Source organism: Podarcis pityusensis, assembly GCF_964106645.2.
Source record: "Podarcis pityusensis genome assembly, chromosome: 1".
Taxonomy (NCBI): domain Eukaryota; kingdom Metazoa; phylum Chordata; class Lepidosauria; order Squamata; family Lacertidae; genus Podarcis; species Podarcis pityusensis.
The window spans coordinates 127,701,737-128,180,191 of NC_138028.1; the positions used below are offsets into that span (position 1 = coordinate 127,701,737).

Sequence of the window (478,455 nt, forward strand, 5' to 3'; positions counted from 1 at the left end):
GTAAGGGGAAATGTGTGTGCGTCTTATGGAGTGAATGCAGGCTGCGGAGCTATCACAGAAGCCAGAACAGCAAGAGGGATTGCTGCTTTCACTGCGCAGTGATCCCCCTTGCTGTTCTGGCTTCTGAGATTCAGAATAAATTTTTTTTCTTGTTTTCCTCCTCCAAAAACTAGGTGCGTCTTGTGGTCTGGTGCGTCTTATAGAGCGAAAAAAGTACTTAAGTACTTTTTTTCTTAAGTACGGTAAGTACTTAACCCAAGGTACCACTGTACAAGAATACAAAATCACATGGCAACAATTAGATAAAGCATTAAACTTTAGAAACAAAGAAATCTAGGACAACAGCAATAATTTTTAAAAAAGCCATTGGTCCAACGTTCCAAATAAAGGCCAGTTTTTACCTGTTGGTTAAAGGAAGCCTGAAATGTCTCTTGGGAAGGCATTCAACGATAAAGGTAGCACCTTCATTGTCAAATGCCTCAGCAAGAGACACCTCTGACTTCCTTCCTCAGGGTCTTAGTGTGCTTTGGAAATCTTCAAGGCGAAGGGAGTTCTGAGTGGCACATTTCATATGACTGGGTGCTGTATTGTTCTCTAGCCATGGGGCCCTATGCATGTGCTCTGCAAAGATCTGAACTTTTCCACTGTCTACATACAGTACTTCACAAATTCTCCCAAACACGGTAAAACTGGAGCTGGAGCTGGAGCTGGAGCTTTTCCTATGAAAACTGAGCATTCAAATGTTTCCTAAAGCCCTAAACAGCCTCGGTCCAGTATACCTGAAGGAGCGTCTCCACCTCCATCGTTCTGCCCAGACACTGAGGTCCAGCACCGAGGGCCTTCTGGTGGTTCCCTCGCTGCGAGAAGTGAGGTTACAGGGAACGAGGCAGAGGGCCTTCTTGGTAGTGGCACCTGCCCTGTGGAACGCCCTCCCACCAGATGTCAAAGAGAAAAATAACTACCAAACTTTTAGAAGACATCTGAAAGCAGCCCTGTTTAGGGAAGCTTTTAATGTTTAATAGGTTATTGTATTTTAGTGTTTTGTTGGAAGCTGCCCAGAGTGGCTGGGGAAACCCAGCCAGATGGGCGGGGTATAAATAATAAATTATTATTATTATTATTATTATTATTATTATTATTATTATTATTTTCCCCTAGATGGAATACAGTTTGAATTCGAACCAAAGCTCTTCCTACATACTAAAAACTTTAAAAGGTTTCACTCCTATGCGAATTCTCTCAGTAGACCTGCTTATGGGCTGAAGTTTCCCTCCAATCAGAGCATTTCTGTGCTTTCTCTCTTATGTGGGTTTCCTTGGATGTAGCAGGGACATGAAGCCCCTATTTTCCCACAATTCTTTCTCTATGCCTACTACTACTAACTGATGCTGCTTTAGATTCCCCACAATGCCCTGGGGGGCATCTGATGTAACATCACTCTGGGGCATTGTGGGAAATGTTACATGGTGACTTATAGCCACTTGCTATTGCCCCCAAGGAGACCCACAAACAGAGGAGGGAACCCACAGCTCGCACTTCGCCATAGGGCACTCAAACCATGAGCCAGGCCTGTCGTATTTTATGGCACCCTAAATCCACCATTTCCCAACAGTTTCATATGTTTGATGTTCTGTTCCCAAGATTCCATTTCCTGTGGGAATTGCAAAATATCTTACAGGCCTGAACTTAAAAATGGAAAGCGTAGTGCTGGTTGTCAACAAAAGAGCTTTAAAGAATGTCTCAAGGCAAATTTTAAAAAATGTAGTATAAACACCAACAACTGGGAAACACTTGCCTGCGAGCGCTCCAGCTGGAGAACAGCCTTTATGGAAGACAATCTTACTCGGCTACGAGTGAACACCAAAGGAGGAAGAGGAAGAGGAAGAGGAGGAGAAGGAGAAGGAGAAGGAGAAGGTGGAGAAGGAGGAGATTTTATAGCACCCTAAATCCACCATTTCCCTACAGTTTCATATGTTTGATGTTCTGTTCCCAAGATGCAATTCCTGTGGGAATTGCAAAATATCTTACAGGCCTGAAAATACCTGACAGCAGGCCAGTTCAGTAGTCCACTGCAGAACAGTGTTCTCTCTGTACCATAAAAGCTTACCTGGTGTTTTGTTGCAACCTCGCTTATTATTACCATCATACTTACGATCAAATGAACCCTGCAATGGTTCTTCAGAGGGCGGTCTCCATTTAAAGTTCACTCCTCTTCCTCTATACCAAGTGTCACAACATTAATTATTCCCCGGTGATGCCTTCTTAGGATCTGAACCTGTGAACCCTGCCTTTGTAATAGCTGCATTGCCAAATGACAAATGTACAGCTATAGATTTTCACTCCCCTAGAAAAATAATTTCCCTCCACCATGTTTGACTATCTTTCTTGAAGGCACTTAAATACCTGCTTCTGAAAATGTGGTTTCTCTGACTTTATGACTTGTAGAAAACCGATATTTGAGCCTCTCTTGAAACAAGCGAGTAGCATCCTTTGTCTCACTCCTGCAAAGAAGAAAGAGCAAGCATGGCTATTTGCATCCCCACCTTTGTTAGCTAGAACTAGGATTTTTCCTATCCAGCATGCATTTCCTATAATAAACTTAGAGGGGTGTGGGTGATATATACATATATATATATATATATATATATACACATACACACACACACACACACATATACACATATACAGTTGTACCTCGGGTTACATACGCTTCAGGTTACAGACTCCACTAACCCAGAAATAGTGCTTCAGCTTAAGAACTTTGCTTCAGGATGAGAACAGAAATCGTGCTCCGGCGGCACAGCAGCAGCAGGAGGCCCCATTAGCTAAACTGGTGCTTCAGGTTAAGAACAGTTTCAGGTTAAGAACAGACCTCCAGAATGAATTAAGTACTTAACCCAAGATACCACTGTAATAATTTTATTTATATCCCGCCCTCCCCAGCCGAAGCCGGGCTGAGAGCGGCTAACAACAGTAAAAGTAATACAGCATTCTAAAATCAATTCGTTCTAAAATCAATTCAAAATCAAATTAATGGCAGAGCCAGTGTGGTGTAGTGGTTAGGAGCGGTAGTCTCGTAATCTGGGGAACCGGGTTCGCGTCTCCGCTCCTCCACATGCAGCTGCTGGGTGACCTTGGGCCAGTCACACTTCTTTGAAGTCTCTCAGCCCCACTCACCTCGCAGAGTGTTTGTTGTGGGGGAGGAAGGGAAAGGAGAATGTTAGCCGCTTTGAGACTCCTTAAAGGGAGTGAAAGGCGGGATATCAAATCCAAACTCTTCTTCTTCTTCTTCTTCTTCTTCTGGCTAGAGTTCTATGAGGATTAACAAAGGAGGGGATCAGGCTGTGCCTTGGCCAAAGGCCTGGTGGAACAGCTCTGTCTTGCAGGCCCTGCGGAAAGATGTCAAGTTTCGCAGGGCCCTAGTCTCTTGTGACAGAGCATTCCACCAGATTGGAGCCACAGCCAAAAAAGCCCTGGTTCTGGTTGAGGCCAGCCTAACCTCCCTGTGGCCCGGGACCTCCAAGATGTTTTTGTTTGAAGACCGTAAGGTCCTCCATGAGACATACCAAGAGAGGCAGTCCTGTAGGTACAAGGGTCCTAGGCTGTATATAGTTACTCATCTCCTTGACATCTGATGGGAGGGCGTTCCACAGTGTGGGTGCCACTACCAAGAAGCCCCTCTGCCTGGTTCCTTGTACCCTCACTTCTCGCAGGGAGGGAACCACCAGAAGGCCCTCGGAGCTGGACCTCAGGGCTGAATGATGGGGGTGGAGACGGTCCTTCAGGTATATACCGGGCAGATGCCCTTTAGGACTTTAAAGGCCAGCACTAACACTTCTACTGATGCATTTAAACTCCAACTGCCACCAGGGGCAGGGGGGAGGCAGAAAGTTGGCGATGCATGAGCACACAGATGGAATCAATCTGTTGCCTCTCCACCAAATATGACCACATAGCTGCGCCATCGCAGCCACCCTCCTCTGCCCGCCGCACCTCACTGGTCACTCTTGAAACACAACAATGCCTTTGCTTAAATAAAGCTTAAATAGAGTTCCCTATTGTGTACTATAGTTATCAGTAAATGGAGCTATGCAATCTGAACATTCGTTTGGCTAAGGAGTTTCTCAAACTTTTAAAAGTCCCCCCTGAAAACAATTTGTGAGGGAAATTCTGTTCCCGAAAACTCTGGAAGTGGAAAAAGAAGGGGGGGAATATGTGCTGCTGACTAATCATTCAGCCATCTCCAATGTTCTATCAATTGATGGACATTGACTCCCCGGTTGGCAAGGAAACCAGATGACTTGTTGAGACCAGCCACTCACCACAAATAACAAACACTTGGAGCGGTAGTCACAGTGAGTTATTCATGAGCAACTCGCAGCATGAAATCCAGTCCTATAAACAATTTGTCAAAGAATTTTTGAGTCACAGACTAATTAGTAACAACTGATGTCTGCTTATGGATGGATAAGCCATGAAGAGCAATCAGTTAAAAATTTACTTAATGAAGTGCTTGCTGGGACAGATCAAATTGATTGGGGGAGAATTGTTTGCAGAATCATTTGGTCATCTCCTTCAATATATGTTACATTTGCTGAGCCCTGTGCAGATGTTTGAGCCATGTATGGATGTATGGGATCCAGAATTCGAGACCAGTTGTGAATTGGCATCAGCTGACAAAAAGGATACAGGATTGCATTTCTATCTCACCTTCCTTCCTTGGATATCAAGTCAGTGTATACAGTGGTCGTCTACCTTGACCAAATCCAGAGCTGCCAAATTACAGAATGGTTGTGTTATTATGTGCTTTACAGCACATAATATAGGGATCTATAGTTCAAGAAGTTGGGAAGTCATCTGCACTAAGCAATGAATGTGTGCAAAGGCCTACATCAATTCCTGGCTCATCCGTGGACCTCTGCTCACCTGAGTGTAGGGGGAAGGAAAAGGCTACAGGGGTGACAATGACTGTCTTCAGAGTAAATTCAGCCTGGTCTAATCTTGCTTATGTTCACCAGAAAATCACACAGAGCAATCTCTGGACTGTGGGGAACTAACATTGTGTCTTCTAAATGTTGCTTGTTCCCTGTGGGTCTTCCTCCATGAAATCAGTTGCTGAGACTAAAGGTCCCTGCATCCCCACAGCCGGCTAACCTCCCTCCTCTCTGGGCCTTTTTCCAAGCAATTGGAGGCGGCGCCTGTGTGCAGCTGATCTCTCCTCTGCCCTTTTCATGCCTCTTCTGGTTCTGGGAGGGGAGCTTGTCGCAGCAGGAAGGGGAGCCACCCATGGCTCTTCAGCAGCCTGACTCATCTGTGCCTCTTGACCTCCCTCTTCCAACTTGCCAGCTTCAGCTTCTGCCTCTGATTCTACACTTCTCTCTGCCATGGATTCTCCCAGCTCACTAAACCCTGTTTCCTCTTCAGCTTCTGACTGTGCTGGTCCTGTGGGTTACCCGAGAGGCGGGGTCCAAGTCCGGTCCATGGTCAAAGGTGCAACATGGAGGCAGTCTGTAGTAGCTGAAGCTGGGTGCAGGGCAGGGAGTCAGTTGAAGTCAGGAACAGGCTTGCAAGCAGGGAACCTGGGTGGGTCAGGAGCTCAGGTCAGGAAAGCAGGACAGGGTTCAGGCAGGAACTAGCAACCAACAATGTTGCTCCTGCAACTTGGGACTGGGGCTGGCCAGCTTTTATCTGCCCCGTGGCATAGGGCGGCCCCAATCCTCTGGTGACTCGCCTCTCCTGGCCTGGAGACGAGCCCTCCTCCTGCGGGAACTTAGTTCCCTCCGCCTCTCTGCCCTGAGCCTCTGCAGCTCAGGAGAGGCTGGAGGGTTACCGGAACCAGAGGCAACCTCAGCTTCCTCTGACGGGGCTGAGAGTGGAGCACCTGCAGGCAATGGGTCCTCCATCACCTCAGGAGCCAGAGCAGACTCAGCTGGTGCCTGCACCTGAGGATCCAGCACAGGTGAGGACCCTTCAGGCTCATGCCCCAGCCCCGGCTCAGCTGGTTCTGGAGGTGGGGAATCCTGTGCAGGCTGGGATCCCTCAGGTTCAGCATCAAAGTCTGAATCCCAGGCCATCACACTGACATCTCCTCCTGACAATTAAAGCAATTTTGCACTCAGTCCCAAAGTTCTAAGGCACTCTGTTTCCCAAACTTGAGTCTCCAGCTATTTTTGGACTACAACTCCCATCATCTCCAGCTAGCAGGGCCAGTGGTCAGGGATGATTGGAACTGTAGTCCAAAAACAACTGGAAACCTAAGTTTGGGAAACCCTGCTCTAAGCCAAGCGTTGGTTCTACTAATGTTTAATATTTCATTTGCTGGAGTTCCAAGCCGAAAGTCTTTTACAGCGGTATAACCGAAACCCATATTTATATGTAGCTGAGCTTCACTTTTCATCTAATGGCCTCAGTGATATACAGAAATTAACTATTTGATCAGCAGATCTGACTCCAGGGGCTTCATGGCTTGCAAACCACAGCCAACTAATAAGTACCCTGAAGCTTGTTTGTTAAAACAGATATGTTCTGGCAGACGCTCAAATGCTTTCGCCTTTGAAAACTTAGAGCTCTTTAACTTGCCCAGCCTATTGTGTGGCGAGGAAGACAATAAAAAAATGCTCAAACCCTTCTGAAGATTCCAAACAATTAGACATAAGTTAGTTATACAGCTGTGGTGAAAGAGATTGCTTGTCTTAACCTGATAGATAATTTAATTTCTTTCTTTGGGTCATGTTTGCTAGAAACCGAAAGAAATCAGAGCGCACTCGTATGCATACTAATGGAAGCATTTCCCTCAGAAACAAAATGGCGGCTGCCTAGGAGGAGACATTCATCACCTAGGCTATGGCTTCCATGGTCACAAACAAAACACAGACAAAAAGTTATTCAGGCCTTCCTTGTTGATTGTGTGACAACAGTTTGAAAACATCTGGTCACTGCATGTGGCTATTACTGGAATAGCAACCAAATTCTAACGGCAAACCGTTTCGCTATAAAATGGACAACACTACAAAAATGGACAAATGATGTGATTTGTTCCTCTCCAGCAGAACAATACGCGTTGTTAATGATGTATGCAGTTCTGGCCTATAAAAGAACAAGAAGAGCTTTCTACCTATGCTGATATGATATGGCTCGCACCAGTGGCAGGGCAAGTAAGGCAGAAGTTAGAGACCCCAGCAGTTGGTGGAGCCAGAGCCGCTGTGTCAGGAACTGGCTGGATGAGGAAGAGTGGTGGAGGCCCAAGCCCCCCATGGAGGGCACAGAAAATGATGATTTAGATCCTGGGTCCTGGTGGTGGGACACTGAAGCGCAGTCTGCTGAAGGGATGAGCGGGGAGGTGCTAGAAGCAGGGGGTTTGAGAGCGATCGAGCGGGTAAGGAGAAAGAGGGCCTTCTGGGACAGGGTCAGAGGCTGAGAGCCACAGTGTGAGCTCAGACTCAGATAGAGAGGAGTCAGAAGTTGGCTGTGATGGCCTGGGATTCAGACTCAGAGGCTGAACCTGAGGAATCCCAACCTGCACAGGAGTCCCCGCCTCCAGAACCAGCTGAGCCGGGCTGGGACTTGAGCCTGAAGGGTTCTCACCTGTGCTGGATCCTCAGGTGCAGGCACCAGCTGAGTCTGCTCTGGCTCCTGAGGTGATGGAGGACCCATTGCCTGCAGGTGCTCCACTCTCAGCCCCGTCAGAGGAAGCTGAGGTTGCCTCTGGTTCCGGTAACCCTCCAGCCTCTCCTGAGCTGCAGAGGCTCAGCTGCAGAGAGACGGAGGGAACTAAGTTCCCACAGGAGGAGTGCTTGCCTCCAGGCCAGGGGAGGCGTCACCTGTGGACCGGGGCCGCCCTATGCCTCAGGGCAGATAAAAGCCAGCCAGCCCCAGTCCCAGGTTGCGGGAGCAACATTGTTGGTAGCCTGTTCCTGCCTGCACCCTGTCCTGCTCTTCTGCCAGAGTTCCTGACCCCACCCAACTCCCCGCCTTGGACCCAGCTACAGCTTTGACGGATGGCCTCCATACCGCACCATCGGCCTCGGACAGGACTCGGACCTCGCCGCACGGTTAACCCTTGGGACCAGCACATTGGCCTTGCTATACAACAGCAGGACAGTTCCAGTCCTCCTGGCTCTGCTCCCCCTCTGTCAGACTGCTGCCAGTGACTCCCAGCTTGTTGCCCAGGAATGTACAAAGACAAGAGAGTGTTTCTTACTGTCTGCTTTTTATTCAGTATTTACAGAGAGAAGCTATAGAACCCAGCCTCTTGGATAATGGCATTGTCCCGAGTGAATCTCCACCCCTTGTCTCTCCCACTTCCGCATTCGTCATTCTCATCCTCTCTCCTACGGGTGCTGCCCTCTGTCTTTGAGCTCTTTGCTCTCCTACTTTCAAGGCTCACCAGGTTCTGGGAGACTGGGGTGTGTGTCCTGGAATGCTTTCTAAAGACACTGTGTCCGTCAGCTGTCCCCCCCCCTGTTGCTTCCTCCTCCTCCTCTCCCATTGCTTCCCAACTTTTCCCCTCATCTGCCTCTGAGCTGTGACCTCCCTCAAACCCCTGTTGTAAATCTAAACTGCCTTCCTCTTCCTCCTCCCTGGAAGGGTCAAGTTGGGGAGGTGGTCTCCACCATTCCTCCTCTGCTCAGACCCTGACACCTTCTGACACCACGATCGAGGTAGATAAAGGAGAGTCCTGCACGTTGCTGAGCAATGGGCCAGACAGGCCCAGAGAATGAGCTTGCCCTCTCGACGCAGCCTTCGTCTGCTTGGGTGGGATCCAGAATGAAAGGCTAGAGGGGGAAGGGCGGAGCCAGTGGTCAGTTTCAGCAACGTCTTATCTGGATTAAGTAGAACCAGAGGACTCTGCTGTGTTGTCATTTTCTGTTAATAAGGAGCTGGTTGCATTCTGTGCCTGTCCTGTGGTTGACCTGGCTCCTTGACAGCTCCTTGACACAGTGACAGGCAGAGCTGGAACGAATGCCAAGCAGAGCCAACTAATTTGACCCAATCCTCCTCCCTGAGTGTTACTAGGACAACACTGAGATGAAAGAGCAGTAGGAAGGTGGCCACAGTGCCACTGCCTGGACTGGTTGCAAGGAAGGAGGCAGGCAGGAGGGGGCGGGCCAATGGCACTTTCTGGCCATAGGTGCCTACTCTTAGCGGCACCTAACAGTTTTAACAGTGAGTCCATAAGTGACTGTGGAGGCCAATTCTGGACCCACACGTCCTTCCACAGTCGGGACATTGGTTCCCGGGCGGGAGTTGATCACGGTGTGGATTTGCCAAGCGTGCCTTCCTCCTAGCATGTTTCTCCTTTGCGTCCTGAGTTCGAGTGTCTTCAAGCCCATGACACCTTTGGTAAAGGCTGTTCTCCAACTGGAGTGCTTGCAGGCCAGTGTTTCCCAGTTGTCAGTGTTTATACTACAGTGGTACCCCGCAAGACGAATGCCTCGCAAGACGGAAAACCCGCAAGACGAAAGGGTTTTCTGTTTTGGAGGCGCTTCGCAAGACGAATTTCCCTATGGGCTTGCTTCGCAAGACGAAAGCCCATAGGGAAATCTCCGGGGACCTCTTTTAAATGCTGGTGGTGGGGAGCAAAGCCTTTCCCCCCCCTCCGGCCTTCAGAAGAGGTCCAGGAAGGCCGGCGGGGGCCGAAAGGCTTTGCTCCCCACCGCCAGCATTTTAAAAGCAGTCCGGGATAGCAGGGAAGAGCTTCCCGCTATCGCGGATGGCTTTTGAAGGCAGGCGGGGGGGGGAGCAAAGACTTTCGCCCCCCGCCCGCCTTCAGAAGAGGTCCAGGACCTCTTCTGAAGGCGGGCGGGGGGCGAAAGTCTTTGCTCCCCCCTGCCTGCCTTCCCGGGAGAGCGGAGAAAGGCAGCGCCTTTCTCCGCTGTCCCGGACGGCTTTTGAAGACAGGCGGGGGTGGGCAAAGACTTTCGCCCCCCGCCCGCCTTCAGAAGAGGTCCAGGACCTCTTCTGAAGGCGAGCGGGGGGCGAAAGTCTTTGCTCCCCCCTGCCTGCCTTCCCGGGAGAGCTTTTGAAGGCAGACGGGGGGCAAAGACTTTCGCCCCCCGCCCGCCTTCAGAAGAGGTCCAGGACCTCTTCTGAAGGCGGGCGGGGGGCGAAAGTCTTTGCTCCCCCCTGCCTACCTTCCCGGACGGCTTTTGAAGGCAGGCGGGGGGGCCAAAGACTTTCGCCCCCCGCCCGCCTTCAGAAGAGGTCCAGGACCTCTTCTGAAGGCGGGCGGGGGGCAAAAGTCTTTGTCCCCCCCTGCCTGCCTTCCCAGGGGCTTTTACATCGCCCCGGACAGCGGAGAAGTCCTCCGCTGTCCCGGGGTTTTTTAAAATGCTGGGGGTGGGAAGAAAAGCCCTTGTCCCCCCCCCCAGCCTTCAGAAGAGGTCGGGGGACAGACTGTCCCCGGACCTGGTCTGAAGGCGGTTTCCTTAGGAACGCATTAATTGATTTTCAGTGCATTCCTATGGGAAACCGTGCATCGCAAGACGAAAAACTCGCAAGAAGAAAAAACTTGCGGAACGAATTAATTTCGTCTTGCGAGGCACCACTGTACATTTTTAAAGATTTGCCTTCAGACAGTCTTTAAACCTCTTTTGTTGACCACCAGCATTGCACTTTCCATTTTTAAGTTCAGAATAGAGTAGTTGCTTTGGAAGACGATCATCAGGCATCCGCACAACATGACCAGTCCAACGAAGTTGATGTTGAAGAATGGTGATCTTTGTTTCTTCCAGTACACTGATATTAGTTCGCCTGTCTTCCCAAGTGATGTGTAAAATAACATATTTGAGCCACCCACCAAAGTTGAGCCACCAAAGCAGTGCGAGTTCCCACTGCGCTCCGGAGGCTTCAGACGGCAAGGCTCTCCTGGCTTCAGCAAAAGAAATCTGAAGCCTGCGGAGCGCAGCGGGAACTCGTGCTGCGCTCCCTGAAGCCTGGAGAGCAAGAGGGGTCGGTGCGCACAGACCCCTCTTGCTCTCCAGGCTTCAGCGAAAGCAACGCAAAGCCTCCGGAGCATGGAGGGAGCGCTCCCTCTGTGCTTTGGAGGCTTCGCGTTGCTATCGCTGAAGCCAAGGGGCCTGCATTCGCTCCATAGGATGCACACACATTTCCCCTTAATTTTTGGAGGGGGAAAAGTGTGTCCTATAGAGCGAAAAATACGATGGTTTGTGGAATTAGAACTGGAATTAGAACTGAAAGGAGATTCACTGTGAAATCAGCATCACAGCGCCTTTCCAATCTTGCTTCCCAATTGTCAGGCAGTGCTGAAGTGTGTGAGAGAAAGTGTAAGTCATAGAATTTGTAGCCTGGAGAGCTCCTTGGGGAAATGTTTTAAATGCTCAGCTCTAGAAAACAGTGTTGTCAGGAGAAACTAGACTAAATGCTAAAGGAGCAGTCCCATTTCCATTAAATCAGTGATGGCCAAACTTGGCCCTCCAGCCATTTTGGGACTACAATTCCCATCATCCCTGACCACTGGTCCTGTTAGCTAGGGATGATGGGAGTTGTAGTCCCAAAACAGCTGGAGGGCCAAGTTTGGCCATCACTGCATTAAATAAATGAAAAGGCACCTGCAGTAGTCCTGGTATGGATTGGGACCATAGCATGCCGGAAGGTGTTTTCCTCTCTAAAGAGTAGCTTTGTAGAGCGGAGTTTTCCAGTCCTTCTCATGGAAATGTAATTGTGCATATCATATGTCATTTAGTTTGACCCTTTGTCTAGATTCTGAGGCAGGGGTTGCAAAGGATTTTGGCTCCATGGACCAGATCCTTATCAGGATCGTTCTTGTGGGCCAGGTTTCACAGACATGTGGAGCATAAAACGATTAAAAATTAAGCGGGGGGGAAGACAGGGTAATAAGGCATCATGAACGTAAACAGTAGGACGTCACGTGTCCATCTATGTTATCAAAACCATTCCTTAACCCTTCCTTAATGTGAAAAACCATGAGTGTAGATCTGCCCTAAGACATTTTGCCAGAAGTAAGACAGCCATTAAGGGACGCGGGTGGCCCTGTGGGTTAAACCACAGAGCCTAGGACTTGCCAGTCCAGAAGGTCGGCGGTTCGAATCCCCGTGACGGGGTGAGCTCCCATTGCTTGGTCCCTGCTCCTGCCAACCTAGCAGTTTGAAAACACGTCAAAGTGCAAGTAGATAAATAAGTACCGCTCTGGCGAGAAGGTAAACGGCGTTTCTGTGTGCTGCTCTGGTTTGCCAGAAGCGGCTTAGTCATGCTGGCCACATGACCCAGAAGATGTACGCCGGCTCCCTTGGCCAGTAAAGCGAGATGAGCGCCGCAACCCCAGAGTCGGCCACGACTGGACCTAATGGTCAGGGGTCCTTTAAGACAGCCATTTGTTGTTTCGGGGGGGGGGTGATATTCCCGCTCCTCTTCTTTGTGTGGCCATACATCCTTCTTTGACATGACCAAAGGGGTCAAGGGGAGCCTTGTGCCCTTGGAAGCAGGTGATCAGAGGGATAAGGCTGGACCAGACAGCCTGCCTTCTTCAGATGTCATGATGATATGAAACATGATGGTATGAAGACACCCAGTGGAACCTGTACATCTTGCACATAATTTCCCTTTTCACATCCAAGCATTCGATGGATATTTCCAATTTTCTGACTTTTTGACAGCACCGAGGCAATGAGAGGGAGAAGAGTCATCCATTACTTTATTGGAAGCCAGAAGCACATAATGTTTATTAATAAAGAGCATGGTTTACATACATTTTACTATTATTGACCATAAACTGGTGTATATTACAAGCAAGGGTGAAATTACCGGCTAATTAGCCTGTGAAGAGCATGTTTAATGGAATGTATAAATCTAGCTTCTCTGCAGCCATAAGGGTCTTATTCATTAAATGCTCACATAGGAAGCCTTTATGCTGAAACAGGGGATTTTGATACATAATTCAAGGTTAAATTATCCACCTTGAGATCTACAAAATCAAAACAGCATAATGCTCCAGTTCCTTTGACTCTGGAAATTGGGGCAGCTTTAAGAAGCAGGGTTCTTTTCATCAAATTTATTTAGGGAAGGTTGGATGGAAGACTGAGACAAAACCCCTTACATGTTTCAGAAAAGTCTGAGGGAGAAGGGAGCAGTCGTCAACACGGGTCAACACAAATGAAGGTTTTCGCCTGGGCAAAGGCAAGCACACCTTTAAATTGTACTGAGTGATTTCAGAAGGCATTAAACATATGTGTAAGAACCTCCCATGGAATTTTAAAAGTGCTTAAGCAATGGCTGAGCAGCTGAATGGCATCTTATTTCCTGGTACTTCTGGATGTGCCCCCAAATCTTTGTATACTATGAATGTGCATCCATTCTGGGGAGGAGGCAGCGCAATGTGACAAATTGGGGTGATTGTTTGGAACAGGAACTCCTGCGTACTTCTGCAAGAAGGAATTTGTTTTCTTTTTTAAAAAAAACCTAAATCAATAATAATAATAATAATAATAATAATAATTGCACCCCACCCATCTGATTGGGTTGCCCCAGCCACTCTGAGCAGCTTCCAGCATATATACATCCTTTTGGCACAGAAGTTGTTGTAAAGCGTTTAAAAACCATATTATCAAATAATGGAGGCGTACAATTTGGATTAAAAAATTGGCTTCCAGGTGGAAAAATCAAAATTGGAAACAGAACTGTTAGATCCAAAATTTAAGAATTTGTCAAGAATGTATAACTTGCTGTTGAAATGGAACACTCAGGATGAAATGGTGAAATCAGCTATGATTAAATGGGCACAAGATGTAGGACATAATATTATGATGGCTGACTGGGAACAGTTATGGACCACAGGTATGAAGTTTACGGCATGTAATGCCTTAAGAGAGAATATAATGAAATGATCTATAGGTGGTACATGACACCAGTCAAGCTTGCAAAAATATATCATTTGCCTGATAATAAATGTTGGAAATGTAAAGAGACGGAAGGTACATTTTTTCACCTTTGGTGGACATTCTGGGAGATGATTTATAATGAAATGAAAAAGGTATTTAAATATACCTTTCTGAAGAAACCAGAGGCCTTTTTTCTGGGCATGGTCGGCCAATTGGTGTCAAAAAAGGACAGAACTTTCTTTATGTATGCTACAACAGCAGCAAGAATACTCATCGCGAAGTATTGGAAGACACAAGATCTACCCACCCGGGAAGAATGGCAGATGAAGGAGATGGACTATATGGAACTGGCGGAAATGACTGGCAGAATCCGAGACCAGGGAGAAGAGTCGGTGGAAGAAGATTGGAAGAAATTTAAAGTTTATTTACAGAAACATTGTAAAATTAAAGAATGTTAGAAGGATGTTGGAATGAAGTAATGTGATTTTAGCAGAAATGCTATAAAGGTTTAAGAAAAAATAGATTGTTAAATGGTGAAAGGAGGGAAAGTAAAGCTATAATATATTAAGATAAAATAGAGGATAAAAACTGGAAAAGATGGAAAGGACTTGCTGAAATAGCTAATTGAACTAGAATACAAAAAGGGGAGGAGGAATACAAAAAGGGCATGAGGAGGTCAAAGAAATAAGCAAATGAAAGATAAATTATGGCAAGATTTGTTGTATATATTTTTGGTTTTTTTGGTTTTTGGTTTTTTCTTTTTTTCTTTTTTTTCTCTTTCTTCGTTATTGTGACATGATGTTCTGTCTTTCTGTTTAACATGTCTATTTTTATTTATCTATTTTTTCTTTTTGTAATCTTTTAAATCTCAATAAATATTATTTTTAAAAAAAGAAGTTGTAACATTTTAATTTATCTACCTCTCTGCTACCTACCGTATTTTTCCGTGTATAAGACTAGGGGTTTGGGTTTTTGACCAAAAAAAGAGGTTTAAAATTGGGGCTCGTCTCATACACAGGTAGTGCTGAGGGGTGTTTTCTTAATTTGGAGTCCCCCAAAATAGGGGGTGTCTTATACATGGGGGCATCTTATACACGGAAAAATACAGTGCTCCTTTTTGGGGGACTTTGCAGTGGGTTGTTGCTGCTTCCTTGTATAATGGCAGCCCAGGCAGCAATAAGAACAACAGCACCACTTTCTTTTTTAAGGTAGGCATTCCTTTTTATCTAAATCTATCTAGATACAGAGCTAGAGCTATAGTTTTCTTGTTCAGAACCCATCACCAAAATTCTCCTGTTTTGTCAGAAGGCATCATAGTACCACCAAAGGCATAGTGCAAGGGATGGGGAAGAAGAAGAAGAGTTTGGATTTGATATCCCGCTTTATCACTACCCGAAGGAGTCTCAAAGCGGCTAACAATCTCCTTTCCCTTCCTCCCCCACAACAAACACTCTGTGAGGTGAGTGGGGCTGAGAGACTTCAGAGAAGCGTGACTAGCCCAAGGTCACCCAGCAGCTGCATGTGAAGGAGCGGAGACGCGAACCCGGTTCCCCAGATTGCAAGACTACCGCTCTTAACCACTACACCACACTGGCTCTCACACCACACTGTGTGACCCTCCAGATGTTGCTGGACTACAACTCCCATCATCCCTGGTCATTGACCACACTGGCAGGGGGCAATGGGCAATGGAGGCCAACATCATCTGCTGAGCCTCGCCTTCCCTAGCCCTGGCATAATGGAACCACAAAGTAATAATAATAGGGAGTGGGGAATATCTGTGCCCCCTGAGCTATGCTTCTGCCTTTGAGACAATATCACGCTGCCCCCCAAAGCACTGAAACTCCACTGGCACCCAGATCTCCCTCTGCCCACCCTCCTTCTGGCTTCTGAATGAAAATGCATTTCCACCATTGTGCCCATTGCATTTTGATCCGTTTGTCCCAGAGCTGGACCTTTAACAAGAGAGAGATCAGAGCGCATGCGTGCATTGATAGAAGTTGCAACAGCAGGATTTTCCCCTATCCCGTGGCTGTCAGATATCCTGCAACGGAGGAATATTGAGGGGAAAATGAGGGTGAGGTTTTCTTACAAAAGTTGGGTGCCATCCCCACTTTCTGCAAGATTCCAGGGGGGTTCCGGCCACTCACCCAGGGTCTGTGCTCCTTTAGAGAACTGAGACACAGCAGAGACTGTTGTAGCTTTAAGAAATATGGTTTATTCACCTATTTACACCTTCATTCTACATGGAGAGAGTCCAGATCTTACAGCATGGTCATTTCAAGAGGGGCTTGTCCCCCACAGCAGGGCAGCCCTGAACTCCCAGGCTTCTCTCCCGGCCTGCCTTCGGCCAACCTGCCCAAGATGGATCCCAATCTTTCGTCTCTCTCGCCGTTTACCTTCCTGCTGGAGCGGTACCTATTTATTTACTTGCACTTTGATGTGCTTTCGAACTGCTAGGTTGGCAGGAGCAGGGACCGAGCAACGGGAGCTCACCCCGTCGCGGGGATTCGAACCGCCGACCTTCTGATTGGCAAGTCCTAGGCTCTGTGGTTTAACCCACAGCGCCACCCGCGTCCCTTGTGTCATATATACTCCTTATAAATTGCTGTCTCGATGAGGATAATGCTTCTCAACATGAGGCCCATCAGAAACACTGAAAGAAAATCAGGAAGTCTTAACTTAGGAACTTAACTGGGAAGCCCACTGGGGGTCTGATAAAGTGAGCAGTGCTGGCTTATTCTAAGAGTTCCTGTAAACACTGGGTTCATAAGGACTAGAAACACATTGTTTTAAAAGCAGACATGATAAGGACTGATGAATTCTGCCCCCCAGCATTTTCAACCCCACGCCGACCGAGTTCAGTTCTTGCAGAACTGAAAACAAGCTGTCTCCCCAGCCCCAATTATATATATAACTTAGCATCCCAGTGGAGAGGGGAGGAGGGGGGAAACATTGCACAGCCTTTTGACTAAATCCTGCCTTTTGGCTCAGTCTGCTTTTTACTAATCAGACCAATATGAGCCACGTCTGGGCCAATTCTGAGATATGTGAAGGACCTTGATAAACACCAAGCACAGGCGAGCTTCAGTCAAGTGTGGGTGGTCAGAGAAACCCAGGATGCCACTGGAAACCATAGCCCCTAACTCATCAGAAACCTCTCCTGCTCTTATCGAAGGGCCACTTATTTCACGCCTCGCAAAAACTGGCCCGGGCGATGCCCAGCTGAAGTGCTGCCAGTATTACGGGAAGCCTTTCCGCCAGTTCCAGTCTCTCGCCACGAACTGTTTGGTGACAAGCTTGCGCTGCGGCCGACTAGTAACAAAGATTTCCTCTCATGTCAGCTGCCCAACCAGGTCTTTAGAGAAGGAAATTGGAAAGTTGGCTAAGAAAAGTCCGATTCGGACCAAATTAATTCCGACCAGCTTTATTTCCAATCTGATTTCCATTTGCCTTCTCAACAAGGCCCATGATCCCTGAACCAAACCCATGGCTGTATATGTTAGGGGGAAGTATTTAAAGAGCTAGCGGCACCACTTCAGCCTACCCGATTCCTGGACCAATCCATTCAGCCTCCCTGCGTGAAGATAATGCGACATGACACCATGAAAACGTCTGTAATTCCAGATTACGGATTTACTCTGTCAGAATTGAGGAGAGATTCTGGTTTTAACAAACCAAACCGTAGGATTTGTGTTCAGGAAATGTTATTTAGCAAAGCTTTTGGAATCTTTCCCACCAAGGCTGAAGCTTTTTCCCTTCCCCTTTCGACATTTGCCAGGTTTGTAGGAAGACTCTTCCACGTAATTAGAAGTTTAATGCTACCCTCTTCTGAACATAGTGGGTATTGCAGTCCCTCACCAGATGTGTCTGTCAAAGGAGCTGCAAAAACGAAGTCAGGGTGAGAGATCTGAATAGGAGCTCTTTGGAAAAACTTATTTAAGTTTCTGTTGCAAATTCACCTGAAGTTCGAAATGCAATAAATATTCCAAAGATCAAGGATGGCATTCTGCTACGTTTTACTTACAGTAAAGGGACCCCTGACCATTAGGTCCAGTTGTGACCGACTCTGGGGTTGCGGCGCTCATCTCGCTTTATTGGCCGAGGGAGCCGGTGTACAGCTTCTGGGTCATGTGGCCAGCATGACTAAGCCGCTTCTGGCGAACCAGAGCAGCGCACGGAAACGCCGTTTACCTTCCCGCCGGAGCGGTACCTATCTATCTACTTGCACTTTGATGTGCTTTCGAACTGCTAGGTTGGCAGGAGCAGGGACCAAGCAATGGGAGCTCACCCCGTTGCGGGGATTCAAACCGCCGACCTTCTGATTGGTAAGTCCTAGGCTCTGTGGTTTAACCCACAGCGCCACCCGTGTCCCTTTTACTTACAGTGGAGCCTTTCAAATAAGCAAACTCCACCAAGTTCCTTAATACCAGTGGTTTTACTCTGAGTTCAACTTTTCAGTGGTTTGGGATTTGATAATTTAGGTGGCATGCATTTCATAGAATTGCAGAGTTTGAAGGGACCTCGTGGTCCATCTAGTTCAACCCCCTGCAATGTAGGAATATTCAGCTCTCCTATATGGGAATTGAACACGCAACCTTGGCATTTGCAGGTTTGCTCTGGGTTGGAGAGATCTGGATTTATTGTTTGTGATATCTTTCAAGGATCTGCAGAAAATCAGAAAGGACCCCTGACTCCCGATAGTTCTACAACAGCAGCAACAAAACGATTCCCACCCAGCCATGCTAAACTGTGCTGCTGGAATGAAGAGAGTTTGGGGTAAGCAAGAGTGGATTTTGGATGCAGAAGGGCAGAAGGGCTGTGAGCTCCATTCAGTTCTGGTCCTCCAAACAAACTCCTGGGCTCTGGATTCTTTGACCCCACGTTTATGCCTTTTGCACCTGGCTCCCATTGGTAGATCTCTAAGTTCTAATAAAATAGCAACCCAAAGTAAATCCTGTCATCCTGGGGTCTCTCTGAGGAACAGGAAGGGCTAAAAAAAAATCCACAGGATCACAGAATTATAGAATTGTAGAGTTGGGACGTGGGTGGTGCTGTGGTCTAAACCACAGAGCCAAGGGCTTGCCGATCAGAAGGTTGGCAGTTCGAATCCCCGTGACGGGGTGAGCTCACGTTGCTCGGTCCCCGCTCCTGCCAACCTAGCAGTTCAAAAGCACGTCAAAGTGCAAGTAGATAAATAGGTACCGCTCCGGCGGGAAGGTAAACGGTGTTTCCGTGCGCTGCTCTGGTTCGCCAGAAGTGGCTTAGTCATGCTGGCCACATGACCCGGAAGCTGTACGCCGGCTCCCTCGGCCAATAAAGCGAGATGAGCGCGCAACCCCAGAGTCATCCGCGACTGGACCTAATGGTCAGGGGTCCCTTGGAAGAGTTGGAAGAGACCCCAAGGGACATCTAATCCAACCCCTTGCAATGCAGGAATCTCAGCTAAAGCATCCATGACAGATGGCCATCCAACCTCTGCTTAAAAACCCCCAAGGAAGGAGAGTCCACAATCTCCCGAGAGAGACCATTTCGCTGTCAAACAGCTCTTACTGTTAGAAAGCTCTTCCTGGTATTTCGTCAGAATTTCCTTTCTTGTAACTTGAAGCCAAATACAGAGTTGGCATTGCTTGCTATTCTTGCTTGCTATTCCTGGGACTCAGCTATACAGCTGCAAATAAAATGTTTTAAGTGTGTTTTAAGTGCAATATACAATGTGACACTGGATGGCGATGGTGAGCCTTATGGAAAATTCAATGTATTTTTTAAAAGGCTTTTTTTAAAAAAAGCATTTTCAGAACGGTTTTTATATGTGCGTAGATTCCCCCCTGGTTTCAACACTCAGACTGGGCAGTGCCCAGGTTGGTGTGGCATATGGCCTGTCGCTTTCCTCTCAGTCCAATCTACCGTATTTTTCCGTGTATAAGACGCCCCCTACTTTGGAGGACCCCAAATTAAGAAAATGGGGAGAGATCACCCAGAGTTGTTGAGCTTTTTTTGGGGGGGGGAGATTGCCCAGATTCGTGGAGCTTTTGGGGGAGGGGAATGCCCCGAAAATCACTCACCCGACACCGCCAATCCCACGCACAATTGTCAATTGCCACAGCGGCAGCCAATCCACAGCAGCCCTTGACGCAACCACCAATCAGCCACAAGCTCCTGCCTTCAGCTGCAACCAATCACCTGTCCCGCATCTGCACTATCCGTGTATAAGACTCGCCCCAATTTCGAACCTTATTTTAGAGTAAAGAACCCTCCGTGAGCTCCTTGAGTGGCAGGCGGAATGAAAATGTAATGAAGAAAGGGAAGGTTGGAGGAAGGCTTTCGGGAGAACAGGCACTTGAGAGACCTGAACAAGGAATCCTAATGCATGGAGGGTCTGTGCTGGCCCACCCACAATGATCATAGCTGTCAACTTACAGATTTAAAAATAAGGGACCAGCAGCCTCAAAAATAAGGGATCAGCAGCCAAAAATAAGGGATTTTGATTAGCTTAGTTGGAAGGTATGCTAAGCAGCACGTCGGGGCTGCCGTCATCCTGGCGCGAGGAGTTCCATTAGCCCTTCCCTGCCCGAGAGGGAGGGAGGGAGAGAGACTCTTGCCCACGCCACCCATGAGCCCGGTTGTGGCACCGCGGTGGCGACTGAAGTGCCACCCTTCTGCGTCCCTCCCCTCCCCATCCCCTCCTCTTCCTCCTCCCTAAGGCCGCCTCCTCAGCCGCCACTGCCGCTGCCGCCTCCGGCTTCCCCTGGCAGCACTGTGGAAGTCTCGCAAGAGAGGGGCTGCCTGCCTGCCCGCCCGCCGCCACCCGTCTCCTCACGACACGCCCCTGGGGGGGAAAGGGAGAGACGGAGACGTGGCAGCTCGTGCGCGTGCTCTCTTGCACAGCGGAGGACCCTGAGCCGCTGCTTCCCTCCCGAGCCGGGCGAGCATGAAACCTGGGAAATTTAAGGGACATCATCAATCCGGGACAGCAGCGGGAAACGGCGCTGGGATAAGGGAGTTTCCCGCCAAATAAGGGACGGTTGACAGCTATGACAATGATCCTGTTGCCAGGCCGCTCTATCTGAATGCGCAGGAAAGAGTGGAGAGTGCTTAGACTGATTCCTGCAATCAGGTATTCTGCCTACTCAGGTGTCCTAATGTCTTATTCCTGCATTCGTGCTTTAAAATAGGGATGGGGGAGATATTTGATTTGGTTCACCCTCGAAAGGGGAACCTAACTAATTTGTGCTTTCTGAAACAATACAAAAACTGGAGCACAGCCATCCCTTGACATTTTGCAGTGCCAGTCGAGAACTGATTACAAAAATGCATATATCGGGGTCCCTAAAAATGCATATATTGGTGGCAACAAAATACAGAAATGCATTATGGGGGGGGGGATGGGTTGCTTTGCAACACTGTGTGTGTTGGGCAAAAATGCATACAAGGACAGACCCTCCAACTGTCCCTGTTTTCCAGGGATGTCCCTGATTTAGTGAAGCCATCCCAGTTTAGTCAAAATGAGAGTACCCCTAAACATTTTTAAAGGGAAAAAAAGCACAGCCTATAGCTACCTTGGAACGAAATACTTATTTCAGACCCTCCAAGTGTCCTTATTTTCCAGGGACAGTTCCAGATTTACAGAAGCCATCCTGGTTTCGGATTTGATCCCAGAATGTCCCGCTTTTCCTTAAGACGTCCCTATTTTCATTGGAGAAATGTTGGAGGGTATGGAGTTATCCAGTCCCCAAGCCGTCTGAAGGCAATCCTGTATAGGGAAGGTTTTTTTTTTTTTAATATTTAATGTTTTATTATGTTTTTATGTATGTTGGAAGCTGCCTCAAGTGGCTGGGGCAACCCAGTCAGATGTGTGGGGTATAAATAGTGAAATGATCATTATGGAAGGGGACGTCCCTATTTTCATCGGAGAAATGTTGGAAGGTATGCATGGATGTGTATGTTCTGAGAAATTCATGCTAAAATGCTATGAATTTTCGCTATGATTAAAAAAAAAAATCAGAAGCTGTCAAGATGTGGAAAACTGATCTTAAGATTGGGAAAGAAAGAAAGAAAGAAAGAAAGAAAGAAAGAAAGAAAGAAAGAAAGAAAGAAAGAAAGAAACTGAGAGGAAGTGAAACTCACATATTTGTGCATCTGCTAGCTGTGATTACAACTGGTTGCATACTACCCTGGCATCTTAGAGAGGGTGAGGGGTGGCTCAGAAATGTTTTCAAAAAATTTGTTTGTACAAGCTCCATTAAAATGGCATTTGGGCACTGATTGAACAAACTGAGGTGTGTGTGTAAATTTCTCTTCCCCAGTTTCCAGCTTGACCCAACCGCAAATGATGGCATGGTCGGATTGCTGCAAGGATAACTAATCCACACAATGAGATCTTAGGCATTCCTAGTAGCCAGTGAATTAAGATTGATTTCATATTGATGGACTTGCCTGGGGCCTCTGGGACACACACAGACACAATACACACACACACACCCCTTTCAGGGTCACAGTAGATCGCCTTCTGTTCGCCACGCATTGAAACGTTCCACTTGCCTTCCAAGGGAGAAGTCAAAAGATCCAGCAGTTTTCCCGCTCTGTATTCTAAAAATAAGCCATGGCTGTTCATTCCGTTATTTATTTTTCTCTAATTAAAAGTCACTTTAACACAAGGCATTATCTGCTTCCTCCAGGATGTGAATTAATCATGGTGTCTATAGTACTAATTGATGCAGTTCTGCAAGCCCACCATGGTGCTAATGGGCACTTAATCAGAGAGTGCACAGTTGCGTGGGAAGGATTATGATGCCGGTGGTGAAACATTTTTTTAATTTTTTATTTAACGAGAACGAGAGAGAGAGAGAGAGAGAGAGAGAGAGAGAGAGAGAGAGAGAGGAAACAAGGCTTTAATAGGTGCCCGCTATGTGAAAACAGTTAACCTTTCAGTCCTGAAGCGCTGGTTGAGATACCACTTTCTGAAATATTATGAAATAAGGGGAAGGGGGTTTGCTTACCAAAGAAAACGGAATATATCCTTTTAAAGATAAGGAACTTGCCCGGCTCCCTGGTTCTTAGAGTTCCGTTAAGGGCGAGGTGGTGGTGTTCGCTGCCGACATACTCCCCGGGCCCAATGTGCAGGACCACACAAGGAGAAATAATAAAAGCCACTTGATATTATTCGCACCCCTGTTATTAACGTATTAAGGCTGCTCAGCAAAGGCAGGGGCGGCGCTGGAATATCAGGCCGGCGGCTATATTAAGGTTTTGGCTCTTTTGCAGCGGTGGGACTTGGAGGTCTATTTCAGCATGGATAGCAGAGAGGAGTGCCAATCCTGAAAGCTGGTTAATCCTGACCTTCAAGCAAGGAAGCCAATAAAATGAGCTCTGGGATTTACGGCAAGCAGGGGAATACTTGGTGACATCAAAATTCTCTTTCTGCCTTATGAAAACAACAACAAGGTCAGCTTCTGCATGCTGGGCCCACTATCGACATCGCTTTCTCTTACGAATTTTTCTCCGTGCACTCCAGGGTTTGAGAGATAAGGCAGTCCCTGCCGGCCTGCTCGCAATCTAGCAGACGTGACACGAAAGGGGGAAAGGGAACAGGGACTGAAGAGAGAAGCAAGCGAAACCAAGCACCAGTTGTTGAGGTTACAGCGGTACCTTGGTTCTCAAACTTAATCCGTCCCGGAAGTCCATTCCAAAACCAACGCGTTCCAAAACCAAGGCGCGCTTTCCCATAGAAAGTAATTCAAAATGGATTAATCCGTTCCAGACTTTTAAAAACAACCCCTAAAAACAGCAAATGAACATGAATTTTACTACCTAACGAGACCATTGATCCATAAAATGAAAGCAATAAACAATGTACTGCAGTCACACAATCAATCAATCAATCAATCAATCAGTAGCTGAACTGGGTTCCACACAGTCACCCCTAAAAAATAAATATAAAATATAAAAGGCAAAAGAAATAGCAAAAACAGAAAGACCTCAGCGTAACACTCAAAACGGAAGCATTAACACTCAAAACAGAGCATGTTCGGCTTCTGAAAAAGTTTGCGAACTGGAACACTTACTTCCAAGTTTGCAGTGTTTGGGTTCCAAGTTGTTTGAGTATCAAGGCATTTGAGAACCAAAGTACCACTGTACATCATTTCAGCAGGTGGGCCTCCCTGCCTTTTAAGTAGACGTAAGCCTTATCCCAGGGACGCGGGTGGTGCTGTGGGTTAAACCACAGAGCCTAGGACTTGCTGATCAGATGATCGGCAGTTCGAATCCCCGCAATGGGGTGAGCTCCCGTTGTTTGGTCCCTGCTCCTGCCAACCTAGCAATTCGAAAGCATGCCAGTGCAAGTAGATAAATAGGTACCGCTCCGGCGGGAAGGTAAACGGCGTTTCCGTGCGCTGCTCTGGTTTTCCAGAAGCGGCTTAGTCATGCTGGCCACATGACCCGGAAGCTGTACGCCGGCTCCCTCGGCCAACAAAGCGAGATGAGCGCCACAACCTCAGAGTCGGTCACAACTGGACCTAATGGTCAGGGGTCCCTTTACCTTTTAACCCTTATCCCAATGTTGACTTCCACCAGGTAGGCTGCTTGTCTATGAAAATCAGGCAGTGCTGGCCCAAGGCATTCCAGTGAGTGAAAAGGAACCCCAGTGGACCAGCAGTTTACAGAGTCTGGTTGTGCCATTCAGACTCCAGTTCCTCATTTCATGTCTGCTCCCCTCTGCTTCCTGATGGTGCAGGAAGCAGGTTCCCTACAGCCTCCCGCATGGCTGGCTGGCCCCTAAAATGGTGTTTAATGTGCACCCAGTTCCCACAGTCAGGTTCCTCTACACACAAGCAGCCACAATGACCTGCGGATAGGAGAGGAGGATAAATTCAGTTTGCACTTTTATGGTGAATCTGCCTCATTTTCCCTTTGGTGTTTTTTTAAAAAAATCATTTTTATTTGGTTTCACAGTACAATACAAAATTATTTTAAAAATTCAAATACATATCCATATGCAGAGATTCCTCTGAATCTGAGGACTATCCTCACCCCCTGCCTGGAGTCCCAATTTAAACATTTAAAACCGCATTTTCTTCTAAGCTCTAAGTATTGTATCGATCCATATTTTCCATGGTAATTGTTAAAATACAAGTGAAATCAAAATCCTGCCAATGTCTCCATCTCCTTACAGTGGTCTCTTAAGTAACTTATAAATTGTTCCCATTCTTTTGTAAAGTTTTTGTCCTCTTGGTTCCTGAGTTTTCCAGTCAGCTTCTTGAAGCTACCAACATGAGTTTGATTTGGCACAAAGTTGTTTCACATTATTTCCAAAATAATGCAGGAATCCCTTCCACCCAATTCGACTCTTGCCTTGTTATCCTTAGACTAAAATTTAAACAATAACCTTAAATGCAGAGATTGAGTCATTATCAGCAGCCTGATTAACAATAGCCCAATACAGTGGTACCTTGGTTCTCAAACTTAATCCGTTCCGGGAGTCCGTTCAACTCCTGAAACCATTTAGAAACCAAGATGCAGCTTCTGATTGGCTGCAGGAGCTTCCTGCACTCAATCGGAAGCTGCGAAAGCCACGTCATTCGGCTTCCAAAAAACACTCGCAAACCAGAACACTTACTTCCAGGTTTGCGGCATTTGGGAGTCAATTTATTCCACAACTAAGCCATTCGAGAACCAAAGTACAGTGGTACCTCGGGTTAAGAACTTAATTCATTCCGGAGGTCCGTTCTTAACCTGAAACTGTTCTTAACCTGAGGTACCACTTTAGCTAATGGGGCCTCCCGCTGCCGCCGCGCGATTTCTGTTCTCATCCTGAAACAAAGTTCTTAACCTGAGGTACTATTTCTGGGTTAGCAGAGTCTGTAACCTGAAACATCTGTAACCCGAGGTACCACTGCACTGGAAACAACCTATAGAAATCCCCATTGAAATCTGGTTCAATAATATTTGGAATGCGGCTCTATCGGAATGCCTTACTTGCCAAAGAAGGATAAACAGAGGCATTTCAAGGCTAGACATTTTTGGTGACAATTGTCTTCCTTTCTTTTCCTTTATCAATGAGGCAGAACATACTTTCATTCTACCCACCGCACAAGAATCACTGTGGAGAGGATACTTGAGTTGATAATGCATAAATAAACACATTGCTTGTGTCCTGCGTAGGAAGCTTAAAAGACAAGTTGCTGCACTTCTATGTTGCTGTTCTTGTATTTACAAGAAAACCAATAAAAATATTTAGGGGGAGGGGAGGTTGATCTGGCACACAAAGAAATCAGGAGGAATGATGATCAATAAAACGTGTTCTGCCTAGCAGAGAGCACGTGTTGCGGTGGGGGATACAAGCCACCTCATTGTTGCTGAGCAGATTTGCAGAGTGGCCCAGGCAGTGAATGGGTTAATTGGGTCGCTGGGGAGATCTGCTTTAAATATTGGACGCTCAACTTTGGCCATCCTCATGGCTGCTTGCACCGGATCACCCGCCCACCCTCTCTGTATTGGGGGGGTTGTTCGCTTTACCTTGATATGCCTGTCATGGGGTCGTCTGCTTTGAGGCAGGGGCCTGGTAGGAATTTTGTCCATTTGGCTTATTGGCTGGTGCCATTTGGTTTTTGCCTACTGCGTAGCAAATCGTCACAACTTGTAAGGTTGGCGGTTAGGCATTGGTTCAAATTGGTTGGTGGAGGGGTAAGTGCCTACCCCTCCAATGGTGGTGCGGAAAGGGAATTCCGTTAAAGGAATCCAGGGGCTTGCCATTCTTTTCGTCCTTGTCCCTGGCATTGGACTTGGGCCACCAGGAGCATGAGGGTGAGAAGTGAGGGACTGAGGCCCAGCTTCATTTTCTCCCCAAAATTGTTTCCCTGACTGGCTTCCACTAGAATCCGGAAGTCAGTTCTGTCCCTGGGCAAGGACAGATAGTCAGAACCAATGCCTAAGCAACCACTCACTGGTGTGTATTTAAATAAAGTTGTGGCCAAAATCGTGCCAAAAACCCAAACCAAAATTGATGTGTGAAGTGTGAATTATTGGAGGGTGGCTTGGGGACCTCGACACGCAAGCAGAGGCTCTGGAAGCAACTGAAGTTCGGTACTCCCTGGTTCTTGGCCTCACTGATGTAGTGGCAGGGTTTCTACATCCTCCTTGAAAACAGCCGGTCACAGAGCATGGGAAGCATCTCCTGAAGTGCTAATCGGGGCCTTGGCTGAGAGCAGAACTCTCCTGGCAAACGTCCCGGCGTGGCCTCAGGCGAAGATGCTCTTGTTTTCCGTCTCAAGGAGGTCAGGGGTTTGGGCCAGCCATTCATAGCCCGCCGCCGCCTCTCTGGTTCCACTTTTAAAGATGAAAGCCCTCAAAATAAAACAAGTGTACAAAAGAAAAAATTATTCCCATGACAAAGATCCTTGGGGAACGGCTACTGCATGGGACCCAACGGATATATTTCCCTTTGCAATTCCCCCACTACGTCCCTGGCTGCAAGAGCCTCCCTTCCAGCCAATAATATTTATTTATTTATACATACATACATACATACATACCCCACCCATCTGGCTGGGTTTCCCCATTCACTCTGGGCAGCTCCCAACAGAATATTAAAAACACGATAAAACATCGAACATTAAAAGCTTCCCTAAGCAGGGCTGCCTTCAGGTGTCTTCTAAAAGTCAGATAGTTGTTTATTTCCTTGACATCTGATGGGAGTGTGTGCCACAGGGCGGGCACCACTACCATCTTGCTATTGATGATCTTCGCCATGGGGATTACGTTAGCTGCACTGCTAGGGGGGCAGTCCACTTCTGTCGTATTTCACGGGATCTGATGCATTGCATGTACTGTGTTAAAAACACACACACACACCCTGAGCTTAGATTTCTGTAATGGGGAGGGGGGTGGATCTCATCAGTGATCCCAGCTTTCATTCCCGGAAAAAATGTGAAAATTTGAAGGATGCACTCGGTACCTTTCTGGTTCTCGCGTCTGTCCTTTCTGGTTTGAAATTGATCTCCAGCCACTGTCATTCCACTCCCGACAAGTTAATTGTAATAGATTGTAAGAGCAACACACACAGACGTACCATATTCCTAAACACAGGGCTTGCAAGGGGGAACTGCGACAAAATGTCGCAGTGTGGAGAGATCTGCTTCTATGACTAGGCAGATGGCTCTGCCAGTAGAGCATGAGACTCTTGATCTCAGGGTTGTGGGTTTGAGTCCTTCAATGGGCAAAATTTTCCTGCATTGCAGGGGGCTGGACTAGATGACCCCTTGGTCCCTTCCAGATTTACAATTCTGTGATCCTTTCGCTCCACTCATGTTAATTAATCAACTACAATCATGGACGATGGCATTCTGTTGCCCTCATAGTGCCAGGTTCTTGCAGAGCAGGAAATGCGGAACCTGTGGCTGCCTTCAGCTGTCTCCTTTCTGAAATCTTTTTTATTATTATTATTTTATTTTTCAGTGCAAAATTACAACATAAATTATATATATAAAACCAAAAAGAACAAACAAAAACCCATAACATTCACAATACATAACAAAACATACAGAGACTTTGACTTCCTTCCACTGTTTTGGGACTTCAAATTTTCAATCTTCTTAATTGTTACGTTATATTTATATTGCTTTTAGTTTTACACCTATTACAACCATTTCTTCATTTCTTTGACCCTGCAGAACTTCACTTATTACATACCGATATTTTTACTCCAGAACATTGTTTTTTCGTGTACTCTTTAACGCAGCCCCATTCTTTTATAAATTTTTGTTGATTGTCCCCTTCCTGAAATCATTTTTATTCAATTTTACAAATATGAATTTATAATATTCCAAATGCATATCCATATACAGAGATGACTCTGAATCTCGAGACTTTCCCTCATCCCCTCCATGGGTCCTATTGCCAACATTTACAGCTGCATATTATCCCATATTCTATATTTTCTATCAATCCATATTGTCCATAGTATTTGTTACATTACAATCCTACTAATGTTTCCATCAGCTTGCAGTGGTCTCCTATGTAAGTTATAAAAAAAAATCCCATTCTTTTGTAAAGTTTTTGTCCTCTTGGTTCCTGAGTTTTCCAGTCAGCTTTGCCATTTCAGCATAGTCTATCAGCTTGGTTTGCCATTCTTTTCTGGTAGGGACTTTATCTTCTTTCCATCCCTGGGCTAGGGTTGGAATGGGACAACAGCATCCAGGCGGCTGTTGTCCCATACATAAAAAGTATTTTCTGGTCCTTTGGAATATCGGTACCTGTAATTCCTAATAAAAATGCTTCTGGTTTTTTAACAAAAGTTTTTTTATTATTATTATTTCATTGTATATCATCTACCACCTTACAGGTCCACCACATGTGTTAAAAGGTACCTTCTTTTTCTTTACATTTCCAGATGGAAAGACAGTGGTGCCTCGCAAGACGAAATTAATCCGTTCCACGAGTCTCTTCGTCTTGCGGTTTTTTCGTCTTGCGAAGCACGGCTATTAGCGGCTTAGCGGCTTAGCAGCTTAGCGGCTATTAATGGCTTAGCGGCTTAGTGGCTATTAACGGCTTAGCGGCTATTAACGGCTTAGCGGCTTTAAGAAAAAGGAAACAAACTCGCAAGAACTCGCAAGATGTTTCGTCTTGCGAAGCAAGCCCATAGGGAAATTCGTCTTGCGGAACGACTCAAAAAACGGAAAACTCTTTCGTCCTGCGCGTTTTCCGTCTTGCGAGGCATTCGTCTTGCGAGGCACCACTGTACCTAAATACCTAATTTTCCCTTTCTGAAGCAGCAAAGCTTCCTCACACGGCTGCAGCATGCATGCTCACGGAGTAACTGGTTGCTCCCATGTTTTGAAAACTAATGAATCATCCATTCCTCTAGGGGTAGGAAGCCTGTGTCCCTTCAGAGACTTATAACCCATAATAAGAAAGTTCTGGTTTTTTTAACAAAGGTTATTTTAAACATTTTTTTCATTTCATTATATATCATCTCCCAGAAAGCTTTTATTACCTTACACATCCATCACGTATGATAAAAGGTACCTTCATCTCCTTGACATCCGATGGGAGGGCATTCCACAGGGCATAGCTGTCAACCGTCCCTTATTTGGCAGGAAACTCCCTTATCCCAGCGCCGTGCCCCGCTGCTGTCCCTTATTGATGGTGTCCCTTAAGTTTCCCAGGTTTCATGCTTGCCCGGCTCGGGAGGGAAGCAGCGGCTCGGGGTCCTCCGCCGCACGAGAGAGGGGGGGGCATGAGGAGTTCCATCGGCCCTTCCCCGCCCGAGAGAGGGGGGGAGGGAGAGAGACTCTCGCCCACGCTGCCTGCAAGCCCGGAGGTGGCAGAGGTGGTGGCAGCTGAGGAGGCGGCCTGAGGGAGGAGGAAGAGGAGGGGATGGACGCAGAAGGGCGGCTCACTTCCTGCATTGCACATCTGGGGCGTGGTTGGAGCCACGCTTGCCATCATCCTTTGGGGGAAGGGTGTGGGCTACACAGACTCCGTCATCGTACAGGAGGTTAAAACGATAGATAGATAGATATAGATGATAGATAGATAGATAGATAGATAGATAGATAATAGATAGATAGATGGATATTGTCGTGTGAAATGCAAGTTGGCTTTAATGGAAACAATTTGAATCGCTCTCGCCACCAACTATAGTAAACAAGGCTATTCCCCCCACCGCCACGTTGATTACCCCTGAGGACACAGAGGCAATTTCAGAGCTTATAAATGCAGACATTTTACGCTCCCCATCTGTAGGGAAGGGTGTCACAATAATGTTCATTTATGCGGTAGGGAGGGGGTGGAATCCTCTTCACGACGGGGATTATGAAGAAGAAACACTTTCACGGCAGCAGAGATCAGAGCGCAGGGTCACCGTCCTGGCTGTGTTTAAAATACAACAGCCTCTAGTTTTGGTCCCGAGCCACAGCTCCGAATTATCCAAGCCAACTGAGGGGAAACTTTGACCCTCCAGATGCTGCTGAACTATAACTCCCATCATCCCTAGCCTTTGGCCCTGCTTGCTGAGGCTCATGGGAGACGTAGTTCCCCACTCCTGCTCAAAGTCTTCCGTGTAGGTAACCACTTTCTCCCTGTAGAGCTCTCCCTTATTTTATCCTGACAACACCCTGTGAGGTAGGGTTAAGAGGAAAGAGAGTGACAGGGCCCAAGGTCGCCCAGTAATAATAATAATATAATAATTTATTATTTATACCTGGGGTATGTGCTGCCCTTGATTGCCTCCTGCCTCCTATTGGAGGGGCAAGGCGTATGTGACCTTGTGCTTAAGGGATCATGGGGGCAGGGGGAGCCCTGGATTCCCCTCCTCCAGAGGAGTCATTAGCTGTTGGAACCAAGGAAATTGGTCAAACCGTTGAATTTTGGCAATTATTTGAGGTTTCTACAGTTTTCCATACCTCGGGTTGCGAACATGATCCGTGTGGGAGGCACGTTCACAACCCGCAGCGTTCGCAGCCTGAAGCATTGCATCTGCACACACGTGTGAAGCGATTTGGTGCTTTTGCGCATGCCCTTAACGTCATTTTGTGCTTCTGCGCATGCACACGAGCGCCAAAACTCGGAAGTAGCCCATTCCGGTACTTCTGGGTTCGGCGCAGTCCACAACCCAAAAACACGCAACCCGCAGCGTTCGTAACCCGAGGTATGACTATATTGGATTATCAGAGGAAACAGTACAAGATGGCGTCTGCTTATTGCTACAATTTTATAGACTGCTTTTCTGAGCCCCTTTGCTGTTGTGTAGGTATTGTGCCTGTGTCAACGGTCACTGTCCTGGCCTTAGTTAGAGACTGTGATGTGGATTTGGGATTTTTGGTGAGTCGTTTAACTGCCCTCCCCCCATTCCTGGTTTAACAGAAGGAAAGCTGCATTCACCGGCACTGTGCAACTGATATTTCAAAAAGAGGCACAATCCAAAATAACTCCATCAGATGTACAAACACCCCAAACCAATTTCCTGCCGCCCCCATTCTGACCCAATGTCAGCTCCTGTCTCACCAAGGACAGTATATATAAACGGGATCTTTCCAGAGAGGCTCAAAGGCTCTGCCCCACAAATACCCATTCATTACTGTTGCAAACAATGAAGCCATCCCATACTTACTGATTCCTTCCTTCCTTCCTTCCATCCCAGTTCTCCCCACCACTGTGTTTATTGAAAAGGCTCCAAATGCAAGTGGTTGGGAGGAGAGAGGGAGGTTGTGCTAAGAGCCCCACTTGAGAACAGGAGGCCTTGCCAATTTCTTTTCACACAACAGCTCTCCTAATGCTGACTGCGTACTAACCGAAAGAGAGAGCATGTTGGCAGATTGCGCCTTCTTGGCAGCGGCTGAGCGGGCGGCAGCTGGATGGCTTCGAGCTTGTGTACTTTGCAGCTGGTAGTTGTGGCATTTGGCAAAAGCCAACTGTCCAGATGGACACTAAATTTCCTTTAATGTTCATAACATGTCAAAAGTGAATAATCCTATGTCAAAATGGCTTAGGAGCACATTTATCTATCTGTTTACAGATACTTGTCCCTGACAGCTCGGAAGCAGGGAGAGACTCAGCGCGAATGAGTAGCCAAGCCCCCATTTCAGTCGCCTGCCCTAAATTTCGGTGACCGAAGCAGTGGCTCATGACTTGGGTCACAGGGCAGCGGTCAGCAGTCACTCAGGTGGAGTCACCAGTGGCAGGTCGTCGCCTAGAGGCCATAGAATCGAAGAATTGTAGAGTTGGAAGGGACCTCCAGGATCATCTAGTCCAGGCATAGGCAAACTCGGCCCTCCAGATGTTTGGGGACTACAACTCCCATCATCCCTAGCTAACAGGACCAGTGGTTAGGGATGATGGGAGTTGTAGTCCCCAAACATCTGGAGGGCCGAGTTTGCCTATGCCCGATCTAGTTCAATCCCCTGCAATGCAGGAATACGCAGCTGTCCCATACGGGGATCAAACCTGCAACCTTGGCGTTATCAGCACCACACTCTAGGTGATGCTTGCAAGGTGGTGCTTGAGATGTTGATGTGTTGACATTCCTGTTTTGCAAAAGGGAAGGATCTCCTTGAAATCCCATTGATGTTGTTTAGTCGTTTAGTTATGTCCGACTCTTCGTGACCCCATGGACCAGAGCACGCCAGGCACCCCTGTCTTCCACTGCCTCCCGCAGTTTGGTCAAACTCATGCTGGTAGCTTCGAGAATACTGTCCAACCATCTCGTCCTCTGTCGTCCCCTTCTCCTTGTGCCCTCCATCTTTCCCAACATCAGGGTCTTTTCCAGGGAGTCTTCTCTTCTCATGAGGTGGCCAAAGTATTGGAGTCTCAGCTTCACAATCTGTCCTTCCAGAGAGCACTCAGGGCTGATTTCCTTAAGAATGGATCGGTTTGATCTTCTTGCAGTCCATGGGACTCTCAAGAGTCTCCTCCAGCACCATAATTCAAAAGCATCAATTCTTCGGCGACCGGCCTTCTTTATGGTCCAGCTCCCACTTCCATACATCACTACTGGGAAAACCATAGCTTTAACTATACGGACCTTTGTTGGCAAGGTGATGTCTCTGCTTTTTAAGATGCTGTCTAGGTTTGTCATTGCTTTTCTCCCAAGAAGCAGGCGTCTTTTAATTTCGTGGCTGCTTTCTCCATCTGCAGTGATCATGGAGCCCAAGAAAGTAAAATCTCTCACTGCCTCCATTTCTTCCCCTTCTATTTGCCAGGAGGTGATGGGACCAGTGGCCATGATCTTCGTTTTTTTGATGTTGAGCTTCAAACCGTATTTTGCGCTCTCCTCTTTCACCCTCATTACAAGGTTCTTTACTTCCTCCTCACTTTCTGCCATCAAGGTTGTGTCATCTGCATTAAAAGTCTCTTTCATGTGCATATAAAAGAGAAAAGAGGCTGGCAAGTCTTGGTGGGCCTGGGTCTGGAAAGAGGTGGGGGCTTGACTCACTCCCTGTGCAGCATTCAAGGCTATAGCTTCCCCCACTCCTAACCTAATGTGGAAGGAAGATCAGTTAACCCTGTGAACCCTCCCCATCTTATACTCAGCCTTGTAGATATGTGTAGATGGCAGGTTATGTGTACATCACAGAAAAACACCATTAGTCTTTGGTGACCTTCATTCTAACCAAAGGTATGCGATGCGACCCCTGAAATCTCTCACTGATTGGAGGCTGGGATGTGTGTACCAGGATTCCAAGCAAGTACAGTGGTACCTCGGGTTACATACACTTCAGGTTACAGACGCCGCTAACCCAGAAATAGTACCTTGGGTTAAGAACTTTGCTTCAGGAGGAGAACAGAAATTGTGCTCCGGCGGCACGGCGGCAGTGGGAGGCCCCATTAGCTAAAGTGGTGCTTCAGGTTAAGAACAGTTTCAAGTTAAGAACGGACCTCCAGAATGAATTAAGTTCTTAACCCGAGGTACCACTGTAATAAAGTTTTAAAGCATAACTTTTATTAGACTGTTTAAACTGTTTTAGAAGGGTTAAAAAAAAAGTGGGTATGTTTGCTGCCTTTGGGAAGAAGAGTGGGATATAAATTCAATAAATATGATGATGATGGTGATGATAATAACAAAGCAAATAAACAATGCGATTTGGCCACTGTCTGAGGGCAGAATCGAGCCTTCTTCCCCACCATATCCTTTCTGTTCCCTACTGTCATGTTGTCTGTGTTAAATATGGGAGAGAAAGCCCTCCTGTTTTGAAAAAAAATACAGAGAGAGAGAGAGCGACTGAATTCAGGGGAAAGCTCAGCTATACATCTGCTTTGTTTGTGGGCAGCCATCTTGGAAACTTCCCGCTATAAACATCAATGAGGGCTGTTAGCTAAACTGTACCATTCCTCACCTTCACGTCGCATTACATGGTGCTGCTGGTGTCAATTAGCAGAGCTCCACTGCAAACCCACTCAGCAAAGCAACATCTGCCCACACCCGCTGAGCATCTGGGCGCACCACATATAAATGACATTCAAAGGTTTTTAACAGCCATAGGAGAACTAGGAAGCCTGCCGTTTTACGGATCTGGACAAGGGACCCTAGAGCAAAAGGCCGACCGCACCGAGCTGTGAGCTCAAGTTACTGCCACATCGCCCTGCTAGCCAGAACCAGAAGCAGTGAATCCTATGCACTTGATGTGGATGGCGTCAGGGAAGGGATCCTGCATGTGTTTTGAATTACCACGGCTGAAAGGGAGCACATTGCCCTCAATTTGCTACCACATAATGGATGAAGAGGCTCCTAACTTGAGGCGCGGGCGGCCAACCTCTGGGGCCTGTGCCACAGGGGTTTGTGGCATGGCTGCGCAAGAGGACATGGGCCTGGCTATGCTGTGCTGCTGTCTGCCTCTCCAGCAGAGGGCGCTACCTGCTCCCTGGCTCAGAAGGCAAGAGGGGAAGTTTTTATAGGTGTTGCTAGCTGCCCAGAGTGGCTGGGGCAACCCAGCCAGATGGGCAGGGTATAAATAATAAAATTATTACTCGTATTCTTAGGGACGCAGGTGGCGCTGTGAGTTAAACCACAGAGCCTAGGGCTTGCCGATCAGAAGGTCGGTGGTTCGAATCCCCGTGAAGGGGTGAGCTCCCGTTGCTCGGTCCCTGCTCCTGTCCACCCAGCAGTTCGAAAACACGTCAAAGTGCAAGTAGATAAATAGGTACCGCTCCGGCGGGAAGATAAACGGCGTTTCCGTGCGCTGCTCTGGTTTGCCAGAAGCGGCTTAGTCATGCTGGCCACATGACCCGGAAGCTGTACGCCGGCTCCCTCGGCCAATAAAGCGAGATGAGTGCCGCAACCCCAGAGTCGGCCACGACTGGACCTAATGGTCAGGAGTCCCTTTACCTTTACCTTTACCTTACTCTTATTCTTATTCTTATTATGCCAAAGGACAAGGCATTGCATATCACCTTGCAAGAGCACATTGGACTGGAATAAACACATGCTTCTGCACCAAGGTGTAGCATGCCTGGTTTGGCCAGCACTACAGTGGTACCTCGGGTTAAGAACTTAATTCGTTCTGGAGGTCCGTTCTTAACCTGAAACTGTTCTTAACCTGAAGCACCACTTTAGCTAATGGGGCCTTCTGCTGCTGCCGCCACACGTTTTCTGTTCTCATTCTTAAGCAAAGTTCTTAACCCAAGGTACTATTTCTGGGTTAGCGGAGTCTGTAACCTGAAGCGTCTGTAACCTGAAGCATCTTTAACACGAGGTACCAGTGTACTTCAGAAAAGAGCCTTCAAATGTTATGCAACTTCTACATGGAATCATAAGAGTTGTAAGGGACCGCCAGGGTCATTTAGTAAAACCCCATGGCATGCAGGAATTTTTTGCCCAACTTGGGGCTAAAACCCACAACTCTGAGATTAAGAGACTCATGGTGTACCGACGGAGCTATTTATCCATGTGGAGGACTGCACTCACAAGCATTTTTCTGCACTGGGGGGGGTGACACGCATATTAGCACTTTCCTGTTTTAGGGATGCACACCTTCCCTTACACCTGAGTTTAGTCAGCTGCAGGATAAGCTGTGGGATAGCTCAGTCCGGAGAGCACAAGACTCTTAATCTCAGGGTTGTGGGTTTGAGTCCCGCACTGGGCAAAATTTTCCTGCATTGCAGGGGGTTAGACTAGAGGACCCTCGTGGTCCCTTCCAACTTTACGATTCTATGAAGCTTTAGCGCTGCGAATGAGAGGCACTCGGGAGCAGTCATCTGGCTCTGCAACTTTAATCCATGCCTCCCACTCTGGAAAATAACTTTCTTGGGAACATGTTGTTTAGTTGTTTAGTCGTGTCCGACTCTTTGTGAACCCATGGACCAGAGCACGCCAGGCACTCCTGTCTTCCACTGCCTCCCGCAGTTTGGTCAAACTCATGCTGGTAGCTTCGAGAACACTGTCCAACCATCTCGTCCTCTGTCGTCCCCTTCTCCTTGTGCCCTCCATCTTTCCCAACATCAGGGTGGCCAAAGTATTGGAGCCTCAGCTTCACTATCTGTCCTTCCAGTGAGCACTCAGGGCTGATTTCCTTCAGAATGGAGAGGTCTGATCTTCTTGCAGTCCATGGGACTCTCAAGAGTCTCCTCCAGCATCATAATTCAAAAGCATCCATTCTTCGGCGATCAGCCTTCTTTATGGTCCAGCTCTCACTTCCATACATCACTACTGGGAACATAATAAACAGCTTTCTACCGACACAGACCCTGAGGTCCATCTAAGCTCAGCATTGTCTACAACGACCACCAGTGGTTCTACAGGGTTTCAGGCAGGGGACATATCTAACCCTCCTATTTGGAGATCCCAAGAGTTGAAACTGGAACCAGATGTCAAGCTCTACCCTTTTCATAATTCATAGTTATTTAAAAACATATTGCGTGGACAGGCGGAGTCCCCCCAACCCCAGGCGACCCCCGAGTGGAATAATGACTCAAGACAACGTGCTATGGGATTAAAACTGGCCACAACTTTATTAATTTTCAGATGTAGGGAGACCTTGGCTCAGGCTTTGGGTGTTTATCCTTCCCAGTCCCCAACCGGGGATCTGGGAGACATCAGGGTTATCCAGAATATTTGGGGATTGGACTGGCTCTGGGGAACATATGTTCAAGCAGAGAGCCTGCCCCCCATTTCGCCGCCATTGGAGGGGAGAGCAATGACAACCTCTAGGCGTACGGCCAAAGCCTCCCCTCAAACAACCCCTTTAACAGGGAACCCTGGGATCACCGCCACAGGGGCGTGGGTCACCGCTTCAAGCCCCCCCCCCCCATTTAGGAAGATAGACTAAAGGATTCTGCCCAAGGCCTGAAACTGCCAAAGTTGTGACGTTTTGCTACGGGAAAGGCAAAACCTGCCAATTCAGGAACATTCGTTTCCGGCCCTTCAACAGCGACCATGACGTAGCAGCGCCCGCATACCTGTGGAGAAGAGGTTAACCTGCAAAAGACTTAACTGAGGGACGGGAGGGTGGGAGAAGTTATGGAGCCGACTGCCACTTCGCAGGTAAGATTCACCTTCTGTTGTGTGGGCAGGACGGTCCCTCCCCTTACCTGGCCAATCCCCTGGCAACGCCTCCCCAGGCGTGACTGGCCGATTGGCTGAGGTAGGCGGAGACCTCCAGGTATCCAGCCTGGGGAAGATGAAGCCAGCCCGAATTACCAGGAGTCGCACTGGGATCCGGGGGGCTGCACACGACCATGCAAAAGGCACCCCCCATTTGATGTGGGGAGCGGTCATTAGGAGTTGCTTAGCCACCATAGAAAGGAAAAGTGACTGACCTAGGTTAAGGTCTTGTGAGAACAAGCCACAAAGCTTGTCAAGTACATTTTCAACACGTTAACATGGGCTGGAGGGAGTTGAATCTAATAAGTTTCAGAAGGTCACAGGTTCCCCCCACCATGCTAATGTACACTCTTACCTGGAAGCAAGTGCCAAAGGAGTCTTACTCCTGAGTAGGACTGCTGTGTATAGTCACTAAACTTCAATGCATGCACTCTCTTCCTCCAGATTGTGTTTTTCACAACTTGGAATAATCCTGAGCGTTCATAAAAGAGAAGCTCAATATTTATTCCAATACACATTTATATTACTACACTGCACTTGTGTTGCTTGCACAAAATGTACTTTCCGCTGCTCAATAATGCGTTCCCACTTAATTGCTCTGATATTAAATAAAAAATCCCTGAAGAACCTTCTGCTCCCAGCAATAATTTCTGTCTTTCCTTCGGAGGCCAGGCTGACAATAATTTACTGAAATGTGTGGCGAGCAACATACGAAGGAGCATTAAGTGTTTAATATCGGTGGTTATTGTGTGTGGAGGAAGAAGAAAGCAATATTGTGGGCTGGTGCTTTTTACAGATGGGAGGATTATGCTATAAATAGGAGATGAATATCAAAAAGTTCAGCCTCAGATATGGGAAGGCAAGGGGATCTTTTAAGAGGGCCATGAGCTAATTCATTTACACACAAAGACGATTTAACAACTTCCACCCTCAGCCTTTGCATGACTTTCTGCATAACTCATCTTTAGTCTTTGCAAAAAATCTGGTCCACCAAACTGCCTGCATGCACAAACCTGTTTCTTCTTCTTTGGGGATCACTCATAGCGGAGTAAGATTGCCCTCGATAAACATAGTTTTAACAATGAGTCCGTAAGTGACTGTGGAGGCCAATTCTGGATCCACACGTCCTTCCGCAGTGGGGACATAGGTTTCCAGGCGGGAGTTGATCATGGTGTGGATTTTCCAAGCGTGCCTTCCTCTTAGCACGTTTCTCCCTTGCGTTCTGAGTTCAAGTGTCTTCAAAGCCCATGACACCTTTGGTAAAGGCTGTTCTCCAATTGGAGCACTTGCAGGCCAGTGTTTCCCAGTTGTCAGTGCTTATACTACATTTTTTAAGATTTGCCTTGAGAGTCTTTAAACCTCTTTTGTTGACCCAGCAGCATTACACTTTCCATTTTTAAGTTCAGAATAGAGCAGTTGCTTTGGAAGACAATAATCAGGCATTCGCACATGACCAGTCCAACGAAGTTGAAGAATCATTGCTTCGATATTGGTAATCTTTGCTTGTTCCAGTGAACTGGGCATCACCGTATTTATCGCTCTATAAGACGCACCAGACCACAAGACGCACCTAGTTTTTGGAGGAGGAAAGCAAGAAAAAAAATATTCTGAATCTCAGAAGCCAGAACAGCAAGAGGGATCGCTGCGCAGCGAAAGCAGCAATCCCTCTTGCTGTTCTGGCTTCTGGGATAGCTGCGCAGCCTGCATTCGCTCTATAAGACGCACACACATTTCCCCTTACTTTTTAGGAGGGGAAAAGTGAGTCTTATAGAGCAAAAAATATGGTAGTTCACCTGTCTTCCCAAGTGATGTGTAACATTTTCCAGAGACACCGTTGATGGAATCTTTTGAAGAGTTGGAGATGGTGTTTATAAGTGGTCCATGTTTCACAAGCATACAGTAAGGTTGGTAGTACAATAGCTTTGTAAACAAGCATTCTGGTTTCCCTGCAAATGTTCTGGTCCTCAAACACTCTGCACTTCAATTGGGAGAAAGCTGCACTCGCAGAACTCAGGCGATGCTGGATTTCGGCATCCATGTCGGCCCTTTTGGAAGATAACTGCCCAGGTAGGAGAAGTGATCTACACTTTCCAATGTTACACCATTGAGTTGGATTTGTGGCGCTGCACAGCACCCTTGGGCAGGGGTAGGGGGTGGAGAAAACCCAGGTATCTGCCTTTACTTAATGCTGATTACTCACGAGGAACAGCTGCAGAGCCACAGTTTTTTCATCCCTGCAGCGGGGTTCAACGGAATAGGAAGAATGATGATGATGATGATGTTTGTGGAGATAAGGAACCTTCTGGCTTCGGTGAGGGGGCCTGCTGCTCAGGGGCCTGTGCACTGACCCCCATATCCTTGCCAACCTCTGTCACCCTGCAAGTACTTTCTTCCCCATCCCCTGCAAACTTTCGCTGGGATCCTCTTTCTGCTTCCCTTCGTCCTGCCAGTTCATGACACACTGTATAAAAATGGAAGGTAAAAGGTAAAAGATCCCTGGATGGTTAAGTCCAGTCAAATTTAACTATGGGGTGTGGGGCTCATCTCCACTTTCAGGCCGAGGGAGCCGGCATTTGTCCACAGACAGACTTCCAGGTGAGGTGGCCAGCATGACTAAACCGCTTCTGGCACAATGGGACACCGTAACGGAAACCAGAGCGCACAGAAACACCGTTTACCTTCCCGCTGCAGTGGTATCTATTTATCTACTTGCACTGGCATGCTTTTGAACTGTTAGGTTGGCAGGAACTGGGACAGAGCCATGGGAGCTCACTCCATGTCAGGGATTCGAACTGCCGACCTTCCAATCTGCAAGACCAAGAGGCTCAGTGGTTTAGACCATAGAGCCAGCCACCCCACTGAACATCAGGGGTGGAGAATATCTTTCAATTTGAGGGTCACAGACTCACACATACATTTCTCGATTCTGCATCCAGGCAACACATTACAGTAGTTGAAGGTCACGTGCCAGCCAGGTAGGCTGTATACACGCACCAGACTGAAAGCATGTGACCTCCCACCACCACGCAAAGAATCATGGGAGCTGTAGTTTGCCAAGCTTGCTGGGAATTGTGGCTCTGTGATGGGTAATCTACAGTTCCCAGGATTATTTTGGGGACGTCATGGGCCTTGAATGCAGGTGTACACACAGCCTTAAAATCACTAGAGAAGGATGCAGAGCAGGGGTGAGTATTTGGGGTTGCAGTGGACTGGGATGTCTCATGGGCCAGATAGAGAGAGCTGGGGACCACATTCAGTTTACGGACCTGAGGTTTCTCATCTCTGCTTTAAAAGGTGTAAAGGGCACAAGTCTCCTCCTGGGTTGCTGTTAGGCAGGATGGAACTATCCCATGCCCTCCAACATTTATCCAATGAAAATAGGGGCATCCTAGTCCATAATAAGAATTTTGCTATTGATACCCCACACATCTTACTGGGTTGCCCCAGGCACTCTGGGCAGCTTCCAACATATATAAAAACATAATGAAACATTAAACATTTTTTAAAAACCTTACCTATACAGAATTGCCTTCAGGAGGCTCAGGGGTCGGATAATTCCATACCCTACAGCATTTCTCCCATGAAAATAGGAACATCCTACCATACTCTCTCGGAGGGACACGGGTGGCACTGTGGGTTAAACCACAGAGCCTAAGGCTTGCCGATCAGAAGGTCGGCAGTTCGAATCCCCGCGACAGGGTGAGCTCCCATTGCTCGGTCCCTGCTCCTGCCAACCTAGCAGTTCGAAAGCACCTCAAAGTGCAAGTAGATAAACAGGTACCGCTCTGGCGGAAAGGTAAACAGCATTTCCGTGCACTGCTCTGGTTCGCCAGAAGCGGCTTAGTCATGCTGGCCACATGACCCGGAAGCTGTACACCGCCTCCCTCGGCCAGTAAAGCGAGATGAGGGCCGCAACCCCAGAGTCGTCCGTGACTGGACCTAATGGTCAGGGGTCCCTTTATCTCTCCATACTCTCTAACATGTCTCCAATGAAAAGGGGGACATCCGAAGGAAAAGCGGGACATTCTGGGATCAAATCAGAAACCGGGACAGCTTCTCTAAATCAGGGACGTCTCTGGAAAATAGGGATACTTGGAGGGTCTGCTATCCTCTGTGTAACCTACCGAAAAGTTCTTCACTTTGAGGCAGGAAGGAGAGTCTGTAGTGGCAGGTGAAGAATTCCTAAGGGAGAGTTGGCTTTAAGGCTTTGCTCAGTTACAGGTGTCTTTGCAAAGCTATTTGAACACCCCTCTAAATTGCTTTGCAAAGACACCCAGTTATTAGCCTATTGGGAACAATAATTGCTCTAAGCTTGAGACATGTTTGGCCCGAACATCACCAAATCATGATTTCGAACCCCACGCTCTCCCATTTCTGCTGCATTGCTTTTAACCAAAGACACTGGCCAATTAGTCAGAGTTCTGTTGCCTTCTCATTAGTCAGATAATTGGCCCCAGATTTCTACCATCGCTACGTACAATTAAATATATTTTAAGCAGCATTAATCACTAATCTCCTTGCAGATGTTTCAGATTTTGCAAAACGATCAAATGAAAACACTCGCAACTGATTCTGTTCCAGGAAAGGATTCCTCCCCGCTATCAGCTCCAGAATCCCACCATTTGTTGACCCCCTCCCAGGAAAAAAAGCCTGGGAAAACAGATTGGACTTACAAACATACACATGTTGCATATAAGTAAGTTCATCACGTAAGTCGCTGAAACAGCTTAAAATGCTGTTTTAAAGTCCTTTTTTTAAAAGTCATTGCCATGGTACTGCTAATTGGCTTTCAGATCGTATTTCATACACATACGTCATCATGGAGTTACTTTTATTTATTTGTTACCCAAGCAGAGCGTTATCCCGGGATGCATATTCTTTTAAGAATAAGGGCTTGGAGTTCAATTGAACTGTTGGACTCCTCGCCTCTCCCCCCCACCCCATCCCCGTTTTGAATGGCTAACAAACCCCCCATCCCTCCCCCAAGGCCAAATCACAAAATGCCTTTTGAAACCGAAGGGAGTTTTATAAGCAAATCTGCCATGCGGTCATCCGTTTGCCATGTGCTGTTCAAGGAAAACAAGTCTAAAGCTCCCTTGGGCTTGTGTGGTACCAGTTGCACTGCTCTCTGGATCAAGGCCCAGGGCGATAAATCAGCATTTGTGGATAGCTGAGGTTCACTCTTCTATGGGCTGAAAATTAGGAACATAGGGAGCTGCTTCAGTCGGTCCACCTAGCTGCTTACCTCTCTCACCCTGACCTAGCCACTGTGATCCACGCGACGGTTACCTCCAGACTGGATTATTGTAACTCACTCTACGTGGGGCTGCCCTTGAGACTGACCCAGAAACTCCAGCGGGTGCAGAATGCCGCGGTGAGACTCCTTATGGGGTCCTCGCTGCGAGATCACATTCACCCGGTGCTATACCAGCTGCACTGGCTCCCGGTGGAGTACAGGATCAGGTTTAAGGTGCTGGTTTTAACCTTTAAAGCCCTTCACGGCCTAGGACCCTCGTACCTACGGGACTGCCTCTCCTGGTATGTCCCACAGAGGAACTTACGATCTTCAAACAAAAACATCTTGGAGGTCCCAGGCCACAGAGAAGTTAGGCTGGCCTCAACTTAGAGCCAGGGCTTTTTCAGCTGTGGCTCCGATCTGGTGGAACGCTCTGTCACAAGAGACTAGGGCCCTGCGGGACTTGACATCTTTCCGCAGGGCCTGCAAGACAGAGCTGTTCCACCAGGCCTTTGGCCAGGGCACAGCCTGACTCCCTCCCTCGGCAATCTTCACAGAACTCTAGCCCAATGGTTGCCATCAATTTGATTTGAATTTTATAATGAAATGATTTTAGAATGTTGTATTATTTTATTGTTGTTAGCTGCCCTGAGCCCAGCTTCGGCTGGGGAGGGCGGGATATAAATAAAAATTTATTATTTATTATTATTATTATAGTTTACACTGACTGACAGCATCCTGTTCTCATAGCATCCAATGACGCCATTGAGAAGTCCACGTGCAAGACCTGAATGCATGGGCCCTTTCCTCTCTTGCAACACCTGGAATAGCTCAGTCAGTAAAGCATTTTAACATTTTAAAAAATTTCCCTATACAGTGGTACCTCGGGTTACGAACACTTCAACTTACGTTTTTTCGGGTTATGAATGATTGTAACCCGTAAGTAAGTTGTCCAAGCTCTAGGAGGTCTCCCCGCTGCCTGGACGCAAACTGGGACATCAGCGGGGCCTACAGAGCTCTCGGAGGCCTCCGCAAATGCCGGGAACCAAGCCCCAACATCCACGGTGCCTGCAGGGCTCCGCGAATACCGGGAACCAAGCCCCAACATCCATGGGGCCTGCAGTGGCTCTGCGACTGGGCTCCAGCCGCAGGAGCTCTCTGAAGCCTCCACGAATGCCGGGAGCCAAGCCAATTGTGATTGTGGAAGAGGACCCTGAGCCCCCTCCAAACAGTCAGTGCACGTAAGAAAAGAAATAAATGTCAATTTTTTCCATCTAAAATACTGCCTTATTTATTTTATAGTACAGTACATTGATTATTGGGGTTAAACCACAGAGCCTAGGGCTTGCCGATCAAAAGGTCGGCAGTTCGAATCCCCGCAACAGGGTGAGCGCCCATTGCTTGGTCCCTGCTCCTGCCAACCTAGCAGTTCGAAAGCACGTCAAAGTGCAAGTAGATAAATAGGTACCGCTCCGGCGGGAAGGTAAACGGCGTTTCCGTGCGCTGCTCTGGTTCGCCAGAAGCGACTTAGTCATGCTGGCCACATGATCCGGAAGCTGTATGCCGGCTCCCTCGGCCAATAAAGCGAGATGAGCACCGCAACCCCAGAGTCGTTCACGACTGGACCTAATGGTCAGTGGTCCCTTTACCTTTACATTGATTATTGCCATCATTTTATGGATCAATGGTCTCGTGAAACAGTAAGATTTGTGTTAAATTGCTGTTTTAGGGGGTGTTTTTCATCGTCTGGAACGGATCAATCCACTTTCCATTACTTTCAATGGGAAAGCCCGCTTCAGGTTAAGAACAGACTTCCGGAACCAATTAAGTACTTAACCTGAGGTACCACTGTACAGGATCGCCTTCAGATGACTTGGGAGTCAGTGAGCTGCTGGCTAGTTGCACACCCAGGATTTTTGGTGATGCCCAAACCTAGCAAAAATCTGGGACATATACTTCAGCAGATGGAACAAATGCAGTAGTTCCTATCGACTACTGTAATGTGTAATTGAAAGGATTATGAATCTTTCTTCCATCTCCCTTCTCCACTTCCCTTCCTTTTGAGAAAGTTTGACTTGTAAGCTCCTCAGGGCAGGGAACTGTCCCCTTACACAATTTAAACTGGTATGCACGCTGACAGCACAACAATATTAACACCAGCTTAAATGTAACAATTTACTTCTATTATTATTATTTTTTAATTAAAAAATATTAAATTTTACATACCAAATTTCCATTTAAACATATCAATTGCCTTTACATTTAGGATTCTCAAAATCCTTTGATTTCCCTGCCCCCTTCTCTGGTTTCCATTGTACATCCCTTTTTATTCAACTTATCCTTTTCCCCCCAATTTGTTATATCTATTATTAACTTTTCCATTATATTTTGTCTTTCACAAATATTCTTCTAATCCTGCCAAAGTTTTTAACTGTTTACAATGTTCTCTTAAGGAACCTATACATTTTCCCCATTCTCTCCTAAACTTCTTGTTGTCCTGGTCTCTGATTCTCCCAGTCAATTTACTTCTATTTGTCCATTTACTAAATCTTTGTGGATGTATACAAAAGACAGAAGCATAATCTCCTTGCATGGACCGACCTTATCTCCAACTTTCCCCTTTTATATTCAGTTGACGTTTCGCAGGATAAGTCTTTGAAAAAGAATGACCTCTGATTCTGGCTTTGAATCATGTACTGACACACATGCCTTCCTTTGCCAGCAGTGACCCAGTAATAATGCTCAACGGGCAATTTTCGGTCACACTTTTAGCCTAATTAATTGGCCCTGGGCCATGCGTTCGTGCCAAGATGACATCAATGGTGAATCCAGCAACCCACACGAGTCCCAGCCTTATTTGCGTTCCCTGCTTATGTGCAATCCTTTTATATCCAATGCTAGCCACCTTTCCGCCGGAAATAATCGATCTAGAGGTAGTTATTGCACTTTGGAGCTTTAGGTGTCTTTATCTTTTATAAAGGAGCCTTGAACCCGTTAAGAGAGCTCATGTCTTAATGATGCCCCAACCAGGACAAATCCTCTGTTGCCCCTGAACCATTTCCAAGACAAAACAAAAGACCCTGTGAAATATACTCAGAGTCGAGAGTGGATTTCATGCTCTTTATTAAGCTCATAGTGTTGAGGAGGAATGGAAGTTCCCCCAGAATGTCTGCTTCATACACATTATTTACACAATGGGCTCCACATGATTGGCTAATTCCGGGATTCTCCTGTAGGCCAATCAGGTCGTGAATTCACTTTCTTCTGGAGTTGGATTGGGTGGCTCCTGTGGACCAATCAGACTGCTGCATTCTGGAGCTATTGTTCTAGGACCAATCAGACTGCTGCATTTTGGATCCTATTCAACTCAGTACATCACACCCTGCTTTGAAACGTCCACAAAAAAAGTTAACCACCAGAACTACAGCAACAGCCAAAGAAGCAGCAGTCTATATGGCAAGATAAAACATTGGTAATGATGTTCATAAATGTGCTTTTCGAAGTTGCATCTGAAAGTCCCCTTTATTTAATTGCTGGATTTAGCAGAACGCCTGCCCTCCCATACCTCTTCAGTAAAGCTGGTATTGACACCACAGAACAGAACGAAAGTTATTTTAGTGTGGCAGCTCCTACACTTTGCGAACTCCCTGCCTACGTTCAAAGTAGTACTCTTCTTGACACCTGCGTAAAACATTTTTGTTTAGGCCTGCCTTTCCAGACATATATATGAAGATGTTGACGCATTTATAATCTCTTTTGCTGTTAATTTTAATCAATTTTAAATGTCTTCCATTGTTTTCAACTGATAATTTAACTCGGAGGCTTTTCTGCAGTGAAGCAATATATATACGTTTTGATCAATAAATAAAACAATATTGCAGATCGAGTTCAACAACAGCCTCTCTTTTACTGTCTCCAGTTTTATAAAAAACAACAACAAACAAACAATATTTGGGTGAAATAAGCTCTCGCCCATTTCCAGTTGAACAATTTGTGTAGCTGAATCAGTTCATCAGCTGCAGAGTGAACAAGGTGGCAGAAAACAGCCTCCTTCCCTTGAAACCTTCCTTTGCTCAGTGCAAGTTCAGTCTAAAAGTAAAGAGCCATTAAGAAGGGAGAGCAGGGAGTTGCCCATCAGAAGTTAGCAGAACCTAGACAGGAGACAGTGTCATTCCCACCACGGTGAGATAGGTTGTATTTGTACTTCCACGTTAGCAGTTATTGCTAAAGATGCACCTATATGCATATAAATTGGCACCTACAATATTAGGTAATATTTGGGGGTGGTGATGCATTCCTCTTTGGGGGGACAACGTGTAAGCGCCCATCCTATCTGTGAGTGGACATGGTTTTGCTTTTCTGAGAAATAACCAGTTGTACGAAATATATCCCAAGCACAGAGATGCCCATGCAAATGTGAGATTCACAGCAACTTCCACATTCCTTTGCTCCCAGCAGAAAAGCCTCTCCTGAGGGTCGAGGGACTTTAGTGGGAGAGAAGCAACATTACTAAGGGACGCGGGTGGCGCTGTGGTGTAAACCACTGAGCCTCTTGGGCTTGCCAATCGGAAGGCCGGCGGTTTGAATCCCCGTGATGGGGTGAGCTCCCATTGCTCTGTCCCAACTCCTGCCAGCCTAGCAGTTCGAAAGCACACCAGTGCAAGTAGATAAACAGGTACCACTGCAGTGGGAAGGTAAATGGCGTTTCCATGCGCTCTGGTTTCTGTCACGGTGTTCCATTGTGCCAGAAGCAGTTGAGTCATGCTGGCCACATGAACCGGAAAGCTGTCTGTGGACAAATGCTGGCTCCCTTGGCCTGAAAGCGAGATAAGTGCCACACCCATAGTCATCTTTGACTGGACTTAACCGTCCAGGGGTCCTTTACCTTTTCTTTTTAACTTTAAAAACTTCAAAAAAGTAAAAGTAAAAACATATAATCATGATCATAAATAATTTGATTAATTTATTTGATTGTCCAAACTATCTCAGGATGGGCATACGTGTTACACTTTGTTTTGACTGAAGTGAAATAGAAAATAAAAGGGTGGATCCAGGCCCAGATATACTTAGAGTAGATCCATTGAACTTAATGGGACTTAAACTAACTTCAGCAAAGTCCTTAACCCTAGAGCTTTTATGAGCCAACAGCAAAGCTTCTGTCGCCTTTGACTGGACTTTACCGTCCAGGAGTCTTTTAATTGAAATAATTGAAATACTTTTATTGTCACTTGTACAACTTGTATACAGTGAGATTACAAGAGCACCCCCCACTCAGCTCTCTTAGTCTTAATTCCCCTCGTTTACTGACGCACACCCACCAAACCCAAAAGTCAGTTGCCCTGTTGTTATCTTTTCATTCAGCAGCCTAACAGCCCACGGATAGAAGCTGTTCTTTACCCTGTTGGTGCGACTAATCATGCTTCTATATCTTCTGCCTGAGGGCAGGAGATCAAGAAAGTGCCAGCCAGGGTGTGAATCATCCCTGAGAATTTCCCTCACTCTCCTGAGGCAACGTTCTTCCGCTATTTCATCCAGCGGATTCACGGGACAGCCCATAATATCTTGTGCTGTATTCACCACCCTCTGTAGGCACTTTCTATCAGCTGATGTCAAACCAGCGTACCACACCGTAATGCAGTATGAAAGGACACTTTCTATTGTGGACCAGTAGAAGGAGATCATCAGATGTTGATTGACATTGTTCTTCCGCAAGACTCTGAGGAGATGGAGTACCTTTACCTTTTACCTATATGCAACATTAATAGAAGTAGAGACTTTCCTTCAATGAAACATTTTCAGGATGAAAACATTACACTGCAGAAACAGCAATATTTAAATAAATTTAAATAAATTCATTAAATAAATGAATTGTTGCATAAGGACTGGGGGCTGAATGTGAGCAGGTTGTGTTAGGAAAAGCCAGCAAGGGAGTTCAAAGGCCAGACATGCCGGAGTTCGGAGTTGTGGGGGCCCCTAATTTTGGAGGGGCCTTGAAACATGCCTTTAAATATCACATGGATTTCAGTGTTGACTATGGAAAAGGGGCTGACTTGTCGAGAAGGGACAAAAATATTGTCAAGTTGGAGTCTCCCTGAGTGAAAGGAGCAGAAGACAAAGTAAAGTACAGGTATAAATAGGAAGATCTGCGGAAGGGACATGGAAAAGACTTAAGAGCCTCAGATACAAGGTCACCAGGTTGATGGACTAGATGGATGGGATAGAAAGGACTGACAAAACCCGAGACCAGGAAGAAGAGACGATGGATGAAGATTGGAAGAAAGTTTTAAAAATTTATTTAGAAAAGTATCGTAAAATTAATGAGTATTAGAAAAATGTTGGAATGAAATTATTTGGCTTTAGCAGAAATGTTAAAAAGAATTATGTAAGAATATGTTATGGTTAAAAGAATTTGGTATAAATAAGATTTAAGTTTTAAGTTTTTGGGTTTTTTATGGTAAGATAAGGTTAAAATAGATTAAGGTAATTTAATGACAGAATATTGTGAAAGATGGAAAGGATTTGCTGAGATAATTAACAACTAGAATACAAAAAAGGGAGGTGTGAGGAGGTTGATGAAATAAGTTAATGAAAGTTAAGGATTTGGGAATATTGGATTTGTTTTTAAATTTTTTGTTTATTTTTGCTTTTTGATTTTGATGTATTGTGTGTTTTGTTTTTTCTTTTTGACTTTGGTTTTTATTGATTTGTATTGTTTAATTGTTACTTTTATCTACCTTTTTCTTTCTTTCTCTCTTTCTCTTGTTTTTTCCTTCTTTTTTCTTTGTAACTTTAAAATTCTCAATAAATATCATTTTTTAAAAAACAAAAACAAAGGCCAGACATGCCTGGGATAGCTCAGCTGGTAGAGTGATGAGACTTTTAATGTCAGGGTCATGGGTTCGAGCCACATTTAAACAAAAAAATTCCTACATTGCAGGGGGTTGGACTAGATGACCCTCGGGGTCCCTTCAAACTCAACGATTCTATGATAAGTGAGATTTGAACCAGGATTTTTCCTGGGTGTTCATTCGTGCCACCACACAACAAGGCATGATAACATTTGAGCAGCCCAAATGTAGCCCATAACACATACACAGAAACTCACTTCTTCCTTTTTAATGAACGGCAGCCACTACCAGACACCACGACTGGAAACTGCACAATAACATTTGCGTGTCAATAGCTCATCCTTGAGCACGTGCACTATAAAACTTTCCTTGCTGAACAGTCCTCCCCTTAGCCGCTGGATGGCAAAACAAGAGGAAAGCGAAATAGCAAAAACTGTCATTTTAAAGGGAGGAATTGCAATTGCTGCCCTCTGGTGGAGATGATGCAAAACCGAAAGTGTGGAGAACAGGCAATTGCTTCCACATTTAGCCTTGTTATCCTCTCGGAATAGTCAAACGCCTCCGAGTCACCACCACATCTTGCAGTAATAGTCAACTTTGCACACATCAAATAGGTAATTTGTGGGATTTGCCGGTTCACATTACGGCCACTGCCTTAAATAGCTTTTGAATGCAAAGGCAAATCTTCTATTTTTGGATGATAGGTAGCTCTAAAAAAAAATGAAAAAAAACGAAAATCATGGCCACTGGTCCCATCACCTCCTGGCAAACAGAAGGGGAAGAAATGGAGGCAGTGAGAGATTTTACTTTCTTGGGCTCCATGATCACTGCAGATGGTGACAGTAGTCACGAAATTAAAAGACGCCTGCTTCTTGGGAGAAATGCTATGACAAACCTAGACTGCATCTTAAAAAGCAGAGGCAACACCTTGCCAACAAAGGTCCGTATAGTTAAAGCTATGGTTTTCCCAGTAGTGATGTATGGAAGTGAGAGCTGGACCATAAAGAAGGCTGATCGCCGAAGAATTGATGCTTTTGAATTATGGTGCTGGAGGAGACTCTTGAGAGTCCCATGGGACTGCAAGAAGATCAAACCTATCCATTCTGAAGGAAATCAGCCCTAAATCAGCTCACTGGAAGGGCAGATCGTGAAGCTGAGGCTCCAATACTTTGGCCACCTCATGAGAAGAGAAGACTCCCTGGAAAAGACCCTGATGTTGGGAAAGATGGAGGGCACAAGGAGAAGGGGACGACAGAGGACGAGATGGTTGGGCAGTGTTCTCGAAGCTACCAGCATGGGTTTGACCAAACTGCGGGAGGCAGTGGAAGACAGGAGTGCCTGGCATGCTCTGGTGCATGGGGGTCACAAAGAATCGGACATGACTAAACGACTAAACAACATTACTCTAAAGGGACACACCCTAGAGAGGCATCATGGAAGCGCAAGCCATTTCCCCCAATAATTATACCAGGGATTCTTGCTTGCTCTTGGGTTTTATCGCTGTCAGCGCAACAGCCTCCCAAGGGGGACGTGATAAACCAAGATTAACCGCCAGGGAGATACTTTGGTGCTCCAGTTGTCGTCGGGAGTCCAGATTGCATCAGCTCCAGCTCATGCGGTCAGGGATGATGGGAGCTGTGGTAAAATGAAATGTGGAGGGCATCAAGTTGGCTACCATATTTGCTGCTGCCATGCAGCCTCTTTGGAACGGATGAGGCACAAGAAGAAAGGGAGGAGCGAGGCTCTAGGACAGGGGTGAGGGAACTGCCGCCCTATGGCCAGTTCCAGTCTGTGAAGCCTCCCCATCTGGCCCACTGAGCTTCCAGCCAAGACTCTCTGGAGTCCATCCCTTTGCCACCCATTGCTCCTGGAGAATCAAGAACTTGTGATTGTGCTGGAACCACTAGCTAGGTTTTGGGGCAACTTTCCAAAGCACATACTTAATTGTTTTTCTGCTTCTCCTAGCGTCTCTGAAATATACTCGGAGTCGAGTGTTGATTTCATGCTCTTTATTTCGGCTCATGGCAAACAGTGAATGAGTGCTTTCCCCAAAAACCTCTGGCTATACATACATTATTTACACAATGGGTCCCATGTGATTGGCTGATTCAACTCCCCTCCTGAAGCCTGATTGGACTGTTCCTGCAGGCCAATCAGGTTGCTGATTCACTTCCTCCTGGAGCCTGATTGGGCTGCTCCTGCAGACCAATCAGGTTGTTGCCTTCTAGGATCCAACCTGCCTATTGTTCTAGGATCCAAGCTCAGTAGGTAACACTCTCAGAGGTCGTACGCCTTGGAACACAAGTCGCTGAAAATCACAAATGAGGACTGTTGCATTCAAGTCCTGCTTACAGACTTCCCATAGGCATCTGGTTGGCCACTGTGAAAAAAGGATGAAATTCTGGCCTAATCCAAGATGTCTGAGCAAAGTGTTAGTTGGATACACTCTACATAAATCCACATATAAAGTGTCCTTTCATACTGCATCACGGTGTGGTGCGCTGGTTAGACATCAACTGATAGGAAGTGCCTACAGAGGGTGGTGAATACAGCACAAGATATTATGGGCTGTCCCGTGAATCCGCTGGATGAAATAGCGGAAGAACATTGGCTCAGGAGAGTGAGGAAAATTCTCAGGGATGATTCACACCCTGGCCGGCACTTTCTTGATCTTCCACCTTCGGGCAGAAGATATAGAAGCATGATTAGTCACACCAACAGGGTAAAGAACAGCTTCTATCCATGGGCTGTTAGGCTGGTGAATGAAAAGATAACAACAGGGCAACTGACTTTTGGGTTTGGTGGGTGTGCATCAGTAAACGAGGGGAATTAAGACTAAGAGAGCTGAGTGGGGGGTGCTCATGTAAACTCACTGTATACAAGTTGTACAAGTGACAATCAAGTATTTCAATTTATTTCTACCTTGCCAGGATACGTTAGTCTCCTGGCCCCCAAAGGTTGCCTTGGAATTAGCAAGGAGTAGAATTTTAAACAGTGATCAGGAACGGTTTGTCATCCTGACAGCAGGTTTCTGGGAATTTCATACCAGTGGTGGCCAAAGGTAAAACTGGGCACAGCAATTAGTGTAATTTTTTACCTTTGTACAGTAGGCTAATTCACACACAATCTGACACAACCCATTCCTTCCTCCCTACAGGCGAGCCAGAGGCAGAGGCAGAGGTCAATGATGCGTTCCAGTCAGGCAAAAATATTTGAGGATCACGGAGTGGGACAAGAGTGTCTGGGGAGAGGGTGTGACACCAAGATCTGAGGTTCTTCCCGATTTAAAGCCAGCAAAGAGCAAGGCTATCACATGAAAACGCCACCCCGCGTCCTCCAGAATTCATGGACACCACTTGTCAATGCGTAGGCAGCGCATCGTGCGCATTCCTCTGGCGTGAACCCAACCAGCGCGGTCCCAACAGTTCTTACTCTGTGGTCTCTGGCTGACTTCTTAATGGAAGCTTCTATCAGCCAAGGCGACACATAATGATACATTCTCCCGAGAATGCTGTAGGAAACATATCCCGATTTGTCGCCCGCGGCCCACCTGGCGTCATGGTCGTCAAAGCTTTCCACGTTGCACGCTATTTCGATTTGCCCGTTGTGTGGGAAAGCCATCGACTGCACGCCCTTCAGGCCTCCGGCACTACTGCCCCGGACGGAGCCTGCGATCTCCTTGGCCGTAGCCAAGTCTTGCGTGTCGACAGTCACGTTGCAATTCATCACGTAAGGGCTGGCCCCGACCCCTGAAATGATTAAAAAATGAGCCACCGGTGTGAGTCGAAATTAATGGTTGTTAGGTTGGTTTGGCTTCTGCATCTACTCTTCAGATACGGTCGAGTAGTTTCTAAGCCTCGGAAAAGGACTTTGGCTAATCCTTCACTTAGGCAATATTCAGTATTCTTTATCAAGAGATTGAGTAGTACAGTTGTACCTTGGTTCTCGAACAGAATGCGTTCCGCAAGTCCATTCAACTCCCGGAACTGCTCAAAAACCAAGTCACGGCTTCTGATTAGCTGCAGGAGCATCCTGTAGCCAATTGGAAGCCGCAGAAGCCACGCCGGATGTCTGGCTTCTGAAAATCATTTGAAAACCGGAACAGTCCTTCTGGTTTCCGGGAGCCGAAACGTACAAGTTCCAAGGCGTTTGGCAACCAAGGTACGACTGTAGTTGGATCCAGCAAACCCAAGAAGAGTCCATAGCAGGCCTGGTGAGTTTTATGGCCTAGAGAAACTTCCCAGGACTGCAAATAAAGGTCTGGAGGAGTGAATATGCTGCCCCACACAGGCCCATAGTTCCCAAGCTTTTACATAAATGCTCTGGAAGGGCATTCCAGGAGAAGGGAAGTTGCAGAGCAAAGTCTGTTTCTCACACTGAGTACTGAGCTACCTCGGTGCAAACAGAAGTCAGCCAGTGGTGAATCTAGTAAATAAATCAAAGGTACTGCACTCAAGACCTATTCCCCAGTGAAAAGCAGTTTTATATCTGCCTCTTCGTAAGCAACGTGAAAGAAGGAAGGGGAGAAACTCCACCTGGGATAAATCATCATTGCAAATTGTTCATGATGAAAAAAAGAGTGTGAAAGTTTAATATTTCTCCGAGGTCTTTTCTTTTCCTTTCCTCCTTGGAGTTCTGACTCATTGTCTTTGTAGTTTATGAGCCAGAGCCTGGATAGAAACAAAGATCTTTACAGCAAACAAAAACAAAAAAAGAACACAAACCCTCAAGGCCAAATTGTTGAGGTAGAGGGAAAATAAAAACAAATGCACTAATTAACATCTGGTGTGTGTTCCTTTCTCACAAACGCAAAGGCAGTATGAGTGTGACAGCACTGGCAATAATAACTGGTTTAAGGATTCTTGCGGCAGAATGACGTCTGAAGAAACAGGATTTTTTTAAAAAAAAAAATTGGATTATTCAATCAAAGTACATAAGGAGCTTTGTTTTATGCAGAGCGTTTTTTAAGTAGGTTAATTCTAAGTGGGTCAATAGGAGAATAATTACTGTTATTCTCTTGATATCTACCTCCCCTCCCCATTCTATATTAAATATTTAACCAATTCTCTTCAATGGATTGTAGCAATGCCTCATCCATCCTCCTTTCAAAACATTTGAAATAGTTTACTGGGCACAATCCAGGGTAAGAAACAAGCCCCATTGATATTGTAGGGCTTGAAAAGAAAAGAAAAGAAAAGAAAAGAAAAGAAAAGAAAAGAAATCAATGGTACACAAATGCTTGATAGTACATGCTCAAGAATGGCTGCAACGGACTGCTGTTGACCATATGATGACCAATTGTAAACTCACATGGAAACTCAGAAGTCAGGTGATTTAACCCCCTATTATTGCTGACAATTAATGTTGTGCAAATTATTTAAATGGACAATTTGCCTACTGGCAACGCAGCGGAGCCCAAAAGTGAGTTCTTTAGCCACTCCAGGAATTCTGGGACTTTGTAGTTGTTGCTCTTCCAGGCCTCACATCTTTACACAGGGACTTAAGATACACAACACTCAAAACGCATCTTATAAGACAGGGATGGGGAAACCGTGCCCCTCCAAATGCTGTTGGATTCCAGTTCCCATCAGTTCCCAGTGAAGACAGCCCATGGTTATTGATGATGGGAGTTGGATTCCAACAACATCTCTAGGGGTCACAGTTCCTCCACCCCTGTTTTAAGAGACAATCATTTATTGGTTTATTTTTCAAAAAATAGCCTGTGTGGGAAAGTCAAAACCTTTGTAAACTTCAAGAAGGTTCTGGAGTTACCTGAAGGGATTCAACACAAAATATTGCTTACACTGGAATAGATTAATTGATTTGCGACCATTAATGGTTGCCATTAATTTGATCTAAACTGATTTTATAATGAATTGATTTTAGAATGCTGTATTATTTTACTGTTGTTAGCAGCTCTGAGCCCGGCTTCGGCTGGGGAGGGCGGGATATAAATTTTAAAAAATTAATTATTATTTATTATTACAGCCTACATCAAATTAAGAGCAAAAAGCTGCCAGGTGCCTCAAGGTCTTCTGCTCTTAAATACCTCTATGCATTTCCTGTTGCTTCTTGGTGCTCTCTCTTCCTCAATACCCCCACAAGTCGTCCTCTCCCCAGTCCTTTTGAATGGTACTTTATTCCCCATCCCCATCTCAAAAGCCTAAGCCTTCAGTCCTACAAGTGCAATTGGCTTGGGAATAAGTTCTAATGAACTCTGTGAAGCCCCAAGTAAGCAAAGACTGGGCAGCAAGTCTATGCAACTTTAATCCCTTATTAGTCTTCCTATCTTCCCTCTCTCAATTTTTGGTACACTCACCATAGCTGTCAACTTACAGATTTGAAAATAAGGGACCAGCAGCCTCGAAAATAAGGGATCAGCAGCCAAAATAAGGGATTTTCCTAGCACAGGTATGTTCAACTTCTGAGCCCCTCCGAGACAAAGGCAGAAAGCCCAGCCAGCAGCCAAACGAAGCCTCAAGCGGTGGTTCCCACAGCGCAGCAACCCAGCAAAGGGGATGCAGCAAGGAAAACCACTGTCACCTCTCCGCTGGGAAGCACTGAGCAAAGGCGAGTCCCCAGGCAACACAGCCGATTTGATCGGGAAAAGGCATGCAAGCTCCACCCCCCCACCCCCCAGTCTTAGACTTAGACTCCTTATTGGGTGAGCAATGCAGCCAAGCAACCCAGTTGGAGCCTCCCTCCTCCCCGGCCAGCAGGGAGGGAGGGAGGGAGAGGAGCTGCTTCCTTTGAAACCAGGGAAATTTAAGGGACAGCATCAATAAGGGACAGCAGCAGGACACGGCGCTGGGATAAGGGACTTTCCCGCCAAATAAGGGTCAGTTGACAGCTATGACACTCACCTGTCTCTTATCTGCATTCTCTCCCATTCTCAATATTTATATGTAAGCTCCTTGGGGCACAGACCACTGGGGAGTGGGCTATATTCCTCTGTGAAGTCCTAGAGACATTGATTGGCTTGTACACATGACAAAAACAGCAACACTGAACATTGCCATCATTTCATACCTGTTAAACCGTGACTTAAGGTAGGCGACAGCCCTACATCAGGAATAACAGTGGCTGCGTTGAAAGCTCTACTGTTAAACCATCCCAGCTGTTTTCTTCTTTGAACCAGACTTTGCTTCTCTGGGAGATGAGCTTGGCCAAAAAGAAATATGCTGCATCCAGGAACACGGCAGACTAAGGTCTCTGCTATATCTGAGGGAAGAGAGGAACAGAAGGGAAGTACAACAGCTAGAATAGGGGTGGCAGCCTTTGGGGGCCAGTGAGTACTCTGGAATTTTGAAGGAGTGATGTGGGTGCAATCACAAAATGGCCGTCATGGGAACATGACGGAACACAAAATGGCGGTCAAGGGGATGTGGTGTAGCACAAAATGGAAGCTACATCTAAAAAAACCAGAAAAAAGAGACAGGACAAACAGGTCTGGGCATGCCCCACACTAGCGGACAGGGGCAGGGAAGCACCTCTCCTCTGTTCAGAATGGAAGAGGCAGTGATGATTGTCCAATCCTGGCCTCCAACGAAACGTGGGCAGGTTTGAGGAGGCGTGTTCAATGTAGTAGAAGCCCTTGCCAGTGCCAACAAAAACTGAGCAGGAAAAGCAAAGGGTCTATTGCGCATTGTGGGTTTTGGAGGGAATCATTACTGGCATTTTTCTCAGGCACCAGGGGAGGCAGTGTCAGGCATATGGGCACCATCCTGGTGACCCTGAGCCAGAAGAAACACAACAAGAAAGACTAAGAGAGCAGCTAGGCTGTAGACTGGGGCTGCCTACTCTATACATATAATGCCACTTTTGAAAGAACTGCAGGGGCAACAAATTTGCCACCAAGCCAAGTTCAAGGTTCTCGTGTCAACCTAAGAAACCCTAAACAACCTGAGACCTGGGTACCTGAAAGAAGATGGTGGCCTGCTGAGATCTATCTTGCAAAAGAAGAGGCTCGCCGGGTGCCTTTGTTATGTATCCTTAGACGCCAGGCAAAAACATTCCTCTTCTTCCAGGACTTTAGCTAATGAAACGATCAATGGCCTTTTAAACTGTGTGTATGGGGTTACTGTTTTTGTTTGTTCTCATGGTATGCAATTTTGTGTTGCTCTTTTGTAAACCTGTGATCCTTAGATGAAGGGCGGTATAGAAAACAAACAAACACCCAGAGGAAAAGCCTTTTCCATTATGGCACCCAGTATGTGAGGGACGCGGGTGGCGCTGTGGGTTAAACCACAGAGCCTAGGACTTGCCGATCAGAAGGTCCCGCGACGGGGTGAGCTCTCGTTGCTCTGTCCCTGCTCCTGCCAACCTAGCAGTTCGAAAGCACGTCAAAGTGCAAGTAGATAAATAGGTACCGCTCTGGCGGGAAGGTAAACAGTGTTTCCATGCTCTGCTCTGGTTCGCCAGAAGTGGCTTAGTCATGCTCGCCACATGACCCGGAAGCTGTATGCCGGCTCCCTCGGACAGTAAAGCGAGATGAGCGCCGCAACCCCAGAGTCGGTCACGACAGGACCTTATGGTCAGGGGTCCCTTTACCTTTTTACCCAGTATGTGGGCACCCTCACCTCCCTTCAAAAATAAGGCAAGTGCTGCCTTTGTTACATGATTTGATGCACGCTAAGAACATTTCTAATGTACCCAGGCATATGTTAGTTATTAATGCAGAGCTTTTAGTAGAATTGGCTGCTTTTACTGTGATGGCTGTATTTTAGCACATTGTTTTTAACACATATATATACATATATTTGTACTGCTGTGAACCTCCCTGGTGTTTCTTGTGAAGGGTGGGATTTTAATGTGTTAAACAAACACACAAGCAGGCAACAGATCTGAGAAAGTGTGAATATGTGAGCAAGGTGGCAATTGGTTATCTAAAATGCTGTGCTGTCATTCCAGTTGTAAATTGTACAACCAGGCTTTGGAGTATACATTAAACAGCTGCACTAAATGGTTTAGAATGGGGTTAGCCAACGCCGTCCCCTCCACTTGTTATTAGACTTCAATTCCCATCACCACTGACGAAGGGTCATGCTGGCTGGAGTTGGCGGGAGTTTGAATCCCAAGAACATTTGCAGAGTGCCACCTCGCCCTACCCCTAATAATAATAATAATAATAATAATAATAATTTATACCCCGCCCATCTGGCTGAGTTTCCCCAGCCACTCTGGGCAGCTTCCAATCAAGTGTTAAAAACAATACAGCACTAAATATTAAAAACTTCCCTAAACAGAGCTGCCTTCAGATGTCTTTTAAAGAGAAGACAGTAGCTTATTATCTTGACATCTGAAGTGGCGGGCGCCACTACCAAGAAGGCCCTCTGTCTGGTTCCCTGTAACCTCACTTCTCGCAATGAGGGAACCGCCAGAAGGCCCTCAGAGCTGGACCTCAGTGGGGGCTGAACGATGGGGGTGGAGACGCTCCTTCAGGTATACTGGACCGAGGCCGTTTAGGGCTTTAAAGGTCAGCACCAACACTTTGACTTGTGCTCGGAAACGTACTGGGAGCCAATGCAGATCTCTCAGGACTGGTGTTATGTGGTCTTGGCGGCCACTCCCAGTCACCAGTGTAGCTGCCGCATTCTGGATTAATTGCAGTTTCTGGGTCACCTTCAAAGGTAGCCCCACATAGAGCGCATTGCAGTAGTCTAAGCGGGAGATATAGCATGCACCACTCTGGTGAGGCAGTCTGCAGGCAGGTAGGTCTCAGCCTGCGTACCAGATGGAGCTGGTAGACAGCTGCCCTGGACACAGAATTAACCTGCGCCTCCATGGATAGCTGTGAATCCAAAATGACTCCCAGGCTGTGCACCTGGTCCTTCAGGGGCACAGTTACCCCAGGTAATTTAGAGAGATGCCTCTGCTTTGACAGAGGAAAAATCCAACATCCCAGTGACTACATTAAGGATCCTTGGGTCAGATCTTGTACGGCCAAGATGGGGCCCTCCAGTTGTTGCTAGACTACAACTCTCATCATCCCTGACCAAAGGCCATGCTGGCTGGGGATGATGGGAATTGGAGTCCAACCAACCATATACTGAGGTCGCGACATTGACTACCCCCGCCTGTGCAGGATGTTCAGGTTCTGCTTACTTCGAGCCACTGTTCCGCACTCTTCCACATCGACACCCGACAAAGGGTAAATGGGCACCAGGTCTACTGCGCCAAGGCAAGGGTGGATTCCAGAATGTTCCGCCATATCTATTGAAGCAAAAGCCTCCACACAGGCAGCAACGACAGACCTGCCTAACAAAACACAAATAGGGCGAAAGAAACATTATCAAACCCATTTTTAACTAAATCTGAAAAGGAAAACTAAATCTTAGCCACTCTTGCCCCAAATGTGTTTTAATTAAAAACATTCACACACAAAGAAAGAGCATAGACAAACTCCCCGCAGCCCCTTGCGACTGTTTCTAGTGACAGTGATAAGGTAACCCCTCTTTCTCATTTACACAAAGCACTCTTTTGGGAGAAATGTGAAGCTCTTATGACTATTACAAATCTACCCACCTTGAAGAAGGGTTCTTATTATATGCAACAAACACACTTTAAAAATATACTAACAAAATAGCCCACTTGGTATCTTGGAGGGTTTGCTATTGAATCACAATCTACAAGGGTGTATTTTTTTAGTGAAGTGCTGAACACAACCATGTTAATTATGGCCACCTGACATCCTCCTGCTAACTTTGTCTGACAAGACTGCTTTTGATTCACTTTGTAAACATCCCTACAGAACATCCTTAGCAGAAAAGATAAGAAAGAATATTTTATTCTGCTCCGCCTCCATCACAGAAGCCTGAATTCAAAAGTAAGCTTTGCTGCAGTCCAAACACAAATTACCTGGGAATAAGTTCCCATTGAATTCAATAGAATTTAATTCTGAGTAGACATGGTTAGGAATGTGATGTTAATTGGGGAACTGGCTCTTGTAAACCAGTGTTGAAGGAAAAAGCTACACAACACATCCCTCTCAAATCTAGCTGAATGTTATTTATTTTCAAAAACTGTTAAGAGGGCTTCCAGACAAGAGCTTCTTGTCACAAACGATCAGTCACAGCATAATTTTCTGTGTATGTGATTTTCGTGCAACCATCCACCAAGGGGATTAAAATGTCACCCTTTTTTGGAAATATGTGCCTTTGTGTTGGTACTTCTTGTTTATATAATTTTTCAGCCGAGGATTTTTTTAAAGTCCTCATTTATCAAGGAAGCTAAACACCAGAGCATGTTTTTTGAGAGAAGCAATGCGTTTTAAAATGTACTGTTTTACTCTCAGGTAAACATGTATACAACTGCAAACTTTGCATTCAAAAACACAACATTCAAAAGCCAATAATAATAATAATAATAATAATGTGAGCTGGGATATTTTAATACATATTTTTAAAACTTACCCAGTCTGTCAACTGGAGCTGCAATAGTTATGACGGACCTGTTATAGTCATAGTCAGAAAATATATTAAGCACAGTTGCTGGGAGATGCTCCTGGCCTATGGGGAGGAAAAAAATGGAACATTTCTTGTGGTTCAGTCAACAAATAAAGGCTTCCAATTTAGCTTAAGCACATGCTATGTTTTGAAGAGGTACATTCTGATCCTAAATCCACTGATTGCAAAATAAGTTCTATCAAGCTAAATGGAGCATATATCGGTGCAAGCATGATAGATTAGAAAAATATTGAACAGTTTTGCTCAACGCAATCTGTGGCCTTAAAGATATTGCTCCCATCAGCTACAGTCAGTATGGCCAGTGGCCAGAGATGATGGGAATTGTAGTCTAGTGTTATGTACGGAGTTGAACAGGATCCAAAATGCAGCAGTCTGATTGGTCCTAGAACAATAGGCTCCAAAATGCAGCAGTCTGATTGGTCCTAGAACAATAGGATCCAAAATGCAGCAGTCTGATTGGTCCTAGAACAATAGGATTCAGAATGCAGCAGTCTGATTGGTCCTAGAACAATGCAGCAGTATGATTGGTCTGCAGGAGCCACCCAATCCAGCTCCAAATGGAAATGAATCCACAACCTGATTGGCCTACAGGAGAATTCTGGAATTAGCCAATCACGTGCAGCCCATTGTGTAAATAATGTATATAAAGCGGATACTTTGGGGAAACATTCATTCCTCCTCACCACTATGAGCTGAATAATGAGCATGAAATCCACTCTTGAGTATATTTCATCTAGCAACATGGGGGGGGGGGGGCAACAGGTTCCCCACCCCTGTCTGAGAGAGTACAGATAGACAACACAATCCAGGGCTTGTCATTATGAAAACCATACTGGCTGAAATTCCCAATTCTTGGCAACTTCATTAACGGGTGAGGGTTGGTCCTCCTCTGCATCTGTTTGCCCTAAGTTTGTTCACACAATGAACTTCAGACTTAGCCTGAAAGAGATGCCAGGAGAAAAAACTCTTACAAGTACACAAACAAAAACGCCACCCCGAAGTTTTAGAATGTGTTAGTCAGTGATTAACAGATCAATGGGTTTCTTTTGCGCAACCACAGCTCATGCAAACTATATCCAAAAACTTCACAAAGGCTGCCATTTGGTAGGACTTCAGAAATGATTGGCTGACCAAAGCATAGCTATCATAAAAACCAGAGGGCTGGAAGGGACTCAAGAGTGTCGTTTAGTCTCAGCTCCTGCCCCGAGGCAGGACTTTCTATACATACTTCACACACACACACACACACACCCCCAACATGCGGCTTCAGAACTTCACGAACATCAACGTCAATGTTTGGTTGGGTGGGTGAGAACGGAAAGCTCAAGCTTGAAAGCTCAACTAATCTTTTCTCATCAAAGCTTCATTTGTGCCAGGGGACTTAGATACACCATCCGTTTCCAGGACCACGGCTAACATCGGAATACGTACAGTCAAGTGCCTCTGAGAATGTGCAGAGTGCCATTTTCTTACCGAATCAACAACCCTGAAGTAGCAGGTAATGGGAAAGACTGAGACCCTAGGGAGCCACTGATAGCCAAAACAGATAATGCTGGACGAAATGGGCAGATAAGTCGGACATGGTATAAGGAAGGTTTTAAAAATTATTTTGATTGATCTCCCCCAGTTAAACAACCCTTCAGTGGAAAATAATAAATAAATAAATAAACAATAAACACACTTGCATTGATCATAATCATAGAATTGTAGAGTTGAAAGGGACCCTGAGGCTCATCTAGCCCACCCCCCTGCAATGCAGAAATGTGTAGTTGTCCCATACAGGGATCGAACCTGCAACCTTGGCATTATCAGTACCATGCTCCAAGCAGCTAAGCTGTGCTTCTGGTACAATGGAGAAAGAGGCTTTGACATGACCAACTTATTGGGGGGGGCAACTCCCCCCCCCAATTAGTGGCGCAATTAGTGCCAGCACCGTCTGTTAAGAGTTTGGGTGTAATCTTCGACACCTCCCTTTCCATGGAGGCGCAGATTGCAGCTATAACAAAGGCAGCATTTTTTCATCTCCGCCAAGCTAAGCAGTTGGCTCCTTACCTCTCTCGCCCTGACCTAGCCACTGTGATCCACGTGACGGTCACCCAGAAACTCCAACGGGTGCAGAATGCCGCAGCGAGACTCCTTACGGGGTCTTTGCTGCGAGATCACATTCACCCAGTGCTATACCAGCTGCACTGGCTCCCGGTGGAGTACAGGATCAGGTTTAAGATGCTGGTTTTAACCTTTAAAGCCCTATACAGCCTAGGACCCTTGTACCTACGGGACCGCCTCTCCTGGTATGTCCCATGGAGGACCTTATGGTCTTCAAACAAAAACATCTTGGAGGTCCCGGGCCACAGGGAGGTTAGGCTGCCCTCAACCAGAGCCAGGGCTTTTTCGGCTGTGGCCCCGATCTGGTGCAACGCTCTGTCACAAGAGACTAGGGCCCTGTGGGACTTGACATCTTTCCGCAGGGCCTGCAAGACCAGGCCTTTGGCCAAGGCACAGCCTGACCCCCTCCTTTAGTAATCCTCACAGAACTCTAACCCAATGGTTGCCATTAATTTGATTTGAACTGATTTTAGAATGCTGTATTATTTTACTGTTGTTAACTGCTCTGAGCCCGGCTTCGGCTGGGGAGGGCAGGATATAAATTATTATTATTATTATTATTATTATTATTATTATTATTATTCACTCCAGCTAACTGACGTCTGCCCTTTTCTGTCAATACACAGTTTTGGATCTATCCTAAGTACTTTTGGCATTCAGGTATGACTACATGGAGGGGCTCCCATGAAAGAACAGGTCACATCCAGTCAGCATCAGACTAAAGGGGATCCTGCTCACATAAGGCTCCCTCCACCATCAGGGTTTGCATCCCTGGGCAGGCTGTCCTATTGTCAGGGACTGGGCAGAGGAGGAATGGTGGAGACTGCCTCCCCAGCCTGACCCTTCCAGAGAAGAAGGAGACAGTTCAGAATTATAACAGGGGTTTGAGGGAGGTCACAGCTCAGAAGCAGGTGAGGGGAAAAGCTGGGAAATAATGGGAGAGGAAGGGTGAAGAGTTGGTGGAAGAAGATTGGAAGAAATTTAAAGATTACCTACAGAAATATTGCAAAATTAAAGAATGTTAGAGTGATGATGGATTGAAATTAAGTGGTTTCTAGCTGTACAGGCTTTAAAGTTATATATAGATCAAGATTAAGGATTAGGATTAAAAAGGTTAAAAGAATGGAAAATTGGCTATTAATAGGTAAAAATTTAATGTTATATTATATTAAGATCAAGGATTGGGATTAAAAAGGAGGGAAAGAAATTGCTGGACAAACAAACTGAATTGGAATACAAAAGAGGGAGGTATGAGGAGGTCCAGAAAATAAGTTAATCCAAAAGTAGTGATGAAAAGATGGAATTGTTTTTAACTGTTTTTTCTGTTTTTTTTCTGTATTTTGTATACTGTATTTTTCTTCTTAATTTTAAATTTTTTTTCTTATTGATGTGTCTTTTTCTATGTGAAACTTTAATAAATATCATTTAAAAAAAATTAAAAAAACAATAATAATGGGAGAGGAAGAGGAGGAAGAAGAAGAGAAAGCATCAGAGGGGCAACAACTGACGGACACAGTGTCTTTAGAAAGCATTCCAGACACCACCCCTATCCCAGAATCCGGCAAGCCTTGAAAGTAGGAGAGCAAAGCGCTCAGAGGGCCCTCAGCACCACCTGTAGAGGAGGTGACAATGACGAATGAGGAAGTGGGAGAAAAGAAGTGTGGAGAGTCACTCGGGACAATGCCATTATCCCAAGAGGCTGTGTTCCAAGCCTCTCTCTGTAAATAAAGCCAGTGTGGTGTAGTGGTTAAGAGCGGTAGACTCGTAATCTGGTGAACCGGGTTCGCTTCCCCGCTCCTCCACATGCAGCTGCTGGGTGACCTTGGGCTAGTCACACTTCTCTGAAGTCTCTCAGCCTCACTCACCTCACAGAGTGTTTGTTGTGGGGGAGGAAGGGAATGGAGATTGTTAGCCGCTTTGAGACTCCTTCGGGTAGCGATAAAGCGGGCTATCAAATCCAAATCCAAACTCTAAATACTGAATAAAAAGCAGATGGTAAGAACTTTTCCTTGTCTTGTACGTTCCTGGCAACCAGCCATGGGAGCTGCCTACTGCCGCCTGACATCTATGTGCACTCTTTGCACTGGCATTGGTCCCCTTCAAACAAACACTGGTTGCGCATCAGACGGAGGCCTCTGTGCATGAAGATGGATAGGGCTCCTTCCACAGGCAATACCGAGGGTGGGCTAGCCAAGTGCATTCCACAGGGCTCCTCCACACCACTATAGGAAAGGCCTTATCCCTTGTCTCAACCAACTGGACAAACTTATTCCACACATGCTTAAGTTCCAAAGAGGAGTTCAGTGGAATTCTAAGCAAACGTGCCTAGAACTGGGTTGCAGATGTTTTAATTTTGGCTAGACCAGGTATATTTGGAGTAAGGTAAAGATAAAGGGAAGGGACGCGGGTGGCGCTGTGGGTTAAACCACAGAGCCTAGGACTTGCCAATCAGAAGGTCAGCAGTTCAAATCCCCACGACGGGGTGAGCTCCCATTGCTCAGTCCCTGCTCCTGCCCACCTAGCAGTTCGAAAGCACGTCAGAGTGCAAGTAGATAAATAGGTACCATTCCGGCGGCAAGGTAAACGGTGTTTCCGTGCTGTTATGTACTGAGTTGAATAGGATCCAAACTGCAGCAGTCTGATTGGTCCTAGAACAATAGGATTCAGAATGCAGCAGTCTGATTGGTCCTAGAACAATGCAGCAGTATGATTGGTTGGCAGGAACCACCCAATCCTGCTCCAGATAGAAGTGAATCCACAACCTGATTGGCTTACAGTAGAATTCCAGAATTAGCCAATCATGTGCAGCCCATTGTGTAAATAATGTAAATAAAGCAGATACTGTGAGGGGACATTCATTCATTCCTCCTCACCACTATGAGCTGAATAAAGAGCATGAAATCACTTTGCGACTCTGAGTATATTTCACGTGCGGTGCTCTGGTTCGCCAGAAGTGGCTTAGTCATGCTGGCCACATGACCCAGAAGCTGTACGTCGGCTCCCTTGGCCAGTAAAGTGAGATGAGCGCCGCAACCCCAGAGTCGGCCACGACTGGACCTAATGGTCAGGGGTCCCTTTACCTTTACCCTTTAAGTGCAGGATGATGACATTAATATGCAACCTGAGGGTTTAAAAGCATTTTCATGTTTGAGATATCCTAAAGAGAAAAAATAAAAAATATGCTTGAGATATTCTAAAACGAGAAATTATAAAGAAAGTGCATATTAGATCCTCGCTTTATTGGCCAAGGGAGCCGGCGTTTGTCCGCAGACAGCTTCCAGATCATGCGGCCAGCATGACTAAGCCGCTTCTGCCAACCAGAGCTGCGCACATAAACACCGTTTACCTTCCCGCTGGAGCGGTACCTATTTATCTACTTGCACTTTGACGTGCTTTTGAACTGCTAGGTTGGCAGGAGCAGGGACCGAGCAACGGGAGCTCACCCCGTTGCGGGGATTCGAACCGCCGACCTTCTGATCGGCAAGTCCTAGGCTCTGTGGTTTAACCCACAGCGCCACCCGTGTCCCATATTTGGAGTAGATCCACATTATTCTTACCATTATCCTCACAAACCGCAGCTTTTGCTACTTTCTCAACAATGTCCTTTCTTCTTCCTTCTGAAATGTTTAGCAAACAAGCAGCCAGACGCAAGCCAGTTCTGCCAGAAGTCATTTTCGCCCCTGTAATAAAAAGATACTCCTTAATTCCAACAGAACAGGCAAGGTACCAGTAGCATTCTCCAATGGTGATGTCAAAGTGTTCCTTCTCTCTCAACAGGAGGAAACCGCTTCCAGTCACTTCACGATATCCCTTAGCCCAGGACAAAATCCCTACATGAAAGCATTTGTTTCCATGCTGACATTCACACAAATCTTGTTGATGCAAATCATAGCATATGACACCGCCACATAGGTCTCTGGCTGTTTTGGGACTATAACACCCATCATCCCTACCTAGCAATCCCAGTGGTCAGGGATGATGGGAAATGTAGCCCAGGAACAGCCAAGAGACCAAAGGTTGGGAAAACACTGCTATGTGGCTTTAAATCCCTGTCTCTCTGTGCACTGGGAAGCTAAAATTGGATGCCCCTTCTGGAGAGTACATATACAGACATGCACATGTGTAAGTAACACTGTCATAAATTACGATCTGCACCATGCAATTCTGCCTAGCAAGCCCATATTGACCAAGTGCAGTTGTGTTGTGAAATTCTCCACATTGTTATAGATTAAATGCCAAATTTAGGTTGCAATCTAGATGCTTCCAGACGATTGTTTAAAAATGGAGTCGGTGCTCCTTGTGGATGCTTTTTGCAGCACCCACAACACCACTGACATCAAAATGACAGCCTGTATCCCCCCCCCCCACACACACACACACATTTAACACAGATTCGCTCTTTCTCCTGGAAATCAAATGATTGTTTTCTCTTTTTTGATACCAATTACCCTTATCTCAGTGCCCTGTACTAAATCCCTATATAAGGGAATAGGCTTCACTGAACAATGTGTGCCTTGCTTTTTGAGTAGACTCGTACAGGATTGCACTGACTGCGTTGTTTTCACTTTTAAAACATATTTTGCTAGAAATGATTTCAGTATAAGGAAGAAAACAATGAGACTTTTGTTTCACTACTTCTATCTTATTTGATCGCGGCATGTATGATTGGGTAAAATTATACAGCAAACCCAAGCTGGGGGGGAAAGGGCTGCCGCACGAATCGCCAAAATTAAGACAGAGCCGTATCTAGACTAACTGGTGGTCTACTTACAATATTGGAAACAAGTCTGGTCGGCTAGCAGAGCAGGTTCAGGGTATTTTGCTATTAACCAATACTAGTATTGCAGCATCCGACCAGACAGCAACTGCGCCAAAATCTGTAAAGCAAACCTAAGAGACAAAACAAACCTAAGACTTCCAACAACAGGAACTTTTTCTTTCTTTCTGTGACTGTCCCTCGCAGACTGCAAACGCCACGTGAGTTTTGGAAGGTTAGTGCTTTGCTGGGAGCCTCTTCCGGGAAACTGGTGTGTGACTATTTTCACACTGCTGTTGGTGCGGGATTTGTTGCGTGCGCTCCACCTCCCGTCGCTCCTCCCGGGAAATGCATCGCTCCGTGGATTCATTTCGCGCGGAGATTTGAATCGCTCTGCAGATTCCTCTGCAAGAAAAGGCTGGTTACCGGAAAGAGCTCGGAGATGCCAGCTTTGTTCCTCTTCCTTTGCAAAGTCTGCTTTCGCGCAATCTTGTGTTCGTTTCTTTTTATATTGGATGGGCACTGACCAGGTAACATCGCCTACCTTACCGAGGGTGTAGCGGCGGCGGGAGGGGGGGGGAGCAGCTGCCGCCCCCCAAAATAAAGTAAACAAATAAAAAATAAAAGTAGAAAGTTTTGACAGATTGTTCCGAGCCCTTGGGGTCAAAAGGAAATAATTTAAAACATTTCATCCCGAATCTGCTAGACAGAGCCAGACAGAGGATGGTGGGTGTCTTGCACACACGCACCCAACATAAATCCTGGCTATGCCCATGCATAAAAAGCAGAGACATCACCTTGCCAACAAAGGCCCGTATAGTTAAAGCTATGGTTTTCCCAGTAGTGATGTATGGAAGTTAGAGCTGGACCATCAAGAAGGATGATGGCTGAAGAATTGATGCTTTTGAATTATGGTGCTGGAGGAGACTCTTGAGAGTCCCATGGACTGCAAGAAGATCAAACCTATCCATTCTTAAGAAAATCAGCCCTGAGTGCTCACTGGAAGGACAGATCTTGAAGCTGAGGCTCCAATACTTTGGCCACCTCATGAGAAGAGAAGACTCCCTGGAAAAAAAAACCCTGATGTTGGGAAAGATGGAGGGCACAAGGAGAAGGGGACGACAGAGGATGAGATGGTTGGACAGTGTTCTCGAAGCTACCAGCATGAGTTTGACCAAATTGCGGGAGGCAGTGGAAGACAGGAGTGCCTGGCGTGCTCTGGTCCATGGGGTCACGAAGAGTCGGACACAACTAAACAACAACAAGAATGCCCATTCAAGGGAACGTCATCAATCGCAAAGCAATGGCAACATTTGCTTGCTAAGGTGAGGTCCAGATTACTTCACTTTCGAGCAAGCAACAGCAGCAGCAAGTTCTCTCTTACAACACTCCATATTTTATGACATTTACATCTTGACTTTGCTACAAGGAGCTCACCGTGGCATAAATGCAGTGCCGGATTTACATATAAGCTAAACAAGCTATAGCTTAGGGCCCCACTCTCTTGGGGCCTCCAAAAAATTTAAAGGAAAAAAAAACCTGGATGTACGTTTCCAAAACACATGATAAAAAACAAAATAAAATCTACATACAGTTAGAGCTTAATAATTATTTCACTATTAATATACTTCTTAATTGTATTTCACTGTTAATATACGTCTTCTTAACTGTATTTCAATTCAACAATTACTTTGATAAAATGCATATTTTGTTACGTGCAAATGGCTTTAGATACCTACTGTATTAGGTCCATGAATTACCATATAGCATATATTCAACACAAAAAACAGCGACAATTTGTTGTTGACAAAGGACGGCTGGACATATAAAGGGCTCCATTGCGTTCAGTAGCTGTAGCTGTCAAGCGTCCCTTATTTGGAGGGACAGTCCCTTATCCCAGCGCCGTGTCCCGCTGCTGTCCCTTATTGATGATGTCCCTTAAATTTTCCGGGTTTCAAAGGAAGCAGCTCCTCTCCCTCCCTCCAGGGAGGAGGGAGGCTCCAACTGTGTTGCTTGGCTGCCCAGCCCGCCCCCCTCCGGCCTCCTCTCACCAGCCTCAGCCCCCGGGAACCCCTTCCCACCGGGACTGGTGGGAGCCTCGGGCCTTCCGCCACCATCTTCCTCGCGGCCACCGAACTGAGCGTCTCTGCCTGGGGCCTCCCCTCTGCCCGTCACTGCCGCTCCCGCTCCTGCTAGGCCGTACTGCGGCTGTGCCGCCGAAGGACCCAAATGAGATGGGCAGCCTGGCGTGGTCTATGAATTGATGAGGAGCCTTGAGAGGAGAGCGAGGGCAACCATAGAGAAAGCAGTTCAGAGAGAGAAGGGAGAGGAGGAGGAGGAGGCGTGGGCAGGTGTTCCAAGGGCTACAAGGGAAGGACCGCAAGCGCTTCTCCCATAGATTTGTAGTGGTAGACTAGCATAGATGGTCTGATCTGCGGGTTTACTTCGGGAGCTATTTCCCCCCCCCCTCTTCCTCCTGCCCCACCTTGATGGAATTGAGAGCTGCAGACGGAGCACAAGAGAAAAGATACAGAACTGCAGCAGCATCTTCGTAGCTTGGACTTCGTTTTGCACAAAAAGTGGTTGCTGCTTGTAGTTATTTAATTGCTGTGTTTCATCGGCTGGTGTCTTGAGCAGCAACCTCTGGAAATGAAAACCAGCTAAAAACCAGCACTGCTCTCCAAAATTATCTGGTCCCTTTTAACTGGTTGACTAAAATCCCTTATTTTGGCTGCTGGTCCCTTATTTTCAAATCTGTAAGTTGACAGCTAGGAGTAGCTTAGGGCCTCATCAAACCTAAATCCGGCCCTGCATAAATGACATGGTTCTGCTCCCCCTTTTGCTCTCACAACAACCCTGTGAGTGCTTAACCCAAGGTCACCCAGTAGATGCTTTGATCTCAGCTCCATCTACATCTCTTGCAGCAAATTCTTCCTATATTTTTAGATTGTTAGCCTGTGGGCAAGGAATTTATTGTTTGTACCGATCTATAAGGTGGTCTGGGGGCCTCTCAGGGCTGAAAAGTAGAGCGACAATAACAATAATTAATTGAAACAAAATTTTGTGAGATAATTTAAGGACAACTAGAAAATGTGAGAGTCACACAGAGGCAGCTGTTGGGGAGGACCCTCCAAGTAAAAAACTCAAATGTTAAAACTTTACAGAGAGTGAAAAAATCAAATTACCACTGCTCTGAACCTGGGAACGGGCTGCCAGATGACGTTTGGAGAGAGTGCTTTTGACAGAACGGATTTGACAGCTAGCTAAATAAGAGTAAGATACTGTTTCCATTGTCCTTTTCTGCGTTTAAAAAAGAGGAAAAGTAACTGAAAATTTATCTTTAATGCTTGAATTGCGCTTGAAAGAACTGATACAAGTGGAGACTGTTTCCCTCTAGAGGGAGCTTTTGAAACTGTTACAGGAGTATAACTGGGGGATTTCCAGTTGCTGATAAGGATTCTGAGAACCAGAGAGCGACCTTGGACTATTTAAAAATGTTGACAGGAGAGGCCATTGTGACTGTTTTATGCAAGATAAGCTGTTTGCTGGGACAGCTTCACAAGAAGATGGATGACATGACTTTCAAAGTTGATAATTTGGAACAGAAAGTGACCAACTTGAGTCAAAAAGCGAACACCAACACAGAAATAATTCAGGACTTGGTACAGGAACCCATTTTGGCAGGACAAATGGTGGAGGGGAAGGAGGAGAAGGAGAATGCTGCTGTTGTTGAACATAAAATAACACAAGTGAGATCTGTGGTTTTACAGAAGCAAATTGAGGACTATAAGTTGAGGCCTTCTATGATTGAATCTAGGAAAAGTCAGACTCCGAGGAATGGATCCCGGCTTGGATTAAAGAAGGAAAGTTGGAAAGAGCCCTCTATGCTGGGATTAACTGACTTTTGGGACATGGACTCGGGCCTGGAGGAGATTGAAGTTTTGGGGGCCTTTGGAATTGGAGGAATTTTGAAATATACTCGGAAATACTTTATGGACTGTAGCTTTAACTATGGAAATTTAGCTGATCTGTTCAGAAGGAAGAAAAGGATTGACAGGCTGGAGTTTCCCCGAGATTTGCTCTTTAGCATTAAAGAAAATGAAGAAGACCTGCAGAAGGGACTTGGAAAAGAGTTAAGAGCCTCGGACATAAGATCACCAGGTTGATGGACTTTATGGAATTGACGGAAAGGACTGGCAGAATCCGAAACCTGGGAGAGGAGATGGTGGAAGAAGATTGGAAAATTTAAAGTTTATATATAGGCTTATGGTAAAACTAATGAGTGATAGAAAAATGGTGGAATGATTTTTTTTTTTTATGGGCTTAACAGAAATGTTATAAGGAGTTAAGCACATATAAGTATTTTTGTCTTAATGGAAAATAAGGTTAAAAAATATGTTATTTACAATATCACAGAAAATGGAGAAAGATGGAAAGGATTTGCTGAAACAATTAATAGAAGTGGAACACAAAAAGGGAGGTGTGAGGAGGTCGAGGAAACAAGGGAATGAAAGATAGAGTATGGAAAAGAGACGATGTATGTTTTTAAATTGTTTTTGTTTTGTTCTATTCAGGGTTAAGGTTAGGGAGTGGGGTTTGTTTAGTTTAGTCTAATGTGTTTAGTTCTGAGTTTAGGTTGTGTTTTGTATTGTTTATATATTGTATTGTATTGTATTGTTTTTCTCTTTTTGTTTTTCTCCTTTGTTTTTTCTTCCGTTTTTTTCTTGTTTGCTTTTTTCTCTCTCTTTGTAATCTATAAAAGTAATAAATATTATTTAAAAAAAATAATTTACAGTTGTGCTGCCTAATCAGTTTCTTAACAAATGTCAAAAGAAAGAGTTTGCTGGTATATATACTATCACTGAAAACGTTACGGTTAAATTTAATAATCAGATGGTAAAATATAGGATATAGTAAATTTATTATTCAAGCTAGAATGTGCAGCACCATCTTGTGGTGATCAGAGTTCATTTTATATTTAGAAGTCAATAGAATATTTGCTAGATAACAAAAGTATATTTCACATTAAAAAGTAACAGTGTGATCCTACCCACCTCATGCCACCTAGATGAGGAAAGGATCGCTATTAAATCACCTTTCACCAGCAATACAAAACATTATCCTTACACTGACAGAACACAGCCATCCCAAAGGACACAAATGCGTGGAGGTGCAACAGAAAAGCAGCAGAACAAATAAGATGTGCAACAATATGTTTTATTTTCCAATGAATACTTCGTGTTCTGAGCATGCTTACTGGGCTGTTTTTCTCCAGTTAGTGTTTGTTTTTGTAAAGTTTTTTGTACTCCTGAAAACTTTGAGGTTGAAACAGTATCTTCCACAAAAAAGGATAATGGGTTTAAGTGCCACATATTTCTAACTGCAAGTGTGCTTGCACCACATTTTAGAAATGTAATGAGAAGTAAAATCTCTTTTGTTGGGGACTCTCTTCACTGGTTGCATTAGCATATATAAAGAACATTTCAAAATAAAATATTACTGAAGGATGTCAGATGTAAAATGCACATTTAAAACAGCACAATTAACAAGAGAATCAAACATTATCATAAGCTAATAATAATAATAATTTATTGATATCCCGCCCATCTGGCTGGATTTCCCCAGGCACTCTGGGCAGCTCCCAACAGAATATTAAAAATGATCAAGGCATCTCCCCTGCCAGGTAAGTACTGTTGAAATGGCGACGAGATCACACTGGCCTATTTATTGTGAATGTTTGAATGTGATGCCAATAAAGGTTTGATGATGATGATATTAAAAATGCGATCATATCAGCTGTTGTTGCTGCCAATCCTGCCAATGGTGGTTCATGGCAAACAAGCGGCTGTGGAAGCTCAGGCTCAATGACCTGGGTTGGCGCTAAGAGACAGCCAAGATGGTCTGTGGCCTCTTCAGCAGCCTCAGCTTTTGCAGTTGAAGTCAGTCATGGCACTGCCATCCCAGGCCAGGTGGAAAAGGCCTGCAAGGCAGAGAGCAGGTGTTCCAGGCCTAACAGCCAAGGTGGTCCGAGTTCAAGGACACATTTCGGCTGGGCAAGTATTCTAGGAGGGTACAAAGCAGGACTGATGAGAGATGTGGCCTTGGAGAAATGTCCCAAGGGCCAGACAGAGGTATGAGAAATGATGGTGCCAAGTTATTTTTCACCCTAAAGGTAAAGGTAAAGGGCCATTAAGTCCAGTCGTGGCCGACTCTGGGGTTGCAGCGCTCATTTCACTTTATTGGCCGAGGGAGCCGGTGTTCAGCTTCCGGGTCACGTGACCAGCATGACTAAGCCGCTTCTGGCGAACCAGAGCAGCGCACGGAAACGTCATTTACCTTCCCGCCGGAGCGGTACCTATGTTATCTACTTGCACTTGGACGTGCTTTCGAACTGCTAGGTTGGCAGGAGCAGGGACCAGGCAACGGGAGCTCACCCCGTTGCGGGGATTCGAACCGCCGACCTTCTGATCGGCAAGTCCTAGGCTCTGTGCTTTAACCCACAGCGCCACCCGCGTCCCTCCATTTTGCACCCTAGGCAAAGCTAATGACTTGCACCTCTACTTCCACCAACTTGCTAACTTCGGTTTTCAAAAACAGATGTGGGGGGGAATGAAAAGCGCAAAACGTGAAACTGCTCAATATATTTTAAATTGAAAGAATAAGTTATACATTTTGCGTCCATCCAATTGACATGTGACCGACATGCGTACTACTTTTGGCTCTGGAAGGTGATGGAACAGACTTAAGTGTGACCGCAATGACCATTGCACAATGACACCCGCACAAACAGGGCGTTGTTGCCTGGGCAACAACCTTTGGTTCTCTTTCTCAACTGCAAAAGAAAATGTTTTAGCACACGCATCATTTTGAATAATATTGTGAATTTGTATAAAACTGTGCCCCACTGAGGTCTGTGCCCTGGGACATGGCCCCATCTCAAGGTGACCCCAGCCTTAGACAGTGAAGGAGCAGCTTAAAAAGGAGCCCGTTTTTAAAAAATCAAAAAATCTTGGCCAAAAATTGGAAATTACAAGAAATACCAACAGTGGAGGAATGGCAGATGAAGATGATAGACTTTTGGGAGCTAGCCGACCTGACCGGAAGAGTCCGCAACCAGAAGAAGGAGGAGTACCAAGAGGAATGGAAGAAATTTAAAGACTATTTAGCTAAATATGTTAAGATACCTTAACTAGAATTACTTGCTTGCCCAAAAAAGATGTTAAATTATTTTTGTATGCCACAACTGCTGCTCTTATTTTGTTAGCTAAAAAGTGGAAAACCCAAGAATTACCAACGATAGAAGAATGGCAGATGAAGATGATGGACTTTTCGGAGCTAGCCGACCTAACCGGAAGAGTCCATGATCAGAAGGAGGAGGAGTATCAGGAAGAGTGGATTAAATTTAATGATTATTTAGTTAAATATGTTAAATTAAACTAACTGAAAAAAGCTTGCAGATACTTAATTGGCTTAGGATTTTATTTATGTTAAGTGATGAATTAATATGTTTAATTTCATAAAGTGAAGATTTAAGGATGTTAATGTTTAAGTTAAATTTTATAAGAATTGTGACTTGGGAAACCGTTAAAAGGATATGCAATGAAATTCAACCAAGGGGAAGCGGGGAAGTCACTTAACAAAGTTAATAAGTGTAATTTTCAATAAGGCTATAATTTATGTTTGTTTGTCATATGTGTTTGTTTGTTTGTTTATAATATTGTTAAAACCAATTAAAAAAAATTGGAAAAAAATAAATAGAATTACTTGCGAGTATCAGATTGGCCTAGGACTTAAAAAAAAAAGAAAAGAAAAGAAAGATGTTAATTGACCAAGTAAATTTTATGTGAAAATAGTTTTGGAAAACTGCTACAATGATTTATATGGGAACTCAGCCAGGGGGACTGGAGGAAGTCACCCAACAATGTTAACAAAAGTGGAATTATTACAGTTAGGATAAATGTTTGTTTGTTGATGTTTTCTTTTTATTTGTTTGTTATAAATTTGGAAAACTAATAAAAAAAAATTGGGGGGAAATAAATAAATAAATCGTCGTACTTATTTGCATAAAGTCCTCTCTCTGTTTTTTGGGGGGGGGGGAACCGTTGCAGAACTAACTGCGCGCGCAGCCGCTCCCCTCTTTGAGCTTCCCTCCCTGCCACCCACACCCAATCAGCGGAGAGGAACAGAAGCTTCCCATCACAAGATAGGGCGACTCTTTCCCCGCCCCTCCCCTCCCAGGAAAGCTCCTTTCGCTCCCTCTCGGGCGCCTGCGCGGTCGGCGTGGCTCCGCCCCGGAGGCGTGGGCGGTTGGTTGGCTGGCCTGTTTGTTTTCGTCTGCGGGAGCCGTTGGGAGGTCTGTCAGTGCGCGAGCGCGCGTTGCGGGAGGAGGGCGGAGCTCGCGCCGCGGAGCCTCCATGAGCAGGCGCTGCCCACCTGCCTCCTCCGTCCTGAGGGGACTCGTCGGCTCCGCATTCCTCTGCCTCGCGCGGACTATGAGCCTGCGAGGAGCTCCGGCCAGCTGCTTGTCGGGGCCCTCAGGCGGCGGGAGCGCCGGAGGAAGCGGCGGCGGCGGCCGTAGTAGTAGTATCGGCGGCGGCGGAGCCTCCTCCTCCTCGTCGCCTCGGCTGAACCTGCCGTGGCTGCGGCTCCCTGAGGTGCCGGGCGCCGAGCCCTTCCGAGCCAACGACGTGCTTCTGCTGCTGCCGCCGCCGCCCTCCGCCGCCGGCCCTTTGCCGGAGCCGCCTCAGCATCATGTCGTCTATTTTCCCGGGGACGTGCAGGTAAGGCTGAGGGGAGGAAGGTACCCGGCGGCGGTGTAGGAAGAAGGGAGCCCAGCTGCCTTTCAGAGAGCCTGGGAGAAACGGAGCTTGCCTCTTGAGTAGACGTGGCTACTTAGGGTTTGGAAGGGGTCGCGAGGGTCATCTAGTCCAACCCCCCCCCCACCGCAATGCAGGGATCCTTTTGCCCAAGGTAGGACTCGAACCCGCGACCCTCGAGTTAAGCGCTTCATGCTGTACCGAAAGAGCGAGTGGCGTGTTATTTCCTGAGGGATTCCGAAGCTGCGGACTGATGGAGACGAACCTCTCCTGCCACCTCTTCCTGTTGGATACCCAAGCAGAGGTGATTTTCTGGAAGAAGCCATAGCCTCTGTTTAGGCCCTAAATTTTTTCAGAATTTAATATTTCTTGCTCATGATGCTGGTTTTTCCAGCTTCTGATGGAGCGCCTGTGAAGGTTAAATCCTTTCGACCACGGACTCTCTGGCATTTTTGCTCCCCATGTTAAGATGTGCAGCTCTCCTGCATAGTTCCGTTTGCGAGTGCAGACTGCTTGTAGACGTATTATGCAAGAGATCGCACACAGAATATTAATAGAAATGCACAGGTGTAAGCACCAAGGAGATGGTTGGTGGTGCCCAGTGTAGAGGGAAAACTGGCACTTGGAACTTTCTTCCCTTGGTGCCCTTCACCATGGGCATAGCTGGGGGGGGGGCAACAGCCCCCCCCCTGAATCAAGTAAATAAATAAAAATACTTAACTAAAAGTAGGAAGATTTTGACATGTTTTAAAAGCACTGTATACCAGTAGTGACAATGTAGAAGTTTGCAAGGATTCTTCATCATCATTGGATGAAAATTGAGAGTGACTGTTGCCTTGGGTGCTGGGGCAGGGGGTGGGTGACAGGTTGGGAGGCGCTAGAGAAAATGCCATGATTACTTGAGAAACTGTACATGTTTGCTTGCAGGGAAGGTGTTCCAATGTTCAGTCACTTTAATGTGTCTTTTGAGATGAGGCAGTCAGAGCTACAAAGTATTCTAAAGGTGTTCACAACTTTAAATTATACAATGGCATAATGATACTTGATTTGTTTTCAGTCTCTTTCCTAATTATTCCAAACATTTTAATTCTCTTTCAGTTGAGATTCACATACTCCACTTTATGCTGTTTTCTAATTTCATTTTCAAGTGCATGCCATATTAAAATTTTGTTAGTTGCCAAGAATAACCTTTCCCAGCAACCTACTTGTACAGTTATAATTTAAGTGATTAATTGTGCATGTTGTGTTCCAAATAGTAAGGCTCTTTATATGTTGTTTTATTTCAGAACTATCATGAAATTATGGTTTGCCATCCAGAAAATTTCCAGTGGGAACAATGGTGCTTAGAAAACGTTGCTTCTATTCTGGGTCGCCGTTTCCCTCAGAGTTACATTTGGGTTGTAAAATGTTCCCGTATGCATTTGCACAAATTCAGCTGCTATGACAATTTTGTGGCAAGCAATATGTTTGGTGCACCTGAACACAGCACTGATTTTGGAGCCTTCAAACATCTTCATGCATTACTAGTTAATGCGTTTAAACTTGCTCAAAATGTTCTTCTGTCTCAGAAAAGCCTGTATAATTTCAGCAAGGATGCAAAGGCCATTGCTTGTCAATCACCTACTGTTGCTACTACTAATGGATGCCCCGCAACGGAAAGGGGAAGAGATTGTGAATATTTCAACAGCTCTGCCATGAACCTCATTGAGCCTTCTGTGATCGGTGAAGCGTCATTCACTTTAATAGGGTTCAGTAAAGGTTGTGTTGTCTTGAATCAATTACTTCATGAACTAAAGGAAGCTAAAAAGGAAAAGGACACAAATGCCTTCATAAAAAACATAAGAGCAATTTACTGGCTCGATGGTGGCCATTCTGGAGGAAGCAATACTTGGGTGACCTACCCTGATGTGCTGAAAGATTTTTCAGAGACTGGGATTTCAGTTAATGCACATGTTACACCATACCAGGTATTTGATACAATGAGGGCATGGATTGGAAAAGAGCATAAGAGATTTGTGCAAATTCTGGAGGAGCTTGGTGTAAATGTAAATAGCCAGCTTCATTTTGCTGATGAAGCACCTTCCTTAGATAACCACTTCAGAGTTCATGAAGTATTCTGACACAGTGAATATATCAAAATACTCTTGTTAACTGCAAAAATACATTTTAAACTTTGACTTGACAGTTTGAGAATGTGGTTTCTCCTAAGTCCTGGAAAGGCTTAATGCTGTGTGCCCTAATACTTACTTTTTAAGACCTTCAGTGAAGCCAATCTTGTCTTGCTTTTGCAATTGAGGAGCAACAACAAATTCCTGGCTTAAAGAAATTATTTTATTCTGGTTGAAACGATAAGATTCCTGAGGAAAAGCCACACCAGTTCATCTGACTAATTTTCTGAACATCAGTTGGAACTAATGTTTGCTTTACAAGTGTGGATTTTTGTGAGCAGAATATTCAGATCCGGGCTCAATAATTTGCATCCTAAAATGTTTTGGATGGCATACATTTATGAGTGTTGAGTATTTTTGAATGATTAGTCGCTTTTATTATTAAAACTAAAGAATAAAAGCAACTAATCATTCAGAAATACTCAACACTCAATTCTAGAACTAAAGAACTATGAGATAACATGGATTATGTTGCCAACATTGGTATCTAGCCCCTTGGCATAGCCATAGCACAAGCAATGCAGTAAGCTGGTAATGTTGACACGAACTGTGTCTATGGCTATGCCAAGAGGCTAAATATTCATAACAACTAAGTATAAATGACACTTTGCATGGGAAATAAGGTGCATAATGACTATACTGTTGCCTTAGAGGTGCTGTGCAACTTCTAACCATTGCTGAACGTCTACTAGTGAATAACCTTTTTAAGACTTAAGAGTATTAAACATCTATTTTTGTTAAGTGACCAAGAATGTATTATCTTGCTGCTGTTTCAACATTCCCTATTAATACGAAAGCTTGATTTAACTTAATGCATTTTTGAACTTTTATACTGTGAGACTGTTAGGCAATTGTGGCAAATGCGTTTTGCTAAAAATCAAACCACAGATTCTTACAGATTGATAATCTTACAGGTTATGGTACATCTTAGAATAATATTAGTTGCACCAGTCTTTGGAAAATTTCAGATTATACTAGGAATTTTTCCAAAACCTTGTGCAACTAATATTATTCTAAGATTTGCCATAACCTGTAACATTATCAACCTGTAAGAACCTGTATGATTGCCATTTGATAACCATCCACATGGTTAAGAATTTACAGAGAGCTATCGTTAAAGTGACTGCAGCATCCATAGACTATCTCTTACGAGTTCCTGTTACCAAATGGCAATCATACAGATGAGGGTTTTTTCTGTAGCCAGGATACCAATTTGCGTTACTGAATGTTAGGTGCAGTTTTGCAGTCAGCACATTCCAACCATATGTTTCTGCAGCACTTTTGATTTACTTATGAGAAGTAAGCAAAGTTTTTGCACTTCCATTTGTGGAGCTCACTTTACAAAATAATTGAAAGCCATTCCTGTTGGGGTGGCTTAACCATCTGTATAGTGACCAAAATATGTAGATTTTAGCAGTGACAGTTCTAGTATCAATTTGAAAGCTGATGTTGACCAGAATAGTGGAATAAGACTAACTTCCATAGTATGAACATGTTAAGTTGGTTTTCTGTGCCAATAAATATTTTTTTTTCAATGTGGCATACAGGAAACTACTGTTGGCCTTTGAAAGCTGCTTTTATGAATAAGCAATGCATTTTCCCTACATTAAGTGTTGATATATTTTGAAATGGTTCTCTTACCAGTTTAGCAACTGGCAACCACTTTTTCACTCTTCAAATTATTTTCAGTTTTAATTAAGAATGTTCATATCGAGTCACCATTCTTAATTAAAACTGAAAATAATTTGAAGAGTGAAAAAGTGGTTGCTAGTTGTTCCAGTCAGTACTTAAGCTGTTCTGATTGTTGGACATCTATTTTACAGTGTTTTTAAAAAGGCTGCCATGTCGGAATGAGACCGACAGCTTTCTATAACCAAGATGAAAGATTTCTAGTGTTTAAGGAAGAATATATTAAATCATGTTCTGACCTTGAAACATCATCCCCTTGGGCAAAAAGCAAATGAGTAGAATCCTGTGCTGCTGCTCCACTTAATGGGATGTCTTTTAATCCAGTGGAGGTGTCGACTAATATGAAAGGAGGTGGTATTCTCCTTTTTTCCCCCTTACATCCCACTGCGTCCCTCAGTCAGTTCCAGAGAGTTGGGGGATCCTCCAGAACATCATAGAACACAATGTGGGGGATTACAGAGGAAAGAGGGATAAAATTGCCTCTCCATGTCTTACGCTAGCAGATGCCTCTCCTGTGTCAGAAGCTGTTACATAATCATAGTGGAAGCATTGGATTTCATTCAGTGACTATAATGCTTGCCTGTTTTACAGTCATTAAGAGTATTGTTACCCATTCATGTGATAGAATGCTGTTTTCTCTAAATTGCTGCTGTTGACAAAAGGAGCTCACTGAATAATTTCTCCAGTGTTCCAAGAGGTTCCCCCCACCTCCTCCACAGAGCGTTGTTTCTCTAATAGTAGTGCTTTCATTAGTGTTCCATGCTTCATCAGATAAATCCACAGCTCTTGACTAGTTGCGCTCTTTTAAGTACTCCCATTTGACGGCAGTAGGTTGAGCAAATAGCAGCAAAAAAAGATTGCACTAGTTTAAAGCTGCTTGCTGTAAACTAGCCAGTCCTCTTCAAACACTCTGTAGGTTTTGGTCTAGAAATGTGAATGTTACCTTCTCATATACCAAGTATGTCTATACAGGAGACTTAGTCATCTACCAAGGCAAGGTGGACTAATTAAGTTTGGCTTTAAGAAACAACCAGGCAAATTTAAAGTACCGTATTTTTCGCTCTATAGGACGCATAGAAGGGGGAGAACAGGGGGATTATTTTTTTCTTGTTCTGCCCCTCTAAAACAACGTGCATTCAAGAGCAAGTCGAGGAACAGTGCAAAGGCTGCGCGCAGCCTTGCTGCTGCCCCCCGAGCTTGTGGGGCTGGCGGTGGGGGGAAGCGCTGCTTCCCTGAAGCCTTTGGGTCCCTGAAGCCTTTGGAGCACAGGTGCACTCCAAAGGCTTGAGGCTTCAGGGACAGCCTTTCAAGCCTCCTCTGCGGAGGCTTTGCGCAGCCATCCCCAAGCTAGAACAGCGAGACAGAGGGCTGCACAGCGCCCCGTCTTGCTGTTTTGGCTTTGGGGACAGCCTTTCAAGCCTCCGCTGCCCTGCGGAGGCTTTGCGCAGCCATCCCAAAGCTAGAACAGCTTCGGGCTGCAGGCTGCTATCCGCAAGCCTTGGGAGCCTGGCGGGAACTCCCACCGCACTCTGAAGGCTTGCGGATAGCTTCCTGAAGCCTGGAGAGCGAGAGGGGTCGGTGCGCACCGACCCCTCTCACCAGGCTTCAGCGAAAGCCTGCATTCACTCCATAGGACGCACACACATTTCCCCTTAATTTTTGGAGGGGAAAAAGTGCGTCATATAGAGCGAAAAATACGGTACTTTGCCATTGAAATGTGGAATATACTGTATTTTTCGTTCTATAGGGCGCACTTTTTCCCCTCCAAAAATTAATGGGAGATGTGTGTGCATCCTATAGAGCGAATGCAGGCTGCGCAGCTAAGCCCAAAGCCAGAACAGGGAGACGGAGCGCTGCGGAGCGCTCTGTCTCGCTCTTCTAGCTTGGGGTCAGCTGGGCAAAGCCTCTGCAGTGCAGCAGGGTGAAGGCACCCTCCTGCCCTGCGGAGGCTAGAAAGGCTGTCCCTGAAGCCAGAACAGCGAGACGGTGTGCTCGGTCTCCCTCTTCTAGCTTGGGGATGGCTGTGCAAAGCCTCTGCAGGGCAGCGGGGTGCCTTCACCCCGCTGCCCTGCGGAGGCTACAAAGGCTGTCCCCGAAGCCCCAAGCCTTTGGAGTACAGCGGGAACTCCACAAGCTTGGGGGGCAGCGGCAAGGCTGTGTGCAGCCTTTGCGCTGTTCCCCGACCTGCTCTTTGGGGCTGGCGGTGGGGGAAAGCAGCGCTTCCCCCCGCCAGCCCCAAAGAGCAGGCCGAAAGGAACCTGAAACCTCCGGAGCCCAGCGGGAACTCCTGCCACGCTCCAGAGGCTTTGGGTTGCCTTCACTGAAGCCTGGAGAGCGAGAGGGGTCAGTGTGCACCGACCCCTCTCGCTCTCCAGGCTTCCAAGGTAGCCACCTGAAGCCTTCCGAGCGCAGCAGTAACTCCCGCTGTGCTCCGGAGGCTTTGGGTGAATGCACCTTGAACGCACCTTGTTTTAGAGGGGGAGAACAAGAAAAAAAATTTTTTTTCCTGTTCTCCCCCTCCTATGGTCCGGTGCGTCATATAGAGCGAAAAATACGGTACTTTCAGCTTCATAAATTTAGACTGAATGCTTACACCTGCATCTATTTTTAAAACGCAAGTGTTACATCATATTGAATGAGTTTTAATTTAAGATTTTGTAGTAGACAGCCCAAAACTGCTTCTGGTAGACCACTTTTCAAACAGAAGCTGAAGAGTAGAGCTAAACCCAAAGGTGTTCGGGTTATAGAATCACTTGCACAAATATGAGCATGGCTGTAGAAGCTCCCTATTACGGCACCATATGAATGTTTGCACCTGCATTTTAAGGTCAGTTCCAGCATCTTTTGTCTTCCTTGCACATTTCACTGGATCAAACCTTGTGATTTGCAAGATAAAATTTCATATTTTGAAATAAAAATGCAAAGACATTTCTAGAAAGTGAGAATGGAAGTTAATGAGCAGAAATGTGTTTTGTCATGAGGAGGATAATGATGTTAGGATAGTCTGCTCAAACGGGAAAAAGATCTTGGAAGAAATAAAACAGGTTTAATAAAGCACTGAGGGGGTGCTTAGTGGATTATCAGGGTGGTATCTACTGGAGCCAGATGTTTGATAAGGCATGACCTGCTAATTTGTAGCCGCCAGCATCAATCCCATAATAACTGCAGTTGTTATTTTGCAATACTTTATATGCTTGACTCAGTTTCATCTTCATGTAGAAAAGCAGCCATTAAACTCTGTTCAATACCCACTCATGGATTCTGCCAAGTGAATTGTGTAGGCTTTGCTTGTATAAACTTTGTATTTCAGTTCGGGGAGGGGGGATACTTTACCGTTTTTTATTCTTCTTTATATATTTAAAATCACCTGGTCCAGAGAGCCCTGTGTGCAAATAGTTGCTTGAAGCTACCACAAACTTACAGAGCAGTTTTTAGAAGAAATGTTAGAGGAAAGAAGCACCACCCACATCTCTTTGTATTGTATAATCTAAACTATTTAAAACTTGTTTTAAATAAATTCTTTTGGTGACAAATTATGTGTCTGTTCATTAATGGACCAGTACTCCAGCTTTACTTTTATATAAACTTGGGGCAAAGTTCCAACAAACACAGACATTAAGTGGGGAGTGGTGCAATGTCTGTAGGCCAGCTCATGAGATATCTGTAAAAAAAACTACTCATAGTTAGTACTGTAGGTTTTTTCTTGAATCCGTAAAACCATTCTCCGGCCGTAAAAGTCTCTGTATTCCTCTGGTAGCTCTTCTAGGGTTTTCAATGCCCTGTCTAAAATCTGTACTGCTCTTGAGGCTGCCGCAAGATCTTTGTTTCCATAGGTGTCTGTTTTATCATAGCAATTAGAAGGAAGGTGTTTCCAGAAAACATTGACTCCCACGCCAAACTCTTCAGAAGTCACATTATGGAACCACAAAGCTATAAGCAGAGAGAGAAAAACTTTGAATGAAAATGCCTTGAATACAGTAACTAGAATCTGTAAGATACTGCTGTGAACAGTTAAAGAGAATGCTGTTCCAAATGCTCTGATGTGTTTTTCTTATATAAAAAATACCAATTTTTATGGCTAGCAAACAGTAATTGTACTTTAATGTTTCAGATTAGCAGAGACTGCTATAATTTCAGTATTCAGCATTCAGTATTTTTCTGTAAATATTAATTTCTGTAAGTTAGGTGGAGCTTATGATTTTCTACAGCTGAGAACACAGTACAGTATGACTATATTCTCAGTCCTAAGATCCTGGGTGACTAATGCAATACCTAGGAGCAGGACTATGTAATGCCCTCACCAAGTTGCACACCTACCATGCAATCTGGACCTGCCAAGTGCTTGACACCTACCCCTGTTTCCACAGCACAAGCCTGGCAGCAAAAATAGGAGGTATATTTATTTGCTAGTGATCTGCTTTGCCATGGGCAGGCAGCTAGGTTTGATTTAGTGGCTCATAATTTGCAGGGGCCTGATTTAAGCATAAATTGAAATAAAGACTCCCAACGACACATTTTGAAGAAGACAGTATTTTAACCTCAAACCAGCAAAGATCAGTTCATAGAAATGAGTCCTTACCTTAATAGTATTCAGACATAGCCTTTTATAAGTCTTCAGGGACTTACTTTTTACTGTTTAAAGGAAGAAAGCTTGAAAAACCTGTATAGCAGAGGACTCAGGTTGCTAAAATGCAGCACCATGGTTAACTGAAAAAAATGGCAGTACAGTGGTGCCTCGCAAGACGAAATTAATTCGTTCTGCGAGTTTTTTCGTCTTGCGAAGCACGGTGTCGGGAAAGTTTTGGAAAAGCTTCAAAAATCACCAAAGTCTTTAAAAACCTCAAAAAAGGCTACCACACCGCGTTCTGTGAGTTGCTCCTCGAAGTCAAGTCGCAACTGTATTAACAGTGTTAAGAAAAAGGAAACAAACTTGCAAGACGTTTCCGTCTTGCAAAGCAAGCCCATAGGGAAAATTGTCTTGCGAAGCAGCTCAAAAAACAAAAAACCCTTTCGTCTAGCGAGTTTTTCGTCTTGCGAGGCATTCGTCTTGCGGGGTGCCACTGTAAGTGTTAAGGGGGGAAATGTGATTTTCTGCTTTATACACCAATCCTCATTTCCAGAAATGTTATATAATTCAGTCAACATTGCATTCACGTTTTCTAAGAAAACTGAAGTGCTAAGTTTGTAACAGTCCACTCTGCCATTTTCCCAGGTAGGCTAGATTAATCACACTTATTACAAAACAAAGACTTGTGAATGCAACTATTTCCTCACCTGAGCATTAATGCTGTCTTAAACTGCATGTCATGTATTCTGATGCAAGTACATTGATTAGATTTTAGTCCGCTTGTGTGCTATTTAAATACTTAAACCCTCTTGAGGAGAGCAGATAGCTACAACTGCCTACTGTCCTCAGCGTCTGCAATGCTGTCAGTACTCTGAAATGCTATTATTATGCTAACATAATTATGCCAGGTCAGTTTTGAAACAAGCTATATTGAAAATGTATCCACATGCAAAGCATACCCAATACATAATTTTTGTAGGTGTGATGCAGCATTCATTTGGGTGCAGTTTTTAAAAGATGCATCCTCTTGGAAAAATCCACAGCGACACACACACAGCTGCACCATGAGATTTAAGCTGATTAATCGTACCACCGTAAGTTTTTTGGATTGTTACATACACTGTACACCTTTAGCCCCTTAAACAGCAATCCAAGAAGTAATGGAGGAAAACAAAACGAGATTTCTGTGCCCACTTACCTGGAATAAACAAGACATCTCCTGCATTTAGCTGGCATTCATAACGTCTGGCCTTGACAAAGAGAGGGTATTTTTTCAAATCTGGCTCGTCCACATCTAGCACCTCTGACTTGGTACCTAATGAAGATGTGAACAAACAATGGACATGACTGTTTTGCTATTCGATTACTCTCAGGGATGCAAACATACTATGCAGGTATCCCAATGTGGGAAAAGGCAGAGAGGAAAAACTGCATGTGTGTGTATACACTCCTGTGTGCTGAAGGCTGTCAATAGTACCCCATTTCTATTACTCTAGCGGACATTTGCAGCTATCAAATATAAGTGAATCCAATTCAGCCACGGTGTACTTTTAAAGGAAACATTCATCAGAACGGCTGACATACTTACCCTCAATCCTAAAAATACTAGAACCTGTTTTCACTGAAAGTGAAGGGACAGGATACCCAAATCCTGTCTGTGAAATCACCCCAGGCCTCAAAACTGTCCAAAATTCCTTTTGTCTTCTAAAAATCCACAGCTAAAGCTTTCCTCTGCTTATTCTCACAAGATGATGTGCATAGGCAAACCGTTACTTTTTATCAGTACAAGAAGGCTTCAAAAAGCTAATGAATAGGCTCTGTTCAAAGCAAGGCCTGAGAACTGAATCTTATCTCATTCCAGCTGCAACACATCTGAACATGCTGAACGCAAGGCTTCTCTCATTCCCCCTTTCCTGGGAAGGGTGCCAAGAGTCCCAAGACAGGGGAGCTTTCTGTTCATGCTCAGAGGAACTCATGGGCAGGACTCCTGAGGGAGGAGAAAAAGGGAGGGAACTGGAAGGGGATATATACTCTGTGCACATGACTGTGAACTCGTGCATGCCTTTTGTGAGTTATCACACTTGCTCCTTCTACCAGTTCATGGATGGTAGAAATAAAGCTTTTTCTCTGAAACTATTCCTTGAGGGTCTGTTGACTCCCATTTTCCCTTTCCCGGGCGCAATATTTTTCCCACCCGAGGGCAAAGCCTCATAAGACTACAAAAGTAAACATAGCACAACAGGATATTGCTACAAGCCTGTTATGTTCCTCCACTCAAGTGATTTCCGTAAAGATTGCTTGAATGTATGGATCATTGTGGACAGAATCTTCTACTCAGTCTCATCTAGAATGCAAACTGCCAATTGGAGTAACTGTCAAATGATCTCTACCAATTTGCACCTGGTTCATAAGTTGCCTACTCTGTCTAGCTATCTCAGTAGGGGAAAGGACTGGATTTGTCTGGTTGGGGTTTGGGGGTGTCCCCCCCCCCTTTTTTTATAGCTTGGAAGTGACTAAGTGCTGACCCAGGAGATGTGGAGTTGTTTAGAAAGCAATGTGCTCACAATCCTAGGCAATGCGATTTTTTAAAAAAAGGCATCCTGAAAATTACAGGGCAGTTCGCTTAACATCTGGTCTGTAAAAAAAGTGGAATAAAGCATTACTTAGTATGGAATAACCCTGAGATTAAGAGTCTCATGCTCTACCAGCTGGGCTATCCCAGGGCCCAATGACCATCAATGGTTATGGCTAAATGGAAACTCCAGGTTCAGAGGCAGTTTGATAGCAAATAGCAGCTGCTAGAGAGCAACAGCAAGGAAATGTTGCTGTTGTCATGCCCTGCTTCACGTGGGCTCGCCAGAGGCATCTGGTGGGTCGCCGTGGGACAGGATAGGCCTTTGGTTTGATCCAGCAGGTCAAGTGAGTACTAAGCTGCCCACCACTGAAGAAAATGGGTTGTATCCAGCTAAGTCAGAGCAGACCCACTGAAATCAATGGACATGACTAATTTAAGCTCATTGACTTCAGTGGATCTGTTCTGGCCTAGCTAGATAAAACCCCAAGGGCAGAATCCATTGTTAGGAAAGCAGGCTACCACTTATGCAACTGGAGTTCTCTTTTCGCTTGTGTGCCCCCAAAATCTGCTCTGGAGGGTCTCCATTGGAGTAGTTTCTGGGGGGAGGTGTTGCAGGTGGGACTTGGGGGTGGGGGAGGAGATAGGGAGAGGAAATACCACTGCACAAATGAAAGTGCCTGTGGCATGTAACACACCTGATAAATACAAATATGGTGCATCACGAGGACTGTACAATACAACCTTCTTCTTTCCGGTCACCTGAATTAAGAAGTTATCCATTACCTAAAAATGTGAAAATGACAAGTATTACTTGGCATGCGACCAGAAAAGAATTTCAGTTATCACAATACAGTGGTACCTTGGGTTACATACGCTTCAGGTTACATACGCTTCAGGTTACAGACTCCGCTAACCCAGAAATAGTACCTCGGGTTAAGAACTTTGCTTCAGGATGAGAACAGAAATTGCGCAGCAACGGCACAGCAGCAGCAGCTGGAGGCCCCATTAGCTAAAGTGGTGCTTCAGGTTAAGAACAGTTTCAGGTTAAGAACGGACCTCCGGAACGAATTAAGCTCTTAACAGCGAGGTACCACTGTAACTACACTAAACATAGCATTGTTGAAGGGGCTCTGGAAATTCAGGATGCTCATACTGGGGAGGAAGAGCACTGTTCTCTCTCATGCCACACCAGGGGTCAGCAAACTTTTTCAGCAGGGGGCCAGTCCACTGTCCCTCAGACCTTGTGGGGGGCCGGACTATATTTTGAAGGGGGGAAAATGAACAAATTCCTATGCCCCAATAATCCAGAGGTGCATTTTAAATAAAAGTACACGTTCTACTCATGTAAAAACACCAAGCAGGCCCCACAAATAATCCAAAGATGCATTATAAATAAAAGGACACATTCTCCTCATGTAAAAACACGCTGATTCCCGGACCATCCGCGGGGCGGATTTAGAAGGCAATTGGGCCAGATCCGGCCCCCGGGCCTTAGTTTGCCTACCCGTGCGCTACATCATACACGAGGTTAGTGGTCGTTCCTTGCCCTGCAAGAAGCAGGAATGGAGACGCAGAATGCTCACCATTCTGCTTCTCGCCATTTGTACACAATTCCTCTTAATCTCTCTCCTGGGCTCACCTACACGTATGCAGTTACTCAGATACACACAGCTCCAATCCCTTCAATATGTACCAGCAATGATTGATGTACTGACCTCCAAGTGTGTCCTCTACGTCCCGTTTTCCTGCCCCATGGACAACACTGAGCCTAGAAGCCAATTGCCAACTTTGGGAGAGGGGGGCTTTTGGTTGCTCTGCTTCCCAGTGCACCAGGAGCAGAGACTAAAAATCCTGCCACTGGGTTGGCAAATAATGAGACTGAGCACCGTTACAACAGGCCATCTGGGTTTTAGTCACAACCTACAAAGGTAAAGGTAAAGGGACCCCTGACCATTAGGTCCAGTCGTGACCAACTCTGGGGTTGCGGCGCTCATCTCGCTTTACTGGCCGAGGGAGCCAGCGTACAGCTTCTGGGTCATGTGGCCAGCATGACTAAGCCGCTTCTGGCGAACCAGAGCAGCACACGGAAACGTCGTTTACCTTCCCACCCGAGTGGTACCTATTTATCTACTTGCACTTTGACGTGCTTTCGAACTGCTGGGTTGGCAGGAGCAGGGACCGAGCAATGGAAGCTCACCCCGTCATGGGGATTCGAACCGCCGACCTTCTGATCGGCAAGTGCTAGGCTCTGTTGTTTAACCCACAGCGCCACCCGCGTCCCTTATCACAACCTATACTCCAGGTCAAATGCCAGAGGGAAGGCCTAACTGCCATACCAAGTAGCTTGTTTTGTTGCCGGTGTGGCATACAGAGTGTCGGACTAGGACTTGGGAGACCAGGGTTCGAATCCCCACTCAGCCATGAAGCTCACAGGTTGACCTTGGGCCAGTCACAAACTCTGAGCCTAGCCTACCTCACATGGTTATTGTGAGGAGGAGAACCATGTACACCACTTCCCTTGAGTTTATTGGAAGATAAATGGGGGATATCGTATAATTATTATTAATAATAATATTAATAGTCCACTGGGACGCGGGTGGCGCTGTGGGTAAAACCTCAGTGCCTAGGACTTGCTGATCGTAAGGTCGGCGGTTCGAATCCCCGCGGCGAGGTGAGCTCCCGTCGTTCGGTCCCAGCTCCTGCCCACTTAGCAGTTCGAAAGCACCCCTAAGTGCAAGTAGATAAATAGGTACCGCTTTATAGCGGGAAGGTAAACGGCGTTTCCGTGTGCTGCGCTGGTGCTGGCTTGCCAGAGCAGCTTCGTCACGCTGGCCACGTGACCCGGAAGTGTCTCCGGACAGCGCTGGCCCCCGGCCTCTTAAGTGAGATGGGCGCACAACCCTAGAGTCGGTCACGACTGAACCGTATGGGCAGGGGTACCTTTACCTTTATTAATAGTCCAGGAAGTTGGGTGGCAGATCAGTGCCAATCAGGGTGGATAAAAATAAATGATTTTAAAAAAAAAAATTTAAAAAGGATTTTTTAGATATAAATTGGAATTTTTATACAGTGGTACCTTGGGTTACATACGCTTCAGGTTACATACTCTTCAGGTTACAGACTCCGCTAACCCAGAAATAGTGCTTCAGGTTAAGAACTTTGCTTCAGGATGATAACAGAAATCGTGCTCCAGCAGCGCGGCAGCAGCAGGAGGCCCCATTAGCTAAAGTGGTCTTCAGGTTAAGAACAGTTTCAGGTTAAGTACGGACCTCTGGAACAAATTAAGTACTTAACCTGAGGTACCACTGTATTTAAATCGGATTTTTAAAATAAAATGCTTTGGGAGGAAAAATCTTTCTAAATAGTTTTCTGTTTAAGTTACATTATAGTCCAAAGGCTATTCACTAGGAAATAAGGATTTGTTTAAACTTTTCATGTGTGCTAAAACTCAGTCCAAGTTTAAATAAAAAATGTTTAACCGCATCAGTTAACAAACATGGATACATATGCTATAATGTTATAGTTTTAGTTAAATAAATTATTTAAATTGTTATTAAGGAAATGATCGTTTTTCTCCTTCCAATAAAGTACAGCAGGAAAGTTGTCCAAATATAAACAGTTAAGTTATTAAACTTCACCATAATTTCATAATTATCGGTCTATGTACAGTAGTATCTCAGGTTACATACGCTTCAGGTTACAGACTCCACTAACCCAGAAATAGTGCTTCAGGTTAAGAACCTTGCTTCAGGATGAGAACAGAAATCGTGCTCCAGCGGCACAGCAGCAGCAGGAGGCCCCATTAGCTAAAGTGGTGCTTCAGGTTAAGAACAGTTTCAGGTTAAGAACGGACCTCCGGAACGAATTAAGTACTTAACCCGAGGTACCACTGTATTTCTAACCAAATCAGTAATTTTTGATATATCTGTAAAAGCTACTCTGAAAATTTATTATTCCAAAAATAAACCTTCATCTGGTTGTAAATATTAAGATTATACCAGCAAGAATGAGTCTTTCTGTAAAAATAAATAAATAAATAAATCGAGTCTTACTGACTAGTGATTTAAATTGATTTGATTTAAATCAAACCCACCCTGCTGCCAATAAAGCGTAAGATGAGCTTGTCATCGTTCTTTGTTAAAAGATGCTTAGAGGCATATTACCTACATCATAATGTGTCCAAAGTTGCATTCCTGCTGAGCTTATGCGAAAGACAGTAGAGAAAAACTGCTCTTTTTCAAAGTACTCTGGGATCTGAATATCATCTGCCAGCAGAGGAAACTGCTTTCTGAGATCTGCAATCTCCTGAAACAAACAAAAAAAGGGGGTAGGGGTCATATTTAAGGTTTTCTATACAGTGTCCGATCCAAAGGGAAAGGGTGGAAATCATTGGGACACTACATACAGGCCTGATCTCATTCCTCAGCAGGTGCTGAGAATAATTAAGGAGCAGATCCATCTGTATTTCTTCCCACATAAACATGAGGGGCCATTGGAAACTCGACTGAATATTTGACTTAGTAGATGAACTAGTAAAAAGGTTAAAGGGACCCCTGACCATTAGGTCCAGTCGTGACCGACTCTGGGGTTGCAGTGCTCATCTCGCTTTATTGGCCGAGGGAGCCGGCGTACAGCTTCCGGGTCATGTGGCCAGCATGACTAAGCCACTTCTGGCGAACCAGAGCAGCGCATGGAAACGCCATTTACCTTCCCGCCGGAGTGGTACCTATTTATCTACTTGCACTTTGACATGCTTTCAAACTGCTAGGTTGGCAGGAGCAGGGACCGAGCAACGGGGATTCAAATTGCTGACCTTCTGATCGGCAAGTCCTAGGCCCTGTGGTTTAACCCACAGCGCCACCCACGTCCCTAGATGAACTAGTACGAGCTGCAAAAAAAAAAAAAGGCCTTTTCGTTTGACAAGGATAAATTGGGTCCTTGAGCCACAATAACCAGGGCTGTTCATGGTCTGCGTTTGGATAAATGAGGCACAATATTATGTGTACAAATGCAGTAATTGTGTGTACATTTTGCATCTTTTTTTTAAAAAAAAGGCCCGAACACCGCATTCAATTCCAAACCCTGCAGAAATGGGGGTTTGTTTTTTGCAAGGGGGCAGAAGAGGTACGAGTAGATTAGGAACATCTGGCTAGAATAACATGGTTGAAGTTTGCGTAGGAAACATTCCACATTCTTCAGAACCAGTAGCATCTTTTGCAAACACTACTTGTACACTTTCAGATCAATCCCCAAAACCATATGAATCAGCAGGGCCAGATTTAGATTTGATGAGGCCCTAAGCTACTGAAGGTAATGGGGCCCTTTATATGTCCAGCTGTCCTTTGTCAACAACAAATTGTCGCTGTTTTCTGTGCTATATAATATATGCTATATGGTAATTTATGAACCTAATCGGTATCTAAAGCCATTTGCACATAACCAATAGGAGCCTACACAACACAAAACACTGTTGCTGTATGTAGGTTTTATTTTATTTCTTTTTAAACTTATATTTTGGAAATGTACATCCAGGTTTTTTTTCCTTTAAATTTTTTGGGGGGCCCCAAGAGAGTGGGGCCCTAAGCTATAGCATGTTAAGCCTATAAATAAATCCAGGACTGTGAATCAGGGAGGACTGTGACACGGAGTGGTCCTCATTAATCTCATCCAGCATTTGGTGCCTATATGCCCTCTAAATGAGTGCAGAGGGTTCAGTCAATTCTCCCACCCACCCCCATCAGATCCAAACTGCCCTCTTTTCCCCTCTTTTCTTTTTTTGAGACAAGGCATATTCCAATGAAGTGTTTTATAGGAAAGCAAAGGAACACCTTTTAAGATGAGACACCATTACTCACCTTCCTTGGGTCTTCTCCCAGGGATCGCAAATAATATTTTTCATCCTTAAGAAAGACAGAAGTCATTTCAATGAACACACATCAACATTTTGCTGTGGGTCACGAAATTAAAAGACACCTGCTTCTTGGGAGAAAAGCAATGGCAAACCTAGACAGCATCTTAAAAAGCAGAGACATCACCTTGCCAACAAAGGTCCGTATAGTTAAAGCTATGGTTTTCCCAGTAGTAATGTATGGAAGTGCGAGCTGGACCATAAAGAAGGCCGATCGCCGAAGAATTGATGCTTTTGAATTATGGTGCTGGAGGAGACTCTTGAGAGTCCCATGGACTGCAAGAAGACCAAACCTATTCATTCTGAAGGAAATCAGCCCTGAGTGCTCACTGGAAGGACAGATTGTGAAGCTGAGGCTCCAATAATTTGGCCACCTCATGAGAAGAGAAGACTCCCTGGAAAAGACCCTGATGTTGGGAAAGATGGAGGGCACAAGGAGACGGGGACGACAGAGGACGAGATGGTTGGACAGTGTTCTCGAAGCTACCAGCATGAGTCACATGCCAAACACTAAAACATTTTGAAATAAAAGGAGAAATGTTTAAAGTAGCTACTCAGCTAACGGGGTCGAAGTGCTTCAGAAACTGTATGTGAAACAGCTTCGAATCCAGCATAGAACAAGTGCTATTAAAAAGAGAGAGAATTAAAAAGAACTCTTCTGCATATTGTCATATAATCAGTCATAATGCAGTCAATTACACTGCAAATATAAAGTGTAAGTCACCGGGGTGAATATCATAGAAATGTAGAGTTGGAAAGGACCCCCAGCTGATGGTGGATCCCACCAGAGTCTATGTGCACTGGCTATAAATGCATCCAAGATTGGGCCGAAGTGAGGCACTGCAGTCCTGCACACACAAACACATACCTGGGAGTACTTACTTTTGAGTAGACAGTCCTTGTACTGATATAATGCAACCCTGCCCGCAGTTACTTGAGAGTAAGAACCACCCACACCCAGAAGAATTTACAGCGAAGTACAGTTCTCATCTCACATTTTAAGGCATTTCGCAGGATTAATATTTTGAATTTCAACCTACACCTCTCCCCAAAAAGCCATATCTCAGTGTAATTACAATATCACAATCTTACCTCTGAAATAAAGTAATCTGTATGTTTGGCTTCAGCAGCTCTCCTTATGAATACATCGAAAGGTAACGTTCTGAAATAAAAATATATTTAAATTAAAACTCTCCAGGCGTTTCACATGGAATAGGGCTTTTACCAGATATGGGGCACCATTGCAATAACAACTCCAAATAGATTGCTTTGCTTTTTAAAACCCACAAGGCTTACCGGGGGGGGGGGGGAGGGGTGTGTGGAACCCACTGCAAATTGCTTAACTGGCTTATATTTATACTGTTCTTTGATTTATGTTTTTAGCTTTGCACAGCATCGGTGATTTTAATGTTTCATTTATGTTGTGTCATGTTAATACTGGCAAGGAAACATGTCAATGGACTTAACTCTAAGTGCATTCCTTTAGGATTGTGCTATTAGCCCCACTGTTTACAATGGAAATAATTACAAGTAGCCCTGACCCAACAAATTTGTGGTTTTCATTTATGCTGGGACATTATATTCTAAAACCAAGGCTCTCATTTTCTTTTACACAGAGCACCATGAAGTTTAAGTAAGAGCACACAATGTCCCCCTTTGGTGTTTGAATGGGTCACGAGGATAGGAGCTGTCTAAGACAGCTTAGGAATTTCACAGGCAAATGATAATGGACAATTGGATAAATTAGATCTTGGTAGTGACATTACCCTGCTTGGTTCACTGAGGAAGAAGGGGCGATTATTCAGAGCCACAGCGGAACAAAAATGGTCTGTGCATCAAGGGTCGTGAGGTGGGAATACAGCAATTAGGCTTTGAAAAGCAGTTCCAACAATTCAAGAAAGAACACTCCGGGTAGTAGAACGCTCCCAAACCCAATGCCAAAAAAGTTGTTTTTTCATTTTTCATTTTAACAAAACTGCATTTTTTCAGTTAATTGTGCTAGATCAAATCAATTTTAAACTTCCAGTCATGGAAACTTATCAGAAACCTGTTAAAATACATACTGTAATTGTCATATAATCAGACATGCTACTGTCAATTACACTGCTTATATAAAGGGTATGAGCTGTTCTGGGGGTTCTCCTGAACCCATTCTCCTGAATTCTCCTGAATCCCATTGCGCTAATCACTGTCCCAACTTTTTTCAAAGAGGGCCAGATCTGATGAAGTGAAGGGCCGTGAGGGCTGACCAAAGGGCCAACCAAGCTTTTTTTTTAGGGTTGAAGTTGTTGAGCTTTTTTTAGGATTGAAGTTTTGGGATTTGAAGGGGCAGGATTAAACCAACCGGTGAGCCAGATTAGGACGTTGGACATGCCTCCACTAGTGGGATTCCTTGTGCTGCCTTCTGCTAATGGAATTGGGTAGTTGAATCCCACCTGTTTCCTAAACATATTAGGTCTTTTGTATGTCACCTGCTTCCCTACAACTGGGGTAGTGAGCATGGTGCCTTCTAGATGTTGCTGAACTACAGTTGACCATTGGCCATGCTGGCTGAGGTTGATGAGAATCATAGTCCAAAATCATCTGGAGGGCAAGACACTGGCTACCCCTGGACCTTAGCCTATAAACCCCATTGCTTATTTTCCCCAAGCTCTCTAGGACCCACTGTACTGCTTCTTCACCACATACCCAGCTCACACTTTCTCTCTCCCTCCCTCTCTGTCACACACAGGAACATGGATTCTCAGCACAATCTGGAACCCCTTCCTTTCAACAATGCTAGTAGGATCACCCATTTTAGAACTCCAAGTCTTGATTCTTTATTGGCCTACTACCAACAAGACATAACACAGGTATATACAGTGGTACCTCGGGTTACATACGCTTCAGGTTACAGACTCCGCTAACCCAGAAATAGTGCTTCAGGTTAAGAACCTTGCTTCAGGATGAGATCAGAAATCGTGCTCCGGCGGCGCGGCGGCAGCAGGAGGCCCCATTAGCTAAAGTAGTGCTTCAGGTTAAGAACAGTTTCAGGTTAAGTACGGACCTCTGGAACGAATTAAGTACTTAACCTGAGGTACCACTGTATAGCATTCAAAGTGTTGGTCCGGACCTTTAAAGCCCTAAACAGCCTCGGCCCAGTATACCTGAAGGAACATCTCCACCCCTGTCATTCAGCCCGGACACTAAGGTCCAGCTCCAAAGGCCTTCTGACAGTTCCCTCACTGCGAGATGTGAAGTTATGGGGAAACAGGCAAGAGAGCCTTCTAACTCTGACAGGTGGGTGGGACCACTAGTCAATTACCTGATGTCATAAAGATGGCAGGTGATTGACACCTGTCAAAGTTCAAAGGTCATTGGCACAGCAGTTAATCAGCTGATTGGCACTTAAACAGAATCTCCTGAAAACAGAGCATTTCTGTCTGCTAAGAACATGGTTGGGATTCAGAAATGTTTTCCTCCAGCACCTTAAATCCAAACTGCATCCTCTGGAAAGAAAGAAAAATGCTCTGTTTTTAAATGGAGCATATTTTCTCTGTCCAGTGGAAGCAGCTTGGCTTTAAAGTGCTGGAGGAAGCTCTCTGAATCAAAGCCACTTCCTGCAGCCCCTTTGGCTGCATAAGGCAGCTCCCCTCATACAGCCCATCACAGCTGATTGTCGGTGCCTGCAGAGTCTTCCCTGCACTTGAAGCCTCTACAAACAGCAGACAGTTCCTTCAAAGTTCCTTGCAAAGGGCTTTGCAGGTGCCCCTTTCTGGCTCAGCCACTACTTTACCTCCTCCACAGCTCATGTCATAGATCAAGCAAGGCCTAATTAGGCCTACAGTCCAGAAGTTCCACTCCCCTGGTATGTATAATTCCCAGTTCTGGTTTGAAAAAGCCACAAAACCCAATTGTGATGTCATGACAATAGGAAAACAACAGGGTGAGTGTACAGAAGAACGCACAAGTCATCAGCAAAGTGGTCTGATCTGCACAATATTTGAATGTATCGCAAAGCCACATAGGCAGGGAACTGCTTTTGCCTTGGTGTCCCATAAGATGTGATGGCCTGAAAATTAAACCGAGGAGCAGAAGAGGTCACAGATAGTGCGGGGCGATATATCAATATATCGTCCATATCTTGATATTGGTTTCATAGTTTTTGACCTGGCAATATATCGCGAATCATGGTGTGTGTTAGGGCTGGACAATATATCACCCAAAACCGGTTTCAAGTCCATATGATATTGGTTTTATAATTTTTGACCCGGCAATATATTGCGAATCATGGTGTGTGTGTGTGTGTGTGTGTGAGATGCCAAAAACAAATGTGGGGGGGAACATGAAGGCAGCCAATGCCTCTACATAGCTCCAACCTTATTTCAAACATTGTGATACAGTGGTACCTCGGGTTAAGTACTTAATTCATTCCGGAGGTCTGTTCTTAACCTGAAACTGTTCTTAACCTGAAGCACCACTTTAGCTAATGGGGCCTCCCGCTGCTGCCGTGCCGCTGGAGCACGATTTCTGTTCTCATCCTGAAGCAAAGTTCTTAACCTGAAGCACTATTTCTGGGTTAGCGGAGTCTGTAACCTGAAGCATATGTAACCTGAAGCGTATGTAACCTGAAGTACCACTGTATATCAGTATGTCACAATGTTTAGCTGGTGATATATCACGTTGAAAACCAGATCTCACCCCCCACAGAACATCAGGTCAACTGTTCTTGGAAGGGAGAAAATCTCCTACAGCTTCAAAAGCAGAACAAGATAACAACTCATAATTCAGAATGCCATTTGCAAAGTGAAAGCACAGATCCTGTATAAAAAGTTTCAAGCAGAAGTACTGAGTCTCTAAAAGTCTGGAGCATTCCTCTAACAGCAGGGAAAGTATTGAAACGGAATACCTATACAGAAAGTTCTTACTGAGGAAGTCCATCTGTGGCACCGCAGAAACATGAACCTTCACTTCTTTATTTCCTGATGCTTGACTGAGGTAATCCACGGTCCACTTGGTCATGCAAGGACCCAAATCAATACCTTTCAGCACTACTGGCTTTCTCTAAGATTAAAAAATATATATTATTGCAGAATATTTTTGCAATTCTACTACCTTCTACCAACAACCATTCTCAACAGTACGGACAGTTATGACATCTAAGAATATACTGGCATAATGTTACTAATCAATGCAAATACATACATGCTTTCAAACATTACATCTTTGCTAAGTTGAGTTTCAACTTTAAAATGCTGAAAGTCAATATGAGCATCATGTTGACGTTGTGATGTTCTGGTAAAATACAGGGCAGGGTGGGGCGGTTGGTGGATGGTTTTTCCCCCCCATCTGGTGCTGAAGTGACTTGAAAGCAATCTATTACAACCTATTGCAGCCTAACAGGAGGACCCTTCTGGAAATTGTCACCTACACACACATGAATTTGTAAATCTGTTTGGGCTTGGCTACCCAGGGCTTACGCAGGTGGTGCTGTGGGTGAAACCACAGAGCCTAGGACTTGCTGATCAGAAGGTTGGCGGTTCGAATCCCCACGACAGGGTGAGCTCCCGTTGCTCGGTCCCTGCTCCTGCCAACCTAGCAGTTCGAAAGCATGTCAAAGTGCAAGTAGATAAATAGGTACCGCTCTAGCAGGAAGGTAAACAGTGTTTCCGTGCGCTGCTCTGGTTTGCCAGAAGTGGCTTAGTCATGCTGGCCACATGACCCGGAAGCTGTACGCCGGCTCCCTCAGCCAATAAAGCGAGATGAGCGCCGCAACCCCAGAGTCGGTCATGACTGGACCTAACGGTCAGGGGTCCCTTTACCTTACCTACCCAGGGCTTAAATGCATGACCTTTCAAACACATGCATTTGGAGAGGACATCATGTGGTGTTGCTGTTTTACAGAAGGCGAAGAAGTATCATGGCAATAAGTCTGACGGTTTTGTTTTTGTTTTTTTAAGAGTTCTACAAAAATATAAAGCTGATTATCGTTACAAGGCTGGTAACAAAAGAACCACGGAAAGTGCGATCCCCCCCCCCTACCAGAGGGTAGATGTCCTGCAGAAAACGCTCCCGGGTGACCCCGGGGTACTGAGCCAGGGGGATGACTCGCTGCCCCTCCATGCCCGGACCAGATCCTCTCTCCCTGTCGTTTCCACGATCGGGTTGCTTCCTCCAGGGAAACCAGGCTTTCCAGGCCGAGAAGACCGCGCGGTTGTTTTCTCCTTTCGCCAAGGGGAAGGTGGGATAAAGCAGACTCCTGCCTGGAAACCCCTTGCGAGGCGCTTCCAGCCCAGCGCCTATTAGACGATCCTGGGCTGGGTCAGCTCAGTCCGTAGGGCAGGGTTCCCCACACGTGGGTCTCCAGCGGATTTTGGACTACAACTCCCATCATCCCAAGCTAGGAGGACCCAGTGGCCAGGGATGATGGGAATTGTAGTCCGGAAAAAACAGCTGGAGACCCAAGTTTGGGAAACCCTGCGGCAGAGCATGATCGAGCGCTATGTTAGGCTAAAACAGTATTTCCCAAGCTTCGGTCTCCGGCGGCTTTTTTTGGGGGGGGGGGGGACTACAACTCCCATCATCCCTAGCGAGCAGCTGATTTTGGACTACAACTCCCATCATCCCTAGCGAGCAAGACCGGTGCTCGGGGATTGTAGTCCGAAAACAGCAGGAGACCCAAGTTTTGGCCAAAAGAAACCTGCTTTGCGAGGGTTTTGGGGTGAGATGGTCCCTTCCGATGCTTCTATGGCTCGGCCCTAAGGTGCTGGAGGGGAGGCGGCCGGAACCTTCCTCCCGGCGGAACCTTCCGCCCGGCACTCTCTCGCTCCGCCCGGACGCCTTTCGCGGCCGGACTCCCGCGGGATGACGGGAGGGCTGAGGCGGGGAGCGATGGCGCTGCCCGTGGGCGCCTCCCGCAGCCGCTGCCCGTGGGCCCTGCGGGTCCCCGCGGCCCACCCGCGCCGGTACTTCCTGCTCCCGGCGGCGGACCAGGCCAAGCCCGGCCGGGCCGGGTTCCCGCGGCCTCCCTCTCCCCGCCGGGCCGCCCTTGCGGCGCCGCCGCCGCCCCGCTTGCCCGTGGTCCCCGCGCGCCCCTGCAGCGGCGGCCCCGAGCCCGGCGGGCGGCGGAAGGCCGGCGTGGTGGTGGTCGGTGTGCCCAACCCGCTCATGTGGCTCCGCACCCGCCTCTACTTCTTCCTCGTCCGCGCCTACTTCGACCAGGAGTTCAGCGTCCACGAGTTCACGGAAGGGGCCAAGCAGGTGAGGAGGGGCTTTGGGCAGGAGGCGAGGGAAGGAGGGCCGCCTCAGGGGGTCAGGATCCATGGGGCAGCAGAGCCCCATATCACGTCTTTCTCCCCATCGGCCCTTGCCAGGGCCGGATTTTACTACAATGGTACCTCAGGTTACATACGCTTCAGGTTACATACGCTTCAGGTTACAGACTCCACTAACCCAGAAATAGTACCTCGGGTTAAGAACTTTGCTTCAGGATAAGAACAGAAATAGTGCTGCGGTGGCAGCAGGAGGCCCCATTAGCTAAAGTGGTGCTTCAGGTTAAGAACAGTTTCAGGTTAAGTACGGACCTCCGGAACGAATTAAGTACTTAACCTGAGGTACCACTGTATAAGCTAAACAAGCTATAGCTTAGGCCCGCACTCTCTTAAGTAAAGGTAAAGGGACCCCTGACCATTAGGTCCAGTCGTGACCGACTCTGGGGTTGCAGCGCTCATCTTGCTTTATTGGCCGAGGGAGCCAGTGTACAGCTTTCAGGTCATGTGCCCAGCATGACTAAGCCGCTTCTGGCGAACCAAAGCAGCGCACGGAAACGCCGTTTACCTTCCCACCGGACGTGCTTTCGAACTGCTAGGTTGGCAGGAACTGGGACAGAGCAACGGGAGCTCACCCCATCACAGGGATTCTGACCGCCAACCTTCTGTCGGCAGATCCTAGGCTCTGTGGTTTAACCCACAGCGCCACCCACGTCCCACGAACCACCCACGTCCCACGAACCACCCGCATCCCACTCTCTTGGGGTCCCCCAAAAAATTAAAGGACAAAAAACTGTCTGTACATTTTCCAAAATATAAGATGAAAAACAAAACAAAAAATAAAACCTACATACAGTAACAGTGTTGTGCGTTGTGTAGGCTCCTATTTATTATGTTCAAATTATTTTAGATACCTGTTAAGTCCATAAATTACCATATAGCATATATTCAACACAAAAAACAGTCAATTTGTTGTTGACAAAGGACAGCTGGCTATATAAAGGGCCCCATTACCTTCAGTAGCTTGGGGCCTCATCAAACCTAAATATGGCCCAGCTTGTTGCTGATGCAGATCTTCCCTCGCCCCTTCTTTTCTGGCAGGAAGGGGGTGTCATTTTGGGATCCGCCTCAGGTGCCAAAATGTATTGGGTCAACCCTGGGTTATGGCGACCTTGTCTTTCTTCTTCTTTGGCAATCACTTGTAGCCGAGTAAGGTTGTCTTCCATGAACACGGTGTGAGTCCGTGACTGCGGAGGCCAATTCTGGATCTGCACGTCCTTCCACAGTGGGGACATAGATTTCCAGACAAGAGTTGATCACGGTGAGGGATTGCCAAACCTGCCTTCCTCTTAGCACATTTCTCCCTTTCGTCCTGAGGTCGAGCGTCTTCAAAGTCCATGACACCTTTGGTAGAGGCTATTCTACAGTTGGAGCACTCGCAGGCCAGTGTTTCCCAGTTGTCAGTGTTTATGCTACATTTATACCATTCATGGTTCACTAGGGACCCTGGTGGTTCTGTGGTCTAAACCACTGAGTCTCTTGGGCTTGCCGATTGGAAGGTCAGCAGTTCGATTCCGCATGACAGGATGAGTTCCTGTTGCTTTGTCCCAGCTTCTGCCAACCTAGCAGTTCGAAAGCACGCCAGTGCAAGTAGATAAATAGGTACCACTGCGGCAGGAAGGTAAGCGGTATTTCCGTGCGCTCTGGTTTCCGTCACGGTGTCCCGTTGTGCCAGAAGCGGTTTAGTCATGCTGGCCACGTGATCTGGAAAGAAGTCTGCGGGCAAACATTGGCTCCTTTGACCTGAAAAGCAACATGAGCACTGCAGCCCCATAGTCGACTTTGACTGGACTTAACCATCCATGGGTCCTTTATCTTTACCTTTTTTTGCACATGGTACAGTGTCCTCGTATCATGCCATTGGGCCTCCTTGACACAGCAAAGCATAAAAGTATAAAACTGTAGGGTTGGAAGCGACCACGAGGGTCATCTAGTCCAACCGCCTGAAATGCAGGAATCTTTTGCCCGCTGTGGGGCTTGAACCCACAACCCTGTGATTAAGTGTCTCATGCTCTTATTGATTGAGCTAAGGCAGAAATTCGACGGGTGAAGCTGCCCAAGCTCTGACTTCTTGAAGAAAAAATCAACCTTGCAAATGAGCCCACAGGGGTTACTGGCCTGTCCTGTTTCAAAACCAGCAACTACTGAAGTAGCTTGTTTTTCTATGCTGTCTGCAGAGGAAAGGTAGCCTATCCCCCTCCCCTGCCTAGCATGAAAATCCAAGTGGCAAGCATTTTAGCAAGCTAGTGTTGTTATTTATTTTTATTTTTATATTTATAGTTATTATTTTTTATTTATATTTATTATTTATTTATTTCATATCCTGCTCAGTTGTACAAAAACAAGAACGAAGTGCTTTGCCAAAATGATAAAACAATAAAATCAAGAAACAGTTACAACCATACATTAAAACATTACAAAAGTTAAAACATTAAAAAGAGATTACGATTACCTAGTAAGGTAAAGAAGTGAAATTATCTTATATCAAATAAAGTGGTGGAGGAAGGATGCAACAGTCCTGCCACTTTCGCCAGCCTGCTTGGTTTCAATGCTGGTTGTGGTTCCACTTTCTCTTCAGTTACTGTGGAAGCCAAGGGAATAATGAGAAAACTATGCTACTTCCACCTAGCAGTCCACTCATTCCTGGTTACATGTGGCAAGTTGTCAAGTGTAAGTCTCTTACAAGTGAAATCCATGGAGGGTACCAGTGATAACTAAATGGCCCCTCTGGGCACATGGACTGTATTGCTTTGAGTATTAGATGCCAAGGAAAAACAGTGATGGATGTTGAATTAGATGAATCCTTGGTCTGATCCAACAGGATCCTACCTCTCTTTCCCTGCCTCCCTACCACAACTACTCCAAAAGTCTAGTGATGAAGACTGCAGTGACTATGCCATTCCTTAGTTTTCAGGATACTGTTAAAGGTACATCAATCCAGCTAAGAAAGAAAGGTGGCATCCCTAACTCTGATTTCCCAGTTGCTTGAAATTCTTCTCTATTGATCCTTTTTCTACTGCACTACCTCTTGGTTGGGTAGGAGAGCCCTTCCTCCTTTTCTCTGGCACTATCCATCATTTGAGTCTGTTTTCAAGTTGCACAAACAGGACACCATTAAGCAGTCTAGGCAACTGAGCATAAAATAACTACCACTCCCTGTTTGCCATTGCTTTGTTTGGGAATATAGCTGAACAACAAGAGCACATCGATTTGTGAGACATAATATGTACTTAATACACAGAGAGAATACTGTGAATTTACTTCGGAGTAAAAAATTGATATTTGTTTGTGTGTCCTGTCTTCTAGGCTTTTGCTCTTGTTTCAAGGCTAATTTCTCAGTGTAAATATGATCTACTGGAGGAGCTTGTATCAAAAGAGGTAAATGTTTATTTCCATTGTTATGGTGAAACTGATATATCCATTGTTCCTTAAGCTGATGTAGTAGACCAAGACTAGAATACATTATTTGGGTCATATTTACCCCCATCTATTGCTTAAGCAGGAATAGCAACTGACACCTCAAAAAACTGGGTTTAGCACCTGAGCTTCTGGTAACAGAAAGCAGGATGTATCCTCCTGTGTCCTGCAGTTTAAAACCCACTCACTGCCATACTCTCTTCATTCTTTCTTCAGTCCCCCCCCCCCCATTTAACTCCCTCAGTTCTACTGCCGTCTCTTAAAGAAGCACAGGTCCATAGCTCTTTCAGTGGGAAGGCTCATTCCTGGAAGATGTAGTACTACTAGGAAGGCCATCTATGAACACATGCAGAGTACTTCTCCCCTCATCAGTGAGCTATCTCCACCACCAGCCACTCATGGGGGGAAAGGCTCCCAAGTTAGAGACTGTAACCTTTATGGAGGGACTAAGTTGTGAGACCTGAATCTCTCAGTTAAGCACCTTGTGAAGAGGAGTGTGCCTGGTGCCCAAACTCAGCTCCCTGTAGAGCACATCCTTGGAGATCCTGCCGTCTTCCATTCTGTAGATGTGTTAACAATGATCCCTTCTCAATCAGATGCTGCAGGTGCTGAAGGAGAAGCTTTCTTCACTTTCTGAAAGCCACAGAAGTGCCCTAGCTGCTGACGTGGATGAAATAATGTACACAACAGCAGGAGATGTTGGCATTTACTATGACGACAGTGGTATGCAACCGGTTCAGAATGCTTTACTTTAAATCCTTTGGCCACTTTTGGGAAACACTTATCATCCGTTGTCTGTGATACTGTTCAAAGTACTTTTCTTCAATCTGATCCTAACATTAATAATATTAAGGGCTTCTACGCCACTAGGGGGACGCGGGTGGTGCTGTGGATTAAACCACAGAGCCTAGGACTTGCTGATCAGAAGGTCAGCTGTTCGAATCCCCGCGATGGGGTGAGCTCCCGTTGCTCGGTCCCTGCTCCTGCCAACCTAGCAGTTCAAAAGCATGTCAAAGTGCAAGTAGATAAATAGGTACCGCTCCAGCGGGAAGGTTAACGGCGTTTCTGTGCGCTGCTCTGGTTCACCAGAAGCGGCTTAGTCATGCTGGCCACATGACCCGGAAGCTGTACGCCGGCTCCCTCGGCCAATAAAGCGAGATGAGTGCCGCATCCCCAGAGTCGGTCACGACTGGACCTAATGGTCAGGGGTCCCCTTTACCTTTACCTTTAATAATAACTTCCACTGTATTAAGCATGGGGCTCATTCTCTCTTTGGCATGGCAGTTTTTGAGTGGACAAAGACCTAAAGCAGGCTTCTTCAACCTTGGCCCTCCAGATGTTTTTGGCCTACAACTCCCATGATCCCTAGCTAGCAGGACCAGTGGTCAGGGATGCTGGGAATTGTAGTCTCAAAACATCTGGTGGGCCGAGGTTGAGGAAGCCTGACCTAAAATCTTTAAGCTGATTAAGAACCTTTGAATAGCTGAGGGGAAATAACATCCTTTCTCCATCAACAATCTGTTGTCCCACCACCTTCCTCACCTCCTTGAAAGCTGTAGTAGGTGTATAATAGCCTTCCAAATTAGGCTGTATGTGTGTGTTTGTTCTTAAATGGAGCATCTTTCTGCTCCATCCTTTTTGTACCAATCCACTTGTCAAGCTGTAGAATCGTATTTCCTCTTCTAATACTCTGTTTATCTTGAAAACAGGAAGAAAGTTTGTTAGCATCCTGATGCGTTTCTGGTATCTGACGAGTGCAGACCTCCCTGATGAGACTCCAGATGGAACCAAAATATTCCAGGTCGTGTTTGGAGATGAGACTTCACAGGAAACGAAGCGTCTTTTAACAGCAAATTATGAGTAAGCACATCCTTGGTTTTCTACGTGGCCACAGCATTGTGCTCTGTGTATAAAGAAACTCCCATCAAATCAGTGCATTTTAGTTAAGGGTGTACTTTCCTGAAGAAAAAAACCCATGCCATTGTGAGAAAGCCACTTAGTTGACTATTTTCTCTCCTGAAATGTGAGCAACAGTAAGGTGGGTGTGGGGGATGAAGAAGATGATCGAATTTATGCACTTATAATTGTGAATAATACATAAATGTGAAAAAATGGCAAATAAAAGTCGAGGCCATTAAACATTAAACTCCTGCAAAAGAGAGAATGTTTTAACAGGTCTCCTAAAGTATCGATACAGAAACATTAAGATTTGATTGGTTTATTGTCCCAACATTTATTGTTCCATTGGGAAGTATCCAGCTAAATAAAAAATTTGTGAGAGTGGAAGAACCATTGGACTTTCTCTGCACCCCACACAATCCCAAAATCTGCTCCAGACAGTTGGGGGGAACCCAAAACAGATTATCAGGAGTACAGGGGGAGAAGAGTAGGGAAATGTTTCCTTTTGCAAGGAGATAACCTTGTGCTGGTGGAATATTTGCCTTATTTCTACATTGAATACAACCCACTGGGATTAAGCAGCCAAGTTTGAGCCTATTATTACATTACCAAACGATACTTTATCCATCAGTTCAGTACTGGATTTGCTACAACACTAAAAGCGTTATAAAGGATTTGCGAAAGTTTTACTGCTTGGCTTGTATTATAGTCTCTTATTTCTGTTCTTTCTCCCCCCCCCCCCCCCCCAGATTTCGAAGAGAATTTACACAAGGTGTGAAACCAGACTGGACAATTACACGGATTGAACATCCAAAGCTATTAGAATGAATTGACTGGACACTTTCATAGACAGTTATTAATATTCTGGCATATCAGAAGACATCTCAAGATTTGTGTGCCACAATCTTTTGTGGACTGCTTTTGTACTTCTTGATTACCGGAACACAGTCTTGCTCCAAAGCATAAAAATAAAATCTTTTTCAGCAGACTTGGAAACTTCACAGATGTGTTCTTTGCCCGCCGTTGAAAGCGTCATTCAAAGTCACTTTCAATACAAAGCATGCTAAGTGGTTATGCTGAGAAATATTGGTGTAAATTGGAAAGAAAGTGATGCATCGCCTGGCAGTTCATGACTGAATGTCCTGTTCCCCTCACCCCCAATAATCTGTTCAAATGGTTTTTTCTTCGGGGGGGGGGTGCACAATAAGGAAAGAAGAGGAGTGTGTTCCAAACTTCCTGTTTTATGTGTAACCGAAAGTAGAAGTTACATAATGGATACATTATGGAAAAATCTTTGTTTTTCAGGAATATTAGAACTAATTTACAGCCTATCTCAGTGGTGTCCAAACTTTGTTCAAAGAGGGCCAGATTTGATGAAGTGAAGGGCCGTGAGGGCCAACCAAAGTTGTTGACCTTTTTTTAGGATTGAAGTGTTGAGCTGCCACAGGGGCCAGATTAAACTGACCATCCCCCAAAACGGACTTTGGACATGAGTGGGCTATCTCATCTGTAGCATTCCAGTGTGAAAGAAAAGATGCTTAATAACTTGTGGTTATACAGCAAGTTACCATATTTATCAAACCATTTATCATATTTATCAAACCATTTATCATACCAAAAAATCAAGGGGAAATGTGTGTGCGTCTTATGGAGCGAATCCAGGCTCCTTGGCTTTAGCGATAGCAACGCAAAGCCTCCGAAGCGCAGTGGGAGCGCTCCCGCCGCACTCCGGAGGCTTCGCGTTGCTTTCGCTCAAGCCTGGAGAGCGAGAGGGGTTGGTGCACACCAACCCCTCTCACTCTCCAGGCTTCAAAGATAGCCGCCTGAAGCCTCTGGAGCGCGGCGGGAGCTCCCGCCATGCTCCAGAGGCTTCGGGTTCCTTTCGCTGAAGGGTAGGTGCCCCTTCAGCTAAGGCGCAGCGCCCCTTCAGCTAAGCAGGAGGAGAAATGGAAGGGCCTCCGTTTCTCCTGCCGCTTCACTGAAGGGGTGCTGCGCAGAGAGGGGGAGAATTTTTTTTTCTTGTTCTCCCCCTCTAAAATAAGGTGAGTCCTATAGAGCGAAAAATACGGTAAGCTTTGTGATGAGCTCTCTTCCTTCACTGCCCTTCCCCCCCCCCATCGCTTAAGGTGAGGTACGTTAAAGGGTAAGAAGAAAGGGCTACTATAGGCTTGGTTCGATGAGCTCAATATGATTGTGGAGAGATCTGTAGAGCACGAAGCTGGATCCTTATACATGCAAAGTGTGTTCTCTACCAGAGAGCTTATAAGTGAATATTATCTCTCCCTATTGAGAAGGCATCTGTTTTTTAGCTCCTGACTCAGCAATGAAGTGCACAGTCATATTGCAATTTTGGTATCGCCTGTATGAATGTGGAAGGATTTAAACACTGAACCTATATGGAGGGTTAGGCATATATTATCTCCACATCAGACTAGACTGTCTCATTGGCAAAACATGTTCTGTGACTTCTCATTCCTCCTCTTACAATGACCTGCTCCTTTCTATTGCTGGCGGCTTAGGCACTCGTGGAAGAATCACTTCAGGTGTTACGTCAACATCAGCCATGATAAATGGATGCCCTGACTCTTCCCATATGCCACAAATATATATCGCCATCGATAGTGCCTACCAGCATCAGACAACTCATTCGTATGAATGGCATTCTAGTAAACCGTTGGAGGAGGCAAAACTGTTAACAAATGACCTAGAGGCTGCTTTCCCAAAATGCCTACCAATTCGGGGTGGAAGGTGGGGTGCTTTTTCTGCTGCTATCTTGCTTTTATCATTCTCATTATCTGAAAGCTAGCGCACCTACTGGAGAGGGAATATAATGCAGCGGAAAAGAACTGATTTGCATGCAGAATCCCTGCATGCAAGTGTGGGAGACCTTTGGCTCTCCAGATGTTGTTGAACAACTCCCATCAGCCCCTGCAAGCGTGGCCAGTGGCCAGGAATGATGGTTCAGCAATATCTGGAGGGCCAAAGGACCCCCACACCTTATTTAAAAAACATTAGGTAGCAGGTGATAAGAAACCCTCTTCTGCCTGAGACTCCAGAGGGCTGCTTGGTGGACATATAATCTGACATGATATAAGAAAGCTTTCCCAAATTGCATAACCCAAAACACATCTGATGTATGCTTGCAGGGTGTGGACCAGGCCAGTGATTATGCTGTCAATTCATTAAGTAGGGCTGCTCACCAATTAACATATTTTTTGCTCTATAAGACTCACTTTTTCCCTCCTAAAAAGTAAGGGGAAATGTGTGCGTCTTATGGAGCGAATTCAGGCTGCACAGCTATCCCAGAAGCCAGAACAGGAAGAGGGATTGCTGCTTTCACTGTACAGCGATCCCTCTTGCTGTTCTGGCTTCTGAGATTCAGAATATTTTTTTTCTTGTTTTCCTCCTCCAAAAACTAGGTGCGTCTTGTGGTCTGGTGCGTCTTATAGAATGAAAAATACGGAAAGTATCTGAACTACTGTCTCTCTCCAAAACTGATCAATTTCATTAACCAAACCTTCATAACATCTTCCAACCAATGTGCTTTTCAGGATCTAAAGCAGGGTTTCCCAACGTTGGGTCTCCAGCTGTTTTTTGACTACAATCCCCATCATCCCTGAACACTGGTCCTACTAGGTAACGATGATGGGAGTTGTAGTGCAAAAACAGCAGGAGACTCAAGTTTGGGAAAGCTTGACCTAAAGGAAGCATAAAAGACGTTACAGTTTTTAAAAAACAAACAAAACCAGGAACTAATTGTTAAGGAGAAAAGAATCTATATTATTTTTAAGTTTGTCCCATTAGAGTAACACACTGATGCTGAAATGATTGTATAAAAATATAGTGTCATTAACTCTCAGTCTCTCCTATGATTCCCTCCCCCCCCCCCCCCGATCAATTAGAATTTGCTCTATGTAATATTTGAATTAGTTTTACAGGTAGCTTAAACAAAGTATGAGGCGCTGTTTGTGATGCTTTCAGAACCTTGTATGTGATTCTGTGATGTCACTAAGAAATGTAAGAAGTGCTTTGATGGGTCAGGCCAAAGACTCATAAAGCCCTGCATTCTGTTTCCTGTATACCTGAAGGAACATCTCCACCCCCATCGTTCAGCCCGGACACTGAGATCCAGCGCAGAGGGCCTTCTGGCGGTTCCCTCATTGCAAGAGGTGAGGTTACAGGGAACCAGGCAGAGGGCCTTCTCGGTAGTGGCACCCGCCCTGTGGAAAGCCCTCCCTTCAGATGTGAAGGAAATAAGCAGCTATCTTATCTTAAAAGACATCTGAAGGCAGCCCTGTTTAGGGAAGTTTTTAATACAGTGGTACCTCTGGTTACGTACTTAATTCGTTCCAGAGGTCCGTTCTTAACCTGAAACTGTTTTTAACCTGAAGCACCATTTTAGCTAATGGGGCCTCCCGCTGCTGCCGTGCCGCTGCTGTGCGATTTCTGTTCTCATCCTGAAGCAAAGTTCTTAACGTGAGGTACTATTTCTGGGTTAGCGGAGTCTGTAACCTGAAGCGTATGTAACCTGAAGCGTATGTAACCCGAGGTACCACTGTATTTAATGCTGTATTGTTTTTAACACTCAATTGGAAGCCGCCCAGAGTGGCTGGGGAAACTCAGCCAGATGGGCGGGGTATAAATAATAAATTATTATTATTATTATTATTATTATTATTATTATTATTATTCCAGCAGAGGCCAACCCTATGCCTTTGGGATGCCCCTAAGCAGGATATGAAGGCAATTGCCGTCGCCTGTTACTCCCAGGGACGGATATCAGGAAAGCTACCCTTCCTCTCATCCTGGAAGTGAGTCGCTGTAACGCCCATATGTACTTAGACATGTATGGCTTAATCTTTGAGACAAGCATATGCTGCTGGCAAGATCAACCAGGTAGCCACGACCAGCGGGTGGGTCGTCGTCATTGGAACTGTGCTCTGGGGCCATCCCCTTGGCCGGGGCCCCACTGGCGGACGGCACACAAGCGAGCGGGGGAGCAAGAGAAGGATCCACCCGTGGAGGCAGGCGGGCGCCGAGAGGACGCAGGCACCGAGGTACCTTTACCTACCTATATTGCCATCGCAACTAGAGAGTCAATGCCTAAAACGGAGAGATCAGAAAAGTCAGGGGAAGGAATATTGCTGGGTTAGAGATACCTAGAGATGGATGAATTGCGGGCAGTGGCGCAGGGAGCAAAACGGATTAGCAAACATGAAAGCCCTCGCCACAAGCTCGTGCACAAACTGAGAAAACTCAGCGTTATCTAAAAGCGTGTTGTTAGTTTTTTAAGTTGCAATATTTCCCATTGTGATCCATGCTTTACGTTGATGAATGTTCTACAACAGGCAAACATTTTCTGAACTGAAAGCGGAAGGGAAGCACTACCTTGCCCAGGCAGGGTGAGAAAATAATCCTTGGTAAAGGCGACTGAAATATACTCTGAGTAGAGAGTGGATTTGATGCTCTTTATTCAGCTCATAGTGGTGAGGAGGAGTGGAAGTTCCCTCACAATATCTGCTTTATATACATTATTTACACAATGGGCTGCACGTGATTGGCTAATTCCGGGATTCTCCTGTAGGCCAATCAGGTTGTGGATTCACTTCCACCTGGAGCTGGATTGGGTGGCTCCTGCGGACCAATCATACTGCTGCATTCTGAATCCTATTGTTCTAGGACCAATCAGACTGCTGCATTTTGGATCCTATTGTTCTAGGACCAATCAGACTGCTGCATTTTGGATCTTATTCAACTCAGTACATAACAGCGACAATGATTAAATGAGCTATAGATATTGGTTATAATATAGAAATGTCAGGGTGGGAAAAACTATGGGGGGAAACTGAACTTCTTTGCCTGCCACCTTGTTAAGGAAAATTTACAAAAGGTGATGTACCAGTGATACTTGACACCCAGCAAACTGGGGAAAACGTATAGAAAGGGGTCAAATCTATGTTGGAAGTGCCATGAGGTAGAAGGAACCCTGATCCACATGTGGTGGTTGTGTAAATATGCTAGAGAATTCTGGGAGATGATTCATTAGAATTTAAAAGATCCTTAAAATCACATTTCCCCAAACACCTGAGGCCTTTCTGTTAGGGATAACAAGCGCTGAAATCCTGAAAAAGGTGCACAGTCTCTTTTTATATGTGACTGTGGCAGCTAGAATGGTATTTGCGATAAAAATGGAATGAAAAAGAGATACCCACAAAATAAATAATATGGCAGAATAAATGGATAGAATACACATAATTAATAACTATGACCGCAAAACTAAGAAATAAGGATTAGTCATGGATAAGAAATGAGTAGAAGTGTTTTGAAGAGTATCTCAGAGGGTATGACAGTCAGTTTAACCTACAAGTAGGAATGAACATATGAGCAGCAGATAGCATTAAATAAAGGAAGATCTGAGACGAAAATAGGTGGAATATTAGAATATGCAGCCGACAAAAGACTACCTAGAATGTCATAGAGAGATGGACTGGGAAGTCTAAGGATAAGAGACAGTGATGAATATTGTACGGTGTATTTATAAGTTGCGTGTCGAGGTCCCCAGGGCCACTCCAATAACTCACACATCACACAGAATTTTTTGTTTAAGATTTTTGGCATAATTTTGGCCACAACTTTATTGAAATACAAATTTGTGAGTGGTTGCTTAGGCATTGGTTGCGACTATCTGCCCCCACCATGGGGGACAGACTGACATTCCGCACGATGCGAAAGTCAGAATAGGGGAATACACTTGGGGGTTACGCGGAGCAGGGAACCTGCCCTCACCCCAAATGCAACCAGGAGCTCATTGCTATGGCCCGAGGCCCCTTGACAGAGTGGACAAGCAATAGTTAGCCCCCAATTCCTTTAACGGAATCCCTTGCAGCAGCAGCATTAGAGGGGCAGGCACTCAACCTACCAAGGGCAGGCACTCAACCACTTCCCCTCAACCAACCAAACCATAAACCAATGCCTAACCGCAACCTTACAAGTTGTGACGATTTGCTACGCAGTAGGCAAAAACCAAATGGCCCCAGCCAATCAGCCAGATGGACAAAATTCCTACCAGGCCCCTGCCCCAAGAGCAGACGACCCCATGACAGGCATAGCAAGGTCAAAGCGAACAACCCTAATTCTAGGGAGGGGGGGACGGGCAATCCGATGCACGGTTGAAAAGAGGAAGCCCTAGCCTCGTGCAAGGAGTTTTAGCATTTCTGGCTATGAATCAACAAATGGCAACATTAACTTCTTCCCAACAACAAGGGAAGCCCCAATCGCATCAGTGGCCAATGGTCAATTAGCCCGCCCCCCAACTTTGGAGTGTCCTGGCGGCCCCCACCGCAACACGTGCTCTCCATGAAGGAGAACATGCTTTGTAAAAATGCATAAACGAAAAGGGGGAAAAATAACCCTTATATAAAACATATGTAAGAGGCCTTATTCTTTGCACTTCCCTTCTGCAAACATTAGGTGGGAGTGTTTTTCTGCAGCTAGAACATTTTGTTGTCACTCCCAACTATTTTATTCCAGCAACTTGAAACACCAATGGCTGATTTATTCAAACAGCTAGTTTTTCGTAAATGGAAGGATACTCCTCTGGTTGAACTCAGCCTAACGCTTTTTATCTGCAGCAGATGGTTTGATGACTCAGTGGGGAAGTGAAAACATGAATCCCAAATCTCTGCCAATTAAAAGTGATAATCTCTGATCTCTCTAATTTTGCAAATTAAACGATTTGTTCCTTGTTTACTTCTTTGGTATTATTATAGCTGAAAGTAGAATGAGCAGAATCCCACCCTCTAAGCACTAGTGGAACTTCTTGGGCTATTCACCTCCTTCTTCCCTCCCCCCACCCCCCGGCACTTTGAAGCCTATTTTGCATCCATAACGACTTCCATTTAAAAATAAAATGGAGACTGCTGAGACTACTGACAATTTTGGGTTGTTGTTTTTTTAAACACACATTTATTAGCCTATTTCTCAGTACAGTGGTACCTCGGGTTACATATGCTTCAGGTTACATACGCTTCAGGTTACACACTCCGCTAACCCAGAAATAGTGCTTCAGGTTAAGAACTTTGCTTCAGGATGAGAACAGAAATCGTGCTCCGGCGGCGTGGCAGCAGCAGGAGGCCCCATTAGCTAAAGTGGCGCTTCAGGTTAAGAACAGTTTCAGGTTAAGAACGGACTTCCAGAAGGAATTAAGTACTTAACCTGAGGTACCACTAAACTATATAGGGCTTTCTATAGTCTCCCATCCAAGAATTGACTTGGGCCATAGATTCAGCCAAAGAACTGCATTATTCTAATTATTTGCTGCATCCAGCCCTGTACCACATTCAGTTTTTGCCAAAGTTGCAGTAGTGGAATAATTAAAACAAGATACACAGTCCTGGTGCTTTTCCCCCCCTGGGGTTACTCAAGGGTACTCAGTACTGGCACCCCCCCCCCCCCGCAAATGTTAAACATGTGGCACTCACTGTAATAACTTCATGGTAAGTACCAGAACCTTTATTATTATTTTTAAAAAGCATGGCACAACCCTAATTATAAACCACCATTATGGAGAAAAAATATGATTTTGCAACTGGTAAAAATAGGCATATGTAACAGAAAAGCAGCAGAGGCAAGATGGATTGCAGTAGAAAGTCTTATAACAAGGAGGTTTTCTGTTTTGTTGCTTTGAATGGTGTACAGTGGTACCTCGGGTTAAGAACTTAATTCGTTCTGGAGGTCCGTTCTTAACCTGAAACTGTTCTTAACCTGAAGCACCACTTTAGCTAATGGGGCCTCCCACTGCCGCCGCCACACAATTTCTGTTCTCATCCTGAAGAAAAGTTCTTAACCCGTGGTACTAACAAAGGTCTGTATAGTTAAAGCTATGGTTTTCCCAGTAGTGATGTATGGAAGTGAGAGCTGGACCATAAAGAAGGCTGATCGCCTAAGAACTGATGCTTTTGAATTATGGTGCTGGAGGAGACTCTTGAGAGTCGCACCCATAAGGACAGGGCACGTGGCACCCAGATGGGATGGGGCGTGGTACCCATAGGGAGAAGACACAGCGCATGGCACCCATATGGGACGGGATGCGGCGCCCATAGGGACAGGGCGCGCAGTGGGGCCTCAGCCACCCTACAGCTGGGGGGAGGCAGCGGACGGACAGCACAGAGCCTGTGGGCACCTATGCGCATGGCTTGTGCATGCTGCAGGCCCCATGGTGACGAGTGCAGGCCGCCATTTTTTTCACCCCCTGTCAGGGTGGCAACCGGGGCAGACTGCACCCCCCGCACGCCCCTTCATACGTCCCTGAATAGAGGCACTGGAAAAAGCTTTCAACTGCAGTACGTTAGTATATGCATTGTTCACAGGACCTCTGAGGGCGCTGCTGTCTGACTTCTCGAATTTCCGAAAGATGATTGATAAAGCTTTAGACATGAACATGGTGGAAAGCCACGAATACCTCTTGAAACCCTCCCAAGCCTTGCCGAACTGAGAAAGAATATGGATAAGCTAGATCAGGGTTTTCCAAAGTGGGCGACGCTGAATGATGTCCTGGCTGGATGCTATTGTCAGTTTTGATCACGCGTCAAATGAAGCGCCGATACCATGTGTACACCCATTTTTAATATGTAATGTTTTATTATGTTTTTATATATGTTGGAAGCTCCCCAGAGTGGCTGGGGCAACCCAGTCAGGTGGGCTGGGTGCAAATGTTGTGGTTGTTGTTGTCCTAACAACCTAATGTCAGTGGGAGAATCGCCTAATGCAGTTTCTCCAGCAATGTGGTTCAAAAATACCATGAGACCCTTTTGGGCCAAGCCTATTTACAGTTACCAGATAAGGCTGTTCTGGGTTAAAATTGCTGTTGCAATGAATTTGTCCTTCTAGATAATTGTCTCTCTCAAGAAGCTTACTGCCATTCAGTACTGTTGCTCTAGGGTCACCCAGCTAAGATAAGCTGACATTTAAACAGGGGCGTAACATTTGCCTGGAGGAGCTGAGAAAGGCAGGCAGTCGGTGCGGGGAGAGGGTGTTGGGTTTTTAATGGAATTTTTCCGCTGCGTTACATTGCGCCCCGCAAGCACCCTTTAAACTAGCAAATGGTGCTTTGAAGGTTTTGACTGATAAAGGGGAAAGCCTGTGTGGCTAAATGCAACCTATAAATGCACTGTATTCAGATTAGGCTTTTATGGATTCAGATTTGGGCTTTTTATGTGCTATGGCCCATTGGATCCCTTTTTGCACTATTTCTCTATTAGACTATCCATTGCCAAACCACTATAGCAAAAGTGGTTTAACCAATGTGGAAAAAAGAGTAATCTGGGACGCTAGCAAAGCTGTTATGAGAGGGTTCTTGATACAACAGAATGCATTAAAGAAGAGAACTCAAAATGAGAAGAAGGATAAAATTTTGGAGAAAATAAAAGAAAGTGAAAAGAAATTGAGAGCAAAACCTAAGTCGCAAGAGATTTTGAGAGAAATAAAATTACACCAAGTACAATATATGAAAATGATGAATCAGGAGATAGAATGGAAAATCAAACAAATGAGGCAAAAAACATTTGAGTCGGCTAATAAATGTGGGAAATTGTTGGCTTGGCAAATGAAAAAAAGACAAAAATTAAATACAGTTACAAATTTAGAAGTGGAAGGAAGGAATATACAGAACCCAGTTGAGATTAGAAATTGTTTCCAGAGGTATTTTAAACAATTATATACACAAGGACCACAGAAAGAAATTGATTTAGATCGATTTTTGAAAACAAATGGATTACAAAAAATCTCTCAGGAAAGTAAATCAATGTTGAATTATAAAATAACAGAACAGGAGATAGAAGGTGCCATTCAGAATATGCAACTAGGTAAATCTCCAGGACCGGATGGACTGACCTCTAAATATTACAGATCCTTAAAAGAATGGTTGGTACAACCTTTGAAGGAAGTCTGTAACGAAATAATGGGTGGGGAAAGGGCACCAGAGTCGTGGAAAGAAGCGTATATTACACTTGTACCGAAAACAGAAACTGAAAAGACGCAACTTAAGAACTACCGCCCCATCTCATTGCTTAATGTGGATTATAAAATCTTTGCAGACATTTTGGCTAAAAGACTAAAAAAAGTGTTAATGGAAGAGATTCATAAAGACCAAGCAGGCTTTCTCCCGGGTAGACACTTGTCAGATAATGTGAGAAACATAATCAACATCTTAGAAAAATTAGAAGTGAACATAAATACTAAGGCAGTTTTGATATTTGTGGACACGGAGAAAGCTTTTGACAATATTTCCTGGAGCTTTATGAAGAAGAACCTACAGGGGATGGGGGTAGGCCAAGGCTTTGAAAACGGTATAAGTGCAATTTATTCAGAACAAAAGGCTAAATTAATTGTAAATAATGTGGTGACGGAAGAATTTAAGATAGAAAAAGGGACACGACAAGGTTGCCCAATCTCCCCATTGCTTTTTATATCGGTCCTGGAGGTTTTGCTGAATATGATTAGAAGGGACCAGTTGGTTAAAGGTATACAAGTCGGAGCCAAACAGTACAAATTGAGAGCATTTGCAGATGACTTGGTATTGACGTTACAGGAGCCAGAATCTAGTACTAAAAGGGTTTTAGAAATGATTCAAGAATTTGGTCAGGTTGCAGGATTTAAACTGAATAAGTTAAAAACTAAGGTTTTAGAGAAAAATTTAACACCAATTGAGAGAGAGAGGTTTCAGAATGAGACAGGTTTAACAGTGGTTAAGAAAGTGAAATACCTGGGGATTAACATGACAGCAAAAAATGGGCATTTATTTAAAGACAATTATGAAAAATGCTGGGCTGAAGTGAAAAAAGATTTAGAAGTTTGGTCAAATTTGAAGCTTTCACTGCTGGGCCGTATTGCTGCGATAAAAATGAATGTATTGCCTAGAATGCTGTTTCTGTTTCAAACATTGCAAATTTTGGACAAAATGGACTGTTTCAAGAAGTGGCAGAGAGATATCTCTAGATTTGTCTGGCAGGGCAAGAAGCCTAGAATAAAATTTAAAATACTAACAGATGCAACGGAAAGAGGTGGATTTGCCCTGCCAGACCTTAAACTTTATTATGAATCAGCAGCTTTTTGCTGGTTGAAAGAATGGCTGCTTCTTGAAAACGCAGACATTTTGGATCTAGAAGGTTTTAATAATGTATTTGGATGGCATGCATACTTGTGGTATGACAAGGTCAAAGCACATAAAGCATTTAAAAACCATATTGTCAGGAAAGCATTGTTCAATGTTTGGATAAGATATAAGGACTTGTTGGAAAACAAAACCCCAAGGTGGCTGTCACCGATGGAAGCAAAAGCTCTGAAAAAGCTCAATATGGAGGTCAAATGGCCGAAATATTGGGAAATTTTGGAACAAGATGGAGATAGACTGAAACTGCAGAGTTTTGTGAAATTAAAAAACAAAGTGCGAGACTGGCTTCATTATTATCAGATAATGGAGGCATATAATTTGGACAAGAAAATTGGCTTCCAGGTGGAAAAATCAAAATTAGAAACAGAACTGCTAGAACCCAAAACTAAGAATCTGTCAAAGATGTATAACTTGCTGTTGAAATGGAATACACAGGATGAAACGGTGAAATCAGCTATGATTAAATGGGCACAAGATGTTGGACATAACATAATGATGGCTGACTGGGAACAGTTATGGATCACAGGTATGAAGTTTACGGCATGTAATGCCTTAAGAGAGAATATTATGGAAATGATATACAGGTGGTACATGACACCAGTCAAGCTTGCAAAAATCTATCATTTGCCCGATAATAAATGTTGGAAATGTAAGGAAACTGAAGGTACATTCTTTCACCTTTGGTGGACGTGCCCAAGGATTAAGGCTTTCTGGGAGATGATTTATAATGAAATGAAAAGGGTATTTAAATATACCTTTCTGAAGAAACCAGAGGCCTTTCTCCTGGGCATGGTCGGCCAAATGGTGCTAAAGAAGGATAGAACTTTCTTTATGTATGCCACAACAGCAGCAAGAATACTTATTGCAAAGTATTGGAAGACACAAGACCTACCCACTCTGGAAGAATGGCAGATGAAGGTGATGGACTACATGGAATTGGCCGAAATGACTGGCAGAATCCGAGACCAGGGAGAAGAGTCGGTGGAAGAAGACTGGAAGAAATTTAAAGACTATCTACAGAAATATTGTAAAATTAATGAATGTTAGAATGATGTTAGAATGAAGTTAAGTGGTTTAAGCAGCAATGCTATAAAGGCGTATGTAAAAATGGACAGTTAACAGGTGAAAATCCAAAGTTATAGTATATTAAGTTAAAGGACTAAGAGAAAATAAAGAGGGAAAGAAATTGCTGAATTAACTAACTGAATTGGAATACAAAAAAGGGAGGTATGAGGAGGTCAGGGAAGTAAGGAAATGAATGTAAGGCATGGAAGACTGATGTATTTTTAAGTGTTTTTTATTCTTTTTTTTCTGTATTTAGTATTTTTCTTGTATTTTTACTTTTGTCTTTTGTTTTTGTTTTTTTCTCCCTCCTTTTCTTTACTTATGTAATTCTTCTTTTTGAAATCTTAATAAATATCATTTAAAAAAAAAAATAAGCCTTTAATTACTTACCTGCGATTTTCAGATTTGAATCCCAGGGGGTCTCTGCAGAGGGATGTCTCTAGCTTACCTTGACTGGTATCCTGTCAGTTTGCTTTCACATTCTTCAGCCTAAATGTATGACAGGATACCAGCCACACCTTGTGCTCTCCTCTAGCAATATGTTGGTATTAATTGACATAGTGTCACCTATGTACATAGATAAATAATATCATAGAATAAATAAATAACAAACAATCCACAACCCTTGGACAAAGTGTGTGATGACAAGTCCTTGCTCCAAATTGCTTATACAATGGTTCTTTGGTTCTCGAACGCCTTGGTACTCAAACAACTTGGAACCCAAACACTGCAAACCCAGAAGTAAGTGTTCCGATCTGCAAATTTTTTAAGTGTTGCGCTTCTGTTTTGAGTGCCATGCTGAGTGCAATCTGTCTGTTTTTGCGGCTCTTTTTTGTTTTGTTTTTGTGACTGTTTGGAACCCAGTTCAGCTACTGATTGATTGTGTGAGTGCACTACATTGTTTATTGCTTTCATTTTATGGATCAATGGTCTCGTTAGATAGTAAAATTAATGTTAAATTGCTGTTTTAGGGGTTTTTATTAAAAGTCTGGAACGGTTTAATCCATTTTGCATTACTTTCTATGGGAAAGCGCGCCTTGGTTTTGGAACGCTTTGGTTTTGGAACGGACTTCCGGAACAGATTAAGTTTGAGAACCAAGGTACCACTGTAATCTAAAAATAAATACGAGGGGGACATCAGAGACAGATTGCTCTCAACAGAGGTCTGAATGTACCATCACTTGCAGAGGGCCTCGTAAAATGCAGCTGAGGGCCACCCTTGGTGGCTCACCCCTGTCTAATACCTAGAAACTCACTGCACTTTAAGAATCCAGGTTTATGCAAACTGTGGGTTATAGTTAAATAACTATTCTGCTTCCATAATTCAAAAAGCCTAAAATGCATTTATGTTCGAAGGCAAAAACTACCTTGGTAAAGGTAAAGGGACCCCTGACCATTAGGTCCAGTCGTGGCCAACTCTGGGGTTGCGGCGCTCATCTTGCTTTATTGGCCGAGGGAGCCAGCATACAGCTTCTGGGTCATGTGGCCAGCATGACTAAGCCACTTCTGGCGAACCAGAGCAGCTCACGGAAACGCCGTTTACCTTCCTGCCGGAGTGGTACCTATTTATCTACTTGCACTTTGACGTGCTTTTGAACTGCTAGGTTGGCAGGAGCAGGGAGCGAGCAACGGGAGCTCACCCCATTGCGGGGATTCAAACTGCCGACCTTCTAATCAGCAAGTCCTAGGCTCTGTGGTTTTAACCCACAGCACCACCCGCGTCCCTTAAAAAAACTACCTTACTTCTGCAAAATTTGATATTATATCAGATATCATTCTTCCCTCCTATCCTACTGCAGCCACACACTAGTACAGATTTCCGAACAGATCACACACCCCAAGAGTCACTGCTTTGGATAATGAATTTAGACGTTGTGTTTTTCTGTCTTCCAGCCTCTTCCTTCACTGCTAAAACAATCACTTCACTTGCAGGACTCTGGGATCTGTTCTAAGCAGTCCCCCCCCCCCCCCCCGTTCTCTCCATTCATTCCTGCTAGAGAAACTTAAATAGGATCTGCAGCGGTTACGGCTTCCTCCCACACTGTTGCATTGTCTCTTGTGGTTTGAGAAAGTATTTGTGGAGGAATTTATGATCACTTACTATGATTTTTTTTAAAAGGCTTTCATTCACAACACCCTGTCTATTTCAGCAGTCCACTTTCCTGCTTTCTTTGCGTGCGGCACCCACTGTAATTGTTTTTCCATGCTCAAGTCTGTTCTTGAACACTTTGCTGTCACAAAGGTAAAAGGGCTATGCTTATGCTACACTTGTGTGTTTTGAGCGCATGCATGCACAGACACACACGCCAGAGTGGTGCATGCTCTAGTTATCTCCCGCTTGGACTACTGCAATGTGCTCTACGTGGGGCTACCTTTGAAGGTGACCCGGAAACTGCAATTAATCCAGAATGCGGCAGCTAGACTGGTGACTGGAACTGGCCACCGGGACCACATAACACCGGTCCTGAGAGATCTGCATTGGCTCCCAGTACGTTTCCGAGAACAATTCAAAGTGTTGGTGCTGACCTTTAAAGCCCTAAATGGCCTCGGTCCTGTATACCTGAAGGAGCGTTTCCACCCCCATCGTTCAGCCCGGACACTGAGATCCAGCGCCGAGGGCCTTCTGGCGGTTCCCTCATTGCGAGAAGTGAGGTTACAGGGAACCAGACAGAGGGCCTTCTCAGTAGTGGTGCCCACCCTGTGGAACACCCTCCCTTCAGATGTGAAGGAAATAAGCAGCTATCCTATCTTTAAAAGACATCTGAAGGCAGCCCTGTTCAGGGAAGTTTTTAATATTTAATGCTGTATTGTTTTTAACATTTGATTGGGAGCCGCCCAGAGTGGCTGGGGAAGCTCAGCCAGATGGGCAGGGTATAATTATTATTATTATTATTATTATTATTATTGAACCGTCTTAATTTGAAACATCCTGAGCTCAGGCATCCTCCAGTCTTTACATCTGTATTGATCTTGCATCAGTTCCAGTCACAGTGTACAGTATTTAGATGGTGGTTGATTCAAATTCATATACAATGCGTCATCACCCTAATGGACCATGCTAAGGTTTGTTAAGTTGGCTATTTTTATAGCGCTTGCTACTTGTTGTCTTGGCTACTGGTTAAGATTATGTAGAGACCTGTGATTCCAAATGCTTACTAACACCTTGTCTCGTAAAGTACTCATAGATTAAGTATTTGATGTTCAGGTTTGCTATGTCAGCAGAAGCCCCTTCCTGTTTGACAGGATTGGTAGGGGTTTAGCTCCTCTAATGTCCATCAGCACGCTGAAAGGTCTGGGGCGCTTCCTGCTATGTGTGCAGAACAAGGAGGCAAGTCATCATTTACTCCTGTCCTTTTAAAAGGGGCTGCTTTGCAGAATCACATTATCCAATGTTCGTCATCGTCGGAGCAAGCAGAACCTAAGTAGCTCACATCCATCTCCATTAGCTCCTATCCATGCTCAGGGAGGGAAGGATTAGACCAGAAGGATGCCAACCTCACTGGTTCTCAGATTTGGGGCTGTAAAACAAAGCTCTGTTTAGGAAAGATAACCACTGAATGTGTTGAAGAATTCCCCAAACACCTAAAAACAGTGCTTTTTTTAATGTTTAGGGGTACTCTCATTTTCCTACTCATATTGAAATACTGCCCCTCAATGAGGCCAAACTTAGATCATAGCTGTCAAGCGTCCCTTATTTGGAGGGACAGTCCCTTATCCCAGCGCCGTGTCCCGCTGCTGTCCCTTATTGATGATGTCCCTTAAATTTCCCGGGTTTCAAAGGAAGCAGCTCCTCTCCCTCCCTCCAGGGAGGAGGGAGGCTCCAACTGTGTTGCTTGGCTGCCCAGCCCGCCCCCCTCCGGCCTCCTCTCACCAGCCTTAGCCCCCGGGAACCCCTCCCCACCGGGACTGCTGGGAGCCTCGGGCCTTCCGCCACCATCTTCCTCGCAGCCACCGAACTGAGCGTCTCTGCCTGGGGCCTCCCCTCTGCCCGTCACCGCTGCTCCCGCTCCTGCTAGGCCGTACTGCGGCTGTGCTGCCGAAGGACCCGAATGAGATGGGCAGCCTGGCGTGGTCTATGAATTGATGAGGAGCCTTGAGAGGAGAGCGAGGGCAACCATAGAGAAAGCAGTTCAGAGAGAGGAGGAAGAGAAGGAGGAGGAGGCGTGGGCGTGGGCAGGTGTTCCAAGGGCTACAAGGGAAGGACCGCAAGCGCTTCTCCCATAGATTTGTAGTGGTAGACTAGCATAGATGGTCTGATCTGTGGGTTTACTTTGGGCGCTATTCCCCCCCCCCCCCGCCCCACCTTGATGGAATTGAGAGCTGCAGATGGAGCACGAGAGAAAAGATACAGAACTGTAGCAGCATCTTCGTAGCTTGGACTTTGTTTTGCGCGAAAAGTGGTTGCTGGTTGTAGTTATTTAATTGCTGTGTTTCATCGGCTGGTGTCTTGAGCAGCAACCTCTGGAAACGAAGGGCTAAAAACCGGCGCTGCTCTCCAAAGTTATCTGGTCCCTTTTAACTGGTTGACTAAAATCCCTTATTTTGGCTGCTGGTCCCTTATTTTCAAGGCTGCTGGTCCCTTATTTTCAAATCTGTAAGTTGACAGCTATGACTTAGATGCACAAAATGTTCAGGGGTATGCATACCCCTGCGTACCCCCAGAAAAAAGCACTGCCTAAAAATAAAGAAGGGACGCGGGTGGCGCTGTGGGTAAAACCTCAGTGCCTAGGACTTGCCGATCGTATGGTTGGCGGTTCGAATCCCCGCGGCGGGGTGAGCTCCCGTCGTTTGGTCCCAGCTCCTGCACACCTAGCAGTTCGAAAGCACTCTTAAGTGCAAGTAGATAAATAGGTACTGCTTTATAGCGGGAAGGTAAACGGCGTTTCCGTGTGCTGTGCTGGTGCTGGCTCGCCAGAGCAGCTTCGTCACGCTGGCCACGTGACCCGGAAGTGTCTCCGGACAGCGCTGGCCCCCGGCCTCTTAAGTGAGATGGGCGCACAACCCTAGAGTCGGACACAACTGGCCCGTACGGGCAGGGGTACCTTTACCTTTACCTTAAAAATAAAGAAACATCTAACCTTTCTTAGCCCTCTACCCCAACATCTGTTAGTTCTTGAACCATGGCAACTTAGACCACATGTTTCTTCAGACAGGATCCTGTCCCCTCTTCCCATGTCACACTGCCAAAGGCTATATACGATGATGCACCATGTGAACAGTAACAATTTACATCCTCCTCCTCATAGGCTGTCGTGTTTGTAAGGCAGGGTGAAAGCGCCACCATGGCATTGATGTCCCCAATGTGTTTGTTTACGCCATTCTGCAACCAACACCCAGTGCTGATTCTAGTGTCTCTTGAACGCAGGAGAAGAGAAAGGAGGTCACACTCACTTTTCACATAGAGCAGGAGATCTATTGAGCACTTGAGTGATTTGGCCACATGGGCTGAGAGGGGAGCTTCTATAATATAAAGGTGCTACACAGCAACATGTTTACTTCTCCCGCTTGTGTGCTGTTGATGTAAGAGAGCATCTCCCTCTCCTTTTGGTCCTTCCTATACTTCTGGGACTCGGGTGGCGCTGTGGGTTAAAACCACAGAGCCTAAGACTTGCTGATCAGAAGGTCAGCAGTTTGAATCCTGGCAACGGAGTGAGCTCCCGTTGCTTAGTCCCTGCTCCTCCCAACCTAGCAGTTCGAAAGCACGTCCAAGTGCAAGTAGATAAATAGGTACTGCTCCAGCGGGAAGGTAAACGGCGTTTCCGTGCGCTGCTCTGGTTCGCCAGGAGCGGCTTAGTCATGCTGGCCACATGACCCGGAAACTGTACGCCGGCTCCCTCGGCCAATAAAGCAAGATGAGCACCACAACCCCAGAGTCGGTCACGACTGGACCTAATGGTCAGGGGTCCCTTTACCTTTATACTTCTGAAGGCAACATAAAGGCTGACAGCATCAGCCCCTGCCATGTGGAAATCCCTTGCAGATGACTGCAGCGCCTGGAGACAGACTGTCAGGTCATGTATCCACAGCAGTAACCAGAGGAGGAATGACCACTGGGAGGAGCATGGAGAGAAGAAATGCCATGGTGCATCTGCAGCAGAACAACCATACGGCTTCATCTGCCCCAGCTGCAACAAAACATGTCTCTCTTGTATCGGTCTCTACAGCCACAGCAGGAGCTGTAACTCCCCAATGGTTTGACTTCACCCTGAAAGGTCCACTTCTCCATTGTCTCCCAAGACAGAGGGATGTCAGCAGTCCACACCAGCAGTCTTCAGCCGTCCCCTTCTAACTGTCTTTCCTAACTCCTTATTTCTCCCCTCTGACCATCAGCTCCAAACTGACAACCAATCAGAGCCTGTTGTTCCCCAAGATCAATCGATATGAATTTACTTGATCCAGGCAAGAGGTTCGGGTTCTCTCTCTCTCTTTTCAAATCTGGTTACCAAGCAGCTACATACCACTTAACAGGCAGCAACAAAGGAATGGCAGGAGACCTCCAACGTCAGCAAAGGTCACAGAAACATAAGCAGAGCCACATCTAGACAGCGTTTATCCATAACAACCTATGCTGAGTTCCTATTAATTTGGCAAAAGCTGTTAGTTCCTGGGCCAGCACACTACCAGACAGACAACAGCCCGTCCTTTGGCAAGAATAGAGCACTCAGTTCTCCCAGCCATCTCTGGTTTCTGGAGGGCTTATTCTTGGACCTTTATTTTGTTCACTAAGCAAAACAAAAAACAAAAAAACTGGTGTGGGCTCGTCCTGATTGCTCAGGAAGTTGTGAGGTGTGGAAAGCTGTAGTTAGAGGACATCCCTTCTTTGACATGCCCCAGGGATCCTTCTCTCAGTGGCTGCGAATGGGAGTGGAGCTGCAGAACCAGGATGATCATCTACCATGGTACAGATCAATGTCAGGAATAATGGACTGCAAAGAGAAGAGGTTCACTGAGCACCAAACACAATTCCTCCAGCCACTATTGTCCCCAAAGGGCTTATTCCTGGAACATGGAAACAGCTTTTAGATAAAAATAGAGACAACAGCATCCAGTATCCCCTATAGCATCAACTATAGGGGCAGAATGGGCTTTGCCCCCCTCAATATTATTATTATTATTATTATTATTATTATTATTCCATGTTCTCCACCCCTGGCCTACACAATCAGCCTAGACCATGGGTCAGCAAATTAAGGTCCGCAGGCCAGATCAGGCCCAATTGCCTTCTGGATCTGGCCTGTGGACAGTCCAGGAATTGCAGTGTGGATCGCCAGGTACGCATTCTTTCCCTCTCCCTCTCTCTCATTCACATGGCGGCGGCGCCTCCTCCCTCCCTCCTCTTGGCTTCTCCCCGCCCTGCCTAGAGGAGGAAAGGGAATGGGCTTTCTTGGTGCCAGCAGCAGCAGCAGCAGCGCTCAAGGGCCGCCATTTTAAGCAGCCCCTCTCCAGAGTCCTTTCGTGCGCCGCTCATCGTCCCTCCACCGCTGCCGCCAGCCCCTGCCGCTCACAAGACACGGGTAAGCAGTCACCGGGGCTCGTGGTGCTCTTGCATCATTCCCCCCCCCAAAAAAATATAGTCCACCCTGCCCCCCCAAGGTCTGAGGGACAGTGGACCGGCCCCCTGCTGAAAAAGATTGCTGACCCCTGGCCTAGAGTCCATCTGGAGGAGAAAGGGAGTCCCTCTGCCTGTGAAGACAGTAACTCAAGGACACCCATGGCTGATGTCTCTGCAGAATCAGGAAATAAGAAAAAATGTCATTGCCATGCTACTTAAAGATTTTGAACATAATAATACAAGGTCATTCTCTGAATGTGGTGTTTTATTTCCCTCCCTAACCACGCAATTATGGTTTTTCCAGTATGTAGCCACTGAAACAAATGTCAGGGTCTTTGTGTCGAAATGAGTTCTGTGACCCTGCATTGAAAGCGGTGTTTACATGCAAGGTTTGTAGAATTGACTTGTGCAGGCCTTCTTGACATGGAGCTGACCCCTAAAGCTGACAGCGGACCATTTGATGCGCTTGCAATTTGTTTGGAATGGTCATTGATTTTTACTCTAGCATTTAACATCTGTCAAGTTGTTATCTCTAAGCAAACTTGCTAAAGGCAATCCAAAGCACAGAGGACAGGAAGGAGATAAGGGTAAGTCATCTTACTTTCTATGGAACAACTTTGCTGATTTGGTATAAATGGTGTTCTCCGGGCTTTTTAACAAAATTGAGAAAATCAGCACTTTTCATATTGGTAATCTCAACCTTCCTCCAAGGAGCTGGGGGGGGGGGTACCTTTTATCTTCACAATTCTGGGCTCATTCACACAAAGCTCTAAGGCATGGTTTGTTAAACAAACCATGAGTTTTCCTCTCGACCATTAAAAAGAAACCCGCAGCTTAATTTCTCAAATTGTTGTTTGTTTTCTAACTGCCCTTTGTAATGTCATGGGGTGGGATGATCAAACAAACTATGGTTAAGGAAGAGTACTGGCTTTACATGTAACACCAAGTCATAGTTAAGACAAAGCAAGGTTCATAAGACAGAAGCAAACTATGACTTGAACAAACAATAGTTAAGCTCTTTGACAGGATTCACACATAATACTAAGATGTGGTTTAATAGGCCCTAGTTTAATAAACCATGGCTTAGCATTATGTGTAAACTAGGCTACTGGGAGGTTGATTTTACATATACATTTCTGAAGGCCAACTGGAGAACTTCATACTTCAAACCAAGCACTTCTCTGATCCAAGTTGAACTCTGCCCACAACACATGTTCCGTTCATGGTAACAGATGACAGTGACAGATGATCTTGGATTTATGATTGTATTGAAAACCAAAATAACTCTCTACTAAGATACTACTAAGACACTTGTAGAAACAGGCATTCTTACTTTTCAGTAACAGGAAAACCATGTGGCTTGTTGCTGTACAAAATAACAGCTGTACAAAGAACATTGAATTATAAGTAGGGCTGAATTGGCAGTATGCTGAGGCTTAATGTTTGAAGAACATCCTTTTATTGGGCTCTGCAGGTTTGACTTTTAGTATCTTTTGTTTGCCTCATACTTCTAATGTACAAATGTTATTATTTAGAGAGGAGTTCTTATTGGTGTGATTTTGCATAGGAGCCGCAAAACTATGAGACAACAGGATACTCAGTGAATCTATAGCTAAGCAGGGATTGGAATACAGTGGTCTAAGGCTCAAACACACTACCGTATTTTTCGCTCTATAGGACGCACTTTTTTCCCTTCAAAAATGAAGGGAAAATGTGTGTGCGTCCTATGGAGCGAAGACGCCATAGCCCCGCGACCCTCTCCCGGCTGGAGAGGTGACGTGCGGCTATGGCAGGAGCCTCTACAGCCCCGCGTCACCTCTCCAGCCGGGAGAGCGCGCGCGGGGCTAAAGAAGCACCCCGCGACCCTCTCCCGGCTGGAGAGGTGACGCACGGCTATTGAGGCTCTTGCCATAGCCGCCCGTCACCTCTCCAGCCGGGAGAGCGCGCGCGGGGCTAAAGCAAGAGCCTCAATAGCCGCCCGTCACCTCTCCAGCCGGAAGAGGGTCGCGGGGGGCTGCTTTAGCCCCGCGCGCGCTCTCCCGGCTGGAGAGGTGACGGGCGGCTATAGAAGCTCCTGCCATAGCCGCCCGTCACCTCTCCAGCCGGGAGAGGGTCACGGGAGGCTGCTTTAGCCCCGCGCGCGCTCTCCCGGCTGGAGAGGTGACGCGCGGCTATAGAAGCTCCTGCCATAGCCGCCCGTCACTTCTCCAGCCGGGAGAGGGTCGCGGGGGGCTGCTTTAGCCCCGCGCGCGCTCTCCCGGCTGGAGAGGTGACGGGCGGCTATTGAGGCTCCTGCCATAGCCGTGCGTCACCTCTCCAGCCGGGAGAGCGCGCGCGGGGCTAAAGAAGCCATAGCCCAGCGACCCTCTCCCGGCTGGAGAGGTGACGCACGGCTATGGCAGGAGCCTCTCCGCTGCGCCTTTCCGCTGCTCCCTGAACTGCTCTTTGGGGCTGGTGGTGGGCTTCCCCCCGCCAGCCCCAAAGAGCAGGTCGAAAGGAACCTGAAGCCTGGAGAGCGAGAGGGGTCGGTGCACACCGACCCCTCTCGCTCTCCAGGCTTCCAAGGTAGCCGCCTGAACGCACCTTAAACGGCACCTTGTTTTAGAGCGGGAAAACAAGAGGGGGAAAGTTCTCCCCCTCTCTGCACAGTGCCTCCTGCCATTTCGCTGAAGGGGCGCTGGGCAGAGAGGGGGAGAATTTTTTTTTCTTGTTCTCCCCCCTCTAAAACAAAGTGCGTCCTATTGTCCGGTGCGTCCTATGGTGCGAAAAATACGGTACTTCATGCATTAGTAGATGGATTGCTTGTGTAGCAGGATGGCTTTCCTTGTCAATTCCTCTGTACTTAGACTCTCTGCAGCTTGGCATACTTACAGAATCCGTGTATGAGTGTTAAACAAAAATCTTGCTCATCTAGCTCAGCAGTCAGTCTCCAGCACTGATCCAGTAGATTAGTTTTCAATTACAATAATCCAATAGTAGCCTCATTATAACAATGCCAAATTATAATACTAATGCCAATCATTCAGATACCAAATTATATAATTTAGGTGGCCCCCCAAGTGCTAGAATTGATGGTTTGATTATTTACTTTCTTTCTGTGTTCCAAGATCTTATTAATTTCATTTGCACTCCAGTCAAAAGAACAATTCCTTATACAACAACCGCAGTACAGTGGTACCTCAGGTTAAGTACTTAATTCATTCCGGAGGTCTGTTCTTAACCTGAAACTGTTCTTAACCTGAAGCACCACTTTAGCTAATGGGGCCTCCTGCTGCCGCCACGCCAATGGAGCACGATTTCTGTTCTCATCCTGAAGCAAAGTTCTTAACCTGAAGCACTATTTCTGGGTTAGCGGAGTCTGTAACCTGAAGCATATGTAACCTGAAGTGTATGTAACCCGAGGTACCACTGTATTAACAACTTCCATTCGTATTGACACATCAATCTACAGGTGAAGCGTTCAAACTATATCCTTGTTCTTCCTGTGTGTGGCAATTATTCTGTCCGTGTTGTTTCTCTCTGTCCTTGTAGAATATTATGTCTATCTTTTCCCAGTTGTAGCTGTTCTCCATCATGCCTTGGGCAGAGCTAATATCCCATTGGAGTTTCAGAAATTCTCCATTGCTCCGTCCCGTGCTCCATTGTTTTGCAACTTTAACAGCAGTTGCAAAAATCACACTGTCCCAATAAATAACCTGTTTTCACCATTTCCCCCTCTCAGCCTTGGAAGATACCACTAGATACCACTGCCAAGCTCATAAGCAAAGCATGATAGAGGCAGACATTCTGTACCTGGTTATTAGAGGCATGTGTCCTCTGAAAAAGAAGGTGATGTTGTTAACTACAGTGTGTAACTAGATCTATCCTCCAGTCAGGGGCACCAACTCCTGGGGGCCCAGTTCTTTTGGGCCCCACTAATAATTTGGGGGGGACGCGGGTAGCGCTGTGGGTTAAACCACAGAGCCTAGGACTTGCCGATCAGAAGGTCGGTGGTTCGAATCCCCACAACGGGGTGAGCTCCTGTTGCTCAGTCCCTGCTCCTGCCAACCTAGCAGTTCAAAAGCACGTCCAAGTGCAAGTAGATAAATAGGTACCGCTCCGGCGGGAAGGTAAAGGCGTTTCCGTGTGCTGCTCTGGTTCGCCAGAAGCGGCTTAGTCATGCTGGCCACATAACCCAGAAGCTGTACACCACCTCCCTTGGCCAATAAAGTGAGATGAGTGCCGCAACCCCAGAGTCGGTCACGACTGGACCTAATGGTCAGGGGTCCCTTTACCTTTACCTTGCTGCTGAAGGGGTGGGGGATAACAAGGAAACTAGTGCAGTTGGGTGAAATATAATAAAGTCTGGAACATTAAATGGCTAACATATTTATTATGATGTATAATTTGTCTTCAAGGTGCCACAGGGCCCTTTGTGGGTTTCGCCACAACAAGATAAACATGGCTGCCCTGTTCCTGAATTTAAAATAGCTGATTCTATATTTATGTCATGTGCTGAAAATTTGCACAAAACATTCCAGAGCGTTCTAATAGTTCACAGATTTAGAGTGATTCCTGTGGAGGAATATACATGGAATACTGTCATGCTGGCGTTGAAAATTCTCTTGAAAATGATATCTTATGCTATTTAGATACCATTTAGATACAGGGTTGGAATCTTTTCTGTAAAAATCCACATGGGTTTTCAGTTGCAGTGCAATGCTTACCATATGTTTTCTTCCAGTAGACTCATTCCAAAAACCTCCCTGAAATTAAATGTTATGATGGCAGGGCTAAACAGCCTTGAGACCAAGAGTTAAATTCCCAGTGCAGTGAGCATATAAGACAACGTGTGGAAATAAATTTTCAGGCTGTAAAATATTCCATAAAACGAAATCTATGTTTGTTTGTTTTTAAAAAATACTTCTTGGGCCAATATTGATTTCTTCCCCAACACCAAATTTTAACATCCTTCCGAGCTAGCTTTACTTAAAACGCTAAGCAAATGCCATTAATATCCATTCACCACGAGCAATGGAAGAATGCTAGGAATGTTTCATATAAGTCTAATATTTATCATCACCTCCAAACACTGCTTAACATACAGGACATTCACTGCCTTGAACTGCTTGTTCCCAATAAACATAAAAAAAAAAAAGTTCTGCTAACTAGTGAGTTCTGTCTCGTTTGAGGAAGACCATTTCAGACATGCCGAAAGGAGCTTCTCACAACAGGTCCAAATAAAAGGCTAGAATGTCTGGATATATTCTTAGCCAAGGTCAACAGGAAAAATAAGGAGCAAAAGCCAGGGAAAACATATCCCATGCATTGCAATACTTTAAGAATTTGTTTGACATAAAACTAAGGGATGGAATCAAGTGGAACAGGTAAAAGAAAGAGCAGAGGAACATGCTTTGATGCTGTAAGAATTCTGATCTGAATTACTAGTTGCCTTTTATGAGGGGAAAGTATCTTAATTCCAGTCCAGAAATGTAATGCGTCCAGGTTTAAACAAATACGAAAACCTTCTGATTAACAGATCCATTAGTAAATCCATTAGTAGAGGAGAACTGTTGTTGTTATTACGATGATTGTTTTACTATTAGGCTGTTTGTCAGCATGCTAGTTTCTGCCGTGTTTTTATTATGTTTCTATCATTGTTGTTTTGTAATGTGTCTATTGTTGTACATCGCCCTGAGATCTTTCGATAAAGGGCAGTGTGTAAATTGAAATAATAATAATAATAATAATAATAATACTTGTTTTCCTTGCTCAAGGACTAGGAGCCTGTGGTCCTTCAGTTGTGATTGGACTTCCGTAATCCTCGCCCACTGGTCATGTTGGCTGGGGAAGATGGGAGTTGGAAATCAACAACATCTGGAAGACCACATCCCTGTCCTAGCCCAACCCCCTAAAGCAGACATGTCCAAAGTCTGATTTGGGGGCCTAATCCGGCCCCCCGGCCCTTTTTATCCGGCCCCTGTGGCAGTTTATTTATTGTGGTCAAATCCCAAAAGAAGCTCAACAAGTTAAATCCTTTAAAAAGGTCAACAACTTTGGAGTAAAATCGTAAAAAAAATATCTCAGCAACTTTGGCCGGCCCCCACACATGTTCACTTCATTAAATCTGGCCCTCTTTGAAAAAAGTTTGGGCACCCTGCCCTAAAGCATCCCCAGGGTAGAAACTATATAGTGGATATGTGGTTGGTAACCAGGTGAGAAATGCAGAGTTAGAATGGGCCAGCACATGGAAACTAGTCCTTTCCCCCACCTTTTGGCCTAGAAAGTCTTTCTCAGCTGAACATATGAACCTGGCTTAAACCATACATCTGGAGGACAACACATTGACTATCCTGATCTACACAACACTGGCAACAGTGGCTGGCCAAGGTTTCAACAAGAAAAGAAGAAGAGTCTTCCCCAGCCCTGTCTGGAGATGCCAATAAGTCTTCAACATTTACTGAATACAGTGGTACCTCGGGTTAAGTACTTCATTCGTTCCGGAGGTCTGTTCTTAACCTGAAACTGTTCTTAACCTGAAGCACCACTTTAGCCAATGGGGCCTCCTGCTGCTGCTGTGCCACTGGAGCACGATTTCTGTTCTCATCCTGAAGCAAAGTTCTTAACCTGAAGCACTATTTCTGGGTTAGCGGAGTTTGTAACCTGAAGCGTATGTAACCTGAGGTACCACTGTAGATGGAAGAGAAGCTTTGGGGATTGCCACCACCTGTCTGCCATCACAGGAAACCATTGTCCAGGAATGGGTCAGCAAAATGTCCGGTAAAAGCCAGACGTATGGCAAGTAGGGTGAGGTGTTTTTTTTTTTAATGCTTTTAAAATCCAGTATGGCAACACCACTATAACGGCTTCTGCAGAACCATCTTGCCCTGAGAGGAATGAGAAGAAGCAGTAACAACTGCTTCTAAATAAATAACCTGTCTTTTCCATTTTATTGTAACTTGTTTTTTAAATTAATGCTTATTGTTTTAATAATATGTAATATGTAAACCGCTTTCTGAGGTTGGGGTATTATTATGGGTGGAGTATTATTATTATCATTCATAAAATGGAGTCTCTCCTTCACTAGCTGTGTCCCATGTGACCAAAATTAGCCAATCACATGAGAACTACTAGAGAACTCTCTAGAATTTAGTTACCAACCAATCGAATTTAAGTACATGGTAATGCCCACAAGCATTTACCATTTCAGTGAATTAAATCACTATACTCAACAGACACAAGGTTCCCTAACTTGTTCTTAACTGAACTGATCCTTGTGGATCACATGGCTCACAGTCACATGCATACTTGGACAGTTTTAAAATTCTGTCAGTTGTTAGGAATGCTTTCAATGCTGCTTTGCCACATCTCTGACGGACTTCAATTAAGAGATAATTTAATTTGAATGCTTAAGTTGTTCACTTGGTTTCTTGATGCCAACCGATATATTGTTTATCTGCATATTCCATATTATACTTTGCGTCTTTCAGCCTTTATATTTTAGACTCATCAGTACGTTGCAAGGCAATCAATTTCCATGTATTGCAAGTGACACGACACAAGAAATGACCGCTTTACAGTGGTACCTTGGGATGTGAACGGGATCCGTTCCGGAGCCCTGTTTGCATCCTGAATGGAATGTAAGATGCGACTGCGTGTGCACGGGTTGCGTTTCGCCGCTTCCACACATGCACGTGACGTCATTTTGAGCGTTTGCGCATGGGCGGGTGACGAAACCCGGAAGTAACGCTTCCTTTACTTCTGGGTTGCCGCGGAGCGCAACCTGAAAGCGCTCAACCAGAAGCACATTCAACTCGAAGTATGACTGTATTCAGCTTCTAAGCAGGCAGGTAAAAAGGTTAGATCAGGCATAGGCAAACTCGGCCCTCCAGATGTTTTGGGACTACAACTCCCATCATCCCTAGCTAACAGGACCAGTGGTCAGGGATGATGGGATTGTAGTCCCAAAACATCTGGAGGGCCGAGTTTGTCTATGCCTGGGTTAGATGCTAAATGCTAAGAATAGAAAGCCCCCCTGAAGTCATGAGTTCAGGAGCGTCCAGTGAGGAGGGGCAGTGACCCTTACCTGTCCTCTCAGCACCAATGTCACTGTTGCTTACCAGGAGTGAGAGGGGCAAGGCATTGGGAGGTCAGCACAGGGCCAATCTGGTGGTCCTGGCAATGCCTCCTCCCCATGCCAACCTGCCCACCATCCTGTCCCCCTCCTCCTGACAGCATACTGCATAGCTGTCAACTTACAGATTTGAAAATAAGGGACCAGAAGCCTCGAAAATAAGGGATCAGCAGCCAAAATAAGGGGTTTTCCCAGCACAGGTATGTTCAACTTCTGAGCCCCTCCAAGCCAAAGGCAGAAAGCCCAGCCAGCAGCCAAACGAAGCCTCAAGTGGTGGTTCCCACAGCGCAGCAACCCGGCAAAGGGGATGCAGCAAGGAAAACCACCGTCACCTCTCCGCTGGGAAGCGCTGAGCAAAGGAGAGTCCCCAGGCAACGCGGCCGATTTGATCGGCACAAGGCATGCAAGCTCCACCCCCCAATCATTCTTAGGCTGCTTATTGGGTGAGCAACGCAGCCAAGCAACACAGTTGGAGCCTCCCTCCTCCCTGGCCAGCAGAGAGGGAGGGAGAGGAGCTGCTTCCTTTGAAACGCGGGAAATTTAAGGGACATCATCAATAAGGGACAGCAGCGGGACACGGCGCTGGGATAAGGGACTTTCCCGCCAAATAAGGGATGGTTGACAGCTATGCAGCATAGGCATATATCAACTGGGGAAGCTTTTCATGACATAGCGTTAAACATAACCGCCTACCGCTTGCTACAGATCCAGCAATTGCTATTGGAGCCAGCAATTATGATCAGGTCGAAAAGTCGGTAATGCTAGACGTGGTGCCACTCTAATTATTCTGCACACAGTTTGAAAAGGTTGGTCTTCTCACTTGAGCTTCACTACTAGCCTAACCCTCTTCAACTCTAATCAGTAATTCCTACTTTACAAGCTAATCAACTTGCCTGCTGTCACAAGTGGCATAATTACACTTCAGGTTCTAAGCAGGCAGGTATAAAATAGATCCATTTGTAAAGGCTGGAAGGGACGTGGGTGGTGCTGTGGGTTGAACCACAGAACTTAGGACTTGCCGATCAGAAGGTCGGCGGTTCGAATCTCTGCGACGGGGTGAGCTCCCGTTGCTCAGTCCCTGCTCCTGCCAACCTAGCAGTTCGAAAGCACGTCCAAGTGCAACTAGATAAATAGGTACCACTCCGGCGGGAAGGTAAACAGCGTTTCTGCTCTGGTTCGCCTGAAGCAGCTTAGTCATGCTGGCCACATGACCCAGAAGCTGTACACCGGCTTCCTCAGCCAATAAAGTAAGATGAGCACCGCAACCCCAGAGTTGGTCACGACTGAACCTAATGGTCAGGGGTCCTTTTACCATTATAGGCTGGAAAGGAGAACCCAAAAACTAACAGTGAATTAAGAGTCGTCAGCAGGCTCATCTCAGCTATCTCCCATTCCCACCACCCTTCTGAGTAATACCCCTCCCCACCTTCTCACTATATAGAAGGATCTGGCAACTTCTGTTTCAGTGTATCTGAAGAAGTGTGCTTGCACACGAAAGCTCATACCAAGAACTAACTTAGTTGGTCTTAAAGGTGCTACTGGAAGGATTTTTTTATTTTGACTATGGCAGACCAACACGGCTACCTATCTGTAAGTGAATTGGGGGTAAGTTCCGGCAGGGATTTGACTTTAGAAAAGGCATCTCTAATCATGATGGGCTTTAAAAAGTTATCCTAAAAGCGTCTGGGTCACTTGGCAGCACAGAACTTCAATGCTAACAAATGTATTATGGCATAAGTTTCCATGGATGAAATATTTGACAAGATTCACAGTTTTAATTGGACTGTTCCACTGTTATATAAAAGCAACAGTGAAGGCAAGAAAAAGTTTATGTATACATTTTAAGCCACAGATATTAGAATCATAGCTCTAACTCAATATGTACTCTCTGGCATCTTTTGTAGCCAAAACTCATTCCTCCCCCTTTTGTATTCCAAAGCGGACAGCTGGAGACCGTCATAGGATGCCAAATGTGTGTGACCTACATTAGTAGCTGGGATGAAATCTTAGATATCAAGCCTTTTGACTTAGATTCCTTTGAGAGTGCTATGTCCAGGATAATAGTGAAACAGATGCTTTTCTGCTTCGTGGCATTTAAAAGCTTTGTTAATCTGTTGCTCACAACTTTTTGAACACACTCCCAAATGGGGCTCATTTCTATGCCAACACATTAATTGTTTGCAAGTATTATTATTTAAAAAAAACAATATTTCTAATTTTCCCAGCAGCATTAAATAAGGCATCTCCAATCAGCCACATCACTTTCAGGCTATAAATATATTACTGGAACTGGTTCATTTACATTTTGATGACATCAGCTCGCGCTCAGGGAATCAGTTTATCAGGCTTTTGTACTCAGTGGGTTCTGTTCATTTCTCTCTCTCTCTTTTTAACATGGATTATTAATCAAATCCTTTTCAAGAGCATATGTTACACTAAATATATCAAGGCAATGGACGTACATTTTTTTGTTGGGCAAGAGATTAGCTTCCTTTCATAGGTAGAGATTAAAGGTGACACCAGTCATTTTGCTGAAGGTATTTAATGATGGAGCAGCATTTTTATTTTATTTTTAAAAGATGATTTAACTCAGCCAGCTGCATGAACTGATGGTTCTACCATTAGGCAGAGCAAAGCAGCTGCCTCAGGCAGTTGATTTTGGGTGTTGTAAAATAGATGCAAATTGTTATATAATTTAATATTACTAAAATTTTTTCTGCCAGAAAAGAGAGAGGTGCTTGTGGGATTTCATGCCTCAGCTGCCAAAATAATTTAGCCACCCTTGGATATACGATGCACTTTGACCTGCTGGGGGAGGCACAATTTGCTGCTGTGCTTCAGGCAACCAAATGTCTTCATCCAATCCCATACAAACCTTTATTTTCTCATTTATTTAACAGGATTTATATATCACTTAATAATCAAAACCTCTAAACCGTTCATATAAAATATACACTAATGATACTGAGGAAATCAGGTGTTCAAAAGCAAGCTGACCTTAAAATACAAATGAACTCAATGGTTTTAAAAGGGCATTATAAAGCAAAATTACATATTGATATGTCACATTTGCATGTCTGGGTAGTTTCACCCAAACAAATAAGTTTTTAGAAGGTGACGAAAACAATACTGTACGGTGAAGATGGCTGCCTAATATCCATGAGAAAAGCATTATGAGGCATTTGTAGCAGCTGCAACAGCCCGGATGGAGACATTACAGCGCTCTTCCTCCAGCTGGATAATTTGAAGTAACCCGCCTGCAAGATTGGCCAATGGCAGGTGGGCTCAGAGGCAGGCTCACTTTGAGGAATGGACCTGTCTGGGTCCAACAAGGACTCCACTCAGGTCCTATCCCTGGGGATCCTGGAGGTGGTGCTTCTGTCCGGACGTCCAGTTGGAGCAGGGGGGACTAGGGCCATAGCACTTCTTGAGTTGGCAATCCTTGGGAGGTGATACCTGTTTGATGTATATCATAGGGCCTCCTCAACATGGGTTTGATCCCTGGAGCTGGTTGACATCAGTTGTAACCCAATGCCTTTGCCAAATTTCTTGCAGCTGTAACCAATAAAGTTGTGGCTGAATCTGAACCATGCAATGTAATCATGAGTGGTCTTTTGGTCAGCGGTAACCTACAAGGAGGTGGGCACGCAGCAAACCTTGTCACACATATACAGTGGTATCTTGGGTTACATAAGCTTCAGGTAACATACGCTTCAGGTTACAGACTCCACTAACCCAGAAATATTACCTCAGGTTAAGAACTTTGCTTCAGGATGAGAACAGGAATCGTGCTCCGGCGGCGCGGCAGCAGTGGGAGGCCCCATTAGCTAAAGTGGTGCTTCAGGTTAAGAACAGTTTCAGGTTAAGAACGGACCTCCGGAACGAATTAAGTACTTAACCCGAGGTACCACTGTACAGTCATACCTCGGGTTGAAGTAGCTTCGGGATAAGTATTTTCGGGTTACGCGCTGCGGCGACCCAGAAGTAATGGAGCGTGTTACTTCTGGGTTTCACCACTCGCGCATGTGCAGATGGTCAAAATGATGTCACGCGCATGCGCGGAAGCAGCGGATTGCGACCCACGCAGACGCGGGTTGCGTTCGCTTCTAGATGCGAATGGGGCTCCGGAATGGATCTCGTTCGCATCCAGAGGTACCACTGTAAATATTAAGACCTTCAAAATGTTATAGTAGGCTGTGTACTACAATGGTACAACAGAACCACACAGTACCTGAAGGGTCATTGTATATTTCATTGCTCAGGGCTATCTCACCTAAAATAAGTTGACAGAGTACATGCACTGGGATTTACTAGGGCCTATTTAGAAGAGTTTGGATTTGATATCCCGCTTTATCACTACCCAAAGGAGTCTCAAAGCGGCTAACATTCTCCTTTCCCTTCCTCCCCCACAACAAACACTCTGTGAGGTGAGTGGGGCTGAGAGACTTCAGAGAAGTGTGACTAGCCCAAGGTCACCCAGCAGCTGCATGTGGAGGAGCAGGGAATCGAACCTGGTTCACCAGATTACGAGTCCACTGCTCTTAACCACTACACCACACTGGCTCTCAGATTTAGAATTTAGAATGGAAACAGGCAGGGTTACATTGTTCCTCAGTGGTGCAGCTGGAGCTGGACTTTGGGGGCCAAGGTTCAGGGCCCTATAGTCCAGAGGGCCCCCAAACAACCACCCAAAGGGTAGCAGATGTTGGAGATAGTGGCAAACAGCCCCATTGTCGGTGGAGTCTGGTCCATTAGGGCTTATGGTAACTGCCCTGCCAAACTCCACCTGCCATCAGCTAAGCTTCCTGCTTTCTTTGAGGGCACGTATCTAGTACATTGACAGTGCACTACTCTTGAGTTGTTAATATAGGTATTTTCAATCATGAAAAATAGTATTAGATCATGAAAAAGATGGCACTGCTCACATAAGCAAGAATTAAGGTTTAGCTCGTGCTTGTGGCTGCATTTAGTATAGTTTAGTAGGTTTGAGCAGAGCACTGATTTTACCCTGAATAATTGCAGATGGTAAAGAAAACTGCTGAATCACAACCTTTTTCAAGCAGTGTCTGAAAAATTCCATTATTTGTGCAGAGTGCTATTTTTTTATATTAAAAAAACTCACCGCGTTCTGAGTACACGTTGCATTCCTAATCCTGATCAAGCAATGCATTATAAAGACTGCTTTCAATAGGGAAAGAAATATGTAAACATGTCTATTGTAGCAGCTGCAGAGGATTAAAACGTTCTGATTTATGATATATTATGCAAGTTTCTCATGGGAAACCTTTCAAAAGGGGGGTTCTACTCACAAGCTGCTATTCAGCAACATGTCAACCCTTCATTAAGATGAAATGCACGATTGCCGTAGGTGAGAGCAGAGAAATATTGCAAGACTAATTGTAAAGATAAGCTGATGAAGCTGATTAGGATGTAGACTAGGTCTTACTTGATGCAAGATCAATTAGTGGCAGCTACAGTTACCATATTTAGAAAGATGAAGCTACAGCCTTCACAGGCCACAGAGCTTTATAAATAGCAGGAACCATGTAGAGTACTGGTGAAGGGACAAAGTACAAGAAGATATAGGAAGGTAACTAGACCCTTGGCTAGAGCAGAATTGGAAATGTCAGACACTTGCTAAAATTCCAGGGTTACCCAAACTGGTCAGAAAAATAATGGTCTAACCTCTTTTTGTAAACTTCAGGGTCATTTGCCACTCTTCACCTTCAGCCTTTCTTTTAAAGTTGTACATCTTCAGTGAATAGGCAAAAAACCCCACTGGGCTAGATTCCTGGATCTGCTGGAAATGCTGTGCTTCATATCCAGATCTGTCAACAACATGCTCCATTCTTTGGGATATTAGTCTCATATAACCATCATAAAGGTAAAGGGACCCCTGACCATTAGGTCCAGTCGTGGCCGACTCTGGGGTTGCGGCGCTCATCTCGCTTTATTGGCCGAGGGAGCCGGTGTACAGCTTCCGGGTCATGTGGCCAGCATGACTAAGCCGCTTCTGGCGAACCAGAGCAGCACACGGAAACGCCATTTACTTTCCCACCGGAGCAGTACCTATTTATCTACTTGCACTTTTTGGGGTGCTAGGTTGGCAGGAGCAGGGACCGAGCAATGGGAGCTCACCCCGTCGCGGGGATTCGAACCACCGACCTTCTGAACAGCAAGTCCTAGGCTCTGTGGTTTAACCTACAGCGCCACCCGTGTCCCATAACCATCATGCTTAAGTCTAATTAATGCACAAAAGGGTTAAGACCATGGGTAGGCAAACTAAGGCCCGGGGGCCAGATCCGGCCCAATCGCCTTCTAAATCTGGCCGTGGATGGTCCAGGAATCAGCATGTTTTTACATGAGTGGAATGTGTCCTTTTATTTAAAATGCATCTCTGGGTTATTTGTGGGGCATAGAAATTTGTTCACCCCCCAAAAAAATATAGTCCAGCCCCCCCACAAGGTCTGAGGGACAGGGGACTGGCCCTTTGCTGAAAAAGTTTGTTGACCCCATAGAGTAAGCTGTGCTGCCAGACTTAGCTCACCTTGGGAGGGATTAGGTAATCAAGCCTTTGTTTCCCCAGTCTACCAGAGAAGCTCAGTGTGTGAGGAGGTCTGAGCTGGTTGAGTTCCTATACCAATCTAGGAACTTTCACCACTGTAGCTAAGCCAAGTTCTACTGCCTATACAACATTTTCTGACTGCTGTATGGAAAAGCACATGAATCTGACCTTTGGAACGCTTGTAAGTAAACTATTTTTTAACTTACGAAACATGCGGTCTGTTTCTGTGCTAGTGGGGAGAGGGGAACCTTGAAAGGAACTTAGAAGGGCATATTTTAAAGGTCTAACGGCGTATATTTTCACCCGTGCCAGCACACTTAATGGGTCTTTTCCCCCACCCCCAAGAAAAACTTAAAAGCTCTCTGCCTTACTTACTGGACTGTAGGAGGTTCTCCCAAGACCTTTTGAGATCTTGCAAGAACTTCCCAAGCCTGGTAAGGAAGGCAGAGAGCTGAAATTCTTCATCATTCTACTGACAACCAATGCAAGTTCACAAAATTGTCCCATATGGGTTCCCACTTTCCAGGTTTTGACTAGGACAAATAAACGAATGACATATTAAGCCAATTTAAGTTACTCAGCTGTTCTGCAGGATTATATGTGATGTAGACTAGGGAAGCAGTCAAAGACTCTCTCACACACACCCCAGACTCTAGTTACTAATCCTGTTCCTAAAATACAGTATATTAAGGATGCTGGCATTACTTACATATTCCGTATGGCTATTTTAAACCCAAAAAAACTAATTTACATTTCAAGCAGAGTAATGAAATAATGCATACTGCAAGTTAGATGACATATTTCATAGACATTAATCTTCATAATTAAAACAAGACGGGAATAACAACTTACCAATACGATCCATTTGACATGTGAAGCACAAGCGTTTATCATGGAATTAGGCACACTGCAAGTTAAGAACTGTTCTGCAAACCCAAGTGACAAATTCACTAATTATATATATGACACACAAGAAGTTGCACATAGTTTTTACACAGGGATCAGATACTCGTCAAGCTAGTAAACAAATACTGTTGAAGTCATTCAGCCAATGCTGGATCCTGTGGTTAGCTAAAATCAGCAAACGGGCTGCCCTAGATAGCCATCCCTACTGTAAAAAAAAAAAAAAAAAGTAGAGACATCACCTTGCCAACAAAGGTCCGTATAGTTAAAGCTATGGTTTTCCCAGTAGTGATGTATGGAAGTGAAAGCTGGACCATAAAGAAGGCTGATCGCCGAAGAATGGATGCTTTTGAATTATGGTGCTGGAGGAGACTCTTGAGAGGCCCATGGACTGCAAGAAGGTCAACCCTATCCATTCTGAAGGAAATCAGCCCTGAGTGCTCACTGGAAGGACAGATCGTGAAACTGAGGCTCCATTACTTTGGCCACCTCATGAGAAGAGAAGACTCCCTGGAAAAGACCCTGATGTTGGGAAAGATGGAGGGCACAAGGAGAAGGGGACGACAGAGGACAAGATGGTTGGACAGTGTTCTCGAAGCTACAAACATGAGTCTGACCAAACTGTGGGAGGCAGTGGAAGACAGGAGTGCCTGGCGTGCTCTGGTCCATGGGGTCACGAAGAGTCGGACACAACTAAACGAATAAACAACAACAGATAGCCATCCAGAACAAGGCGATGCTTTGCAGTGCATAAAACACCCCCTAAAGCAACACTTTTAAGGTTCATTTTTCTTGAAGCATTTGGATTCTGAGCTGCAATATGATAGTAACACAGTGGTACCTCGGGTTAAGAACTTAATTCGTTCCGGAGGTCCGTTCTTAACTGAAACTGTTCTTAACCTGAGGTACCGCTTTAGCTAATGGGGCCTCTTGCTGCCGTGCGATTTCTGTTCTCATCCTGAAGCAAAGTTCTTAACTTGAGGTACTAGTTCTGGGTTAGCGGAGTCTGTAACCTGAAGCGTCTGTAACCTGAAGCGTCTGTAAGCCAAGGTACCACTGTAATATAACAGTAACAGCATGGGGAATGAGCTCAGGTTGCCTTCTTGGAAAACGAAGTCATTAAGGAGATATGTTTGAGGCACTTCTCTTGTTTCAGGAGTTTAGTTGTTTGAGATGACAGAGTGAGAACAAGCTAACTGGCTTCAGTGTGGACATTTCCTTGAGGCCATATCCGGCCTCTAACTCTGTATCAAGAACATAGCATATCAACTATATATTGACACCTTAAAACAAGCTGGCAGATTCCTGATAACTCCCATGTGTGTTGGAAGGAACACACCACGTTATCTTCTGAAATGTTTGTGCTGTGGTCTGCATCAGTTTCATGTTGAGTTGAACATTTGTCCTTAAGCCAAATGCAAGGGTGCTCACTTGGTTTTCTTATCCTCCCACTGTTATCTCCGCGAGTCAAAACAGGGTGAAATATTGTCACATGTGGTCACCTTATCCCTTCCTATTAGCTATCGGTTTCGAAAATCATCCGAATTAAAGAGCTATCAAGGGCAGTCAAAAAGAGTACCAGTCATAAGCATTAGCAGATTGTGGAGGTGGAGGTGGAAGGGATTTGCCTGACCTAGCTGTGGAGTTTCTGCTACTTACTGGGAAGAAGTTTGGGATGGGTGAGGAAGCAGGGAGGTCATTATTGTGCAAGCACATCAGCAGAGCCCATATGGCGTTCCTGCCAGTGTGTTTTACATAGTGCCAAACTCCATGCTGCCTCACCCCTTCCACTCTTCCCAGCTGGTAAGCAGACCAACTCTGCAGCAGGGAGGTCAGGTAAGTACCGTATTGCTTCTCTGTCCCACCATCCACTGGTTAGAAAGAGACTTGAGTGGGATGGTTTTTTTCATTATTATTAAAACAGCTACTTGGAGACTGTTTCATACATGCAATTCTAGGGTGGCCCAGATTAATTTCAAATCTCTTCTACTGCTGTTACCAATAGCAGCAGGGTAGCCATGTTTGATCTGTTTCAGCAAATGCAATAAATGTGCCTTGTCTTGTGGCACCATAGAGACCAACTGATTGTCTTGAAAAAGACGAATGTCACTTGTAGTCACTTTTTTTGCAGGTGAGATTCAATGGAATAACAGCAGATATAAATTGGATTTGGCACTCTTGTGCAACAAACCTGCATCCAGAATTAGCTCCTGGACTTTTTGCAGTAAGTGACAGGAAGGTGCACTGGAAAGTGTGGGATAACAATGGCTTGTCTATAAGTGGTCTAAGTCACAAGACTTTTGGTGGTTGCTTTTCTGGCGTTGTAAGTTTTGGGTAGTATTCAACTACATTTTTGTGCTAGTGAAAAAGAAGCCTCCCCACCCTCTCTCCCGTTTGTCATTTTCACATACATGCAATGCCAATAATCTCACTATGCAAAACTTTGGAATTAAAATCCCCAAATTTGGAGTATGGGAGGGTGCTCCTGAAATCAGTCCTGAGTTTATTTTTGTATGTGTGTGTGGTGATCTTGTAGATGCTTGTTGAGATGGTGATCACCAAGTATTAATGTGGCAAAGGAAAGTTTTGCGAAAACTGTACTTGTGTAGTGAGGTTCAAAGAGGTTTGGGGAGAGGTTTGGAAAAGAGATCTTACTCTCCAGTAACAGAGTTAAGCCCAATGACAATTACTTGAAGCATATTCAGACTTGGTTAGATTTACATCTACCCTCATCCACCTTTAAACAAATGTTCCCCACAAAAATACTTAGGCTAGAATAAATTACAGGCACTTAGCTTTGCAAATGAGTGAAGGTTTTACTCACAGTGTTTCCAGAAGTTAAAGCAAATAAGTCTCCATCCATAGGAAGTAAAATAAATAAGAAAAAAGTTTACAAGAAACTTAAAAATGAAAAGGAATTGGTTACAAAAAAAGGATCATGCAATGTTTAGGTTAGCAAAGATGCAGGCTATAAAATCTCATTTTAGAGAGATTCTTCATTCACAAGCCGCATTTGCTGAGTTGGGAGCCAAGCCACATTTCTCCTTCTTCACTGGTTCCAAGAAGCATGAAGAGAACAAAACTGAGAGGGAGGAAACAAAGGTTAACCCTTTCATGCATGCAAGTGTGAGTCAGTAACTGTATATTAAAAACACACACTGTACATTTATATGTTAGTGAATGCAGAACAGTAGGTTCTAATGCCTTTATAATGCATATTTTATCAAGAGCTATAGCCTGCAGTTCTGCTGTGAAAGAGCACATAAATGTCATCTGTATAGGCTATTTTTAGGGTAGGAAAATGTGTGGATGGAGAGATTTGGCCAGATTGTCAGCAGCTGCATTCAGTTATGAAAGGATACAGATCTCTTCTAAGGAATGATTTTATCATTTAATTATTTATGTGTGGGCAGTTAAGAAGTGACCCTGATTTATGCTGAACTCCTATGAAAAGATGTTAAAATGAGTATTATTTTTAGAGGTTTTAGATTGAACTCATCATTTTCGTAGATTGCCTGTGTTCCCTAGCAGCATCTGAAGCTCCCCCTCCTGCCATCCCTCTTCTATAGATTCCTCCCTTCCCAAATTTGTTTTGCTCTTTAACAAAAAAAGGGCATTGGGATGCTGTTATATGCATTGCCACATAACTATGTAGTTCTCCATAAAGGAGAAGTGGGTTTTTATTAAATTACCTTTATGGCGTTCTGGCATCTCTGGATATTTGGACTTTTCCTGGCAGACAAAAGAAGCACTGGCTCAAATGAAAAATGTTTCCTATCACGTGAACCATTAAATGACTACAGACTGCAAAACCAACTTTGGAGCTATGGCTGAAGTTGGAAAATTATTAACACAAAAACTAAATATTTTAGATAAGTACAAATGATACGTAAATTATTGGACAACATCCTGATATGCTTTAGCATTTACTTTCCTAATACAGAAATGCATGTGCTATACACCCACACCAGTCTATGAATCAAATGGAAAAATAAACTACCTGACCTTTGGCTGAACATGTACATTTGATGTATGAACTAAACAGCAGGACACTTTTTTGCACACTTTCCAGATTTTTCTCTTCACTTTCCCACATCCAGATATAATTTGTAAATCTTTTACAGCCTTTTATCTTATAGCTACATTCCGCTCCAAGACCTTTGTCCGGGTCTTTTGTTGAATCCTGTTTTCCCAGCTGGTTTGCAATAACAGCTTTATTCTATAAGAATCCTCAGTGATTCCCAAAATCCCCACCGCGCTGCATAATATAAGACGCATGTTTGAACTTTGTAACTAAAAAAGAACTTGGATCCCAGAAATTCAAAATGTATGTTTAGAAAATTCAGAAGTTGCATGCAACATTTATTTTGATCCTTTATCCCAGGCATAGGCAAACTCGGCCCTCCAGATGTGTTGGGACTACAACTCCCATGATCCCTAGCTAGCAGGACCAGTTGTCAGGGATGATGGGAATTGTAGTCCCAAAACATCTGGAGGGCTGAGTTTGCCTATGCCTGCTTTATCCCTACTAGGTTGTATGCTAGTCATATGAAAGAGGATACAAATGACAGCCCACATAACATAGTGGATCAGAGCTCGTCTCCATTGTGACTATGATGCACACAGTGGAAAGCCACCAGAAAGCACTGTCTCATTTTAACCTTTTCCCCATAGATTGCTTTAAGAACAAAATGTACACTCTCCTGAGCACAGGCTCTTAGTTTGCATGTGAATTTCACACTAAAAAAAAGCTAGGGTGTGGTATTGTTGCATGACACCCCAATCTCCCAGCAGTGCAAAACTCCAGGGTTTGTGTTTCCTTTTCAAAATGAGGCACAGTCAAGAGTGTGGTGTCTTCAGGATTTATGGTTTACCGTATTTTTCACTCTATTAGACGCACCGGACCATAAGATGCACCTAGTTTTTAGGGGAGGAAAACAAGAAATAAGAAAGCACTGCAAAGCATCCTGAGCTAAGAGGGAGCGCTCCTCCATCTTTGCTCAGGAGGCTTTGCGGGGCTATCCATGAAGCCAGGAGAGCAAGAGGGATCGGTGCACACCGATCCCTCTTGCCCTTCTGGCTTCAGCAAAAGCAAGCCTCCTGGCTTTCCCCCCACCTCCCGCAAGAGCTGCACGCTCTTTAAAGGGAGCGCAGCCCCTGGGGGCTTTTCTGGGAGGTGGGAGAAGGGACAGAGCGCGTTGCTCTCCTGCAAAAGCCAGGGATAGCCACGCGAAGCCTCCACAGGGGAGCGGGATGAAGGCTCCCCCGCTGCCCTGTGGAGGCTTCGCGCAGCTAAGGCAGAAGCTAGAACAGCTAGAGGGAGTGCTGCGCAGCGCTCCGTCTAGCTGTTCTGGCTTCTGCCTTAGCCATGCGCAGCCTCCCTAGCCTGGGAGATGCTGCACGTGGCCAAGCAAGAAACCAGGACAGCCAGCGGGATTGCTGCACTGCGATCCCGATGGCTGTGCTGGCTTCTTGTTTAGCCGCGTGTAGCCTCCCCTGCCCGGGAGAGGCTGCGCACGACTAAGGCTCCCCCAAGAGCTGCGCTCCCTTTAAAGAGCCACGTGGAGTGTGTGTGCGGCTCTTGGGGGCTTTTCCTCGAGGAGGGAGAAGGGAAAAGCCCCAGAGAGCCGCACACACGCTCCACGCGGCTCTTTAAAGGGAGCGCTGAGCAGAGCCTCCCGCCTGCATTTGCTCCATAAGATGCACACACATTTCCCCTTACTTTTTAGGAGGGGAAAAGTGCGTCTTATCGAGCGAAAAATATGGTAGTTACCGGTACGCATATATACAACCTGAGCATATGATGGAGGGGTTCACAGAATCAACTCTGCCCTTCAACTCCTGCTTTGTCCAACTCGTGATCTAAGAGAGAGAAGAGGAGGAGCCCCACCCATTTTGCCATCTGGCACAAAGCTCCCTTTCCTTGGTTCTCTTAATGGCCCGTTCGCCAGTCAATCACCTCTGCCTGATTTATATTTTGACACTTGCTAAGATTATAGGGATTAGAAGCCTGGCACCCACAAATCCATAACAGTATTACCCTGTCTACCCTGTGGAGACTAAAGAAAAGGAGCAACAGTTTAGTAACAGCACATATACTTAACTCCATCCCAAGTTTTCTTGGGACACCAGCACTTTTCTAGGGAAATCCCTCTGAAGCATCCTGACATAACCACAGAGGGGAAACTATTTAATTTTGCCAAAGTGATTACTATTTGGGATTTAGGGCACTCCAAATCAGTTGCTTGAGGTAGTTCCCTAACTCTACCTAATAGAGAGGCAATCTCCTCTGTTTCTTCCTTGCCAAGTGTTTTTCTTTAATACACACACACTTGCAAATATGCTTGTTGGAATTCATGTTTTTGTATGTATGTGTAATGTAAGTTGCAAGTTGCATGAAGCATCCTTTGTATGTGTAAAGTATGTGTAAAGCATGTGTATTGTATGTGTAAAGTAAGGTGCAAGTTTCATGAAGCATCCTTTTGTTTGATCATTTCTTAATAATATTGTTAGAAATACCACATGTAACTGAACTACAGTTGCAAACACACAGAGAGAGATTGGGATAGATTAAGTACACGTGGAACAGGATCCTGCTCCTTTTCAAGCTACTAGCAAAACTCCCATTGCTTTTTATGGGTCATAGTTTCAGCCCTGGATGACCAGAAGCGAAGGACAAGAAACAAGGTAGTTTTAAACTGCCATGGAGCTGACATTGCATTGCTCCAAAATACCACACAATAATAATAATAATAATAATAATAATAATAATAATAATAAAAGCTATGCACATTTTACCTGGGAGCAAAACTCCACTGAACACAATATAACTTCCTTTTGAGTAAACTGGCATAGGATTGCTCTGCTGAAGCCAGTTTTTTAAAAATCCCATACTGTATTTTGTCCATCAGTTAGCAGCTACAACGGTACTTGAAAATGGAAATTACTGGTGTTAAGCAAGCAACCAAAGAAAAACCTGTCACAATCTTTCAGCACCACCGTTTGCTTCGTGGACAATTTGCTGAGAGATTCTTAGCTCCTTGAATGGATGAATGTGGTAAATAATTCAATCTGAGTACATAAAGTGTGGTTTGTTTACATGTCCTGATGGAGGGAGTTTATTTATGGGGCTTATTTATGGGGGGGGGAATAGTTTGAGGAGGAGATTATTGGATCCTTCTGAAGCAGTTCAGTGAGTCACCTAGTGAACTATTGCCCTCTGTGTATGGCTAGTCTCTTCGGCCACCCATCTAACCCGCTACTTATTTTTTCCTCTTTTGCCTCTTCGGTGTCTGCCCCAATGTGCTAGAATCGCAGGAGAAATCGCATCTCGCAACCGGGGCAAGTTGTGAGGAACGAAGTCTTAAAAGTCTGACACAAAATCTGACCAAATAAGTGGGGCCATTTCCCTCAGGATCCTGTTCGGAGGGCGGAGAGACGTGCTTTAGGCTGTGTGCCTCGTCTGTGAGAAACTCCTCGCTATATTATTTCCCCCTCTGGAACGCCTCATCGAGAAAATATGCTGGCTATGTCCCCTTGGCTTGTCATGATCTTCCTTTTTCTCTCTCATTTTCTCCACCTCTCTCTCTCACACACACACACCTCCTCCTCAATTCCAGGCAGAAGCTAGCAATGCACGGGAACGCAGAAGGGAGCCAAGGTTCTGCATTTCGGCGGGGAAACGCCGGCGGCGGCTGCTGCGGGGAGCCGTAAAGTCATTTGGTAGTTGTGGAGTGGAAGGAGAGCCCTTCGCCTTCCTGTGCGTTGCTTTTTTAAAAAAAAGAAGGGAGCGTAGAAAGAAAGAAAGAGAGAAGGAGGAGAGAGAGATTGTGTGAGAGAAGGGGAGTGTCTCTGTGGGGGGAGTATCTGGGCGCGCGCGAGGAAAGTTGGCTGGACGTGGAGACGCAGCTTGGAGCGGGGAAAAGACGCCGCTTCCCTGCCAAGCGAGTTCTGTGAGGGGAGCCAGAGGCGAGGAAGGGAGAGGAAGAAGAAGGCGCCCGCTCGACCTCGGCAGCTGCAGCCTTTCCCTTTTAGAAGAAGCCTGCCCGGGCCGGACCTCGACGCCTCAGGCGACAACCGACCATTGGCTGCGTCTGTGAGGTAAGGCACCCGGCGCGTCTCTCGCGCGCCTCTCCGGGGCGCAATGGCGCCCCGACTTGGGGAATGCCTTCGGCTCCCCACACACACGGGGGAGCAGCAGGGTGGGGACTTGCCGTCTTCTCGTGAATGCTTGGAAGGATCCAGAACCCCCCACAAAATAAAGTGCCCCCTCCCCAGCATTTCCAGGGCGCGCATATTTAGGAAGGCGATTTTGTGACACTGTGTGGGGGAACCAAATGTGGTTCTGGTGCTGTGGGGTCAGTTAGGGAACTCGGTTTCTCTTTTTCTCTCCTCCACCCCCCCCCCCCAAATCAAATGCAGTGTTGCTCTTCAGCCCGGAGAAACGAAAATAGAATTGCAGCTTTAGGGAAGTGTACGTTGAAAGGAGCCCGCCCGTGCCATTGTCCAATCTATAAACAGCCTCGGGGATCTGATCCTGGCACTCCTTCCACAAGCGCTCCCCTTGGATTCCAGCACAGGGGGGCCTCAGAAGCCCAGGATCGGGTCCTTGGTTATGAGCTAGCTAGACGGGAGCTGCCGACCCATGTTTTGTTTTTGAGGCTCGTCTTACAGTACATAGTACAGTACTGATGCAATCCAAGGCTCTCTGCAAGGGGAAATGTTATGGATGAGTCACATATAAACCACATTCCCCAGGCGCCCTCCCTCATTCCTTGTCTCCCATACCCCTGCTAAAAGTCTCTAAAGGATATTGGTATTAAAGTTGGATGGCTTTGTGGAAATATTAATTCTGAATGACTGGAGCGGCGCCGTGAAACTCAGAAGCGACAGTAGTACTGGCTGCCCCTGGAAAAAAATGAAACAAAATGTGCTGAGACAGCAGCACAGCTTGTTCCTTCGAGAAAGGATGCATGGCATTTTCTGGAGGAACTGCCCCCAAATGTGGCTGTAGAAATGTGCTGAGATTTAACGGGCAGATGCAAAGGTGAGTGATCTGTAGCGGCTGTTTGCACGGCGGTTCTGTCATTTTATTTTATTTTTTAGCTGCTGTTTCAGTCAGCGCTTCGCTGTTCACATTCAGCATCTTCCCTTGCAGAGCACAAAAAATCGCCGTTGCTATTTTCAGATCGTTTTGTGTCTACTGACAGCTGGCAGCAACAGGATTAGTTTTGTTCCATATCATCGCAATGGTTTTCTTTTCCTGCACAATTGTAAATGCTGGTTCTTTCCTTGGTGAGGTAGAGAAGGAAAGAGATTTTGGTTGCCAGTGTGCAGCTACCCACATTTAGAGATAGCAAATAGGCAACAACCCATTCCTTGCATTCCTGCTCATGCAAAAACCTTTGTAACACTTGCAATCCGAAGTTCTATCCAGCCATTAGAATATGTGAATGAATATATGTGAGCGATTATATATGAGTGCTGATAAAATGCAGGGTATTATTATCTGTTCTTAAAAGAAGAAAAAAGCCTGAAATTCTGCATCAAGAAAAGCTGAATTCTGCAACTTGCATAAAATTAAGGAAATTAAGGAAAACTGAATGGTTGTCTAGAGAGATGTTGCTGTAAGTCTTTCGGAATACACCTTTGTGGGAGGAGACAGACCCACAAAGAGAAAATACAAGCCTTTACAGCTTGATGCCTGCCCTTGTGGTCCATGACAAAAGAGAAAAAAAGAATTCAGTGAGCCTGTGAGGCTCATCCACAACTAACCACCCCAGCAGAGTAGTTAGAAAGTCTGCTGGGAAAGATGCAAAAAGGTAGGGGAGCTGTAGGAGAAACTGACTATCTCCACTGGCTTCTCCCTTGAGAAACCAGATCCCTCAACAAACTAGTGCATCTTGCCTGACCTTTCAAAGGAGCTGGCCTTTCCTTCTTGACTGGCCTCTGTTGGAGCCGTGGCCCTGCCCAAGCAAACTCAGCACAACCTCTTTCCAAGTCAGCCATCCTCAGGTGTTGAGGAAATCATTCAGTGACGGTGCCTGAATACTGGGGTTGGAAAATGTAAGGCAGACAAAGGGCAAAACCCTCCCTGTGAGAGAAAAGAGGGAGAAGAAATTCTTGCCTGCATCCCTACCCATGACGCTTTCCTACCTTGGCCTAAGGAAACACGAAGTCACTTTGTCTCAGCCCTCTCAGATGGTCACCGAAGCCTTTCCCCCATGACCACTGGGAATCTCAACTCAGAATTTCTAACTTTTGCAATTTCATCAAGATTTGCCCACCTACTTTCAAGACCAGTGCTATTTTTCTAGAAAAAGAGGTTCTGGAAGTCATCATGAATGCCTCCCTCATTCTCTTAGAACATGGGTAGGCAAACTAAGGCCCAGGGGCCGGATCCTGCTCAATCGCTTTCTAAACCCGGCCGTGGATGGTCCAGGAATCAGCATGTTTTTACATGAGTAGAATGTGTCCTTTTATTTAAAATGCATCTCTGGGTTATTTGTGGGGTTTAGGAATTCGTTCACCCCCCCCAAAAAAATAGTCTGACCCCCTACAAGGTCTGAGGTACAGTGGACCGGCCCCTTGCTGAAAAAGTCTGCTGACCCCTGTGGCTTAGAAGGCAATGGCGCCCACCTGAGAGGTCCCAGAACACAGTTTTGCTGAGTCCCGGCTGAAAACAAAGCTCTCTTCAAGACTATGTGTGAAACTTTAAAAATAATTAAACCTGATCCGCCCCCGCCCCCCGCCCAGCATACTTCAATGGTCTTTCATGTTCTCCCTTTCTCTTAATACCAGAACTCTGAGTGATCCAGAGAAACCAATTGGCAGAAGATTCAAGGCAGACAAAAGAAAGTACTTCTTCACAGAGAACCTATTGAATTAGCTAGCACAAGTTGAGGTTGTGGCCAGTAGCTTAGATGGCTTGAACTGGAAAGTGGGCAAATTTATTATTCTATAAATAGTTACTAGATAGGATGACTTAAATGCAGTTGACAGATTTCAGAGGTGGTTTGATTCTGAGTACCAGTTGCTAGGAGCAACATCAAGAGAACATGAGAAGAGTCTTCTTGCCGCTGTAGAAAACATGATGCTGGAGTAGAAGGACCCTTGGTGTGATCTGATGAAGCTCTTCTCATGTTCCTACACATTTGTTGAGAATAGTAGAATAAACAGCCTTGAGAATAGGTACAAAATGCAGATAATAAGAGGAGGTGTCAGGATGACCTCCCAAAGAAATGATATTAAAATTCCTTTTTAAGGCATGGGGCCCATCTAGCAAACATGTTTCACTCCGGTGTAAAAGAATGGGATGCAACCTGTGTTAAGGTATACAGGTTGGCAACACTTGGTGAAATCTCAAAAGCCAGAGAAGTTCTGAGCTGGACTTCCAGAGATCAGGCAACAAGGCTTTAGTGGGCACCTGAGGCGGTTGGGAATTCTCTAGCCCAGGGCTTGTTTAAAGCTACTTTTGTCTGGGGTGCCAAATGATCAGTATTATTATTACTACTGCTGCAAGTCACTCGGTTAAGTAGCTTAGTTACAGAAAGCTTTCATAAGCACAATGTCTGCATCAATTGCGGGTTTAAAATGTAGCTTGCTAACTGGGGTGTAATTGCAGCTGTTCCTGTAAGAGAGAGTTTGGTACTGATGGAAACGGAACGGTAAGGAGTCTGTGTGTATTCAGGCAGGCTGTTTAGCAGCACAAACATATGCCTGTTTACTCAGAATGGAATCGGGTACATTGTGTTCAGTGGAGGTTACACTCAGATATGTGTGCAACATTGTTATTCAAAAGTGCAAGTTAGCAATAAATGTAATTTTTCTATAAGATGGTTACCTCTATTTATTTTTTTAAATTCACACAGTTGGAAACCCACAAAAAAGTATAGGGGTGAAAGGAGATTTGCTCCTTTGCTGTGTCACCCTGCTCAGCTTGGAGCCTGGGCTTAGCTCAATTTTTTAACCAAGACCCACTTCCCAGCCCAGCAAGGAGTCTGGATTCCTTGTTCCTTCACCTTCCTGGTCCTCTGCTTCCTTGCTGCTCAGCTTGGAGCTGGGGCTTGGCTCCAGGGCTGTGCTCTCCCATCCAGCAATGGAGATGAGCTATTGTGCCCCTTCTCCTGTGCCCAGACCCAACATGACTTTTTAAAGGCCTTGTGTAATCCAGCGGAAAGCATGATATGTGAGCCCCCCAACTCAGCTAGCATAGATTCCCCTTCTGTGTGTATGTTGCCTTCAGGTGCTGGGATCTCAACAGACTGGAAGTAAGTAAGCATGACCGCACATTTATCATAATACAGGTAAAACCAGCAGTTTCCAAACCATCATTCTGCAATACTATTTTGTCATAAGCAACCATAGTCAAATTTGGTCCAGGTTATAAGTTTACAGCATCTGTCATCATCAACAAAACCTCCTCAAAGTGAGTGGAAATAGACAACCATGTACTGTGTACCATCTTAAGCTCCTTTCTTTCCCTGACTTGGGATACTGTAGTTTGTACTAGACTTTTTACCCTTCACCCCCTGCAAGCGGCTGGTGCTGCATCTTGGATTAATGACTTTTCAAACATGTAAGATGATTTTTTGTTCAATTTTGTAAGAGAGTAAAGCTGTTCAGGTTTGGCATGGGCTAGCTACTCTCCAAAAAAGTGGTCTTGAGTATATTGTATACTTGGACCATCTTCCAGCTCTAATTAGGCCAATATGTATTTGTTGAGTATGTGTTGGTCTTGAGCAGATTTCTGTTGTCTACCCTCCATTGACTTCTCTGCATTGGGAAGGAACCCTGTATATTGTGGACTCTCCTTCCTTGGAGGTTTTTAAGCAGAGATTGGATGGCCATCTGTCATGGTTGCTTTAGTTGAAATTCCTGCATTGCAGGGCATTGGACTGGGTGACCCTCTACAATTTTAGACCTCATAAGAAGTACAACAGATTTTAAAGTGTTTCAAGTTGAAGAGCAAACTTTCAGCTGTCAACAGTTATTATTAGCTAGGACGTTCAGGCCATTCATCTTAATATTTAGCATGCTCCCGGATGCTCTAAATTGTCAAATGCTTGATGGGAACCCTCCATTAGCTTTCTCTGTTGTCGTATGACTTTTCATAGCATTATATAGGATGCGTGTGGCACTGTGGTCTAAACCACTGAGCCATTTGGGCTTGCCGATCAGAAGATCAGCAGTTCGAATCAGCATAACGGAGTGAGCTCCCATTGCTCTGTCCCAGCTCCAGCCAACCTAGCAGTTCAAAAGCACACCAGTGCAAGTAGATAAATAGGTACCACTGCGGCGGGAAGGTAAAAACGTTTCTGTGCGCTCTGGTTTCCGTCATGGTATTCTCTTGCACCAGAAGCGGTTAAGTCATGCTGGCCACATGACCCAGAAAACTGTCTGTGGACAAACGCCCGCTCCCTCGGCCTGAAAGCGAGACAAGCGCTGCAACCCCATAGTCACCTTTGACTGGACTTAACTATCCAGGGGTCCTTTACCTTTATAGCATTAAGATTTACCCACTGCTAGAAGTGAGATGTTGACATGAATCAACCACTGAGCTGATGTAGCGCAGTCATTTCCCTCTCTTTCACTGCAAGATCTCAATTCAGTCAGTCATGCAATCCTAAAGACGCTTACACGGGAGTAAGTCCTGCTCAACACAGTGGGACTTTCTTCCAATTGCACTATTAGTTCCACTGAAAATAATGAGATTTGGACAACAGAGAGTATTGCATTATCTTGAAGACTTACACAGATTTATTGGGACATGAGCTTTTATGGCTAGAGCCCATTCTGTCAGATGCATGAATTGTTATCCTCTGTTGGCAGGCGCTTACATGGATATGGAGAAAAACAGATGTAATCAGTGGGGCCAAAAATGGGATGTAAGTTAATAACTAACTTTCCTTGGGTTTCAAGGGAGACTTAGCTGTGAGCTTCTTCATGCCTGGCACTTTTTCTATGCGAAAATAATCTACATGTTGGAAAAGGGCATTGGTGAAGACCCACAAAGTACCCAGGAATTTCCAAGTTTTCGGAAATTTTAGGTTCAGCTGCAGGTCCCATTTACTCTTCCATGGGGTTTTTCATATTCTACAGGAACACACTCCTCATAACCAGCAGATGCAGGCCTCAGAAGAGCACATAGATTGGCATTAAGTCTAGGATCCATTCCACTACCTCAGTAAGATCACCCAGCAAGTACAATGAGGCTTCGTAGTAATATATCAGGTCTTGTCCATTGCCTGAAATTTTAGGAGTACATGACACATTGTACAGTGGTGGTTTTCATTTCACAAGTCATATAAAAATATATCTATGCAGTGTACAAAATATTGGTTGAAACCAAAACAGCATAATATAAAATCAAAGCAAAATACCTTATTGAATCAGGATTACAACATTGGTAATTGGACAAGAAGATAATAAAAATACATACTTTTCATAAGACGTCTTGCTAAAGTAACCAGCTCCATTGTTGGTGCCTAAAACTCTCTGTGGATGGGTAGCGCATATCATAAACCTGGCATCGCCACACAAAACACACCATTTCTTGTTAAGGAGAGTCTGACATTACAAGGGAACATTTACGTATTTATTTCAGAAGACTCCTTACCTACCCTTCACCATAAGGTCCCAGGGTAGATTTGACGAAAATAATATGCAGTTATAAAACATAAGAAACCATTACACAATGACTGAAACAAGTAAAAGAGTTCTAAATGGAACAGAACAGTATAGATTCAGCAGAAGAGATGTCCCACAAAACAAATAACTCAAATGCCGGGATAAGCATATGCTGAAAGACATGCAAAACAGGCATATAAAAGCCTATTGCAATCTTTTTTTATACAGTCAACAACTAAATATTCTTGCTTACCCTTCTTGTAGACGTGTCAATGCAGTCTGTCTGTGTGTGTGTGTGTGTGTGTGTGTGTGTGTAAAAGAGGGAGTGCACAGCATTGTAACTAAGGAGGAATCTTCACTCAGACTACATTTTGGAACCTCTATACAGTATCCACACAAAAGACAGGAAGAACAGCTAACTTCAAATAGGCAAAATGAGGCTGATGGGTTTTTTGAGTGTATGTGTTATTTCTAGCAAAGCTTCCCTTTTCAACAAAATCCCCTCTTCCCCTCATGAAACTGAAATTCCCCTCAATTTATGGATGCTGGCTCTGTTGCAAAGGAGGCAGACAGATAATAGCCCAAATGCTAACCGTTGAAAGTGCAAGGTAGCCCATGAATGGTGATACGGGACCTATCCTATTATATGGGATATAATATATGCACATTACAGACAGGCAAATTGCTGAGACGCTATCCTGAAACACAAGTGCCAACTAGAAGGGAGTGTCCTCTCAAAGGAATGTGTTGGCCTCTTAACCACTCACTTGCTGTTCTGCATGAAATGACATCCTGAGTTAAATTACAGTACTTAACAACTTGGCGGTATTGTACGTTTTCCTGCACTGTTAGGAAGAATTCTACTTCTGCATTGCATGTTACCAGCTGTCAGAATTACCGCAATTATGATTTGCCCAAAAGATGCTTTACTTATTTAAAATGATTCAATATCAGATATAAAACTTTGGGTAAGACGTAACAGTTCATCAGTTGAGTCTTCCAAGGGGTGTGTTATATAGGCATATATGGCATTTCATTACGATTTTAGCTGTACAGAGCACTGTACAATTGTGCATCGTTCTAAGGAAGGCAGTCTCTTCACATTTTGCAGATGGGAATCTAAGGCCAAACATAGTGCTGTGAATGGAATTCACATGGGTCTGTAGTTGATTTGGGGTTTGAGCCGACATCTGCTAGGTTATATTACATCGTTTTCGTTGCAAATTGCTACTTTCTTGGAAGAGCATGTTTGTTGTTTGCATCGTTACCACAGAACAAACCATTTGTGTTGGGACTCAGCAACTCCTTCGACCCATTGTGCCATTTTTGCAGTGGCTTCCTCTAAACTGGGTCTTAGTATCCAAAACACTACTCTGTGTAATGCATTCACTTTCATTTGCTGAGACACAAATGAAATGTGTAAAATAGGAAACGCCCGCTGTCCCTTGAAATGCACTGCAATGTGCTCTGGGGCTACGCCCAAGCCTGGACTGGAGGCCCCAAGCAAAATGCTGCAGTTAGACCATTGCAAGGGCAAGACTTCTAATGCCACCGTGGGACACGGGTGGTGTTGTGGATTAAACCATAGAGCCTAGGACTTGCCGATCAGAAGGTCGGCAGTTTGAATCCCCGCGACGGGATGAGCTCCTGTTGCTCGGTCCCTGCTCCTGCCCACCTAGCAGTTCGAAAGCATGTCCAAGTGCAAGTAGATAAATAGGTACCACTCCGGCGGGAAGGTAAACGGCGTTTCCGTGTGCTGCTCTGATTCGCCAGAAGTGGCTTAGTCATGCTGGCCACATGGCCCGGAAGCTGTACGCTGGCTCCCTCGGCCAGTAAAGCGAGATGAGCACCGCAACCCCAGAGTCGGTCACAACTGGACCTAATGGTCAGGGGTCCCTTTACCTTCACCTTAACTGATGCCTAAAAGGTTGCACTCGCTGTCCATATGTAGGGTTGCCGTACAGTGCCTAGGCAGCAGTCGCTGAAATGTCCAGGAACCCATGTCATTAGTGTCATTTCTGACAATTTCCCTTTAGAGTAGCTCAAAAACACTTCAATTTTGGGGTAAAAGTCAAAAAAGCTCAACAACCTTTCTGTCCAGATTTTCACTTTTTGAAATATGGCAACCCTACCACATGTTACCAGAAACTTCTTAGGTTAAACAGTGTATAAATGGCTACAACCATTTCTTGGTTTTCTCTGTTTTTGTGCAGTGCCACCGATAATCTGGCTAGTCCCCAGTCTTCCATTTGGACTAATAAGGATAATCAAAGGGCAACATTGGTCTTTGTGTGGCTGGAGGATATTGGGGGTGATCTGAAGAAGCCTTTATCTAGAAATAAAGCTGTTTGTACATTCCATCCTGTTCTTTCTGTTTAGAATTTCGTTTGATTAGCAATTCGTTTTTCAGTTTAAAAGAGTAGTGTAAAATTCATAGTCTGACATCAAAGGTTGCTTTCAGTATTCACTTCAAGGTACAGTTTAATTCTCTTTGAAAAAAAAAAAAGCCTTTGGGGACATTTCTCAAGAAAGTGATGGCAGAACAGCAGAAATAGTCAGTTTGTAGCTTTGACAGCCTTTTTCAAACAACGAAGAATAGGCAGCAGCGCAGACTTACCTTAATTTGAAAACATAATAGAATGGAGTCTAAATTGAGGAATGCCAAAGGAATGTTGAGAGAGAGAGAGCTGCAGTTGCAATCACATTTGTAAAGGAAATGTGAGGTATTCCAGCTGTCATCAACAGCGCTGGCCCAAGACATTTTGCCACCTGAGGCACACCACAAAACGACTCCTCCCCTCACCAGGGATCGAGGGTTGAGGGAAGATCTGCATTGGGAACAAGGGCGGGTGTGTGGAATAAAATCCTACACTAGGAACAAGGGGGTGAGTAAAGATCTACAACTGCAACGAGGGAGGGGGAAATCAAATCAACCTTACCTGATGGTTGAAGAAGGAATCAAAGGTGGTCATGGGCAGGGGTGTCTTACCCATGTTACCGGAAAAATCCGAGGGCTCCCTTGGACAAAAACAAAGACACCAACCAGGATAACTTGGAGCAAAACAGCAGCCTGTAGGCTTGGCCTTTATTGAACTGTTGCAACAGGGTGTTCCCCTCACTTGCAGGAGAGAGGAAAGACAAAGAAAAATGGTGTGCAAGGCCTTATAAAAACTTTTGAAATTCCCATCCTGTAGGTCAAGCCCACCCCCAGAAACATCATGCATACATCACAGAAAGGAGGGGTTGAGGGAGGGGTGGTGGTGGTAACCTGAGTGTTCTGTCACCTGGCTGGTTCCCTTCTCCCCCTCCCCATGAGTCATTTTCAGAAGACAAAAGGTAGTCGCAGTTTCCTGCCCCCTGAGGGGGAATCCAATCACTGTTCTTTTGTTATAGTCCGTGTTGAATCCACTCGTGTATGCAGTCCGTTGTGTTGTTGCTGGTCTTCTGTCTGAGACCATCAGGGTTGGCATAGCAACTGGGCAGGGCTCCTGTGGATGTGCTGGTATGCTCAAGGGATTATGGTGGCCTGTATCAAACCTTCCCCATTTTGTAGTACTTCCTTCATGGAGTAAAATAAAAGTGGAACAGTGCAAATCCGATGTATGGTTGATTTTCTATGAATTTATAACAGAAGCGTAGTGTATGTAGTGTGTGAGTGTGAGTGTGTGTGAAGTTTGTAGAAACTGAATGATTGGGGGGGGTTTCCTGCTACACCCATAGAGGCTAGTGGTGTGGGGTGCCAGGGCACCAAGTTCTGGAGGGCACCAGGGAAGAGGCGGAAGCTGGACGCGGCGCCTCCCAGCATCCGCTCACCGCCCTCGCCTGCTGTAGCGCGCCGAAGCAGCACCACACCCGGAGCCTCCATCTGCCATGGCCACCGCGGCACGAAGTGGCCAGCTGAGCCGGAAGGCGTTGTGTCCAGCCTCTGCCTCTTCCCCGCCGGAGGAACTGCCCTCCGGCCACTGCCCGCCTCCTCCAACCCCACCAGCAGCGCTGTCCTCCCTAAAAAACTCTGGAAAACAGGGGGGCCACCCGAGGGAGCTTTGCACCATGGCGCCGGATATGCTTAAGATGGCCCTGGTCATGGGGGAGAAAGGCACTCACTCTGAATCGGCTGGGTGGGTGCAGAGCCCAGGAGACCCCAGAGGGCAGCCCCTGCCATTCCTCCCTAGGGGTGTGAGCAGACCATCAGCTCCTCCTATTCTCCAAGAGGCTGCTGTAGAGGCAGAATGTGGTGCTATTGCCAAAGAGGTGGCAGATCCAGTCTCCAAGGAGCATTCTGCAGCCATTTTTGCTTTTGCTGCAACAGCGGCAGACAGTGCATTCGTTGGAGGCCAGATCTACTGCCCTTGTGGATCCTGCCACCCGAGGCAGTCAGCACACCTTGCTTCATGGTGGGGCCGGCCCTGGTCATTAATCACACTCAGTATAAAATGGCTGATTGTTCTGACTTGCTAGAGACTGATGAGATATAAATTTTGAAGCTTGCGGTTCAATGCCCATAATGACTATAACATGGTTGTTGGGGTTTTTTTTTTGCAATTTCCTCCCAAGTTGTTTATTGTTTGGCAAAGTTGCCAAAATGTTTTATTTACTCTCCAGACAAATACAGTGCTGTGTGTATTCTATCATCAACAACAACAACAATGTTTTCTAAGTCGTGAGATGACTTTCCGTCCTTCGGATCATTCTTTCTAACGTTCACTTATAGTAATAGCATTTTGACAGATACAGGTGGTAGCTGCTAAGAGTAAACAGATCACAACTGGCCATTGCAGTTTTTAAAATACATGAGCCATACTTGTACTAAGTTGCTTTTGCCAAGGACTGAAACTGGCTTGATCCTAAAAAATTATGACTCTCCTATGGATACCCATAAGGAGTGGGGCACACAGTACGTTTAATTAATCTTGTTACCCGTTACGGTAATTCTTTCAGGTCTTTCAAGCTTTCCTGCGTTCCTTGTTCAAACGATCATTTGCACATTTTTCAAACAAACAGAAATGCAAACCTAATAAACTATTTCTGTTTATGTCCAGAAATATTATGCAATACAAACAAAATTAAATATAAAGAAAATTAAACCTCTTTTAGAATCTTTTTCTTCTTCTTAATGCGGTATTGCAACATTTCAAGCATAACTCCTAGCTAACATTTTATTTCATTTTGTGCCATAACAGATCATTTTCTGGACTCTGTAGGAACACATAAGTCCTTTTTGAATGATCATTCAAAATACGCTTCAACCGCAGTTTAAGGTATTGCCACATCTGCCCTACAATCAACATCCTCAATTGCTCTTGCAGCAGTTGTGTGTAAGGAGCCTCTCTGCTGTTTGCTGCCTTAAAAAAATAATTAAATAAAAATCGCACTACCTCATCCCTAAACATTAGGAAGAACTTCCTGACAGTAAGAGCTGTTCGACAGTGGAATTTGCTGCCAAGGAGTGTGGTGGAGTCTCCTTCTTTGGAGGTCTTTAAGCAGAGGCTTGACAACCATATGTCAGGAGTGCTCTGATGGTGTTTCCTGCTTGGCAGGGGGTTGGACTCGATGGCCCTTGTGGTCTCTTCCAACTCTATGATTCTATGATTCTATGATCCCATTCCCACACAGAAATTGTGGCAGAACAGCCACAAAGTGTATTGGAAATGTCAAATCCATGTATCTTTTTTTAAGCAGGAAAAATGGCACCACATGTTTGAACAACTAATGAAAGCCAGTAGGAATCTTATGTCCTTGTTCACAAGATAGGTTACAAAATTTGGCAGTTTTGTGATTTTTATTGATTCAGTATTTTGTTTTTAATTCTGATATTTTTGTAAGCTGCCCTGGGATGATTTGGGGGAAGGGCTACTAGTATTAGCAGTAATATTTCCATGTACCAACCACAGCACCATGTGTCACACTATGGTTATAAAGGCAATGAGTATCTTGTGGGAGGTATTGCATTTTCCCAGGTATACAGTGAACTATGCCTTGAAGGGAGGCATGCAGACTGTGTGCAAATAGACACTTGGTGTACAAAAAATAAATATCCTGATTGTGTAGGAAAGTCTGGAAAGGTTTGCTGTGGCTGGAGTGCAAGGGATCTAGGATTTGTTGCACCTGGGAGAAAGACCTTGAATCTCACTAGACATATCCTAAACTTCTTTTCTTTTTTTCTTTTCTTTTCTTTTCTTTTCTTTTCTTTTCTTTTCTTTTCTTTTCTTTTCTTTTCTTTTCTTTTCAATAAACATATTTAATTCCAGGCAGACAGACATTGTCAACTTGCAAGCAATTATATATGTGCCATCTGAGCACAGAGCATGTAACCCAGCTGAAATATATTACCTACCAGCTCGTGAAAAGATTTGAACTGTGAAGCTGTTACTGAGCCTGGTCTTTTATTGTTAAGCTTGGGAAAGTACCTAGGGCTAAAGAAAGAGAATAGTTTTTTCCCAGTATTGAGGGTGGTATGAAAGAGGCATTGTTGTTTGGACTGTATGCACTTGTTCTACTATCTACTAGCTAACAGAGTTTTGTGGTGCTTCAAAAATTTACAAAACCTGTTTAACCAGAGAGGATAATGACACCAAAGAAATATGGGTACTCTGCGAAAGTGACAATAACTTACATTGTGCCATATCCAATTTTCTGTGTTTGCACATAACAATAAGCCAAGAAATTTGGGATTGTTCCTACTTAGCTTCTTTATCTGTGTGAGCAAGTAAACAAACAAACCAGGAGGAGGGATAGCTGAACCTAGGATCATGGTTTGTTTCTCTCTGACAAAGACTCTCTGGCAACCAGAGTTTGGTCTTGACATACGAATCCTGGCTTGTTAGTGGGGAGCAAACCACAACCCTGGGTTCAGTAATGCTAGCCTGTGTCTTTGCAGGTTTGCTTTTACCCACCTGTGTGAATGACCGCTCCCCGCATAAAACGGGGGGCGCCCTTTGCGTGGACATGCGCAGCCCCTGGATCTGGAGCGGCTCCATCAACACAGGCTTGGCTTCGCCTTCCCCCAGGTGGGATACCTGGAGGTCTCTGCCTACCTCAGTCACTTGTCCAATCCCGCTTGGGGGAAGCTTTGCCAAGGAGACCAGGCCAGGTAGGGGAGGGACTACCTGCCCACACAATAGAGGGAGGATCTTACCTGGGAATCCTCACTTGGCTCCAGAGCTTCTCCCACCCTACCCACCCTCAGTTAAGTCTTATTTTGCAGGTTAACTTTTCTTCACAGGTATGCAGGCGCTGCTACGTCAAGGTCGCTGTTAAAGGGCCGGAAAGAAATTCCCCTGCATTGGCAGGTTTTGCGGCGGCGTAACGGGGGCGGCTATCTCTGCTTGAACATATGTTCTCCAGAGCCGGCCCACCCCACCCCCCACTGGATAACCCTGATGTTCCCTAGGCCCCCGGCTGGGGACTGGGGAAGGATAACGCCCAATGCCTGAGCCAAAGTCTACCCACATCTGAAATATAATAAAGTTGAGTCGTTATTCCACATGACGGGGGGGCTGCCCGGGATCTGGGGGACTCCGCCTGTCCATGCAAAGGAGGATTGAAGGCTTCTTTCATGTACAGTACAGTTTATCAAGCTAAGGTTCCAGCTTATTGTTACACATGAGTGCAACGGATACCTTGCCTCCAACCTAGCAGAGCATGGAGTTCTGTTATCAGTTATTTGTACATCCTGTTGGCATCACTGTAACTCCGGAATGGGCCAGAGAATTGCTTTTATAATGTTTACTATTTACCAAAAATTATTTGAAGTGTAGAGTACCTTTACTCCTTTCTTCTTCCCTCCCTTAAGTCATTATTTCTTACAGTGTTTTCTTTGACGATCTGCCATGGAACATTTAGCTAGTGAACAAAACAGTCAAGGGAGTAATTTTATTACAGAGGAAAGTTCCATATGAAACCATTTATTATTATTTTCAAGGAATTATATTTCATTTGATCGAACATGACATATACGCTATGGTTCTGGAAGAGGCTTTTTATATCAGATAAATCTTATTTGTACCAGCCTTATTTCTCTTTCACTGCTTTAAAAATGCTTGCTATTTTTTAAAAAATTGCTAGACAGGAGAAAATAAACCAATTTGTGACATCAAATTATCTGTGTTGTGATTTATAGCTTTACATCCTTATGTCATGGATTGATGGTGTTTACTGTGAAGGGGTGTGGGATGAGGGGAAAAAACCTAATGCACAAGGAGCAGTGACTTCATTGATGAAGATGCAGCGGTGGAGCAAGCCGATTGGGTGCTTGGGGTGGTGTGTGTGCCCCGTGCCCAGGGGTGGGGCCAGCTGCCCGCAGGGTGGGGCGAGCTGGGGCAGGACGCTCTGTGGGGTCTGCTGTAGGGCAGCTGAGTTGGAGGCAGCGGGCAGACTGTTTGGGACAGTGCGAAGCCTGTGGGTGCCCAAGCCACCATGTCACTCCCAGGAGAGACGTGTGGTTCGGGCACGCTGCAGGCCCCGCGGTGAGTGCCGCCCGGCATTTTGTCACCCCAATCAGTGGTGACATCCGGGGTGGACCTTCCCCACCGCACCCCCTTCCTCCGCCCCTGTGAAGATGGCTAGCTGATTTGAGTTTTCCCCCCTCACCTGGATAAATAGCAGTTAACTGCACCAAAACACATAAAATAAATATTTATAATACTGCGCCTGAAAAGGGCATGTCCCAGGAAGTCCATGGATTCGAAGAAATGTCTCTCAAGATCTATTTTGGCTTGCAGCACGTTATCTTCTCTGCAGCCTTCAGTGACAAACCTGGTGGCTCTGCAGGGACATCCAAAACACAGTGAAGTTAAGGAGAATTATAAATTCTTACCAGAATGCTGGAAAAAATTAAGAGTGACTTATCAGAAGAGTGGTCATAAAAGATGATAATAAAAGGGTTGCTTTTTTTCAACTTTGGAATTTAGGTATGCATAAGTTACCCATCTATCACTTCTATTCCTTAAATGCAATGACAGATTAAACTCCTCTTAGTTGATGTGGAAGATAGAAGTCATATGTAAAAGGTTTATCTGAGCTACCTGACCAATTGGAACTCCTGGAATGAGACATTGACAAAATTCACAGAATTCTCCCTACCCAAGACCCACACTGACAGGGAAAACCAAGAGATATTATTGTGTGATTTCCTCAATACCTTATTCATACAAATATATTTAACCTTGCCATGGAAAAGGATAACATAGAATATGAAAGTCAAGAAGTATTTGGCTTCCCTGACTTGAGCACTTTGCATCACACATGTATTTTTACAGTATATACCATCCTCCTTCAAGATTAAGGAGTTTGCTACAGTTGGGGAGATATTCCTTCGAGAAGATAATTGTGTCCAATAAGGGTATCTTCCCACGCTGCTACAACTCACAAAGTGGCAAAGGCTGTATGGATTCCCTCTGCATTAATATGGGTGACAACATAGCTGCTGTTGATTCAGATGACAGCGAAATCGACTAGGAATCGAGAGGCACTTATCAGTGACAATACAGAAAAAAGAACAAGACCAGATGTCCGCAAAAGCCTGGAGGAGTGAACACAACTGGATCTCAGAACTCTGAGAAAGCTCCCAAGAATCAACGGAAAGGCTCCTGGCTCTTCCATTTGCTGGCCTTTGGGAAATTACTAACTCTCACGTGCTTTATGAAAATGGCAGATGGACAAGTTTAGCTCTGTGGGGGGGGGTGAGAGAACCCCCCAGAACAGCAAGGGGAGGGGGGATTGTTCCACCTGGCAAGCCAAAATACGATCAGATGACATTGAATTCCTCCCTATATTTTTTCCGATAACCCTAAAAAAAGAAAATCTTGTGTTGTTTTTAATTGCTAAATTTACTTCTTAAATTCATCCATTGTGGGGGGGGGGGGGAGTGAGACTCTGTTACAAAGTGCTTTATGTTGTTGTTTAGTTGTTTAGTCATGTCTGACTCTTCGTGACCCCATGGACCAGAGGACGCCAGGCACTTCCACTGCCTCCTGCAGTTTGGTCAAACTCATGCTGGTAGCTTTGAGAACACTATCCAACCATCTCGTCCTCTGTCGTCCCCTTCTCCTTGTGCCCTCCATCTTTCCCAACATCAGGGTCTTTTCCAGGGAGTCTTCTCTTCTCTTGAGGTGGCCAAAGTATTGGAGCCTCAGCTTCAAGATCTGTCCTTCCAGTGAGCACTCAGGGCTGATTTCCTTAAGAATGGAGAGGTTTGATCTTCTTGCAGTCCATGGGACTAAAGAGTCTCCTCCAGCACCAGAATTCAAAAGCATCAATTCTTCGGCGATCAGCCTTCTTTATGGTCCAGCTCTCACTTCCATACATCACTAAAGTGCTTTATAGAAAACATATATATGGGGGAACCTGGAAAGTCACACTAAACATTATGCCATGCTGCCGCTGCTAGCTGTTTCAGCAATAATTCAACTTAAACTAAACACACCATTGGTGCAGATGAAACAGGCTTCTAATATCAGACAGGGGGAAGCGGACTTCACAAGACTGCTCTTTATTAAAAAAAAAAAAAAATTAGACAGGAGAACCATTTATGAAAAGTACAATGACTGTGTGGAGAAGATGGATAAATTAACACCCGTGCCCATATTCTTGCTCATTCCCTTTCGCTTGCACCCTGTTTTATTGTAGTGAAAAAATTACTCACAGGTTAATTTCCAATCTCTTTCCAATGTAAAGCTTGGAAAGAGAGAGGGTTTTACGTATTCAACTTCTTTAAGACTGTACTCCCATTATCAGGTCCACAATTTGTAGAAAAGCTAGAGACATTACAACATAATTAGGAACAAATCCTTTTTTAGAAAAACAATTGGTGGGTGGAGGGAAGGGGGTGGGGGATTTTTGTTTCTTTATTAAAAATGCAAATAAAAACATAATTGGGTACAAATCCATCCAGATTTATACTTCAGATTAATTTGCAAAGGGAAGCACTAGACAATTCCAAAGTTCTGCTGAGTTCCCCCTAAAAAAAAAAGCCCTGACAAAATGTATACTATTTAAAAGCAGACATTTGGGCGGGGGATATGCACAAAAAGAGACAGAATGGACCTATAATTGAGCACCAGCAAACTGAAATAGGGTGGAATCATCCCAATACAGTGGTACCTCGGGTTAAGTACTTAATTCATTCTGGAGGTCCGTTCTTAACCTGAAGCACCACTTTAGCTAATGGGGCCTCCTGCTGCTGCTGTGCTGCCGGAGCACGATTTCTGTTCTCATCCTGAAGCAAAGTTCTTAACCCGAGGTACTATTTCTGGGTTAGTGGAGTCTGTAACCTGATGCGTATGTAACCTGATGCGTATGTAACCCGAGGTACCACTGTATACACTTTTTTTCTTCTTCCTGTATCTCTCAAAGACAATGGATTTAGAGACATAAACAGGACAAGTCTAGGAAAAAACAAACCTCAAGTCACATTTATCCTGGTGGTGGTGTTTTTTTTTCTTTTTTCAGAATGAAGTTGGCTGAGAGGTTGTGAAATATTTTCTAACTTAGCTACTGCACTACTGGGAACTGAAGGTTTATGACTCAACCATAGGAAGTTAAAAGGAAGTTAAAATGCAGTGTTTTCCTTCCTTCCTTCCTTCCTTCCTTCCTTCCTTCCTTCCTTCCTTCCTCTCTCTCTCTCTCTCTCTCTCTCTCTCCCCCCTTCCCTACCCCACCAATTTCGTTCAAGTATTAAATATAACAGGCAATTTCTTAACAAATTGTTTGGATCTTCTACTCTCTTCATTCCACACCAGCTGATTATTTTTATTCCCTAATAGCGTCTATTGAGGAAAACATAGCTTGATGAAGGCTTACTTTAACTTGTGCATGTATACATTATTCGTATAAAAATTCCAATCCAAATGAATAGTTCACATTTTTTTAAAAAGGGGGGCACTTGAGACAATATTTCTTTTTCCTATCCTTTTGCACAGCATTATTAATAAGTTTTTGCTTCATCTTTTATTTAACTGCTGAGGTGGAATTAGGTCACATTCTGCCGTATTTCCTCATCTATTTATCCACAAGAATGTCTTAATGGTTTTCAGTCAACCAAATGACAATAATGAGCTTTTCTCAGACACTTTCTTTAGGGAGTCTGTTTGATTAATATGTTGTGTTTAGCTATTTCGTTTAAGAGGGCTTGAGTAATCTAATTTAGAAGGTCCATCCCTGCAAGTTATGCTGCGAGTTACAGCTAACAGAGATAGTTATAGGTAGGTAGCCATGTTGGTCTGCCGTAGTCGAAACAAAATAAAAAAAATTCCTTCCAGTAGCACCTTAGAGACCAACTAAGTTTGTTATTGGTATGAGCTTTCGTGTGCATGCACGCTTCTTCAGCTAACAGAGATAACTATGTTCTAAACAAACAAACAAAAAAGAAAGAAAGAAAATAAATTAATAATTTTTAATCAGGTGTAAACTGACTCATTCTCTCATAGTTCCACACCCCAGCCAGTGTTAGAAACTGAGATATGAAGCTAAATGGCGCCTTAAACCTAGGTTATGTGTGCAACAACAGAATGTCTAGGCACACATTTTTAATAACAAGAATACAAAGCTGAAAATGAATGAACTGCAGTTGAAATATTATGTTCATTTTTCACATGGTCTAGTCCTTTCCCTGCCCACCCCCTAATATTCTTTAAGTCTTCAGAGAATAGCTGGAAGTGGGGAGGCAGAAAAAGGTCCTCCCTTCCTTCCACTCTGCAATTTTAAACTGAAATCTTAGGTGCAGTACTGCGCCCGGAGCTCAGAAACTGCCCATGCCAATGAAATCCACTGTCCCAAGATGTGCCTAGAACAATGGTAGCTTCGAACACTGACCACAGCGTTTACCAGACAGATCTTGAGAGTAAAATAGCCTTTCTGCCCTTCTTTAGAAAAGCAAGCTAAACCCTCTTGGAATGTGTTCTATCATAGATTGTCTGTGGAATCTTGCCTCGCAGTATTCATTTGGAGGCAGTCTTGCTCCATCATCGTGTGAACGCTCTAACAACATTAACTAATGAAATGAGAAATGATGATACTTGAAAAGATCTGTCTAGGCCAAAGTACTTTTAGTGTTCAGGAGGCTAGGTGCTCTAAGAAAGTTTACTGGGATAACGTTTTATTTTATTTTTAAAAATGCACTTTAGTTTAAAAAAGGTAAAGGGACCCCTGACCATTAGGTCCAGTCATGACCGACTCTGGGGTTGCGGCGCTCATCTCGCTTTACTGGCCGAGGGAGCTTCCGGGTCATGTGGCCAGCATGACTAAGCCGCTTCTGGCGAACCAGAGCAGCGCACAGAAACGCCGTTTACCTTCCCGCCGGAGCGGTACCTATTTATCTACTTGCACTTTGACGTGCTTCTGAACTGCTAGGTTGGCAGGAGCAGGGACCGAGCAACGGGAGCTCACCCCGTCGCGGGGATTCAAACCGCTGACCTTCTGATCGGCAAGTCCTAGGCTCTGTGGTTTAACCCACAGCGCCGCCCGTGTCCCTCTGCACATTAGTTTACGCACACACACACACACAAACATTTTCCAAAAGTGAAATCAAGTATTTCGTTCTTCCAGTGGTACTTAACGCCCCAAGTATTTTGGTTGCTTTAAAAACATGGTGCCAACGTGCCAACTCTGACAGCTTGCTTACACAAAAGGACATCCTCTGCTCCCCCCTGCAGTCCCCTGTGTGCCCCCAAAATCTGCTCTGGAGGATCAGCGGAGCCTTCAGAGCAGATGAGGAGGCGTCACAGTGGGTGTAGAGGAAGGATGAGTTCCTTTCCATCTGCTAGGACAATGCTGGATCTTGCTGGGGTTTTTTAAGTCCATTTTAAATTCTCTTGACTAAGCAGGTTGAAAGGAATGCCCTTTCTTTCCGTGTTAAGGGTGGGTCACCAAAGATCAAAACTGGAGCTCTAATGCAAAGTACAAAACCACCAAAATCAGGACCATACCGTAATAATTTAAAATGCAGTTGCTGTAATCTTGCAGCTCTGCCCTCTGTGCAACATAAGCACTCTTAAAATAACCCTTTTGATACATGTGATTTTGTAAAACGACATATTTTTTAAGTGCATATGCTGCATTTGAATTGCTAATAATGTTTTCCGCTGCTGCAATTATATCCAGATTGTGATGGAGTTCTATTCATGTTCCTGCACACAAATCACCTTAGCCATTTAATTAGAACAGCTAAATGCTCCCTTCCTGCTAAAAGGTGCTGAACCTCCTCTTCAGTCCTGCCCTATTGTCTCCTTGCTGTCTGCTGAACTCAAAATTACAAGAATATAATACAGTTGGCCATGTGGTGTTGATCAGTGAACTCATTTGTCTTTCAGCCATGCAAATCTATGAATGTCACTCATCAATAAACTGTATTTAATCAGGAGAGTACAAATCTCATGGGCAGGGTTTTCCGGAAGAGAGAAGTTTGTGTCCGTGAAAGGGCATCTGATAGAAAACATTTCACTGGATAACTGCAAGTGATTGGCCATCTGGCAAGGAGTAAGTCTCCCACCCCAATCAGTGTGGTGTTGAGGTTTTAGTGTCAGATTTGGAGTCAGAGAGCCACTTCAAGTTTAAGACGATCACTGTGAACCCAATTGCTAATGAGAGAGAGAGAGAGAGAGTGTGTGTTCATATCTATGGATGAGCTGTTTTGCTACACCCACTGTTAAGTTGTGGGTGAACATATCAGACGACACAGCGATTCTTCAAACAGCTCTTGTTTATTCACAGGCCAGGACAGAACTGAGCTGAAGGGCTCAGTCAGCCTGCTTATATAGAGCTCCAGTACCACGTTACTGTAACAACTTTCTAAAACTATCCAATCACTGAACGTCACTTTCGATCCTTCATTTGCATAACTATCTACAGTATCCCCCTGCTGGCCCAGGGTGAGAACTTCAGTACATAACACCCGCCATCAGCAAAAAGCATGATTTTCAGCATGTTTAGTCCAGAACCTTGGAACTACAACCCAGAATGTGAAATTAATTTCTATCACGTACGTCTTTATCTTGCGACACCCTATTTGCAATTAAGGCTGCAATCCCATATAGATTTACTTGAGAGTAAGCCCTGTTGAACATTCTATACGTTTTTAGAATTGAACTACATATTTTATAATTTTCTTTCTAACATTAGCACGTTAAGATCCATGGAACATATGCCCAAGCTCACGGTCCTAATTGTCTTAAGTTGCAGTCAGCTTTGGCTTGTCTGGCATGTTTGCCAACATATTCGTTTCCTTCAACGGTTAAATAAGCCTGACAAATGTTGATTATGCCATAAAAGGAGATCACCCATGGTGCTTTGCAGTGATGTTTTTCCTTGCAAATGCTGTTTGACAGGCTTAAGCAAAGCTATTGCGTGGCAAATTTCCAAATCCATTTACACGTACATGATTAAAAGCAGGTTGCATTGTGGGCAAAGCCTCTCATTTAGCAATTTGAAAACTGAAAATCCAGAAATCGTAAATGACAATTACCTGTGATCTGAGCTGAAAAGTCTTTTAGACATGGCTATGTAAAGTAGTACAAAGCTTAGTTCTTTGTTTCTAGGATTTGGCTGGGTATTTAGTGATTTTCTGTTTCAACAAGCAGAATGAAATATCTTGTCACAAATGAAAAGACTATTTTATTTTTCAAGGTGGTTCTCAAATTAAACACATTCATGCAAAAATAAACACAATGGTTTGTATTGTGGAAAAACAACTGGAAGTTTTTGCGCAGTTGTCCTTTGCATGACAAAGGATATTGCATAAGGCGGGAGTGGTGATCTGGGGGGCCAAACAGCTATGAAATGGCCACAGTCAATTATAACATTTCTTTACAGAGCTCAAATGTATATACAACAGGAAAAAACCAAAACAACAACAACAACAACAACCAAGAGACTTGTAGTAACTAAAAGCATAAGGAATTCTAAAGTATGTGGCAGGTGTAAAAAGGGTAAATTCCATGTGTTATGTACTGAAGTTCTCACCCTGGGCCAGCAGGGGGATACTGTAGATAGTTATGCAAATAAGGGATCGAAAGTGATGTTCAGTGATTGGATAGTTTTAGAAAATTGTTACAGTTACGTTGTACTGAAGCTCTATATAAGCAGGCTGACTGAACCCTTCAGTTCAGTTCTGTTCTGGCCTGTGAATAAACAAGAGCTGTTTGAAGAATCGCTGTGTCGTCTGATATGTTCACCCACAACTTAACACCATGCTAGGGATCGTTAAGTAAGGAATTGAAAATAAGACTGCCGGTAGCATGATCCATTGCACGAATCTGTAGTACAACCACATTTGGAATGGTGCGTGCAGTTCTAGTTGCCTCACCTTGAAAAGGATCTTGGGGGAGGGGGAAGGTAAAGTGACTCCCGACAGTTAAATCCAGTCGCGGACAACTCTGGAGTTGCGGCGCTCATCTCGCTTTACAGGCGAAGGGACCCGGCGTTTGTCCGCAGACAGTTTTTCCAGGTCATGTGGCCAGCATGACTAAGCCGCTTCTGGCGAAACCAGAGCAGCGCACGGAAACGCCGTTTACCTTCCCGCCGGAGTTGTACCTATTTATCTACTTGCACTTTTGGCGTGATTCCGAACTGCTAAGTTGGCAGGAGCAGGGACCGAGCAACGGGAGCTCACTCTGTCGCGGGGATTTGAACCGCCGACCTTCCAATCGCAAGCCCAAGAGGCTCAGTGGTTGCAACATTTGGATCTCTTTAGATGTGATGTGGGTGTATAATTATGCATGGTGTGGTGAAAGTTGTTAGATAGAACCTCAAACCCCCCCCCCCATACATTCAATGAAATTGAATGTTGGAAGATTCAGGAGAGACAAAACAAAGTACTTCTTTTACACTGCATATATTATATAATTTGCTCCCACAAAAGACAGTAGCAACCACCCAACTTGGATGGCTTCAGAAGAGGATTAGACAAATTATTTCAGGATAAGGATGCCAATCGCTTCTAGACACAGAGGCTATGTTTTTACCTCCACTGCTCTACATCCACTGTCAAAGGCGGTAAAGGTAAAGTTAAAGGGACCCCTGACTATTAGGTCCAGTCATGGCCGACTTTGGGGTTGCGGCGCTCATCTCGCTTTATTGGCCGAGGGAGCCGGCGTACAGCTTCCGGGTCATGTGGCCAGCATGACTAAGCTGCTTCTGGCGAACCAGAGCAGCGCATGGAAACGCCGTTTACCTTCCCGCCGGAGTGGTACCTATTTATCTACTTGCACTTTGACGTGCTTTCAAACTGCTAGGTGGGCAGGAGCAGGGACCGAGCAACGGGAGCTCACCCTGTCGCAGGGATTTGAACCGCTGACCTTCTGATCAGCAAGTCCTAGGCTCTGCGGTTTAACCCACAGCGCCACCCGTGTCCCATTCAAAGGCGGTATATGCCTATATGCCTCTAAATACTATTTGCTGGGGCCGTAGGTGGGAGAGTGATGTCATGCTTGGGTTCTGCTTACAGGCTCCCCATAAGGCAGCATAGGTTGGTCGCTGTAAGAGCAAAGTGCTGTGCTAGATGGGCCTTTGACCTGATCCAGCGTCCAAGCTCTGCTTATGTTTCTGTGGTCACCTCTTAGTACAGTGATGGCCAAACTTGGCCCTCCAGCTATTTTGGGACTACAACTCCCATCATCCCTGGCTAACAGGACCAGTGGTCAAGGATGATGGGAATTGTAGTCCCAAAAGAGGTGGAGGCCAAGTTTGGCCACCACTGTCTTATTAGCACCCCACTGCATCAGAAGCAACAGTTGTTTTGGTTTTGCTGCAGCATGCTAACACTGCTCACACGGAAGTAAGAAAAGAGTGTCCTCGTGCTATCTTGGGGGGGAAATGCTCAGATCATATTTGTGTCCGGTCAAAAATTTTGTATAATCGGTTGAAATGTCCAGGAAAACCTGGCAGCCCATATTGGAAGTGTTGATTTTGGGGGGCAAATTTCCTTTTAAAAAAAAATAGCTCAAAAACTTTATTTGCTTTTTGAAATACAAGCAACCCTAGCTTAGAGGTTAATGCAAGATTTCTCCAAGTTCCATATCTCATCAAAATTTGCAATGAGTTCTACAAGCCATGCAAAAGTAGAATTGTGAACACTTCCATCTTTAAATAGAAAAGACAGCCGTGAATACATCTTCCTTAAAAATAAAATTTAAAAATGCCTTTTTTGAGCCTCTAAATTCCAATACAGTGTGTCAGGGTTGTTGCTTTCCGTTATAGAATTTGGCACCTCTTAGTTCATTGAATGTCTCTTTGTTCTCCTTTCATGAGAAAGTCACAGCTACTTTCCATATGGGAGAAAAGCTCCAGCAAAATGGAAAGGCTTTCTGTTGCTTTCCCCCCAGTGTACGCCTGTTATGTTTAACTTGCTCAGTTTTGCAAGGAAAGGGTGTGTAGTTTGAATGAGAACAGAGGCTGCCCTCCTGTCCCTTGCTATGTAAGGAATAAATAGAAAAGCATTTTACTGTCTCAAGAAACATGCGCTTGGAAACCAGTTTCAGAAGGTGAGACCTTCTTTAAATAAGAGATCCTTTATTTCTTTTATTTAATCTCTCTCCCCTCCAGTTCTCTTCTCTCTCTCTCTCTTTTCTTTTTACAAGACTGATCATGCAATGACATTTCAGTATCAGAAATGTGAATGAGATGCTGCTAAAGAAAGAGGCATAATATTAAAGCTGACATTCAGACTTGAAAAGCTTTCCCTAGCAGGCTTTCTATACATACCCTGTGTTCAGTCCATTTAGTATTCAGGGCTTGAATTCACTGGAATGGTAGAGACCTTCCTCTCTCTTCCTCATTCTCAGAAGAAGAATCTTTAGCTTAAAAGGTCCTTCTATCTCCACTATTGCTGTCAGTTTGGTGGGTCTCATTTTTAAGGTCCCGATTCTGCTGTGCCTTCAGTATCCCAATTCAGGATTTGCTGGACTTTGTGTATACTTTTGTGAAAGGAAGTCATATTGTATGACTATTTAATGGGAAACAACCGCAGTCATTGTCCTTTCACTCATCTCTAAGAAATCCACCAAACTACCTTGGCTACTTATACAGTGGTACCAATGGTTAAGAACTTAATTCGTTCTGGAGGTCCATTCTTAACCTGAAACTGTTCCTAACCTGAAGCACCACTTTAGCTAATGGGGCCTCCTGCTTCGCCACAGCGCGATTTCTGTTCTCATCCTGAAGCAAAGTTCTTAACCTGAGGTACTATTTCTGGGTTAGCGGAGTCTGTAACCTGAAGCGTCTGTAACCTGAAGCACCTGTAACCCGAGGTACCACTGTAATTAATAGCAAACATGTTTACAGAGATGCTAAACTAGTTTCCTGTTTTGTTAAAATGCTTAGACCTGCATTGGCTCCCAGTACGTTTCCGAGCACAATTCAAAGTGTTGGTGCTGAACTTTAAGGCCCTAAACGGCCTCGGTCCTCTATACCTGAAGGAGCGTCTCCACCCCCATCGTTCAGCCCAGACACTGAGGTCTAGCTCTGAGGGCCTTCTAGCGGTTCCCTCACTGCAAGAAGTGAGGTTACAGGGAACCAGGCAGAAGGCCTTCTCGGTGTTGGCACCTGCCCTGTGGAATGCCCTCCCACCAGATGTCAAGGAAATAAACAACTATCTGACTTTTAGAAGACATCTGAAGGCAGCCCTGTTTAGGGAAGTTTTTAATGCTTGATGCTGTATTGTGTTTTAAACATTCGGTTAGGAGTCGTGCAGAGTGGCTGGGGAAACCCAGCCAGATGGGTGGGGTATAAATAATAAATTACAATTATAAATTATTATGATACTTCAGGTAGGACTGCCAGAGGAATTATCCCCCACCCAACAGAAGCGCCTTAGTTACATGGGCGTAACCAGGATTTGGGGGGGCAGGCCTTGGGGGGGCAGAACCTCAGTTAGCTATGTATTTTTATTGATTTAGGGGGGCAGCTATCCCTCCCTGCCCCCCCGGCTACACCCATGTTTGGTTGTGAAGTACTGATCCCTTCCCTCAGGATTTGCAAACCACTTTTTCCTGCTAGGAATGTCTCCCCCCCCCCCCCGCCGCCACCAATGATTTAGCCTCTTTTCTCGTCCTTAACAACTGCTCATATCCACAGAAATTAGCAGGTGAACTTTATTCAGAGTATTCTCACCATGCTACAGCGAAAAGAGATCAGTAGCCCTCCAGATATTGTGGGCTCCAGTTCCGATCAGCTCCTTCTAACATGGCCAATTGCCAGGATTGATGGGAATTTTACTGTGACATCATCTGGAGGGCTGGAGATTTCCCACCTCTGCCCTAACGTCTGACAATCAAGTTCGGTTAAAACCAAGGGCTGACAAAAAGTTGGCAATTTTGTGATCGTTCCTAGGATTTAAACTTCATAGCAGAATCTATCCCATTATGTTCAGATTAAATTTACTGCCAGGTAAGTGCAGGATGATGACATTTATATGCAGCCTGAGGGTTTGAAAGCATTTTCATGTTTGAGATATCCTAAAGAGAAAAAATATATATGCTTGAGATATTCTAAAATGAGAAATTATAAAGAAAGTGCATATAAAATGTCTTTATTTTTCTTGTCAATGTAGTTCGTTTTTTTAAAAATGAACATAGCAGCAAAGCATTTCCATAGCAAGGGAAGCATTTGAATTACTAAAATAATACTGTTCATTTAACTTATTGTGACCTGTAGGTCTTATCCATATCAAATTGGAGATGGCAGAAATTGGCTCGCAAGCAAACATCAAGGAAAAGGTAAGATCTCTAATTATCATACTGCTCCACATACACAGCATAAAGGTCCAGAACATTCAGATGTTTAAAAAATATACTGGCCACAGGTGCCTTCCCATTGGAGATGAAATATTTAATCAACTCCTCTGGTTCTTGGCAGGCGCCACTGGGCTATTTGGAAAGTCACGACCCCACTCTGCATTCCTGCCTCAGTAAAGCTTATTTGGACCTGTTTCTTATGGTTACTGATCTCTGTATCCATTTCCCCATTTTTATTTTTTTTTGGCCCAAATCTCTTAATAAGGAGTTTTAAGGGAATAAGAAGGTGCCAAATTCAAAAGAAAATAGTTCATCAAGCTATTAATAATAATTATTATTTTATTATTACCCTGCCCATAAAAATGAGAATTCTGTGCGCAAGAAAATATCTGAAAAGCATTTAATCTCTCTGCAGTTCTAGACATTTCCTGGCCTAGCTTGATAAATGCTGACTTTCCCCCATCAAATTATGAAAATGATAAAATCGTATCATTTATCTGAGGGCCTTGATGCATTCCATTAAATACCACAATGATAATGATATAGGGCTTTTTGCCTTAGCCATGGGTAAAGGGGGGGGGGGAATATGCTGAGACTATGGTTATTGACTGATGGCATTTAGTTGCCTTAAAACAGCTATCTAATATTGTTTGTAAACAGAATCATGACTGATTCTGTGTTATAGAATAATAATATAAAAAGATGGTCGATAAGCACATGACCTCCCATATTTTTGGGGGGGGACTACAACACCCATCAGGGACATGGGTGGCGCTATGGGTTAAACTACAGAGCCTAGGACTTGCCGATCAGAAGGTCAGCGGTTCAAATCCCGGCGACAGGGTGAGCTCCTGTTGCTCGGTCCCTGCTCCTGCCAACCTAGCAGTTCGAAAGCACGTCAAAGTGCAAGTAGATAAATAGGTACCACTCCGGCGGGAAGGTAAACGGCGTTTCCGGAGAGGTACGTATTTATCTACTTGCACTTTGACGTGCTTTCGAACTGCTAGGTTGGCAGGAGCAGGGACCAAGAAGGGGAGCTCACCCCGTCACCCAGATTCGAACCACCGATCTTCTTATCGGCAAGCCCTAGGCTCTGTGGTTTGACCCACAGCGCCACCTGTGTCCTGCTCTATTCTGCCTGTGTGTCCAGTTCTGGGCACCACAATTCAAGAAGGATATTGACAAGCTGGGGACAAAAGGTCTCCTTCCTTGAAGGTTTGTTTTTTTTAAGCAGAGGTTGGAACGCCATCTGCCGTGTATGATTTAGTTGAGATTCCTGCATTGCAGGGGGTTGGACTAAATGACTGGGGGGTCCCTTCCGACTCTGCAGTTCTATGATTCTACGCAGCATGCTAGGAGAAGCGTAAAAGTCAGCACAGTGGGGGAGCTGAATTTAGCCAGGGAAATGGGGCTTGTAGTGCATCTCATTTTGTTGAAATTGTACAGTGTTAAAGTGCTGCTCCAACCATCTTAAATGTCAAGAGCATATCCAGGCTGGCAAAGTGTGTGTGTGTGTAAATACATATAAATACATCTGTGCTTCTGTACCAATGGCTGAAAATCAGTTAAGACTTATCAAGCAGTCTACAGGATGCAAATAAATGGAAAATATCAGGACCAATTTCATGTGCCATTGGGGTAAGTTGTTGCTAAAGAAATAATATACTGCAACCTAGATCAGCATTCAGGGAATCGTCAGAAGTGCGTGGGAAGGAATGGTAATGGTTTTCATTTGTTATTTCACGTGTTTTGGATGTAATTGTACTGACATGGCGTAGTTAAGGTGCTCTGACTACATAGCACAAACAGTCCTTTGCAGAATTGTGGGGCATTTGTGTGAAAAATACCTACTTGCCTTGCAGTGTGGTGTGCCTTTTCTGTGTTTTAAGATGCCTGTGTTCATCTCTCTTGCTTGCAGATCAATGCGGTGCGATCAATTGTACCCAACAAAAGCAACAATGAAATAGTGCTGGTGCTACAGCAGTTTGATAACAACGTCGACAAAGCTGTACAAGCTTTTGTGGATGGTCTGTACCCTTTTTCTATTTCACGGACACTGAAAAGTAACACTGTCCAAAATGAAGTCCACAGGTGTATATGCTGCTAAAAAGTGAACATTCAGAATTTCCTAAGATATTATGATGTCTTTCTTAGCAACCTGAGAGACCGTTTTAAAAAGTCAAGAGTTAGCCAACCAGTGTGGGCATGTATGCCCTGTATAAAAATCCCTGTGTAGATAACATCACATATCACCCCAATCTCCAAGCGTTGTGAGATTCCAGGAGTTCCAGGCATGCTTTATGCAGGGTCCATGTTTCCTTTTGGAAAATGAGGATTTGAAAGCAGGTTCTTAAGATGGTAGGAAACCCTGGGCACAGGGAAACCTTAAGGTAAAGGTAAAGGGACCCCTGACCATTAGGTCCAGTCATGACTGACTCTGGGGTTGCGGCACTCATCTCACTTTATTGGCCGAGGGAGCCAGCGTACAGCTTCCGGGTCATGTGGCCAGCATGACTAAGCTGCTTCTGGCGAACCAGAGCAGCGCACGGAAACGCCATTTACCTTCCCGCCGGAGTGGTGCCTATTTATCTACTTGCACTTTGATGTGCTTTTGAACTGCTAGGTTGGCAGGAGCAGGGACCAAGCAACGGGAGCTCACCCCATCGCAGGGATTCGAACCGCCAACCTTCTGATCGGCAAGTCCTAGGCTCTGTGGTTTAACCCACAGCGCCACCCACGTCCCACCCCAGGGAAACCTTACTAGGCATTAACTGCAGCTAAGGTTGGTACCAACCCCCAGAGGAGGAAAGGAACCTGCGTCTTAACTTCACATGGTTAAGAAGCTGAGATCATTGGCTGCATTAGCTGCTAAAGGTCTATGCACAGTCCTCATTAAGGACATACATTGCCGAAAGGATTGTTTTGGGGGCCGAATATGGCCCCCTGTGGCAGTCTATATTCTGGGGTAAACACCTAAAAAAAGCTCAAGAACTTCGGGGTAGAATTGTAAAAAAAGCTCAAGAACTTCGGGGTAAAATCATAAAAAAGTTCAACAACTTCAATCCTAAAAATAGACCACCCTCCACTTCCTACATCTGCTCATGTTTATACCTTTTCATAACACATTTGGTGTCTATGAATTAACCAAACAAACTTAAATCTGGGTTTAATTGGCCCGTGTAGAATGCAGAAAGGTTGCTTTTAAAAATTGTGCAAACCTTCCTCTTCCAGAGTGCAGTTTGTCTTGTTCATATTTGGAGAGGGTGTGTGTGAATGCGGATTGCAATGCCAAGTATTATTTGCTGACTGGCTCCCTTTCAATAGATGTCAGAAAACGTTACCTAGCGGGAGATAAGCAATGGATAACAAACAAGGAAAAACGTACTGAGCTTCATTTTCAACTTTTCATATAAACCTTATATTTCTTAAAGGACCAAATCAAAATGGTTAAAAACATACTCAAGCCAGTTTAGCTTCTTGGGCAAATGACGAAGTCTGGCAGAAAAGCTGAATTTAGGAAACATTTCATTACTGCAAGTTTCACATGGGTAGTTATTCCTTATTTAAAATCCCTGCCCCTTTGATTTGTCAAAAACAAACCCTTTACCCTGTGTTTTCTCACGGAAGGAGGAAATCCTGTTAAACCACAGGAGGCCCAGAACAAGCATTAAATTTGCTTTTAATTCAAATCCTTAGGCTATTCTAAAGCGAGCAAAATGACTTTGGTGGTCCATATGTGTGGTATGGTTCTCAGTAACGCTATTATTTTAACCATCAGTATGCAATACATGCACTGTATAATTTACGCCTTTAGTTTAAAAAGGATTGTGTTTGCCCTTGCCATGAGCCAACGCAAAGAGCTATGTAGAGCACTGACTCCACATTCCCTGGCAGCTGGATTCCTTTCTAACTCCTGAGATTTCACCATGTTGCATTTTATCTATTACTCATTATTCATGCATTGTGAGCTTGAGGACTAGCCAGTTAAGCTTACCAGATATTTTTCAATGAATCCGGGGACACTTTTCAGCTTCAATGGATTTTGTATGGGGACTGATTTGTAAATCCAGGAACAGTCCCCGGGAAACGGGGATGTCTGGTAACCTAAGTGTAGGTTGAAAAACAATTGGACACGGGGCTGGATTCAGCTATTGGGTACTGTTAGTAGAAACGGGTGCAATGACTCCTGCTAGTGTGCTGTGTCTTTTCTCCCTTGTCTCCCCTCTGCTGTCTGCCCCCTAGGCCTCCCCCACATCTGCTGTGGAGGGTCAGGAGAACACCCTAAACCGTGTGCCGTGGGGAGGAGAGGGCAGATAGTTCTGCTGGGTGAACAGAAATGTTTGTGGTGACTAAACCCACCCACTATGTGCACCTTTAAGGAAAGTTCTTGTTGTTTTTGGTTGTTGATCTCACCAGAAGGCAGAGATACCTAGAGCAAGGTACACGACAGCCTCTCCACTTGGGTGCTTAAGTCTAAAGGTAAAGGTAAAGGGACCCCTGACCATTAGGTCCAGTCGTGAAAGACTCTGGGGTTGTGGCGCTCATCTTGCTTTATTTATTGAGCTGGCGTACAGCTTCTGGGTCATGTGGCCAGCATGACTAAGCCGCTTCTGGCGAACCAGAGCAGCACACGGAAACGCCTTTACCTTCCCGCCAGAGCAGTACCTATTTATCTACTTGCACTTTGACGGGCTTTGGAACTGCTAGGTTGGCAGGAGCAGGTACCGAGCAACGGGAGCTCACTCCGTCATGGGGATTCAAACCACTGACCTCCTGATCGGCAAGTCCTAGGCTCAGCTGAGTTGCTAAGCTGCCGTTATTCAAAGCAGCCTGCAAGGGACAGGGACAGGTAACAGGTAACATTCTCTTGTTTCAAGACAAGGGAACTAAAGGAAATGAAATACCATTTTTACTGACTCTTGGGACACATTGACCAAAACAAATTAAAATAAATTGAGCAAATGGTCACCAGACTGGAAGGGGGTTATTGTTGACTTGCTGAAGTCTCTCTCTCTCTCTCTCTCTCTCTCTCTCTCTCTCTCTCTCCTCTAGGCAGTGCACTTCAAGTTCTAAAAGAATGGAATATGTCAGGGAAAAAGAAGGTAAGGAGTTTCCTGTGAAAGTTAAGTCATTAAGTCCATTTTATCATCGTAGTTCGCTGGAGCACAACAGCATATTTGTTGCCAAGGCTTTTGCGCGCACACAAACACACAAATACACTTTTCTTTCTTTTTAACAACTGTGAACTGTTTGTTGCAAGCCTGCTTTCAAAAGACTTCAAAATAAATAGGTGCTTTTTACATTTTTAATCCCGCTTTGCTGTTGCTGTTTTTATACCAGCAGGTTGAGCTTGCTATTCTGACAGAATTGTCAGAATAATTAAGGTATTCATATGGAGATCGCAAAACTGTTCTTCAAGATGCTATGAGCAGTTCTAATCAGCACCAAGCTGTTTCTCTGGCAACTGACCCTTGAATGATAAAAGGGCGTTCTCCTTTACATCAAGGGTAATACATATGTGGGACTCAGCTGTAAAGATGTGCAAGTGATGACAACCAGTTTAGGACCAAAAAAGAGAAGAGACCTTGAAAATCCAGAATTGTATCTTCCATCTCTCTCTCTCTTTCTGTCTTTAAGCAGCTTTCCCTAATTCAGATCTGGACTGCAGCCCCGAGGGAAGGGTTCTCCCTCCCCCCCCCCACTTTCCTGATTCAAAGCATATAAACACACACACACCACCTTGCCCTGTTAAGGAAAATATACTTTTGGGTAACACCCTTTCCTGCACTCTGGTCCTCGTTTGAATTGTTTAGCTGCTTCTCTTCCCCTTTTACCACCCCCTTCTCTGGGGCAGCCACTGATAGCTAGCCTATAAAATTGCAGTTTGCTTTAGCGTCTTAAAAATGGGGACGCGGGTGGCGCTGTGGGTAAAACCTCAGCGCCTAGGACTTGCCGATCGCATGGTCGGCGGTTCGAATCCCCGCGGCGGGGTGCGCTCCCGTTGCTCAGCCCCAGCGCCTGCCAACCTAGCAGTTCGAAAGCACCCCCGGGTGCAAGTAGATAAATAGGGACCGCTTACTAGCAGGAAGGTAAACGGCGTTTCCGTGTGCTGCTCTGGTGCCGGTTCGCCGGAGCAGCTTTGTCACGCTGGCCACGTGACCCGGAAGTGTCTGCGGACAGCGCTGGCTCCCGGCCTCTTAAGTGAGATGGGCGCACAACCCTAGAGTCTGTCAAGACTGGCCCGTACGGGCAAGGGTACCTTTACCTTTACCTTTAGCGTCTTAATAAAATCCCATATCTGTGTTGCTCCTTACATGGACACTGTTCTTGAGTAGCGTCAGGCAGCGGTGGAGGAAGCCCAGGGCAGGTGAGTCTCCCATAAGGGCGGGGTGCACTGCGGGGTCTCCGGAGTCTGCCTGCCTCCTCTCACTCAGCCGCCCTACAGCTGAGGGGGAGGCAGCGGGCAGACCGTTTGGGCAGCATGGAGCCTGCGTGCACCCAAGTCGCCGCGTCTCTCCCAGGAGAGAAGCATGGCTCGGGTGCACTGCAGGCCCCGCGGTGAGTGCCGCCCGGCATTTTGTCACCCCCCTCAGTGGTGACACCTGGGGCGGCCTGTACCCACTGCACCACCCCTGGCATCAGGGCCACAATAGGGAAAAGGTTCTGCAAATGTTTGAGCTACACGCAGAAGGGTTTGTTTTCCGTACAGTGGTACCTCGGGTTACATACGCTTCAGGTTACAGATGCTTCAGGTTACAGACTCCGCTAACCCAGAAATAGTGCTTCAGGTTAAGAACTTTGCTTCAGGGTGAGAAAAGAAATTGTGTGGCAGCAGCAGGAGGCCCCATTAGTTAAAGTGGTGCTTCAGGTTAAGAACAGTTTCAGGTTAAGAACGGACCTCCGGAACGAATTAAGTACTTAACCTGAGGTACCACTGTATAAGAGAAGGACTTTACATATATATGTACATACACCTGCCCAAAGCAAGCGTGCTAAGATGCCACAAGGGTGCTGTGCTAAATTTGGTCTTCACCCCCCCTTCCCCACAACTCTAGACAGTAGTTGACAGCAGTCCAGTAAAACTGCATTTTTCTATACAGTCATACCTCGAGTTGAATGTGCTTCGGGTTGAGTGCTTTCAGGTTGCGCTCCGCGGCAACCCGGAAGTAACAGAGCGCATTACTTCTGTGTTTCACCGCTCACGCATGCACAAACACTCAAAATGGATCCCGTTCGCATCCCGAGGTACCACTGTAGTGCTCACTGACTCCTGGAAGGAATCAAAGGTGTGACATCGTGTGCCTATAATTTATCCCTCTATGGCTACAATACTTACTGATGCTCTCAGAACTATTTGCACAGGGTGCTTCAAGCTGGATGTCAACTTGAGTGTCCCTTTCTAAGATTTCTGATATGGGAAACAAATTGGTATTGAACTCTCAAGTGAAGTCTGTTTAGCTCTGTTAAGCAATGGATTCAGCAGGTTCCAGGAAGTGCTCCTCTTTTTTATTGATACGGACGTAACTCTGACAGTATGTAGGCACTGAATGTGGTGCACAGAGACAATAGCACTTATTTATCTAATGGACCCCAATCATAAAAAAAAAGAAATAAATTCTGTTCTTCAGAAACAACATTATGCCAGACTCCTGCTAGTGTCAGCTCACAGATATCTTCTGTGAAACAGAAGGAAGAATTAGAGAGAATCTACAAGCAATTACTGCCAGGGCAAACATAATGTATAATTTCCAGCTATGGAAAGCACTTTAAATTGCTGTCCTACGAATTATCCTGACTGTGCCAAATGGCAGGTGTTTGGCAGAAAGAAATAAAACCCATCTGAATATAGCATCCAACTGAGTCCAAAATTCAGTTGCTATGGATGTTGATTGCTGCTCCAAAAAGAACAGAGTGTATACTTTTGAAAAAATATAGGAAACATGGGTTCTACTTCCATCCCACGTGATCTTCAGATGGCACCAAAAGAAATATGTGTTCTGGAATTCTTTGGGTGCCAGTATATTTTTTTTCTTGCTGTGAATGAGTGTTGTCCTCAAATTCCCGTTTTTATGTATACTTGATACAGTACTTATGAGCTACTGTGGTTTAAATGAGCAGACATTTGTGTTCAGAATAGCAACTCAGAAAGAAGCCAGATATTATGATGCATTTGAGAGAGAGAGAGAGAAAGAGAGAGAGAGAGAGAGAGAGAGAGAGAGTATATATATATATATATATATATATATATATTCAGAAAAATCTTTATTTGCATCAACCACTAGTCATAGCAATAAAATAAAATAAAATGTACTGAAGACAGAGGTAAAGGCTTAACTATACAAAATACATTTTGGAGGTTTACATCAATAATCAAATAATAAATCTTATTCGAATTGCCCCCACTAAAAACTTTGTAGTTTTTGCTGTCACCTGATCATCTTGATCTGCTAAAAGGAAGGCCACAGTAGCAATGGTTGAGCGACACAACATGGAGAATAACAGAGGGGTAATAATAACCTCACTCTTCAAACCTTTATAAAGAGTGCAAGACAGAAGCTCATGAGCTACTGACTCAATACTGCCATCTCCACATGGACATAACTGTTTTTCCAGCGATATTTTTTGAAATTGACCCTCAAATACAGTCGAAACCAGTATATTCAGTCTTGTGGAAGTGAAAGCGCATCTATTTTGGAATTATCAAATTTTGCAAATAAGGTGCCAAAGTGTCAAAATGACTAGGTGGAAAATAATTATACCATGGAAAAAATTTCCTTATCGTGGCCAAATTATTCTGTCGCTCGATATCATATAGGCCAGGCATCCCCAACCTGCGGCCCTCCAGATGTTTTGGTCTACAACTCCCATCATCCCTAGCTAACAGGACTAGGGGTCAGGGATGATGGGAATTGTAGTCCAAAACATTTGGAGGGCCGAAGGTTGGGGGTGCCTGATATAGGAGCTGTCAGATTAAATTATTTGCTTTCTGAAGCTTGGTGTTAATAACTGTTGTGGTGATAAACCAGAAAAGTAAATCTTTTGGTTGACAATTTTAGTCCAAGCGCTCTCATGACAATCTTGTGATTCTAAGGGTGGTAGACCGGGGGGGGGGGTTAATTTAGCCAAAGCCAATAATTAAATGTCCTGCACCAAATCTGTAATTCAACAGAGGGGAGATTAGCCTCCAAGCCCAATGAGGCATTTGGAACACAGGATGGAACAGACAAAAAATGGCCCTAGGAACTTAGATTGAACAGCTTCTGTAGATCCAAGATCTGATATACGCGTATATATATTTGTCTCACGATTTTTGGAGCAAAGACAAGAGAAGCCTTTTAAAAAAAACACAACACAATACAAATGGGAGAAATCATTGGATTTAACCTAATAAAATTAATTTAATCTCTCTTACAGGGTTCCTTGATCTACTTTTACGGCGCAAAGACAAAGCTTATGATGTAGTTCATCAGTTACTCAAATTCTAGTACAATTAGTAAAATTTATGCCATGCTTTGGAAAACGAAAACATTGAGGGTTGTTTTACCTGCTGCAATGTGATCTATATTTCATGGCATTGCTGTCCTTGAATTATTTCCTCCTCCCCCCCCTGCAGAACAGCAAAAGGAAAAGAAGCAACTCTAAGCAGCACTTCCATAGCAGAGATATGAAAGGTAAAGAGGATGGGAGAGAAAAGCTGTCGTCTCTGGAATCCCAAGGATTATATGGCTGCCGCCTGAATGGCTGTAATAAGGAGATTTCCCCCAGCGAACCTGCCAGTGAAAAACCGAAAGCAATTCCTCAAGAACCAAAGAGCTTTGAAGGCAAGGACAGGGGAGAGGCAAAACCAGAAACCGCAGGTCAGTGCACTGTACGCCAGGTGGCTTTTGCAAGATGTGTAAACAGCTTCCTTTTCAGCCCCCCAGGATGGAAGTCCTCACACCAACAGGAAGATTTTGTTGAATCCAGATTTATTCTGGATGTGAATACAGTGGTACCTGGCAAGACGAATGCCTCGCAAGACGAAAAACTCGCAAGACGAAAGAGTTTTTCGTTTTTTGAGTTGCTTCGCAAGACGAATTTCCCTATGGGCTTGCTTCGCAAGACGAAAAACGAAAAAAACGAAAACGTCTTGCAAGTTTGTTTCCTTTTTCTTAAAACCGTTAATACCCAGGGTGACTTGGAGGAGCAACTCATAGCACGCGGTGTGGTAGCCTTTTTTGAGGTTTTTGAAGACTTTGGTGATTTTGAAGACTTTGGGAAACCGTGCTTCGCAAGATGAAAAATTCGCAAGACGAAAAAACTCGCAGAAAGAATTAATTTCGTCTTGCGAGGCACCGCTGTATAGGTGCATCTCCTCCAGCCACCTCCTTTGAAGCTGATCTGTGCTGGAGGCAAGACATTGCACTGCGCATCCAGACCCCACCTCTGTTCTTTGATCTGTCTTGGATTCCAGCCTGTCTGGAATGCAGGCAGGAGCTATCATGGTTGCCAGGGGTGATGTGCTGTTTGCAGTGTGTACAAGTGGTATCTTGGTTCTCAAACGCCTTGGTACTCAAACAACTTGGAACCCAAACACTACAAACCCGAAAGTAAGTGTTCCGGTTTGTGAACTTTTTTTCTGGAGCCGAACATGCTCCGTGTTGAATCTTACGCTTCCGATTTGAGTGCCACAGTTCCATTTCGAGTGTTACACTGAGGTCTGTCTGGTTTTGCTATTTATTTTGCGTTTTTGTTTTTGCGGCTCTTTTTCGTTTTGTTTTTGCGACTGTGTGGAACCCAGTTCAGCTACTGATTGATTGATTGTGTGACCGCAGTACAGTGTTTATTGCTTTCATTTTATGGATCAACGATCTCGTTAAATAGTAAAATTCATGTTAAATTGCTGTTTTAGGGGTTGTTTTTAAAAGTCTGGAACGGATTAATCCATTTTGCATTACTTTCTATGGGAAAGCACGCCTTGGTTTTGGAACGCTTTGGTTTTGGAACGGACTTCCAGAATGGATTAAGTTTGGGAACCAAGGTACCACTGTAGATGTGGAGCTTTTCTCCTCCCACATCAGTCTTAACATCAAGAGAGGACATTTCTTCCCTTTGGCAGTACATACCTCTCCTGGGGCTTTTGTAGTATTTTACTCATCCTTGATTCTTAAGGAAGACTTCAAAGCTGCTGCCAATTTGGGGCTGACTTATGTCTTTCTACACAGACATAAAAGCTGCGTATAGCTGGTGGTGTTATCTGGAATCCTATGTACCGTTCTGGTCGCCTCAACTCGAAAATGATACCATAGAGTTGCAAAAGGTTCAGAGAAGGGCAACCAAAATGATTTAAGGGGATAGAGTGACTTCCTTATGAAGAATGATTGCAGCTTTTGGGGATAGCACCTGTCCAGTCGAACACTGCCTTAGCAATCAGCCTTGGTCCTTTCCCTGTGCTTTAAGCAAGTGCCCCAACATATTTTACTAACGCTCCTCACGTAGAGTACATTTTAAAACACATTTCAAAGCACCACTTGTGAAACATTCATTTATGCATTCACCCTTCCTTTTATCCAGACAGAAACATTTTCAAAACAATTGCAAGGCTAACTGGGAGATGGGGAGGTTGCTTGTGGTATCGCAAGCACAATTGCCTGACATGTTTATTGGTTTTAATTTAATCGTATATTTTATTGGTGTGGTTCCCCCCCCCTTTTAATTACATTTTAATCCACTCTTTTGCTAAGCGGAGGTACATAAATTTAATAAATAACAGTAATTTATTGCCTTAAATTAAAAAAAAAGAAAAAGAAATCAGACTGCTGCCTTGTGGACTTGCAGAACATTTTTGTGTGTGTGTTACAGCTAAACCCTACGTAATAAAATCCTGGTTGAATGCAGCAAGGAAGCTTTCAAAGGGGTTTCATAATATACCGCATTTTTCTATAAGACGCACCTTTCCTCTCCTAAAAAGTAAGGAGAAATGTGTGTGTGTCTTATGGAGCGAATGCAGGTGGGAGGCTCTGCTCAGTGCTCCTTTAAAGAGCCGTGTGGAGCATGTGTGTGGCTCTTCAGGGCTTTTCCCTGAGGAGGGAGAAGGGCTGCCCTTCTCCCTCCTCGGGGAAAAGCCCCCAAGAGTCGCACACACACTTCGCTCTCTCTTTAAAGGAGCGCGGCTCTTGGGGGAGCCTTATGAAGGCTCCCCTTGCCCGGGAGAGGCTGCGTGCGGCTATCCCATAAGCCAGGACAGCCAGCAGGATTGCTGTGCTGCGATCCCGCTTGCTGTCCTGGCTTCTGGGATTCAGAATATTTTTTTTCTTGTTTTCCTCTTCCAAAAAACTAGGTGCGTCTTATGGTCTGGTGCGTCTTATAGAGCGAAAAATGCGGTATCTGTCTTGAGAGCTAATAAAGGAATTCTGTTCAGTTAGAATAGCTTAGATTTTGACTACCTTTGACATCTTGCTGGTGGGCGCATCTTTATATAGAAAAGCCACATAGAGATATGTGATGGGCATTGCCTAGTAGTGCCTGAAGTTTTTCCGAATTCACCTTTTGTTATAGAATGGTGGTTGTGGTGTTTCTCGCGAAAGGCAATTGAGAATTTCCCCAACTCCTAGCTGACCTTTCAAGGTATCTTTTTAATAAGAAAGGGATTCTCGCTTCAGGGTGAGCTCCCCCACCCCCTCTTTAGGGGGTTTGAAAATATCGAGATGAACAGCCACTCCTTGGCATGTGGCAGCTTGGGATTCAGAGTAGACTCTTTGAGCTCATCCCATTATCAGCCAGCCTGATAAAACACTCAGCCGTTAATACAGTGACTGGAGAGCTACATCTCAGATAGTGTTTCAGCTCTGTGCGAAAGAGATTCTAAAGGGTACTGTTCTGGTGCTTGAGACACCAGCAATTGATTTCTTATTAAGATGTTTGTAACACTGGCAGTACCTCTGGTGCCCTCGAGTTTTAAGTTTTGTTAGTGTCAGGGAACTGCCATCGGAGCCAGGGGGAGAGGGAGGGCTCCAGAGGGATTCCGGAGAGCGTCCCGGGAGGGAGAGAAGCAGCACATCTTCTGGGGAAGGAAATCAGCGTAGTACCAGTGGAGAAGGGGGGCAAATGGGGGAATCAGCGAGGTGGCTCCATGACTCCTCGCCGGGGACCAGCAGGGAGAGCACGGGTCCTCCGCTGCCCACACCCTCCCTGCACAGAAGGCTTCCGTGCAGGGAGAGTAGGCGGAGACTAGGCGTCAAAGAACTTCTTTGCTGGAAGAAGTTCAAGAAACACCCACTGACGGATTCTGCCAGCGATTGAGACAGCCACGGGTGAGTGGCTGTCCGGACAGAAAGGGTTCACTCAGGCAACCCAGCCAGGTGGGGCGCCAATTTACGCACGAGCAACCCCTAGAACCATTACAGTTAGCAAGCACAGTTTTCCATGTGTCACAAAGCTTGCTGAGAAGCCTTTACAACAAAAAAACACAATAAAAGCAAAATATATCAAAATAATAAAGCATTAACTTAGGCTCTTGAAGTTGTGAGGATCGTGGGAGAAATCGTTGGATTTAACCTAATAAAGTTAATTTGATTTACGTTACAGGGTTCCTTGATCTATTTTCAAGGTGGTTAGTTTATTTCATGTATTTATTAAAACATACCCCACTCCTCCTCATTCCTAAAGCACGACTCAGAACAGCTTACTAAAAATTAAAATCACAATTTCATTTTTTAAATATATGTATATTTAAAACAAACATTACAACAAGGTAAAGTACGTGGAGCACTTTGAACATTTGAAAGCACATTCTAAATGCCAAGAATTAAACAAATGGAAACTACACAATGTGTCCAGGAGGGATGTAGGTTGCATTCACACGACCGTTTATTCTGTTTCCCCAGTGTTTTTCTTACAGTTAACTTCTGCATTATGTTTGAATGCTCTTCCAATATAGTAGACTATTGCTCAAGTTTAGCACCCCTTTTCTTTGCAAACTGAAAAGTTCTGTTTGCAAATAACATGGAAATGAGCACTAAATATGCACTATATTTCCAGAAGTGCCTTGTATATCATATGAAAGCTCAATGTGAACAGTAAAAGGGAAACTAACAGGGAAATGTAGTGAAAACAGGGAAAACTGCCTTGGAAACCTTAGACATCCCTGCTGTCGAAAAGTGGCCTCTCCCTGTATCTGGTTCTAATGAATCTTGGTGCATTCTATCACCTAAACATTCCACCTAAACATTAGGAAGAACTTCCTGACAGTAAGAGCTGTTCGACAGTGGAATTTGCTGCCAAGGAGTGTGGTGGAGTCTCCTTCTTTGGAGGTCTTTAAGCAGAGGCTTGACAACCATATGTCAGGAGTGCTCTGATGGTGTTTCCTGCTTGGCAGGGGGTTGGACTCGATGGCCCTTGTGGTCTCTTCCAACTCTATGATTCTATGATTCTATGATTCTATCATGCCAACAGGCCACCTCCATTCAGCATCATTGACTGACGTAGGGAGATGTTTGAAAGCTCATGGTGATATTCTGTCATGATGAGATACATCTCACTGGAACAGGGACTGCCAGACTTCTTGGGATTTTGAGAGTGCTGGAGATGCCAGGCACAAAATACCGCTCTATAAGATGCACCAGGCCACAAGACGCACCTAGTTTTTGGAGGAGGAGAACAAGAAAAGAAATATTCTGAATCTCAGAAGCCAGAACTACAAGAGGGATCGCTGCGCAGTGAAAGCAGCAATCCCTCTTGCTGTTCTGGCTTCTGGGATAGCTGTGCAGCCTGCATTCGCTCCATAAGACGCACACACATTTCCCCTTCCTTTTTAGGAGGGAAAAAGTGAGTCTTATAGAGCAAAAAATACGGTAAGTGCTGGGGGTGGGGTGGCACCACATAATATGGGTGCAATGGGGAATGGCATAACGCAAAATTGGATAAGCTGCAGTTCCTGGCAACCTTATGCTCACCATGGGAAGTCAGCCTTGTCCTGCTGGTCCTGACTGTGGAGATCACACAATATTGATTGTACAGTGGTACCTCGGTTTAAGGGACACGGGTAGCGCTGTGGGTTAAACCACAGAACCTAGGGCTTGCCGATCAGAAGGTCGGCGGTTCGAATCCCCGCGACAGGGTGAGCTCCCGTTGCTTGGTCCCTGCTCCTGCCAACCTAGCAGTTTGAAAGCACATCAAAGTGCAAGTAGATAAATAGGTACCACTCCAGCGGGAAGGTAAACAGCGTTTCCGTGCGCTGCTCTGGTTCGCCAGAAGCGGCTTAGTCATGCTGGCCACATGACCCGGAAGCTGTACGCCGGCTCCCTCGGCCAATAAAGTGAGATGAGCACCGCAACCCCAGAGTCAGTCACGACTGGACCTAATGGTCAGGGATCCCTTTACCTTTACTATACCTCGGTTTAAGAACGATTCAGTTTACAAACTCCGCAAAACCGGAAATAGTGTCCCGGTTTGAGAACTTTACCTCAGTCTAAGAACGGAATCCGAATGGTGGAAGGGCAGCGGCGGTGGGAGGCCTCATTAGGGAAAGCGAGCCTCAGTTTAAGAACGGTTTGGGTTTAACAACGTACTTCCGGAATAGATTAAGTTTGTAAACCAAGATACCACTGTACACACACACCGTTGCTGTCTAATAGCAGAGAGGGAAAACATACAAGGTGATCACACCACACTGCCTCTAATTTCACAGAAATAACTTAGAACCTGCACCATTTCCCCCATAACTTGCTTCTAGGAGGACTAGAGACTTACTTACTTCGAACAAAAGCTCAAACTCTGAGGCACCTGCCCAGTAAAAGTCTTTATGGGCATCATGCGGCCCCGGGGGCGCTGGGTTGGTGACCCCAGCACCAGAACTTGTAAGAGAGTATGGGAAAAGTAAGCAGGAGGATGACATTTCTAACCATGGACCTTTTATAATTCCTCTCCTCTGTACCTTTAGAATTCTTTTCCCCACGAGAAAGAGCCTCTGATTTCTCACATGAACTGATACAAGGAACTCCGCCATTGATCTTCCAACTTGTTGTTTTTGGGTTTTTGCAGACCAAAAGGCAGACCAAAAAACCACACCTATGGAAGCTGGCCGAAAATATGTAAATAGCGCACAGCTGCCTGATGCTTTCCAGTCCTCCCACCCATCTCAGTGCAGTGTTGGTCGGCCGAAGGCAAAGACATCCGTGGTTAAGCCGTCTGTCCCCACAGCCCATCTTGAAATAAAACCAGAGGGTTCAGTCAAGAAAAGAGGTACAAGAGATTTGTTTGCTCTGAAGTGCAACCCAGTGTATTTTTTCCCCTTACTTCCAAAGCTTTTATTAACCTTACCAAAAATTCTGTGTAGCCATTCAGTTTTAGTAATCTTTAAAAGAAGCATCGTATGTCAATGCTGTTTTTGTCTTCTCTGTAAAGTAGGAGCGGGGAACCTGTGGCGCTCCAGATGTGGTTAGACTACATCTCAAAACATCCTGATCACACTGACATGCACTCCAGCATGCCCCAGGGTAAAACCGGGACGCATGTCGTTTGGGGCCGTGTTCCTGCGCAGGGGTGTAGCATTGGGAGGCTGCCAGCCAGGACGATCACCCTGGGCACATTTTTGGGGGGGGGGGAGGAACTGCTAACGCTGCCCTCCCCAAGTCAGCCCTGCGCCACTTTGCAAGGCTGGAATCTGATCAGACCCCAGCTTTGCAAAGCAGCACAGGACCCTGTGTCCCTTTGCAAAGCTGGGACCACTCCAGCCTTGCAAAGTGGCTCAGGGATGCTGTTGCTCAAGTGGCGACAAGGGCTGGGTTGGTGTGCAGCGGGCTTCATTCACCCTCCTGGCATGCACACATGTGCTCCCTGGGCGCCTTGACAACATGCTCCGCTGCTGCTCCTGCGTGAGCACATGCATCTTTCAGGGCTGTGAGCTCATGGGAGCCAGGTGACTCGCACAAGAACACAACCCCCCAAACGCGATGTTCCACTTAAATCGGGACAATTGAGGCGTCTGACTGAGTGCTGACTGGGTGTAGTGAGATTTGGGGTCCAGCGATAACTAGAGAGCCACAACTTTCCCAGACCTGCCTTAAGGCAGCCCAAGTGTCCTTGGTGGTCATTCTGCCTCTTTATCCATGAAGACCACCATTTTTACGGCTCAGACAAAAATGTATGTAACGAACTGTGTTTTGCATTATCGCTCTAGTATTTCATAGAATGTATCAAGTGCAAATAAACTGTGAGATGCAAGCAAGGTTTGTTCTTTGCTTACTGCTCACGGTTGTTTGGAGTGGTAGGGGAACCCATGAGTCCATGTTCTGATGTAATATCAGGCCAAACCATGGTTTCGCTTGCAGCAGCTCAGCGGGAGATGAGAAGGGGCAAAGCACCTGTGATTTCAGCAGCATGGTGGTGCACACATACAAAACTATAGTTTTGTTTGGCTGTGGTTTAAAGTGATGTGATAATCAGGCCAGTATGGCATAATATAAGGGTGAGAGAGAGTTCACTATCTCTGTCTTCTTCTATCCTCCTCCACAAGTTGCAGCAGGGAAGCCCTGTCTATCTCATAATGGAATTGCCATTTTGCAAATGACGGTTTCTTTACAAATGGGTGTCGTTCTGCTTGCACAAAGCGCTCGTTGGCGCTACGTCGAATTGCAGCCCAACACATCTGGTGCTTCTTAGTGCAATTTGTCTCACTTCCAGATTAAAATTGACAGCAGAAGGATAGCTGACGGTTGTTTCCTGTTACAGGTCCGAACATTGAAAAATCTGTAAAAGATCTTCAGCGATGCACTGTTTCGCTGACAAGATACCGCATGATGATTAAAGAGGAGGTGGATAATTCTGTGAAGAAGATTAAAGCCGCCTTTGCAGAACTACATAGCTGGTAAGTAGGTGAGGGACAAGGAAGTCAGGTGAGATCTTTCAGAAGTCCATTCCGTTAGAGGACCATTCCAGTCTCACTGGACTTACTCCACAAAGAAAATAAGAGCACTTGAGACCTTGGCACATTATATGTTCTTTGGTTGCTGGTCTCAGAGGTAAGAATTTCAAGGACCTATTAACCAAGATTTTACCCAAGCAGGTAAATGCAGCTTAGTTATTTTTCATGCCACGTTGGGGGAAAGACAGCTCTGTCAATATAAGTTTTGTTCTTGTTATTTCTGAAATGTTTTCCTGTAGCACAGCAACAACAAAACAAATTTGGGATCCCATCCAAACCTGTACCAAAGTTTTGCAACAAAGCAGATGTACAATGCAAAATTTTGGTGCAGATTTGGAGTTGGCCCCAGATTATGGGGTTCATAGTTAATGAAGCCGTGAAAAGCATTTGGGGAGATAAACCACATATGGGGGTGGGGAGATGATTCTGCCCTCTTTTCCCCTTTTGCTGCCAAAATCAGATCGCACCCATTCTTTCTATGTAACTAGGACAGTTCTGTTTTATAAACATGTAACTTCGACTGTCCTGTCTAACCTGATGTACAAATAATTTTTCTTCTGAACCTTACCCCTTGCCATTGTGCAGAGGCGAAACTAGTCTTGATTTCACCCGGGTCAAAGACCCAGTTTGGCACACACACCCCACATTTGCATAGAAACACACACAGACTGGGAGCCTCATTGGCACCCCAATGGAGGTTTCCCCCAGGGAAAAAACCTGGCTAGCCCCCCACCCCACGTAGCTACAGTACTGCATTGTGGATGGTGGGCCAATTTCATCACTAGAATAAAAGAGATTATAATTAATAATTTCTTGCTTGCATTTCACCAACAGGTCACAGGGTGGGTAATAATATCCCAAGTTTCACAAGTATTTTGAGGCTGAAACTACACCTGACACACATGCTTGCGTAATTTGTATCATAGGTAAAGGTAAAGGGACCCCTGACCATTAGGTCCAATCGTGACCGACTCTGGGGTTGCGGCGCTCATCTCGCTCTACTGGCCGAGGGAGCCGGCGTACAGCTTCTGGGTCATGTGGCCAGCATGACTAAGCCACTTCTGGAGAACCAGAGCAGCACACGGAAATGCCGTTTACCTTCCCGCCGGAGGGATACCTATTTATCTACTTGCACTTTGATGTGCTTTCAAACTGCTAGGTTGGCAGGAGCAGGGACCGAGCAACGGGAGCTCACCCCGTCGCAGGGATTCGAACCGCCAACCTTCTGATTGGCAAGTCCTAGGCTCTGTGGTTTAACCCACAGCGCCACCCGCGTCCCTATTTGTATCATACCTGACTTTTAATTTAGTTTATATGTATTTCAACTTGTTCAATTGCTTTCAGTTTTATTTATTTTTGTATAAAACAACTAGCAAATGTGAATAATGATGATGATGATGCTTCTCTTGAGAGAGATCAAGAGCAGTTGGAGGGGGGGCTGCAGGGTTTTTTTAGCAAAGCAGTATGTACAGAGAATGGGAGCTGCTCAACCCTTTCTCACTCCAGCCATTTTTACAAGGTTGCAGACTCCTGCAGCTGCTTTTGATTATAGAAATGTTCCAGGCGAAGAAACACACACACAGAACGGCCTGCTATCTAGTTTCATCTTTAGCAGCCGAGGGCACAAGGCCAATGATAGCAGCTCCAACAGGAAGTCTTCTATCTATGTCTGACTTTCTAATTCTCACCATGCTTCTGATAGGAAGACACTGATTCTGAATGAGCAGATTCCCACTGCTGCCTCCCTCCTCTTCCCAGCTCCAAATAGTCACCTAATCAACAAACGATGCTCTTCCTGTCCTTTTAGCATACAGTACATGTGTAGAACAGTTGGGTGGCATGTACTGCAGTAATAAAACAAAAGATAGGTAAAGGTAAAGGGACCCCTGACCATTAGGTCCAGTCGTGACTGACTCTGGGGTTGCGGCGCTCATCTCGCTTTATTGGCCGAGGGAGCCGGCGTACAGCTTCTGGGTCATGTGGCCAGCATGACTAAGCCGCTTCTGGCGAACCAGAGCAGCACACAGAAACATCATTTACCTTCCCACCGGAGTGGTACCTATTTATCTACTTGCACTTTGACGTGCTTTTGAACTGCTAGGTTGGCAGGAGCAGGGACTGAGCAACGGGAGCTCACCCCGTCACGGGGATTCGAACCACCGACCTTCTGATCGGCAAGCCCTAGGCTCTGTGTTTTAGACCACAGCGCCACCCGCGTCCCTTAAAAATAGGGAGGACTTATTTCCTAGCTTTAAAGGAGCCAGATATAATTTTTTAAAAGAGAGAGAGAGAAAATGTTGTCTAAATATAAAAGCATGCCAGGATGGGATACGCACATGTGTGTATACACACACACACACACATATTTGCATGCAGTAGAGTTTTCGCCGCACCTGCAAAACGGAAGCTGTCCCTCTGCTGTCACTGGATGATTGCATACAGATGTGATGCAGCTGTTTGCTCTGCTGACTAGTAGGCCCCTCAGCGACTCGGTCAGAAGGACCAAGTGCATTGTGTTTAGCAGTGAAAAGCCTCTTTGTAGCATGGTCTGTGTAGCACAGCAGGGCTGCAGTAGGAAGAAGACATCACCCCTGTGGGGAGAGCAGGGGATCCAAGAGATCCATTGCATGATCTGGAGTGGTCCCATTGGACACAGCCGGGCTTAGTTTCTGAGTTAAGTGTGCACTTGCATGAGTGCATCAGCACAGCCCTGATCTCACCTGCCCAGTACCTTTCAGGTAAGCCACAGCAACACAGGAATCAGGAAGACAGTTCTGCCCCAAATTACTGCTTTGCTACCGATGAAAAGTAAACATCTGTTCCTAGGACCATTTGGTCTGTCGTTTGCCACCGTTGCAAAGCAAACTGTGGGAAAGAAATTACCGTATTTTTCGCTCTATAAGACGCACCAGACCACAAGACGCACCTAGTTTTTGGAGGAGGAAAACAAGAAAAAAAATATTCTGAATCTCAGAAGCCAGAACTACAAGAGGGATCGCTGCGCAGTGAAAGCAGCAATCCCTCTTGCTGTTCTGGCTTCTGAGATAGCTGTACAGCCTGCATTCGCTCCATAAGACGCACACACATTTCCCCTTACTTCTTAGGAGGGAAAAAGTGAGTGTTATAGAGCAAAAAATACGGTACCTAGATGTCATTGTGTTATGTGCGGAGCTGACCAGAGAAACAGCTCGCCTCCTTTTGCCTCTCAAACGTTTCCGTGCACCAAATGGCTTAGGCCAAGCATTAAGTTCAGTGTATTTAAATATTTGGAAATGTGCAGATAGTACTTTCAGAGCTTCACCAGATGCTTTCAAGAAATTGGTTCCAGAGTAACACTGCGGGTGCGGGAGGGAGGCAGAGAGAGGAGTAATTCCAGACGCTATTATCAATCCTAAGAAAACTTACATAGAATGAATCCACGAGCAATAAAAAGCAGGAAGTGTGTGGAAAGCCAAAGTCAGCACTGATAGAATTCTTTTACTTACATACAAGAGGCGAGGGGTGTGGTATTAGCTGTATAAACACCAGAACAGTTTAGTTCTGCTGGGTAAGGAAAATAGGGTGGCTAATATTTGCTCTCAGTCCAACATTGTGTTCAGGCTCTGTCTATATTTATACAACATAGTGTCAGAGCGAAGACTAACTGGGCCATCCACAAACTTTGCAACAAATAAACATACAAGGGAAATTCTTCAATCCTGATTGGGCCTCTTGAGACACTTCCTGCTGTTTCTGACAGGGCAGAGGTCTGCAGTTGAGAAGTCAGGTCTGTAAGAAACTAATTTTGAGTTCAAGTCACTTCTAGAGCACACAGCTGCAATCTTTGCTACCTCACACCCCACCCTCTGCTTCTAGGTAAAGGCAAAGGGACCCCTGACCATTAGGTCCAGTCGTGGCCGACTCTGGGGTTGCGGCGCTCATGTCACTTTATTGGCCAAGGGAGCCGGCGTACAGCTTCCGGGTCATGTGGCCAGCATGACTAAGCTGCTTCTGGCGAACCAGAGCAGTTCACGGAAGCGCCATTTACCTTCCCACCGGAGTGAGATGCCACTTGACAATTAACTAATCTTGTTCCCTAAAAAATATTTCCAGTTCTAAGCATTCATCTAAACATAAACAATTATTTTTATTAGTGCTTTACCCGAATTCCTTTTCTACACTCCATGCAAATGCAGCAGTTGTTGCAGCAGCAGTGAAAAGATCCTTTGGCCTTAACCTGCAAATTTACATGTGGGGTGTGGGCCTTTTGTTGATGTTTTTATCAGCATTTCTGGAAGTCCCCCCCCCCCCAAGTACTACATAATCACTATGGCGTGGTGATGCTGATGTTCCAAAGATTATCTGTGCAAGTGGATAGGCTCCTTCCTTTCCACCCTCATTTCAGTTTGTTTTCATTTGTGTGGGTGCAGAAGCCAGCAGAACTCTAGAATGCAGAATTCCCACTAATAAAATTTCTCACTTGATGGGGTATTTGAAGCAGCAATGAAACCATTTATGTTGTTTACTCTAAAGCCCTTCAAGGCAGCCAACTTCCAATAACACTGTGAGCCAAGTTCTCCGTATGGGGAGGAAGGGAGAGACATTTTTTTGGCCTTTTGGAAACAGCAGGAAGCCAGCCCGAGTTAGCAATCGCCACACAAAACCTGGATCTTCTCTGAGATGATTTCATGCTATCTTTAGAGACCCAAACATGCATTAGCTGCTTAATTTGCCATGGGCAAGCACTCAACATACACTTCAGATTTCACAGTGCTGTCTCTTACTTCAAAGGACCATGTAACTTTGCCTGTGAGAAGTAGTAAATCAGGGCAAAGGCAGAGACACATATCTAAAGAGAATTCACAGCAGATTTTTCCTGACATTGCAATGCGTGTGACAGACAGACATATCATGGATTCCGTCATCAGTCCTGCCCCTTCTCACTATTTCCCTTTTCCTTCTGCCCTAATTTTTGCCCCCAGTTGTGCCACATGGACCTCTATCTGCTGATATGTTCATCCTTTATTTTTTTAATAAATAAATAAACAAACAGCAGCATTTAAACACTGTTGCAGAACTGCTCTAGAGACTGAGCATTTAGGCAATTTCATGGGTGCCAACAGGTCAGCGCTACTCACAGCAAGCCCACGCTGCAAACTTGCAAAATCATCCGCCTCGCCAGCAAACATTCCCACCCCACACCCCAAATCCAACAACCAGTTTGATGCTGGGGAGAAAGTTCGGATTGACTTTGTTAAGTTGTGGGTGAACATAGCAGATGACACAGCGATTCTTCAAACAGCTTTTGTTTATTCACAGGCCAGAACAGAACCGAACTGAAGGGTTCAGCCAGCCTGCTTATATAGAGCTCCACTAGAACGCAACAGTAACCACTTTCTGTAACTATCCAATCACTGAACGTCACTTTCAATCCCTTATTTGCATATGTGGACCTGAGTGAAAACTATCTACAGTATCCCCCTGCTGGCCCAGGGTGAGAACTTCAGTACATAACAGATTTGGTGAAAGTGCTTCCAAACTTTACCCACTACTGAACACCGGTATTATTTTACCCCACAAAAATGTGAGAATAGTTATTGGTCACTGTAAAAGCCTTGTGGTTGTTGGTTGTTGTTCTTGGCATCCGTCTGTCTCAAGAGACAGTGGAGTGTGCCTCCAGGGGTGAAGTCAAACCGCTGCATTAACAGCATCGAAGTGACCACCTCCAGGGGCACGAGCCTGAACAGTGTGTTTGGAGGTCCTGGGCTAACCAGACAACAAGACCTCCCTCTTGGCCTCACTGATGTGGCCCAAGGGAAAGCAGAGCAGTATGTTTGGCACCAGCTTGGCTTCAGGAGTTGCCAGAAGGAGGCTACAAGGTGCCATCTATCCATCTTAGAGACTGCACTCCGGGTTTGTGTAGAATTTACTCCTTAGCCTCCTCTTCTCCCGAAGATATCCTGCACAGCAGTGGAGGGAGGAGACTGACTGATTAAGAAATGTGCTTTCTCTTGAGTAGGGAGGGACCACTGATTCAGCCCATCTTGTTAAGTTGTGGGTGAACATAGCAGACGACACAGCGATTCTTCAAACAGCTCTTGTTTATTCACAGGCCAGAACAGAACTGAGCTGAAGGGTTCAGCCAGCCTGCTTATATAGAGCTCCACTAGAACGCAACAGTAACCATTTTCTGTAACTATCCAATCACTGAACGCCACTTTCAATCCCTTATTTGCATATGTGGACCTGAGTGAAAACTATCTACAGTATCCCCCTGCTGGCCCAGGGTGAGAACTTCAGTACATAACACATCTGATCCCCGGTTCCCTGTAAACGCATACCAAACCCCAAGAGCTGCTATCTGAGCCCAGGCTGGTCTCCCCTGGCTCCGCATGAGCAAACATACCCCACCACGACACATGGTGTTAACACTGTATTGCACTGTACCACATTGTTCCTGTTATAAGAAAAAACTGCTCCTTCTTATAATAGTTCCCTAAAATCCCCTACACTCTCTCTCAAGCTGAAGAGCTAGGAGAAATTGCCACTGAGTTCCAAGTCAAACCCTTTAAAAAGATATTAAATAGGAATTGGGGAGTGGAGGGAGGGAGGGAGAGAGAGACAATAGCTGCCCAGTATTGTAATGGTTTTGCAGTAATATCTCATACCACGCAGAAGGAAGATGGGGGTGTTTGTAACTGGGTCACTGGGATCCGTCATGGGCAAGTAACATGGGGGGGTGCTTGGCGCTGCCCCAGCTGCCAGACCTCTTCATTTTTACAGATGTTCCTTCCTGATACTGGACCAACATTCTGACCAGCAGCACTTAGAGAACTTATGCATAGGGTGCCATCTGCTGGAGATTGCATCTCAGCTGCGCCCAAAGCCGAATCGCTAAATCAAATCCAGACCACAAAAAACGATTTCCCCAATAGGTGCAGGAAATAATATGCACTAATGCTAATTTGAGTCATGCTTGCAGAACCGGGGGGGGGGGGGGGTAGGCAGCAAAATAGCAGCACCCACACAGAAGGGAGAGGTATTGGCAGGCTCTGTGTAACCCCAAGTTTTGCAGATTCTCAAAAAAGCAAAGGGGTGTGGGAATAGAACGGCATTGCTGAAATAGGACAGAAGCAAACGCGTATGCAGAGTAGAATGAACTGCCTTACTGTCTGGATAGGCCGCTCTATATTGCACATTCCACATTGGGGTTGTAGAGCCCCGTGAGTAGAAACGTTCTTCAACTACCAAGACATGAAAGCACTGCAGGAGCTCAAATCTGTTGCTCCTTTACAAGAGAAGAATTCTAAGATTCTGCCCAGGAGGAACATCTTTTGTCAAAATGCCTTGGGGGCTGCGCTATGTTTAATGAGACTGTTTCCTACACCTATTCGGAACACCTCCTTTTGTGATGTGCCCTTTTGTGACATTTGTTGTTGTTGTTGTTTAGTCGTTTAGTCGTGTCCGACTCTTCGTGACCCCATGGACCAGAGCACGCCAGGCACTCCTGTCTTCCACTGCCTCCCGCAGTTTAGTCAAACTCATGCTGGTAGCTTCGAGAACACTGTCCAGCCATCTCGTCCTCTGTCGTCCCCTTCTCCTTGTGCCCTCCATCTTTCCCAACATCAGGGTCTTTTCCAGGGAGTCTTCTCTTCTCATGAGGTGGCCAAAGTATTGGAGCCTCAGCTTCAGGATCTGTCCTTCCAGTGAACACTCAGGGCTGATTTTCTTAAGAATGAATAGGTTTGATCTTCTTGCAGTCCATGGGACTCTCAAGAGTCTCCTCCAGCACCATAATTCAAAAGCATCAATTCTTTGGCAATCAGCCTTCTTTATGGTCCAGCTCTCACTTCCATACATCACTACTGGGAAAACCATAGCTTTCACTATACGGACCTTTGTTGGCAAGGCGATGTCTCTACTTTTTAAGATGCTGTCTAGGTTTGTCATTTTAGGCATTCTTAAAATATTTATTAGGTGAAGAAGCTGGTTAAAATGGACAGGTAAAGATAAAGGACCCCTGGGTGGTTAAGTCCAGTCAAAGGTGACTATGTTTATGATGATTTATATCCCTCCTTTAGATGGAATGATTCTCAAGGTTTAATGCAGAAACACACACACACCAGGCCGTATCAGTATCCCCTCCCTCTGAGCTAACCACACATTGGTTACAGCAGCCATAGCAGCAAAATATAACCAGTCCTGGCATGATGTGACAGTAGCTTGTTTTGTAAGGCTGCAGTCCTGGGCACACTTTCCTGTGTGTTCAGTGATGCTTGCTTCTGAGTTGATATATGTAGGACTTGCATGGGAAACCTGGGGCAAAATACCATCACCACTAGCGAAATTGTGGCATTTGTAATCACTGCGTTCTGTTGGTAACAGCCAAGTAATTCTCTTAAGATAAATTGCACAGGCTTGAATTTAATAAAGTAGCGACATATGATGAATTACTATCACAGCACTCAGAAATTTACCCATGCTTTATATCTTCCCAGAAATTGCTTATAATATATGCCCAAACTGCCAAGGTACTGTCCGTATGTCCTTCGAAAGAATATAATTATTTTAAATCTCATGTTTTTAATTTTCAGCATCATAGACAAAGAAGTCTCTTTAATGGCAGAAGTTGACAAAGTTAAAGAGGAAGCCAGTAAGTAAAGATGAAAGTAAATGGGAATATTGTATGCTTTGAAACAATTGGGAAGGGGTGTTTATAGCTGCTTTTGCAGAAATAAAAACAATCATTCATCTGTTCAGAAGCGGCATTGTGTGTTTCACCACATAAAGTTTTTGGATTGCAGGTAGAATTGCACCTAGGTTTTGTGCCAGATGTTCTGGCCTGAAATTGCACTTTTAAGAGTAATGAGGGTTGCTGTGCCTTCAACAATAAGGTTACACATGGTTATTGGATTGAGAGTAAGGTTTGAAATGTTAACCACCCCCCTCTCCAAAAAAGCAAGTTTCTAACTATGAAAGTAGGCTTTAATGGAATTGGGTGAATTCTTACAAGCCAAAGGCATGGGCAGGGAGGGCAGGGGTCACAGTGGGATTTGTAGTGTTCAGTGCCAGGGTTGTCTTGCACACCTCTTTGCGTAAGATTGCACCCAGTCTCACACAAGTGGATTTGGGCAACCTTGCTCACACCACATCTCAGGTTTTTCCTGAGAGTGTTGTTGCCTCCAGGAGAGCTTTTTCCAGAACTGTCAGGTGCTGCAGGTGCCACAAGGAAAGCAAGTGGCCAAGAAGTGGGCACTCCCATCAACCTGTCAAAGTTGGCCTGTGAAGGGTGCAGAGATTGTGGATCTGGCCTGCAGGCAAAGTACAATTCCTGTTCTGACATTAAACACACATTAAACTTTTGTTGGCATCACCTTCTTGTTTGGCAGTGGAAATCTTAACCGCTCGTCAGAAAAAAGCTGAAGAATTGAAGAGGTTAACAGATTTGGCTAGCCAAATGGCAGAGTCTCAGTTGGCTGAACTGAGGGCTGAAATTAAGGTTAGTCTGTGTGGCCATTTCTTTTGAGGTTGTCCGTGCCTCCTTTCCTGTAGCGTACGAACCAGACACACAATAATTCATTCCTCAAATACAGGGTTGGGGTTTTTTTCAAAACAAAGTGCAGATCTGACTTCCTAGGTAGGCCATAGAATCATAGACTTCCCAAGAGTCAAGTCCAACCCCCTGCAATGCAGGGAACTCATCTAAAGCATCCATGAATTTCACTTAATGTCATGAAATTAAAAGGTTGGTCTCTATTGAACCCAGAGACAGTAAAAGCAAGATTTAAACTCTTCCTTCTGGTCTTTTGCCCTTAGAGAAATATTCCCTGAACCATGCATGTACTGTAGTAACTCTGCTGCAGTTCTTAACATTTTGTTTCATTCCCTACCTCGATTATGCCTCTGTCCCCAATTATGTATCTGTCCCCAATTATGCATCTATGCTGCTGTTTAGGTAAAGGTAAAGGGACCCCTGACCATTAGGTCCAGTCGTGACCAACTCTGGGGTTGCAGTGCTCATCTCGCTTTACTGGCCGAGGGAGCTGGCGTACAGCTTCTGGGTCATGTGGCCAGCATAACTAAGCCGCTTCTGGCGAATCAGAGCAGCGCACGGAAACGCCGTTTACCTTCCCGCCGGAGCGGTACCTATTTATCTACTTGCACTTTGACGTGCTTTCGAACTGCTAGGTTGGCAGGAGCAGGGACCGAGCAATGGGAGCTCACCCCGTCGTGGGGTTTCGAACCGCCGACCTTCTGATCGGCAAGTCCTAGGCTCTGTGGTTTAACCCACAGCGCCACCCGCATCCCTATGCTACTGTTTACAGATTACCTATTGGAGTTAGCATTGTTATTACTCTGGCTATTGAAATGTATGTGGATGTGGATATGGATATAGATATAGAGAGATGCACACATTTTGATGTGTGTATGAGCATGGAGTGCTAATCAAAACAAGGCATGTAGGGTGGGATTGCATGACCATCACAGACGTTGGACATTGCTTGTGAATACATTAGCGTTGAGCAGCAACAAAAAACGCCATTCATAGTTTCCCTCCCAGTGTTGCGAAAGTTTTGGATATTCTTTTGAGGTTTGTGCTCAACCTCCTCTGCGCTAGAGCACAGGATCATCCTTCAATCAGTCCCGGATTTACGTATAAGCTAAACAAGCTATAGCTTAGGGCCCCACTCTCTTGGGGGCCCCAAAAATATTTAAAGGGAATAAAATCTGAATGTACATTTCCAAAATATAAGATAAAAAACAAATAAAATAAAACCTACATACAGCAACAGTGTTTTGTGTTGTGCAGGCTCCTATGATGTAAGTAATGGGCCGCGCCTGCTCACCTGCTCCCTAAAATATCACATATAAAGGGCCCCATTACCTTCAGTAGCTTAGGGCCTCATCAAACCTAAATCCGGCCCTGCCTTCAATCCACTTTTTTTTCTTTTAACAACTGAAAAGCATTTCCCAGGTCATGAGATGGAAGGGTGTTCTTCTTTTCGTGACGCATCCATAGGTGTGGGGACATTTCACAAAACCTAAAATGTACCCCGACGCTTTAAGACTAGAGTGTGCTGCTCTCCAAAAGGCTTGAGATTCAGCAAATGAGGCTTTAAAATTATTTTGTATTGGGCAGGCTTCTTTCACATCTCCTTTATTACCTGGTGCAGTTTATAACTTAAGTCATCCCCCCCCCCACTACCTTGCAGCACTTTGTAAGCGAACGTAAATATGATGAAGAATTGGGAAGATCTGCCCGCTTTTCCTGTGACATAGAACAACTGAAGACTGAGATTCTGCAGTGCGGAGAGCGTAAGTCATGGTGCTTCTGACAAAGCCTTGTGTAGATTGTTGATTCCCTTGTACAGCTTGTACCTTTCTGACTGCATTTCTTCTTGGGAAGCTAGGTGGGCAAAGTATTGTGTGCACTATAATATTTTCCTCATTCAACTATCCCACCTTTGAGCAAAATAGGCATTCACAAGCTTCTGCCTTGATGGCTGGTCACTTGGCAAGGTAGAAAAGGACCAGATGAACTGCTTCTAAAACGGATTGGATAATTTGAAAATAGGATTGAAGGAATCCAGCTGTTCTTTTATTCTGTGCAGTGTACCTATTACAGAGGCTGGTAAACACCATGCCTAAATAACCCAAAAGAATATGAACTTTTATTTAAGTCCAAATGAAACTGAACAGAGGAATATATGGTAAAAATTAAGTCCGAGGGCCAGCAGATGTCACTCACTAGTGTTTTCCTGAAATAAATTCCCTAAATTGATTGAGATCTGACTTACTTGGCTTATATTTAAGAAACAAAACATTTAAAAGTGGGCCATGATAATATCTGCGCTGAAGTATCCAATTGGAATTGATAAAGCACAGTTAATATGGTTTTAAGTGTTGTATTTAAACATATCCAAAACTTTACTCGGAATATTATTTTTATTATCTTTGATGACTGTTGGTTGCCAAATCACAGCACACAGCAACAAAAAACGGACTCATTTCTGCCCTCAGTTAATCTGTTGCCATTTTGGAACCAAAAGCTCTCTTTTGTGATTGTGAGTGTTGGGCATTTTTCTTTCTTGTAGTTTCTCACCCAAAGAACAATTATTCCTCAAGAACACCATCCGGCCCACTGCTGCAGTCGACATCTTTGCGCACAGCAACCACCATACCAAGCACATACATCCAAAAATCTTCAAATCGAATTCGTGCCAAGACTCCTGATGGCAAAGCAGCAACACCTAAAGTCTCCAGCCAAGTTAGCACAAACACCACAGATTCCTCTCCTCAGACCATTTCAACAAACAAACAGGTAAGGTACAGAAAATAATAGCGGCTTTCAGTCCCTACCAATATCTTGTATCTTGATTTTGTTTTAAGAAAAGACCAAAGCGTTTCTCAAAGTTTGTAATTTATTATCCACTGCCCTTAGCTTCCCTGGAATCAGAAACTCAGTAATATCAAGCTATCTCCTACTTTCACATTATCAGTACTGCACTGGGCAGAAACAGGTATTGGTAAAACCTATTTGGTTTTTCGCAACTTTCTGACTAGTTGCAGGACCTTAGCCAGACCTAGCAGAGTACACGCAGAATCCACGGAAGCAATTGGCAACTTGGCTGCAGACAGGATAGACGAAGCAGGAACCAGGAACTTGTAGTTAGGTGTTTATTATATACAGTGGACTATTCACAGGAACAGAACATGGATCTTATGCTAGCTCTCTCTGACACGACTCACAACTCCTATACTGACACAGAACTCTGAACTCACGAACTCCAAACTCTGAACTACCAGTTAGTAGGCCATTACTTATCACTCCTTTGAGAGAGCTTGACCAATCAGGGAGCAGTCTCCATGTCTCTATTATCACCAGGCAGACTAACTCCTTCAGATTGCCTTCTGGCTGTCTGCCAGACCTTAATTGACTCTGTGTGAGTAGCTGCACGTACACAGTTTCTCAACAACAGGGATGTGGGTGGCGCTGTGGTCTAAACCACTGAGTCTCTTGGGCTTGCTGATCAGAAGGTCAGTGGTTCGAATCCCTGCATTTCCGTGCCCTCTGGTTTCCATCATGGTGTTCCATTGTGCCAGAAGCAGTTTAGTCATGCTGGCCACATGACCTGGAAGCTGTCCGTGGACAAATGCTGGCTCCCTTGCCCTGAAAGTGAGATGAGCACTGCAACCCCATTGTCGCCTTTGACTGGACTTAACCATCCAGGGGTCCTTTACCTTTTTTATTTTTACCTTACCTAGAAACACCCTCCTTCTGTTCCTGCAGCACAACACTGACTAGAATTAATTTGATTTGGTTTTGCAAATTGTTGTTGTTTAGTCGTGTCCGACTCTTCGTGACCCCATGGACCAGAGCACGCCAGGCACTTCTGTCTTCCACTGCCTCCCGCAGTTTGGTCAAACTCATGCTGGTAGCTTCGAGAACACTGTCCATCCATCTCATCCTCTGTCATCCCCTTCTCCTTGTGCCCTCCGTCTTTCCCAACATCAGGGTCTTTTCCAGGGAGTCTTCTCTTCTCATGAGGTGGCCAAAGTATTGGAGCCTCAGCTTCAGGATCTGTCCTTCCAGTGAGCACTCAGGGCTGATTTCCTGAAGAATGGATCGGTTCGATCTTCTTGCAGTACATGCGACTCTCAAGAGTCTCCTCCAGCACCATAATTCAAAAGCATCAATTCTTCGGCGATCAGCCTTCTTTATGGTCCAGCTCTCACTTCCATACATCACTACTGGGAAAACCATAGCTTTTACTATACGGACCTTTGTTGGCAAGGTGATGTCTCTGCTTTTTAAGATTGCAAATTGTACTCTTGATTATTTCAGAGAAAGGACCTTGTAATGTTGTTGTTGTCATTGCTGTTGTTGTTCCACGGTCAAAAGTACCTGGGAAGATATGGTTCATGGTGAATAGGAAAGCACTAACCAAACACTTTGGAGAAGGCATGGCAGCTCTTTATCCCTTTCAACATGGTCTAGTAGTCAGCTCAACAAATAGGTCCTCCAGAAAATTATAAGCACACTATAAGCACACAATGAAGAGGCTTTCACACTATTTCTCAGGCCTCCTTAGGAACTCCTTATTCCCTTCTTGCCACAACTCACCAACTGAATCTCAGGTATCCCTCCTTCTTGGTTCTGCCAATAACATTCCTGTCCTCTCTGAGTGTCTCCTGCAGTGTCTCCTTTGTTGTTCTCCAATCTCCTCTTTGTTTGGATGTGGGGGCAGCAAGAAAGCGTCAGACACCCAAACACCACAGTGCTCTTCTTCCAGCCTGCCCATGTTTAATTGCACACAGGCCACAGTGGCCAGCAATGGTCTTGATCCCAAACTTTATGTTTAATAAGTATGCGTGGAGGTGTAATAATATTATTAATAATAATAATTTATTATTTATACCCTGCCCATCTGGCTGAATATTAAAAAATATTAAAAACACGATAAAAGATCAGACATAAAAAACTTCCCTAAACCGGGCTGCCTTCAGGTGTCTTCTAAAAGTCAGATAGTTGTTTATTTCCTTGACATCTGATGGGAGGGCGTTCCACAGGGCTGGCGCCACTACCGAGAAGGCCCTCTGCCTGCTTCCCTGTAACCTCAGTTCTCACAGGGAGGGAACCGCCAGAAGGCCCTTGGAGCTGGCTCTCTGTGTCCGGGCTGAACGATGGGGGTAGAGATGCTCCTACAGGTATACAGGTATAATGAGAATGCTTCTATTCAGCTTTCACCAAAAATGGCCACAGGAAAGATGCAATCACATCCACTGGCAGAGACGTTTTTAAAAAGCGCAACTGGTGTGTCCGTGCTGCAGGGGGCGCCACAACATTGCTGTAGAATGGAGCACAAGGAGGAGGGGGAACCGCACGCCATATTTTAGCATTGCACAGGGCATCGCTGGAGCTTGAGAGCCCAAAATCCACCATTGCCATAACCCTTCCTTTTGTTCCTTGACAGAATGCAGCTTCTAGCCACAGGCGGAGATTTCACACGCAGTATCATGGAATTCGGCTCAATGGACCGCTTAAGTCTCCAAGTGCCATTAACGAGTCAGATCAGAACAGCACGAAAGGCAGCTCCCGACAGGAATACAGAAGACAGCACCATAATAGTTTCCGGTCAAAAAACAAAGGCACTTTTAAAACCCAAGATCATTCTGCAGCAGCAAAAAGCATGGAAACTCTAACATATCCAGAGAAAACAAGACGAAAGCATCCTGTGCCAGGCCCCACAGAGCCCAAGCCTTTATGTAGCAATATTACAAGGGTTTCTCAGTGCAATTTACGTCCTGCAAGAATAGAAACCTCCACAGAGGCCCCTGTCCTTTCAGTGCCAGCTGTGACACTGGTGGCATGAGGACTGGAAAGACAGACGACTAGCAAATGTAATGCATTTTCATATTTAAGTTTCTCACTAAAGGTGCTTTCTTTTTATTCCAAATACTGTACACACACAAAAAAAAGCTTGTGTAGAATACTACAATTGTGGTAAACCAAACTTACTGGGGGTTTTCTAAACCACAGTAATCTGCCATATCTCATTTCATACTATAAAGGCTTTGCTCAATATACTCGATATTGTTTTTTCTCATAACAATGCAGCTTTTAGCTAGCCAGTGCCTAGTAAAACAATGAAATTGTTGTTAAAAATAAATGGCAGGAGGATGTCAATATAGATAATGTGTTTGTTACTGTCCAAAAGGTTGGTATTGGGGTAATCCTGGCATTCCTATTGTTGGTCTGCAAACAAGATACTTGTGTTCATATAAAATTGGTCTTAACTATTTCCATTTTATATGGACCCCAAATTGTTTGTGCAGAACGAACCTCATGGTTCAGTTTGATGTAACTGAGTTTTTATAGCCTGAATGATTGTCAAGATGAGTCCCAAATACTAGCTAACAAACGGCATATTAATATTTTTCTGTGCTGTGCCACTTGTACAAGATTGGGTAAGATATAAATTTTGAACTGAAAAAGTAAGAGTAAGTTTTCCAGCTTCTTAAATCCTTTTCAATTATCTTTGCAGGCTAAAAATCAGACATGTTTCAGTCTGAGATTCTTTTTATTTTCTTGTTCATCGCTGTAGACATCCCTTCCTTATTTAAGCACTATTGGCCACAAACCTGTACGGAGTTGAATGCACTTGATTTCTTTGGGTTTCATCCTATACAATTGATTGTTGAATTATGGCCTGTGTGTCTTGCAAATCTGACAGGATACCATGTATATCATAGCTGAGCACATGCAAAATCCCAGGCTTATATTTTAAAACAAGCTTACAGCTTTAAATAGCCCAAGACTGTACTTCAGAAAAATTATTCCCCTTTTTATTAAAAAACAAAACAAAACAATTTTACAAAATGCAGTGTTTTATTTTGCAACAACAAACCATCTGGATTCTGTTGTTACCTTATTACCTTTTCCCCAAATCAGTCATTCCTAATGATGAAAAGGAAGATGTCAGGCTCACTGTTCGATGACAGGGGTCCACAAATGTTGGCCTGCATTAGTAACCAGTTAGTTTTTGTAGCTTTCCATGCTTCCTTCCCAAGTCGTCCTGCTTTTTACCTCTTAAAATCCTAATGCAAAGTGAGATTCCTCTTCTTCCCTAAATCCTCTTCATTCAGCTGAGAATATTTTTTTGGGGGGGTGGAGCAGGGAGAGGAGGTACAGTCACTAGAAAAGGTATTGCACTATTCTGCACCCACCTTTGGAACATGAGCCTCTGAAATGAAGGCAATTTCCGTTTTCCTTTTTTTAAGCTTCTACATCTGCCTCCATTTGTTGGAGTAACATACTCACCCAAGCTTTATCACAATCACTGAAAAAATAAGCCAGCAACAACTTGCCATAAAGACAGCAAGTGGTAATGGAAGGAGACAGGGGTGGAACACTGTAGTCATGAAGTTAATAATGAGCAGTCACCAATTAGAGGAAATTCAACATGCTGCAGTGTTCTTCGTCGGCTATGGCTGTAGTGGATCCAAGCTTGCTGAGAAATGCTCTGCCATCATTGGTCCATGTGTCAAGAGACTGGAAGTACCAGTGGCGTAGCGTGGGGGGTGCAGGGGGGGCTGGCCGCACCGGGCGCAACATCTGAGGGGGGGCACGCTAATCTAGTGGAAGAGACTCGAGTGCTAAAATCCACGGGTTAGGGAGCGCAAATTACTTGCCTTGCCCCAGGTGCTGACAACCCACGCTACGGCACTGGGAAGTACCATGGAAGTACTGAGCGCATGCCATTTGACAAACTCCTGAAAAGTCTTGTCATCAATCAACCACTTTTATTAGATCTGGAAATAAAATCTGAGTGTTATTCTTTTTCTGCCTTGCATGACAGGGAATGTCTTCCTTGGTTGGGAAGCAAATGGCCTTGCTTAGGAAGAGGAGATCTACTGACCCTTCCAAGTTCCAAATGATAGTCAGGGGGTAAGTCCAAAATGGCAAGCAGGAAAGATTCAATAAAGACACCCCCACATTCCCTCCCTTTGGAGAATCCGACAAATTCTTAACATTATGTTTTCACTTAATTTATGACAGCTTTTCATCTCCCCAGATTCACTGTTAAAAAAGTCATGCTATGGATTCTAAAACAATCATGTGCTTGTCATATGAAATTATCATTCGTTATCACATTCCACCCTACAGCTATTTTAATGAAAGCCATATGAACGGCATCTCCTAAGGACAGTTAACAGGCTGACTAACCCATGCTCTGTCACATGCAAATGATTTTGTCATACTGAATTTTACATCTGGACTCCTTGTATTGCCATCCTCTCAAGTGGGGGGGCAGGATTACTCTACAGTGTTTCTCATATAAGAGACTAGAAAGAGAAGTCAACTTTGACTGGGTATCCTGTGGTTTTTTTCCTTACCTATCCAGCTCTACTGCCACCTCTAGGTATAAACGGTATTTTTTAAAATGTCATTTTAGGCTCAGAATGCACTTTTGTAATAAATAATCATTAACTAAAGTCATATTATAGATTATATGAAATGTAGCAGTACTTATAAAAGTATTATAGTGGAAAGAACACAGCCCACCCAATATATTAGCAGGCCTAAAAGTTCTTTGGGGAGGAAAGGCAATAAATTTAATAAATAAAACAAAGGACAAAGCTTTGTTCTACAACTCTTGATTTCTTTTAGTTAATGATCTCTTTTAGTTAACATAAGTTTATCACTTTTGTAAAGTTTTTTTTTTTACCAAGCTTTGCAGAAACATGTTTCTTGTGTCGTCATTGACAAAAGTATTATCATTAATAAGATCCATTTAAAACGGATTTTAATGTTCCAAATGAGGTCAGAGCACTCAATTCAAATCAAACACTAAGCACTAGAAGACTGATGAGCTACTCTCAGTCAAGTTAATGGCTCAATAAAAATTGAATCACATTCATCACATTGCCAGGGTTCAGCATTTTCCAATTTGTGAAAGTTGATTTCTCCTGCTACTGTAGACAAGAGTTTTCTTAACACAGATTTTTTTAAAATAAAATAAAATAATCCAGCAGGCATGCTCTCATCTGATGGAATGCACTGATTTCAAACCAGAATGCATGGCACAAAACTTCAAGTTGATTTTAATAATGTAGCAGCTTCTGATTTGTCAATAATCTTTACACGTTGAACTTGCAAGGAATGGCTACATTATTATCCCCGTATCGCAGGTGGAGTACTAAGGATGAGAGAAGAGTGGGAATTCAAACCAGACACCATGGACTTCCGGGGGCGGCGCGAACGGCAATGGCGGTCCTCTTCTGAACGGGAGAGGAGGCTCCGCAGGCAACGGGTCGTCCGCTACGGCGAAGCGGAGACCCACATCGGAAAACCCCAGGCGGCAAGAGCCTGGGGTCTTGAGGCTCGGTGGGCGCCTAGAGCGACCCTCCAAGTGCAGAAGGAACCCCGTAAGGGGCTCCGGAGCACGGAGGGGGGTTGCGGCGCTGTGAGCTGTTTCGCAGCCTGAGGAGCGAAGCCGCGCTGCTGCTGTCGGTGAGCGCTGATCCCTTTTCCTGCCAAATTATGGATCCGGATGAAAAAGCAACTAATTTGTGAGTAAAAGACTGAATCACTCGAAATTTGAGACTTTAAAAGGGAAACTTAAATTGGCTTGAACTTGGCTGTGAGCGGAGAGACGTGGAAGCAGGAAGTCCGTCTTCCGCAGCCATTGAACTTGAAAAAAAGCAATCAGCTGGAGGAGTGGAGGCTGAAAGAAAGAGACTCTAAGTCTTACAGATCTAAGCATCTATTTGAACTTGCATTTTAAAGTAAAGACTTCAAGTTAAAGATTTGGGATTTCTATTTGTACTTGACTTTCCTCCTCTTATTGGATTACAAATTTAAAAGTGAAACCCAGAGTCAGGAGCTGCCTGAGTACTAAGGGAGCTGTCAGTACTGCAGATTTGGATACTGTATATTGGAACTGGAAACAATCTGAGGATATTGATACCTTTTAAATTTGAAACATTCTTTTTGGAGATAAATAAGCACTGTCTGCAACAAGGCAATCATTTATAAACTCTGCTAAGTATTTGTATCTGAAGGTTCTTGGACATCAATTTAGACTCTGAAAGATAGATTAAGCTCCCTCTAGAGGATTGGATTATAACAGTGATTTTACATACACTTTTTACTTTCGATTCCCTTGCTGTTTGCTTGCTCTGGACCTTTCCATTCCCATGGGAACAACTCAGTGTGACCTTGACTGACAGATAACGTTGGAATGAGTGGCACAAGAAAAAGAGGGAGAGCTAAACAAACAACTCTAACAACTCTAACCTCAGCCTTACAGACACGCAGATCATCTGTGCCTGCTTTGCCCTCAGAAGTGGAGGGTGAGGGCGAAGCAGAGCAGTTACAATTGGAAGATATGGCCTCAGGAGCATCTGCTTCTATATTAGATAAAATCTTTGAAAAATTGGAAGCTTTGGACAAGAAAGCAGATGCCCAATCAGCAAAGATTGATAAAAATATAGAATGTTTAAATAAATTAACCACACAAGTGACACAGAATGCACAAGCAATTGGACAGCTAACGGAGGCCTCAGCAGAAAATCGGAAATTGACTGAGGACACCAGACAAAGATTTGAAAATTTAGAGCAAGAGGTAAGACCACTCACTAAACAAGTTGGGGAACACCAGATTTATCTCTCGATGATAGAACTGCGAAACCGTGAGAATAACTTAAGGATTAGATCACTACAAGAGGCAGAAGAAGGAAATCTAACTGAGTTTTTGACTAAAGAATTCTCCAAGTTCTGGAACTTGGAAGAAAAGGACTTTAAAATTGTGTCAGCTTTCAGACTTGGAAGATTCATAAAGAAGGAGAGGCCCAGAGACTGTTTGATAACATTGAGATCAAAGGAGGAAAGGGATAAGATTCTGGGACTACACTTTGTAAAATCACTGGAGGTGTTGGATAGAAGAATTGAAATTTATAAAGATATCCCAAGACTACTGCTTGACCTTAGAACCGCCTATTCTGAACTTGTTAAACTACTAAGGAGCAACGCAATTCCATTTAGGTGGGAATTTCCTCAAGGATTATCTTTTACCTTTAGAGGGAGAAAGGTTAAAGTTAGAACACTGGAAGAGAGAGACAAATTCCTGTCTACACACGGAGAGGACCTTCAAAAAAGAATTGAACTACCTTCTGGGCCTGAGGCAACGCCAATACCAACATCAGCATCTGTGGAACCTGAAGTCCCTGAGAAGATACCACCCCTTGAAAAATAACCAGACAATTCAGGATGTCTCTGCAACTGTTGAGCTGGAATATTAATGGCTGTAACATTCCGGAAAAAAGGAAGAAAATATTTCATATATTAAAAAAAGAACAATTGGACATTATTTGTTTACAAGAAACACATGTGACGAGGCTCCACAGAAAAGTGTTAATAAATAAAAGATTGGGCCAGGAATTTGTATCTTCGGACAAAGTTAAGAAGAGAGGCGTAGTGATATATGCAAAAGAGAGCCTGTCACCTAAATTCCTATTTAAAGATGAACATGGAAGAATCTTGGCCATTGAGATACAATATCAAGGAGAGAAACTGCTGATATTAGGAATTTATGCACCTAATGAAGGGAAATCGGAATTTTACAAGAAGTTGCAGGAGACAATGCTGGATTATCTAGACTACAACAACATCATAATGATGGGAGATATGAACGGGGTCGTATCAACTAACATGGACAAGTCACAAAGTCAAAATGTTACAAAAGACGGCAGACTACCTAAAACCTTTTTTGAAATGACTGACAATATGGACTTGATTGACATTTGGAGGACAAAGAACCCACTAGGAAGAGAGGGAACATTCTTTTCTGAAGCCCAACTGACCTGGACAAGAATCGACCAAATATGGATTTCTAGAGGCCTGGCACCTAAGGTTAGAAAAGTGGAAATCTGCCCAAAGACCTGCTCTGACCACAATGCAGTAAAGATGGATATGACACTATTACCAACTGGATCCTTTAGATGGAAGATGAATGACAATTTGTTTAGAGATCAGGAAATTACCAAGAAGGCCCAAAAAGTTTTGAAGGACTATTTTGAGATAAACATGAATAATATGGTGGAAAAAAGAATAATCTGGGACGCAAGCAAAGCTGTAATGAGGGGATTCTTGATACAACAGAATGCAGTGAAGAAAAGAACACATAATGAGAAAAAAGATAAGATCTTGGATAAAATAAAAGAATTAGAGAAGAAATTAAGAGTGAATCCGAAGTCACAGCCAACTCTGAGAGAAATTAAACTTTATCAAACACAATATTCTAAGCTGATAAATCAGGAAATTGAATGGAAGGTTAAATTAATGAAACAAAAAACGTTTGAGTCGGCGAATAAATGTGGAAAACTGCTAGCTTGGCAGTTGAAGAGAAGACAAAGATTAAACACTGTTACAAACTTAGAGGTTGATGGAAAAAACATCCAGAATCCGGTGGACATTAGAAAGTGTTTCCAGAGATACTTCAAAAAATTATACACCCAAGGGCCGCAAGATGATGTTGAGATTAAACAATTTTTGGCAAAAAACGGATTATCTAAATTGTCACAAGAAAATAGGACAATCCTGAATTCTAAAATAACACGACAGGAGATCGAACAAGCTATCCAGAACATGCAACTTGGCAAATCTCCAGGACCAGATGGGCTGACCTCCAAGTACTATAAGACATTGAAAGACTATTTGATACAACCTTTGATGGAGGTCAGCAATGAAATTATGGAGGGGAGGAGGGCACCGGAGTCGTGGAAGGAAGCATTTATCACATTAATACCAAAGTCGGAAGCTGAAAAGACACAACTTAAGAACTACCGTCCCATCTCTCTCTTAAATGTGGATTACAAAATATTTGCAGACATTTTGGCAAATAGACTTAAAAAAGTTTTAAATGAAGTAATTCATAAGGACCAGGCTGGCTTTCTCCCAGGAAGACATCTGTTTGCTAATACAAGGAACATTATTGACATTTTGGAACTTCTGCAAACAGATATAAATACAAAAGCAGTTTTAATTTTTATAGATGCGGAGAAGGCCTTTGACAATATCTCCTGGAAATTTATGATGGGAAATTTAAAAGAGATGGGAGTGGGACGGGGCTTTGAAAATGGGATTGAGGCGATATATTCAGAACAGAAAGCTAAACTGATAGTTAATAATGTGGTTACGGAAGAGTTTAAAATTGAAAAAGGGACACGACAAGGTTGCCCTATTTCCCCTTTGTTATTTATTTCGGTTCTGGAAGTGCTATTGAACATGATTAGAAGGGATCAGTTGGTGGAAGGAATTCAGGTCGGTCAGAAACAATATAAATTAAAAGCTTTTGCAGATGACCTGGTTTTGACCTTGCAGAAGCCAGAGCCCAGTACGAAAAGAGTATTACAACTGATTAATGACTTTGGTCGGGTGGCTGGATTTAAATTAAATAAACAGAAAACTAAGGTTTTGGGGAAAAACTTGACTAATACAGAGTCAGAACGGTTTCAGAATGAGATGGAACTTAATGTGGTGAAAAAAGTGAAATACCTAGGGGTAAACATAACAGCAAAAAATCTAGGTCTATTTAAGGACAACTATGAAAAATGTTGGACAGAAATTAAGAGAGACCTAGATAGTTGGACAAAATTGAAACTTTCTTTGTTAGGCCGAATTGCTGCTATTAAGATGAATGTATTGCCAAGGATGCTGTTTTTATTTCAAACACTTCAGGTTTTGGACAAAATGGAGTGCTTTCAGAAGTGGCAGAGAGACATTTCCAAGTTTGTCTGGCAGGGCAAAAAGCCCAGAATTAAGTTTAAGATATTAACCGATGCAAAACAAAGAGGGGGCTTTGCCCTGCCAGACTTAAAGTTGTATTACGAAGCCGCAGCGTTCTGCTGGCTAAAAGACTGGCTACTTCTTGAAGACACTGATGTGCTGGATTTGGAGGGGTTTAACAATACCTTTGGATGGCATGCATATTTATGGTATGACAAGGTTAAAGCAAATAAGGCCTTTAAGAACCATATTGTCAGAAAATCATTGTTTAATGTCTGGTCAAAATATAAAGACTTGCTGGAAAATAAAACACCAAGGTGGCTTTCACCTTTGGAAGCCAAGGCCCGAAAAAGACCCAATATGGAGGCTAAATGGCCAAAATATTGGGAAATATTAGAAAAGGATGGAGACAAATGGAAATTGCAGAGTCTAGAGAAAATGAAAGACAAAGTGCGAGACTGGTTACATTACGCTCAGATCAAAGAAGTTTTTAAAAATGATAAGAAATTAGGGTTCCAGGTGGAGAAATCGAAACTAGAAACAGAATTGTTAGAACCAAAGATTAAGGTACTTTCAAGGATGTATAACTTGCACAGGTGGGCACAGGACATTGGGCATAATATCATGTTTGAGGACTGGGAGAGGTTGTGGAACAATGGATTGAAATTTACTGCATGTAACGCTCTGAAAGAAAATGTAATGAAAATGATTTATAGATGGTATATGACCCCAGTCAAACTTGCCAAAATTTACCACCTGTCTGATAATAAGTGTTGGAAATGCAAAGAGTGTGAGGGAACGTTCTTCCACCTCTGGTGGACTTGCCCTAAAGTGAAGGCGTTCTGGGAAATGATCTATAATGAACTGAAAAAGGTATTTAAATATACCTTCACTAAGAAACCAGAGGCTTTCCTTTTGGGTATTGTCGGCCAAGGGGTGGCAAAGAAGGACCAGACATTCTGTATGTATGCAACAACAGCAGCAAGGATACTTCTCGCAAAACACTGGAAAACCCAAGATCTACCCACACTGGAAGAATGGCAGATACAACTGATAGACTACATGGAACTGGCTGAAATGACCGGCAGAATCCGTGACCTGGGAGAAGAGAGGATTGAGGAGGACTGGAAGAAATTTAAGAACTATTTACAAAAGTATTGTAATTTGAGTGAATGCTAAATAAGATGCTAGACTAAAACAACTGAGCACCACTAAATTTAGAAGCTTTTTTAAGAAAATAAGTAAGAATGTGAAAAATTAGCTCCTTTTGAGAATTATATGATTATGAAATATAGAAGGGATATAAGAATTTAAACAAGATGATAAATTGCTGACAAAATGTTTTAACGATGAAAATGGGAGCGGGAGGTGTGAGGAAGTCCAAAGAAAATGTGAAAATATGTTAAGATCGATGTTACATGGTTTATCATGTCTATTTTTATTGTAAAATTTAATAAATTGCTTTAAAAAAAAAAAAAAACAAACCAGACACCATGGTTCATAGCTCTGAGCTCCTAATCTACACCAAAACATTGGTCATAACTTAGTATTACAAATACAAGCTACACCAAGCCCTGGGCCGACGCATTCCTTCTTCCTCTTCTGACACATGCCTAAATACAGTAGTACCTCTGGTTGCGAACGGGATCCGTTCTGGAGTCCCGTTCGCAACAAGAGCAGAACACAACCCGCGTCTGCGCATGCGCGAGCGGCGAAACCCGGAAGTAACCCTTTCCGGTACTTCCGTGTCGCCGCAGGACGCAACCTGAAAAAACATATCATGGAGCAAACGCAACTCGAGGTATGACTATACTCTGAAAATCTCACTTCTGTTTTATATTAACTACAACTAGTCATGCTCTTCAAGCACAGGCACACTAGTTCATTGTAACTATGGACCCAATTTCAAATCCAAGTTTATGGAATTGGCATGTTTCAACCAAGCCTAGCTAACATTAGCTACAGTTCAAAAGACACTCACATACAAGCAGAGAGTTTCCAGTCTCCTCTTAGTTGTGCCAAAGAAGGGGGACAGTTTGCAAGCTCAAGGCTCGTTCTCAAAATGTAGCCTAATTTTCAAGGTCTACTGAAAGATCCCGTTGGTGCAGATTATAAGGTATGCCATATAGCCCAAACAGCTACAAAGATGCGCTTGAAAACATGTGGACAATGCCTGCTGAGAAACTAGAAGAATTGCGGAGTACAAAATTCCGGGGGGGGACACAGAGTTTTTACTGACCTCTGTAGGCCCTTGATGCTGTTCAGGAGGAGCAGAAGTAGAATAAGTTACACAAAATGGAAAGAGATGCAGAATAAGTCACACAAAAATTATATGGAATGGGAAAATTGGGGGTTTAGAAAAAAAGGGATGAAGTGTACACAAAGCCTGGCACAATCTCTATTCTAGAATGACTGAGCAGCTCAAATTTTATTTATATAATGTAATGAGTGAACGGCAAAAAGCACATAATATTTCTGAACAAACATCCATATGCCTCTTTCGCCACACAAAGAGATTATAAATCTGATTATAAATGTGAATGTTCCCCCCTCCCAAATGTGTCACATTTATTAGGACTCCCAAAAGATCAGAATTTTGTCTCTAGCAGATCATGACGGATAACACCATATATATAAAATTCATGCCACATCGTTCAGTTGGTCTTCCTGTAAATGATTCTTAGCGGTAACGTTTTCCTCGGAGTGTCCAAATTCCTCCTGGCCTAAGTTTTGGGAAGCAGGAGTGGAGCCAACTGCAACAGATGGAACTTGGTGCTCAGCTACCGTACTCAGTACCTGGGAAGTGTGTTGAGTTAACCGGTCGTTACAGAGCGGAGTCCGCTTGAGTTTTACCGCACGGCTGGTTGTAGGCTTCTTCGAGAACGGGGCCTTTAGCGTCCTGTGACAGTCTGCCCCATTTTCAGTGCTCCTAACGGATTCTTGAGAATTTTTAGTCAATGGTGTGGGTTTTGGTACGTCTTTGCACAGCAACGAACTATCTCTGCTAGGTCGCTTGAGAGTCTTCTGTGAACGGCAAGATGTAGGGCGTGCTGCTACATTTACAAAAGCAGAATTCTTAATTGTGATGCGAGTACTTGTTGACGGACCAGAAAACTGAATTGGCTTTCGGCCTGTTCTACTGCTCAAGTGACCTTCTTCTTCAGAAAGATCTGTTAATTGTCTGTAAACACGGAGAATAAAATTACTGACTCTATTGCTTTGGGAAATTATGCACAGATCATAACTCAGATGCAAATAAGGGTGCTTCCTACATTCACCTCTGGATACAATATTTCATATTCCAGGATCTGTTTAAAACTGCAGTAGGTGTATGCATTCAAATTTATTTTTTATATTGGACTTACCCAGAGCAAGGAAAAATATACAAGTATAAAACAAGTATACAAATACATGTATATTCAGTCAAAAATAACCAGGCCAACATACTGGAATGAACCAGTTGGATTCAACACAAATAACAGGGAAATCATATTCTTTTATTATCTAATATGGATTGCAGGATATTTCTAAGTACTGAGTCTTATGCTCCTGATTAAATTTTTATGAAATGGGCTAATGGCTGGCTTTGTAATATATAGCGAGAGGCCCACCACACAGATATCTGTGGAATGCGTAACTTACAATTATATATTTTCCTGTTTTAGGGTATGCGTTTGCAGAGGCAGTCCTTAAAATGTGTACAATTATAGTTTTGTTACATTTAGTTATGTAATTAGCATTATACCAGCTTGTGTAATACACTTACAATTAACAAACTTTACATGAAACCTTCCTACATCATCTTTTGATTTTACACCCTTATAACAAGGGGATGCACAAAGATTAACATGGAGATAACGCTATTTTTGAAATAGTCCCTGTTCCATATGAAGCATTCTTCGAGAAAACGAAGCATGATTAGTAAGACGTACCGTCTATGAATTGGAGGCATGCTTTGGAGACTTCCTTTCAAAGGGCGTTCCTCAAGAGTCCAACATTCTATCAGTTCCTGCGGGACTCGCCAATAACTGACACCTGTAATTTCAAATGCAATTTTAATACAATATTCAAGATGTTTCTGTCAAATGTATAAGCCCAATGATACGCAATCAGGCAACTCTTTCAGACACCATATATCTCCCGAGTGCTCAACTATAATGCTTTCTTTGGGGAACTTGGCGCAATGTACTCCCACCCTGAATCATTTTTTTCCTAATTAAAGAGCTAAATGTTTTATTTACAGTCTTTTTTCCTTCTCTCAAAAAACTGTCTGATATAGTGGTGTCATGTTGGTTCCGGAAAAGAGAGGGGAGGGAGAATGTGATACTCGGTGGACTAAATCCTGTTTTTAAGAATGTGCAAGCGTTCAGAACTCACAGGTCTCTTCTTCAGACAGAGCGAACACTCAAATTTAAACTAACATACATCATGTACAGAAGGCTGAAAGCTCTCCCAAAATATCTGATACTTCCATGTATTTCACATTTGCCTTCGGCATAATAATCAAAGTAGTGGGCAAGTATTTGAAGCCAAGTGACATTAATGTCCAAGAAACATGAATTTATCTAGGCTAAGAGTCAGGTGTCTACAAATTTTCTCCTAGGTTAATAAAAAACAAACAACCACCAGAAGAGATCTTCCACTGATATTCCACAAGCATGTCTGTAAACTTAAATCTTAAAACTTAAAGCAGTGCACAACTGCAATGCAAAATAAATTGGCTGTTTTGAGAGCTCAATAGGACCAGTGTATGAAAGCACAGACTTTTAAATAGATAAATACATCCATAACTTGGATTCTGCCAATCGCAAGGTTTCCCCACCAAACACCGCCAATTCAATTATTCCCTTTCCTTATTAAAGGATAGTTGGAAATATAGCCTGCCTGCCCTTCACAAATCGACACTATTTCAGGACAGTTGCAGGATAAAACATTTATTCTTTACGGAAAATACTATCAGAAACATGAGATACCTCTCCCTTCCCAAGCCTCAAATGCATCCATCATCTTTTCCAATTCAGACCCTGAATAATAGCTCCAGATATATTGGACATTGTTTCCGGCTTTCCTGGAGAAAAAAATGTAGGAAAAGAGGGGAAATTATGCTGCTTTACAAGCTGAATAATAATAATAATAAATTGCTTAAAGTCTAAAAGCAAAGTATGTTTAAAACTGATGGCATAAAAACACAGTTTTCCCAATTTTGTAATATACCTTCATTGTCAAAAACCACAATTCATTTGAGTTTCAATCTCACAACTGTAAATGGTTTCCATTTCCGTGGTGACTGCCCATTTGTGGAATGCTCTTCCCAGAGAGGCTTGCCTGGCAACTTCATTACACATCTTGAGGTGCCAAGTGAAGCCTTTGGCTGATAAACATTCAATGGCCTTTTAAATGTGCTTTTGAGAGAGGGAGTTATTGGTTCACTTTGTTTTATTATGTGTTCCCATGTTGCATTTTTATGTTATTAACTGCCCTGGGATCTTCTGATGAATGGTGGTATGCAAATTTATTAAATGCTAATAACAACTTTTCCCCACAACAAATGGGAACGTTCACAGCAATTATTGAATCACTCAACCAATGGCACTAAGGTTAGTCTTAATGGGTCCATCAAGCTTCAGTGTTGCCATTTGGACAATGTCTCGCAGCAACTGGCTTTAAACAAGACTCCTGATCAAATGGTTTGCAGATTGTAAGCTTCTCCTTTTATTGCTTTCTCTGCACCAAAGTTAAAGCAACACTCTCACCTAACTGTCTAGGGAAAAAATACACAAAATGTAAACAACAGGTACCGCTGACTTCTTCTGATACTCAAAAACAACTCTTTTGAGTATTGTCTTATGAATATTCTAGCAAGTCTAGTGTTTCCCACATTCAGGTTGACTATTATTTGTTTATATCTGGAGAAGCATTTAGATGTTCCAGCCTTTGCTTTTGTTTATGATAAATTGGGGCCCAAAGTATTTAACAGTAATCCACCAATATTAATATAATGAAGGAAATTTGTGTAACTAAGCATCGCTTTAAACTCCCTAGGCATGGAAGAGATGTGCATGCCTTTACACATCTGATAGTGCCATCTCTAAAGTAGATACAGTCAACCCTCGGTTTCCAAACGCCTCCATTTTAAAACGTTTCAGCTCCTGAAGTGTTCCGGTTTTTGAACGTTTTTCGGAAGCCGAACGCTTGACGTGGCTTCCGCTTGAGTGTAGGAAGCTCCTGCAGCCAATTAGATGCCGCGCCTCAGTTCTTGAACATTTCGGAAGCCAAACAGGCTTCCGGAACAGATTACGTTTTGACAACAGAGATTTGACTGTACAAGATTCTCAGCAGAATTTTACAAGCACACTTTGATGTAATCACATGACTATAAAGCTTCTTACCTCTTGTAAATATTTTTGCTGTGTATTCTTCCTCCCAGCTCCTTTTCAATTGCTGCTTCTCCATCGGCTCTTGTGGCATACACACCCATTATTCTACTCTCACAACTTGCACCAGAAGTGTTGAGGTAGTGCAAGACCCACACTGTAGGCTTAGTGCATATTAAGCTGTAAGACTCACAAAAATCTAGAAGTGCCTGGGGAGGAAATATACAAATACATACAAGCAATTTTATTATTTTCTGTGTGTTTGAGGGACTTTAAAAGAGCACAAAATTGTGCTCAGACTAAACCTGTACATGTTTACTTATAAATCCCACTAAATTCAATTGTACTAACTTGCAAGTGTGCAGAGGACTGCAGCCTTACTGCTTTTACTCTGAATAATAGACAATGGAGAGATTTTCTTTTAGGACAGTGGGCTGTTGCCCCATTAGAGCCCATTGGCCTCACAAATGTCTCCTGCCCCCTATCTCCCACCCATATAAGCCACTTGCTTTGCATCTGCCTGGTCCATTCATCCACCCATCCATTCATAAATGAATGAATGAATGCAAGGCTTGTAGTTATCAATATGCCTCAGGGCACCCTTATGTCACTTTGGTTTCACTGTGTTTGGGGTGTTTTTATTTTTTAATTTCTGAGTCAACTTTACCTTGCCTAGGGCAATCCTGGGTATCCCAGGATCAGATCAATGCCACCCCTGTGCTTCAACATCTAATGACGGTTTTAATTTAATTTTAATTTAAAGGCACAGGAAAATTCCCATACCTTTTTGAGTTCTGTGTTTGATCTTAAAGAATAGGTCTCCATTTCATTGGCCAAATGGTCAGCAAGATTGTAAGGGTAAGGAATGCCGAAGTAATCAGCTTCTTCGTGCAATGCAATTCGCGTCTGCTCATCTTCTGGTAGCTGAACCTCTCCGTGAAGATAATCCAAGAGGTATTTAAAGAGGCTGCCATCTCGATCAATAAGGCAAGCTCCTGCAAAGGCAAATAAAAACAAGTACAACATTTATAATGTGCCTATCTTCTTCACCCTCCTTTATTCTTCCAAGCAACCCTGAAAAGTTGGTTTGGCTGAGAAAGAGTAAATGGCCCAAGATCACCCAGTGAGCTTCATGGCTGAATGGGGATTTGAATCCATATTTTGAGAAGGGCATGGTTATCATAACTGCATCCAAGCTGTCAATTCATCAAACAAATACAGTCGTACCTTGGATCCCGAATGCCTTGCGAGTTGAACGTTTTGGCTCTCGAACGCCACAAACCCGGAAGTGAGTGTTCTGGTTTGCAAATGTTCTTTGGAACCCGAACTTCCGACGCAGCTTCCGATTGGCTGCAGGAGCTTCCTGCAGCCAATCGGAAGCCATGCCTTAGTTTCCGAACGTTTTAGAAGTCGAATGGACTTCCGTAACGGATTCCGTTCGACTTCCGAGGTACCACTGTATATCTCAGTACGCTCTTCTTGGCGATGTTATATTTTAAGGAGACGTATCTTTTTTCAATCTCTCTTTCAGATTTGCTCAAATAAAATACTAGACACAAAGAACCTGTGTATGTATTAACCGACAGATAATATCAAAAGGCAAACATAATTCTTTCCTCAACCAGCTACATTAGTTTGTTGCTTGTGGCAAGCGATTGACAGCCCCGACTAAGTGCTAAACCTGAACACAGGCCCCAACTGCATAAGGAAAGTCCTCTCTCCTGCTGAGGAATCATAATCTGAGGCAGCATAAACAAGTCGCTGAGAAGGCTGGGAGAGAAGAGAGATGCCCCGAAAATGTTGTATTTGGACAACCCCTTGATAGAGTCTCTCCTTATCCAGAGGATTTGCAATAGTTGGCGTCAGACTGATCAGAGAAGATAGGGGACTTCCGGGGGAGGCGCCTCCGGTAATGGCAGAATTCCTCTGACCGGGAGGAATCTGTTCTGTGGAAATCTGGGTCTGGCCGCCACGGCGAAGGCGGAGACCCGTTAAAATCACAGGCGGGAGAAGCCTGTGAACGTGGGATTCGGCGGGCACCTTTTGCGCCTCCCCCACTCGCGGGGAACCCCGGTTTTTGGGGCTCCGGAGTGACGTGGGGTGAGCGGCGCGGTGCATCAAATCGTCTGCTTCTTCCACGGAGCGAAGCCGCATAGCTGTTGCCGGAGAGCGCTGACCTTTTCCTGTGGACAATTTGACTTTAAAGTAATTACCCGTGAGTAGAGCTGAAATGGAAGAATTGGATTTCTCAAAGTTTAATTTGGTATCGTAACGGGGAGGTTCAAAACAGGAAGTCCGCCTTCCCTTTTTGTAAATAGACTGAGGCAATGAAGTTGCAAGCTGGAGTCTTGAAAGGTCTTTTGTAAAAGATCAAATTTCCAATGGTAAAGAACATTAAACCCCCTCCTGGAGGCAGGAAAAGAGAGGGGGAAGTTGCGGGTTGAGTATGCCTGCGGGAGAGAGCGAAGAGGCTTAAAACACCGCCGCTCTGACCCTGGAAACGGGCTGCTAGTAAGACTGACGTTTTTTGGAATGTTCATTGACAGCGCTTAGAACGTTCATTGACAGCTAGCTAAATAAGAGAAATACATTGTTTCTACTGTTTCCGGCTGCTTTAAAAAGGAGCAAAAGTAACTGAAAATTGAAACTAACTTCGGATTGTTTAAAAGAGGATACTATTGACTTTTACAAATAGAAACTGTTTCCCCCTAGTGGAAGCCTTTGAAACTGGTTGATTTACAAGAGTTGGACTAGGGGAATTTCCAGCTGCAAGTTAAAAACCGTGAGACTCTGGGACTGACCTTGAATCTTTTAAATGTTATGGTAAATGGAAGAGGAAAAACAGACCAGTCAACTGTTGATAAAACATTAAGGTCTGGGAGGACCTGGTAACAATCCAGGAGAGGTTTATTATTAAACCCTCCTGTTCTTTTTGTTGTTGTCTCTGTACTAGTATATTTGAAACTAAGAGGAATGTCGACAGAAGAGGCTTTGGTGGCGGCATTATATAAGATAAATGACTCATTGGATCAGCTTCACAGGAAAATGGACATGATAAATGCGAAGGTGGATGTTTCAATTGTTGAGGTTGACTTGAATGCAGGGAGTATGGACAATACCAATACAGAAACCACCCATAAATTGATACAAGAACCTATTTTGATATGGCAAGCTGTGGAGGAAGTCAAGAAAAAAGTTGTTGCTGTTGAAGGTATAGAAACACAACTGGAGAGAAAGAGAAAGAGAGCCCCAGCCCTACAGAGGCAATTTGATGAACATAAGTTGACGCTCGCTATGACTGAATTTAAGGAAAAACAGACGAATTTGAGGATTAGAGTTCACCTTTGGTGGACATGCCCAAGGATTAAGACACTCTGGGAGATGATTCATAACGAAATGAAAAAGGTGTTTAAATATACCCTTTTGAAAAAACCAGAGGCCTTTCTCCTGGGCATGGTCGGTCAATTGGTGTTAAAGAAGGATAGAATTTGTCTCATGTATGCAACAATAGCAGCAAGAATACTCATTGTGAAGTACTGGAAGACACAAGATTTATCTATCCGGGAAGAATGGCAGATGAAGTTGATGACTATATGGAATTGGCGGAAACGACTGGCAGAAATCCGAGACCAGGGAGAAGAGTCGGTGGAAGAAAACTGGAAAAAGTTTAAGACTATGTATAGAAATATTGTAAAAATAATGAATGTTAGAAAAAGGTTGGAATGAAGTTATATGGCTTTAGTAGAAATGTTATAAGGAATTAAGTATAAATAGAAATAGAGTATTAAAGAGAAAAATAAGATTAGAATATGTTAAGATAATTATAGGATAGAAAACAGAGGAAGATGGAAAGGAATTGCTGAAATAATTAATAGAAATGGAATACAGAAAGGGAGGCATGAGGAGGTCGTGGAAATAAGGGAATGAAAGTTAAGATATTGAAATTGTTTTGTGTTTTAAATGGTTTGCGTCTTGTTTTGTTAATCTTATGTTTTTTCTCGTTTTTTCTTTGCTTTTTCTTTTCCTTTTTTGTTTTTTTCTGTTTTACTGTGTTCAAATGGTTGGAAAATCAATAAATATTATTTTTTTTTTAAAAAGATCAGAGAAGATAGAAAGATTTTTATTTTGTTCTGTTTCCCCCTGCTGAATGGGTCTTGGCTCACATCCTTGAACAAACTAGTACTACTTCCTGCGCAGGCTCCAAGGAAATTATCTGTGAATGGAAGGAAGGCTACACCCCAAGAGTAAACTGATGCAGATGGCAAAAACCCAGAGATACTAGCTTGCAAGAAGTGTTCTCTTTGTGAACAGCAGTCCAGAGAAAAAGAGAAACACCAGAAGTTGCCTTATATTGAGTCAGACCATTGATCGATCAAACTCAGTAACATCAACACTGACTGGAAGACACTTTCCAGGGTTTCAGGTAGGATTTTTCAAACCTTTTCTCTATTATATTATTCTCCTCTATTGTTCAAAATTGTCCATCTTTCTACTTAATTTGGGACCAGTCAGACAAAATGGCTGACGTCACACTGTAATTTTTGCCTGAGGGAAATCTGTCAAAAGCTAAATATACTGAGAGCAAAACAAAATATTATTCAAACTACACCTGTTTATCTCGTGCTACCTAGATGAACCAAACGATTGATGATGTTGCCAATCCTATACTCAAGCACAGAGATTTGGTGACATCTTTAGCTCTTTCCAGCCCTACAGTGTATTCTATGATACTTGATGTTTTTCTTCTACCACACTTTATTGGAAATCGCTAACCTTTAAAGTATTAAATAAGTTGCTCATTATACTGGAAATAATAAAAATTACAATGCATTTGTATTGACCCATGTTTATTATCCCTTGGCCGAAGCTGAAAGAATATTAGAAAATTGAATTCATAATTACTTTACAATCAAGTTTTAGCTATTTACTACTTTTTTTTTACCTGTGTCATCCATTTTCAGAGGAAATCGTCCACTGAACATAGATGCTAGCATCGAGTCCTTAAAACGGCATAAAGATTTACGCCTAGCGGTGTACATACATCCGCCAACATTCAGCCGAATAATATCTGCGACCTTTTCGCTCTTGCTGTCTTCCATCGCATTTGTAGCTAACGTTGCAGGCTGGGTGGTGTGCTTTCAAAGCTGTAAAAAGAGTAAAAATTGTACTCAGAACAGTGAATAACTTGGCTTCTCCATTAAGATCAATAATTTATGCTCCTGAAAAGGCAGATAAAAAGCATTTATAACATTTATAAGTTGCCTTTCCTCCAAGAAGTTAAAGGCAGCATATATTTGAACCCCAGCATAAGGATAGAGGTGGGTTTACTTTTTTTTTATTTCTTAGTCGCTTTATCTTGCCCAGAACAATCCTGGGTCTTCCAGGATCAGTTTACACTACCACTCAAAAGGACTGGATGTAAATGACCTGGTTATCTGCAATGGAACATGAAAGGGCACTGCTAGGCTAATGCCTCTTCTCTACAAGAACATCTGCAGTTTTGGCAAGTAAGCAGGACAGAACTGGATGGCATCACCTCGACTACTGAGAAATGTCATGTGTACCACCTGCCACCTGTCTACCCAGTCCAATAGTCAAACCACTAGACCAGCCTTCACCAACTTAGTGCCCCTCCCTCATATACTTTGGACTACCACTCCCATGAGAACTGACCATGCTGGCAAGGGCTGATGGGAGTTGTAGTCCAAAATACCAAGAGAAGATCAGGTTGGTGAATGCTGCACTGGATCATGTTGCCTGCCAGCTTTGTAATACAGGCACACAACTCAAACAGTATTTTTGGATGTGTTACCAAATCGCCTATTGTCTGTCCACCACAGTGGGGCAGAGAAAGTGTGTGGATGTCTTGACACAGCTTATGTTTTCAAATTGGACCGAAGTTAGTTGGTGAGGAGTGCAGCGGCACCTATTTATCTACTTGCACTGGCGTTCTTTCGAACTGCTAGGTTGGCAGAAACAGGGACAGAGCAATGGGCGGTCACCACCAACAAGTGGATTCGAACCGCCGACCTTCTGATCGGCAGAAGAGGCTCAGTGGTTTAGACCAACCGCATCCACACTGGTGTGGCAGGAAGATTCAAGGACAAAGAAACATGTAAACATTTCAGGGTAGTCTAGTCTAGTATCAAAATAATCTTTTTTATTTGCAGAATATGGATATATTTCCAAAATGAGAGCAAGGGCATCAAGTGATACTGAAGACAATCCTAGTTGTGTTCACCAAGGTATTTCTTATCAATAAAAAATTTTCGGTGTGGCACAAAGAAATTGCTATTCTGAAAGTGTGGCCCGGAGGGAAAAAAAAGGCTGAAAACCACTGGTCTAGGTGGAACTGAAGCACTGGATCAATATGCAGCCCAATCGTAGAAGCAAAACCCCACCACCACTATGGGGTTAAAAAGCCATGAGCATCCGAAACAAGCACACAACTAACCAACTAACCACTGCAGCAGAGGTGGCTAACCTTGCAAGCCTCCAGATGTTGCTGGGTGTAGCCAGTATTTGGGGGGGGGGCAGGCTTTTGTTAGGTGGCGGAGAACCTCAGATAAGTATTTTAATTGATTTTTATTGACTTGGGAGGCAGCTATCTCCCCATGCTTACGCCCAGAGACCCCCAACTCCCACCAGCCCCAGGGATGATGGGGGTTGGGAACCTGGCAACACCTGGAGGGTTGCAGGCTCCTCAGCCCCGGAACAGAATTGCAAGGGAGCCCAGGGGTCATCTAACCCAGGCATGGGCAAACTCGGCCCTCCAGATGTTTTGGGACTACAACTCCCATCATCCCTGACCACTGGTCCTGTTAGCTAGGGATGATGGGGGTTGTAGTCCCAAAACATCTGGAGGGCCGAGTTTGCCTATGCCTGACCTAGCCCAAACCCGTGCAATGAAGGCATCTCAAGACTCTCTTGAAATATCAACAACCTCAGATATGCAGATGACACAACCTTGATGGCAGAAAGTGAGAAGGAAATAAAGAACCTTTTAATGAGGGTGAAAGAGGAGAGCGCAAAATATGGTCTGAAGCTCAACATCAAAAAAACGAAGATCATGGCCACTGGGCCCATCACCTCCTGGCAAATAGAAGGGGAAGAAATGGAGGCAGTGAGAGATTTTACTTTCTTGGGCTCCACGATAACTGCAGATGGTGACAGCAGTCACGAAATTAAAAGACGCCTGCTTCTTGGGAGAAAAGCAATGACAAACCTAGACAGCACCTTAAAAGGCAGAGACATCACCTTCCCGACAAAGGTCCATATAGTTAAAGCTATGGTTTTCCCAGTAGTGATGTATGGAAGTGAGAGCTGGACCATAAAGAAGGCTGATCACCAAAGAATTGATGCTTTTCAATTACAGTGGTACCTCGGGTTAAGTACTTAATTCGTTCCGGAGGTCCGTTCTTAACCTGAAACTGTTCTTAACCTGAAGCACCACTTTAGCTAATGGGGCCTCCCGCTGCTGCGCTACCGCACAATTTCTGTTCTCATCCTGAAGCAAAGTTCTTAACCCGAGGTACTATTTCTGAGTTAGTGGAGTCTGTAACCTGAAGCATCTGCAACCCGAAGTACCACTGTGGTGGCAGTCAGGCTGATAATGCGTAGAACCAGTGACAAAAGTGTTCTGGATTAACTTGATTTTCACCAGATTAGCTATGTAACCCGAGGTACCACTGTATGGTGCTGGAAGAGACTGTTGAGAGTTCAATGGACTGCAAGAAGATCAAACCGATCCATTCTTAAGGAAATCGGTCCTGAGTGCTCACTGGAAGGACAGATAGTGAAGCTGAGGCTCCAATACTTTGGCCACCTCTTGAGAAGAGAAGACTCCCTGGAAAAGACCCTGATGTTGGGAAAGATGGAGGGCACAAGGAGAAGGGGACGACAGAGGACGAGATGGTTGGATAGTGTTCTCGAAGCTACCAGCATGAGTTTGACCAAACTGCGGGAGGCAGTGGAAGACAGGAGGGCCTGGCGTGCTCTGGTCCATGGGGTCACGAAGAGTCGGACACGACTAAACAACAAGACTCTCTTAAGTCTGAGGAACGCGCCTCCTCCGCTCCCTTTCCAAACGGCCAAACACCGCCATGGTTCTTGAGCCGCCTGAGGCAAAGGGGTCGAAGCAAAGCAGCCAGGCCGAAGCAAAGGGGGGGAGGGGCCCAAGCCTCGGGTTGCCCAACCACCCCGCCGTGGAAGGGCCGGGTGTGAGGGGATAGACTGAGGCGCGAGTGGGGAGCCGAGAGGGAAGGAGGGACAACCGCGCTGACTCGTTACCTTTCCCGGTTCGAAGCTCCGCCCACCTCTTCGTCACCGCTGTCGTCACGGCCCACCAGCCGCGCGCCGAGCCTGTCCCGCCACGTTCTGGGGCGTCGAGGGGGAGGGGGGAGGAGGGAGGCGCTGCTGCGCGTGCGCAGAGGCTCCTGCGTTAATGGGTTATTAGGGAAGGTTGTTGGACTACAACTCCCATCATCCTCTGGGAGGAGCGGGGATGGGAAACAGCGCGGCGGAGTGAACGGGATAAAGAAGGAATCAGTATCTGTCTATGATGATGCTGACGTTGAGATTCCTGCGCTGCAGGGAGGCTGGACGAGATGTAGCGCGATCGGAGAAGCAAGACCCCACCAGCACCACCACCACGGGGTTCAAAGGCCAGCAGCATCCGAAGCAAGCACACAAATAACTTGCCAAGATATTCGCAGAGGCGGCGAACCTCGCAGCCCTCCAAATGTTGCCTTATTTTCTAAACTTTGGGTCCCCCCCCCCATTGTTGGGCTATGGGACTACAACTCCCATCATTCCCTAGCTAGCAAAACCAGTGGTCTGGGATGATGGGAGTTGTAGTCCAAGAGTTGGAGACCCAAGGTGGAGAAAGGCTCCCCGCCAGGCATTAGGGATGAAGGGTTGCAGGCTGCCAAGCCCTCGAATAGGATTGCATTTGAAGTTAATTCCTTTCGAGGAATAAATTGATTGATTGATTGATTGATTGATTGATTGATTCATTGTAGAGTCGGCAGGGACCCCGAGGGTAGATCTCCAGAACCAGATGGGTTCTTCTGCGTGGATTTTTGTAAACGTAATTCATTTGCTCTGATTCCAGGACAAATGGGCAAAGGCATTGGGCTGTGGTCCAGGAGGGAGGGAATCCCTGCCCAGCCAGAAGGACCCCCACCTGGGGGAAATTACAAAGGGGCTGCACCACCCTGGGGCTTTTGCAGAGAGGGCTGTGCCCGGCCAGCGAGGCCACCTCGGACCACGCAGGCAGATCGGTCCAGCCCAGATGCAGGAGGTGTTAAAAAATAATGTTCTTGTGTTGAGGATTGATGGCTGTAGTTTTGACATCCGTGTAAACAAGCGAGGAGAAAAATGCTGCAATCCTGCCTGCAAGCACTAGAAGGAGCCCACAACCCACCTGGGAGCATCTGTTCACTCTCAGAAAGAAACCTTTTACAGGTAAGCTCAACGGTTCTTTTTATTTCTTGCTGGAAGTATTTATTGTTCTATAGACTCTGAGAGAATCCCTTCTCAATGAGGAATTTACATGAGATTTTGGTTTTTTGGTCGTTTTTCTTTTAAATTTTATGCTTATCAGATTTCTACATTTCACTAATTTTACAATCATTTTAATATTTCAAAACTTGACTTCCTTCCCCCTTTCTGTAGTTTCTTAGATTTATTTTCAATATCTTCTGCATATCCAAATTAATTTCATTTGCTCATTTATTCATCTACTTTAAATATATACTCCTATAACACTGCAGGTTATTACAGTAATTCTGCCAATGTTCTTATCTGTTTACAGTTTATCTGTAAATATTCAATAAACCATTCTTCTATAAAAAGTCTGTTATCTTGATTTCTTATTCTTCCGGTAGGTTTCGCGATTTCTGCATATACCACAAGTTTTTGTATCCATTCTTCCTTTGCTGAGACTTCTGCTTCTTTCCATTTGTGGGCGAGTAACATTCTTGCCGGGACACAGGTAGCGCTGTGGGTTAAACCACAGAGCCTAATCCCTGCGACGGGGTGAGCTCCCGTTGTTCGGTCCCAGCTCCTGCCAACCTAGCAGTTCAAAAGCACGTCAAAGTGCAAGTAGATAAATAGGTACCGCTCCGGCGGGAAGGTAAACGGCGTTTCCGCGCACTGCTCTGGTTTCGCCAGAAGCAGCTTAGTCATGCTGGCCACATGACTCGGAAGCTGTACGGTGGCTCCCTCAGCCAGTGAAGTGAGATGAGCTGCCTTATGGGATATCTTCAGTAGAAAAAAGGCTAAGGAGTAAACCCTACGCAAATCTGAAGTAGAGCCCCTAAATTGGACGGATTGTGTCTTGTACAGTACACCTCTTTGTGGCAACTCCTGCAGTCAAGCTGGTGCCAAACGTGTTGCTCTGCTTTCCTTTGGACCACATCAACAAGGCCAAGGGCAGCCCAGAACCTCCATACACGCTGCCCAGGCTTGCGCCCCGAGGAGGTCACTTCTGTGCTGCTAACGCAGTGGTTTCACTTCACCCTTCGCAGTGCATTCCATTGTCTCTTGAGACAAATGGAGGCCTACAATATATAATTACAGGCGTACCTCGGAAGTCGAACTGCCTAGTTCTCGAATGATTTGGCTCCCAAACAATCAAAACCCGGAAGTGACTGTTCCGGTTTTCAAATGTTCTTTTGAAAGCCGGACATCCGATGGAGCTTCCACAGCTTCTGATTGGCTGCAGGAGCTTCCTGCAGCCAATCAGAAGCCATGATTTGGTTTTCGAACGTTTTGAAAGTCGAACGGACTTCCAGAACGGATTCCGTTCGACTTCCAAGGTACGACTGTACACATATGCTTACACACGATAGCTCTGTTGGGAGAGAATGAGACTCTTAATCTCAGAGTTGTGCATTTGAGCCCCACATTGGGAAAAATATTCCTGTATTGCAAGGGGGTTGGACTAGAATCAGGCATGTCTAACAGGTAGATCATGATCTATTGGTAGATCGCAGGGTGTTCCTGGTAGACCCTGGTTGATCTCTGGTCCCTCAGTGATCTCCTTGCAAAAAAGCTCCACAACTTTGCCTTTCCTAAAAAAGCTCCACAACTTTGGCTTCCTAAAGAAAGCTCAATAACTTTGAGTAGATCACTGCCAGTCTTTTTACGACAATGGGTAGATCATGGCCAGTTTTTTTATACTGTGAGTAGATCGCAGTCTATTGTGAGTTGGACGTCCCTGGACTAGATGACCCTCGTGATCCCTTCCAACACTATGATTTGATGATTTTCTATGACACACACACACACACAGAGAGAGAGAGAGAATATCACAGGGTGCTTTCAGACAATATGTTTATTGTGCATTCATCTTGATTTGTGGGGAGCTTTTCAGTGCATTTTCTCATCACTTGCCTTACTTCAAACAGTCTGATATTTTGGGGAAGTGGCTTTGTTGTGCAAGAGCTACAAATCAATTGCAACTGTGCAAGCTGACCTCAATACATTATTGAATCCCACACAAAACAGATGATCTAAAAGCACCCACAGTCCAGAAAGTGTGATCTGCATACAGAAGCAGGCTTCTGAATAAGGAGGCTGCAGAAGCAGTTTCCCTTGCTGGATAAATGCATCCTGCAGCTGCAGCTATTTGCATACACAGTGCATATGGTTTGGCAAAGCAGACCCCATGTTCGGAAGGTGGAGGAAAGTTAACAGTAGTAAACATCTGTCTGGTTGAATATGCCTGTACAGGGATCCTTCCAACTTGTAGCATGTGTGTTTTGTGATGCTCAGCCTATACATTTGTAGATAAGAAGCCTCTTCTACAAGAAGTCAATTTACATTGTATTAATTCACAGCAACAATGAAACCTCACACCACTCAAAATTAATTTTTGTTGTTGTTTAGTCATTTCCGACTCTTCGTGACCCCATGGACCAGAGCACGCCAGGCACACCTGTCTTCCACTGCCTCCCGCAGTTTGGTTAAAATTAATTAGTGCTTTGTAAATCAAAGCTAACAATGGGCATGATCCATATAAATTTAACCACTTGACTATGGGTGTTAAGCATAAATGTGTACAGTGGTACCTCTGGTTGCGAATGGGATCTGTTGTAAATAAAAATATGCCCTTTTCCTTTATGGGGTATCCAAGAGCCCATATAGAGTCCTTACATAGGTTCCCTATTGGTAGGAGAAAATAACAGAGGCCAACCAGAGAATATTGAGAAGCAAAGCAGCTAGTAAGCTTGATCTTTATTAATCTGTTGCAACAGGGTGCTCCCCTCACACGCAGGAGAGGAAGAGGACCCACAAAAATGCTGTGCAAGGGCTTATAAAGAATTTTGAAATTCCCATCCTCTAGATCAAGACCACCCCCAGAAACATTATGCATTCATCACAGAAGGGGTGTAACCTAAGACCACCCCTCAGATAAGGCGGTCTAAAACAGAACAATTTGCATGTTGTTTTCTCCTGTCGCTTTGTTTATTTCCTGTCTGGCAGGTTACTTGATTGGATTTCTTGGGGAGCCTTGGCAGTCTTTTGTAATGATAAGGTTCACACCCTTATTCAAACACAGATTAAGACAGAATTTGTGAAGGAAGAGACAATGGGGAGGCTTTTCCATTTTTACCATGTAGAGAAACATTTGCTCAGTTTAGGAATCAAAATGGTTCCAGGTTGGCTTTCCTGTGCTGATCTATGTACGTGTGGTTATGAACGTTGCCATATATCTAAAACCATAAAATTCCTATCACAGATCCATCCCGGAGGTCCATTCGCAACATGAAAAGAGCGCAACCCGCAGCGGCGCGTCTGCACACGCGCGGGTTGCGATTCGTCGCTTCTGCGTATGATGTCATTTTGCTTCTGCGCATGCGCAAGCAGAGATTTAGGATCAGAGTTTTCCTACTCTTAGATGGACTATGTTCCCAGGTCGACCAACCCCATAATGCAACAGGAAATCTTATAATACCTTCCAGTGAGTGCCTGCCATGTTTGATCCCACACACTGCTCATGCTGACTAGGGTTCAAATCACCATTCAGATGATTCATCATGATCCTCACGTTGTTGGTCCCAACAATTGGTGTGGTTCCAGCCACTAGACAAGCCTTCTATCATACCAATAACATGAGACCATGACTGTGGCCCTATAATCGTTTTTTCCAATAGAATACTAAGATGGCATAAACTTTAACATAAATTAGAAAGGCTCAGCAAAAGAGATTGCTGATGCAGCAAATATATAAATAAATAAAGTAGCTTTGAGTGTTTCAATTACATTTTTTTCCACAGTGATTGTAAAAACCATCAGTTACTCATTAGCTACACACAGTAACTCACTCTAACATGGGTTTTATGCATGGTCAATTATCTGTGGTAACAACTGTTTGGAAAAAGATTTACGAAGAGGTAAAGATTAACTAAGAACCCCATGGTGAAACCTGGAATATAATTACATTTGCTGTTGGGAACAGAGGAGCATAGATAAAACTATATGCCCATCTAGCCCAGTCTTGTCTGCTGTGACTGGAAGTTCTCCAGGGTGTCAGGTAAAAGTATTTCCCATCCGTCAGGAGACGCCAGAAATTGAACAAGGAACCTTCTGCTGGAAGATATTATATCACAGAAGCAAATGACCCTCCTTTTAGAATCCCATTTGCCATAATGCCTCCATTTATGTTCCAAATCTATGTCTAAAGCTATGGTCCTATGCATGCATAAGAATAAGCATGAACTTCCAATCAAACATGCATGGAATTGGGCTGTAAATTGTTTTTACAATAGCTGGGACACGCATTACAAGCATAGATAATTTGTGCTGGATAGTTAGGAAGCTGGAGCAGTAGGCTCAAAGCGAGAGGTTCAGGACTACTCTCAAGTACAGTGGTACCTCAGGTTACATACGCTTCAGGTTACAGACTCTGCTAACCCAGAAATAGTGCTTCAGGTTAAGAACTTTGCTTCAGGATGAGAACATAAATCGTGCTCTGGCGGCGCAGCGGCAGCAGGAGGCCCCATTAGCTAAAGTGGTGCTTCAGGTTAAGAACAGTTTCAGGTTAAGTTCGGACCTCCGGAACGAATTAAGTACTTAACCTGCAGTACCACTGTACCAGCTTCAGTTTTGGAAATGGCAGTACTGAACATTGAAGGACGTCAACTGAACCCTAAATAAGAAACAATGCGGCAACGTGAGGAAACGATGGTGGTCATATGTTCAGAGAAGGAGGGGGAACCTGATTTTAAGAAATTATTAGATTAATTTGGGTTGATTTGTAGTAATTTGGAAAATTAATAATAATTTGGAAAAAAGGAAAAGAAACGGCAGCGCAATCCTACAAAAACAATTGGTCAGCAAGATGATTTGCCGGGTGGCGCTGTGGGTTAAATCACACAGCCTACGGCTTGTTGATCAGAAGGTCGGCGGTTCGAATCCCCGTGACGGGGTGAGCTCCCATTGTTCAGTCTCTGCTTCTGCCCACCTAGCAGTTCAAAAGCACGTCAAAGTGCAAGTAGATAAATAGGTACCGCTCCGGCGGGAAGGTAAACTGCGTTTCCGTGCGCAGCTCTGGTTTGCCAGAAGCAGCTTAGTCATGCTGGCCACGTGACCCGGAAGCATAGCTGTCAACGTTTCCCTTTTTTTAAGGGAAATTCCCTTATTCCGAATAGGATTCCTCGCAAGAAAAAGGAAAAGTTGACAGCTATGCCTGGAAGCTGTATGCCAGCTCTCTCAGCCAGTAAAGCGAGATGAGCGCAGCAACCCCAGAGTCGTCCGTGACTGGACCTAATGGTCAGGGGTCCCTTTACCTTTTAAGCATGTACAGTGGTACCTCAGGTTAAGTACTTAATTCATTCCGGAGGTCCGTTCTTAACCTGAAACTGTTCTTAACCTGAAGCACCACTTTAGCTAATGGGGCCTCCTGCTGCCGCTGCGCCGCCGGAGCACAATTTCTGTTCTCATCCTGAAGCAAAGTTCTTAACCTGAAGCACTATTTCTGGGTTAGCAGAGTCTGTAACCTGAAGCTATGTAACCTGAAGCGTATGTAACCTGAGGTACCACTGTATAGGACTCCAGCCTCAACTAGTAAAACTCTTCTGTTTGGAGAGAAAGTAGCTCTCCCAAAACGTTTCCAAATTCTGGTTTGGTTTTGTTGACACAGGGGCAAAGCAAGAACAGCGACCTCCTTCTGTTTTCCCAGGGGTCAATTTGAACTTGGGTATGCACTGCTGAGCGTGAGAGAGCAAACAGAGTTTACCCACTGAACCCCGTGGGACTTAAGCTTTTGAGCAAACACGTGGGTAGGAATGGATCGGGGTACAAAGCTTTGCAACGCGCCCCGCGCGCGCTCACGCGGCTCGCGAGAGGCAAAGCGATCCGGGTCGCCCTCGGCTGGGTTGCAGCAGCTGATGGCGGGAACGCCGCAGCTGCGTGCGCGCACCCTCCTTGGGCTTCAACGGTTTCAACGGCTCCGGCGCGAGGGACGGGCCATCCAATCAGCGCCCCGCCAGCCGCCGCTTTGGCGGGAACCAGAGCGGTGAGGGAGCTGTGTGGAGAAACGACCCTGTGTTGCCTCCTTTTACCTCAAACTTTGCTTTAAAAAAGGGTCACTTTTTAAAACCGACCCTGGGGAGCCTGTGAGCTCGAGTCCCTTTCCTCAAGTAAATAATAAATGGGAAAGATCATTTACAGTGTCGGATTTACTCATAAGGTTAACAAGCTATAGCTTAGGGCCCCACTCTCTTGGGCCTCTTAAAACATTTAAAGGAGAAAAAAAAAAACTGGATGTACATTTCAAAAATATAAGATAAAATAAAACCTACATACAGCAACAGTGTTTTGTGTCCTGTAGGCTCCTATTTGTTGTGTGCAAATGGCTTTAGATACCTACTGTATTAGGTCCTTAAATTACCATATAGCATATATTCAACACAAAAAACAGCGACAATTTGTTGTTGACAAAGGACAACGACATATAAAGGGTCCCATTACCTTCGGTAGCTTAGGGCCTCATCAAAACTAAATCCAGCCCTGATCATTTACCTCAGTCATATAAAAAACAGGGCTTCCACTGTGTCTTTCTACCGTGGTTTACACATTTTTCCTAATGGAGAGGGCTCAAAAATAATTTCCCCATACTGTACTTTGTAATTCCTGTTCGTGGCCTAGAAAGGCTGCCCTGAGCTTTCTGCAGTGGAAGAACAGGATACAAATGGGATGTATTATTAATAATAGCTCACACGCAGCTTTGAATTTGATGGTGAATTGAACAATTAAGGAAGTGCTGTTAGGAAAATCTGAAGTAGATTATTTAACTAGTGTGTTCAAAAAAGACTTAAGGACGGACCAACAACAGTCATTTCCTTTCTGACTGATTTCTTTTATTCAATATGTTAATAGTTCCAAACGGAGTCTTACACATGGCCAGCTCTGGAGAGACTGTTAGATAGTAATTTCACTATATTGCTCCTACTTTTTCTCTCATGTCCCTTACATACTTTGGAAATGTGTGGAATAACTTGAGATTCTGGAGAGTGAGTGAGTTGGTTAAATATATTAAAACAAAGATATTAAAACAAACAATTAAAAATTGTTTGTTTAAGAATGAATACAAGACCCAAATGATGAATAATAGAGTATGATAAATCTTAACTGAAACTATGGAACTAAAAATATCCACTAAAACATTAATGTATCTTTCTTTGTATTATCCATTGTTAGATTTCTACTGGGTAATGAACAGAATCCATTAAAATGGAAAGCAACCTATTTCCAGAAGCATCTTCCTCGTTGATCTTTGGAGATATTAAAAGACGTGTTGGGGGGAAGAAGAACGGATCTCTAAAAGCTGGGAAGCTGAATGCTTCTCTTGCATGTAAAATCAAAACTAAGATGAGAAGTGAGTGTCAACTAAAATTTTGATAATATATGTAACTCTCAGAAAAATAAAATACTTGTAGACCTCCTTAGTAATAGCATTTTTTAAAATATCCAGTGTAATATGCCTACAAAATACGTTTATCCAAAATGAAAAAAGAGCCAATGTTTCATGAAACCTTTATTCAAATTATATTCAGCAATTTTGGGCCAGTCACACCCTCTTAGCATAATTATACCTTTTGTTTTTACTGGTTTTTATGTTGCTGCTTTTTAAAAAGATATTGTTTATTGTTTTTATGTTGTACAGTACTTGGTGGTTTTAAAATATTAAGTGGTTTATAAATGCTTCTAAATAAATAAACCAGTAGCTTGTACAAATAAAACAGGATAAGCTTAATAATGTTATGCATGTGGGCACAATGACCTTGAGGATCCGCCCCTCCCACTGCTACTCCTTACTGCCCTTTTCTTGATGGGCTGGCAGGGGTGGCTCCTCCCAAAAGTGCATGGAACTGAAGGGGAGGAAGCTGGAAAAGTAGCATACAGTGGTACCTTGGTTCTCAAACTTAATCCGTCCTGGAAATCTGTTTCGAAACCAAAGCATTCCAAAACCAAGGCGTGCTTTCCCATAGAAAGTAATGCAAAATGGACTTTTAAAAACAACCTCTAAAACAGCAGTTAAACATGAATTTTACTATCTAACGAGACCACTGAGCCATAAAATGAAAGCAATAAACAATGTACTGCAGTCACGCAATCCATCAATCAGTAGCTGACCTGGGTTCCACACAGTCACAAAAACAAAAAAAGCCACAAAAACAAAAAATAAATAGCAAAAAAACAGAGATACCTCAGTGTAATGCTCAAAATGGAAGCGTGGCACTCAAATCAGAAACGTAACACTCAAAACAGAGCACGTTCGGCTTCTGAAAAAAGTTTGCAAACTGGAACACTTACTTCCGGGTTGGCAGTGTTTGGGTTCCAAGTTGTTTGAGTCCCAAGGCATTTGAGAACCAAGGTACCACTGCACTTCCCATTTCTTCCGTCTTTCAGCTCTATGTGGTTTTCAAGATTTGGATTGGCAGCTAACAGAAAATGAAGCAAGCAAGAGAGGAGAAGGAAACAGGGAGGAGGTTAGGAGATTGGCCACCAGAGTGGCTGGTGTTCCTCAAAGGTTCAGTTTCACTCAGGGACCCCAAGTGGTTGGCATCCCCTGTGATATTACTGTCTCTCAGACTGTATTCACACAACTGTTTATTGTGTACTCACAGTTTCCAGTGCTAGGTTTCTAATCTGTGTGCACATATCCTAAACACATTGCTTCTCAAACCAGCTTCACACTGAGTGGATTTCTTAAGCCATTTCTAAGTTGTCTCTAGCCAAGTTGTAAACATCTTTGCACAGGGTAAAGATAACCTGTTATGTACTGAGGTTCTCACCCTGGGCCAGCAGGGGGATACTGTAGATAATTTTCACTCAGGTCCACATATGCAAATAAGGGATTGAAAGTGACGTTCAGTGATTGGATAGTTACAGAAAATGGTTACTGTTGCGTTCTAGTCGAGCTCTATATAAGCAGGCTGGCTGAACCCTTCAGTTCAGTTCTGTTCTGGCCTGTGAATAAACAAGAGCTGTTTGAAGAATCGCTGTGTCGTCTGATATGTTTACCCAAAACTTAACACAACTCTTCCCCATCAACGTCCCCTGATATGTACACAAACATAAACAAATCTAACCTTGCTGGTGTGAACAGCTAGTGAGGAAAGCACTGTGAAATGCAGGGGGGGGGCAGGCAACCGCCGTGCTTTAAGGCAAGGCCATTTTCAGTAGGATATATTGTAGAATTTAATTCATTATCAAATCCTGATAATAAATATTCCCCTATCCGCATTACTCCTTAAATGATCACTCAGTAATATAGTATATGAGGGGTGGTGCTTGCATTCTGACTAGAATAGAAAGCAATTTTCTAGAAATTAGAAAATATGGTGAGGCAAGATTACAAGAACTGTACACAAGAAAAGAGCACAATCTTTGTCATTCAAGCATTTTAACTAGAAAATTGTAATTGTTTAACTGTGCAGTCTTCAATATGTTTACTCAGATGTAAGTTCCTTTGAATGCAATAGAATTCACTCCCATGTAAGTGTAAGCCCAACAAGTAGTTCTGTCCAAAAACATTTGGGGGGCACCATATTAGCAACCCCAAGTACGGTATATAGGCCTGAAGGATTTTATTTGTTTTTTTACTATATTTGAATATGTGATATTTAAAGGTTTTAAATAAATAAATACAGTTCCTCTCAATTAATTTTTAATAGTAAAGAAACAGAAGTTTTGGCACCTCCAAATTTTTTGTGTAGAGTGCAAGAGTATTAGCAATGTCAGTATTTATTTATTTATTTGTATGTCTTCTGTATAACTATTCCATGGTTGTGGATATGAGTCTGGATGCAGGTTTAAAATAAATACAAAACAATTTTTTTAAAACATAAAGAAATAGAATAGACACATTTTTTAAACACACTGATACATAGGTGTGTTTTAACCCAAATAATAACCCAAATTATTATTTCATATTTTTATTTTATGCAGGCAACTCTTCACTTTTTAAGATTTCTTTGAAACACAATAATAAGGCTCTGGCCATGGCCCTCAGCGCAGAGAAAGAAAATTCTAGGAAGCTAAAAAATGAAAAGCTCTTATTACAGAAAGAAGTGGATGAGCTGCATTTGCAGAATGTTTTACTGCGCCAAAAGCTGAATCGCCTGGTATGTTCTGAAAAATACTATTTGAGCTATTACATTATTCATATATTGTGAAAATAAAACTTATGGGGAGGGATTCAGCTATGAGTCCCAGGGCATCCCCACAATCACCATACTCCCCAAATTGGCTGGGGGGTGGGTCAGGTTGGAATAACCCCCAGAAGAGTGCATGTGGGAGGAGAGGGAATGCTTGCCCTGGTGGAATGCTCACCTTAGTGCAGTGTAAGCAGCTAGTAGCATCCATCTGTTTCAAAGATCCTGTTCAGTGGGATTTTGATAAGCATTATGATGCAAATGACATATCATAATGGAAATTACACCAGTGGTATGCACATGGGCATAGCCAGGATTTTGCAGGAGGCGGGCTAAACTGAGCTATTGTAGCCTTTTTAGCCTCGGGTGAGAAGAGCTTTGCGCCCAGGACGGGGAAATGGGAGTCAACAGACACTCAAGGAATAGTTTCAGAGAAAAAGCTTTATTTCTACCATCCGGGCTGGTAGAAGGAGCAAGTGTGATGATTCACAAAACAAGCACGAGTTCACAGCCATTTGCACAAAGCATATATTCCCCTTCAGTTCCCTCCCCTTTCTCCTCCTCTTCAAGAGTCCTGCCCCATGTTGTTTCCTGAGCATGAACAGAAAGCTCCTGTCTTGTACCTTTTGGCAAGGTCAGCTAGCCTGAGAAGCAACCTTTGTTACAGCAGAGCGAAATGTTTCTGATGCTTAGCTAATGCCTTTTAGCTGCTGAGAAAATGATTTTGAGAAGCTTTGAGCCTGCTTGGGGGGGGGGGTGACTTCGGGCCTAGGTGTGGACACCTGTCCTCACCTCCTTCACTATCTGCAATGTGATTGATCAGTTAGTTAACTATTTTTATTTATTTACTTGATTTACGGTGGGGGGATAGCTGCCCCCCTGCCTCCTCCCCTCCCCCCCCCCCGACTACAGTATGTCCATGAGTATACACATTTTTCCCCTGTTATATCAGGGCAAAATGTTTATTAGCTCTTGGTCACACTCAGACCCTGTGTGTGCATGCACACCCAGCAACTGGAGCTATGCGCCCAAAGTTCCTTTTAAACAATGAACAATCACACAATCAGCCATTTGGGTAACACATTTTCTTCATCAGGTAAACACTAGTATACTGCTGAACCTTAATCTGTTCTGTATAAGGTACATTACTTTATGTGTAAAAGAGCAGAGGGGAAAATGTTCCTGGTTGGAGCGGGGGAAGGTTTTACAATTTTTTTATATAAAAAAACCTTTGATGTTTTCTTGTTTTTAGATAAATTTAATCTCTTTAATCCCAAATAAAATATATTAATTTCTCATAACTGCCTCTTTCTTTCCTCCAGAAATATAAACCTTTTTTATCGTTGTTTTTCTCTAACTTTCTAACTGCGTTAAATAAAAGTTTTTATACTTAATTTTTTGTATGCAGAATAAAATTCTCATAGAACTGGAAGCATTCGTGAATAATAACATTTCAACTGCAATTGAAATGAGCACTCTTTCAGAGGTATGCTTCAGCTTTGTGACTCTTATTATCATAGGGTGAAGAGGGAATTGCTACTGTATGCCTTCATGTTTTGAAAATCAGTATGAAAACTGATTTGGTGATCAATATTCCTTTGGTTTTTCAGAAGTTATCTGTGGATTTACTTTTGAGTTTTGATTAAAGTACAGGTACAGCAGAACAAACATGTTGATCAAAACAATGGAAATCCAATTGTATTGTTGACATATTTATATAGATTTAAACATACAACTAGATGACTTCAACTAACATAATACACAATATTGCTGTACTGTACTTTCTAGCAGTAAAATGATACCCATGCACAAAATCAATGGTGTATTAATAAACGTTTTCTGTTATAAATGCTCAATATATGCACAAGAAGAGTGGCATTTCAATGAAATAACTACATTATGTGAGCAAATATTTTCTTGACCTGCATATTTGTGCTTTATACATATATTCCTAGTTTACAGCTGCATTGAAATAGTTTAACACTCGAAATCTTAATATATCGGTATTGGTGCAATTCTATACCCAGAAAACTGGGAGCAAACCCCCTTCAACTGGGAATTATTTCTCTTTAGACATACTGTACATAAAATTTCTCTTTAAGTATTCTGAGCGTTTTCCTCTTTTTAAACAGCATATTCAAAAACCCTTAGCAATGGAAAAAGACCACTGCAACAGTTCTGGTCAACAACCTGAGATTTCTGATCAACCAATTAGGTAATATTTGAATTGATTTATTAATCTAGATGGAAATCAAAACGTGAAACTTAAAATAAAACCTGCCAAAAGATTGTATTGATCAGGGCTATAATCCCACAGGTTCCTAAGGGCTGCTTTAAAGGCTTATTTATAGTTTAGTTTTTGTACTTATAAATAAAAAGAACTAGATATAATTAAACACAATTCATTAACAGTGTCATGCATAAACTGTGTTTTAGGCTGCAATCATATGTACAGTTTGACTGCTTGAGGGTGCAACTCTATACTTACACCCAGAAGTAAAGTCCATTAATGTCAGCAGGATTTACTTTTGAGTAGACATCTACTGTATAGGATTGCATAGCTAATCCTGCTGAGGTTAACAGGATTTAACTAGTATACATGCAGGATTATAGTCTTTGCTGGAAAAATACATGACAAAGACTCTGATCTTTTATGAACTGACATTTATGTGTATTTTGCCAACAAAAACATAATTTATACCTATACATGGTAATTATTGTTTGCAGGCTATTAGAAATAGCAATTTATACTGTAGCCTTATTAATCCATGGGTCGGAATAATTGTTGCACCCGAGCAGAGACAAAAGGAGCCAAACGGCACCAAGGGGTTAATCCAGAGAAAGAGCGTTTTATTCTGCCATCCGGGGGGGGGGCAGAGGCACCTGTGTGATTCAGTTCACAAAAGACAGGCCGCACCGAAAACATTTTACAAGCAGGTTTTTATCCTTTTTTCAAACCCCTTTTTTCCTCTCCCCCTTCACAGATTCTTACATAGAAATGTTGCTTTTCATTCTCTGACTCTGTTCCCGGAAGTATGTTGCAAATCAATGTACCAGGAGAAGGTTATCTTGGATCTGGGAAGCGAAAGCTTTACTGTTCTCAGCTCTGAGTTTGTTACAGCGTTTTTGTTACAGAGAGGACTGCTTAGCTCATGCTTTTTGTCTTAGAGGAATATGCAGTTTTAAAAATGCGTACGCCGAGGCCTGGCTGGGGGGGGGGGGAATTCACAAACAGTTTTTAGGGCTTTCTGGGGCAACCCTAACTGTACCCCTTCAATACCTTAGGTTAAGGTAGTTTACAGTAGTACATGTGCTAGCAGTTTTTCTCCTTAGATGTAATCTCATACACTTCTGTTTTACAGTTAGATCTTGTTTCCTACTTATTTTTTGGGTTTTTTATAACACAAAATGTGATTCATTATTAGATTACAAATCTGTGCATTGTTATCTGGTAGTGTCCCACTGAACAAAGTGAAGTTTACTTATGAGTTAAATGCTGAAGTGAATCCCATTTTCTTAACTCTCTTTCATAATAAATTGTTCTTTCAGAACTATCAGGCAGCATGTGAGCACTCAGACTGAAGAACATGATGGAAATCAGCAAAGTAACATATCAGTCTGTGTAGCTGATGATCTTGTTACATCAAAGGAAACTGCAGCAGATCAAATCAATGCAGAGTTATTTGTGTCTGAAAAAAATACCTCAAAATCAAGTGAAACAAATAAAATAGAAACAGTATTTATTGCAAATAAATTTACAAAAGGTATACAGCATATTTTATTGCATTCACTTCATTTTCTAGGGTCCTTTCTCCCCAACAAATGTTGCAGAAAGCAAGAGTCTCAATACAGGACTTTTAAAATATAATTTGTCGGCAGGAGAGGTATGGATTGTGACCCCGGCATGGTGGGTAGATGTCTTCAGCCCTTTCCCTTCATTGTAGTTCCTGTCCATATTGGGTCTCTGGTGCATGCAATTTGTAAAGGAAAAATACACCCACTGGAGGAATTTCACCCCAGTGCACATTGCATCAAGTCCACAGCAGGGGATAAAGGACTAAAGCCCCTTACTTCCCACTCCATGCCAGGGTCTTGATTCAGATTGCGGGGAGGGGGTGTTTCATGCTGGCAATCTATGTTTATAAAATCAGGGACAATAGAGCTAGATATATGATTCATGTCTTGTTTGAGTCTTAAAAAATAAATGAACATTTATGTTGGGACACATCAACACAGAAATGCATAATGTTACTCCTAATGTTTTTTTCATTATATTTTAAACAATTAGGCACATAAGATACTTTTATGTAAGCTATTTAAAACACTATAGTAGGTTACAGACCAATTTGAATAAAATAGCTCCAGTATCACTAGGTTTGTTCAGGTCTCCCATCTGATATTTATAAAAACACTGTTAACCGTTTCAGTTAAACAGATGCATGTTGTTGATATATAAATAGTTAATAATAATAATGGGTGGGATTCCCCTGACGAACCCTATCAGCTGAAGCCCTGCTTTCCCTTCTCCTTGTGTGCTCCCTACATGCTTCTCCCCAAATGGCTCTTGGGTGTCTGGAGATCCATCAGAACACCACAGGTGTAGGCATGTAATTTCATTGTCCCCAAAGGGGGCAATGACAATAAAGATATTATTATTATTATTATTATTATTATTATTATTATTATTATTAAAAAGGGGCGAATGTCCCATCTGGCAAGCTGAAATTGTTTTTGAAGATTATAATAAAGCATGTTCCAAATGGAAAAACAAACTTTTCCTGTTTATGCAATGTAAATGAACCTGGTTTTGCTTTTTTTGCAGAAAATCCATCATGTATGGATCAGATGTCTAGTAGGACCTTTAAGCTGGATCTGGATAATGCATCTTCTGTAGAAAAATATGAAAGACAATCAAAAGCACACAATAGTCCTCTTCTAATCCATAGATATGTGACTGAACGGAAGAAACGAGGACTGTCCTGCACATCAAATATTCAGTCTACTATAAACAATTTTGAGAGTAAAACAGAGCAAAATAGTATATTGCATTGTGACACTGACAAAGTCCACACTATTGGTCAGATAGCCCCAAAAGATGTTTCATGCACTAAATCATCTCAACCTAGAAAGGAGTCTGATCACATCGATAAACTATGTTTTATAAATGGTAAAAAGCCAGAAGAAACTGTATATGATGCTGACATGGAATTGACTGCTAGTGAACTAGGTGAGATACTCTTAATTAAATCAAAAGCCAAGGTTGAGAACGCTAAAATAGTAAAAACTGATAATATTTCAGCAAATTTGAGAAAAGTGAAAACTAAAAGCACAGAAAAACAGATTGAGGATAAATATAACATTAAACCTAAAAAATGTAACGAGAAAGTTCCTAGTAATGGAAAAGTTAAAGATATTGATATTGTTGAATCTAAAAATGTTCTACCACCAGAAAAAGGATTGTTTCAAATGAGAAATGATCAGCAAATGAAACTGAACAACACCAATAAACTTGGAGAAGATTTCAAGAACAGTAACAAGAATGACAGACAGGTGCATCCCCTAAGACTTGTAGACTTACGGCAAACAACTCATGTTTTAGAAACAGAAAAAATGAAAGATACAATTTTCGAAACAGCTCAGAATTCAGACAACCAGGTCCCGGTACATAATTTTAACATACCTAGCGGTAAAGTACCATTAGAAGGTTATTCTATTGAAAGCTTGCCACCAGTACAAAGCTGTGTGGTTTCAATACAGGATTTAGACATAAATGAGACCTATCCTGTTGTTTCCAAAATAAAAAAATCACATTACAGTGAAATGGAAAATGGGCAGTATTTGAAAGGGCCTAGATCAAAGGTATGCAATTCTAATAGCCAGACTATACAAGATGAAAAGACTGATATAAAAAGTGGCTTTAATAAGAGAGAAGTTTCTTCCAATTTCGGAACAACAACAGAGAGATCTGCTCATGCTTTAGGTATTCCTAAAACAGATCAAATTAATGAAGAGTTTTCACATGGTGATAAAAGAAGAATTTTTGCAAAAGCTGGTAGGAAGACATACATTATATACCCAAGCTCTCAGAAAAAAACTTCTGGGAAACAAAAATTACATGATGAAAATGCGTATACTGAGAATATCCATGAAGGAAATGAAAACATTCAAAGAAATTCCAATGTTCAGCATGTTACCATTTCATGTTACCTAAAGAAAGCGGCTGAAGGTTGTGTTGAAACATCCGAAGAAAGGGTAGATTCTACACCAAACCCAAGCAAGATGGCCTATAGTGTTTCTTCATGTGATCAAGGTAAAAGCATAGAGAAAGTAATTTCTAACAATACTGAAATAGCTACTGAGTTCCATAAAATTCCAAAAAACATTCCAGTTCTGAAAAACCCTGAAACATTGCAATTCTCAAGAATTTACCAAGAAGAAAATTACTATGCCTCCACAGAGAATGTGAACATAATTTGTGAAGAGTCTTGCAGCAAAAGACCAGTATCAGACTTTGGTATGTGTAGCTTTACTTTGGATATTAGGAAAGGCACTCTAGGTATTAGTCTGACTGTCAATTTCTGCCCCCGTTCCCCAATTTAATTGGGTGGGTATTGTGATTTTAATAATACTTGATTTAAATTCTTCAGATATACATCCCTGTACAAAAAAACTAGAATATATGCAATTGAATAGGCCTGGACCATAGCCATTTTGGATCAGGTAGTGTGCTCTGGGTGATTAGGGATCACGTACTATGCTCTGGTTAGTATCTGGAAGCGCATGTAGCACTAACTGCTTTTCTGATATGAAGTGATGCTTATATGTCCATCAGAGGTATCCTACAGGGGTATGCAGAAACTTTTGAGCTATATTTAAAAATCTAATGATTGTTGCCTCATATTCATGGCCTTCTAGCCCACTTCATATATCTGATAAAGTGAGCTATAATAGTCCATACACATTTATGCCATACACTAAACTTGTTAATGGGTGGTTCCCTAGACCTGATAGCAGAAAGCTGACTGCTCTTTATGGGGTTACACTTCCTCTGAAGGAGAAGATATGTAGGTTGCGGGTACTTCTGGATCCATTGCTGTTCTTTGAAGCTCAAGTGGCCTCAGTAGCATTGAGTGCCTTCCATCAGCCTTGATATGTGGCCCAGTTACACCCCTATATGGAGAAGGATAGCCTAAATTCTGTTGTCTATGCTCTAGTAACCTCTAGGTTAGATTACTGTAATACGTTATACATGGGGCTGCCTTTGAAGATGATTTTGAAACTGCAGCTGATTCAGTGGCCAGGTTGCTCACTGGAGCAAGACGGTCTCAGCACGTAACACCAATCCTGGTCTGATTGCACTGGATACTTGTTAGTTTCCAGGCCCAATTTAAAGTGCTGGTTTTGACCTATAAAGTCTTATGCATATCAGGACCCTAATACCTCAAGGACCACCCCTCCCCTTAAGAACTGACCCAGACCTTGTAATTGTCATCTGAAGCCCTTCTTTGTATGCCCACCTCCATGAGAGGTCTGGAGGGTAGCAACACAAGAACAGGCCTTTTCAGTGCTGGCTCCCCACTTGTAGAACGCTCTCCCTAGGGAAGCTAGCCTGGCACAATTTTTACATATATTTAGACCAGGCAAAATATTTTGTTTTTAATCCGCTCTTTGGCTTTTAATCATCTATGGCTTTTTTTTTTCATGGATGGGATGTTTTAGTGTACAGTGGTACCTCGGGTTACATACGCTTCAGGTTACATACGCTTCAGTATACATACTCTGCTAACCCAGAAAAAGTGCTTCAGGATAAGAACAGAAATCGTGCTCCAGCAGCACGGCAGCAGCAGCAGGAGACCCCATTAGCTAAAGTGGTACTTCAGGTTAAGAACAGTTTCAGGTTAAGAACGGACCTCCAGAACGAATGAAGTACTTAACCCGAGGTACCATTGTACAGGGTTTGTTTTGGGGTTTTTTTTAAAGAAAGTGTTGGTTTTAATGTATGTATACAGGGCTTGCTTAAAATATTGTAGTCGTTTTAAGTTGCTGTGGCAAAAAATTAATTATAGAATTGTAGAGTTGGAAGAGACCCTGAGGATCATCTTGTCAAACCCCCTGCAATGCAGGAATATGCAGCTATCCCATACAGGGATCGAACCTGCAACCTTGGTATTATCAGCACCATGCTGTAACCAACTGAGCTATCCAGTTGACTGATAAACGTTAATAATAATAATTAAAGGGAGACACAGTGGCTAAATATGGTGAACATGCACAACAGTTATGTGATTGATTGCAGCTCACAAGTATGTGTCCCTCCGTGTTCACAAATGTGCAACACCCCTTCACAAAGTTTGCCCTTCGTGTAATCTGACATTGTACTTCTATGCTACCAGTTGTATTGCCTGATGCAGTAGGTGAGGAAATAACTTTAAGAGTTCTCACTTCAGCTATGTTTCACTTGCTGAAACTGGGAATATTACAGCATCTACTTTTTACAAATCACAATGTTCATTTCAAATACCATGGCTTAAATTGTGTTTGATTAATTAATTACAGTTTCAGCCTATTGGTCTTCCAGAGAGAGCTATGTTGCCCACCAATATTTTATCCTCACAACAATTCTGTGAGATAAATTAGTTTTAGAGAGGGTGACTGTCCCAAATCCATCAAGTATCATGGTTGAACAAAATCTGAACTCGTCTCCCCAATTTAAGTTTGGCATGCAATCAACCACACTACTGTGTCTCCAAAAATATATATTTATTATTTTTTCAAGTTTATTAACGTTCCAGATATTTTTGCATTTAGTGATTCAATAATAGCTGTAATTTCAGGGCGTAAGCCTCTTCAAGAACTGACAAATATCAAAGCACCTTCCCTTCCAAAACCCAATAAAGACTTAGAAGAAAATTCCACATCACCTGTTAGACGCAGGCGAGCTACAGTTTGCTACAAAGAACCCAAAATCAACAGGTTAGTTTTTGACAGATGGTTTCTTTTTGTTTTGTTATATTTAAATATTTTTCAAAGTATGCTTGACACCTTATTCTGTAATTGGCATTTATCAAGCATATATTTTATGGAAACATACAGTTGTACAAAAAAGAATCCCAAAAGTGACCCAGAAACATTTTAGGAGAGTAGAATAATTACTTTGTAAGAGTTTATTGAAACAATTTCCATAATCATGACAGGTAAGACTAATAATACCTAAAATTTAGGTTTGATTTTAAGGAATAACACATACACACAGATACAAAGCTGCAACCCATACTCAAACTAGTCTAATACAGTGGTACCTCAGGTTACATACGCTTCAGGTTACAAACGCTTCAGGTTACAGACTCCGCTAACCCAGAAATAGTGCTTCAGGTTAAGAACTTTGCTTCAGGATGAGAACAGAAATCGTGCTCCGGCGGCGCGGCAGCATCAGGAGGCCCCATTAGCTAAAGTGGTGCTTCAGGTTAAGAACAGTTCCAGGTTAAGAACGGACCTCCGGAACGAATTAAGTACTTAACCCGAGGTACCACTGTAGTGCAATCTTATCCTCACACTTCCTAGGACTTGGGACTCAGCTATATAGCTGCAAATAAATATCATTTTAAATGTGTTGTAAAGTGGAATATACAAATGGGACACTAGATGGCAACAGTGAGCTATGCCAAATTCAAGGTATTTTTCAAAATGTTTTTTAAAAAAGCATTTTCACAGCATTTTTAATGTGTGTGATTCCACATGAAGTCCCATGAAACCCATATTTTTGAGTAGACATGAAGGGGATGGATCTGTATTAGTCATTTCACTGCCTCATAAAAAGAAACATGGGTGCTGGTGTTTTGCAAGTGGAGCACCAGCACAATTAGTACACCTTTCTGGAATCACGCAGCTGCTATGACTTTTCTAAATGTACACAGATTTTTGAGGGGCTTCTTGTGTGAATCGAAGCTAATCTAGTATATCACATAATTTCAAGTACCCCATTAGAGAAAAAGTTCAAAACTACCATCTCTTAATCAACTGCAGCTTATTACAAAATACAAGGAATTTACTTGTGTATTTTTAGGGCTTTAAAGCAGGTGGGGATGGGTTTTTTACCCCCAGGTAAGTAGAGTTAGGATTGCAGCCAAAGTGTCTTAATTAGAGGAATGACTATTCTGTACAAATTCTTATACTAAGTAAAATTTATGAATGATATTTGCCAGAAAAGCTCACCAGTTCTATTCTCAGTGCCACTAGTGATTTAATTATTTTTGTCTTTCAGCAAATTGAGGAGAGGAGATAAATTCACAGATACAGAGTTTCTTAATGCTCCAGTCTTCAAAGTCAGAAATAAACAAAGCTTTAAAAGTAAATCAAGATTACTCTAAAGAGGCTATACAGAAAAGTGCCTACCAGTATGTTGTATCTACTTTTTAAACAAATTTTATTATTTCTTCCTTACTAAATTCCACTGACTCAATTTTGATTTGAACTAGATTGCTTTCTTCCACACTCTTTTTAATCAGAATGAATGAGGTGAGCAAAAGTATATCTACACAGACAAAACTTTAGTGTTGATAGTTTATGTCAGTAAGTTTAAGCATTTCGTAGCATCTTTGCCTAGCATATTTCTACCTTAAAACTGTTGAATTAAAGTTTCCAAGTTTTGCACACAATGTAAAGTGAATATAATTATTTCAGAGGATAACAGAAGTTTTCCATTTTACTTGGAAAAATAGCTATTCTCACAGCCTGAACCAATTCTGAGTTACAGCTGTTGTGTCTTGTATGTAGAGGCCTATATAAAAACATGGGGTGACCAAATGACGAGTGAGGACAGGGTTCTTATCCAAGATAAGGAAGGTTGGTCTAGAATAGATGCCTTCCCCCTTGCTTGCTTCTAACAAGAAGAAAACCCTCTGCTACAGTTCCCTGCATTGATATGATTTTGATAGGAGTTTGGGATCTCTTCCTAAATGGATTATGTCCTCCCCTTCTTACCATCTGTCTGCTCTTTCTTTTTTCTACAAAAGCCTTGTGATTGCACCATGAGGTGAGTGTTCCTCATGAATTTTCCTTTGCACAAAAGCACTACTGCAAGAAGTAGAATCAGCTCCTGATGCCAAATCAAGCAGGCAGAGGATTCTTTGTATAGACTGGGAACCCAAGCCTATTCCTGTGCATATGTAAGACTGAGCTGCTTATGCGAGGTTTAAATTTTCCTTTATCAAGAAATGTGAAACCTACATTGACAGCAATGTACATTTAATATCCATTCAACACATTAACAATATTTGGATATGGCACAACTAACAAGAACACTTTTGGCTTCTCACAAAATATGTCCACCCTCCATGACAATAAGAAAATACTCAGAGAGAACCTTCTACCTGGAGAAATACTTAGCCATTGAAAAGTTTATAAATAAAATGTGACAATAATGGAGGAGCCAGGGTTGTCAATTTCATATTGTCTAATTTTGTCTTTACATTTAATTAACCTTGTTTTCTAATCACTCCTGTGATTCACTGTGCTTCCAATTGATTTGAAACATTATCTTAATATTAAGGGCTATCCCCATGTACCATAACAACAACAACAACGGTATAAATAATAAAATCATCATCATCATCAAGTATAAATAATCCTGTATTCCTGTGCCCTACATAATAGCAGGTGCCACTAGGTAAAGGTAAAGGACCACTGACAGTTAAGTTCAGTCGCAGACAACTCTGGGATTGCAGTGTTCATCTCGTTTTACAGGCTGAGGTAGCCGGCGTTTGTACGCAGAGTTTTTCCGGGTCATGTGGCCAGCATGACTAAGCCACTTCTGGCGCAACGGAATACCGAAACCAGAGCAGTGCACGGAAACGCCATTTACTTTCCCGCCGGGGCGGTATCTATTTATCTACTTGCACTTTTAGGCGTGCTTTTGAACTGCTAGGTTGGCAGGAGCTGGGACCGAGCAATGGGAGCGCACCCCGTCGCAGGGATTCGAACTGCTGATGTTCTAATCAGCAAGCCCAAGAGGCTCAGTGGTTTAGACCACAGTGCCACCAAAAACAAAAACAAAAAACAGAGGAATAAGAAGGCCAAAAAGTGTGCCTTAAGTGTCTCAAAATAGCATAGGGATCAGAAGGAAAATGTAGTGCTCATCATACTGATGTTTCAGGCACTATGCAATAGGTGTTCATAACACATTTGTTTTCTGAGAAAGCTTTGCGTTTAATTTCCCCCAACCCAGGAACACTCCCAGTGAGTTTTTTACCATGGGAAAAGCTGTGGCCTGCAGTGATTGAGCCAGTGCCCAACATGAATATACACATGGAAATGAATGGCTGTATGACAGGAATGTTGTTTCTAGGTAGCCTGGTGGCCTGAGCCCTGAGCCTTTTCTGCCAGAGCCTAGATCTCCTGTCCTGTTAAAAATCTTATTTTAAAAAAAGAAAAAACTTTGATGACGGGGCAGCTGGACACACCGGAAATGACATAGCTGGGGATACCCATCCATGCAGCATCTTAATTTGTCCAAAGAAATATACAGTCCTGGATGGGTTAGGGAAGAGATGTGTGTGAAAGTGGCTGAGAAACGCATAGAAGGCATGTTAGACGAGCAGCGCACATGTGATGAAGGGGTGATAGCAAAACGCAGTAACCAATAAATCAGCATAAACTAGTCTGAGAAATCATAGAATTAAGGGGTCAGCCATATCACACCTGGGAGTGAGTATCATCACATGCTTTGCTCATGATCATACTGGTTTTAAAAAACTTAGTGTGGGTTGGCCTTCAGTTAACATAATTTAAGTCTGTGGGTTTCATTGGGTCTACTGTAGGATGACAAAAGTTGAATATCACCCACTATCTTGAAGACAGATATTAAGAATATCATATCCCAGATAGAATTGCATGAGGCTTCTTGGATGGCTAAATTTATCAGGCTGTAATTTGGAGAAGGATTGGGGCATGCAACTAATTAGCAAGGAAGTGCCACGAAGCATGCGTTTATCCAGTGTATTCCCCTCGTTACTGGGAAAAGGCAAAGACGATGTCGTCCCACACCCAGAGTTAAGGAGAAGGGTTGTTAGGAATTAAATTACAGGAAATTGAGCCGAAACGGTGTTCTGCACCGGGTTAACTGGAAGATCGGGGGTGCTATGGCTAAGCGGCGACCAAAAAACTTTACCTCTGCAAAAGAAAAATGTCCTACACGCCCCGCTCTAAGGCGGAAGGAGGAGGTTAGGGCTGAAGCCTCAAAGCCACGCCTCGCACTCATGTTTCATGTTGTTGAATTCACGATCAGTCCTTACTCTTCTTCACGACCAGCTGCTCCTGTTTCCTCGCCCAGTTGCTATCCCTCTGTGCTGCGATGTCTGTCCCAGCAACAGCAACAGAACGCGCAGAAAGGGCTTCAGACGATCTGATTTTCTACGTGAACGGCAAAAGGGTAAGTGGGAATCGAGCTTCCCGAGGACGCAGGCATAGCTGCTTGGGGGTATTTCCTGCTCTCACAGTGCAGCTTGAAGTGTAGCAAAAGGAAACTGCCTGTACTGTACTGCCCCCTGCTTCCGATTAGAGGGTCCCGGTATAGTAGATAGACCCCCTTTACCCCTCTTCTAACAAGACGTTTGCATTCTGCGTATTAACCCAAACGGCAGAATTGCTTCCCTGCCTGCGGCCCTAGGGAAAAACACAGCGGCAAATTACGTAAAAACCCTGGAAGGTCTGCATTTCACGTGCTTTGTAGGTTGAAACTAGACACCTTTGCTCAGAAGTGAATTCCTCTGGCTACGGTAGGAGTTACTGCTAAGCAAGTGTGCAGACAATTGCAGCCTTAAGAGTCTCGTTGATATTAAGAAAAGCAAGTCAAAACTCTCGGCAGTCAATCTTATTTATAAAATGCCAGACTATAATGTGCAGAGAATAGCTATACTGTACAAATATCCTTTCGAGTGTTGGAATATTGCAGGAAATTGTGTTCTCCAACACAATAAACTCACAGTGCCAAGGGTTTGCATATTTACTAACTAGAAACAAACAAGGGCATTTAGATTTTTTAACATACAGAGACTTATACTGGCTGATAGGCGTGCAATAAATAAATAAATGTTACACCTCCGCTGCCTCTAAATCCCAGATTTTTGGACTAAATCCCAGATTTTGGGACTCCTGGGAGGGGAGAGTGCGGTTGTGCTCTTGGTTCAGATTACAGGCTTCCCACGGGCATCTGGTCAGCCCCTGTGACCTAGATGGGCCATTGGCGTGATCCAGCAGGCTCTTAAGTTTCAACATCATTTTTGGATAGTGCTCGTTGATATTAGTTTCACCCCTATACCTTCCTTCCATTTTATTAACTTTGTCATTTTAATTTCATTTTTTAAAAGGCCCTTCTATACACTTCTGCAACGTACTACCACAGTGTGGACTAGTTTGCTGGTTTTAATTTTAAAAGCACTGCCTTTCGATCCTGATTTTTAAAAGCATTTCCTCACTTGCCAATGCTGTTCTCTCAAGCCATCACTACTCATCTGATTTCCTTTACAAAAATTAAAAAAGCAGTCTAGCTGCCCACTAAGGAAAACAAGGGTCAGGAATGATGTGAATCGTAGTTCAGTGTCAAAGGTTCCCTGACACAGGGGATAGGTTTTTTGTTTTTGTTTTGTTTTCCATAAAAAGGTAAAGGGACCCCTGACCATTAGGAAGTTCCCCAATCCTCCTCCAAATTACAGCCTGATAAATTTAGCCATCCAAGAAGCCTCATGCAATTCTATCTGGGATATGACATTCTTAATATCTGTCTTCAAGATAGTGGAAAACAAGGGACGTGGGTGGCGCTGTGGGTTAAACCACAGAGCCTAGGACTTGCCAATCAGAAGGTCGGCGGTTCGAATCCCTGCAACAGGGTGAGCTCCCATTGCTCTGTCCCAGCTCCTGCCCACCTAGCAGTTTGAAAGCATGTCAAAGTGCAAGTAGATAAATAGGTACCACTCCAGCGGGAAGGTAAACGGCATTTCCGTGCGCTGCTCTGGTTCGCCAGAAGTGGCTTAGTCATGCTGGCCACATGACCCGGAAGCTGTACGCTAGCTCCCTTGGCCAATAAAGCGAGATGAGCACCGCAACCCCAGAGTCGGCCACGACTGGACCTAATGGTCAGGGGTCCCTTTACCTTTTTATGGAAAACAAAACAAAAACAAAAAGCCTATCCCCTGTGTCAGGGAACCTTTGACCCTGAACTATGATTCACATCATCCCTGACCCATTGATGGTGCTTCTTGGGGCTGATGGGAGTTGTAGTTCAGCAACATCTGGGGGGCCATAGATTCTCCAACCTTGGTCCAGACCTGAGCTTACTATACCTATACCTATACCTATAACTAAACTACAGTTCCCAGGATTCTTTTGGGGTAGCCACGACTATTAAATGTGGTACAGGAGTGCTTTAAATGTGTGCTGTAGGTATGACTATCTGGTTTTCACCTCCCTCTGCAGATAGTGGAGAAGAATGCTGACCCTGAGCAGACATTGCTGCCTTATCTAAGGAAGATACGTATCCTTCCTCCGCTTGTGGCAGCCCAGAATCAAGTCAACTGTTTCTACTCCATCTTTCGCTCCTCTCCTGTTCTTTCTCACTCTCTCGCACTTCTTCATACACACCAAACAAATCTGTCATTAAGCCTCCCAGTGCTTGCTTTTTGAAAACCAAAATGCAGGCTCAGGGAAAGGAGTCTGCATATTTGCTTTCCAAAGCAGGGCTGAGGAAGGGGGTGGTTAACCTCTTCCTCCCTGGCTGTTTGGGGGCTCAGAATCCCCCTCCCTGGAGCTGCTTTCTCTCCCAAGGGAAGATCTATTGGCGTTGTTGAATGTTCACATTTAAAAGACATTCTAGTGGTTAGAGAGTCTAGCCAACGCAGGAGTTCTAGTCACATGTTCCAATGCATGCGAAGGGAACGGCACTATACCAAGTAATTTTGCTTCCCCGCATCACATGTGCCAAGTAACACGCCATCCTCTGTGCCTACAGGCAGAACATGGAGACATGATCTGGAACTCTGAGCACTTTGTGCACACAGCTGTAAACACAAAGGTCATGCCTTGAAGGCATGAGACAAGTGAGCAAAACATATTCACCTAGGACTGTTGCATTGGCTGCACAGGGCTACTGGAACTAGCTTCATTTGGACACGGTCAACTTTATCTGCCTGTATATTTTGTAGTACCATATTTAAAAGGGGAGGGGGAGAAAATGAGAGTTAATTTAGTTTTCTGAGGGTCTGGCATTTGGCAGCTTGAAAGAATAATGGAAGATTACTGTACATGCATTTTGTATTCCAGTTTTTTGGCTTAATTCAGTTGTTGATGTGGCGTTAAATTTATGTGGTTTTGTACTGACTGACTGTAAAGTTTTGTGGCTAGTTTGTGACCAGCCTGTGAACCACACAATAAACATAGAAAGGAAATGGAGGGAGGATGCTTTGTGTATTACATGTAGTCTTTTCTATATCAAAAGTCAAGAACATGAAGCACTGAGCAATGTGTATCTTGAAAAGAAGTGCCTTCAGAATTTTTGTCAGTTATAGAAATGTGAAAATTTCTATGTTATAACATTGCTCAGTCACTTCAAATTGATTTAGATATCTTCAAATTATGTATGGTTTATACTAGGAAGGCCAGTGTTATTTAACATAAACTTTCCTTTTGTTTTTAGTGCTGGAGATGTTGCACCCATTTTGGACTGCTGGTCATTTTCTTAAGTCTGATGATATGCTTGGATTTTATGCTTGGATTAATGATTTCAAACAGCAGATAAGCCTCTGTTATGAAAATGGAATTGCTTCTTTTTGTTCTGTAGTGCTCATTAGTTTGTAGCCTACCGATAATCTTTCCTGCAACAAATCAACTTTTGCACTTCTATTATTTTAATTGTACCTCATTTAACTCTTTAGCACTGACTTTTCCAGAATAAACTTGAGGGAGGAATCCATTGAATCATCACTTTGGAAACGCTTGTTTTCAGGAGTGATGGTCCCCATCTCCAGCACAGTTTGAAAACCTTGCAGTCCAATGAAATGCGTGCTTTCTCTGCAGTAAGTTTTTCTTAGTTCAGTGATGCTTACTTCCAAGTAAGTCCATGATATTACATCCTTAGTTTGGAAAACACAAACTTCTGCTTGTCACAAAAGTAACTCATGAATCTCAGTGGGTTTCTTTGGACTGGTCATCATCTCTCAACCTAGCCTATGTGGCAAGTTTGTTACGAGAATAGCATTAGGACTGGGTCATATGACACCCTGAGCTTCTGGGAGGAATGGTGAAATAAAAGTGCAATCAACCAACCTAAAACAGATACGGTGCCCTGTTTAGGCCTCGTAAAGGTCAGTATTGCAATCTGAGAGTGTGCCCCCAGGCTTCTAATCTTGAAATAATCTATGGGTGGGGATTTATGTAATCTGGATTTTTAAAATTCTGCTTCAAGGCAGAATTTCTGCTCCAAAGAAAGCTAAATTATGCTGTGATGGGACGATGAGCTGCTTGTGTGTAAAATCCTAGTCCCTCAGAGTTTGGTCAAGTTTGCAAACCTCTGTCTGTAACGGAGCCCCTTAAACATGGCTCCGTCAGTCGCTGGCAGATTCCGACAGTGGTTGCTTTCGGAATCGCTTCCAACATAAAAGCTCCTTAACGGAAACACGTCTTCTGGACTCTCTGCGTGACAGTTTCCGGCGAGGAGTGGGTGTCCCTACAGGAGGTCCTGAAACCTCCCCACTGTTTTCGCTGGAAGTGTCTCTGAGCCATCCCTCCAGCTCCCTTTCCCTCAGCTCAGCTCCTCTCCCCCTACTGGTTCCCTCTTCAGCTGCTGAGTCTCTCCCAACCTGTGTGAGCCCTTTCACTTCCCTTCCTTCCGATGGCAGTTCCCTGACATCCACCTCCCCTCCAGGGCCCCCTTCATCCCCTCTCGCCCCCTCCTCTACGGGCGGTGAGGAGGCAAAACCCCGGAATGAACTTCCTTCATCTTCCGATGTCCCGAACACTTCTCTCCACCTGTTGCGGTTCCTGGTCTCGAAGTACTCCTCCTCCTCAGAGTCCATCTCCCCTTCCCCTTCCGATTCCGAGAATCCTTCCAACTCCTCCTCCTCATCGGTGGTCCCAAAGTATTCCCTCCGGAACCTCTCCACAGGCTGAGGTTTCCTTGGGAACCTTTGATGGAACGTTTCTATCAATACCTCGTCATTGATATCTTCTGCCATTACCCAAGTGTTTTCTGACTCCGGTTCTCCTTCCCACGCTACCAAATACTCCACCTGATCCCCCTTCCATCTGGCGTCGAGGATTTCTGCCACATGGCTGCTGCATTCCCTTTCTTCTATGACCGGTCCCCGAGTGGCCATCCCTTCTCGTCCCCCCTCATACGGTGACAGTAACGACCTGTGAAATACTGGGTGCAGTTTCATGTGGTTGGGTAACCGGAGCCTGAAAGCCACTGGGTTGACCTGTTGAATGACCTCAAAGGGACCCAATCTCCTGGGTCTTAATTTCTTACAACCTCCTTTGAACGGCAACCCTTGGGTTGACAGCCACACCCTATCTCCCACCCTTATGGTTTCACCTTCCCTTCGGTTCTTGTCTGCCTGCCTCTTGTATTCTTCCTTCGCCCTTTCTAAGTTGAGTTGGAGCTGACGATGGATTGCTTCCATTTCTTCTACAAAATGCTCGGCTGCCGGGACGCTCCATCTCTCCCCTTCTCCCCCTGGGAAACCCCTGGGATGACACCCATAATTAGCCAAGAAGGGGCTCATCCCTGTGGACACATTCTCGGCATTGTTGTAGGCAAATTCCGCCAGCGCCAACTTTTCTACCCAGTCATTCTCTCTGTCATTGACATAACACCTCAGGTATTGCTGGAGGACCCCGTTTGCTCTTTCCGCCTGCCCGTTGGTTTCAGGGTGCCGGGCAGTCGAAAAGTTGACCTCCACCTGCAGTAAGCTCATGAGCTTCCTCCAGAACCTGGAAGTAAATTGTTTTCCTCGGTCTGAGACCACCCTCAATGGCACCCCGTGCAACCTAAAAATGTGTTCTACAAATAACTTCGCTGTCTCTTCCGCCGTGACTGCATGCGAGCAGGCTACAAAGTGGCACATCTTTGTTAGTAGGTCTACCACCACCATGATGGCTGTTTTCCCCTTGGACTTCGGCAGATCAGTCATAAAATCTATCGACACTGCCTCCCAAGGTCGTTCTGGGGTTGGTAAGGGTTCTAATAGCCCCGCCGGTGCCCGCCTCTCCCCTTTGGCTCGCTGGCATTGCTCACACCCTCTTACATACTCCCGTACATCTTCCCTCACCTTAGGCCACCAAAATTCCCTGGTGACCAACCACATGGTTTTGTGTTGTCCAAAATGCCCCGCCGTGGGGCTGTCGTGCAACTGCTTGAGTACCCTCCCCCTTAAGTCTCCTTCAGGGATATACAGTGCCCCTTTGTAATACAAAGCTCCATTTCTTTCCTCGAAACCCCCTGGTTCCTCTCCCTCACCCCTAAGACCTCTGAGCTTATTCTGGGCGTATTCATCATTCTCTGTTTCCTCTACCAGTTCTCTTTGTCCCACCAATGCCGCCCCACACACCCAGCGGTCCTCTGGAATGACATGTCTCTCTTCGGGTGCTCCCTCCCCCTCCAAATATTCAGGTTTGCGTGAGAGAGCGTCCGCCCTAATGTTCTCTGGGCCTGGCACGTAACAAATCTCAAAGTTAAATTTGGAGAACTCCTGGGCCCATCTCACTTGCCGTTGGTTGAGCACTCGTGCCGTCCTCCAATACTCTAGGTTCTTGTGGTCAGTGCACACTTGCACCTTATGTTGTGCGCCAATTAGCAGGTGCCTCCATCTCCGGAACGCCTCATGAATGGCTAGTAGTTCTCGGTCATACACCGTGTAGTTCCTCTCGGATTTGTTCAGCTTTCGCGAAAAAAAGGCACACGGTCTCCACTCTGACTCCTCCTTCCCTGGCTGCAGAAGCACCGCCCCAATAGCTCTGTCTGATGCGTCAGTTTCCACTCTCATCGGTTTTTGTAAATCCACATGCAGGAGTTGTTGTTCCGAGGCGAAGGCCCTTTTTAGTTCCTCGAATGCTCGCTCCGCCTCCTCAGTCCAAACGAACTTCTTCTTACTGCTGAGACAGTCCGTAATGGGCGCCGTCAGGTGGGCAAAGTTTCGGATGAACTTACGATAGAAGTTCCCAAATCCTAGGAACCTCTGCACATCCTTCCTTGTTTTGGGTGTTTTCCATTCCAGCACCGCCTGGACCTTGCCGGGATCCATGGCCAATCCCTTGTCTGACAGGCGATACCCCAGGAATTCCACCTCCTTGGTATGAAACTGACACTTCTCCAGTTTCACCCACAGCTGGTTGGCTTGCAGCCTGCTCAACACTTCTCTGACGTCTCTCACATGCTGCTCCTCATTCTCAGAATACACCAACACGTCGTCTAAGAAGGCCACACAATTCTTGTAAAGCAAAGGCCCCAGGACATGGTTCATAAACGATTGAAAGCACGCGGAGCCTCCTTGTAGGCCGAAGGGCATAACTAAATATTCAAATGCCCCCAAAGGGGTGAACATGGTGGTTTTCCATTCATCCCCCTTCCTTATTCGTATCAGGTTGTACGCCCCCCTTAGGTCCAGTTTAGTAAAAATCTTTCCCTTCCTGACCCTTGTCAAAATGTCGTCAATCCTGGGCATAGGGAAAGCCACTGGTTCTGACACTGCATTTAAGGCCCTGAAGTCACACACAAGCCTCGGCTTGTTCGTGTTTTTTTTATCCACAAAAAACACTGGGCTGCCCCCCACCGCCCTGGACTCTCTGATGAACCCTCTCTTCAGGTTCTTGTCAATGAACTCTCTTAGCTCCTGCATCTCTCTGTCTGACATGGCGTACAGCTTGCCTACAGGGAGCTGTGCCCCAGGGAGTAAATTGATTTGACAGTCAAAGGGTCTATGCGGGGGTAGTTGGTCAGCTTCCCTTTCGCTGAAGACGTCGCGGAGATCTGCGTATTGTCGTGGTACCTTCACGTTCTCCGTTACTTCAGTCCCTGCTAGGGTGGCTTGGGCCCCTGCCAAACCCTTTCCCTCTTTGCAGTGTTCTAAGCAATGTGCTGAACCAAAAGAAACCACTCTCTGATGCCAGCCCACCAGCGGATCATGTAACGCTAGCCAGCTCATCCCCAATATAATGGGAGCTCCTCCCAAGGTGGCCACATTAAACGCTATCAGTTCGGTGTGCCTTGCCACCTTCATTATCATTGGGACGGTCTGCAAGCTGACTTCTCCTCCCAACAGCTCCCTGCCATCGATCGTGGTCACCTGCAGGGGGTTGCTTAAAGGGATCGTCTGTATCTGGTGTTCAGCTGCAAACTCTTTGCTCATGAAATTGCAGGAGCTGCCTGAGTCCAACAGCGCCTTTATCTTTAGAGGGTGTCCGTTTGGCAGCTCTAGCGCCACTTCTATCACTAGGGCGGGTTTAGGAGGTTCTGGCGTGGGCACTTTCACTGCTCTTTGGCCTGGCTGCTGTGCCCCGACGGTGGCAGCCAGGCGTTGGCTTTTACTTGCTTCGGTATTTCTTCCTCTCTTCCCTCCACAGCTCCTACCATCCCTTGCCATTCCTTCCTCTGGGGGCAGACTCTGGCAAAGTGACCTGGCTGTTGGCAGAGATAGCATTTCCGGGCGCCTTTTCCCTCCTTCTTTCCCCCCTCACTGGGCTTTGAAACTGCGCGCGCGCGCGCTGTTCCGATTTCCATCGGCTCTGCCGGCGGGAAAGTTGGCTCTGGAATGTCTGGAATGCGGAACTCCTTCCAACGTTCCCCCTTCCCTTCCCGCCTCTCCAATGCTCTCGCCTCCTGGCGCGCTCCTATGGTCAGCGCTGATTTGGTCAGCTGGTCCATAGACTCCGCCCTGGGCGCCCGGGAAAGTTCGTCTTTCACAGCCGAAGAAAGCCCTTCTTCAAAGAGCATTTGAATGGGTTCCGCCGATAGATCCCACCCCAATTTATGGATCAACATGGTGAACTCAGTCCAGTACTCACGGACAGATCGGCTCCCCTGTTTGCAAGCCATTAACTGTCTGCGGACCACTCCCTGTTCAATATCGCTGGAAAACATCAGATCCATGGCGCGAAAGAACTTCATCGTGTCCTTTAGGACGTCACTATTCGCTGCCATCAGGGGTCTAACCCAGTCTCTCGCCCCCTTTTCAAGATGCCCAATCACGAAAGCCACTCGTGATTCCTCGTCAGGGAATTCATCAAACTGCAGATTGAGGGCATATTGCATCTCTGTCCGAAAGCCATGATAGTCTTTGGGCTCCCCCCCAAACTTCTGCACCAATCCTGGTACCTTTCTGACGAGCTGGGTGTCTTTCCCCTTTTTGTCTGCATCCTGAGCCCTCCTCTCCTCAAGCCTCGCCGTCTGCAGCGCTAGCTGGACCTCCAACACCCGGTACCTTTCTTCCAGGCTTGGACCCGCTCCAGCTCCTGCTTCTCCGGTTCCGGCTGGGTTGCTCATGATGCCTTCTCCTGCACAAGCTGCTCACGAAGACTGTCGGAATGCTGTGATGGGACGATGAGCTGCTTGTGTGTAAAATCCTAGTCCCTCAGAGTTTGGTCAAGTTTGCAAACCTCTGTCTGTAACGGAGCCCCTTAAACATGGCTCCGTCAGTCGCTGGCAGATTCCGACAGTGGTTGCTTTCGGAATCGCTTCCAACATAAAAGCTCCTTAACGGAAACACGTCTTCTGGACTCTCTGCGTGACAGTTTCCGGCGAGGAGTGGGTGTCCCTACAGGAGGTCCTGAAACCTCCCCACTGTTTTCGCTGGAAGTGTCTCTGAGCCATCCCTCCAGCTCCCTTTCCCTCAGCTCAGCTCCTCTCCCCCTACTGGTTCCCTCTTCAGCTGCTGAGTCTCTCCCAACCTGTGTGAGCCCTTTCACTTCCCTTCCTTCCGATGGCAGTTCCCTGACATATGCAGTCACACAAATGAAATTTATAATTACTTTTATTGTGTTATTTATTCTGCTCTAGTAGTGGGAAAATAGAGAACACTAAAATCCCTCGCTGCTGACTACAATCCTACTGAGTCCCACATCCCAACTTTGGATAGTTAACTGGCTATTGCCCCCATTTTTTTCAAGCAACCTCCCTTCATAGCCATAAGGGCTCCCAGATAATATGCTTGTACCTTTCAATGTGTATTGCCATAGGACAAGGATGGGGAAACTGTGACCCTCAGGATGTTGGTGGACTACAAGTCACATCAGCACCAGCCAGCATGGCCAGTGTTACGGGCTGATGAGGATCAATGGGTCCCTGTCCATGCCTTGTTATATGTGGATGGGGTAAGACAAGTTTGTACCAGGAGCAGTGGTGTTCCAGGTTAAAGCAGACAGAAAATATGTGTAGCTGTGCTCCAGCACGAAACATTTCCTCCTTAACTGCAGCTTTTTCAGTCCGTCTTACAGGTACCAAGTATGGCTGTGGTGGAGGCGGATGTGGTGCATGCACTGTGATGATCTCAAGATATGAGCCTGTCGCTAAGAAGATTGTGTATCCTTTTGAGCCAAGAGACTGGTAAACTGCACATTGCAACTGTCTAACTCGGATGAGGAATATTGTTGGTTAAGTATGTTTATAGCTGTGCCATGATCTCCATGTCAGGGACTTGAAACCTGTAGCCCTCCAGGTGTCACTGGGCTCCCAACTCCCATCAGCCCAGGCTAGTATTGTCAATGGAAAGTGAATGCTCATGACTCCATATAGGTGACTGTCAATTTCAACTTGAGTGTTCTTTACATACTGCTTTTCTGTATTATGCTGGAGGCTGTTCATGGGAAAGTGACAAAAGTATAATACAAAACAAACAAACCCAGAAACAATTGAGCTGCAGTAGCTCAGTGCATAAATACAGGCGGTGACAATTTTAGGCAGTTCCAACTGAAGTGTTTAATTTTAAATATATTTGTAATTATAATGCACACAAATAATAGAGGCAAATAATATACTTATAATAAATGTTAAACATATTCTCCTTTACAATCCAAGTCATTATTCAGCCAATGCATGCTTGATTCCCATATGTTCGTTGCATGGCAGTGCGGTCATCACTGTAGAAGGAATTGGAAATACAGAAACCAGGATTCATCCAGTTCAGGTAAATGCATGCTGTAACTCGTGGGAGATTTTTTATTTACTCCTTGTACATTTCAGCAACCAGCAGTGCTGTGAATATTTATTGGGAACTGTCCAATTCATGAACATGGTTGCAGAGGGCTGAGTATGGTGCAGTTGAAGCCTGCATCCAGACTATAAGAGCACATGCACATGTGAACATGGCTACAGCCACTCCAGTTGTATCATAGATAAGTACATTTTAATACATCAGGCCATGGCACCAATCCAGAAAAACATCCAGCTTTGCAGGTTACTCTTGTGCGGAACATACAGAAGCTCCAGCCATCCATTCATGAAGAAAAAGAAAACATTGTGTTTTATTATAATGTTGCAGTGAAGGCAAACATACCAATGAGAGATCCTCACAATATACAAGTCTCCCCTGAGAGTGCATGCATGTGTACACACATGTGCGCGCACACACATACATCATGGTCATTTTGCTAATTTAAAATAACTTGTGGCTGAACTTTTTGTCCTTCCAGAGATGGGTAAAAATGTTTTTGTTTTATTTTACTTTAATTTTGTTTAATCAGTCACTTTGTATCTCACCTTCTTTCCATCATGAAGCTCAAGGCAGCGTACATAAAGTTTCTCCAGGCAGCCTGCTCTACAGGCTCTGACCTGACCTACTCAGTAAGGTGGCTGCAATCTTCCCCCTCAAACCATGCCCAGGGACTTTAATAAGACCAATGGTGGACGACTACGATCTTTGTATTTTAGCTCTTACTTTGTGATTTTATTACGGGGTTGTTATTTTTTAATGTGGGATTTAAACTCTTGTTGCCTGTTTCAAATTGCTTTTCTGATGTAGGCTGCCTTGAGGGGATTCTTGGGTCTGATGTGGCAAACTATAAGTCAAGCCCTAAGTATCAGACAGGATTACTCTCATGTGCAATACATATGCAGCACTCCTGAGCTTTCTGTTTTTTCCCACTGCATCTGCCACTTGAGGCCACTTGTGTTGCAGGTTGGCTCCCTGTTTTAGAATAAACAAAGCCAACATCCTGGCTTCCAGATATCATTGAAACTCTTAACTCCCATTAGCCCAGGCCAGCTTGGCCAGTAGTCAGGAATGATGGGAGCTGTAGTCCAACAAGGTCTGAAAGGTACCACATTGCCTACTTGTGTTTTACAACAGCAATCGACTCATGTGCTGTCGCAGCAACACATGCAGGTTCCATAAGCAATAAGCCAAGCTATGGTGACCTTTATAACATTTCAGGTTCAGCTCCTGCATGAATCATGAGCAGGCTTTCATTTAAAATATCTGAATAAGAGAATGTGGTAATCCTGCAGCAGGTTTTCCATTGTCCCAGGAACGGATTGCTAAAAGTCATGGCTCTCAGTGTGGCTTCTGCACCCCTGGAATGGTGATGTCAATCTACTCTTTACTGCGCAACCAGATGGCACCCACATCGGATGAAATGATGGAAGCTCTCGCTGGTAAATAGTTCAAAGATAAACTCTAAATTGTTTTATGCTGCTTTTATCCCCTGCTTCTTAACTTGTATTTATACTGGACTTAAAAAAAAAAAAATCTCAACATTTCATTGCTGCTGTTTCATGTGTAAGTTGCCCTGTAGATGTGTTTTTTTAAGGGTAGCATAAAAATGTTAAGTACATAAAAATAGTGATTTTTTTTTTTAAACTACATTTGTTTGGGTCTTCTTATCTTGAAGAAATAACCTTATCTGTTTTATTGTTTAATTAGGTAATTTATGTCGCTGCACAGGTTACAGACCTATTATTGACTGTTGTAAAACCTTCTGTAAGGTAAGGGTGTGTGAGAGAGAGAAAGAGAGAGTCTGTTCATCTGGTTCTCTTATTTCCATTTGGTATTGCCCTCTGTGACATAATTCTGCATTCACAGGTTTTGGGATAAAGGACATAGCTTAGTGGTAGAGCATTTGCATTTTATGCAGAAGGTATCGGGTTCAATCCTCAGCATTGCTAGGTTGTGCTAGGAAGGACTCGTGTTCAAAATTCTGGAGAGATGCTGCCAATTAGTGTAGAGTAGTGTTCCAGATGGAACAATGACCATACACAGCTTCCTATGATCTACAGAAAAAAAGGCAATGTGCGACTATGAGATGGATTGCTGATTATAAAACGAATGCATTGTTGCATGCCACCCCAATTTCCTAGTGGTGCAAGATTCCAGGGGTTCCAGGCACTTACCCTGGATCCATGTTTCCTTTTGGAAATTAGGCACAGTGTAGACTGTGGGGTCTTTATGACATATGACATAAGCCATATTTACACATATATGCAACCTTGAGGCTACAATGGAGGGGCTCCCAGCATTACACTTCAAGAAAGTCTTGCTTTTGAATTCAACCTGGGATTCAAACTGACCTCGGACATGGTTCTGACCCTCTCTCTCAGTGGTTTCATTGTACATGCTTAAATTGCTCCCATTGACTGTTTAACTGAAAATGTATTGTGCCTTTTCTTTTTTCTTGATAAAAAGAAAAGAGAATGGAGGTGGTTGTGGTGCTGAATTCCATGCCCAATACCAAAATTGTTTCTGGCAGTTCAATTGCAGAACTATTAATATATACATGAATACAATTTGGAGGGGCTAAAATAAAAGTTCAGTCTAAGGCCTTTTTGGATCAATGGAAGCCATTCCACTTTTTGTTAATATCCATATTTCTCTTTACTGAATTTTGTATTTAGGAATCCTCTTGTTGCCAAAATAAAGTTTATGGGGAGTGTTGCTTGAATCAAAAAGATTATTTACCTTCACCAGCTAATGAAAAAAAGGTAAGTTATTTGATTAACACACTCCCCCTTTCCTATTTTTGTTTGTTTGATTGTAACAATTGTTGCTGGCAAGAACAAAATCGGTATAAAAAGAGAATTCCTGGATGCCAAGATTCACGTTTGGGGCAGGTAGTATTTGGAGACAGAACCCTAGCAGAGATTGAAAATCACAAAATATGCAGCAAAGCGGGGAAATATATGTTGTTAGACCTTTAAAATATGCCCTTGTGAGTTCCTTCCATAGTTGCCCTCTTCCCCATCATAGAAAAAGACTACAAATTTGGCAAGTTAAATGGTTTACTTACAAACTCTCCAAAGATCAGGTTCATGTGCTTTTTCGTACATCTGTCAGAAAACACAGGCAGTGAAACTTGGCCTAGTTACAGTGGTGAAAGTTCCTTAATTATTGGTATAGGAACACAAAAAAGGCTTGTTAGAGCCATGTGGCTAAGCTGCAGCAATTGTTAGCCTCTTCACGAGCTTCTCAGGTGGACTGGGCTAAACAAAGGCCACTGTTCACGTGGAAGAGAATGATTCAGGTTAAACCCAAGAGCCAGAGAAAGTAAGTAGATGGAATAGGCAAAGACCCATAGCACTTTTTCCTGCCACTGTATAATTGAATGAATCATAGCCACCCTAATATGAGATGATAGCCTTATGGTAATAAAGGCCAATAACAATATGAGATGATAGCATAACACAGTCACAGTGATAAATGCCAGTTCTTCGGGGCGAAGTCTGAAATCTATACCCAACTTAATATTCATTTTGAAAATACACACTCTTGTTGATGGAAATTCACACGTGTGTGTACTGTCTTTCTCTTTTTAAGATTTGTACAGCACTATTTTCTGCAGAAGAATGCCAGCCATTGGATCCCACCCAAGAACTAATATTTCCGCCAGAACTCATAGTAAGAAAAATTAGCATACATACAGCACGTTGTCTTACAGCTTAGAGCATATTTCCACTATCATTTTAATGTGATATTTGGGCTACTGGGTGAGTTGTGAACACTGAATTTGTGAAGAAGCAACCTTGTTCTGTCCCACGGGTCCAAATACAGACCAGGAGGAAAGTTTGCCTGATGCCCCGCAGGACCCTGTTGCAGGGATTCCAAAGAAAGATGCACAGAAGGCCAGGGCGATCAGCTCTAGTGCTTTATAACAGATAAATCAAGAGACTTGCAGCAGTGCAATGCAAGGTTCCTTGCCACCGCACCTCAGGGCAGATGTTGTAGGGGCAAACACCATGGCTTTGTCCATGAGGGGCCATTTGTATATGAGTTACTTATACAAAAAGCAAGCTATGTAAGCTGGCAGCAATAGCCCAATTAACCATCCCTGGCTTAGAGACCTGTTCCCCACTTCCGTCCATCTCTCAGATATGGGGGTGGCTGACAGGCAGGCAGAGTGAGGAGTCTCCCTCTTCCAACTAACTGAACCAAAACTAAGGTTTCAGAGCTTCAAAACAAACAGAAAATCGTGCGATTTCATTTTACAGCTCACATCAATTAGACTACCAAGATGGTGTTTACAGGCCTTTGGGGACATTTGGTTCTATACACAACCAGCTCTGCCAGCTCTGATAGCTTTACTGTATGCCCTGATTGTAGAATGCCTTACTAATATAAAGCTTCTGAAGATAGGCTGAACTTAGCAACTGGTGAACCATCCGTTTGACCTGAGTTGGAGCAGCTGGCCAAACGCTTTGCCAACATTGGGGTTTGCCATCCAATAGCTTATCTACAACTCCAGTGTAGTGTAGTGATTAAGAGCAGTAGACTCGTAATCTGGTGAACCGGGTTCGCATCCCCGCTCCTCCACATGCAGCTGCTGGGTGACCTTGGGCTAGTCAAACTTATCTGAAGTCTCCCAGCCTCACTCACCTCACAGAGTGTTTGTTGTGGGGGGGAAAGGGAAAGGAGAATGTTAGCTGCTTTGAGACTCCTTCGGGTAGTGATAAAGCGGAATATCCAATTCAAACACTTCTTCTCTTCTTCCCCATACCTAAAAGTTGTCCTAAGGCTGCCAGTGTGGTAGGGCAGCAGTGCTTAACTGACCTCCCACCATCCATGTTGCTGTAGTGTCCTGGGAAGGAGAGGGGCAAGGTCAGTGCGGTTCAAATGCACTCCAAAGCATATCAAACCTCTGAATCTGATACTGTTTTCCCTACAGAAAATGGCTGAAGATCAGACACCACAAACTCTTGTTTACCATGGGGAAAGGACTGCATGGATTTCTCCTGTAAATCTAAATGAACTTCTGGAACTGAAAGCCAAGCACCCACAGGCACCTCTTGTAGTAGGCAATACTGCTGTAGGTATGTAGATTCCATACATATAGGAGCAGCTCCCCCACTATGAGCTATTGAAAGTCAGCTCCTGGTGAAGGTTAGATGATTTGTAGGTGATCTGTCTGTAGGCCATGGTTTCATGGAGCTGCTGTGATTTATTCTTTCGGTAGAATTTTGGTACCGTATCTTTCACCCCATAGGACGCACCGGCCCATAGGACGCACCTAGTTTTTTGGGGGGAAATAAAGGGAAAAAAATTTATTTCCCCCCCAGGTGCGCTGCGCTAAGCCCGAAGCTTGGGGTGTGCTGAGCTCAGCGCGCCCCAAGCTTCTGGATGCCGGCAAGGTCTCCACTAGCCGTGGGAGAGCCGCGTGGCTCTCCCACGGCTAGCGGAGCGCTGCGCTAATCCCGAAGCTTGGGGCGTGCAGAGCTCAGCGCGCCCCAAGCTTCTGGGTGCAGGCAAGCTCTCCGCTAGCCCTCGGAGAGCTGGGTCTCCCACGGCTAGCGGATAGCTTCCTGAAGCCTGGAGAGCGAGAGGGGTCGGTGCGCACCGACCCCCCTTGCTCTCCAGGCTTCAACGAAAGCCTGCATTCGCCCCATAGGACGCACACACATTTCCCCTTCATGTTTGGAGGGGGAAAAGTGCGTCCTATAGGGCGAAAAATACGGTATATCCTGTTACTGTAATACCAGTATATGTATCGCTGCGCATGGTGAGATCCCCAAAGGAGCCTTGCTTTGTGGCCCTTCGTTTGCAGTGATCAAATCTGAGAAATCACATGGTGGGATTTTTTTTCTGTGGGGACAGCTTTTTATTTAAAATACTCTGCCAAGGAAATTCTGTTTGGCCCAGAATACACCCACACCTATACATACACAACACCTTTTACCAGCAGTAAGTTTACTCTCTGATTACTGTGGTGCATTTTAATCTTATGGTGGCATATTTTAAAGTGCAGCATTTTTATGTTATTGGATTTTCTCTACAGTGGTACCTCGGGTTACGTACGCTTCAGGTTACAGACACTTCAGGTTACAGACTCCGCTAACCCAGAAAGAGTACCTCGGGTTAAGAACTTTGCTTCAGGATGAGAACAGAAATCATGCAGCGTCGGCGCAGCAGCAGCAGGAGGCCCCATTAGCTAAAGTGATGCTTCAGGTTAAGAACAGTTTCAGGTTAAGAACAGACCTCCAGAACAAATTAAGTTCTTAACCCGAGGTACCACTGTACTTTTAAAACATTCTCTAGATTGTTACTAGCTATAGAGTACTTCATATCCCATCTGTGAGTAGGAAAAGTGGCTCACAATTTTTACAAACAAATATTTTCAAAGGTTTAAATTGCAATCAAGCAACATTCCCCTTCCTCCTCATTTTCACTGTTATCTTCTGCCCTGTAGGACCTGATATGAAATTTAAAGGTGTATTTCATCCACTTATCATCTCGCCCACTAGAATAATGGATCTGTATGTTGTGGAACGCACAGAAGATGGTCAGTAAACTTTTGTTTTCTATCTTTGGGCCCCACTAGCAGTTTTAAGAGCAGTGGGATCAGTTTGAAAGTGCACACTGTGCTCCATTAAACGATTAATTTTTTCTCTTGATGAGTTCTGAAAAAGCAGTTCCAGCATGTGTTTTACTCTTATGTTTTACTCTTTTCAGGACTAATACTAGGAGCTGCGTGTAGCCTGACTGCAGTGAAAAACATCCTGACAGATGCGGTCTCAAAACTTTCAGCAGAGAAAACCAAGATATTCTCTGCTCTTTTGCAACAATTAAAAACTCTGGGTGGACAGCAGATCCGAAACGTGGCTGTATGTTTCCTTAATTGAAACATTTTTACAAATGTTACCTTGCATTACTGTTAACTGAGAAACAAATATTTTCCAGTTCAATTTGTTAACGTTGATATTGTAAGTGTTTCATTTTTTTGTGTTGAAACTGCATTTTTCCTCCCCTTTTTTTGTTTTTAGTCCTTTGGAGGAAATATCATAAGCAGAAGTTCAACATCTGACATCAATCCTATTCTAGCAGTTAGCAACTGTATCCTCAATGTGGCATCGCAAGGTAGGGCCAAATGCATTCACGGTTTTCCGTCACACTCTGTATTATCCAAACCTTCCAAATCTCTTTTATGTATTTGGAACACATTGAAGGCCCTGGGAAGCCATCTGCAGGCCTGTGCCCTTGAGGGAGCTAGGGATAAGGCTGTGGCTATGAAAGTTGCTTGTGAGGATATTTCTTTCTTTCTTTCATTGGCACAGGGAGTGTAAGCTGTGTAGCGCAATCCTATACATGTCTACTCAGAAGTATTCAATGGGACTTTCCCCAGGTGAATTTGTATGGAGTTGCAGCCTTCATCATATTTTTGTTCTTTTCACTCTAATCCCTTTCTCAATAAGGAACTCTAACGTGCCAGTGTATTCTTTTTACAAATACAGTGGTGCCCCGCAAGACGAATGCCTCGCAAGACGGAAAACCCACTAGACGAAAGGGTTTTCCGTTTTTGAGTTGCTTCGCAGGACGAATTTCCCTATGGGCTTGCTTCGCAAGACGAAAATGTCTTGCAAGTCTTGAGATTTTTTTTCCGCTTTTCGCCCCTTTTATCTAACCTGCTAAGCCTTTAATAGCCTTTAAAAGCCTTTTAGCAGCTAATCCGCTAAGCCTTTAAGCCTTTAATAGCCGCTAAACCGCTAATAGCGCTAATCCGTTAAGCCGCTAATAGGGTTGCATCGCAAGACGAAAAAACCGCTAGACGAAGACTCTCGCGGAACGGATTAATTTCGTCTTGCGAGGCACCACTGTAAGCAAATATCTCAGTGAGGACTGGAATGAAGATCCTATTACAGTGGTACCTCTGGTTACAAACATAATTCGTTCCAGAGGTCCGTTCTTAACCTGAAACCGTTCTTAACATGAAGCGTGCTTTCACTAATGGGGCCTCCTGCTGCCGCCGCTCGGCTGGCACGTGACTTCCGCTCGCATCCCGGGGCAAAGTTTGCTACTAGGAGCATCTACTTCCGGGTTAGCGGAGCTCGTTACCCAAAGCATTCGTACATAACCCAGGGTTCCACTGTATTTCACTCTTAAGGCCTTTGATAAATTCATCATTCACTAGCTGAGTTTCCTGCTGCCTGCTTATCCTACTAAGGACATGTTTTTGATGCCAACATCAGCTTTCTTTTGGGGGTAAATAGCAGCTTTTGTGGACAAGAGAGGTGATTTTCATCAGGACCACATCACGGCAGGGGACGGGGTGGGACCCCTCCACCTGTAGTCCTAACCTGAATCAGGGTCTCCTGCGGTTGTGGTGTACACAACTGTGAAGGCCCATTTAATGCAATGTGTAGTTTGGCACAGCAATGCTTTGTATGTTACATTAAGAAAGGCGCAGTATGCTATCTCACAAACCAGGCTTAGTTGGAGAGCCAGTGTGGTGTAGTGGTTAAGAGCGGTAGACTCGTAATCTGGTGAACCGGGTTCGCTTCCCCACTCCTCCACATGCAGCTGCTGGGTGACCTTGGGCTAGTCACACTTCTCTGAAGTCTCTCAGCCTCACTCACCTCACAGAGTGTTTGTTGTGGGGGAGGAAGGGAAAGGAGATTGTGAGCAGCTTTGAGACTCCTTCGGGTAGTGATAAAGTGGGATATCAAATCCAAACTCCAAACTCCACTGTGCAAAATCTCATGGGCAAGGCACACTTCAGTTATGATGGGAAGACTTACGTGGCAAGTATGCACACGTGTTTCTGGTTGTTTGCATACATTCTTTGCAAAGCAATTTGTGGAACACTGGATGTTGCCTTATACGGAATTAGGACATTGGTCCAGCTAGATCAGTGTTGCTAATACTGACAGGCAGTGACTCTTCAGGGTTTGGACAGGGGTCATTTGCAGCTCTACCAGGAGATGCCAGGGACAGAATCTGGGGCCTTCTGCAAGCAAAGCAGATGCTCTACTACTGAGCTATGGCCCTTACTGTGTAAGATCCTTGCACCCTTACAAGTTTAGGTAGATATATTAAAATGCAAAGGTGTGAGACTCCCAAAAGAATTCCGACTTAGCTCTGGCACACTTTAATAATTATTATAGGGGGTGAAGAGAAAGTGATCACTCCTGCCACCTAAGTAAGAAAGCCAACGGAATTGCTTTGGGTTTCTGCAACCTACATGCATAACTAGTCCAGAATTTTCCATGTCAGCCAAGCCAAAATGATCGCTCTGTGATCTCTTTACAGTGCTTAGTATTTATTTTCAATTTGTATGGATGTTAATGTTCTCTGTTAGGGAGGCTGCGACAGATTCCTTTCAGTGACCTTTTTGCTGATGGACTTGGAAACAATACCCTGGAACCAGAGGAGATCCTAGTGTCTGTTAAAATCCCACATTCCAGGAAGGTCAGTAGTCTTTCCTTTTCCTTTAAGATTGGCAATTATAAAAAAAAATGTTAGATGACAATCCACAACATGCATATTTTGGCAAATGTCAATGTTTTTGCAACATTCAGATCGGTTTGGGAATGGAACATGATACATTCATAAATAAGTGAACAGTCTTAAATGGGGACCGCAAGGGCAAAGTGCTTTCTTAATGGGACTGCCAATCCTTGCCCAAAGGCTATGCCTCTTGCTTCAAGAGCTCCAGGGCTTTGAACCATCTGTAGTTCGGACCCTGCTCTCCCCATACTCTATTCAGCTTGCTGTGAAAAATTGGAATCAAACTGACTGCAGCATGTAGGGGAGAATATATAGCAGTAGCCTCCAAATTTAATCTAAGGCACGAAGGCGGTCTGCAACTGCTATAAGAGGAATACAGCCTTTTAAACTTAGATTTGAATACAGTGGTGCCCCGCAAGACGAATGCCTCGCAAGACGGAAAACCCGCTAGACGAAAGGGTTTTTCGTTTTGGAGGTGCTTCGCAAAACGAATTTCCTATGTGCTTGCTTCGCAAGACGAAAATGTCTTGCGAGTTCCTGCGGGGTTTTTTCCTTTCCCCCCCCTTTTTCCCAAGCCGCTAAACCGCTTATCAGCTGATCGGCTAAGCCGCTTAACAGCTGATCGCTAAGCCGCTTATCAGCTGATCGTTAAGCCGCTTATCAGCTGATCGTTAAGCCGCTTAACAGCTGATCGCTAAGCCGCTTATCAGCTGATCCGCTAAGCCCGCTAAGCCGCTAATACTGTAGCGCTAATCCGCTAAACCGCTAATGGGCTTGCTTTGCAAGGCGAAAAACCCGCAAGACGAAGAGACTCGTGGAACGGATTCTTTTCGTCTTGCGAGGCACCACTGTACGATCCAGGGGAGAAATTAGGAAAAACCTTTCTCCCAGTTTTCAATGGTCAAGTTGTGAGTGCTGCTGTGGAATGTCCTGTAATAAAAGGTGGCATTTCAAAATGTTGTAGCCCAACTAATCTCTCTTTTTTATTCTGATTCCTATCCCTTTTCAGGGTGAGTTTGTCGCAGCGTTTCGACAAGCCCCGAGGCGGGAAAATGCTTTACCTATTGTTACAGCAGGGATGAGGGTTGTCTTTGAAGAAGACTGCAACATCATCAGGGACTTCCGCATCTGTTACGGAGGTGTTGGCTTCACTACAGTTGCCGCCAAGCAAACATGTCAGGCGCTCATTGGAAGGTACTATATGATTTCCTGTAGCGTTGACACCTTTTAGACTGAAAGCTCACCCCAATGGTAGCAGTTTCCTAAGTAAGAGGCATCTAGATAAGCTGTGAGTTCTCAAATACTAAAATCATATTGTTGCCGAATAAATGCTCGACATGCAGCAATTAAATGGACAAATTATATAAAATAGGTTGTAAGAATATTTCAGACCTTATTGTTCTTCAGAATTCCTTTTGGATTCATCAACACAATGGAACTATCTTTACTTTTCTATTCTGTTCGTCTTTGATCACACAAACTCACAAGTGGGCAAGCAGTTCAGTACCAAGAGTTAAACAAGTTCTGCCCTCTTGTGAAATCATTTTGTATTTTCTGCATATTTTAAGCATTTTAAATTTATAATGTATGTTTTAAAAAATATGATGCATGCATGCATGCAATGTTTAATGATTTTCAGTTGTCTTGAGTATCTTAGCAGCTATTTCTAAATTTACATCTGTGCATATAAGTTAGCATATGCCATTGCTTCCGGTGCTTTTAGGGTAGAGTCATGGAAATTAATGGACCTAACTTAGTCAGGTTCATTAATTTCAGTGGGTCTGCACTGAATAAAACTTAGTTGAATACCATCCTTAGTTAATGAAGTTGTCACTGTTTACGTTAACTAGATTTGGTGGACAGGCTATACTTATTCTAGTTAGTCTTATTTTGAAATGGAACCGAAGAAACAGTCATTAAAAGAGTTGAAAAACATATGCAGCCTGACTCCTTGGTTCTAGCCCTCTACGATTGTTCTGACCTCCAAATTTACCACAGTAGTTAGGAGGGCTGCTACATAGGTCTTTAAAAAAATTAAACTGGAGTTTGTACAGTTTTAAACAGGAACACCTTGGGATGGGGGTCCTTTTTGTAAGCTGTGCACATCTTCTTTAACCAAAATACAGAAATCAGATCCACTTACTTCATAGCAAAGGAAGATACTCATAACTAAGGCACCCCAAAATATCAATCCCCATTGGAATAGTGAATCTGTTTTGTTTCCTTGATGTACAATAACAGTGTGCTGCAGAATGCATATTTTAAGTCTTTCCCCCCTTAAGAATCTAATTTGTATTTTACTGAGATAGCCCGTTGGAATAAAAACTTCATGATCAAAACTCTGGGCACTATTTTTGTGCTAGTGCAAGGCGATTTTTTCTCCCATGTATGCTTTGCTCTGTCTTCAAACCTGTTCTGTGGGGTTGAGTGAAACCCTCCCCCCCAGTCAGATTTAGGGAGAGGGGGAGATTGTACCAATGTGCTATGCTGAATACAGTTGTGCTGGTCCCGGGGGGGGGGGGTTACCGTGAGACGTGGTCAGAGTCCAGTCCTGGGCCGAGGGTCTGGAGACTGTCCACCAAGGGCGAAGCAGGGTCCAATGCAAGAAGCCGGGCGTGGTGGGAACTCCGGAGGAACATGTCTGGGTGCTGGCAGAAGCAGGTTTCCAACGACGTTGCTCCCGCAACTTGGGACTGGGCCGACTGGCCTTTATCTCCTCTGAGGCCAGGGGCGGTCCCGGCCCACAGGTGACCCACCTCTCCTGGCCTTAAGGCGAGCACTCCTCCTGAGAGAACCCAGTTCCCTCCGCCTCTCTGCCCTGAGCCTCTGCAGCTCAGGAGAGGCTGGAGGGTTATTGGACCCAGGGGCAGCTTCACCTTCCCCTGACAGGGTTGGGAGAGGCACACCTGCAGGCAATGGGCCCTCAATCACCTCCGGAGCCAGAGTGGATACATCTGGTGTCTGCTCCTGAGGATCCGGCACAGGTGCAGGCCCTTCAGATTCAAGCCCCTGCCCCGGCTCAGCCGGCCCTGGAGGCAGGGACTCCTGTGCAGGCTGGGACTCCTCAGGTTCAGATTCTGAATCAGATTCCCAGGCCATCACAACAGTCCTGTGCATTTAGAGCTGTGATCCTATAGGAAATGAATAGTAAGGATACTACTGTTGTTTAATAGTAGATCTACAACTACTGTTTAGTTTGCCTGCTTACTGAGTATATATAATTCTTTATTTTTCCAGACCTTGGGATGGGCAGATGCTGGATGAAGCTTGCAGAGCGGTCCTCAAAGAAATTATTCTCCCAAGTTCAGCTCCAGGTGGTAAAGTGGAGTACAGAAAAACTCTCATTGTTAGTTTCATCTTCAAATTCTACTTGGAGGTGTTGCAGTCACTGAAGATAATGGTAATTTTGATTTGTATTGATTCCTGTTTTGCAGTTATATGTGACCAGCCTGATTCATAAACTGTTTAAAGCCAAAGTGTTGGGTAAATGATATTAGCATGCCTGCATGCCTACATAATTCAGTTCCATTTCTGGGTGGAATTTGAAGGGAGCAGTCTCAGGGTGAGCAGCCTACCAAGTTACTGTATTTTTCGCTCCGTAAGACGCACTTTTTTCCTCTTAAAACCTAAGGGGAAATGTCTGTGCATCTTATGGAGCGAATGTATGGTCCCTGGGGCTGGGGGGGGCGGGCTTCCCTCGCCAGCCCCACAAGCTCGGGGAGCAGCGGGAAAGCTGTGCGCAGCCTTTCTGCTGCTCCCTGACCTGCTCTTTGGGGCTGGCGGTGACTTTCCCCAAAGAGCAGGTCAGGGAGCAGCGGGAAGGCGGCTCCCCGTGCTTGTGGGGCTGGTGGTGGGGGAAAGCCGTACTTTCCCCCACCACCAGCCCCGGGGAGCAGCGGGAAGGCTGTGCGCAGCCTTTCCGCTGCTCCCCGACCTGCTCTTTGGGTCGAGCAGCTCTGGGGTAGCCCGCGAAGCCTCCGCAGGGCAGGGGGAGCCTTCATCCCGCTGCCCTGGGGAGGCTTCACGCGGCTATCCCTGGCTTTTGCAGGAGGTGGGGGAAGGGACAGAGCGAGGCTCTCTCACTTCCCCTACCTCCCGCAAAAGCCCCCAAGAGCTGCATTTTTAATTTATTTTTTCTTGAAACCCCCCCCCAAAAAAGTAGGTGCACCTTATGGTCAGGTGTGCCTTATGGAGCGAAAAATACGGTATTTTAGAAGCTGCATCCCAATCTGCCTAATTGTTGTCTTGGGAGTATTTTTATGTATGATTATAATTTCTAGATGTTTTAAGGTGAATGTAATAGATGTTGTGGAGAAGGAACTTGCAAACCACTCCAGTATTTTGCCAAGAAAGCTCTGTGGACATAAAAAAGGAGAAGCTTTGAGAAGAAAGTGAGAGTTTCCAAGGCATGCTCTGGTTCATGGGGTTACGGAGAGTCAAACACGACTAAGACGACTAAACAACAACAGTAGATGTTGAGCCAGGAATTCACTAAACTATATAATGCATTTAGTTTGCTTATATTCCATGCTGCATTTTCTTCTGATAGCATTTGGAGGAAGGGGAAGTCTTGAGACTATGTTTTGCCCCAGGTTATGTCTCTATGGCTCTGCTCCTTGATCAGACCAAAGGCCCCTCTAAGTCTGACATCCTCTTCTCACAATGACCAATGAGGTGCCTATAAAAAGAGAAGACCCACTATTCTTCCACACATGCTTGAACATATCCTTATTTTTGGATTCTGTCCCTTTTTGCAAGGAGCGTGGGACAGTTCATTTTTAAACATTCAAAAACTTTTTAAACTGAATTACACTTAATTGTGTATGGAGAGGTGTGTGTCTGTGTGCATGTTAACTTTAGAATTGGGTTTTAATTAAATGTTTCCTTTTTATAAAATGTGACAAATCATTTTCTTATAGTATCCTACTCAGTATCCTGATATCCCAGATAATTATGCAAGTGCCCTTGAAAGTTTCCATACAAAAATGCCACAGAGCATGCAAAAGTATCAGGTGAGTAGAATTACTTTAGTACGACCCTATTACACAGAATGCATTATTTCAAAACTGTGATTTTGAGGGGTTTTGGAATATCAGGCTTTGACATCCCTAAGTGTTAAACTATTGCTGCCTTCTTAGAAGTCAGTCCTTGTTATCTTAGCTTTCTTGTCAGATCAGTGAGCTTTGTTAGGTTAGTGAGCTATTTCCAAGGTGGAATGAGAGGTTTCCAGAGAGTCATTGATTTCAGCTTTTTCAGTCTATACATTGAAGGACTACGGAAGCTAAGGGAAACACAGTCTGCTTTCATGCTAGGTAGAAGTCTCATTCACTTGCATGTTATGGTAAAAGTATTAGGTAAAAGTTTGGCACTAGCTTGACTGAAAGAGTTGAACTAAAACATCATGTGGATAAGCCCTGATTTTTCTTCCTTACAGTTTAGGATGCAGTTTATCTCATTGTGATTGCAATGGGGGGGGGTGGATTGTAGAAAGGAGAAATAGTTGGCATATAAAAGAAAAAGAAGCTAAAGCAAAGGGTCGTCTTGACTTTTTTGTATTTGATTTGTGGCTTTCTTTTCTTTTTTTAATTAAAAAGGATGTGGAGCCAGGACAGCTTCCTCAAGATCCCGTAGGACGTCCAGTCATGCACCAGGCCGGTACTAAACACGCCACAGGGGAAGCTATTTATTGTGATGACATTCGCACCGTTGATGAAGAACTCTTCTTGGCTTTAGTAACCAGTTCTAAACCCCATGCAAAGATTGTGTATGTGCCGCAATATAGAAAACTATATATATTTGTGTGTGTGTGTGTGTGTGTGTGTGTGTGTGTATGCCACCTGCCCCTTCATGGATCACTGCCTTGTCGTGGCGAAGGGGCTTTAATAACCCCAAGAAGCTAAGAGCTATGCCGTGCAGGGCCACCCAAGACGGACAGGTCATAGCTCAGAATTTAGACTAAATGTGAGAAGGAACTGGCAAACCACTCCAGTATTTTGCCAAGAAAACTCCACGGACATAAAAAAGGAGAAGCTTTGAGAAGAGAGAGTTTCCAAGGCATGCTCTGGTTCATGGGGTCACGGAGAGTCGAACACGACTAAGACGGCTAAACAACAACAATATGCCACCTGATCTTATAAGATAAGAAGTTGTGGTGTATAACAATAAATTCAAGTACAATATAACGGAAAACACTGTAAAAACAATACAAAATAAGCATGATGTGGCATGTAATAGCTGCATGTAACCCAAATATGAGGGAGGTACAGAGTACTGTCACCTCCTTCCCTCCCCCCCCCCCCAGTTTCCTTACCAGCCCCGTCTCCATTTCAGTGTCGAAGCAACACATCCCACTGCTTCCCCACCCCAGTCCCATAGCCCCTTTAGTCTTTGCCAGCCCCTTGGCCCATCTCATCCTCATTCTGCCATGTACCTCCTTTTCTCACCGCCCTTGTCCCAGCAACCTGTGAATAACTGTTTCTGCTCTTATTGTTAGTTAACTTGCTTGCACTGCTTCTTGCAGATCAATTGATCCTTCAGAAGCTCTCAAGATGTCAGGGGTAGTTGATATCGTTTCTGTTCAGGATGTCCCAGCAACGAATGAGTTCTACAACTACGATGTCCCAGATATTGTGTTTGCCAGAGAAAAGGTATGCCACGTTTAATCATCAACAGTTCATAGTTATTTAACTATTTATTTTAATTTTGTTAATCTAAATAAGAATTGACTCTTTCTCCATTGTATATATACTTTGTTTTTTGTTTGAGTATTTGTTTCTATTGCATTATTATTTAAGTGTTCACTGATTTGTCTCACTTTTTATCTCTATAATATTCCCCTTCCAGGGACAGTGTGTGACAGTTTCTTGACTGGGCTGCATTCACAGAGTACTTTTTCACACTGTGTCTCAGTTCATGCCTGGCTAATGAAAGGAAAGTGTGGGACAATTGGGAAAAGTGCAGCTTTCAACTAGCTCCTGAAATTATGCAGATCCCACAGTTTGGTTTGTGCACCAGTGTGCAACCAGCAAACCACTGACTTGCTACGTTAATTATACAAGTTAGCTGTGCCCCAGTGTGGAGCCAATATTGAACCAACTTAAATATTTGTGCTGAGGTTTAGGATACACACTTTTTTATATAAAAAAGAGATAACTTTGTATATGTATGTAGAGTAAGCCCACTATTGGTGTTTCCTGCTTGGCAGGGGGTTGGACTCGATGGCCCTTGTGGTCTCTTCCAACTCTATGATTCTATGATTTATGCAGGGGTTACATTCTGGGGATAACGACTAAAACCAAAATCATGTACAGTGGTACCTCGAGTTACATACGCTTCAGGTTATATACGCTTCTAGTTACAGACTCCGCTAACCCAGAAATAGTGCTTCAGGTTAAGAACTTTGCTTCAGGATGAGAACAGAAATCGTGCTCTGGCGGCGCGGCGGCAGCAGGAGGCCCCATTAGCTAAAGTGGTGCTTCAGGTTAAGAACAGTTTCAGGTTAAGAACGGACCTCCGGAACGAATTAAGTACTTAACCCAAGGTACCACTGTATAGTCTAACACACTGGGGACTCAGCTATACAGCTGCAAATAAAACTATTAAGTGCAATATACAATGTGACACTAGATGGCGATGGTGAGCCTTATGGAAAAATCAATATATTTTTAAAAACGCTTTTTTAAATAGCATTTTCAGAATGGTTTTTATGTGTGTGTGGATTCCACCTGGGTTCAATGGCAGGTGGGATCGCCAAAGTCATTTCCCCCAGAATTATGCCCCCTTTTTATTTTTAAAATTACTACATGCGTAAAGCTGAATGCACACTAGTTAAATGTGTGTAAATTGTGGGCTTATTGCAGTTTCATCAGCTTTCTGTGGAATATGTGTGTCCAAAAGTTAAGACACTGGTTTTCTCTGGTTTTCAGGTGACTTGTGTGGGTCAGATTGTCTGTGCAGTGGTAGCAGATTCAGATGTTCATGCTAAACAAGCAGCTGCAAAAGTGAAAATACAGTATGAACTTCAAGAACCTGTGATCCTGACCATTGAGGTAAAGAACAGCCTTTTCTTAACTGCTGCTGTCATAAAAGCTATTTATTTGTACTACTAGTTACTTCTATTAAAATTCCAGGTGTCTGATTCAGTCCACAACCCAGTTAAATCAAATTACATTGATTTAAAATAATCTAGTCCCATTGTAGGGCTAAGTAGGCTTACAACCAGATATTCGGATTTTACTAATTTCCATATTGGCAGTCAGTCTGTTATAACAGAAGAACCAAAGAGTCCTGTGGCACTTTAAAAACCAAGACATCTTATGATGGTATAAGCTTATTGTGCCCTAAGCTTTGTTGCATTTTATGGAGCAGACTCTAGTAAACAAAAGCTTATGCCATAATTGACTTGGTTAATCTTTCAGGTGTCACAATACTCGTTGTTGCTTCTGATTTTGCTGCTCCACAGCCTGCCCTGTAAATTGTGTTTTTGGGCATGTCTATATTAAATATTCACAATGCATAAAAGTTTAAATATCATGGCTTTCCCTCAAGGGGTGCTGGCAGTTTGTTCAAAATAAACAGGTAGGGTGCTGAGCTTAGGTGTATGTCTCTTCTGTTGCTGCAGGAGGCAACAGAGCACAATTCGTTCTTTGAACCACAGAGAAAACTGGAACGAGGAAATGTGGATGAAGCATTTAAAGTCGTCGACCATGTGCTTGAAGGTAAATCGCAGCCTGCTGATTCAAAACCTTACCATGAAAGCCACAGAACAGACACCCCACCATTTGCAGCAGGTGTGGGGAACATTTGGCCCTCCAGATGTTGCTGAACTGAGACTTCCATCAGCCACAGCAAGTACTGCCAATGATGATGGGAGCTGGAAGTTAAGCAACACCTGGAAATCTAAAGGCTCCTTGTACCTGATTTACACCCCACTCGTCAGTGCCCTTGGACTGAACACAATACAAATCCATGCCTCCCAAACTTGCGAATATACAGTGGTACCTCGGGTTACATATGCTTCAGGTTACATACGCTTCAGGTTACACACTCCACTAAGCCAGAAATAGTGCTTCAGGTTAAGAACTTTGCTTCAGGATAAGAACAGAAATCAGGCTCCGGCGGCAGCAGGAGGCCCCATTAGCTAAAGTGGTGCTTCAGGTTAAGAACAGTTTCAGGTTAAGTACAGACCTCTGAAACGAATTAAGTACTTAACCCGAGGTACCACTGTAGTTAATGCACCATACAATGTCAGAAACAGCTGTTTGTTCAGTTTGAATATATACCTTGTCAGAATGCAGGTGCTTAACCCTAATTCTCACACAGGCAATAATTTGTAACTTCTGCATACAGGCAGACTTTTAAAGGCCCACCTGATTAGTTGTGCCTCATAATTTCTGCCATAGAGAAGTGCAACATCTGCATCCTTTCTTACTGGTGCCCTTTATTATACTAGGCGGTTTGAGGCTTGGCATTTCTAAGATTGCAAAAATGAACATTTGTCTACAGTTATGCACAATGCAGTGTGGTTTTTCATCCACTTTCTTCCCAGTCTCAAGAAAGCCAGGCTGCACACTTTTGGATGTACTGATTTAAGATGTTCTCTTTTTGAAACAGGCGAGATCCATGTTGGCGGACAGGAGCACTTTTATATGGAGACTCAGAGCATTCTTGCTGTTCCAACAGGAGAGGATAAAGAAATGAACTTGTTTGTGTCCACCCAGCATCCAGCGTTTGTACAGGTTAAGAGAGCTATCTCATAACATGTTGCACAAGTGACAGCCACGTTCTCTGTGTCTTAAAGCCCTACATTTATTGGGCTCAGCATATCACTTCCTCTCTTATGGGCTCCCACTGATATTTTGCTGCTACCTGGAAATCAGGATGCTACCCTGGAGAGGAGCTCCAGAATGGGCTCTTTCTTACATCTGCCGCCCGGCGCGCGGGCGCTCTGCTTCAGGGCACCCCTCGCGCCGGGCAGACATCCGCAGCGTGGGGAGCCCTGCAGAAACTCCCGCGGGGCTCCCCACGCTGCGGATAGCAGCCTGTCGCCCGGCGCGCAAGCCGCTCTGAAGCACCAGGCAGACATCCGCAGCGTGGGGAGCCCTGCAGGAACTCCCGCGGGGCTCCCCACGCTGCGGATAGCAGCCTGCCGTCCGGCGTGCAGGCTGCCCTGAAGCAGAGCGCCCTGCGCGCCGGGCAGACATCGGCCAGCCCCACAAGCTCGGGGGACAGCTGGGAGGCGCAGCGCCGCCATACCGCTGTTCCCCGACCTGGTTTTGGGGGGGAAATAAAGGGAACATTTTTTCCCTTTATTTCCCGCCAAAAAAGCTAGGTGCGTCCTATGGGACGGAGCGTCCTATGGGATGAAAAATACGGTAAATTGCTTTCCGCAGGTAGGAAACAATAGACTTACATAAGCCTTCAGCTATGATTAATTTGCATTTATCAATCAATCTTTATTTTTATTTTTTTAAATAATAATATTTATTAAAGTTTAACAATTCCAAGAAATAAATAAAAAGAACAACAATTAAAGAAATTACAATACTTCAAATATAAAGAAAAAAATAGAGGGGGGAAACAAAAACAAGATACAATAACTAAACAGTACAGCAGCTCAATAAAAAAAGCAAAAGCAAAAAACATTTAAAGACAAAAACATTTTAAAAAGAAACGAAAAAAAGAGAAAAAAAAGATCCGATGTTTTCATATCTTTATCTTTCATTTACTTATTTCCTCGACTTCCTCACACCTCCCTTTTTTGTATTCTAATTCAATTAACTGTTTCAGCAAATCCTTTCCCTCTTTCTCAAATTTTGTTCTATAATTCGTCTTAACACAATTTACCCTTAAATTTTTCACTTAAAAAACCCTAAAAATTTAGGACTTATTTAAACTTATCTCCTTATAACATTTCTACTAAAGCCGAATAATTTCATTCCAACATTTTCCTAAAGCTCAATAACTTTACAACGTTTCTTTAAATAAAATTTATAACTTTCTTCCAATCTTCATCCACCGTCTCTTCTTCCCGGTCTCGGGTTCTGTCAGTCCTTTCTGTTCATTCCCTCTAGTCCATCAACCTGGCGATCTTATATCCGAGGCTCTTAACTCTTCTCCATGTCCCTTCTGTGGATCTTCTTCAAATTTGTACTTGCCCTTTACTTTGTCATCTGTTGATCTTATTTTCCGTTTCTTTCCTTTAACACTGAGGAGTAGATCTCTGAGAGACTCCAACTTAACAATGTCTTTAACCCTTCTCGACAGATCCACCCATTCTCCATAATCAGCATTAAAATCCAAAGGAAGTTTCATAGCGTGCTTCAATGTCCCTCCAAGGTTAATGGTTCCCACAGCTCCAGTTTCTCCCTGGCCCAGGACCAAATCCCATAGGTCTGGACATCCCTGCGTTGGAAACCCACTTCCCATCTCCAATCCAGCTGGGACTCCATCTCTCCAAACATCACTCACTCCAGGCTCAGGCATCAGAAACAACAGCTTATAATCCTGCAAGGCCACAGCTCTCTCAACATATATTACTTGAGGTTCGACAACAACCTCCTTCTTTGTCTTCTCCTCAACTTGCCCTGTCAGTGCAAATTCCTGGGTCGATTCCTGACGGATTTCCGTATAAGTATTCACTGCTTGTCCAAAGTTGTCAGTTGCAATAAACATCAAATCCATCTTTGCATGTAGCTGCTCCAGCAAAGCACTTGTCCTGCACAAGGCAGACACTAAAGCTTCCTGTGTCGACATTCTTGTCCAAGGTCAAAAAATATATTTCTCACGATCCTTAATCTCTAATGCTGGCTAGTTTCCCAGGTCCACTCCAGCAGCAATTTCAAAGGCTCCCTCTAGGGGATACAATTTCCAATTGTATCCGTCTTTTTAGAAGCATATCCGGCAACAAAATTACCTTCTTTTTTCAACTGTTTTGTTCTTTTTAAGTACAAAGAGAAACATTGGAGTCAAAACGTTTCTCTTTCTTAACTATCTGTCAGCACACCTTTTGTTTTTGGTCAATGAACCTTCCCAATACGTCTATCTTTTGGCAGCCCGCTTCCGGGTTCAAGACAGTAGAAAATTATCTTTTTTTTACGCTCTCTCCTGCAGGCTTAAACAGTTCAAAATTTCCCCCCTCTTCTCCTGCTTCCAGGGGGGATTTAGTAGTTTGGACCGATGGAAGTTTAGTCCTTTACAAATAACTTTCTAGAGTTTAGCTTGCGATGTCTTTGCTTCAAACTATTTACAAAAGCAGAAAGGCGGACTTCCTGTTTAGACCTTCCCGCTTCGGTGCCAAATTATACAGTTTTATAATCCAATTTTCCATTCTACTCACAAGTAGTTGTTTAAAATCCAATTGTTCACAGGAAAAAGTCAGCGCTCTCCGGCAACGGCTGTGCAGCTTCACTCTGTAAAAATAGCGGTCGATTCAAAACACCGCGCCACTCACCCCCCTTCGCTTCGGGACCCCGAAAAAGGGTTTCCCCGCGAGTAGGGGAGGCACTCTTGGTGTCAGCCGAATCCCACGTTCCCAGGCTTCCTCCGCCTGGGATTTTTAAAGGGTCTCCGCCTTCGCTGCGGCGGCAAGACCCGATTTTCACGGAGCGGGTTCCTCTCGGTCAGAGGAACTCCGCCATTGCCGATGGTGCTAACCCGGAAGTCATGTGTGCTTTTTCAATCAATCAATCTTTATTACGGTCCAGAGACCCAACAAATTTGCAATTTGATTGAATTTGCATTTATAGCAAAGCTGGTGCCTTACCTGATTCTGCTAATGTTCAACCACTTTTGGAGAAGATTTAGGAGAAAAACAACAACCAGTCTCTGAAGTATTTCTGTTGGTCCAGTATTTAGAAAGGGGTTTTTTTTCCTTTTACTTTTTTAACCTATGTGTTATCCCGAATTTGAGACACCTCTGATTGTACCGGCATAATAAAATACTTGGTTTTGTGCAGGAAATGGTGGCCTCCTGTTTAGGCACCTCAAGCAATAGGATCATGTGTCATGTGAAACGAATCGGAGGGGCTTTTGGTGGAAAACTGTTGAAAACAAGTCTTCTGGCATGTGTTGTTGCTGTGGCAGCTAAGAAGTAAGTGTGTATGTGTGTGTATATATACGATAGCTCATGAAGTTGTCTGTCAAAGCAGTGGAATTGGAGGGGATGGGAAATTAAATAATGAATAAGGCGGGTGAAACATCCATCCCATTTTCAGATGCTAATTGGAACACAGTCAACAAGCTTTTAGAAATTGAACGTATCTATTTTGATACTTAAAGTAGTATTGGATGGATTTAAATGCCAGGAAGGAATTGTCATAAAACTCTTGGCAAATGTAGAGAAGGTATATATGGTTTGCCATACTGTGCTGAGACCAACAGAGCCGCTGTTGAGACAGTAGCATCGTGACTCATTGAAATAGAAAAAGACAGGATGTCTACTGTAGCCCAATGCAATGGGTTGTTGTGCAAGTGGTTCCTATCTCGAAGAAAGGCTGTGTTTTGGATACAAAGCCACCATTTCAGATTTTAGTGGCAAGAGATATATTTCACTGGTGCTGGACATCCTCATCTAAGGATAAAACTAAATTTCAAAAAACTGTGTATGTTAAGAGGTTTTGTTGTGATTACTTTTTTTGTACCTCATAAAATATAGCCGTGTTACCAAGGTGAGATCAATTGGCCTTATTCTTTTTTTAAATAAAGGGATTTATACTTTTTGCTGTAGCTGCTAACTACATAGGCCAGGGGTAGCCAGTGTGACGCCTTCCAGAGGTTTTGGGCTACCATTCCCATCACCATAAATGATAGTTAATGTTGGGATTTCACATTGCAAGCCTGTTCATGTTTACTGAGAAGGAAGCCACATTAAGGGACTGGGGCTTGCTCCCTGATTAAGTTTTTCATTTTATTAAAAAAATAACATACTTCTTCAGCTCATTTAATTTAAAGGTTTTGTCTCCTCTGGATTTCAGCCATGATAATAGCTATTCTCTGTGCGTGTGCGCTTGGTATGGGCGGGATCAGTACTGGAACTATTTCCTTAGATGGTAGCATGTGAATAAAATGCTGAAACATGCTCAAAGTTGGAAAGACAAGCATCCAAAGAATTACTGAAGCATTTATTTGCTGCATTTATATTCCACACCAGAAGCACTATAGAGTTCCTGGGGCAGTTTACAATTTTTAAAAAAATGCAGTGTCATACAATATGATAGGAACGTTGCCAAATTAAAAAGAACAGCACAATTAAAACAGCAACAGACTCCAGTGAATACAACCTCAAAGGAGCACAGTAGCTTAAAAGCACAACACTTAGCAGTCTAAAAAGTTAAGCACTTGAACACTCTAGGCTATAAAAACATGGTTTTCTTAGAGCGAAACTAGATGGAATGTTAGACACACTGTCTGTCGTGGGGTCCCCACACCCTTTTAAATAGCAGCTGGCAGGGAGTGAAGCTGCTATTTCTTCCCCGGAGGTGCAAATCTGTAAATATTAGCTAGGCTGGTGGTGGAAAAATCCATAGGGAAAGGGGTTAAGCCAAATCACCTCCACACACAATGGATGCTATCAAAAAGAAAAGGGACCTACAGATGGCAGCAGGCAGATCCACACCATACATTAAAAGCACATAAAGTGCCCATTTAAAGCGCTTGGCTCTCCCCCCCCCCAAAAGAATCCTGGGAGATGTAGTTTGCTAAGGGCCCTGAGAGTTGTAGCTCTGTGATGGGGAAACTTCATTTCCCAGGGTTCTTTGGTGAAAAACAAGTGCTTTAAATGTGTGTTGAACGTTCTTTAAATACAGTGGTACCTCGGGTTACAGACGCTTCAGGTTACGGACTCCGCTAACCCAGAAATAGTACCTCAGGTTAAGAACTTTGCTTCAGGATGAGAACAGAAATCGCGAGGTGGCGTGGCGGCAGCAGGCGGCCCCATTAGCTAAAGTGGTACCTCAGGTTAGGAACAGTTTCAGGTTAAGAACGGACCTCTGGAACAAATTAAGTTCATAACCCAAGGTACCACTGTATATGGTATGGCTCTGCCCAACATGTTTAACATCACAACTAGTTTGGTGATAGTATAGCTCCCTTCCCGTTTGATCCATTGCCTATAGTTCAAGTATATGGTAGTAGTTTATGTGGTAGCAGTTATTATGAACATGGAGCAGGGGTTTGGTTATTCTAGATGAATAAACATTGATCACATGTGTCTGTCTGCCATATGATGTGCAGGGCTCCTAAGAAAATGTTAAGCTACATTATCATAAAAGTAGGCATCAAAGGGGCGTTTTAGGCTTGGTTACATAAAATACTTTTTTTTTTTTGCAAACTTAGAAAATAAAACATGTTTCTCAAAGATCACAAATTACACTTTCACATCTGTGCAAAAAGTGCTGTCTCTCTCTCTCCCTGCTTCAGTTTCCATTCACAGCCACCACTGGTGTGAACAGCTTGTTTTGAACTTAAAGAGCTCTCTCCTTTTCCTTGCATCTTTCCTCTGATATCTCCCACATTCTACAGAAACCTGAAATCTGTTTGATGATTACATAAGTATTGCAGTGGCACTCATTGAGTTTTGCCGCCCGAGGCAGTAGTTTGAATTGCCTAGTAGGTTGGGGCAGCCCTCTTTGGCACTCTCTACTTAGCTATTTTTTTGTTTTCAGGACAGGCCATGCAGTTCGCTGTGTTCTAGACAGAAGCACTGACATGTTAATCACCGGAGGCCGTCACCCAACCATCGGCAAATATAAAGTAAGCAGCAGAATTAACCTGTGTGTCAGAATTTTTTCCTGCTTCTCATCTTGCAAATAAATGTGTACATAGAACAATGCACTTGCATCAATTGTGAATGCCACACATGTAGCATGGTACCTCAGAGGCTGAGTTGTGAAAGTAGAAAGTCACAGGCTCACATTACTAGAGGTCCTTCAGTCCTCTTCAAACTTTGTTGGCATTCTTCGTTGCACTCAAGGAACGCAGTTATGGGAAAGGTATCTATCCACATGTGTTCCCTCACACATTTGCAACATTCTTCTGCAAATAGCATCTCTCCCATGCAGGCAAGAAACTGCAAAGGCATGCTTGTCAGTTGCCTGGAGAAGGGACTGCACATGTACAAGCATAGTCACATTGGAGATGTGTGAAGTATCCAAACATGGCAGAGATTGACTCTGCTGCTGCTACATTCAGCTCACACATTCAGGAGCTCCCAGCAAGCCATTGTGTCTCAGTTTTTGAAATGGTATGATGAGGAGTATTCAAAGAGTGTTTGCAAAGAAGATAACTAAGACGTCTAGGTTTATTTGGTGGCTTCTATGAAGGGTTTCCATTCTGAAGGAAATCAGCCCTGATTGCTCACTGGAAGGACAGATCGTGAAGCTGAGGCTCCAATACTTTGGCCACCTCATGAGAAGAGAAGACTCCCTGGAAAAGACCCTGATGTTGGGAAAGATGGAGGACACAAGGAGAAGGGGACGACAGAGGATGAGATGGTTGGATAGTGTTCTCGAAGCTACCAGCATGAGTTTGACCAAACTGCAGGAGGCAGTGAAAGACAGAAGTGTCTGGCGTGCTCTGGTCCATGGGGTCACGAAGAGTCGGACACGACTAAACAACTAAACAACAACAACAACAACAATGAAGGGTTGGCAAAAGGCTGTTTCATATCTCATTCTTATCATCCAAATGCATTCAATGTATTTGAAGCACCCTGAACCTTATGAAGTGCTATGTAAATGCTTTAAATATTGCCCTATTTTAAAACATCATATTCCTCTTCTCACCTCTCAAAGCAACTTACAAAAGGATATACAGTGGTACCTCGGGTTACATACGCTTCAGGTTACATACGCTTCAGGTTACAGACTCCGCTAACCCAGAAATAGTACCTTGGGTTAAGAACTTTGCTTCAGGATGGGAACAGAAATCGTGCTCTGGCGGCGTGGCAGCAGCAGGAGGCCCCATTAGCTAAAGTGGTGCTTCAGGTTAAGAACAGTTTCAGGTTAAGAACGGACCTCCGGAACGAATTAAGTACTTAACCCAAGGTAGCACTGTAATTATAATGAAATGACTGGATCTGCCTGTGGTCAACATTGCAGTGAAAATAGGGAAAGATTTGGCCTCATCTTCTGTGTTTATTGCAGGGAAAGCTATCCTTTTAACTGAATGGTTGTTTGTACATACATAATTTTATTTGTATGCCGCCTTTCCACAGTTCAATCCATGCTCAAGGTGACTTACAACATGAAAAAATACATAACTACAAAACAACAAAAGTAAATCACAAGGTCTAAAATAAAGATACGAAAAAAGAACAGCAAGCCCCACTCAAAAACCCTGAACACCCCCTGCAAATACTATATTTTGCTGCAGTACCATTTAAATAATAGATAAGTGGAGAGTACCGGGCATTAAGCTCAAAGTAGCCTGTCCTTTCATTGATCCAATTTAGGTTGGCTTCATGAGTGATGGCAGAATCATGGCTTTGGATATCAATTTGTACTTGAATGGAGGCTGCACCACTGATGATTCTGTTCTGGTGAGTATGTTTTAACCGGAATGATTTTTCATGTTGTACAATAGGAAAATGAACAAAACACCACCTTCCTATGAGAACAGTGGGGGAAAGGGCAGCTCTTATGAGGATGAATGCAATTTACTTATGTAGGGTGATTTTTAAAAAGCCGCTGTTCCCCTAGTTACTGATATTACCCTTGCTGGTACCTTTCCCAGGAAAATCAGAGGCTCACTATGTCAGGTTCCTATTGGAAGACCGGACCAACGCTAGAACATTATCAGTGGCAAAGTTTTTATCAGTGGTTGCAAGAACCAATGATCCCTATCTTTAAGTCTGAACAAAATGCTTGTTTAACCTTGAGGTAGGCTGTCTGAATTGTGCATTGCTTTGTAACGATTTGTTGGGTCTCTGGACCATAATAAAGATTGATTAGTTGATTTACTTATGTAGGGTGATTTTTAAAAAGCCGCTGTTCCCCTAGTTACTATATGTTACAGTACATTATCACCCGTCCAGTTGCAGGAGTTCAGTTTACAATGTTTCAACAATGAAATCAGGTTAGATAAAACAAGAAAGGTCAACAATTAAATCCAAAACAAATATACACACACATACAAACCAGTGAAAATGTTCAACTTGCCCAACGGCTTTTTAATATAAATAAATGTATGGTATGGCATTCACCATAAATAACTGAGTGCAGACAGACTTGGGATATTTTGGCAATGTGCATTTTCCAGAATACACATTAGCTACAGCCACACACTACCTGATCTTCATAACAGAAGCTCCAGCATGCATACACCTGAAGGCATGTGGAGGGGCATGGCCCGAGACGTGTGCCATCATTGGGGCATGGCTGGTGCGGTCCGGTTCTCTCCCTACCCCCCATTTGTGAAAAGAGGCTAGTGTTAATAGGCCAGGGGAAGCCAACACGGTGCCCTCCACATTCTGTTGGGCTACAACTCCCATTGGCCCCAGCCTTGTGGTAAACACTCGGAGATGGTGGGTGTTGCAACCAAACAACCTCTGGGGAGCAACACGTTGGCTCCATTTAGCAATAGGCATTAGCTTTGATTTGCTTCAGTTGATTGTGGCACATGGAATCTGAACCTTAGCTTCTTTCTTGCCTGTTTGATCCCATTTTCATTTCTGTGCGTTGTATTCAGTCCTTTTAACCTCTGCTCAACTTGTTTCAGCAAGAGACCTAGTAGCAGCACAGCACTAACCATCCCAGCTTTTCAGTGTTCTCCTTGCCAAAACAATAATGGAGGCAACAGCTTCAGGAGTTCCTGGAGAGGGGAGTGGGAGTGGTTAATGCCAGTATTAGAAGAAGGTCATCCTATGTTGCGAACGGCCCAGTGTTCTCTCATATTGTTGTTATTCTCATGCTCAGCTGTTAATGTTCCCCTAATGAAGGTTTCGGAGATAATGCTGCTGAAACTGAATAATTCTTACAAGATTCCCAATATCCGAGCTCATGCCCGCGCTTGCAAGACAAACATGCCACCCAACACTGCTTTCCGTGGCTTCGGCTTCCCACAAGGAGGACTCATTACAGAAGCCTGGATAACGCGCGTTGCAGCCAGATGTGGATTATTACCAGAGGAGGTAGATTGGGGGCGGGGAGAAAGAGAAACTGCATGCCTATGGTTCTGAAATTTTAAGAGTGAATGAAAAAGTGCACCTGGTTGCAAAGGGCATTCTGGGAAGAGGTGTGAGAGTGAAGGCTGGGTGTAAGTAGCTTATGCACTCCCAGAAAGAAGAGACCCGAGTACACAGAGGAAATCTTTTTGAGGAGAAAGTGTTAACTTTTGAAGATTTCAGATAAACCAGGGACTGCAAGATACTTTTCACAGGACTTTTGCGAGACTGAACTTTCAGAAAGCCTATCAGAAAGGAGTGTTAGGCTGAGAGAAATGTAGCTGCGTCAGTAGGAGATAAGAACTTGGCATCTAACATTGGTTTCAGTACCATGAATAGTTTAATTGCCCTCTTGCTTTCTAGTGGTGGGCAGGCTATCAACTCCCTGCTCCCCACTTTTGGGACCCTTTCAGCTGTAATGTAGCATAAGAAACGGGCTTGTTTGGTTTCTGTATTAATAAGACCTAGATGAAACCCACTTTGAAAAGTTTGCTTTCTCAAATATATTGATCCTGGTCATATAATTAAGTACCCTTGTGTGACTGAATCCTGTTGTTGAGGTGTCCTGAATATTATTGTTACTTGCTTGTATTGATGCTAGCATTAATAATACTTTATGATCTGGTAATAGTTCAAATGTGGATGTGTGTGTAAAATATAAATAGGCCCAATTCTACCTCTAGGCTGAGAAAAATCTATATAAGGTTTGGCTTTGGGTAAATGCATCTTAACTCCCAAAGCTCGTTATGAATGTGGCACCATATTGCAGTTTGTTGAGATACTTGTCTTCCAGATTAGAGAAATAAATATGTACAAAGAAACCGGACAGACAGCTTATAAACAAGAGCTCAAGCCAGAGAACCTCCTCAGATGCTGGGACGAATGCATGGAGAAGTCTATGTATCACACCAGGAAAGAAGCTGTGAATAAATTCAATAAGGAAAATTACTGGAAGAAAAAGGGGATTGCCATTATTCCCATGACGTTCCCTGTTGGATTTGGCTTACGCTCCCTAGGTCAGGTCAGTTTCTCTGGACACTGTACAAGAAGACAAGCATTGGTCACCTGCCTTTCTTGTTTTTAATTTTATTATTATTATTGGCTGTTTTCTGTTTCGTTTTTGAAAAGTGCTCCCTTTCACTGCAGTTCCCACTTGCATGCCCCTTGCCACACAACTTGAAATCTGAGCTACCTTCCCTTACAAGGGCAGACATGCTCCTGATAGGTGTGCCATGGTTGGCAGCAGCATCAGTTGTAATCCTTTACTGCGCTTTGACTGTAGGAGGGCAATACATGGGAATGGTTTTTATTCATGCCGTCTCCTTTGCAGCTTTCAGTGGTGTATTCTCAAGTTACGACTGACCCCCAAGCAGGCATGGAATTCCCACTAAGCACCATTCTTCCCCCACTGCAACCTTGACTTTCCTATCATCATCATCATCATCATCATCATCATCATCATCCTTGCACTGCTGGTGAACCATCAACATGGCAGTTTTACTAGCACTGTGTACCACCAGCAGAACAGCAACACCGTGCTCAAGACTGCCCTGAGACATTTTGCTGTCCACGAGGACAGTGCATTTCCAATTCCACATACAGAAATTTGGCAGTGGAAGGTCACTTCAGCACTTCTGAGCAGGCAATGCCCACCACCACACGTGAGGACAGCAGACTGGCTTAGGGGTGCAGGCCAGGCTGCGTGTATCTCTGTACCACTTCTCCCTACCACCCCAGCATCTGCTTGCCTGGGGCAGCTGTTTTCCTCTGCTTAATGCAAGGATGGGGAAATAATTTTTAGCCCTTCTGTCAACCTTCACGGGTGAAGAGGGCCAAAGGCAGAAGCTGACAGAGCAACAAGTGTGAATTTCATCTTTGGACCATTGGCTAGTTTCTACACACCCTTTTCTATCTTCCAAACGAGCAACAGCCAGCGTGGTGTAGTGGTTAAGAGCAGTGGACTCGTAATCTGGTGAACCGGGTTTGATTCCCTGCTCCTCCACCTGCAGCTGCTGGGTGACCTTGGGCTAGTCACACTTCTCTGAAGTCTCTCAGCCTCACTCACCTCACAGAGTGTTTGTTGTGGGAGAGGAAGGGAAAGGAGATTGTTAGCCGCTTTGAGACTACTTAAGGTAGTGATAAAGCGGGGAGGTATCAATCCAAATCCAAACTCTTCTTATCAGTATTCAAGTGCATATTACATCAAGGGAGAAGCACTCGTGGAGGGTGTGAAACATGGACGACTAGGGACTTGTGTTTGGAGAGTGGGAGTGGCTTGGGAAGAGTCAGGGCAAGTCCTGGAGGCTTGCATTTGGCTCCTTGGCCCGAGGTTGCCAATCCCTGACCTAATAATAGGGCTAACACTAGTGCAGCAGATTGTAGCAGCAATCCTAACCTTTCACTGCAGAGCGTCTCTTTAAAATATATATAACTCTTCACTTTTAGATTGATAAAGACAGCCCAACTGAAAACATTTCTGCTCATTTCATGCAGAGTGCAGAGCCAAACTGTGTGTTCTTATTTTATGCAGGCCGCTGCTCTGGTTCATTTGTATACCGATGGGTCCGTGCTTCTGACTTACGGTGGTGTAGAAATGGGGCAAGGGCTCCACACCAAAATGATCCAGGTACTAGGAATTGCTTATCTCTTGCTTATGTGTGTGAATAACAAATTGCTCTCATGAGATTTTCTGCTGATTGACATCTTTAATTTCCTGCTTTAAAAAGATGGCAGCAATCCATGTTACTTCCTGGCATGTATTTATTACAGTGGTGCCCCGCAAGACGAATGCCTCGCAAGACGGAAAACCCGCTAGACGAAAGGGTTTTCCGTTTTGGAGGTGCTTCGCAAAACGAATTTCCTATGGGCTTGCTTCGCAAGACGAAAATGTCTTGCGAGTTCCTGCGGGGTTTTTTTCCTCCCCCCCCCTTTTTCCCAAGCCGCTAAGCCGCTTATCAGCTGATCTGCTAAGCCGCTAAGCCGCTTAACAGCTGATCGCTAAGCCGCTTAACAGCTGATCCGTTAAGCCACTAAGCCGCTTATCAGCTGATCCGCTAAGCTGCTTAACAGCTGATCCGTTAAGCCACTAAGCCGCTTATCAGCTGATCCGCTAAGCCCGCTAAGCAGCTAATAGCGCTAATCCGCTAAACCGCTAATGGGCTTGCTTCGCAAGACGAAAAAAACCGCAAGACGAAGAGACTCCCAGAACGGATTCTTTTCGTCTTGCGAGGCACCACTGTAGTTTCAGTGAAGTTATGCCAGATGAAATATAGTGGTCTGATCTCAAGATAAGGGTAATTACAAACCCCAGTTTTAATTGAGGACTCAACCCCCTGTGGTTTCCAGGAACTGGAAGCATTACTGCCTCTAGCTGTGGCTAATAATGACTGCTCCCCACTTCAAATGGGGGGCACTTTTTGCGTGGCCGCGTGCAGCCCCCTGATCCCACACGATTCCGGCAATTCGGCCTGGTTTCACCTCCCCGAGCTGGATACCTGGAGGTTCCCGCCCCACCTCAGACAGTAAACCAATCCCAGCTGGGGAGGTGTTGCCAGGGGAGTCGACCAGGTAGGGTTGGGACCGCCCTGCACACACAATAGAGGGTGGAACTTACCTGGGAGTCCTCAGTCCCCTGCCCTCCCTCAGTTTATGCCTTCATTTTGCAGGTTAACATCTTCTTTACAGGTATGCGGGCGCTGCTACGGTCATTGATGGTTGCTGTTGAAGGATCAGGAAGGAATTTCCCTGCATTGGCAGGTTTTGCCTTCCCCATAGCAAAGTGTCACAACTTTGGCAGTTTCAGGCCTTGGGCGGAATCCTTTAGTCTATCTTCCCTAAATTGGGGGGGGGCGTGAAGCGGTGACCCATGCCCCCCCTGTGGCGGTGATCCCAGGGTTCCCCATTAAAGGGGTTGTTTTTGGGGGAGTCACTGGCCGTACGCTGATAGGTTGTCAGTGCTCTCCCCTGCTTTGCAGCGAAATGGGGGGTGGGCTCTCTGCTTAAACATACATTCTCCAGAGCCAGCCCAATCCCCACACTGTTTGGACATCCCTGATGTTCCCCAGATCCCCGGCTGGCAACTGGGAGGGATGGTGGAGTGTGGTGGAGTCTCCTTTTTTGGAGGTCTTTAAGCAGAGGCTTGACAACCATATGTCAGGAGTGCTCTGATGGTGTTTCCTGCTTGGCAGGGGGTTGGACTCGATGGCCCTTGTGGTCTCTTCCAACTCTATGATTCTGTGATTCTAAATGCCCAATGCCTAAGCCAAGGTCTCCCTACACCTGAAAGTTTAATAAAGTTGTGGCCAATTTTAATCCCATAACACATCATGAGTCATTATTCCACCCGGGGGGCGCCTGGGGTCGGGGGGGGGTCTCCGCCTGGCCACGCAATACTGCCTTTTATTTGTAGTTGGGAAACCACATTGGGAACAATGAGCTAGTTATGCTTGAAGAAAAGATGGACAAACCTGGCTGTTTCTGGTCCGCATTACTTTCATGCTTTTAGCCATAATTTAATTCTGCTTCAACATTAATCTGCATTGGGGCAATAAGGTTAGTCAGAGAAGATGGTGCCAAGATGTGAAAGTTGGTGAACACTCCCTTAACTGTCTGCAGCATTAAAAGAGGAGCAAAAAAACCAACCCGTCCTGACATCTTTTCACCTACCTTCAGCGTTACTCTAGTTAATATGCAAGCAGATTAAATAGTTATCAGTTCCTGATACATGTACACGATAAAATAGGCTCTGGCTTCTTTGTATGGTCTATATACAGTAGACATTGTGGAGGAGCTAAACCTTAATCTGATTTCTCCAGCTATACCCCCTCCATGACCCATGGGAGTATAGTTCCATACAGAATTCAGCTGCTGAAAGTGAAGCAGAACTGTGAGGTGTAACAAGCAGAACTGTGAGGTGTAACCCTTTTGTGTGTATGTGTAAAGGTCTAGGCCAGGCTTCCTCAACCTCGGCCCTCCAGATGTTTCGAGACTACAATTCCCATCATACCTGACCACTGGTCCTGGTAGCTAGGGATCAAAGGAGTTGTAGGCCTAAAACATTTGGTGGGCCAAAGTCGAGGAAGCCTGGTCTAGGTTGCTGTACTTAAAACAGAATATTGTACGTATTCCTTTCTCATTCTAGGTTGCAAGCCGAGAATTAAAGATGCCAATGTCAAATATTCACTTCTGTGAAACAAGTACGCAGACAGTCCCGAATGCATGTGCTTCAGTTGGATCAATGGGAACGGATGTCAATGGAATGGCAGTGAAGGTAAAATAAGATATTAATCTTCTAGTTAGTGCAAAATTCCAAGGTTCCAGCTTCTTGAAAGATATTCATAGGAGCTTACTTCTGGTAGATGATGATGAAATGTATTGATTTTTTTTGAAAGACTTTCATACTAAGTGCACAGAAACGCTCAGAAGAAAGCACCACTGACTTCTTGAACACAGGTGCCTGATTGTGTTTTAGGATTGCAACCTTATAACGTATAAACGTATAAACTATAATAATAATAATAATAATAATTTATATATACCCCGCCAATCTGACTGGGTTTCTGAAGGGAAGTTTTCTTTCTGCAGTTCTCTTACTGCACATAACTGTGGCATTGTGGGAAAGTCTTGCTTTTAGAACTATTGTTTCTTTTCTCTTGCATTCTGGGAAGTCTCGCTTCTGCTTCTGCACATACTGTTCCGAACACACCAAGTCAAACAAACCCAGACATTCTCTCATTCTTCAGTTCATTTCAAGTTCATGAACAAAACAATATGGTCTGTTCTTAATGCATAGCTGACCACATCTACGGAACTTCATTATTATACTCTTTCATGTTATGATCAATCATTAGTAATTGTTTTAGTCATGTTATATTAATCTTTAGTTATAATTTAATTAGGAGGATTCATGCCTGTCTAGTTCTAGCTCCATTTCTCATCCTTTGATCTATCAATGATAAATGGACATATGTTATTCCCGCCTTGTACCTATGTTAACCAATCAGCAACAAGATGCTTTGTGTTTGTATCAACCAATCAGCCACAAGCACACCTGTGGCAATGTTTGTAATATTCAATAAAAGAGAGTTCCCGGGGCTTGCCCCGGCAGACGCCTCTCATATGACACCTACCACTCGTCTGTCGTGATTTCAACCCAACAGGTTTCCACAGCCACTCTGGGTGGCTCCCAACCGAATATTAAAAACACAGTACTGCATTAAACATTAAAAACTTCCCTAAACAGGGTTGCCTTCAGATGTCTTTTAAAAGTAAGATAGTTGCTTATTGCCTTGATATCTGCTGGGAGGGCATTCCACAGGGCAGGCGCCACTACCGAGAAGGCCCTCTGCCTGGTTCTCTGTAACCTCACTTCTCGCAGCAAGGGACCCAGCAGAAGGCCCTCGGCGCTGGACCTCAGTGTCCGGGCTGAACAATGGGGGTGGAGACGCTCCTTCAGGAGCTGAGTCCTACTTTCTCTTATTCCCCATACCTTGAGCAACATTGTGTTTTGCAGAGAAGATACATGCTGAGATGGAAAGTGCTGGGAGTTTCATAGATTCATAGAATTGTAAAGTTGGAAGGGATCATGAGGGTCATCTAGTCCAACCCACTGCAATGCAATAATCTTTCACCCAATGTGGGGGTCGAACCCATGACCCTGAGGTTAAGAGTCTCATGCTCTATCCTGCAATGGCTTTCAGACAGCTAGGTGGGAATGTACGAATCACAGGAACAGCATAGGAAACTGCCATATACCAAGTAAGACATTTGGCCCATTTAACTTAGTTTTGTCTACACTGACCGGGAGTGGTTCTCCAGTTTTTCAGGCAAGGCTCTTTATCAGGCTTACCTGGCAATGCCAGGGATTGAACCTGTGATGTTCTGCATGCGAAGCAGATACTCCGCCACTGAGCTATGGTCCTTACCTGGTGAGCTACAGCGCAGAGCATGCAACATCTGGTTAGTGCAAATTTGCCCAATTGGTTGCAGTACAGAAGAAGCCTTAATGAGGTTTAACTGATGCCCTTCCCCTTCTGGGTTGCAAAATTTAAGCTGCTCAGAACTGAATGTGAAGGCTCTTGATTTTTTGTTGAAATAACCTCTTGGCGATGCCATAGGCTAGTGTTTAATGACTCCTGTGGTGTGAGCAACAACGCAGAAGTATGGCAAAAACAGAACCCTTCAAATGTCTTACATAGAATTTTTTCTTCTTTGTGCTCCTCCCAATGTCATCAGGATGCCTGCCAGACCCTCCGGAAACATCTTGAGCCCATCATTAGACAGAACCCTAAGGGCACATGGAAAGAGTGGGTAAGAGTAGTTCTGTGGTTTCCATGGATTACCTTTTATATGGAAATTCCCAGGGCACATTTTATGTTTTCTTACTCCCTTCAGATCAGAAAGCATCAATTTCTTGCAGCACGGCCAATTATAGTGCTGCTGCATGTAAAACTTTAGCAACTTGTAATTTTGCTCTCTATTCCTGGTATTCTATAGGATGATATATTTACTAGTAATTTTGGTATTGTCAGTCTTTACTTTGTTTTGTTGGGGGTCATTTTATATATTTGGACATTTCTATTTTGACCACTGGCTATTGACCATAACAAAGGGATTGATTGACTTACAGCAATTAAATAAGAAGCACCACAACAGACATTTGACTTGTATTAAATGTTATATGACTTTAGAGCCAAGGCATAACCTCTTGTTTTAACTTGCCTAGCTTACTGCAACATGATTAAAGAAAGAAAATGGAATATGAAGAATTTGTGTTTATGCAGGACTTTACCCCTGCCTTTGGCAAGTTTCTTCATTCAGATTTGTTATTCACACTTTTATAAATGGGCTTGTTTTCTTTTCCACTGTCCCTTAAATTAATGCACTTAGTGCAGAGGAGAGGAATCTTTTTCACACCAAGAACTGCTTTCCCCTGTGGGAAGTGGTGTGCACAGCAATTGATGTGACTCTTACCTTTGTAAAGGAAACAACATTGCAGCTGCACAAAAGTCACAGATTTCTGCATCCCCTCCCACCGTTCTGCATGCACAGTTCTCCGTACTTCATCTAGGCAAGCACAGGGTGTTACCACAGCTGAAGGACACATTCCAGGGGGGATATTAGTCTACGGTTTGAGTGGACAAATTAACATTTAAATTAAGAGCAGTGAGGAGGTGAAATGAAGTGCCATATTTTTCGCTCTATAGGACGCACCTGACCATAGGACGTACCTTGTTTTAGAGGGGCAGAACAATAAAAAAAATTATCCTCCTCTCTGCTCAGCACCCCTTCAGCGAAGCGGCAGGAGAAACGGAGCCCCTTCCATTTCTCCTCCCGCTTCACTGAAGGGGCGCCCCACAGCTCTCCCTCTCTGCTGAAGCTGGGAGAGTCTTACTCTCCCGGCTTCAGCAAAAGGAACCGGAAGCCTTCGGAGCGCAGCACGAGTTCCCACTGCGCTCCAAAGGCTTCAGGGATAGCCACCTGAAGCCTTTGGAGTGCAGCGGAAACTCGTGCTGCGGCTATCCCTGAAGCCTGGAGAGCGAGAGGGGTCAGTGTGCACTGACCCCTCTCGCTCTCCAGGCTTCAGCGAAAGCAACGCATAGCCTCCGGAGCGCGGAGGGAGTGCTCCCTCTGCGCTTCGGAGGCTTCGCGTTGCTATCGCTGAAGCCAAGGAGCCTGCATTCGCTCCATAGGACGCACACACATTTCCCCTTAATTTTTGGAGGGGAAAAAGTGTGTCCTATAGAGCGAAAAATACGGTACTGTAGACGCATTTCCAGAAGCTTTATGGTGCACACCGCTATGTAGAAAGCAACTTTTTCCACCACCAGGTGCTTCTCTTTTGCTGGAGGAAAATATACGGCTACTAAGAATCAGGTACAATTTGACTCTTAACTAAGCTAATAAACCTGTGTGTGGTGCTAGTGAGAGCTCATGTACTGGGACGCCTCTCCATAGAAAAAACAACTGCTTGCAACTATCATGTCAGGAAGAAGGCTAGGCCAAACTTCTCCCTGAAACACTAGTTTTCTGGATGGATGGGATTGTTTTATTTGGAGGAGTATTCAGCTACCTGAGCTCCTACCAGCAGTCTTACATCCTCAGTGAAAGCCTCATTTCCACAGTTCTCATATGTGCAACATTCCATTTCAGTCAACTGGAAATACAATTTTTTCCGATTATATTTTAAGTTTCAACATTTTTAACATATACAATCAAAACACAATTTTGTCTTTTCTTTTTGTTGATTTCCCACCCCATTTTCCATGGAGTTCTTTCTCCCCTTCTGCTGCCCCCTATATTCTATCTATTAAATCATAACCACAATATTATTGCCTGATTACTTCTGTTACTCATAGCTCAAATCCTGCCCATGAGTTGATCGTCTAGCTGGAAATATTAATAGGAATGTCTTGGTTTTAGCATGGCCATGGTATCTTTTTTTATACAAGATTGCTTTTTGAAGGAATAAACTTACTATGCTTGCTTGTTTTACAGGCCAAAGAAGCTTTTGAGCAGAGTATCAATCTGTCAGCTATAGGTTACTTCAGGTACTAGATATTAACTCATGACTTCAAGAAGTGACTGTCAAAAGAGAATTACTGTAATGACTTGCATAACAAGGTAGCTACTGCAGGGATCATGAATGACTTGAGCTGATGCTTTTAGTAGTTGCATATACTGCTTAGACATAAGCATACAGAGAAAAGGGCATGTCATGTCTAGTCTTGTACACGAAGGTCCTGAAGGAGAATGTTAGCAGCAGAGTGAAAGATACACGACTGTGGCCTGCTGTTTTGCACTCTATAATGAACCATGCACACTGATGGCACTAAATATTTCAGGGAGGATCCAGAGGATTCTTCTGTGAGTGAAAGGCACTAAGATCCAGCAGATCGTCCTGCTGGAGAAAGATGCATTTTTTTAACCAGTTGGAGAAAGAGGAAGGCTGCCCTGTGCTGTTTCTCAAATGGTTCCAGAGACACTCCCAACTCTCCAGAGCAACTTTTCAGGCAAAACTCACCTGTTCTCCCCCTCCCCACCCCACCTCATGGGCTTTCTCATGATCTGCATTCTGCTCACAGTAACTTTGGATCCAACCCACTGATCAAGTGGAAGGAATTATTGGTTGCATTCAGAAATTTGTACATTTGGTTAAAAGTGCTGTCAGTGAGTCTGGAGGGGTTTTTTTATGTTTCTGTAAAGGAAAAGTCTTTCCGAATCAGAGAACTTAAGTCAGCGCTGCATTCTGACTGCATCAAGGGAGAATATAATGTGGCAATGATGAGTAGTAGATGATACAGCTTTAAATGAGGAAAAGTCAAATCCATAGATCTATTATTAATGGGTATTAGCCATATATAATATTGACTGGCTTTGGGGGTGAAGAATGTCGGGGGCTTTTACCTACATCTCCTGTTGGTGGGCTTCCTGGAGGCCTGGCCACTTCCAGAATGCTGAATTAGATGAACATTTGATCTGATCAGCAGGCCTGCTGCTATGTTCTTAAACAACATGATGCATTATCAGAGCAAATCTCACATAGCTCCACTGTCATGACTCATTGTACCAACTGAGGGTCCAGCACATCATTGTGATTGTGAGGCTCTTTATTGCTATTTCCCCCCTTGTCTCTTTTATTGTTGTTCCCATGCCTGCAAGCATCCCTTACTCCCCAACATCCTTTGTTGCTTCTTGCAGAGGTTATGAAGCAAACATGGACTGGGAGAAAGGGGAAGGCCACCCATTTGAATATTTTGTTTTTGGAGCTGCCTGTGCAGAGGTTGAAATAGACTGTCTGACTGGAGACCACAAGGTAAACTGTCAGGTGTCACTTACAGCTAGTGCAAAAAGCACAGCCAAGTTCCTGTGTAACTAATGAAAGGCTCTTGTGTTTTCTTTGTCGTATTCAGTCTAAACAGTTGTTTGCAGTGGACAGCAATAAATCCTGCTGGTTTCTACAAAGCACAGCTACTGTATTTTTTGCTCTATAAGACGCACCAGACCACAAGACGCACCTAGTTTTTGGAGGAGGAAAACAAGAAAAAAAATATTCTGAATCTCAGAAGCCAGAACAGCAAGAGGGATCACTGCGCAGTGAAAGCAGCAATCCCTCTTGCTGTTCTGGCTTCTGGGATAGCTGCGCAGCCTGCATTCGCTCCATAAGACGCACACACATTTCCCCTTACTTTTTAGGAGGGAAAAAGTGAGTCTTATAGAGCAAAAAATACGGTACATAGTGGTTTCTTGTGTGGATCGAGTTTAACCTCTCCTCCTTCCTCATGTGACTTCAGTAATCCATGAGCTGCTGCTATGGCACATGCATGGCAACTTTGAACGTGAATTCATCTGGGCACTTGTGTTGCGGTAGCCAACAGCCTCCACTTTGCCCTTTTCCCAGCTGTTTTCTTCCAAAGCCTACTGGGCAAAAGCAGGCAGTCTTGTGCAGAACCAGACAGATTTTTATTTAAGTTTTACAATTTATGAATTCCACTTGCACATGAATTTTCCCATAGAAGTGGTATAGTGTTTATTGCCACAGAAAGATAAAAAGAATACATAGCATTTATATAGCACATAAACGAGTGTAGTCCACTTTGCATATATTGTATCTCTAATTTTTGCAGGATTCCTGCAGCATTATTCCTTTTTGGTATATGGGAATCTGGCTTTAAGGCTGAAAGGCTGACTGGTACATTCATAGTTGAAGGAAAATTGTATTTTAAAAAAACCAGAAACATTTATTCAAAAGTTACAATACATTTTCTTTCTTTTCTTTCTTTCTTTCTTTCTTTTTTTCTTTTTTTTAGTGAATACAAAAACGCAATTATATAAGGGCAAATTGCTTGCAAAAATTGGTATATTAGAAGATATGTGCACTGAAATGCTGACACATTTTTGAGGACTTTTCACAGACTGAAATGTGGCAAACGGAAGAGAATATGAGAGAAACTGAAATTGACAGATTTCAGTTTCAAAAAAAAAAAAAGTTACAATACATTTTCAATCAGTATATTGGGAGGATTCAAAAGCTGGTATTTGTTGGTTTCTTAGCCAAAGCTCTTAGCCATAGCCAATACAATGCACCAGCTTTCCTGGCTACTGTTACTTTTCCATTAAAGTGTTGTCCACTCTACCTACTTCTAAAAATGAAAGTAGCATCATTGACTGGGGAAAATATTACAAGATAAGGACTGCAGCCCTAAGCATACTTATAACAAATGAAGTATTGTTAAATTCATTGGGACTTATTTCCCAAAATGAGCCACAAATAGGTCATACCACACTGGGTACAAATTCTCGATATCCTATCCATAATATTTGGCTCATCTCCTCATGCTTCAGTCCCTCAGATGTAATACAAAGTTATAACCTGTTTTTCATTAACAGAATGTCAAAACAGATATTGTTATGGACATTGGATGCAGCATCAATCCGGCAATGGATATAGGTCAGGTAAGTCCTGAGAATTTCTTCATTTTGCTATGAGGTACTAAATTCACTTCAGTTAGAATCATATGATTTGGAAGGCGATCCTGTTCAGTGACAGATACAAAACCCAACAATACAGAAATTCACTGAGCACGGGGTTGGACCTCCTTCCAACTCTTATGATAGAAATGGGTAATTAAAATGTGTTGTTTAGTCGTTTAGTCGTGTCCAACTCTTCGTGACCCCATGGACCAGAGCACGCGAGGCACTTCTGTCTTCCACTGCCTCCCGCAGTTTAGTCAAACTCATGCTGGTAGCTTCGAGAACACTATCCAACCATCTCATCCTCTGTCGTCCCCTTCTCCTTGTGCCCTCCATCTTTCCCAACATCAGGGTCTTTTCCAGGGAGTCTTCTCTTCTCATGAGGTGGCCAAAGTATTGGAGCCTCAGCTTCAGGATCTGTCCTTCCAGTGAGCACTCAGGGCTGATTTCCTTCAGAATGGAGAGGTTTGATCTTCTTGCAGTCCATGGGAATCTCGAGTCTCCTCCAGCACCATAATTCAAAAGCATCAATTCTTTGGCGATCAGCCTTCTTTATGCCCCACCCATTTCAGCTTTGTTAGATGGTGAAATTTAAGAGAAAGAGAGCAAAGAATTGAAATATTTGTGAAAGGCCAGCATTATTCATAGAATTCTGAAAGTCTAATTACAATATTAATGGTAAGGTGTCTAGTTGTCTTTCAGATGTTAGATTTTTATGCTTGCTTTTATGGTTCATTTGTTCAATTTTAATAATAAATAATTATAATTTTAAAGCTAGCATTGCTTTCAGACAATGTAACGAAAGCTCGTATTAATTTAACACAACAAAGTATATGGAAATCTCACTATAAGCTATACTTCCTCTTGGCAGATTGAAGGTGCATTTGTCCAGGGCCTTGGACTTTACACAACAGAGGAACTCAAATATTCCCCAGAGGGGGTCCTCTACACACGGGGCCCAGATCAGTATAAGATCCCTGCTGTTTGTGACATTCCAGAACAGATCAGTGTCTCCTTGTTGGCATCTAGCCAAAACCCAGCAGCGATCTACTCATCCAAGGTAAGAAGATTGAAATCCAAGGTGCAGTTCTTCCCTTTCGCTCCTGCTAAACCTAAGTGACCCATATTACTGAAGGAAAAACTGCAGACTTGGAGGGTGGGATGGAAATGATATGAGAGAATAAGTTGTTTTCACTATGAATATCTTGTTACTGTATTATTAATCATGCAGCTATAATCCATCCCACAGCCATTCAGGCATAAGTGCGATTGAAATCAACAGTGATTAAATGCGCTTAACAGCGGTTGGGTTTATGCCCACATGGATATAATATCAGGAGTGTTTCATTCCGTTTTGTGACATGTTATTGAGCAAGTTGTCTCCCCTAAGACTGAAGTCCTCAACTTCACATTGGAATATTGATTGCAGACCACAATGCAGCAGAGCCAGAAGGAAAATACATGACATACTCCAGTGGGAACCCTCACTAGGCAATTGTTTCACTGTAGTATGTCCCCCTATTGGGAGAAGAGCAGTCAGTTTTGAGGCATTCCAAGCCCTTTTTGGAGGCATGATAGCAGAACAGGCTATAAAACAATCGGAAATAAGGAATGCAATTTTTACAGTGGCCTAGCCTTCTCTCTTAACTACCCTTCGAGACAGGGACGCGGGTGGCACTGTGGGTTAAACCACAGAGCCTAGGACTTGCTGATCAGAAGGTCGGCGGTTTGAATCCCCACAACGGGGTGAGCCCCCATTGCTCAGTCCCTGCTCCTGCCAACCTAGCAGTTCGAAAGCACGTCAAAGTGCAAGTAGATAAATAGGTACCGCTCTGGCGGGAAGGTAAACAGTGTTTCCACGCTCTGCTCTGGTTCGCCAGAAGCGGCTTAGTCATGCTGGCCACATGACCTGGAAGCTGTATGCCGGCTCCCTCAGCCAATAAAGCGAGATGAGCGCCGCAACCCCAGAGTCGGTCAAGACTGGACCTAATGGTCAGGGGTCCCTTTACCTTTACCTTTAGCCGTCTCTCTTAACTACCCGTTGAGGCAGTGGTAGATAGAAAAACTGTGCCAACTAGCCAAAAACAATCAGAGCACAGTTATCTACTTGCAGCCAAACAGAACACAAGTTATGTCAAACTTCTAGCAAAACAAGGCCAAAAAGCCTAATGGGGGATTAGGCCAGTTACGCAGCTTGACGGAATGTGACTATAAGGCCTAAATTATCCCTTGCAGGCCACATACTTGAGTGTTATTATCTGTAGCTCTGCTGGCTGTGCTAACCACCTTTGCTTGTTGATTGGCATCCATCTGTTTTGAGAGACAATGAAGTGCACCTCCAGGGGTGAATTCAAACCACTGTGTTAGCAGCACCAAAATGACCTCCCTGTAGCACAGGCCTCGGCAGTATGTATGGAGGTCCTGGGCTGCCCAGATGACAAGAGCCTCCCCTTTCAGCCTCACTGATGTGTTCCACAGGAAAGTAGAGCAATATGTTTTGCACCAGCTTGACTGCAGGAGTTGCCGGAAAGAGGCATACTGTACATCCAACCGTTTTAGGGGCTCCACTCTGGATTTGTGCAGGGTTTATTCCTTAGCCTTTTCTTCTTCCAAAGGTATCCCACATGGCATCTTGAGGTCTAGGATCAGTGCTTTCCTTCTCCAAGATGGGCTCCCTTCCCAAGTTGACAAGTCCCATCTGCCCCTGGGAAAGCACTAATATCAGGTGACACCAATTGTGTCCATCCACATCTTGATCTTATTGGGCCAGCGGCGTAGCGTGGGTTGTCAGCACCCGGGGCAAGGCAAGTAATTTGCGCCCCCTAACCCGGGGCAAGGCAAGTAATTTGCGCCCCCTAACCCGGGGCAAGGCAAGTAATTTGCGCCCCCTAACCTGCTGCCGCTGCCAGCTTCTTCTTGCTGCTGCCTGGTCTGGTCTGGTGTGGTTCTCTCCCGCGCTCAGCGCTGCGCTGGGCGGCCGCTGCACTGTCCCTCCCCCAGATAGTCCCTCGCTCTCTCTCTGCATCGCACCGCACGCCTGGCACCCACCCCCTCCACAGTGGGCGGCGACCCAGCGGCTCAGATCGGATTCGCACAGCCAGCACTGCAGTGAGAGAGAGTGAGTGAGCCAGGTAGGGGCAGAGAGCTGCGAGTGCGAGCACGCGCCCCCCAGATGTTGCGGCCGGCCCCCCCTGCACCCCCCACGCTACGCCACTGTATTGAGCTGACGCTCAAAAGGGCTTTTCACTTTTGGCCTTTTGGATGTAAAAAGTGTGGCATGTAAAATGAAACACGTTGTTCCAGGGAACTGGACAGATGTTGCATCTTAGGATAAACACAGACGAGGGGGAGCTATATAGTGGCAGCCCAAGCTCAGATGAGAGGGGCAGAATAATAACAGTCACATATTCCTAGCCTGTAACATCAGCCAGCTGCATGGGCAGTTTGCTCTTCCCACTACCCTCAGCTCTCCAGCACCTGTGATTGGCCGCAGTTGCGGCTGCCACCATTTCGGAATACGGTGAGCAATCTTTGTGAACTGACTAGGACACAAGAAAAATATGTTCTTGAATGGCAGCAGAGCGTTGCTAGCAGAGAGGTGTGGCTTTACATTGTTTGTTTTCATTTTGGTTAGTCTTTAAAAAGCTGCATGTGCACACATGTGGATATAAGCTCATGCTTTCACATATATTTTTAAAGCAACCACTCAGAATAGGTTAAAAACCTTTCTAAAATAACCTAGAGTTTGCAGTCAGCATTCTCAGAAAGGCTGCCACAGGACCCTTGTTAGATATACAGCTGTCTCCTTCTCCACAGCTCCACTGATGAGCAACAGGTGGGCACCATTGCAATTGTGACACTGTGGACATTGATAAGCCACTCAGTACTGATTTGAGTAGTGCTGTTACTTCTGCTACCATCACTACTACTCCTCCTTCTCAAAAAGGCAGGGCCACCTACCACCCTTGGAGCTTAGTGGGAAATAAGTGGAAGGACAGAGAATGAGACTAGAACATCCACTCACCACATACCAAATCGGGAAGCCCACTAGTGGCCCCATCGTGAAGGCCCCTCAAGCTTGGAGCCAGCCCTGAGCACAGGGAGGTGTTATGCAGTAGGTTCCTGTGGCTTCTCACATCAGCCACATGAAGGTGCTGGCTCATGTAAGGTTTGCCTGCTGGCCCAAGTGAGTCCACAAAGGCTGATGCCACCAAGCTCTTAAGATTGTGTCAGATGCTGGGTCTTGTTCCCACACAATGAGAAAACAAAACTCATTTCATGTGCGGACAGAGATGCTCCCTGAAAGGTTATTGATGTGAAATATTTGCTAATGCTTCAACATGATTTCACTGCTTTTGTCTCTGCTTTTGGCAGGGCCTTGGTGAAGCGGCACTTTTCTTGGGGAGCTCTGTTTTTTTTGCAATATGGGATGCAGTGTCTGCTGCCAGGAAGGAAAGAGGATTGTCATCAGACTTTGTGTTGAACAGCCCCTTGACTCCTGAACGAGTGCGAATGGCCTGTGATGACCAATTTACGGAGATGGTAAAGATTTTTAATGCATCTGGTGCCTAATTCTTCTTTCTCTTGTGACTGTCAGGATGAGGAATAGGTTACTCTTAAATTAAAATCAGGACGTAGCATCTTCTAGTCTGTCTGTCCTTAATGGCACCCTAAATCTTTTGTGCCTCCAGTGGCTTCCTCTCGTTGCCTTCAGGTATTGTTGAATCAGTTTCACAGAAATCCAAACTGATTTAGCAACAAGCCTTAGCAATGACTCTTCAAGACTGATTGTTCCGTTTATTATTTATTCATTTTTCTAGATCCCAAAGGATGAAAAAAGCAAGTCCACTGTTTTGTGGGAAATCTCCCTTTGAAGAAGAACCAGGAATGTGCAGAAAGTGCCATGAGGCGCTAACTTCTTCAAGTCAACATCTTCCAGTGCTTTATCAACAAATGCAGTTCATTTTAGTTCAGTAGTTGCTTTCTTGTGGGGAATTATATTGCAGGCTTCATATTCATTTACATGAGAGTCTCCTACCATTTTCACACTGTTTGGTACTAGGCTGCTACAATTCAAGGCCTAACCATTTGGTGGTTGCTTCTATCTGCCTTGCTAGGTTCCTAGTGCTAACATACTCCGTCTCCTTCATGGAGCCCCCTCAGCAGATCCAGGGGTCTCCTGCCTCTCTAACTCATTTGCCTGTCTACTCTCCCTCCTCTCCCATGGTCCTATTTCACCATCCCCTCCTTTTTTCTGGCTACTAAGTTTCCTACAACCTCTAACCACCTTTCCATCCATCTTCTGCTTCTTTCACACCACTTTCCCTCAGTTTTTCAAGGTATTACTAAATGTTACAGAAAAACATGTGCCGGCCACTAGACATAGCAACCATGTACAGAGTTCCCCCAACCTTAGGCAATATCTAATTCAGCCTTCCCTGACATAGTGAGCCTGAGATGCTTTGGACTACATCTCCCATCATTCCTGACCACTGGCTATAATGGCTGGAGCTGAAGGGACTTGGGAGTCCAACAACATCTGGGTTGGCGAAGGCTGATGGTAGCCGAACTTGCCTTGCATCCTCCTCGTCTCATTATGCTGTGTGTTTCCCTGTTCCCACATGCCAGGATTGGCTGCCGCTGAGCATCTGCCTACTGCTGCTGTTGTCTTTGAAGTGCGAATCTCAAATTGAACCACTTTATTTACTTTGAACAAGGTCTGTGGTAAAATAAATCTTGAGCTGGTTTTGGCTTTAGGAAATCTACTGTGCAGTGGTGTGCATGAAAGATGGCTTGGGGCATCAGACTACATCCTCAGGGTGTGAGACAGCATTGTTTAATGACTGCTGACTGTTAAAAGGTACAAGGTGCATGCCAGGAAGAGTCCCTTTGTGCATCTTAGACGTCTGGTGCATGCATTATCTCCTGCGACGGTTGTGTTTTGTAAGATAAGCTGTCTTTCCAGAATATCAAGAACTAGTCAATAAAAAATCATGCACATTAAAAGATGCATATGCCACTTCCTAAGGCTAGCATGCAGATTATTTCTTGAAAGGCGAAGGAAATAATGCAAGGAGTGATCTGTTGTTTGATTATGTGCCTTGTTATCACACCTTTTTTAACTACAGCGTGGATTAAAATTGATTAAGCATGCAGGTGCACGAGTAATGAAGCCTACAAGTAATATTGCTTCACACTTACCGTGTTACTCTCTTGTGTGTAGCTTTGCCAGGAAGACTGAATCACTTGGCTTGCACTTCACCGAATTTTAATTTATTTTCAGCAGTTTCTCAACAAGTTTAATTAGAGATGTGCAATATAAAAAATAATAATCCCTTCCAATAATTACCTCCCGAAGGGTAAATGCAGGTTAAAGGGGGGAGAATATACAGTCTAGCATTTTGATGCCAATGACGTTGTGCAAAAAAAACTGCACGAGGAACACCCATCAATAAGTACCTGTCTGAAAGCAGCCCAAGTACACAGGTGCAGTGATATAATTTCACACCTTTTTGAATCTTGTTTAGAAGAGCAGAAAAAACTGATGATGCGCAGGATGAGAGTTTGAGAAGGTTCAGAAAAGGCAATCAGAGTGATCAAGAAGCTGCAGCAGCTTTCCTATGAGGAAAGCATTTTGGACTTTTTCGTTTAGAGAGAAGGCAAATAAGTAGTGACATGATAGGATTTTATAAAACTAGGTGTGGCATGGAGAAAGCGGACTGAGGAAATATTTTCTCCCTCATAACACTAGAAGTCCTGGACATTCAACAATGCTTATTGAAGTACCTCACGCATAGTTAAGCTCTGGAACCCACTCCCATAAACGGCAGTGATAGCCACCAACTTGGAAGCCTTTAAAAGAGTATTGAACAAACGTAGAATAGACTTGTGCTCTGTCTGTATGGTCAGAAGTAGTATTATTTTGAATACCCGTTGCTGGAAACCGCAGAAGGAGTGAGGGCTCTTATGCTTGGATCCTGCTTGCGTGCTTCTCGCAGGTATCTGGTTGGCTTCTGTGAGAACAGGTTGCTGGACTAAATGGGCCATTGGCCACATCCAGCAGGCTCTTTAATGAGAGACTAGCATTTCTGTGCAAAGAAAAATTCAAGCAAGAAGTACAGTGCATATCATGCATTGTACTATTGTAATATTGGTAGAAAAATGCAAAAATCTGTTGGCATGGTTGCATGTAAGGTATTCTACTTCCTGACTTGCTATTTTACAGGGGGAATTCGTAGCAAGTAGCAGATTGAGGTTGCGAAATTAAAGTGTTTTTGGCACTCTTATGCAACAAACCCTCCTCCCTCTAAATGATGCTTCTTGTAGCAAGGAAAGTGTTGGGAAGATGCACTGGAAAATGTAGGGTTACAATTGCTTGATGTGATGTACTAGAATTTCCACACAAATCAGTATCAACTAATAGTGTATAACCTCAAGAAATTTTGTGCAAACAAATCAAAATGAATGATAACCTGGTCATCTGTAAGTACCCTAAATCTGGGAAATGTTTGCTGGTTTAATCAAGCTTGTTAAGGCTATGTGATCTCTACAACTGTTGGTATTCATTTCTGTTGAACAAAAGGTCCCATTCTGTTTTAGTGTGGTCAGATGTACCTCGGAGTCCTATTACCTAAATAAACTTTGTAAGCTTCCATTTTTGATCTTTTACTTGAAACCGCCCACAAGTGCTGGGTGTGTTAAGCAGAGGGTGGTTATAGAGTCAAATGTTTCGGAGGAGGAATGAAATATGCAATGTTGATACCTTTTCCCATCTCTATCAACCCTGATCTTACCGTGGGTATAATCCCAGGAACTACTCAACATGGATAGGTAGTTTCAAGTCAAAGAATTGGGGAGGCTAGCGGTTCTGGACAGGGTTGCACTGCCTTTGAAGGAACAGGTGCTCCTAGAACTGTCTTTGGAGGTTCAAGTGGCCTCCACAAGCAGTGCCTTTTACTATCTCTGGCCGATTTGCCAACTATTGCCATCCTTGGACATGAAGAGCCTTGCCACAGTAAGCCAAACACTGCTGGTAACAGGGCTGTAGCTAGGGGGTGGCGAGGTGGGCCCCTGCCAGGGGCGCAGGCGAGGGGGGGCGCAAAATCAGCTGCCAAACCCTCCGCCAGCCAGCACCCTGTCCAGCCAGTGCTCCCTGCCTGCAGCCAAGCAGGACAGGGAAAAGGGCCCGCACCAAATTCAAAGCCTGCCTACTCTGGAGTCACTACCCCCCCTTCTCACACCCTCCCTCAAGGGTGCCAACTTGAATAAAATACACTGGGGGGGGGGGGCAGGTAAGCACTGCCCTGTATAATCAACCACAAGATGGAGCACACGGACACTATTTGAATGGCAATGCCCATTAACTGGGGGGGGGGCGCTCCTCAAATATTTTAGGGGAGGGTGAAGGAACTTTGGCCCCAAGGAGTTGGCTCCTATGCCCTTCTCCCTATTAAAGTGGGGTGCTCCCCACTTTATGCGATTTCACTTATGCAGGCAGGGGCCTAGAATGTAACCCATGCAGAAGTGGGGAAACACCTATATACCGTCGTGTAGGTCAGCCTTCCCCATCTTGGTGTCCTTCAATCAGAACTCATTACAAAAAAGAATTCACTACAAGGTGAAGTGTATGAGGAATTGAAGGGAGGGTTTGGAGGAGAGGCAGAAAGAAGAGCTAATTTGTTCGTGGCTGGGGGCGCAATCTGGACTGTTCTTCCAGGGGTGCAAGATCACCTAGCTACGGCTCTGGCTGGTAACCTTAGAAGTGGAAAATTGTAATGCACTCTGTGTCGACTGTCCTTGAAGTTCATCATCATCATCAAACCTTTTATTGGCATCACATACAAACATCCATAGCAAATCAATACAGAATTCCCGCCTTTCCAGTGACACAAAACGTTTGTCAAATGAAAGAGGCAAAGTAGTCGAACATTACATCTCTAGGTCTCCAGGGAGGTCAGACGTCTGCAATGTGTTTCGACGACAAAAAACCCGATAAAGATATTTAGCCAGTAACTTGGTGAGCTCCTGATTATTCCCCAATAATAGAAAATGTATGACCTCTAACTCTGGTTTCCATTTGGGGATGCAGAGTTGATCTAGGAACTGCTGGCGGAGATCAACATATAGTTTACATTTAAGAACCATATGTGTAAGAGTTTCCACCTGATGGTCTTCACATGGGCAAATTCTCCTTCCACCATTCCCGAGAACCTTCCCCATAGGAGGTTTGAAGGATTTGAATTAAACCTGGCCAGCGAAAATGCCCTTTCTTGAGTATTGAACAAAAATTCAAGATAATTGTGGTTAATTTCAGATGCCCAAGAAAGTTGAAAGTTAAGAGGGGAACATGTTTTCTCTGCTGCCACTGTTAGTTCCTAGCGTTCAATGTCCCACAACCTAGTTTTTATTATAGCCTTGGCAGATGGTGGGGACATTGATCGCAAAAATTCCACTGACAGCCCAAGTTGCTGTACCTTTATGTTAAACTATTGTAGCCCTGGGGGAAAACAGGGATGTAGCAAAACTTCACTAAGGAGAGGATCTTTATCTGTTGTGAGGCAGATGTTTAACCAGAATGTAAGAAATCTCACCCAGACTATGGTCTCTACCTTGTGTTGACCTCCCTCTAGACACAAGGATGCATAGGGTACACCACATGGGACAGCAAAAATTTTAATAAGGAAAGCTGCCTGCACTCGTTCTACCAGTGGGATAAACCCTGGCAGCCAGACTGGAATTCCGAAGAGCAATTGAGCTATAACTTGGGCGTTGAAGACCTTGAGGGCAGAGGGGATATGCGAATTACCTCTTGTTATAAAGAAACGCATTATGGCTTGCATAGACATCTTACTGGCATTCACCGCCGTTGCATGGTGCAAGGACCATAGAAGCCTATGATGGAATGTGATTCCCAAGTAGTTGAATTCTAATACTTTCTGGATGGGTTTTCCACCAAATACCCAGCTATAGCTTTTACGTGAATTCCCAAAAACCATTATTTTGCATTTATCAAAGTTCACGCACAATTTCATTCTGGACAGATAGTCAATACAGGAATTTAACAAACATTTTAGGCCAATTCTTGTCCGTGAAAGCAAAATCATATCTGTGTATAGAAGGATGGGAATACTTGATGTGTTGAGTTTTGGGTTGTGGGCATCCACCTGTTTTAGAAAAGAAGCGAGGTCGTTAAGAAAAAGATTAAAAAGAGAGGGAGCAAGTACACAGCCCTGCTTTACTCCTCTGTTTATAATGACAGGATCTGTCATTACATTCCCTCGTGTTGTTCTTATGCAATAGGTGTTATTTGTGTAAAGCTTTTTGATCAAGTAAAGTCATCTAGGTTCTAGGCCCATTGTCTTCAATTTGGACCATAACAGCCCCCTGTCGACAGTGTCAAAAGCAGCCTTGATATCAAGGAAGGCCACACTTAGCAGCTAAATGAGATAACACCAAACAGTTGCATAAAGTAGATTTCCCTGGTCCTTGAAGTTGATTCAGAAGCTACAATTAGTTGTGAATGTAGCTGCTAGGCCTCAACTTGGAGTGGCCTGTTGCAAACACACTTTTTAAAAAATGCACTAGCTACCTATATGCATACCAAGTGTGCTTGGTACTGGTTCTCCAGCTGTGGCCTTTCCTGGACAGTGATTCACAGATGGGTAACTTCAAGACTGATCTATTGTAATGTGCTCTGTGTGGAGGTGCCATTGAAGTAATGAAGGAAGGTGAGGACAGGTGACCCCACCTAGGCCCAAAGTCACCCCCCCCCCAAAGCAGGCTCAAAGCTTCTCAAAGCTTTTCAAAATCATTTTCTCAGCAGCTAAAAGGCATTAGCTCATTTGCTCTGCTGTAACAAAGGTAGCTGAATAGAACAATTTCTCAGGCCAGTTGACCTCGCTAAAAGAACAGAACTGAGTCTTATCTCATTCAGTTGCAACATCTTGGACATGCTGAACCACATGGCTCCTCGAGCCCCCTTGGCTCTCACCCCCCTTTCCTGGGAAGGGTGCCAAGAGTCCAAAAAAAAGTCCCAAAGACAGGAGCTTTCTGTTCATGCTCAGGGGAACTCATGGGCAGGACTCTGGAGGAGGAGGAGAAAGGGGAGGGAACTGAAGGGGAATATATGCTCTGTGCAAATGGCTGTGCTCGTGCTTGTTTGTGAATCTATCACACTTGCTCCTTCTACCAGCCCGGATGGTAGAAATAAAGCTTTTTCTCTGAAACTATTCCTTGAGTGTCTGTTGACTCCCATTTCCCCATCCCAGACGCAAAGCTCTTCTCACCCGAGGGCAAAGCCTAAAAAGGCTACAGTATGAAGAATGCAGCAGCTAGGCTTTTCATCGGTATGACCTGCCGCAAACAATTCTGAGAGAACTGCACTCAGTGCTTGTTTGCTTCAAGTTACTTGCATTGGCTTAAAAAGCCTATACAGTTTGGGGCCTGGACACCTGACAGAATTCCTGTTCCTGTACTGGCCTGCAGATTTGTCAAGATCAGCCAGTCTTGCCATCCTTAGGGAAGGCCCACTTCTATGGCAATGTGAGAGAAGAGCTTTATCATTAGTGGCACTCCACCTTTGAGCTCCTTTCCCTCTGAAATTCCGCTGGCATCTCCTCTTTTGACCTTTCAGTGCCCTGTTCAATTGAAAAGGGAGACCAGTACAGAAAGGCATACTTGCTTAGGAGGATTACAATGGTTTCTGTGTCAACCAGTTCTTTTGCTTTTTTAAAACAAAACCTTAGGTATAAAAGCATCTGCCATCTGCAAGAAACCTTAATTTATTACAACCATGCATCAAATTTATGATTAGCGAGGAAGAAAAGCTCTTCCAACCGATTCCACTCTGGCTCCTCCTCTTCACCTATATAATTTGTTGCTCGGTTCTGGGCAACACAGACCAAAGCAGTGGTGGAAGCAACTGTAGAATCTGTATTTTTTTCCCCTCCTTTTGCTCAATATCTGACAGCTTTCAAGGTGTGCTTTCATACAGCAGAATGGCTAATCCCCAACAATCGGATGAGCTCATTTTTTTTGTGAATGGAAGGAAGGTAAGGATTTCTTTTAATACTTTAGTGTGTTTTTAAAAGGGAGGAAGGCACATTCTTGTATCTACAAAGAAGATTTAAAATGTTCTCTAGATGTTATTTATGACCTTACAAATTACATATCTTTTCCCTGCAATCTTCTGTCATTTCAATGTCATTGTCTACAAGTTGGGACTTTCTTTCTCTATCTCATTGACCACCATTGACTGGGATTGTCAACTATGTTTATTTCACATTACTAAATTAAACCTTGCAGACACTTCCTCTAGTGTTTGAAAGCCTAGGTCTTACGAAAATGAAAGAGGATGGAGCAACAGCTGTCAGACCAATGCTGTTGGAAATGGATTAAGCTATTATTATAGCTATAAGCTATAGTAATCGGTTGCAATACCATATCACCAAACTTTTAAAAATGAAAATACAGCATGAGTTCACTGTGAGTGCCCTACAACAATCTTAAGTAAAAAGGACATTCAATGAAAGGTTCCCTAATGAAATATAATCAAATAACATTAATATCCCTTCCTGCTAAAAAAAAAGAGGTATGCATGCAATTTAACACTTAAAATGCACCCATGTGTTTACTTTCTCTTGTTTTCTCCACTTGAGAACAAAGACAATAAAACATCTCCATTTACAGATATTTCACCCAGAGAGGACGAGGAAATGATTAAAATACATGTGTCATGTTTCTTAGCAACTTGAATTCTGCAGTTATTTCAAATAGGAAGAAAACAACTGCATGCACTAATTGTGCTTTGTATACTTTCAACTATAAGTCTAGTATGACACAACTATAAGAGAGGCACTTTGATTTCAGTGGGAAAAAGTTAAGCACATTTGAAACTGTCCTATTGAAATTGGCAGTGTTTAAAAGTGGTTACTAGGCTAGATTGTGCCCTTATTTTATATTTATTCTTATCAGAAGAAGAGGAAAATAGTGGGTGGCATTCAACTAGCATTTAAGTTCATTAATTTTAACATCTGGAGGGCCAAAGGTTCCCTTCAGCTGCTATAAGAATATTGTTGCATGCCATCCCAATCTCTGAGCAGTGAGAGATTCCAGGGGTTCGAAGCACTTGCCCAGAGTTTGTGTTTCCTTTTGGAAATGAGGCACAGCAGAGACTATGGTGTCTTTATGACATATGGTTTCTTTACACATATATACAACCTTAGCCTACGATGGAGGGGTTCACAACACCCCAAGCGTGTCCTACTACTCCCATAGCTGCAGCCTTGGATTCAAGCAGAAATCAAACATCATGCTCTGCCTCTGGCTTTCGAGCCTGCAGTGGTATTTCTAGTTCACATCACAGCTCCAAAACTCTACATCAAACTCTGGCTTTGTATTCTAACTAGCTATCCGGCACAGAGCCCCCTCTCCTTGCTTTCTTAATGGCCCATTACCCTTCCTTCGTTCTTTTAATGACCCATCACCCGGGCCTTATGAGGAAGCTTGCCTGGGTCCCAGGATTAAGAGTCTGGCACCCATTTTTACATTTCAAGCCTTGATTAAATTCTCACACTTCCTGGATCCAGGAATTACAGGTGTCTGGCACCCACAAATTCATAACAGTATTCATCCATTCATATATTTTATTACTCTTCTGCCTTGTTCTCCTCCTCTACAAATACATCATAGTTAAGCAGAGCTTCCAAAAAAGAAAAGAAAAATATTACAAACCTTATATGCTGGATCCAAATAAAACTAAATGCAAAAAAGGGAGAAGGATTTGGATTCCAAATCTTTTTAAAGTTTCTCCAGTATGTAAGTTCTCCCCAAAATGGTTCCCATCATAAATCAAGGCATAAATCAATATTTCAAAAGATGCAATGGGAGCACTCTAGATGCAGAGTAAATGCCTGGAATGCCATCAACCCAAGTAGATGAACTCAAGTTCCAGTTTCCCTGTGGTTTGATAAGACCTGTATTGTTGTATCTGAATAAGAGAAACTGAAGAAAAGCAGCATGTGATATCAATTCCTCTCATCAAAAGCATAGGTAATCCTCTTAAGCAAGGTGTAATTTTTGGTTTCTCGACTCTCCTTTCTAATGCAGGTGATAGAGAAATCTGCTGATCCTGAAGAACTGCTGCTTAATTACCTGAGAACGGGGCGTATCCTTTTAAAGCTCTTGCGTTGCATAACTATTCTGTTACCGATTTGAAAAGTTTATTGAGACGTATCCTGGGGCTCCCATGTTCAATCAAGTATGAGAGGTATGCAAAACTAGGTATAGGGATAGAACTTGCACTATAAAATACTGGTTGCGTTGCCATTTTTGTTGCCAACCTTCGACTTACTTAGGGACTCTTCTAAATCCAGATGGTTCCACCTCTTACATAGCAAAATCAGATCTATTGGTATTGACTTGGAACCCTTGTATAATTCAAGTGAGCAATATATTTATTGCAATATTCAAACCAGATTAAGGGACATTGAAAAACAAAACATCGAGTCAGCTGTAAATATAATTTACTCCCCCAAGTTCTGTGGTTTAAATACAACAGATAACAGGGTCATCTATATCTCAAAATTAATAATTCCAGTCCAACACAGGGCCTTTCTGTTAGCCCGAGTGAACATTTTCCCCTCAGCTTTTGTCAAGGGCAGATATTTAAACATCCCCAGAAATGATAGCCATTGCGGCTGTTCTTTGAATATGCTGGACACTGTAGAACATATCCTTTTCTACTCTCCATTGTACAACCAGCTATGCAAACGTGTGCCAAAATTACATTTTCTGTGAAAAAATCTTATACTTTGGCAACAGGTTTCTTAAGTTTTTTTTTACAAGTCCTAGTCTAGAAGCATCCTATTCCACAATTCAATTTTACATGCATTGGAAAGATAGATATTTTAGAACTAGAAACTTACCAAAACCTGGTGTTCTGGGGCCCAGATTCAGCCCAATCGCCTTCTAAATCTGGCCTGCGGACGGTCCAGGAATCAGCATGTTTTTACATAAGTAGAATGTGTGCTTTTATTTAAATACATCTCTGGGTTATTTGTAGGGCCTGCCTGGTGTTTTTACATGAGTAGAATGTGTGCTTTTATTTAAAATGCATCTCTGGGCTATTCATTTCCCCCCCAAAAAATATAGTCCAGCCCCCCACAAGGTCTGAGGGACAGTGGACTGGCCCCCTGCTGAAAAATTTTGCTGACCCTTGCTCTAGAGTCTACATAATTGAAAACTTTGCAAATAATATTTTACCAGGACTTGGAAACACTCTGGGGCATAAGATATTGCAAAGCAAAAGTCAATTTGTAAAGTGAGATTAATCTCTGCAGTCATACATTTTAATGGAGCAAGCCTGTTTTTCTTGTTAGGACAGCGGTTCACAGAAAATCAGCATGAAGTTGAAGTAAGAATAAGCAGAAGTGTTAACACTTCCCGTAATTATCCCATGAATGGAAATAGTTCCAGGCAGGAGCAGCATCCTTTTGCTCCCCCTCAGGTGAAATGGGAAGCTACTGTGCAGCCTCACTTACAAGGCTTGTGTGATACTGGTGGCTTCCAGAGAGCACTCGCAAGATTTCACCAGATCTTGCAGACTCTTGCAGAGATCTCACAAGATCTCACCGGAAGCTACAGCCGCAACCACATGACCCCAGCAGGGACAGGCAGGGGTTCCAGTACATGGGATTCTGCCACCCAAAGCAGCTGCTTCAGTTTGCCTCATGGGAGGGCCGGCCCCAGTTCCAAGGGATGGGCTACTTGGGCAAAAGATCTGCAGTTTTCCTTCTGATATTCTGGTGGTGCCCTGCTATGGATGCTTTCTCTAGCTAAGGTAAATTGGCATCCACAAGGAGCAGCAGCATCCCTTTGGTGTTGAATTCTCTACTGCTCTACGGCATTATTCCTCTTGGTTTTTCAAAAGCAAGGACTTCTGGTTTGCACATAACATTAAACTCTACGGCATTATTCCTCTTGGTTTTTCAAAAGCAAGGACTTCTGGTTTGCACATAACATTAAACCGTGGTTTATTAAACTATGGTTTGTTGTTGGCTTACAAACCTAGGTTTGTTTTGATTATGGTTTGACGTTATGTGTGAACCGAGCACCCTTTCTCCAACATGATTGGTCGATTACCTCAGTCCAGCCAATCACTAAACTACAAAGGCACATGACATGTCACATGAAACAAAACAAACCATACATGAATATGAATTTCAGTAGAAACTACAACAGAGCAATAGTTACAGCACAATTCTATGCATATTTACTCCTAAGTAAGTCCCACTCTCGGGTCAGTGCATATTATTTCAGTCTTAGACTCCATTTGCGCAATACATTTGAAGTAGGATCATGCAACTTTAACCGGTCATGACTTCCCCCAAAGAATCATGGGAACTGTAGTTTAAGAGTGTTGAGACCCCTATTTCTCTAAAAAAAACACTACAGTTCCCAGAGAGAAACCTATTTAAGGGACCTCTATTTCCCTCAAAAAAAAATACAGTTCTCTGGGAAGAGGGATTGTTAACCCACTCTGGGAACTGTAGTTCTCTGAGGGAAATAGGAGTCTCCTAACAACTCTCAGCACCCTTCACAAACTACAGTTCCCAGGATCCTTTGGGGGAAGCCATGACAGTTTAAAGTGGTACAATACTGCTTTAACTGTATAGTGCAGATGGGGCCTTTGGCTACATAAAAAGTTAAATTAAAAATATTCATTAAAGTATAGGGGGGGGTTTTAAATAAAATATATCTTCTCAAACTTAACTATCATCTTGATAAAGTGCCTTCTCTTCATTTATTTTCTTTCTCCTCCACCCCATAAAGGATATAAAAAGTAATGTGAAAGACGTCATGCGGCGGGGGGGGGGGTGTAGGATCCAGATATTAAAGAAGGAGTCAGCACTTATTTTCCTTAACCCTCCACTGTAACTACAAGTCTGCCTCACAGGAACGAAGTATGGCTGTGGAATTGGAGGCTGTGGGGCTTGCACAGTGATGATATCGACATACAACCCAGACACCAAGAAGATACGGTATCCTTAAGGAAGGGAAAGATGCTTCATGCAGATAACTGCACCAAAACTTGATGTCATTTAAAAAAAATAAAAATATTGCCATATATAGCTTTCCCACAAATAATCCCAGGAATAGTTGTTTGATCTGATGGCTGAAAAGAGCATCTGTCAGAAATGTGCAAAAAAGACCTGCTGAATACCTAGAGGCTGTCTGCCTCCATTTTAACTTGCTTCAGACTCCATTTTGCCTCCATTTTAACTTGCTTCAGACTCAACAGTGGTACTGACAGGGGACAGGGAAGGGAGCAGGGAGTGATGAGGGGCAAACTCTGAGGGGAAGAGGAGCCTTGGCGGCCATGAAGGGTTAAGGGCCCTGCAGGGTGGAATTTTTCTCCTCAGAGCATCAAGGCCCTGCTCAACTAGGCTGCTGCCATGGACAGAATTTAACTTTGCTCCCCCATGCGAGTTTTTGAGGGGTGATTGCGGTCCCTCCTCAGCGCTTTACCTGTGTACGTGCCCTACCTTTAAAACCCATTAAAGCACCTTGTTTCCCTCAAAGAATTCTGGGCCCTGTAGTTTGTTAAGGACGGCGGTGAATTGCAACTCTGTGAGAGGTAAACTACAGGGCCCATAATCCTTTGAGGCAAACGATGTGTTTTGAATGCGCTTCAAAGTTAAAGGGTACGCATGGCTTCAGGGGTCCTCAGTTTGGGTGTTGGTCCCTCAGATGTTGTTGGACTAGAACAGGGGTTGGCAAGCTTTATTAGCCATGGGGCGGATCACTCCGGATTGTCAGTGGGCCGGACTGGAGCAGCGCGATGCCGGAAATTGCGTCTGCGCATGTCCACGGCGTCAGAAATCGCTTCTGCGCATGCCCAGATGCTGGAAATCACGCCTGCGCATGAGCGATTTTCGGCGTCTGGACATGTGCAGATGTGATTTCTGGTATCTGCAAGTGTGCAGGCACCATTTCTGGTGCCACTCAGCGAGTCCCCGCACCGCGCTGCTTTAGTGCAGCGTGTGGGGATTTGCCGAGCGGGCGGCTTGGTTTGCAGGCAGCTCGTGGGCTGGTAAAATTGTCCTCGTGGGCCACATCCGGCTCCTGGGCCGCACGCATAGCTGTCAACATTTCCCGTTTTTAAAGGGAAATTCCCTTATTCCGAATAGGATTGTCCTTTAAAAAAGGGGAAAGTTGACAGCTATGGTCTCACGTTGCCAACCCCTGGACTAGAACTTCCATCATCCATGCTGACTGAGGATGATGGAATTGTAGTCTACTAACACCCAGGGGCAAGGGACGCGGGTTAAATCACAGAGCCTAGGACTTGCCGATCAGAAGGTCGGCGGTTCGAATCCCTGCAACAGGGTGAGCTCCTGTTGCTCGGTCCCTGCTCCTGCCAACCTAGCAGTTCAAAAGCACATCAAAGTGCAAATAGATAAATAGGTACGTCTCCGGCAGGAAGGTAAACGGCGTTTCTATGCGCTGCTCTGGTTCGCCAGAAGCGGCTTAGTCATGCTGGCCACATGACCCGGAAGCTGTACGCCCGCTCCCTCGGCCAATAAAGTGAGATGAGCGCCGCAACCCCAGAGTCGGCCACGACTGGACTTAATGGTCAGGGGTCCCTTTACCTCTTTAACACCCAGGGGCACCCAAGGTTGAAGAAGACCAGCTCTACCTCACTGTCACACCTTTCGATTGATATACATAGGTTAATGGAGAATGCAGTCTGAGAAAGAATGGGTAGTTCTGGGGTGGGGAGCAACCTTTTTAAGTTCTGGTGTCCAGTGCTGCATATTGGATTGTGCTAGCCCCGAGACCATCCGTGGCTAAAAATGGCCCTAGTGGGTTGGAAAAACGTGGTTTAGTCCTCAAAATTCTCCTTTACATTTCAAAGACATTATCCAGCCAACTCGTGCCTACTTCCATTATGCCTGTTGTATGGCGCTGCAGTAACTACCGTGGAAGGAGTTGGAACTACGAAAACCAAGCTCCATCCCATTCAGGTGAGAGTAAAATAAGAAATGTTGTCCAAGTTCACTTTGCCCAAGTTTCAGAATATGTAAAAAGCCTGGTGGCCTGTAATGCTTGCCTCCGGTCCAAGGCAAGCGTTGCAGCCCCATTGTTCTTCTTGGGCCAGTTTGGGTTTGGACAACCTGGAGGAGAGCTTCTAAATAATAATTATTATTATTTATATGCCGCCCATATGACTGGGTTTCTCCAGCCACTCTAGACGGGTTCCAACAAATTAAAACATCCCTACTGTCTCATCTCTCACCCATCCTCACTTTTAATGTTTAATAGGTTATTGTATTTTAGTGTTGGAAGCCGCCCAGAGTGGCTGGGGAAACCCAGCCAGATGGGCGGGGTATAAATAATAAATTATTATTATTATTATTATTATTATTATTATTATTATCCCGCTCCACTCCCCTTATCCGGCTGTTGGCGTTACAGCCTTCCTTCCCTCCCACCCTCCTTCCATTGGCATGTGTGCCAGCGACCCTGGGGAAATTGCATTTCTCTGCCAAAAAAGGGAAGGAAGAAGAAATCTGCTGCTGCCGTAATATCTGCCACAGCAGCCAAAATAGAAAATAGGAGATGCAACTTGGGAAATGATTGGGACCCTGTTATGGTATCAATGACTTCACCAAGAGTATGGCAGGATCTGAAACAGATTGCAACCAAGCTGCTTTCTTCTTCTTAGTAGTAGTAGTAGTAGTAGTAACAGTAGTTGTCATGGTGTCAGTAGTGGAGCCAAATTATGAATCAAGTTTTTGAGAATGGACCACCCATTTCTAGAACTTTTTTCTTTTTCTTTTTGGCCTGTGACTGTCTGGGACTTTGCCAGCTTGGTCACTGGCCCTTCTCCAAAAATGTCGCCAGCTAGGAACGCAGATGGCGCTGTGGGTTAAACCACAGAGCCTAGGACTTGCCAATCAGAAGGTCGGTGGTTCGAATCCCTGCAATGGGGTGAGCTCCCGTTGCTTGGTCCCTGCTCCTGCCAACCTAACAGTTCGAAAGCACGTCAAAGTGCAAGTAGATAAATAGGTACCGCTCCGGCGGGAAGGTAAACGGCGTTTCCGTGTGCTGCTCCGGTTCGCCAGAAGTGGCTTAGTCATGCTGGCCACATGACCCGGAAGCTGTACGCCGGCTCCCTCAGCCAATAAAGCGAGATGAGTGCCGCAACCCCAGAGTCGGCCACGACTGGACCTAATGGTCAGGGGTCCCTTTACCTTTACCTTAGCTACAGGTAGCATGGATATAGAAGGATGGGGAAAGCTTTTGCTTAATCCTTGTATAGCAGGCTGCTGTCAACTGGTGCCACCCCCTTTAAATGAGACTTAATGCTTCTGATTCAGCAAATTTTAATGGGGTGGGGGGCAGAGTTTGTTAGCAGGAGCCAGGACAGAGTGCCCCATGTCAAAGAACAAAAGCTACAATTGACACTTCAGAACTTCTCCTGCCACTTCTGCCCTTTGCTACAGCCATGAATTTGGGCACAGGATGCATTTTTTAGTAACTTTACTGAGTAATAGTAATAATAAGAGGGCAAAGGAAATCAGGAAAAGGTAGGATGATGCTCTAGAAGTCAATGTTTCTTTGTATGGACTATCCATTTAGATATGTGTTATCATTCCAGGAAAGGCTTGCAAAGTGCCACGGCTCCCAGTGTGGCTTCTGTACTCCTGGGATGGTGATGTCTATGTATTCTCTCTTAAGAAATAACCCCGAACCTACCATGGATCAGATAACTGCGTGTCTGGATGGTAGGCTGGCTTTCTCAAAATATCCCCCCCCCCCCAAACTGATATATAAAAATAGTTGTTGTTTTTATTTGAATGTCTTGTAAAATTGCTTAGTTAAGAGCAGGGGTGGGGGAGAAAGTCAAATCAGTTCACATTTAAAGGAGAACTTACCTAATTCGCACTTTCTGAAACAATGCACAAACCAAAACACAGCCATCTTTTGAAATTCACGCTTCTCTGAATTTTGGAATGCAGTTCTCCAGTCAAGTGGCGTGTACAAAAATGCATGTACTGGAGTAAAGTGTGCGTAGAAATGCAAATATAAGTGAAAATAACATTTAAAAATGCATTATATTCAAGAAAATTTCTTTGCAAAAATGTGTATATTAGGAGAAATTCATGCTTAAGCGCTGATGAATTTTCACAAGGACTTTTAAAAATATTGATCACAAACTGATGCCTAAATGCAGAACACGGAAAAATGAGAAAATGAGTGGGACTGAAATTGACAGGTTCACCCATCCCTAGTTAGTAGCAGAACACTTATGCTATACTTTTGTGTTGCTCTCGTGTTTGGTGTCATCTGGTTCCTGTGTGCTCTGAAGGACCATTTCTTAAATGCACATGCATTTTGCTTATGGCTCAGTAGGGTCCAGGCTAGCTAGCTGACAACAGGCCAGATTCAGCCCACCACCCTACAAGAGCAAATTTACTGGCTCCAAGTATTTCTTCTTGTTCTTTATTTTAAGTTCTAACGGTCCAAAAAAGCATACCACCAAATAATTAAAACATATAACAACATTACATTTCGATCAACATATCCTCAGGTACATGGATAAGGAAGAGAAGCAGTGTATATGCAAGAGAGAGAGAGATTGCCCCCTTTAAGGCTACATTATTTTTTTTAGTTTTGTATTCAAATCCTGGCCAAATCCCTACCAAAGTTAGTTGCCCATGATCTCTGTTACACAAGTTGAATTGAAGTGCTAGGTTCAGATGATTTGCAAAACTGTAGCTTTGATCCGTTTATCTCTGTGTCTGATCGTTCCTTCCAGGCAATTTGTGCCGTTGCACAGGATACAGACCTATAGTTGACAGCTTCAGTGCTTTCTCTCCGGTAAGGGAAACAAATAGAAAAATAAATAACACTGTGTTAAAATTGCTATTTGTTGGTATACACAAAGGCACGGGGCACTTTTGACCCTTCGCCAAAGTGACGTGATAGATATAAAATTTTGCTTGGTCTAAGTGGTCAGGGCTCTCTCTCTGTCTCCCAGAGTCATTCCCAAAAGCTGAATGGTGGAAGATTAAGGGAAAGTGTGTATTATTCCCTCTTCACTACCACAATATGCATGCCAACTTGGATGGCCTTAAGAAGGAATTAGGTAAAGTCACAGAGGATAAGGTTAACAATAGCTGCTAGTCATGATGGCTGTCTATCACCTCCAATACTATGCCTCTGGATGGTATTTAGTGAATATCACGGGTGGCGCTGTGGTCTAAACCACAGAGCCTAGGGCTTGCTGATCAGAAGGTCGGCGGTTCGAATCCCCACAACAGGGTGAGTTTCCATTGCTTGGTCTCTGCTCCTGCCAACCTAGCAGTTCGAAAGCACGTCAAGTGCAAGTAGATAAATAGGTACCACTCCAGCGGGAAGGTAAACGGCGTTTCTGTTTCTGTGCATTGCTCTGGTTCACCAGAAGCGGCTTAGTCATGCTGGCCACATGACCCGGAAGCTGTCTGCGGACAAACGCCGGCTCCCTTGACCAGTAAAGCGAGATGAGAGCCGCAACCCCAGAGTCATCCGCGACTGGACTTAAGGGGCCTCTTTACCTTTACTTGTTGAGGAACATGAGTTGGAGGGTGCTTCCAGGGAGGGATATATCTTGTAGAGCCGGTGCTCCTCACACACACTTTTCAGAGTCTACCTAATGTCCTTGTCAGGCTCTCCTCATCTCCTCATCCCTGGTTAATCTGGATTTACCCTTTCTGGGAGAAATCTGGCAATGACCTGTTGAGGGGGTGGCACATTCCAGGATATGGTCTAAGGCAGGCATAGGCAAACTCCAGCCCTCCAGATGTTTGGGACTACAATTCCCATCATCCCTGACCACTGGTCCTGTTAGCTAGGGATGATGGGAGTTGTAGTCCCAAACATCTGGAGGGCCGGAGTTTGCCTATGCCTGATCTAAAGGCACATGAAGCTACCATTTTACTGTAACTAAGCAGTTCTGAATCTGTTCAGTGCTCGGTTGAGAGACTTCTTCAGAGCCATGTGGATGCCACTCAGGTTCCATGATGGAAGAAAGGTAGGGTATTAATGTAAGAATATAAATACAACAAACATCTAAACACGTATTTTACAAGTGCAAACCTATGCATGTTTTCTCAAAAGTTCTCTTAGTATTTTCTAAGCCGCTTGATAGCCTTTGGGGCTAAAGGGCTGGGTGTAAATGCCACAAATAAAAATATAAAGGATCTGGCTGTGTTCCACAGGACTTGCTTCACCTTGCAGCCTTAAAAACCCATATGCATTGCTTGGAATGGGATAACCCTCTGTAACACTATTGAATGAATTCTTTCTTTAGGAATCCTGCCCGCTGGCAGGGAGTGGGAAATGTTGCATGGATAAAGAAGGGAAAGAGAAAGAAGGGAAAGAGAAAGAAGGGAAAGAGAAAGAAGGGAAAGAGGAACACTCGTGTTCCAGAGAAGGAAACCGGGTAAGCGACCACTTTCTAATTCCCACATTTATCACACAATGATTGAACGTGTGTAATCTTTACACAAGTGCCAGTGAGTTTATCTTGGTGTTTAAAACTTCCACTTGAGGAAAGCCTTCACACCCTAGTGGAACAGCCTTCCCTGACTTCAAACAGGGAATAGGAGAAACGAAGAATGGAAACAACACAACACAACAAACTAAAGTGCTATAATTCAACCATGACAATTCTTTGTTTGCAGTTACGTTTCAAAGGTATTCACTCAGTTAAGAATGGATACCAATTATTGGGGGTGGGCTAAGCTGCAGGGGGCCCTAACTCTGTGTACACTACACTTATCTATAAATCTTCCATTACAGTTCCCCAGCCCTGCTTTACAGAGTCACATGAAGTCCGAGGAACCAGCAACTATAGAGAGAGATTTTACAAATATCCCAGAATGTGACTGAGCTCAGAAATACGTAGATGCCGATCCATCCTTCAAAGCACCATCTTGCCAGATGGGAGCAAGCTTCGGAGCAATCCCAGCCCTATTCTGAAAGGGAACATAGTTTCTCAGAAAAATAGCAGTGTTTTGACAGAAAGTTGGCACCCGTCCGTCTCGAGCAACAATGGAGTGAGCCTCCAGGGGTGAAGTTAGTAGCACTGAAGTGATCTCCCCGGGGCGCAAGCCTGGGCGATGAGAATGCCGGGAAGTAATTAGTAGTAAATCTTTCTCCAACCCAGGAGTTTATTCAGGTCAACCCAGGATCACAGAGTTTCTACCCAGAGGAGAAACTGTAGTTCCACATTAAACAGTACAAAATACCAGTTCATTGGAACTGCCAGAATTCCTCTGACATTTAGTGAGAACTGGATCCATCTTTCAGAAGCAGTGCAAGCTTACTGCGATTTTGCAACAGATTTTGCAAAGTTGTGGCGGGGAGGGTTGATGGTATTGTGTTTAAATGTTCCATGGCTGTGGGGCACCACACAACCTCCCCTCCTCTGCCTACCTTTCCAGGTGACAATTAGGTTTGAAAAAAGTCCTGCAGTGGCGCCTGCCAACGGTTTCTAAGCTTAATAGTCACACAGGGTAGTACTAGGGGTTGGAGTCACAGTATGGGAGAGGAGGCTTAACCCTCCCTGTCTGCACTGATCGATACACCCCAAAATCCTATACACGCAGGGAGTGCAATTTTGCTTGCTAAATCATGCTTCACTGGTCTAATGAGAGTCTCTGGAGCATTTGGTAATCCTAGAAGGGAGAAGCCAGATCTGTAAAACTTGGAACATAAAAATACAGGCGTCGCTTTCAGAGGGTGAGGTGGCTTAGCTACCTTCTCATGCACCCAAGTTAAATCTTATTAGACTAGCTCTGACCTGCAGTGGGTATGTACACAGGACGTGTAACATGATAGGTGAATGGAAACATTTTCGGTTGTCAGCGTTTCCCTCTACTCTTCTAATACTGTTTTGCAATAAGGCAAGTTTTGGCAAAGAGGATTTATGCCATCTTCATAATCCTTTCATCAGCTTTGTGATGAGTGTGAAGGTCAAGAATGGTTTAAACGGAGCTTGTGTTTCTTACACAACAGTGAAATATAATCACCACACCCTTGAGCAACATTGCAGAGGAAGCTCTAAACCTGCTTAACTATCTGGGTGTTTGCTAAGCAAAATCTTCAATTGGCAGTGGACTACTCTGTAAAGAGCTTTGGTTATTTGTGTTTTAAAATAGGGATTAATGCGATTTGAGGAGAAATGCTTTTCTAATGCGTTTACAAAAAGAAGAAGAAGAAGAGTAGAGCATGTTATGTTCCAAATAATTAAATGATGGTGACATTGTCCAAACAAAGGTCATCCACAATGTGATTTTATATCCTATCAATCCCAATTTGAGGCCCGCTGAACATATGCCTTGTTAAGTTGTGGGCGAACATATCAGACGACACAGCGATTCTTCAAACAACTCTTGTTTATTCAGAAGCCAGAACAGAACAGAACTGAAGAGCTCAGTCAGCCTGCTTATATAGAGCTCCAGAACATCGTAACTGTAGCAACTTTTTAAAACTATCCAATCACTGAACGTCACTTTCGATCCTTCATTTGCATAACTATCTACAGTATCCCCCCTGCTGGCCCAGGGTGAGAACTTCAGTATGCCTGATCTGCATTGTCTATGGAGGCCTGCTTCACAAATGCAGGACAACCAAATTGCTCACTTTTCTGAATCATGCAAATCCTTGTAATGTTTACAAAGCTTCCCCTCAAAACCATCACCGAAGCACAGATCACCTCTTATGGCCACAGATGCGTTTGGTGATTTGTTGGTGCTTTTGTTGTTCATGAGGATCTGTGCCTTGGATCAATGGTTTTGACTTGCTCGTAAGCACAAGATCTATGGGTTTGTTTGTCTTTACTATGCTGCCTACCATTGTAAGCTTTAATTTGATGTTGCAAATTCAGGAAGATCCATTTTAATTCTCCTGGGCCTAACTTTTGCCAATACTATTTTGAAGAGCAAATATGTGTGTGACTGAGTTTTGTCTCCTTATGTCTGTATTTGGGTCCAGGGGGAGTGGGGAGAGAATCAACCAGATGGCGTTGTCGCCTACAGCACTCCCTTAAAAAAACTTTAAAAATGGGCTCATGGGCCCCACATTTTTGGCCACTGCTAGAGGTATATTATACCCTTCTTTTCCACTTCCTGTGCGTGCTAATATTAAGCCTTCATTTCTTTTCCATAGATGTGCTCAGGTCTATGCAAGCCTGAAAGATTTCATCCCATTGACCCAACCCAGGATTATATATTTCCTCCTGAACTAATGGTAGGAGAAATTTGTTCATGCCTGTTGTGAAGGAGTCTATAATAGACTGTATAAGTGTGTGTGTGAGAGAGTGTTTGCATATTGTTACAAAGTTTGCATGCCACCCCTAATATTTGCTAAGTGGTAGCAAGATTCCAGTGGGTTCTAAGCACTCGCTCGGGGTTGTGTTTCCCCATACAACCCTAACACACTTACCCGACCCCCACCTGCTTACCAGATCTCCCCTGAAAATGCATCCCTCCTTCACTGGGGTTGCCAGAAGGATGAATGGGTTATTTTCCCCAATTGCCTGCTCATCATGGACTTCAGTCCTCTTTAGGTAAAGGTAAAGCAACCCCTGACCATTAGGTCCAGTCGTGACCGACTCTGGGGTTGCGGCGCTCATCTCGCTCTATAGGCCTAGGGAGCCGGTGTTTGTCTGCAGACAGCTTCTGGGTCATGTGGCCAGCATGACTAAGCCGTTTCTGACGAACCAGAGCAGCGCACGGAAACACCGTTTACCTTCCCGCCAGAGTGGTACCTTTTTATCTACTTGCACTTTGATGTGCTTTCGAACTGCTAGGTTGGCAGGAGTCAGTCCTCTTTACTAGAGTATAAAAAGACAGCAACTTCACATCTCTGTGAAGTTTTTCTATCGCTGCCACTTCATCCCCCTTATCAACACTGTTGAAAACTCTCTGAAAATATTTTCTGTTTTTTTCTTACACACTTCTTTTTAAAGCCAGAAATTCTTGCAATTTTTAAATTACCATAAATGTAATCTCCTCTATGTTGTGGATGCACAAAACAACACCAGCACCATAAAGCTATCCTGGGAAGAGTGCTTAACACTTAACTGTAAGGTGTGGTTCAGGATTAAAGAGGGCTTGGTTCTCCTTGAAACAGCTATGTTTGCGTTTTGTTCATCCTTGTGCAATACTCTATCCATGTTGCTTTTTCTCACAGAGATTGGCTGAAGAGAGCAAAGGAAAAACTCTGGTTTTCAATGGAGAGAGAACCACCTGGATTTCTCCCGTGTCTCTGCAAGAGCTTGTCAACCTGAAAGCCAACTACCCAGATGCACCTCTTGTTGTAGGAAACACAAGTGTAGGTATGTAAATGCAGCCCTGCTAATCACCCAATCAGCCCAGAGGTCACACAAATCATAGAATTGTGATCGCCAAAGAGCCTAGGACTTGCCAGTCAGAAGGTCGGCGGTTCGAATCCCCGTGACGGGGTGAGCTCCCATTGCTTGGTCCCTGCTCCTGCCAACCTACCAGTTCGAAAGCACATCAAAGTGCAAGTAGATAAATAGGCACCGCTCTGGCAGGAAGGTAAACGGCGTTTCTGTGCGCTGCTCTGGTTCGCCAGAAGTGGCTTAGTCACGCTGGCCACATGACCCGGAAGCTGTATGCTGGCTCCCTTGGCCAATAAAGCGAGATGAGCGCCGCAACCCCAGAGTCGGTCACAACTGGTCAGCGCTCCCTTTACCTTTACCTTTATGCCACTTTACCAGTCATGGTTTCCTCCAAATATTCTTTGGAACTGTAGAGCTGCAATTACCAGAACCATTAACAAACTACAGTTCCCAGCATTCTTTGGGAGAAGACATGTGCCTTGAAAATATGGTGTGGACGTGATCAAAGTGTTGCATAGCATGAGGCAACATCTGCAAGGAAAGCTACTGAAAGTTTAAGATAAAATGAAGCTGCCAGCTTGACACCAAAACTTGACCTACATCTATATACATGCATACGACTATACCTAGAGCAGGGGTCACCAACATGGTGCCCCCAGATGTATCACATGACCAATGACCAGGGATAATGGGAGCTGTATGCCAGCAAGCACCTGGAGGGTAATACATTGGCTATTCCTGGTCTAGGCAATTGACTGTATTAGTAATATCACTGGAAATAGAAGCTTGATGCAGCAGTTGTCAATGCATTGAGTTGTTCATGGATCATGCAGAACACTTTAGGCTAAAGTTGGTGATATGAAGTGACTCTAATAGTGAGGAGATTGCTGTATGCAGCAGAACGATGTAGCAGAATTCAGAATTGGTAGAATGGACTGTAATACTGTAGACGGCAGGTATGGAATCTAATTTTTGAATGCCTGCTGTGTAAAAAACAAAATCTCCCTGTACATACAAAATTAGCTCATTGGGGAGAAACATACAAGCTGCTGTGCTAGGTTTAAACTTGCAAGAGGGGGGGTTGTTGTTTTAAATGCACGAGGCTGTTAAAAATGTGATTCTAACCTAGTTTGAGGGACTGACTAGATGTGACAGATATAGAGTGTGCATTGATTGGAGCCAAATCCTAGAGGCTGAGGTCCCTTTGCCCCCCCCAATAAAATATTTGAGGGGGCTGGTGCCCCCAAAAGTTGTTTCTGCCACCTTGCTTGTGGTCCTGCTTTATCTTTCTGATATCTCATTGTGATTTTGTCCCTTTTAGGACTTGATATGAAACTTCTTTCTGTCTATCATCCCATTCTCCTTCATCCTACTAGGATCCCAGATCTGCATGTTACTGAAGTTGGAGACAACGGTACGTCTCTAAGCAGTCACTGGGGCCACCATTGGGGATCAGTGTTTCAGCTCTTTGGGTGGCGCTAAACTGTACTGAATGTACTGTACTACAATGATAAACAGCGTATGCATTGCCATTGTGAATATAGGCAAGCGATAATTCTTAACTCGTGGGCTTCACTGAATCAGGTATTGCCTTCATACATTGAAGCATAGACCCATTGTCCCATAGCAATCATGGAACTAGTTGTGGCTAGCTTTAAAACAATATGGATTTCAATAGGACTCTGCCCTTATTGACTTTGGCTAGACTGAGGCCATTGTGTCTGGATGGATGGATGCACACATCTTAGAGATACCATTTTCTCACCTATTATTTGCATACATATTTAGCAGGCAATGTTTCATCTGTTATTTTGACGTTATCTACATGGTTTATAAGTCAGGAGAAAATACAAACCCAAGATTCACTAGGATGAGGGAGTTAGGATCCTGTTTAGTCAGCTGGTTCCTAGTGCAACCAGGCTATGCTGGTGTGAGCCCCAGATCCTGGATCAGCTGGAGATCCCCTGGAATAAATCTCTCACCATGGATCAGCTAGCTCAGGTGAGACTGGTAGATCTTACACTGGCAGAAACTCTGAAAAATACCGGTAGGTGTTATTGGGTAGTTGTGGGAGGATTAATGGTGGATCCTAACTCCACTGACCTCTGTCACATGACCTGGCAACCCGGCAGAACCTATGCCAGCAAAAAGGGTGTTGCAAACAAAACTTTATTTTAAAGGCTTGTTTCCACTCTGCCTGGCTTAGGCTAGCTCAGCCAGCAGTAGAACTGCTCCTGAACAGAGTTTGAAATAGGGGTAATTTACACTTGCCTAGCTTTAGCTGATATACATTCCACTGGCTTAGTAAATCCCTCCAACTCTATCTGGCTTCAACCCTATACATGCTCGCCTGGGGGCAAGCCCCACTTAACCCATTTGGATTTGCTACTCAGTAGACACGCGGGTGGCGCTGTGGGTTAAACCACAGAGCCTAGGACTTGCCAATCAGAAGGTTGGCGGTTCGAATCCCCGCGACGGGGTGAGCTCCCATTGCTCGGTCCCTGCTCCTGCCAACCTAGCAGTTCGAAAGCACGTCAAAGTGCAAGTAGATAAATAGATACCGCTCCAGCGGGAAGGTAAAAGGCATTTTCATGCACTGCTCTGGTTCACCAGAAGCAGCTTAGTCATGACCCGGAAGCTGTACGCTGGCTCCCTCGGCCAATAAAGTGAGATGAGCGCCGCAACCCCAGAGTCAGTCACGACTGGACCTGATGGTCAGGGGTCCCTTTACCTTTAGACATGCCATGCATTGGATTGCATATACAGTGGTACCTCGGGTTACAGATGCTTCAGGTTACAGACTCCGCTAACCCAGAAATAGTACCTCAGGTTAAGAACTTTGCTTCAGGGTGAGAATAGAAATTCTGCTCCGGCGGTGCAGCAGCAGCGGGAGGCCCCATTAGCTAAAGTGGTGCTTCAGGTTAAGAACAGTTTCAGGTTAAGAACGGACCTCCAGAACAAATTAAGTTCTTAACCCGAGGTACCACTGTATCAGTTATTTGCTGCCCCTTATCACAACAAACACCAACTCTGCCTGTGGACTGTGTGGCTGTTTAAAAATGCCCATTTGTGCTCTCCCCCGCCCCCCGCTTGTGAAAATTGCTTGGTTCCAGGGATCTTGATCGGTGCAGCAATCCATCTTGCCCAACTGAGGGACTTCCTATTAACCATCACCCCAGAACTCCCAATGGAAAAGTCAAAGATTTATGGTGTGCTGCTGAAGCAACTGAGGACCCTTGCTGGAGAACAAATTAGGAATTTGGCGGTAGGTTTCCCACCTTGCTTCCTTTGACCAGGTACAGATTACTTCCTGCCATGGCTTCACAGTTCTGCCCTCCATTCTCTCATAAATATTTGCACCCTATCCAATGCTCTGTCTGTACTGCTAAGCCATGGGCTTCCTTCCCCGTTGCTCCAGAACTATCAGGTGGATCACTAAGGGTAAACATTTGGCAATAAAGGAACAATTATGGGGTGGTGAAGGATGGATACACTTGTCTGTGTGAAGGACCCCATTCTGTCCCTACCATTGCCTGGGTCATTTTTGCTTTTACTCATCTTTCCCAGCCTTTGGAGAATAGACAACTGGCTGTGCAGTGCCCACTTCTAAACACACAAGATGTTGTCTTAGTGATTCACAAACCCACCTGCCAGTCCAAATCAAAAAGTCCCAACATTAAGGAAATCCAAAGGGAAAATATGAAGAACAGAGGATCTGACGAACAGATTGTTAAAAACGCGTGAGGCAAATGGTGGAAGTCTTTTTTAAAAAAACACACTTTACTTAAGGTAGATAAGGACAAGAGGAAATTATACAATTGAATATAAACATAGATGGGAAATGGCTATGTATAGTGAGTACTTACCTACTTTCAAAAATTTTCACCTATGATTTTTTTCTTTTACTTCTTTATTTTTTCTTTGTTCTTTTGTCCTTTTTTCTGATATCTTATATTTCATTTCACTCCTTTATTGTGAATAGCATTTTATAGAGGTATAAATAATTGTAAATATGAAAAGAGACAAATACTTTTTCTCTAATTTTTTTCCTTGGTTATATGTATTTTCTTTTTCTTTTGTATTTTGTTGTAAATATGTATGTTTTCTAATTTGTACTTAATAAAATTTAAAAAACAAACAAACAAAAAACAAAAAGTCCCAACTCTCTTACTGGCAACAAGTCAGTGGAAAGATTTGCAAGTCTCTTATTTTAAGGGACAAAGGGAAGCACTCAAGTGCCTCATTAGTACCAAGGCACACAAAGCGGTCACCTCCCATAAGATTTATATATCCCATTGATGTTGTCTCTATATCATTTTCCTCTGTTGTTAATCTCAGTTTTCCAAAGCTGGTTTTCATTTTAAAAAGTAAGGAACACAAGACATGCATAGTTTGTCCCCCCACTCTCCTGTTTAAATAAATAATGATTTTTAAAACTTTGTTGGCTTAAAATCCAGGGCTTGAATCCAGCTGAGGCTGTATACACAATATACCTCTAAAACACATGCTAAGCACATTTCCCTCTTCAAAGAATTCTGGGCACTGTAGTTTGTTAAGGGACACTGGGAATTGTAAGGGACGTGGGTGGTGCTCTGGGTGAAACCACAGAGCCTAGGACTTGCCGATCAGAAGGTTGGCGGTTTGAATCCTCGCGACGGGGTGAACTCCCGTTGCTCGGTCCCTGCTCCTGCCAACCTAGCAGTTCGAAAGCACGTCAAAGTGCAAGTAGATAAATAGGTACCGCTCCGGCGGGAAGGTAAACGGCGTTTCCATGCGCTGCTCTGGTTTGCCAGAAGAGGGTTAGTCATGCTGGCCACATGACCCGGAAGCTGTACGCCGGCTCCCTCGGCCAATAAAGCGAGATGAGCGCCGCAACCCCAGAGTCGGTCACGACTGGACCTAATGGTCAGGGGTCCCTTTACCTTTACCTAACTGGGAATTGTAACTCTGTGACCAGCAAACTACAGCACCCAGAATCCTTTGAGAGGGGAAATTGGATTGTTGTCTTTTAACCATTTGAGGGGTGTTTTTTTTTACAATCAAGCAGTGTATACATTTTAAGAAATAATAAATAAAGGATATACCCATTTTAGTGGTAGTAACAGTGATACCATTGTCTATTAGTCTTTAGGAGGACATATTGTGAGCAGAGGATCGACCTGGGATCTGAACCCCGTACTGGCAGCTGGGAATGCACTTCTCAATCTGGTATCAATAGGTAAAAGGCAATGTCTCCCATTGCATACAGTTCTGCACTGGGTAGTTTGATCAAAATGTACACAATGAAATAACAGTTAAAAATACGGTGAGCGAATCAACTGACTAGGAACTTTTTATGCTCTTATAAACTGTTAATAAGAAAGCTTTAGACACTTTGATCAACAGTAACATAGCATCTAGTACAGTAAGTATTTTCCAATGATTTATTGGTAAACATAGATCCTATATTCTAGGGCAGGGGTCAGCAAACTTTTTCAGCAGGGGGCCGGTCCACTGTCTCTCAGAACTTGTGGGGGGCCAGACTATATATTTTTTTGGGGGGGATGAACAAATTCCTATACACCACAAATAACCCAGAGATGCATTTTAAAGAAAAGCACACATTCTACTCATGTAAAAACACCAGGCAGGCCCCACAAATAACCCAGAGATGCTTTTTAAATAAAAGCACACATTCTACTCATGTAAAAACACGCTGATTCCCGGACCATCCATGGGCCGGATTTAGAAGGCGATTGGGCCGGATCCGGCCCCCGGGCCTTAGTTTACCTACCCATGTTCTAGGGACTGTGAACTACCTGTTTCTTGACTGAGCTGAGAATTATTAGGAGACCCCTACCAGAGCTAGCACCTTTAACAAACTACAGCTCCCAGGATACTTTAGGGAAGCCGTGGCTGTTAAAGCGGTACAAGAATGCTTTAAACGAATGGTGTGGATGTGATTCAATTTCATAATAGTGGGGAGGGGGTGGGAATAAAATCATGTCCTAATAGCAGAAGTCATTCTGCAGAATCCTTACTTTCCTTCCCGCTGTTTTGCTCTTACGACTATGATAAGAGAGAGAGGAAACCTACTAACTGATGTTCTGTTACAATGGCAAAATGCAGGGTGTTGTATTATTACATGAATTCTATGATATATAAGCTTGCCCAGGAAGATTTGATAGGAATTTTGAGGTCTTAGATATATGGTAATGTTCATAACCGCACGTACATAGATCAGCACAGGAAGACTGACCTGAAGCCATTTTGATTCCTAAACTGAGCAAATGTTTTCTCTGCAAGGTCAAAGTGGAAAAGCCTCCCCTTTGTCTTTTCCTTCACAAATCCTGTCTTGAGGGTATGTCTGTGTTTGAATAGGATGTGAGCCTGTGACATGGCCCAGGAACTAAGTATTTATCATTACAAAAGACTGGCCAGGCTACCCAGGCAATCCAATCAAATAACCTGCCAGGCATGAGATAAACAAGGACAAGAGAAAAACAACATTTAAATTTCTGTTTAGACCGCCTTTTCTGTGATGTAGGTATGATGTATCTGAGGGGTGGTCTTAGGTTACACCCCTTCTGTGATGTATGTATGCTGTTTCTGGGGGTGGTCTTGATCTACAGGGTGGCAATTTCAAAAGTCTTTATAAGGCCTTGCACACCATTTTTCTGGGTCCCTCCTCTCTCCTGCGGGTGAGGGGAGCACCCTGTTGCAACAGATCAATAAAGATCAAGCTTACTAGCTGCTTTGCTTCTCAATATTCTCTGGTTGGCCTCTGTTATTCTCTCCTACCGATAGGGAACCTATGTAAGGACTCTATATGGGCTCTTGGATACCCCATAAGGGAAAAGGGCAATTTTTGTTTACAACAAAGACAATATATAATAATAAACAAGTGGAAGTCCATTGTATTTATCAACGACAAATGCCAACTGACAAGTGTGCAGGTTTGATCTTGCAAAGTTCTGAGCAATACTACCTTGGCTACAAATTGGGAGCATCTGAAATGGCTCAAATTATTTATAGCTGTCAGCATCCTTCATACAAATGTTTCTGTTGGGTAAATCAGCCGTTGAAGAGGGCCAGTTCTGCCTCAGAGCTTGAATAGATGCAGGGGTAATTTTCTCTTGCATGGGACAGATAAAATCAGTATCTGTTAAGAGCTCATTCTCTAAAGACTATTATTTCCTCTATCAGATGGATCACGACAGATTCCCTTGAATGATGAATTCCTTGCTCGCTTGCCACAGGCAGACCTTTCACCAAGAGAGGTCATAGTCTCTGTTTTTATCCCTTTCTCCAAGGAAGTAAGTTGTGTGTTTGTTTGTTTGTTTGTTTGTTTGTTTGTGTCTGTATGTTTTCCTCCCCACCCCTCCAAACACAAGATGCTTTCTGCACCATGAAACACTTATGTTGGGCAAGACAAGATTTGTATCAAAAACTCAACATAAATTAGTCCATGCAGGCACATAAATGGCAGGTCAACACATTGCTGGAGAGAGAGGCAACATATTTCCAAGTATTCATCTACCAGTAAAAAATCACATGTAAATTACCTAGGGATCGGTGAGGGTAGGAAGTTTAATGAAAGACACATTGCTCCTTGTTGCTCATTTATTTGTTTATTATATTTATCATCTGGTTTTAGAAAATTGACACCTCAAATGGCCTGCACCCTATAACAATTAAAATCCTACACAGAATTCACAGACAGGACAAAATAGCAGTCATACTTCACTAAATCAATATGCCAATACATAAAAAGCATGCACTGAAAACAGTCAATAAAGCTGCATTTAATAAAATGGGTGGTCTTCTCTAAATATATTCAGGGGTCTGGGAACAGAGAGACCAACATTTTTTTAAAAAATTGTAACTCTTGAGTCCCTTTCGCTCTCACTTGGATTCAACCTTCCGACTCTACAATTCTATGATTCCTTGATTCTATATTAGCTCTGGAAAGTTCAGATCAGTTTATTTCTTACTAGAATTTGCATATAACAAATTCCTCAAGCATGTCTCGATGCGCACACTCATTAACTTTTGTCCCACTGGGCACATAGGTATTGCAGGTTTCTGAAGAACTACAAAAATATGCTAAACCTGTGAGCAGTGCTGATTGCATATGTGCCATGGGTAGTAATATTTCCTTCACCAGTAAGCAGCCACATTGCGGTCTCCATCTCTCTAGAGCAGCTTTCCTCAACCTGATGCCCTTGGGATGTTGGACTACAACTCTCATCCCTGACCAGGCTGGTGCTGATGGGAACTTTAGACCAAAACATCTGGAGACTGGGAAAGGCTGCTGTAGATGAATGATATCCAGATTTCTTGGATGGCTGAATGGCCCATGTGATGCCATAGTTATCAACTCCCTTCTTTAATCCACTCCTATGCAGCAAGAATAAGGGACGCGGGTGGCACTGTGGGTTAAACCACAGAGCTTAGGACTTGCCGATCAGAAGGTCAGTGGTTCGAATCCCCGTGATGGGGTGAGCTCCCGTTGTTCGGTTCCTGCTCCTGCCAACCTAGCAGTTCGAAAGCACGTCAAAGTGCAAGTAGATAAATAGGTACCGCTACGGTGGGAAGGTAAACAGCATTTCCATGCGCTGCTCTGGTTCGCCAGAAGCGGCTTCGTCATGCTGGCCACATGACCCGGAAGCTGTACACCGGCTCTCTCGGCCAATAAAGCGAGATGAGCGCCGCAACCCCAGAGTCGGTCACGACTGGACCTAATGGTTAGGGGTCCCTTTACCTTTACCTTTATAGTCTATATCAGGCACGTCCAACTCCCAAGAGACAGTGATCTACTCCCACTATTAGAAAAAACTGGCAGTGATCTACCCATTGTCATTGCCAAGAATTGTTGATCTTTTTCTGGGAAGGGATGGTCAGAGTTGTTGATCTTTTGGGGAGGGTGACCCAGAGTTGTTGAGCTTTTCAGGGGGATCGATCAGGAGCACGTCCAATATCCTGCAATCTACCTGGAACAACCCCGCGATCTACCGGTAGATCACAATCTACCTGTTGGACATGCCTTTAAAGACATGGATATTAACAACCAACCACATGTGCATTGGGACATGGGTGGCGCTGTGGGTTAAACCACAGAGCCTAGGGCTTGCCGATCAGAAGGTTAGCGGTTTGAATCCCCACGACGGGGTGTGAGCTCCCGTTGCTCGGTCCCTGCTCCTCCCAACCTAGCAGTTTGAAAGCACGTCAAAGTGCAAGTAGATAAATAGGTACCACTCCGGCGGGAAGGTAAACGGCGTTTCCGTGCGCTGCTCTGGTTCGCCAGAAGCGACTTAGTCATGCTGGCCACGTGACCCGGAAGCTGTACACCCTACAGCTACTAGCATGATGAGGGCAGTAAAATAACCCAATTTCTCCTTCTTGCATCTGCCAGGATGAATTTGTGTCAGCATTCCGGCAGGCTGAGCGCCGAAAAAATGCATTGTCTGTGACAAATTCTTCAATGAGAGTCCTTTTCCAGCCAGGCACTGGTGTCATCGAGGACATGGCTATTTTATATGGTGGCATTGGTCCTACCACAGTGAGCGCAAGAAATACCTGTCAGAAGCTCATTGGAAGGTACATTGACTGTACCATTTGACATTATATAGGAATAGCTGTTTCTTGCTTTTGGAAGAGCTTGGGGCAGAATCTAGAAGCTAGGAAAATTAAACTCTCTCTGTACTTAAACCTTGTCTGCAAGTAGTAATGAAAACCTTTTTTTTTTTTTAAGGTGGGCAAATGTCTTCATTTCAAAATTGGTTTAGATCATGTCAGAATGCTGCTCTTAAAAACTAACAAACCAAAGCACCTCTCCAACATTTCACCAAACCACACTGGAGTGGAAGTGGAGAAGAATTGCAATTTCTGTGAATACGAATTTGGGATAAAATTTAAGAGAACAATTATACATAGCAGTTTTCTGAAATTTTTTTTCATTCTCTGGTCCCAGGGAATTGTAGGACTAGATGTCATGTAATTCAGTTCCCTGAACTGCAGCAAGATCATTCAATCATTTTTTCATTTATTACCCAACCTTCTCCCTAAGGTTCCAGGGCAGGTTACAACATTAAAACACCATGTTAAATAAAACAAAACCTTCCACACTCTTATGTATTTGGGTTAAGATTTAGGGAAGTTTTTAATATTTAATGCTGTATTGTTTTTAACACTCAATTGGGAGCTGCCTGGAGTGGCTGGGGAAACTCAGCCAGATGGGCGGGGTATAAATAACAAATTATTATTATTATTATTATTATTATTATTATTATTATTATGACACAAATCTTAACTGCATCATTCCTTATTAGTCAAGTCATGACCTATGTACATCTTCATATTCTGCTTGTGAGTTTCTCAAGGCATCTTATCTGACTGGTCACTGTTAGAAACTGATTTTTCTGATCAACGACTTTAAGTGTTTTATCCATATGTTCCTAATGCTCATTGTGGATTATGTAGGCTGGGTCACCAGCACCAATGTCCTGTTCTTCCATATTAAGATTAGCTATGACTGGTTCATATTATGCAATCTATTTTCCTACCGTAGAAAGGACCTATTTTGAATAATATTATTTGCCAGTTCCTGAGAAACCTGAAATGAAATCCCATCTGTTGAGTTTCCTTGTGGCAAAGTGTACTTCATTATCAAAGTCACTTTAATAAACGCATTTGGAAACCTTTTTCTCCTCACCCCTTCAAAACTCTGCATATACATACCTATCGTTTGATAAAAGAAACTTATTTGGTTGTATTATTTCTCCCCCCAGCAACTGGGATGAAGAGATGCTGAATGAAGCTTGCAGGCTAATTCTTGAAGAAATTATCCTCTCTCCTTCAGCCCCGGGTGCAAAAGTGGAATATAGGCGAACTCTGCTTGTCAGCTTCTTCTTCAGATTTTATCTGCAAGTGCTACAAGGTTTAAAGAACATGGTAAATAACGCCCCAAAGAACAAAGTAGGGCAATAACTTTAAGAAGGTCACAAAATGGCGCCCAAGCCTTCAGGGTTCTCCAGAGCTCTTCATCAGGCTGTGTATTAAGCAAAGGTGGGGAGAAAAAAATAATCATCTTTCCTATTTGAGTAGAAAGCCTTATACTTTTCCACTCCAGTCTCCAGCAGCTGTTCACTCAATTCCCAAAAGGTATGTGGTATGGGAAATAGCTCTTCTGTAAATCAAGCTGATATTAATGGCACAAGAGCAAGTCTGGCCTTATTTTTGGGGTAAGCAGTTAGTAATTGAACTAGGTACATATTCACACGGTGCTTATGGCACACATGCCTCTGAATACAAGTGGCTTGCAACACATATAAGAGGGTGCCATTGTCTTGCCTGCTTTCCATAGGCACCCAGTTGGCCACTATAAGAACAGAATTCTGGACCAGATGGGCCTTTCGTCTGATCCAACAAGGCTTCTCTTGTGTTCACTATAGGCGGATAAGAAATAAACTATCCCTCCTCTTAAAAACAATGTTCCTCCTACTTTTCTGCCTCTACCAAAGATCATTGTTTCCATTAATAATTTTTACACACCGTTTTTTCTGCACCTATGTAGAAAAATTGTCTTACGTACAGCAGGCTTTTCTTCCTATGTAACAGATGCCATGCTGTTTTCATTCAGCCAGTGCTTCATGTTGGCTCGAATACAACTTTTTACAAAAATTAAAAAGTTTGTTAAGATGTTATAAGTGGAGATTTTGCTACATGACTGGAAACCCCCCCACATGTGTAGAAAGGACACACCAGAAGTAGTTGTGCAAGTCATATCTTAATTTGAGCACCCTGGTAGTACATATTTGGGCAATGAATTACCATTATATGGTTGCTTGCCCCTGAAGAATTTCTTGGGGAAAATTGATGTAATATATAATTAATTTGTCTTCCCACAGAATCCATCTAAGTATCCTGACTTGCCAAAGAAATACGCCAGTGCTTTAGGCGAGTTCCGTGAGAAACCACCTCAGGGTATGCAAATATACCAGGTCAGTGAGGTTGTTTTCACTGCTTTTCATCATCTAACATTAACATTCCTGTCAATGCTATCATGTTAACCCACCCTTCTCTAAATATAATGGGTTGTATTCAACTGAGATCTACCCAGAGTAGGCGCACTGAAATTGATGCTTCTAAGTTACGCATATCCATTAAGTTCAATGGGTCTAGTCTTAGTACTTAGCATGGCTTATCACCCAGTGATCTGTGACTTAACTAATTGATTAAGTGGTTTACACCAATAAAAATATAAAACAAAGCAATAGAAATTTGCCCGCTACGTGATTACAGAAATAAGGAATGTTTAAACAAAACAAGATAGAGAGTTATACCAGCGACTAACTGACAGAGAGAGAAGATCATCAATTCAATATCAGGATTGGGAAATTGGGAAGTAACAAAAGCAGAAAAATAAAGGATGGACTTTAGCTCTTGAAATCCAGAACATGGGAAGTCCCATTGAAATTAATTAATTCAGACTCTATAATTGGCTGTATTTTTTTTGTTTTTTGAACGTGTTAAGATTTGGCTTGATTTGTTATTAATACGAATGTTGTTGTTTTTCTTTTTTGGAAAATGAATAAAAATTATTTACAAAATAATAATAATAATAAAAGTGGCAGACTACTATATTTGCATAAGAGGAATACTTGAGTTTGTTGGGTGGGTATGAAATAAATGATCGTTTGCTGGTGAAGAATCTAGTTCCGGACTGCTTCCATGCTAGGTTGCTTACCATTCAGTCCTATTTTTCCTGGGGTCTACGCAACATCATCATCCATTGATAATCCTCCTGTGTTTTCCTCCCTGCGCTGCTTCCATCTTTTTTTGTAGTTGTCTGTGACTGCCTTGACTGTGTTATACCTAGGTAAATCCAGTAGTAAATTAACATATAAATAAATAAATAAATCAGATCACCCAAAAACCAGCATCTCAGCAACAAAATGTCAACAGCGAACCAAGGAGACAGAATATCACTCTAAGCCCAAAGGCCCAGTGAAACATAATGCTTTTAAGGAGAGTCAGAAAACCTGCAGTATGGAAGCCCATATGAATCTCTTGCAGGGAGAGTTCCACAATCTAGACACTACTGCTAAAAAGAGCCTGCCTGATGTCACCATTAATTGAACCACTGAAAGTGGTGGGAAACAGAGCAGGTTAGCTCAAGGATTAGGCAGACTCATGTGGTAGAAAGTTGTCCTCCATAATACCAAGGATACTAATTGTAAATGTTTACATGTACTAACAGAAAATGTATATTTGGCCAACATGATTTAATAGCTTGACTGGTCCTCCTATATAAGCCAATATGGAATCAGAGCTTTGGGTACAGATAGTAACATGGTACAAGTTCTGGGCCCAACGTTCAGCCTGTACAAACTGAAATACAACCATGTTGTCACCATATAATTTTAGTAGGGTTTTCTGAGTAATACTCAGTAATCTAATGAACTGTCTGTACAGTGGTACCTCGGGTTAAGTACTTAATTCATTCCGGAGGTCCGTTCTTAACCTGAAACTGTTCTTAACCTGAAGCACCACTTTAGCTAATGGGGCCTCCTGCTGCCGCTGTGCCGCCGGAGCACAATTTCTGTTCTCATCCTGAAGCAAAGTTCTTAACCTGAAGCACTATTTCTGGGTTAATGGAGTGTGTAACCTGAAGCGTATGTAACTTGAAGCGTATGTAACCCAAGGTACCACTGTATAGTAAATGTCTCTACCATATGACAGGATGTAGACCCTCATCAGCCTCCTCAGGACCCAGTGGGGCGTCCCATCATGCACCAGTCTGGTATTAAACATACCACCGGTGAAGCAGACTATGTCGACGACATGCCTCCAGAGGAAGGGCAGCTCTACATGGCTGTGGTCACCAGCACATGCGCCCACGCAAAGATTCTGTAAGTAACAAGAAGGAAAATGCGTGAGGAAAGTGTGGCAGTAGAACATGGAAAGGAGGACATATATTAACAGATGCTGGACATGCTTTGAATCTTGGTTTGGTTTACTTCAGGAGTGGGCTGGAATGAAAGTGTGCTTGCAAATGTAGGGGGAAAGAGGAGGGCTTGACATACAGTTCTTTTAAATAAGAGTGGAGTGCTCTGGAAGTGCTTATTCAGTGCACCCAGCACACAAGGCTGATATCCACACCCAGTTCTACCATTAGGGACAGTGAGGCAGCTGCCTGAAGCAGCCGATTTGGAGTGTCATGAAAGGGTGGCAAATGGTTTGCTGGTTAATATGTTACAGTGGTACCTCGGGTTAAGTACTTAATTCGTTCCAGAGGTCTGTTCTTAACCTGAAACTGTTCTTAACCTGAAGCACCACTTTAGCTAATGGGGCCTCCTGCTGCTGCTGCATCGCCAGAGCACGATTTCTGTTCTCATCCTGAAGCAAAGCTCTTAACCCGAGGTAATATTTTTGGGTTAGCAGAGTCTGTAACCTGAAGCGTATGTAACCCGAGGTACCACTGTATTGTTGTGTTAAAACTCTCAGGGACAGGGTGCGGGGGGGGGGCGTGTTTGTGGTCTTTTCTGCCTCAAATTACTTGACCAGATGGGCACTCTTCAACTTGATTTGAGAGTGGGGATGGCATGGGGGACGGCACCATTTATTGTCCTGCAAATGTCTATGGTAGGGTTACCAGACGTCCCCAGTTCCCGGGGACAGTCCCTGGATTTGCAAATCTGTCCCCGGACAAATTCCGTCCCCGGAATGTCCCCAGATTTGCAAATCTGTCCCCGGGAAACGTGGCAGCGGCAGCCTCAGCAGCCTGGAGCCAGCCTGGTAGCGCAGTTGGCTCTGGCTGGCTTCAGGAGATGCTTGCTGCTTGCTGCCATGGCGCCCGCCATTTTTCCTCGCCAGAAGTCCCCATATAATGTGTTGCGCACAAGACACATCATATGGGGACTTCTGGGAGGCCAACTGGCGGGCGCCATGGCAGCAAGCAGCTCCTGAAGCCAGCCAGAGCCAACTGCGCTACCAGGCTGGCTCGGGGCTGTTGACTACCGCTGCCACTGCCACTGCTAAAGGGGAACCAGGGACGTCCGGTGATACAGATCTCCTGCCCCCTTCCACCTTTGTTTTGACTGATCGGGGGAGGCTAGGGAGTTGCGGGCGGGCAGCCGTTGCCCAGTTTTTAAAAAACTCTGTGTATTTATGTTTCACAGGGTGCAAAAGAAGGGCTTTTCACCTTTATATACAATATGCATGTGTGCTTGGGCCCAGGGTCTTTTGCCTCACCATCCCTACTACTGACTCCCTGTTGCTACTCAGCTTTAAAAAAAAAAAAGTGTCCCTGGATTCATTGAAAAAAATCTGGTAACCATAGTCTAGGGTGGGCATATCAGCTGCACATATCAGCTGCCTGCCTGTATTGCAGTTAGGGGTGATTTCACACATACACAGATACCAGTTAAGATAGTACAAAGAGGTTTTTAAGATTAAATACATTGGGATGTTTCACTGTCTGTTTCCAGCTGCAGAAATACTAGCTGTGCACAACTTAGTCACATAGGGAAAAAGTGCATATTTACTTTAGCCCCTGAATGTTTATTTATTAAAACATTTATTTCTTAAATTCATCTTGCCATCATGTTTGATCACTGCGACCCATTGGAACGAAAGTGTTTTATTTATCTCTCCTTTCCAGATCCATCGATGTGTCAGAGGCCTTAGAAGAACCAGGGGTGGTTGCCGTGGTAACAGCAGCTGATATTCCGGGGCATAATGGTGATGGAAAAGAGGAAGTTTTTGCTAGCGAAGAGGTATTTTCTGAGCTTTTTGCCTTCCTATCCAACATCGACTCAGAGATAAGCAGGCCCAGAATTGTACCCTAAAAATATTTTTTTCTTTATCAAAGGCACACATTTACAATTCCTTGGGCATGACTAGACCACTAGAACTGAGTTGCTTTGGAGGAAAAAGCTAACAAACTTCCAGAGGAAGGAAAGTAATTACTAGCTGTAACATCTTTCACCACCATAGCTCCTGGACAGGGAAAGTCAAATAGTGAAAATCTCAGTTCTAGGCAACCCTTAAATGTGCAAGAAGCCCCACAGTGTCTGTGTGTGAATCATTGTTTGAAGGATCCATGAATGCAGAATTAAAACATAAATGTATTTTAAAGGCTTGTGCTCAACATAGCACTGAGGCTAAGACTCTGCAAACGCGAAGGTTTTCCTCGTGCAGCAGAAACTCTTCTCCCTCTGCATCCCCCTAAATCTGTTCTGGGGACTCCCCCAACCCTCCAGAGCAAATTTGGGGGTGGTATGGGGCACACATTGGGCGAGAAGAGGTGAATTCCCATTGTGCTGGGACCTTTAGCATATGCACTCTATCATAGAGCTATAACCCATGGAGATAGGATCCTGCAACTAGAACTCCTGTATGGTGGGTCAATATTATTAACCCATATATCAGATGGAGGTAATGCGCTATTTAAGGCCGCCTATTCGGGTATGTGGTAGACATTACTTTTGAGCTGGGAATTTGAAATTCACTGCCTCTTAGCCACTATCCCATAAAATTAAACACAAGCCCAATCTTCACCCCTTAATTGTCATGAATTTGAAAGGATTGTTTAAAAAAAACACAAATGTTTATGTTGGTCCTCAGTCATTCTATATACTGTATATTTTTTGGTCTCCAATATGTATACCCTTTTAAAAAACAACACCCTAGCTACTTGAAAGCAAATTACTGTATTTTTTGCTCTACAAGACTCACATTTTCCCTCCTAAAAAGTAAGGGGAAATGTGTGTGCATCTTATGGAGCGAATGCAGGCTGCGCAGCTATCCCAGAAGCCAGAACAGCAAGAGGGATTGCTGCTTTCACTGCGCAGCGATCCCTCTTGCTGTTCTGGCTTCTGAGATTCAGAATTTTTTTTCCTCTTGTTTTCCTCCTCCAAAAACTCGGTGCGTCTTGTGGTCTGGTGCGTCTTATAGAGCGAAAAATACGGTAATTTATCCACTCTTGTAATGAAGTCCTCTGCTTAAACAGATAAACTGGAAGCGCTATGTGGTGCATGCTAAATACTTCATATTTACTTAAGATAAATGCCACATATATATATACTTTACCAGTAGCTTTCATCGGCAAACCTCTGACATATCCACTTGTCAGTTGGTCGTTGCTGAGAATTCTGAGGAGTCTTCTAGGGTGGGCCCTCAGTTCAGTTGAAGTCAGAGATTACTCATGGCACAAGACATGCAAATTAGAATATGCCCACCCTTCCTCTGTGCCTGTACATTGAAGAGGAAGGTTGGTAGTGGCAAGCAAGCTGCCATTCAGGGCAATTCACCTGCTGTTACTAATATCCTCGCTGTGCTTGAAAAGCTTCCAGAGAACCCCAGGATAGTCTCTGGAACATGGTTTGAAGCCCAAAGCCTTAGCATGAAATCTATTGAAGTACATTAAACAACCACGTTGTTGTTGTTCTGTATAGTGAAGCCATTCCATTTCTGTTGGTCGGGTGTCATGCAGGTACTATATATCGGCCACATTATCTGCGGTGTGGTTGCAGAATCCTACGAGTGCGCAAAGCGAGCCAGAAGAAAAGTGAAGATAGAGTACCAAGAACTGGAACTGATCCTGACCATTGAGGTAAGAAATCAGCCTCTCATTTGTGAAGCTTCAAGAGGTACTTTACTTGCACTCTATCTTAACTGTTGGAATAGATAAGAACAGTGCTTTTTTCTAGGGGGACGCATACCCCTAAACGTTTTGTGAATCTTTGTACTTTTGCCCATTTACTGTATTCATTTTTCCCGATTTGAACTAGAAAATGGTGATGCTCATTTGTACTGCAGCTTGTTCAGATGAGCGTGAATCATCCAAGTGTGCCACTGTGTGCATATATTTTATAGTTCTGAATTTCAAATCAAAAGGGCTAATCGGCTTATTAGGTTGTTCTGCCATCTCTTGAATCAGACATGTGTCTTTGAGAAAGAGGCAATGTCCATAAGTATATAATAGTCTCCTTTCAGCAATGTCAGGATGACAGAGTACATACAAATGTACTTAGAGCCAGTGTGGTGTAGTGGTTGAGAGTGGTGGACTCGTAATCTGGTGAACCGGGTTCGATTCCCCGCTCCTCCACATGCAGCTGCTGGGTGACCTTGGGCTAGTCACACTTCTTTGACGTCTCTCAGCCCCACTCACCTCAGAGAGTGTTTGTTGTGAGGGAGGAAGGGAAAGGAGATTGTTAGCCGCTTTGAGACTCCTTCGGGTAGTGATAAAGCGGGATATCAAATCCAAACTCCTCCTCCTCTTAGCATTTGTCGCGTACCTCAGACCATTTAGTGCACTTTACATACAGCAGGCAAGGGGAGCCTGTAGCCCTACAGATGTTGTTGGACTACAACTCCCATCATCTGTATCCATTGGCCATATTGGCTGTTGGGAGTTGGAGCCTAGTGACATCTGAAGGGTCACAGTTCTCCACCCGTGGCATATAGTATCTCAGCAACCTTTAAAACAACCTATAAGATGTCAGTATCATTATCCGCATGTGATAGATTGTGGGGTAAGGTGGTTGAGCGATATTGGTTCACTTGAAGACGCCTAGTAAATTCATGGCTGAGGCTCAAAGCTCAACACTTTGATTACTGTGCTACACCTCCAGCTGCTTTCTGGATGAAATATGTTCTCCATTCTCACAGGTACTACTCATGTAATAATACTCACTGGGGAGCCGCAAAAGTAGATACAACTTTCAAAGAACAATACGAGAATGGGGGTTGAACAGATGGACAAAGAACACCAAATGCCTTCACCATAACACGAAAAAGGGTGGATTTTGGGATGCCTGAGACAGACCAAGGGTCTTTTTTAATGTATTTGTTTATTATTTATTTCTGGAGATAGTTCTTTCCCATACAGCACTTTGGACACAGATCTTTCAACAACAGGGATTTGATGAACAGGAAAAGAACCTATTGTTTAGTTTCTGATCAGGCATGAGCCAACTCCTTAGCTAGAGTAAAATCAGTGCAACTATACTGGGAAAGAATATCAGTGCATCTGAAAGAACTGTAAGATAGTAGTGACAACGACGACATAGTGCTTTGTGTTCTGGGATTTGAATGCTGTGTTTCCTCCTATTTTTCAGGAGGCAGTTAAGCATAAGTCATTCTTGACAGAAGAAAAGAAAATAGAAAGAGGAAACATTACAGAATCATTTAAGAATGTTGAGAACATCATTGAAGGTAGGGTGCTATCAGTAATGTATGGGGTTCTCGTGACATAGCAGCAAGCAGGTTCAGTCTATCTGTTTGTTGTTGTTTAGTCGTGTCCAACTCTTCGTGACCCCATGGACCAGAGCACGCCAGGCACTCCTGTCTTCCACTGCCTCCCGCAGTTTGGTCAGACTCATGTTTGTAGTTTCGAGAACACTGTCCAACCATCTCCTCCTCTGTCGTCCCCTTCTCGTGCCCTCCATCTTTCCCAACATCAGGGTCTTTTCCAGGGAGTCTTCTCTTGTCGTCTATCTGTTTACATTTCATTTTAATTGATCACAGATTGGTATGATTACCGGGTGACAACTGTACCATGAGCACTCCTTATGCAGAAAACATAGCTGTGTGAATCAGAGATGGGGAAGACTTTCGATTCAGTTCTTCTTCTTTTTATTTTATTTTATTTTATTAATTACCTTCTAAGGCACCATCTCAAGGTGATTTACACATAAAATAATTTAAAACGGTAAAAACACAAAAACAACAAATACATTTAAAACAAGAGTAAAACCCTAACAAGTGGACACTTTGGCAAAGATCCATTTATGCATGTCATGGACTAGCTGGATACAGAGGAGTGGTGAGATGAACCAGCTGGGAAGCCACCAAGGCAGGCACCCCCAAACTCAGCCCTCCAGATGTTTTGGGACTACAATTCCCATCATCCCTGACCACTGGTCCTGTTAGCTAGGGATGGTGGGAGTTGTAGTCCCAAAACATCTGGAGGGCCTAGTTTGGGGATGCCTGCACCAAGGGAAGAAGGCTCAGAGCCCAGGGAGTGATGGTGGGACAACAATGAGTGGTCAAAGGGAGAATACTGGGAAGAGGAGGTGTTGGAAGCTGAAGAGGTAACAGGGTTTAGTGAGCAGGAAGAGTCTGTAGCAGAGAGTCTGTGGCTTGCTGCCCCCCCCCCCCAGCCTGGCTTTGCTGTCCAGGTAAAACACAATACACTTAGATATCTTCACAATAGGGTTGCATGGATCAGTCTGCTTTTGGTCTGTGTTAATTCTTCATGTTTTCATTTTAAAAAACCCCAGTTTTGTTCTTTTTTGCTGTAATCTGTGGTTTAAAAAACCAACAAAACAGCATGAAAATTTGTATTTCTGTATGCATGAAAATTTGTATTTCTGTATGCATGAAAATTTGTATTTCTGTATGCATGAAAATTTGTATTTCTGTATGCATGAAAATTTGTATTTCTGTATGCATTTTCTCACAAAATACACATTTCTAACATATTTTTGCTCTAAATTCACATTTCTATATAGCCTGAAACACATCCACAAATTGCATCATAAAATTGGGAGGTCACAATCCACAGGATAGCTGACCTTTGTAGGGAACCAATTCCTCAAGCACCCCAGCATTATAAACGGCTCCCTTATTATTCTCAGACATGAAAACCCACTGCTCAGATGTAAGCCCTATTGAACTCAATGTAGCTTACTACCAGGAAAGAGGATTGCAGCCTATTCCCCCCCCCCCCAGTTTTGTAAAATATTTTTATTGTTATTTTCACACAGAAAGAGAAATACTGTAGTCTGAAAAGCTGCATAGCACACCACCTCAGCTCCAAGAAGAAGGAGAATTAAAAGCACTGTGGATGCCTCGAAGAGAAAACAGAAACTCAAAGCCTTTCCTAAAGCTAGATAGACACACAGTTGTACCTTGGTTGTCAAACGCCTGGGTACTCAGACGTTTAGGCTCCTGAACACCGCAAACCCGGAAGTGAGTGTTCTGGTTTGCGAACGTTTTTTGGAAGCCAAATGTCCAACAGGGCTTCTGCGGCTTCTGATTGAGTGCAGGAAGCTCCTCCAGGCAATCGGAAGCCGCACCTTGGTTTTCGAACCATGCTGGGAGTCAAATGGACTCCCAGAATGAATTAAGTTCGACAACCAAGGTACGACTGTATGAACTCATCAGCTCCCCTCTTGTCCACACCAGTCTAGTCCTCTGAGTAGTTTTTCATATTTTATTTTGTTTGCGGCTCTTCTTGGTTGCCCTTCGGTGCTTCTCTACCAATCTGTTTGTTGTTCCTGCTCGTCTTAACCATCCCCTTTTATGAAGCCTACAGGCTAAGTCATGCAATGAAGTGTCGCGTTGTATGGTGAGGTACAAATCTAATCAAGTTAGCCATGCAATTGTTTTTTAACAGGCGAGATCCACGTCGGAGGGCAAGAGCATTTTTACCTGGAAACAGACAGTGTGTTTGCCGTTCCAAGAAAAGAGGATAAGGAAATGGATATATATACGTCTACCCAATATGGTTCGAAAGTCCAGGTGAGGCAACTCAAGTCTTTGACTGCTAGTGGCGTGGGGAAACTCCACAAGTGTTTCAACACGAGATGGACCCCACTGGCACAAAAGAGTCTTAAACTGGATGTGATCAGTTGTTGATGCTTGTAATTAAAAACAACAGCATTTGTATTGTTGCAAAAGTTAGGTGCAATCTCTGCAAGATTCTGTGGATTCCGGGTACTCGTCCAGAGTCAGTGTTCCTTTGGTAGCTGTCATTTTTATTCCTACACACAAAAATACATATACACACATGCTGAATTTCTGCCTTTCAGCTTGTGTATCCATTCTTCATAGACATGCTGCTGTTTGGCAGTACAGTGGTACCTCGGGATGCGAATGGGATCCGTTTCGGAGCCCCGTTCGCATCCTGAACAGAACGTAAGACGCAACTGCGCATCTGTGCGTGCACGGGTCGTGTTTCGCCGCTTCCGCGCATGCGCGTGACATCATTTTGACTGTCTGCACATGCGCGAGCCGTGAAACCCGGAAGTAATGCGCTCCATTACTTCCGGATCACCGCGGAGCGCAACCCGAAAATACTTATCCTGAAGCGTATTTTTCCCGAGGTATGACTGTGGTGGTTCTTTTTCTCCTAATTTGTTGTAGCAGAATCTGTCTCCTGCACAAAGCCATCTCAGCGTTTCCCTACCAGCCAGACTTGGGGGGGGGGGGCATGTTTTATCCAGAATATACTGGAAATTGTGCAGTGTTTTCAGTTAAAAGATTGGGCTGACAAAAGGTAGGTAAAGGGACCCCTGACCGTTAGGTCCAGTCGCGGACGACTCTGGGGTTGCGGCGCTCATCCTGCTTTAATGGCTAAGGGTCATGCGGCCAGCATGACTAAGCCACTTCTGGCAAATCAGAGCAGTACATGGAAATGCTGTTTACCTTCCCGCTGGAGTGGTACCTATTTATCTATTTGCACTACGTGCTTTTGAACTGCTAGGTTGGCAGGAGCAGGGTTCGAGCAACGGGAGCTCATCCCGTCACAGGGATTCAAACCGCCGACCTTCTGATCGGCAAGCCCTAGGCTCTGTGGTATGTACAGGAAATGCAAGGAGATGAAATTAAATACAGTGGTACCTCAGGTTACATACGCTTCAGGTTACAGACTCCGCTAACCCAGAAATAGTACCTCGGGTTAAGAACTTTGCTTCAGGATAAGAATAGAAATCGGGCTCTGGCGGCGCGGCAGCAGCGGGAGGCCCCGTTAGCTAAAGTGGTGCTTCAGGTTAAGAACAGTTTCAGGTTAAGAACAGACCTCTGGAACGAATTAAGTACGTAACCAGAGGTACCACTGTATGTACATCTGGAGTAAACATGCTATTAATGATCTAGGGAAATACTAGGCTTTTTTACAACCTGAAAATGCTTTTATTTTGTTTGTTTTGCAGCAAACAGTGGCTTCAGCATTAAATGTTCAAGCCAACAGGATCATGACCCACACAAGACGAGTTGGCGGAGCTTTTGGGGGAAAGAGTACAAAGCCTTCATTTTTCGCCGCAGCTGCAGCAGTTGCTGCACACAAGTAAGTGTTGCAGTTGTCTGTGATTTTACTGAAAGCAACTAAAACGACAAGTGCCTTCTTTATATACAAAACCTCTTACAATAGAATTTTATAGACATTCTGTGTTTTCCAAAAAGGAAAGGCAATGCCCACACAGCTTATGACAGGGCGTGCATGTTTTATAACTCAAAAGCACCAGTCAGCATCTACTTATTGTTTGCCTCCAGGGGTCAGTATTTTGCAGGAGAGATTCAAGGACATACTAGAAATTAAAGGTAAAGGTAAAGGGACCCCTCACCATTAGGTCCAGTTGTGGACGACTTTGGGGTTGCAGCGCTCATCTTGCTTTATTGGCCAAGGGAGCCGGCATTCAGCTTCCAGGTCATGTGGCTAGCATGACTAAGCTTCTTCTGGCGAACCAGAGCAGCGCACGGAAACGCCGTTTACCTTCCTGCCGGAGTGGTACCTATTTATCTACTTGCACCTTGACGTGCTTTCGAACTGCTAGGTTGGCAGGAGCAGGGACCAAGCAACGGGAGCTCACCCCATTGCGGGGATTCGAACCGCCGATCAACTGATTGGCAAGCCCTAGACTCTGTGGTTTAGACCACAGCGCCACCCACGTGGTACATACTAGAAATTAGGTTTGTACAATAAAAGCAGATTAAAGCACCCTCTTGCCCTGGTGCAACTTATGCACTGAAAAGTGTAGAATGGATGGATGCTTAACAGGAAGATGAATAAACACCGAGCAAGCAAATCAGCACGAGTGCTTATTGTCATATAACCTGACTGTAAACAGATCAATAAGAGCAGACAAACAGGATGTCTGTGTAGCTATTGGTTCTGCTAACAGCTTACCTTGAAGGTAACCTAAGCCTTTGTTGTTTGGCTTAGAACTGGCCGCCCGGTCCGTTTTATCATGGAGCGAGATGATGACATGCTAATACCTGGAGGTCGACATCCTCTTTGGGGGCAATATAAAGTAAGTAATACTGATTTTTACAAGCTCTGTTTCAGTGACATGCAAAACTTCCCCATGCTTTGAACTAGATTTTGCACATCCACTGGGCTAAGTCCTTGAGGTATCTCTCCCTACTCTTCCCCAAGAGGATTATTTTGACCCAAAAGTATTTGTTTATTTATTAAAACACTTTTGGCTTTCCCTTCATTGCAAAATGAGTAACAGTAATATCGACCCCAGACAAGGCACTAATATCTTGCAGAAGTCGGGGGTGCATGGTATGGTCAAAAGGGAAATATGTGTGTTGGGCTGTACAGGATAGGTGGCAGGCATCAAGCATCTTTTTAGATTTATCCTTTCCAAGGAAACCTAGTAAGTTAAAAGAAACAACCAGTGGTTTCTAAAATAAATTCACACAGTTCAGAGAATGAAGCATGAGTCTGATGTGTCTTAACTACTGCAAAACTCTATTGAATTTTTAGGTGGGATTCACGAATGATGGCAAAATCGAAGCTGTTGATCTTTTGTTCTACATAAATGGCGGGTGTACACCTGATGAATCAGAACTGGTAAGTTTTTCCATGTCAGCATGTTGAATTCGCAAGTGGAAAATGGAATGAGAAAGGGATTCTTCATGCATGACGTTTGGATCTCATTTCTGACATGAAGTTACTAGGCAGCCTTAAGCAAGTCTTTCTCTCGCAGTCACAGCCCTCATTATCAATACAGTCATACCTCGGGTTAAATATGCTTCGGGATGATTTTTTTCGGATTGTGTTCCGCGGCGACCCAGAAGTAATGGAGTGCGTTACTTCAGGGTTTCGCCGCTTGCGCATGCGCAGACGTGGAATGCCCTCTTCAGAGAGTCTTGCCTGCTGCCCATTTTGTTGTCTTTTCAATGTCAGGTACAGAGCATTTGTTTATGCATTTTGGTTTTTTTTTATAAATAATTTTTATTAACAGACCAATCATATCAAATCAAATCACATAAATTCCGAATTACAGAGCCTAATTTTAAATTTTGTTGGGGGTACCCATATTTCAAGTTCCGAAAGGGGTCCAATCCTCTTATTGCTACTGCTTTAAAAGTCCACAAATCTGTCCAAATAATGTTCAAAATTCTGTCCAATCCTTTCTTGCTGTTTTCCACATCTCTTCTAGTTGTTTTCATACATTTTTCCTCTCTTGTTTATGCATTTTGAGCCAATAGCTTTATAACAAAATCCAGAGAAGTGCAAAATCCAAAGAATAATTATGTTGTACTCTGTGGCCAGGAATTGCAAATTAGGTCAGTTTGCCTAAAATGCGGACCAAACAAAATTCTCCTCCGTCCCTTCCTGGGGCCCTCCAGCTGTTGCTGGATTACAACTCCCCATCTTCCCTGGCCATTGATTTGTCCTTTGTTCATCCAGGGACAACAACATAAGGGCAGCCACATGTTCCCCACCCTGTCAATAGAACCAGTTAGACCATGGGATAGTTCAGACGTTCATCTCCAGGGGCTTGTCCACACTGACCCAAATACAGTAGATGTGAGGGCGAGTCTTTAGTCTTGGGGCTTGTGTTCACACTGGAATGAAAAATGTGAATTTGCACCTGCTTGTTTTGCCTACATTAATAAAGGGGTATCCACATGATGTCCTCCTCATCCCAGTGTTCTCCCAACCTTTCCTTCTTTAAATGTGGGTTTATTCAATCCTTGGAAGGTTGGGAAATGGCCAGGATTGGGGGGGGGCACATTTAAAGTGGGGAAACAATACTGGGATGCAGAGGATGTTTATGTGGACACCCATACATTGATGGCATGTGTACATTTAACTCCAGTGTAGACAAGCCCTTGGATTGTTCTGTGGATAAAGAAATATGAGTGTACATGCATCCAGGCGTACGCACAATTCAGTTGTTTGCCACATTCAGCTCCATAAGACGCAGTACTCGTGATTAACAGGTTTGTTATCTATCCCCGTTCATTAGGTAATAGACTACGTTGTGCTAAAGAGTTGCAACGCATATGATATCCCCAACTTCCGAAGCCGTGGATGGGCCTGTAAGACTAACTTGCCGTCGAACACTGCCTTTCGAGGATTTGGATTCCCACAGACAGCCCTTACTGCAGAAACATGGGTGGCAGCTGTGGCAGATCACCTTGGCTTGCCACATGACCAGGTAACGAACGAACGATCAGAGGAAGTGCTGAGCGAGGAGCTCTGTACTGTGATTTGGGTACAATACCACGTTATCATGTCAAATCCATGTTCCCAGCCCTGCATTTGCAAAAAAATAATAATTGTGAATCTTCACTTGCAGGAGAGTATTGGCAGAAAGGAGGGGGGCTTAACCCTTACTGTGCCAACAGATTCTTCCCTCTAAATGCCCCTTAAGGCCACCACCACCACAGCTTCTTTTCAGTTGGCTTATGAAATGTCAAAAAATTAACAAGTGTCTAAATTTTAGGCCCCCTTTGAGATTGAGTACCAAGCCAGCTGGATCTTCTGCCTCCCCCCTGCCCCCCCGCCGCCGCCTCCAATTGTCCCTGGCCATAACCCCCAAACTCCTGACAAATATCAGCCGAGGCTGAAAATAAGCTTCAGGTCACACCTGAGTCAGTATTTGGATGGTTTCTGTTCCTTCTTTGGGGATAAATTTATTCTAATCAGGGACTTTCCCAGGCTGTTCCTGTTTTGTGGGTGGGATTCAGTCACATACTGGCAAATTCAGGTTATGGGATTAAAGTGGATTTGTGTTTTGTGAACAAACAAACAAAAAAGCTACTCAACATGGGCATAGCCAGGATTTTTGTTAGGGGAGGAGGCAGAACCTCAGTTAGTTAAGTATTTTTATTGATTTTTTTATTGATTTAGGGGAGTCACCTGCCCCCTGCCCCCCTGCAGCTACGCCCATGCTTCCCCCCAAAATTGACTTTTCCTGGATGGGAAACTGCCGTGGAAACAATTGCTTGATGCGATGTCATATAACTTCCCTGCAAGCAAATCAGAACGAATGCTCAATAATCAGCCAGCATCATATAACCTTGCTGAAAACTTTGTGCAAACAAATAATGATGAAAGCTCAATAAGCAAGTCATCTGGAAGTTACCTGGGATGTTTATTAGAAGAGACTAAAATTGTCTATGTTTAAAGATTATACAAGCACTCCCTCATGTGGTAAAACTATGGTTTGCAGGCATTCAAGTCCTATATATGCCATATCAGAATTAAACCATCCCCTCCCCCTTAAACACTCTAGATCTTTCTGACTCTATCCATTACTGAAGTCAACTACCGTATTTACTCGAATCTAATGTGCACCTTTTTTAGGCAAATTACATTGCGAAAATTAAGGTGTGCATTAGATTCAATGGCACATTTACATTAGCCAGCAAATACGTTTCTTGGTTTCAAGGTTCTGAAAACTGAGGTGCTCATTAGATTTGATGGGGCATTCAACTCGAGTAAATGCGGTAACTTTCTCAGGACTGTGGTAGTTTGGGCGCAATTCACTTTGGGGAACAAAGGGATGGCAAAGACCATTACTGAAGCAGCAAATATTGTTCTGTTCCTTCTGCAACACAATATTCTTCATAGTTACTTAAAGTACAGACTTGTAAGGCAATGCTGGTAGATTTCACTCCAAATTATCCTACTTCTGCTAACTTTGAGAGCAATCCTTACTTGATTTTGGAGTACTTACTTGCCTTTTGGGGGCACATGTTACGTGCTGAAAGGTTCTGAAATTGCCAGTGTGAAATATACTCAGAGTCAAGAGTGGATTTCATGCTCTTTATTCAGCTCATAGTGGTGAGGAGGAATGGAAGTTCCCCCACAATAACTGCTTTATATACATTATTTACACAATGGGCTGCACGTGATTAGCTAATTGCGGAATTCTCCTGTAGGCCAATCAGGTTGTGGATTCACTTCCATCTGGAGCCAGATTGGGTGGCTCCTGCAGACCAATCATACTGCTGCATTGTTCTAGGACCAATCAGACTGCTGCATTCTGAATCCTATTGTTCTAGGACCAATCAGACTGCTGCATTTTGGATCCTATTGTTCTAGGACCAATCAGGCTGCTGCATTTTGGATCCTATTCAACTCAGTACATAACACAGTGACATCTTGCCATTTAAAACATAGACATTATACTCTGAGATTGGGGGCTGGTTAAGCAGACTGAGGGTACACAGGCCTCTCTTACAGGCTACTGTCTGGATATTGTGAATGCAGAAGCTTTAAGCTTCAGTGGTGCCTTGTTCTCCTTGGAACTGGTAGGGCGGAAACAGTAGATAGAGGCAGAGCCAACTAATTCTAGACTTGTCCACATCTTTCTCCCTGCTGGGTTCTGTAAGGGAGCTCACTAAGTGCTGGTTGCAGGCTGTTTTGTTAGAAAGACCCATTAAAATTGGGTGTGCTAATTCCTCATTAAAAATCCAGACTTGAAAGCTATGCTTTTGTTTTTGAAAGTCCTGATGCTGTTGTTTGCCTGCTATAACATTTTCAGGGCCTGTCCTTCCATTACCAGGGGTCAGCAGACTTTTTCAGCAGGGGGCCAGTTCACTGTCCCTCAGACCTTGTGGGGGGCCGGATTATATTTTGAAGGGAAAAAATGAATGAATTCCTATGCCCCACAAATAACCCAGAGATGCATTTTAAATAAAAGCACACATTCTACTCGTGTAAAAACATGCTGTTTCCTAGGCCATCCGCGGGCCAGATTTAGAAGGCAATTGGGCCGGATTTGGCCCCCGGGCCTTAGTTTGCCTATCCATGCATTAGGGCCAAGTGTTTCAGATGGCTCAAGTAGCAGTTGCTACGGGGAAGAAACAGCAAAGTGTTGGAGAAAAAAACAGTCTGTACTTCCTGGCCTGTCCCATGCCTCCCAGGCTATCTTACTATTCTCTGGTGTGTTGGAAGATGCTGTCTCATCAGATAAAAGCAGTGGGACAAGTGTGGATGAGTTGTTCCAGCCCAGGAGTAGGATTGCCATCATTTTGATTTTGGGACAGGGCTTCTGTGTGTAAGTAACTGCAGCATGCAGTGACGGGGTGTTTCTGTTGCCTAGTAGTTATGGAATCAACACTTTTTTAATACAAAACCTCTTTATCAGGAAAACAACAGCTTTTCTAATTAATGTATAATGTTTTGGCTTACAAGAACTTGGAATAAATTAACAGTGTCGTGCATGTCTCCTTTAAAGGTCCGGTGGATGAACATGTACAAAGGAGTATCTGAGACTCCCTACAAAGAAGAGGTTGATGCTACAAATCTTGTCGCATGTTGGAAAGAGTGCCTGGAGAAGTCTGATTACTACAACAGGAGAAAAGCAGCAGAAGAATTTAACAAGCAAAACTACTGGAAGAAGAAAGGGATTGAGATAATTCCTATGCTGTTTTCGGTTGGATTTAATACCACATATTATCACCAGGCAAGCTTTTTGATACTCCAGAAATCTATCCATCTACAAAGTAAAGCAGAGTAACAACAGTCAAAGTTGTTAGAAACATACAGGGCAAACAGGAATTTGTGTGGGTACAATGGCACAGGGGGAAAGGGTTAAGCCTTCTCTCCTCTGGTGCCACAGTCCCAATTCAAATGTCCATCTCTTCCTAGATCTGCACTTACCATTCAATAAACTGTGGGACACCCATTCACAGATCTCTTGCCAACTTGTCTAGCTGCAGGTCATCGCCCCACTCCCCCAGTGTATTGTTCAGGCCACCCCAATCTTTGCCGTACAATTCATGATTCCAGGGGTCTTGGCAGGGTTTGTGTTTCCATTGGAAAATCAAGGCACAGCGGAGACTGTAGTGTCTTTAAGAAATATGGTATATTTATACATATTCAAACCTGAGTCTGAATGAAGAGAGGGTTCTGAGCATCACATCTCAAGAGGGCACAGCACTGGATTCAAAGGCAGCCCAAATGCCACCTCGTTGTCTCCTCTACCAGCCCTCATGACATCTGGCCCCACGCTTCTTCCCCAAAACCCTTGCTAAAAAACACAGCCCAAGCTTCATGCAAAAAGGACCTTTTTTTACATGTGGTGACAACATGCCCCTGCAACCTGGGCAACCCTCCCCTCCCAACTCTTCTGTCCACTACTCAGAGTGCTGGGGGGGGGGGACAGTATTTGCATTGTCAATCACTCTTAATGTCCCAGTACTCTGCTCTTTAAGACAGCATCTTAAAAAGCAGAGACATCACCTTGCCGACAAAGGTCCATATAGTTAAAGCTATGGTTTTCCCAGTGGTGATGTATAGAAGTGAGAGCTGGCCCGGGGACTTCCGGGTTGGCGCGACCGGCTAATGGCGGATTCCCTCCGAGCTCCGGAGGGAATCGGCTTAGCAGGGGGTTGGGTCTTGCCGTGCCGGCGACACGGGGACCCTTAAAAACCACGGGCATAGGAGCCCGTGGACATGGTGACTCGGCGGGCACCGTAAGCGCCCTCCCGACTCGTGAAGGAGCCTTTTTAAAGGCTACGGAATGGGTGCCGGGGAGCGGCGTGGTGCTGTGAGTCCTTCGCTTCCCCTGCCGAGCGAAGCCGCATGCCATTTGCCGGACAGCGCTGACTTCTTCCTATCAAATTTGGACTTAAAAGCAAGAACAACAACCCGTGAGTAATTTGAAAATTGGATTATAAATTTGGATTTGGCACGAGCGGGGGAGTTGAAAAAAAAAAAAAAAAGAGGAAGTCCGTCTCCCCCCCTATTGTAAACAGTTCAAAGCAAGGACCTGTCAACTAAGGTTGCGGGAAGAATTGTCGTGATTGGATAAGGATATAAATTCCACAGATTTAAAGGACTAAGTTAATGTGCTGGAGGACTAGAGTTTACTTTGTTTGGATTAAGTACCACTTTTCTCAAGCCCGGGAGTAACCCGTGTAAAGAGCCTGCTGAGGATCTACAGGAACTTTTGACAGCTGTCAAACTAGCTGTCAAAGTTGGAAAAACTGAAAGCTGAAACTCTAACCGGTTATATTGCTACAAAATATTGAAAGCTAAGAAAAATTGATACAAATAAATTTGACTTTTGGATTGGAAGGGAAAAGAACACTAAGTAATCAGAATCCCGCTAGAGGGGATTCTTGGACATTACAAGAATGGAGCTAAAACAGGGAATACAGGAAATACGTGCTGGCCTGAAAAATCTGATCTTTCTCGTGGGAAAGTTGCGTGAGATGAATGGAAAAGGCCATGTTTTGTCTACGAGCCCTTCAAACCCGAAGTTAACTGAAAATATACCCATTGAGTTGGAAAGGGGCTCGATGATCAAAACACAGGCAGCTGGACAAGAAAAAGAACCAAAGATTGAGGAGGAAAAGACATCTGCCAAACAGGAGGAGCTGAAAGAAGGGATGGCTGAAACGTCACAGAAAAAAGAGAGCTGGAGACCTACCAAGAAGAATCTTAAACTGAACAAGGCGAAAGTTGGACTATTTGGGATATACAGACTTAAGAAACAGAGTTGGAGCACCACCTTCAAACAAGTAGGCCTTGTTGGAAGAATCATGGCCAGCATTGGGAAAATACTTCTTCGATCCTGGGTGTTTAGCATGAGAGACTTTCGAAGAAACCGGCTGAAAGGGACTGAGAGAGATTTGCGAGCCTCGGACATAAGATCACCAGGCTAGAAAGATGGACTAATTGGACTTTGGTTAGGGATTGAAACCGGGGAGAGAAGGGTGGGATCTAGAAGTCCAAAGGGGGTTTGCTTTTCGTCTTTGCAGTGTAACTATAGGTTTTTTATTATAAGAATGGGGAATCTGTGGAGGGGAAATAGTGGCAACCTTAGGAAAGGTACCTTTTTTAATTTTATTTTTATATCTCTGTTTCTTCGCTTTATATAGGACTAAGGTATACATTTTAAAAAATTGCTAAGGAATAACAACGAATTAAAGCTAAAAACTACTACAAAAAATTATTTTAATTAAATTAAGGTTAAGTGATTTTAATAAACTATGTTTAGGACATTAAGGGAAAAACTTGCCTGAATAAACAACTGGAGTTGGAATACAATAAGGGGAGACGTGGGGAAGTCCTGAAAAGAAGTTACTGAAAATGAGTGTTAAAAGGTGGAAATTTCCTTTGTTGTTTCTTTGTGTTTTCTTTTGGTTTTCTTATTTTTTTCTTTTCTATTTTTTCTTATCTGTTCTATCATTTGTAACCTTTTGAAAATCTAATAAAGATTATTAAAAAAAAAAAGAAGAAGTGAGAGCTGGCCCATAAAGAAGGCTGATCACCGAAGAATTGATGCTTTTGAATTATGGTGCTGGAGGAGACTCTTGAGAGTCCCATGGACTGCAAGAAGATCAAACGCATCCATTCTTAAGGAAATCAGCCCTTAGTGCTCACTGGGAGGACAGATCGTGAAGCTGAGGCTCCATTACTTTGGCCACCTCATGAGAAGAGAAGACTCCCTGGAAAAGACCCTGTTGTTGGGAAAGATTGAGGGCACAAGGAGAAGGGGACGACAGAGGATGAGATGGTTGGACAGTGTTCTCCAAGCTACCAGCATGAGTTTGACCAAACTGCGGGAGGCAGTGGAAGACAGGAGTGCCTGACGTGCTCTGGTCCATGGAGTCACGAAGAATCGGACACGACTAAAGGACTAAACAAGAACAACACTCTGCTCCCCTTCCTTTCTTAGTGGCACCTCTATCAGCTCATCTCCTGAACAGGAAAACAAGTATAGCCTGTATTTCTACATTGTGCTGGCATCTTCCCTTAATATTCCAGATATTAGCTAAATTGCAACATCTAAGAATTTAGGAGGATCTGCCTCCCCCCAACTCATAACAGTATCTATTTATTTGGAGTATTTCTATTCATTCTAAACATGGGTGAGACATAGCTTTAACAATAGCACAGGGGCAATTCCCCCCCCCCCAGTAGTTCAGAGATGGGAATTGTTTCAGCTTTTTGATTTGTGCCCCATCTATGAAGGATGTGAGGGACGCGGGTGGCGCTGTGGGTTAAACCACAGAGCCTAGGACTTGCCGATCAGAAGGTTGGTGGTTCGAATCCCCGTGACGGGGTGAGCTCCCGTTTCACAGTCCCAGCTCCTGCCAACCTAGCAGTTCGAAAGCACGTCAAAGTGCAAGTAGATAAATAGGTATCGCTCTGGCGGGAAGGTAAACGGCGTTTCCGTGCGCTACTCTGGTTCGCCAGAAGCGGCTTAGTCATGCTGGCCACATGACCTGGAAGCTGTACGCCGGCTCCCTCGGCCAATAAAGCAAAATGAGCGCCGCAACCCCAGAGTCGGCCACGACTGGCCCTAATGGTCAGGGGTCCCTTTACCTTTTATAAAGGATGTGATCAAGGGTGCAATGTGCAGCCATTAAAAATAATTGGAAATTTACTATTCACCTGAACTAAATAGAGACATGACAGATTTCTCAGTGCGCTCATCATCCTTGATTGTTGACTAAGCTGGCTGGGAATTGTAGTCCAACATTATCCAGGGACTCAAAGCTGAAGAATGTTATTATAAGGAACAGTTCTCTTTATCCTGTTGCTAGGCTTCAAGAAGGCTCCTAAGATACCAGACCAAAATCTCATCTAGTCAGTACCATCATTGGCAACTACCATATTTTTTGCTCTATAAGACTCACTTTTTCCCTCCTAAAAAGTAAGGGGAAATGTGTGTGCGTCTTATGGAGCGAATGCAGGCTGCGCAGCTATCCCAGAAGCCAGAACAGCAAGAGGGATTGCTGCTTTCACTGTGCAGTGATTCCTCTTGCTGTTCTGGCTTCTGCGATTCAGAATATTTTTTTTCTTGTTTTCCTCCTCCAAAAACTAGGTGCGTCTTGTGGTCTGGTGCGTCTTATAGAGCGAAAAATACGGTACTTTCCATCTGAGTTCTTTCCTACCCCTGCTAGTACCCCAAATTCTCATCAAGTGACTGAACCTGGGACCTGTGCTCGAGCGCTCTACTCTGTTATCAACGTGTCCTTTTTTCTGCCACTGTGGGATATATCTTCTTTGCTCCTGAAATGTTTTTCTGTATCAAATCATAGTAGAATTTGCTTTGATGGATAATCAGTTTGTTATTTTTCTGTAGGCTATAGCTCTGGTCCACATCTATCTGGATGGGTCTGTGCTGGTGTCGCATGGTGGAGTGGAAATGGGGCAAGGATTATACACCAAGATGTTACAGGTAGTACAAAATATCAAACACCTACATACAAACAAAGCTACTCACTCCTTTGCTAGTTAATTGTATATGATCCAGTTTACATCTGTGTTTTTTAAAATAAAGTTTCAGTGTTTATACTTTCTGAGCTAGATAACTAATTTTCTGTATGTGTCTAACTGTAACCATAAATGTTATTTTCCCCCTGTTGGTTTGAAGTTATGCTGTTAACCCCTGGTCAGTATATTTGTTTTCTAAACTAAAAGGTTGCCAGCCACGAATTGAAGATACCATTGTCTTACATACATCCTTATGAAACAACTTCAGTAACAATACCTAATGCGGTGGTCACCGCAGGATCAGTTGGCACTGAGGTCAATGGGAAAGCAGTCCAGGTTAGATACTTATCTGTGGCTATTGTTTAAAGTTCTCTGAGAATTTCCCTCTTCCTGTTGTTCAGGGTGCTTTTGATATTTTGATATTGTTATGGCTTGTTCAAAATATTTCTGTGTATGTTCTCTTCTTCTGGCACACTGTGGCTGCATAAACACTATACATTTGAAAAAAGCATAACTCCCCCCAAAGAATATTGGAAACTGTAGTTTACTCCCTCACAGAGCTACAATTCCCTAATATGCTATAATTCCCAGAATACTTTGGGAGGAAGATGTGCATTGCATGTGCTTTGAATGTATGGTGTGTACTACGATGATAACTCAAGGCCTGTAAACTGGATCACTTAAGAATACGGCTTTGTTTTGGTTTTCTAAACTGAATTTTCCCAGCGTAAACAGATGCCAGTGTTGGATGCTGTTAAGATTGTAGCTTAGAGGTGAGGAACCTGCAGCAGTTCAGAGGTTCTTTGGACTCCAACTCCCATCAGTCCCAGCCACCGTAGACAGTGGTCAGAAGTGATGGGAGTTGTAGTCTTAAAAAATACACACTGGAGGTCCTGCTGTCATTCTGTGCCCACTTACCTAGAAATAAGATCTAGTGAACTCAGCAGGGCTTGCATCTGACCAGACGTGTATTGGTTGCACTATAAAAAAAAACACCACTGAAATTGGAGAATTGGCTTCAGTGGGATTTAAACATTACAAACTTTATTTGAAATGGGGCCTCGTTTTCTAGCTGTTAGAGAGTTCAGACTTACGCCTGTACGCACTTATACCCTTACTAGGAAGGACCATAGTGTTCTAGAGGGCTTGGTGGTCCAGGTTCCTTAGCTTGCAGGCCTTAATGAGGCTTGCAGACCTCCCCATTTGGCCCTGAGGCTGTTGAGCCACATCCACCTGATATCAGGTATGGGCAGGTAAAAATACTGAACCTGAAGGAACCAACTACCAGACTTGGTATAAAGCAGTTTCTTAATATCCATTCTCTTTTGTTTATCATATTTAAGGACAAATGCAACTCTCAAGATCAGTCTTAGCTGTACTTTCCTTCATGAATTCCACCCTAGCTTCCCATTATTTTGTAATCTGTTGCAATACTCTACAGTTTTAGAATTCTCATTGCACATTATTTTCAGAGTGGTTATTTTATGCTGGGCTATAATACTCCAATCTGTGGTTATTGCTCCTGGCAGTGAAATTTGAATTTCTTTGATTTTGCATTTGAAAATGTATTCTAATCTCAGTATCCACCCAGAGAAGAATTTGTCAAAATCTTTTAAACAAGTGAATAAAAATAAACAATGGCACTAAAAATTGTTTTTGACAAATTGCTCTCCTATGCTGAGGAAACTTTGCCTATTTAATTTATCCATGTTATAAAGAAGTTTAAGGCCAGAAAAAGTGGCAATCCTAGAGTACAATACTGAGAATATATATATTTTTAAAGTGAAACTTGGGTTTCATTATTGTTGACTAATTTGTCTTACCTTTTTTTGCCACCTTACTTCACAGAATGCCTGCCAAATTCTCCGGAAGCGGCTAGAACCAATAATGAAAAAAAACCCACAGGGGAAATGGGAAGATTGGGTAAACATAATCTATATCTTAAAACTGAATTATGACCCAACTTGCATCGCGTACTCAGAAAAAACTATCCTTTTTCCATTTGCTACGAATCTAAATAACGAGCCTTCCCCAACCAGGTGTCCTGCTGCACTGCAGCTTACCAGATCTGAAGAGGAACAAAACTTTCACCTAAAATGCAACTGATTAAGCTAGACCAAAATTAAATCTAAGCATGTTGTCCAATCTCAGATCTTGCACTGGTTCCAGATTCAATGTAAAACATACACAGCATTTTTGGAGAGATGTCAAAATCATAGGGCAGTTCACAGTCTATCAGTAGATCTCTAGCCCATTTCTGCAGGACTATTTAACACCTGTTTTGTTAATGGGATATTTGCACATAATGTAAGGTAAAAATAAAGGTAAAGGATCCCTGGACGGTTGTCCAGTTGAAGGCTACTACCTTGCCTCAGGCCGAGAGAGCCTGTGTTTGTTCACAGACAGCTTTCCAGGTCATGTGGCCAGCAAGACTAAACCGCTTCTGGCACAATGGGACACCGTGAGGGAAACCAGAGTGCACGGAAATGCCGTTTACCTTCGTGCCACAGTGATACCTATTTATCTACTTGCACTGGTGTACTTTCGAACTGCTAGGTTGGCAGAAGCTGGGACCGAGCAATGGGAGCTTACCCCGTTGCGCGGATTTGAACTGCCGACTTTGCGATCAGCAAGCCAAAGAGACTCAGTGGTTTAGACCACAGCGCCACCTGCGTCCCTTAATGCAAATAATGTAGGATTTGCCAAACCTTCGTCTGATCTTGTAATGCACTTCCTACTAGCTTCAGTAAAACTGCATGCTGAGGATTACTGTACTTCATTCTGATTTGTTATGCCTTATTAATTCAGAGATCCTTACTTTAAATTGGACGGTTCGTCTTGTTTAAAAAACAAGAGTAGTCCTCATAAGGCTTTTCCTTCTCATCTTCCTCATTGTGTTTTCAAATGGTTTTCAGTGTTCAAGAGTTTTAATAGGGTGCCTCATTTATTTATTTTTAAAAATTCATTGAGTGTTGTGTTTTTAGTCATAGCTGCTTGAATTCATATTGTGATCTGCCTGGGGTCTTGTATTTGGAGCAAGGTAGGATATAAATAAAATAAAAAAGAGATCTTGCACACATAATGGACAAGCAACCTCAGCTGTCTCCATTTTAAACACAGAGGGACTTCAGCCTGTGATGGGCTTTCCTACCCAGCAGTGAAACACAGACCACATTCAGACAATAATATCTCTGCCTGATAAGCTGAAACATGATCATCCAAACTGGTCTGGACTGTAGGACCCATGCAGGCAGCTGGTTGCAAGCTGTCAGTCAGCAAAGGAAAAAGAGACAACCCACCTTTTGCTGCGATGCTTAGAATGTTTTTAGTTCTGTGGGGCTGAAGGGATAGCATAGGAAGCAGGCAGATGTAGCTCTGGAAGACAAATAATAAATCCTGCCTGTGTTCTGCAGAGATAGAAAATTCATTCTGAATGTTCCTTGTTATTTTGATGTATACACATTTATTTTTCAAATCTGATTTAAAGATAATCCTCTTGCAGATTATGGAAGCTTATGAGGAAAGCATCAACCTCTCAGCTACAGGCTACTTCAAGTAAGGCATCTATCGTCGTTTCCTAAACTGCTGTCTTTTGGAGTACCACTAAGACTGATTGGGGTTGGATAGTTTAAAGTTAAGTCTGAGACCCTACCTGCCTGCGGACTGTCTTGCCAGAGTGGTGCATGCTCTAGTTATCTCCCGCTTGGACTACTGCAATGCGCTCTACGTGGGGCTACCTTTGAAGGTGACCCGGAAACTGCAATTAATCCAGAATGCGGCAGCCAGACTGGGGACTGGGAGTGGCCGCCGGGACCACATAACACCGGTCCTGAGAGATCTGCATTGGCTCCCAGTACATTTCCGAGCACAATTCAAAGTGTTGGTGTTGACCTTTAAAGCCCTAAACAGTCTCGGTCCTGTATACCTGAAGGAGCGTCTCCACCCCCATCATTCAGCCTGGACACTGAGATCCAGCACCGAGGGCCTTCTGGCAGTTCCCTCATTGCGAGAAGTGAGGTTACAGGGAACCAGACAGAGGGCCTTCTCGGTAGTCGTGCCCGCCCTGTGGAACGCCCTCCCTTCAGATGTCAAAGAGATAAACATTCAGAAGACATCTTAAGGCAGCCCTGTTCAGGGAAGTTTTTAATGTGTGACATTTTAGTGTATTTTTGGTCTCTGTGGAAGCCACCCAGAGTGGCTGGGGAAACCCAGCCAGATGGGCGGGATACAAATAATAAATTATTATTATTATTATTAATGCCAACTATACTTACTGTATATGTTACAACAAGGGGCTGTACTGTTTTCCAGGAGACCACATCTTATGTTGGAGGAGCCAGTGTTAGATGTAAGGCTTTCTTCAGCCAGAACTCGCAGGAACTTAGTTCTGGCACCTTTCAGGTGGCTGCCATTTCCATTATAAGAGAACAATGAAGGCGTTCATGGAGAGCTCCAGCACCTCTTTTTCTAGAAAAATTGCACTGGTTAGATGGCATCAAAGAATCCCCAGGATTCCAGAATTGGGGTGTGGACCAGTGTCTATTGCCATAATCAGATAGGGTTCAACAGGAAAATACCCATTCTGTCATTGGGTAGTCCATCTCACAGCCAGTTTCTTTTTCTGCTTCCCACCCTGTGCTGGCAAAATACAGAGTGTTCAAGTAATTTGGCCTTTTTTTACATGATTTCTGTTGAGCATGCTGTAGTAAAACTGAAATCTAACATCTAAATGACTCTTTCCTTCCCCTCCACCCATCAGAGGATATGTCACCAATATGGACTGGAAGACAGGAGAAGGCCACGCATTTCCATACTACGTTTTTGGTACTGCTTGTTCAGAGGTTGAGATTGACTGCCTGACAGGTGATCATAAGGTAAAAATTGAGCCCTACCTCCTCTTTGGCAATTCATAGGCCACTGGGTGGTTTGATGGGTCTCCTTTGCTCAGTGGCGTAGCGTGGGGGGTGCAGGGGGGGCCGGCCGCATCAGGCGCAACATCGGGGGGGGGGCGCTCGCACTCGCAGCTCTCTGCCCCTACTAAAATCCATGGGTTAGGGGGCGCAAATTACTTGCCTTCCCCGGGTGCTGACAACCCACGCTACGCCACTGCCTTTGCTCTCTGTTTGGATATGAACCGCTCTTTAACTGAGGGAACACTGTGCCACTAGAAGTTTTGAAAAGTAGCCAATATGACTGTGTATCAAAAAGGAGTAAACAGCCAGCCACTGGAGATGGAAAATTCAATTGCTGTTGGAATGGACAACTGGGTTGTGCTTAAGACGCCCATATACTGCAACGGCTAGAATACTCTTACTTGTGCCTTGGTAGTATTATAAACTGTATCTGGAACCAGGCCCTGTCATCACAGCCATGTTTTTTGGAGGAGGACATAACTCAATGGGTACAACCCCTTATTTGCATAAGGTCCCAGATTTAATCCTTATAATTTCCAGTTGAAAGGATCAGGTAGCAGATTGTTTGAGAGCTGCTGCCAGTGGGAGTATTTAGTACTGAGCTAGTTGGATGAACTTTATAAGACAGCTTCATATGTTCTAGCATAGACAGACCATTGGCTGCACTAGAGTATGGTCTCTCCTTACAAGATAATGCTTGGAATAGGATTCTTCCTTTGTTGGAACCCCGGACTATCTGGGACACAACAGTAAACCCCAAGTTTTCCAAATGCAAAAGAGAGGCCAAACATCAACATCAAAATGGCACGTTCCTGGTTTCCATCCCTCTTCCTAGGACCCTCGTACCTACGGGACCGCCTCTCCCGGTATGCCCCACGGAGAGCCTCAAGGTCCATAAATAGCAACACCCTACTGGTCCCGGGCCCTAAGGAAGTTAGATTAGCTTCAACCAGAGCCAGGGCCTTTTCAACACTGGCCTGGTGGAACGCTCTGCCTCATGAGACCAGGGCCCTGCAGGATCTGATTTCTTTCCGCAGGGCCTGTAAGACAGAGTGGTTCTGCCTGGCCTTTGGCTTGGAGCCAATTTGATTCCCTCCCCCTCTTTCTTTTTTCTTTTTTCTTTTTCCTTTCTCCTCCTGTGATGAGGCTGCATTTTAATATTTTAATGTTTCAATATTTTAACTGTTGTATTTTAATCTTGTTTTTAAGTTGTATTCATTCAACTTGCTTTTATTATTGCTTGTTAGCCACCCTGAGCCCTGCCTTGGTTGGGGAGGGCGGGGTATAAATAAAAAATTATTATTATTATTATTATTATTATTATTATTCCTTGTTCTGGTCAGTGGGGGGAATCATCTGATTCTCATTTTCAGGGACTTCTGCAAGCATAAGTTCAAAAGGGCGATTCAGGGCTCAGGGCTTCAGAAATTTTCTGAGGTGCTAGAAATTCAATTTTGAGGCCCCCGATATTGTGTTCATGGTTATTGTACTTTCGAGTTGGGTGTCCTTTGTATTCTATTTTTTCTTAAGGCTTTCTATAAAGATAATGTGCTGACAACAGCTTATTTGTCCAACAGAACATCCGAACAGACATTGTCATGGATGCCTGCTTCAGCATCAATCCAGCTGTTGACATAGGACAGGCATGTACCAAGAGCTTTGAACTTGTACTTTATACTAGCTGTAAGCAAATAGATTGGGGCCTTTCTGAATGGTAAAAAAATAAATAAATGCCCTGTTGCATTTTATTCTTGAAGTGCTTCTTCCTGTAAGCCTTGATCCAGTGCCAAAAGTGCAATTTTCCACCTGCATCTAATGGATGGGTAGGAAGCCTTGCTGCTTGCTGGCCAAGGAAGCAGCCTTTCGTGAATAAGTTTGGTGGGCAGTCCTTCTCCAAAGTGTACTGATTTGGTACTCCCCTGTGCGTAGTGCATCTGATTCAAGGAAAAGTAATATGCAGAGAGGGGACTTGAAAGGGCACCACAGCAAAGGGTATAAATGAAATGTCTTTCATATTGGAACTATCATTCAGTAGCCATTTCTCCATTAGCAAGTGATCTGCCTACAATATACAGTACTTTATGAATAAATTTACACCAGCTTTATAGCTGACACGTATACTTGTTTTTGCTGCCACTGAAGCAGTCCTATATACTAAAAGGGACTTCCTCTTTCAATGATCGCACAGTATATCCACCCTGCAGAATGAAAGCCCCAACAACTTCCTTGAAAACAGGCAGTACCTTTCCCCACCCCAACCATTCCCCAATTCATTTTTATTGCATTTTTATTAAGGGGTTTAGCAATCAGCATGTCTGGAACTGCAGAACTGAACACAGAGGAGTGTCAGAGCAAATTCCCAGCCCTCGTGGCTGCACGGGGAAAAGAGTAAATACTTTGAGCAAATCGCAATCTATTTAAAATGAAAATCAGAATTTATGCATTTTTATTCTGTCAGATTGAAGGCGGCTTTATGCAGGGACTTGGACTTTATACGATGGAAGAAATATACTTCTCCCCAGAAGGACAGCAGTACACGCTGGGTCCAGACACATATAAAATTCCTGCTGTCTGTGATGTCCCAGAGCAGTTTAGAATCTACCTCTTGCCAAACTCAAGAAACCCAATTGCAATCTACTCCTCCAAGGTAAACAAATTAAAACTGTGGTGGTAGATAATACATAAGAGGGTGTTTGGTACAGATTAGTTACTATTACAATGAATCTCCAGGAGGCTAAGTTAAAGCATTCATCTCAAAGCAGATGCTGTAGAGATGGTTATCTCTAGAAACAAAGGCAGGCTTTTAAAGCCATTTTCTGGTATTTTATTGCCAGTTTAGCCTCTTATGTTTCCCCATTCCAGCTAATGCCTAAATATCTTAGGTGGATGCTTTGCCAGTCTGGACACATTGTCTGCAATCTGCCAAACTCAGACTTGCACAAGCACTTAATTTTAATGGGGTTATGCAGAACAATTTATTTAAAAGTTTTTTAATTGAGTTTTAGCTGAGGTGTGGTTGGTGACACCTTGCAACCATTTGTGAGACAGGAGCTTGCATGCCCATCCAGAACAAGGTGACTAACTATCAACTGGTGATTGGGAAAAAATATTGTCTAAACCAGGGTTGGCAACCTAAGGCCAATCACCTTCTCAGTCTGGCCCGGGAATCAGCGTGTTTTTACATGAGTAGAATGTGTCCTTTTATTTAAAATGCATCTCTGGGTTATTTGTGGGGCATAGGAATTCGTTCATATATTTTTTTTCAAAATATAGTCCGGCCCCCCACAAGGTCTGAGGGATGGTGAACCGGCCCCCTGCTGAAAAAGTTTGCTGACCCCTGGTCTAAACTTTATGGATCTTCCCTTATCTTTGTGTTCCATTGTTGGTTGTCTTCATCTTCCTACAGGGTGTAGGTGAAGCCGGAGTATTTCAAGCATGCTCTGTGTTTTTTGCTATTCGGGATGCAGTGGCTGCAGCCCGGAAGGAAAGAGGATTGCACCGTGTTTTCACAATGGACAGTCCACTGAACATAGAAAGGATTCGCATGGCCTGTGTTGATGACTTTACAGAGATGGTAAATGCTTCCTTAAAAACATGCCCCCCCCCCTTATATTCCATTCATTTTGTGCTTTCTTCCTGTTGGCATCAGCAAGACACAGAAAACTGAGGTAGAGAACTGAGGGGCCCAGTATGACTCAGCAGAGCAGAGAACCTAGGATAAAATGGCTGGAGGACCAGCTAGTCTAGTGGGTGTAGCCGGGGGGGGCAGCTGCCCCCCAAATAAGTAAAAATCAATACTAATCAACACAAATCTGAGGTTCTGCCTCCCCTATGTTATAAGAAAACACTGCTCCCTTTCCCTTATGGGGTATCTAAGAGCCCGTATAGAGTCCTGAAGTAGGTTCTCTATCAGTAGGAGAAAATAACAGAGGCCAACCAGAGAATATTGAGAAGCAAAGCAGCTAGTAAGCCTGATCTTTATTAACTGTTGCAACAGGGTGCTCCCCTCACACGCAGGAAAGGAGGAGGACCCAGAACAATGGTGCGCAAGCCCCTATACAGACTTTTGAAGTTGCCCACCCTGTAGCCAGAGACCCACCCCAAAAAATCATACATACATCACAGAAGGAGGCGGTCTCCAACAAAATTCCTGTTTGTCAAGATACCTGTTAATGGCCACCGATTCCTCTACCTGGGCAGCCTGGGCATTCTTTTGTGATGGTAAATACTTAGTTCCTGAATCCAGGTCACAGGCTCACCCTATTCATACTCAAATACGTCCTTAAGACAGGATTTGAGCAAAGAGACAATGGGGAGGCTTTCCCATTTCCTTCCTCACTGCAGAGAAATATTTGAGGTCAATTTGGGAGAGTCAAAATGGCTTCAGGATTGCTCTCCTGCACTATTTCAGACACGTGGTTTATATACTTCTATGTATGTGTTTGCCTTGTAGATTTATGAACATATGATTTATATATATGAGACCTTAGAATTCCTATAACACCTAAAAAAAGCCTGCTCCCCTAACAAAAATCCTGGCTAAGTCCATGCCCTGCCCCCATTTTACCAGTAAAAAGGTAGCTTTTTAAATGTTTTGTTTGTAAATAGAACATATTTTATTTATAATTTTTATAATTTATACAAAATGCAATTACATAAAACAATAGGAACATAAAGAAATATTGTTGAAGCAGAAAAACATAGGGCTGGAATCATAGGGGTAATCATAGGGCTGGAAGACGCAGAAGGTAGTCTTTTTAGTGCAACCCCCTGCAATGTAGAAAACTCAGCTAAAACTTATTAGATGCAGTCCAAAAGGCGCACAGGGAGTTCTGTATACTGTATATGGGAGAATTTTTAAAAGCAAGTGGTTCTCACTGACCTGGTGCAAAAAGTTCTTGTCATCCGGAGGAGCCCTGGTTGCCTAGATAGAACACCATAGTCCCCCACACACTTACCTGGGAGTAAGGCCCACTGAAATCAGTGCAGCTTTCTTCTGAGTAGACACTTAGTTATTTACTAGATGCAAGTCAGCAGCACCAGATGACCCCACTCAGCTCAGCGCTGGAGTGGATTTCACCCCAAGCCTTGCAGAGCTCGGCCCCTCAGCAACATCCAAAGGCCCTGATCCACTAGGTGCTGGAGTGGATTGCACCCTGCACCTTACAGAGTCAGTTCCAGACTGCCACCGGGCCCAGACCAGGCGGTAGCAACAAGTAGCTGTGGCTCACTCACGCCTACCCATTGCAACCTCACCTCACCTCCACCCGTACCTGACCTGGGAGTTCTGGATTGAGGCGCTACAGGAGCCTCAGCGATCGCCCTCTCTTGCAAGAAACAAACCAGGACTGCTCGAAGAAAAAGCGGGACAAAAAGGAGCAATAGGCCCTGGTGAGCTGCCCTCTTATCCGCTTGTGATTGGCCAAGCGGATAGCCAGTCAATCAGGATTTTTTATTTTTTTAAAAAAAGTATTCCCCTACTTCAATGCTCACTTCCCTTTGTGGCCCCCTATTTATATGTGGCCTCCTAGCCTCGTACTGTGCCCCCTCCCCATTTATACATTTTTCACCTGTGGCCCCCTTGGAATATCCAGATGCCCACAACAATCGGACAGTAAGTGCTTCAACTACTTGAAAGGTGCAAAATAAAGCACTAGGGAGCAGTATTGTGAGTTAGAGTCCTGCTCCAAAAGATACAAACTTCAGTCCTGGGATATAACCAGAATCCTACCCTTCCCCTTGTTGTAAACAAAAATTGCCCTTTTCCCTTATGGGGTATCCAAGAGCCCATATAGAGTCCTTACATAGGTTCCCTATTGGTAGGAGAGAATAACAGAGCCAACCAGAGAATATTGAGAAGCAAAGCCGCTAGTAAGCTTGATCTTTATTGATCTGTTGCAACAGGGTGCTCCCCTCACACGCAGGAAAAGAGGAGGACCCAGAAAAATGGTGTGCAAGGCCTTATAAAGACTTTTGAAATTGCCACCCTGCAGATCAAGACCACCCCCAGAAACATCATACATACATCACAGAAGGGGTGTAACCTAAGACCACCCCTCAGATACATCATACCTGTTAAATAGTGGGTTGACATAGCAGCCGGCACAGCGATTTCTTCAAGTAGCTCTTTATTATGGTAAGCTGGAATAGAACTGACTGCGAACAGCTCAGCCGGCCTGTATTTATAGGCAGCCGGCTGTCAACATTGTAACCACAACAGCCCAGAGTTCCCGCCTAAAATAACTGCTGCGGACCTGAGTGAAAACTATCTACAGACCTGAGTGAAAACTATATACAGTATCCCCCTGTTGGCCCAGGGTGAAACTACACTACATAACACCCCTCCCCACCGAGATAAGGCGTTAGTTACAATCGTAATGGTTTCCTTATATACAGCACTACGCGTAATGGTTCAATTAAGCACAAAAGCATATCGGTTACATTTCCCATACTTAGACCAACAGTGATACCTGTCCAACAACATAGTCCTTTAAATAAGTTGGGCGCTTGGAAACTCTGCCAGACCGCCGGGGACTGGTAGCCAAGTCCGGAGGGCCACACAGTTCTCGCTGAGGCTGTGGTGCGACCCTAGGTGGCGTTGGAACCAACTCCCCTGGATCCGCTGCTGTGGGTGGAGCCTCCGCAAGTGGAGTGGTCTGAGTCTGTTCTGAAACGGCTTGGTTCGGCTCCACGCTGGCAGTTTGTGAGGGAGGTGTAGGTGGGGCCTCGCCATCTGTACGTGTCTCTTCTGGAGCCGCAAGCGCAGTTGGGGGCACCTCGGTAGTGTCCAAGTCCCCAACCCTGCGCCTAAGCTGGTCTATGTGCCGTCGCCACAAGCGTCCGTCTTCGAGTGCCACCTGGTACGAGCGAGGTCCAGTGACTCCCACTACTGTGGCTGGCACCCAAGGGATGTCCCCCACATAGTTCCGGGCAAAGACCTGGTTTCCTGGGACAAATGACCGTGGTGCGTTGGCACAGCCTGGGGGTTCAGCCACGGCAAAGTCTGGGTGTAGCCGGTCGAGCGGTGACCTGAGGCGGCGGCCCATAAGCAGTTCAGCAGGACTCCTCCCTGTGGCCGCATGAGGGGTGATGTGTTGCACGAACAAGTATTCGGCGACCCGCTCATGCCAGTCTCCCCGGTCCAGGCGCGCCAGTGCCTCTTTTGTCGAGCGCACCATTCTTTCCGCTTGCCCGTTGCTGGATGGATGAAAAGGTACCGTTAGGGCATGGCGGATGCCCAGTCCCAAAAGATACCGCTCAAACGTGCCTGACGTGAACTGCGGTCCGTTGTCAGAGACAAGGACATCAGGACACCCATGCGTTGCAAACAGGCCTCGCAGCACCCGGATGACAGCTTCGGTAGTGGTGGAGGGCATCAGGGCGACCTCCAGCCATTTGGAATAGGCGTCCACCACTACCATAAAGGTCCGGCCGTGAAAGGGGCCAGCCAGATCGATGTGTACCCTCGACCAGGGTGTCTTTGGCGTCTCCCAGGTGTGTCCCTTAGCTGCCGGTGGTGCAGGCCTCGACTCCTGGCACGCTTGACAGGCGGACACCCAGGCAGTGATGGCATCGTCCATATTAGGCCACCAGACGTAACACCGAGCCAACGCCTTCATTTTGACAATTCCCGGGTGGCCAACGTGCAGAGCCTCCAGGACGCGCTGACGGAGTCCCTGGGGAATCACGACGCGGTCTCCCCACAGCAGGCAGCCACGATGAGCTGAGAGTTCATGTTGTCTGGTTGCGAAGGGCTGGAACTCCGATGCAAAAGGCCCTTGTGGCCACCCCCTCCACACCCAGTTGAGCACCCGGCTGATGGTGCGATCCTGGGCAGATGCGGAGGCCACAGTGGCAGCCGATACAGGCGCTGCCGGAAGATCCTCAATCAGAAGGAGCGATGAAGCTGGAGCCGGGTCTTCCACAAATGCTGGAAGAGGGCAACGGCTGAGGGCGTCGGCATGGCCCATCGATTTCCCCGGGCGATGGATGAGCCGGTAGTGGTAGGCAGCCAGGAAAACAGTCCATCGCAGCATGCGTGGTGAGAGGACCGGTGGAGTTGGACGATCACCGGCGAGGAGGCCCAGGAGTGGCTTGTGGTCAGTGATGAGGTCAAAAGTCCTGCCATAGAGGTATTCATGGAACCTCTTCACTCCAGCCACAAGTGCCAATGCCTCCTTGTCGAGCTGGCTGTAATTCCGTTCCGTCGGAGATAGTGTCCTGGAAAAGTAGGCGAGCGGTGCTTCTCTTCCATCTGGAAAACGGTGACTAAGGACAGCACCGATGCCAAAAGGTGAGGCGTCGCAGGCAAGGACCAGCGGCCTGGATTCACTGTACTGTACCAGCACACTGTCTGAAGAAAGGAGAGCCTTGACCGCGTTGAAGGCCGCCGTCTCCCGATGACCCCAGGCCCAAGGCGTCTTAGTGCTAAGGAGTCGGTGAAGAGGCTCAGCCACTGTGGCTTTGTGGGGCAGGAACATGTTATAAAAGTTCAGCAGCCCCAGGAATGCCTGCAACTCCGTTTTGTTCTTTGGGGTGGGGGCCTGCTGGATAGCGCGGATCTTGGATGTGGTTGGATGAAGACCGGAGGCATCGATAAGATAGCCCAGGAACTCTACCTGTGGAACGGCGATCTGGCACTTCTCCCTCTTTACCTTGAGCCCGGCCTCCTGGAACCTGGTCAGCACGGCACGGAGGCGCTCGAACAGCTGCTGGTGTGAGTCTGCAGACACCAAGACGTCATCAAAATATGGTTCCACGCCCGGAAGCCCTTGCAGGAGACGCTCCATAAGGCTTTGGAAGATGCCAGGAGCCACACTCACCCCGAACTGCAACCGGCGGCAACGGAAAGCCCCCCGGTGGGTGACGATCGTCTGGGCTTCAGCAGTGGCATCATCGACTGGCAGTTGTTGATAGGCTTGGGCAAGGTCCAGCTTAGCGAAGACCTTACCCTCACCCAGGGAATGCAGCAGGTGTTGGACAACAGGAACCGGATAAGCGTGCTGCTGAAGTGCCTTGTTGATCGTGCACTTGTAGTCAGCGCAGATTCTCACCGACCCATCTGGCTTGACAGGCGTGACGATGGGGGTTTCCCACTTTGCGTGGTCAACCGGCTCCAAAACTCCTTGGGCGATCAGTTTGTCCAGTTGTTCATCCACCTTAGCCTTGAGAGCAAAGGGAACCCGGCGTGGCTTTAGCTTGATGGGGGCGACTTGTGGATCAAGGCTAAAGGAGATGGGCGTACCTGTATATTGGCCCAAGGTGCCGTCAAAAACCTCGGCAAAGTCTTTGACCAGACCCTCAGTCTCTGCGTTAGAGATGCAGTTGATGCCGGTGACTTCCAGGCCGAGGGCATCAAACCAGTCTAGCCCTAGGAGGCTTGGCCGCTGACCTTCGACCACCACCAACCGGAGCAGGCCCGAAAAATCCTTGAAGGCGATCCGGAACCGGCCAACGCCTACCACGGGAATGTCGTTTCCCTGGTAGTCTCTCAGGTGTACGCGGTGAGAGTCGAGTTGCCTTTTGGACACTCTGGGTACCAGTCTTTTGATGGTGCTCCATGACACGATGGACAGGGCAGACCCGGTGTCGATCTCCATGTCACATGGAGCTCCTTCAATGAGCACCGTGACGTTCAGCTTGCGTCGCGTAGGCGAGTCGGTTTGGCCAATCGTGGTTCCAGACGGGCAGCGGCAGTTGGTGAGAGCGAAACAACTTTCCTTGGCAGACTGGAGTGAAGACTTGGACTTGCGAATCGATGAAGGGGGGGTGTCAGACGGAGCCGATCGGCAGACCTTAGCGATGTGGCCCCTTCTGGAACACTTCCTACAGATGGCGTCTCTGAATCGACACTTGGCACGGGAATGGTTGCCTCCGCAGCCAGCACATTCCGGTTGGCCCTTGGACTTCTGTTGGAACTTCCTGCGCTCCCGCTTTGTCTGGTGCACGTCCTCGTCTTCACTGGAGGATGCCTCCTCACTGCTGGCCTCTTCATGATGCACCGGAACTGGCGCCCTAGCAAGACGCGGGCTGCTGGACTTGCGGATCTCCTGGGCGGAGCGTTCAGCAGCTTCTGAGGCCACAGCCTCCTCAATGGCTTTCTGTAGCGTGAGGTCTGGCTCGGCTAGGAGGCGCCGTTGCAGATGGATGTCCCGGACCCCGCAGACGATTCGATCCATCAGGGCATCGTCTAAGTCTCGGAACTCACAGTGCATTGCAGCCTGTCGCAGGGCGGTGGTGTAGTTGTTGATTGACTCCCCCTCTGCCTGGTTCCGGTGGTAGAACGCATGGCGGGCAGCAATCTTGGACGGCTTTGGTGCGTAGTGGTTGCGGAGCTTCTCTTGGATCGTGTCCCATGGTGTTGCCTGGACTGCTTCAGGCGCAACCAACGCTCGGGCCGTCTCAAACACCTCAGGCCCACAGAGGCTGAGGAATAGGCCCCGCTTCCGCTCCTGTGATACTTCTGTCAGCTCGTTGGCTTGGAGGTAGCAGTCGAACCGAGCGAGGTAGGAGTCCCATGATTCAGAGGCTGGCGCAAACGGCGGTAGAGGCACAAGTGAAGCCATGATTCCGATGCCGGCGTGAAGGGCGATGGATGGAACACAGTGCTCTAGCCAGAACAGTCAGCTCTGAATTGGTTCTGCCCAGTGATTTCGCTCAGTGATTTCGCTCTGTGATTCAGCTCAGTGATTCTGCTCAGTTCAGAGGCTGGCCGCATCTGGCTGTGCTCTGATGTCCATCAATCCCACCCTCGTCGCCAGTGTTAAATAGTGGGTTGACATAGCAGCCGGACTTCCGGGTTGGCGCCATCGCCGAATGGCGGACTCCCTCCGAGCTCCGGAGGGAGCCTGCTCGGCAGGGGCTGGGTCCTACCGCACCGGCGATGCGGGGACCCTTAAAAACCACGGCCACGAGGGTCGTGGACATGGAGACTCGGCTGGCACCGCTAGCGCCCTCCCGACTCGTGAAGGAGCCTTTTTAAAGGCTACGGATCGGGTGCCGGGGAGAAGCGTGGTGCTTTGAGTCCTCTGCTATCCCTGCCGAGCGCAGCCGCATGCCATCCGGCGGAGAGCGCTGACTTCTTCTATTGAAAATTCGGACTTTTAGACAACAACCCGTGAGTAATTTGGAAACTGGGTTTAAAAGGAGGAAAAAAAGAATTTCTTTTTGAATTGGATACGAGCGGGGGGGGATCCAAAAAGGAAGTCAGTCCCCCCCCCTATTGTAAACCTTTCAAGACAAGGACGGGGCAACCAAGGTCCAAAAAGATTTGTATTGCTGATAAAAACTAAGAATTCCACGATGGGGAATTATAAGAACTGTGCTGGAGGATGAACTGAGGGAGAAGAAACGTAACCCCCCCCCCCTGGGAACCGGGGTGATTGAAGAGAGAGCCTGGTGAAAAGAGTCGGAGATTTTGACAGCTGTCAAAGTAGCTGTCAAAGTCGGAAAGTAGAGAGGATTTTATTATGAGAACTTTGCTGGCTAAATTTGTTACAATTTGCTACAACTTGTTAAAACTTGGATACAAAATGGCGAAAACATGGATAACAATCGGACTTTTGGACTAGAGAAGACAAAGTTATAACAATCCCCCTAGAGGAGTTTCGGGACATTACAAAGATGGTCGTAAGTGAAAAAAAAACACCATTGGAATTTTACAGGACTGGTTATCTTCTGGGAAAGCTGCGAAACGGAAATAATATTTTGTCTACAGGGTGTTCAGCTAAAGGAGACAATAGAATTTTCTATTGAAGAAAGGAAGGGACTGAACGCAAGTTTTTGTTCCTGAATAACAATAATCCCTGCAGACTTACTAAGCTTCTGAATTAGAACGTTTCAGCAGCGGAACAAGAGGAAACTGGACTACAATTTGGAAAGAACAATGGGGGGAGCTTTATTAAAGATCTGAAGTTAAGTGTTTTAAAAATGATTATGAAAGGGAAAAAAAAAGAAAAAAAGAAAAAACCAGCAAGGAGTTGGGGGAAATAGGTGATTTATGGATTGTAAGAATCCCAGGCGGATAACATGGTTTGGTGGTCAGGGGGAAATTAAACCGGGGACAGGGGGGGAGAACTACAATCCAAAGGCTTGTTAACTTCTTTTTTTGAACTGGCTTTGTCTCATCTATTATACTCTTTATTTCTTATTTCTGATACTTTTATTATGTGGGGTGTTTTTATTATTAAAAAAAGGGAAATTGTGGAATGAAAATGGGGTGGGCCCTGGGAAAGAAATTTTTTGTGTTTTATTAAGGGTATTGATGTGGAGTGTAGAAATTTTAAATTCGAATAATGGTTTAAACAAATTAAGTTTTTAATTAGAACTGAGAGCTTGTGGAGCCAACAATATGAAAAAGGAATACGGTAGGGGTGGGGGAAGGGGGGAGTCCCAGAAAGTGAATATATGAAAATAAGGCTATGAACGTATTTTAATTCTTGCTTTCTGTATTTTCTCTTTTTCTTTTTTTGAAAATCTTAATAAATATTATTAAAAAAAAAAAAAAAAAAGACATAGCAGCCGGCACAGCGATTTCTTCAAGTAGCTCTTTATTATGGTAAGCTGGAATAGAACTGACTGCGAACAGCTCAGCCGGCCTGTATTTATAGGCAGCCGGCTGTCAACATTGTAACCACAACAGCCCAGAGTTCCCGCCTAAAATAACTGCTGCGGACCTGAGTGAAAACTATCTACAGACCTGAGTGAAAACTATATACAGTATCCCCCTGTTGGCCCAGGGTGAAACTACACTACATAACAATACCATATCACAGAAAAGGTGGTCTTAAAACAGAAATTTGAATGTTGTTTTTCTCCTGTCCTTGTTTATCTCCTGTCTGGCAGGTTACTTGATTGGATTGCCTGGGTAGCCTGGCCAGTCTTTTGTAATGATAAATACTTAGTTCCTGGGCCATGTCACAGGCTCACACCCTATTCATATCTTAAATGTGCCCTTAAGACAGGATTTGTGAGGAAAGAGACAATGGGGAGGTTTCCCACTTTGACCTTGCAGAGGAAACATTTGCTCAGTTTAGGAATCAAAATGGTTCCAGGTCGGTCTTCCTGTGCTGATCTAGGTACGTGCTTGGTTAGTACATTTATGAACATTTCCGTACATCTAAGACCTCAAAATTCCTATCGCACCCTTCACCTTAGTTGCTTCCAGAGTCCAAGATGCCGCACAAGGACAGTCAGGTCCAGCCACTCACGATTTTGCGCCATATTATACTATATAATAAGAATAATTATTATTACTTAACATTTTCAATAGGAAAGGCGGGGAGCGGGCATGTCAGAAAACTATAATTGCAAAATAACTTTCAAAAGCTGCTCTTGGAAATATTTGACATCAAGGTTGTAAACCTGTAGCTAATTTCCTGGGAGTGAGCCCCATAGAACTCACTGAGATTTACCGTACTTCTGTTCTGAGTTTGTATAGGCATGTGTAGGTATGTACAGGTTTGGTCCTTAATATGCATAACAGTTTAAAAGATTTTTTTAAAATCATTTTTTATACCTCATAGTAATAGAGATATATGATCCCTGGTTTGAAAAAGACATTGCAGGAAGTGTCTCCCTTCCTGCTTCTAATGGCTCCCCCTCAAGGCCGCTCCAAAACATTTTGCTGCTGAGACAAAAGTCAAAATGGTGCTCTCCCCCAACCATGCCTCATTCAATAAATGAAATTGTGTGGTGTTTCCTGTGTGCCTGGTGCCAGAGCAGGCAGGCTCTGAGCATATTCAGAGTGCCTCACCACAAGAAAATAAATATGCAGTTATGAAGCTGACTACATTGCACAAGAATTGATGCTTTTGAATTCTGGTGCTGGAGGAGACTCTTGAGAGTCCCATGGACTGCAAGAAGATCAAACCTCTCCATTCTGAAGGAAATCAGCCCTGAGTGCTCACTGGAAGGACAGATCCTGAAGCTGAGGCTCCAATACTTTGGCCACCTCATGAGAAGAGAAGACTCCCTGGAAAAGACCCTGATGTTGGGAAAGATGGAGGGCACAAGGAGAAGGGGACGACAGAGGACGAGATGATTAGACAGTGTTCTCGAAGCTACGAACATGAGTTTGACCAAACTGCGGGAGGCAGTGGAAGACAGGAGTGCCTGGCGTGCTCTGATCCATGGGGTCATGAAGAGTCGGACACGACTAAACGACTAAACAACAACATCGCACAATGGAGGAAGCCTCTGGGTATCCTTTGCTGTTGGGCTTCCAGTATATCAATAAACTCACAGGAGGGAGAAAGAAGTATAATGGGGTATTGAAAGGCGTGGGGGCAAATAAACTAACGTACACTAGCCAGAAGACACCCCCCTGTATGTGTGTGTGAACAATTTCACAATTGTAAGTCGCTTTGGTTTGCCCTGAGCAAGATAAAGTGATTAACAAGTTCAATAAATAAATAATAAATAATAATAACTGTTTGTGCTGCCTATATAGCATGCAGGTATGGACGCTTGCAAAGTGATGTCTAAAAAAGTTCTGTTAGAGAGGAAAAAACTAAACTACAGTGATTCAATGGCTGAAGTATGTACAGAGCGATATAAACTCGTACCTCACATGTTTCAATGCACTGTAGCTTTCCTCTCATTAAAACAAGTTTTATATTGGTTGATTTTCCTTTCTTTTCTAATATGAAATTGCACATAAGAATATCCCTTCTGTTTCTCTCTCTCATTTTTAGATTCCAAAGGACAAGCCTGGGACCTATAAACCATGGGCTATTGAAGTAGACTAACGTCCTGGTTTTCCGCCAAAGTTTTTCGCTTTTGTATGTTCTTCCTCATCAGAAGAGCCGTCGTAGTTTAATCACACACCAGAAGGACAATGATATTAATTTCAGTTGTGCAAGATTTAAAAAAATTATATTGATGTACGAAAACAAATCTGTGAATTTCAGCAGGCGTATAATCAAGCATAGGCGTCGTATAAGGGATAAGAAAATTTAATTCCAAACTGTGAGAATTAGCAACTGTATATCTACATCTGTGATTTGTGTTCATGTTGTATTGTAATGTAATGGCCATTGACATCTACATCTGTAACTGTAGGCATATAAAATGTTGTAATTAGGTGACTGCCTACCAGGCACACAGATACACCTCAGCTTTTATCCAGAGGAATTAGAGAGGGCTGAGATTGTTGGCTTGCGCTTTGAGGATCACGTGGGTGTAGGGAGAATCATTTAGTAAATGTTAGGGCACAGGGGAGAGTGCTGAAGTACTCATTTGGCTTATACATTCTGTCCCTTGCCAGTTAAGCAGACCTTCTCCTGGAACTTGCCCAGACTTGGTATTCAATTACCGTAACCTTTACTCAGAGTAGACCCACATAGCATAGTTGAGGAAACTGAAAACTGTCATCAGCAGAAAGTGACCACGTGTTGCCAAGGTGCGCTGTGGAGGCGGGCAAATTTTACTTGCAAAATAGGAACATCTCTGGACTCCATTGCAAGGCTGTCATAAGCCACTGGTCTTTTCCTCAACCTGAACATGCCTGTGGGGGTGGTATCAGACCCATAAAAAGGGAAGCAGTTAGCTGGTAAAATAATGGTCAAGTACTTTTAAAGCATTAACTTTAATCATTTATTATCCTGTTGATGATCACCTTTGCTCGCATGATGATTTGAGAACTATTGTTTTCAAGAGATCTGACACATATGCTAATTAAAAAAAATTAAAAATTGTTATTATGAAACTGTATGAGTCACAATGAATTACTTATTTCATTTTTGTATTTTGCTGTTTCCCCAAGGAGTCCAGAGCAGCCTACATAAGCTCTCCTCACCTCCACACCCCTCCCCAGGTTTTTAATTTTTCCCTCACAGCACTCAAGAGTCAGGCTAGGCTAAGTATATGAGATTCACCAGGCATCACCTAATGGGCTCCATGGCCAAGTAAGGATTTAAACCAGGGCCTCCCTGTCTTTGACCTTGCCAGTCAATTTCCTAGTCAGTGCTTGTGTAGTTTATGGCTTTGCAGTTACTGCCATAGAATTTGCTACCCTGCACGGTTTTCTCTCGAATGTTGCATTATCCGTATATCTTAGGGAAGTTCACAACATAAAAACACAAGATTTTAAAAAATAATAAAGGCAATAGCAAAGCAAAGCATTACCCCCCCCTCGCCCTACAGAGCAGCATTCTCAGAACATGAGATACCTTGCCACGATCAAGTAATAATGCATTTCAGCTTGACACAACTTGGCCAGGCCATTGGTTGGTGTGCCAACCGTAAGGATATCACCACCTGACTACAGACCAGGGTTGTTGTAACCCAATTTCGGCTCCAGCCCCTGTAATGAAGGCATGAGTGATCTGTCTCGAATCCTGTACCCCACCTGCAACACGGGAATAATTATTAATGATGATGATGGACAGTGCCGGAAGCGCCAGATAATTTACGATTTCCTCACACTAGAAAACCCGACTGCGTTTAAAAGCAAATGAACCTTTGCATATTTTCCCTTCCCCCTTTTTCCTTTGGCTGATGGAATCCGCTGCCACCAAATCACTGTAGAGTTGGAAGGGGTACCCAGGGTCATCTAGTCCAACCCCCCCTGCAATGCAGGAATCTCAAGTAGACCATACATATAGAAACGCGGAAACAATAAAAGTCATAAGCACCATTTATTTATTTTGCAAGCTCTCATTGTTGCGAGACAGACAGACAGACGAAACTTCAAAAGCAAACCAGAAAGTCTGGGCTGCTTCCTCTTACGGTGATAACCACCTGGGCTCCACCGCCGCTTCAGTCCCCCTACTTCGGCTCAATGGATTGCGCCACGAAGTATCCCGGCCATTCCCGGAAAAGAACGAACCTGGACGCGTCCACTTAGGGAGGGGAGGTGGAAGAGGAGAGCAGAGTCTCGTTTCAAACCCCGCCCAAGGGAAAGCAGCCCATTGCTACGTGACGTAGTTCGGAAGGGGGCGAGCTGGACGAGCCCATTTCCGAAATAAACGGGGGTAGGGTAAAACAAACACATTTGCTTCATTTTTAACTTGAACTCCCTCTCTGTATGAGGAAATAATCAACCCCCCACAATAATAAAACAAAACCCTTTAGGGCCAGCCGGCGTCACGCACTCGACCCTCAGCACGACGCGCTTCTCTTCTCTCTCCCCCCTCCCCCCACTGTGTGACGGCTGTGAATAATAGTTCCTTCCCAGCAGGCCTCTCCTCTCTCCTGCCCGTCACCCGCGTGTTCTCGCGTGGTTTCCTCTCCTCGCGGGGGAGGTTGTGTGGGGAGGGGGAGTAGAAGAGGAAAAGGGGTGGAGACTTGAAGCCGCTTCAGACCGCCCGCCTTCTCCGTCCTCCGTCGCGCCGCTTAGTCAAGCTCGTGCTCCTTGGACGTTCCTTTCCTGCCTTAAAAGTCGGTGAGGCCCGAGGCGCGCGGCGGGATTGATAGCATGGGGGTGGGTGGGGAGAGAACGCGGCTTGGCGGGCGCTGATTGGGCGGGGAGCGCGGCGCGAGGCTGGCCCGTAACGGCCGCGCTGGCAGGGCCGGTTGCTGGGCCTGCTTCTCCCCTCCTTCTCCTCCCCCCTCCTTTCCCTTCACTCGCCCGCGCCCTCTGGCCCGGCCCGGCCTGGCGGGTAACAAAGCGGCGGCCTCTGTTGGGCAGTGACGCCGCTGAGGGAGGGAGGGGACGCGGCTGTGGCGGTGGCCGGGAGGGGCAGCAGCGCGGGACTCAAGCCTAGCCGGGGCGGCGGCGCTAGCGGGAGACTTCCCCCTTCCCTTCCTTTCCGGGGCCATCGCTTCCAGCTCCTGCAGCGGCCGCCTCCGCCCGGAGGGCTCGGTGGGTAGGCCGTGAGGGAGGGAAGGAGGAGGGCGCCTCGGGTCGGCTGAGGGAAGAGTCTTCCGGGAAAAGGCCCGTTTCCGGCCCAGGCAGCGGCACGAGGCGGGGCACCCCCCCCCCACAACTACACAAAAAATACGTACACACGGCCTACCCGTGTTTGTAGATGGGGGGTGAAGGGTGGGGACACCTCCCGGGGCTGAGTGGGTGGAGCCTGGGGGGAAGGAGGAGGAGGGGACTCAACGTTTGGCGATTGCATTTTGAAAAGAATTTCTCTTTTTAAAAAAATAATAATAATTTTTATTAAGTTTTCCATTTTAATAATCCAATCGCATCACATTGAATATTCCAGATTGTACAAATACATATCATAAAGTCCAAATATTTTGCCAAATTATAATTTTTTGTTGGGGGTTCCCATGCTTCAAGTTCAGTAGGGTCCAATCATCTCATGTTTCTACTGCCTTGAGTGTCAGAATTTCTCAGCCTTTTTGCTTCAGTGCAAGATGATTAGCTGGCACGTTTTCCAAAATCTGTATGCGCTCGTGACTCTTGGTGGTGGATTTTTTTTTGGGAGAGACCATGGTGGGGAAAGGAGGAGTTTTAAATACCACGAGGATGGGTGAAATGAGCCCTGTGGATAAAACAGCTTTTTGCATCCCCCCCCCCTGCATTTTTTGCAAAAGTGTGAAGGGCATCTTAAGTTATTTTCCTTCTCCCCTGGCACCCTGAATTGATACTCTGTCCTGATGTAACATTATTCCAAGGCACATGCGATTGGGGGGGGGGGCTTTCCCCTAGCTAAGCAGTAGCCATGGGGTTGCTGGTAAGTTTGGTCCCCTCAAAATCCAAGCCCTGCCACCCCAAAAACGAGAAAGAGGATAGCTAGTTTCAGTCTGGTTATGCTATATGCTCCCGGAATGCATTCAGGAATTTTGAGAAATTTTGGCCCATCCCCAAAACTTCATTCACACCCCAATACCTAGAAACATGCCGGAGGAATGTTGGCCCTGCCTTTTGTTTTATAGACAGCTATGATTTTTTGGAAGAGCAGGTACTGTAATCCTAAGCGCACCTGCTCAGAATCATCCCATTTTGTTCAGGTGCAGTTAGTTCCAGGGAAGTGTTCATAGGACTACAGCCTTGTTGGGGTATACAGAGGACCACAAATGCCCCTTTAAAATACCCCTCTCGTTCTTGCTTACAGTTTAATCTGGAATGGACAGGGCTTTAAACATTGTGATACTCTTGCTGCTCCGCCTGCCCCCCCAACCCCTCCCTTTTCCCATGAAGCCTTAAATGCAGTTCATGCTTTTGCTTTTTTGTGTTAAGGCTGGATTCTATACATGCAATTAATACGTTTGGACTGAGAGCCTTTCTTTTTACTTATAATTATGAAGTCGAGGTGTGAGGACATAGCCACGTACCCCTTGGCTATCTTGATACATTCATCTTATGATTCATCTCACTGCAGGCAGTGTCAGGCAACTGGATCTAACCAACTTAAAATCTATCACAGTGCCCCTAGCCTAGTGTTGCTGTGGGGCATTGCACTGAAATAAAAAGATTGCTGCACCATTTAGCCAGCAGTGCTTGGAGCCCACTGACATAGGAAAGGGCCCACAAGAGAACACTTTATCAAGGAGCTAGTCCTGACTTAATTATGGCCTTACTTAATTTTAGGCAGAGTACTGGTAAAAATCATGCGGTTGGAAGTCCCCCGATTCCAAGTTAAGGTTGACCCCAAGTTCATTAATAGGCCTTTATAGTCTCTTGGTCTCAGCCCCAGCGCTCTGCTGTGTTGATAACTGCTGGTCCAGTATCAACTACTCACCTCAGAAGTCAAACTATTTGCTCTTCAAACCATAGATTCAGATCATGGCAATGCTTGATTTGTTCTAACCATACTGTAGTTGGTTCAATTTAGATCTTAGGGAAAACTGTGGTAAGAACCAACTGGGAAAGGGAGAAGGGAATTCTTATGCAAGGGGGGAAAGGAGGAAGAAAAACGCAGCATGTTTCTAATCTCTCAGCCCAGATTTATTCAATTTAGGCATCATAGAACCTGAAGTCTGTTATATATTTTGAAACCTAGGAAAAGGTTTGTAAACACTTAATGTTTCCAAATGTTAAAGTAGAAAAAAATAGTTAGGAAACCATTAAGATGCATTTTTAGGATGTTGCCAATAGCTAGCTGGCAGGTGCTTAACTGAAGTCTTCCCAAACTCTTAGGGATGATCTGTTTAACTGATACATCTTGAAAATTTTGTTTCTTTCCATAGGGTGTCTTTTATGAATAATCAAAAGCAGCAAAAGCCAACGCTATCAGGCCAGCGTTTTAAAACTAGGAAAAGAGGTAAGCTAATTATATGTATGCTTAAATTGTTTCTGTCTAATACAGTTGGACATCTGAGAGAAAGTTTGCTTGTGGTCTGTATTGTGTGTGTTTTTGCGCGCGCGCGCGCGCACACACACACACACACACACAGAGAAAGCTGCATTGACAGTTTGGTGGAAAGTCTTTAGGATTGATCTTTGATCAACTATACCTTCTTTATATTAAGGCAGCTATGTCTTATATATAACACAACAGTGAGAGTAGTGTCAATATCCTTGTTGTTGTTTTCTTCACTTATCACCTGCTTTTAAAATAAAAATATTTGTTTTAAACAAAAATATACTTTGACCTAAAATCTTAATTTTATTAAAGCCAGTGAACTAATGAACCCATTCTCCTTTGTCTCCCAGTGATAGGTTTTTAGTCTGTTTAAAAATCAGATTGCAGCCTTTGATTTATCTGACACACTGATGGTCTCACATACTGAGCTTGAACAAAATTGTTCACTGCGAGTTGTATCCAGCAGCATCCTAGCATGAGTGAAATAGACTTATGCCCATGCAGCAGGACTTCCCCCTTCCTCTCTGTCTAATCCTGTATGCACCCTTCCGCACCTGTCCTTCACCCAAGGATCACAGGGTGGTTTACAATATCAGATAGTATAAAACCACTAAAATACATACCATAGTAACAAACAAAAAACAACAATCTACACACAGTTTAGAAGGCCATAGATTGGCTCATTAGCCAAAGGCCTGGGAAAAGCAGCAGCAATGGATGCAGAAGTAGCCCTAACCCGGGTATCTGTTCCTCCAGAGAGAATGTAATCCCATCAAGACCAGGCAACCTCCTATCCATCCAGTCAAGAGAACCACCCACTAACAGTACCTCAATCTTATCTGGATTGAGTTTTAGTTTCTGGCTCTCATCCAGTCCATTATCTAGGCAAGACAATGGTCCAACACATCCACTGCCACAGCTGCAGATGTAAAGGAGAAGAAGAGCTGTGTGTCGTTAGCATATTGCTGGCAACATACTCTAAAACTCCAGATAACCCCACTCAGCTGGTTCATGTAGATGTTAAATACTAGGGGGAATACAATCGAACCCTGAGAAACCCTACATTGAAGGCTCCATGGAGCCATATGGTATTTCTACCCATGGATTCAAATTTTCATGGTTCTTTAATGCTTGGCTTTAGGAGAGATGTTTGTTTTAGATGGGTAGGTGCTATATTTAACTTTTCTTCAAGCCAGTCAACTACGAGCTTTCAAAGGTGTTATGGCTAGGAAAGGGCCTTAATTTTGCCTCTGCACAGGGCGTATATCTCTTGCTTGCTACTATGACATATAAATAGTTCAGCCAAGTTGCTATGTGGCATGCCAGAAAGCACAGGAATACTAACTTGTGGGTAGTAATTATGTAAAGGAGTGTTTGTCTGTTCAGTGTTTCTTCAGGAAAAGGAGAGAAAAGTGTAGCTTTAATGAATTCTAAAGTGAAATGTTGTTATTTTAAAGATTATTTTTGTATGGTTTCAGTTAAATGACTTGTGAAGGTGAAAGCAAATCTTGATCCTATGACTTAAAAGATATAGCACATGAACTTCTGTGCCAGCATAAAAACATCACAAAATTGATTATTGTCATTGAGCCAGAACCCTGAATCTAATACTTAGAGTTGGGATAGGTCCATGATACGAGGTCTTATTTGAACTCATTTCTGTAATCCACGTTCAATTTTATGGTGGACATTCCAGCTTTTTTGTTTTGTTTTTGTTAAACCTTTGAAACTGAAGGAGCTGCACACTTCATGTCAGGATGTTCTAGGGAAAAGAGTGTAATCTGCTGTTTAGTACTGCTCTGCTCAAATAAGTGAGAAAGAATGAAACTGAACTGAGTGAAAAAGGTGGAATTCCAATAAACAAATTAGTAGGTGGGAGTGGGATCCGGAAGCAGAAATAGATAAGTACGGTCTTGATCTGCTGAAACATGGTGGGTGAGCTGGAGTGCACACATGACATAATACTGTGGTACAGTGGTGCCTCGCAAGACGAAATCCAGTTACAGATGGGTAGCCGTGTTGGTCTGCCATAGTCGAAGTAAAAAATTCTTTCCTGTAGCACCTTAAAGACCAACTAAGTTAGTTCTTGGTATAAGCTTTCGTGTGCATGCACACTTCTTCAGATACACTGAAACAGAAGTTACCAGATCCTTCTATATATTGAGAAGGTGGGGAGGGGTATTACTTAGAAGGGTGGTGGGAATCGGAGATTGGCAGATAGCTGAGATGAGCCTGTTGACGACTCTTAACGACTGTAATAGGTCTTACAGGAAAAGGCAAGGGGTGAGAAGGTGAGAAATGGCTTAGTCATGTATAATGAGATAAGAATCCGATGTCTCTGTTCAGACCAGGTTTCTCTATTGTTTTAAGTTTGGTAATGAGTTGTAATTCAGCAGCTTCTCTTTCCAGTCTATTTCTGAAATTCCTTTGTAGTAAAACAGCTACTTTGAGATCTTGTATAGAATGTCCTGGGAGATTGAAGTGTTCTCCTACTGGTTTCTCTGTTTTGTGATTCTTGATGTCAGATTTATGTCCGTTTATTCTTTGGCGTAAGGTTTGGCCTGTTTGTCCAATATAGAGAGCTGAAGGACACTGTTGGCATTTGATGGCATACACAATGTTAGACGATGAGCAATTAAATAGTCCCGAGATGGTATGTGTGATGTTGTTGGGGCCAGTAATGGTGTTGTCCGGGTGTATGTGGCAGCAAAGTTGGCATCTGGGTTTATTGCAGGCTCTGGTGCCAGTGTCCGTGTTAAGTCTGGTTGTAGTATTATTGTGGGTTAGGAGTTGTTTAAGATTGGGTGGCTGTCTGTAGGCAATGAAAGGTCTTCCTCCCAGAGCTTGAGAAAGAGAACTGTCATTGTCCAGGAGAGGTTGTAGATCTCTGATGATGCGTTGAACTGTTTTAACTTGGGAGCTGTATGTGATGACTAGTGGAGTTCTGTTATTTTCTTTTTTGGGTCTGTCTTGCAGCAAGTTCTCTCTGGGTATCAGTCTGGCTCTGTTGATCTGTTGTCTAACTTCATCTGCTGGGTATTTTAGTTCTGAGAAGGTTTGCTGTAGATCTCTTAGGTGAGAGTCTCTGTCTGTAGAATTGGAACAGATGCGGCTGTAACGTAGTGCCTGGCTATATACAATGGACTGTTTGGTATTGTCAGAGCTGCTTCCAGATCCTAGCTCACAGAGGATCACGCTAGCCAGCGATCATTAAATAAAAGTCTTTATTGAGTTACAGTTTCCATTCTCAAGCTGCTGCGTGCAACTCTACGTCTCATGGTTAGATCGGCGAAGCTCCATCTGAGTCTCCGCCCCTTGTACACCAACTTAATATCCTAGCCTTGCTCCACCTTTTCCGCCTGACTGTTCTTCTCTGGGTCCCTCTGCCCCCCGGGGTCTCTTCCTTCCGGGATTCCTCTGACGCTGACGCTGACCCCCCTGACTCTTCTCCCTCCTTTCGGCGGGCTTTAGGACCTGGCTCCCTTTCCGGGCTGCCTACTGCGCCACCTTCCTGTGCATTTGAACTTGGCACGCGCGCCCAACCTTCCACCTTCCGTCTGACCGTTTCTTCGCTCCCCGATGGAGGTGTGGCCACTCCTGACTCGTGCCCTCCCCCCTGTTGTGAGCTGCCAGCGCTTGATCCCTGGCTCTCTGGCGGTGACGCTGGTCCTGATTTCCAACTGCTCCCCTCTGAGTCCCCTCTGGCTCTATCTTCCTGGGGTGTCCCCCTAGGCTCCCCCCTTGCCCTGGCCACTGGTGCTCCTTTCTGTGAATCTTCTGATTCACTGGAAAGACTCGGAGATCTCGGGTCGTCGTCATCACTCATCTTTTCTTCTGCCTCCTCTCCCTCGCTCTCTGTTTCCTCCCTTGCCCTTGCCTCTGCTCCTGAACCCCTGACAGGTATGTTTGGGATGGTAGCTAGAGGCATGTAGATATGTTTGTCGGTCAGTTGGTTTACGGTATAAGGTGGTGTCTATGCGTCCATCCTGTATTTTTATAGTAGTGTCCAAAAAATGTATTTCTTGCATAGATTGATTCATTGTAAGGTTGATTGTGGGGTGAAAATCATTGAATTTCTGGTGAAAGGTGTCCAGGGTCTGTTGACCATGTGTCCAGATGATAAAAATATCGTCAATGTATCGTAGGTACAAGAGAGGTTTGAGTGGGTAGGAGTTTAGGAAACGTTGTTCTAAATCTGCCATGAAGATGTTGGCATACTGTGGGGCCATGCGGGTGCCCATTGCTGTGCCGCTGATCTGAAGGAACAGGTCATCACCGAATTTGAAGTTGTTGTGGGTAAGGACAAATTGGCAGAGTTTGGTGGCAAGGTCCGCTGTGGTTTTATCTGAAATGGTGTTCCTTATAGCTTGTAAACCATCGTTGTGTGGGATGTTGGTATACAGAGATTCCACGTCCATAGTATCTAGTATAGTATTGTTGGGAAGATTATTTAAAGATTGTATTTTCCTCAGAAAATCTGTGGTGTCACGTACATAGCTGGGAGCACTGATGGCATATGGTTTCAGAACAGAGTCCATATAACCGGAGACACCCACTGTAATAGTGCCAATACCTGAAATGATGGGGCGTCCTGGATTTCCTGGTTTGTGTATTTTAGGTAGAAGATAGAAAGTTCCTGGTCGAGGTTCTGTTGGTGTGTTGGTGAGGATCTGTTCTTGGATGTGTGGGGGTAGCTCCTTAACAATCTTGTTCAGTTCTTTCTTGTATTCTTGTGTGGGGTCTGAGTCCAATTTTGTGTAAAAGGCGGTATTGGAAAGTTGTCTGCGAGCCTCCTGAATGTAGTCAGTTTTGTTCATGATGACGACAGCTCCCCCTTTGTCTGCTTCTTTAATTATAATGTTTGGGTTGTTTCTGAGATTATCTATGGCTCTCCTTTCAGCATGGTTTAGATTTTGTTGTAAGCGATGGTGTTTTCTGGTTACATCTGTTTGAAATCCGTTCTGGTTACATCTGTTTGAAATCCGTTCCGCGAGTCTCTTTGTCTTGCGGTTTTTTATCTTGCGAAGCACGGCTATTAGTGGCTTTAAGAAAAAGGAAACAAACTCGCAAGACGTTTCGTCTTGCGAAGCAAGCCCATAGGGAAATTCATCTTGCGGAACGACTCAAAAACGGAAAACTCTTTCATCTAGCGAGTTTTTCGTCTTGTGAGGCATTCGTCTTGCGGGGCACCACTGTATTAGTCTTTGGATAACAAATGCTCAGTATCTTGAGGATCAAAGAAAACTGATACCTGAGTTCTAAATGTCATAAGTGAAAGAAGATCCTCTCATATTCATGGAATTTAGTTCCATGTAATGTTTTCAGAAATTTTATTTATAATTTTCATTATTACCATCATGTAATGTTTTCAGAAGTGGAGTAGCAAGCAATTATAACAACTTTGAATTTCTGTGGGTGGTACTAAAATTTTAGCCCATTATAAATAGACTGCTAATTAAGATTTCAGGTGCAGCTGATATTTTGATTGCTTTTTACCAGATATTCTTGGCTTAAGAGAGTGCTCAAACTGACAGCACTTACGGTATGCCAAAAATGATTTTGCTGTGACTGTGGCCCTTAGTTTTCTGTCTGTTGTATACTTCTGGTATCTTACAGTGAGAGTATCTTGTGTTCTAGTACAGAAAAGTGGCTTATTTGAAGCTGAGAATCTGGCCATTCAAAGATCTTGAGGAATATAGCAAATTCATGAAGGCAAGCGCATGAAGTTTTTTTTTTTTAATAGATGAGTTTAAAGAGAACTTCTGCAATGCATTCATATGAGGGTTTTTATAGAGAGAACCAGAATGTAATAAAATGGCGAGAGGTAGAAATAGCTCTTTGAACTGCTGGTGAGAGTTAGCTTGCTCAGTGATAAACTGATTTGTGTCAGAATCACTATTTAAAGTGAAAGGGAAATACCTATGTTTGTGGAAGATTGAAGCAGACCTTAATGGTTTCTCAGTCATGAGCGCTGTACTCATGATTTCCACATCCTGAAAATTGGGCTGGATACTGGTTGATAATTCAGGTAATTATTGTCAATTTACTGGTGCCACGCCAGAAAAAGAAGGGTGTGGCCAAAGGCTGATGTGGAACCATTTTATTTTGATCTATAGAACATGGGTGCTAACTTTTTAAAGGTAACTTTCTTTGAATACAAAGCACACTTCTTGATGGAAAAGGGTTTGTTTTGTATTTTGCTAAAAATACCAAACCATATATCATGCAAAAAGGGGGAAAGCATAGATCTTTAAAGGGCCTGGTGATGGGCCTCTCCAAAGTGTAATGGAAATCTCCAGTAACTTTAAAGTGGAAAATGGCCATAATATGCTCCCCTGATGTGCGGTATATTAAATGCCAATCTTCTATCTCAGCAGTGTGCCATACAGTGTAATAGTTGTCCATATACAAAACTTGTTGTGTTTCTTTGAGTTGTGATTATTGAGATGTTTTGGACTACAACTTGCATTAGCCAAATAGATGTTGTAGTCGAGAACATCTGGAGGGCAGCTGGCTGGCAAAGGCTGATGTATCAGCAGTATGAACCTGTACAACAAGCGTGAGAGATACTGGGGAACTGGGTTCGGGACTTCACATATACAGAGGCCATGTCATGCCCCAGCCCTAGAAGGCTCTTTTACCCACTACTGTACTGTTCTCTAGTGAATTAGCATGATTTGAGTGTCCTACTTCCTGGTCAACCCTGACTCTCAAAGGGTATTTCAAAGAAGAAAGGTTTCCAACCTTTCTGTTCCTCAGCATCTATTGAGAAGCTGCATTACAGAGTGGCCCCACAGTAGGTAATACTTCTTTAGAATCCGCTTTCTTTCTTCTTTTGACTCAAGTTTGCTGTCATCATTCACAATATCAGTAAAGAAAAATCCTTTTATCTTGTTCTGTGAACCACTCAGAGACTTCTGGGTATAGGGCGGTATATAAATTCTAGTAATAGTAATAAATTTTTTTATCTGGCTCCACTATTTTTTCCAACTGCCAGCCTGAATCTAACTGCCACTTTGTTGTGTGTGTGTTATTTGTACCCATATAATTTGTTGTGATGAATTTCATTGATTGAACTGTGTACCTAAATTGAGGCCACTCTCTGTAATATGATTTTATATTTAAAAAATGTAATAAATAGTACTATGTTCACAGAATTTTTATTTATTTATTTATTGCAGATGAAAAAGAGAGGTTTGACCCCACTCAGTTTCAGGACTGTATTATTCAAGGTTTAAATGAAACTGGCAGTGACTTGGAAGCAGTAGCAAAATTCCTTGATGCTTCTGGAGCAAAACTTGATTATCGCCGCTATGCAGAGACACTCTTTGACATTCTGGTGGCTGGTGGAATGCTGGGTAAGTGACCTTAAGAGGGGCTTTTTGGTTTACAAGCGTGCCTGTGTATTTGCATGGCTGGATCTTAAAACTAACCAACCATTCATTGGTCATGATCTCAGTTGCTACTGATTATGCAGCCTCTGTACCCTCCAGAATATAATAGCATTAGAGCTCTTTTCTCTGTGAAGGGCTTCGCAAAACACAGAAGTGACGTAGTATCTTACGGTAGCTGTTAACAACTGATGATCCAGTTCAGTTTAGGAAGATGAAAGCTTCTAGTCAGCCTTCAGTGTTTTCCTGAAAAACTAGCATCCTTGTAAAAAGGTGGGGCTCCTAATTCTTAGCACTGGGAAATATATTTATCTTGCTCCGTTTGCCATTGAACTTTAAGTAGTTGGTTTTCACTGTCTGTTGATTTACTTCACATTGCATTGTATTAAACTTAAACGCTGTTCTAATTAGTGAAAGTGATCTTAGCCAATGTTAGCTTTTCTTGTAAAACTAAACACCAATTTCTCAATAGCCCCAGGTGGTACACTGGCAGATGACATGATGCACACAGATGTCTGTGTGTTTGCAGCACAGGAAGACCTAGAAACGATGCAAGCATTTGCTCAGGTTTGTTTTGCTGGTTTTTTAAAAATGGCTTTTCTTGATTCTACCTCCCTGCAATATAAACATCCACAAAAAAGCAGATTGCATGTATAAAGAGTTCGTGATTGAGCCCAACAGGGATTGTTGAGGGCTTAATTGCTGAGGGGTACCTGCTGGCACTGACCAGAGCCGGAGCAGTGATGGGCACAGCCAGAGACAAAAGTGTTCTGGATTATGGAGGGGCGGGATTTCCTTATCCTCAAGTCAAATAATAAGGAAAAAAGTTTTTAAAAATCAGTTGATTTTATCAGGTAAAAATACTGCTTCTTCCAGTTGTTCTGAAATTACATAGAGAGGGGGAAAGCCTGACAAAATTAGGAAATTGACAGAAAGAAAGTTACTGCTGGGATGCAAAGATTCTGGGGGATCCCCTTGCTGGGGAAGATTCTGAAGGCGCTAGGGGAACATAAAATGAAAGCAGGACTGCATATGGCCCCTAGGTATCAGGTTGCCCACCTTTTCTATGAAAACTATAGTCTTAATTGCTAACATTTGTCTTTCAGGTCTTTAACAAGCTGATCAGGCGTTACAAATACCTGGAAAAAGGCTTTGAGGATGAAGTCAAAAAGGTATTGCAAGTTGAAACTATTTTTTGGACTATGGCCTTATAGATACTCCTGTATATTTGTGTGTTTGTTACTATTTAGCAAAACATTTAGTCTGCATGTGCACATATTCCTTGGCTAGTCACTTAGGACCTGAAAGAAAAGAATAATTTCTGTCCCATTTATAAAAGTTCCATTTTCTGGTTACCTGGAGGATATAGTTCTCCATAGGCATCAGAGTAAGTGGCTGTGCAGAAACTCCGTGTAAGACTTTCAGTCATTATAAGAAAAACTCCGCAAAAGGGATTCCTTTTCTTGTTTCCAGTGATACATTCCTTTATATCTCATGGTAGCATTCATAAATGATTTCAGCACTTCGCTTGTTTCAGGGTGTTGACTGTGCCTTTTACCCTTTGCAGTTGCTGCTATTCTTGAAAGGTTTTTCAGAGTCTGAGCGGAACAAACTGGCCATGCTGACGGGTATTCTTCTGGCCAATGGGACACTTAATGCGTCAATTCTCAACAGTCTATATAATGAGAATCTAGTTAAAGAAGGTAATTGTGGTAAACTATTTTGGAAGTGTTCCCTGTATGTTTTGATATTTAGAGGTGTATTCCTGCACAGTGTGTTAGGTTTCTCTTCACCAGTAGAAGTCCTGTCCAACCCCAGTTCCTAGCATATGAGTATTTTTCTCAGAATTTTACACTACAAGACCCAGATTTTTTTTAAGATTCACAGGTTGAAGTAGGAACTAGGTAACAGACTGTGCATTTGTTTTAGTAATAGTGAAGCAAAACCTTACCATTTAATCATCCAATGTGACCTTTGCACGTCCAGTGAGAGTGCTAGAAAACCTTTCCTCATGAAGCCAGTCAGGAGGTGATACACAAGGAACGATTTCATTATCAAAATCTGTTGACAGTTTGAGACAACAAAGCCACCTGTGTTTTTATATGCTAACCTGTGCCCTACAGATGTAGATGGACTACAACTCCCATCATTCTTGTCCATTGGCCGTGCTCTATGGGACTTATGGGAGTTGGGAGTCCAATCACGTCTGGAGGGCCAAGGGTAAGTCACATCTGATAGTAGGACAGTATTAAGCAGGACACCTCTTCAAGAGTATTAAAAGTAACCATACAACTCCTCATGCAGGTGTTTCAGCAGCCTTTGCAGTAAAACTGTTCAAATCATGGATAAATGAAAAAGATATCAATGCAGTGGCTGCTAGTCTTCGTAAAGTCAACATGGACAACAGGCTGATGGTAAGTAAATAAGATAATCTATTTTTGCTGCTGAAAACAAAGTAATTTGAGATGGGCAACTTTTTTTAAAGTACACCGCAAATAATCAATATCAATGTTTCAGGAACTCTTTCCAGCCAACAAGCAAAGCCTTGAACACTTCACAAAATACTTCACTGATGCAGGATTAAAGGAACTCTCTGAATACGTCCGGAACCAGCAGTGCATAGGGGCTCGTAAGGAGCTGCAGAAAGAACTTCAGGAGCAGATGTCACGTGGGGATCCCTTTAAGGATGTAAGTACATTGGTTTCCTCTGCTCATAGCTTATGAGCCTCTTTGGTCTCTGATACTCATTTTTCGTAACTTTGGCATCTGCCGTGGCAACCAGGGAAGGTGAAAGTAGCTTGGTTTTCTAGCTGTCTCAATTGCTGTAACAATTTTTGCTGTTAAAATATTTTCTTTCCGAGTGTGTTTGGCGAATTAACTTTGCGCTAATGTCCGCACAATGTAAAATGCTGACAGCAAGGTGGGAAGTATGAAACCTTGTTTAATAATTTTTGAAATAACTGCAGATATTTATGAAAATAACGATAATGTTCAGGAACAGTTAAGCATGCTCACATATACATTTGTACCTGTTCAGGCTATAGCCTTTTCACCTGTGAATAATGCTATTGTGTTTATCACATTTGCATCCTACAAGGAGTCCAGGAAAGCATGCACTGGGTTATCTTGATCTATGCAGTAAGCCCTGTGAAGAAAGCTGGTCTGCAAGATGGTGACGTTCTCCAAGGCCACCGACCAGGGAGCTCTGTGATTGAACAGGGATTTGATCCCTTTTCCTTGGCAAGGGTTTGGGACACAGCTGGCTGGTTTCACCTTGCTTCCTAAGGACTGGTTGTTGCTACAGTGCACAAACCATAGATGTTTTAGGGCTAGAGCTCCCACCATCCCCAGGCAGCATAGCCATTGATAGCTCGTGGTAGCTGGGGATCCAAGCAATTTGGAGGGTGGAAGGCTACCATAGTTGGGCTGCCCAGTTTCTGTGCTTGGTTTCCATGGTCAATGAGAAATGTATTAAGATTTTATATTCTAAAATGGGGGTGGGGAAGGAGAAGCAAGATGCCTGTGTCTATAGGCAGAAACTGTAGAAAAGAATGGGGAAATGGCTGTTCGCACCTTGAGCTGTGTCTTGAATTTCACATTCTGAGTCTTGACAGAAATGTCTTAAAAGGTGGTGCACAATGTACCCTCCCTGCGAGAAGTGAGGTTACAGGGAACCAGGCAGTGGCACCCGCCCTGTGGAAGACCCTCCCATCAGATGTCAAGGAAATAAACAACTATCTGACTTTTAGAAGACATCTGAAGGGAGCCCTGTTTAGGGAGATTTTTAATGTTTGATGCTTCATTGTGCTTTTAATTCTGTTGGGAGCCGCCCAGAGTGGCTGGAGTATAAATGATTAGTAGTAGTAGTAGTAGTAGTAGCAGTAGTAGTTGTTATTACTCAAGGGCGGTGCCAAGTATTGTAGCATTTACTGCTTGGGTAGAACAAAGCTAATCTCTAGGCCCAAGGAAATCTATATCTGAAAATCTAAGCAAAGCTTGTCAATACACGTGGAAGAATGTTATGTAACACTCCCTGGAATTGCTTGTCTAGATCATCTTGTATGTCAAGGAAGAGATGAAGAAAAACAACATATCAGAACAGACTGTGATAGGCATTATCTGGTCCAGTGTAATGAGCACTGTGGAATGGAACAAAAAAGAGGAGCTAGTAGCGGAACAAGCCATCAAGCACTTGAAGGTATTTGTATGTTCATTTTTTAAAAAGTATATCATATAAGCAAACTTCTGTGGGTCTATTGCCGTGCAGGCATGGGTGCAAAAGCCACGTAATCATTCCTTCTGTATCCAGCTGAATTTTCAGGTGCTCATGCAGATGTCATGTTAGGGGTAACCCTGAGGTTTGCAGACAAATCAAATGAAATTTTTTTTAAAAAAAAGAATGTAGCTGGGGTTGTACATAAATGTGTCTCCCACCACAACCCACCCCACCCCCCGCCAAAAAAATAGGAGAGAGGGAAAGCCCCAAACAGGCCAATATGGGACTGAACCTGCCCATTGGGCACAAAATGTGCACTGGAAAGTAGGATAGGGAATGAAAGCTAGTGGCTAGAACCCCGAAAAAGAAATATTCTACGCTGCATAATGTTGTACGGTCCCAGTCATAATACTGCATTGCCAATCTTGATATGCAGAAAATAGGCTGCATAAAAATGAGAACTAGATTTTTCAAATGGATTCTCTTCATTTCTCCTGATTGAATAAAAGCTTATTATCTCATTCAGTGTAAGCCCGTTGAAAGTGTACCCTGAATGCCACAATGTAGGGCTCACATTCTTCCTAAAATGTTGAGTTCCTGGATTTCGAAAAATCTTACTTTGTCTGTAAAAGAAAATGGAAATCACTAATAGCCGACTTGGCGGTGCATGGTTCTAAGACTGGGGTGGGGAACTTTGGGCCCTCCAGAAGTTGCTGGACTATAATGCCCATGAGCGCCCGCAAATGTGGCCAGGAACAATGAGAAGCTGCAGTTCAGCAACAGCCAGAGGACAAAAGGTTCATTCAATGGAAGTCTATGGGAAGTCCTCTTAGAAGTTCCCAGACAGCTGGTTTTTGCTGTCAGGATTTTTTCCCTTCATGAAAGAGGCATTTTCTGGCAGCAGGGTTTGAAAATGTACATGTCCATTTTAGGACAAATTACGTGTTGGTGATTTCTGATAAGCCCAATTTTAAGCTGTATTCTGGTATATGCTAGTTTGTGCATAACTAGTAGGCAAAACATTATTATTTATTAAACTTGTATACCACACTTCATTTGAAGATCACATGGCGGTTCACAACATAAGAAAACAAAATGAAAGCACAAAATATGTAATACAAAAAACTCTCCAACACATTTAAAAGGCACATTTATGGAGAACTGGGAAGCTGTTGATCAGAATAAAAGCGTGTGTGGGTTTTTTCCTGTACGTAATTGTTCTTATAATCTTCACAGCAATACAGCCCTCTTCTTGCTGCCTTTACAACCCAAGGTCAGTCTGAACTGACTCTGTTGCTCAAGATTCAGGAGTACTGTTATGACAACATCCACTTCATGAAAGCCTTCCAGAAAATAGTGGTGCTCTTCTACAAAGGTAATGGTTTAACACTCAGTCATGTGCAAAAGAAGATAGAACACTCAAGAGTTTAACATTTTAACTCTCTTTAACTCATTTTAACTACTTAAGCTATAGCTTCTGATGCTTATCAGTAAAGTCTTAATCTCAAAGAAGAAAGCTGCAGCCCATAATTCCATTATGCCAGTTGAAAAGAGTCTTAGTCTTCTGCCCACAATAGTGTTAACAGAACCCCGCCCCCCATTGTGATGTCAAGTGACTTTTTTGAGATGTAGATGAGTATCCTGTTGATGAAAATAGGGTGTCGTAATGAGGCTTCAAGGGATGCGGGTGGTGCTTTGGGTTAAACCACAGAGCCTAGGGCTTGCCGATCAGAAGCTCCCATTGTTAGGTCCCAGCTCCTGCCAACCTAGCAGTTCGAAAGCACGTCAAGGTGCAAGTAGATAAATAGGTACCGCTCCGGCGGGAAGGTAAATGGCGTTTCCGTGCACTGCTCTGGTTCACCAGAAGTGGCTTAGTCATGCTGGCCACATGACCCGGAAGCTGTACGTCGGCTCCCTCTGCCAGTAAAGCGAGATGAGCACCGCAACCTGAGTCACCCGCGACTGGACCTAATGGTCAGGGGTCCCCTTACCTTTTTAATGAGGCTTCAGTTCCAAAGATGTGATTGAGCAACATATAAAATGTATTGCTTGATGAACTGGTCAAGTCTAGTGGAATTTACAGCCCAAACAATGCTAAGACCACAGAGCATGAGGAACGTGGCTTGGCAAACTTACTGGTGGTTTTTTTTTTTAGAGTTTGCATTTAAGCACTTCTGTGCTTTGAAAACACATGGTTTGACTTGGCATCTGTTTTCTAAACTGTGCTGCATGACGGTATAGACACTGCTTGCCCTAACCCCACTTTGTTTTCAACAGCTGAGGTTCTAAGTGAAGAACCCATCCTGAAATGGTATAAAGATGCACATGTTGCCAAAGGAAAGAGTGTCTTTCTGGAACAAATGAAAAAGTTTGTAGAATGGCTCAAGAATGCTGAGGAAGGTGAGTAAGCCTGATGCAATTCCGCTTTGCTTACTGTGCATTCATTTGAATAAGTTTACAAAGTGTTCTCATGCTGGAATACTTGTTTGTTTTCTTTCAGAATCTGAGTCTGAAACTGAAGAAGGTGACTAAGTTGTCAAAAACAGTAAAGCAAACAGGAGCAGTAGATAAAACTTCATGTCTTTGTGTCCTGATTCTTACATCCTACCTCCCTGTATCAAGCATGATATAAGGGCTCTCATGGCAAATTTATGTTTGTGTTTTCTATGGTCATTAGAGAACACCAGATTTAGGTTTTAAAACCATGTGTTAGTAGCTTACAGGAGCTATAGATTTGATTCTAACATTGCATTAGTTTTTTGAGTTACCTTCTACCTCCTGTATTTTCTACTGTAACATAATTTAAGGCCTTCCACAACTTAAATTCATTTTATCCCTGGGTTTTCTATAAAAAAAAAGTTTACAAGTAGACATGATTTGGAAAAATGAAATTTGTTATAAAAATTCTGTTTGCAAATTAAACTGTACAAGTATCCAAAGTAAAGAGGCCATACTTGTGTAATTGTGTGTGAAAGATAACTAGATCCAAGCAAGAGTGATGGGATCCCTAACATCACATCATTCCCTGTTCATAATACCACTGCAATTTGCAGTCACTAAGCTCAGTATTCAAACTACGCTCTTTGCCTTCAGCTTCCTGGTTCTGGTGTTCTTGCAGTCTTAAGCAGATCCTTGAACAATCTGTTCTCTTTGAAAAATGTATTTTTCTGCCTTGCTATTAGTTGGAAACAGAACGAAGTTTGCATTGACCATTTTTGAGCAATGTTGTATACTATTTTTTAGCTTGTAGTAAACCAAGTCCTAAAAAATAATGAACGTGACTAGGTTATGTCTAGTGGGTCTAGATTATTATATGGGTCTACTTTTGAGTAGGATGAGTGTTGAATACCATCCTTTTAAAGGTTAAAAGGATTTGCATTTTAGATGCTGAATGTGAAAGTGAAAAAGGTTCTGGAACCCCAAAGAAGCTCCAACTATCATTTAGATTCCCAATAATTTACATGGTTGGAGAATGTATTCTTGCTAACCAGGATCAGGAAGAGAAATATTGTGTGTGTGCTCCAATGCTGCTTTCACTGAAAAAGTATGGAAGGAAATTAGGCAACTCTTGCATACTATCTGCATAAGCTATCCCTAGTTTTCCTGTTACTAGTCCCCATGGTCTCTGTACTCCCGAATCTGCAAGAGAAAGGGGAATTGTCTAAATTGGACCCAATTGTTGATAGAGGAAAGCTATTTCCTATAGGCTTCTTTGTTTCTTTAAATGCATTAGGTGTTCTGAATATCCCCGGGTCAGAATATATTCTGGTTACATTTAGCAAGATGTAATATAGCAGATGTGACTCTAGTAGTGGGCCTACTGGCAGAGAATGGATGAGTCAGGCAGTTCAGAATAGCAGCCAGGGAGTGCTTCTTTCAGTGCAGAAATACATGGGTTTCTACGGGCCAATCTGTTTCAGTACATGCAGGTCCTGCTTTCCCACCCTGAAATGCCAAAGGAAAAACTTGTGTGTCTGATTGCTCTCCCTCAAATGGCTGCTTCTGACCAGTGAAATGTAAGTGGGCAAACTGCAGCTGTTTAGCTATGTGAATCAGCCACATGCGTTGAGAGGTTTTGGCTGAGCAAAGCCCTGTGTGTATACAGTTCCACCAAGATGCAGGTAACTACCTACTTCCCTAACAAATGTTGCCAGATTTTGGCAGTAAAAACTTGGGAATAGGCTCCATTTACAGCAACTGTGCCTTTTCCCCTGGTGCATTCACCCTTGGCCAGAAGACAGGATACTTCAGTGTTTTGTGAAAATGCAGGTTCTGTCCTTTTTAAAGGCTTTAAGCCGGTGGGTTATATTTGGTTCTAGACAACTTTCTAGGGGCTAGAGATTTAAATCAGCACGCTTTGTCGAGCAGCTCTTTGAAACTTCAAAGGACAGATTGCTGTCTCCACTACAATGTCAAAGTATGCATGTTCAACAATACTGATTTACAATTTCCTCTATGCTACCTATTAGTTTGCATATCATGTCAAACTGATAAAGGTGTGGATTGTTTAACAGTATGCCTGATTGGAAATTTGAATGATTAGTTTGCCAAACTAGGACTTCTGTCCTTCTGTTAACTTCGGAACAGAACCTGTTGTTCCAACTGCAACAAGGATGCATGTGCGGGCTGCAGCCGTTAACAAAAAAAAGCGCAACATTAAGGAGAAAATGGTTCTTTTGCATTAGGAAAAAGAAACAGGCAAGTTCTTTTTGTCAAATGCTTTATTTCAAGTGGAAGGTTTAACAGATGAACAAGACAATATGAAAAGAAATTTACAGATCTAATTACAAAATAAATACATAAAAAGTCTTAGTCGCTTTTTGACTGACACAGTCTATAATCACCTAAGGAACTCTGTTGTTTATATTTTTTCCTTACATGGGGAAAAGAAAGGATGCTGCAAGGCTTCTGCAAGAGTAATTCTTTTGGCTGGATCATACTCCAACATCCTCCCGATGAGATCAAATAGGTTTTCATGGTCAGCATCATGACACTGCATGAATTCCTAGGGTAGGAGGGAAAGCAAGTTACCACCCTGACACTACACAAATGAGGGGTAGGGGAAAGTATTGTATGGTTATGCAGTTAACACCTCTTACCTTCAAGGGTTTACAGCGCCTCGAAACGTATCTTCCAGCAGAACTATGCTCATCCCAATCCAACTGGTCATGGTGGAAGTACTTGCGCTTTCTTGTTATGTAAAAAAAAAGAAAGAAAAAAAAGTAGTAATTATGAGTGACAGGCTGCATTTGGTTGCTTGTGATTTCACATGCAAAAAAGGAAGCATGAGTTTGAGGGACAACATATAAGGGGTGTGGCATTCCTTTTCCTGTAAGCGCCCACAGTATTTAGAACTCCATTAAAGAACAGGGTTCTTAAAACACATTAAGAGCAGGAACATCTTCCCATGGCAAAAGTTACCCCTTCCAGAAGACATGAGTTGCATGCTCACCCTGCTATCCTTGTTCATACCTGGGCTCCTGAACCATCAAAAACCGAAGTGATCCAGTTTTCGAACATTCTTTCGGAAGCCAAACATCCGATGGGGCTTCCAATTAGCAGCTAATCAGAAGCTGCGATTTGGAAGTCGAACGGGCTTCCAAAACGGATTTTGTTTGGCTTCCGAGGTACGACTAAACTCCTCAAAGTGTAACTTGAGTAATCCATTTGACATGTCAACTTCATGTTAGTACCATTTCCCCTATGCAGTCATACCTTGGGTTAAAGTTGCTTCAGGTTGAGTGTTTTCGGGTTGCGCGCCACGGCGACCCAGAAGTAACAGAACGCATTACTAAATGATGTCATGCGCAGAAGCATTGCGTTCTCTTTGGGATGCAAACGGGGCTCCGGAACGGATCCCATTTGCATCCAGAGGTACCACTGTATAATACTTTAGTAGTCCTGGATACTAAAACTAGCAGTGCACTGAGCACAAATACTAGATTGAGCTTACCTTGAATTATGTAAGCCATACTTCCTGGTACTATCCTCAAACAAAAAACAAGCAGCCAAGTAGTTCAAATAGTGACTCAGTACCTGATCTACACTGCCATTAACAAGCCATTTTATACCCTACACTACCATATTCTTGAATATGCACTCTGACGAGTGAGAGGTGGTCTATAAATATTAAAACAAGTAACTACAACCAGAGCTGAAAATGACTGTTTCAGTTCCTCTAGAATTATGCAACCAAATGCTACAAGTAAAAACATTCTTCAAATTACAACTGCCTACAGAACAAGGAAGGACATTTCTCAAACCTACTTCCAGGTCAACCTAGTGAATACATTTAAATTTATTATAAGCACTTTGCAGTTATAACTCCTAACCCATGCTTACAACAGGCAGGCTTTGTATTTGTAGATGAATGGGTTCCCATCAGAAGTCGCTGCATGTTGTTAGAGAGCCTCAAACACAAAGCACTTTCATGCCCAACATGTAGGTTCACACACAGGTATATGGTTACATTGTGGAATTTACTCCCACAAAAGGTATCAACTTGGTTGGCTTTAATTTATGTAAGGACTATGTTCTATTGTCCACAGTCAGAGGCCTCTCTGAACAGCAGGCAGACTATTTTAAAAATTTTCCATTCCGGGGCAATTTGCCATATAGCTTCCCCATAATGTGTTTATGTGCATCAGTGGAAGTATTGTCCACACCCATGCAACGTAAACATGGACACTGTCACCAGTATAAACCAGCCTAAGTTGCACTAGGTCAATTGTTCTGTCAGGAAAAGCATTTCAGCTTGCCATATTAAACAAACACTCCCTTTCCTCCCCTTGTTCTCCCGCCCCTGCAGGGGCCACAAGAGAGGAGGGAAAGCCCAATTGTTGAAGCCTAAGTCATTATATTCCAAAAAGGAGCGTTTGGACTGTATTCATTACAACATTTATTTGTGAAGCGGTTGCTATGACAACAATGAATGACTACAAACTGATCAAGGGTGTGCTATGGGGCAGGAAATAGAATTTGAACCTTAAATAAAGTTTACCTGGTTTTCTGGACCATATGAATTGGTAGCGGTCCAAGTATCTTTTCCATCATTGCCAGGTGCTCCTTACTGTCATGTGTCTGTTAAGAAAGATGGAACATTGCCATATAAGTGTGCTTGAAAAACTCAAAAGGAAAGCTAGAACTATTCACAGTATATAAAGCCAACTACTATTGGAGTGTGTTGCCTTCTGGGTTCTCTGGCAGCTGCATACCTTTGAGGAAAGCAAGTTTGTTTTTGCATAATAGTACCTATATAAGGTAAGGTTAAATAGTATCTAGCATGCTCCTAAACAGTCAGCTCTCCACAGCAGCTGCAACTTAGTAAGGCTCATGAAACTGATCAATGGCAGTAGGCACCCACTACACAAACTACTGCTATAAAGGGACAAAGCACTGGGCTCTGAAACGGAAGAAACACCCAGCTAAGTCCATGTGAACAAGGAGGGTTTGTACTATTCCATTCCTCTCAACCCTTTTTGGAATTCAACTAGTCAGTAAATTTGAAATGCGACATCAGAAGAGAGGCTGCCGTCCCATTACAGAACTGAAGGTCAAATACTTCACAAACACTGGAGTTTATTCTGATTCATCAGGTAACATTAAAAAAAATAAAAAATTTAACACTAAGATTTGTCACTGCTGTCTCTATATCCAACATTTCTGCAGTTACGTACCGGAAATACTGTGAATCCAAGGTAATATTCAATAAGAATGCAGCCAATGCTCCAAACATCGCAAGGCTGTGACCATCCCAAGGCTGTGGAGAGAGAAAATAAATTATTATGCTTATCTAATAACATAAAATCATGTAGCTTTTTCAAACCTAAGGTGTTACTGATCTGCAACTGAATTGCTTAAAGAGCTCTTCAAACAGGTTCATCATATTTTGTAAATGGGAAAGTCACAAAACAGACTGCCTAAAAAAGAAACCCTAATTCTAATGTAAGTTCAAGATGAAACCAACATTTGCTACACTTAGAACTACTTAGAATCAGCATTTAGGTTGAAATTCCAAAATGCACAGGGTGCCAAGAAGGTAAACAGAAACTGATATTAGCAACTCCTAAAGCAGCCTTACTAAGCATGGTCTAAAAATGACTCACAAAAGTACTGTAAGAAAAGTAATTTTCTAGACTACTTTTCTACTCACCCAAAATAACTTCAGGAGCTCTGTAATGCCTTGTAGACACGAGAGTACTATGATGTTCATAGTCGTATGTTGCACTTCCAAAATCCACAACTTTTATATCTGGATTTTTCAGTGTACGTTCATCACGTTTCTGAAATAATACCATAATTACTAAGCATACATCCAAAAGAGATCAATGGTGAGAGGAGCTTTTTAATTTAAGAAATGAGAGATTTACCAGTTTGGGATTGTATGCTTCTGTGTAGTCAGACTTCACAAACAGTATGTTTTCAGGCTTCAGATCTGTATGGGTTAGCTTGTTTGAATGCAAAACTGTAAAGAGAAGTCAGGAAATTATTACAAGAGATGTTAAACAGAACACTGCTCCTACATATACTGTGCATTGTGCTTTTTCTTTTAACTACTAACTGCTTCGAGTCTTAAGAGACATTTTAGAAACAGAAATAAAGTGCTATGTGTACTTACAGTTTACAGATTTGCAAATCTGGTAAGCCATTCGTCTTATGTGGTCAAGACTGAATGGCAGAAAACTGTTTTCTTTAATGAAGTCATATGTACTGAGTCCCAGCAGTTCAAACACAATGCAAACATGGCCATGATGTTCAAACCATTCCAACATCTGGACACAGCGACTGTAAATACAATAATAATGTCATTCACAAGATGCTACAAAATAGTCAGGATAATACTCAATGTTAGTTATACTAACAGTAGACCCACTTAAAGCCAATTTATCTTAATAGGTGTAACTCAAAATTCAGCTTAGCTAGAGATGATCCAGGGTTCTCAACTTAAACAAACTTAAAATTTAACATAAACAAAAAAATTGTATTCAGTACACCAATGAAAGCCCCCATTATTTTCTTCTGAAAAGGAATCACACAAATAAACACAGCATGCAAGCATTTGTAAAAACTTCACATTCTTATAATATACTTACAATATGTTGTTAGGATCGGATTTATTTATGTGCTCCAGTACTTTTATTTCTGAACGAGCTGCTTCTGTGTATCTATCAACATTTTTGACTATTTTTACTGCTACATGTCTGCTTCCCCTAAAAAAAAAGTTTTGAAAAGTCACAAGACTACTCCATGGCATAAAGCAAAGTTTAAACAAGTTTTGTTCAGTTAAATAACTATTCATATCAACACTTAAATTATTTCTAGCATATTATTTTGGTGGAAATGCATATTATTTTGATGGAAAATGACAAGCTGAATGAACAATGCTATCAGGGAAATGATAACCACAAAAAGCTGGTGTATCCATTTTAATATCACTCTAATAGCACCATGGTGCCTTACACAGCAACAAACAAAAAGATCCCCTTTCTGAGGAGCTTACAACTTAGATTTAGGCAATGAAAAGACAGAAGAATTGAGACCAGATGGGAAAGGGAGATGAGCATGTGTAAGTGCCATCATAAGTACCTAGGTTTCTTTGTTTCATCTGGAGGGAAAGAACTAAGGGGTTATGGAAAAAGCTTCATGGAAGGTGGGTTCTCTAGAAGGATCTGAGAAAGATGTGCCACCATTTAGGTGTCAGGCTCTTACAAAAAAAAGTTAAACTTACGCTTTGTTATCAATGCACTCCACGACTTTCCCAAAAGCACCTTCACCCAGAACACTGACAATTTCATCTAAAAACAGAGGGGAGAAATTAGTTATACAAACAGTGGTGTATTGTCATTATGCAAAATACCATGCTATGTTCTAGGCAGTGCCGCTATGTTAAAAAAGTGTAACTAGACATCTTTAAAATATTTAATTGGACAACTCTTCAAGACAGTTATGTCTATCTCATTCTAAATTAACTTGCTCACTATATAAGAAGTTCCAATTAAAATTTAACTTCTATATAAAAATAATCTCCCCCCCCAAAGAAAAAAACAAAACACAGAACAAAAAACCAAAGAAAGGAAAGGACTTCCAAAGACTCCTGGCTTCTTATCTAAAAGAAATTATTCTATCTGAAAAGTGTATAAGTTTTGAAAAATATTCTATACATCTTGCACTTAGTACGTCTCCACTCTGACAGATCAGGTGACCCTCCTCATCATCCTCTACACTCCTCGATCTTTTCCTTCGGTGACTCCTCTGGTAACGGCAAGTGCGCGGCACCAAGATCATCCAGCCAATCAATAAACCCGAGTGAATTCAGGGCAGAATACGAAATTCATTCAGCAGGGAGATATTCAGGCATTCAGATACGCGCCAGGCCACAAACGGTTGGCAGGAACAATTTCAAATTCCCCAGAATTTCACAGGGCACATAGTTTAGGGTTACAGGAGAAAAACATGGCAAGGAACAGATTTTCAGATAAGGTACTTCAAGTGGCAAGGCAATAACACACAATATAAACGCTTTTAAAAATATGGTTCACTAGAAAAACTATATATTTTAAGATTTGCAAATAAAATGTCTTCTGTTTAATGCTGTAACATAACAAGCACTGGAATTTATACTGCATAATGTGCAGCCTTTTACTGGTAAATAAGGAGTGTCAACAAAACGTAAAGCGTTTAAAGTACATATTGTACAGTACACATAATTTGTTATAGGTGTTCTGTGAGTAATGTCAAAAATCACAAAACCTACTTAATTGCACACAGCCACCACTTCAGTTGAGGAGATATGTGGATTACACATATCCATCCTGAGCATTACACAGCACCCACTGCTATCCTTGTAGACTTCTCCCTCCCTCAGCCAATTATCAGCACCACTTCTGGCAGAACTGATCCACTACTGGATGGTTGTGAGTGGGGAAGAGAAATGTGTGGACCAAGTCTATCAGCTGATAACCCAACAGTACTAGCTGTACTAAACATGCAACTCCCATCCTTGGAGCACCTATGTGCTAGCTTGGTAAGACAGATCGGTGCAAAGAAACTTGTTTCCCTCCACCATCAACCTTCCTGATTTGGGATCATGGTCTTGTCTGGCTGTTCCAAAAAGGTTATGAGAGATTACATTAATCTAATAAATAGTGTTTAACATTTAACACAAGTACATCAGTCTCAGTTTACAAGGCATTTATTCCACTTTCATTTTTGTACTGTCCAATAAGACATTCAGAATGTAACTTGAAGCCACTAGTTCCACTGATTTTGCCTAACAGGGGAAACAATATTCATGGTGCATCTTAGCCATACTTCCAACAAATGCCTAGTTCAGGTATTCAAACAGAAAAGTGGAATACTGCCTGATAAACAAGCAATAGTAATAAAACTAGAAAATATTTGTCTACATGTTACAGAACTTTACCATTTCAGGAACGTAAGATCTAGCAGAAAAAGCGTACTTCTATGCTAAAATACATCTTCAACTCGCTTCATTTGTGTGATTATTCAAGTATTCAAGGTGCTCTAAATTATACATACCGCGTGTGAATGATGTGATTTACTATGATGAGTCTTGTGTTTTCTTTTGTAACTGCTTCCACCGCTATGCCCCGATGACTTGCTACTGTGGTTGTGATAACCATTTTCATGGTCTCTGCAATGGTGCCTGGTTTCAGACAGTTGACTGTAGTTGTATCTGTATTCTTCCACATAACGGCGTTCATGATTATCTCTTTCATGGAAGGAGCTGGCATCTGAATAAAGGCTTGGAGAGAAACAAACAAAAGAATATAATGTGGAACATTAAACTACCAGTTCTCATGCATGCAAGTTATGTCTGTTTAAGTGTATTTCAAATTCAGACTGACATTTAAGGTATTCATTGGAAATTTAAAGACAGAAACTGGATGGCCATCTGTCATGGATGCTTTAGTTGAGATTTCTGCATTGCAGGGGGATGGCCTAGATGACCCTCCAGGTCCCTTCCAACTCAACAATACTATGATACATATTGATAACTTTAATAAGATACAGACTTGCCATATGGGGTGGGGGTGAACTAACTCACCTATCATAAGTTTGGGTTTGAGTATATCTGCAGCGCTTTTTCTCATGCGTACTGCTGTATGATTCTCTTCTTCTCTTATGATGGCTGCTGCCTTTTTTAGGATCCAAACATTGTTTTTCTTCCCAATCAGAATAGTGTGTTTGCTTTGAATACCGCATCTGTAAATACATACATTTATGAGACAAAAAGTCAACAGTAACTTTTACTGTATACACCAGTTTTAGAACTATTTCCAGTAAATCTCTCTCTTCCTATCAGTCTATTAAGCAGTGCAATGAGATCAAACTTCAATATACAATTTAAATGGCTTCAATTCTACCACAGACAAATGAGAATTTTTTTATTGGGGCCCTACACTTTGAAGCACAGAAATGCCTCAGACTCATATTAACAGTAATTATTTGAATAGGACCAATCCATATTCACAATGCAGTGTAAGCTTTTGAACTACAGAAATGTTGCATTAAAAAAAAATTAACATATAAACAGAAAAGAACAAAAACTGATCAGAAGTACTGCCACCAAGTTACTATGCAAGCTTGCATATTTTTTTTTAACCACTGGTTGCACCTAATAAAGCATTTTACCTATCATGTAATTTCTTTGTCTGCTCATTTTTAACCCACATTTGCTTTAATTCTCAATGTATGTGCGAGTTCAGTACATTTTAGCAACACATTACTCTTAATGATTATACTCAAAACTGCTGCCACCTAAAACACATCAACGAGACTAAATACTACCAACTACTACCAACGGCTTATGCAACTGACTAGCAGGGATTTCCAAAATACCGCAGTGACAGCAATCCCCATTCATGCACTGCAATATGAAGCCTAACATGGAAAAGAAAAAGCACTAATACTAATGGAAAAGCACAGCACTTTACACCCCACAGTACAGATCAAGTGCCGAAAATCGAAACCCCCTGAAATGCCCCAGCGCGAGAAGTCTTACCTTCCAGAGCCAGCACACCCTAAGAGTCTACCATACCAAGCAAGGCAGAGTGCTTTTAAGCTATCCACCTTGCTTTGCTGGGCTCTGAAAGTCTCCCGGCAAGATCTTGGGAGGTCATCTGAGATCTCAGGATAGCCGCCCAGTAAGCAAGGAGAAGAGCTTAAAAGCTCTTTTTGCTTTATGGTTAGTTTTTAAGCATGCCACCTTCTGTGCATTTAATTTCTGCAATTTCAACTGGCCAGCCAACAACCACATAAAAGTTGAAATTGTACAAGTTAAATGTGCCTCAGATATGAGTTACCTATATAGCCAGTGGCAAAATGTGCCCACAAATTTGGGAAACTTGTATGCCAATACAGTATTACTATGCTAATAGAATTATATATTACTGGGCATTAACACCATAGGATTTCAACTTTTTAAAACCAGTCATTCCCTTTTGTATACAAACTATATTAGCAACCCAACTGAAACTGACATAATCAACCACAATCACACAAAAACAAAAGGAACAAGTGACTGACACTGCATAGTTCAGCTACGCAATACCTAGATCCTGAATACACTTCACAGTGTTTTGACTGTATTTTAGTAAATGTTCTTTGACGTGAAGTGAGAAACAAGCCTCCTTGGAGACGGCATAACCTAGCTGGGGCGCCACCAATTGCCAGCCCCCACATCTCTGATGGAGGGGAACACAGAAGGAACTCAGATGAAGAAGACCTGAGCGTCCAGACAGGCACATATTCAGATGGGTAATGCCTACTGGTTTGCCTCCTCTTTTTCTCTCTTGTGGCCCACTTCTTTCTCAATTGTTTTGAATTCGCTCCTTTTATTTATATACCTATACAGTGGTACCTTGGGTTAAGTACTTAATTCGTTCCGGAGGTCCATTCTTAACCTGAAACTGTTCTTAACCTGAAGCACCACTTTAGCTAATGGGGCCTCCCGCTGCTGCCGCGCCACTGGAGCAAGATTTCTGTTCTCATCCTGAAGCAAAGTTCTTAACCTGAAGCACTATTTCTGGGTTAGCGGAGTCTGTAACCTGGAGCGTATGTAACCCGAGGTACCACTGTACCTATAGATCTCTGGGCAGCTCCTTTCTTTCTCTTCACGTCCCACCCAACGAAACGAGCTCAATCGGGAATTACAACTGGGAGGTATTAAGAACAAGGCCTTTTCTGGTGGCGACACTGCAGCTCAGGCACCCTCTTCCCATGGGGCAGCAACAGCACCACAGGCTTTTCTTCTCTTTCCTGCTTTTAGCCAGGCTATGCAAACTTCCTTCTCCTTATCAACAAGCAGCCCCTTTTTTGCTACTTTAACCACCGCCCTTAGTTTTGGCAAGGCCAATACTCAGGGTTTGTTTACAGAGTACGGTTTTGGGGGGGGGGATGGGCAAACAGGAACTGAACAAGCAGAGAGAAAAAAGGGGACTTCGCGCTTGTGATTTTCCACAACCGGATTTATTCTCTGGAAGAACCCATCTCGTAATTTTCGTGATTCCATTTGTTACTGCGGAAGGCATTTTTCGGCTATAGACCGCCCCTGGGTTGCCAGGTCATGTTGATGATGTTGTTTGTCGTCGTTTTTACAACAACCCCCATAATAGATATCCCTTCACTCCTGTGCTAAAACCACAACGCTTATTACTACGACGCCGGTGACGCACTGGGAAGTTATGTCGCTCGTGTTTACCCTGCCTCGGATCTCGGAGAAATCGGGGGAGACGACACAAAAAGCAGGTGGTTCTGCCCCCAACATGTGTGAGCCGAGGAAGCGCCAAAAAAAGCGGATTAATTTCACAAGAGGAGCTCGGACGGTTAGAAAGGGACGCGACGTGCCTCTCGCGTAGGTGACGCCAAACCGAAGGCCTCGAAGCCATTTTAAGCTCGCCTTCCCGGAGGAGAACATGGCGGGAAGGGCTCGGCTTTGGAGGGAGGGAAACCATTCTCGACCAGCCAAGCCAAGCCCATCCCGGTGCGTTTCCCCCTGAGGGAAAAAAAATCGTGAGGTAAAAATAGGGAGAGGCTCCCCCTTCCCCCCTCGAATCCTTCCCCTCACGCGCCATTACTACCGGCCGTTTCGTGGCGCCGAGCCTTTCGCCGACCCACACCCGACACTTACGGCTCTCCTTTTCGGAGTCGACTCCGCTTCTCAAAAGGCGCCTCCGGACACGACGAGCCTTCCCGTCTCTCCTCCTCTCCGGCCTCAGCAACCGCCGCTGGGGGAAAAAAACAACAACCGTCCGCCTCGACAAAATGGCGCCGGCTGCGAGGAACCTTCTGGAAGTGGGAAGGTCGTCACAATGGCTGCGCGTGCGCGGCTGCGTCACGGGCCTCGCTGCCCAGGGGTTCGGATTGGATGGAATAAGCCCCGCCCACCTGTTTCGCTGGTCTGTGTGCTAATCCTGATTGTGTTATTCTATTCCTTGGCCCCAGGAGGCAACTCCTAGCAGAAGTCCCTTCGCCCCCACAATAAAATATTTTGAGTCTCTCCCCCCCCCCCCACGCCAAAAAAAGTTAATGGCCATAAGGCCCTAGGGTTGCCATATTTCAAAAAGTGAAAATCCAGACACAAAAGCTTAACTTTTTTGGAGCAAGTTGTTTAGCTGCTTTTGCAAAATCTTTTATTTTGCAGTGCTTTTTTCTGGGGGGACACGGGTACATATACCCCTAAAGATTTTGTGAATTTTTGTACCGTTGTCCATTCACTGTATTTATTTCCCCCCGATTTGAGCTACAAAATGGTGATTTTCTTGAGTCAAAATGAAAGCCCGTACCCCTAAACATTTTTTTTTAGAAAAAAAGCACTGAGTGTCAGCTATTTTTATGGATAATTGCCCAACAAGGGTTGCCGTATATCCAAATTTTGCTGGGCATTTTTTAGGCAAACCTAGATGTGGGGCAGGTTGCAGTTTTGAGAGAGATATAGAGATATTTAATCTTGCCACTTTCAATAAATAGAGAGAGAGAGAAGAGAAAGAGGCAAGATTAGATGGGGACACAAAAACCATTACAAAAATAATCATGATCCCTGCACCTGCTCAGTTCATGGGCCCATTTGGAAAAGTTGTGTTTTGCTTCGCAAGAGGGCAATGTCAATGTGGAGCAAGGAGGCTTCTTCTATGGGCTGCATTTTGGCTGGGTGTGAGGGAGTCCTGGAGGGTGGGAAATTAAACTACAAGCTGGCCACTGAGGTGTGTAGATGAGGCCTAAGTGTGTGGATGAGGCCTGCCATAAGGTTGTGGGACTATTACACCATTTGTCCCAATTGTTCAACCAACCCGGCCTTGAAGACAAGAGTCTGCATACAAAGCATTTTGAAAGAACAGCTGGTATAATCCAGATGGAATTTAACAGGAAAAAATGAGTTGAGATATATATATATATATATATATATGCATTTATTTATTTATTTTAAAAACATTAGCCCAGATTTGTTAAATGTGTACAATTTCACACATCAAACGGTGGCCTTTCCCCCTCATGAACTGCTGAAATTTGAACAGCTTAGGAAGTCCGTAATTCCAAGAGAAGGCACGAGCCCGTGTGTCTTCAAAGACCCACCAGCAGTTTTTCAAGCCAGGAATCTGCATGGGCGCTTTGCAGCTACTGAGCAAAAGGGTTTGCGTGGATTGTAACATCTTTAACATGGACGTCATTAAGGGGGCGGAATGTCTTCTCGTTCACTGGCAGTTTCTCCAGCTCATCCAGGGTATCCAAGCCATCGATTACCCTGTTTGAGCAGGCAAGAAATGAAAAATAGCAATGAGAACCTCCCTGCACAGAAAGGCACAAACTTCAGATGACAATTTTTCAACCTCGTGGAATGATACGTCTTCTGATATACAGTGGTACCTCTGGTTAAGTACTTAATTCGTTCCGGAGATCCGTTCTTAACCTGAAACTGTTCTTAACCTAAAGCACCACTTTAGCTAATGGGGCCTCCCACTGCTGCTGCCGCGCTGCTGGAGCACGATTTCTGTTCTGATCCTGAAGCAAAGTTCTTAACCCGAGGTACTATTTCTGGGTTAGTGGAGTCTGTAACCTGAAGCGTATGTAACCCGAGGTACCACTGTACATAAAAACTTAAGGCTGGCATGACGCAGTTCATGTGGCCGCCAACTCGAGTATGATGACAGAATTAAATACTGCATTATACAATTCAATACTGTAATACTCACTTCCCAAACACGGTGTATTTCATGTCCAGGTGTGGCTGTTTGCCGTAGGTGATGAAGAATTGAGACCCATTTGTATTTGGACCATTATTTGCCATAGAAACAACTCCACGGACACTGTGCTGAGAGAGGAAGATGGAAAGTGGGAGTGGGGACCCAAAAACAAGTCTTTTTATTATTATTATAGCATTTTTCTCCTGCCTTTCACTAGATGGTCTTAAAATGTAACACACTAAAATGCAATAAATTATTATTATATACTACTACATCTCTGGGTTTGTGTCGTTTCCTTCCAAGCCAAAAAAAGGGCAACTTCCCTGTTCACATAAACGTACAGCAAGAAGAAACTGTTAATGAACAAAGCAAAACATACTTTTAAGTATTCACTGTATTCATCTTCAAATTTTCTGCCCCAAATGCTATTTCCTCCTTTTCCGGAGCCTGAAAGAACAAGAGGGATGGGGGAAGTTGGGTAGATAGGTTAGCAGGATTCCTACAAATCCAGGCACCTTTTCCCCATGTCCACAACATACACATATCTCCCTTAAGTCCGTAGCAAATTGGTGATGACTAAGCAACAGGAGATGTCCTCTCTGGTTTGTGCTGCTGTTTGGAAAAAAGGCAAGAAATAATGAAAAGACTTTCTCAGCAGCATAACAGACTCATGCCATTTCTCATCTCTCAAAAACCTCACTGCAGATCAGAGAACACCCCATGCCACTCCCCCGAACACCCCAAATATGCAAGAAGACAATAAAGCAAACATACTGCAAGGCATCTACAGGGTAGAAAGAGCCAGAATTGGGAGGACTGTATTGTACCTCCATTTCAGAAGCAACCTATTTATGACGCTATTATCCCCCAATATCATAGAACTCAAAGGAACTTGCACTGGATTCCCAAGTGGTCTTTTGTGCAGATTCTGGTTAGATTCTGAAAGGTTCCCAAATCATGTACGTTCAGATGATGTCCAAGCCTAACCCCCTAGATTTCCCCTTCTTAAGCACCTTTCAGATGATTTAGGACTTGCATTCCTACAAATCCAGGTAAAGGTAAAGGGACCCCTGACCATTAGGTCCAGTCCTGACCGACTCTGGGGTTGCGGCGCTCATCTCGCTTTATTGGCCAAGGGAGCCGGCGTACAGCTTCCAGGTCATGTGGCCAGCATGACTAAGCCGCTTCTGGCAAACCAGAGCAGTGCACGGAAACACCGTTTACTTTCCCGCCGGAGTGGTACCTATTTATCTACTTGCACTTTGACATGTTTTCAAACTGCTAGGTGGGCAGGAGCAGGGACCGAGCAACGGGAGCTCACCCCGTCGCGGGGATTCGAACTGCCAACCTTCTGATCGGCAAGTCCTAGGCTCTGTGGTTTAACCCACAGTGCCACCCGCGTCCCAATAGTTATTAGGTACTAGGGTTAAATACTACCACCAATTTCAAAGGAAACAGACATTGATCTGACTGGCTCCAATCTCTATGTTGGCAAAGGATGATATTAACAGGTCAGCATGAAGGAACCAGGTGGATGCTATCAATATCTGAGCAGAGTCCACTGATCTAAGAAAAGTCACAGCAAATTCCACTTGCAGCTGACCTTTTCTCACATATTTTACACCTTCACTAACGAGTGTTTTCTCAATTTCCTGTTGTATACAAGAACCAGCCATTTCACTAAGAGACTGAGCTGTGAATCAGGAGGTCGAATTGAGAATCTCCTGGTTTGCAGAGTTTCAATTCAATGCTCACCACCGTGAACTTGCCACTCTTGGAAAGATCACTATTCTCCGTATCTCAAGCCTTCATAGGCAACATGGGATATTAGAGTTGGCCTACATTATAAGATTGCTTTAATGGGGCTCTACAAACACGCTAAGTATTATGATTGTGATGCACTGGATACTTTTTTTGAAATACGATCTATACAGCCTGTAGCATTGACTGGCCTTCCTTGCATATACAGTAATGCCTTTTAAAATTCAAAATTAGTATCTATTTGTTTGAAAGAATTCAATAGCACAACAACAGTTCTCATGTTGACTGATGCTTCTCTCAGTGCTCCAAGAGAATGGTTTAAGACATATCTAACTTTAAAAAAAGGAATTACCTGTTGGATCTCCAGTCTGCACCATAAATCCTTTGATATTCCGGTGAAAAATACAGCCATTGTAGTAGTTACTAGCGCAGAGTGCCAGAAAATTCTAGAAAAAGAACCAGAAGCCTAGTTAAGAAATAAACCAGCAGTAAAATGCAAAATGGTACGAGGACATAAAATTTTGTCCCCTTTGAATCACATGTTCCTTTCTTTTCCCTTTTCTTTCCAGCACTAACTGCTGTAACCTTTAAATTATTTAAACCATTATTTTTTGCCAATCTGATTTTTTGTGGTGTTAGAAAATCCAGATTAAAATGTAACAAAATTTTGCTAAAAACAACTGTGTGTAAAACTTGCATAGACAAGCTGCTGGCAATGCAAAATAAACTCCTGCCTGGAAGAACCTTTCATCTAACCAGCATTCATTTTATATTAATATAGCTATAATGGAGAAAGTTCCACATAAATTTGAGATTTAGACAAGGACTAAAACCTCCAGACAAATTTTATACAATTTGGCATCCCTTTGTTACATACACAGTGGAAGCATCTTTTTCAAGACAACCTTGACAAACCTGGAATGATACTTGGGAATCAAATAACATAAATAGGCTTCTTTTATGTGTATACAACTTTTATTCTTACTTTTTTCTTTCATTCTTTTTTCCCCTTTCCTTTTCCCCCTTTTTATTCTTGCTTGGTTTTTCATCTTTTAATTTTCATCTGTTGTTATGAAATAACAAATCTTTATCCGAACGCCACATTCATTTATGTTGTGTTCTACTATTTGCAGCCGATGGAATGAACTGAAGACTGGCTTATCTTTATCTGGTGAAACTATTTTGAAAACAGAACGTGCCTCAAAGGAAACTGGATCAGCGGGTGCAAAAGCGTCAGGGCGTAGCTGTTAATTACAGCAGACTGCCTACTAAGGAATGAAAGCTCCTATTCTAACAGGAAACAAGGATGATTCACTAACCCTACCTACCTTTTCATGTTCGATTGTACCTTAATGAGAATTTAATTTAACTGAATTACCGTATTTTTCACTCTATAACACGCACCCGACCATAACACGCACATAGTTTTTAGAGGAGGAAAACAAGAAAAAAAATATTCTAAACGAAACAGTGGATGTATGATTTTTTTGGTTCATGCTGTGGCCACAGACATGTAATCTGATGGTGAGTTTGGGGTAACCCAATGCAAAAATCCTGAGTATCCATGTGGATCCGTGCTTTGTAACCACGTTTTAAGTGGGGAGGGAAGGAAAAGCACTCAAGGGACAAGGAACACGCGTGGGGTGGGTGGAGAAGGATGCTGTTAATAACGCAGAAGAGGGGTATAAGAGGAGAAGGCTCCTGTCCTCTCCCGCTTTGCTCCTTTAAAGCAAGGAGGCTCTCTGTCCCTCTCTCCTCCCCACTCAGCGGCTCTTCTCCCGCTTTGCTGTTTCAAAGCGAGCCACGGAGGAGGGAAGGAAGGGGAACCATGGATCCTCTGCTCACGACTGCAGAAGACCCCCCCGCCATCCATAGGCATTCACTCCATAACACGCACAGACATTTCCCCTTACTTTCTAGGAGGAAAAAAGTGAGTGTTATGGTGCAAAAAATACGGTATTTTATTCAATTTTTATCCAACCATTTCCTCCCAGGAGCTGAAGGTCGCATACATGATTCTCCCCCCCACCCCATTTAATCCCTACAAAAACCCCATGGGGTAGGTTAGGCTAAGAGAGACCCAAGGTCAGCGACTGACCTAATGTCATCCGGTTACCGTATTTTTCGCTCTATAAGACACAGTTTCTCTCTCCTAAAAAGTAAGGGGAAATGTGTGTGCGTCTTAAAGAGCGAATGCAGGCAGGGAGGCTCTGCTCAGCGCTCCCTTTAAAGAGCCGCGTGGAGCGTGTGTGTGGCTCTTTAAAGGGAGCGCGGCTCTTGGGGGAGCCTTAGCCGCAGGCAGCCTCTCCCGGGAAAGGGGAGCCTTCATCCCGCTACCCAGGAGAGGCTGCGCGCAGCTATCCCATAAGCCAGGACAGCCACTGGGATCACTGCACAGCGATCCCGCTTGCTGTCCTAGCTTCTGGGATTCAGAATTTTTCCCCTCTTGTTTTCCTCTTCCAAAAACTAGGTGCGCCTTATGGTCTGGCGCGTCTTACAGAGCGAAAATACGGTAGCTTCGTGGCTGAGTGGGGGTTTTCAACCCTGCTCTCCCAGATACTATAGTCCAACACACTCAACTAACTCATCGCACCGGCTCTCGATTTGGTATATGAAATCTAAACGTGGAAGGTGACTGCTCATATTATTTAACAGACAGAGGTGGGCAACCTGTGGCCCTTTAGCCTAATTTCAATAGCCCTTTGCAAGCCATCAGTTCAGACCTCTGGAAAGAGCAATGTGTCCTGTCTCCCCCTCCTGTAGTGTGTATGGGGGCGGGGGGGGAAGGAAAGAGAAGGGGGGGCCATCACTTACTTCACATGCCTTGGGTGCTCTTTCACAGAATAGCTCTATTTTAATTTCTCCCACATCGGTGTGTAGGGTCACAGCCTGGGGGTGGTGAGGAAAAATTATTATTTATTCACAGCAGTTCAGGCAAACAGCAGCCAAATCAGCAATACAATTAAGCCGGGTTATATCAGAGCAAGAGGAGCAGCACACACAAAAGTATCTTAAAATTATTTGCAGACAGCCCAAAAGTTTAATATTTATTCTTTTATTTTACTTATTTATTGAATTTATATACCGCCCTATACCTGGAGGTCTCAGGGCGGTTCAGAGAACAAAATCAAAATATAAAACCACAATGTATATAATAAAAATAAAAATAACAACCCAATAACGCACGCCGCCCCCAAATTCTGTTTAGCTATCCTTTTGCAAGTAAAGTAATGCATTTCCACAACTAGTTAGCTTCCCCCCTACCCCAGGTGTCTGGCTCAGAATGCACACATAGAATATCAGGATGCAAACAAAACTCTCCCTTCAAACAGGCAGGTTTTCCGATTGTGGAAACTTGACCCCTCTTGCAGGAATTACAAGGTATGGGCATTCAACCGGCTTCCGCAAAGATGCTTCAGGAATGTTTAGGGGAAAGGCCTAAATAACCTTTGCACTGAAGTCCTGATCAAGTCTGCAGCCCAGAGGAAAAAATAATTCAACTGCAATGTATTTATGTAGGACGGATCCTATGCATATGACACAGGAAGCACATGCAACTGAGTTAAAGGTCACAGTCTGGGAAGTGGGGAAGAATTAAAATCTTAAATCAAGCATGCCCATCATTAGTTTTTAGTTAAAGCTATCCAATCCAGGCTTTAGCGTGTTTTATATAATTATTACTGTATTGATTATGTTCATTTGTTTCAATGTTTTTATTATGTTTTATTGCATTTTACATGTGCAGTAGACCCGCAACTTTGGCACATTTAACTTGTGTGCATTCGGCTTTATGCACTTGGTAAAACAATAACAATAATAATTTAAAGGGAAGGCAGAAACTTTTGCAATCCCACCTGCCACTGCACCCGATGTGCTTTCACTATGCATGATTTTGGCTTTATGCACTATCCATGGAACGTTAACCACCGTGTCAGTTGCAGGTCTACTGCATTGTAAATTGCTTTTTAATGTAAAGTGATATACAAGTCTAAGAAACCACTTTTTTAAAATTGTGAGGATTACTGAGATAATGTGTGAGAAGCACTTTATACTATTATTATTATTATTATTATTATTTATTATTAATAATAACTGAATCTATATGGTGCCCTATACAGTCATACCTCGGGCTGAATACGCGTTCGAGTTGCGCTCTGCGGCAACCCGGAAGTAACGGAGCGCATTACTTCCGGCTTTCGCCACTTGTGCATGCGCAGACGCTCAAAATGATGTCACGCGCATGCGCAGAAGTGGTGAAAAGCATGCGCAGACGTGCCATCGCTAGTTACGTTTGCTTCTAGATGCGAACGGGGCTCTGCAACGGATCCCGTTCGTATCTAGAGGTACCACTGTACCCGGAAATCTCAGGGCGGTTCACAGAACAAAATCAAAATACAGTGGTGCCTCGCAAGACGAAATTAATCCGTTCCGCGAGTCTCTTCGTCTTGCGGTTTTTTTCGTCTTGTGAAGCACGGCTATTAGCGGCTTAGCGGCTATTAACGGCTTAGCGGCTTTAAGAAAAAGGAAACAAACTCGCAAGACGTTTCGTCTTGCAAAGCAAGCCCATAGGGAAATTCGTCTTGCGGAACGACTCAAAAAACGCAAAACCCTTTCGTCTAGCGAGTTTTTCGTCTTGCGAGGCATTCATCTTGCGGGGCACCACTGTATAAAACCACAAAATATATAATCAAAATAAAAACAACTGGACTACTAAATAACTGTATTATGAAACCAAACTGGAAGATTATTTATGGAAGTCTCCAATGGTTATCTTAAAAGCAGATAGGATACTGAAACAACCATTCTTACCATCTTTTCTGGCCAGGAATGCAAAGCATATCAGAAGAGGCAACACCATCTGATCCTGTCAGGATTTCACAATTCTGCAGCAACAGAAGACAGAGCATCATAATTTGCCATGGGAGGTGGGAGAGAAAGAGTACGTAAATTCAGTTTGTTGCTTCTTCTTTTTTAAGACGATTGCTAACAGCAACATCATAATCTTACCCCTTTTGCCTTCACCCATTCCTTGCTGCATAAAAAAAAAATGGCTGATATTTTTTCTAGGATAATAAGCTACCCAACAGAAAAAAGCAACCTCATCTATTCACCACTGATGTAACAACAACCCCATTTTGGGACCCCTTCCACATAGGCTGCTAGCAGATATATTTTGTTTTCCCTCTCCATGGGAACCTTTAAATTTGAGATATTCTGCATTTCCTATCTGGAAATAATAAGTACATGTCTATCCTTAAGAATCAGGTGATCTGACCTTCAGGACAGCTCTATATATCATTCCCCACCCCTGTCTCTCACACTCCTGTCACTCATGTACATCTACATCAATGTTAAAGCTATTTAATATTAGGTAAAGGGACCCCTGACCGTTAGGTCCAGTCGTGGCCGACTCTGGGGTCGCGGCGCTCATCTCGCTTTTTTGGCCGAGGGAGCCGGCGTACAGCTTCCGGGTCATGTGGCCAGCATGACTAAGCCGCTTCTGGCGAACCAGAGCAGCACACGGAAACGCCGTTTACCTTCCCGCCAGAGCAGTACCTATTTATCTACTTGCACCTTGACGTGCTTTTGAACTGCTAGGTTGGCAGGAGCAGGGACCGAGTAACGGGAGCTCACCCCGTTGCAGGGATTCGAACCACCGACCTTCTGATTGGCAAGTCCTAGGCTCAGTATTAAAGCTACGTTTAATATTGAGGTAACACTGTATGCCTGTTTTCTTTGTCCATGGAGTTTTCTTGGCAGGGATACTGGAGTGGCTTGCCGATTCCTGCTCTACGTGGATCACGTTTGATCAACACTCTGCACTATGATCTGTCCATCTTGGGTGGCCCTGCACGGCATAGCTTATAGCTTCTCTGAGTTATTCAAGCCCCTTTGCCATGGCAAGGCAGTGATCCATGAAGGACAGATCGTGAAGCTGAGGCTCCAATACTTTGGCCACCTCATGAGAAGAGAAGACTCCCTGGAAAAGACCCTGATGCTGGGAAAGATGGAGGGCACAAGGAGAAGGGGATGACAGAGGAGGTTGGACAGTGTTCTCGAAGCTATGAACATGAGTTTGACCAAACTGCAGAAGGCAGTGGAAGACAGGAGTGCCTGGTCCATGGGGTCACGAAGAGTCGGACACAACTAAACGACTAAACAACAACAGCACTGTATACACAAACACATAACATTCTGGTTTCACCAAGTCTATTGCTTTGTGCAACCTGATCTAACGGTGCCAACTTGAATACAATATGGGGGGGGGGGAACCCCTTGGCCCCTAGGAGTTGGCTCCTATGACCTGATCCTAAGCATGTTTACTCAGAAGTAAACACCACTGAACTGGGATGGGACTTAACATCCAAAGAGCAAAGATATAACCTGATCTGAAGAATACACGCTGAGTTCAGGAGCACTTTCTCCCAGGTAAGCGAAATAACAGGGACCCATCATCCTTCCTTCCTCTCCCCCCCCTACTTTGTTTAGGTCAATTTTTGATGTTTTAGCATGCTTTTAATATTCTGTTGGGAGCCGCCCAGAGTGGCAGATGGACGGGGTAAGAAAAAGAAGAAGGCTAGTGAAAATCAAGGCTGCTACTGCAGCTACGAACTCTTGTTTTATTGTTTATTGTTGCAGAAATACGTTTTGATCAACCCGCTTCATCTCCACCCACCCCGCTGCAAATGGACAGATCCTGCACTGCTAAAGGGTCCCCGGGCTCTGATCCTGCGCCGCTCACCGCTTACCTAAGAAGGGACTGCAACCTGGGCGCCCCTTTGCTCCTCGTGGGACCCGGGCAGGAAGTAGCGCTTCCCCGGGCCTGGGAGCCCGCCGGGAGGGCAGGAGGCGGCGCCGGATTAGAGCCGCGGAGCGAAGGAGGAGCCGAGCAGAGTCAGGCCTGGGTGGGCTCCGGTTCATCCTGATCCTCGTTCTGCACGTTTTGTAAGTACCCCCCCCCCAAAAAAAATGCATGCAAGAAAATGCATGCAGGGCTTGGGTTTTTTAAATTATTATCCTCTCTTTGCACAGAATAACATCCGTCTCCCTGCCCTCTTCCTGCTCACCTCTTTATTCGCTCCGCCGGACTTTCACTTTTGGGGCGTTCATATTAAAGCATATTCTCTACCCCTGAAATACTTAATAGAAGGATTTTATTAATGACAAGCACAGGATTCTTGTGCTTCTTGTCCTTTCGATTTTTGGCCCACTAGGGTATTCTAACTGGAATGGAGGTGGGTTTTTTTGGTAATGTGTCATTGGACACTAGGGAGGCTGCTTTTCTAGATTCACTTCTGTGAGAGTAGGTCTCTTAAGATCTTGCTTTATCTTGAGCTCCCCCCCCCCTTTCCCCCCAAAAAGATTTATTGGGTTTTCACAAAATTAAAAAAACACACACAAATAAACAAACAAGCATAAATCATAACCTTATTAAAACTAATCTTAACATTGTTAAGTAACTTCCTCGTATCCCCCTAGTTGGATTTCAATGAATATCATTTTAACGGTTTTCCAAATCAAAGTTCTTAAAACCTTAACTTAATCACTTAACATCAGTCATTCTTCCCAATTCAGCATTAAACATAATAATTCCTCGCTTTTCTTAGAGGGTTTTTTCTTTTAAAAGAGTAGCCCAGATAATTTCCATTGTGATGAGCTTTTTACATTTATCTATGAGTTTTTAAAACCAGCTGTTCAAAAAAAAGTGTGGATTGAGAATAAATGGGGAGAAGATTTATTTGCAGTGGAGGGGACATTTCTCTCCCCCACCAAAAAAAGCTGGGGAGACTTCTGCTATTACCACATTGTTAGAGAAATGAAAGTTTGGATGAGGCCAGCAATTGTGTTGTTTGCAGCTACAGTGTAAATTCCTTGGATGGAAGTTGGTGCAGTGCTTTTTTATTTTGCTCTTCAAAATCTAGTACACAGTAGTGCTCAAGCTCAGCTACAGCACGGCAAAGAGGCGCACAATTTTTTCATCCCCATGGTTAATCCTGTGAACAGTGGTTCTGAGCCTTTTTTGTCAAAACACTTCACTTTGGACAAAATTCTGGTGGAATCCTTGCTGCTAAAATCCTGTCCACGGTTAGGCAGTTGGCTCATGACAGATGTAACATTCCCAGAGAAGATGCTATGATTGGGAAATTTCCTGCAAAGTTTATTTGTCATTCATTTTCAGTTCTGCATTAAACAAGAGTTGTTTTAAATTCTTAAGGGGTGTATTTCTTTAATAAGTCATCTTATTCTATTGCATCTTACCCTACCTAGACGTTTAGAAAGCTTGTAGGAGTTTTTAGTCTTATTCTACTGCGGGCTTAATCTTCTGCATGTTTTAAATTACGGTTGTACATTTTTTTAGTGATAATTTTATTGTTTTATCTTTTATTGTAAACCAGGGGTCGGCAAGGTTTACCTCAGCCTGGGCCGGTTCACTATAGCAGAGGTCACTCTGTGGGCCGGATTGTGCGTGTGTGTGTGAGTGTGTGCGCCCGCGATTTCTGGCGTCTGTGTCTGTGCAGACATGATTTTTGGCGCATGCGCATGGTGCTGCAGAAGTGAGTCCCCGCGCTGTGCCAGTTTAGCGCAGCACGTGTGGACTCGCCAAGGGGGCGACTCGGTTCGAGGGCGGCTCGTGGGCCAGTTAAACAACCCCTGGCCCATGGGCCTTAGGTTGCCTAAAGGGAAAGGGAAAGGGACCCCTGACCATTAGGTCCAGTCTTGACCGACTCTGGGGTTGCGGTGCTCATCTCGCTTTATTGGCCGAGGGAGCCAGCGTACAGCTTCCGGGTCATGTGGCCAACATGACTAAGCCGCTTCTGGCGAACCAGAGCAGCGCACGGAAACGCCGTTTACCTTCCCACCGGAGTGGTACCTATTGATCTACTTACACTTTGACCGAGCAACGGGAACTCACCCCGTCGCGGGGATTCGAACTGCCGACCTTCTGATCGGCAAGCCCTAGGCTCTGTGGTTTAGACCACAGCGCCACCCGCGTCCCTCTTTAGGTTGCCTACCCCTGTTGTAAACCTCCCTGAGGTTTTTCTACACTTGGTATATAAATTTTATGAAATGAAATAAATATTGGTAGACCTACTGATTTTTCTTCTTCCTTACCTTTCAGGTTCTTTAGGAACCTGTATGCAACTGAATCGGATTCCGAGGCAGTTCTTGCACATACGGTCTTTGATCAATTTGACTGTGCGGTCCTTCATGGATCTGAAAGTTCTCGTTTCTTCCCTTAATGATTTTGCTTCGCTCTCTCTGGCCGAAAGTTGGGACAATGTGGGGCTCCTGGTTGAGCCAAGCCCTCCTCATTCTGTCCGCACCCTCTTCTTGACCAATGACCTCACAGAGGAAGTGATGGAAGAAGCCCTGCAGAAAAAGGCCGATCTCATTCTCTCTTACCACCCACCTATTTTCCAACCACTGAAACACGTAACATGGAAAACGTGGAAGGAACGTCTTGTGATCCGAGCCTTGGAGAACCGAGTTGGCATTTATTCTCCACATACCGCGTATGACGCTGTACCTCATGGAGTCAATAACTGGCTTGCAAAAGGACTTGGTGAGACATTACTGTTTTTAAATATAAAATGAATGTCAAAATTTATATATTGGGATGGGCCATGCATGAAGAAAACCAACCATAACATATCAGCACTTTTTAAAAAAACAACACTGAATGTTCCTCCTAACATTTAATGTTGATATTTTCTGCTCTTGAAAAGTGCTGCATAGACACCAAGCTCAATGGCTTGCAAAAAGATGGCTGTGGCAGTGAATGTAGAATGTAGAATTATACTGAAGCAGTGCAGATGTGAGTTCACAGCCAATTTCTTCACCATGCTTAATAATAATAATAATAATAATAATAATAATAATTTATACCCCACCCATCTAGCTGAGTTTCCCCAGCCACTCTGGGCGGCTTCCAATCAAATGTTAAAAACAATACAGTATTAAATATTAAAAACTTCCCTGAACAGGACTGCCTTCAGATGTCTTTTAAAAAGAAGATAGCTGCTTATTTCCTTCACATCTGAAGGGAGGGCGTTCCACAGGGCGGGCGCCACTACCAAGAAGGCCCTCTGCCTGGTTCCCTGTAACCTTACTTCTCGCAATGAGGGAACCGCCAGAAGGCCCTCGGAGCTGGACCTCAGTGGGATCTGAACAATGGGGGTGGAGATGCTCCTTCAGGTATACAGGACTGAGGCCGTTTAGGGCTTTAAAGGTCAGCACCAACACTTTGAATTGTGCTCGGAAACATACTAGGAGCCAATGCAGATCTCTCAGGACCGGTGTTATGTGGTCCTGGCGGCCACTCCCAGTCTAGCTGTGCATTCTGGATTAATTGCAGTTTCCAGGTCACCTTCAAAGGTAGCCCCACATAGACCGCATTGCAGTAGTCCAAGCGGGAGATAACTAGAGCAGGCACCACTCTGGCAAGACAGTGCTTAGGAATGGACTGCGGGCTCACACTCACACACGTATTCCTGACCTGTGGCACAAGTTTCATCAATTCAGCCTATTTTCTACTTTTGACTTGTTTGTGGAATCAGGAAAGTCTGCGTTCCAGTTCACCAGCTGAATCTGGAATGCATTTGTCTTTCATCTTCTGAAAAAATCTGACCCAGCTTTTTGATATCAACATAGTCCGATGACATCTAAATGTAGTCATTGCAGTCACACGGCCACAGTCTCTGTTCGAGCCGAGGCTAGGAGGCAATCTAGGATCTTCACATGTTCCACCCTGAGTTCCTCGGAATAAGGGAGGGATGTAATTATAAATGAAGGGACGCGGGTGGCGCTGTGGGTTAAACCACAGAGCCTAGGACTTGCCAATCAGAAGGTCGGCGGTTCGAATCCCCGCGACAGGGTGAGCTCCCATTGCTCGGTCCCTGCTCCTGCCCACCTAGCAGTTCGAAAGCACATCAAAGTGCAAGTAGATAAATAGGTACCACTCTGGCGGGAAGGTAAACGGCATTTCCGTGTGCTGCTCTGGTTCGCCAGAAGCGGCTTAGTCTTGCTGGGCACATGACCCGGAAGCTGTACGCCAGCTCCCTCGGCCAGTAAAGCGAGATGAGCGCCGCAACCCCAGAATCGGTCATGACTGGACCTAATGGTCAGGGGTCCCTTTACCTTTTTATAATTATAAATAAACGCTGCCATGGAATCACTGCATAGTTATAGGAAGAGAGAGGTCTAACACAGACATAAATGGTGACTAGGGCTTTATGAAATGAACAGCCTTTCTAAAGCAGTGCAGAACATTGTCTTTCTGTCCATCCAATTTGCTGAGAGATTTCCTAGAGAAGCCTTCCCAACCTGGTGCCCTCTAGATGTTGTTGGACTTGAGTTCCTGTCGTATGTCCAGTGGCCATGCTGGCTGAAGCTTGATGGGTGCTTGGAGACCTGGCTAAAATCTTATGATTTCTACTTTCAGAAAATACGCCATCTGGTTGCAAGGAAGATAGAACTTTGCCATGTGTGTTGTTGAAATCCTTTAACGTGGTACTTTTCTTTTTCCTCAGGTCCCTGCAGCTCTGCTCCCTTGCAGCCTGCAACAGCTTCCAGTTACCCCACAGGGGGGTCTTTCCGCGTTGAGTTTACTGCTTGCCCGGACGACAACCTAGACACAATTTTGTCCAGTTTGCGTGGGGTGCCAGAGGTGTCGTTTATCACAACTGTTCCTGCCAGGTAATGTTGAAGGCTACCCAAGGTGTTTCACTCTTGCTGTCAAACAGAAACCAACAATTCTGGTGGGTGGCCTTGCTGGCCCAGTCAGATATTGTGATTTGCCAACCCCTTTTTCTGCAGACAAGCCAATTCCCTAGATAATCTAATCCAAAAGTGACTAGAGTATGAATAAGACCAGGCCCTGTTTTTCCAGGAAAGGGCTCAACTGGCATACAAGTATAGGAGCAAATTGTGGAATGATGCGTTAAGAATCTTGGTTTGGTGTTAATGACTTTTAACGAATGTTTGGTATATTGGTTTACATTTAGAAAGTAACTTGCTCTGGGATTGCTGTGTGGGGAAAAGCAGGATAGAAATTTAATGTATGAATTAAATAAGATATTGCTGGTAGGAGCCATTTCTGGCTACTTTGAGCTTCCAGGAGCAGGGCTATATTCAGAAAACCCCAAACCTTCAGAGGGAAGACAACTCTTTCCACAACATGCGAAATACCTCCTAAGATCACTAGATCCTCTAGTCCCCAGTATGTCCATCTTAACTGGATAAAGCTTCCATTTCTTCATCCTCATCCAATACATAACTGCCACCAGATACTACAACAGAATTTGTACTAAAACCCCCAATATCATATTATGGGAGATGAGTGAGCATTGTGGATATGGGTTGAACATTTGAATGACCTGACCCAACCTTTTCAAAGAGAGGTTAGCATGGAAGAGGAGATGGATCCTTGTAGTACACCTGTGGCAGTGCAGATATTGTTGGACCCCAACTCTCATCAGTCCCAACTAGGAGCCAGTAATGAGGGATGACGGCAGAGAGTCCATCAACGTCTGGAGGGCCAAAGACCATGGATGGGGTAGAGAAGCAGCTTCTGAGCCTACTTTCAAGAGAGCATTGGAGTTAATGTTACTCACCCAAAGCATAATTAGTAGATCACAACTGATTTTTTAAAATAAAAAATAATATTAAAAAGTTACAATTTCCCCAAGGGTTGGAGGGGAAGAGCAGACACGAGTCGGCGTGAACTGCAGCCAGCAAGCCTTGCTGCACGTGGTGGCCTTGCTCTCCCAGAACAGTCTTCTCTATCAAAAGACTGAAATCGTATCATTACAGAAGGTAAGTCACATATGTGCATGGAAACAGAGAATTCTAAGAATTGGGAGGCATCGCGAGGATCATCTAAAGGTAAAGGACCCCTGGCAGTTAAGTCCAGTCGCGAGGGACTCTGGGGTTGTGGCGCTCATCTACTGGACGAGGGAGCCGGCGTTTGTCCACAGACAGTTTTCCCAGGTCATGTGGCCAGCATGACTAAGCCGCTTCTGGCAAAACCAGAGCAGCACACAGAAATGCTGTTTACCTTTCCACCAGAGTGGTACCTATTTATCTACTTGCACTTTGATGTGCTTTCGAACTGCTAGGTGGGCAGGAGCAGGGACCAAGCAATGGGAGCTCACCCTGTCATCACGGGGATTCGAACCGCCGACCTTCTGATCGGCAAGTCCTAGGCTCTGTGGTTTAGACCACAGCGCCACCCGCGTTTCCGAGGATCATCTAGCCCTGCAGAAATACGCAGGGATTGAGCTTGCAACCTTGGCATTAGCAGCACCATGCTTTAAGCAACTGAGCCATCCAGGCTTGCTTTGAGGAAGGGGTCTGGCCTGAGGCTGCAAAATATACCGTGCTCTGATGGAAGAGTAGAAGACTTCTATCTTAGGAAGGAGCTGGAATGAATGGGCCAGCCACCTCAATGAGCTTAAAAGAGCCCCTCCCCTTCTCCGTCAATAACCCTGTTGTGTACTTTGGCACTTTAAGCACAGCTTGTCTGCCCATATCTTTATTGTGTAGTCGTGTCTGACTCTTCGTGACTCCATGGACCAGAGCATGCCAGGCACTCCTGTCTTCCGCTGCCTCCCCCAGTTTGGTCAAACCCATGCTGGTAGCTTCGAGAACACTATCCAACCATCTCATCCTCTGTCGCCCCCTTCTCCTTGTGCCCTCCATCTTTCCCAACATCTCAGGGTCTTTTCTCATGAGGTGGCCAAAGTATTGGAGCCTCAGCTTCAGGATCTGTCCTTCCAGTGAGCACTCAGGGCTGATTTCCTTCAGAATGGATAGGTTTGATCTTCTTGCAGTCCATGGGACTCTCAAGAGTCTCCTCCAGCACCATAATTCAAAAGCACTGCCTATATCTACTTAACGTTATATTGCAAGTGTGGGGAACTTTGGGACTGCTGAACTACAACTCTGAGCAGCCCCAGCAAGCATGGCCCGTGACCAGGAATGATGGGAGTTGTAGTTCAGCAGCATCTGAAGCTCTGTTATATTGGATGTGTGTCTCACACACCTTTTTGAAGCCTCTGGGTAACTGTTTCCCTGCACTGTTAGCTTGATTCTGTTTGGAGGGTTGCTGTGCCCTGCCTCTAGGATAAGCTTAAGAAGCCAAGAGAGGTCTTTCCTGGGTGTGAGAGAGAAGATTGGGGACAGAGATGGGTAGAGGGCAAGATTTCAAATGCTTATTTTATGCAGCAAATGTTACTGTATTTTTCGCTCTACAGGACGCACTTGACCATAGGACACACCTTGTTTTAGAGGGGGAGAACAAGAAAAAAAATTCTCCCCCTCTCTGCTCAGCGCCCCTTCAGCGAAGCGGCAGGAGAAACGGAGCCCCTTCCATTTCTCCTCCCGCTTGGCTGAAGGGGCGATGCGCAGCTCTCCCTCTCTGCTGAAGCACACACATTTCCCCTTAATTTTTGGAGAGGAAATGTAATCTCATGAAGGATATAATGTGGAGTTCCAGATCTGAATGCAACTGCTGTTTCCTGGCAGTGCTTCCCACTAGGTTAGTTGCTGGTAGGGTGGGGTAGGACGAGCTGCTGCAATGACAGAAATGATGACTAGGAAGTTGGGGCTGCATTCACTATTTGAAGACAGTTTGGGATCCATTTACGTCCTGAGACTCCAGTTACAGCCCGTTCCTGAGCATTTTTGCTGAAGCCCATGGGGCCTGCTCCCAGGTAGGAATGCAAAGGCTCTCAGTCTTTCTGTTGGCACATCAAAAATTAAAATAACATAACTTTTTCATATCGAAAAATCAGAACTCCTATTAAACAAGTTCCGTTTCAAATACTGAAATACTAAATAAGATGGATAACAATGTGTAATAGAAAAAGAAGTACAGTGGTGCCTCGCAAGACGAAATTAATTCGTTCCGCAAGTCTCTTCGTCTTGCGAGTTTTTCGTCTTGCGATGCACGGTTTCCCATAGGAATGCATTGAAAATCAATTAATGCGTTCCTAGGGAAACCGCCTTCAGACCAGGTCCGGGGACAGTCTGTCCCCGGACCTCTTCTGAAGGCTGGGGGGGGGGGGACAAGGGCTTTTCTTCCCACCCCCAGCATTTTAAAAAACCCCGGGACAGCGGAGGACTTCTCCGCTGTCCGGGCGATCTTAAAATGCTGGCGGGCGGCATTTTAAAATCGCCCCGGGACAGCGGAGGACTTCTCCGCTGTCCGGGGCGATTTAAAAGCCCCTGGGAAGGCGGGCAGGGGGGACAAAGACTTTCGCCCCCCGCCCGCCTTCAGAAGGTGTTCCCGCCCCCCGCCCCGCTTCGGAGCACCGGGAGAAGCGATCTCCCCGCAGCCCCTTGCTTCAAAAGAGGTCCGGGGGCAGCGGGGAAGAAGCGCTGCGCTTCCCGCTGCCCCCGGACCTCTTTTGAAGCAAGGGGCTGCGGGGAGATCGCGATCTCCCCACCGCCCCTTGCTTCAAAAGAGGTCTGGGGACAGCGGGAAGCGCTTCGCGCTGCCCCCGGACCTCTTTTGAAGCAAGGGGCTGCGGGGAGATCGCTGCCCCCGGACCTCCTTTGAAGCAAGGGGCTGCGGGGAGATCGCTGTCCCCGGACCTCTTTTGAAGCAAGGGGCAGTGGGGAGAAGCGATCTCCCCGCAGCCCCTTGCTTCAAAAGAGGTCCGGGGGCAGCGGGAAGCGCTTCCCGCTGTCCCCGGACCTGGGGCTGCGGGGAGAAGATCGCTTCTCCCCGCCGCCCCTTGCTTCAAAAGAGAAGACCCGCTGTCCCCGGGGCAAGCTTCGTTTTGCGAAGCAAGCCCATAGGGAAATTCGTCTTGCGAGGCAACTCGAAAACGAAAAAACCTTTCGTTTTGCGAGTTTTTCGTCTCGCGAGGCGTTCGTCTTGCGGGGTACCACTGTATGAAATTAGGTTAAAGGTATGTGAAAGAAAGTAATAGAAGTGGAAAGAAATTGCAATTGAGTAGATTGGAAGTCTAACACAAAGGTGGGGTGAGGGTGGTGGATGGTGATGGGAAAAGGAATTATCTGTGGGATTGAGTGTAGGTATGTTTGAACACTTTTAAGGATTGTATGAAATGTATGTTTGTATATTTGTAATATATGTGTATTAATGCTGAATTATTTTAACAATAAAAACTTTTCAAAAAAAAATAAATTAAAATAACTTATTAGAAAGAATAACAAATTACGTGAAATAGTCCAGGGGTTCCCAAACTGGTCTTCTGCAGCCTTTTTGTGGATCTGTGGTTGAAGACGGGAGGTGGCACATCCACTGCATTACATATTCGTATTGTTGTATTGCTTATATTGTATTTGGCATTATTGCGCTTTGCATTGTATGGCATTCAAGTAATACGAAACGCAATGTATAAAAAAAGGAAAGGAGCAATAAAATTGCAATTATAAGTCCCACAAGTGCATTTACAATGGTTAAAACAGGCAGAAGAATCAGGAAGCAGCCTGCCCAGACTTTCAGTGGCCCATGAGGGGAAAACGTTTTGGAACAACTGATACAGTACAGTCCTTTAAGAGTATCACATGTCTTTGGAAACGTGCTTGTATTTAGGGAAACTGTCAGTTGTTGAAGTGGGCCGAGATGTGTGTAAGCCCTTCTAAAGGAACTCTTTAATTTTTGCTTCTCCTCAGCCTCTTCTTGAAGATACTGGCATGGGACGCTTGTGTGCACTGAAGGAGCCAGTTTCTATTTCCACCTTGGTTGAACGAGTGAAAAGCCACTTAAGACTGTCTCATATTCGCCTAGCCCTTGGAGCTGGAAAATCATTGGGTATGGTACTTGTATTTCCTCATATGAAGAAACATTGGGCCACAGACATGCATTACGGTGGTGCCCCGCAAGACGAATGCCTCGCAAGACGGAAAACCCGCAAGACGAAAGGGTTTTCTGTTTTGGAGGCGCTTCGCAAGACGAATTTCCCTATGGGCTTGCATCGCAAGACGAAAGTCCATAGGGAAATGCTGGCGGTCGGGAGCAAAGACTTTCGCCCACAGCCGGCCTTCAGAAGAGGACCTCTTCTGAAGGCCGGCGGGGGGCAAAAGTCTTTGCTCCCCCCCGCCTGCCTTCCCCCCCGCCTGCCCCGGGCGATCTTAAAATGCTGGCGGGCGGGAGCGAAGCGTTCGCTGCCGACCCCCAGCATTTAAAAATCTCCCCGGGACAGCAGAGAAGTCTCTGCTGTCCCGGGGAGATTTTAAAATGCTGGGGGTCGGCAGCGAACGCTTCGCTCCCGACCCCCAGCATTTTAAAACGCTGTTCCGAAGCGGGGCGGGGGGCGGGAACACCTGCCCCAGCCGCCCCGCTTCGGAACGCTGCTCCGAAGCGGGGCGGGGGGCGGGAACACCTTCTGAAGGCGGGCGGGGGGCGAAAGTCTTTGTCCCCCCCTCCCTGCCTTCCCAGGGGCTTTTAAATCGCCCCGGACAGCGGAGAAGTCCTCCACTGTCCGGGGCGATTTTAAAATGCCGCCCGCCAGCATTTTAAGATCGCCCGGACAGCGGAGAAGTCCTCCGCTGTCCTGGGGTTTTTTAAAATGCTGGGGGTGGGAAGAAAAGCCCTTGTCCCCCCCCCCCCCAGCCTTCAGAAGAGGTCCGGGGACAGACTGTCCCCGGACCTGGTCTGAAGGCGGTTTCCCTAGGAACGCATTGATTGATTTTCAATGCATTCCTATGGGAAACCGTGCATCGCAAGACGAAAAACTCGCAAGACGAAGAGACTTGCGGAACGAATTAATTTCGTCTTGCGAGGCACCACTGTACTTACTTCCTATAAATGGTCTATTGTTCTGTATATAACAGGAGAATGTCCACTCGCTGCAGCAAAGAGAGCCAGTTAATTCTGAAGTGACTGTTTTTCTTCCTACTGTTAAACGGGGGCAGCCCATGTATCTTGGCCATGTAAGCAGCCTTCAGATCCTTGAAGGAAAGGCAGGTTATAAATATTACAAAACACTGCTTGAATGCCAGTCTTGGCCATACACAATCTTAACGGGGCTTAAGTCCAAGTAAATGTCTTTGAGTTCAGTGGGACTTCCTCTCTAGTAAGTGTGTTTAGAATTGCAGAAGTAAAAGTGACTAAAGCAAGTTCAGACAGTCTATAATTGGACCAGCTGGAACTTCTGGAAGTGGTTTAAAAACGTGCACACAAAGAGAGAGCAGATCCAAACAAATGTCTTCTGAACAGAACATCTTTTTGAGGGTAGGCTAAAAATAATTATAGTTCCGTCTCCAAATGGGGAACATGGAACAATTGAAGTGGTGAAGCTCACTACGATTTGTGGAGGACTTAACTTGGTCTTATAGCATTATATGGATCTAGGATGCAGGCTTTGACTGTTTGCCCACCTGGGCTGAGTGGTATCTTCCAGGCAGCAGCTCCTTATGGTTTTTGGCTGCTGGAGGTTTTTCAGGGTATTGCGACCAGGGTTTACTTACGCTGGAGTTTGGTTGTGGGAACTGAACATGAGGCTTCCTGTAGGCAAAATGTGCTCTTCTGCTAAGTTATAGCCTCCTCCTGTAGAAAACTTTGGAAACTGCATAATGCTCCTTGGCACAAGGATGGGGAACCTGCTGCCCTCTGGACCGATGTTGTTGGACCTCAACTCTCATCAGATCCTTGGGAGAGCCACAGGTTCCCCAGCCTCCCTGAGAGGACCGACGGCGTAACAACGGGGTTTTACCATTTTGTAGAATCCCAGGTGAAGGCGGTTGCCCTTTGCGCCGGCTCAGGAAGTAGTGTTCTGAAAGGCACAGAAAGTGATCTCTACCTCACAGGTAAGAACCTCTCAATAATAATGTATGAAAGCAGTCGATTCAAAGAACCTGTTTGGTTGCCTAGGAATCGAGGTAGGGAAGACACCGGGTTTAACGGTTAAACCAAAGGGGCAGAGTGAAGAGCAGCAAGTATAACACACATGGAAATCTCGTGTCGCAGCTTTAATTAAGTCTTGGGGAGAAGGGAAAAGGTGAGATGCAGGAAACAGGCACAAAAGAAAGATGGCGGATTGGGTGGGGATGCAAGAGCCATGCACAGCCTTCAGTTCCCTGCAATGCATCCTTGTGGTTCTATGGGAAATTGGAAAATGAAGCTTTTTGGTACCTATAGGGCCTCTTCCTCGGCGCTGAACTTGCCTGGATTGAGCCCAGATCGATCTTTCTTGAAACCTGTTCACATCACTACATTTTTAAAAAAGTATGCATTGTACTCTGCTTTTCAGCCAATGCCTGTAAGATCACTAACCAACATGGCCATTGGCTCTTTTCTGTCTCAATTACAAGCGAAGTGCCCAAGTCCTAATCAATAACCAGTATCTTAATTATATTGGTAGGAGAGATGTCCCACCATGACGTACTGGACGCTGTTTCCAAAGGGATCAGCGTGATCTTGTGCGAGCACAGCAACACTGAGCGAGGCTTTCTGCTGGAGCTGCAAAAAGAGCTGGCTGTGCACCTTCAGAACAACATCTGTATCGTAGTTTCTGAGAGAGACAGAGACCCCCTTCAAGTGGTATAGCAAAAGTGTGAGGTCCAGAACATCAGACTGTATTTAACATACAAAAATATAAAGCGGGAGAGGCTCTGGTTAAAAGCACAATATGGTTTTCAAAGTGCTAGGGATAACCTGCCTGGAAATAAATGGCTGACTGACAATCTGTTTGCAAAATGTGACTTTCTTTATCACAACTGAGAACTATGTGCCCTGCTATTTAATTTTTATTCCACATAATCAAATGCTTTGTATTTTTGGGCAGCTGATACTGTTATCTCATCTTACTGCATTTTACCTTGTGAGGTAGGCAGTTCTCAAGGGGAGCAGAGCTCTCTCTCTCTCTCTAAGGCGGGGTGCAAAAGTCAGGCAAAAGACTAAGCACTGGGAAGGTGAGAGAAGGAATTTCCACAGCAGTTCCTCCCTCCATAGTAAGGAGGCATTTGCTTCCCAGAAGTGTAGAGAGGGGGGTACCTGACGGAGAACTATAAGGGCACCAAAGCAAAGAGGCGCTAGCAACGTCACACCATTTGTGGGGCCCCAAAAAGGACTTCCGGGTAGGTTCACAGGGTTGCAGCTAAAATCACTCTTTGATCGGTAGCCTTAGCACAAAAATTAATCAGGAACTTTAGGGAAAAAACTATTTCTCAACTTCACTTTTGGAATTTTATGCTGTGCGAGGAATCCCCCCCTCCCCCCGCAAGAAAGCACTTCTACCTGACAGCTAGCTTTTTTATCCTGGAAAATGTAAGACAAAAAATAAGCTAAACCAATGATTTATGTAGTACGTGAAGATGCACATCTCAGAGCTTTTTCAAACAAACTTTCAATGGTCTAATGGTCATTGAACTGTCAGGGGTTGATCACTTCGATGTCAGAACCAGCAATATTTAATTTAGGCTGCAATCCCATGGACATTTATTTTGGAATAAGCTCCATTGAATTTAGTGGGATTTGAACTTCTGAGTAAGGGATCAGTCCAAACTCCAGCTGTTGATGGCATGGGCTTTATGCAGCAGTAGGGGGAGGATGAATTCTGCCTTGATTGGGCCCTTACATTATCACATGTCGGAACTGGAAAGTGCTCGGGGACTAACAAATCCTGCCCCATTTCAGCATCTTCCACTGGCTCTACAGCAGCACTTCTGCCAGCTCACACATGGGCTGCACGAATGTAGTGACACCACCACCATCCCATTACCTGGCACAAGAAGGGACGTTTGATCACTCCACCCGCTCAACAGCACCTCTTCTGCCATTTCAGTTGACGTTTTTTCAAATACAAGTCTTCGCCAGGACCATAAACTGTGTTTTATTTAGAACCATACAAAAAAAAAACACCCCACTATTGCACAACTACACATTTTTATTCAGATTATTTTTTAAAAATACCAAAATACTACCTCTCATTACTTCGGACGTTATCATTAAGAAAGCTGGTTTGAAAAATCAGCATAGCTGCCATTTTCTTTACATTGCAGAGACAGGTGCCAGCTTATTATTAACTTTACAATGGCTTGTATACCAATGAAGGCTAAAACGTCAACAAACTTGTCCAAAATAACCTGGGTCTCTGGTGTTTGTATTTTGCTTTGCCCAAGTACGGGCACCTCTCCATCTCACACGGCACATATTAGAAAACCAATAAGGTAGTCTGTAAATATGACATACTCATTCATTGTTGAAAAACTTAAGCTGCTAACAGCCAACAATGTGTATTTTCCAAGCACAAGTTACTTCATGAGCAGAAAGGCACATTCCTATGTCACATTTTCTTTGTAATGGAATACAAAGGAGGAAATCGTCATCCAAAGTGGAAAACCTAAGCAGTTTTAGATACATATAAAAGTTGGCTTTGCACAAACAATGCTTTACTCAATTATTACAGGCAGATAAAAACTCCTGAGATCTGAAAATTGACTACACTGTAGGCAGTATTCCAGCAGCTCTTGAGAGCAATTGCTATTGCACATTTCAGAGCCTTCAAATGTCATTATCCTTCTGTAAAAAGTCAGTCAAGGTCCCAGCGTCCACAGGAATTAATAAATATTCAACTCCATCAGCACCCTGAAAACAAGCACACTATTTCGATTAGTTCTGAGGCATAAGAATAACAAAGCATTTTTGTTCAATCCAAATAGCAGTCCTGCACTGATAGGGATTTGCCCTCTCAAGTTATGCTACGTGACTAGAACAAACTAAAGCACATTTCCTCCTCAAAAGGCATGATCCAATGTCCTACCAGAAATTTGTAGAAGACTGCTTCCACATTTTGGATGGCAACTTTCACAACAGTATAAGCAACCTTTGGCTTGTTTCAATACCATGAACACACATGTGATACTTCTGTCTATTAATATACACCACAAATATTTAATTGTCGTTCTGTTGTCATTCACCCTGTACCCAGAATCATACACTCTGATTTTTTCTGCAGCATAGGCATTGTTAAACAACTAGTCACATTAGCATGTCTATAGCAACTTCACTCACCCTCTTAGTCCTAATGAGCTTGTGATCCCTGAATTCTGTGAGCTGAGCCCTGAGAGTTAGGTCACTATTGACCAGGAAGGCTTCCCGACATTGCTGGTAGAAATCTTGGAAGGAAAGTCCTAGCAGGGGAAAAGAAGCAATGGAACGCCTAGCATTAAAAGCGAGGTCTTGCTCAAATGAAAATCAATGTTGCTAACGAGATCTGTATGATGCTTGAAGGAGGTTTTATTCAAAAGGTAGTATGAATATTTTTCTTTGAGAAAGCTATGCACTAGAAATGTCTCCCCACCATTGTGTTCCCTCAAGATTGCAATTCGAAAAATGGGGGAAGGGGTTGATTTCCTCAAAACTTTTCCTTTCTGGATCTTTTCCTACCTGAGATAGCACTGAAAGCAAGGCTTCTAAGATTGCTCTCAAATATTGTACACTTCAGTCCCTAGTCTGGTCCTCTCATTCAGTTCAAAGCAATGCTACATTTCAGCGGCCAGTTTCCTGACAATTGGAAGAGCTTACAAACTCGCCCACTCAAATGAATTGCTGCAGCAAGTGTCCACATGCCCAGTACCAATTGATACTCACATAAAACAGAAGTTTCATCATGTGATAGGAATTTTATGGTCTTAGATATATGGTAATGTTCATAAGCGTACCAACCAAGCACGTACCTAGATCAGCACAGGAAGACCGACCTGGAACCATTTTGATTCCTAAGCTGAGCAAATGTTTTCTCTGCAAGGTCAAAGTGGAAACCTCCCCATTGTCTCTTTCCACACAAATCCTGTCTTAAGGGCACATTTAAGATATGAATAGGGTGTGAGCCTGTGACATGGACCAGGAACTAAGTATTTATCATTACAAAAGACTGGCCAGGCTACCCAGGCAATCCAATCAAGTAACCTGCCAGACAGGAGACAAACAACAACAGGAGAAAAACAACATTCAAATTTCTGTTTTAAGACCGCCTTTTCTGTGATGTAGGTATGGTGTATCTGAGGGGTGGTCTTAGGTTACACCCCTTCTGTGATGTATGTATGATGTTTCTTGGGGTGGTCTTGATCTACAGGGTGGCAATTTCAAAAGTCTTTATAAGGCCTTGCGCGCCATTTTTCTGGGTTTCTCCTCTTCTGTGGGTGAGGGGAGCACCCTGTTGCAACAAATCAATAAAGATCAGGCTTACTAGCTGCTTTGCTTCTCAATATTCTCTGGTTGGCCTCTGTTATCTTCTCCTACCAACAGGGAACCTATGTAAGGACTCTATATGGGCTCTTGGATACCCCATAAGGGAAAAGGGCAATTTTTGTTTACAACAATCACATTTATATAGGCATTGTGCTCAGAATCCATGACTTAGGCTAAAGCTCATGTCCAATGCTACCCTAGTTTGACCTCCAGAAAGAATTAAGAATTTGTGTCTCTTGAGTTACCTGGGTATGAGGTGTTATCCTTATTTTCCAATTGATATTCTGCCAAAAGTCTGAAAATCCCCCTGGTAAGTAAAAGAAGTATCTTTAAACAAGACTAGAAACATAACTTACAATATGGGAGGGAACATGTTTTGAAAATAAAAAGGGCTTAATTGTGCATGCAACCACTTTTAACATCCTATTTCTGTTCTTGGCTTTATACTTTCTGCAGTGATTCCACCCAGAACTGGAACAGCTCCCTCTGTTGTGTACCAAAGCATTTGCTCCCTCTCCCTTTACACCATTGCTGAAAATCCACATTTATTCCCAACTACAGACTTCCTTAGGGACACGGGTGGCGCTGTTGGTTAAACAACAGAGCCTAGGACTTGCCCATCAGAAGGTTGGTGGTTCGAATCCCTGCGATGGGGTGAGCTCCCATTGCTCGGTCCCTGCTCCTGCCAACTTAGCAGTTCAAAAGCACGTCACAGTGCAAGTAGATAAATAGGTACCGCTCCGGCGGGAAGGTAAAGAGCGTTTCTGTGCGCTGCTCTGGTTTGCCAGAAGCGGCTTTGTCATGCTGGCCACATGACCCGGAAGCTATACGCCGGCTCCCTCGGCCAATAAAACGAGATGAGCGCCGTAACCCCAGAATCGGCCACGACTGGACCTAATGGTCAGGGGTCCTTTTACCTTTGCCTTACAGACTTCCTTCTGAGGAAAACCTTTTTTTAAAATCTCCCGTCCGCTATACTAATTCTACAAATAATTTTGTGTGGGGAACATCATTTCTGTTGATACAGAAATGTGGGAAACATCATTTCTGTGAGAAAACAAAAGGGAAAATGAAGATAATCCGTAGGGCTATATTAGTCATGATCTACACTGTAGATTCTACAATAGAGCAGGGAAAGATCTGGAGTCTCCCACTGCTGTGTTTCTAGCAAATATTAGGCAACATGAACTTGAGGCACTAGGAAAATAGCATTCAGGTCTTGTTTCCCTATTTGTAATATGAAAAAACAGCTTTCCGTTTCCAACATTGAAGCTTTATTTAAAAACCACTCCCCCCCCCGAGAATTAGCCCCCTGGTCGCAGCGAAGCTCCCCAACACTTGAACATCACAGAAGAGTTCTTACCTTGCATTAGGAGTGAGACTGCGCAGAACATGAGTGAGAGAGCTCAAAGCCAAAGACCCGGATTGCTGTATCAAGAGGGAGTTCTCAAAGGATGTTTCTTCTACATAAGGACTGTAAGTGGTCGTTTCATACCACAACCAATTATACATGCTTTGCTTTGCTTGATCCCACACTACAAGAGCAGAAAAGAAAGAAAAAGTAAAAATTATGTAACTCCACTTTATGTGGAGATTTTTGGGAGGGGTGGGAGGATGCTCCCCAAATCTCGGGCTCTGTGTGGGAAAACACAGTGGGAACAAGGAGGAGAGGCTGGTGGTTCCCCACCCTTCCTGTAAACAGTTCAAGTTGGAACACCAGTGTGCCCAACACTACAAACTGAATTGGTCTAAGATGCCATGTGGACTCCATAACTATTAATGACTAAAACCCGGGTAAAGGTAAAGGGACCCCTGACCATTAGGTTCAGTCGTGGCCGACTCTGGGGTTGCGGCGCTCATCTCGCTTTACTGGTCGAGGGAGCCGGCGTACAGCTTCCGGGTCATGTGGCCAGCATGACTAAGCCGCTTCTGGCGAACCAGAGCAGCGCATGGAAATGCCGTTTACCTTCCCGCTGGAGCGGTACCTATTTATCTACTTGCACTTTGAGGTGCTTTTGAACTGCTAGGTTGGCAGGAGCAGGGACCGAGCAATAGGAGCTCACCCCGTCGCAGGGATTCGAACTGCCAACCTTCTGATCGGCAAGCCCTAGGCTCTGTGGTTTAACCCACAGCGCCACCTGCGTCCCAGGTACAGAATGCTAATACCTGGTTTGTGGGCAAGCTTGTGTTCAGCTATAATACCAAACCATGGTTAAGAAATGCATCTAAATACAGCCACAGAATGCATTACATATGCACCAAACAGATGTTCCCACTGACTTAAGATGAATTTTTCAAGCTAGAGTGCTGAAAGGCCTAAGAACTCACTGAGTGGTGCATTAATGTGATCAATAGATGCTATGAGGTAGATATTAGAAAGAGATGACAATTGTGCTAGGATTTGTTGGTTTTTGTCTCCTCTCAATGTTGGACTGTCCAAGTTGTGGATGAGCAGGTAGAGCTCCAGTGAAGGATCTAGCAAATGAGAAGAAGTACAAGGGTTAAAAACAGGGTGTCAAGGAAGTAGGAAAGTCACCTAGCTGCAGCCAAATGCTGAAAAGCTTTCTGTGGCTGCTCATCACCTCCAAAAATCACAGGACCAGTCATTCAGGTAAAAACAACCTATATTTATGTGTCCAGGAATCCAAGATCCATGGCTAGTAATGCAAACATGTATTCTGAATAAAAGAATTCCATTTTAACCCATGCTATAATATTTTGTAATCCAGATTCCCACCCAAAATTTTGTTTTAAAACTTCTCTCATCATTTGCATTTTTTAGATTCAGTACCAGAGAGACTGGGAAATGAACTGAATGTGAATAATTTTGCTATAATAATAATAATAATAATAATAATAATAATAATTTATTTATACCCCATCCATCTGGCTGGGCTTCCCCAGCCACTCTGGGCGGCTTCCAAAAAAAACATTAAAATACTGTAATACATCAAACATTAAAAGCTTCCCTAAACAGGGCTGCCTTCAGATGTCTTCTAAAAGTCTGGTAGTTGTTGTTCTCTTTGACATCTGGTGGGAGGGCGTTCCACAGGGAGGGCGCCACTACCGAGAAGGCCCTCTGCCTGGTTCCTTGTAACTTGGCTTCTCGCAGTGAGGGAACCGCCAGAAGGCCCTTGGAGCTGGACCTCAGTTTTTAAAAAAACCCTGAGGGGGATGGTGAGATCATCTGGCAAGATGTCGGATTAATGTGTTTGCTCCAACCTTCTACTCCTCCTTCTACTACTTCTAAGTATCTAAAAGCAAAGAGAGTGTATGGAGAGCATTGTATGCAACTCACTGAGGAGCTGAGGGAGGATAGGTTTCGTTATGAGTTTCCCAAAGAACTCCCATTATGTGTAGCTATATAAATACAGAAACTGGTAAGTTAGCTTATTGAAAACACAGTTGCTGGTGGTCTGAAATCATCTCCCAAAAGGCTAGGATGCCAGAATTCCAGGGCCCACTACTGCACCTTGACTGGGCCCATTTTGGTATCCTGAATAGTGAATTTTCTTAATAAGGGAAGATAGATTCACTTTACTTAGGAATATATTTTGCTGCAAAAAATCAATTCTAAAACTGCCATACATTGAGTTTAACACTTTTATGTGCCATTTTTGAAATACCTGCATTATCTTAGGAGGCGGCTTCATTAATTTCTAAATTCTTGGGGGTCCAGGAATTTAAGGAGTCTGGCACCCTCAAACTCATAACAATATTTACGGAAATAAGCCATATCACAAGTCAAGTTTTTAAGGTTTGATGTTAATATTCTGTTGGTAGCTGTCCAGAGTGGCTGGGGAAACCCAGCCAGATGGGCAGGGTATAAATAAGCTGCTGTTGTTGCACATGGAATATACTCCAAATTTAGGGCTGATAACCATTTTCAAAGAAGAGCAACTTGGCTTTCCTTACAAAGAATTAGCCACGTTTCTTCAGGTGGCAGCATGTATTATTAGTAGCACAGAACTGGAAAGGACAAGAACATCTGCATATATCTCGCTGGAAACATAATGTATGGACAACTACTATATCGGAAAAATTAACAAAGAGACTACACACATTGAACAATGCAAGAGATGCAATGAATTTATTGAAATCTGGCATTCTCTTATAAAATATTCCAATGATAATCCTGAAAAATGGCAACCTTCGGAATCACAAACTGGACTTTGGCAAAGCTAAACAGGCTGATCTGCCCTGGTAGGGAGAGGGGGCAAATTGAGATGGGATTAAGTGATACACCTGGTTCGTCTCCCATTGAGAGAGGCTGCTTGGTCATGCAGGTCACATCTTTTAACCAATTACTTTAGCTAATAGTATATAGTTTACGCTATTAAAGTTTAAGGATAGTTTTTTTAAAACAAAATTGGGATGGGAAAAACTCTTTGTAATTGTGTTTATTCACTGAAAATCAATAAAACTTCTTATTAAAAAAAACTCTACTCATTTCATTTGATCACTGAGCAACATCCCCACTCAAACCTAGAAGTCTAGATCTGTGCTGATAATTGCAGAAAATACTGTAGCACTATCAAGGTGGGACTGAACTGCCCAACTGTTTAGTTGAAACTAATGCCTAGTTATCAATCCCAACCATAATGAATGTGTAGATCCACAGCAATAACTCGAAGCCTACTGGAGCAAGTCCCATGTTTTACAAATTGGTATTGAATCCTAGATGAATTGCCAGAATAAGCACCATTATAATCACTGTATTTGAACAGGCAATAAATATATGAGTAAACCAAATCATCCAATTTTTTTTTAAAACTTAGGAAGACTCCAAACTTCTAATATCTTGGCCCATCTGTATTACCTTCTTTAAATCTTTTCACAATCAAGTCCAGCTGATCCTGGGGGCTGCGAAAAGTGCCCGTATGATCCAGCACCTCTTCTGTTACGGAATTAAGAATCTGGCACAGAAAAACAGCAGGTCACCATTTTCCTTTGGAACTGTGTTGTTTTTTAAGCATGGTTTTTCAAAGAGAGCTTACCTCAAGTTAAAAACAGCTGTCTCAATATTAAGACTATTTCACAGAATTCCTATATTGAAAGCAACATGTAGCGAAAACATCCACACATACAATACACAGAAGAGCCTTCCATATACAAACTTCGCAATATCTGAAACAATCCTTAGCAGTTTGCAGGTTTATTAAGTATAAACTTAAAACACACATTAGGCAGGTTTTTCTACGTTCCAACCAGTGCAACTTGCCCTTTCATATGAACAGCATTTGCAAATGAAGACCCATATAGGAAGTCAAAGCAAACCAAAACCATGGACTGCCTTTATGTACTGGAGCCTTTGTCTGCTAGAATTAAGAGGTGAACCGAATGTAAACCAACTTCATTTGAGCTGTGTTCTAAATAACAGTAACCTATTAATAAACCATGCAGTCTGTATTGAAGCTTTTGTTTACTTCTCTGAATGCATGCATGCATATATGTCTCTTTTTTCTTACCGATTTCACTGTGATGCTGGGGAAGAACCCATTCACAACAATATGAACAGAATCTTGAAGAAGAGAAATGCGAAAATTCTCCAACAGAGCTTTCTTTGAACCTAATCCATATAGCACAATATTGAATCCTAGGCTGCAAGAAAGAAAACATCTCTGAAATTTACAATATAGCGCATAACCTATTGAAAGTGTTCTTATCGAGAACAGTATTTTACATTTTGTTATTCTGACAGTTAGAACTGTATTTGTTTTTTCTTTGTAAACACTTATTCCATCTTCATTCCCGAATAATAACAACAATTGAAGTTTGTTTAAATTTAGTATCTTTGAAGAAATCTCCGATCCTTTTCCAGTCCTGAAAAGCAAAACTAAATGCTCAGTGGAAAGATGAGATTCCCACTGTCATGTTTGTTTGCTGCCTACTTGCAAAGCAACAGAGGAAGAGAGACAATTCCAATTCTGAAGCAAAGTACAGTACACTCATACCTCGTGTTGCGTCTGCTTCATGTTGCGCCTTTTTGCGTTATGTCCCGTGGCAACCCAGAAGTACCGGAACAGGTTACTTCCGGGTTTCGCTACTCACGCCTGTGCAGAAGCATCAAATCGCGCTGCGCGCCTGCGCAGAAGCATCAAATTACACCGCGCGCCTGCGCAGACACAGCGCTTCAAGTTACAGGCATTTCACGTTACGGGCGGGCCTCCAGAACGGATCCCGTCCGTAACACGAGGTACCACTGTATGCAACAAAACTACTGTATGGGCCTACTTTTTTTTAACCTGCAAGTGATAAACATTGAGAGTTGATGTGACGTAGAGGTTACAGTGTCACACCGGAGAGATGTATATACACATCCCTACCCACCCATTAAGTTCACTAGGACAAACCAACCTCACAGGGTTGTTGTGAAGATAAAATGGTGGTGGTGGGGAGAGCAAGGAGCAACTTGGAGAACAGAAATGTAATAAGGGCCCTACACTTACATTTGGCTTCAGTTCTGCATCATAAATGCTAAAAGCAGCATCTATGCCTATTATCTGTTTATTTTCCTGATGTCAACTTGCAGTGTCTTCAGTGGAATGGAAATAAGTGCAGCCGTACTGTGAACAGCACCCAATCTGCACTTCACTCCCATATATTCAATCTGGAAAGTGGCTATGACAATTAGCTAATAGACCTCTACAATCTAGGATCTATTTAAATCCCATGTACTTTTCTGTTATAGAAAACCAATAGCTATCACCCAGAAGATTTGTGACTGCTTTATATGAGATAGTTTCCTATCTGCTAAAGAAACCAGGCTGAAAGCATTTCCATCACTCAAACATCATCCACATGAGGTTCCTTTTATAAAGACCTCAACTCCAGAAAATACACTAACTGTACCATGGGAAGTGAACGTGGTTTTGTTCAATGGAAACTATTTCCGAGCCTAAGAAACAATTAGGCTTAATTACAACTTCAATTTGTTTCAAGAGAACATTGTATATTGCATGTTCTTACAGAAGCCCACCAGATACTTACTGCAGTTGCAACATCCATTTGTAAAAGAGAGATTCATGTTGCTTGGTTAATGCCTCACATTCCGAAGCAAAAGCAACAGGTACTTTATTCAAGATGTTTTGCAGGGACTCCTAGACCAGGAAGGGGAAAATAAGCCATTAGAATAGGTGCATGGCTGAAAGATATGAAGCAATACATTTCTAATTAAAACAGGGAGGGAGAAACTGCTGCAAAGGGTACCTGTTTTCAGCCAGGCCCCACTTTTCTGTCTCAGCAGGGAAAGAAGTGCCTGTTTCTTTAGCATTGCATGATGGAGCAGTATCTGCCAGAGCCAGTGTTAGAAACTAAGATATGAAGGCTAGGAGCTCAATGGCACCTTAAAGTTACCGTATTTTTCGCTCTATAAGACGCACCTAGTTTTTGGAGGAGGAAAACAAGAAAAAAAATATTCTGAATCTCAGAAGCCAGAACAGCAAGAGGGATTGCTGCACAGTGAAAGCAGCAATCCCTCTTGCTGTTCTGGCTTCTGGGATAGCTGCGCAGCCTGCATTCGCTCCATAAGACGCACACACATTTCCCCTTACTTTTTAGGAGGGAAAAAGTGAGTCTTATAGAGCAAAAAATACGGTAAGTTATGGGCGCAACAACGGAATGTCTAGGCACACTTTTTTAATAACAAAAATGTGAAGTTGAAAATGAATGAACTGCAGCTAAAATATTATGTTCATTTTTCACACGATCTAGTCCTTCCCCTGCCTACCCCCCTAGTAGTCTTAAGAGGGTCTCTTCTCCAGTCTTCAGAGAGTAGCTGGAAGTGGGGAGACAGAAAAAGGTCCTCCTTTCCTTCCACTCTGCAGTTTTAATCTGAAATCTTAGGCACAGTACTGCGCCCAGAGCTCAGAAACTGCTTGCGCTAATGAAATTCCCTGTCGCAAAATGCGCCCTAGAACAATGTGAGTTTCGAACACTGGTCAGAGATGATTTCTAAAGCAGACATTGGCTTTGGCAGGGACTGCTCCATTACAAAGCGATGAAGAAAAAACCCAGGTCTGCTTGCTTTTGCTGCACATGCAACGAAAGCAGGCTGGAAAGCCTTCCCCATGCTGATTCTTTTTGGGAGTGGATGGGATCAATGTGGGGTGGCTGGGTGGGCTTTCCCAAAAGGTCCTGCCCACCGGCTGACATCAACAGCGATGCAAGCTGATTGGTGGGTGGGCATGGTTTGTGGAAAATGCCCTGAGGCAAGAATGGCTTGCAGGCCAGAAGTTCCACACCCCTCTTCTAGCTTAACCAAGCCCTTTTCACCGCAAAGCACCATATTTTTTGCTCTGTAAGACACACCAGACCACAAGACGCACCTAGTTTTTGGAGGAGGAAAACAAGAAAAATATATTCTGAATCTCAGAAGCCAGAACAGCAAGAGGGATAGCTGAGCTGCGTAGTGAAAGCAGCAATCCCTCTTGCTGTTCTGGCTTCTGGGATAGCTGCGCAGCCTGCATTCGCTCCATAAGACGCACACACATTTCCCCTTACTTTTTAGGAGGGAAAAAGTGAGTCATAGAGCAAAAAATACAGTATTTCTCACTGTTTTCAGCATTACAACTCAAACTGTGCTACCACCAATAAGGTAAAATAAACCAACCAACCAACCAATGAACCAACCACTGGGTCCATCCAAGAACAAGCACAGAGACGGTTGCTAGAAGTTTCTCTGAACAAAGACCTCAAAAGGAAATTCTAATACAAATAGTCCCTCATAGCACATATGGTACCTGATCCATTTTCTCTTTCTGTAGCTTCTGAAGTGTTCGGTCAGAAGTTAAAACCTTGGAACTGCTATGTGCTTCAAAATACTCTTCCACCAAATTACTCTGCGGGAAGAGAGAAACGCACAGTGGGAAGCTGCTTCAGTAGAGGGGAAGGGGAAAAGGGATAGCAGCAAATTGAGAAGAAAAGGAAAATTTCTAAACGCACATGTTATTTCATGCATAACTATCTCACAATCATTATCCCTTAGTCAAGAAGTTGCCTTCTATAATGAGGCAAAAAGTATACAGCAAAGTTTATCATAGACTAAGGATATAATCCTATGCAAACTTAAAGGTAAAAGGTAAAGGTACTCCTGCCCGTACGGGCCAGTCTTGCCAGACTCTAGGGTTGTGCGCTCATCTCACTCTATAGGCCGGGAGCCAGCGCTGTCCGCAGACACTTCCGGGTCACGTGGCCAGCATGACAAGCTGCATCTGGCGAGCCAGCGCAGCACACGGAACGCCGTTTACCTTCCCACAGGAAGGTAACTTACCTTCCTGCTGGAAGGTAACTTATGCAAACTTACTTGGGAGTAAATGCAAGACACTCAGTTAAGGCTTCCAAGTAGACATGCAATAGCACTACTGTTAGGCTGCAATCCTAGAAACCCCTACCTGTGAATAAATTCCATTGCACACACAGGGACTTAAATCTAAGTAAAGAGGCACATGGTCTTCATTGTCATATGCAATTCCAGAGGGTTCTTTAAACAAAACAAAACAATAAAAATCTGTATCAACCCAAGAGACTAGGGCCCTGTGGGACTTGACATCTTTCCGCAGGGCCTACAAGACAGAGCTGTTCTACCAAGCCTTTGGCCAGGGCACAGCCTGACTCCCTCCTTTGGCAATCTTCACAGAACTCTAGCCCAATGGTTGCCATCAACTTGATTTGAATTAATTTTATAATGAAATGATTTTAGAATGTTGTATTATTTTATTGTTGTTAGCCGCCCTGAGCCCGGCTTCAGCTGGGGAGGGCGGGATATAAATAAAAATTTATTATTGTTTATTATTATTTCCCATGTACCTTTCAAAAGTCATATGATGCGCCTTTCCGCAGAATTAAGCCTGTAAGATTCAAAACTAATTGGGATTAAACTGCCACTAAGCACATCCACAATGTTTCCTGTCAGAGACGGGCCCGCATTTAATTCAGTGTACGACTGGCAGTAGAAATGTTTCGAGAAGCCCTTATTTCTATGGCCAATAGCCAATGTGATTAACAAACTGAAGTGCAGCCACACTCACAGGAACTTCTCTCTTCAGCTTCTTAGCTGGCGTTTCTTTGTTAGCTGGAGCAGATGATGTCTGGGGTCTGGCCAGCATTTTTGGATCGACAGCATAATCTGTAGTTTCTTTATAGCTGTCATCTTCCTCTTCTTCGGAGCATGAAGTGGAATAATCACTTTCAGTATCAGAGCACATGTTTAAAGCTAAAAAGGAAACATTGGGCAAGAGACTTGTGAGTTTCCGTTCCTAACTCATCTTGTACACTGGAAATTTTGTACTTCAACTTTATATTGCATATACTGGGTAGAAAAAAAGGCCACTTACAAGTGGTGCATAATTGATAGAGCACATAGCTGTTGCCTTACAGATAGTAAATGGAGTTCTCCCTTCACCTCACACACATACAGCGGTACCTTGGTTCTCGAACAGCTTAGTTGTCGAACAAATCAGATGCCGAATGCCACAAACCCAGAAGTAAGTGTTCCGGTTTGCGAACGTTTTTCAGAAGCTGAACATCTGATGTGGCTTCCACTTGAGTGCAGGAAACTCCTGCAGCCAATCGGAAGCCGTGCCTTGGTTTTTGAATGGTTTCAGGAGTTGAATGGACTCCTGGAATGGATTAAGTTCGAGAAACAAGGTACCACTGTTTAAGCCACAGAGTCACCTTCTCAAATAACAGCAGAATCTCAACATAGTCTAGGTAGGGGAAAACTGGGTAAAGAACACAGTATGTGGCAAGAAAATAAGCCACTGCCTAACCCAGGGGTAAGCAACCTTTTTCAGCCGTGGGCCAGTCCACCGTCCCTCAGACCATGTGGTGGGCCAGACTATATTGGGGTGGGGGGGAGAGAATGAATTCCTATGCCCACAAATAACCCAGAGATGCATTTTAAATAAAAGCACACATTCTACTCATGTAAAAACATCAGGCAGGCCCCAAAAATAACCAGAGATGCATTTTAAATAAAAGGACACATTCTACTCATGTAAAAACACGCTGATTCCTGGACTGTCCACAGGCTAGATTGAGAAGGCGATTGGGCTGCATCCGGCCCATGGGCCTTAGGTTGCCCACCCCTGGCCTAACCCAAGGGTTCCCATTATCCATATAGACCTGAAGGACACAACTGAAATGCTGCTGTGGAGTTCAGGAGCCCAGGCACTTCAGTTCCTCCCCTGCTCCCTATCAGCCAGAACTCAATGGTCACCAAACACACTCTGCCCTCATTTGGTCTGCTTTGGGCTGACCCCATTTTTTTGCTTTGCTTTTTGACCAACAATTTTTCTGAACTTCTGCAAAGCTTGGATTCCCCTGAACCTGTCGAAACCTCTGTCTTCCGCAGAGGTGGTGTTATTTTAGTGGTGTACTTCGCAGCACTTTGAACACTGGAAATACAGGGAACAATATCTACTGCACACCACACTTTGTATATGTCAATGTGGAAAAATGACTGCCCAGATTTAAAAAAACACAGAAATCTGCCATAATGTATTCAAACCCCCTACCAGAACTGAAGCAGTTTCAATCTAAAAATAATGGGTGGACACTACAGAATTAAGACTACTTAATTGAAACCAACACATTAAAGAAAGGTTACATCCGGATCTCCCTACAATCTGGGCAACAGCTTTCGGAAGTGGTATTCGGATAAATCTCTCTGTGTGTCACTGAAGCACACAGATGGAAGGAAGGCCCATAATTTCCTCCAAGATTTGATGTGCTAATTCAAGTACACTGTATCCATGAACCTTACTGGTAATCTATACAATAGAGCCAGTGAGGGTTAACAGTTCACCTGCGGTATGAAACATAAAACCCCACACAAAGTGGTACCTTCTTTAGGATACTGCTTTCCCACATATTGGGTGTTATTCAACTAAATTTTACTCACAGCAGACCCACAGAAATTAATGAACGCATTTAAGTTAGGTCCATTAATTTCAATAGATGTAGTTTGAGTGAACCTTAAAGGTAAAGGTAAAGGCGCCCCTGACCATTAGGTCCAGTTGTGACCAACGCTGGGGTTGCGACGCTCATCTTGCTTTATTGGCCGAGGGAGCCGGCGTACAGCTTCCAGGTCATGTGGCCAGCATGACTAAGCTGCTTCTGGCGAACCAGAGCAGCGCACGGAAACGCCGTTTACCTTCCCGCCGGAGCAGTACCTATTTATCTACTTGCACTTTGACATGCTTTTGAACTGCTAGGTTGGCAGGAGCAGGGACCGAGCAATGGGAGCTCACCCCGTCATCACGGGGATTCAAACCGCCGACCTTCTGATCGGCAAGCCCTAGGCTCTGTGGTTTAACCCACAGCGCCACCCGCATCCCTCGAGTGAACCTTAGTTGAATACTAAAGCACAAGGGAGAGAGCAAAAAGAATTGAGGATGGAATTCAACATTACACTATGACAAACATTCTGTTTGAGGAAGCATTTCATCTTGCCAGGCAAAACCATCTGTCCCATCCTCCTCCGAACCTGCTCTCGAGGTTCCCCTAACCCTCACAAGTCAATTTCAGGGGTTGAGCATGGGGAGGAGAGGCGGGGCTCCTGCTGATTCAGCTCCTTAGGTGAATACCACCCCGAACGCTTATGCGATGAGAGTTTTATTCAACTCAGTGCTACAAGATTAGTTGCTGCAATACAGCTACTCCTCTGGAAACTGTTATACTGTTATATATAATGTCACAACTGAAGAGTCAGAGCACAAGAATGAAATCTCATCTTATAAAACACCACTGAACTATATTAGCTGGAATTTAATGCAAATGCTTACCCGTAATTCTTTTCCTGAGTCTGTAGGGTGTTTTTGACATGAATTCATTCTTTTTACTCTGCTAATAAAGCAAGCATATGAAGTATCTTCTAAATAAAATCTCATCTGTTTAGATGGTTTAGAAAACCTTAAACACAAAAACTGAACATAACCTGCAGAATCTAGCTCTGGAATCTCATTATTAGACCTAGAGACCAAGCAAAGTCAGTTAAGAACCCAGGTTGTACTTATTTCTACTTCTGGGACAGTCTAGATTAGTTTCTTCCAAATCTACAGATTTACAGCTATCATGTACCAATTTTGGATCAATACATTAAGACTGAACTCATATTTGAAATAGACCTGGAAATGTCTTATGGATATTTGCAGAACACTAGGACTGCATGAAGCAGTCTCAATCTATTCTCAAAGTTACTTCATACCCAGGAAGCCACGAGTTGATCTTTCAAGGAAGATCCATAAGCTATATTTTCAAGTTACTTAAAGCCAACTTTTCAAAGCAGATTACAACAAAAATTTGAAGAATATATATGATTAAATTAAAACGTAACAGTCACACAATCGGTAAAAACAAACATAATCAATAATAAAATGTCTTCTAGAACTAAAAAAAGTGGTCAATACTGATTAAAAAATGGGTAGAGGGGGAACTTGTCAGATCTTTCCAGGGATACAGCAGTGCTGTTACCAAGGATGATCTGTTTGCAATACCCGCCAAGCCAGCATGTTCTAGCAACAGGCCAGAGTACATGCTGATCTTAACACTTGAGAAGTTGGGTCACGAAAAATCCATGTACCGTATTTTTCGTCCTATAGGGAGCACCGGCCCATAGGACGCACGTCGTTTTTTTTGGGGGGGGGGAATTAATAAAAAAAATTTATCCCCCCCCCGCCGCGGCTGCCGCCCCAAGCCTTGTGCACACCTGCCCGAAACACGGGGCACCCTCCAGAGGGCTCCCCGTGCTTCGGGCGACAGGCTGCCGCCCCAAGCCTCGCACGCTCGGCGGGACCTCCCGCTGGGCTTGCAAGGCTTGCGGGTAGCTTCCTGAAGCCTGGAGAGCGAGAGGGGTCGGTGCGCACCGATGCCTCTTGCTCTCCAGGCTTCAGCGAAAGCCTGCATTCGCCCCATAGGACGCACACACATTTCTCCTTCATTTTTGGAGGGGAAAAAGTGCGTCCTATGGGGCGAAAAATACGGTAGGTGGCCATTTATGCTATTTTCCCTAAAACCTCCAGCTACTCAGTTCTCAACTAGTATGAAGGGCAAGCCCATTCTTCTGCTCGAATCTCTTGTCAACAGTACAATCCAGATAAAATGTTTATATATCACTCAGTTGACAGTAAGGTTCAATCAGCAGAACAGGGAGGGAAGCAATTTTCAGCTATATCCCTTCCTGCTGTAGTCCCAACCCTTAAATCTGTTCCGGGGGTCTGGGAGCTCTCCTAGTCACATTTAGGGGAGGGGAAATTCCTGAAAATGTCTTCCCTCCAATACCATTGACAGCTGAATACCACTGCTGGATAAAACTTAACAAAAAACACATAGCTAAGCAGTACAGTTTTACCTAATAACAGCTTAAAAGGTAAAGGGACCCCTGACCATTAGGTCCAGTCGTGACCGACTCTGGGGTTGTGGCGCTCATCTTGCTTTATTGGCCGAGGGAGCCGGCGTACAGCTTCCAGGTCATGTGGCCAGCATGACTAAGCCGCTTCTGGCGAACCAGAGCAGCGCACGGAAATGCCGTTTACCTTCCCGCTGGAGCGGTACCTATTTATCTACTTGCACTTTGATGTGCTTTTGAACTGCTAGGTTGGCAGGAGCAGGGACCAAGCAACAGGAGCTCACTCCGTTGCAGGGATTTGAACCGCCGACCTTCTGATCGGCAAGCCCTAGGCTCTGTGGTTTAACCCACAGCGCCACCTGCGTCCCAATACCAGCTTAGGATCAGCCAAAGGAAGCAACACTGCATGTTGCTGCATGTAAATTCAAGCATTATACTGGATTACAAATGTTCAGAGCCGCCTCAGATTGTCCTGTATTTGGCCAAACTACTGAAGGCAACACTTGGGAGATTCTACACATAATGGAGAAAGGTCATTCTCCATCAATGACCGATGTTTTTAACCACCAAAAATTGCCACTCACCTCCACCTTGCCTTTGCTTGAAGCAGAATACTCTGGAAATTAAACAAAGACTGTCACATATTACCAAGAAACATTAGCTCTTTTCTACTTCATTAACTAAGCATCTTCAGATGCTCATACCAGAAAATACTTCAGATTGCAAATAATATTGAACTTTGGACAATGCCCTCATCTCTATGCAGAATTAATGCAGGTGACAAATTCATCCAGTGCCTTCCCATGTAAAAAGGATGAACTAAGTTATATTGACTATTTTGTATCTGTTTAATTCTGTGCCTAGTACTGGGAGTTTTCTGCAAAGGCTTCTCCACTTCCCAAGTCTCTCCTAAATAAACTATTTCGTATTCCCCAAATGCTTATTGCATCTTAACTAAATTCTCCTCTCAGATAACACATGATCCCCAAATACCAGCATATTTTTACACTGGGACTCAATGTACATATAAGATTTATGATTGTGTATGAGTAGCTGAACTGCATGCCAAGAAAACTGTAGAGCCAAACTGGCTTTCTTGAAGTCACTGCCAGGTAGTTTATCTGAGCCATTTGCTCAACAGTCACTGAATAATCATGCAGTCACAGGAACCGTGGCAGATTATGATCCTGCAATTTTAAAAGTGTGCTAGAATAGGAGTGAAATCCCTATAATCTGCATAGCAAAACGCATCCTAATAGTGGAAACTTGCATGCTAACTAGTTATGCATTCCTTAAACATTTTAGAATGTGATTTAGGTATAATTTTTTATATGTAACTTGTTCTTAATGCCTGATTTTATCGCTATCTTAAATGAGTATTTTAGATTGTCATTTGTAAACCACTTAAAGGTCTTTTGTTTAAGCAGTAAAATAAATTTGTTAATCAATAAATAAGTAAAGTAGAAAGCTACACATACAAGATTCCAAAATCCACCTTTCATTTCAAATAACTAGACGTCTTGGCACATGGATGGCTATCATGAAAAGGTAAAAAGTGTGTTAAATCTTTAGCAAAAATCAGCAATCTAGCCTGTCAGATTAAGGCTCACGTTAATCAAGAGCACATATTCATCTGCCTTTATTGTCATGACATTCATACTCTAATTCTCCTTCCCTAGCTAAGAACCATTGTGTTAATCCTAGATACTACAAAATATAACCCACAAAAGAAATAGTAAGTGTAAAAGCTACACGTGAATTCTCCCCAAAGCAAAACCTTTTAAAAGCAGCTTTTACCAAACACAGCTCTTACTAAAGCATTTGATAATTTAGTTTATTACTTCAATGGAACTTACTCTTGCTGCTTTGAGGAGTGCTTGCTCCCTTTTCAGGATCCTTCGCCTTCTCATGTTTTACATTGCTACCTGCTGTCTGAGCTAGTTCAGAGGCTTTGAACAAAGGAAAATGCCAGATTAAAGAAGCATGCACACAACATATTAATACAACTTAAAACACTTTCCCCAACCTAGTGCCCTCCAGATGTTTTGAACTGGGGCTGATGGGAGCTGCAGTTCAAAACATATGGAGGGAGCTACACTGGGGAAGGCTAGTGTAGGCCATTGTTGAAACATGAGGTTAAAGAAATAAACTGCTCATTAGTCATTATTTATTACAGTGTTAAAGGTGAGACCAAAATATTGGTACAAAGGTAATACAAGCAATATGATACAAATGCCCTGTGATCCTCGGATGAAAGGCGGTATTACCACAAGAGTGTGACCACCAGCATTTTTAAAACAATAATGTTGCAGCTGATTCAGAGGCACTAAGACTTGCATGGACCACATAGGATTTTTCTCTTGTAAACATTTGAACTGAAACAAATACCATGCTGCTACACAAACACTTTTTAAAACTCTCCCAGGTTCAGAAGCAGATTGTTATGCAAAAGAAAAAGGCTGCTGTTCTGAAATAGAAGCCAAAAGCCTCAACAAGACCTACAACGGTTACTGATGTGGTTCTCAGGAATGTGGTGAAAGTGAAGGTCATATCCCAATATTTTGTTGTTCAGTAGCACTGACAAACACTAGATATACAGTATCAAAGCAGAGAGAATAGGCCTGCACTGTGAGGTGAGAAGGGAAGAGAAGCAGCTAAATTAATCTGCTCTGTGGCTGCCTCACAAAAACAGCCCTATACCCTATGTAGCTTACTGGCCATGTTCGCATATAACACCCAGCTATGGCTTGCTTTACCCATGGTTACCAGTTGGCCTGGTTCACATGACACACTACGCCAAACCATGGCTTGTGGTGAAGAGAGAGTTCAACCATCAGATCTGGTTCAGATGATGCATCAGATCAGGCATAGGCAAGCTCAGCCCTCCAGATGTTTTGAGACTACAATTCCCATCATCCCTGACCACTGGTCCTGTTAGACAGGGATGATGGGAGTTGTAGTCCCAAAACATCTGGAGGGCCAAGTTTGCCTGTGCTTGCATGAGATCAAACTATGGGTTAGTTTAACACAAATTCAAAAGGACTTCAAAGCAACAAAGCAGCTGTATGCTCTTCTCCAAGAGCCCAGGTTTGCATGCTCTTGCTATGTCAACGTTTGGCTTAGCCAGCCATACAAATAAATTTGTTATCTTACAGTTGACAACATAAGCCATAATCTGTTTCTCACAAGCTTGGTTTGTTTTCCAGCTGCTCTTGCCTTGAGCCTTTGTAGCCTGTCAAGCTTGTGGGGAAGGGTTCAAATAAACCATGGTTAAGAAAGTCTATTTGGTTTGGAGATAGTATCAAACAACACTTAAAAACAAGCCAACAAGCTCATAAGCCAACAACAAACTATACCTGCACATGGTTAGCCTGCTGGGCTGGGTTCATTCAGACAAGCCACAGTTAGGCTAAGCAAACCATGGTTTAGCATTAAGTGTGAACCAGGTCACTTACCGGTCCAGCCAACTCACTGCTTTGGGTAGTGTGGTGAGGCAATTAGTTGAGGAAGAAAATCAAGGAATCGAAACAGAGTTAAACAAACAATAAATTTCAGTGTTACTAAAGGTTCTGAAAAGCTGCATGTATACAGTAATAATAGTTACAGAGAAAAACCCATTTTAAAGTGCTTAACCATAAGAACAACTACAGAAAGTAAGCATTCTGTAACTGAATGATCAAACAGTTTTATTCCTTCACAGTTTCATTCCTAAGACTAGGATCAAAGAGTTAATTTGCTGAACAAAACAGTCCATACCCATTTCTGCCATCTTGTTAGAGCGTTTTGGAGTTTGGAACGGAAAGACATCCCCACCACCTGCACTGGAGCCATTTTTCAAAGAGCCTAAAACACACCCAAACAAACAAAAACCCTCAGAAGCAAACTTGTGAGACGTGGGAAGAGAAATTATAACAATTATCTGCCAAACTGCAAAGGATTTGCATGTTGTTAAATAGCAAACATTGTTTACGGTGAAAATGGGTGGGTCAACCCACATAACACTGTATTGATATCACTACTGAACACAGCCATTTCTTAGCCAACATTCACAAGGCTAATAGCTGGGTAAAGTTTTCTCATAAATACCTTGGATGCCTAGGACAGAAACATATTCCTGTTCTTTAAAAGTTTCCTGAGACTCATTATCTGAGGTATCGTCTGTTTTCTTCACCCATCTTTTTGCATCAAGCGTTTGTGCAGCTTTGTTCTTTCGAACCTTATGACCTGGAAGAGAAGCAGTAAGGCTTTAATATCAAACAAACCAGAAACAGTTAGCTGTTCTCCTGTTTCTGCCAAATCTTTCTCCGCATACGCACTTACAACACAATCCTATGTATGTTTCTTCAGAAGTAACAGCCACTGTATTCTAGTAAGTGTTAAGCACTACAGCCTTAGAACCTTTGCATGTAACATATATTTATTTCCATTTAGAAATACTAAGCAATCAACATATTCTAGCAAACTGAATCCCTTAGCCAGTTTTTATTGAGAAAAGGCAACCAAAAACTCTGCAAAAGATGGCAAGGATTCAACTGAAGGCAAGGCACCAAAACTAGTCAGTCTGCTTATTGTGGACAAGCGTACAAAGGCCTAGTGATAGTAATACCCTTGCAGTTCTGAACATTATTAACTTGCAATCCTAAGATTTCTGAATGTGAATAAAAGGTCTGTCCTGATCTATAAGCAGATCATAATTGGTGGCGGGAGGAACTGTACAAAGAATAGACACCTCCATCAAGAAACAAGATGATGGATAAGAGTTTTGGTCTCTTAGAAAAACCTGGGTTTCCATTATGGCATACACTCAAAAGAAAATCTGTAAAAGCACCAGAAATTCTCCTTTTTAAAAATATGTAACTTTAAAGGCATCTAAAGATATCCAGAGTTTCTAATTACTTTTTTAAAAAACCCAGCTGGGAAATGTAGTACCGTTTTATAAATATGTAAATAAGTTGTCCTTGCACTAACAATCAATTCATACCTGTATCTTCAGAAATGTGCTTTAGGACATCCTCATCTGCCACAAACTTGACCTCTATCACATTGCTTTTCTTTAACTTCAGATTACTCATAGCAAGAAGCCTACAACTAAAAACAAAGTATGCATCATGTTCCTATCCAGGCACAAGTACAATTAAACTATCCTTATTACCAACAGGAGATGTAACCAAGCCTGAAATGCATGGTATACAAGCAGAAGCATAGAAAGATTAGGAGCAATAATAATCCTTTCTACTTTCAGAGAATCATAGAATTGTAGAGTTGGAAGAGACTGTGATGGTCACCTAGTCCAACCCACTGCAAAGCAGGAATCCTGCCCATAACCGTCCTAGGTAGACAGACTCGAACCACCAACTTTCTGGTTAACAGCCAGATGCACTGACCCATTATACAAGAAGTATTGTCCCCCCCCCCCCAACCATTAAGACCTGCAATATTTAAACAGATGATGTTTTAAACAAGGTATTGGATCATCTCCCCAATGAAGTCCCTGCTAGAATTTCTTAGGATTTCGCACCACCATGTTGGCAGTCATCTTCAATTTTGGGCTGAACCCCCATTGTTAACCACATCTTAAGCAAAGCAAAATTAAGATTTCACACCTCAAAAAACATAAAATCCAACCTTCAAAACAAATTTTACTCAAATGTACTTACAGAGATAAAAACAACCTTACATATCAGCATGAACAGGATTGGAGAGAATACATTTCCACACGGTCAGCCAGTTTAAGCGGATGAGCCTTAATTGTCTAAGTTCCACACAGCATTTTCTTTAATCTGAAATGAAAGGAAGAGCCAGAAACACCTTAAAATGATCAGAAGGGTAGATATGGCACCCTACTGAAATTCCCCAACATTTAAAAAGCAATTTAAAAACAACAACTTGCAACCTAAGGATAAGGAATCCAAGTATGTAATTTTTTACACAATGCCTCTGCTTTGTTTTATCTGAGTTTTCCAACCATTTTCTTCTTGCATAGATCTGTTGGTGATTTTAAAGTCCTCAATCTCCCCTCCTCCCTGGCCAGCTGGCCTAGCACAGGACCAACTGATGCTAACCGCCCTGTGGAGTAAGAGGCAAGCAAAGAAAACATCAGGGACAGCTCCAGGTAGATTGTCTCAGGTCCTTCCCTGCCCTGGGCCAACTGACACCAATTGCCCAGGAAAGAAAAGAGGGAGGGAGGCAGGCAAAGGCAAATTCAGCGCCTCCTCCAGTAGGATTGTTCTCTCCCTGACTCTCAAAGAACCAACTTATAGCAACCACCCTATGGGAAGGAGCATTTAATGCCTAGTGTGCCTGGTTGTTTCATTTTTGAACATGAGCTTCTCAGAAGAAGAAGAAGAGTTTGGATTTGATATCCCGCCTTTCACTCCCTTTAAGTCTCAAAGCGGCTAACATTCTCCTTTCCCTTCCTCCCCCACAACAAACACTCTGTGTGGTGAGTGGGGCTGAGAGACTTCAAAGAAGTGTGACTGGCCCAAGGTCACCCAGCAGCTGCACGTGGAGGAGCGGAGACGCGAACCCGGTTTCCCAGATTACAAGACTACCGCTCTTAACCACTACACCACACTGGCTCTCAGTGTATCTGTTGTGTTTTATAAGTGTTTTTGGTCACTTTGAGGACTCAACTTTCAAAGTGGGATGTAGATTACCGCACAAACGTTCACAAAATTGAGACAGTGAAGATAAGTAAAGTACTGCAGAAACAATCAGTGCACAGTTAAACTACACTTTGCAACAAAATGGAGAGAGCCAATGAGAAGCACCAACACACTGTTCCTAAAATAAGTCTGCCATTAGAATTCTGGGAAGAATTCAACACAGTGTTATGGCAACAGCATACCTCAGTTTACCAAACTCTCCTCTCCCCCCTGTGCTGTTCTGGGATTTCTCCTGACCACCACCCTGCAACCAATGTGAAGGTGTTGGTGTAAGGGGAGGAGAAAATCACTATTGCACCAGCAGGAGTCCTTTGTGTATGAACGATCATGTTCACTGTAATCCTAGCCATGTCTACTCGAAAATAATTCCTACATTCCCCAGGTAAGTGGGGTTACGATTGCAGCCTGACGTAGCCGGTGTTAGGACACAAGTGTCTGGATTCTTGTTCTAAGACTAACAGCCATGACCCTCGCAACCTGATTCATGTAGCTCAAGGCTACAATCCTATGTACTGTACTGGGAGTAAAGATAAAGTGTAAAGGTAAATGACCCCTGAACGGTTAAGTCCAATCAAAGGTGACTATGGGGTTGCCCACTCATTTCGCTTTCAGCCCAAGGGAGCTGGCGTTTGTCCAGACAGCTTTCCAGGTCATGTGGCCAGCAGGACTAAACAGCTTCTGGCTGGCGCAATAGAACACCATGATGGAAAACAAAGTGCACAGAAATGCCGTTTACATTCCCGTCGCAGCGATACCTATTTATCTACTTGCACTGGTGTGCTTTCCAACTGCTAGGTTGGCTGGAGCTGGGACAGAGCAACTGGAGCTCACCCAGTCACAGGAATTCGAACCGCCGACCTTCTGATCGGCAAGCCCAAGAGGCTGAGTGGTTTAGACCATGGCGCCAGTAAATACCACTGACCTCTGGGAGTTATTCTGCTTAAACATGAATGGTGGGAGTTATGAACACCAGAAATTAAGGGTCACTTAACTCCACAGGAGGGATGCGGGTGGCACTGTGGGTTAAACCACAGAGCCTAGAACTTGACGATCGGAAGGTCAGCGGTTCAAATCCCCGCGATGGGGTGAGCTCCCGTTGCTCGGTCCCTGCTCCTGCCAACCTAGCAGTTCGAAAGCACATCAAAATGCAAGGAGATAAATGGGTACCGCTCCAGCGGGAAGGTAAATGGCGTTTCCGTGCGCTGCTCTGGCTCGCCAGAAGCGGCTTAGTCATGCTGGCCACATGACCCGGAAGCTGTACGCCGGCTCCCTCGGCCAATAAAGCGAGATGAGCGCGCAACCCCGGAGTCGGCCACGACTGGACCTAATGGTCAGGGGTCCCTTTACCCTTAACTCCGCAGGATTTGTTTCCCAGCAGACATATTTGCGATTACCTTGAAAGTGTATACCCCCCCAAACAAATATTTAAACCCAATATACTGTGAAATAAACCCACAGGAACTAACGTAACCACTAAAAAGCTGCAGTTCTGAGGCAATTCACGAGGCCAGCTGAATTCAGCTGCGCTTGCGCTACATCTCCCGCGCCGGTCAACATGACGATTTGGAGAAGACAAACCCTCCAACGGCCCATTGAGAGTTTAACAAAGCAAAGCAAAACACTAGTCCTCAAGAACTTGAGGCTGCCTTCCTGCCCTCCCTTTGAGATACACAGAGCCATTCTGCCAAGGTCTACTCTACTCGGAAGCAAGGCTCGTTCGAATTCAAAGGGGCCGGGGCTTACTCTCCGGTAAAGTACACCGGTAAAGTACACGCAGAGCGCGCCAACCCCTTTCCACACGTGCTTTCTGTTGCCCCCTCAGAAGCCACGTGACCGAGTCCAACGCGCGGCGCATGCGGGGACTCGCCACCCACCGTTGGCCCCGCCCAGAGCCCCCCGTTAAAACTCACAGAGGCGAATGAACACGAACGGACCCGCGCGCAGCCGGAACTAGTGCTCTACTTCCCGCGACGTCCGCCGGGACAACGGCCCCGCCCTTCTCCGTTCTGATAGGCCGGGGCCGGGCTGGCCACCGCCTTCCCATAGGGGGAAACCTAACGCTCGGCTTTGCGATTGGGTTCCCGTTCCATAGAGGCGATTGGCTCCCCTTCCCTTCCCTCCGCCCCGCGAGGAAGGCGCTGTTGTGAGGCGAACGAAACGCGCAGGGAGTCTGCGCGGACTGGCGGCGCTTTTGACCAGTCCTCTGACGGAGTTCAACCTCCGTGGCAGCGCGTTTCCCTTTCCCAAGGCCTGCGGGTTCGGGTCTAGCAAGCCTCTGGGCCTTTTAAAAAAATATTAAATTCACAAGGCGGCTTACAGTATAAAAGCGCAAAAATACACAATGTAATAACAAAACAAACAACCCCCCCTAAAGGGAAGTTCTCTTTCTGCAGTTCTCTTACTGCACATAACTGTGGCATTATGGGACTATGAGAACTATTGCTTCTTTTCTCTTGCATTCTGGGAAGTCTCGCTCATAATCTTTTCTCTGCTTCTGCACAAGAGTCTGAGAATGTTCTGAACAGTTCCCATTGAGTTCATGAAACAGTGTATCCTGACCTGTTCTTAATGCATTGCTGACCACATCTACGGAACGTGATTGTTGTATTCTTTCATGTTATGTTCTTTCAATATCAATCTTTAGTTATAATTTAATTAGGAGGTTTCATGCCTGTCTAGTTCCAGCTCCGATTCTCAGCCTTTGAACTATCAGTGATAAATGTTATATGTAATTCCCGCCTTGTACCTATGTTAACCAATCAGCAACAAGTTGCTTTGTGTTTGTATCAACCAATCAGCCACAAGCACACCTGTGGCAATGTTTGTAATATTCAATAAAAGAGAGTTCCCAGGGCTTGCCCCGGCAGAGACGCCTCTCATATGACACCTACCACTCATCTGTCGTGATTTCAACCCAACACCCCCCCACACACCTCGCCCCAGTTTAAAAGGCCATCGTTTTAAAAAGCCAAAGGCCTGGTTATCAGGAAACGTTTTCGCCAGGCGCCTAAAATTGTGTCAGGCCGCCAGGCGAGCCTCCATGGGGGAGCATGTGAAAAATGGGGAGCCACTTTTCTTCTTCATCATCAATATTATTATTATTATTATATCATCAGCCCTTGAAGTGTCTAAAGCGAAACCCTTAGCACAATGAAAGATTCCCCTTTACCTTGCATAGCATCTAAAGAACTCAAGAGCTTGCCAGACATTTGTGGCATTAGGGGTTGTTGTTGTTGTTTAGTCATTTAGTTGTGTCCGACTCTTTGTGACCCCATGGACCAGAGCACGCCAGGCACTCCTGTCTTCCACTGCCTCCCGCAGTTTGGTCAGACTCATGCTGGTAGCTTGGAGAACACTGTCCAACCATCTCGCCCTCTGCCGTCCCCTTCTTCTGCCCTCCATCTTTCCCAACATCAGGGTCTTTTCCACAGAGTCTTCTCTTCTCATGAGGTGTCCAAAGTATTGGGAGTCTCAGCTTCAGGATCTGTCCTTCCAGTGGGCACTCAGGGCTGATTTCCTTCAGAATGGATAGGGTTGACCTTCTTGCAGTCCATGGGACTCTCAAGAGTCTCCTCCAGCACCATAATTCAAAAGCATCAATTCTTCAGCGATCAGCCTTCTTTATGGTCCAGCTCTCACTTCCATACCTCACTACAGTGGTACTTCGGGTTACATACGGTTCAGGTTACATACGGTTCAGGTTACAGACTCCGCTAAGCCAGAAATAGTACCTCGGGTTAAGAACTTTGCTTCAGGATGAGAACAGAAATCGTGCTCTGGTGGCGCAGCGGCAGCAGGAGGCCCCATTAGCTAAAGTGGTGCTTCAGGTTAAGAACAGTTTCAGATTAAGAACGGACCTCCAGAACGAATTAGGTACGTAACCAGAGGTACCACTGTACTGGGAAACCCATAGCTTTAACTATACGGACCTTTGTCGGCAAGGTGATGTCTCTGCTTTTTAAGATGCTGTCTAGGTTTGTCATTGCTTTTCTCCCAAATGGATCACTGCCTTGCCGTGGTGAAGGGGCTTGAATAACTCAGAGAAGCTATGAGCTATGCCGTGCAGGGCCACCCAAGATGGACAGGTCATAGTGGAGAGTTTTGACCAAACGTGATCCACCTGGAGCAGGAACTGGCAAGCCACTCCAGTATCCCTGCCAAGAAAACTCCATGGACAAAGACAACAGGCATACACAACGTAATAACAAAACAATCCCCCCACACACACCTTGCTCCAGTTTAAAAGGCCATCGGTTTAAATAGCCAAAGGCCTGGTTATCAGGAAACGTTTTCGCCTGGCGCCTAAAATTGTGTCAGGAGGCTGCCAGGCGAGCCTCCCTGGGGGAGCATGTGAAAAATGGGGAGCCACTTTTCTTCATCATCATCATCATTGTTATTATCAGCCCTTGAAGTGTTTAAAGCGAAACCCTTAGCACAATGAATGATTCCCCTTTACCTTGCATAGCATCTAAAGAACTCAAGAGCTTGCCAGACACTTGTGGCATTTGGGGTTGAGGAATATAGGAACTTACCTTCTTTCTTAGCATTTTCAACCAAGTAAGAACCTGGGGAACTACATCAGCGTTATTGTTGGCTTCTTGTTCATTCAAAAGTGGAAATCTTTAGAGGAAGGTGCTGGTTTGTGTTTCAGCACAAGGTGGCAGCGCTTACCAAGAACTATTTAAAAACTCGCTTGAATGACAAAGAAGCGTTTTAAAAAAATATTGTTCGGTGTTCACAGCGCTTTGATTTTCTGCTGGTTTGCAATTATAGCAAATACAAGGCTGTCCGAAAATTGCTATTTGGAGCAAATATCTAATCTGGACAAAATTCAGCTAGGAAGCTTGAAATGTGGACCCATTTCCAATGTCCTTAAGAGATGCTTTCCCCACAGCTGCAAATCTGCACATTAAAAAAAAAAATTGTCCAGTAGCACCTTAGAGACCAACTAAGTTTGTTCTGGCTATAAGTTTTCATGTGCATGCACACTTCTTCAGATACCAAGATACCTCAGATACTTCAGGTATCTGAAGAAGTTTGCATGCACATGAAAGCTTATACCCGGAACAAACTTAGTTGGTCTCTAAGGTGCTACTGGACAATTTTTTACTTCAACTGCATCAGACCAACACTGCTACCTACCTGAATCCACATTAAAAATAGTGAGCCTATTAATTAACTAGATGTTGCCTTCAAACTATGCAATTTTCACCATTTTATGATTCTGTTATATATATTAGATGGATTCCCTGTGTAATTCCCTAAAGACAAGGGAATACTTTTTTAAACAGCAGGGCAAAATCTACTAGTTAGTGATAATTGAACTGACAAAAAATTATCACACAAAATGGGGTTAATGTGTCCCAGAAATCACCTATGTTGAAATCTATAATGTTTCAGGTGACCAATGATTTTTAGCAGATAAAAATGTGACTGACAAGGGAAGCGATTTGTTATGTTCGGTTATGCGATCACCCCCTTAAGGCAGTAGACATCCTTACCTCACACCTCCAGGAAAAGTACCCAGACATTGGATATAGGCAATGACCGATTTACATATATTCAATATGTGCATGACTGTGCACACACACATCATGGCGACCCAGAAAAGGGGGCAACCGGCTTAGGCACGCTCTGCTGTCGCACAGAATGACCTAGAATGCAACCCCCACGCAAATCAAGGGTTGCCTGTACAGTGGTACCTCGGGTTACAAACGCTCCAGGTTACAGATGCCGCTAACCCAGAAATAGTACCTCGGGTTAGGAACTTTGCTTCAGGATGAGAACAGAAATCGTGCAGTGGCAGCAGGAGGCCCATTAGCTAAAGTGGTACCTCAGGTTAAGAACAGTTTCAGGTTAAGAACGGACCTCCAGAACGAATTAAGTTCTTAACCCGAGGTACCACTGTACTTGCTTTGCAATTGGGAACAGCTGTTGACTGAGCAACAGTAGATAAAGGTGGCAGGCTGGAAAATGTGGATGTGGATTAATAGTATAAGACATGGGATGGATCTACACACAAGAAAAAAACACTATAAATAAGTCAGAAATTATAACGTTATAACAAAGTAAAAAAATGCTATGTAAACATTGCTTAGAATT

The 478,455-nt window shown here is 44.2% G+C and overlaps 14 protein-coding genes and 3 long non-coding RNA genes across 48 annotated transcripts in view; 9 read left to right on the forward strand and 8 right to left on the reverse strand.

Annotated features, from left to right (window-relative positions):
• The window catches only part of FTCDNL1 (formiminotransferase cyclodeaminase N-terminal like), a 454,166-nt gene extending 385,366 nt beyond the window's left edge, over positions 1 to 68,800 (reverse strand). Inside the window, exons 1-6 of one of the 3 annotated variants that reach the window (XM_081019038.1) lie at positions 68,451 to 68,800; positions 67,100 to 67,222; positions 61,383 to 61,478; positions 60,076 to 60,228; positions 57,001 to 57,192; positions 51,966 to 53,720 (exon numbers count right to left, since the gene is read on the reverse strand). In XM_081019038.1, the coding sequence (XP_080875164.1) occupies positions 53,281 to 53,720; positions 57,001 to 57,192; positions 60,076 to 60,228; positions 61,383 to 61,478; positions 67,100 to 67,214 (996 nt within the window). In that variant the 5' untranslated portion in view covers positions 67,215 to 67,222; positions 68,451 to 68,800 and the 3' untranslated portion in view covers positions 51,966 to 53,280. Of the gene's footprint in view, positions 1 to 51,965; positions 53,721 to 56,745; positions 57,193 to 60,075; positions 60,229 to 61,382; positions 61,479 to 67,099; positions 67,223 to 68,313 lie in introns of those variants that run through there. The other 2 variants (XM_081019037.1, XR_013989900.1) reach the window with 2 other exon arrangements.
• Positions 68,801 to 76,605: 7,805 nt separating this feature from the next.
• Positions 76,606 to 84,504, forward strand: LOC308483954 (mitochondrial protein C2orf69 homolog). Its single transcript, XM_081018350.1, has 2 exons — positions 76,606 to 77,078; positions 78,401 to 84,504. Exons 1-2 carry the CDS (start codon positions 76,713 to 76,715, stop codon positions 79,232 to 79,234), a joined length of 1,200 nt encoding a protein of 399 aa, XP_080874476.1. The 5' UTR covers positions 76,606 to 76,712; the 3' UTR covers positions 79,235 to 84,504.
• A 21-nt stretch (positions 84,505 to 84,525) lies between these two features.
• Positions 84,526 to 100,341, reverse strand: TYW5 (tRNA-yW synthesizing protein 5). 3 transcript variants are annotated; one of them, XM_081019105.1, is made up of 8 exons: positions 100,043 to 100,339; positions 98,910 to 99,064; positions 95,114 to 95,183; positions 93,969 to 94,013; positions 92,281 to 92,418; positions 88,809 to 88,896; positions 86,737 to 86,853; positions 84,526 to 84,901 (listed from the first exon to the last, which is right to left on the reverse strand). In XM_081019105.1, exons 1-8 carry the CDS (start codon positions 100,121 to 100,123, stop codon positions 84,645 to 84,647), a joined length of 951 nt encoding a protein of 316 aa, XP_080875231.1. In that variant the 5' UTR covers positions 100,124 to 100,339; the 3' UTR covers positions 84,526 to 84,644. The 3 variants fall into 3 exon arrangements, with proteins under 3 accessions (XP_080875231.1, XP_080875233.1, XP_080875232.1); XM_081019107.1 differs by lacking the exon at positions 100,043 to 100,339 and adding an exon at positions 99,832 to 99,879; XM_081019106.1 differs by lacking the exon at positions 93,969 to 94,013 and having other exon boundaries at positions 100,043 to 100,341.
• A 508-nt stretch (positions 100,342 to 100,849) lies between these two features.
• MAIP1 (matrix AAA peptidase interacting protein 1) lies at positions 100,850 to 107,632 on the forward strand. The gene is made up of 5 exons (XM_081019252.1): positions 100,850 to 101,260; positions 104,635 to 104,706; positions 105,342 to 105,468; positions 106,455 to 106,605; positions 107,394 to 107,632. Exons 1-5 carry the CDS (start codon positions 100,865 to 100,867, stop codon positions 107,470 to 107,472), a joined length of 825 nt encoding a protein of 274 aa, XP_080875378.1. The 5' UTR covers positions 100,850 to 100,864; the 3' UTR covers positions 107,473 to 107,632.
• Positions 107,633 to 150,615: 42,983 nt separating this feature from the next.
• On the forward strand, positions 150,616 to 214,194 carry SPATS2L (spermatogenesis associated serine rich 2 like). Of its 2 annotated transcripts, XM_081017304.1 has the most exons (13): positions 177,976 to 178,015; positions 178,283 to 178,344; positions 180,281 to 180,389; positions 183,415 to 183,464; positions 187,976 to 188,219; positions 194,383 to 194,583; positions 196,072 to 196,207; positions 204,838 to 204,896; positions 205,633 to 205,742; positions 207,457 to 207,559; positions 208,339 to 208,565; positions 211,219 to 211,645; positions 213,604 to 214,194. In XM_081017304.1, the coding sequence occupies exons 1-12, from the start codon at positions 177,991 to 177,993 to the stop codon at positions 211,615 to 211,617; spliced, it is 1,725 nt and encodes a 574-aa protein (XP_080873430.1). In that variant the 5' UTR covers positions 177,976 to 177,990; the 3' UTR covers positions 211,618 to 211,645; positions 213,604 to 214,194. The 2 variants fall into 2 exon arrangements, with proteins under 2 accessions (XP_080873431.1, XP_080873430.1); XM_081017305.1 differs by lacking the exons at positions 177,976 to 178,015; positions 213,604 to 214,194 and adding an exon at positions 150,616 to 151,111 and having other exon boundaries at positions 211,219 to 212,624.
• LOC308484939 lies at positions 166,194 to 177,815 on the reverse strand. Its single transcript, XR_013990193.1, has 3 exons — positions 177,740 to 177,815; positions 176,333 to 176,544; positions 166,194 to 166,402 (listed from the first exon to the last, which is right to left on the reverse strand). It is a non-coding gene; the product is annotated as an uncharacterized lncRNA (long non-coding RNA).
• Positions 214,195 to 221,930: 7,736 nt separating the features above from the next.
• On the reverse strand, positions 221,931 to 241,258 carry KCTD18 (potassium channel tetramerization domain containing 18). Of its 4 annotated transcripts, none has more exons than XM_081018059.1 (7): positions 241,156 to 241,258; positions 230,850 to 231,051; positions 226,691 to 226,902; positions 225,923 to 226,116; positions 224,507 to 224,601; positions 223,466 to 223,568; positions 221,931 to 222,714 (listed from the first exon to the last, which is right to left on the reverse strand). In XM_081018059.1, the coding sequence occupies exons 2-7, from the start codon at positions 231,004 to 231,006 to the stop codon at positions 222,174 to 222,176; spliced, it is 1,302 nt and encodes a 433-aa protein (XP_080874185.1). In that variant the 5' UTR covers positions 231,007 to 231,051; positions 241,156 to 241,258; the 3' UTR covers positions 221,931 to 222,173. The 4 variants fall into 4 exon arrangements, with proteins under 4 accessions (XP_080874185.1, XP_080874184.1, XP_080874183.1 ...); XM_081018058.1 differs by lacking the exon at positions 241,156 to 241,258 and adding an exon at positions 239,355 to 239,959; XM_081018057.1 differs by lacking the exon at positions 241,156 to 241,258 and adding an exon at positions 234,197 to 234,306.
• SGO2 (shugoshin 2) lies at positions 234,413 to 256,229 on the forward strand. 14 transcript variants are annotated; one of them, XM_081016487.1, is made up of 9 exons: positions 234,413 to 235,372; positions 242,615 to 242,792; positions 245,369 to 245,544; positions 246,983 to 247,060; positions 247,707 to 247,789; positions 249,124 to 249,338; positions 250,397 to 252,088; positions 254,397 to 254,547; positions 255,836 to 256,229. In XM_081016487.1, exons 2-9 carry the CDS (start codon positions 242,648 to 242,650, stop codon positions 255,939 to 255,941), a joined length of 2,646 nt encoding a protein of 881 aa, XP_080872613.1. In that variant the 5' UTR covers positions 234,413 to 235,372; positions 242,615 to 242,647; the 3' UTR covers positions 255,942 to 256,229. The 14 variants fall into 14 exon arrangements, 13 of the variants coding, with proteins under 13 accessions (XP_080872613.1, XP_080872618.1, XP_080872614.1 ...); XM_081016488.1 differs by lacking the exon at positions 234,413 to 235,372 and adding an exon at positions 241,289 to 241,430; XR_013989518.1 differs by lacking the exons at positions 234,413 to 235,372; positions 255,836 to 256,229 and adding exons at positions 241,421 to 241,554; positions 252,222 to 252,336 and having other exon boundaries at positions 250,397 to 251,884; positions 254,409 to 254,489.
• Positions 242,801 to 244,416, forward strand: LOC308485022. The gene is made up of 2 exons (XR_013990307.1): positions 242,801 to 243,308; positions 243,792 to 244,416. It is a non-coding gene; the product is annotated as an uncharacterized lncRNA (long non-coding RNA).
• A 2,583-nt stretch (positions 256,230 to 258,812) lies between the features above and the next one.
• LOC308482492 (aldehyde oxidase-like) lies at positions 258,813 to 318,541 on the forward strand. Its single transcript, XM_081015600.1, has 35 exons — positions 258,813 to 259,000; positions 261,043 to 261,100; positions 269,038 to 269,134; positions 269,630 to 269,738; positions 271,078 to 271,204; positions 271,473 to 271,534; positions 272,441 to 272,527; positions 273,360 to 273,440; positions 274,705 to 274,849; positions 276,223 to 276,315; positions 276,486 to 276,637; positions 276,797 to 276,890; positions 279,109 to 279,218; positions 280,267 to 280,451; positions 282,495 to 282,657; positions 284,177 to 284,269; positions 284,852 to 285,021; positions 285,778 to 285,904; positions 287,183 to 287,305; positions 287,878 to 287,974; positions 288,870 to 288,994; positions 292,214 to 292,347; positions 294,920 to 295,007; positions 296,707 to 296,793; positions 298,192 to 298,383; positions 299,210 to 299,437; positions 300,947 to 301,042; positions 303,557 to 303,685; positions 305,650 to 305,724; positions 307,912 to 307,964; positions 309,115 to 309,229; positions 310,804 to 310,869; positions 311,759 to 311,947; positions 315,262 to 315,429; positions 315,708 to 318,541. Exons 1-35 carry the CDS (start codon positions 258,923 to 258,925, stop codon positions 315,759 to 315,761), a joined length of 4,050 nt encoding a protein of 1,349 aa, XP_080871726.1. The 5' UTR covers positions 258,813 to 258,922; the 3' UTR covers positions 315,762 to 318,541.
• A 1,142-nt stretch (positions 318,542 to 319,683) lies between these two features.
• Positions 319,684 to 324,987, reverse strand: LOC308484825. The gene is made up of 2 exons (XR_013990133.1): positions 324,619 to 324,987; positions 319,684 to 321,050 (listed from the first exon to the last, which is right to left on the reverse strand). It is a non-coding gene; the product is annotated as an uncharacterized lncRNA (long non-coding RNA).
• On the forward strand, positions 322,778 to 393,115 carry LOC308482481 (aldehyde oxidase 4-like). Of its 2 annotated transcripts, XM_081015580.1 has the most exons (35): positions 322,778 to 322,937; positions 324,994 to 325,051; positions 327,830 to 327,926; positions 329,804 to 329,912; positions 331,550 to 331,676; positions 332,711 to 332,772; positions 334,244 to 334,375; positions 337,105 to 337,185; positions 338,131 to 338,275; positions 339,624 to 339,716; positions 341,416 to 341,567; positions 343,427 to 343,520; positions 345,488 to 345,597; positions 347,697 to 347,881; positions 349,072 to 349,234; positions 350,191 to 350,283; positions 352,025 to 352,194; positions 353,946 to 354,060; positions 355,779 to 355,898; positions 357,406 to 357,502; positions 359,688 to 359,812; positions 361,225 to 361,358; positions 362,235 to 362,322; positions 362,784 to 362,870; positions 364,276 to 364,467; positions 367,498 to 367,725; positions 372,361 to 372,456; positions 372,699 to 372,827; positions 374,340 to 374,414; positions 375,994 to 376,046; positions 377,251 to 377,365; positions 378,982 to 379,047; positions 379,863 to 380,051; positions 380,811 to 380,978; positions 392,098 to 393,115. In XM_081015580.1, the coding sequence occupies exons 1-35, from the start codon at positions 322,884 to 322,886 to the stop codon at positions 392,149 to 392,151; spliced, it is 4,056 nt and encodes a 1,351-aa protein (XP_080871706.1). In that variant the 5' UTR covers positions 322,778 to 322,883; the 3' UTR covers positions 392,152 to 393,115. The 2 variants fall into 2 exon arrangements, with proteins under 2 accessions (XP_080871706.1, XP_080871707.1); XM_081015581.1 differs by lacking the exons at positions 380,811 to 380,978; positions 392,098 to 393,115 and having other exon boundaries at positions 378,982 to 379,087; positions 379,863 to 379,981.
• A 1,515-nt stretch (positions 393,116 to 394,630) lies between these two features.
• Positions 394,631 to 412,156, forward strand: BZW1 (basic leucine zipper and W2 domains 1). 3 transcript variants are annotated; one of them, XM_081018158.1, is made up of 12 exons: positions 394,631 to 394,787; positions 397,490 to 397,563; positions 404,787 to 404,963; positions 405,469 to 405,563; positions 406,103 to 406,168; positions 406,564 to 406,699; positions 407,301 to 407,410; positions 407,514 to 407,684; positions 409,048 to 409,194; positions 410,449 to 410,587; positions 411,490 to 411,612; positions 411,713 to 412,156. In XM_081018158.1, the coding sequence occupies exons 2-12, from the start codon at positions 397,500 to 397,502 to the stop codon at positions 411,742 to 411,744; spliced, it is 1,260 nt and encodes a 419-aa protein (XP_080874284.1). In that variant the 5' UTR covers positions 394,631 to 394,787; positions 397,490 to 397,499; the 3' UTR covers positions 411,745 to 412,156. The 3 variants fall into 3 exon arrangements, with proteins under 3 accessions (XP_080874284.1, XP_080874283.1, XP_080874282.1); XM_081018157.1 differs by having other exon boundaries at positions 394,642 to 394,783; XM_081018156.1 differs by lacking the exon at positions 394,631 to 394,787 and adding an exon at positions 395,049 to 395,207.
• Positions 412,157 to 413,915: 1,759 nt separating this feature from the next.
• Positions 413,916 to 424,541, reverse strand: CLK1 (CDC like kinase 1). The gene is made up of 13 exons (XM_081017921.1): positions 424,364 to 424,541; positions 421,280 to 421,437; positions 420,751 to 420,976; positions 419,373 to 419,463; positions 418,940 to 419,006; positions 418,305 to 418,421; positions 417,830 to 417,996; positions 417,582 to 417,676; positions 417,365 to 417,494; positions 416,889 to 416,971; positions 416,213 to 416,292; positions 414,312 to 414,402; positions 413,916 to 414,217 (listed from the first exon to the last, which is right to left on the reverse strand). Exons 2-13 carry the CDS (start codon positions 421,435 to 421,437, stop codon positions 414,074 to 414,076), a joined length of 1,449 nt encoding a protein of 482 aa, XP_080874047.1. The 5' UTR covers positions 424,364 to 424,541; the 3' UTR covers positions 413,916 to 414,073.
• A 1,090-nt stretch (positions 424,542 to 425,631) lies between these two features.
• PPIL3 (peptidylprolyl isomerase like 3) lies at positions 425,632 to 435,033 on the reverse strand. Its single transcript, XM_081019641.1, has 7 exons — positions 434,924 to 435,033; positions 432,984 to 433,057; positions 430,989 to 431,063; positions 428,527 to 428,620; positions 426,793 to 426,860; positions 426,423 to 426,541; positions 425,632 to 425,974 (listed from the first exon to the last, which is right to left on the reverse strand). The coding sequence occupies exons 2-7, from the start codon at positions 432,984 to 432,986 to the stop codon at positions 425,848 to 425,850; spliced, it is 486 nt and encodes a 161-aa protein (XP_080875767.1). The 5' UTR covers positions 432,987 to 433,057; positions 434,924 to 435,033; the 3' UTR covers positions 425,632 to 425,847.
• On the forward strand, positions 434,993 to 447,833 carry NIF3L1 (NGG1 interacting factor 3 like 1). 2 transcript variants are annotated; one of them, XM_081018366.1, is made up of 7 exons: positions 434,993 to 435,119; positions 437,296 to 437,739; positions 439,706 to 439,871; positions 440,864 to 440,990; positions 444,822 to 444,960; positions 446,874 to 446,957; positions 447,512 to 447,833. In XM_081018366.1, the coding sequence occupies exons 2-7, from the start codon at positions 437,313 to 437,315 to the stop codon at positions 447,694 to 447,696; spliced, it is 1,128 nt and encodes a 375-aa protein (XP_080874492.1). In that variant the 5' UTR covers positions 434,993 to 435,119; positions 437,296 to 437,312; the 3' UTR covers positions 447,697 to 447,833. The 2 variants fall into 2 exon arrangements, with proteins under 2 accessions (XP_080874492.1, XP_080874493.1); XM_081018367.1 differs by lacking the exon at positions 434,993 to 435,119 and adding an exon at positions 436,575 to 436,647.
• A 1,124-nt stretch (positions 447,834 to 448,957) lies between these two features.
• On the reverse strand, positions 448,958 to 474,392 carry ORC2 (origin recognition complex subunit 2). 7 transcript variants are annotated; one of them, XM_081017341.1, is made up of 18 exons: positions 474,264 to 474,392; positions 471,366 to 471,468; positions 470,670 to 470,776; positions 469,775 to 469,912; positions 469,445 to 469,531; positions 467,545 to 467,637; positions 466,273 to 466,304; positions 464,127 to 464,187; positions 461,370 to 461,554; positions 460,083 to 460,181; positions 458,332 to 458,441; positions 456,810 to 456,942; positions 456,161 to 456,257; positions 453,670 to 453,816; positions 452,705 to 452,876; positions 451,587 to 451,648; positions 450,163 to 450,281; positions 448,958 to 449,736 (listed from the first exon to the last, which is right to left on the reverse strand). In XM_081017341.1, the coding sequence occupies exons 3-18, from the start codon at positions 470,758 to 470,760 to the stop codon at positions 449,653 to 449,655; spliced, it is 1,710 nt and encodes a 569-aa protein (XP_080873467.1). In that variant the 5' UTR covers positions 470,761 to 470,776; positions 471,366 to 471,468; positions 474,264 to 474,392; the 3' UTR covers positions 448,958 to 449,652. The 7 variants fall into 7 exon arrangements, with proteins under 7 accessions (XP_080873467.1, XP_080873469.1, XP_080873463.1 ...); XM_081017343.1 differs by having other exon boundaries at positions 464,127 to 464,184; positions 471,346 to 471,468; XM_081017337.1 differs by having other exon boundaries at positions 471,346 to 471,468.
• Positions 474,393 to 478,455: the final 4,063 nt, after the last annotated feature.

Excerpts from the sequence above, each read along its gene's own strand:
- NIF3L1 (XM_081018366.1), top strand. The coding sequence starts at position 437,313 with ATGCAACTGAATCGGATTCCGAGGCAGTTCTTGCACATACGGTCTTTG. Across the intron at positions 437,740-439,705 it reads CTGGCTTGCAAAAGGACTTG|GTCCCTGCAGCTCTGCTCCC; the intron begins GTGAGACATTAC and ends CTTTTTCCTCAG. Across the intron at positions 440,991-444,821 it reads AAATCGTATCATTACAGAAG|CCTCTTCTTGAAGATACTGG; the intron begins GTAAGTCACATA and ends GCTTCTCCTCAG.
- LOC308482492 (XM_081015600.1), top strand. The coding sequence starts at position 258,923 with ATGTCTGTCCCAGCAACAGCAACAGAACGCGCAGAAAGGGCTTCAGAC. Across the intron at positions 309,230-310,803 it reads GTCTGACTGGAGACCACAAG|AATGTCAAAACAGATATTGT; the intron begins GTAAACTGTCAG and ends TTTCATTAACAG. Across the intron at positions 315,430-315,707 it reads ATGACCAATTTACGGAGATG|ATCCCAAAGGATGAAAAAAG; the intron begins GTAAAGATTTTT and ends TCATTTTTCTAG.
- LOC308483954 (XM_081018350.1), top strand. The coding sequence starts at position 76,713 with ATGAGCAGGCGCTGCCCACCTGCCTCCTCCGTCCTGAGGGGACTCGTC. Across the intron at positions 77,079-78,400 it reads ATTTTCCCGGGGACGTGCAG|AACTATCATGAAATTATGGT; the intron begins GTAAGGCTGAGG and ends GTTTTATTTCAG.
- LOC308482481 (XM_081015580.1), top strand. The coding sequence starts at position 322,884 with ATGGCTAATCCCCAACAATCGGATGAGCTCATTTTTTTTGTGAATGGA. Across the intron at positions 339,717-341,415 it reads TACTGAAGTTGGAGACAACG|GGATCTTGATCGGTGCAGCA; the intron begins GTACGTCTCTAA and ends GCTTGGTTCCAG. Across the intron at positions 367,726-372,360 it reads ATACCACATATTATCACCAG|GCTATAGCTCTGGTCCACAT; the intron begins GCAAGCTTTTTG and ends ATTTTTCTGTAG.
- KCTD18 (XM_081018059.1), bottom strand. The coding sequence starts at position 231,006 with ATGGAAGACAGCAAGAGCGAAAAGGTCGCAGATATTATTCGGCTGAAT. Across the intron at positions 226,903-230,849 it reads TCTGAAAATGGATGACACAG|GAGCTTGCCTTATTGATCGA; the intron begins GTAAAAAAAAAG and ends TTGCCTTTGCAG. Across the intron at positions 222,715-223,465 it reads ATGCCTCCAATTCATAGACG|ACAATTAACAGATCTTTCTG; the intron begins GTACGTCTTACT and ends CCGTGTTTACAG.
- CLK1 (XM_081017921.1), bottom strand. The coding sequence starts at position 421,437 with ATGCGGTATTCAAAGCAAACACACTATTCTGATTGGGAAGAAAAACAA. Across the intron at positions 419,464-420,750 it reads AATCACATCATTCACACGCG|AGGAGTCACCGAAGGAAAAG; the intron begins GTATGTATAATT and ends TGCCGTTACCAG. Across the intron at positions 418,422-418,939 it reads GAGTGCATTGATAACAAAGC|GGGAAGCAGACATGTAGCAG; the intron begins GTAAGTTTAACT and ends CTTTTTTTTTAG.
- ORC2 (XM_081017341.1), bottom strand. The coding sequence starts at position 470,760 with ATGAGTAATCTGAAGTTAAAGAAAAGCAATGTGATAGAGGTCAAGTTT. Across the intron at positions 466,305-467,544 it reads CACTCCTCAAAGCAGCAAGA|AGTATTCTGCTTCAAGCAAA; the intron begins GTAAGTTCCATT and ends TTTAATTTCCAG. Across the intron at positions 453,817-456,160 it reads TGTGAAAAGATTTAAAGAAG|ATCCTTCACTGGAGCTCTAC; the intron begins GTAATACAGATG and ends CTCATTTGCTAG.
- SGO2 (XM_081016487.1), top strand. The coding sequence starts at position 242,648 with ATGGAAAGCAACCTATTTCCAGAAGCATCTTCCTCGTTGATCTTTGGA. Across the intron at positions 252,089-254,396 it reads AAGACCAGTATCAGACTTTG|CTGTAATTTCAGGGCGTAAG; the intron begins GTATGTGTAGCT and ends ATTCAATAATAG. Across the intron at positions 254,548-255,835 it reads AAAGAACCCAAAATCAACAG|CAAATTGAGGAGAGGAGATA; the intron begins GTTAGTTTTTGA and ends TTTGTCTTTCAG.
- PPIL3 (XM_081019641.1), bottom strand. Across the intron at positions 428,621-430,988 it reads GAGCACCCAAGGCATGTGAA|AATTTTCTGGCACTCTGCGC; the intron begins GTAAGTGATGGC and ends TTCTTTTTCTAG. Across the intron at positions 425,975-426,422 it reads AAATACACCGTGTTTGGGAA|GGTAATCGATGGCTTGGATA; the intron begins GTGAGTATTACA and ends CTGCTCAAACAG.
- SPATS2L (XM_081017304.1), top strand. The coding sequence starts at position 177,991 with ATGTTCAGATTAAATTTACTGCCAG. Across the intron at positions 180,390-183,414 it reads TGTACAAGCTTTTGTGGATG|GCAGTGCACTTCAAGTTCTA; the intron begins GTCTGTACCCTT and ends TCTCTCCTCTAG. Across the intron at positions 188,220-194,382 it reads GGCAAAACCAGAAACCGCAG|ACCAAAAGGCAGACCAAAAA; the intron begins GTCAGTGCACTG and ends GGGTTTTTGCAG.
- BZW1 (XM_081018158.1), top strand. The coding sequence starts at position 397,500 with ATGAATAATCAAAAGCAGCAAAAGCCAACGCTATCAGGCCAGCGTTTT. Across the intron at positions 406,700-407,300 it reads TGAGAATCTAGTTAAAGAAG|GTGTTTCAGCAGCCTTTGCA; the intron begins GTAATTGTGGTA and ends CTCCTCATGCAG. Across the intron at positions 411,613-411,712 it reads GCTCAAGAATGCTGAGGAAG|AATCTGAGTCTGAAACTGAA; the intron begins GTGAGTAAGCCT and ends GTTTTCTTTCAG.
- TYW5 (XM_081019105.1), bottom strand. The coding sequence starts at position 100,123 with ATGGAGGGGCAGCGAGTCATCCCCCTGGCTCAGTACCCCGGGGTCACC. Across the intron at positions 94,014-95,113 it reads CAGATTACTTTATTTCAGAG|GATGAAAAATATTATTTGCG; the intron begins GTAAGATTGTGA and ends GTCTTTCTTAAG. Across the intron at positions 92,419-93,968 it reads TGGGAGAAGACCCAAGGAAG|GAGATTGCAGATCTCAGAAA; the intron begins GTGAGTAATGGT and ends TGTTTGTTTCAG.
- MAIP1 (XM_081019252.1), top strand. The coding sequence starts at position 100,865 with ATGACGGGAGGGCTGAGGCGGGGAGCGATGGCGCTGCCCGTGGGCGCC. Across the intron at positions 101,261-104,634 it reads TCACGGAAGGGGCCAAGCAG|GCTTTTGCTCTTGTTTCAAG; the intron begins GTGAGGAGGGGC and ends CCTGTCTTCTAG. Across the intron at positions 105,469-106,454 it reads CATTTACTATGACGACAGTG|GAAGAAAGTTTGTTAGCATC; the intron begins GTATGCAACCGG and ends TCTTGAAAACAG.